The sequence below is a fragment of the Homo sapiens genome, chromosome 7, assembly GCF_000001405.40.
Source record: "Homo sapiens chromosome 7, GRCh38.p14 Primary Assembly".
NCBI classification, from domain to species: Eukaryota; Metazoa; Chordata; class Mammalia; order Primates; family Hominidae; genus Homo; species Homo sapiens.
Window position 1 is genome coordinate 21524602 of NC_000007.14, and position 576716 is coordinate 22101317.

Consider the following 576716-nt stretch of genomic DNA (forward strand, 5'->3'; position numbering starts at 1 on the left):
AATATATGAACAATAGTATTGCTAGAGGGCCTAACTTAGATGCTGCAGGGGATTTAACAAAATGACCCAGTCCCTGATAGTGTCTGCCTTCAAAGGGCTTAAATATTTACAAGGAAATCTAAGAAAACTATACAGTTAGGTATAATGTAGGGTAATGTGTATTATATTGGTACAGAAAAAGAAGACAAGTACTAGGTGAGGACTTCCTCTCCTGAGATTCTTGTGGTGGTTGTTTCCTTCCTTGATCACTTACTTTATTTATTTATTTATTTATTTATTTATTTATTTATTTATTTATAAGACAGGCTCTTCTTCTGTCACCCAAGCAGGAATACAGTGGTGCCATCACGGCTCACTGCAGCCTTGACCTCCTGGGCTCAGTTGATTTTCCCACCTCAGCCTCCCCAGTAGCTGGGACTACAGGTGCATGTCACCATGCCTCTCTAATTTTTAAAATTTTTTTTGTAGAAAGGGGTTTTTCCATGTTGCTCAGGCTGGTCTTGAACTCCTGGGGTCAAGCAATCCACCTGCCTCAGCCTCCTAAAGTGCTGAGATTACAGGCCTGAGCCACTGTGCCTGGCCTTGATTGCTTGCTTTTGACAGTTTTAGTACACCGCAGTTTTTTTCTCTGTAGATATTGCAACATTGTTCTTTCCTATAAATTAATCAGTTTTTCTTTACTATTTTTCCTCCTTTAACTGTTAAATTCATGTTATAGTCTACAGAAATGCTTGTTTTGTTTGTTTGTTTGTTTGTTTGTTTGTTTTGACAAAGCCTAGCTGTAGCCCAGACTGGAGTGTAATGACACAATCTCGGCTCACTGCAATCTCTTGCCTCCCACGTTCAAGTAATTCTCCTGCCTCAGCCTCCCAAGTAGCTGGGATTAAGCGTGCACACCACCATGCCCAGCTAATTTTTTTGTATTTTTAGTAGAGATGGGTTTCGCCATGTTGGCCAGTCTGGTCTTGAACTCCTGACCTCAGGTGATCCACCTGCCTTGTCCTCTCAAAGTGCTGGGATTACAGGTGTGAGCCATTATGCTCGGCTGTTTTTGTTTTTTTAATTATTCTATCAAAACCAGCAGTGGTAAGACCATATCACTTTATTTCTGCTTTGAATGGTCTTTACCTTATGAGTTGACTTCTGCCTGTGATCTGCATGCATCTTCTACTGGTGGATAATCCTTCTCTGCCTCCACCCTTGTCCATGTTATGTATCTGATGACCCAAATAGCAGCTCCCTGTTATATTTGTCCTTCACCTGCTTATTTCTGTCTCTAAACCAGATATTAAAATTCCTCAAGTCACATGGTTTTCTCAATTTTACGTTGTTTTTCTTTTTCTCTTTGCAAAATCTTAAGTTGACCTCAGTCAAGGGCTTCTGCTAGAATAAAGTTCCTTTAACGTTTAGTCATACTTAAAAAAAAAGTAATAAAGTATTCATCATTTATGGGAAATCATGTTAGTGTAAAGTGATATTTCCAATGATGTTATATATGTAGCAGGTGCATCTGAGACAAAAACACCTTCATACCTCCCTTGGTTGACTACCAAATGAATGCTTTTTCCCCTTTCCTCACTAAGAGAACCCAGATTTTCCTCAGGCTCCTCCTAGTGGCCATATTCTTAGAAGGTGGCTGGAGATAATCTTGAACTTGAGAGTGATGATTTAGGATATCTGGTGGAAGAAATTTCTAAGCAGCAAAGCATTCAAAAAGTGGTCTGTTTTTGAACAGCAAAAGCTGTTCTAACAGCTGCTTCTAACAGCATATGGTCATATGCATTCACAAAGAGATGGTCTGAAACTGGAACTTACATTTTAAAGGGAAACAGCATAAAAATTTAGAAAATTTGCAACCTGACCATGTGGTAGAAAAGAAAAACTCATTTTCTGGGGAGGAATTCAAGTGGCTACAGAAATTTGCATAAGTAAAGAGGGGCCAAATGTTAATAGCCAAGAGAATGGGGAAAATGCCTTGAAACATTTCAGAGACCTTCACAGTAGCCCCTTCCATCACAGGCCTGGAGGCCTAGGAGGGAAGAATGGTTTTGCGGGCTGGACCCAAGGCCCTGCTGCCCTGTGCAAACTTGGACACACTGCTCCCTGTGTCCCAGCCACTCCAGCTCCAGCTGTAGCTAAGAGTCCCCCAGGTACACCTCAGGCCGCTACCCCACAGGGTGCAATAAGCCTTGACAGCTTCCAAGTGGTGTTAAGCCTGCAGATGCACAGAGGGCAAGCATTCGGGCTTCAGAGCCTCTGTCTAGATTTCAGAGGATGTATGGAAACACCTGGATGTCCAGGCAGAAGTGTGCTGTAGGGGCAGAGCTCTCCTGGAGAACTTCTACTAGGGCAGTTTGGAGGGGCAATATGTGTGTTGGAGCCCCCACACAGAGTCTCCACTGAGGTCCTGCCTAGTAGAGCTGTAAGAAGAGGGCCACTGTCCTCCAGATCCTGGAATGGTAGATCCACCATTGGCTTGCACTGTGTGCCTAGAAAAGCTGCATGCACTTAGTGCCACCCTATGAATGCAGCAAAGGGGTCTGTATGCTGCAGAACAAGAGGGGAGGAGCTTTCCCAAGGCCTTGGGAGCCCACCACTTGTGTCAGTATTACCTGGTGTGAGACATGGAGTCAAAGGAGATGATTTTGGAGCTTTAATATTTAATGACAGTCCTGCTGGGTTTCAGACTTGCATGGGGCCTGTAGCCTCTTTGTTTTTGGCCAATTTCTCTTTTTTGGAATGGGAGCATTTAGCTAATGCCTGTATCCAAATTATATTTTGGAAGTAACAACTGGTTTTGATTTTACAAGCTCACAGGTGGAAGGGACTTGCCTTGTTTCAGATAAGACTTTGGACTGTGGACTTTTAAGTTAATGCTGGCATGAGTTAAGACTTTGGGGGACTATTGGGAAGGCATGATTGTATTTTGAAATGTTAGAAGGACATAAGATTTGAGAGGGGTCAGGGGCAAAATGATATGCTTTGGATTTGTGTCCGTGCCCAAATCTCATATCAAACTGTGATCCCCAGTGTTGGCAGAGGGGCCTGATGAGAGGTGATTGGACCATGGGGGCACATGTCCCCCTTGCTGTTCTCATGATAGTGAGTTCTCATGAGATCTGGTTGTTTAAAAGTGTGTGGCACTTCCCCCTGCTCTCTATTCTTCCTGCTCCAGCCCTGTAGGACATGCTGGCTTCCCCTTCACCTTCCACCACGACTGTAAGTTTCCCGAAGCCTCCCCAGCCATGCTTCCTGTACAGCCTGCAGAACTATGAGGCAATTATACCTCTGTTCTTTATAAATCGCAGGTAGCTCTTTACAGCAGTGTGAGAATGGACTAATACATTGCCCTTTTCCTTTCTCCTCAGGGCACTCTTTTTCCTTTCAGTTATTCAGAACCTTCCTATTCTTTTAAAATTATCTGCCCATCAAATTTGAAGAGTTGTGAGATTGGATTATTCATCCTTATAGAATAATAGGAGACTGGAAATAATTATGTATTGTTATTTATTAGTCTGGTACTGAAAGCTAAGTATGAATTCATCCTTGGGGTGTTCAGCATGAATACTATTTTCCCAAACAAGAGATTGCATATTTACCATACGTTAGATGGTAATTTAATCTGAGTTATTTAATCTGAGTGCCAGCTGCCTCATATGTTAAATGGAGATAATAACTGTAATATCTCTAGAGTCACTGTGAGAATTATGTGAGATAATTCACATAATCACACAAACTTGTAGTCATCCCCAGACCCCTGGCCACTCCTTCACAGAGCTCTTGGCACACTATCACTCTGTCTAACACTACTTCTGTAACAATTTTTAGTGCTTTCAATAGCCATAGAGATGATTCTTCCAAAGCTTTAATTATGTGACCTCTTCTCTTACAGTGATCCTCAAGTCCACCCTACCTCAGCTACTCACCCCCGTGGCCTTACCCTAGACCTCTTCATTTCCAATAAATGTAAGTAACGGCCCCCATTACATTAATTCACTTCTAACCATTATATTATTGCTGCTACCTCCTATCTTTCTAGCTCACTTACTCAACTACTCACACTTTAAAAATCTTTGACCCTACCTGGTCAAGCAATCCATTCATGTCATTGCCTTTTTATTGCCTCTCAGTTTCTTCATGTCTTCACTTCCCTCCTTACCCAGCTTAGTTATTATAGTAAAATATTAATGAGTCACTTTTATATCCCCTGAACTCTCCTGCCCTAATGCCTCTCAATCAAACTATCCTGGCAAAATCCAAACCAGTCATGGTTAAATCCAGCCAACATAGCTCTAATAACCATGCAGTTGAATAAGGCTGGAGGAAAACATCCAAATCCATGATAATTACACTCAAGTGGGCCTTTATTGCTGCTCTGCAAATATACTATATTCCATAGTTTATTCACTTTTCCAGTCTCCTGAACACTTCCTCCCTATTTTGCATCCTTAGTTGATGACTTTGCTTTTATTTCATTAGACAATAGACACAATCAGGGCCAGCACAGTGGCTTACAAATCCCAGCATTTTGGGAGGCTGAGGTGGAGGATCACTTGAGGCATGAAGCTAGGAGTTCAAGACCAGCCTGAGTAATAGGGTAAAACCCCATCTGTACTAATAAAAGAAAAAAAAAGAAGTTGAAAATAGACATAAGCATCTATGTCTCCCACTCCCACTTTTATCAAGCTACCTATATCTTACTCTGCCTTTCCTCCTTCTTCTATGGATGAAATCTGTGTTTCTAAAGGTTAATCTCTATTTAAGACTAGACTGCATCCTCTTCTTACCTACTCAGAGATAGCAATTCCTTCCTTTTCTCTCCAGCATCAGCAACTTTTCCCTCTCTATTGAATCGCTTTCATCAGAAAAAGAAAATGCAGAGATATATTTTCAAAATAAGAAAATGCCTATAAAAAGAAAACTTTTGTTTCTATACCTACTTTCTACTCCATTTCTCTGTTCCTTCTAGAAAGAGTTTTCCACATTTATTCTCTCTAAATTTTCTTCTTCCACTCTCTCTTAAACTTATTCCAACCAGACTTTTGACCCTACTGCTCCATTGACAGACTTCTTCTCCAAGTCATGAATGACGGCTCCATGTGATGAGGTCCAACAGTTGATTCAAGTCTTCATCTTACTTGACCCCTCAGCATTTGCACAGTTGGCTACTCCCTTTTTCTGGAAGTCCTTTTTTTCCATTGGCTTCTAGAAATCTGCTTTCACTTGGTTCTCTTTGTACATTATATGCTTTTTATTTCCCACTGTACCTCAGCTACTCACCGTCATGGTCTTACCAGAGGCTTCTTCATTTCTGACAATTGAAAGTAACTACTCCATTATTTCATTTCTAATCGATACACTCTCTCACTGCTACCCCCTATCTTTACCAGTTTTCTTTTCAGCGTTCTTTACTTGTGCCTCCTCAGCCTCAGGGTTTGGTCTTTACACAACCTTAGGTAACCTTGTCTAGTCTCATAACTTCAAATATCATTTCTGTGCTGATGATTTCCAGATTTATTTATCTAGGTTGGACCTCTTTCCTGAACCTGTACTATAAATCCATTTGTCATTTCACTATCTCCATGTGAATATTTAATAGACACCTCACACTTAACATACCCAAAGCCAATCTGTTCATTTCCTTCCTCAAATCTATTTTATTCTGCAGGTTTCCTTATCTCAGCTTTTTTGTTTTTTTTTAAGACAGGGTCTCACTCTGTTGCCCAGGCTGGAATACAGTGTTGTGAGTGTGGCTTCCTGCAGCCTCAACATCCTGGGCTCAAGCAATTCTCCTGCTTCAGCCTTCTAAGTAGCTGGAAGTACAAGCACATGGCACCATGCTCAGGTAATCTTTTCAAAACTTATTTTTATTAGAGATGGGATTTCACTATGTTTCCCAGGTGGTTCTCAAACTCCTGGCCTCAAGAAATCCTCCTGCCTCAGCCCCCCAAAGAACTAGGATTACAGGCATGAGCACTGCACCCAGCCTTTCATCACATTTTAAATCTATCCCTTACTTTATCAGAAAAAAATTATATTAATCCATACTCATTACTTTTTATATATCTTATATTCACATCATTAACAACTCCTTGTGGCTTCACTTTTAAAACATATTCAGAATCTAACCACATCTCATAACTTCTCTCTCCCTTTTTAAAAAAATTTCCAACTTTAAGTTCACTGGTACATGTGTAGGATGTGCAGGTTTGCTACATAGGTAAATGTGTGCCATGGTGCTTTGCTGCACAGATCATCCCATCGCCCAGGTATTAAGTCCAGCATCCATTAGCTATTCTTCCTGCTGCTCTCCCTCCTCCCACACCCCACCCTCTGATAGGCCCCAGTATGTGTCGTTCCCCTCAGTGTGTTCACATATTCTTATCATTCAGCTCCCACTTGTAAGTGAGGATGCAGTATTTGGTTTTCTGTTCCTGCGTTAGTTTGCTAAGGATAACGGCATCCAACTCTATCCATGTCACTGCAAAGGACGCAATCTCATTCCTTTTTATGGCTGCATAGTATTCCATGGTGTATATATACCAAATTTTCTTTATCCAGTCTATTATTGATAGGCATTTATGTTGATTCCATGTCTTTGATATTGTGAACAGTGCTGCAATGAACATACACATGCATATATAATAGAACAATTTATATTCCCTTGGGCATTTACCCAGTAATACCATTGCTGGGTCAAATGGTATTTCTGCCTCTAGGTCTTTGAGGAATTGCCACACTGTCTCTCACAATGGTTGAACTAATTTACTCTCCCACCAACAGTGTAAAAGCATTCCTTTTTCTCCACAACCTCACCAGCATCTGTTGTTTTCTGACTTTTTAATAATAGCCATTCTGACTTATGTGAGATAGTATCTCATTGTGGTTTTGATTTGCATTTCTCTAATTATCAGTAATGTCGAGGTTTTCTTCATATGTTTGTTGGCTGCCTGTATGTCTTCTTTCAAGAAGTGTCTGTTCATGTCCTTTGGCCACTTTTTAATGGGTTTTTTTTTCTTGTAAATTTATTTAAGTTCTTTATAGATGCCAGATATTAGACCTTTGTCAGATGGATAGATTGCAAACATTTTCTCCCATTATGTGGGTTGTCTGTTTACTCTGAGGATAGTTTCTTTTGCTGTGTGGAATCTCTTTAGTTTAATTAGATTTCATGTGTCTATTTTTGCCTTTGTTGCAATTGCTTTTGGTGTCTTCATCATGAAATCTTTCCCTGTGCCTATGTCCTGAATGGTGTTGCCTAGATTTTCTTCTGGGTTTTTTTTTTTCATAATTTTGCATTTTACATTTAATCTTTAATCCATGTTGAGTTGATTTTTGTATATGGTGTAAGGAAGGGGTCCAGTTTCAATTTTCTGCATATGGCTAGCCAGTTAATTCTCCCAGTACCATTTATGAAATAGGGAATCCTTTTCCTATTGCTTGTTTTTGACAGGTTTGTCAAAAATCAGCTGGTTGTGTGTGGTCTTATTTCTGGGTTCTCTATTCTGTTCCATTGGTCTTTGTGTCTGTTCCCGTACCAGTACCGTGCTGTTTTGATTACTGTAGCCCCATAGTATAGTTTGAAGTCAGGTAGTGTGATACCTCCAGCTACGTTTTGTTTTTTGCTTGTTTGTTTGCTTAGGATTGTCTTGGATATTCAGGCTCCTTTTTGGTTCCATAAGAATATTAAAATATTTTGTTTCCAGTTCTGTGAAGAATGTCAACGGTAGTTTAATGGGAATAGCATTGAATCTATAAATTGTTTTTGGTAGTATGGCCTTTTTCATGATATTGATTCTTTCCATCCATAAGCATGAAATGCTTTTCCATTTGTTTGTGTCATCTCTGATTTCTTTGAGCAGTGGTTTGTAGTTCTCCTTGAAGAGGTCCATCATGTCCCTTGTTAGCTGTATTCCTACGTATTTTATTATCTTTGCAGCAAGTGTGAATGGGAGTTCATTCATGGTTTGGCTCTCAGCTTGCCTATTGTTGGTGTGTAGGAAAGCTAGTGATCTTTGCACATTGATTTTGTATCCTGAGACCTTGTTGAAGTTGCTTATCTGCTTAAGAAGCTTTTGAGCTGAGACAATGGGGTTTTCTAGATATTGGATCATGTCATCTGCAAACAAAGATAGTTTGACTTCCTCTTTTCCTATTTGAATACCCTTTATTTCTTTCTCTTGCTTGATTGCCCTGGACAAAACTTCCAATACTATGTTGAATAGGAGCAGTGAGAGAGGGCAATCTTGTCCTGTGCCAGTTTTCAAGGGGAATGCTTCCAGTTTTTGCTCATTTAGTATGATATTGGCTGTGGGTTTGTCATAAATGGCTCTTATTATTTTGAGGCATGTTCCTTCAATACCCAGTTTACTGAGCGTTTTTAACATGAAGGGGTGTTGAATTTTATTGAAGGTCTTTTCTACATTTATTGAGATAATCATGTGCTTTTTATCTTTAGTTCTGTTTATGTGATGAATCACATTTATTGATTTGCATATGTTGAACCAGACTTGCATCACAGGGATGAAGCCTACTTGATCATGGTGGATAAGTTTTTGATGTGCTGCGGGATTTGGTTTGCAGTATTCTGTTAAGGATTTTCCATCAATGTTCATCAAGGATATTGGCCTAAAGTTATCTTTTTTTGTTGTATTTCTGACAGGTTTTAGTATCAGGATGATGCTGGCCTCATAGAATGAGTTAGGGAGGAGTCCCTCCTTTTCAATTTTTTGGAATAATTTCAGTAGGAATGGTACCAGCTCTTCTCTCTACCTCTGCTAGAATCAAGCTTTGAATCCATCTGGTCCTGAGCTTTTTTTGGTTGGTAGGCTATTTATTACTGACTCAGTTTCAGAACTTATTATTAGTCTATTATGGGAGTCAATTTCTTCTTTCTCCTGGATTTTCTAGTTTATATGCATAGAGATGTTTATAGTATTCTCTGATGGTTGTTTGTATTTCTGTGTGGTCAGTGATGATATTCCCCTTATCATTTATGATTATGTTTATCTGAATCTTCTCTCTTTTCTTCTTTATTAGGCTAGCTAGCAGTCTATTTTATTTATTTTTTTTTTCAATAAAAAAACAGCTTCTGGATTCACTGATTTTTTTGAAGGATTTTTCAGGCCTCTATCTCCATCAGTTCAGCTCTGATCTTGGTTATTTCTTGTCTTCTGCTAGCTTTGGGGTTTGTTTGCTCTTGGTTCTCTAGTTCTCTTTGTTGTGATGTTAGGTTGTTAAGTTGAGAACTTTCTAGCTTTTTGATGTGGGCATTTAGTGCTGTAAATTTCTCTTAACACTGCTTTAGCTGTGTCCCAGAGATTCTGGTACATTGTCTCTTTGTTCTCATTGGTTTCAAAGAACTTCTTGATTTCTACCTTAATTTCATTATTTTTTACCCAAGAGTCAGTCAGGAGTGGATTGTTCAATTTCCATGTAGTTGTGCTGTTTTAAGTGAATTTCTTTTTTTTTTTTCTTTTTCTCTCTTTTTTTTTCAGACAAAGTCTTGCTCTGTTGCCCAGGCTGGAGTGCAGTGGCACAATCTCAGCTCACTGCAACCTCCACCTCCTGGGTTCAAGTGATTCTCCTGCCTCAGCCTCCCAAGTAGATGGGATTACAGGCACGCACCACCATGCCTGGGTAATTTTTGTCTTTTTAGTACAGATGAGGTCTTGCCATGTTGGCCAGGCTGGTCTCAAACTCCTGGCGCCAAGTGATCCACCTGCCTTGACCTCCCAAAGTGGTGGGATTACAGGCATGAGTCACCGCCCTCGGCCTTGAGTGAATTTCTTAATCTTGAGTTCTAATTGGATTGTGCTGTGGTCCGAGAGACTGTTTGTTATGATTTCAGTCCTTTTGCATTTGCTGAGGAGCGTTTTACTTCTGATTATGTGATCAATTTTAGAGTAAGTGCCATGTGGCAATGACAAGAATGTAAATTCTGTTGTTTTGGGGTGGAGCGTTCTGTAGATGTCTATCAGGTCCACTTGATTGAGAGCTGAGGTCAGGTCCTGAATATGTTTGTTAATTTTCTGTCTCAATGATCTGTCTAATATTGTCAGTGGGGTGTTAAAGTTTCCCACTATTATTGTGGGAGTTTGAGTCTCTTTGTAGGTCTATAAGAACTTGCTTTATGAATCTGGGTGCTCCTGTATTGGGTGCATATATATTTAGGATAGTTAGGTCTTCTTATTGAATTGAATTCTTTAACATTATGTAATGCCCTTCTTTGTCTTTTTTGGTTTCTGTTGGTTTAAAGTCTGTTTTGTCAGAAACTAGGATTGAAACCCCTGCTTTTCTCTGCTTTCCACTTGCTTGGTACATTTTACTCCATCCCTTTATTTTGAGCCTATGTGTGTCTTTGCATGTGAGATGGGTCTCTTGAAGACATCATACTGATGGGTCTTGATCCTTTATCTAGCTTGCCATTCTATGTCTTTTAATTGGGGCATTTAGCGCATTTACATTTAAGGTTAGTATTGTTATGTGTGGATTTGATCCTGTCGTCATGATGCTAGCTGGCTATTTTGCGGACTTATGTGGTTGCTTCATAGTGTCACTGGTCTGTGTACTTCAGTGTGTTTTAGTCATGGCTGGTAATGCTTTTTCTTACCATATTTAGTGCTTCCTTTAGGAGCTCTTGTAAGGGAGGTCTGGTGGTAACAAATTCCCTCAGCATTTGCTTGTCTAAAAAGGATCTTATTTCTCCTTTGCTTATGAAGCTTAGTTTGGCCACATAAAAAAATCTGGGTTGGAAATACTTTCTTTTAAGAATGTTGAATATTGGCCCCCAATCTCTTCTTGTTTGTAGGGTTTCTACTGAGAGGTCTGCTGTTAGTCTGATGGGCCTCCTTTTGTAGGTGACCTGGCCTTTCTCTCTGGCTGCCCTTAACATTTTTTCCTTGGAAAATTTGATGATTATGGGTCTTGGGGATGATCTTGTGGAGTACCTTACTGGGGTTCTCTGGATTTCCTGAATTTGAATGTTAGCCTGTCTTGCTAGGTTGGGAAAGTTCTCCTGGATAAGGTCCTAACATATGTTTTCCAACTTGGTTTTGTGTCCTGAATTGGTGGGTTCTTGGTCTCGCTGACTTCAAGAATGAAGCCGCGGACCCTCGCCATGAGTGTTACAGTTCTTAAAGGCGGCGTGTCCGGAGTTTGTTCCTTCTGATGTTCGGATGTGTTCAGAGTTTCTTCCTTCTGGTGGGTTTGCGGTCTCGCTGGCTCAGGAGTGAAGCTGTGGACCTTCGCGATGAGTGTTACAGCTCTCAAGGCGGTGCGTCTGGAGTTGTTCATTCCTCCCAGTGGGTTCATGGTCTCACTGGTTTCAGGAGTGAAGCTGCAGACCTTCCTGCTGAGTATTACAGCTCATAAAGGCAGTGTAGACCCAAAGAGTGAGCAGCAGCAAGATTTATTGCAAAGAGCGAAAGAACAAAGCTTCCACAGTGTGGAAGGGGACTCAAGCGGGTTGCCACTGCTGGCTCAGGCAGCCTGCTTTTATTCTCTTATCTGGCCCCACCCACATCCTGCTGACTGGTCCATTTTACAGAGAGCCTATTGGTCTGTTTTACAGAGAGCTGATTGGTCCGTTTTTACAGGGTGCTGATTGGTGCATTTACAATCCCTGAGCTAGACACAAAAGTTCTCCACGTCCCCACTAGATTAGCTAGATACAGAGTGTCGACTGGTGCATTTACAAACCCTGAGCTGGACACAGGGTGCTGATTGGTGTGTTTACAAACCTTGAGCTAGACACAGGGTGCTGATTGGCGCATTCACAGTCTCTGAGCTAGACACGGTGCTGATTGGTGTGTTTACAAACCTTGAGCTAGATACAGAATGCTCATTGGTGTATTTACAATCCCTTAGCTAGACATAAAGATTCTCCAAGTCCCCACTAGACTCAGGAGCCCAGCTGGTTTCACCCAGTGGATCCCACACCGGGGCCGCACGTGGAGCTGCCTGCCAGTCCCACACCATGTGCCTGCACTCCTCAGCCCTTGGGTGGTCAATGGGACTGGGCGCCGTGGAGCAGGGGGCGGCACTTGTTGGGGAGGCTCGGGCGGCACAGGAGCCCACAGCATGGTGGGGGTAGGCTCAGGCATGGCGGGCTGCAGGTCCCGAGCCCTGCCCTGCGGGGAGGCAGCTAAGGTGTGGGGAGAAGTCAGGCACAGCAGCTGCTGGCCCAGGTGCTAAGCCTCTCACTGCCCAGGGCCAGCCGCTCTGAGTGCGGGGCCTGCAGAGCCCACGCCCACCCGGAACTTGTGCTGGCCCGCAAGCGCTGCATGCAGCCCTGGTTCCCACCCGCGCCTCTCTCTCCACACCTCCACGCAAGCTGAGGGAGCCGGCTCCGGCCTTGGCCAGCCCAGAAAGGGGCTCCCACAGTGCAGTGGCAGGCTGAAGGGCTCCTCAAGCACGGCCAGAGTGGGCACCAAGGCTGAGGAGGCGCCAAGAGCGAGCGAGGGCTGTGAGGGCTGCCAGCACGCTGTCACCTCTCAGTTTCATTCTCTCCATCTCCTTCAGGGACGCCAATTAGTCATAGATTTGGTCTCTTTATATAATCCTATATTTCTGAGAGGTTTTGTTCATTCCTTTTCTTTTTCTTTTTTTTTTTTTTTTTGAGACAGAGTCTCGCTCTGTCGCCCAGGCTGGAGTGCAGTGGCGTGATCTCGGCTCACTGCAAGCTCGACGTCCTGGGTTCACGCCGTCCTCCTGCCTCGGCCTCCCAAGTAGCTGGGACTACAGGCGCATGCTGCCACGCCCGGCTAATTTTTTGTATTTTTAGTAGAGACAGGGTTTCACTGTGTTAGCCAGGATGGTCTCGATCTCCTGACCTTGTGATCCACCCGCCTTGGCCTCCCAAAGTGCTGGGATTACAGGCATGAGCCACCGCGCCTGGCCTGTTCGTTCCTTTTCATTCTTTTTTCTCTATTCTTAATCTGCCTGTCTTATTTCAGAAAGATAGTCTTCAAGCTCTGAGATTCTTTCCTCCACTTGGTCTACTCTGCTATTAATACTTGTAATTGAATTGTGAAGTTCTTGTAGTGTGTTTTTCAGCTCTATCAGGTTGGTTATGTTCCTCTCTAAACTGGTTGTTTTGGCTGTCAGCTCCTGCATTGCTTTTTGTTTGTTTGTTTGTTTGTTTTGAGATGGAGTCTTGCTCTGTCGCCCAGGCTGGAGTGCACTGGCACGATCTCGGCTCACCACAATCTCCGCCTCCCAGGTTCAAGCAATTCTGCCTCAGCCTCCAGAATAGCTGGGATTACAGGCATGTGCCACCAGGCCTGGATAATTTTTGTATCTTTAGTAGAGACGGGGTTTCACCATGTTGGCCAGGCTGGTCTTGAACTCCTGACCTCATGTCATCCGCCTGCATCAGCCTCCCAAAGTGCCAGGATTACAGGCGTGAGCCACCACGCACAGCTCCTGCATTGTTTTTATCAAGATTCTTAGCTTCTTTGCATTGGGTTACAACATGCTCCTTTAGCTCAGCAGAGTTCATTTTTATATTTTTACCCACATTCTGATGGCTACTTCTATCATTTCAGCCATCTTAGCCTCAGCCCAGTTCTGAGTCCTTGCTGGAGGAGTGTTGCAGTCATTTGGATGAAAGGGGGTTGTTCGAGTTTTCAGCATTTTTGCATTGATTCTTTCCCATCTTTGCTGGCTTATCTACGTTTGATCTTTCAGGTTGCTGACCTTTGGATGGGGTTTTTGTGGGTTTTGTTGTTGATGATGTTTTCTGTTTGTTTTTCTTTTAGGAGTCCAGCCACTCTTCCGTAGGGCTGCTGTGGTTTGCTGGGGGTCCACTCCAGAACCTAGTTACCTCAACTTTTTCCATACTTAGAGGTACCACCAGCGAAGGCTGCAAAACAGCAAAGATGGCAGCCTGCCCTTTCCTCTGGAAGGTCCATCCCAGATGGGTACTGACCTGTTGCTGGCCCAAACACACCTGTAGGAGGTGGCTGGAGACCCCACTTGGGAAGTCTCACCCAGTCAGGAGGAACAGGATCAGGGGCCCACTTAAAGAAGCAGTCTGGCTGCTTTTTGGTAGAGCAGCTGTGCTGTGTTGGGGATCCCTTCAGCTCCTGATTGGTTTGAGCTCTCCAAGACCCATAGGCTGGCCTGGCTGAGACACACAAACAGCCAAGGTGGTAGCCTGTCCTGCACTCTGGGCAATCCATCCCAGGGTTAAATTAGAACTCTGTCGGCTATAGAACATGGGTGGGGGTGCCAGGAGGCCCCAGTTGGTTGCATCCTTTTTTCTTAGCTGTATATTACTCCATTGTTTGGATGTTAGATAGTTTATTGAACCCATCTCCTATGGCAGGATATTTGGCTTATTTCCAGTGTTTTGCTCTTACCATTAGTGCTATAATGACTAACCTTGTGCGTAGATTTCTAGAATAAAGATGCTGGGTCAAAGGACAAATGCGTAGGATTTTTTCTAGAAATCAGTGAATTCTATGGGGTTATATCATTTTGAATTTCCAGAAGTGATGTATGAAAGTGCCTGTTTCCTCAGCCATGCCAATAATATGATGTCATTCTTAAAACCAGTAAGTGAAAAAATAGTCTTGTACTCTTGTTTGAATTTGTATTTTTCTTTTGTGAGGGAAGTTGAGCATCTTGCTATATGTTTAAGGGACATTTGCATAATTGAACACGGTTCAGCATTTCATGTTGATATACTAGTCAGCAAGTTGGAAAGACAAGAGGAAATGGAGAACTGGGAAATTCTAAGAATATGATACAAGCATTTTATACCTCATTTACTTTCACTTCACATTAGCTACAAAGAAAATTTCCTAGTTTCCCTTTTAGCTAATGTGAAGTGAAAAGTAAATGAGGTATACAGTTTGGGTGGACATGAGTCCCATTAAAACTTGGAACAGGGGTAAATGTCGTATTTCCAAGAGAAGGAAAAGGTGAATGGACACTGGGGACAGTTAGCAGTTTCTGCTACATCATCTTCTTTTAAAAAAATCTAGCTATTATCACAGCCCTATGTGATTTTTGTCTCATATTTCTTCTTTGTCCTCATCTCTTGCTATTCTCCCTCTTACTGGCATTCTTGCTGTTTCTCCAAAAATCAAGCATCCTCTCTTGTGGGTCTACTTGCCCTTCCCTCTGCCTGAAGTGTTCTTCCAGAACGCATGGCTCACTCTCAGAATTCTGCTCAAAAGTAAGCCCTTCCTTAAACACCAATGGTAATTAACATGCTCTCCATACCCAACCTTTTACCCTCCGTTGCTTTTCTTCTTAGAATTGATCATCTGTGTCAATCGAGGAAAATGACAAGTCTCAATCATTTTAGGAGATTTGTTTGCCAAAGTTAAGGACACTCTGGGAGACAAGTCTATGCCTTTCTCCGAAGATAAATTTGAGGGCTCCAAATTTAAAGGGGAAAGGGCGGGATATTGAGAAGCACACAGGTTTTCACATAAACAAAAGGGGGCAGAGGAAGAATGTGAGGAATCGCATTTTACATAAGATAACAAAATGGGGTAGGGGAACAATCAGATATGCATTTGTGTCTGGTGGGTGATTGCACCTGGAAAGACAAGCTATCAATTTGCATTGCTATGGTGAAGTTTTAACAGCTCACCCATAATTTCCCTGTGGGCAAAATATGGGGGAGGCATGTAGCCTTTCATCTTGTAGCCATCTTATTTAGGAACGAAAAGGGAGAGGCAGATTTGCATGACCCAGTTCCCAGCTTGACTTTTCCCATTGGCTAAACGAGTTTAGAGTCCCAAAATTTAATTTCCTGTCACATCTGACATAATAAACATATTATATCTTTGCTTGCCTAGTTTCTCATGTTTCCCCCTCCACAACTAATAATAAATGTGCCAGGCGTTGGCCTGTTTGTGCTTTTAACATATTTAAGCTGAATTATTTCTCCCAACAACTCTATGATGTGGTGTATCATTTACTATTACCATACTATCACTACATAACAAACCTCACCACAACTATGTAGCTTAAAACCAATAATCATTCATTATTTTCATGCATCTGTGGGCTGACTGAGAGTAGATTGATCAAGACTAGCCTTCGCTGGACTTGCCTCTGAGCTACAAAAGTCGGGTCCAGGCTGGTTCCCTGCATTAGCAAGCTAACTAGGGATGTTCTTCTCAAGACAGTGGCAGAGGCACAAGAAGGCAAGCCTCACCATGCAAAGACATTCCAAGCATCTGTTTGCTACTACACTTGATCTTAGCCAAAAGAAGCGATGCCTCTGTTTGTTATGTCTGCCAATATCCTATGGACCAAAGCAAGTCACATGGCCAGCCACAACTTTAATAGCACAAAAAGGTATAAGCATACTCTTTTCATGAAGGTGGGGTTGGGGGAGAGATATTTGCTAAAAAATAGTCTCATCTACCATTTTTTTTTTCCTATTTCTGGTGAGGAAACTCAGGCACCTAGAAAATAGAAATGGAATGCAAATTCAGTTGGTATAGCTCCACTCTATTCAGTAGAAATCTAGCCTGTATCTCCAATATGAGGGTAGAAACTTAATCTGTTTTGTTTTCTGTTATATTTCCCAGCACCTAGAACAGTGCTTGGCACTTAGTAGGCATTCAGTAAAGATTTGTTAGACAAATGAATGAACTCAGCACAGCACATGGCACATAATTGGTACTTGATCAATGTTAGCTATTATTATTGAGAAAAAATACATAAAACTTGGGAACAAGGTAAAGCCATGTTCATTCACTGTCACATTGAAACACTGCTTCACCGGCCAATGAAAGGATTATTAATTATTTAGGGAAAAGTATCTTTTTTGGACTCATTAACTACTACTGATCGAAGTCTCAAACTCTGAAGTTACGTTTTTATTTACAGATTTTTGTTCAATACAGATGTAATTTATTTTGGAAAAACAAATTATTTTTTAAAAAACAAAGGATTATTTTGCCCTGTATGACATTAGTGAGTGTTGTTTTGAACCTAGCAAGCTGACTCATCCTGTCTTCCTCCAATGCTGCTAAATTTCTTTCTCGAACTGTCCTTGGAACTTACATCATTTTGTTGCTTTCCTCATTTATGAGTTAAATCAATCTTTGACATATCTTCATCTTATATTTCGAGTTACATAGTTAACTTTTTGGAAATTGCACTTTAAAGTTAGCATCATTTAAAAAATTTTCCTGCTAGATTTGAAAGTGGTTATTCACTTTCAATTTAATTCAACTATTATTTACAGAATTCCCGGTTTTCTAGGTTACAGGGATGTGAAGCTGGAATATAAGAGGGGAGAGAAGGAACTGGTGATTGCCAGCCTTGTATACCAGCAACTGGGAGCCCCAAAGATTATTATGGACAATATAAAGCAGCCTTGACAGGTTAGAAGTCATTATCAAAGTTTTCCAAGGCCCTGTGTTATTTCAAGATTCTGATCACATAACTGGAAACTTGTCGATGGTTTTCAGGGGCAGTTAATATCCTGCAAAGAAAAAAATTGTTGAAGCCTCATCTTCTGGAAATGTCTGTCAACATTCAGGTATTAAATGGATTATTGTGGGCAACAGTCCTTCAGTAGCCCCCATGGAAGGGGTGGGGATTGAAGACTTTAGTTTGAAATAAACAATTAACAAAGGAGACTTAAAAGTTTAGTTGAGGACTCCTCCTCAAAATTCTGGTTGCTTTAATAATTAGAATTTCCATAAGAGTCTCAACGAAAGCCACTAATGGACCGCAGTGAAATCCTATTTCAGTATCATGAAACTGTTTTTAATCTGAAGCTTTTTCTCTTTGACCTTTTTACTCTTGAATTAAATGATAAATCTATAGATTTTCGGAACATTTTGGAGATCACGAAAGGGCACTGTGCGTTCTCTTACTGGGTGTACTGAAGTTCCAGTAAGTTTCAGGTTGAGGATGGCAATCAGGAGGACTTCGAATACTTAGATCTTGGATTCCCACAACTAGGAAAGTTGAATTGCAGGACTGGCTCTCTTCTGGTAATATTTGGACACCTTGGGAAAGGTGAATAACAGCCTTCAACTTGGGCCCCGAAACTTCTCTGTTACTTATTTTTGTAACTTAGTTCCTTGCCCATAAAACAAAGACTGACCAGTCAGAGACTTGGCTTTCTACGGATTATGTCAACTAGTCAAGGTAAGAGATTAGCACGGACCTTGGCACAAGAGAGCATTGCTTCATCCAGAGCACTTAACCAATGCTGGGATCTCCACCAAGTGTCCAGTAGGCGAAGGAGCCGGAGGGCAGTGGAGCGAGCGCACTGGGGGCTCAGACCCACCCCGGACACGCGGCTTCTCGGCCGTGTTCGGGACCTAGAGCCCGAGGGCCTCTCCCCTCGGCCTTGGCCTTGGCGTATACTGGGCGGTGGCGCGGTGCGCTCACTCCGCCCCCAGCGGGCTGGGGCGGGGACACCGTCCCCCGGGAAACGGGACGCGCTGCTTGTCCCAGGCCTTCGCTTCGGCCTGCGAGGCTACAGCTGTGCGCAGTGGCGCGGCTGCTAAGTAGCAGCAGGTGGGAGACTAGGGTCTGCGCTCGCGGCGACCGCGGAGGAGGGTGGGCGCCTGCGGAGGTGTCCTCGCTCACTTCGGGGGGCCCAGAGTCTCGGGTGAGGAGCCAGCCGGCCTCGCGTTCCCTCGGACGGTTGCCCAATGGCAGCCCAGGTGGCAGCCCGGGAGGCGCGAGACTTCAGAGAAGCCCCGACCCTTCGCCTAACCTCGGGGGCCGGCCTGGAGGCAGTGGGCGCTGTGGAGCTCGAGGAGGAGGAGGAGAACGAGGAGGAGGCGGCGGCCAGGAGAGCGCGGAGTTTCGCCCAAGACGCGCGGGTGCGCTTCCTCGGCGGCCGCCTGGCGATGATGCTGGGGTTCACGGAGGAGAAATGGAGCCAGTATTTGGAAAGCGAGGACAACCGGCAGGTTCTTGGGGAGTTTCTGGAAAGCACCAGCCCGGCTTGCCTTGTGTTTAGCTTCGCCGCCTCGGGGCGCCTTGCGGCTTCCCAGGAGGTAAGAGGCGACGGGCAAGGGGACCTGCCCATCCAACAAAACTACCCAGGGGAGACAGCCCAGTCGCTCCCCTTTGGATTCCCGCGGGGCGCTCACTCGGGCACTTTAACAAACTTGGCTTGAAGTCCCCATCCTGAGGCCCGCAGGACTCCTCCCCACGTGCACCCACTCTGCAGTTCAGCAGCTGCAGGTTAGTTTCCTAAGTCAGCAGTTTGTATCTGACCGAGAATCCCGCGTTGAGCCTGTTCGACCAGGATAACCCAAGAACACCAGCGCTTTCTTTAGCTGCTTGGGTGTTAGGCGCCAGGTGGGCTTTCTGTGCCAAAAAACTTGCGTTTCAGTTGCTCTTGGGTCACTCTGGAGTCACATCCTTTAAAAAATGGGGTGTTTGGCAGAGCGCATGTAACTCGTCACGTATTTTGATTACGTGCCAACAACACTTCACCCCAGGCAAAAACATTAAGTCCTTAAAAAGGAAGGCCCCTGCAATCTCCGCACACATGGGTGTTTACTGAACATTTAGAGGGAACAGTTCCCTCCTTTCTTCTTTTTCTTCCTTTTCTTTTTGAATTTCGATGATTTGTCCACTAAAAGGTTAACGTATCACCTAACGTACAGCACTTGTATTTAGTATTTTTCAAGTATGATGAGTTTGGAGCAAGATTCACAATTTTTAAGTAGCGCAATGCTCAGTTTAACATGTTATGTCGTTTTATCACTAGGTGTGGTCATTGTAATAGTTGGGAAATAGGATCTCAGAGAAGAAAGAGTAATAGGAAGGCTGCCTTATGGTATTGTGAATTTTGAATTCTTTTGTTTTAGGACTCTCCTAATTGTAACTTTAAAAAAAATAAGTTTGTCAGTAGACAAGGCGATAGAACACAACTCTAGTATTACCTAAGTTAAATAGTTATTATAATGTTCAATGGAATGACTCAGTAGTTGTGGAAATGTTAGCATGTTTTGGTTATACGGTTCTATTCTTTGATAGAAATACAAATTAACCTCTTGGGCTTGTCTTTATCTCAGTTTGGCTTATTTCCAAACCAGAGAAGAGTATAAAAAATAACCCTTTAGGATTGAAACATTTCTACATGCCTACGTGCTCCTTATTTGTTTTTAGTTATAAGATTTTTTTTTTGGTGTATAATGAACTGGTATAATTGGCATGCCTTTAAAAGGTGATATTTCCACACCAGTAATGCTGTGAAATTAGCATTATAAAAGAACAAAGAAAACTGTATACTCGCTGCATACTAGGGAAGAGCCGTAGAAGGACCTTGTTTATAGGGCAGGCAAGATGCCAGGTTTTGTTTCTTCTGCTAGCAATACAGCTACAAGTTGGATATAGTAAATCCTGCTTGTTAACAAGAAAACTACTTGAACTAATTATCTTGCTCTTGTTTTAGATTCCAAGAGATGCAAACCATAAACTTGTTTTTATTTCCAAGAAGATTACTGAAAGCATTGGAGTAAATGACTTTTCTCAAGTGGTTTTATTTGGAGAGTTACCTGCGTTGTCTCTTGGACATGTATCTGCTTTCCTTGATGAGGTACTGGTCTGTCTTTAATATTTAAAGCTTTCACTTATCTCCATGACATTTGAAATTATTTAGGACAACTCCGATAATTAAAAAAAGAAGAGCTAGGAGGGGAAGGGAAGGGGATGGGGGTGGTTAAAAAAAAAAAAAAAAAAAAAAGCTTGTAGAAGCCAGGAGTCTCTAGCCAGGTGGATGGAGTCATAACATCTAGACTGTTCCTGAAAGGAGCTCATGCTTACTGATGCTAATATTCAACAGGTGGCAATTGCAGGGATCATTCTCTCCCTTTCTTCCTTCCAACACAATAGAAGCAAATAAAAAGCAACTTGAATAGGTTCTTGCACCTTAGCAGCAGGTTTTAAGCTTCACATTCAGAGTAGAGACAAATTTACACTTTGAAAATGAGTATTATCAGTTCCTTTTTATACTTGTTAGAAACTAACAGTTAAAGACTAAGATTCACTCATGGCAGATAATGGGAAAAGGTGATGAAAGTGTTAGAAATGGTTCTTAAACTTTCTTTTTCTCCTCTTAAAATAGAGAAATAGTCTTCAACCAATGTTACTGACACTTTAATGTGCATAAGAACTGCCTGGGGATTTTGTGAAAGAGGTTGGTTCATTCAGTCTAGAGTGGAGCCCGAGGTTCTGCATTTCTAACCTGTTGCTGATGCTCTTTGTTTGTGGACTAGCTTTGAAGAACAACTGCCAAATAACCAGGTTCCATGGAACTAGAACCTGGCTCTCAAACTTCGCTGAACATTAGGATCACCTGGGGGAACTTGTAACACAATGCCCCAGGTCACACCCATACCAGTTAATTTAGAACGTCCTGAATGGGAGCCAAGTAGCAGCAGTTGTTCAAGATTCCCAGGTGATTCTAATGTACAGTGAGCTTTGGGAGCCACTGGGTTAGATATCTGTCTACAAGGCCAATTTCTAAATCAGACCTCTGTAATCAGTGTAGTCCTGCCAAGGCCGATATTTAAGGTAGGAAAAATGCTGACATATTTATTGCTAGTTATTTACCAGTCTCTCATGATCACACCTCTTCTACTTTTTGAGTCTCTTCTTCTGTCTTTTTGAAGGGAGGTATTTTCCTGCTGGACTAACCAAAGTCTCTCACCCCTAACTCCTGTACCCTGCCTGGGTTTCCCTTCGCTCCTGTTGAATTTAATTGGCTTTAGCTGATTTCAGGGAGGTGCTAGGAAGACAATCTTTTAACTTCAGTACCAGGAACAATTTTTGGTATGCAGCAGGTGCTCAGATTTTAATTGAACTGAATCTGATGACTTTGGTTCAATATGAGAATCTAGACCACTATCAACTGGAACTTGGAGGGGCAGGGCTACACTGTGAAATTCTTGCTCTACTATCTGTGTCTGGCAACAGAAGATACAAGCCTTTTTCAAATTTCTCTACTCTTTCTCTCAGTACCAGGATCTGCTTAATATTCTGAAAAAGGTATGCCTGCTCCTCAACATTATGATGTGTTTCCATACCAGAGTGTATTATATATTTATACTTAGCCAAAGTATATAAAATGTCATATGGTTATTTCTTTATGTATCACGTTGGCCCACATTTCAAAAGAAACAATAATTGTGAATGCTTACCAAGACATAAAGAAAATGTCATTTGGTTCTTCTCAGTCAATATCTGGGCCCCATCCTTGGAAATTCCAATTTAAAAAATCTAGAGGGGCCTGGGCTTCTGTATTTTAAAAGTGTTTCCTCAGTAATTGTATTGAATGGTTTAAGAACTGTCATAAAGAGAAACCCCACAGTTTGAAAAGAGAAACAGAAGGTAAGTAAAGAGATCCACAGCAAAGGCACACTTGCTCTTTTATCTATAGGTGTATATGTCCTTGGTGAACCTTACTTTGGTTCATAGAGAAAGTTTATTTTTCTTACAAATGCAAAAACTACACAAACTGACAACTAAAATAAGACAAAACCTCAAATTAATTGACTTACTTTGTATATATTTAATAAAATTTATTGTAATTAATAAGTACATCCCAGGTCTATTTGTTTTAAACGATATTTCTAGAGATGCTTTAGCTGTTTGAGTTACGAATTGCTTTCCAGAGCATGTGGCTCAGAATTTCGTAGTGTTTTATCCACAGCTCATGACACAGACATTAAGTTTTAAAAGAAGTTGGCTTTGTCATGGAATAATGTGAGAAACACATTTATCCTTCCAAACCCAAAGGATGGACTCGGAGACACGCAGTACAGCAGAAGCAAGACTTTTAATGGCAGTCTTGCAAGATCGGGTGTTTAGTAGGCAGGCACACCCGGGGCAGTTACAGCAGGTAATTTACTTCCTAGCATGTAAGCCCCTCTCCCAGTTCCTCAGTGGTTGAGTACTATGGGGTTACAATATTCCTGGACATTGCCTAAGTTTGCCTGGACATATGCCCCTTATAATGTTATACCCTGGCCCCCTTCCTCACTTAATTTTTGATTTCCCAATAACGAAACTTTCTTCCCTTTTATGGGCTGACTCCTCGTCTACATTCTGTTCCTTTATCATGACTTTCTACATGCATGAGCCATGAGGTTTGTCATATCCTCAGGCTGGCTGCCAGTACTTAGATTTATCATGCCTTGAAAATTGACCGTATAAAATGTTTTCTCACAAGTTCCCTCCTCTTTTCTATTTACTTTCTTTGGTTTTATTTTTATCTAAACCCTTTTGGTTCTTGAATCACTCTAAAAGTTGTTTACTTTTTTCCTTATAGGAGAGCAACTTTAATTTGGTCTCTAATAGTAGCAGATTATTTTGCTAGTAAGTTATGCACATTTGTTTATTAATAGCTATTTTTGTGCTAGTCCCCTTACACAGGAGGAATACGACATCCCATTGCTGTTAAGACTCCTGCCACAATTATGAGAGATGTAAGGATTGAACCTATCATACCTTTTCATTTTTTAAAGCAACCTTCTACCCAACCCATTAATGGGTTATTAATTTCAGCATTTTTTGCTAGTTTGTTGGCTAGGGTTGTTCTTGTAAAGCTTTTGTGATGGTGCCATCTGGGGCGGTATTCTTGGGAATGACAACACTTCCCACCCAGCATAACACATACACCCCCTTTTTCTGCTAGTGTCATGTCTAGTGCAAGCCTGTTTTCTCAGGCTATTTGGCTGGTGGCATTTAACTGGCTAGCCACCCCTTTGAGGGCGTTCTTAGTATAACTGATGAATTTTTGTTGAATATAATAGATATAGTTAATTTAATCCATGTTTGTATTAATAGTTGACCACCAAAAGAGTGCTAACTTAAACCCAGAGCTCTTTGGTTTTGGGCCTTAAATTTATTAGGCATCCCCCTAGGGACACCTACGGAGTTAACATATATATTGGGATTAAAAGAATTTGTCAAATATCTCCAATTTTGGTGGCCATATGTATTTTCGGGTGTCTTAGGAAATGCCAGAGTGAAGGCAATTGGACTAAAGCACAAGTCCTGATCCAACTGGAAGGTAACAGGTTACAGAGGTTCCTTTTCCCACAATACCACCAGACATTAGCCTGGGGCACATGGAAAGCTGGGTAATTGCCATTGCCTGACTCACTCGTGATGTTTAGGAAGTGGATACAAGTTGAGAGTTCTCCTATGGGCTTATTGAACTCTGCCCCCTGCCTAGAGAGGCAAGAGGAGTAGTTCATATTCCCTATGGAGAATGAGGGAATTGCTCTGGGATCTGACCTCCGCAATGTGGGAAAGAGCAATGACAGACTTTTTTTTTTTTTTGAGACGGAGTTTTGCTCTTATTGCCCAGGCTGGAGTGCAATGGCGCAATCTCAGCTCACTGCAACCTCTGCCTCCCCAGTTCAAGCAATTCTCCTACCTCAGCCTCCTGGGTAGCTGGGATTACAGGCACCACTGTGCCTGTCTAATTTTTTGTATTTTTAGTAGAGACAGGGTTTCGCCATGTTGGCCAGGCTGGTCTCGAACTCCTGACCTCAGGTGATACACTCACCTTGGCCTCCCAAAGTCCTGGGAATACAGGCATGAGCCACCGTACCTGGCCAATGACAGACTTTTATAAGTCTTATTTCCCCATGCATCCTTGTCCCGGTATAGAGCCAACACAGTGCATTTCTTTAGGATTGGTATTCCATCCTAGAGGAAACAGAACCACCTGTGCCTGAAGTTGTTCCACAGCACATGCATAACACTTACTCTTGTTGAGGGCTTGTACTGAAAATTTGACCCAGGCATTCATATTCCCATACTCTAAGGTTTGCTTTAAATCCTTTACCTTAATTATTTTTACCCTTTTACGGTCATTATTTGGTGAACTAAAGCGTTTATTATGGTTTGGGGTTGGAGTAGTCCCAGGCAAATGGGGGGGTTGAGTTTTTTATTAGTTTGAGAACAAATTGCCCTAGGGGGGTTTTTCCCTGTGGTGTTTGCACCAACCCATATAACCGAGATGCTACTTTTGGTTCTTGGTTTAGAAGAGCTGGATTCTCAATGGTGATGAGTATAGGATTGCGTTTTAAATTCTGGCAGTTACTTGGTGGGGAGCCCTTGGACAGATGTAATTTATTCTTTAAGGGTCTCCAGGCTGGAGTTACCCACCCCATGTTTACTGTCCAACCCTGCAATTGGGTAGTCCACCATATAGTATCCCAGCTGGGGCAGGGTGATATTCTACTATAACCTGTATTTGGTTCAGGGAAAAGATATGTATCCACTTGAGAGAGCTGTTTCTGATTTTCCACATTCCCACAAGGTAAAACCTGGCAGGCATTAAATCTTATAGTTTGGGGTGCTACCGTCTTGGTTACATTAATAAGCAACCTGATTGAGTAGGGGGGAGTCCCCTGCCCGTTTCCATTTTGACCTGCTCTTTGTATAGTAGCCCATCCCAGCCATATTAACTTCCAAAATGGAGCCAGCCCATGTTTTGTTGTTAGATTTTTCTGGGTTAACTTGAAGGGTTCCTTAGGTGACCTGTGCACTTTACATTCGTCTTTTTTTCTCCCTTCCATTTTTTTTTAAACCACTCCCTTGACTTGAGTATAGTGAGTTCACCCCAGTTTAGCTGTTTGCACAGCCAGCTCAGTGGTCGGGAGCACTTGATAGGGACCTTTCCAGCTTAGGTGGAGCTTGTCTTCTTTCCAAGTCTGGCTCAGCACCAAGTTGCCAGGCTGGAAGTAGTGAGCCGTGAACTCAAGAGGTGAAGTTTGAGTCAGAAGTCCTTTTAACCTAAGGGATGACAGGGTGGAGTATATGGCCAGTATATAATGTCTTAAGAATTGATCCTTGGTTTCCATAGTAGGGAGATGTCTAGCTGTGCCCAAATATAGGATCTCATATAATAACTTGTAGAGGGATAATCCCAAGTCTTTTCTTGGGGCTGTTCTAATCCTAAGGAGTGCTACTGGGAGACATTTGGTTCAAGGCATTTTAAAGATTAGTTTGGTGATATACTTTTGGAGAGTTTGATTCATTCTTTCTACCTTTCCAGAGGAAGGGGGATGCCAAGGGGTGAGATAATCCCATTTAATTTGAAACCTTCCATAATTCCCCTTAACACCCTTGAGGTAAAGTGGCTCCCATTGTCAGGATTAATATTTTCCATGAGGCCAAATCTAGGTACAACCTGTTTTAATATTATTTTGACCACATTCCCAGTGGTGGCTATGGAAGGGGAAAGGCTTCCACCCAGCCAGAAAGGTGATTTACGATTATCAGTAAATTCTTTAGTCTTTCTACTTTGGGCATTTCTGTGAAATCTGCTTGAATGCTTTCAAATAATCTTAGTCCTGGAGGTCTTTCTCCCATGGCCTGTTTTATAATCACCTTTTTGTTTGTCTTTTGACAAGTTACACAACTTCCACATACTTATTTAGTGAGGGTATAAATCCCTATACACACCCATAATTCCTAAGTATTGCATCACACAGAGCCTGGGGTCCCCGAAGACTCCCTTTGTATAATATAGATATTAGTTTTCTCATGGAGTTTACTTATTTCTCTCCCATCAAGAAGTACCCATTTGCCATCTTCAGTTTGACCCCTATCCTGTCTAATTCTTCCTTCTTCTCTCTGGTAAACTAGGGCCTTAATACTACCTTAGGGACGTCTGGGATCAGGCTTGTCTTCTAATTTCCTCGTCCAGGGAGGCTTGCTCAGCAGCGCCATCTGCAAGCTTGTTTCCTGTAGGTTCTATAGTGTTCCCTTTTTGATGACCATTTACATGAGCTATGGTTACCTCTGCTGGAAGCAGGAGGCTTTCTAAAACCTGTTTGACCAGTTCCCCATGTACCAATTCCTTTCCGCTGCTATTTATTAGGCCCCACTCTGTCCAGATTTTTCCAAAAGTGTGTACCACCCCACAGGCATATTTAGAATCAGTATATACAGTGTCTTCTTGGGCTTTAAGGAGCTTTAGGGCCTGGTTAAGACCATATAATTCACAGGTTTGGGCTGACCAGCTATTAGGTAATCTACCTTTCTCACACAAGAAGTGTTTATTCCCATAAATGACAGCATGGCCATTATGTCTCTTGCCATCTATCACATGGGACGACCTATCCACAAATAGCCTTATCCCATCATGTAGTGGAGCTTCCCTAAGGTTTGGTCTAACTTTTCTTTGGTATTCTATGATATCTAAGCAGTTCTGGTCTGATGTCTCTCTTTTTCTCCTCTCCTTTCCATAGGAAACCAGCTGGATTTAGGCAAATATTTGTTGTTATGAGCAAATAATTTTTTTAACTACTATGGCTTCATATTTTAGAGTCTGAGAATCTGTTAACTATCTCCTGGCTTTTGACTTAATATATTCCTGACCCAGTGTGGGTTGCTTACTGTTAGGGCCCCACCAAAGGTTAGCTTTCCACTCTCCTAGCAGCAGGGCTGTGGCAGCACTGCTTGTACACATTCGGGCCACCCCTGAGAGACAGAATCAAGAAGCTTGGAGGCAAAAGCAACAGGTTCCCTCTTCCCTCCCCAGGTTTGAATGAGCACCCCAAGGGCCGCGCCCTGGTCCATTGTCACATACACATGGAATGGTTTCTCTAAAGAAGGGAGGGCCAGGACCAGGGCTGTAATGAAGGCCTGCTTTAGCTGTTTTACTGCCTGAATTTCCTTTGGGACCATTGCAAGGGGTCGGGTTTCTCTTCTAGTAACTTGAGATACAGAATCTTTTTTTGAGCATGAGTTAATTTATTACATACAGTAGCCAGTTAAACCTAAAAATTTTTGGAGTTCTCTCTTTGTCTTAGGCAAAGGCAGACCCACTATTCCCAATATTCTTTCCGGGTTTATTCTTCGCTTCCCTTTACTAATTAGGTGTCCTAAATATTTAACTTCTTTTTCTACAAACTGCAATTTGTTCTTAGAGACTTGCAATCTCCATTCGTCTATGAAATTAAGTAAGCTTATGGTGGTTTCTGATACCTCGGCCCTCTTCTCCCCAGAAATTAAAAGATTATCTGTGTATTATAACAACTGGGTTCCCCTGGAAGGTTGGAATTTCTCCAGGACCTTTTCTAAGATTTGACGAAATACATTTGGGGCTTCCATGAAACCTTGTGGCAGCACAGTCCAGCGGTACCATTATTTTCTCCCAGTTAATAGGATTTTCCTATTTAAAGACAAAGAGGTCTCTGCTCCTGAAGTCTAGGGACATGCCCAGAATACATCTTTTAGATCCACCACACTGAACCACTTATGTTCATAGGGTATCTTACTGAGGAGGGTGTAGGGGTTAGGCACCACAGGGTGGTAGGTCTGGACAAGTTGATACATACCCCTTAGATATTGCACCAATCTGAACGACCCATTAGGCTTTTTGACTGAGAGAATTGGAGTGTTGTACGGGTGACATGCAGGGTTTTAATAGTCCATTTTTCATTAATCCCTTTATTACTAGCTGGTGATATTTTCTCCCTTCAGTATAAATGGGATTTTTTTTTTTTTTTTTTTTTTTTGCAAACTACTTCTCTTGGTTGTTTTAGTTTAATTTGTAAGGGTGTGATTTTTAACCCTCCCCTGTTGCCTTTTCTAACCCAAACAAGGTGATTAATTTTCTTTCCTCCTCCTCTTTTGGGAGGCCCATTATTACTTTTATTTGTCCTTCCTTTATTCCTAATCCTAAACCCAATCCCACAATCATGTTTTGACCCAGGATGTTAGTTTCTGCTTTAGGAACATATAAGAGTGACCAGTTTGTTTTGGTCCCAATCTAATTAACATTTTCTTGAATATCAGAACCTGAAATCCCTCCCCTTTTACCCGACACTATCAATTTTTCCTTAGAGAGTTCTGTACCCCTTGGTTGGTGACTTAGGGAGGAGGGATCCACACCAGTATCAACCAAAAATGTCACTTCTTCTCCCTCGGGTCCCACCTTCAGATTTATTCAGGATTCCTGGTGGGTGGGACCTACTCAGAAGGAACTCCCCCCACAGTCTTCATCAACGGTCATGAGGTGGATCACCATTTCTTTTTTCCATTTAGGGCATTCTTTTTTAAAATGCCCTGGCTTTACATACTTGTAACATCCCCTCATAGTCTTAGGAGCTTTTCCATGTATTTCACCTCTTTCTTTGTGTCGAAATCTGTCATTCGCCTTGTCTCCTTCAAGGAGGATCTTGATCTAACCTTTTTTTGATTACCTCTTCCACAGTGGAACCATGAGTTTCATTTTTATTTATGCTTTTCTTCCTCTCTCCCTACAAAGACCTTCTGAGCCTCCCTTAGTAATTTCTTAATTGGTTTCTCATTCCATCCATTAATCCTTTGTAATTTTTTTTTAATGTCAGGCCAGCTCTTTCTTACAAAGTTAACCTTCAAAAGGCCTTGCCCTACTGGGTCCTCTGGATCTAATCTGGAGTATTTTCTTAACTAGTCTCTGACCCTGTGCAGGAATGCGGAGGAAGTTTCCTCTTTTGGTTTTTGTTGAATCTCCAATGCCTTTGAGACCTTTTGTGTCCCAGTAGTGGACTTTTTGATCCTTTTTATTATTAGTTCCCTGAGGTTCTGCATTTGTGTCTGTTCTCTGGGATTTTTTTTTTTTTTTTTTTTTTAGGGGAAGTCTCACTCTGTTGCGCAAGCTGGAGTGCAGTGGTGCAATCTTGGCTCACTGCAACCTCCACCTCCCAGGTTTAAGTGATTCTCCTGCCGCAGCCTCCTGAGTAGCTGAGATTACAGGTGCGTACCACCATGCCCAGCTAATTTTTGTATTTTTTAGTAGAGATGAGGTTTTGCCATGTTGGCTAGGCTGGTCTTGAGGCCCTGACCTCAGGTGATCTACCCATCTCGGCCTCCCAGCATGCTGGGATTATAGGCATGAGCCCTGCACCTGGCCCCTTGGGATCATTATTATCTCGTTTGGGATTGACATTTGGAAATTTTTGTTCAGCTGGCAAGACGTCTTGCCCAGCAGGTTGTTACCTCTCCCAGATGGTTATGGCCCCTCTCCTAATCATTCCCCTTTCTTTTCCTGTGAAAAGGATACTTGTGATAGATATCATTTCAGCCCAGGTATAAAAACTGGATTCTAGGAATTGGTTCAGCTGGTTTGCTAAACCCAGGGGATGTTTTAGAAGTGGTTTCATTTCCTTCTTGAAATTCCTAACTTCAGTACTTGTAAGAGGAGCATTTACAAAGCCAGTCTCTCCCTGTCTATGGGAGCTTCCCTAAGAGGGAATATGCTAGATGTCTGCTGTGTGGAAGGGATAGGGAAGTTCTCAATATCCCTCTTACACTGTTCTAATTATTTTCTCAAATTTGGATAAGGATTTAAAGGAGCAATTGGTTCGACTCTGCCATGGTCTGCAGGTCTTTCTTCCTCTAACCCTCCTGCTGCCCCTTGATTTTCCTGTCCCCTATTTTGTGAGACACATGGAGGGGGTATGGATGATAGGGGGTCCCAGGGCTTTTCACTGGGCAGGAACTTTTTACTAGGCTTCTTTTCTTCTTTGAAGGGGAACATGGGGGCTAATTCCTTGATCCAGCAGAGAGTGTAGCCCATCTCCTCTTGTGAGGATGGGGTTTTATCATTCACATAGAGAATTAAAGCTTGGTACACCCAATTTTTATCTGAGCCAAACTTAGGCCACAAGACCAAAGGCTTACGAATGGGGTCTTTAGGCTAGATAAACAGCAACGCTTTATCATCTTTTGCCTTTCCTTGTCCCTGATTCAAGGGTTGTCACTCCAAACCTCATTCTTCCCAAAGGACTATCTGGGGGAATGTCAGAGGGAGTCTCTTTGGCTCCCTCTTTCCTTTGGCCCATAGGCCTAGAATTTCTGTCTCCCATTTTTGGTCAGTCTTTGTGTCCAAGCTTTTCCCTGTGTACTCAACCCCCAACTACTGGAGGTTTCTTGCACACCCCAATTGCTTTGCCTGTCTCTGGACATTTCCCTCATGGGAGAACAGAACTATGGATTGGGATTCGAACTCCGCACTTGCTTCATATCTATGTTATATCTCAGTTACACACACTTGACCTCTGAAAATGCCCAACCACCAAGGCAGTACCTATAGTCCAATTTTCCTCCCTTGGCTTGTGCATGACGTTGCCTGGTTGCCATGGTGCCTGCTTTTCTCCCTGTGTTGCCTCCACTGCCTCCTGAATAAGTCTTGGGTTTGTTTATGGCCTCTGCAGGGATCCAGGACGCCTGGATAGAGTGGGCCACTTAAATTTTGTGGGACGTGTTTCTGCTCTCGACTGGAGTCCTTCTCTGCACAGGCACAGAGATCCCAGACGGGCCCCCAAGTTTGTGAGAAACACATTTACCCATCCGAACCCAAAGAATGGACTTGGAGACATGAAGAACAGTGGAAGCAAGACTTTTAATGGCGGTCTTGCAAGATTGGGTGTCTGGTAGGCAGGCACACCCGAGGCAGCTACAGCAGGTCATTTATCTCCTAGCATGCAAGTTCTTCCCCCATTTCCTCATTAGTTGAGTACTATGGGGTTACAATTCTCACAGACGGTGCCTAAGTTTCATTATCCCCCTTATAAGGTTATACCCTGGTCCCTTTCTCTGCTTAAGTTTCGATTTTCCAACAGTGAAACTTTCCTCCCTTTTAGGGGCTGACCCATTCTCTACATTCTGTTCACTTTTTGTGACTTTCTAGGTGCATGAGCTGTGCGATTTGTCACATCTGCAGGCTGGCTGCCAGTATTTAGATTTACTATGCCTCAAAAATGGACCCTTTAAAATGTTTTCTCAGAATAGTAAATAGAGTGAAGTCTGAAACAGTACCCAGTACGTTAGAAATGTTGAATAACTTTAATTTTCTTTGAGCCTGACTTTTAGAAAAAGCTGTTGATATCAAGGATTTAATCTAGAAAACAGTCTCCCAGTAGGTAATGCATGTTCAGCCCAACAAATCTAAACTTTTTTCTTTCCAATTTTTATCTTAGATTCAAGGGGTGCATGTACTGGTTTGTTACCTGGGTAAATTGTGCATCATGGGAGTTTGGTATACAGAGAGTTTGTTACCCAGGTAATCAGCATAGTATCCGATAGGCAGTTCTTTAGTCCTCACCCTCCTTCCACCCTCCACCCTCAAGAAGGCCACAGTGTCTGTTGTTCGTTTCTTTGTGCCCATGTGTACTCAATGTTTAGCTCCTAGTTATTAATATAAGTGAGAACATGCATGGCCAGGTGCGGTGGCTCGCACCTGTAGTCCTACCACTTTGGGAGGCCAATGTGGGCAGATAACTTGAGGCCAGGAGTTTGAAACCAGCCTGACCAACATTGCAAAATCTCGTCTCTACTAAAATACGAAAACTAGCTGGGCATGGTGGCACATGCTTGTAATCCTGGCTACTCGGGAGGCTGAGGCAGGAGAATCGCTTGAACCCAGGAGACATGGAGGATGGAGTGACCCGAGATCTTGCCACTGCACTTCAGCCTCAGTGACAAAGTGAGACTCTGTCTCAAAAAAAAAAAAAGTGAGAACATACAGTATTTGGTTTTTCTGTTCCTGTGTTAATTTGCTTAAACCTAAACTCTTCAGCCTGTTTGCAGAGTTCTTCACAAACTACCCGTGCCGTCCTCACAGCCCAAGTATTGCCATTTCTCTCAGGGGTACTGGCTCTATTTCCAGGATGGTCAAACTGGCAGTTTCCTACAAGCACCATACTCCCTGAGTCCCCATGATTTTTATCAGTGTTCTAATTTCTGGAATGCTTGTTGTCTTACTCTGTTCAGGTTGCTATCACAAAATACCACAGACTTGATGGTGTATCAATACTGGACATTTATTTCTCACAGTTCTGGAGCTGGAAGTTCAAAATCAAGCCAGTAGTGAATTCGGGTATCTGAAGGCTGCTTCATGGTTTGTAGACGGCCCCTTCTAGCTATGTCTTCACATGGTGGAAGGGGCGAACAAGCTCCGTTGGTCCTATTTTATGGAGACACTAATCCCATTCATGAGGACTCAGCCGTCATGACAAATACACCTCCCAAACACTCCACCTCCTAATACCATCATTTTGGGGGTTAGGATTTCAATATATGAATTTTCAGAGGACACATATTCACACCATAACACCTGCCTTGCCCTGTTCTTTCATCTTAAAGATTCAAACCAAGTAACAACTTTTCTGGCAAGTCTTTCTTAATACCATTCTCTCCCAGAGGCAGATATTTCTCCCGTGTTTTCATATGCATCCTGGACATACCTCTAATCATGGCAGTTCTTATCTTGACTGTCATAGTTCCAGGATCTCACCTACTGAGCTCACTGAGGGCAGGGACTATCTTGTACTAATCTCTGTATTACTAGCTTGACATGTAATGGGTGCTAAGTAGGAAAAGGTAATAATAATATTTGGAGACATTTGTTTGAACACCATTCAAAAATGAAAGTGAATTTTCAGCTTTTTGTTTAACTAGAAGATTGTATTGTCAAACTAAACTCTAAAAAGGTAGAATAAACATTTTCTGAGCATTTTGGCTAATTCAAGTTTTATAGTAAAATGTTTATAAACTGGACAGATTATATATAGATTATATCAGAAAAATGAAAAAATGTTTAAAATGAGTAGATACTTGAAGGGAAAGCAAGAAGAGACCAACTTCATTAATGCAGCATTCTCTTATTAATTACATAATATATGCCAGGCTCTAGAAATAGGAAAAATACTTTTTCAGAGTTTTCACATAGTTTCATTGATGTTTCCCGTTTCATGGTAGAAGGAGTTCTGAATAAGGTCCATGTGGCTGAATAAACATCTTTCTGACTACCCAAACTTTAATCCTCTGGGATGCCACCTAGGGCTTGAGAAGATTAATTTACTTCTAGCTTCCATATGATTCAGAAAGATTGTTTTCATTAATGTGCCTGCCAGTGTGCTCAGTTTGCATCATGAGGGCAGTTTACCTACTTGACATAGCTGCTTATTTCATGCAGTGTTTGAGTTATTGGGAACCTCCACAAATGTTTGATAAATGGGTAAATGAATGAACAAGCAGTATGCTAATTCCACTTTGACAGAATTTATGTCTAATTGATTAAATCTAAATGGGTCACTGACTTTATCCTCTCTTTGTAGATTTGATATCATTGGATATTTATGAAATTGGACAGTTTTGTTGCCAATTTTGTACGACAAGAAAATCTTTGAAGGAATGCATTGTCTGTAAATTAATTTAACTATGTTTCTCTTTCTCTAGATTTTAGTGCCAGTTCTTTCTAATAAGAACAACCATAAGTCCTGGTCCTGTTTTACTTCACAAGATATGGAATATCACATAGAAGTCATGAAAAAGAAGATGTATATTTTTAGGGGCAAAATGTCTAGAAGAACTCTTCTACCAATTCCCACTGTTGCAGGAAAGATGGATCTGGATCAGAATTGTTCAGAGAACAAGTACGTAACAGTACAATATATACAGGATATTAAAGTAGAGAGCCAGGCCAGCACGGTGGCTCATGCCTATAATCCCAGCAATTTGGAGGCTGAGGTGGGAGGGTTGCTTGATCCCAGGAGTTCAAGACTAGCCTGGGCAGCATAGTGAGATCTCATCTCCACAAATAAAATAAAATGGAAAGTGAGCATACCCATTTAATATCACACCTCTAGCAAACCCATTAGCAAACAGAGAATTACAGCTACATCATATTTTTAAAATAAGTGCAGAAACACCATGTGAATTATTTCCTTTTAAAGTATGCTTTTAAAAAGCAAATTATACAAAAAGCAAACTGTAGTAATTGCCATGCCAGTAACATTATTCCTTTAGTAAAATAGTTTTTGAGGATATAATTCTTTAACAGTGTTTTTTGAGGTTAGAGATATGTCACTGACAGAATAACGTAACCCCACAACTCAAATCAAGACCATAAAAATAATGGATTTTCAAGAATTTATTTTTAGGAAACTAGTTTATGGATGCCTAAAATAACTATTAAAGTCTATGTCTTTGGATAAAATGATTCATCTTTGAATTATTTTATTATCTTAATGTTTGTAGGCCACCGTCAAACGAAAGGATAATACTTCATGCAATTGAATCTGTGGTTATTGAATGGTCACATCAAATCCAAGAAATTATAGAAAGAGATTCAGTGCAGCGTTTGTTGAATGGTCTTCACTTGTCTCCTCAAGCAGAACTAGATTTCTGGATGATGAGGAGAGAAAATCTGTCATGCATTTATGATCAAGTAAGTAGATAGCCCTAGAAATTATAAATTAAATTAGCAAAGTGTCCTGAGCTGCAATGACCAATAGTTTTAAAGATTTAACACACTGTCTTTGTATAATTTACTGGTCTGCCCTCTTTTCTTAATCCAGAGTTCTGTGTGTGTGGTGTGCACTTTTGACATTAATTTAAAGTAACTTTGCCTTTCTGAGAATATTTTGACAGCATTTGAGATGATTGGAAATATTGTGCTACCTTGGAAGAGCAGTACTTACCCAGGGAAGCGTTGAAGACTGGAAAATTTAATTAGTCAACTTAATTGATTTGGGAAGGAGTGAGGTCTTGCTTGGTAGAGAGACACAGCTTTGGAAAGACTAACTTTGGTTCCTCTGCTGGGTGCTTGCCATACAAATTACTTACTTAAGGTTCTAAAAGTTAAGACATCCATTCACATGTCTTTTGGAGATTTTCTGAAACAGAAATTTTATATGGAAAAATTAATATTTTACATATATAATATATTAGGTTCTCTAGATGGATCAACTAATAGGATATATGTATATATGAAAGGGAGTTGATTAAGGAGAATTGACTCACAGGATCACAAGGTAAAATTCTACAATAGGCTGTCTGTAGTTGAGGAGCAAGGGAGCCAGTTGTGAATCAGTCTGAGTCCCAAAACCTCAAAAGTAGTGAAGCCAACAGTACAGCCTTCAGTCTGTGGCCAAAGGCCCAAGAGCCCCTGGCAAACCACTGGTGTAAGTCTAAGAGTCCAAAAGCTGAAGAACTTGGATTCTGATGTTCAAGGGCAGGAAGCGTCCAGCATGGGAGAAGGATGAAGGCCAGAAGACTCAGGAAGTCTGCTTTTCCATCTTCTCCTGCCTGCTCTATTCTTGCTGCTCTGGCAGCTGATTAGATGGTGCCCACCCAGATTGAGGGTGAGTCTGCCTCTCCCAGTCCATTGACTCAAAATGTTAGTCTCCTTTGGCAACACCCTCACAGACACACCCAGGAACAATACTTTGCATCCTTCAATCCAATCAAGTTGACACTCAATTATAACTATCACATATAATAATATATATCCAAATTTAAAAACCTAAATGCAAAATAAAATACAAGGCTAAGAAAAAAATGTATTTTTAAAATTATTTTCAACTGGAAACCAGATATAACTTTGAGTGTTAAATACTGTATCACTTGTGAGTGAAATGGAATTTAAATATTTTATTACAGAATGCATGTATTTAGTAATCGAGTTTATATTTATTAAAGTTCTTCTTTTTTTCCTTTAACTTAGCTTCAGGCACCTGTTGTCCTCAAAATGGTTAAGATCCTGACAACTAAACAAAGCAGCTATTTTCCTACTCTGAAGGACATTTTTCTGGCTGTGGAAAATGGTAAGACTCTTGTTCCTCAGCCTGGCATCAATATCACCATCTGCTCATGATCCAGCCCCTGCCTGCTCGGCCTTGATATTTACCCTTCCGCCATGTTTGTGGAGTGATTGCTCATGGCTCTTCTAATGATAAATTCATCTCACCCTTTGTACTATATTCTCCACCCATACTAAACTACTTTTAGTTTATCTGGTATATAGTAGTACCTGCCAAAATGGCTCCAGATTGAAATTTTAATTAGAATGTTTGTGGAGGAGTGAGGCCTTCATTCGGAGTTAAAAAAAAAAAATAAGTCTGGATAGAGGTTTTCCAATCAACAGATTGGGCTATGGTGAGTCTAGTTATTCATCAGTTCAGTTCTCTGAGTGTGCTTGGTAACCAGTTATTTAGCTTGCAAACACTCAAAGCCATCATTGAAGTTTTGGTGAAGATTAAATGTACAGAGTGGAGGGTTTGTTGAACTTTGAATAGACAATGCATGCATCTTGTTACAAACCAGGAATCATAAAATGATATCCAGTCGAAAGTCTTCTCACCATCCTTGTCCTTCCACTCTCTAGTTTCAGCCCCACCCAAAGATGACAACCCTGCTCAGTTCCTTGATTTCTGTTCATGTTTCTTTGCACATGTATAAGCATTTAGTTATGGATATACATGATACTGTGGTTTTAAATAATAAAATAGATAATATGGACAAGTAACTTTTTTTGTTTCTAATATTAAAAAGTTTATTTTTTCCCACGTGACATTTGGAAAGTTAGGAAATACTGAAAATTCACTTCAAAAATGTTTTAATACATCTTTAGGGTTTTCTGCATGAATTCTGTTTAAAAAGAGGGCATAAGATAAGGAGGAATATATACAGCAGGGGCTCTGTAAGATCTGAATTCCTGTCCCAACCCTGCTTACTGAGCATTTTAAATTTGCTAAGCCTCTGGTTTTTCATTGGCCAAATTGGCCTATTAACACCTTCCTTGAAGAGTTGCTATGTGGATTTAGTATTTCTTAATCTTGTCATGATCAACATTTTGGGTTAGATAATTTTTTTGTTGTGGGGGGCCATCTTACATATTGTAGGATATTTAGCAGTATCTCTGGCCTTTACCTGCTGGCTCCATCCCTGTTGTGATGATCATAAATGTCTCCAGACATGGCCAAATGTCCCCTGGGGGCAAGATTTCTCCTGGTTGAGAATCACTGGGTTAAGGATAGCATATTATACACTATGCAAGGTACTAGACATGTAGTAAGTATGCTTCAATAAATAGAAGCTGTTGGCATTTTTTTTTCTGTGTTAGCATAAGATGAAAATTTTCTCTGGCTACAGATTCTGCAGGAATGAATCCCAGGGTTCCTCTGAGCCTTATGCATGTGTGGCCTGGAGATTCAGGAAGAAAACACTTCTCAATAGAACAAGTGGCTCAAACTCATGGTCAAGTTGAAGGAAGAAAGCTCTTCTCAAAGACACACTTCAGGCATTGTGGAGTCACCACACATGCTGATCACATTTTAAGGACACTTAATATTTAAGGGCACTTACCTACTAGATACGATTATATAATTTTGACATAAACATTGATAAAAATAGTAATTTTGAAACATGAGTACATCTGGGAAAGAAAATAATTCCTGAACATTCTTTTTATTCTCAGGGCTTTATTGTTACATAGACAGATGAACTGGTTACACAGACAGATTAATTGGTTACACATCAAGTGTCTGGGTTCATCCTTGACTCCTGGTGACAAAATTCAGCAGGGTTTTTTTTGTTCTTGACACAAGTCTTTTGGGTTAACAACAAAAACTAGAATTTACTTGACTTTGTTCCCTACTTTCATAATAAAATTTGTTCTCAGTTCCTCAAGGGTATTTGTAGCCTTGGGAGCAAAATGGAATCTCATGGAGATCCATTTAGGGTATATTAAAAGGATCAGTGCTAAGCAAGAGAAAACTTTGGATTCAATTAAGCAGTCATTAATGAGAGTTAAATATTTAAATTTTTTTTCATATCTATAGCATTTTTTTGTTTGATTTTTTTCTTCCTTTTTCTTTTTTGGAGACAGGGTCTTGCTCTGTTGCCCAGGCTGGAGTGCAGTGGTATGATCATGGCTCACTGCAGCCTCGACCTCCCAGGCTCAAGTGATCCTTCCACCTCAGCCTCCTGAGGAGCTGGGACCACAGGCAACTGCTACCATGCCCAGCTAATTTTTAAGTTTTTTGTAGAGATGGGGTCTTGCTATCTTTCCCAGGCTGGTTTCGAATTCCTAGACTCAACTAATCCTTCCGAAGTGCTGGGATTACAAACATGAACCACTGCACCTGGCCCGCTGTAGCATTTAAAAAAAATATTTACCATGCTTAACATTTGTTCTATTGAAATAAACTTCACATAACATAAAATTAACAATTTTAAAGTATGTAATTCATTCCAGTTTTAGTACATTCATGATGTTGTACAACCTCACCTCTGTCGAGTTTCAAAATCCTTTCATCACTGTACTTAACAATTTTAAGTTAAACCTTTATTAATGATATAATTTTTCTCAATCATTGCATGAGTTACTGTCATAGGAAACTGGAATGAGAGAGTAAACAATTCAATTGTGCTCATACCAAGTTCCTAGAAGGAATTAACATTCTAGTGATGAAGTTTGTAATCCAAGCCATAAAGTGACAACATTGCAGAGAGGTTTTATTCCGACAGTTTCCACAGGGTTGAGTAAATTTCTTTAGACTCCAGGGGTATTTTCCCCTTGGGTTTTCCATCACAATTTATTTATGCTATGTGGGTAACTAGATCAGTGCTCTCCCAGATGACTCAGTTACAGATGGACAGCGTATAAGTCTTCCAAATTGCTCGTGTGTAGATTGTAGGATAAGTAATATAAAAGGAACTATGACAACATTTAAGTGTGGCCATGTTGTTTTACGTGGCTCTCTTCTACATGTAAAGTGAATTTAGAAAAAAAAAAAAAACAAACCAGAATCACGTTAATGGTGGTTCTTTGCTTTCAGCTCTTCTCGAAGCCCAAGATGTGGAACTTTACCTGAGACCTCTGAGGAGACACATCCAGTGTCTCCAGGAGACGGAATTCCCACAGACACGCATATTAATCGCTCCATTATTTCATACCATCTGTCTGATCTGGAGTCATTCCAAGTTTTATAACACCCCAGCTCGGGTTATAGTTTTATTGCAAGAGTTTTGTAATCTCTTCATTAACCAGGTATGAAGCATCAAAAAACAGGAACAATAAGAATTGTTGCTGTGAGGTAGGTTTTACGAGACTAGTGAAGAATAATCTAGTATACAGTAAGAACACCATCTTTCTTTTTCTTTTTTCAGAAAGGACATTTTTGGTAACAAAGGCCAGGTAACCTTTTAATCCTAAATGGCAGGAAGCTATGAAAATAAGTCAGACATAATCAAAGGACAAGTTGTTGCTTGGTTTTGTTTAACATCTGTACCTTTCTTCAAAAGGCTTTAAGGCAGCTTCCAGCAAAAGACAGACATGTGTAGTACCTTCTTTGTAGCCTTCCCTTCGGTTTTCACAGAAACACTGGCTGATAAAAGCCTTTTGGAAAGTGTGGTAAGTTAAGAGCATCTGGCAAAAAGAAAATCCTAAAAAAGTAGTAGAATTGTATTGAAAAAATTCTGATTCATTGCTGATCTTTTAAAATCTCTTTTGTAATTGTGTCTCTATTCCTTACTCAACCTGCAAAATGTTAAAAAAAAAAAAATTTAAAAAAAGGACCACCTTCCTCTGTGTCCTCATCCTGTCTGTGTGAATGTGGATTCTTCCATGTTCACAGTACCAGAGGGTATTACATAATTTGAGAGGTAAAAGATACTTGGATGCTACATAATCCAGTGGTTCTTATTTGGAACCACTTAGTCTTAATCTTCTCAGGCTGCCATAGCAAAGTACTATGGATTGGGTAGGTTAAACATCAGAAATTTATTTTCTCACAGTTCTAGAGGCTGAAAGTCTCAGATGAGGGTGCCAGCGTGCTCAGATTCTGGTGGGGGCCCTCTTCCTGGCTTGCTGATGGCTGGCTGCCTTCTCACTGTGTCCTCACTTGGCCATCTTCCTCTTGTAAGACCACAGGTCCTGTCGGATTAAGGCCCCATCTTTACAACCTCATTTAATCACAGTTACCTCCTAAAGACCCTATATCCAGATACAGTCACATTGGGAGTTAGGCTTTCAATATTTATCAATTTGAATGGACACAATTCAGATATTTTTCAAATGAATTAACCAAGACTTGAAAAATGATGTTATTTGCTCAATTTCCCTGAGCAGTTAGGAGGAAAGCCAGACCAAAGAACAGGTCTGCAGACTTGCAGCTTAGAATTTTTGGAGTATGAGGTTGCATTGTTAATATTTTTCATCTCTCTTCCCTCTCTGATTCTGAAAAGATAGAGTGGTGTGTGGGAAAGGCTTTGGACCTAGACCAACCTGGATTGAAATCTAATTTTCTCACTTAAGGGAAGTTCAATTACTCCTCAGTTCCCACATCTATCAGTGGGGATAATGCCTAGTCCATGGCTATTGCGAGGATTCAAAGATAACCTAAGTGAAATGCCCAGCGTAGTGCTCGGTGTTTAATCGAGGCTCAGTAAATGTTAGTTGCCTTCTGTTCTTTTGCCCAAACTATTGACTTACAGGCTAGTTGCAGCTGGTGGTAGCAGATAACAACAGGTCGATTCCTTGCTATATTTTACCATCATCTCCTCTGGTTTTGTTCAATATCTGTTACTCTGTTGGGCAAACTCAGTTTTGCCCTTTTGTTAAACAGGTTCCCTGGGTCCTAATGGCGCGGGTCTCTATGTAAAACACCACAATCCCTGTTGCAGGGCCAAAAACTACGACCACCACTTCCCCCAAACCCCTTTTTAGGGACCTATTTCTCATTTTGAGAATAATTGAAACTGTTTCACTGCAAATCCTTGTTAACGTATGAATCACAGAGGAGACCATTTGTTGGCATAGGTGACTTATTTTAAGTCCTAGTTACCCGTAAGCCTGTAAACTTCTCATCCCTGGCTTCTAGTCTTTCAACAGCCAGAGTCTGCCAAGCTCCTGATAAAATAATGTGGCTTCTCTTGTTCCTTAGTTCTGGCTTCTATCCAAAGGTTTCATTGACCCGATTCCTTTGATTCTATGAACGGCAGATTTCAGACTTTGTGGTAAATATGCCCAACATGTTAGGAGTCAAAAGTTAACAATTAGCCAATGTCCATAGCTGGTTCCCTGAAGCACTAACCACCCTGCCACCAATTTTACTACTTTTATATAGTTATTTAACAAATATTATATAGTACTTATTTTGTTCAGGAGCTTTTCCAAGCCCTTTACAAAAATTCAAAAGTTACACCCTCATAGCAACACTATGACGTAGGTATTATTAGTAGCTTCATTTTATAATGAAAAAAAAAAAAACACTGAAGCCTAAGAAGATAAGTAACTCTCCAACCCAGCAAGTCAGTAATAGAGTTCTCACCCGTTATACCATGCTCCATATTTTAAAATAAGTTTTTTTAATGTCTGAATGTGACCTAATACATGGTATGCTAACGATAATTGTAAAATATTCTCATTGCATAATGTTGGAACATTGGAAATGGTTCTGGAGTTTTATCACTCTATTATTAAAGCATTTTTATTTTTCTGTCCTCCTAAACTTATATATATTTATACATTTTATCATGCATACAATTTTGTACTAACTTCTTGAAAGATTATTTTGTTATTGCTGTATATGTAAGTTGCTTCCAGCCTCCTTGATTGTAAACAGTATGCAGAAAAAAACTATACAAAGATCCCCTCTTTTGACTGGAATGATTGGCTTACTATAAATTCCTGATGTTGGTCAAAGGGTACAATCTTTTCATGGCTCTTGAGCAATATTTAATACTTTCAAATTATTTTCTAAAAGGTTATATCAATTACATTGTTATTATCAATGTGTAAAAGCTTTCACTATGACCTGTCAACTTGGAGCATTGCCATCTTTAAAAAAATTTGGGGTCATTTATTGGGTATCTAGTGGTAACATGTTTTTAAATTTGTACCTTGCATGATATATGTGTGATTACACATTTTATGTTTTCTATAATTGTATTTCCTCTTGTCACCTACATGTTCTTTGCGTTCATGAATTTATTGATAAAGTTTTTGTGAAAATTCAAGCCCTTCCTATGTTACATATTAGAGGTCATAAGCTGACATGCTGTCAGCTCATTCGGCCCAAGGATCAATGCAGTGTTTTTATTTTGTATAATATTTTTAACTTAAAATTGTTAATACTTAAATTGGATAGATCTCATTTAAATGCCAGCATTTCAGCCTCCACTGAAAACTCAGAGATCTTGCTACAGTGCTTGCACCATCCCCACAGGCGCAGCCAGTGACTGTAACTTCAAATGCCCCTTAAGGTGGAACAGGTGCTGTGTAGATGACCATGACCTTCACTGTTCACTGTCCTTTCTGATCTACTTTACTCAGTTTCATTACATGCTTGACCCTATGACGGGAATGCCAGTCAGAGTCGGAAACTCTTTGTTACTTTAAAAGCAAATGTATTTCTTTTCTCTTGTTTTCTAGCAGTGAACATTAACATCATTATCTAGGCCAGACACATAAAAGGCATCACCTGTTCACCTTGCGTGCTAGCACAGGCTTTGGTAGTGGGGTCTTAATGCCTTGCCTTTCTTCTCTGGTAACCTGACACTACTCCATGGTCCTTGTGTGTCATTACCACTCTAGACACTACGTTGTCTATTCCATGGCTTGGTGTATCTATTGTAGATATTGTCACCTACAAGATCCTAGGTGAGGAAGAGTTAAAGTCTGAGTAGTCGAGTGTGGAGTGGAGCTGTCAGGACTGAGCTAAAATAACAGTCCATAAAAACACATGCAAAAGAATAGAGAAGCAGCAGCAGGGAGACGAGCCTCAAACTAACAATATCATTGGTAAATTGGTTAATTGATCATTAGCTTATTGATAAATAAGTTGGTAAGCAGTGTTTTAGTTTATAAGACCTCTGAAGTGGGACTAGTTCATCCTAAATCTAGTGGCTTTTAGCTTGTTTGTGCTGGTACCATTGAGTGTGCGATGATAGAGCTGGTGTGGTTAGGCGTGCTCCAGACTGGGTACTGTGAGAGGTAGAAAAGAATTTAGAGTTTATGAGCTAAAAGGGATTTTGAAGTTCACCTAATTCATTTCCCTCATTTTGCAGCTAAGGAAATAGATCCTCTGAGACAACTTAGCTAGTATCACAAAAGTAGTTTGTGGCCCCTAGTAGGGTCACAGCCAGCCCCTGCGTCGGGTCATGCTTTTTCCTTCACACGTTCTGCCTCCCCGTGCAAGGAGACAGACTGAGTGTTTTCATTTAGGACATTAAGTGCCATCTTAGGAGGCCTTACTCAACAGTGGGCTGTATGAACAGGAGGTTCTTTGTCTATGATTGTCTCATCTATGCGAGGGGCCAGCCAGGAAGCACAGGAATAAACATTAAGCATGACTTGTCCTAGGGATGTTACTTTACATACAAGTAATTAGGTAACAGGGGGCTGCTGAAGCAGAAAGGGCCACTCGAGCAAAAGATGGAGTCGTTTGCCATAGATTTTTCAGCATCCTAAAAAGACACATTTACTATAAAGAATACATAGAGATAAAGGTATATGGAATACACCATATGCCACATCAAAGTGTCAACTCTTTTAAAATTCACATTGCTGAGGGATTCCTGGTGGTTCTCTTCACTGCCCTGAATGACTTGCTGTTATAGCACCCTCATGTGGAGGTTAATTTTCTATCTAACCTGACAGGGAAATAAAAGCATAGATTGGGAAGGAGTCTAATCAGTAGGGGTTTTAGACACTAAATGAATGATTTCCTTATTGCCTTACAAATTCATGGCACAGAGCCTATATTGCATGTAAAACTGTTTTCATTAATGGGAAATGAAAGGTCATATGCCTACATTTAGGGAAGAAGTGCTTCCCTCTGCTATTTTGAACTCAGGGCTTTCATTACATTATCCATTGACATCTTGAACAACATTCTAAGCGACCACAAAATTGAAGGCACACAAATTAAACCTATAATTTATATGAGGTTAAGATGCGTCAGGAAGAGGTAGCATACAAAAGAACCTTCAGAATGCAGAGGTTCTTGGTCCTTGAAGAGGGGAATTCTGAATGTTTATACCAAATATGAAGAGAGAAGAAGTTGGGAGTGTCGGTTGATCCCATGAGAATTTGACCAGTGCCACGTGGATCTTCCAGTCTTTTCTTTTATCCTTCTCCTCTCTTCCTTTCTTTTCCTCTATTCAAAACTAGTTCATGTGGCACACGTCAGCCAGTTTGTATGTCCTATAATGTTACTTGAGCCCCCAGAAGAGAAGTTTGCTAACTTGAAAGAATTTCCACTGTTACACACTCCTAATCAGCTCTTTCTCTTTACAAGTGGTCCTGAACTACCAGGTAAAGTGAGCATACTTTAAAAATTCATGTTCTGATAGATTTCCTTGTCTGCCTCGTATATTCTTTAGATGAGAAAACGATTGTTCAGAATATTTGCTGGCAGGCACAGTCATGCAAATTACATGACAGTTGTCATATAATGAGGCTTAGCAACAATTTAGTCATTTGCTAGAATGTAAAAATCCAGAAATAGTAGGGTCTCCTGTATGTAATTCTAACTTATACAAGTATGTCATTGAAGTCCAAGTAGCTGAATTTCTAGAACTTGTGCTTTCTTTCTTTCAGCATTGCTGGCCCAACTTTAGATACTGGCATTTAAAAATGATTCTTTGAAACAGAGACGGTTACAGGGAAAAACTGTTAAACATAGTTTTGATCATTGTTCCCTTTCATTAAATCCTAGGCAACAGCTTACCTTTCACCTGAGGACCTTTTGAGGGGAGAAATAGAAGAGTCACTGGAAAAGGTGCAGGTGGCTGTTAACATCTTAAAGACTTTCAAAAACTCCTTTTTCAACTATAGAAAAAAATTGGCAAGCTACTTTATGGGAAGAAAGCTGAGACCATGGGATTTCCAGTCTCATCTGGTGTTTTGCAGATTTGACAAGTTTCTTGATCGTTTAATAAAAATAGAGGTATTCATTTTTTGATTTTATTTATTCATGTTGAAGGTGGGTGCAAAAAGCCAGTAGCTTTTCACATGATTCATGGAACAGTTTACTTTATATCATAGGTGGAGGTCTCCTTTCTCAGTGATTCTCATAAGGAGCTCAGCAGGCCAATGCTATGATGATACAAGGGCATTTTTTAAATCTTTAATTTGGATTTTTTAAAAGTTCATTTTTGATTCCATTATTACATTGAGTATAAGTAAATCTCTTTATGTATCAGTGACTCTTAGAATTGACTAATCTGAGAGAGAGTTGTAAGTCAGGAAGCAGTAAGCTCATCCTCTGTAAATAAATCCACTTTTCCTTTTGTATATTTAATGCTTAAAATTGGTATTTCATACCCTAAAACCCATTGCATAATTTAAATTATCACACTTTTTTAGTATATGAATATATGCTGTACTACAAAAATATTAAAACCATTTGTAAAAATAAAACATGGAAAAGTATGTGCTCTGTGTAAAAGTTTTCAAATACCTTAAAACCAAAAATTAAACACATACAACCTACACATTCTTACATTTATATGGTGTCTATTGGCTTAGTTTAAAAAAAAAAAAAAAAAGTTTAAATTGATGACACTGCCTTATTTTCTTTGTAAAGCTCTAAGAATTTTGGGCATTGTCATTGATAAAGGTTTGTTTTATTCCATTCAAAATTAGAGCTTTATGTCTTGAGAATTCTCGTAATCACTTAAATGAGCCTGAATGCCTCTTCTGTCTCTGAATGTGAAATACCTAATGAAGGGCAGCTTACATATGCCTTCCTTAACAGTTTCCTGGGCTCGCTTTCAATAAAGCAGACTCACTGCCGGGTATGGGGTGATGAAAACAGGAGTTTTGGATATTACCTGGGGATCTGACTTACGTTTAGGAAGATATAAAATTGGGGGAGTTATGTGTCTAGTTATGGTAAATTAGAGGTTGCTTCTACTGCGAGATAGTTTTTGTTTTCTTTTTTTTAGAGACAGGGTCTCATTCTGTCACCCCGGCTGAAGTGCAGTGGTGTGAACACAGCTCACTGCAGCCTTGACCTCCTGGATCAAGTGATCCTCCCGCCTCAGCTTCTCAAGTAGCTGGGACTACAGGTGCACGCCACCATGCCTAGTTAACTTTTTAATGTTTCATAGAGACAGGATCTTTCCTTGTTGCCCAGGTTGGTTTCAAACTCCTGGGCATAAGCGATCCTCCTGCCTCGGCCTCCCAAAGTGCTGGTATTACAAGCGTGAGCCCTGTGCCTGGCCAGTGAGAGTTAATTTTTAATAAACATGAAAATGGGAGAGTAATTTTAAAAATTAGCAATGACTTTGTTTAATTAAATACTTATTTCTGTCATGAAAATATTTATTTTCTGTCATTTTCTGTCATTGACTCATTGATTTTGAACATTTGAAAATGTTCTTGATTTGAAACTTTAAAATATTTTGCTGCTCAATGTAGTGGAAAGGTCTTTACTGTGTTTTTTACAAAGGATATATTTGCCACCACTTTGGAATTTGAAAAGCTGGAAAGACTGGAATTTGGTGGTACCAAAGGAGCAATTTTAAATGGACAAGTCCACGAGATGAGTGAAGAACTTATGGAACTCTGTAAACTTTTTAAACAGAGCACTTATGACCCATCTGATTGCACTAACATGGTAATGTTGTACCTTTGCATTTTCATTGCATGGGATCCTATAATTTTATAGCTGAAAAGGAAGATAGGTCACAGTGATAATAGGGACCATCCATTCCAATATCTCTAGGACCAAAAGAGGTTACATGACTTGCCTGAAGTCTTGTAGCTACTTAGTTAGTAGATCAGGGATCAGAACTTAAGCTTTTGCATTTTCAGTTCAGAATGACGGCTGATAAAACTGCAGACCTCAGTCTGGATTTGTATCTTGTTTGTGTATGCTAAACAGAAACTTTCCACATGAATTCATTTTGATCTGATGTCCATGTAACTCGTGCTTTATTTTAGCATTTTCTTGAATCACTGGATGTTTTGTTTTTTGATTCACCTGAACACTTGCTTTCACCCCAGTCATTAAGTGTATCATTTACATGTTGGTTGTTTCTTATAATTTTTGTTATTCTTGAGAGCTGATTATAATTTCATATTTCCAACCACAGGAAAGGGGGAACCTTTCTGATTTAAGCTGCTTCTGTGCTCTGTCAGTTCCAGCATGTTAGTAGCCAGGGAGCTACCTGTGAGCATCCCTGCAGTTCTAGGATAAAAATAGCTTCATTTTAGTAGTTTGCCAAGAACAGCGAAGCCCAAGTCCAAAAGAATGAAGATTTAGCTCTTGTTCTTATTATTGTATATGTAATGTGAGTTTATTCACTATTGTTTATATTTGGCCAAACAATTGATTCTTTGAAGTGTACGAGTGCAGTATGTTAGCTTTATAAGGATGTAGTTAGCAAACTTAAGCCCTCTGAATTATAGTCAGTTTTGGAAAGTGGAGTTAATGGTAGAAGGACACTGCTGTAATAGGTGACTTTTTGCTAAACCAGGGCACTACACTTTGTGAAAAAGTATGAGGAACCTAGGATCATGGTGATGAATAATTTGAGTGAGCTCATCCCCAAAGCCTTGTAAGATGCCTGGCACTTGGAAGGCATTCAATAAATACGTACAGAATGGGATTCTTAAGAGAGCCTCTAGGTTAGCGCCGCTGAACGAGCTAGTGGAGGAGGAGTGTGAGACTGAGCCTGCACAAGATCCTTGGGGACATTTGGATTGCAAGAGAGTCTTGATTTTGTTATAATTACAAAAACTGGCAAGTTTTCAGAGTGCCAGAATTAGAGAATGTGGCCAGGTTTAATTGACGTCACTACCTTGGCCATGCCAAAGGTCCTGATTTTACTCCTGTCTCTGCCTAAAGCCTGCATAGTCACAAACATGTAGGAATAGAAAATTCATTTACTCTTGAGGTATATATCTGCTTGGTATTTGTATTTTGGAAGCCTATTCTATTTTGCAGATAAGGTGGGCAGGGTTTACCTCTGATCTTCGGTCTGGTTGGAGACATCATAACCTTCCCCTGAAGTTCCCTTCATCCTCCTGTCTGATTCTTGCCTTAGAATCTAGAAGCTCCTTGACTTTGGTCATTCCCTAAAATTAAAACATGAATTAACTAAAAGTTAACTTAATCAGCATACTTATGTTGAAAATGACCATTACTTTTTTAAAAAAATGTGTTTTGCCTATCATTATTACTTTAAAATATTGCATTTATCATATATTTTTGCTTAATAAGCTGTTCATTTTGGTGCTTTTTAGCTGAGTTCCTTGTACTTTGACTTCATGATGAAATCAGTTGGTAGTTTTTGAGACATTATTTTAACAAATGACTTCCAACCTAGTGTATGCATATATTTGCATGTACATATGAATACATGCCCAACCTCTGCCCTTCCCCTCCCATTGCATTCACCCCCATGTTCCTGCTCCTGCCCCATCCCCTCTGACTACAAACTAGTGCTTATATAACAGGGAAGTGTGTCAGGGTCAGCCATTCTGCCCTTTGGTATATACATGGTTTAAATATGTTCCAGTAAATTAAAGAAATGATCACTGGTAATTTGCTTTTTGAAATGCTGTTGTTTATTTCTCTTCTCATCAATCTCATGCCTACTAATCAGGCTTTGAGCCTTTATTGGCGTACCGAAAGGTTTGCTGCCGTGGTCCATTTACAGAATGTGGGGATTTTATCAGGTGTGCCCATAAAAATGGTTTTGGGTTTCTCAATTATTGAATGTTACTTTAGGTGTTTTCTTTGACATCTTCTTAGGGGACTGTTTGAAATCTAGACAGTTATGGGAAGAGACTTGCTTTCTTCATTATTAATGTTGAACAGTTAGTCCAGCAATATTAGACTCAGTAATTTTGCTGTCTTTCTGTGGTGTTTCTTGATGAAATCCCTCAGATACCTAAGCAAAGATGGTAGCTATTCTTGTTGAGGGTAACCCCTTGGCTCCACTTAGTCTCTGTTAATGAGAGCCAGTTAATATTTATGGACGAAGTACTGGATGCCAGGCGTTGTGCCAGAGATTTCCCACATTATATACCTGCTTAATTTTCACTATAACCCAGAGAGTGGTCCCGCAGGCAAATGACAGTTTCACTAAATTACCTGAGATTATAGTTTCCAGTTGGTGGAATGGAAGTTTGAATCCAGAACTCTCAACCACAAGCCCTGCATACTTTTGTTTTCCCTCCCTCCCTCCCTCCCTTCCTTCCTTTTTTTTTTTTTTTTTAAGACAGAGTCTCACTCTGTCGCCCAGGCTGGAGTGCAATGGTGCGATCTTAGCTCACTGCAACCTCTGCCTCCTGGCTTCAAGTGATTCTTCTGCCTCAGCCTCCTGAGTAGCTGGGATTACAGGGGCACACCACCACGCCCAGGTAATTTTTTTGTACTTTTAGTAGAGATGGGGTTTCGCCATGTTGGCCGGGTTGGTCTCAAACTCCCGACCTCAGATGATCCACCCTCCTTGGCCTCCCAAAGTGCTGAGGAGATTACAGGCGTGAGCCACTGCACTGGGCTTTTTTTTTTTTTTTTTTTTTTTTTTTGAGACAGTTTCACTCTGTCACCCAAGTTGGAGTGCAGTGGCATGATCTCAGCTCACTGCAACCTCTGCCTCCCAGGTTCAAGTGATTCTCCTGCCTCAGCCTTCTGAGTAGCTGGGATTACAGGAGTGTGCCACCATGCCCAACTAACTTTTGTATTTTTAATAGAGATGGGGTTTTCCACCATGTTGGCCAGGCTGGTCTTAAACTCCTGGCCTCAAGTGATCCACCTGCCTCGGCCTCCAAAAGTGCTGGGATTACAGGCATGAGCCACCATGCCCAGCCCCTGCATTCTTTTCACTGCACCACCCTGTTAGTATTTATCTTGCTTGTTGCATCCTCATTGAAATGAAAGGAATAAGTTCATCTGTGGGAACTCACCTGAGGACCTATGGCCTGAGATGGAGTGATCCAGGTTGCTGTGTCTGCTTTTCTGCTGATTTTCAGTGGGAAGCTTTATTCAGGTGCCTTGTTCACCATGATATCAGAATCTAAAATACATTTTAAAAGTAGTTATTTAGTTCATCTGTACTAGGTTGTATTCTAATTCCTAGAACGAGTCTATTGTTCTGCTGTCACTCACTGAACTATTCTTTTGCTATTTATGTAGTGTTTTCTCATTTTAATTAAACAGATTTCATCTTTATTAGTCATACACAGCATTTTCATGTTTTGCCTGCCTATTATTCAAGATTAAATGAGTTATTTAGCAACCTTCCTTAGTAATTCTTTTGGAAAGGTAACATCTGTAAAAACTTAGTCCCTTTCTTCTCACCCTATGGCCTTTTCCCTAGTCTTCCATTTTTCCTCCCCAAAGGCATCTCTATTAAAAATTTCTTATATGATGTTCCAGAGATATTTGGTGCATGCACTGGCATATACATATATTTATTCCTTTGTTTTCTGCTTTTGCATTAATAGCATTTATACCTTGCTTTTATCCCTTACTATATTTTGGCAGTCATTCTGTGTCACTACAATAGCATTGCTCATCTTAAAACAACTGCGCATTCCATCAGATTTATATACTAAAGTTTATCTTATTTATTTTAAAATGTCATTTAGTAGATATCATTGTTTAAAATTTTAATGAGAAACTTCTGCTTCTGGAAAGAGGGAGATGTACTTTTCCCTACTGCTCCCAGTAAGTGCAACTAAAACACTGGCCGTTATACAGTAGCATGGCTCACCTGTCACCGAGACTCCTCTAGATCTTGTTGCTGCTGAGTATCCTACCTGCCAGCGATGGAGATTGACTCTGAGGCTCCACCATGGTATTATCCCTTGAGGAGACCAAACAGCTGCTTGGCAGGAAGTTAATTACCCAAGAAGGACAGCGATTCATCTTGTACAGGATTGATACATATTCCAAGGTTGTGTCTTCCTTGCCTGCCTGAAAGGCCTCAGCAAGCACGGCGGCCACAAACAACCCTTGAAAATGTCTATTGCAGGAAGCCCAGAAAGGAAGCACCAAGTTGGTTTAAGGGACTGTTCTTGGGGTTGTAGGGGAGAGGAGATAAAAGGAAGCCAAGATCTGAGATCCCAGAAGATCTTAATACTGACTCAAGACTCTCTTGAAAGATGTAAACTCTGATAGAGGGTATGGATAATATGTTTGATCCTTTCTAGGGCTTAAGCCAAGACCCTATCAAGCAAGTAAGTGGGAGATTGTGCTTATAAACAGCTCTTTTGAAGTAAGACAGATGTTCTCCTTGCTTCTCAGAATATTTTAGGCCAAAGCATTTTGTGGGCATAAATTAGCCTAATATCAGTGTCAATGCTGTATTTCAGCTTACTCGTGAAGACCTGGTCTTTGTGCTGTAAGCAATTAAGAAAGACAGAATTCTTAAGTGTATTTCAAGGAAATGTAAAAACAAAGTGTTCAATGCACACTTATGTATATATATTATGATGTTTATAACAAAAGTGTGAAAACACACATGGGAAAGATTGAAACTTACTTTGGGGTAGTGGTTTTCTGGGCAGGCAGAAAGAGAAATGTGTCTATGTGTGTTACTACTTATTTCTGAAATAAAATAACAGTATCTGAGAAAAACAAAACAAAAAAAACACTGGCCATTATATATAAAACAGACCTAAGAAGACTCTGAAAGGTGAAAAGAAAAAGGCAGAGTGGCTAAGGATATTGGGACTCAAGAAACAACAACGTGATGATGAGTTCCCTGGATTTTCCTGTTGCCTGAAGTAATCCAGACTTGGAGCTGAAAACACTGGCAACCAGGAAATGCCAGTGGGCACAGACCAGAAAGAAGCCCAGTAAAAGCCTGATCTCTCCCTAGCCAAAGGCTCAAGAAGGAGAGAGCTTAACACAAAAGAAGATTTGTAAGCCATCAACTGTCCACTCTAGCCAAACACCATGGAAGAAACTGTGTCCCACCCCTCCCCTTGCCAGGAAGAGCTGAGTGGGGAGCCTAGACTTACACCCTTTCTGTCTGAAAATGCTCCAACTCCCACCCTTGCTGGGGTGATGTCAGAGATGACCACATAGGGAGCCATGATTTTCATCCCTGCTGGCCAGGAATGAACTTCATTCTCTGTGGTGTCCGGAGACCATGTGGGAATCCTGGATTTCCTTCTTCACCCAGCCTGATGTTGGAGCAAACCTGATGGAGAGTCCAGACTATCACCCTGAGGCCAAGTGGTAACAAGGCCACCTGCACTTGTGGCAGCAGTAGAGACCACATGGGGAACTGGAAGTCCCAACCCAGCGGTAACAAGGAGCCCCGCCCACCCTTGGTGGATGAGTAAATGCCGAGTGGAGAACCTGGACTTCTGTCTCTATTGTAATGAGGCTGGAGCAGCATCAGAGAAAGTCAGCAAAAACAAAAGGTTTAAATAAGAGTCAGAGTCTTATAACAATATGAAATTTCAGTAGAATATCAGTTAGTATACCAAGAACCAGGAAGATCTCAACTGAGTGAAAAAAAGACAATCAGTAGATGCCAATACCAAGATAATAGAGATTTTGGAATTACTTGAAAAAGATTTTAAAGTAGTGTATTAGTCCATTTTCACATTGCTACAAAGAACTACCTGAGACTGGATAATTTATGAAGAAAAGAGGTTTAATTGACTCACAGTTCCACAGACTTAACAGAAAGCATAACTGGGAGGCCTCAGGAAACTTACAATCATGATGGAAGATGAAGGGGAAGCAAGGACCTTCTTCACATAGTGTTCAGAGAGAGAGCAAAGGGAGAAGTGCCACATACTTTTAAACCATCAGATCTCATGAAAACTCACTGTCATGAGAACAACAAAGAGTAAATTCACCCTCCATGATCCCCTGTAAAATCAAAAACAAGTTAGTTATCCAAGATACAATGAAGGTACACGTATTGGGTAAATATTCCCCTTCCAAATGGGAGAAATTGGCCAAAACAAAGGGGCTACAGGCCCTGTGCAAGTGTGAAACCCACCAAGGCAGTCATTACATCTTAAAGCTCCAAAATAATCTCCTTTGACTCTATGTCTCACATCTAGGACACGCTGATATAAGAGGTGGGCTTCCAAGGCCTTAGGCAGCTCCACCCCTGTGGCTCTGCAGGGTACAGCCCCCACAACTGCTTTCACTGGCTGATGTTGAGTGCCTGCAGCTTTTCCAGGTGTATGGATCTACCAGCTGTCAGTGGATCTCCCATTCTGGGGTCTGGAGGACAGTGACCCTCTTCTCACAGCTCCACTAGGTAGTACCCCAGTGGGGACTCTGTGTGGGGGCTCCAACCCCACACTGCCCTAGCAGAGGTTCTCCATGAGAGCTGTGCTCCTGCAACTGACTTCTGCCTAGACATCCAGGTGTTTCCATACATTCTCTGAAATCTAGGTGGAGGTTCTCAAGGCTCAACTCTTGGCTTCTGTGTACCCACAGAAACATGTGCCAAACACAACTGCCTACCCAACGTCTCCACTGAGATATTTCATACACATCTCAAAATCACATTCAGATCTAAACCCCTGCCTGTCCCTCCCCAAACCTACTCTTGCCTGTCTCTCCAACTCATTAAATGGTACATATAATGGGCTACTTAGTGAGAAACCTTTGAGTCATCTGTAATCTTGCTCATTTTCTCACAACAACCATCCAGTTCTTTCAGCTATGCCTTGAAAGTATTTCCAGGTGTTTTCTGTGACTTGGCTTATTGCACTTGCCTCCAAACTGCTCCCTCTTCCCCATCTTGGCTTTCTTAGTTTGTTCTCCACACGGCAGCCTGAGTGCCTTTTAGACACTAAGTCAAACCATGGCTTTTCTCTAATTACAACCCTTCAATAGCTTCTCATGATGCTAATAAAGGCAATTATGCAGTTTTCAGAATACAGCAACATTTTTATAATGATTTCTGAACAATACTAGCACATCATTTATTCTGTAATATATATTTATTGAGAAACAGCTATGTCCTGGGAACTCCATTAAATATTGGTACTGTAATTGTGAAAGAAAAATAAACCTGGCAGTTACACTCAGAGATTAAAATCCAAGGGAGAATGTAGACAGGCAGTTATCATATGGGTGCCCGGTGCTGGAGTATGAAGAGTACAGAGTGCTCTGAGAACATTTACATAGGGCCCCTTTCCAGAGGAGGTGAAATGTAAACTGAGACCTGTAACATAAATAGAAATGAAGCAGGTGAGAAGTGGGTGAAGGAGAGAGACAGAATGTGATAAGGCTTTGTGGCTGGATCTGAGAGTGTGAAATTGGGAGAGATGGCAGAATAGTTAGGAGCAGTAAGTGGCATCCAGACCACATAGGGTCTTATGCAGTAGATTATGCTAAGACCTTTGGACGTTATCCTAAGAAACTGACAATTCCGAATTAAGATTGTGAGTTAAAGGATTCTAAATAAGAAAGTGACATGATAAGATTTCTATTTTAAAAAAGATTATTTAGTCAGCCATTGGAGGATGAATCAGAGATAGGACTAGAGGCGAAGAGTAGTTAGAAAGTGATTAACAGATACCCAGATGAGCAATAATGGTGACTTGGACCAAGGGCATCCTGGAGATGGAGGATAGTAGAGAGACTCCAGAGGTAGTTAGAAGAGCACTTGACAGAGAAGTCAAGGAGGTTGCCCAAGTTTCTATTAGGGTGTATAAAAAGAAGAGCAGCTTTGTAGAGAAGATAACAAGTTCAGATTTGTACTTGAACAAATTAGGTATGAATTTTTTGTGGGACTTTCCAAGGGAGAGGTCCCACGTGCAGTTCTAAATTTGTTTTCAGGAATGAGTGAGTGAGAAGGGAGGGAGGTGACAGATATCAGGGAGGGAGACTAGCATATTTTTCTCTCCCTGAGATGTTTATTTCTAAATGTTCAGTTAATGTTTTGTGACCTTAAGCCGTATGTTCTCTATTACTATACTAAGAAGAGGGATGTTAGGCGTGTTAAAACTTGTTGGGAAGTTGTGTTTACTTTATTAGCCAATGAGCCTTGAATAAAGAGATTGCTTGGCTCTAATTCAGAAGTGGAAACTTCCTCTTGATGCTAAATATAACATTGTGGTGTATGACACATAGTGTCCTAGAACTTTGCTGTTACACTGCTTTTCAGCTTGTGTGAAATTCAGCATAAGGTGCCCTCTGTTTAGGTTGCTATAACAAAACACGATAAACTGGGTAGCTTATAAACAACAGAAATTTATTTTTCAGGGTTTCAGAGGCTGAGAAGTCCAAGAGCAAGGCTCCCGCAGGTTCAGTGTCTGGGGAGGGCTACATCCCAGTTCACAGATGGCACTTTCTAGCCATGTCCTTACTTGGTGGAAGGATGGAGGAGTCTCTCTCAGGCCTCTTTTATATGGGCACTGATCCCATTCATGAAGGTCCCACACTTATTACCTAGTCACCCCTGAAAGCACCACTTCTTGATACTATCGTATTGAGGGTTAGGATTTCAAAATAAAATTTTGCAAGGACATAAAACATTCAGACTCTAGCAGGTATATTCCTTCAAAGAAACATAGCATCTGGGATCAGGAGCCAGGTTGCCTGGCTTTAAATTCCAGCCCTGACATTTACCAGTGGTGTGATTTTAGGTGAATCATTTAACTTCTCTGAGTTTGTTTTGTCACCTATAATGCACAAAAAATTATAACCTACATGAAATGTTGTAAGAGGTGAGTTAATCATGTGAAATATTTAGAACAGAATTACTCACGTGCTAACTGTCATTAATTCTATTACCGTTGTTATTGTTAATAGATTGAGGCTCAGTTTACAGAGGTGGCAAAGGCCTTCATTGTGAGAAATCTGTGGTGTGTACTTCAGAGGCCTTTTGACTATGAAGCACCAAAATGTTTCTGAAATCCTGGGACTTCTTTACTGGAGACTCAACTCTGATGCTGTGAAGATAATAGTTATTCTTTCACCGTTTCATTGTAACTATGGGAGTGGATAGTTATGTATCAGGAGGAAACTGAGGGATGCTAAACGCACGCTAATAAGAAACTGGGAAAACGTAAGAGTATTTGTTTCCTCTGTATCACTAATGATATTTTCTTACCAGTGGATTTCAGTTCTCACCTGAAGAAATAGTGTTTCCGTGTAGATTTACAACTCCATGAAAAAACAAACAAAAACCCTTCCTATTTAAACTTATAGATGGACTAAAGTTATAATGAGGATAGGTTCTTTTTTCTTTTCTGAAAAACTTCACTTTTTCATTTATAATCAAAATGAATTGGGAGTAGGAGGAGAGACTGAGGCTTCTATGTGAGCATGTGAGCCAAAGCACTGCTGTTGAGGCCTGGGCCACTGAAAAGAATCGGGAAAGCATAGGGGAACAGTGCTAAGCTTTCAGTGATTCTGTAAGGTGGCACTTGCACAGTCAGTCAGATATAGCTCTTTCTTGAACTTCCGTAGAATGCTGCTATGAAAAATAAATTCACTCAGAGACAGAGAGCGAGCGAGAGAGAGCTAAAGTAAGGTCACGCTTGTGTGATTGCTATTTTCGCTGTTGGATTATTTCCAATATACTAATATTTCACTTTGAATTTTACAGGAGTTTGAAAGTGATTATGTGGCATTTAAGTCCAAAACTCTGGAATTTGACAGAAGGCTTGGGACAATTATTTGTGAAGCTTTCTTTAACTGCAATGGCTTAGAAGCTGCATTTAAGGTTAGTTCTGAAGAAGCTATCATAAAAAACGTTTACTATGAATAATATAGGCTGTTAAATGAAAGGGGTGAATTCTCATTCAGGTAGAGTATTCACTAGGTTAACTAGTCATATTCCCTTCAAATTCAGCTCACTGAATAATAAACTTTGAATAGTGTACTAATGAATAATGACACTTTGGACAAGATTATTTTAGGACATTTAGTTACTGTTCTGTTCTTGCATTCACAGTGTTTTAGCTCTCATTATCTTCACAGCAAATTTGGCCTGGCCAATGAAATATTGATTCAAAATTAAGTCACAGTGAAAAGTGAAAAATACCTTAATTCAGGAATTTCTTTTATTTACCATTGTTTAGATTGTTAGGTTCATCTGCCTATTTTATTATTCTGACTGAAACAAATAGCAATTTATATACTGTATTTACCCAGGCATAAGACATCATTGATTATCAGACACACCATTATTTTGTGTAACAATAAAAAATGCTGCCAAATAATTATGATTTCATTGACTGCATAATGTATTTCAGTCGCAGAGATTTTGAAACATAAAAGTATGCTTGTCACAGAATTGATGAAATACAGTTAAGAGTTATATAAAAGAAAAGCATCTCAATAGTGTCCCCAGATGAAAAGCTTATAATATGAGGAATAGCAACACCATGTAAAACTTGCTTGACAAAGAAAAAAATCACAAATCAAGTATAAATTAATAATTAGATAACGTCCCAAAAGAGGGATGGAGGGTTCAATATCAGAAGAAAAAGAGCTAAGAAATCATGGATATAATTCATTGAGAATGGCAGTGCCAAACAATATAGCAGACACAGATTTTTAAAAGATATTGTTTGATTTTGACCTTCGAATGAATTGGCTGGTCAGTGGAGAAGACACCGGCGTTCTCTGGCCCCAGTCAAGCATTTTAACATAAAGAATTCACGAGGATCTGGATAGGAAGAATCATTATCATGAAAATGGCCATACTGCTCAAAGTAATTTATAGATTCAATGCTATCCCCATCAAGCTACCACTGACTTTCTTCACAGAATTAGAAAAAACTACTTTAAATTTCATATGGAACTGAAAAAGAGCATGTATAGCCAATATAATCCTAAGCAAAAAGAACAAAGCTGGAGGCATCATGCTACCTGACTTGAAACTACACTACAAGGCTACAGTAACCAAAACAGTATAGTACTGGTACCAAAACAGATTGTAGACCAATGGAACAGAACAGAGGCCTCAGAAATAATGACACACACATCTACAACCATGTGATCTTTGACAAACCTGACAAAAACAAGCAATGGGGAAAGGATTCCCTATTTAATAAATGGTGTTGGGAAAACTGGCTTGCCATATGCAGAAAACGGAAACTGGACCTCTTCCTTACACCTTATAGAAAAATTAAGATGGATTAAAGACTTACATGTAAGACCTAAAACCATAATACCCCTAGAAGAAATCCCAGGCAATACCATTCAGGACATAGGCATGGGCAAAGACTTCATGACTAAAACACCAAAAGGAATTGTAACAAAAGCCAAAATTGACAAATGGGATCTAATTAAACTAAAATGCGTCTCCACAGCGAAAGAAACTATCATCAGAGTGAACAGGCAACCTACAGAATGGGAGAATATTTTTGCAATCTATCCATCTGACAAAGGTCTAATATCCAGAATCTACAAGGAACTTAAACAAATTTACAAGAAAAAAACAACCCCATCAAAAAGTGGGCGAAAGACATGAACAGACACTTCTCAAAAAGAGACATTTATGTGGCCAAGAAACATGAAAAAAAGCTCATCATCACTGGTCATTAGAGAAATGCAAATCAAAACCGTAATGACATACCACCTCATGCCAGTTAGAATGGCGATCATTAAAAAGTCAGGAAACAACAGATGCTAGAGGGAATGTGGAGAAATAGGAATGCTTTTACACTGTTGGTGGGAGTGCAAATTAGTTCAACCATTGTGGAAGACAGTGCGGCGATTCCTCAAGGATCTAGAACCAGAAATACCATTTGACCTGGCAATACCATTACTGGGTATATACCCAAAGGATTATAAGTCATTCTTCTATAAAGACACATGCACACATATGTTTATTGCAGCACTGTTCACAGTAGCAAAGACTTGGAACCAACCCAAATGCCCATCAATGATAGACTGGATAAAGAAAATGTGGCACATGTACACCATGGAATACTATGCAGCCATAAAGAAGAATGAGTTCATGTCCTTTGCAGGGACATGGATGAAGCTGGAAACCAACATTCTCAGCAAACTAACACAGGAACAGAAAACCAAACACTGCATGTTCTCACTCATAAGTGGGAGTTAAACAGTGAGAACACATGGACACAGAGAGGGGAACATCACACACCAGGGGATGTCAGGGAGTGGGGGGCTAGGGGAGAGGTAGCATTAGGAGAAATACCCAATGTAGATGATGGGTTGATAGGTACAGCAAACCAGCATGGCACATGTATACCTATGTAACAAACCTGCACATTGTGTACATGTATCCCAGAACTTAAAGTATTAAAAAAAATTCATGAGGATCAAATAGTTCTTTGTTTTATAAGAACTCTTCAGTGAAACTCAGGTGCCAGCCATCAGCCGAAATGTACAGCCTGTTGTTATAAAATGACCTGTAATCTCATCTCTCAGGTATACTTGCTAGTATATTTAATACTGCCACTATTTTTTCTTTGTCTAGATATGCATACATGTTTCTCTTTGACAAAAATGACATTATATTTTAATCCTCTACTGTAATCTTCTTCACTTAACAGAGTCATAAAATTTTTTCTTGCCTTTATAACAGAATTCAAGTATTATTTTTTTACATGTGTGATAGTCTATCATATTCTTTGCTACTGGAACTAGTTTTCTTTCTTGCTTTTACAAATAACTAAAAAAAATGTAGAGTGAAATCTCAATTACAGAGGCTCCTGCCATTTTCAATTCAAGTCTCTCTTTTTCACAACCATTAGTATGAATTCTGTTATAGTACCTGTCAGTTAATGTTTTTTCTAAACAATTTAATCTCTTAGGTAAAAGGTTTTTTTCTTTAACTTTTCAGATATTTGACCTGTTTACTGAACAAATATAAGATGAGATCCTACTGTCATAAGCTTGGCGGGGGTGTGGCATCATCTTACAGCTTCTGTGTAGATTGCCTTCCATGGTGACTTGTACAAAGTGGCGTTTAATAAGTACTTGAGGCTAGGTGGAGTGACTGGTAGTTCAAGTAATGAAATAACATGCTGATGAGGGTAAACTGCTGCAAGTGTAATGGCAGAGGAAAAAATTACAAGGCTGTGTACTTAGAAAAATATTGCATCCATAGGGATAGAATGATGAGCTCAGACCATTTACTGTTGGTCCCTGGGAAAAAAATATTTATAGATGGTTCTCTGAAGACGACTATTCCAGTACCTGCTATTGTCACAGACATGGCCAGGAAGGGCACCGGAACTGAGCGCTATTCTACTCTAATATAAAAGTATAGTACTTTAAAATCTGAAGTGCTGGTGCTCACCAAAAACCAAAACCAAATACTACTGAATGGCTCTCTAAAATTTACATGAAGGTAAACCGAAGTGTGTAAAAAAAATTGTCTAGAAAGGACTTCAGCTTTGAAAAGTATTAAAATGTGAAGTGTATATGGTTTAGGTGGCCACAGATTTTTAAAAATCTTTGAAAGAGGCGCACCTAGGAAAAATATAAATATGTACTACACCGAACAATGGCAATGGTGTTATGAAAAACTGTATTATGCAATGAAAGAGAAGTGGAGCAAAATTAAGGCAAACCTTGCAGATCTCAGATGTGATATTTAGAAAGAGAAGCATGTGGTGGGAATTACTCTTTAGTCTTGAAGTCAATGTGAAAGAAAACATCTCTACTCTTCATAAAATAGCTTTTAGTTTTACTGTGAACAAAGAAGCAAGAGGTTGAAATGACCTTTACTCTCCTCCTGGAGGGTGGTTTTTATACATTTTGCATGACAAACAATTACAATAATGTATACTGCCTAAAACATTGAGACTTTTCCTACTACTTTTTGGCTTTACAACCTCGCCTCAGAGTATTTTCTCTATGTATTTTCTCTTGAAAACTTGGAGTTAAGGACCGCTAAGCTGGTGGGCAAGATGTGATGTAGCTAGGAAGCTTCTGGTATTCTTTCCATTGTGGTCAATATGATAAGTTTTTACAAAATAATGTTGTGAAATAAATACACTTATCATTTCTTGTTGGAATATACTTTTTTGTTAAATACATAAGGCAATGTTTACTTCAGAATTTTTATTTGAAACCCAAACTCAACAAAACAATGACTGTGGGAAGAAAGTTAATCATTTACATTTTGCTAGGTAGCCCCGAGTAGTAGATTTAAAAATATTTAGCAGTTTCTACTGTAGTTATAATTGCTGTCACCAGAAAAAGTCAGAATGTGTTTGTCTAAATTGATCCCTAAGGTATAGTTATAGTTACATTTTAGTTTCTATAATTTTTTCATGGTAATTTTATTTTCAGTGAATGTAGTTTATGGAAATATTTGCAAATTTTTATTATGAAGCTGTTTTTTAAGTGAAACAAGTTTTAGGGAATACCTGTTATTTCCTTAAGAAAAAGAACAAAGCCCCCTCCTTTGCCATATTGCTAAACAAGGCGTGACCTTGGATACAGTTTATCTACCACTGTAAATATACTTAGTTATTTTGAGATGTCTTCTTTCAGAGAAAATACCTATATGACAGGCTTAATAACTAACATATTATAAAGCCCACACAGAATGATCAGATAACAAAATGACATAACTTTCAATGGCGTATTAGCTGATGAGAAGCTACACACTGAAGCACAAACCCGAATGCTAGACTGCCTGGTTTCAAATCCCAGCTCCGCCACTAGCTGTTACGAATTTGGGAAAATCATTCCCTCCTTGTAACTCAGTTTCCTCACCTGGAGTGTGTAATAATAACAGCACTTTTAAAGCCCTTAACACATAGTTCCTGGGACATAGCACTATAGAAACATTGGTTATATACAAATAAATGTTTTGGTTACATCATTTTGCTTGCAAGGAAAGAGCTATTTTATGCTAGCACACAGAAGAATCCACATTGGGTAGTAAACAAGACAAGAGACTAATGGGAATCCAAAATCAGACTCACTGGATAACTAAGCTTTGTGAACACCGGCAGTGAAGGTAAGTTTGAAATCTAGGGGGCTCCATTGACTGAGCAAGAGGAGTTTGTGAGACTCGACTCCTGCTTTGCTGGTCATGTGATCCTGTTCAGTCTGTGTGTCTGCTTTCTCCTGTCCCACTATCAGTTGACTTCCTCTGCTTGCTAGTAGTTTCTGCTCACTGATAATTTTAGCCAGCATGGATTCAGCCAGGCCCTGACTCTGAGAAAGAATCTTATTAGCTCAAAGCATTGATTTGAGCCAGGACAGTCATCCACCTGTGGAGTGGTTGTCCTTGTAACAGTCACCACTGTAGCCCCAGGACACTGTTGGGGGTGGCTGGGTCGTGTGGATGTACCAGCGGCCATAGGCATGCAGTCATGGTGACTGGCACATCTGGTATAATTATTCATGCTGTGACCTAGAGGGCCTTAATATGGATATATGGATATTTATATCTAAAGAATACATATGTAGGAGGGAAGAACAATAACAAGTATGTGAATCTTGTTTCTATTCTTATATCTGCAAAGCATCTTCTAAAATGTTACCTGGAACCCAACAGGAAATAATATTAGCTGTGAACGGAAATTGCAGACAGACAGTGGTTCCTTTCTGCTGAGAAAGGGAAATTATTTTACATCTAGAATTGGTTTATTGGATGTACAGAAATTTTAGGGAGATGGAAAAATACATTTTACATTTTGAAGCATCACAGGATGCTTTTAAGATTCTAAACTTTAGTCATGTAAGAGGTTTGAAGGGGAACATTATGAGCTGAGTATTTGTTAAAAACTCATAGTGCTTAATGTTGCCTTCACTTTGATTTTTATAGCTTTTGACCATATTTGGAAATTTTCTAGAGAAGCCAGTTGTCATGGAAATTTTCAGCCTACATTACAGCACACTAGTGCATATGTTTAATACAGAGCTGGATGTGTGTAAGCAACTGTATAATGAACACATGAAACAGGTAAGTGGTGGATAAGGTTGGACACATTTACAATATCATTTAGGCGGATAATGACCATCAACTAGAACTCTATGTGATTATATCTAAAGATTAGATATAGGCACTACATTTTTGTGCTTTTATTTAACTGGTTTCCTCATGGAGATGGTAAACTTGCTTTAGGACTGTAACTCTTCTAGTAATCAAGTGATTAAACACATATGTTTTATACTACTGTAAAAATACCAAAATGAAAAATTGCTTACAGGGTTGGAAACCATTCTGACTAAATGTTCCCTTTCTTCCTCTTCACCAAAATATCAACTTGCAGATTGAATGTGGTCATGTAGTTCTTAACAAGAACATGCCATTTACCTCAGGAAATATGAAATGGGCCCAGCAGGTTCTCCAACGACTTCAAATGTTTTGGTCAAACTTCGCATCTCTCCGTTATCTGTAAGTAGTTAAGCTTAGGTCATGGCAAGTTATTCTAATGGTACGGGTGACATTTTATATAAGAGAGTGAGCTGTTCATATTAGCACTTAGGAAGCCATTGCCCTGTTCACTTCTCTCACTGGTTGGGTTTGTGGAGAGGGATTCATTCCCATGGTTTTGGAATATTTCTAATGGGACTCTTAGAATTTCATATGCTTACATGTTTTCTGGTCCTTTTTTTCTTTTTCCTTGTCCTTTCCACCCACCATGTTTGGAGTTTCTCGTTATTGTTTTTCCTTTTTCCAATAAATAACACTGCTTTTATAATGCAATCTTTGTACCTTTTTCTTCTCTTCCTAGGAGCCAGTAGCTTGTTGCTATCAACATTTAGTAAAATCTTGAGTTTCATTCATCTTATAACTTTATCTTTTAAAGCAAAAGCAATTAATACGCACATAATTTGGTCTTGACTGTTTCTCTTCCTGGTTGTTTATAGTGTATTATATTTTATATATTGTATTACTATACAATTATTAAGCGGAAATCTATCTAATATACGTATAAACCAGTAGAAAAACCTTATTCCTACAGATTTTTGGGCAATCCTGATCACGCTTTAGTTTATCAAAAGTATGTTGAAATGACCACTTTGCTTGATCAATTTGAAAGTCGTATCTATAATGAATGGAAAAGTAATGTGGATGAAATCTGTGAATTCAATTTGAATCAACCCTTGGTTAAATTCAGTGCCATAAATGGTCTTCTCTGTGTCAATTTTGACCCAAAGGTAGGGATTTGATTTTTTAAGATGATTTATAAGTGCCCTTTTTATTATAAGCCTATTTCTGATATTTCCAGTCATTTGTAATTTACATTTGGGAAAATGTCAGAGTTGTGAGGACTGTAACTGTAAACAATTTCTTACAGGTCTTCATTGTAGAGATTTGTTTCTCAAATTCTACTAATTACTCTATTAATTTGTATTGTAATTGTTTCTTTACCACGCCACCCTCACTAGATAATGAGCCACTGAGAGTAGCATCCGTTTCATTGCATCTTTATGCTCTATGTTTCTAGTTTAGTGTCTGGTACTTGGTGACAGTTAGTAAATGTTAGCTCAACTGAATTGAATCATTTGTCTTTGCCGGACAGTTTCTGGCTTAAATATATTCATAACATACACCAGTGTTTTAGTTAAAATTTCATCACGTAAGTTAAGATTTGGGGAATCAACAGAATACACAGAATGAAAGACACGTCACGTTTTTGATGAGCACTGGTAGATTTTAATTTATTGTCATTTCTTTCAAAGGGACAATAAGCTTGTATATGGTAATTAAATTGATGGTAATTTTAAAAAACATAAAACATATTAATATAAAAAATATTAAGTTAAATAATGTCCAGGATGAATATTATCTTTATTGAACAGGTCTTTTGTTAATGCATGGTAAGTCATGTAACAAAGGAAATTTCATATATTTTCTCAATTCTCATAATTTCATTACATGTTATGTAACAATGGGATTTTTGTTACCATTTATGTATGTGTATGTGTATATAATTATACAATATGTGCATATATTTAATCAATGCTAGATGTGCATGTATATATGTATGTATATGCATTGTATATATTTTAAACAAACGATCTCCAAGTCTGGCAGCTTGCTAGATATGAGACATAAAATAAGCTTTCTTTTCTATTTACCACCATGGGTATGCTTTAGGGTAAGGGGCAAGCTTATAAGAATATCTATTTGTAATTTCCATGACAAAACACAAAATGCCTTAAACATCTAGCTGAATTTTTAGGGGATGAAGATTATACATTCACTATTAGTGATTACCTGGAGTCTCTCATGGCAGTCAAAATGCATGCCTAGGAAGTGGGAAAGTTAGCCTCACTGAGTTGGATAAGCATACTCTGCACCCAAATTCTGATCTGTTTCCCTAAAATATGTACAGAGAATAGTTGACTTTATTTTGCTAGTAAAACTCAGCACACATACCTAAATATATGACATAGTTAACTGAGGATTCGTTCTACTTTCTGATTTCATAAAACCAATTTATAGAAACTAATTTCTTGAGATGTTTAAGGATAATTCATATACCTTTACTATATTATGAATGTATGATTTTTGTTTTTAAAAAGTATATGAAACAAAAGTCTATTTACCTTGATTTGGAAATATAGTAATACTTGGATAACATCTTAAGTATTTCAAGTTAAACTTGAGTTAAAATAGAATGACATTATGAAAATATGCAATAATTTTAATAATTGTATTTTAATAGCTAGTGGCTGTATTGAGAGAAGTGAAATATCTTTTGATGTTGAAGAAACAAGACATACCAGATTCAGCTTTAGCCATCTTCAAGAAAAGGAACACTATTTTAAAGGTTTGTGATTTTTGTTAAAAAAAAGATACTAGGGCCTATTATGAATATAAATATTTTGAATTTTAATTATTATATAGATCTATATGATATTTTTACACCTTTAAGACAGAGAAAATAGCTAACATATTTGGCACTTTTTGTTTTGGGGTTTTCTTTGCTCAGTACATTGGAAATCTTGACCTTCTTGTGCAAGGGTATAATAAACTCAAACAGACGCTCCTGGAAGTTGAATACCCTCTGATTGAAGATGAGCTGAGGGCTATTGACGAGCAGCTGACAGCAGCCACAACGTGGCTGACATGGCAGGATGACTGCTGGGGCTACATCGAGAGGGTGAGGGCAGCCACGTCCGAGTTGGAGCACAGAGTTGAGCGCACACAGAAAAACGTGAAGGTGATCCAGCAGACCATGAGGGGCTGGGCCAGGTGCGTGCTACCTCCCAGGAGAGAGCACAGACGAGAGGCAGCCTTCACCTTGGAGGACAAGGGTGATTTGTTTACAAAAAAATACAAGTTAATCCAAGGAGATGGCTGCAAGATCCACAACTTGGTCGAGGTAATGGCTTTTAACCTTTCAAGATTTATAGATCTTTTCATTGAGTTCAGAGAAGAGCAAAAATCTTTAACCTAATAATGTGGGACTCTTTTATCAAGCCTGAAAGAGCTTTATGAATGGTATTATTAGGCATTTAAAGTGGAGGAATTTGTGTTACTTGCCTGCAATTTCTGTAGCCCTCACCACTGTCATTCCTGAGGGAAGAGATTAGAATGTGAGATGTGTTGATTAAACAGAAAGGCTAGTGATAGAATCTTTATCTTGTCACAGTTGCATCCTCTTTTGGATGCTCCTTATAGCTACCACTGTTTGTTGACTGCCTCGTATGTGCCAAACAAACAACTTCCTTAGGTCATCTCAAGGTACCCTCTCAACCATCTCCTAAGGGTGGCAACAATAATTACTCTCCTTTTAACAAAGATTTGAGTTCCTAAAACAGTAACAGGCACTCATCTAGGCTTGTGAATGCAAGAGAAAACAGAAAAAAAACACACACACACACACAAAAGGCAGAAGGCAGGAAAATAAAAGCAAACAACACAATGCTCCCCTGCCAACCACCACCAAATCCTTTATTTCATGGAGCTTACACTCTAGTCAGAGGAAGTTAGCAAGAGAAAAGAACAAATAGATATGTCAGTTGTAATAGGAGCAATGATGAAAAATAGAGCAGAGCAGGTGGGATAGGGAGTCGCTTGCGGGTAGGGTGGTTGGGCAGGCCTCTTTCCTAAGATAGTATTTCTGCAGAGAACTGACAGGGAACAAAGCATATGGATATCAGGAGAAGAACATTCTGGAGAGCAAAAGTATAGACACTTTGAGGCAGGAGCAGCCTGGCCTGTTCCAGGATCAGTCAGCAAACTGAGATCAGAATTTGCAAGGGGAGTGGTAGTAGAGGGTGAGGTAGAAGAGACTAATGGTACATTATGTGGGGTTAGCAGGCTGTTATGAGGACTTTGGATTTTACCGTAAGGGGAAAGAGCAGCCAGAGACTTTCTGCTCAAAGGCTTTCCCTGTGGAGGGTAAGCCACAGGCAAGCAAAGAAGTGGTTGGCAGGGAGACTCTTCAGAGCCTATGCTAATAATCCAGGTGAGAAATGATGCTGCCTTGGGTCATAGTGCTAGTGATCAAGGCAGTTCATATCCTGCAGATATTTTGATGGCAGAGCCAGCAGAATTTGCTTTGAGGAATCAGAGGAGAGAGAAGTCAAGGATGATTTCAAGGTTTTTGGTCTGAGTGATTGGACTGGACTGGGGTTGCCCTTTAATGATATGAGGAAGACTGTGGTGAGCAGATTTTGTAGCAGAAAAAAAAAGGAGGTTTGGTTTTGGACAAGTTAGTTAGAGATGCTTGTCCTAAGGGACATTTTGAGTAGACTAGAATTGCAAATGTGTCTTGTGTTCAGGGCAAAATCCAGGTAAGTAACAGAGAATTGAGATTTATGCACATATGTATGGTATTTAGAGCCATATAATTAGATTAAGAACATGTGGGAATTGTAGATAGAAAAGAGGCCCAAAAACTAGCCTCGAAGTCCTCCCTAGGTCAGGGAGAAGAGGAAAATCCCACAGAGGATACTGAAAAAGAGAGAGTGATGCCCTGGAAACCAATAATAGAAGGGATTTCAAGGAGGAGGAAGAGCTCAACTCTGTCCCATCCTGACGTAGGACCTGAAAATAAAGACGGAGGCTAACCCTCAGATCTGGCAGCACGGAAGTCATTGGGATGAGGAGAGGTGATTTCATGTGGTGGCAGAGTGGAAGCTTGGTGGGAGTGGGCTGATGAGAGAATGGGGAAATATGAGTGGAGGCAGCTGAGGAGATCCTGAGGAGCTCTGCTGTGTGGCAAACCAACAACTGGGCAGTACCTGGGGCCTGTGTATCAGGGTGGGGAGGGTTTTATTTTTAATAGTGGTTGATGTTTCAGGATGTTTGTATGTTAACTGCAGTAATCTAGGAAGGAGAAAAAATTGTTGGAAGAAAGCCATTGAGGGAAATGGGATTTAGTAAATACCTGTAGAAGGTGTCTTTAGACAGGAGCGCGGAGCATTCATCTGTAGTACAGGATGGAGGGAAGGCAAAGATAGGAATGTGGTGCTCACAGATGTGCAATGCTGATGATGGGAACATGGGGAGTTGATTTCTTGTTGTTACTATTTCTTAAGGAAAAAAGGGATAGGAATGAAAGAGCGTATTTCATGTTTCCTCTGAGCATCCTTGTTATGTGGAGTCTTCTCTATAGACCAGCACAGTCCTTAATCCATGAATACTCTCCTTTGGGCAAGGCAGACAGACCCCCTCCCCTGCCCCTGCTCCCCCCAGACACAAAATCTCTCTCTCTCTAACACACACACACTCTCTTTCACACACACATACTCTTTTTCTCTGTATGTCACATACTCTCACACACAGTCTCTTCCTCTCACATATCACACACACACTCACACACACTCTTTCTCCCTCATGCACACTCTTTCATACACACATACACACACACACACACACACACACACACACACACACTCTGAAGCCATCATGAAGTAGCACAGTGTGGGGTAGGGAAAGTGTCCTTGGTAAAGGCTGGAAACCAGAGTCTTCCAGAGGCTGGGCCTGAATTTTCTCATGTGTAAAATGAAGGTCCTTGTCTCTAGGATAATTCTCAGCAGAACAAGAAATAGATTACGGTTTTCCTGCTGGGAATTGTATGCAACCCATTATGTATCTTGTCTTTGCAGTCCATCATCATTCACTTATTTGAGAAATATTTATTGTGAGCATTGTGTGTACCCAGCACCTTTCTAGGTTTTTGAAATATGAGAGCAGAGCAGACAAAGTTCCTTGCTCTCATGGAACTTGAATCAAGTGAGGAGAGAGACAATAAGCAGTGACATAGTAAGTCGTGCTGTGTTAGAACTGGTACGCGCTGCAGGAAAAAGATCAAATTGGAGCAGGGCAAGGGAATTCTGGAGGGTGGGGTCGAGGATGCAGTTTTAAGTAGGATGATCAGAGTAGGCCTCAACCAGAAGGTGAAATTTGAACAAAGACTTGACAGAGGTGATAGAGTCAGCCAAGTGGGCCTTTGGTGAAGAGTGTTCCAGGCAGAGGAGATAGTTTTGGGGCAGGAGATCCCTGGGCATGCTCGAGGAGGAGCAGGGAAGTAAGTGTGGGGGGAGTAGAGGGAGCTGAGTGGAGAGTTGCTGAGGTGAGGTCAGACGCTAAGCTGCGTGGTGAGGGACTGGCAGCTCAGGGGAGGCTTCATAGGCCTTTTTGCAGATTCTGGCTTTGGCTCACTCTGAGGTATGTGAAAGACACTGCAGAATTTTGAGATTTTGAGAAGGGGAGTAAATACAATCTGACTTTCATTCTAAAAGGATTTCTGGCTGTTGTGTTGAGACCCTCTGTAGGGAGGCTAGGGAAGAGGCAGGCCGACCTGGTAGGTTGCCATTCTTACTAGTAATCTAGGGGTTCCGTATGTTCAGGCTGATATAGCAAAATACTCTAAACTGAGTAGCTTTAAAACAGCAGAAATGGTTATCTCATAGTTCTGGAGGACCAGGTGCCAGCATGATCAGTTTCTGGCAAGGCCCCTCTTCTAGGTTGCAGACTGCCAACTTCTCATTGTGTCCTCACATGGAGGAAGTTCCCCTGGGCCTGTTTCATATAGGCAGTACTTTCATTCATGAAGGCTCTGCCCTCAGGACCTAATCACCTCCTCCTAAACCCCTCCTCATAATACCATCCCCTTGGGGGTTGGGATTTTCACATTCAAATTTTGGGAGGACATAAGCATTCAGACAGTGGCACAGGCACGTAACAGATGATGGTGCTGGACCAGGGTGGTAGCAGTGAAAGTGATTAGAAGTAGTTGGATTCTGGATATATTTTGAATTAAGTGGAGCAAACAGAGTTTCCCAAAGACTGGATGTGGAGCACGAAAGAAAGACACGTTAAAGATTATTCTACACATTTTGTCATGATCAACTGGAAAGGTGAATTTGCAATCTATTCAGATGGGGAAGGGTATGAGAGGAAGAGACTTAGCAGGGAAGGTCAAGATTTCAGTTTTGGGCATTTTGAATTTGAGGTGTTAATTAGCCAAGAGGAGTTGAGTGGGCTATTGGATTTACTCATTTAGAGTTAATGAGAGGGGTCCAAACTGAAAACACAAATGAAGGAGGAGTGGATGGCAATGATATTTAAGCCAGGAGACTGGATGTGATCACCGAGAACATGAGTTTAGCTAGAGAATAGAAGAAAATCAAGGACTGTTGGCTGGACCACCATTCTTCTCTTAGGAGACCAGGGAGAAGAAGGACCAGCCAAAGATGCAGAAAAGGAAAGGCTGAGACAGTAGGAGGAAAACCAGGACAGGAAGCCGAGTGAAGAAAGGGTTCGGAGGGTAACAGATTTTCTTACCAAAACGTAAAGTACAGTACATTTGATATGCTCTAGTGGATATGGAGAAGAAAATAAAAAGAAGTACATAATTAACATGGGTTTCAGTGTTTCTGTTGACTTCCAGTGTTTTCTAAAATTTCTAAGAAAGTTTTAATTTTCCCATCAATGACAATTTGCTAGGACAAAGACTTTGTTTCTGTCTTCTTTGAGTACTGCCTGGAATAGCGTCCCAAGGCTGCCATGACAAGGTCCACAAACAGGCTGTCCTGAAATGAAAGAAGTTTATTCTCTCATAGTCTAGAGGGCTGAAGTCTGAAATCAAAGTGTGGGCAGGGCCATGCTCCCTCAGAAGGCTCTGCCAAAGTCCTGGGTAGCCTGGAGAGAATCTCAGGGGTGTCCTGACGTGTAAGGGAGGTATTTATCTAGAAATTAATTTGTTTTTCAGCAGTATCTTAACTAAGTCATGCCGTGGACTATTTCTAGTTGTTCAATAAATGCTGTGAATTATTCTCTGACTTTTAAGACATCTCTACAACTGTTTATGTGTTAGAATCTGTCTCATAGAGGACAGATGATGGATTACGGTTAGTTTTTTCTGTTACATTTTCTTGATAATAAAAAAATGTACTCCCCAAACTCTAAGGATTTAAACCATTAAGATATGAATCCTGATGAAAATGCATTAAAAGTATGGCCAAGACATGACTAGAAATCATCAGAAAACAAGGTTTTGCATTGTCATCTCAGAGAAAAATGTTAGAATTTTTTGTATTAATAAATGGATTCTCCTATTTTTGTCCTTAAGGCAAAAACTAGGAAGCTTTGAAATCACTGTTCTCAATCCAAGAATGGAAGAGAGCTTCTGCCTTGAGGGAATGTAAGCCAGCTTTAAAATGGAAATGAAATGATTATTTGTTTCCATAAGTTGGGTCTTTTAAGTGATTATTTTCCTCTTGACTTAGCACGTGATGTTGAACCTAGTTCTCAGGCTTCTGGTGAGGAACATGGTTTGGGGAAAAGCTGTAGAAATATGGCCAAGGGTGAGTCAGTTCTGCCTTTTGCATGCTGCATGTTTTCTGGCTGGTGGCATGTCAGCGAGTGGTCTGGAGTCAGAGTTAAAGATGGAGAGAAGAGAGGAGCAGGACCATGGAATATTGGGCCTGAGTGATCATTCAGTTATCTAAAGCTCTCCTTTCTCTTCCTTTCGCTCCCTTTATCCGAATGTGCTGAAGATACAGCATTTCTCATCAATGTGACTGTAGTGAGGTAAACTGGATCTCTTGGTATGAAAAAGTGTGTATGACCGTGACATGATGGGAAAGGCCCTACTCTGGGAGGTCAAGAGGGCTGGTTTCTAGTCCTAGCTCAGCTATTAACTTCCTACTAGTGCGACGCTGAATGTGTATTAGGTCTTTGTTTTCATGTCTATGTTAGTATGTTTTCACACTGCTTTGAAAAAAAGAACTACCTGAGACAGGGTCATTTATGAAGAAAAGAGATTTAATTGACTCGCAGTTCTAGATGGCTGGGGAGGCCTCAGGAAACTTACAATCATGGCAGAAGGCAAAGGGGAAGCAAGGTCCGTCTTACATGGTGGCAGGAGAGAGAGCAAAGGGGAAGAAACACACACTTATCAAACAACCAGATCTCATGAGAATTCTGTAATGAGAACAGCAAGCGGGGGGTTGGGGCAGGGAGTCTGCCCCCATGATTCAGTCACCTTCCACCAGGCCACTCTCCCAACACATGGAGATTACAATTCAAGTTTAGATTTGGGTGAGGACACAGAGTCAAACCGTATTAATATCTTTAAGATGAGGAGACTTAACAAGATGGTCTCTAAGGATTTTTCTTCAGCTGTAAGATCTATACTTTTCTCTTTTAGTGCCTACAAAGGGGCCAGGGCAGCTGTGTATACTTTCCTAGGGTGTGTACTGCACAATTCCAGGGGTGCATGTCACATGATTACACAGATGTGAATGGTTCCACCTGGCTGGTAGGCAACACAGCATTCCTGAGAAGGAGCAGTTCTTAAATTTTTTTGAGAGCTAGGGTTCTCTCATCTCTCCCCTGCCTTATTAGGATCTGTACTTACCTCTCTAGTTCTGATTCTTGCTTACAACATAACACCTTTGCATCCTGGATCATATATCCATAGTAAAGAATAATCAAAGAAAACAGAGAGTATAGTCCACCTTACAATCAGCTCTTATTCCAGTGTCACCTTATAATCAGCTCTTATTCCAATGTCTCTTTTGCTCTGTGCTTCAGTTCCTCCCTTGGGTATCTGCCGTCTGGTCTGTATAGACCATGCAAGTTTAGCCACTCAGCCTCTCTAGAATCAACTTTGCTGCCCACCTGACCTTTTGAAACCTGTGTCTCTAGGCAAGCACACTGCGTGCTCAACCTGTAGTGGTCCTTAACCACACCTCTGTCTTCAGGTCCTATTTTGCCCCAACTGGCTTGTCCATTGTGTCGCCCAAACTCTTGGGAGACACTAAGGTGCAAGAAGCTCATATTGTTGATGCAAGAAGGGAGCTTAGAACTTCCCTAGTCCAGTGTTTTCTAAACTGGGTCTATTCCACAGGTTGCTTATCATAGATGGTATGCAAAAATAAATAAATAAATAAATAAATAAATAAATAAATAAATTGTGCTTAAACAAGGTCTGAAAACATGAAGGTTTATTGTACAGATTATTTTATCACCCAGGTATTATGCCTAGTACCCACTGGTTATTTTTCCTGATCCTCTCCCTCCTTCCAATCCTTACCCTCCTTTAGATCCCAGTGTGTGTTGTGCCCCTCTATGTGTCCATGTGTTCTCATCATTTATTTCCCACTTAAAAGTGAGAAAATGCAGTATTTGGTTTTCTGCTCCTGCATTAGTTTGCTGAGGATAATGGCCTCCAGCTCCATCCATGTTCCTGCAAAGGACATGATCTCGTTGTTTTTTATGGCTGCATAGTATTCCATGTATACACGTACCACATTTTCTTTATCCAGTGTATCATTGATAGGCACTTAGGTTGATTCCATGTCTTTGCTATTGTGAATAGTGCTATAATGAACATACATGTGTGTGTCTTTATAATAGAATGATTTATATCCCTTTTGGTGTATATCCAGTGATGGGATTGCTGGGTCAAATGATATTTCTGTTTTTGGGTCTTTGAGGAATTTCCACACTGTCTTCCACAGTGGTTGAACTAATTAACATTTCTACCAACAGTATATAAACATTCCTTTTTCTGTGCAACCTCACCAGCATCTGTTATTTTTTGACTTTTTAATAATAGCCTCAGTGGACTTTAATAGAATAGGTACATTGTGAGTCTCCAAGAATGGCATAGAGTACATAGTACTTCACTGACTTGATAGTCTTCAGATGTTCCAGAACAGTGTTCTCTGAAGGACCAGTTTGACAGATCTCTTTATTTATACGGAAGGCCCTGGAAGGCAAAGTCTAAGGACACAGAGTTAGTGACAGAGCAAAAACTAGAGCCCAGGTCCAAAATGTCTAGAATTCACTGGGAACTAGTGTATTTCCTGTCTGTATCTGAAGATAGCAATCTTTGTAGAGAACTTTCCTTGAAACAACTTTTGAATGTATTTCATGTGTGAACTTAATGTTCTAAATTCCTGCTTAGATCTTTGACATCTAGCTTAAGGTTCTGCAACTTAGTATTTGAATGTTCCTGTCTTGTGCACAACAATGCAGTCTCTTCTTTTACAAACTATTTAAACGGAGAGTTTTAGTTTTTATGCTAATTATTTGTTTATATTCATCCACTAATACTTGTCTGTTTCTAGGAAAATAGGAAGCTCTTCAAAGCCAATCCCTCTCTGGATACCTGGAAAATTTATGTAGAATTCATTGACGACATTGTGGTGGAAGGCTTTTTTCAGGCTATAATGCACGACTTAGACTTCTTTCTGAAGAATACAGAGAAACAATTGAAACCGGCACCGTTTTTTCAAGCACAAATGATCTTGTTGCCTCCTGAGATTGTGTTTAAACCTTCCCTAGACAGAGAGGCTGGGGATGGCTTCTATGATCTTGTAGAAGAAATGTTATGCAATAGTTTTAGAATGTCTGCCCAGATGAACCGAATAGCAACACACCTGGAAATTAAAAATTATCAGGTATTTTCTTAGTAAATGGGTATTTAGCTTTTATATTAATGATTCAAAAACAAATTGTGGCTGAGTATGGTAGCTCATGCTGGGAATCCCAGAACTTTGGGAGGCTGAGGCAAGAGGATTGCTTGGGCCCAAGAGTTCAAGACCAGCCTAAGCAGCATAGCAAGACCGTCTCTTAAAAAAATTAAAAAATTAGCTGGGTGTGGTGGCATGCATCTGTAGTCCCAGCTACTCAGGAGGCTCAGGCAGGAGGATTGCTTGAGTCCAGGAGTTAGAGGCTGCAGTGAGCTATGATTAAGCCAGTGCACTCCAGCTTGAGTGACAAAACCCTGTCTCAAAAAAACAAAAACAAAACACAAAAAACCACCAGAAAACAAAACCCAGAACAAATTAGGAAAATGGGAAGCACAGGGAAAAGAGAAGTTGGAAAAAGCAACATGATTTTTAATTTTTCTAACTACTCTCCCTTTGAAGAATTACCTTGGTAATGTTATGTTGTAGATAATTGGTAAAGTAAGGTTGGTTTGAATAGTAAGTGCTGTGTTTTCCTCTCATTTAGAATGATATGGATAACATGTTAGGCCTGGCAGAGGTCAGGCAGGAGATCATGAACAGAGTGGTGAATGTCATCAACAAAGTCTTAGATTTCAGAAACACCCTGGAGACCCACACTTACCTCTGGGTGGATGATCGAGCTGAGTTTATGAAGCATTTTCTCTTGTATGGCCATGCTGTGTCTTCCGATGAAATGGATGCTCATGCAAATGAAGAAATTCCCGAACAACCACCAACTCTTGAGCAATTCAAAGAACAGGCAAGGAAAACCCTTAGCATTTAATGTAGTGAAATGGCTTTTCACTGAGTTGTTCTAATTAATCTTTTTCTCACTACAGATTGACATTTATGAAGCTTTGTATGTTCAAATGAGCAAATTTGAGGACTTTAGAGTGTTTGATAGTTGGTTCAAGGTGGACATGAAGCCTTTCAAAGTGAGCTTGTTAACCATAATTAAGAAATGGAGCTGGATGTTTCAGGAGCATCTTTTGAGATTTGTCATTGACAGGTAGCCTTTTACTTTGGTTTTTGGAATTATAACTTTCTAAACTGCTTTCTAAAACTGAGATGTTACTTTTAAGCGTATTAATGTTGCCAGTTTCATGATAGAGATAAATGTTTAATCAGGTACATAATGAAAATAAGATTCAATCAGAAGTCTTATACTGCTAAATGTTTTAATAAACTTAATTTGTGTGTATCTATGTACATATATATTTAATAGTCTGAATGAGCTACAAGAATTTATAAAGGAGACAGATTCCGGACTTCAGAGAGAATTAAATGAAGGTGATCATGATGGTTTAGTTGACATCATGGTGCATCTTCTGGCTGTAAGAAGCCGACAGAGAGCTACTGATGAACTCTTTGAACCTCTAAAAGAAACGATCACCCTCTTGGAAAGCTATGGCCAGAAGATGCCTGAGCAGGTCTATATTCAGCTAGAGGTAAGTGCAGAGGTGAAATAATCATAATTACCATAAATTGAGCATCTCTTTTATTAAAGTACTTTACATGTACTCTCTTATGATGTCCTTATAACAATCTATACTGTACACATTTGATGTTTTCAATTTACAGGTTAGGAATCTGATACTTAAGGAGATTTAATAACTTTCTCAAGGTCATGCAAATAGTAAAGCCAGCCAACACTCTCGGTGTGTTTTATGACAAAATACTTAACCACTGTGCTCCACTGCCTTCTTATTAGAAAGAATGTAGATTGTAAAGAACCTATGAGTTGCTTTTTTGAGTTCAGTTTTACCATCATTTTTCACACATGAAATATATCCATACTTTTTTTTTTCATTCAAAAAAACTACCTGTCAGTCAAGAAGTGCCCTAGTCTTGCAAACGTATCATGGATTTGTTAATAAAGAATAAATAGGCCAGGCGTGGTGGCTCATGTCTGTAATCCCAGCACTGTGAGAGGCTGAGGCAGGCAGATCACCTGAGGTTCGGAGTTCAAGACCAGCCTGGCCAACATGCTGAAACCCCATCTCTACTAAAAATACAAAAATTAGCTGGGCATGGTGGCACGCACCTGTAGTCCACCTACTCAGGAGGCTGAGGCAGAAGAATCGTTTGAACTCGGGAGGTGAAGGTTGCAGTGAGCTGAGATCACACCACTGCACTCTAGCATGGGGACAAAGCGAGACTCCTTCTCAAAATAATAATAATACTAATAATAAATAAATGAAACTCAATTTGGATGGGGAAATCACTGTGCTTTCTAAATAGATTTCTATGCCATCCACCTGTTTCCATGCTGTGGAAAGATTTGGGGGCTTTTTAACAACAAAGTCTCTTTAATTAGAACTGAAATCATGAACCACAGTCTCACAATTTAGATTCTTTTTCTATGCCAATATTGATATTTTATAGATTGTGTGTGTGTGTGTGTGTGTGTGTGTGTGTGTGTGTGTGTGTACACACATGTACTTGAATTTTGCAAATGTGATCAGTGGACACATTAACCAAAAAGCTTTCACTGGATTCTAGTTGATCTAGTTTAGTAGTCAGAGCACAGAACTCAAACTTAGATTTGTTTTCAAGTACTGTATGAGTTCATCTTTTCTGTTTGCCTTGACAAGTTTGTTAATGTCTAAGACCACACTTACTTTTTGCTAAAATATGCCTCATGATCCCTCATTTAAACAATTTCTCTATACTTGCTCCCATCAATTTCTGTTTTTTTCTTTTTTTTATTGAGGTGAAATGTACTATTCGGATAACATATAAAAGTAACCATTTAAAAATGTACAATTTAGTACAATATTGTGCAACTACCACCTCTATCTAGTTCCAGAAATTTTCATCACTCCCAGAAATCCCATACCACTTCTCTGTCTCTCCCCATTATCCTCCTCCATGCCCTGCCAAGCCTTGCAAACCCCTACCCACCAATCCTTGGCAATTCCCAATCTATTTCTGCCTTTATGGGTTCACTTACTCTAGATATTTCAGATAGATGGAATCATACAATATGTGACCTATTTTGTTAGGCTTCTTTCACTTGGTATAATGTTTTCCAGGTTCATTCACATTGTAGCATGTGTTGGTACTTCATTTCTTTTTATGGCTGAATAACATTCCATTGTATGTCCGTCCATACCACCATTGGCTTATCCACTCGTCTGTCAATGGACATTTGGGTTGTTTCCATCTTTGGGCTATTGTCAGTAGTGCTGCTATGAACACTGGTGTGTATTTATTTGAGTATCTGTTTTCAATTCTTTTCAGTACACCTAGGAGTGGAATTGCTGGGTCATCTGGTAGTTCTATATTTAACTTTTTGAGCCATTGCCAAACTATTTTTCACAGTGGCTGTTTTGTTTTATATTCTGTCATTTTGCTTTGTGAGGATTAAATGCAGCAGGGTATTTACAAGTGCTCTCTTGACTATAAAGACTATGAGAATTACTGTATATGAATTGTTAAATTCTATTTAAGTATAAAACTGCCCTTAGAGCTTGCAAGCCAGTTAGACATGGAGCAAGATGACAAGTTCTAGACAGATACATACATAACAAGATGAAGAGATAAAACAGTTACAGTAGAAACAACTATAAATAGTTCTTGTTTCTAGGAAGATTTAGATATTCCTTGAATCAGATGTTGAACCTTAAACTATATCTCATAGAGAAAGTAGTCATAATAAGTAATTGATGAGGGAAATTTAGATATGGCCTCCAGAATTTGTATTATATAAGTTTGGTTCACTCTTTCGGGTGATGGTAGTATTGAAAGCATTAGGCTTTTCAACATTTCAAAAGCAGAATACAATTTTAGCTGTGTATCAGTAATTTAGACTTGTCAGGAGGGAAAATAAGATTCATAGGCGGTATGTGGTGTATTTGGAGGGTAACGAGGCCCAATTTTATTTTAATTTAAGCAACTTCAAGTGATAGTTACTTTCAGTTTCTCCTTTGTTATTATGAGAAGTCATAACATTTTCCAAATACTTGTCTATGCTTAGTTCTGTGGGAAAACACCCTAAAGTCTGGCTATGCCTACTAAGAGTTGAAGTATTACTTCCTTAAAGTCATGAGGACTCACCACCAGCAAGATCTTTGTCCTGTTGGAGCATCTCTTCAGTCTTTTGCCTCTTTTCACTGCTGTTAACACCCACTTTAATTCAGCTCTTGTTACTTCTCACCTCACAGCAACAGCCCCTTAATTCATCCCATTCCTCCTCACACCCCACCCACAATATACTCTGAAACAAGATGAATATTCTGATCTGCAGGACTTATCCAGTCCCTTTTCTGCTCAGAAACCTTCATTAACTGCCCCTAACTTCCCGAATGCTGTCCAGTTTCCATAAGAGCTCACACACTCACACCATCCTGTATTGGTCGTCATACCTCAAGGGATCTCACCCTAATCTCTGCCTGTTGAAACCTAGTCATTTCGTTGAGCCTCAGTTTCAGTGTCACCTCCTCCTTGAGTGGATCATCTGACTTTGAGAGGCTTTGGAGATCATCTGATCTTTTGGGTTTCAAGAAAATTTATTTTTACCAAGTAAAAACTTGTTTGGAATCCCCAAATATAAAGCAGGTTTGTTGTGTTTGAAGAGGGATAAGGGGACCTGAGCTCATGGATGTAACTTCCTCCTGGCTTCCCAGCCATGGCCTCCGAGGGACTCCATGGAATACTTAGGTTCCATGGAATGGAATTGGAAATGCAAAGTGAGACTCTGTCTGTACAGAGGGCGGATGCAGAGTTTTGATGAGAAGCCACGAGAGGGAAGGACAAAGGGGTTTAAAGCCCAGGTCCCTTGGTTCCTGAGCTGGTTTGGTATTCCTGTCATGTCACCAAATTGTCTCCCAACTGTTTTGATTCCATAACACATAGACCTCCTGATAGTTAGCACATTCTGTTGTGTAGAATAGTTATTGTGTGTGCCTCTTGCTCACTCTGACAGATTATAAAACAATTTGAGAGAATGTTTTACCTTTTTAGCACCCTGTTCACCACACAAATAGTATTTAGACCTAGCACAGTGCGTTTTTCCATAACTGGCAGTTACTGAATCGTTCATCAAATATTTACTGAGGTTTACAAAATAGTCTTTAGAACCTTTGAGTTTTGCACTTCAGCTACAAGTAGAGTTCCATCACTGTGGGTGGGTTTGTGTGACAAAACAATTTCACTGTCCCAGGAGATGACCGAGAGGAACAATTCTTTGTTAATTGGGACACAAGGAATGCTTTTCAACAGTAATTATGCTCCATGCATTGCTCCTTAAAGAAAATAACTTGCTTTTGTCCTATTTGCATTGTAGGCAGGGAGAGCAGAGTTGAGTTGGTACCTGAACTATTTATTGTGTCTTTTGTCCTACATAGAGTAGGAATTAACCTTTCTTCCCTTTGCCCTCTTCTCCCTTCAAAAACTCCTAGTCCCCTAAAATAAACCCAACCTCAATCCTCAAACTCTCCAACAAGAAGGAGAATGTACAGAGCTTTGGGAGCTAGAGAAAAGCCGAGGATGAGATTGATTCACATTTTCATCCTTGCCCCAGCATTTTCAAAGCATCTTTTTTTTCACTTGCTAAATTACTAAACATGGCTGGCTTCCATTTCTAGTTGTTAGAGATCAACAAAGTCATTTCCAGAGCACTTCAATTTTATTCCCACAGCAGCAAAACAATTAGGAGATTTGTGTTTATTTTAAAAAGATTTCCATGGATTCTGAGATGAGAACAATTCTGGTACATGCTTTGGAGTTCTGAACCCAGCAGTGCCAGTGAATCAGCCTGTACTTCAGCCTTGGTTCTAAGCCTTTTCATCACTTTCATCCTTTTTTATAAACTCATTATATAAGAATGAAGAGATGTCATGGGTTAGTGTAAAGAAATTAGAATCATTTACATGGACATGGTGGCTCATGCCTGTAATCCCAGCACTTTGGGAGCCAGAGGCAGGTGAATCGCTTGAATTCACGAGTTCAAGACCAGCCTGAACAACATGCTGAAACCCTGTCCTACAACAAATACAAAAATTATCTGGGCATGGTGGTACATGCCTGTAGTTCCAGCTACTGGGGAGACTGAGCTGGGAGGATCACTTGAGCCTTGGAGGTGAAGGTTTCAGTGAGCTGAGATCATGCCAGTGCACTCCAGCCTAGGGGATAGAGCCAGACCTTGTCTCAAGAGAAAAAAAAAAAAGAAAGAAATTAGAGTCATTTAATCCTATAGGGTTGATTTGTTTTAGGAATTGAAGTAATTTCGCATTTGTGCCTTTGCTTTTGCAGGAATTACCTGAAAGATGGGAAACTACCAAAAAGATCGCAGCAACTGTCAGACATGAAGTCTCACCTCTCCATAATGCGGAAGTCACTCTTATAAGGAAAAAATGTATTTTGTTTGACGTAAGCTAGTTACCAAGTTTTTGTTTTAAGAAAGGTTTTACTAGGATAATTGAAGTATTTGTTTGAAATTCACTTTTTTTTTTTTTTTTTTTTGCAATGATCAGGCAAAGCAGGCAGAGTTCAGAGAGAGATTCAGACACTATGCCCCTCTTGGATTTAATGCAGAAAATCCATACACAGCGCTTGATAAGGTAATACAGATCTCAAATATCCTGTGTGCATTAAAATAGCTACTTTAAAAAATGTAAGTTTAGACACAAAATACTGCCACATTTTGTCTTTGTTTTGCTGTTATAGGAATTGATTTATTTAAAACCCAGTTATAAGCAATTTCCCCTTAAGTAAATTGTATTGTATTTCAAATCATGCCTCCCAAAACCATCATCGTCATTGTATTAGGGTTCTCTAGAGGGACAGGACTAGTAGGATAGATGTATATAGGAAAGGGCGTTTATTAAGGAGTATTGACTCACACCATCACAAGGCGAAGTCCCACAGTAGGCTGTCTGCAAGCTGAGGAACAAGGAAGCCACTCTGAGTCTCAAAACCTCAAAAGTAGGGGAGCCAGCATTGCGGCCTTGAGTCTGTGGCCAAAGGCCCCAGACTCCCTAGCAAGCTGGTGTAGGTCCAAGAGACCAAAAGCTGAAGAACATGGAGTCCAGTGTTCGTGGACAAGAAGCATCTAGCACGGGAGAAAGATGGAGGCCAGAAGACTCAGCCAGCCTAGTCCTTCCACATTCCTCTGTCTGCTTTTATCCTAGCTGTGCTGGCAGCTGATTAGATGGTGCCCACCCAGATTGAGGGTGGGTTTGCCTCTCCCAGTCTCCTGACTCAATTGTTAATCTCCTTTGGCATCACCCTCACAGACACACCCAGGAACAATACTTTGTATCCTTCAGTCCAATCATGTTGACAGTCAGTATTAACTATCACAATCATCATAGTAATCATACGAGAGACAGTAACAACTACTACTATTTTTTGAGTCCTTACTATATGTCAAGAATTTTGTTAAGCATATGACTTTCATTATTTCTTTTTAATTCTCAGTCTCCCTATGATATGGCTTGTATTACTTTTCCTCTTTCAATTAAAAAAACAAGCTTGTGGCCGGGTACGGTGGCTCACACCTGTAACCCAGGCACTTTGGGATTCGAGGTGGGCATATCATGAGGTCAGGAGATCAAGACCATCCTGGCCAACACGGTGAAACCCCGTCTCTACTAAAATAAAAATTAAAAAAAAAATTGCTGGGCATGGTGGTGGGTGCCTGTAGTCCCAACTACTCAGGAGGCTGAGGCAGGGGAATCTCTTGAACCCAGGAGGCAGAGATTGCAGTGAGCCGAGATTGCGCCATTGTACTCCAGCCTGGCGACAGAGCAAGACTTCATCTCAAAAAAAAAAAAAAAAAAAAAAAAGGCTTGTATAATTAAGTAATTCCTTGCAGATTTCTGTTAGTAAGTGACAGAACTAGGATTAACATTCTGGCTATCTAAACTTTTTTTTTTTTTTTAATCAGAAATTTTAACCACTATACCCTTTCTCTTGTGATTCTTTTGCCCGTAACTTTTAACCATAGTCAAGGAAGCCCATAACTTATTCTTAACCCTGGACATGAAGATTGTTGAGTCATTCAATCCTAGTTTATAATGAACAACTGTACTTTATTATAGTTGACTATAAGAATGAATATGGTGGGCAAAGAATCCAAATGGTAAGTAATTCACAGAACACTTGAAAAGATGTTTTAAACTTTTATTAGAAAAATGGTGTCTTTGTTTCTCTAGGAACTTAACCTGGCAACCAAAATAAGAAAATAATTGGGTGAAGTTTAGATTTAGGAGCTGGGCACCTTTCTGAGTTGCTCATCTAGCCTGTCACCCTGATTTCATTTCATGCTGGAGATAGTCTTAACTCCTTAGCTGGATGCGGCTGACAGAGCCCTTACCTCTCTTTCCAAATTTTGGGTTGAATTTAGATTTAATTGCTTTAAACTTATTCAGAAAACACCATTCTATAGCATCATGTTGCCTCTTTCACTTGGCAGAAGAAAATTGGTTAACATATTCATTGAAAAGGGAGTAGGTTAGAGTATGCTAATATACTTGGTTTTATTTTTTATTTTTTAAAGATTATGTCTAAATTGCAGGTGGTCTGAACAGATTGTGGATGGGGAAACGTTTTTACTTGACTAACCAACATGCTGTATGTAAACATTTACTACAGTTACTTATTGAATTGTATCATGTTCATGCTATACTATAACAGCATGTAGTTACATATTTAAAAGTCAGAGACTGTACGCTTATAACTACAGGAATATTTTGAATGTAGTAGGGCTGGGTGAACTTTTTCTTGAAGTCATGTTCTTGGTGTGTTTGTTCAGCAGACATGTCTAATGTAAATCTAGTTAGACTCAGTGAAAGGCATATGTATTATTGTTCTGGGCTGGTATGGTGGACCCTGGTTCTGAAGGCATCTCAGTCCACAAGACAGAAAACACTGACTTTCCACAAATAAGGAGAACAGTACAGTGAATCCCTCCCTTTAAAATGAGGTTCCCTGGTTAAGTACTACCGTTTCTTCACAGCCAAAGATATAGTAACTGTATAATAACCAGCTGAATTAACATAACTGGGTATTTCTTCCTTTCCTTTCCTTTTCCTTTCGTTTTTCTTTTCTTTTCTTTCTTTGACAGAGTCTCGCTCTGTCACCCAGGCTGGAGTACAGTGGCATGATCTCAGCTCACTACAACCTCTGCCTCCCAGGTTCAAGCAATTCTCCTGCCTCAACGTCCTGAGTAGCTGGGACCACAGACAGGCACGCACCACCACACCTGGCTAATTTTTGTATTTTTAGTAGAGACAGGGTTTCGCCATGTTGGCCAGACTGTTCTTGAACTCTTGACCTCCAGTGATCTGCCTGCCTCAGCCTCCCAACTTGCTGGGATTACAAGCATGAGCCACTGTGCCCGGCCATAACTGGGTATATATTTCTAGGAATAATGGAATTAGTGTAAGTGATAGGAAAAAAAACGATTAAAAATAAATCAAAGGGATATTGGCTTTGGAGATTATGGTGGACCAGACATTTTGAAAAGCCCTCTTTCATAAAACAGATGCTGAATACATATTCACAAATGTGTAATTTTTAATCTGTTGCGGAGTTCACAAGAACATAAAACAAATCTCTAAAGGGCAAGAAAAAATAGAGGCAAATGCAGAAGCCTGTGCTGCTGTAGTGAAAATGGAAATATCAGAAGTCTAGAACTATGAGATTGAGTTTCTCATGGGGAAGTAGAAGATGCTGTTAAGGGTGATACCCTCATTGGAGAGTGGGCTAGGGAAGGTCTGCAGCCTGCAAAGGAAGCCGATGAGATCACTGTGGGTCTTCACTAATGCTCAGAGTAGGGTGAAAAAAACAGAAAAGGGGCCGGGCGCGGTGGCTCACGCCTGTAATCCCAGCACTTTGGGAGGCTGAGGCAGGCAGATCACAAGGTCAGGAGATGGAGACCATCCTGGCTAACACAGTGAAACCCCGTCTCTACTAAAAATACAAAAAATTAGCCGGGCGTGGTGGCAGGCGCTTGTAGTCCCAGCTACTCGGGAGGCTGAGGCAGGAGAATGGCGTGAACCTGGGAGGTGTAGCTTGCAGTGAGCCGAGATTGCGCCACTTCACTCCAGCCTGGGCGACAGTGCGAGACTCCATCTCAAAAAAACAAAAACAAAACAGAAAAAGATACTCTGGGAGTTTGTAAACATATTCCTGTTCTCACAAGGGTCTATGGTCCGGTTTTATACTACCCCTCTGATTAAGGAATTTCTAAGACAGGAAATTGAAATGGTTACAAGTATCTTCCTAGTAACTAGTAGAAGCAAACCTAAATCATCTCTGGAAAAAAGCACTCTCATTCAGTCTCTTTAGGGGGTCCAACAGATTAAGTTCAGTCAAATATGAGTACACAATAAAACAATGAACACACCATTACGCATAAGAGTCAGTTGAAAGAAACCACGGATAGAGATGCATGCAAAGTTTCAGATATTAGAAGGAAATAAAAGATAATATTGAAAAAAATGAGCAAGTTCTCAGTTTTGAGACTATCAACCATGATCAGTTGAATTTGAAAAAGGGCCAGATACTTACAGAAATGAAAAATACAGTTGTGAAAAAAAAAATACAACTCAGCAGATGGGTTAAAGAGCTCATTAAAATTGGAAAGAGAATTAGTGAAATACAAATTACATTGGAGGAAATCACTTAGAACGCAGTCATAGGTGTAAGGAGATGGAAAATATAAAAGAGCCTAAGGGACGCATAGAAAGAAGTTAGAATGCCGTCCAACTGTTCTATTCATACTTCCTGGAAGAGAGAATGAACAGAATATAGTCTGCAAGATAATAGCTAAGACTTAAAGGACTGGTTGTGATGGTTAAATTTAGGTGTCAACCTGACTAGATTAAGGGATACCTACAGAGCTGGTAAAACATTATTTCTGGGCATGTCTGAGGACACAGGAGAGACTGGTTTGTAAGTTGGTGGACTGAGTGGAGAAGATCCACCTGCAGTGCGGGTGGGCATTGTCCAATTGGCTGGGGGCCCAGATAGAAGAAAAAGGCAAAGGAGAGGCAAATTTGCTGTCTCCTCTGGAAAAGGAATACCTTTCTCCTGGTCTTGGACATCAGAATTCCAGTGTCCCTGGACTTTGGACTCCAGGACTTGAACCTGCAGCCTCCCACCCTCAGCATCTGGTTCTTAGGACTTTGGCCCCGGACTGAGGATTACCCTATCAGCTTTCCTGGTTCTGAGGCCTTTGAACTTGCATTGAGCCACACTGCTGGCATCCGGGTTTCCAGCTTGCAAATAGCTTATTGTGAGACTTCTCAGCCTTCATAATCGTGTGAGCCAATACCCCTAATGAAACTTCCCTCATGTATCTATTTATTTTTTCCTATTGGTTCTGTCTTTCTGGAGAACCGTGACTAATACACTGGTCAAAACATGAATCGATAGATTCAGGAAATTCACCAAATCCCAACCAGGATAAATACAAAGACTGCATCTAGACACATCACAGTGAACTGCAGAATACCAAAAGCAAAAATATTTTCAAAGCAACCAGATAGAAAAGACTGGTCACTTGTTAGAAATGATGATTAGGCTAAGAGCATACTTCTCATTAGCAACAATCGGAGCCAGAAGGTAGTGGATGATGTCTTTCAATTCTACTGGGAAAAATTCTCTCTCAATAATAGTGAAATGAAGATATTTCAGGTAAACAAAAATGCAATATATTTACCACCAATAAACCATTACTAACATAACTCTAGTTATTTATAGTGAACCATCACTAACTCTAGTTATTTATAGTGAATAACTAGTTATGCTCCAAACAATGCCAAATTTGCTTCTTAGAAAAGACTAACTCTATGGACAAACCTCTGGTGAAATCATCAAGGGAAAAACAGAAAAACAGCAAAATTAACAGTATTAGAATAAAATAGGGAATGATTGTACAGAAACAGCAGATATTCAAAAATATAGAGCACTATTAATAAGAAACTTAAAAACTTAAAATGGATAAATTTTTAGAAAAATATAATTTACCAAAACTGTCTCAGTAAATCTGAGTAGTCATATAACTATTCAAACTTAGCCAGTCAGAAAATAAAAAGAAAAATATTAACCAGTAGTTAAAAAACAAAAAAATTTCCAAAACAGAGACTAAGAAGGCTGGGCATGGTGGCTCACGCCTGTAATCCCAGCACTTTGGGAGGCCGAGGTGGGCAGATCACAAGGTCAGGAGATCGAGACCATCCTGGCTAATACGGTGAAACCCTGTCTCTACTAAAAATACAAAAAATTAGCCGGGCGTGGTGGCAGGCGCCAGTAGTCCCAGCTACTCAGGGGGCTGAAGCAGGAGAATGGCATGAACCCAGGAGGCAGAGCTTGCAGTGAGCCAAGATTGCACCACTGCACTCCAGCCTGGGCGACAGAGTGAGGCTCCGTCTCAAAAAAAAAAAAAAAAAAAAAAGAGACTAAGAAGCCCTGATGGCTTTACAGGTGAATCTTAAGAAGCTTTCAAGAAACGGATCTCATTCACATGATTCCAGGAACCTGAAGAAGAATGAACACTCAAAAATTACTTTGTGAAGCATGTCTGATTTTTATAAAGGCATAGTATGAGAAAGGAAAAAAATATAGATCAGTCTTTCTCACGTACATATAGATACAAACATACTAAACAAAACAATCAAATTATACCAATTTATAAACAAGTTTTCATTTAAGGAAAATAAGTTTCACTTAACATTAGAAAATCAGTGTAATTAATTGCATTAACAAATTAGGGAGAAAAAATCGTATGATTATCGCGAGAAATGCCAAAAGAACTTTAGCTATCATTCAACATTCATTCATGATAGAAACACTTAGCAGCCATTTTTTACCTAATAAAAGAATGAAAACTCTACGTAAAATACTATACGATAGGGAACGTGAAAATTTCCAGAAGCATTAGTAATAAGGGTGAAACATAGGAAAAGACAAAATGACTATCAGAAGTAAAAAAAAATAGTGTGTATTCATATAATGTAGTACTATGCAGTAGGGGAAATGAACTTCACACACATCATCATGAATATATAGGTGGACATAAATATCAATTGAAATGTGATATATGTAGTAAACTGCATTTCACAAACATAAATTTTAACATTTAGCGCTTAGCAATACATTAATGTGAAAATATTATAAAAATTAGATTATTAAATAAAAAGGTAGGTTTTGTGGTTAAATATGTAGTAGGGAAAAGAGGGATGAAATTAAGAAAAGGCATTAAAAATTATTAGTCATATTTCTTAGGCTAGGTGGGGAACAAACGCATATATCCTTTTATGTGTATAAAATGTTTCATAATAAAACATTTTAAAACTAAAAGAATTGCAGTTCTTGTATGTGAAGATATAACTTGTAAAAATGAAAGCAGGATGCTAATACTCTTCTTTACATAGTAGGAAATGAAGAGACAGAGTTGGGGTTGGGGAGATGTTAGTTCACAAGACTTCTTGTACAATATGGTGACTATAGTTAATAGCAACGTACTGTATTTTGAAAATTGCTGAGTAGATTTTAAGTGTTCTCACCACAAAAAGTGTGAGATGATGAAGTATGTGAGATAATGCATATATTAATTAGCTCTATAGAGCCATTTCACAATATATAGATTTTTTGTTTTGTTGAGACAGGGTCTCACTCTGACCAGGCTGTAGTGCAGTGGTACAATTTCAACTCAGTGCAGCCTCAACCTTCCCTGATCTTACTTAGGTCATTCTCCCACCTCAGCCTCCCGAGTAACTGGGACTATAGGCACATGCCACCATGCCCAGCTAATTTTTTTTTTTTTTGCACTTTTAATAGAGATGAGGTTTTGCTACATTGCCCAGGCTGGTCTCAAACTCCTGGGCTCAAGCAATCCACCTACTGTGACTTCCCAAAGTGCTGGGATTACAAGCATGAGCCACTGTGCCCAGCCTCGCAATTCCAAAGCATCATGTTGTACGTGATAAATATATACAATTTTTATTTGTCAATTGAAAAAGAGTTGAAGGTTGATGGAACATAAAAGCATTAAGTATAGGTATTTAAAGTTCAAAGAAACTAAAGTAATACAATTGTTGGATCTTGGGAGGAGGATGGGAGAAAATAGAAAGTGGAAAAACAAAGTCAAATCCTTCTTTTGCAAAGCCAGTAGTAACCTAGTATAATGTCTAAACGTGATCAATCAACAAAGAGCAGCTTGAGCACAGAATTGGAAGTTACAGAAATAGCATCCAAAAGAATGACTGAACCTGAAGGATTGCTTTCCTGCCTTGCAAGTGCTCCTCTACACCTTGAACTTTTACCATGTAAGCATAGTACCATTTTGTTAATTAAAGATGAAAATTAAGACTTGGTCATCACAAAAGAAAAAACATGTCAGCATTTACGTTTGGTGTAAAATGTAAACTATTCTATGTAGATGGGGTATATAATTGAACCTTGATAAAGACAGTCATATGGTGATGTTTTCATACTGGGCTGTGTTTTTAGCTTTATGCTTTATTTCACAAATTCTCTTGAGTGCATTTGATATTATTGATAATCTGTAGGGTATTTTTTAAATCTGAAAGTTTTAATAAACTAAGTCATTACTTAAAATATAATTCATTCTTACATGGAAGTTTCTAGAGCCCCACCTTTTGTTCTTCAGCAAATTCCCCAGCTCTCGGTACAAAAACCAAGAGGAAAAATTGTATTCAGAGAAATCTGATGAAGAAGAAATTTTGCTAATACGTGTATAGGGACAGTATTGTTGAAGTTACTGTGTTTAACAGTAATCTGTTCTCACTTTTTGTGCAGCTGAGTTTGCTCTTCTAAAACCTACATTTTGCCAGTAATTACGCTGCAGATTTATTTTTATTTTCCCGTTAAAAATCAAAGATTGAAATGTCGAGATAACCAGAGCTACAGAACTGCATGTCTTCTCTTTCTCTGGCAGTTTGTATGCAGGTGTTTATGTTCTCTCCTTAGGCAAATGAAGAGCTTGAGGCCTTAGAAGAAGAAATGTTGCAGATGCAAGAATCTACTCGTCTTTTTGAAGTGGCTCTTCCAGAGTACAAACAAATGAAACAGTGTCGCAAAGAAATAAAATTGCTCAAGGGACTGTGGGATGTCATTATTTATGTTCGAGTAAGATGTGCTTTTTCAAAACATGCTTTTTATTTAGTAGTTCTTTTACATATGCAGTTTGTGGAGCCTATATTATTCTATTTGGGTTTTATAATGTCTTGAAATATGTGGAAATTAGATCCTCACCCCAGCCCCAAATTAGAGTTCATGTATCTCTGTTAGTGGATGATTCTTCTTTGAATACCAGTTGTTTTTATTTTTAGTTCAGGATGAAACTTTGTTTAATAAGCTGACTGCCTCAAATCCTTTGGGGAGATTGTAAAGAATATAAATAAAATAAAAATTAATATATAAATATATATTACATGTGTAGTCATCTGTGCATACCAACTCATACATATTCCTATGCTTATACTTACATGCCTGGGCATACACAAACAGACCCTTCCTAAAAATAATTTGTATGTGGTTAATTAAGTTAAAAACTTAAGTGAAAAAGTAAGTTCTAGGGAATGAGGCATATTGCAACAAGCACTATAATCTTTTATGTTAGTTGAAAGCCATATAGAAATATATTAACAAAATATAAAATATGGTCAAGAAATGGTTGATGAGAGTTTTGTTTATAATGGTTGAAAATTGTCATGTGAAAGCTTATTTAGTTACATGTAGAATTATAAAAGTCTGTTATTTAATAATCTACTTATCAATTTATTCAAAGTACACAGGATTAAGTGATAATGATGGTATGTGTATGGAATTTATCATCGCTACTAGAAATTAATATATCATAATGTTTTAGCCTTTAGCTTGACGTGTTCTGACAACTTTTTTGTTTTGGTGATAGGGAAGTTTTGACAAGTGCAGTTAATATTTTAAAAATTGACTTTCCACTGGATGATAGAGTTACAGTGTATCATCAGTTTATATATTTTGCTGCAGAGACTTGCTTTCACCAAATGTTGTTGACACTTTTATCTGCTTTTGCGTTTTCAGAGAAGCATTGATAATTGGACTAAAACCCAGTGGAGACAGATTCATGTGGAACAGATGGATGTAGAACTCAGAAGGTTTGCCAAGGCGAGTTCCATAACTGTCTATTACAACAATTTATCTTTCTCAGCACCACCTCCTTCCATCTTCCCTAATCTAGTATCTGGTGTATTGGGCTGCATGTACTTATTTACTTCTAACAGAGTGATAGCAGACAGTGTTTTTTTCACCCTTAGCCAGTTGCACTTCTAATCAAGCCTGTCTTTCTGTGAGTGAGTTGATAGAAGCATATTAGGGTTAATGAATTTATGAGAAGCTACTCTAATTATGAGCTTCCTACAGCTTCCTAGAACAGAGAGGAACATTATCAGGGCCAAGGGGTCAGGCTTCTGAAAGCTTTTGATTTCTTTGCTTAGCAACCATAAACATTTTGTATCTGAAAAGGTACCTTTTGGCTCTGGAATTTGGGGCAACTAATAGGAGCATGCCACCTCTGGATTTATGCGGAATACTATGATCTTTGTTCTTATTAATGACTCTGGTATCCCAAGGGGGCTCAACATATACAGAACTGAGCCTATTGTAATTTGGTACTTATTGGAATTTGATGTCTATTCTGCATAGCCGTATGCCCTCTGAAGACAGAGCATCTTTGGATAAAGGCAAAATGCATATCAGTGAAAGGCAGTTAAAAGTGACAGGACCATTTGCTTTTTTTCCACCCCAGGGCTTCCTTGCCTCAGCTTCTACCCACTCTCGCCTGTATTTTCCCCCATATTATGCCAGTCCCAAAGACCCAAACTAAAATGTCCCTTCATTCTTTCGGATGTCATGGGGTCACATTGTCCTTTATTTCGTGCTAAGTTCTAGTTGTTTTCTTATGGGTTTTCTCATTCACAATTGCTGATGTTTTTCCTTGGGCTGAGAGGACCAGCCAAGTCAAAGGACCTATTTGGCATTTTAAGATGATGAAATATTTAGGTTTCAAGAAACAGGCACTCAAAGGTAATCAACATTCCAAGGCTGTTGTTTAAATGAGTCATGTATTCCGAAGGAGGTCTTAGTAATCTGATAACAGTCTGTTTCCATTTACTTATGTTTATAGAAGAAACATTCTTCATTGCACGTGTCCTGTGAACTCTGTTACTTACCTGTGTTTCCTCATGGGACATTCAGTTAGATCTTGTGAATGAGAAAGCAGTGTATACAAGTGGCTTGTACGGAGTGGGCTTGTAATGTACAAATGAGTGGATCCCTTTTCGTTTCTCTGGTTTTGCTCCTTGGTCTAGGAGTTCAAATGCTTTCACTCTTTTCTAATCCAGGAGTTGGGAAATATATGTCAAAGGAGGCAAATTATTAATATATACTGTGTTATATCTTGGGAGCTAGGTTTTTTCCTCCACTTTTCTTTAGGAAATTTGGTCACTCAACAAGGAAGTCCGCGTCTGGGATGCTTACACGGGCCTGGAAGGCACAGTTAAGGACATGACAGCCTCCCTGAGGGCCATCACAGAGTTACAGAGCCCTGCCCTCAGGGACAGGCATTGGCACCAGCTGATGAAAGCTATTGGGGTCAGTATCCTTGGTCTCACTAATGAACCTTTTTATGACTGTGAAGTGTTACTTCTTGGTTTGCATCATCTGAGATGAAGTGTAATTTATGAAAAGACCCCCCTCAGCATAGCCTCTACTTGCTGTGTTATGCCTTTTTGCTGTCTAGAAAAAGTCGCCTGATCCGACCAACAATTTAGAAAAAGGCACCCTCCTCCAGGCTGTCCCCAGGACAGCAGAGCGGAGGCTGGCTTCCATCTCCATTTGTCATCTGGGCTGGTGTCCACGTTCAGTACACAGATTGCACAACTAATCAGGGTGGCCCTATTACTCATCTCTCCTCATTCTTTCTCAAGGACAGACCTAGCTCCCTGGCTCCCAGCAACTCTGGAGTGAGGCCAAAGTTGACACAGAGATAGTCTGGCAAACTCATCTAGCTTTCTCAGGACTTTCCAGATTTTAGCACTGAAAGTATCACATCCCTGAAATCCACTTGCTAGAAACCCCTCAGTCCGGAGCAAATCAGGGCATTTGGTCCTCTTATGCAGAGGCGTGGATGGTGCTAAGGAATGTTAGAGGGTAGGGAGGGGCAGAGGGTGGCAGCTTCCAAGAAGCAGATTCTGGATATTCTTAGCAAAAGCCGGAAAGAAAATGGCTTTCCTGCAACCCATATGGCTGGCTCAACTCTTCACTTACAGGAGACATGAGTGAGTTTGGGTATGTCGAAGAGCTGAGGATGTCTCAAGGACCCAATATAGGGGAGGGAAGGAGAGTCAATGTGAGAGAAGGGGAGTCATTGTCACAAGACAATGTGGAAATGAGAATTATTTTTCACATGGTAAATATGAATAATGACACTGTAAGACTATTTTTTTTGCCAATGAACTGAGATTAAATTAGTGATAAAACTAGGTTAAATCACAGAAGCAGCTGGGAATTATGTTCAGTGAATAGGGTTCTTTAGGAAGAAAAGACAAATGAGCCACTACCTGATTCCTGGGATTTCAACCAAATTATAATAAATGAACAATGAGATTCTCTTTAAAAATGGGTTTTGTGGGCAAAGGAGATAAGAAACGTGCCGACAAGGGAAAGATGTGAAACAAAGAAAATAGTGTAGCACGGATGTGACTAAACTGTGGCCCTTGCTTCCGGCAGGTGACGCCTCAGGAATTGTGAGTTAAAAAGGAGTGTCTTAGATTCTCCACGTATTTCAAGACGAGAGATGTACTCAGCACCTGACTTGAGTATATTTTAGTTAAGATTCATTTCACCAGCCTTTAGGCAAAAGGAACCGTTCATATATGTGGAATATAAAGTCTAACTTTTTTTCCCCCAATCAGGTCAAGTTTTTAATAAATGAAGCCACAACTTTGGCAGATTTGTTAGCACTGCGGTTACACAGAGTGGAAGATGATGTCCGAAGGATTGTGGACAAGGCGGTGAAAGAGCTGGGGACTGAGAAGGTAGTGTCCTCGGGACTGGGTCATTTCTACTTGGCTAATTTTGGGTATTTGCATAGAAGCCAACTTAGAGAAAAGTCCTTTTGATGTCCTGGGAGCCTGGAGAGATGAGTCCCAGTTTGTTCCCTGCTGTTCATTAGGTGTGGGATGAGCAGGAACTAGAATCATTCTAAGCCACAGTAAAACAGGAGGATTGGTCTTGTTGATGATGATGATTATAGCAGAAAATACTTACATATCCTTTATTTTGTAGCCAACACCACTCTGAGTGCTTTATTTATATTAACCCATTTAATCTTCTGAGGTAAGTAATAGTATCTCTATTTTACACATGGGGAAACTGAGGTATAAAGAGATAATTAACTTACCCAGATTCACACAGAAGACTGAGATTCATTCACATTTGAGGCATTACCTGTTTCATGCTGGCTAATTTGTAAATAGTATCTACCAAACATTTAAGTCCCTTCCTGCTCTTGAATTGTGTTTTGGTTAGGGATGATAAACTCACATTCAGTAGAAGTTTGATGTTAGTGTGATGCTCATACCTTTGATGTGATAAAATTCATTCTTCAAACCCCATTAGCATGAATTACTTGGAGGAAAAAACTCAAGCCAATAATACTTGATATCAGTTTGCATTTTTGAAAGTTGAAAAAAATTAATTCCAGATAATAGTCTACATATTGATTATCAATTAAATTTTGTGCACATTAATTATATTGTTGATTACTAGGTTATTACTGAAATCAGTCAGACCTGGGCAACCATGAAGTTTTCTTACGAAGTTCACTATCGAACAGGCATTCCATTACTAAAGTCTGATGAACAACTTTTTGAAACTCTAGAGCACAACCAAGTAAGATGGATATTTTTATTGCATATATTTTTCATTTTATTTTTATTTGACAAATAATTGTATATATAGGGTACCATGTGATGTTTTGATGTATGTTTACAATGTGGAAAGATTAAATCAGGCTAACCGTCATCTCATACACTTAACATTTTTTTTGTGGTGAATCACTTAAAATCTCCTTTAGGAATTTTGAAACATACAATGCATTATTATTTATTGTAGTCACCAACTGTGCAATAGATCACTAAAGCTTATTCCTCCTGTCTAACTGAAAATTTGTACCCTTTGATCAACAGCTCCTCTTGCCCCCTCCCCCCGGCTCTGGTAACCATCATTCTACTCTCTGTTTCTATGAGTTCAACTTTTTTAGATTCCACGTGTAGATGGCATCGTACAATATTTGTCTTTTTGTTCCTGGCTTATTTTGCTTAGCACTGTCCTTTAGGGTCATCCATGTTGTTGCAAACCAGGATTTTATTCTTTTTTTTAAATTTTACTATTATACTTTAAGTTTTAGGGTACACGCGCACAATGTGCAGGTTAGTTACATATGTATACATGTGCCATGCTGGTGTGCTGCACCCATTAACTCGTCATTTAGCATTAGGTATATCTCCTAAAGCTATCCCTCCCCCCTCCCCCCACCCCACAACAGTCCCCAGAGTGTGATGTTCCCCTTCCTGTGTCCATGTGTTCTCATTGTTCAATTCCCACCTATGAGTGAGAATATGCGGTGTTTGGTTTTTTGTTCTTGTGATAGTTTACTGAGAATGATGATTTCCAATTTCATCCATGTCCCTACAAAGGACATGAACTCATCATTTTTTATGGCTGCATAGTATTCCATGGTGTATCTGTGCCACATTTGCTTAATCCAGTCTATCCTCGTTGGACATTTGGGTTGGTTCCAAGTCTTTGCTGTTGTGAATAGTGCCACAATAAACATACGTGTGCATGTGTCTTTATAGCAGCATGATTTATAATCCTTTGGGTGTATACCCAGTAATGGGATGGCTGGGTCAAATGGTATTTCTAGTTCTAGATCCCTGAGGAATCGCCACACTGACTTCCACAAGAGTTGAATACAAACTACCATCAGAGAATACTACAAACACCTCTATGCAAATAAACTAGAAAATCTAGAAGAAATGGATAAATTCCTCGACACATACACCCTCCCAAGACTAAACCAGGAAGAAGTTGACTCTCTGAATAGACCAATAACAGGCTCCGAAATTGTGGCAATAATCAATAGCTTACCAACCAAAAAGAGTCCAGGACCAGATGGATTCACAGCCGAATTCTACCAGAGGTACAAGGAGGAACTGGTACCATTCCTTCTGAAACTATTCCAATCAATAGAAAAAGAGGAAATCCTCCCTAACTCATTTTATGAGGCCAGCATCATCCTGATACCAAAGCCGGGCAGAGACACAACCAAAAAAGAGAATTTTAGACCAATATCCTTGATGAACATTGATGCAAAAATCCTCAGTAAAATACTGGCAAACTGAATCCAGCAGCACATCAAAAAGCTTATCCACCAGGATCAAGTGGGCTTCATCCCTGGGATGCAAGGCTGGTTCAATACACACAAATCAATAAATGTAATCCAGCATATAAACAGAACCAAAGACAAAAACCACATGATTATCTCAATAGATGCAGAAAAGGCCTTTGACAAAATTCAACAACCTTCATGCTAAAACTCAATAAATTAGGTATTGATGGGACGTATCTCAAAATAATAAGAGCTATCTATGACAAACCCACAGCCAATATCATACTGAATGGGCGAAAACTGGAAGCATTCCCTTTGAAAACTGGCACGAGACAGGGATGCCCTCTCTCACCACTCCTATTCAACATAGTGTTGGAAGTTCTGACCAGGGCATTTTGGCAGGAGAAGGAAATAAAGGGTATTCAATTAGGAAAAGAGGAAGTCAAATTGTCCCTGTTTGCAGATGACATGATTGTATATCTAGAAAACCCCATTGTCTCAGCCCAAAATCTCCTTAAGCTGATAAGCAACTTCAGCAAAGTCTCAGGATACAAAATCAACGTACAAAAATCACAAGCATTCTTATACACCAATAACAGACAAACAGAGAGCCAAATCCTGAGTGAACTCCCATTCACAATTGCTTCAAAGAGAATAAAATACCTAGGAATCCAACTTACAAGGGATGTGAAGGACCTCTTCAAGGAGAACTACAAACCACTGCTCAATGAAATAAAAGAGGATACAAAGAAATGGAAGAACGTTCCATGCTCATGGGTAAGAAGAATCAATATTGTGAAAATGGCCATACTGCCCAAAGTAATTTATAGATTCAATGCCATCCCCATCAAGCTACCAATGACTTTCTTCACAGAATTGGAAAAAACTACTTTAAAGTTCATATGGCACCAAAAAAGACCCCGCATTGCCAAGTCAATCCTAAGCCAAAAGAACAAGCCTGGAGTCATCACACTACCCGACTTCAAACTATACTACAAGGCTACAGTAACCAAAACAGCATGGTACTGGTACCAAAACAGATATAGATCAATGGAACAGAACAGAGCCCTCAGAAATAATGCCACATATCTACAACTATCTGATCTTTGACAAACCTGAGAAAAACAAGCAATGGGGAAAGGATTCCCCATTTAATAAATGGTGCTGGGAAAACTGGCTAGCCATATGTAGAAAGCTGAAACTGGATCCCTTCCTTACACCTTATACAAAAATTAATTCACGATGGATTAAAGACTTAAACGTTAGATCTAAAACCATAAAAACCCTAGAAGAAAACCTAGGCATTACCATTCAGGACATAGGCATGGGCAAGGACTTCATGTCTAAAACACCAAAAGCAATGGCAACAAAAGCCAAAATTGACAAATGGGATCTAATTAAACTGAAGAGCTTCTGCACAACAAAAGAAACTACCATCAGAGTGAACAGGCAACCTACAAAATGGGAGAAAATTTTCGCAACCTACTCATCTGACAAAGGGCTAATATCCAGAATCTACAATGAACTCAAACAAATTTACAAGAAAAAAACAACCCCATCAAAAAGTGGGCGAAGGACATGAACAGACACTTCTCAAAAGAAGACATTTATGCAACCAAAAAACACATGAAAAAGTGCTCATCATCACTGGCCATCAGAGAAATGCAAATCAAAACCACAATGAGATACCATCTCACACCAGTTAGAATGGCAATCATTAAAAAGTCAGGAAACAACAGGTGCTGGAGAGGATGTGGAGAAATAGGAACACTTTTACACTGTTGGTGGGACTGTAAACTAGTTCAACCCTTGTGGAAGTCAGTGTGGCAATTCCTCAGGGATCTAGAACTAGAAATACCGTTTGACCCAGGCATCCCATTACTGGGTATATACCCAAAGGATTATAAATCATGCTGCTATAAAGACACATGCACACGTATGTTTATTGTGGCACTATTCACAATAGCAAAGACTTGGAACCAACCCAAATGTCCAACAATGATAGACTGGATTAAGCAAATGTGGCACATATACACCATGGAATACTATGCAGCCATAAAAAATGATGAGTTCATGTCCTTTGTAGGGACATGGATGAAATTGGAAATCATCATTCTCAGTAAACTATCACAAGAAGAAAAAACCAAGCACTGCATGTTCTCACACATAGGTGGGAATGGAACAATGAGAACACATGGACACAGGAAGGGGAACATCACACTCTGGGGACTGTTGTGGGGTGGGGGGAGGAGGGAGGGATAGCATTAGGAGATACACCTAATGCTAAATGACGAGTTAATGGGTGCAGCACACCAGCATGGCACATGTATACATATGTAACTAACCTGCACATTGTGCACATGTACCCTAAAACTTAAAGTATAATAATAATAATAATAAAATAAAAATAAAAAATAAAAAAAAAGAATCCACTTTCTTAATATCACTAACTCACTAATGAGGGCAGAGCCCTCATGGTACCTCTTAAAGGTCTCACCTCAAACACTGTTGCATTGTTGATTAAGTTGCAACACATGAGCTTTGAGACACAATAACAGGTAGTACAATAGCAGGTAGTGTGAACATTTTAACAATATTAAATACTGGGATAACTTTAAATACTGAATACCTTTCAGTGTGTTTGTATTATCTACATTTTTTCATCAATGTTTTGTGGTTTTTAGTATACAGATATTTCACCTCCTTTGGTTAAATTTGCTCAAGTATTTTATTGTTTGATACTATTGTGAATGGGATTGATTTCTTAATTTCTTTTTCAGATAGTTTGTTGTTAGTATAAAAGAATGCTGATTTTTGTGTGTTGGTTTTGTACCTTACAAGTTTGCTTTATTCATTTATTAGTTCTAACAGTTTTAGGATGGAGCTGTTAGGATTTTCTAAATATAAGATTATGTCATCAGCAAACAGACACACTTTCACTTCTTCCTTTCCATTTGAGTGCTTTTTATTTCTTGTCTAGTTGCTCTGGCTAGAACTTCCAGTACTGTATTGAATAGAAGCATGAGAGTGGGCATCCTTATCTTTTTCCTGATTTTAGACAAAAAGCTTTTGATTTTTTGCTGTTGAGTATATTAGCTGTGTGCTTTTCATGTTCAGCCTTTATTGTGCTGAAGTACATTCTTTATATGCCAATTTTGTTGGAAGTTTTAATCATGAAATGATGTTGAATTTTACCAAATGTCTTTTCTGCATATATTCAGATGTTCATATCATTTTGTCCTTTCTGTTAAATATGGTATATCACATTTATTGATTTGCATATTCTTGCATTCCTGAGATAAATCCCACTTGATCATGGTGAATGATCTTTTTTAGTGTACTGTTAAAATCAGTTTGCTAGACTTTGCTGAGGATTTTTTTAATGTATGTTCATCAGGGATATTGGCTTCTAATTTTCTTTACTTGTGGTGTCCTTGTTTGGCTTTGGTATCAGAATAATCATGGCCTCATAAAGTGAGTTTGGAAGTATTTCTCCTTAAGTTTTTTTGGAAGAGTTTGAGAAGGGTTAGTATTAGTTCTTCTTTAAATGTTTGGCAGAATTCCACCGTGAAGCCCTCCTGTCCTAGGCCTTTCTTTTGAGGGGAAATATTTTAGTATTCAATCAGTGTCTTTACTCATCTGTTGAGATCTTTTATTTCTTCTTGATTCAGTCTTGGTAGGTTGTATGTTTCTAGGAACTTAACCATTTCAATTTGTTGACATATAACTGTTCATAGTAGTCTCTTATGATCCTTTGTATTTCTGTCGTATCAGTTGTAATAACTCTTCTTTCATTTCTGATTTTGAGTTATCTCCCTTCTTTCCTTAGTCTGGCTAAAGGTTTGTTGATTTTGTTTACTATTCAAAAAACCAATTCTTCATTCCATTGGTCGTTTTGTTGTCTTTGTAGTCTCTGTTTCATCAATTACTGCTCTGATCGTTATCATTTTTTCCTACTATTGATTGTGGGCTTAGTTTGTTCTTCTTTTTCTAGTTCCTGAAGGGTTAGCATTAAGTTGTTTATTTGAGATTTTCTTGTTGTTGTAAACACTTATTGCTAAAAACTTCCCTCTTAGAACTGGTTTTGCTGCATTCCGTAAGTTTTAGTATGTTGTGTTTCTGTTTTCATTTGTCTCAATATATTTTAAAATTTCTCTTTTAGTTTCTTCTTTGACCCATTGGTTGTTTGGGAGCATGTTATTAATTTTCATGTATTTGTGAGTTTCCAAAATTCCTCCTGTTATTGATTTCTACTTTTATGCCACTGTGATTGGAAAAATACTTGATGTTATTTTTGATCTTCTTAAGTTTTTAGCTAAGATTATCTGGCAGACTTGGAAAACATTTATGTTTTTTTATATTGATGCGTAAGAGATGTACATAATTTGGGGGTACATGTGATAATTTAATATATGCATATAAAATGTAAAGATCAAATCAGTGTAATTGGGATGGCCATCATCTTAAATATTTGTCTTTGTGCTAAAACTACTGGAATTTTTCTCTTCTAGATCTTTTGAAATACACAATAGATTATTGTAAACTGTAGCCACCCTACTGATCTATCTAACACTGGGTCTTATGAGACCCGCTTTTTAAAAAAAATTCCCACATGTGAATGGGAATACGTGATATTTGTCTTTCTATGCTTGCCTTATTTCACTTAACATAATGTCCTCTAGTTCCATCCACATAGCTGCAAATGACATGATTTAATTATTAGTTTTATGGCTGAATAATATTCTATTGTATGTATATGCCATTCTTAAATCTATCTGTTAGTAGGCACTTAGGTCAATTCTGTATTTTGGCTATTGTAAATTAGTACTGCAAAAAACATGGAAGTGCAGATGTGTTTTCAACATACTGATTTTCTTTCTTTTGGGTATATACCTAGTAGTGGAATTGCTGGATTACATTTTTCGTTCTTTGAAAACTCTCCGTACTGTTCTCCATAGTGACTATACTAATTTACATTTCTACCAACAGTGTACAAGTGTTCCCCTTTCTCCACATCCTTGCCAGCAGCATCCATTTTTGCCTATCTTTCTGGTAAAAGCCATTTAACTGGGGTGACATCATATCTCATTGTATTATGATTTGCATTTCTCTTAGGATTAGTGATGTTGAGCATTTTTTCATGTAACTGATGGCCTTCTGTATGTCTTTTTTTTTTTTTTTTTTTTTTTTGAGGCGGAGTCTCATCTGTCACCCAGGCTGGAGTACAGTGGCGTGATCTCGGCTCACTGCAAGCTCTGCCTTCCAGGTTCATGCCATTCTTCTGCCTCAGCCTCCCAAGTAGCTGGGACTACAGGCGCCCGCCACCATGCCTGGCTAATTTTTTGTATTTTTAGTAGAGATGGGGTTTCACTGTGTTAGCCAGGATGGTCTCGATCTCCTGACCTCGTGATCTGTGTGCCTCTGCCCCTAAAGTGTGGGATTACAGGCATAATCCACAGCGCCCGGCCTGTGTGTCTTCTTTTGAGAAATGCCTATTCAAATATTTTGCCCATTTTAAAATCAGATTGGGGTTTTGTTTTGTTTTTGTTTTGCCACTGGGTTGTTTGAATTTTGTATGTATTCTGGTTATTAATCCCTTATCAGATGAGTAGTTTGCAAATATTTTCTCCCATTCTGTAGTTTGGCTATTCACTTCGTTAATTGTTTCTATTGCTGTGCAGAAGCATTTTGTCTTGGCATGATCCTGTTTGCCCAGTTTTGTTTTTGTTGCCTGGGGTTTTGAAGTCTTACACACACACACAAAATCTTTGCCCACACTAAAGTCCTGGAGCATTTCTCCAGTGTTTTCTTCTAGTAGTTTTATAGTTTCAGGTCTTAGATTCAACTCTTAATCCATTTTTATTTGATTTTTGTTTACATTGAGGGATAGAAATCTAGTTTCATTCTTCTGCATATGGTTATCCAGTTTTCCCAGTACCATTTATTGAAAAGACTGTCCTTTCCCCATTGTATGTTCTTGGCACCTTAGTTGAAAATTAATTGGCTGTAAATGTATGGGTTTATATCTTGGGTCTCTATTCTGTTCCATTGGTCTCTGTGTCTGTTATTATGCCAGTACTATGCTGATTTGGTTACTGTAGCTTTGTAGTAAATTTCAAAGACAGGTAGTTTGATGCCTCTAGCTTTGTTCTTTTTGCTCAGGATTGCTTTGACTATTCAGGGTCTTCTGTGATTCCATATAAATTTTGAAACTTTTTCTATTTCTGTGGAAAAAAGTCATTGGTATTTTGATAGAGATTGCATTGAATTTAGAAATTGCTTTGGGTAATATTGTCATTTTAACAATACTCTTCCAATCCATGAGCGTGGAATATCTTTCTGTTTTTTGTGTGTGTCTTCAGTTTTTTTCATTAGTGTTTCATAATGTTTCTCATATAGAAACTTTCACTTTTCATCTTTCACTTCTTTGGTTAATTTGATTCCTACATAGTTGATATTATTTGTAGCTATTGTAAATGTGATTGCCTTCTTGATTTCTTTTTTCAAATGTTTTCTGTTGGTACATATAAATGCAACTGTTTTTTGTATGTCTACTTTGTATTCTGCAACTTGCGTAAACTTGTTTATCAGTTCTAACAGTTTTTTTTTTGATGGAGTCTTTAGGTTTTTCTAAGTACAAGATCATGTAATCTGAGAACAAGGCTAATTTGACTTCTACCTTCCAGTTTGAATGCCTTTTATTTCTTTCTCTTGCCTAATTGCTCTGACCAGGACTTCTAATACTATATTGAATACAAAGAGTGAAAATGGGTATCTTGTCTTGTTCCAGATCTTAGAGGAAAGGCTATCAAATTTTCCCCATTCAGTACAATGTTAGCTGTGGATTTATTGTATATGTCCTTTACTATTTTGAGATATGTTCCTTCTGTGCCAATTTTGATGAGGGTTTTTATCATAAACGGATGTTGAATTTTATCAAATGTCTTTTTGAAATTTGTTAAAATAATCATATGGTTTTTCTTCTTGGTTCTATTGATGTGCTACATCACATTTGTTGACTCACATAAGTTAAACTGTCCTTCTATCTCTGGAATGACTCCCACTTAACCATGGTAAATGAGTTTTTAATGTATTGTTGAATTCCATCAGCTAATATTTTGTAGAGAATTGTGGCATCTATGTTTATCAGTAGTATTGGCCTGTAATTTTCTCTTTTCTTTGTGTCCTTTTCTGCTTTTGGTATCAGGGTAATGCTGGCTTCATTTTCTTAGTCTAGCTAAAGGCTTATCAATTTTATCTTTTCACAAAACCACCTTTTGTGTTGTTGATCTTCTGTATTTTTTCTTCAGTTTTAATTTTATTTGTTTCAGCTCTCATCCTTGTTATTCCCTTCCTTTTGCTAATGTTCACTTGGGATTGTTTTTGCTTTTCTAGTTCCTTGAGGTGTATTGTTAGGTTGTTGATTTGAAGGCCTTCTACTTTTTTGATATATGTGCTTATTGCTCTAAACTTTCCTCTTATTACTGGCTTTTACTGTATCACATAGATTTTGATATGTTTTATTTCCATTTTAATTTGTTTCAGAAAATTTTTACATTTGCTTCTTAATTTCTTCATTGATTCATTGGTTGGTTAGGAGCATGTTGTTTAATTTGCATGTGTTTGTGACATTTCTAAGGTTCCTCTTGTTAGTGATTTCTAGTTTTATTTCATTGTAATCAGAAAAGGTACTCGATATGATTTCTACTTTTTAGAATTTTTTGAAACTTGTTTTGTGCCCTAAGATATGATCTATTCTGGAGAATCCATGTGCTGACAAAAAGGATTTGTATTCTGCAGTAGTTGGGTAAAATGTTCTGTGTCAGTCAGTCAGGCCTACTAGGTCTAGTGTGTAGTTTAAGTCTGATGTTTCTTTGTTGATTTTTGAAATCTTGGAAGATCTGTCCATTTCTAAGAATGGGGCGTTAAAGTCCTGTACTATCATTGTGTTGCAGCCTATCTTTCCCTTTATCCCTTTAGGTCTATTAATGTTTGTGTTATATACCTGGGAGTTTAGGTGTTGGGTGCACAGATATTTAATACTTATAATTATTATTTTCTCTTGCCTAATTGGTTCCTTTATCATTATGTAGTTATCTTCTTTACCTCTTTTTACAGTCTTGATTGTAATATATTTTATCTGATCTAAGTATAGCTACTCTTACTCTTTTTTGGTTTCTAGTTGCATGGTATATCATTTTCCACTCTTTCACTTTCAGTCTGTGTGTGTCTTTATAGGTGAAGTGGGTTTCTTGTAGGCACTGTATAGTTCTGTTATGTTTCTTTAGCTATTCAGCCACTTTATGCATTTAATTGGATAATTGAGTCCATTTATGGTGAGTGTTGTTATTAAGGACTTATTACTGCCATTTTGTTACTTATCTTCTGGTTGTTTTGTAATTTTTCTTTTTTACTTTTTTACTGCCTTCCTTTATTGTTAAGTGATTTTCTCTGTTAATATGTTTTAATTCAATGCTTTTTATTTTTAGTGAATCCATTACAGGTTTTTGCATTGTGGTTACCATGAGTCGTAGAAAAACTATACCAAGTTATTTTAAAGAGATGACAACTTATATTAGATCACAAAGAAAAAAAAACCCAAAGAAAAAATGAAGAAGAAACTCCATTCCTTCCCCCCACCCCACATTTTGAGCTTTAGTTGTCTCAATTTGTATATTTTTATATTGTCTATCTCTTAACCGTTTGCTGTAGCTATTGTTTTTGATAGATTTGTCTTTTGGGCTTCATGCCAGGAGTATGAGTAGATTGCACACCATAGTTACAGTACTAGAATATTCTGTGTTTGTTCACATATTTAATTTTACCAGTGGGTTTTATGGCTTTAAATACATTGTTTAATGTCAGTGTTTTTCTATTTCAGATTGAAGAATTTCCTTTAGCATTTTTTGTAAAACTATTCTGGTGGTGGCGAATTAGCTCAGCTTTTGTTTGTCAGGGAAAATACTTCAATCTGTCTCTCATATTTGAAGTATAAGTTTGCTGGACACAGTATTCTTGGTTAGTAGGGGTTTGTTTTGTTGTTACATTTAGCACTTTGAAAATGTCATTCCACTTTCTACTGGCCTGTATTCTTTCTGTTGAGATGTCTCTTGTCAAATTGGAGCTCCTTTATATCTTATTTGCTTCTTTTCTTTTGTTGCTTTACGATTCTCTGTGTCCTTGACCTTTGAGAATTTGATTATTTTATGACTTGGAGTAGTATTATTTGGGTCAGTTCTATTTGGTGTTCTCTGACCTTTTTGTACCTGGATATTTATATCTCTCTCAGGCTTTCAAAAGTTTTTAATATTATTTATCTTGTAGACAATCTTCACTGCTTTTCATTCTTTTTTCTCTTAAATTTGTTAAGACTTGTTTTGTGGCTGTATTAGTCCGTTTTCATGCTCCTGATAACGACATACCCAGGGCTGGGCAATTTACAAAAGAAAGAGGTTTATTGGACTTACAGTTCCATGTGGCTAGGGAGGCCTCACAATTGTAGTGGAAGGTGAAAGGCTTGTCTCACATGGCAGCAGACAAGAGAAGAAAGCTTGTGCAGGCAATCTCCCCTTTCTAAAACCATCAGATCTCTTGAGGCTTATTCACAGTCACGAGAACAGCATGGGAAGGACCTGCCTCCGTGATTCAGTTACCTCCCACTGGGTCCTTCTCACAAAACATGGGAATTCAAGGTGAGATTTGGATAGGGAGACAGCCAAACCATATCATTCCACCCCTGGTCCCTCCCAAATCATGTCCTCACATTTCAAAACCAATCATGCCTTCCCAACAGTCCCCGAAAGTCTTAACTCATTTCAGCATTAACTCAAGAGTCCACAGTTGTTCAAAGTCTCATCTGAGACAAGGCAAGTCCCTTCCACATATGAGCCTGTAAAATCAAAAGCAAGTTAGTTACTTCCTAGATAAAATGGGGGTACAGCTATTGGATAAATACAGCCATTCCAAATGGGAGAAAGCAGCCAAAACAAAGGGGTTACAGGCCCCATGCAAGTCTGAAATCCAGCGGGGCAGTCAAATCTTAAAGCTCCAGAATGATCTTCTTTGACTCCATGTTTCACATCCAGGTCACGCTGATGCAAGAGGTGGGTTCCCACAGTCTTGGGCAGCTCCGCCTCTGTGGCTTTTTGGGGTACAGTCTCCCTCCCGGCTGCTTTCACAGGCTGGTGTTGAGTATCTGCAGCTTTTCCAGGTGCACAGTACAAGCTGTCGGTGGATCTACCTTTCTGGGGTCTGGAGGACAGTGGCCCTCTTCTCATGGCTTCACTAGTCAGTGCCCCAGTTGGGACTTTGTGTGGGGGCTCTGATCCCACATTTCCCTTCTGCACTGCCATAGCAGAGGTTCTCCATGAGGACGCTGCCGCTGCAGCAAACTTCTGCCTGGGCATCCAGGCATTTCCATGCATCTTGTGAAATCTAGGTAGAGGTTTCCACACCTCAGTTCTTGACTTTTGTGCACTGGCAGACTCAACACCACATGGAAGCTGCCAATGCTTGAGGTTTGCATCCTCTGAAGCCACGTCCCGAGCTCTATGTTGGCCCCTTTCAGCCATGGCTGGAGTGGCTGGGATGCAGGGCACCAAGTCTCTAGGTAGCACACAGCACAGGAACCCTGGGCCTGGCCCAGGAAACCCCTTTTTCCTCTGAGGCCTCCAGGACTGAGATGGGAGGGCCTGCCACAAAGGTCTCTGATGCCTTGGATACATTTTCCCCATTGCCTTGGAGATTAACATTCAGCTCCTGGTTACTTTTGCAAATTTCTGCAGTCAGGTTGAATTTCTCCTCAGAATATGGGATTTTCTTTCCTATCACATTGTCGGGCTACAAATTTTCTGAACTTCTGTGGTCTGCTTCCCTTATAAAACTGAATTCCTGTAACAGCACCCAAGTCACCTCTCGAATGCTTTGTTGCTTAGAAATTTCTTCTGCTAGGTACCCTAAATTATCTCTGTCAAGTTAAAAGTGCCAAAAATCTCTAGGGCAGGGGAAAAACTCCACCAGTCTCTTTGCTAAAACATAACAAGAGTCACCTTTGTTCCAGTTCCCAACAAGTTTTTCATCTCCATCTGAGACCACCTCAGCCTGGATTTCATTGTCTGTGTCATTATCAGCATTTGGGTCAAAGCCATTCAAGTCTCTAGGGAGTTCCAAACTTTCCCACATTTTCCTGTCTTCTTCTGAGCCCTCCAAACTGTTCCAACCTCTGCCTGTTACCCAGTTCCAAAGTTGCTTCCACATTTTCGGGTGTCTTTTCAATAGCACCCCACCCTATTGGTACCAATTTACTGAATTAGTTCATTTTCATGCTGCTGATAAAGACATACCCAAGATTGGGCAATTTGTAAAAGAAAGAGGTTTATTGGACATACAGTTCCATGTGGCTGGGGAGGCCTCACAATCATGGTGGAAGGTGAAAAGCACGTCTCCCAAAGTGGCAGACAAGACAGCTTGTGCTGGCGATCTCCCCTTTTTAAAACCATCAGATCTTGCGAGACTTATTCACAATCATGAGAACTGTATGGGAAAGACCTGCCCCCATGATTCAATTACCTCCCAGTGGGTCCCTTCCACAACATGTGAAAATTCAAGATGAGATTTGGGTGGGGACACAGCCAAACCATATCACTGGCCTAACATATGATCTGTCTTGGAGAATGTTTCATTTGCACTTGAGAAAAATCTGTATTCTGCTATTGGATGAAATAGTCTGTCGATGTCCATTAGGTCTATTTGGTCTAAGGTGTTCAAGTCCACTGTTTCTCTCTTGATTTTCTGTCCAGATGATCTATCCATTGTTGAAAGTGGAATATTGTTATCCCCTTCTATTACTGTATTGCAGTCTATCTCATACTTCAGACCTGTTAATATTTGATTTATATATTTAGGTTCTCTGATGTTGGGTTCATATACATTTTAAATCACATTTTTTAAATTTTAAATTGTGATTTTTTACTTTTTCCTAGTTCTAATACTCAACATATGTTTATTTATTCATTGAGCACCTAATTGTTACAGGCTCCAGGTATGATACCATTTGTGATCCAAAGTTATGAACACTTGTTCTCTAGGAAGATGCACTTGAGTAGGGAGACAAGCAAAAGGACTCCAAGGAGTCTAAGAAGAGACAGAGAGGCTTTGTGATTAAGGTGGGCGGAAGACCCAGGGAGGGCCTTAGAAGATGATGGTGCTCATGCTGAGACTTGAAGGGTAGTCTATTATTCTTCAAAAAATGGCAGTCAGAAAAGGGTATTTAGGCAATGAGGACAATATTAGTAGCACCTTGGAATGACAGGATGTCTCTACCATTCAAAGGTAATGTTAAGACTCTAGTTTCCTTGGACTATAGATTTTCTTTATGGGGGTAGTGAAAGATAGGCCTGGACAGATAGTCTGAGCACATGATACATGGTCTTGAATTCTAAAATTATAGTGTTAACATCTCTTCAGACATGAAAAGAAATGTAGAAGAGACAAACTATTCAGAGGAAATAACAGTAGTGTTATTATTAGACATAAGACATTTAGGAAAAGAAACTGGTTTGGAGAGATGACACTTATTATTGGTTTATTCAGTGTGAAGGACATTTATGCAAAGGTGAAACACCAGACCACAGCTCAACACAGAGGTTCAGCCAAGAGCTGGTAGCTGGGAGTTCACTGTCAGTATCTTGAGACTTGATGAACTAGATAAAGAGACTAAAGGAGATAAGCCAGCTGAGAATAGAGCATTGGAAAAGACTGAATTCGGTGAACAAGAGGAGGAGACAAAAAGGAGGCAGCAAGAGAGTGGTCAGAGAAATGCTTGAAACAGGATACTGTAATGTCATAGAGAAGTCAAGGCATGAGGTTTTTCCCTCAAAGAAGAGTCAAGTATGTTAAATACCTAGAGTAGAGAAAAATGAGCAGTAGAGGTCATTGTACTCAGTGACTTTCTGAGATTTCAGTGTCATAGAATAGTGAGAAATACTAGCTAGGCTCCATGGCATTAAAACAAGCACTGCTGAGCTAAACATTGAGTCCCCTTGGACACAAAGAAGGGAATGATACACACTGGGGCCTAGTTGAGAGTGGAGGGCAGGAGGAGGGTGAGGATCAAAAACCTACCTGTCAGGTACTATGCCCATTACCTGGGTGATGAAATCATGTGCACACCAAACTCCCATAACATGCAATTTACCTATGTAACAAGCCTGCATATGTACCCCCCCGAACCCAAAATAAATGTTGGAAGGGAAAAAAAGACATATGAGGACAGATTTAAAACATTTAAGTTGGGCAGATATGTAATGCTGTGTGATAGAAGCGTTTCAGACATACTAACCATATTTTAATTAAAATAGAGTTTGTTAGCTTTTCTTTTAATTTAAACATGAGAAACAAAAACCACATTAATTATAGCATTCTTTTCAAAATAAAACTGCAACCAATACTTGAAAAAACAAAACAAAAACAAGCACTGGTGATAGGAGAGCTGTGGAGCTTAGCAGTAAACTGAAAAGGGAGGAAAGTGGAAGCTGGAGGGCCTAGCAGGCTGGTGGGGGGCAGTTTGTTTGTTTGTTTGTTTGTTTGTTTGTTTGAGACAGAGTCTCACTCTGTTGCCCAGGCTTGGAGTGCAGTGGCGTGATCTCAGCTCACTGCAAGCTCCGCCTCCCGGGTTCACACCGTTCTCCTGCCTCAGCCTCCCAGGTAGCTGGGACTACAGGCGCCCGTCACCACGCCCAGCTAATTTCTTGTATTTTTAGTAGAGACGGGGTTTTACCGTGTTAGCCAGGTTGGTCTCAATCTCCTGACCTCGTGATCCGCCCACCTCGGCCTCCCAAAGTGCTGGGATTACAGGCGTGAGCCACCGTGCCCGGCCTATTTTTTTAAGATTAATAAACACATACCTATACAATCTTGGCATGACTAATAGGCAGGGATGAGGGGAAGAGCAATGAAAGAATACAGTTTAATTCCCAGTGCTGAACCCCCAATACACAGTATTTTTTTTCTGCCTGCAATAGATGCAGGGCCTTCTTGAGAAAGACATATGAGGAGATAACAGTTGCATATATTTATCTTTTTTTCTTTTTGGAAAAATGTTAATATAAATATTTACTACCATTAATTCACTCATTCACTCATTTAGCAAAAACTTATTAAATGCCAGTTCCAGATATTACATGCTAGGTCTAAGAATCCAGCAATAAACAGAGTAGATATAGTGCCTCCCTCATAGCACTCACATTCTACTAAATTTAGCTACTATTTAAAATTCTTTGCCTTTATTTTAGGTTCAGTTGCAGACTCTTCTTCAAAGCAAGTATGTAGAATATTTCATTGAGCAAGTGTTAAGCTGGCAAAATAAATTAAACATAGCAGACTTGGTCATCTTCACTTGGATGGAAGTCCAGCGAACTTGGTCTCACCTGGAAAGCATTTTTGTCTGTTCAGAAGATATTCGAATCCAGCTTGTGAAAGATGCTAGAAGATTTGATGGGGTGGATGCTGAATTTAAGGTTTGTCAAAGACAGGCTGTATGCTATTCTAGCAAAGTTTTGTAAAGTAACATGGTTTTGAGCATCGTATTTATAAAAATGAATGCATTTTTGCATGAGTAAGCAGGAGTCAGGAGACTTTTCCTGCAAAGGGCCAGGTAATAAATATTTCAGGCTGTGTGGATCATGCAGCCTGTCTAACACCTTCTGAATGCTGCCATTACAACATGAAAGAAGACATGGGTAATAAATAAACAAATGGATATGGTTATATGCCAATAAAGCTTTACTTGTAGACACTGAAATTTGAATTTCACATAGTTATCATGTGTCACAAAATACACTGTTTTTTATTTTTTTCACTGATTTAAAAAGGTAGGCTAGGCTCGGTGGCTCACACCTATAATCCCAGCCTTTTGGGAGTCCAAGGTAGGAGGATGACTTGAGGCCAGGAGTTCGAGACAAGCCTAGGCAGTATGGTGAGATCCCTTCTCTACTAAAAAATTTTTAATAATTGGCTAGGCAAGGTGGCCCAAGCTTGCAGTCCTAGCTACTTGGGAGGCTGAGGTGGGAGGATCACTTGAGCCAAGGTAGTTTGAGGTTGCAGTGAGCTATGACTGCAGCACTGCACTCCAGCCTGGGTGACAGAATGAGACCCTGTCTCCAAAATAAATTTAAAAACCATTTTTAGCTGCTAGGTCGTGCAAAAACAAACATCAGGCCATATTTGTCCCATGCACCATAGATTGCCGACCTTTGTGGTAATAAAGGTAAACAGATTCATCTTCAGAAGTAAAAGACTGAGAAAGGACAACAGGTAGAAAATAACACTACTAGTTTCGGTTTTTCTTTTCTGTAAAAGCCATAGAAAGCACGTGGCATGGTGCATGTAATGATAATTGATTGGAGAGATTTCTAGCAAAGGAGAGTGACTATTTCTCATAAAAATTGAGATTAAAAGGTTTTTTCTTTCTACCTGAAGTAGAAGTCACAGATAAATTTTAAGTCATTTAACTTTTGAGGAAGAAAAAATAGATTGTTTATATCTCTCTCATTTTTATATGTAGGTATGCTTTTTAAGATTCTGGGCGCTCTCTCATTCTCTGTCTCTCTCTTTCTCTCTCTCCCTTCCTCTCTTTCTCCCTTTCTCTCTCCTTCTCCTCCCCCTCTGCCCCCACCTCCTCCTACTTGTCTCCCTTTCTCTTCTTTTTCCTCTTCCCATTCTCCCTTCCTTGTCTCCTTTTGCCTTTATTCTTTTTCGTTTGATTTAGAAGAGAAAAATTCTGTGTGGGCCTAAAGTGGTGACAGTGCTTATCACATTTATTTTTATAAAAACGGTGTGCTTCTACATTGCTTTTGATCTTCATCTAAGAGTTGAAAAGCAAAAGTAAACAGATGTGGTGTCAGACATTCTTAGAAGTATCTTTGACCTTGCCTCTTCATTCTTTGTTCTTCATTTTTTTAATTCTTGAAATGATTAAAAGTTTAGAAAAGATTGTTCTAATATCCACGGCCCCGTATTGTACTTTCATGCAGGAGTTAATGTTCAAGACAGCCAAAGTAGAAAATGTGTTAGAAGCAACGTGCAGACCTAATCTCTATGAAAAACTTAAAGATTTACAGTCCAGGTAAGAATAAAGCTATATAAGATAATCAATTTACTGTAATTTTATGAAGTCTTTTTCACATACCTAATAGTATTTAATACTGTGTTATGGAGGTGCAACCTCTACTAAATTATTTTGTAATTTTGCTTATAATTATCTAGTTGTCTCGTACATATGACATGGAACATATATATAGTAAGTTAATGTAAATAAACCCAAAAATATTTGTTTTCTGAGAGGAGTATTATACTAGTAAAATTAGAGTATCTTATTATCAAGAGAATTGACATGATTGATTGATCAATTATTTCCTCAGACTATCCTGTAAATATTGATTGAGCACCTGGGATTGCACTCCGTTAATGTAGTCCTTTAGTTTCTATGTAGTTTCATTTTATTAGAAATTATCCTGAGGGAGCACAGCAGCATTTTTAAAATCATTGTCCCAAGGGCCATTTGTAAAGTAATTTTCACATTTAATTCTATAAGAGTTAGTGGTCGTAAGAATATTCTGGCTTTTGATTAAAAATGAGCAGATCTGCTACTAAAATGATGGGTTGTGGAAGTGCGATCCTTTTTTTATTGCAAGGTAAGGAGAAGATCTAGATAAAATTTTATATTACATAAACAGAGCAGTTTTATAGTCTGAAAGTTTTTTTGGTAACGAAAAGGGCGAAGTTAATTATTTCAGTTGAGTAATGCTCTTTGGGGCTTTGGGGCTCGGGCTCTGCCTCTGGGTCATTTCTGCTCTGCTAAGGGCAATAAAGTGGAACCAATTCTGGATCTTATGACTCCTCTGAATACCTGACAGGAGGGAAGTCACTTGTGTTTTGTAGACATCCAGTGGGGGAAAAGAAGGCTGTAAACGAATTACATCTTACCAGTGCATTTTGCTCTCAGGTTGAAGGATGGCGACCTAGTCTTCTCCACTGCTGTTTAGGAGTGTCATTCGGAAAAGCAATGAATAATGTAAACCTAAGTCTAATTCATATTTAGCCACAGCTAATGGGGTGTGTGTGTGTGTGTGTGTGTGTGTGTGTGTGTGTGTGTGTATTTGGCATAGTACTCTTCTACTTGGCATAATGTATATTAGTCATAAGCAAGATAGATGATGGTGTAAAAAAGAAGGAAGTAAGCTACCTGTTAAACAGTGAGTTTACTATAATGAATGGACATAGAGGACTTGAGTTTTGTTTTGCCGAAGTTTTAATGACTGAAGGGACAAGATATGCTTAAAAACATTTTTCATTCATGTAGGCTTTCTCTTTGTGAAAAAGCTCTCGCTGAATACCTGGAAACCAAGCGCATAGCCTTTCCTCGCTTCTATTTCGTCTCTTCTGCTGATTTACTTGACATTCTCTCAAAAGGAGCTCAGCCTAAACAGGTAATATTTTTTTTGAAAGTCTCGTATTATACTGTGTTAGCTGAGGAATGTCATAGCGTCTCTATCATTGTCAAATGCTACCTGTCATGTCACGTGGGCCAGGAACTAGAAAATCTGCAGTTAAAATTTGTAATGTAGCATCAGAGGGATGTCAGAGGCTGTGCAAAAGGGAGTAGGAAGAATAACTGTCTGGTGCTGTGTAAAGAGGAACTATATTCAGTGTGTAAGGCTTACAGTGCTGAAAGAAGTCGATGGAAAGAAACACTGTCGCCAAATCCCCCAGAATTCTGGGACAAGAACTGGGACATCCATTGCCTGGTTAGCAGCTTTCCTAGGGGAGAAAGGGTCACTTGGAACAAGATCATAGCTGGTACCTTCTTACTCCTCCCTCCAGAGTCACCTTCATAATTATGACATTGGGCTTATCTTCAGTGCTGTCCAAGTTAGATTTGTATCATTTCAGGATCATCCCGAATTAACCCTCTAATTTTCCCCTATCTCTGCAAAAATAATGCATCACCTTTTTGCTGATTCCCATGTCAATATTTAAAGCAAATAAAAACAGATACTATCTTGTGTAATCTGAGAGCTCAGATCAGGGACAAACTGTACAAATTCCAAAGCACTCCTTCCTATAAACTTTAAGAGAATGTTGCCTTTCATTTAGACCAACTCAATCATTCCTATTCACTTAGATCTTACAGTTGTGGCTGACATAGCTGGTCACTCCTAGAGTTGAGTGTATATTACAGATTATTTTAAAACTGAAGCTTGTGCTATATAATTGTGGAGTTTTCTCCATGTTTTTTTTTTCTCAGAAAAATTTTACTCTAGATATTTTTTGTGCCATTTTCTTTAGAATCTGTGTCTGTTCACATTGCAGTTCCCTGAATTTTGCTGTTCTTTGGGCACAGTATTTATCTTAATTATTTCTCTCTTGTTCATCACTTAACTTTGAACCTAAATTCAATTGGTTGGCTATTCTTGTTGTTGATAATACAAGTGCAGTCGTGCTGTTAGTAACAGAATTGTTGGACAATTTGGGCAACAGGTTCAGGGTCACCACTCAGGTAGTATTGTTTTGTATATTCATGCTAATTTCCAGATGGCTTTGCAAATAAAATCTGTGATTAAATTGACTATGAATCTACTATATCCGTCTTTTACATACTTATTAGCACACAATTGGATGCCTTTAAAAAAACTATTTTGAAACATAATAGTTGTCACTACACTATGCTTCAATAAGCCCCTGAGGGCATCCTCATGACCAGCAGCTGAACCCTCTGCCCAGGGTGACTGTATGAGGGTAGCAGGTATTGTATTTCACAAAAGTACGTGTTTCTGAATACTTTTCAAATCTGAAATGCTTATAATGCAAAATGAATTTTCAATAAGTAAGTTAGCAGAGAGGTACATAAATCTGTGAGTAGGTAAGCATTCTTTTTCTTTTAATCATATTATTTAAATACAGTGAACACTTATGTGACTGGTTTATTGAATAATATTAATTCCATGGGATAACAGTCATGAAACAGTTTTATCTTTCTGCAATGACTAATCTCACATGTGCCCTGCCGAGTCTCTTTGCCCAGGTAGCAGACCCCTTAATAATATCTCGGGCAGGTATCGTAATCTCCTGGTCCCCCTTTCTTATTAAAAACTTAAAAAAGAAACCAAAAGCAACTCAGCATATTCTAGTTGGAAATTTCCATCTCATCTCCATGTCAAGGCCAAGCTTTCGTTTAATAACTTGGTGTTGGGAGGGAGACTTCAGCTTTTTCATCCCCCGTCTCTGTCCATTTATCATGAGGAGGGGTTTAGGGGTGTGATCTGTCTGTCATTGTCCTTTCTTAATGACCGCTCCTGCTTCCCTCACCAGTGGTGACTGTCCATCTTCACCCTTAACAGCAAGGATCCACGTGCTGGATTTCTGGTGGAACAAGTGTGCAGGTCCTCTGGACAAAGGGAACCTCCCCAGGGATGTATATGCCAGAGCCACCCCCACTTTAATCCTCCCATTTCTTGCTCCTGGCAGTGTAACCAGCCACCTGGTTCCATCTTCCTCCTCCTTTTCTACCTAGGCAGATGTCCAAACAAGGGGCACATCAAAGATTCACTTCTTACTGGTGCCCAGAGTTTTTATGAGTGATTCTCCTATTCCTCTTCCTTGACCTTAGAGTGGAGGTTGGGGGACCCAGTCTTCTACCTTACCCAAAAAAGGCGGGGGAGATGCCATGGCCTCCCCGTCGTGGCTGATAATTCACACTGTGCAGATGGCCTCCTTTGCCCTCTTCCTCCCTATGGTACTTTCTGTAGAAGGCATGCATGGAGGTAGAGGAGGGTGGGGTATTGAGATGTGTCTTACCAAACCCTGGAAGGACTAACTGTCCTAACCCATGTCCATTACCTTCAGAATGTGCACATACTCACCACCTCTTTGTCCTTAATTGAAGTCCTAGTCTGTGCTAGAGGAAAAGATCACTCAATGAATTCTTGTCACCAACTCTGTTCACCCTCCTTTTAAATCATCAAAAAATCCTTCATGCCTTAGCTAAACTACATGTTGACTCACAGTCTGTGCATCTCTGATGCCAGTTGATTTTTCAGATTTCAGTGATGTGCTTTTTACATCCTTTAAAAAAATTTTTTACAACATGACTTCGGTATTTTACAGAGTGCTATCTTCTCCATTATCAGTGTGACTTACTGTGAATGTCTCCTCACCTACCCCATTCATAGCATTTTAACTACGCGTTCTAAATCCCTGAATTCCAGGTACATTGCTCAGTACTAGTCCCCCTCCTTAATGAATGACTAGATTATATAAGACGTTTGAAACATTTGAAATTATGATGAAGCTGAATGTTAAAATCATAGCGTAGAGCTCTCCAAACTCCCTCACAGCTGTGCTGATAAATGCCACCACGCTAACAAAGGGAGGTGGGTATTTCTTCTTGCCAGCTAAAGGATCCAGTCCTGTGGCCACAGTATAAACATGCTTACAGTTTTGACACACAGATTTGAAGTGGTTACATATATTTTTGATATATTTTGAAATTTTGGGAAAATTTGTATTCCAAGTTGTGCTCAAAATGTGATTTCATTGAGGTCTTTTCATGTACACTACATAAATTTTGAACAATTAACACTTACATAAAATGCTATCACACTGTTACTAAAGGTCTATCATTAGAAGTGTTTAGCAGCCTTTGTGGTACAAATAACCATCCAAGAGTGACTTGTTGAGAAGGAGCTAGGGGCCATTTGAGTCATCTAGAGCCATAGTCGGCTTCTTTCCCTGAAAGAAATGGTTCTGCAAATTCAACATGCATTCTGAATTCTTGCTCACTAACTATGGAATAATTAATGCTACAGGCTGTTATGCCAGATAGTGTGATCTTGCCACACTCTCTTACCCTCTTTTCAACATTAGAGTCAGTTTCAAACCACCAGACTTAGTCTTTCCGTCCATGCCTTTTGTGCTAACATTCCTGAATGTGCTCCCTGTAGTGTGACCGAGATAACATGGCAACTGCAGCTTGTGGAGCAACAATGCAATTTCCCCATAAAAGGCGCCCTGTGTGGGTAGATAACTCATCTTGACATCTTGTGAATGACTTGAATTTTCCAGGCGTCCCTCCTTTACTCACCCAAACTCCATTTAAGAGTGTTGGTCCAAGTGAGAGTTTCTGCAGTTAATTGTGGAATGTGATCAGCTTGAATAGACCAGCCAGGGAGGTCTGATAACCACTACAACCGCCATTCTGCAAGCAGAAACCCCCAGTTTAAGATACAAGAGTTGGAATGACAGAGTGATAAAATTGGTGTGTCTAGAATGCTGTCAGTAATTATCAGCTTAGGAGTAAGTTTGGTTAAGGTCAAGTTTTAAAAATTTCCTTCCCTCAAAATTTAGCCTGACCTCCCAAGGTTATCGATTAACTAAAGGATGATGGATACAGGTGCTGCTTAACTTCAATGATAAAAGTCTCTGGTAGTTGCTGTAGAAATAAAACTTAAAGGTGTATTTGCAGGATTCATTGACATGGTGCAATAGCTATGGACAACTGGCCTGAAGTCCTTATGGGATTCAGTATTAACATTCTTTGGTATTTTTTTCCCCTTTCAGAAAAACATTTGTATTTTTTAACTGAACTAGTATAGTTGTTAAAGTCAGACAAAATAATATCAGTTTACCCTTTTGCACCCTTTCAGGTTGTTATATACTACCTTAAAATAACTGACAACTTTGGGCAATCAAGGTGTTTTTAACCACTGATTCCTTATGATGTGAAAGGTCTTTTTGTCTGAGAACAGTTTGCACATTTTCTTTCTCTTGTCTATGAAACATTTAACTTCTCCATAAAGGTTAGGTTTGGAGAAGCTAATCCACAATAGAGCTATACTAAAGAAAGACTCACTGTCAACGTGATTGGCTCTACTTGTGCTTCTCATGGGGTAGCTGTGATTCTTATATGGCTACTGAGCACTTGAAATGTGGCAGCTAAGGAACTGACTTTTTATTGTAATGAATTGCAATTGATTTAAATCCAAAAATTGATATTTGATTCAGTAATTGGAAAACATTGCGTGTTTGAAACAACTTGGGTGAGTGAATCTACCTTTGCCCCTGCATATTGTATGAAACGCAAATACAGATGTAGCATTTTCAGATGAAAAATCCAAATTGAGCTATGCTGTAAATATAAAATACATACCTGGTTTCAAAGACTTGCTGCAAATAAAATAATGCAAAAGATCTCACTTTTTATATTACTCACATGTTGAATGATAATATTTTGGGATATACTGGATTAAATATACATTAAAATTAATTTCACCTTTTTAAAATATGACTTAATGTGGCTGCTAGATGGTTGTAGCTGTGGAAATTGAAGCCACAATGCATTCTGTAAAATGACAAGATACATATACTCAGGAATGCTTAATGTTTGCATGAAGAAATGCCCTTCAAGGACATCTGCACCAATCTACACACAAGGAAATCTGCCAACTTGTCTTTGGAGAAATCCCCTAAATTACAGCGATGAGACAGATGGCACTCAACTGATACCTCTAATAGACTGTAAATATTGGCATTCAAAAAGGTGCTTGTGAGAAATGAGCTTTATATTAGGTGATAAAAAGCACCACTGGATCTTAAAGGAGCAAATATCTAGACCCCACATTCCCACAAGCACAGTGTGTTTTTATGCAGAGCTTCCATTTGGTTATCTTCCTGATAGAGTAAAAGTGTCTCAGCATATGAATTTTAAGAGGATGGAGCTCAATAATCATTCATAGTATGCCAAAACCTTCACTGACAGGAGGATATTCTTCTTTAGAAAATTAATAGGAAAAAGACTCAATACGTGCATGGTAAGTTGAGGGCGTGTAAGAATGAATGAGTTTTAGTTAAAATGAAATCCATAAAAAAATTCTAACTTTCCTAAAGGAAGTAGAAAGCTGGAAAGATAAGACGTATCTAATGTGGAGGAAGTGGTTGCTCCTGAGTTTAAGCTGGGGCTGAAGAAGGAATGAGAAAGAAGGAGCAAAAGGACACAGAAAAGGGGTCATGGTTTTGACCATCTTGCCATTGGCTCTATTTACCTGCAGCTGAGGAGGAAGGAATAGAAGCTGCTCATGAAAGTGTAGTCTGTCACAGAAAGTACAGTGTAAGAGCAACTCTGCTTGGCATGACTTATGAATATGTAATATTTTAAATGGATACCTTAATATAAAGGCAGCCTGATTCACCTAGAGGTTCAGGTATTTAGGTGTATGACAAGAAAATAGAGAATCTACTTTCAGAATAAATGCCATAAATTATATATCCCATGGAGATTATCCTTGATTATCTTCTCAAAATGATGAATATGTGGTTAACCACAAACTGTACAACAATATGCACAATTTTTTCTTCATTTTGCATATGTGTTGCCACTGCATTGTATTCTATTGTAGCCCCTTTGGAATTCTCTCCATAGCCAATGTATAAGTTGTACAACAACATTAAGGTTATTATAATGTGAGATTAAAGTAAAATATCACTTCAATGTTATGAGTTCCAAAAATTAAATGTTACAAATGTGGGGTCCTGCCAGCGAGGAGTTTCTAGGCCCTTCTGTGGAATCTGAAATTGTTGTGGTTTCAGCCTTGCTTTGATGTCACTTGATGAAGGTTGTTCAGTTCCAGCTTGAACTCAGTGGGTAGAGCTTCCAGCTATAACAGATTAGCTTTTCACAGAGTACTGTTCTTTCTGGAAACAACTAGAAAAGCTGGATAAAATATTTAACTGAATCTGTTTAAATGCACTGAAGAGCATTTAAAGAGTATTGAAGAATAAGTGTGCCAGGGGCTACGATAGCAGCAGTTTGGTGCTGCTTTTCTCCTCGAGACATTTGATAATTCATAGATGTGGCCAACGGCATGAGAAGCTGATCAGAGCTTTCAAGAGGCTCGTGGAACTTGAAAGAAGGAGAGAAATAAAATAAAACTGGAACTCAGGCCCCATTAAGGAGGATATATACAGAGAATCAAACAATAATAACAAATGGTTCTAAGGTGGATTGGATAGAAATTTGCCAGGGTAGGGGGAGGAGGAATCTACTATATCTAAAAATCAGATATCTAAATCAGATATCTAAAAATCAGATATCTAAATCAGATATCTAAAAATCAGATATCTAAATCAGATATCTAAAAATTAGATATCTACCATATCTAAGAATCAATTCCAGATGGATGTAGATCTAAATGTGAAAGGTGAAACAAACGATATACAACATGTGAGGAAGGATATCTTCATAATCTTGCACTAAGCAAAATCTTCTTAAATTGGACACTGAAGTCCTAACTATAAACAAAAAAATGGATAAATTTGACTATGTTAAAATTTTAAAACTTTAGCTTATCAAAAGATGCTCTTAAGAGAATAACAATGCAAGCTGCAAAGTGGGAAAAGGTGTTGGCAATGCAAACAAAAGACTCATATATGGAATATATAAAGAACTCCAACAAAAAAACAAAGGCAGATTATCTAATATAAAAGTGGGCAGAATACTTAGTTCACAAAAAAAAGATGGAATGGCTAGTAAACATAAGAAAGGTTGCTCAATTTCAGAAGTCATCAGGGAAATGTAAACCAAAACCACAACAAGATGAGATAACAGGATGGCCAAGATGAAATAACAGGAACTGGATTTACCTTCTTGCCTGAAACAATGAAAAATTTCAACAAAATATATGAAAAACAGCAGCTTTCTAGACGCTGGACATCAGGCAGTGGGGATTCATGACAGATGAGGAACAGGGATTCATCACAGGTGAGGAACAAATGGAGTGAGCACTATGATTGTCTCAGTTTTCTGTCCTGAGAGAGTTTCCAGGCCATAGCACATGAAGGGAAACCCAGACAGAGTCCAAAGTGACTATACTTTGCAGAACTGAGTACCACAGAGGAAAGAGTTGTACAAAGAGAACTCCAGAGACTTCTGGAGAGTATTAGGCAGAGTGCTGAATAGTGCACTACATGTGAGGAAACTACCCAGGCCTGGGGAAAGAACTATCAGGTGCCCAGTGAGCTCCAGCAGGGCAAGAAATAATGGCTGCTTCTACCAACTAGACTTGAAGCCCTTATAATTTATAGGTAGAATACTGACAGGGTCTTTCCTGGTAGCGGGGAATAAATAGCCCTAGATTAGACACTGCTCTAGTCCCACCAAACAAGTCTTAAATAGCAATATCCAAAAGGATCAAACCTTTTCCAAGTAATTTATGCCAGGAAAAAAATCTCAAAAGTATGGGAGTGAAAATATATTCATTTTTAAGCAGCGTAAAGTTCACAATGTCTGGCATTGCATTAAAGTTTACTGAGCATGTGAAGAAATAGGAATATTCAACCCATGAAAAAAGAGACAAATCAAAACTGACCCAGAACTGACACAGATGATAGACTTAGCCAATAAGATATTAAAAGTAATTATATGTGTATTTCATGTGTTCAAAAAGTTAAGTGAGACCTGGAAAATATCAGAGAGCTTAATATGTGTGCTAGGACTTCCCAAAGTGCGGAACAAGAAGAAAGATAGAAAATATTTGAAAAACAACAGCCAAAAGTTCTCCAAATTGATGAAAAGTACAAAAGTGTAAATTCACAGACTTAAGAAATTTAATGAGCCCAAACACAAAAAAAGAAAGAAAACTACACCAAATTGCTCAGATTGGTCAAAACAATATAGAAGTCTCAAAATCATCCATAAAGCCATATTTTATACAAATGAACAAACATAAGGATGACAACAGACTTCACATTGGAAACAAAGCAAGTAAGCAGACAGTGGAGTAGCAATTTCTTTCTTTCTTTTTTTTTTTTTTTTTTTTGAGACAGAGTCTTACTCTATTGCCCAGGCTGGAGTGTAGTGGCCTGATCTCGGCTCACTGCAGGCTCCGCCTCCCAGGTTCACGCCATTCTCCTGCCTCAGCCTCCTGAGTAGCTAGGACTACAGGCGCCTACCACCACAACTGGCTAATTTTTTTTGTATTTTTAGTAGAGACGGGGTTTCACCTTGTTAGCCAGGATGGTCTTGATCTCCTGACCTTGTGATCTGCCTGCCTCAGCCTCCCAAAGAGCTGGGATTACAGGCATTAGCCACTGCACCTGGCCTACAGTGGAGTAGCAGTTTCAATGTACTGAAAGAAAAAAAACACCTGTAACTCTAAAATTTTATACCCAGTAAAAATACCTTTTTAAAAAAGGATAGCAAAATAAAGATGTTTTAACACATTCAAAAACTCTTAAGATTTCATCACCACCAGACTGGCACTACAAGAAATGTTAGAGAAAGTTCTTCAAGCAAAAGGAAGATGACACTAGATGGAAATTTGGATCTATACCAAAAAATTATGAACACTGAAATGTCAACTGTATGGAACTAGAAAAAATTGGAGCATTAGCCAATCATTAGAAGATGGAATGGTACCAAAAACATAGAAACATTGAAATAATATATATGTAAGTTTAAATACTGGTGCTGTTGATTATAATAACTGGCTATGTTATTGCTTAACCTTTCTGAACCTCAATATCCTTATATACCAAATGCAGAAAGCAGTAGGTATTGTCTGTTTGGCTTCTAAGTAACAGGCAAAACAAAGTGCATAAAGAACCAATAAAAGTACGTAACGTACAATAATGTAAAATTGGCCACAAATTCTTTCCCTTCCTGTATCCATGCCCTTTGAATGTGATGTGGCCGTATTGATCAAGGCTAGAAACTAGTTCTCCATTTGGGTTGCCATATGACTTGTTTTGGCCACTGTGTCATTAGCAAAAGCTTGAAAATTTTTTGTATATCATCACTTGCCCTTTTGCTGCTCTTTGAAAACCTGTAACCATCCCATCATGAATGGGTCAACCCTAGCCTGCTGGATAATGAGATGAACATGCCCATACCCAAGCTACCAGCTGAGCAACCATCACACACATGAGAGAAGCCACCGATCACCAGCAGGCTACAAATATGTGGGACAGCCCAGCTGGACTAGCTGAGGCAACCCAAAACCAACACACAGAATTGTGGCTGATGAAGAAGCCATTAAATCTTGGCGTGTTTTGTTATACTGCAAAGTTAATTAATATATGTTATGTATTTACATATTTATATATGTGTATGTGGATATATATTCATCAGTATCAAGGACTCTTTGTGCTACTGATTTAAAATAAAATATTTTACTTGAAATTTAAAAACAAAGCAAAGAATTGATTAAAACAAGTACTAATCCAAGTTTTTGTTTTCTTTATTTCTTTAATTTTTTTCCCTTCCTGAATACCTTGATATTATTGTTTTGACATCAGTGAGTTTGGGAAGATTGGTGAAAACATCATAAGTTAATGTGTTTCTCTTTACTTAAAATACTCTGCCTAGTAAAGTATTCATTTTCCCTTCTCTTTTTAATTTGTGTAGATATTTCCTAAATTGTTGATATGATTTGGGATTCAAAAAACACATATACTTGCTCATACAATGAGATATCAAGATCAAACCCACCAAAGGCTAAAATTAAAACTCACTAAACAATGGAAAGGATGTGGAGTAATGGGAATGTTCATATCTAGCCACCAGTATTATAAGTTAGTACAACTACTTGGGAAAACTGTTTAACAGCATTTTCTAAATAGGAATATATCATACATTTTTATCTAGCAGTTCACCTTTTCAGTGTACACTCAGCAGAAATACATAGATGGACCAAAAGAAGTATACAAGAATTTTCATAGCCACTTTATTTATAATAGTCCAAAATGGGAAACAATTTAAATGTCCCTTAACAGTGGGATGGCTAAATATATTTATATATTGTATTGTCTTTATACAATGGAATACCACATAGCAATAAAAATGAAGAAAACCTAGTGGTATACCAAATAACATGAATAAATTCAAGTGACATAATATCGAACTATAGGAGGCAGATGCAAAAGAGTACGTACTATGTGAATTCACTTCTATAAAGATAATGTCCCTTTTTAGAGAAATAGTAACTGGCATGCACCATGAGGAGTCTTACGGGTGCTGGTATCCTACTCTTTTTTTTTTTTTTTTCTGTAGATGGAGTCTCACTCTGTCACCCATGCTGGAGTGCTGGAGTGCAATAGTGCAATCTGGACTCACTGCAACCTCCACCTCCTGGGTTCAAGCAATTCTTAAGCCTCAGCCACCTGAGTAGCTGGGATTATAGGTGTGCACCACCGTGGCCAGCTAATTTTTGTATTTTTAGTAGAGATGGGGTTTTGCCTTGTTGGCCAGGCTGGTCTCAAACTTCTGGCCTCAGGTGATCTGCCTGCATTGCCTCCCAAAGTGCTGGGATTACACACGTGAGCCCCCATGCCCAGCGACTATTCTATTCCTTAATCTTGTGGTAAGCACAAGAGTTGTGCTTACTTTGTTAAAATTTATTAAGTTGTACACACATGATTTTTTCCCATTTTTCTGCATATATGTATTGCAATTTCCAAAAGTTTATTTTAAAAAAAACCCAGCATTTGTGTTGTGAACACATTTACATAAAATTATACAATTTATGCATGTAAACATTTTATGAAAGAAACACCAAATCAACCTTATATGCACTGATATACGGATATGTTTAAGTTACAGTAATAAGTGAGAAATCAAATTACAAAATATTATACTGTGATTTTATTTTTGGCAAAAGCAAATCTGGATTATGTAAGTAATTGCATGTTCATTATTGAACGTTTGACAAATATAGAAATACATTAAAAAGTTGAGATTAATATACTCATTGCTATTTTTGAGTTACTATAGTTTTTTAAATGTGTCTGTGTTTGTGAGTTATAACATATATACTTAAACAAAATTGTAATATTCCTCTACAATTTGATGTTTCATAGCTGTAAGAGGTTTCATTTTATGAATGTGCCATACTGATTTAACTAGCTTCTAGAAGGCCTTTTTTTTTTTTTTTTCCAATTTAGATTCTTAACCATATTGCATGCCTATTTCCCTGTACCATCACCAAAACTGTTATTTAATTTTATTATTTTATTATTATTTTTTTCTTTGGAGATGGAGTTTCGTTCTTGTCTCCCAGGCTGGAGTGCAGTGGTGCAATCTCAGCTCACTGCAACCTCTGCCTCCCGGGTTCAAGCGATTCTCCTGCCTCAGCCTCCAGAGTAGCGGGGATTACAGGCACATGCTACCACACCCAGCACATTTTTGTATTTTTAGTAGAGTTGGCGTTTCACCATATTGGCCAGGCTGGTCTCGAACTCCTGACCTCAGGTGATCCACTTGCCTCTGCCTCCCAAAGTGCTGGGATTATAGGCGTAAGCCACCGTGCCGGGCCCAAAACTGTTATTTTAAAAAAAAAAAAAAACACATGCAACTATTTACTATTTTGACACATTGACTTAAGTTTTTACACATGTAAAAATCATGGACTCACTTTATCTCATTCTAGAGAATATCATCCACAAAAGACCAGGGCTGCCCATATTTTGGTCATGATTTATATTCTTACAAATATTATTATGAATATTGTCATTATGAATAAATTAGTTAATGAAAACATATGAATGAGTCCTGAGGTGCTCACCAGGCAGGAGTGGCACTAGGCTTTGTGTATATTTTATCCCATTAATAAGCGGCAGCAGCATCTTTAGGTAGGTAGGGCAAATACGAACTTAGATATAGGCAGAAAGCAAGCGGTATGGTTTGAGAATATAATTGTAAGCTGCCGTAATTTCATCTTTCTTCCTTTTTTATTTTTTATTTATTTATTTTTTTTGAGACAGAGTCTCGCTCTGTCACCCAGGCTGGAGTGCAGTGGCGCGATCTCAGCTCACTGCAACCTCCGCCCCTCCAGGTTTAAGCAATTCTCTGCCTCAGCCTCCGGAGTAGCTGGAATTATAGGCGCGTGCCACTTTTCCCTTTGTTTTCTAAGTGAACAGTAGCTGTGAGTCATGACGGTAGATCAACTGATCACTGTATGCATTTTAAATTATAAAATTAGCTAGTGATTAGGTATTTTCAGTTTACTTACAATTAGATAAATGTAAGTTCTTTTATTTCATAAGAGGTTCTCCCTGTGCAGAGTTCTGATATTTATGAATTTCAGTCACTAAGGTTTGGTTAAATAACGCCAGTGCCCTGGCAACATGGTTCAAATTTCAGCTACTATGGTAAATTAACTCTTGAGTGATTGCATAAAGCACATAGTTGATTACTAACTCTCCAGCCCACAAAAATCACTGCCTAAGTAACAGATGTGCATCATCATCAGTGACAGTCATGTCACATCTTTCTAATTCTGTCAGTGATTAGCCACTGTGCTGCTTTTACTCACTTCACACACAGACAGCTAAGCTTGTAGTTCTATGATGAACCTACATGACATTTTTCATTAGTTAATGGACAGAAGGAAATAGTAACAAAGTTGGAAGTGTAGCAAAGAAATGAAAATTGATAATGCTAGAAGCAAAAATGGAATCAAACATAGATGGGAGTCACAGAAGAGAGAGCTGACGGACAGTGATGACCAGACACCACCAGAGAGAGTGATATGCAGCCAGGGGAACTTAGTGAAGATAAACTTGGGAACATAAACGACAACAGTGGTTTTGACAAAAAGAATGAAGATGTACCAGAGGAAGTGATGCCAGGAAAAACAAACATATTAAATAAAACAAACCTCCCAAACAACAAAAACTGACTTCACATTGAAGAGAATTACAATAAATTTCATGACATTGAATGCTTGAAAGGTAAAATGTTGATGGCCGGATATAAATTCAAAGGGAGTATGAGTTTGTCAAGGCAGAGAAAAGATGCTCGTTCTGTACCTTAAGTAGTAAGATGAGAAGGAGGCAATGCTATTCATATAACTTAAGTTTTCTGCAACGAAGACTGTTTAGTGTTTTAAAATGCAGTTGACAAAATATTAGTTTATGGATTTTTTTGATCTCCCTGTATGTTTATAACCAACAGTGAGAAGCTTTAATGTTTTGACACAAATTTGTAAAGGTCATTGTCCCATCGTAGGTTTCTCCCATTGATCATTCAGATTGCATAACGTGATTTCAACTGGTGTGGTCATTTTTATGATTTTGTACTATTCTGCAAAGTCAGGACTACCTGTATTCAATTTTTGTACTAATCTTTTAGAAACCTACTCAAAATACATGGTGAGTTATTGGTTCTTTTTAAAAAATGATTTGAGGTGCTCATATCCTTTCTCTATCAAAAGAGGGGCCTACGAAGTATTAGTTTTTTTTAATATTTATTTATTTATTTATGTATTTGAGATGGAGTTTTGCTGTTGTTGCCCAGGCTGGAGTGCAGTGGTGCCTTCTCGGCTCACTGCAACCTCTGCCTCCCAGGTTCAAGTGATTCTCCAGCCTCAGCCTCCCAAGTAGCTGGTATTACAGGCATGTGCCACCATGCCCAGCTAATTTTGTATTTGTAGTAGGAACAGAGTTTCACCATGTTGGTCAGGCTGGTTTGGAACTCCTGACCTCAGGTGATCCACCCGCCTTGGCCTCCCAAAGTGCTGGGATTACAGGTATGAGCCACTGCACCCAGCCTAATCTATTCTTTTTAGTTGTAAAATGAAAGGCCTTTCCGAACAGCTCACTGGGAAGAAGGAATTTTAATTTTGGGTTAACAAATACGAAGCAATCTCATTAAAAATAGAACAAATCTGAGGGCAACAGGGGCCACACGAGTTAAAAAAATAGTCTTGTTCCCTCAGAAAGTTTAAATAGAAGACAGTATGAAAACATCTAACGTCAACTATGCCATGTATAAGAAATAGGAGAACTCTGCCTAAGATTTGTGTTTCCTGGTCATTGAGTTACTATAGAGCTAGAAGTTCTTGAAATTATTTTCTCACCCAAGCCGTAATGTGTGAGGGTGTCTGATGGCTGAAGGCTCATTTATCCAAAGGCTTTTCAGTTGAATATTATCTAGGCCCATTACACAGTAGAAGCCATTCAACATCTGTGTACTTCCTGGCCACTTCAGCTGGGAGAGTGAATTATGAGATTAGTGGAGACTTTCTCTATATTAATATCCTCTGGGTAATGTACAGGGATGGAGGAGAATAGAACCCAAGCTGTGATCAGGCAGCTACCGCTCTATCTGTGTTTAAAGTAAGCGAGAGTCTCAAAAACTCATCTATTTGAAACTCGGAGGACTTCTTGCTGTGATTTTCTTTGATACTAAAACTGCATGTACAGCAAAAATGAAAAGGCTGAAAGCTTTAAAGATTAAATCACCCTAAGGAAGTTCCTTGCCAATATTGGTGTTGGTCTTGTCATGCAGAAAATTTAGGCAGGTTGCTATTGTTTCTAGAAGTTGCTGTGGTATACTTCTCATGTCCAGTTAAACTGCACTTCCAGAAAAGTTTGTTACAGCAGTGGCGCCTGTATGCTTGGAAATGTTTTGTATTGCTTCACCCTATCTTCTGGTTATCAGCAGCTCATATTTATTTTTTTCTGTTGAGGTGAAATTTAACATTAAATTAACTGTTTTAAGTGTGCAATTCAATAGCATTTTGTACATTCACAACCACCTTTTATCTAATTCCAAACCATTTTCATCAAGCCGAAAGTAAAACCCCCTATCCATTAAGCAGTACCTTCTCATACCCCTCCCTCCAGCCCCTAGCAGCCGCCAATCTGCTGTCTGTATCTATGGATTTATCTCTTGTGGATATTTCATATAAATGGGATAATACAAGATACGACGTGTGGTATATTGTGACTAGTTTCTTTCATTTAGCTTATATTTTCAAGATTCATCCAAGTTGTAGCATGTATCAGTAATATTCCTTTTAATGACTGAACAATATTCCGTTGTATGGATATACCACATTTTGTTTATCCATTCATCATTTGATGGACATTTAGGTTGTTTCCGCCTTTTGGCTATTGTGAATAATGCTTCGATGAACAGAGATGTACAAATACCTGTTTGAGTTCCTATTTTCAACTCTGTAGGTATATACCTAGGAGAGGAGTTGCTGGATCATTGCTAATTCTATGTTTAAGTTTTTGAGGAACCACAAAACTGTTTTCCACTTAGCGGCTTTTATTTGCACCGTGAATAACAAGGGAACATGTATTCCCATTTCTGATACTTCTTCTGGGCCGCCCCTGCCCTTTACTCAGTCTACCTCAAGAGAGATGATAGAGTAACTTCCCTGATTAATAAAGTCTGTTCTCTTTTTGTCTCCTTGGGTGTGAATTTACCTACACAACACATGTCATTCTCTCCTTTCCTCCATGACAAAAACACAGGGCAGTGCTCCCCAGAGGAGGATTGTTCCGGTCTGTGCTAACATAACAAGATGAATAAGTGTTGTTCATTCTGGGGTTGCGGTTGGAGGCCAGATAGATTTTGTTCTTCAAACTGACTTCTGCAAAATAAATGCTAATGTTTTGTCTTTGATCTGATCTTTGTTGTTGTTGGTTTTCCCCCCCCACCCCCAAATTGTCTGGAGCCTGCATAGAGTTCAATGTGCTATTTACTGGTTTTGTATTGGAGAACGCAAAACTTAGGATGTAAGAGGTTATGACACCAGAAGAACTTGATCTTTATAGATGTGGCCTGGAATTATAGGTTCATTGTCTAACTGTCCACTTACTTTTAGTTATGTCAACTTGGAGAATTTACCTAATATTTTAGTTTTAATTTCCTCATCAATGAAAAGGGAGAAATCCTACTCATCTTTCTTATGTACCAAGGATACTGTGGGGCTCACCAAAGTATCAAGGCAAGTGCGTGTTAACAGATAATCTCCCCCAAAAGTAAAATTCTTTCTAATTGACATTTTTCATTTCAGACATTTTAATAGCTTTTTCATAGTGTACACTAATGCTAGGAATCTGAATTTTTAAAACTTTACTACAGAAGCCCCAGTAGGATGCCTGTCTACAGGAATATGGTACAGATAGAGAAGTCAGTAAGCATCCAGTCATCAAGTAGAAAATAGGTCACTTTTCATGGTAAGCATTCATCAGCCAGTATGTGATGATTTGACCAGAGTGACTGGCCACTTCACCACCAAGATCCTTTCAAGCTCTCATATTTTAGAAGTGACTTTTATTTTGAGGGAAAACATTTTGAGACAACTCTAACTCCATAACGTTTCATGACTTCATATGGCATCATCTCTAGATTATCAGAATATACCTACAGTAAGAAATGTTCTTATCTTTTCTAATATTCTCATTTTAGGTAACATGTCACCTTGCCAAACTTTTCGACAGCATTGCAGATCTGCAGTTTGAAGACAATCAGGATGTTTCTGCACACAGGGCAGTTGGAATGTACAGCAAAGAAAAGGAGTATGTCCCATTCCAAGCCGAGTGTGAATGTGTGGGCCATGTAAGATTTGATTATGAGGTTTTCTATGCTAGGGGAGTATTTTCAGCATGCTCTTAGAAGGTTGAGTTCAACAAGCAAAAAATTCAACCCAGGTCAAATCAGGCTCTGCTTAGTTTTGTGCTCGGAGGTTCCTTTTTATCTGTATCCACTGTGACAGAGGGCTCTTCTGCCATGCGTCCCAGTTTCTACTCATGTGGCTTTGGCACCCAGCAGGGTCTCAGAGACGCTAGGAATTGAGCTAGACAGAAGCAACTGTCACAGATTGAATGAGTGACCCCAGAATTAGTAGCAAATGCAACTCAGTGACTGAGTCTGCTACAAAGAGTATTCTGTTTTCACCACTGCTCGGAGAACAGAGAAGGGTTATAGTGAAGCAGCACCTTGCAATAAAGCTTGTTTTAAAGAGGCTTTGTGGTTCAGTAGTCCATTGTGAATGTTATAAATGGCTCCTCATAAATAAAGTTGATCGAGTCTAGCAAGCTGATGTCCTGTACTCTAATTACCATGTGCACAGAGTTAAGTTAGCATATTCTCTCCTCTCACAGCCAAATACCTCAAAAATATTCTTAACAGTTATCCGCAAGAATGGCTCATTATGATTTCTGAAAGCGTTTCTGGTGTGTTCAGATGATTTAGGGGAATTGCATCTTTTTATGATGGAGCTTGCGTAGCTTGGGTTAATCCACAGAGTAACTGATGGAATAGTGTCTAGTGGAGAACCATTTGGGTTGGGGCAGGGGTTCCTGAAAGTATTTGCAGAAAGATGAGTGGCAACCTTATTTCACAAGGGTTTTCTTTACTCCTTTCTGTTGCTTTTTAATATTGTACCAGAAAAATCCTGCCAAATGAAGGAGAAGCAGATGGTGGAATACTTTGATTAAAATATATTTTTTGATCTCTTGGGCTTTTTAGGATGATATTATAATGATTAGAAAAAGTTGCCATAAACTCTCTTGACAAAAGTGTGTTGCTGTCTGCTCCCTCCCAGCAAACTGCTCACCGACTGGCATGATGCCCGGAGGGGGATAGTCCAATTGATGGATGTGGTTGTCACTAGCAGGAACCCTTGATATTGAAAGTTTTTATAGTGCTCTAATTTATTCTGTATAAGCAACTTATGCTAGAGACTTGTAAACATATACAAATTCACCCTCTAATTGCCTTTGTTTTATAAAAAGATGCTTTTAATTTGGTGCTTTTTTGTATTTCTGCCTCTTTTAATTGGCTCACCCCAATTTAGTCCATTAGTGTATTCTTCAGCAAGTGTTGAATACCTACTATGCATCAGATGCTAGGTCAGGCTTTGGGGAGTTCCGAAATGGCCCTTGTCTTCGAGGAGCTCTTAGGCCCATTGAGAAAATGGATATGCACATAATAATGGAGGTAGCAATTGTTGTTATAGGGGGTTGGTTGAGAAGTGCCAAAAAGGGAAGGATCCAGCAAGCACCTCATCAGAGCTTAGTTCTCAAAGCATACTGAGTTAGGTTGCCATTGTTGGCACAGTCATCTGTACGTGAGCTGACATATTGACATGTATGTGTGTTTGGTCTTCCCAAATGGACTGCAAAGTTCTTGAGAACAGGTGGCCATGTGGAGGATATGGATCCCAGGGTATCCAGGAGACATACAATAATGACTGAATTAATGAGGGAACTTGTTGCTTGATGACCTTAAAAGTTACCCTTAGTTATTAAGGCAGAGATACCAGACCCCATTGGTTAGATCAGAACAACCTGACATAATTCGGTTAATCTGAACTCATGCATGTTAACAAAGCACAGTTGTGAAGCCAGAGGGAAGGCCCTTAAGAAGAGATACTGAGGCCATTTCCAGAGCAGTGTTTCCTGTTTCTTTCAAGAGAGGAGGTTGTCCACTCATTAACCACTTATCACTCCATTCCAATTCTTCAGAGGTTCTAGGAATGCTGCTGCTCTCTTCACAGGGGTGGAGGAAGAAGTCAGTTGTATCATCTTCAGAATCTCATGTGATTCTTGGTATTTATTTTTTATAGTCACTTTTTATTGCTATGGTCAATTATTTGCAAATAATATATGTATCACTTTAATTATATGATATCCTAAGAAAATAAATACCTGGATTAATATAACAAAATACATTTGAACAGGATGGAAACTGGGCTAAGTTGTATTTTTGGGCGCAAACTAAGCTTCAATTTTTTAAAAAAAAAAAGATTAATTTTTACAAGTCAGCAGTTGTCCTATGTCTAATACTCTCCTGTGGTCTAATTTCTGACAAGTGTGAAGATTAGAGCCAGTAGGGAATATAATTAAGGTACTTGCTGAAAACATTTTATCTTAAAACTGTGAACTATGAAGATTTTAGAGAAGAATTTTCAGTAGATTTAAAAATTAATAGAAAAAAATTTAACTGAATTTTTATTATTAAAGCTCTAGAATATGACTCATACCTCTATAGGTGTCTGTGATGTTTGGCTTCTGAAAACACTGTGTGTTACCAGAGGGGAATCTTGGTCTAGAACCTCCTTGCCTTCAAAGCTGAGAAATGAATAGTGAAGAACCCCTTTTCTGTTTAGGCTGTGGAAAGTTGTTAGCCAGCTGGTGGGTAAAGTCAGATGAGCATTATTCCTGGGAGAAGGCGGGTTCCTGCAGGAGAAAGATTTCACCAATCCGTTGTTCACTTTCCCCTTTGAGTTATGCCTCTTGCAGTTTTCTACCTGGGTTTAAAATGAATCCACCTGGGGCATTACCCTCTGCGTGGCCTTAGAGCCAGTAGGAGGATGAAATTATCCTTCCATAGTTAAGCCTGTGTTATAACATTTCAACTTGCTTCCAAAGGTGGAAACATGGCTTCTGCAACTTGAACAGACTATGCAAGAAACGGTGCGTCATTCTATAACAGAAGCCATAGTGGCCTACGAGGAAAAACCTAGGGAACTGTGGATTTTTGATTTCCCAGCTCAGGTTGCACTAACCAGCTCACAAATATGGTGGACCACAGATGTAGGAATAGCCTTCAGTAGACTGGAAGAAGGCTACGAAACAGCCCTGAAGGATTTCCATAAAAAACAGGTATTACATAGATTTGTGATTTTGAGACATAAAGGAACTTCAAGATGTAAGCTTGCTTCATTCATTCTTTTAGTCATTCATTTACCGAGTGTCATCTGTGTGCAAAATACTATGCTGGGAAGATTTTAGCAATCAGTTGTTAAATCATTTTTTACCTTTGTGGTATCCTTCTAGATTTCTTTATGGGTTTTTAAAAAGTACATCGTGTCTATTGTCTTCTAAGGCTCTAGGATAGCACTCATACTAGATACTGTACATGCTTATTTTCTTCTGTGTAAGACTCTCCAACTAGGCAGATCATGTATTTATTAGAAAATATGTGCATGATTTGCATTATTCAAAATGGTGGAGGTTGGCTCAGCAAGAGCAAATATTTTCATGGGCTTTGGTTTTCTGTTAATTATAAATTACAGATGAGAACTTTGAAAAATAATCTATTTTGAATTCTATTTTATTGATCCCAGTTATCCTGTGACCTTTCCTTAAGTCTTTCATCTTAATATGTGCTGTGAGCTATATAACAGTTCAGAGATGTAGTCTTTCTTTGGTCTTATAGAATCAGAGTATATTAGGCTTGAAAAGGAGTTTAAGTATTAGTTTGTCTACTCTTCTGGTTTTCAGTGGATAAAATCTGAATCCATAAATATGAAGTGGCTTTCCCAATGTTGCACAGTTTATAAGTGAACCTGGTAGGATTGTACCTTCTTCCTGGTACTGAGTTAGAATGCTTCCCAATGCTCCTCATCGACCCCTTTTCTGCTTTAGCAGTACTTTTACTTCAATAACTTGAGAATCAAATAGATTTAGATAGTGAGTGATCCTTGTATTGTTAACACATTTGAAGATTCAAGTGTGGATTATTCCTTTTAATTTTACTCTTTCAATCTTGCATAGCGACCACCCAACTTATTTATATTACTAAAGAAGTGTTTGTACCACTTACTTTTGGGGAAAAAGAAATTCTTGATTTTACACTCTTAGGGGAAGATAAGGTAATTGTTTCTATTTAATAGGCTTGAAGTTACAGGATTCAATTGAAAGAAGTGGCTGGTTTCTTCCTACGGTGCCATCTTTGCAATTCTAGTAACTACCACTTGGATGCTGAAGCTGAGTAGTTAAATTTTTTTTCATGGACATAAATAACTGAGATAATTAAATGCAATTCTGCTATGCCTTTCTTATAAAATAGCCTCTGGTTAGTTAATTTATTGATATTTATGCTTTTATTATGACCATTTTCATTATGCATATAAGTAAGGACATTTAAAAATACTTGGTTAAAATAATATCCTCTTTTAAATTTCAGCTATCCTCAATCACTACTCAAACTTAAATCTTTCTACATGCATATTCCTACTTATTTTACTCTGTTTTTTTTCTAACTCTTATCTCCAACTTGTCTTTTTTTTGTTTCTAGACTGTTTTATTGCTTATAAGGTTAAATGATGTTTTATGGCTATTTATTATTTATATCAGCTTTTTTATTTCTTTGTTATTTTTTGCTGTTAAAGATGATAAAGAAAATACAGTCACAGAAAATGAAAAGAAGGGACATAACATTTAAACAACACCCATAAATTCATTTTCAGGAGAAAAATTATTAACATTTTGGCATGCAAACATCAAAAGTTTTTTCTCTATTTACTATCTTTTGTCTGTCTTTATGAATGTATAGACATGCCTGTTTATAGGTATAAACATGTATAAATCTGTAGCTATTTATATATAAGTGTAATTATTTATGTAGCTATGTATCTGTGTCTATAGATACACATTTTAAAAAATTATTTTACATTCCATACATTTATTTGATTATTTTATATTTTCACTCAATATATTATCTACATATTTTCTTGTCATAAATATACATCAGATCCACACTAAAAGTGACTGAATATTATTTCTTTATATGGATATACCAGAATTTATTTTCTTTCTTCTCCTTTGTTTCGGTTTACTCTGGTTGTCTAACTTCTTATCAGGCACTGCTCTAGGTTCTGTGATTCTAGCAGCGATGTTCCTCCACTCAGGCACTTACATTCTAGTTAATCATTAATAGATCTTAACGTCTCTCCTCAAGAATCTTAGGATCATTTATTCTGTTCTCCACTCCCCATCTTACATGTAGTCATTTAAACCTTATTTTTTTAAAATTATCCATTAATTATGGTGGGAGTGGTATTATTATTTCAGATCTTAATTAGATTTACCAACATATTTACCAATGACTTTGCTCATTTTTTATTTATTTTTCACCTGATTGCTTATTTGTGAATTAAATTCCCTTCTTTCTATAGAATATATTTTAGGAGTTTGTGCAGTGGTGAATTGTTACAGGAAAATTTCTGGTCCCTTGTCTTTATTTTGACTTCCTTTTTGATAATCCAGCTGGGTATAGAATTCTAAGTTGATAGTTTTTTTTAATACCTGAAAAATATTTTTCCATTTATCTTATGGCTTTTATTATTGTTATTGTAAAATCTTATGTCATTCAAATTATTTTTCCATTGTAAGCTATCTGTCTTGTTTTGGGGGATAATTTTAAGATTTCTTTCTTTTTGTGGTTCTGATAAAACTTTTTTCCTTGTAGCATATGATTAAGAAGAAAGAGGAATCCAGGGCCAGATTAAGTAGACTCAAATCTCAGCTTCTACTATTCATTAGCTATGTGACTATGGACAAGCTATTTAGCTACTCTATGCCTTAGTTTTATCATCTGCAAAACACGGACAATGACAGTACTTGCATCGTAGGATCATTAGAAGGATTACTTAGTTAGTATATGGAAAATACTATTTTTTTTTTGAGATGGAGTTTCGCTCCTGTCATCCAGTCTGGAGTGCAATGGCACAATCTCAGCTCACTGCAACCTCTACCTTCCAGGTCAAGCAATTCTCCTGCCACAGCCTCCTGAGTAGCTGGGATTACAGGCACCCTCCATTATGCCCAGCTAATTTTTGTGTTTTTAGTAGAGACAGGGTTTCACCATGTTGGCCAGGCTGGTCTCGAACTCCTGACCTCAAGATGATCCACCTGCCTCGACCTCCCAAAGTGCTGGGATTATAGACATGAGCCACTGTGCCTGGCCAAATGCTATTTTTAAATAGTGTTTTAGTTTATGTGCTATATAAGGGCTGGCTATTGCTGCTGTTGTTAATGCTATGACAATAATGATGATGGTGTCCAGTGTGGTACACAACTTATTTAATACATTTTCCTCAGTAGTTTATAAGAAAAATTTTCTAACATGCAGAAAAGCTGAAAGAATTTTGTAACATGTGTGCCTACCACTTAGATTCTACAATTAATATCTTGTTTTATTTTCTTTATAACATGTCATTTATCAAACCCTATAACCATCCATCAATTCATTTTGTGTCTATGAATCATTTCAAAGGAAGTTGCAGATACCATAATCTTTACCCCTAAATATTCCATTATTTAAAATTTTAAATTTTAATTGAAAGGTAAATACTGTGTATATTTATGTGTACACATGATGTTTTGATATCTGTATGTATGATGGAATGGCTAAATCAGGGTATTTAACATTTGCGTTACCTCACTTTTTTTTGTGGTAAGAATGTTTAAAAGGTACTTTCTTAGCACTTTTCAAAAATATTTTATTTTGTTACTAACTGAGGTCACCATGATGTACAATAGACCTCTTGAACTTATTCCTCCCAACTGAAATTTTGTGTCCTTTGACTAATAGCTCCCCAAACCTTCTACCCCTCAGCCTGTGGTAACTACTATTTTGCTGTTTATGTAAATTGGACTTTTTCATTTAAAATTTTTTTAAATTTTATTTGCAGAAATGTATGAAGTACAAGTGCAATCTTGCTACCTGCGTTGAATTCGTAATGGTGAATTCAGTGCTTTTTAGGGTATCTTTCATCTGAACAATGTATAGTGTGTCCATTAATTTCTCATCATCCACCCCTTACCACCCCCTAATGATTCCCAGTCTCCGTTGTCTGTCATTCCACACTCAATATCCATGTGTACACATTGTTTAGCTCCCACTTATAGGTGAGAACATGTGACATTTGTCTATGTCTCACTTGTTTCACTGATGATAATGACCTCTAGTTCCCTGCGTGTTGCTACAAAAGACATGATTTTATTCTTTTTTATGGTGGAGTAGTAGTCCATTGTATATATATGTCACATTTTCTTTTTCCATTCATCCGTCAGTGGCCACTTAGGTTGATTCCGTAAGTTTGCTATTGTGAATAGTGTTGCAATAAACATAGGGGTAGAGATATCTTTCTGATGCAATGACTTATTTTCCTTTCAGTAGATACTTGGTAATGGGATTGCTGGGTCAAATGCTGGTTCTATTATTAGTTCTTTGAGAAATCTCCATACTGTTTTCCATAGGGGTTGTGCTAATTTATATTCTCACGAAGAATGTATAAGAGTTCTTTTTTTTCCGCATCTTCACCAACATCTGTGTTGTTGTTGGTCTTTTTAATAGCCATTCTGACTGCTATAGTATCTCACTGTGGTTTTAATTTGCATTTCCCTGATGATTAGTGATGTTGAGCATTTTTTCAGATGTCCTTTGGTTTTTGTATAACTTCTTTTGAAAAATGTTTATTCATGGAGTTTGACATTTTTATATTCCACATACAAGTGAGATCATACAGTATTTGTTTTTCTATGCCTGGCTTATTTCAATTCACATAATGTCCTCCTGATTGTCATAAATGACAGGATTTCCTTTTTTTTTTTTTAAAGACACAATAGTATTTCATTGTGTATATTTGCCATATTTGCTTTATTCGTCCATTGATGGAGACCTAGGTTGATTCCATAGCTTAGTGATTCTTCATAATGCTGAATAATGCTGAAGAGATACAGGTGTCTCTTCAACGTACTGATTTCAGTTCTCTGGTATATATCTCCATTAGTCAGATTGCTGGATCATATGGTAATTCTATTTTTAATTTTTTGAGGAAACTTTATGCTATTTTTCATAATGGCTGCACTAACTTACATTCCCACCAACAGTGTACAAGGATTCCCTTTTTAAGCACTTCAATTTACATACCCAATTCATCAGTTTAATTTCAGTTATTATATCTCAATTTCCCAAAGTTTTTTTTTTTTTTTGGCTTTTTTAAAAATTTTATGGTCACCTGTCTTTTCATTGTGGTTTCTATTCTTTAATCTTATTAATTATTTTAAAGAGATGTTTAATAGTTTTACTTGGATTGTTCTACTAGCTCTAGTTCTGAGGCTGGATCTCCTGTTAAATTTGATTTGTTTTTAAATGTTCATTTTTAAAGGTTATCTTTATGTCTGGTTTTTTTTCTGTAGGAATTGTCTTCCCTAAATTGAGCAAATGTCTCTACAGTGTATCTCCCCTCGCCCCCGCCCCCGCAATTCTTTCAGGTTTCTATAGATCTTCTAAGTTCTGGGTGATGATTGTGATTATGATTGAGACAGTCTTGCTCTTTTTCCTGGGCTGGAGTTCAGTGAAGAAATCATGGCTCACTGCAGCCTCAAACTCCTGGGCTCAAGCAAACCTCCCGCCTCATGTTCCTGAGTAGCTAGGACCACAGGTGCATACTACCACAGCTGACTAATTTTTGTTTTTTTCTTATGGAGAGGTGGTCTAACTATGTTGAGCAGGCTGGTTTTGAACTCCAGGCTTGAAGCAATCCTCCCACTCCAGTCTCTCAAAGTGCTGGAATTACAGGTGTGAGCCACTGCCTCGGCCAGTTGTAGATTAATTTTGCAATTACTCAGTTTAGGATTTTCTGATCACATTAGCAGGGTTAATTTGGATGCTTCAGTATCTCAGCTTTATGTTCAACATCTCAGTCCCAACTTTCTGCCTTGCTTGAGGGAGTATGAGAGGCACAACTGAAATGGGAACATTTCTGTCCCCATGTGGCAATTTAAACCTCAGCTCCAGATGTTTGGCTCTCTGTCCAAATTCTTTGAGCTGCCATGGCATTCGCTTATCGACCTCATCATACCTCTCTGCTTTGAGGCTCATTCTTGTTGTCAGGAAGGGATCAGTCTCCTCTCTTTCTTTATCTCTCTCTCTCTCTCTCACTCTCTCTTCCCCTTCCTCCCTCTCAGTGCCTTTCACTCCCTCTCTCTCACTCCGCTATTGACCTCTCCCCCTTTCTACCTTTCTCATGTTTGGCTATGTACTTTGTATTTAGATATGTTCTGTTTTATTTCATATTTCTGTGTTAATAAAGAAATTGTCCATGTTCATTTAATATATTGCAAGACCACCTATTATTATGATGATTATTGTTGGTAATACTGGCTAGTTGGGTTGCTTTTCCATTTTTGGTTATCGTTAATAATACTGCAAGGAACAGCCTTGTATAGACATGTTACATGTATTTTTATTTATTCAGGATAAATTTCCAGATGTAAAATTGCTAGATCAAAGCCTTTGCAAGATAGTGCCAAATTTACCTTCCCAATATCAGTGTATAAGAAGTGTCCACTCCTTCCCCTGTCAACAACATTGGGCTGGTTCTTTTTTTTGTTCTCATTCTTATAAAATTATTCATATCCCAGTAGCTTTGGCTGGTTCAACTAATTAATGGAATTTAGTGTTCTTCTCTTAAAATCTTTTAAAAGTTTTCCACTTTGTTCTAGAGTTAAATAGTGCTTCTTTTTTCATGTTGGATGAGAAATAGAGAAAAGGGATGATTTGTGAAGAAAGCATTTATCCACATAATTATAAAACACTTCTAGCATGAATTGAAATGTTTGACAGACCAGACAAGCAGATGCTTTTACTACAGTGTTTCAGTTTTGTGACTGGCACTAACATGTATATTACAGAAGCTAACATTTGAATTCTGCTAAGCTGTGGTTTGGGTCATGAGAAATGTTTGCATCTAAGTTGAAACCTTTTTAGTTTTCTTCCTTTCAAAATGGATGTAACCATCTGCTGGAGTGTGCTTTTAATTAAAATTATTCTTACTAATACTGTAAGCAGTTTTTTAAATGAGCTTTAGTCATTTAAAATAGCTTAATTTTAAAACTGGTATCAGAGTTGTGTATAATTGATGATTATAAGTAATTCCTTTCAGTAATTCCTTTCCTTGGTTATCCCAAATTGTAGTGAGATAAATAAACCAAGGTAATAATTTTAAACTCTATTTCCCCCTTGGATCTATGGTGATTGCATATTAGTATTGGGATTAAAGGCAAAAATACTGCATTTTGAATATATATCGCTGCCTTGTCAGAGTCTTTGAAAAAAGTGGCAAGTATGATAAATTTAATTTCCCAGATTTGAAGGTTCCTTGGTGAAAGTGTTTTGTTTTGGAGGCTTGGGATATGGTAGGAAAGTTTCTCCACTCCTCTTTTATTATTGAGCTGTGTGAAAATCATCAAAAGAGAGATAGAAGTGTTTTAAACTTTAAAAAATTAATATCTGTAGTGTGCAGGGACATTACCCAGAGACTTTTGTTAAGAACTCATGATAAATAATATAAAACTTTTCTCATTAACCATCCTCTCCCTCTCAACAAAGACTCAGAAATACCAGTATACATATAAGAAAGAGACCCTCATTTTGCTGCTGAAAGCCAATTTTTGGCCTCACTTTTAGTTGCTAAGGAAGTCTTTTAAAAAATTTGGATACAATATTGGTAGCATTCTTATCTTGTTTCAGCCCTATTACCTGAATAGAGAAGCCTGTCAAGCCTGGAGCTACCAAGTGTATATTGGACACAAGTATTTTTTTTTTTTGGCCTTTATATAACAATGTGATCTGATAGCCTTATACTTTATAATCTAGCAGTAACTCACAAGATCATGAGTAGAGCACATACTCTCTACCTCCCCTCTCATCAAAGGTTACATTGAATGACAGGTAAGGTATATGAAAAAAAACATAGTGTTCCTAGAAATACAGGAACAGATGATTTGAGGAATGCTAGGAACACATGAAATTGAATTGATAGCTGACTAAGAACAGAGAAAATCAGTCCAAACCTATAAAAAGAGGAAGCTATTGCAATGGTAAGCCAATTTTCACCCAGCAAAATTTCAGATAAATTATGAACTCACCTTAAGCAAATATAAAAAATGTGGAGTTTATGGTTAGTGATAAGGATTAAATCTAGAAGAAATGGATAACTGTAGCAGCTTCTCTCCCCTGTATATCCCAAGAGGCTATTAGTGGAGGTGTTTGTCCCCAGTACAAAGCCCTGAGAAATGCTTTGCAAGCAAAGTGAGCCATTTATAGAGGGCTTCTGTCATAAATATGTCTTGACTGAAGAGCAGGAGTTGGCCTACTTTTTCTGGGAAGAATCAGGTAGTAATTATTTTGTCTTTGTGGGCCATATAGTCTCTTCTGCATGCACGCATCTCTATTGTAGTGGTTGCAAAGAAGCAATTCATAATTTGTAAGTGAATAGTTGGGTTGTAATAAAATGGTGTTTATAAAAACAGGTGGTGGGCCAAATTTGGTTCATGGCCTATAGTTTACCACCTCTGCTTTAGAGAAAGAAGCAGAACAAATCCTGAAGTAACTGAAGATCCCCACAATGAGAGATGGAGGTAAGAGAAAAAAGGATTTGTCACCCATATATGCCATTGGATTTCAATATGATCCATTAACATGAGAGTTGGTTCTTTGAACAGACCAATAATACTGACAAATTTTGCAGTTTAGAGAAGGAATCAAAAACATACAATAAAGGGATAGGGAAAAAACATAATCCCTGTAAGAGATTTTAAAATGACTGTGTACGTATGTGATTTTTTTTGCTAATAATTAAGTCAAAATCTAAAATAAATGGATGTTTCTCTATGAATACTTTTTCTAGAATTGAATCAAAATAATTTAGAAAACTCAAGTAGACCATTAACGATGGAAATAATTGAAATTGTAATCATGGTAGTCAAAGATGGGCACTCCTTCCTAAATAGGACCCTGTTTCAATGATTTTATCATGGGAAAGGTAAACACCATGTTACATCAACTGTTCTGGAATATAAACAGAGATGTAAGGATTTTCCACTCTTTCTATAAAGTTCTAATATACTTGATAGAAAAACCACACAAAGATAAAATACAAAAGAAAATTCTTTCAGCAAATCTCCTAAGTTAGCATATCTTCTTTTTTGTGTGGATTTTTTACTTAACACTGGGAGCCAGTCCTTATGGGTCTTACATTTATATACATCTTATGAACAGAGGTAATGACTGCCCTTTGTTCCAGATATATTTTTATAGTGAACATTCTTGAAAATAGAGATAGTATCTCTCTCCAGAGCAAAGGGCATGTTGACTTATTTTTTAGTATAATAAAAATAATATCTCTTCCTAGGGCAAATGTCAGACATGCTGTCTTATAAAAGATTTGCACTCCCTAAATCCAGAATGTTTCTCTTGTAACACAGCTCATTGCATGTGCTAGCCCTCTTTGAATATCCTTTGAAAGTTTGTACTCAGTGCTAATGTTCTAATATTACTCATGGTATTGCTGTAATAAACTGTCCTTTATCTCTGACCTGTGAGTCTCATGTCTTCTGCCAGCATCCATGACTTGTTAGCCAGCAAGTAGGATAAAATTTCAGACCCCTCACATTTTTCAACGAACATATTTTTGAGATTCATCTCTGTCGTTGCATGTATTTGCTGTTCATTATTTGTTATTGCTTACTAATAATACATTGTATACGTGTACCACAATTTTTCTACTCATCTTGTTACTTGACATTTGGGTTTCCAGTTTGAGACTATTATTTCTAAGGCTGCTTTAAACATTACTGGATTAAGTCTTTTTGTGAACATATATTTTCATTTCTCCTGGGTAGAAGCCTAAAAGTGAAATTGCTGGATCACAGAGAAAGTGTACGTTTAACCATTTAAGAAACAGTCAAACAGTTCTCTATTGTTAATACTACCATGGACAATGTAACCGAATTTCAGTTGCTTTATATACTCGCTCATATTTGTATTGTCAGTCTTATAATTGCAGCCATTTCAGTGGATATAAAATAGTATATCATTGTGATTTTAACTGGCATTTTTCTAATGTCTAAAGATGTTGAGCAACTTCTTATGGGGTAATTAGCATTCGTACATCCTCTATTGTGAAGTATCTATTAAAATCTTTTGATCTTTTGCTCCATTTTCAAACAGTTGGGTGATTTGCCTTATATATTTTTAAGACAGGGTCTCACTCTGTCAACCAGGCTGGAGTGCAGTGGCACAATCTGCAGCCTCAAACTCCTGGGCTCGAGCGATTCTCCTGCCTCAGCCTCTTTTGTAGCAAGGACTAGAGGCAAGCACCACCGTGCTCAGTTTAAACATTTTAAAAATTCTTTTTGTAGGTCTTGCTATGTTTCCCAGGTTCTCTTGAGCTCCTGACCTCAAATGATCCTCCTGCCTCGGCCTCCCAAAGTGTTGGGATTAAAGGTGTGAGCCACTGAGCCTGGTCTTTTTTAATTGTTGATTGTAGGATTTCTTTATTTATTTGGGATACAAGTTTTTTGTTCGAAAATGGACTACTCATTTTCTTAATGGCATATTTTATCAGAAAGTTATAATTTTGATGCAGTGTAGTGTATCACATTTTTTTTTCATGGCTAGTGCTTTTTGTGTCTTTTTAAAAATGTTTTTCTTTTTGTGTGTGTGTGTGTGTGTGTATGAGAGATAGATGTTATTGCCTGTCCAAAAGTCATGAAAATATATTTCTGTTTCTCTCAAGGTGCTTCATGGTTCTGGGTTTTTCCCATTAGGTCTGCAATCCATACCTCTTTCCTTTCTCTATTGAATTAATGTGGTACCTTGGTTGAAAGTCAACTGACTATATACGTATGTGGGTCTATTTTCAGATTCTCTTGTTTCATTGATCTATTTTTCTGCCTTCATGCCAAATCCATCTTTCTTAATTACCATAGCTTTGTAGTAATCCTTAAAGTCATTTTATATATACCTTCCAACTTTGTTCATTATTTTCCCCAAGATTGTTTTGACTGTTTGAAGTTCTTTTTTATACAACTCTTACATCACATTGTTTATTTGTACAAACCTAATTAATTTTAGCCTAATTAAATTGCGACTGGGGCAGCCTCTAAATATAAATTTTGGAAGAATGAACATCTCAATAATTATGGTTCTTATAACCCAAGAACATGGTGTATCTCTTTATATGGGTTTTCTCTAATTTCTCTCAGCAATGTTTTCTGTAGTTTTCAATGTAGAAGCCTTGCACATTTCTCATTAGATTTATTTTTAGATGGTTGATGTGTTTTTTATTCTATTTTATATAATAATTTTTAAATTTCATTTCCCAGTGTTTTTGGCTGGTACATAGAAATTTATTGATTTTTAAATATTCACCTTTTATCTTGGGGCTTTGCTAAATTTACTTAGTACATTTAGTAGTTTTTAAATAAATATATACTCTACAGGGCTTCCTGTGTACAGAAATACATCATCTGTAAGTAATGACAGTTTTCTTCTCTTCCATTCTTTTTCTTTTTGTTCTTTATTTCCTTTTTTTGAGCTATTGAATTGGTTGGGCCTCCAGCACAGTGTTGAATAGAGGTAGTGAGACATCCTTGTCCATTTACATTCTTTGGTAAGAGTAATGTTTCTCCAGTAAATATAATGTTAGTTGAATGTTTCTTGGAGATGCCCCTTATCAGATAGAGGAAAATCCTTTCCATTACCACATGCAGAGAGTTTGCATCTTAAATCAGCATTGAGCTTTCTCCAATCTCATGAGATGACCATGCCATTCTGTTATTGTGGTGAATTTTCGAAAGTTACGCCAACTTTGCATTCCTGAATAATAAACAATTGGTTATGAATTATCCTTTAAGTGTGTACGTGTGTGTGTGTGTGTGTGTGTGTGTATTTTTGGCTGGATTCTATTTGCTATTATTTTGTTAACAAATTCTACATTTATGTTTATCAGGTACATTTGTCTGTAATTTTCTTTTTCTATGATATCTTTGCCAGATTTTGAAATCAGGGTATACTCCTTAGAAGGAGTTGGAAAGTGATCCATTTATATCTATTTTGTGAAAGAGCTTATGTTAGACATCACTGGTGATGCATCTGGGCTTGAAGTTTTCTTTATAGAACATTTTTTATTGTAAATTGATTTCTTTTATACATATGCAGCTGTTTAGTTTTTTGGGCTCTTCCTTTCTTGTGTCAGTTTTGGAAGTTTGTATTTTTCAAGATATTTGCCCATTTTAAGTAATTCAGCATGTGGCAAATTACAAACCTCTGGCCAAATCTGGCCCAGTGTCTATTGTCTGTGGCTATTTTCACATCACGATGGCAGAGTGGAGTGGCTGTGACAGAGACTGCATGGCCTACAAATCCAAAAATATTTACTATCTGTTCCTTTTCAGGAAAAGGGCCACACTTGGCCTATGCTTTTCAATTTACTGATGTAAGTTGGTCATGCTATTTCAGTATTATCCTCAGAACATCTGGAAGATCTGCCCAGATGTCCTACTTTCATTTCTGGGGTTCGTAATTTATTTTTTTTCTCTTTTTTTTCTTAATTGGGTTTTCTAGGTGTTTATCAATTTTATTTCTGTTTTCAAAGAACTAATCTTTGACGTTATTGGTTTTCTCTATAGCTTGTTTTATATTTCACTTATCTCTGCCCTTATTTTGATTATTTCCTTTCTTCTACTTACTTTGAGCTTAATTTGTTCCTCTTTTTCAAGTTTCTTACAGTGGGCGTTTATTGACTTTATACCTTTTTCTTTTCTAATATAAGCATTTAAAGGAACTTTTATAACTTAAAAAATATCTACCAGAAACCTGCAGAGAAAATCATACTTAATGGTGAAACATTAGAATCATTTCCATTAGTGTCAAGAATCAGGTAATGATGCTCACTATATCTGACATTCGTTGCTCAATATTGCACTGGTGGTTTTAGCAGTAGGATTAAAGGAGAAGTAGGAAGTGAACACTGAAAAGAGGACAACAAACTGAGATTCAACAACCCATGTTCTGATAGTTTTAAGAGCATGGGACTTGGTCTCTTTGTCATTTCCTTTGCTCTGGCTGGCGGAAATGAAAATTCATTGTTTCTGATATTGCTGAAGGTGAAACTGGTGGGTTTCAAGATGAGAGGTCCTCGTTGCTGTTATGAAACAAGAGGAACTTCAGTATTATGTCTTGTTAGAAAGGGATCCAGGATCCTGGTAGCTGATCTCCAAGGTGCTATAGCAATTACATTGTAATGTTCACTTTGATCTGCTAAGCTGAGGACTTCTAGCTCCAGACTACTTTTCTAAGAGAGTGTGTCTCGCTCTATTGTCCAGGCTAGAGTGCAGTAACGTGATCATAGCTCACTGCAGCCTCAAACTTACGGGCTCAAACAGTCCTCCTGCCTCAGCCTCCCAAGTAGGTAGGACTACAGAGGCTTAACACCATGTCTGGCTAAGTTTTACATTTTTTTGTAGAGATGGGGTCTTGCTGTGTTGCCTAGGCTGGTCTCAAACTCCTGGCCTCAGGCCATTCTCGCTCCTTGGCCTCCAGAAGCACTGGGGTTACAGGCATGAGCCACCAAATCTGACCTCCAGATCTCAACTTTTCTGCAGAGTGGCCTCTTCCAGCTTCTTTGCCACCATGGCTTGGGTGTCCCCATATTGGGAGATATGCCATGGCTGATGCTGGTAAAACTGCAATGCTTCTGCTGCAAGGAAGATTTTTTTTCTTTGTTGCCTTATTTAAACCTATAGTATTTAGGGACACACTCTTTAAATTCACGGTATGGCCTCTTTCTACCATGCTGCCATGGGAGCCAGGACAGGAAAAAATGGGGGACCAGCCACCACTATGTATCAGGAACCACTGCTTCTCTCTGACCTTAAGTCTGTTACTTTCTAGGTCTGACATTGTCCTACATGGTGAACCCACTGTCATCCTACCAAGCTCGCTGGCCCTCTTTGGGAACACTGTAGTCCTTTAGATATGTGTATCCTATACACCCCAATGGTGGTCAAGATTGTGTCTTTTCCTTTTTCTTTTTTTCACGGTGTGTGACATAGAAGGTGTAAGATCTTGTCTTTTTGTTAGGAAGCATTTCTATGTTTATATAAATAAGAGAATTCATAAGTGGGGTATACTGAGTTATCTCTCTCTACTTACCACAATCATTGGAGGCCAGCTCTTGCCTGGTCTGATACCCTGTTATCCACATAAGAAGGTTTAGTATTTGTAAAATATACAGTGAGATCTTAGAATTGTGTACTAGACCCTGGCTCCACCGTTTATAACTGTGTGATCTCAGGCAGGTAATCTTATATTCTCATATGTAAAACTGGAATACTAATCGTGCCTACTTCGTAGAGTTGTGATGATTAAATTAGAAAACACATACACAGTACACATGTACCCATACAATGCCTGTCAGTCAGTGCTTTTATTATCTGCCGACATCATCAAAGAGGAACTAGAGCAATGGCCATCAGGCTGATGTCCCTCCCCCCACAGCATCCTCCAGCTAGGAGGGAAGGGTGATCTCCACTGCCCAGAGCATTTCTCCATCTCTGCTCTGGGTCCCTTCTGCTCTGACCTCTCTCAAGGCTGCCCTGACTTTCTTTCCTCCTGTTTCTTCGGTTTCTCGCTCTTGCTCATTCCCATCAGTAATTAAACATGCCCAACTCCCTCATTACTCAAAACAAAATAATAACCAAAAATTGTCCACTCATGCCACATCTTTTGTTTCCTGCCTTATCTTTGTTTTATTATAATCAAGCTTGCTGACCTATACTTGCTCTTTCCTTTTTCTCATCACCACAACCTATTTCTACCACTTGATTGAGTCTATTTCTGTTTTCTTTAACTTAGAAAATACTTCCTACTTCTTCACATACTCTGTTCCTTTATATTCATGTTTTTTTTTTGAATTCTAGTTTTCTACCTAGAAAACTTGGGCTGCTGTTTACTTCACCTGGCTGGTCTTCCTCCTGCTCCTTAAATATTCCTGTTCCTTATGGCTCTATTCTGTTTTGTTTTGTGTGTGTGTGTGTGTGTGTGTGTGTGTGTGTGAGTTTTGTTTTGTTTTTCATGGAGTTTCACCCTGTCGCCCAGGCTGGAATGCAGTGGCACTATCTCGGCTCACTGCAACCTCTGCCTCCTGGGTTCAAGCAATTCTTCTGCCTCAGCCTCCCAAGTACCTGGAGTTATAGGCGTGATCATGCCCAGCTAATTTTTGTATTTTTAGTACAGACGAGGCTTCACCATCTTGGCCAGACTGGTCTTGAACTCCTGATCTCAGGTGATCCACCCACCCTGGCCTCCCAAAGTTCTGGGATTACAGATGTGAGCCACTGCGCCTGGTCTGTTTTTGTGTTTTGTTTTGTTTGAAACAGGGTCTCGCTCTGTCACCCAGGCTGGAGTGCAGTGGTGTGATCTTGGCTCACTGCAACTTCTGCCTCCCAGCTTCAAACAATTCCCATGCCTCAGCCTCCCAAGTAACTGGGGTTACAAGTGTGCACCACCATGCCTGGCTAATGTTTTTGTAGTTTTAGTAGATACAGGGTTTCGCCATGTTGACCAGGCCTGTAACTCCTAGCCTCAAGTGATCCATCTGCCTCGGCCTGCCACGATCTTTCTTTTTCCTTCCCTTTTCTTTTCCTCTTTTCTTTTTTCACACATCCCTGACTGATTTCATCCACTTTTATGGCTGCTCAGTTTCCTTTGCTCCAGTCTACATCTCTCTCCTGAAGCACAGCCAGAAGCAGATAGGGAATTTTCACTGAAGTCTCACACGCACACCCAATCTAAAAGATCCAGTGCACATTAGCTCTTCTCAAACTTGCCTCCCAACGTGCCCAACTGCAGAAAAAAAAAAGAACAAAAAACCAACATACTTCACTAGTTGCTCACACTAGAAGCCCGCTTGACTCTTCTTTTCCTCAATAGCCAATCAACCACCAATTCTGTCACTGTTCTGAAGATCCCTATTCTCACTGCCTTCTCCAACTGCTTTGATAATGTCCTAGACCAAGCCACTCTCTTTCATCTAAATGACTGTAGCATCCTCCTCACAGGTCTTTTCTTCCAGTCTTACCTTCCTCCAATTCATTCTTTACAGTATAGCCAGAGAAATAATTTAATAACACAAATCTCATTATCACCCCACTTTCTAGACCTTTCAGCACCATCTCATTGTCCTAACTGAGCTGGGCAAGCCCTGCATGCTTGGGCACTTGCCTTCCTCTGCAGCATCCTTACACACCCCTCCTTCCTATGCCGCCCACTCCTGCCATGGGTGACCTCTTTCAGTTTTTCCACAGAGCCACCCGATCCATTCAGGGCCTTTACACAGGCTGCTTCCTGTGGCATAACGACTGCCTCCCTGCTGGCCAACCCCTAAATTCTTGTCAACCTAAATCCTGCTCATTCTTTAGGTCTTAGTATACATTCCTCTAAAGTGCCTTTCTAATCCCTATATCAGGCAAGGCCTTATTTCTGTGTGCTGTCAGCATACTTTCTACTTGCCCTAGCAAAACAATTTTAATTATTTATCTGCATTCCTTCTTGTCCTGTAAGGTCTGGAAACAAGAACCACATTTGTCATCTTGTATGAGTGAGTGAATGAGAGAACAAAAAACTGTTGTTTTGGTGTGTATTGTTGCTGTCGTTCGTTTGTTCATTTCTTCATCAGTTCCTACAGCGAGTGTTGATTTGGACACATGCTTTATGCTGGCCGCTATGCTAAGCATGAGAACATAACACAGAATGAGACAGATGTGGGCCTTGCTCCTTTAGAGTTTAGGGTGGAGGAGACAAAGAAATACATGATTGATAGGATACTCATAAGTTCCATAAAGATAATAAAATAGAAACATTTAGAATAAATAGATAGGGGGTAATAGTAAATAGAATGGCCAGGGAAGGCCAATTTGAGGAGGTAAATTTGAAGTACAGCTTTGAATAATGAGAGGAAGCCAGTCATACAAGGATTAGAGGGAAGATGACTCCCGGAACATGAAGTGGTTGCTGTGGCCTTAAAACAGCTGTGATAGGAGAACAGAGAGAAGGCCAGCATGGTTAGTGAAGTGAGATAGGAAAGGAGTGGTGTGAGGTCATGGAAGACTTTGTGCTCCAGGAACAAAAGTTTGGATTTTACTCTAAGTTGGGCTTATTTCTAGTTCAAGATACATGCTGTACTTGCACTCTAATGAAGCCAAGATGTCCCAGGAAAATAGCCACTTGAGTTTCAAAGGGGCGTAGGTAGACTTGAGCCAAGACACCCTTGATCCAGTAGAAAATCATGTAACACTGTTGCGATCAGTGGCAAGAATATGTACTGATTACATGATAGGATATATTTTCTTAAAGCTGCTAAGGAGTGTTTTCTATGTCACAGACCATAAACTTATATACAAGTACAGTACTGACCATAATGATTGCTATCTCTTGCCACTGCCCAAATAATAGACATTTTATAACTACATTATATAACTGTGGGTACAGAATTTTATTACTTACAAAAGAGTATCATCAGAGAAGGTTTAATCTTGATACACAGTATAAGATCCCCAGCATATGATGCTGTGCAGATTATGTTGACAAGCTGTGTTTTTAATCATCTTCCATTTGACTGCACTTCTGTGAAAAATGAATCAATAATGCAGAAATCACAGGTTGTTGGGAGGCTCAGGCAAGACAATGCGTGTGAATGCACTTACAATTATACATGTTCTTATAAGGCATATGATATTATTACTGTTGTTACAATCAACTTTATTTTAAACCAAATACTGGTAGTGGTGTAAGATTGGATACTGCAAAGACCGGATATCTTGACCCAGATGAGAAAATATCCAAGGCCTAAATATCTCTTTTCTCACTAAAGTGTATATTAATTTTCCCTAGAAACTTGCATAGGTATGGGTTGTTATTGTACATTAATTCATCTGTTCAGCATACACCCATTGAGCACCCACACTCTGACAGTTCTTCAGTGGCTCTGGGAAAAGGCATCGAATAAGATGGATGCTGTCGTTGCCTTTGTGGAACATAAAATCTAGGGGATGATGAGCAGTGAACATATTAGACATAAAACAATAATCACATCTGCTTTTTAAACATTTAACTACTTTTTAAAGATGCAATGTATTAAAAGTACAGGTGTATCTCATTTTACTGTGATTCACTTTACTGTGCTTTGCAGATACTGCCTTTTTTTTTTTTTTTTTTTAAACAAATTAAAGATCTGTGGCAACCCTATCTATGCTGGGCATTGACATCATCATTCAAACAACATGAGCTTGCTTTGTGTCTTTTTGTCACATTTTCATAATTCTTGGAATATTTAATTTTTTTATTATTGTATCTATCATAGTGATCTGTGATCAGTAATCTTTTTTTATTTTTTGAGACAGAATCTCACTCTGTCACCCAGGCTGGAGTGCAGTGGTGTGATCTCAGCTCACTGCAGCCTATACATCTCAGAGTCAAGCGATTCTCCTGCCTCAGCCTCCCGTGTAGCTGGGATTACAGGTACACGTCACTATGCCTGGCTGATATTTTTTGTATTTTTAGTAGAGATGGGGTTTCACCCCATTGGCCAGGCTGGTCTTTAACTCCTGACCTCAAGTGATCCACCTGCCTGGGCCTCCCAAAGTGCTGAGATTACAGGCATGAGCCATCACGGCCAGCCTGTGATCAGTGATCTTTGATGTCACTCTTGTAGTAGGTTAAGGTACATCATTGCCAACAAGATCTTTTGACTTTTTTATTATAGCCAGTGTAATGGGTGTGAGGTGATAGCTCATTGTGGTTTTGATTTCTCTAATGATTAGTGATTTTGAGCATCTTTTCATATACTAGTTAGACATTTGTATGTTTTCTTTGGGAAAATGTCTATTCTGGTCCTTTGCCCATTGCTAATCAGCCTATTTGTTGCCGTTGAGTTGTATGAGTTCCTTATATATTTTAGATATTAATTCCTTATCAGATATATTGTTTGTAAATATTTTCTTCCATTCCATAGGCTACCTTTTTATTTTGTTGATTTTTTTCTGTTGATGTACAGAAACTTTTTAGTTTGATATAGTTCACTTGTTTATTTTTTATTTTGTTGTCTATGTTTTTGGTGTCAAGTCCAAAAAATCATTGTCAAGACCAAAGTCATGAAGCTTTTCCCACTTTTTTTTTTTTAAGGAATTTTACAGTTTCAGGTCTTATCTTTAAGTCTTTGATTCATTTTGAGTTTTTTTTGTGTGTGTATAGTGTAAGGGTCCAATTTCGTTCTTTTGCATGTGATGTCCAGTTTTTTCCAACACCATTAATGTAAGAGTCTTCTTTCTTCACTGTTTTTGGTGCCTATGCTGAAAATCAGTTGAAAAATTTATTTTTTAACTCTCTATTCTGTTCCACTGGTCTATGTGCCTTTTTGTATGCCAGTACCACACTGTTTTGATTACTATAGCTTTGTAATATAATTTGAAATCAAGAGATGTGATGCCTCCAGCTTTGTTTTTCTTGCTTAAGATTGCTTTGGCTATTCAGGGTCCTTGGTGATTCCATACAAATTTTAAGATTGTTTTTTCTACATCTGCAAAAAAAAAAATGGCATCAAAATCTTGATGCAGTTGAATTAAGTCTACAGAGAACTCTGGGCAGTACAGAGATTTTAACAAATATAAATTATTCTAATCCAAGGGCATAGGATCATTCCATTTATTTGTGTCTTTAATTTTTTTCCTTGGAGTTTTGTAGTTTTCAGTGTATGGATCTTTGACCTCCTTGGTGGTTGGTAGGAAGTAGTATAGCCATTATGGAAAACATTATGAACATTCCTCAAAATATTAAAAATAGGACTACCAAATGATCCAGCAATCTCACTTCTGGGTATATAGGTAAAGGAAATAAAATCACTGTCTTGACAAGATATGTGCACTCCCGTGTTCATTGCAGCTTTATTCACAATAGCCAAGATGTAGAAAAAACCCAAGTATTCATTAATAGATGGATAAAGAAAATGTGTAGACACTCATGCCCATGCACACACACACAGAGGAATATGATTTAGCCTTTACAAAGAAGGAATCTTACCATTTGTGACAACCTGGATGAATCTGAAGGGCATTATTCTATGTGAAATAAGCTAAACACAGAAAGACAAATACTGCATAATCTCACTTATAAGTGGATTAAAAAAAAAAAGTCTAACACATAGTAACGGTACAATGGTGGTTACCAGAGGATAGGGATGGGGGAAAACAGAAGATATTGGTCAAAGGGTACAAACTTTCAGTTATAGCATGAATAAGTTCTAGAGATCTAATTTAACATATGGCACCTATAATTAATAATAACGTAGTGTATACTTGAAATTTGCTAAGAGAGTAAATATCAAGTATTTTCACTTAAAAGATGTGTGAGCTGATGGATATGTCAGTTAGCTTGGTTGGGGTAATAGTTTCACAATGTATACCTACATCAAAATATCACGTTGTATACCTTAAACGTATACAATTTTTGTTTTCCAGTCATACCTCAATAAAGCCCAGGGGGTGGAGAAATAGGGCAAATGCTTATAAAGCTGTCGTGTATCCTGAATATCTAGGGGACATATATTAATATTTTTATTTCTTTAAGCCAGCTTTCCTTTGTGTTTGACTCTAAGTCTGTCCTGAATGCTTCTTGCACAGCTACAGTTTCTCAGACCTGAAGGGATGGGTAGGTCTTGTGGAGGCTGGAGAGGGTCTTTGTGATGAATCTGAAGTCAGACTGTTGGGATTTGAATTTCTCCTCCCTGGATTGGCAAATGTGGTTAATAGGGCTTTGACTCAATTTTCTCATCTGCAAAGTTCGGATACAGATTATCTTTCTTTTTTAAAAAATTTTATTATTATTATACTTTAAGTTTTAGGGTACATGTGCACAACATGCAGGTTTGTTACATATGTATACATATGCCATGTTGGTGTGCTGCACCCATTCACTCGTCATTTAGCATTTTAAGATTAAGTGCAATGAGATCAGCAACGTGCTTAGTCAGTGCCTGGAACCTTCTTTGTTCTTATTTCATGGAAATTGCACATGTTACAGTTATCTCTTCCTCCCTTTCTTCTCCCTTCTTATTCCAGCTGTATGACTTTCTCTAGCCTCCAGCCGCACGGCAATCTCAGGGAAGTTTGCAGGGTTTCGCATTTTCCGGGGCATGATAATAGTACAGTAGTGGACCTGTATTTTGACAGTAGGCTACAAAGGTTTGAGTCTCTGGTGATCTGTCATATTCACTTACCACCAGCTTTCTTAGGTGCTAGCAGTTTGTCATTGACTGTCCTTTTGCAGAGCTGAAGAGAAAAGGGGATGGTATTGTTTCACAGTATGATACCTGGAATAAGGCAGAAATATTGTTTTTGTAAATAAGGCTTGAGTAAGGCAGAAATCTTTTTGTGTAAATAACCATACTAACAAAATGACCACCTAAGACAGCATCTTTCAAACCTCTCTGACCACAATTCACCATAAGAAATATTTTCTATTAGATCCAAGTTCACATGTTTATGTAGGTAGTCAAAACGGAAATAAAACAGCATGAAACAATACATTCTCTTACTACCTGTGATACCGTATTTTCTATTCCATTCACTTCAATGAATTGTCATTCATGGCATTCCATTTTATTCCTTTCCATTCTATGAAAAAAGACCAGCAGTTTGAAAAATATTTATCTACGAGTTCGACGGACCTAAACAAGAATAAGAATAAAGGAGGATATTCTTCATCTCTTAATTTTAAATATTTTTTCAGTAGTCATCACTATCTTGTATTTTTAAAAACCAAAGCAAACACAAATTGTTAGGTGAATGCTTTTCTAAAGAAAAATATAATTTGTCATTTAGCTTTTACTATGCTTTTTTGAAAGTTAGTCTAATTTGGCCTTTCAAGATTTGTAGTCATTTCCTTTCCAACAATGTTATGGACCGGGCTATCATTAGGGTAGAGGGTCAGTCCAGTGCAGCCGGGAAACCCTGTGTCTTCCCTGGCTTTGTCATTACTCACAGGTTCTCTTGTCCTTCATCTGTGTGAGGGGGTAATAATATTGTGATTTCTACACCAAGGTTCTTTGAGGTCCAGCTGGGGTAACATATTTGAAATTGTTTTGTGGCCAGGCGTGGTGGCTCATGCCTGTAATCCCAGCATTTTGGGAGGCCGAGGTAGGCAGATCACTCAAGGTCAGGAGTTTGAGACCAGCCTGACCAAAATGGTGAAATCATGTCCCTACGAAAAATATAAGAATTAGCTGGGCGTGGTGGTGGGCACCTGTAATCCCAACTACTAGGGAGGCTGAGGCAGGAGAATTGCTTGAACCCAGGACGCAGAGGTTGCAGTGAGCAGAGATCATGCCACTGCACTCCAGCCTGGGTGACAGAGTGAGACTCCATCTCAAAAAAAAAAAGAAATTGTTTTGCAAACTAAATCAGCCTTTACAAATACGAAGAATTTGGGGCTCTTAAATTCTGTATTTGTAACCCTTCTCTCCTTTTTAAAAAATGATTCCTTCTAGATTTCTCAGCTGAATACACTGATTACACTTTTGCTGGGAGAACTTCCACCTGGAGACAGACAGAAGATCATGACAATTTGTACCATAGATGTCCATGCCAGAGACGTGGTGGCAAAACTTATTTCTCAGAAGGCAAGTTGTTTGTAGAAATTTTATGTATTCATTATTGTTTCCTGAAAGTGGTGTTTATTGCCAGAGTAGTTCCAAGAAAGTCGTTGTTTTTTTGAAAGTTTGTATGTTTTAATTAGTCCTGAAAAGTTGTGTTTGTCTTGGGTGCATTTGATTTTGGTTAGCCAATATATTATTCTGATGAGACCTATTCCAAGTGATATCCCAAAAGGTTTTGCCAAGTTAGGAACATCAGATCATCAAAAAAAATTTTATCACAGTGGAAGAACCGTGAGAAATCACTGTGTTCATCTCTCTGTGTGTGACCGTCTTGGTCATTGGCCTGTGAGCCTCAACTCTGTGACTTACACAGCCAATAGCAGTAAGATTATGTGTATGTGATTTAAACCATGTCTGTGTGCCTTTGATACATTTCCCCTTGAAGAGAGAGGTGTTGGTCATAATTCTAGGTTGTCACTTGGGTAATCCTTTGTCTCTTCCTTGAACAACTAAATTATTGTCTTGTAAGAAGTTATTTTCTAATTCTTTTAGTATACTAATAACCTTTCTTTTATATATCTTTAAAAAGTCGGCCGGGCATGGTGGCTCACGCCTGTAATCCCAGCACTTTGGGAGGCCAAGGCAGGCAGATCACGAGGTCAGGAGATCGAGACCATCCTGGCTAACATGGTGAAACCCCGTCTCTAATAAAAATACAAAAAATTAGCCAAGTGTGGTGGTGGGTGCCTGTAGTCCCAGCTACTTGGGAGGCTGAGGCGGGAGAATGGTGTGAACCCAGGAGGCAGAGGTTGCAGTGAGCCGAGATGGCGCCACTGCACTCCAGCCTGGGTGACAGAGCGAGACTCCATCTCAAAAAAAAAAAAAAAAAAAAAAAAATTTCTGTGTGTCTTTAAGTGTTGGCAGTGTTTAATGTGAAAGGAGAATTTTCTCATCCTTCTTTCCAAAATATATTCCTATTTACAAAAGTCAGGAGTATGCTTGTCTACTGGGTTACGCTTGTTTGGTAGTATTAAAACAAGGCAATTCCTTTCACAATTCGAATGCCTGTACGTATTGTGAAGTGTTTCTGTGTTTTTTTCTGGGTTTTTTTCTCAATTTATTAAAAGCAAAGTGAATTTTAATTATTTTCATAAAGTGCAAGAAAATGCTTTTCATATGAACCATAAACATATATTAACATTCCTTGATCCAGCTTCAGGACCACTAGTGAGCAATATTCTTTAATTGCTAGTCCAAAACTTTTCCTTGCAAAACATCGCTTACCATGTGTTCTGACTTTGATAATGAACTGTTTATATCTAACTACTCCTTTAATATGGCCTTGTATCTTCTTATATATTTTATTCTATTTTATAAGTCTGATGATTTCAAGTAGGATAAATTCTGATTTAAAATATGTCCTTTATTTTGTACTAAAAAATACTTTGTCTAATACCCAACCATCTAATATACGTGAATATGCAATGCTGAAACCTGTGTAGTCATCAGACAAATTAGTATACAGTAATTTTGGTAAGTTCAACTGATTCTCAAGAAATCCAAGGGTCACATTTATCTTGAAAGAGACAGGGATTTTTAACTGGAAGATGAATGGTTAGGATTGAGTAGATGGGAAAGAACAGCAATGAAAAATACTGTTATTTGATGTGATTAAAAACAAAGCAGAAAATCTCTGTACTAAAAGCAGATTGGTTTTAGAATGAACTTGGTTGAAAATGTAGTTTATTTATGCCTCTGCGATGCAGAAATTATGGATTATGTGTCATTTAAATATAGACAGTATATTTTTCCATCTGACTTCAGTGATATGAGTATAAAGTTACAAGATTTATCTAATCCCCTGGGGTGATTCATAAAAGAGGAAAAAGCATTGCTTGAAGAAATTCATATTGTTTTACATAAAAGCCAGTTTAAAATGAAGACTTATTACACGCATATTTCTTATTAAGTATTTAACCATGTATATGCTATTATAATTTGCAATAGCGTGCAAGAGATTTCCTATTTATGAGAATTTTAGAAATGTGAACCAGTAGAGTTGATTAGATTAATAACTTGTTGCCCCAAACTACCAGTGTCCTGCGTATGATGATTATGCAATGCCTTTAGGTTGTCAGTCCCCAAGCTTTTACATGGCTGTCTCAACTTCGTCACCGATGGGAGGATACCCAGAAACACTGCTTTGTTAATATTTGTGATGCCCAGTTCCAGTACTTCTATGAATACTTAGGAAACAGCCCTCGACTAGTGATCACTCCTCTAACTGACAGGTAACAATTCAAAGTTTCCGTCCAGATAGGAAAAACAACCCAAAAAAGTCCCCTAGTGTGAGAATGAAAAGGAAGGAATGAGAGGAAACGATGAACAATGAACTATGTGAAAGTGGTGAAGAGAATTGAATTAGAGAAACAGAGTTACAGAAGCTATACAATGCACAAATGATGAAATCATGAGTGGATTAATATGGCTCAAGGAAGCATTGTTGATTCTGCCTAGTTATCTACAACTAACTTTCTGGTATCAGGATCTATCACCACCTCCCTCCACCCCCACAGGATTCCTTTACTGAAAGTGTACAATAACTAGGAATTGCCTGTGTTCAAATTCATATTTGAGGAACTGCATACAGTGAAAGGAAGGGAAGGTGAAGAACATAGCATTCATTAAATGATTCAACAAATACTTCTGAAGTACTCTGCTAAGTACTATTCCACTGTTGAACAGCCAGGGTTCCTGCTGTCACAGAGATTACTTTCTAGTAAGTGGGGGTAAAGAGAAACAATAAAAAAGTAAATTAATTATTTTAGGCTGTGATATATGCTATGACAACAATAAAAAAAGATCAATATGTTTAAAATTGTCTTGAAGGGAGAGCCTACTATTGTGGAGAGCTTGAGCTGGGACCTAAATGATGAGGAATCAGTTATGCAGAGATCCTGGGGCAGAAAGTTACAGGCAAGAGCAAGGACAAAGTTTCCAAGGTGGGAAGACACTTGGCCAGTTTCAGGGATAGAAAGAAAGCCAGTGTGGCTCAAGTATTTCAAGGGGGCAGGAGGTTACTATTATTAATAGTTCGTTTCCACTTGACTCCAAGTAAATACATACCTAGTCAGAATATTGCGGAGATAAGAATATGTCACATTGACGGGAATTTCTTTGTTAGTATTCCAATCTCTGCTGACCTGTTTGATGGGAGACAGCACATTTAATCTTTGGCATTCATGAAGCAGAAATCACACCTCAAGGTCATAGCTGCATGCCCAATTATCCACTATCACCGAAGTGTAGACAATTTCAAATATAAGTCTATAAAGCTGGTTTGCTATGGTAGTCCTGAGAGGCTGGTAGGATTCTCCCACTACATTTGTGATTGTTCTTGCACATAGTAACCTGCTCATAATCGCGACATTTGTGTATTGTATAGTTTCTATAATTATGTCTAATTCAGTTCTTCTAACTTGTCTCTGATTAAAAGTCAGCATTCACTGTCCTCATTAGTTAATTTATGCATTGCTTTCAGTGAGAGGGATTAAAATTGTAGCTTGATGAAGTCACTTGAGAATAGTCAAAACTGCAAATGTGAAGAGTCTACCGTACGCATGCCATTGTCAATAGAGAAGGAGGAAAGGGAGGCCCAGGGTATAGGAGAAAAAGGGAAGAGGCATTTTAAAGTTTATCATTATGTGAGGCCTGATAGTTTATTAACTTTGAAATTAGAAGAATCACCATGTGGGTTTTTTGGGAGCTGAAAGGAAGATGAAAGTTCATTTTGATAGTGTGAATTGTGTTGGATAAAATGTTTCCATTTCCATTTCATTCTTTGAATTATTTACTAATTGTTTACATTAACAAAATGATGCCCTTCAAATTCTTCCATTATATTTCATTTGATGCTGACCATCCCTTTGTGAGGTAGGCAGGGGAGATAGTGTCTCCTTCTTCCATATGTGGATGGGTTCAGAGACTTAAGTCAACTGTGTATTGACTAGAAGGATGCCGGTTAAGCTGCTGTTAGATATTCCAAACAAAAGACAATGGCTGAAATAACACAGAAGTGGGTATCTCACTGTCCAGAGGTACAGGCTGGCAGGTGGCTGACATGCTAAACATGGTTTCCACATGTGTTTTAGCCAGTGAAAGGGGAAAAAAGAGAGTCCAGGTCAAATATCTCCAAGGAAGTGTTGTAGGAATGGCACTCGTCATTTCTGCACATACACCATTGGTTGGAGTTTGGTCACTTGGCAACTCCTGACTGAAAGGAAGGCAGGAAATGTAGTCTCTAAACACTGGCAGCCATATGCCTACCCAAAACTTGGAACCACTGGAGAAAATTACAAGGCGAAAATCTCTACTACAAAAAGTACTCTGATTCCTAGTCTGGGAGCCTTTTCACTCATTCATTGTAAGATACACTTAAACATGCAATGGATATAAAATGCAGAAACACTGTCTGTTTTCATAATTAATCGCTTCTATTTGCATAGTACTTTCAATTTTTTAAGGCATTTACCTTTGGCCTTCTGAATATATTCCTACAATTAACCTCATTTAATAGAGGAGAAAACTGAGGTGTGTTGATGTCAAAAGACTTATTTAAGATTAGCATCTGATCATTGGCAAAGGGGACATTAGTCTCTCGTCTCCTGACCTCCATGTGTATATCATTCACTAGACCTGCTGTCTGTACTAAGAGAAAAACAATTTATAAATCTGAGGAAACTCCAAATAAAGAATACAGCCATTTGATGTCCTTGCTATTTGTTTTGTCTTCTTTTATTAGGTATTCTTGTTTCATGATTTTCTAAGAACTTCTGAGTCTTTGCTGCAAAAATAAGTATTATGGTAATCTAAGTGGATGTAGCAACACATTCCAAAGGAATTTGTAAAATATATTTAAATACAGTAAATTGCCCTTTTATATTTTCTTTGTATATTGAAATAGGTATATGTTATTTGTATACTATGTATTTATAGAAATTACATATCTCTTAATGTATTAAGTAGCAGTTTAATACAGCCAATGTTTAATTCATTCATCATCTAAGACTTCTCTTCTACTTTTCCTTTATAAACAATAGTTTGGATGTTGTCTGCCATATTAATATCTTTACCTAGAAATATCAGAAATTTAATAGTGTTACAAATCAAGTGTTATTTGTATTCAAATACACAGCTCTTAGGAAATGAGATCAATAAACAAAGAAATACATTCTTTTCTAGTATTTTTAGACAGCTAGCCTAAAAATAAATGTGATAGAAAATATTCTGATTCATTATTGCCATGAACAAATCAGAAGTATATCAGTATTTTATGCTACTATCACATTCTAGAGCTTCTTAAACTTTTTTTCTAATGTATTGCCTCTGATGTTTTATGAAAATCTCATATTAGACTGTGATGTTTGTGTTTTCTATTGCTTAAAGGTGTTATATTACCTTAACTCAATCACTTCATCTAACCATGAGTGGGGCTCCTGCTGGCCCAGCTGGTACCGGGAAAACAGAGACCACCAAAGACCTAGGACGTGCCCTTGGCATGATGGTCTATGTATTCAACTGTTCAGAGCAAATGGACTACAAAGTAAGTTAGTAAGAGAATAATGTGTAAAACTTTATTCTCTAACATTATTCCTGATTGGGAATTATTCAATATAATAGCGTAAAAACCCCTTCTGTTAAATTCTGAGTGCCTCACTTTATCATTTAGTCCATAGGCAATATCTATAAGGGATTGGTGCAGACAGGAGCTTGGGGCTGCTTTGATGAGTTCAACCGAATCTCTGTGGAAGTTCTGTCAGTGGTGGCAGTACAAGTGAAAATGATTCATGATGCCATCAGAAACAGGAAGAAGAGGTGAGTGGCATGCAGGCTATCTCTTGTTACAAATAGAAAAACATGGAATAATGCAGGTAACCTCCCCTTCACTGTCTATTGCTACCTCTCCCTGTCTCATGAAATAGATAAAGGAAGATTCTGGTCGATTTGGGGGAATTATTTTGAATAGTCTCCCATTTTTATTAGTGGTTTCTAAGTGTTGAGTACAACACATGTATATTACATTACTTTAATCACTTAAAAAACAAACAACTTCTAGGATTGGCCAGACACAGTGACTCATGCTTGTGATCCTGGCACTTTGGGAGTTTGAGGCGAGAGGATTGTTTGAGCCCAGAAGTTCAACACCAGACTGGGCAATATAGCGAGACCTGGTGTCTACAAAATAAATAAATTTTAAAAATTAGCCAGGCATGGTGGCATGTGCCTGTAGTCCCAGTTATTTTTGAGGCTGAGGCAAGAGGATTGCTTGAGCCCAGGAGGTCAAGGCTGCAGTGAGATGTGTTCGTGCCACCGTGCTCCAGCCTAGGAGACAGAGCAAGACCCTTTCTCCAAAAAACCCAAAAGACTTCTAAGATGCTCATTCCATTGATCAGTTCTCAGTCCTCATCTTTCTTGACCTCTGGCAGCATCTGATGCAGTTGGTTATTCTCCACTGCATGATATACTTTCTTCACGTGGGTTGAGGACAACACCTCTCCTACATCTCTCTCCCCTCACAGCGCTTCATTGCTGGTTTCTTCTCATCTATAAAATGGGGGAAAGAAGAGTACCTGCCTTATAGACTACTGTGATGATTAAATGCAAAGTACCTGGAAAAATGCCTACCACATAGTAAGCACTATATCCGTGTTTCCTATTATGTTTTATTGTTATTATTTCCTGGCCAACCCAACTCACGTTAGGCATCACAGGCCCCAGTCTTTGGATTTACTTTCTCTATATTTTCTCCCCTTGTTGATTTCAACTAGTCCCAGGGCTTTAAAAAAACTCTCTCTATGCTGCTGACTACCAGATGCCCAGGCTTCCTCTCTCCTCATCTCTGGACTGACCTAAACAACTGCCTGGGGCATCCCAAGGCTCTACTGGAGGTCTCCCAGGCTTCTCATATTTAATATATCCAAAATAAAAATCTTAGTCCTTCCACCAACTCCTTCTTTGCTAGTTGTCTCATCCCAATAGGTTATACCTTCATGTTCTTGCAGTAACTTGGGCCAAGACCTTTCAAATTATGTTCGAAATCTAAATGCTTCTCAACACAATGCCACATTCCAAAAAGCAAAACACAGCTGGCACTTACGTTTGATGGCTTAATTTGAGAAATAAATTAGTATAGTATGCAGCACAATTCTGGTTCTCTTTGTAACATTTTTATCAACAGGGCAATCTTATTTATCTGGCCCACCTGTGCCCCCTTAGTTTTTAGAATATTTTTCTCAGCTAGCTTGTCCATAGGAACATTTTCAATGTCCCAAGGATTATCTAGCCTCTTGGACTGTTTACCTGTTGTAGAAGTTTCCAGGTTATCAGGAGATACATCTGGATATTTCTACATTCTAGAAAATCTCTCAGTCCTTCTGCCACGTGGGCCTTGGGTCCCAGTTTTTTGTGTTCAGGTGTCTGTTTCCTGACCTGTCCCATCTCTAAGGCCATGATAGAGAGGCTCAGTTATTTGTTCTTAGATCTCCAGCTATATTTTATCTAGCTTTTAGTCAAAATCTTTTTATTTGATGTAACCCAGATGTCATTTGAGGCCATCCTTTCTTATGGAGATTTATGTAACTGATCCATGTACTGATTTCTGAAAATTGCCGAGAATACTCCTTGGTAGTCTCCTCTTGTCTGAATGTCTGTAGGTCTGCTCTCTTCATCTTATTTTAGCCCATATGCAGACAGCTCTGCTCCTTCTTGACTTCATGAGCTTATTAAATTCTCTGTACACATGAAGATTTAAGAGATGGGACCATGCCTCAATTACAAAGCCTTCTAGTGCCTTGCCAGCTCTACCCTCTGGAGGTCCACACCTTTGACTGTGGCTGTCCCTCCTGTGTACAATGGGAGAAGAGGCAGTTATTCTGTGGCAAGAGCCACCGCTCTGCGTGTGAGCGGCCCTGCCAGCCTGTCTGCCTTCCCTAGCCTGACATTCTGGGAAATGAAGTTTTCTCCATTTTTATCTTGACTATACAAAATCCACCTGCTCCTAATTACCTAGTGTCTAAAGCACCCTTAGTCCTAAACACTGTGGTTTCTTTCTGTGTTTTCTCTTTCATGATGCAGACCCAGCTCCTTAACTGCTTCAGCCCTCCCCTCTCAGCAATGCAAGAGATCAGCCTTATATTTTGTCTCGTTTACCCTCATTTGAAAGTTTCCCTCTACCTGTCTCTCAATATGGCTCCCATAGCACATTACCATTCATTGCCCTGGCCAGCAGCAACCCACTTGGGTCCTCACAGATCTTTCTGAAAATCTTTCACTATTTCTCCAACGCAAATCTTTCACTGTTTCTCCAGTGCCTTTAAGTGACAGTAATAGCATTAGTCATAGCTAACATCTCTTGAGTATTTTCCATGTTCTAGGCATTATACTTTTACCCATTTATATTTATAATCCCTTTTAAATCCTTGCAGAATCCAATAAGGTTGGTAATATGATTATTATTTTTACTAGATGAGGGAATTGGAACATAGGATAATTAACTTGCCTAAAAGGGATATGCCTGGTATCTGAATACTCACAGTCTGGCTCCAGAGCTATTGTACCTCTCAGTGATATTTAATAGATTTTTCTTGAGTCAATGAAAGGTATGGAGGGAAAGAGGAAGAGAAGTTGAAGAAATAGACAAAACTTAAGACTGAGCAGGACGTCCCTTTCTCCTCTTAGTATGGGCATTCTCTGTCTATGCAGCATCCCATTCAAGGAATTGCAGCCCATGTTGAAGGTAAAAATGCCATCACCTCCTTCCATTAAATGTTAAAATAGTCAAGTCTTTATTTTTATATTCTAGGATACTAAGGCTATGCTAAAATAAAAAAGAATACTTCCCATTTTTATAATTCCTCCAGGAAAAGGGAGGGTATTTTTAATAAATATGCTTCAAAACATATTCAAAATATGTATGGGCTTATGAATTTTAAAGAAAATTACACAGAATAAACAGCTTCCTAATAATTTGCATTTTGCAGTGGTTTGCATTTGTCAATGTGCATTCATATTCAATGAACACATTTAATTTCATCAACATTCTTTTTATGGTAGATTTGTATTTCTTGGGGAAGCTATCACACTGAAGCCATCAGTTGGAATATTTATTACTATGAACCCGGGTTATGCTGGTCGAACCGAATTACCGGAAAATCTCAAAGCTCTTTTCAGGCAAGTGTTATGCTTTGTGGCTTAGCATCTGGTGCACTCATGCCACCTAATGTTGTTGGTTTGCACTGTTAAGTGGTTTGCTTTTACTTGAAAATTCCTAAGGAAAATCCTATATGATTTCCTTGGGCTCCTTTTATAGACAGAACTTTCACCATGATAAATTAACCCTTTTGAATTATAAAACCAGGACTCAAAATCAGTATTTAAAAGTTACGTGGTATATTTGCATATTTACTGTTAGCTATTTTGTAATGCATATTTTTATTATAAACATAATCTTTCATAATTTTTTTTTTCTTTTTTTTTTTTTAACAGTCAAAGTGCATTTTATTGCCAACAGAACACTTCAGGAGGAAATGCTAACACAAAGCCAAGGCGCTGGTGCTGGCTCATTTTTGCTCCTCCTGACCTTGGCCAGTATTTGGTAGCCTTTCCAGAGCACAGGGTGAAAGGCTAAAGGGCTAGGGCTGGGGTGGGGGGAGCAGGAGGGCATGGCAGCTGCTGGCTCTGTCCTCCCAGCCTGGTCCCACCCCTCCTGCCGCTCTCCTTGGGCTCAAGGGACACACATTCGTTCAAATCTGACGGGCAAAGCCAGGGCCTAGCCCACTCTAGCCGCAGGGTCCCCTCCCTGAGGGCCCTGGTCCAGAATCTTTCATAAATTATGAGCTGTTTGGAAAATATAGAAAAGAATAAAGAAAAAGTTACATCACCATCCAGAAATAATGATTGTTATGTTTTCTAGCCTCCTTTTATAATTTATATTTTGTGGGATTAAGATATTACAGTAGGCATGATTTTTCTTTAGTTCTCTTCATTTAATATTTTGACATATTTTATCATATTATTAAACAACCTTTAGAAATATCATTTTATGTAGCTCTAAAATAGTCCCTCTCATGCCTTGTTCATAAATTTCTTAACCATTCACTGTTGTCTGTTATGTAGGGTTTGTCTTTTCCTTTTTTTTATTATAATGAAGTAGCAGGCTGTAAACTTCTATTCACATGAAAAATTACTCTTATTTCAGAATAGATTTCTAAATGTAGAATTACTTAAGTGAATGATTAAAATCCCTATTGATGACCTGCTTTTCAAAAGTACTCTGCCAATGTATGCACTTAGCAGGAGTCTGTAAGAGAACATGTGTTGCTATACCTAGTATCCGTTACGATTCACTTATAATTTAAGTCAACTTCATTCAGGTATCATTTTTTTGGTTCAGTTTTCCAGAAAACTCTGTATTGTAATTTTGCAGAATTGAAATATGGTTTATGTTTTATTAGAGAAAGAGAGATCAGGTTTAGAGATAAAATTGTAAGGTTTATCATCATACCAGGTGATAGTAAAAACATTCAGGTATAATTTAATACAATCAAGTGTACAGTTGGTGAAAGCATAACCACAATCAAAGTACAGAATATTTCCACACCCCCAGAAATTCTCTTCTGCCTCTTTGAAGTGAGCCTCCCATACCAATAATGTACTTTCTGTGATTATAGATTAAATTTGTCATTCCTAGAGTTCATGTAAATGAAACCAGACAATATGTACGTTTTTGTGTCTGGCTTCTTTGAGCATTGTGGTTTTGAGATTTATCCAAGTTGTTGAGCGTATCAGTAGTTTGCCCCTCTTTCTCACTGATTAGTATTCTATTATATAGACCTACTGCAATTTGTTGATCCATTCACTAGTTGATGGACACTTGGGCTGTTTCCAGGTTGGGGCTATTATGAATAAAGCGGCTATGAACATTCACGTGCGATGTTTACATGAACATATATTTTTATTTCTTTGGGACAGATATCTATGGCTGGAATTGCTAGTCTACATGGCAATTGTGTGCTTTGCTTATAAGAATCTGCCAGTCTGGTTTCCAAAGTGATTTTACAAGTTTACATCCTCACCATCAATGCATGAGAATTCTAGTTGCTCACATTCTTGTCAAAAATTGATACTGTCAGCCTTTTTTATTTTTAGCCAATCTAATAGATAGGTAGTACTGTGTCCTCCTAGGTTTAGTTTGCATCTCCATGATGGCTAATGATGTTGAGCCTCTTTTACATACTTATTGTCTATTGCTATACCATCTTTTGTGAAAAGCCGTATTCTGCATACAGTTCCTTTGTTAGATACATACATTGCAAATATTTTTTCTCTCAATTTGTGGCTTGCCTTTTCATTTTCTTTTGTCCATCAAAGATAGAAGTTTTAAATGTGATGAAATATAATTTATCAATTTGTTTTTGTTTTTAATATCCTATTCAAGAAAATTTGCTTAGCCCAAGCTTGCAAAAATTTTTAACTATGTTTTCTTTTATAAGCTTTGTTGTTCTATAGTTTTCGTATGGGTTTTCTCCTTTATTCTGTTAATGTGCTGAACTATATTGATTGATTTTCAAATGCTAAACAGTCCTTCGGTGTTGCATTCCAGGGATAAGCTCCGCTTGGTCAGGAGGTATTTTATTAATAGGTACTGCTGGATTCAATATGACACTCTTTTGTTAAGGAATTTTTAAAAATCTATGCCATGAGGGTTATTGTTCTACACTGTCCTTGTAAAATTTTTGTCTGGCTTTGGCATCAGAGTAGTGCTGACATCATGAAGTAAGTTGACAAGTGTCTTCTCTATCTGCTTAAGAGTTTGTGTAGAATTGCTATTATTTACTCCTGAAGTATTTGATTGAATTAATCAGTTAGGCCATTTGGACCTAGAGATTTTTATTGGAATCTTTTTAATAATGAATTTAATTCCTTTAATAGATACAGGGATTTTCTGATTTTTAATTTTTTTATTGATTTGATTTTGGTAATTTAAATCTTTTAAGGAACTTATTGGTGTTATCTAGTTGAATCCATTGGCACACACTGGTTCATTGTATTAGTCCATTCTCACACTGCTATAAGTAACTACCTGTGAATGGGTAATTTATGAAGAAAAGAGGTTTAATTGACTCAAAGTTCCAGAGGCTGTACAGGAAGCATGGCTAGGAGGCCTCAGGAAACTTACACTGATGGCAGAAGGCTAAGGGGAAGCAAGCATGTCTTACAAGGTGGACCAGGAGAGAGAACACGCGCGAGGTGGGGAAGTGCCACGCACTTTCAACCCATCGTATCTCATGAGAACTCACTCACCATCATGAAAACCACCATTCATGAAGAATGGGGAAAATCTGCTCCCATGATCCAGTCACCTTCCACCAGGTCCCTCCCCCAACATTGAACTACAATTCAACATGAGATTTGGGTTGGGACACAGAGCCAAACCATATCATTCATAATATTCCCTTATTATTATTTTTTAAGTTTTATTTTTATTATACTTTAAGTTCTGGGATACATGTGCAGAATGTGCAGGTTTGTTACATAGGTATACATGTGCAATGGTCGTTTGCTGCACCCATCAACCCATCATCTAGGTTTTAAGCCCTGCATGCATTAGGTATTTGTCCTAATGATCTCCCTCCTCTTGCCCCCCACCACCTGACAGGCCCTGGTGTGTGATGTTCCCCTCCCTGCGTCCATGTGTTCTCATTGCTCAACTGCCACTTATGAGTGAGAACATGTGGTGTTTAGTTATCTGTTCTTGTGTTAGTTTGCTGAGAATGATGGTTTCCAGCTTCATCCATGTCCCTGTAAAGGACATGAACTCATTCCTTTTTATGGCTGCGTAGTATTCCATGGTGTGTATGTGCCACATTTTCTTTTTCCAGTCTATCATTGATGAACATTTGGGTTGGTTCCAAGTCTTTGCTATTGTAAATAGTGCTGCATTAAACATACATGTGTATACGTCTTTATAGTAGAATGATTTATAATCCCTTGGATATATGCCCAGTAATGGGATTGCTGGGTCAAATGGTATTTCTGGTTCTAGATCCTTGAGGAATTGCCACACTGTCTTCCACAATGGTTGAACCACTTTACACTCCCACCAACAGTGTAAAAGCATTCCTATTTCTCCACGTTCTCGCCAGCATCTGTTGTTTCCAGACTTTTTAATGAGTGCCATTTTAACTGGCATGAGATGACATCTCATTGTGGTTTTGATTTCCATTTCTCTAATGACCAGTGATGATGAACTTTTTTTCATAAGTTTGAACTCCCATTCACAATTGCTACAAAGAGAATAAAATACCTAGGAATACAACTTATAAGGGATGTGAAGGACCTCTTCAAGGAGAACTACAAACCACTGCTCAAGGAAATAAGAGAGGACACAAACAAATAGAAAAGCATTCCATGCTCATGGATGGGAAAAATCAGTATCATGAAAATGGCCATACTGTTCAAAGTAATTCAAAGATTCAATGCTATTCCCATCAAGCTACCATTGACTTTCTTCACAGAAGTAGAAAATACTACTTTAAATTTCACATGGACCCAATAAAGAGCCCATATAGCCAAGACAATTCTAAGCAAAAAGAATAAAGCTGGAGGCATCACACTACCTGACCTCAAACTATGCTACAAGGCTGCAGTATCCAAAACAGCATGGTACTGGTACCACAACAGATGTATAGACCAATGGAACAGAACGGAGGCCTCAGAAATAATGCCACACATCTACAACCATCTGATCTTTGACAAACCTGACAAAAACAAGCAGTGGAGAAAGGATTCCGTATTTAATAAATGGTGCTGGTAAAACTGGCTAGCCATATGCAGAAAAAAAGCTGGACTCCTTCCTTACACCTTACACAAAAATTAACTCAAGATGGCTTAAAGACTTAAACATAAAACCTAAAACCATAAAAGCCCTAGAAGAAAACCTAGGCAATACCACTCAGGACATAGGCATGGACAAAGACTTCATGACTAAAACACCAAAGCAATTGCAACAAAAGCCAAAATTGACAAATGGGATCTAATTAAACTAAAATGTGTCTACACAGCAAAAGAAACTGTCATCAGAGTGAACAAGCAACCTACAGAATGGGAGAAAATTTTTGCAATCTATCCATCTGACAAAGGTCTAATATCCAGAATCTACAAGGAACTTAAATTTAGAAGGAAAAAAAAACCCATCAAAAAGTGGGCAAAGGATATGAACAGACACTTCTCAAAAGAAGACATTCATGTGGCCAATATTCCCTTATTATCTGTAGTGATGTCTTGAATTCCATACCTGATACATGGGTAACTTGTATCTTCTCTCTCTTCCTATTTCCTTGATGATAAGCTAGAGGATTATCAGTTTTATTTTGGGGTTTTATTTAGGGTGCTCAATATGTGTGCTCAATACTATTCAGTATGCTTTTAAAATAATATTCCACTTCACATATAATCTAAGAATGTCTACAGTTTTTAGTGTGATCTCTTTCCGTTCTTTCCAACTTAAAGTTTGCTTGTCCATCCATCTGGGTATTTAACCATATTTCATTTGTATTTTCTTCTAATTTTTATAGTATTACTGTTCTTATTAAATTTAATCTGATGAGAACTTATTTTAGTTGGTAATATGAAATGAGTGTTTAAACAATTATTTTCCCTAATAGTTAATCAATTGTGCTAACATCTTGTATTGAATGTTTTTCTTTCCTCATAACAGCTTTCTCTAGCATAATAATTTTATAATGTCTAACTTTCTTGAAAAATTCTAGATAGAGAATAACCATTCTAGAAATCAATGTAATAACTACAGAATAGCTTTGTTTGAAAACTGTGTGCATTTCCAGTATCCTATTTGTGACCCAATTTATCTCATACTTTCTTTCATTTGGGTCTTGAAATTTGAAATTGTCTTGTGAATTTTTTTAATAACTTTTGTTTAATGGGTGACGAAAGCATTACTCATGTGTGGAGGCCATATGCTTGTGCCTTTGGAGTATTCTGATTCCACCACTCACCAACCATGAGGCCTACAGCATGTGCTTGAACTTCTGGGAACATCAGTCTGCCTCTCTGTAAAATGAAGATAAGAGGAGTGGGTACCTCATAGTGTTGTGGGGATTAAGTGAGAGAGTGCATAAAAAGATTTTAGCACCCAATATGGTATGAAGTGCTCAGTAAAAATTAGTTGTCTATATTAATGTAGATATAAAATACATAGATATGCTAGTCTTTGCTCTCTCCATTTACTCTTCATCTTCTGGTGTCATGTGAAGAGTAATAACTGTGTGAAAAAATATGGGGTTAGTTTAGATAGAAGAGATATAGAATAACCTAGATCCAAAGATACTTTAAGGTTAGATGTTTAGGATGAAAATCAGGTATGCATGAAGTAGACTGCAATTATATTTACAAAAACAGGTAGGTATTATTGGAATGTATACTTTAAGAAGTCTAAAATAATGAGCTTATTTATTTACTCTTCCTTCTTTGCACTTGACTTCAGTTGAGTGGAATTTTTTCAAACGTTGCTGTGAATAGCAATTGTCTTTGGAGAGGGACTTTTTGGAAGTCCCTCTCCAAAAGAAAGGGGATTTGAAGCTATGTTTTTCTAAATGTCCCCTTTAAAAGTCTATCCCAGTTGGTCCTAGGCAGTGGTGTGCTGGCAGTGGCTGGCACAAGCTCTCAGTAGCTGATGGTTAAGTTTTCATGAATGTTCTGAGTTGGTTCTTTAGTTTAATGAAAACTAAATTGTATCAACTTTTGATTCAATAAGTTGGATTAAAAACAAAGGTGATAAACACCCCAAACTGGTCACTTTATAATTATTTATTTTACTGGTATTTATGCTCTTGAGGTTATTTCTGTCTATTGTGTCTGTATGGTGGTATACTTCTCAGCTCCACATTTAGTGATATTGTGTTGGTATCTTGGAATCAGCCATGGTGGAAGAATTTATTCCATGGAAATAAGCAAGTGCTATTTTCTAGACAGCCGGTTGTGAAAACATTAACCAGCACACCATTAACCACAGGTAAAGCCTCGCCCCTTGCTCAAAACATCATTATTCCTCTTTCTGCAGTGACAACTTACACCAGACGTTTACAGAATGTATTCATGGATTTTCTTTGAACTCCTACACCTGTGCTTCTGCCATTCCAGACTTTCTATCATTTTTTGTGTCCAGTAATGAGTGGACATTTTTTTAGTTGAAGTGAAGGGTCTTATTAGCTGTGATTGACAGACATAATTATGATCTGCTTAGGAATGGTTAAAATGTTGGTACGAAATAACCACTTGATTTCAGCAATTTGTACTTATCACCTTGTCACATTTTAAAACTAAAATTCTTATTTACTTTTTAGACCCTGTGCCATGGTGGCCCCTGACATTGAGCTAATCTGTGAAATCTTGTTAGTTGCTGAAGGTTTTGTGGATGCGCGTGCATTAGCCCGAAAGTTCATTACGTTGTACACGCTTTGCAAGGAGCTTCTCTCCAAGCAGGTGAGGGATCATTTGTTACGTTTTCTTGTTTTTACATACCATTGAAAAAGCTTTTGAAGTATGGATTTTAGGTAATTTATCATTCAAATTACATTAGACATTAAAATTTTTTTGTACTTAAAAAAATTCAATAGTTTGGGGGAACAGGTGTTTTTTGGTTACATGGATAAGTTCTTTAGTGGTAATTTTTGAGATCTTGGTGCACCTGAGGAGTGTACACAGTACCCAGTGTGTAGTCTTTTATCCCTCACCCACCTCCCACCTTTTCTCCCAAGTCCCTGTAGGCCATTATATCATTCTTATGCCTTTGCATCCTCATAGCTTAGCTCCCACTTATAAGTGAGAACATACGATATTTGGCTTTCCATTCCTGAGTTACTTTACTAGAATAATGGTCTCCACCTCCATCCAGGTTGCTGCAAATGCCATTATTTCATGCCTTTTTATGACTGAGTAATATTCCATGGTGTATATATACCACAGTTTCTTTATCCACTCATTGGCTGATGGACATTTAGGCTAGTCCATATTTTTGCAATTGCAAATTGTGCTTCTATAAATAGGCATGTTCAAGTGTCTTTTTCATATAATGACTACTTTTCCTCTGGGCAGATACCCAGTAGTGGGATTGCTAGATCAAATGGAGATTCCTTTAAAAACTAAAACTACCATTTCATTTGACATTAGAAATATTTTTATATTTTCTATAAAATTCGAAAAACTTATTTTATAATTTTTATTTTTTTCTGAAATTTTGAGATATTTTAGTTCTGATATTTTATTTGTATTAATACTTTTTTAAATCAACGAGCTGTGTGATTTTCTTTGTCAATTTTGTAATCATAAATGGAATTTTATGTTGCCTCCCTTTCTTCGTGAAAATATTATTTTCTAATAAGATAGGGCAGGAGTGTTCAAAAGAGTAAGATAAGGCTAATTTTCTGAAGAGTATCTCAAGGAATGTTAAAATTATTCTCATTTATTGGTAATTCTTTATTTAAAGGTAGGGTTGACTGGTTTTTTGTTCTTTTAAATTTGTGCTCTACAATTTCCTTGTCTCTAAAATGGGTCAGATTTACATACTCTCTACTCTCCAATCATAAGCTTCTTGAAGATCTATTGAAGTTGCTGATAAGCCACAGAAATTACATATATATCAGCATCAATATTTTAAAATTCAGCCATATGATCATTTTTGACTTTTGGTCTTTTGATAACATTTCATTAATTACTGGTGACATTATTCTGTAGTCAAAATGAAAGCATCAGAATACCACAGTTGCAACCACACAGTTACCTTACTGCCACGTATTTATTTTAACTTGCTCATTGTTAGGGCAAAATATGGAATATGAGAGTGATTTATGTTGTCCTTTTAGTAACTGTGAATTTACATTGGGTGGGTGGAATCATAATTTTTAACAGTTGTCTCTGGATAGTAAGATTATGGGTGTTTTTATTTTTTTCCTTATTCTTAAAATCTTTTTTTAATGAGCCTATTTTAATTTTATCATGGTAACAAGTCAGAAGAAAAAAATGTAATAGAGCCCAGGGAATGTGGAGTTTCAACTATATCTATTTTCAGTAGTAATATTTAAACATTTAATGAGCATCTAGTATAACTAATAATGTGCTTTTTGCTGACCATGTTGAATGTGTAAGATTCAAAACAAATGAAACAAACACCCAGATTTCTGACTTTGAAGAATTTAGGTAATTCAGTTTACATGACATAAAAATTGGGAGACAATGGAGAATGAAAAGATTATCAGAGTTTTCAAGGAAGAAAGGAACCAATATTTATTGAATGAGTACTATGTGTTATGTTACAAAACTGTCAAAAGAAGTTTACAAATTTGATTTTATTAGCCCTGTTTTACATATGAGAAAACTGAGCAAAACAACCTGTCCCAAGTCCATATAGCTAACAAGGGATAAGGGCAAGATTTGACTTCAGTTCTAATTCTGTCTAGGACACACCTGTAGCCAATTACAAGAGGAAGGTGTTGGGAGTACAGGTAGAACAAAGAAGGAAAGAGTTTGCTAACTCAGAAATGTCACAAATGAGCAAAAAGAAATCTGGCCAGGACAGAAGAGCTGGGTTAGGAACACAATTCAAGGATAACTTCCTGTGCTACAGAAATGGGTTTGGGAAAAGAATCAGCAGACATTTTTGACCATTGGAATGATATAATGAAAATGGTGAAGATACTTTTAGCTATTTGCATTGTTTAAATGTTTAGCAGAGGCACCAAGTCCTCTGAAATCTGTGGTCCAAAATTTCTTCTGCATCCACTCCTTTTATTGTTACTGCAATAACTTAGCCACCTCCCATTGTTGCCCTCAAAGTTCTTATTCTCAGAAACACCATTTGACCCAGCAATCCCCTTTCTAGGTATATACCCAAAGAATTATAAATCATTCTACTATAAAGACACATGCACACATATGTTTACTGCAGCACTATTTACAGTAGCAAAGACTTGGAACCAACCCAAATGGCCATCAATGATAGACTGGATCAAGAAAATATGGTACATATACACCATGGAATACTATGCAGCCATGAAAAAGGATGAGTTCATGTCCTTTGCAGAGACATGGACGAGGATGGAAACCATAATTCTCAGCAAACTAATACAGGAATAAGAAACCAAACACCACATATTCTCACTCATAAGTAGGAGTTGAACAGTGAGAACATATGGGCACAAGGAGGGGAACATCACACACTGGAGCCTGTTGGGGGTGGAGGGCTAGGGGAGGGATAGCATTAGAAGAAATACCTAATGTAGATAACAGGTTGATGGGTACAGCAAACCACCATGGTACGTGTATACCTATGTAACAAATGTGCACATTCTGCACATGTGTCCCGAAACTTAAACAACAACAACAACAACAACAAAACCTCTGGTTCTTTCCCCTCCCTTTCCTCTTCAAGCCTCAGCCTACTCCATCAGTGGCTTTCAAATGATCTTTTCCATGGCCCACAGTAAAAAATAATTCTTCTATTGTGACTCAGTGCATACACACATGTACAACTGAACCAAAAATTTCACCAAACACTTTTTACTTTTTTTTTTTTTTTTTTGAGACAGTGCCTCGCTTTGTTACCCAGGCTGGAGTACAGTAATGTGATCATAGCTCACCACAGCCTCGACCTTCCTGGCTCAAGCGATCTTTCCATCTCAGCCTCCTAAGTAAATGAGACTCTAGGCGTGCACCATCACGCCCAGCTAATTTTTGTATTTTTTGCAGGAGTGGGGTTTCCCCCTGTTGCCCAGGCTGGTCTGGAACTCCTGGGCTGAAGCAATCTGCCCGCCTCAGCCTTCCAAAGTGCTGAGATGACAGGCATGAGCCACCACACTCAGCCACTTTTTGCTCTCATTTGCATCACACTGCAGTGTTTTTCATTTCGTTCCCTTTTATTACAGACAAAAATGATGGTCGAGACCTACTAAATTGATTTTATTATCCACTAGTGGAGTAAATGGGATATTTGTAATGTAATATTGTTTTACCGCCCACAAAAAATTTGTACTCATATTAATTCACTTTACTCCTACAACCACTTATAAAGTAGGTGGGTGCTTTTATCTCCCTTTTTATAGATGATGATTCTGAGGCTCTGGGAGGTAAAGTGTCTTTCCCATAGACACAGCTGAGAGACATTTGAGAGATGGGTTGTTACTGTGTGGGTTGTAGCTGGACGGTGAAAGAGGGCCAGTCCCGTGTAAGCAGTTAGTTCGTTAGGAATACCTTTACTGAGCACCGTGCAATGTGCTAGCCCCAAGAAGACAGTGAATATATGGGAAATAAGTTTATCATGAGAAAAAGCCAGAAGAAAAAATGTAATTGGTCCCAGGGAGCATGGAGTTGCAATTGTATCCAATCTCAGAAGTAATATTCTGAGATCCTCTAAGAGCTCAGACCCTGTGGGAGGAGTCTTCATTAGGGATAACGTTGTAGTCTCAAAAACAGATAATTGAATTTTAATGACATGGTTTTTATTATATTATGTGCTGGCATCTAGGCAGAAGTATCTGATTAAGAGGTGGAGTAATTGGGGCCATTAGGGATCCAAGTCTGGGGAGAAGTAGAATACCAGGGCCCTTGATGAAACCAGCACAGGTGGAGAAATGTGCTTCTGGTTGGAGGTGAAAACGGGGAATTTGCTGAGCTACTGAGTTAGCAGGTCTGTTGAGAGAGTACAGCAAGGGAGGTGGATGGAGCCTTAGGCAAATACTGCAGTTAAGCGCTATGGAAAGAAGAGACTTGCTGACAGAGGCAAAAAAAAAAAGGTGAAAGAAACAGGACGACACTACAGGGACATGATTTTCACAGTTTCAAAGAGCAGAAGAAAATAGTATTTTGAATCATTAAAGTGTGTATTTATCTGAACTCCTTCTTAAAAACTTTCAGCTCTTACCTCTGGAATGAGAATCTTCTTCCCTCATACAATTTTTGAGAAAATAAACCTGTTTTGATTTTAGGATCATTACGACTGGGGACTTCGTGCTATTAAGTCTGTCTTGGTTGTGGCTGGATCTCTGAAACGAGGAGATAAAAATAGACCCGAAGATCAGGTACTGCAATGCTAATATGATTTTGTTGAGTGAGTAGCTGGCCTGCTTCACAGACATGAAAGTATATGCCTGGATGGTGGGGCATGGACAGCACAACTTTTAAAAAGCATAACATCTGTTGTTAATGCAGGAAATTTGAGGATTGGCGTTCCTTATAAGAGGTCACAAGTGGTCTTGAGTACAAAGATATGAATCTGGAAAAGAAAATGTGATTTTACAAGTAGTTTTGAAATAGCCACAAAAAGTATTTTGACAGTCATAATCAAATAATTCAGTAATCACTGTTTGATTTCCTCTGAGGAACATTTAAGAAATCTGATTGAATTGGGATATTAATCCTGGAAAGTCAGCGAAGACATAATGGGAGAAAGAGCATCCATTTCATGGGACCTAAGATGGACATGCAGAATGAAACAGGAAGGGTGGGTGCCTGACACCAATGAAATGCGTGATTGGTTGGTCAGAGCTACTAGAGAAATGTTCTGCTCTCCTTCCTGGGGAGAAACGATAACAACACTTCATGAATTTTTCCCTTAAGTAGCGAGAGCAATGGATATGTGTTATCAGTCCATTTTCACACTGTTACAAAGAACTACCTGAGACTGGGAAATTTATAAAGAGGTTTAACTGACTCACAGTTCTACAGGCTTAACAGGAAGCATGACTGGGAGAACTCAGGAAACTGACAATCATGGAGGAAGGCAAGGGGCAAGCACGGACCTTCTTCACATGGTGGCAGGAGAGAGAGAGAATGAAGGGGAAAGTGCCACACACTTTTAAACCATCGGATCTCGTGAGAACAGCAAGGAGGAAATCCACCCACTTGATGATCCAATCACCTCCCACTAAGCCCTCCTCTAATTTGACATGAGATTTGGGTGGGGACACAAATCCAAACCATATCAATACATATCACCATGTGTATGTGCAATATGACTTGGGAAATAACAACAACAACAACAAAAAACCCAAAACTTTACTCTGTGTGATTTTTTAAATTGTGGGATATTTATTACGTATTTTTGTACTTTTCTTTGCCAATATTTCTCTCTTTTCCTCTTAATTTCCTCGTAATTTAGTACTAGGTCAAGATTTTCTTTCATTTATTTTTTCTCTTGCTTTTTAAAATTTTTGTTGGAATGCTTAACTCCTGCTGTAGAAGTTATCCTGACGTTTGAGTTACTGCTTTTAAAATCTTTAGCTTACAGCCAAGATAGAACAACAACAACAAAACTAAAAATGTTTGAGATTATCATTCTAAGATTCTCAGAGTACTTTGGATAAAATGATCTGATGGGCTTGATTAATTTAAATTCTGGAGTTTGAGGATTCAAGAGAGAAGGCCCTTAGATTGTTTCTGAAGATCAAAACAGATCATTGGCAGGGAAGGAAAAGGCCTCTTTGCTGTTCTTATTCTAAGGATTGTTCATTGTATCAGTTCAGCCTTCTCATGTTCTGATACATCAATTTTAAACATTTAACCTCCCTATTGATAGAATGCCATCTTAATGGAGAACAGTACCAATATCTCATGCTTCACATATGAGGAGTAAAAATAACAAACATCTTTAGTTTTTTAGGTGTTTGTTAGACCTTGTATTGGCTTTTTTATAAAATGTTTTTTTTTCTAGGTACTCATGAGAGCATTAAGGGATTTCAATATGCCCAAAATAGTGACTGACGACATCCCAGTGTTTCTGGGCCTGGTCGGTGACCTGTTTCCAGCCCTGGATGTGCCCCGGAGGAGGAAGCTGCACTTTGAACAGATGGTCAGGCAGTCTACCCTGGAGCTCCGCCTGCAGCCTGAAGAGAGCTTCATCCTCAAAGTAAAAGGAGCATTTGCTTTTCATGGCAGCTGTTGGGATTGTCAGTGGAAATAATTGTGGCTAATTGATACTAAAGCAAGATGTTAACTTGTACCCTAACCTTAATAGGATCTTAATATATGCTTTCAAGCATTTTCATATGGCAGGATTAAGTAAACATAAGTAAACATTTAAGTAGCCCCTCTCCGTAAGGTGAAAACATAGATATGATTTTCATGGCTTTAAATGTAAGCATGCTTTTAATTAGGTTACAAAACTTGTTGGTTCTTCGAGACATGCACTAAAAATTTACTTTGTTCTTTCCTCCTTTTTAGAGAACATTGGAAGTAAAATCATTAGTGCCTGCTTTTAATGAGGGAAGAATGACAACATGTATGAGAATAACTTAAGTAGATATTATCTGACATATCAAAGCCTCGTGCATATTTTTCAATTTGAATTCAGTGAATGCATGGATATTGAACACTATATACATTATCCATTTTAGATATTTTATAGGATATAAATCATTAGTTGTAGATAGTGATTGGCTATGTACAGTGTTTGTTCAAAACTCATGAAGAGTTAATGATTTTTGTAAGTAACCCCTGCCATATACTGAGTACTGCGTAAAATCGTGGGTTGGCTTTAGTCTCAGCCCTGTGGTCTACATGGGAGATCCAGGAAAAACTATACTTTTCACTTATGGTCTATTTTAACTTTCTCTGAACATACTGTTGTCAGTGGGGGCTGGCTTGGGTGTAAGGAAAGAAGAATTGGGCAAAAATGGTAGATTATCTTTTTGTCACCAACTCCTTAAAGGAAACCAGCAACCAGCTGTTTGCTCTGCAGGTTGTCCAGCTTGAGGAACTGTTGGCTGTGCGGCACTCGGTCTTTGTAGTTGGAAATGCAGGCACAGGAAAGAGTAAGGTATAGTAAATTGCCTAATAGCTTACAGCTATGGAAAGAACATTTGTTGTCATTGTGGTTCGGCCTATTTTCAATGCTACTCAAAAGAATTCCCCTCCATGAAGCCCACCATAATTTTGGGTCAGAATCTGAGACTGGAATCTTGCTGCTTGATCAATTGACATTCTTTTCCTTTATATTGGGTCAGCGGGGGGAGAACAAGAAACAAATAGAGGATTGCATTCACATAGGAAAAGCAAGCCAACATGAAGATTGAACTTTCCACGTGAGATGTTCAGTATCAGATGCAGGCATTTCGATATACACCATCCTACCTTATGCACCTTTCAATACATTTATGCTTGGATTCTTTTATCAAAGATAAACATATTAAGAGACTGTGGAATAAGATATCTGGCTGGAAGATTGGATTGGCTCTAGCCACATTTATCAAACCTATTTTCTTTTCCAAGTCATCCTTGATTCTCCTCCCCATATCATTCAGAAAAACAAACCGAAATATTTTCCTTCAGTACTCCCTCAGAAATATAACCCTCTATATGGCCAAACAAAACCTAAAAATAAAAGGAAGTGGCAAAACCCACATTTTTGATGTACCTATTATGTGCTGTGCTAGGTGCATTATGTATGATTTACTCGGCACAACAATGATATACTATGGGTATTATTATCCCCATTTTTAGTTCACTGCTTGATTTTGTTTGGTCTTACTGACAGTCCTGGAAACATACTTATTTTCTCGGTTGGCAGACGGTATATGCAGAACTGCATGCATTTTAATTCAGGATGCTTGGGTATAAACATACTTGGTAGCCAGCAGCTAAAAATAATCAGATTGAGCATATGAGATTTTAGAGGATGGCAGTATATGGAACTTGCCAGTATTTAGATCAGAACCCAAAGTGGAACAACTGTAAGAAAAAAAATCTCTGTATAGACATTTTTCTAGTGAAAAATATAATAAATGAAATATTAAAGTAGATAACTGATAGACCTGTAATTATTTTGTTAGAGTAAGTTACAGATGTAGGCCACAGTTCAAGGAAGGATAAAGTTAAATTCTATACTTTCCAGTGGATTAATGGTTTCTAAAAATATAAGCTTAATATTCCTAAGGCATTTACTTTCTTCTAGTCTTCACCAGTTCTGTTCTACTCAACAGGTACGTAACCCGAGATACCCGGAACACTGCAGCTCAGGGTGACGTTCTTTAGCATCTTATCATTTCAAAGTGTTTGCCAATTGTTTATCAGTTTTTCACAACCCTTGTGAGTAGGTCAGCATGATAAATATCTAAGACAAAAGCCACAGCTTTTCAAAGGAGCAAAAGGGAGAGTTAGGGCAGATATTTGAGTTAAAGTATTAATTAATTGAATAGACATACACTGAGCACCTGTTCTGTGAGTTCTCATTATCAAGGCTTTTCCTCAATTACCAGGATCAGGGTTTGTCAACCTCAGCACTGTTGACATTCTGGACTGGATAACTCTGCTGTAGGAGGCTATCCTGCTCATTGAAAGATATTTAGCAACCTCCCTGGTCTCTATCCACTGGATGTCCAGAAGCTCCTTCCCCCTTCTTCCCCCAAGTCAAGACAGTCTTTTCTTGAGAACCACTGCCCTAAGTCTCTAGGTCTCAAAGCATGGCCAGACCAGCATCATTGGCATTAGCTGGGCCCTTGTTGGAACTGTACATTACTGGCCCCACCTCAGACCTACTGAAATAGAAGCTCTGGGATTGGGCTCAGCAATCTGTATTTTAATACCCTCCAAACAGTTCTGTTGTAGGCTACATTTTGAGAAAAACCAATCTTGCTGATTCAGGCAGGGTAGATTTTGTAATCAACATAAATGCTTATTTATGTATGGTCCTCCACTTTGTACACATGATTAAAAATCTCAAGTGAGAAAGTGACTCCCTTTAGTCTAAATGGTTCAAAGAGTCAAGTGAACTGATTCTGTCTTGCTGAGTATTTGTAAGATGAAGCTTTTCAAGATGGTAATGGGAATGCACACATGTGCATTTTTCCCCTTCTCGATCTTAGCACACACACAGCATCTAGGAACATATAATGAATACGGAAAACTCTTCAGAAATCTTTTACTTTCCATTTGGCTTATGTTAGTATTAATTTTTTTGGCTCTTTCCTCCTTCCCCTCAGATTTTGAGAACACTGAACCGAACATATGTTAACATGAAACAGAAGCCGGTTTGGAATGACTTAAACCCTAAAGCTGTGACAACAGATGAACTCTTTGGTTTCATACATCATGCTACCCGAGAATGGAAAGATGGCAAGTAGTATTTCCCCTTTAGAAGTGCTCAATTTTTTTTTTCTATCCAGAAAGCCGTTTTTCAGTACAAGCCAATTTTAGTCATAGTCGCAGACTTACTGTTTATGTGTTGGCATTATTGGAAATATAGCAGATCACAACAGCATTTATAATGTATAAATTAAGACTAGATTTGAATAAATACTTGATTTGCATTCAGCAGATTTGTACTCAGAGCTGTTGTATTTTATCCCACGTCAATTATGTCAGGGCTCCCTGTAAATCAGGAGTGAAGTCAACATGAATGCCTCAGGAAACATCTATAAAGTACCTGATATGAGGCACTGAAGTTCAGGCAGACATTATTCCAGGTGCCAGGGACAAAAGTCAGTAGGGCATGTTGCCTGCCCTGAGAGTATTTGTAAGCAAGCAGATCCCTTTGTGACAATCTGTTAAGATTTCCTGTTACAGTAAATGCGCTAACCTTGGCATCATCCTTGAGGCCTCTCTCCCTCTTATACCCTACATCCAACCTCACAGCGAATCCTATAGGCTTTGCCTTTAAAATGTATGTGAATTCCAGTTCTTCTCGCCTTCTCCATAGATGCCACGTTAGTTGAAGCTGCCATCATGTCTCGCCTGTACTACAGCAGCGTGTAATCTCCTCCTGCTGGTTTCCCTGCAGTTCATTTGACCTAAAGCAGACAGAGGGGCTTCAAATGTTACTTCTTTGCTTTTGATTTCTAGTGGGTTCCAATCACCTTTATAATCCAACCTTTTCCATGGCTTATAACGCTCTATGGGATTGGATCCCTGCCCCCGTCCCCAAATCCCACCATCCCTGACTTCATTTCCCACCACTTACTATAAGCCATTCATTCTGGCCTCTTTGCTATTCCTTGAACTTGCTCCCATCACGGGGCCTCAGCACCTCATGTTCCTGCCGTCGGCAACACTCTTCTGGATGCCCGCATGACTTGCTCCCTTATCTTATTTCAGCATCTGGTGAAATGTCATATCAGAGAAGACTTCCCTGATGGCAGATCTAAAGTAGAAATACAAATCAAAATCACAATGAGATAGAATCTCATACCAGTCAGAAAGACTATTATGAAAAAGTCAAATGATGATGGTGAGGCTGTGGAGAAAAGGGACCGCTTATAGACTTGGTGGGAAATAAGTTTAGTCACTATGGAAATTAGTTTGGAGATTTCTCAAAAAATTTAAAACGGAACTACCGTTTGACCCAGCAATCCCATTACTGGGTATATACCTAAAGGAAAACAAATTGTTCTACCAAAAAGACACATTCACTCATATGTTCACTGCAGCACTATTCACAATAGCAAAGACGTGGAATCAACCTAAGTGCCCATTAATGGTGGATTAAAGAAAACATGGTACATATACACCATGGAATACTATGTAGCCATAAAAAAGGACAACATCATGTTTTTTTCAGCAACATGGATGTAGCTGGAGACCATTATCCTAAGTGAATTAATGCTGAAACAGAAAACCAAATACTGCATATTCTTATTCACAAGTGGGAGCTAAACATTGGGTACATGTGGACATAAAGATGGGAGCCATTGACACTGAGGCCTATTAGAGGTGGGAGGGAAGGAGAGCAGCAGGGGATGAAAAACTACCTGTTGGTTACTATGCTTACTACCTGGACGATGGCACCATTTGTATCCCAAACCTCAATGTCACACAGTATACCCATGCAACAAACCTGCATGTGTATCATCTGAACCTAAAATAAAAGTTGAAATTTTAAAAATAGTAATAATAAAGCAGGACACCCTTCATCATTCTCTATCCTCTCGTCTTGTGTACACTCCTTTTTCTGTGGGACAGTTTTTACTGTCTCAGCCTAGCTTCTGTCTTTTTGTAAAGAACTATGGCAGGGAGAGAATCGTATCTGTTTAGGCTGAAAAACTGTGGAAACTGTTCAAATCAGTGACTATTAGAAAAGTTTGCTGGCTGCTATATGAATTGTGGTGGCAAGTTCCATTAGATACTGTCACTTTTGGCACAAAATACTTCACAGAAGAAACATTCTAGATATATGCATCAAAACAGTTTTGCTCACAATGCTATTAGATTTACTAGAGCTTGAAAAATTTGCAACTGTTAAATATGTCACATCAAATACACAGTGCTTAGATATGTAGTAATGGCAAAAGGGACTGTAGATTTAAAATGTTTTTGCCTATACATCTTGTTAAGGAATGATGAGTTAGTATCCCAGTGAACACATTTCTGTAAGAGATGTATGGTGCTTCTGAATGCTTTAGCTTCAGAATTATGCCCTTGAAAATTGTTGTAGAAAAATGGAGACAGGTGAAATAAACAAATATTTGATCTAAAATGGATACTGAACATATGTGTATGAAGAAGGATCATGTCTTCAGTTGGTGTAAGTTTTGAGTTTTAGGTACGTTACCTTCTATAAATCCCCACAACTGTTCATGAAGGAAGGTTTTTGTTATCTCTGTTTGGCATATGGGAAGCTCAGTCGTGGAAGTTAAGGGTCCTTCTCAGTGAGGTGAAACTTACACGTTGGTAAATAATAGAGGTGAATCTGGAACCCATGTGTGGCTGAAAAGGTGTTACACACTGCCCGCAAGAAAGAGGCAGCAAAATCGTTTTTATTTAGTTAATAAAAGAGCTTCCAAGATGAATAATATCAATCTATCGTAGAAATAAACAGCACTCAACTACATTATATATTAGGATTGTTTACTCTTATTTTATAGGTCTCTTCTCATCCATTCTACGAGAACAAGCAAATCTTAAGCATGATGGACCAAAATGGATAGTCCTGGATGGCGATATTGACCCCATGTGGATTGAATCACTGAATACTGTAATGGATGATAACAAGGTGAATAAAACCTCTGTTCTCAACCTTAAATATAACATCCTGAGTGTATTAAGAGTTCGATTCACTTGTCGATGTTAATACTAGTTTTTGCTCATTAACCTGGGATTCTTTATGTAATTATTATTTTGATAAGTGTTGCTTTCCTGATAATTTTCTTAATTTCACCATTAAAGAATTTCAAGGAATATGTTCTCTTTGTTTCTTTGAATTCAGCCACCTTTACTGAGAGTTAGATACAGATCTAAGAATTTAGTTTACAGATCTTACCACTTTCTAAGAGGTAGCCGTAAATTATTGTATCTTGTCATCTTTGATTAAGTATAAATACTTAGACAATGAAAGAACGGGTTTGTGCCATATGATGATTGAAATTAACTAGTTCCTTTGGCTATGGATTGAGTTAAAATGTTTTCCCAAGCTTTTTTGCCACAGTTAATTCAGCATTCCCAGCAAAAACAAAAGGTGACGGTACAGGTCTGTGAGATATCAGTCAAGCAACACAGGGTCTGTTGTTGGGGTCAGCAGAGAGAAATCAGTAATCATCATTACTCCAGAGAAGATTTAGTAACCACCTTAAATTAACAGTAATTACTGCTTACTCAACTGAGACACTGTTCATCATAAAATACAGGTTTGGGATCTTTATACTTGTGTAAGTTTCTTTGGACAATTGATAATTGTGGTATTTCAGATTCTAAAGAAAAGTTTATGGTATTCAGGTCCTTTCATGTGATTAATTTTTACAATACATGTCTTATATTTGGCTTAGCAATAAAAATTACTACAATTATGTAAAGGTCGACATTCACAAGTCCATTTAGGTGAGTTTGTTCAAGGGTCAGTCAGGTCATCTCAGGGGTGAGCTTAGATCTTTATTCAGACTGCACTTCTGATTCAGGAGAGTGAGCACACAGCCTGTGATACTTCTGGTAGGGGAAAGTACTTGTTGCTTCTGGATGTTTGCGGCATTGCTTTTGCCCATGGGTGACAGTGTGCTGCTCACTCCAGGTGCTGACCCTCGCCAGCAATGAGCGCATTGCACTCACTCCCTTCATGAGGCTTCTGTTTGAGATACATCACTTAAGGAGCGCAACCCCGGCCACTGTTTCCAGAGCTGGTATTCTGTATGTGAACCCACAAGATCTGGGCTGGAATCCGTGAGTATTTCTTTTTGTTTTATTGTAGTAAATTGTATGTAACATAACATTTACCATTTTCATAATTTTTGCTTAAGCACATTCATGTTGTTGCACAGCTGTCACCACCATCCATCTCTGGAAGGATTTTATCTTCCCAAAGTGACACTCTTTATCCATTAAACAATAACACCTCATTCTCCCCTCCTCCCAGCTCTTGGCAACCTTCATTCTACTTTCTATCTCTATGAATTAGACTACTCTAGGTACCGCATATAAATGGAATCATACAGTGTTTGTCTTTTAGTGACAGGTTTATTTCACTTAGCATAATGTCTTCAGAGTTTATCCACGTAGCAGCATATTGTAGTATTTCCTTTTTTAAGGCTGAATAATACTCCATTATGTGTACATACCACATTTCGTTTACCCATTCATCTATAAATGAACACTTGGGTTTCTTCTACCTTTTGGCTATTGTGAACAATGCTGCTGTAAACATGGGTATACAAATATCTCTTCAAGACCCTGCTTTCCATTCTTTCGGGTAGAACTCAGAAGAATTTCTAGATCATATGTTAATTCTAATTTTAATTTTTTGAGAAACTGACACATTGTTTTCCACAGCTGCTACCCATTTATATTCCCACCAACAGTGTACAAGGCTTCTAATCTCTCTACACCTGTGCCGGCACTTGTTATTTTCCCTTTTTCTAACAGTAGCCATGCTAATGGGCATGAGGTGATACCTCATTTTAATTTGCATTTCCCTGATGATCAGTGATGTTGAACATCTTTTCATGTGCTTATTGGCAGTTTGTATGTCTTCTTTGGAAAAATGTTCATGTAAGTTCTTTAAGTTCTTTGCCCAGTTTTTAATCGGTGCTTTTTAAAATTGTGCCTGGATCTTGTTAAAATGTTGGTATAAAATTCTAAATATCTATATGCTCACTTGAAGGTATTAGCAGTTACATTTAAGGCTAACTAATTAGGCTAATTAAAAGTTAATTAACTTAGCACTGGAATGCCTTTGTCATTTTTACTTGGACATTACCTGGTTCACATACCTTGAAGATGTTAAGAACTCAGTAAATATTTGTTGAGTAAGTGAATAAACAATGAAAGCTTATATGGAACACTTACATAAAAAGAAATCACTTAGGTTATGTATGTTTGCATGTATGTATACTATCCATACATGAACAGTTGTAATGCTTTGATTTAGAGCAACTTTATGGTGCCCAGTTGCTTACTCCTCAAATGCTTACATTTTCTACAGTTCATCCTGGTTGTAACTTGTCACCTCCAGCGTTTGCACTTCGAACTGTAGGAGTCACTGAGCTCTGCCAGTGAACCCATGCTTGTGCCTGGCATGCTTCTTACATCAGAAATCTTCTGTTTACCTCTCTGGACACACACTCCATCCTTCTCACCCTCTTCTGTGGTCTGTATGGACCACATTAGTGGGCTCCTTGCCTTCCGGCTTCTGGTTGGTTTGGCCAATGAAGAATCCTGGCAGGAAGTGAGAGGGAGAGAGGACAGTGAGGTCAGGCTGTTTATTCTCCTTCCCAACAGGGTCATGTCAGGATGGCTCTGTCCCTCTGTGACTGCAGGTCACAGCTCTTCTTATATCTCTCCATTAAGGTTCTTTCCTTCCAGGTTCTGGCAGTCCTTCGTTCTCTTGTCCCTCCAGGCATAGATACAATACCCATTCCTTGTGATTACCCTTTTGGCATGGTACTGTCCCTTCCATTTCCTCTACTTCTTGCCCACACTTCTGTGACTAGTCCTTTTATTGATCCTTCCCTTGTTATCCTGATTTAGGGATGACATTGGTTTCCTGCCAGATGTCTAACTGATGTACTTCTCCAGGCTGCCTTTCCTGTGTGTACTGACATGCTCGCTAAAAGTCTCATTCCTTACCTCTACAGTGTAGTAGAGCCATGCACAGGCTTTTGCGTTGACAGAGCCTTTATTGGATATGTTTTGGGGAAGGAGTGATTTTCAAAAGTCTTAAATGGAGTGTTTTTCTTGGGATAATAACTCCTTTCCACACCTAGGATTCTGTCTCCTGGGATGCTTCTATTGGTTGGGAGCTACATGAGGGAGTCTCTCCAGCAGCCCTGACTCCCTCTGTACAGAGAACCCAGGCACCACAGTGCGTGGCAGCATTCATTTCCTTCATGAGACCTCTTACCCCTCCTGGGTGTGCTCTGATTTCAGCAGTGAATCTCACAGCTCCCAAGGCATATGTAATTCAGTCTCAGTCCTATCCTGTGGAGATTTGTGCTAACAAAAGCTTGGTCCAAATCCCTAAAGAAGGACTTCTATGCAGTACATCAAAGGTCACGGGTTGGCTAAAGAGACACCCAATTTATATTCCTAAGAGAGTTAAACAACTCTGTCTTCACCATTAGATTTTACTTTTGGGTTTTTTGTTTGTTTGTTTTATCCAGAATTAATGGGTAGATGTTAATTTTCATATGTGTGACCAAATAATTCATCCAGGTCATTTTCCAAAATAATGGAAATCTTCTCTAGAAGGCGTTTTTGTATTTTCACCTCCCATTGCAATAAACTTTCAATAAGTCACGAAATGGCTATTTTAGAATAAAGGGTATTTTTTCCTCTCCATAGTTATTGGAGACTTTAACATCTTACTTTAATGTCATTATATTAACAAAATGATAGCTTTATACGTATTAATTCATTTAATACTCAGTTACCTTCTGAGATAGACATAATTATTAACCCAATTTTCCAAGCGAATCTCGTAAGTCTCAGTTTTCACCAGTGTTTTCTTCAGAGTCAAAACTTTGAAATAAAGTTCAAAACTATAGAAAAGTTGGAAAGGTAGTACAATGCGCAGCCAGAGACGCTTTTCCTGCAATCACTAACCATTTTACCTCATTTACTTTCTCTCTCTCTCTTTCTCTGGCATAGAGGCACATTTTCTACTTTTATTAATTTTTGCTGAAATATATGAAAGTAAGTTGGAGACATTAAGACACGTCATCCCTAAGTCTGATTACAAAAGACTAGATACTTCTAGATGACTCTTGGAAGCCACAACTTTAGATCATACTCTTTCTTCTATTACTTGAGCTTAAAATATTCTTCTGGCTTTGTGTCACTAGTACTTTCACCTGTATCAAATGACCTTATTGTCTTCTGTCCCTGCAATCCCACTGTCTCATCTTGGGATACTGTATATGCTTACAAACATGCAACTTCAGAAATAATTGGTATACACTGCTAGTCAGCATGTACTGCTAACGTCTGCCATTTTTCCAGGCCACGGTGAATGACAGAGAACTTGAAGCTTGCTCTAAGGGTAGACTTAGAGTCTGTTCAATTCCTTCTATCCTATACAACAGGATCCAACCCCAGAGGCCTGAGTAATAAATAAAAAGTTTTCAGAGGTCTGAGAACTTTGGCTACTCTAGAAAGTTTAGAAACCACGCGGTTATAGACTTCACTTGATAAACCTGGAACAGTTCTGCAGGAAGGAGAAACAACTGAGCTGCTGATAGGAGGACTCATTTGCAAATTCTGGAAAGCCACAATTCTCTGTTAATGACCTGCATATTGCCATTAAGATGATACATTGGGGCATTACAATGTAGCCATTTCCTGAGGTGGGGCACCAATGTGGGTGGTCTTTTCTGTGGGCAAGGAAAGAATATGCCATTTTAGTATGCCATTTTCAATTGTATGTAATATAATAGTAGTCATGTTCCACATCTATCACATCTTTTAAAAATCATAGGGAACTTTTTATATGAAGCAGTGTTGTAAGAATTGCACACAAATGCAGCTCTGTGGCTTCAGTGTTTGCTGAAGGTAACAGTTTCTCCTTCTAAATTTACTGTCTTTTAATGTCTATTCCTAAACTATGTAAGTTTAGCAATAATTTCTACATAAATTTTTAAACTCTCCAGCAACATAGCCATTTTTACTCTCTATCCTATGCTATGTGGTGTGATTGATCCCTAGTAGAGGTAATTTATCTGATTTCCCCCTCCCACCCCCACTTTTTTTCTCTCAAGCAGAATCGGCTCTTACCACATCTCCTGGTTTGGTTGGACTGACTTTTTTCTGGAGCACCTCTCACTTGTGGAAGTAATTTGTGCAAAAGCATCATTTGCTAGTGGGATCGGTAGATTTTCTCTGAGACTTTAGTTGCTGCTGATGTGACTCCATGAAACCGCTATTACCTGCACCCTAAGTGCAAAGCCCACTTCTTCCTTCTGGGCTATTTTTTTGAAGTTACTGCTCCTAGTAATGCTTGCAATGGCTTTCTGCTCCCACAGAAACCTGGAAGAAACTTTGTTGGAAAGTGGGGTGTGGGTTTTGTTATATCCACCAGAATCCAGGATGCCAACTCTTGTGCCCAATAGGACGCTACTGCCTTTAGGAGAAACAGAGGGAGACGGAGCCGCGATCTAAACCTGAGTTTCCGAATGCCACCAACTCTGTACTAATGAGTAACGTTTATTGAGAATTTATTTGTCAGATGCTAATGTAAGCACTTTATACATGCAAACTTACATAATCCTCACAACCACCCCAGGAGGTTCATATTATTACCCTCTCCATTTACAGAGGAGAAAATTGAGGCACAGAGAGGTTAAGTAACTTGCCCAAGGTAACACATTTAAAAAATGGTGGAACCAAGTAGCATATCCAGGCAGTTTCACTTTAGACTTTCCTTTCCCTGAGCAATCCTCTTTCACCTCTTCTTGATAAGATCTAGATACAAAGATTCCACTTTCCACTCTGGCAGCTGATATGGGGTAAAATCAGTAGTTGAGATGGTGGCCTTCATTCCTTTGTCCCCAGGCACTGACACCTGCTTTCCATTGTTCCGCGGTTCCCACTGTCGCTACCACACAGGGACATTCTATCAGGCTACTCTTATGCAATTGGACTTCTGCTGAAAACCATTTCTCTTGGACCTGAAAAAGTTTTGACAGTTGACATTTTATAAATTTCATCAGAGTGTAACATAACCGGCTATTTAATAAACTCTATTGTGAAGCCTTGAGAAAAGTGAAAGGAGCCGTTTGTCAGATAATCATCTTGCCTTAATGTCTCCTGATGCTCAAAATGCAAGGTGTAGCTGAAATTGACCTGTGGTCATACTCCTTCTCTGCTGGCTGCTAAATGTATTTATTCCCCATGCTTCATCCTTAGTGAGAACTTTCTGAGGGATTATTTTTAGTTTAACATCATACATTTTTGCCCTGTAGACTACTATAGGTGCTACTAAGTCATGCTTTGTTTTACTGATAAGTATTATTTTACTAATACATTAAGGATATTTAATGTATCAAATTGATAACATTTTATGTTTCAGATTACACACACACACACACACACCCCAGCACCCAAGCATGAAACGCCATATCAGAGCCACCTATTGGAAACTCGTTAGCAGCTATCAGATTGGAGTTACATTCAGTCCATTGAAAAAGGAGACACTTTGAAATAGCCCCTACGGAATTTTCATCTTTTTATTCGTAACTGATTTCTTATTACTAAATAATTGATGCCAAGATTAATCAAGAAAAATCACAAGCTGTTTTCATAAATAAGGCCTACACTATGGGAATAGTTTCAGCCCTTCAGGAAATGACATAGTGCACTTCCTCATAAATGCTCGGTAATGGTCTACTTATATTCCATTATGTTTGGCTTCTGAGTGCTATTAGGAGTTTCTTTTACAGTCTTTTCATTAAGGTAAAATGGCCATTAAAACAAGTTTTTAAAGGGCCATTTTAAAATATTTGCAGTTTGAAAAATAGAACGAACTCACTAAACGTGTCCTTGAAGTGTTGCACCAAGCTGTGTCAAAGGAGGAAGCTTTTGACTTGGTGAAATTCTGCTTTTCAAGCCTAGTGTTCAATAAAAGCTTTTCTGTGTTCCTTTTCAGGTATGTGGCCAGTTGGATAGACAGAAGGCGGCATCAATCAGAAAAGGCCAATTTGACTATTCTTTTTGATAAATATGTCCCTGCATGCTTGGATAAACTGAGAACAAGCTTTAAAACCATCACTTCAATTCCTGAGAGTAGCCTGGTGCAGGTTTGTCTTCGGTTACGCCATTTAACGTTCTAGTTCTGATGCGGTAGTGTTTGTTGATCAAGACAACAGAAGATCTTGCCTTGCCCAAGAAAGTGAGAAGATTTCTGGAATTGTTAGATTGCTGCAACCCTCTTGCCCCCGCCCCCGTCCCCCATGTTCCCTGGATCTTTTTGCAAACCTCTATCACATTCTGTTAGTGTTTAAGTTTGTGCTCTCCTTCTTTTCACAATCTTGTGAAAGAAGGTTAGAACCATGTTTTACTGATTTTTTTTTAGTATCCCCAGATAGCTCTTAGCACATAGTAGGTGCCAGATATGTGTTTGTTGAATCACTGTGTTCCTTTCCAGTGTCTTTGCACAGAATTAGAAGAACAAAGTTGCAATAGCTTTATTTATTTTTCTGGTTCCTAAGTAACTTGCCCAGAGAAGGTGCTCAGTATGTTTTCTAATAAAACAAATTTGTGCAATTAAAGATGCCAGCCAGTGAGTAAGAGAAAGCCTCTGAATTCTACCACCTAGGTGCCACCACTCACAGGCCTCCCCCTCCCAAAAATATTCATGGAGGAGTGTCAGTCTGGATGAAGAGTTCATAATATCCCAGGGATATATTTTTTCTCATCTTCATCTTGAGACAGCTGGTAAGAGTGAGGGTTACACATAATATGTTGTCATGGAAGCCAATGAAAATAATTCACAACACACAGAAATGAAGGCTGTGATCTTCATCTCAGCATGAAGAAAAACTATCCCCAGCCCTTAGAAGTAGAAGACTTCATGAAAAGGTTTACAATTAGAAACCCCCACACCCTTTTTTTGCTATAAGAGCAAAATTGCTTTCTAAGTACTTTGTTACCATTAAGTGAGTGTGTTACCAAATTTGTTTGACGCAAAATTAGAAATAGTCACAAGCATAATAAGAAGAGAAAGTTCAGGTTTTTGGATAATTCGCACACCAATTAAATAAACGATAGTCTTCAACAGTAATTATCTGAGGTATAATTTATTTCCGAAAGCAGGTCTGAATTTGTTCATTATGAATTAATTATGTAGTTAGCCTAATTAGACTCCCTCTGGTGTAATACTTGCAAAAAAGCATTATCGTGTTCTTTCTCAAGTTCACTTGTGTATTTGTGTGATTCTCTGTGGTGTGAACTTTTCCATTCAAGAGTAGTGTGAAAATAGGTCAGTAGGAATTAATATGATTTCTGCTCTACTTCTTTCTTTTGTTGTATTCAGAAAGGGCATTTAATTTTTAGCTCCTTTTAAGCTGTTGTTTTATAGAGTAATTTCTCTTCTGTGGTTACTAATAAGTATGGAAATTTGAGACAAAAATGGGTATAAGAAGATAGTGACCTGAAATGGCTATCTTGAGAAATTAATGCACTCTGTTTTCCGATATATGACGCCTCTTTAAGTTTGGTAAGGTTTATTAACTCTTTCAGATTACTCATTAAAGTACGTTAAATGCTGACACAGAACTCAAAATATATTTCAAGTACTGTGGGAGAAAATAGAAGAAACACATGGCCGTATTCGTGTGTTCATCTCAGCAGATAGCGTCACGTTGAGACCCTTCAGTCTTTTTTGTTTTGATTTCAACAGTGCCTTAGAACAACATGGCTTCTACTAAAAAATAACAAAGCCTCAGAGTTTTACACTGTTTTTCTTAATAGCAAATTGGTGAGTTTTTTTCTATTAAAAGATTATTTCAAATTGGCAAATGTGGCACAACATGAAATAATAGAAGCCAAGAAAGAAGATTAAAGAATATAATAGGTGCTCAATAATTTAAATGAAAAGTATTTCCCCATCTTCTGTGGCAAGGAAGGAAAGGCACACACACAGTGCTGACCTGATCTGTGATCGCTTGCGTTGCTGTGTGTATAATAGAGATGAAAATCTATCGTTGCCTGCAAAAACTGGGGGAAGAGTCTCTTGAGTTTTTAGGATCTGTAACAGTGCTAATTAATGACGACTTTCTGTGCTTTAGAGAGCTAGCCCCAGAACCTGTTCATTACTGGTTATTATTTCACATGGTGAAGGCCTCTGCAGCAGCCGCATTCCCCTCATTGCTGGCGCAACTGCCCTAAGCATGGGCTAGGTACATGAGGACCGCCCAGCACGTTGCCATTTCACCTGGAGAGTATGAAGAACACGTTCCTGAGTTCCTGAACAGCATTTCTTTCAAGGTTAAATTTAGTTCGGTGTCCAAAAAACTGCCACAGGCTTAAGCTGCCAGTCCAACATTCTAAATTTATGACAACGGGTGGGAAACTGGCTGCCAAAGCGCTTACCGAAAGTGGTTTATCTGAATGTCCAACAAGAAGGAAATAGTAAAATAAATGCCTCTTCATCCAATGGAATCCTCTGCATCCATTCCAGTGGTGGTGTAGAGTAACACTTATTGATAAGGAAAGATGTCTTCAGTTTTTAATCAAGGAAGTGGATTATAGAATACTATTTAGAAAATGATTTCCTATTTATAAAAAAGTGAATATGTACCCTTTTTTTTTTTTGCTTATGTGTGATTTTGGTTTGTATACTGATTATTAACTGGATTGTTTAAAATTTTGTTTTTAAAAAATAGTTTATTACCTAGATCATTTTGGTTGAAAGTGACAAGTTTTCTACTGTTAACTTAGACACCCAAGGTGGTAATTTTTGTCTCTCCCAATGTAGCAAATCACAGCTGGGAAAAACTATGTACTCTCTTAAGGATAAAGTGGAGTTGTAAAAATATTCTTTGAACTTCACTATTTTAAAAAAATGTTGCCTTATTTGACTATTTCTTTTTCTTTAGACTCTATGTGTTCTTTTGGAGTGCTTGCTGACTCCTGAAAATGTACCTTCTGACAGCCCAAAAGAAGTTTATGAAGTCTATTTTGTATTTGCTTGTATCTGGGCTTTTGGAGGCACCCTGCTACAAGATCAGGTATGTTTAGAAATAGTTTACAGGACCAGTTTCCAGTTTTGTGTGGGACAGGGTCATGGGGAGGTTAAAACATGTGATCTGTACCTTTTTGTTATGTTATAGATCTATACTGCTTGCCCTGTTCTCTCCTAAGTCTATGCATTCTCTGGGTAGTCCCATCCCTGATGGTTCTAACCCCAGCTGACAATGCCAAATCCATACCCTCCAGCCTGGCTGTGTCTTCTGAACTGAAAGTTCTGTGTTTCTGGCTGCTCTGGGGCCTCGCCTTCAGCATGCTGTTCTACAAGAAGCCCCACTCAGTGTGCCTGAGACAGATCTCCTCCTCTGCCCCATACTCCAACTTGCCCCTGCTCTTCCTTCTTTTCTTTTGCTCAGTGGTACATTCTTCCCGGTAGCTCCAGTTAAAAACGTGGAAGACATCACTCTTCCTGATTTCTGTGTCCTGTGATCTCAGACCCTTTCAGTTTCACCTGTGAAATAGCTGCCAACCCTATTCCCTCTTCTCCATCCCTGCAGCCTAAATTCAGGAGCAAAGCATCTTTAGATTGCTCTGGTTATCATAGCGTCTTAGTAGCTCAGATCGCCATAACAAAATACCACAAATTGGGTGACTTAAGCAATAGAAATTTATTTCTCACAGTTCTGGGGACCAAAAGTCCAAGATTATGGTGTCAGCATGGTTGAGTTCCAGCAAGGACTCTCTTCCCACCTTTCAGACCGCCACTTTCCCGCTGTGTCCCCATGTGACAGAGAGAGAAAGACATACTGGTTTCTCTTTTAATGAGGACACTAATCCCATCATGAGGACCCTGTATTCATGACATCATCTAAATCTAATTATGTCCCAAGGCCCCACCACCAAATATCATCACACTGTGGGGTAGGGCTTCAAAATATGGATTTGGGGGTGGGATGTGGGAGGGGGGATCACAATTCGGTTTGTAGCATTTGATAATCTTCAAATTGGTCTCCCTCTCTCCAGTCCCTCTTACTTCTAACCAGTCTCACACACTATTCCCAGGATAGTCATTTGTGAACCATAGTCAACCCTGGGTCAATTCCTTTTTCACTGATCTTTTTTTTAGCTGAAAGTGAAATATTCATGCCTGTACAGATTGCTTGCATAGCCCTTTTGTGTCTTCTGATTTCCTGTGGGAAAACACTTGAGACAAACATTTGCACCAGCACACAGATCCCACGAACTGCTTAGACTTACCAAAGTGCAAAGTGGGAATTATTCAACTTTAGAAATTTGCAGATCTAATTGCCACCATGCACCTCTATGTGTAATTTTTCTCATGTGATCTTTACAATGGTTCTTCAAGGTATCCTCATTGCACAAATAAAGTAAAGCTCAGAGGGGCAAAGTAACTTGCCCAAAGTCACGCTGATGGGAAATGGCAACATCAGGATTCCCACCCAAGTGTGTCTTTCTCCAAAAGCCACACCTTCCATGGTACCTCAGGGCCTCTCATGGTTCATAGTGCTTCTATGGGTACCCCTGAATTTTTACATTAAAAATAGATAGCACACATTTTCCAGGCTTCCTTGCTCTTTCCAGGTGTAAATGGGGCATTTACATTGAAAGGCATCGCAGCCAAGAGTGACCTATATTTCTGTTGGTTTGTTCACTGTAGATCAGAAAATAAATGGTTGATATAATCTGTTGGCCAGTTCCACTTCTCGCCACTAGGTTACCATAACTCATGCCTATTATTATAATAATATAGTTGGAATTCACTTGGCCTCCTAGATCTTATTTCAGCCATTCTCAGAAGCCAGATTCCTTCTGTAATTTCCAAGTGCTTTCTAAAGATTAGCAGCCAATACTGTGTGAGAGTCAAGTGTTCGTGTCAGGGACTTCATGTGGCTTTCTCAGAGGCACGGTTTACAACATGTGTGGGTTTCTTGTTAATGGAGGCCACATGCAGACAGAAGGCAACCCTCCTTCTCCACCAGGTATTTCTTTCAATATTTACCCTTTTCTCCCTTTCTGGGACTGTAAAATCAGGTGGGATGTTGATAGCGGACATCTTCCCCCTCCTGCTCATAACCCCTCACCTCCCTCCCAGCTGACCCTCTTTTAATCTTTCCAGTTTCCAAATGTATCAGCCTTACCCCCTAGTTATATAAGCTAGAAGCTGGATATCACTGGCACCTTCCCTTCGCTAATTAATAGTCAACATGAGCAGCAATAGCAGCTTAACATTTTCAAAAGGGCTCTAACTACAGAGCATTTAAAACAGAGGCTATGAGGTTGGCAATATGCATGAAACAGACACAATAAATGTTCTCAGGATAGCCACTTGGTAGCTTAACAAATTGAGTGTCTAATATGTGTCAGGGAATGTGCTTAGAGCTTTTCATAGGGCACCTCATTTACTCTTCAAAAACTATAAAACTCTATATGGATTGGTACAACTCTTCTTTTACAAATAAGGAACTGAAGCTTAGAAAGGTATTTTAATCTGCTTCCAGGCACAAAGCTAACCCATGTCTAAGCCAGGTTCAAACAGCAGCGGACTGACTCAGGACCTATGTTCTTCAGCCATTGCAGCCAACCTCCAAAACAAGTTTCAAATCAACTTTATCTGAACTCCCATAAACTGCCGTCATTTCTCACTTGGCTTCTGAAGTAGCCTCCTCACTGGGCTTTCTATTTCTGCATTTATTCTGATAATTCATCATCCACTCAGCAGTCAGGGTGATTTTTTGAAATGCACGTGAAATCCTATGATATACTCCAGAGTTGAAAACACTTGAATGGCTCCTTGTTGCCTTTAAGATTACATTTCAAATTTTAATTCTATTTACAAGGCCTCTGAATCTAGCCCTGCTTAGCTCTCCCTATTTCTTCCTCTGCCACTTCCCCCACTCCCCCACTCCCCCACCCCTCCACCCCCAGCTACAGGGTCCAGTTTCTTGAGCACACCAAGTTCTTTCATACCACAGGAACTTTGTACATGCTGGACTCTTCCTTAAACGGCACTTAAAGATGCCTTCCCTGAACATCCAATTAAAATAGGTTGCCTCTGTTATTCTCACTTACAGCAAACTTTACTTTCAAGGCAACTGTTGATGTCTGCGTTTGTTGGCTTAGCCTCAGCTGGACGACACATCTTCATGTTCCTCTCCTCTATGTTCCCCATAAACTCTGTGAGAGGAGAGACTCTGTTGGTTTTCTTTTCTACTTTAGAACAGATGCGTTTTAGTTGAATTAATTAATGAATGAAAGATTTGTCACCAAAATCATTTTGCCTATATGTAGTGGTTAGGTGAAGCAAAGTTTGATATCAAGTAAAAGTTAAATGTAGTCTGCCTGCAGAGAATGGTGTCACATAAGTAATATCATCTGAACTGTCCTGGCTCAAGACCAACTTTTGTAGGGTGAAGAAGTATCTTCTACCACCAATCTGAAAATAATTTAAATGAACCTAAAGTCATAACTCATGCATGGGGTGGTAGAAGGATGCTCTCAGCTGGTTTGGAAGATGGTGGGGCAAGCTCTCCCTGCAAACACCGATCACCTCCTTCTGCCCAGTTTATAGGCCATAATCCAATGACATAGGGACGTCAAAGTAAAAGCAAGTTTAAAAACTTCTATGGGGAAAAATCACGGTTGAAGTCATAGATAGAAATGAGATTGCTGAAAGCAGTAGACACACACAGTATTTTTAAGAGTTCATCAAACTCACTATTTTAGGTCATGCTATGGATATAGGAGTCACTGCGCCAGGTCTCCTGTGGATATAAGAGGTACAGAGCCAGGTCATCGTATGAATATAGGAGTCGCTGAGCCAGGTCATCCTATGAATATAGGAAACACTGGGCCAGGTCATCTGTGGATATGGGAGTAACTGGGCCAGGTCATCCTATGAATATAAGAGTCACTGGGCCAGGTCATCCTATGAATATAGGAGTCACTGGGCCAGGTCATCCTGTGGATGCATAGAGGTATCACTGGACCAGGTCATCATGTGGATATGGCAGTGACTGGACCAGATCATCCTAGGGATATAGGAGTCTCTGGGCCAGATTATCCTATGGATATAGGAGTCACTGGGCCAGATCATCCTGTGGACATGGGCATCACTGGGACAGGTCATCCTGTAGACATGGGCATCACTGGGCCAGGTCATCCTGTGGATATAGAAGGGTTTTTCTAGTTGTTGCTCACAGTTGTCCTTTTCTTTATTTTCCAACCCTAATCTAGCAGTAAATGGCTTATATCTATACTGATATTAAAGCAAGCACCTCCCAGTAAAGAGAGCCTGTTCCTTGCCAATATAAATCTCTCTGGAGGCTGAAAGTTGATCCCTATGCAGTTTTCAGCTGGACCCCTTAGATTTGGTCTGGTGGGAAACCAAGCCCATGCGTTTATCCATTCCTCCATCTCTCATGGCAGGGATTCCCAGATTTAGAATTCCAGAGATCAACAGAGTTTCAGTAATGATGTGTAGGAATGGTATAGAGTTGCCAGTTGTTTACTTTTCTAAGCAAGAGCATTTATGAAAATAACTATCACCATAATTTTATAAGGGAAAAATATTTTATCATTGAAAGGGCCAGAGAAGCTATAAGCTCAGAACAAAGGACAGTATTTAAATCAAATAATGTCATTAATTTTTAAAAAGTACGCCATTCTTATTTTTCCCATTTTCCCATAAATTGATGTGAACATTGGTAGAAGTGAACACCACCGTTACAATAGTGACTACCTAGCATAGGAATTTGCATAATACGTTGTCATTAGATTGAATAACGAACAGGTAATCTGGCGTTCACCTAACTTTACCTTGCTTTTTAAGTTAATTATTTCACAAAATTTGTGCTTGATGGGTATATGGCAATTTTAGGTTTCTACCCCTATGATATTGTTACTCATAATTTGTTTCTTTTTTTACAGTTTTAATTACTTTGAGTCTGCAATAAGGATTTCTTTTGTTCTCCTTAGATTTCTGATTATCAAGCTGACTTCAGTCGGTGGTGGCAGAAAGAGATGAAAGCAGTGAAATTTCCGTCGCAGGGAACAATCTTTGATTATTATGTGGACCACAAAACTAAGAAATTATTGCCCTGGGCTGACAAAATTGCCCAGTTTACTATGGATCCAGATGTGCCTCTGCAGGTAGGTGTGTGGAACATAGCAATTGTATTAGTCTGTTTTCATATTGCTATAAAAAATACCTGCAACTGGGTAATTTATAAAGAAAAGAGGTTTAATTGGCTCATGATTCCACAGGCTGCCCAGGAAGCATGATGCTGGCATCTGCTGAGCTTCTGGGAAGGCCTCAGAAAATCACAGGGGAAGGGGAAGCGGACACTTCACTTGGCCAAAGGGGAAACAAGAGAGAGTGAGGGGGGAGGTGCTGCACACTTTTAAATGGCCAGATCTCATGAGAACAAATTCACTTTCATTAGAATAGTACCAAGATGGATGGTGCTAAACCATTTATGAGAAACTGCCCCCATGACCCAATCACCCCACACCAGGCCCCACCTGCAACATTGTGGATTACAATTCAACATGAGATTTGGTGGGGTCATAGATCCAAACCATATCACCGATATTCAAGTGAAGTGTGCTGATGTGATCCCTTTTTAAAAAAAAAGTCTTTTTTTTTTCTTTCTTGCCTGATGAATAAGTTATTGTGTTAATATGCTCAGCATATGACATATATCACTGGCAGAGAAGAATCTCAGCTATAAGAATGCCTAGTGATGGCCAGGCGCGGTGGTTCATACCTGTAATCCCAGCACTTTGGGAGGCCGAGGTGGGCAGATCACGAGGTCAGGAGATCGAGGCCATCCTGGCTAACACGGTGAAACCCCATCTCTACTAAAAATACAAAAAATTAGCCGGGTGTGGTGGCGGGCGCCTGTAGTCCCAGCTACTCGGGAGTCTGAGGCAGGAGAGTCGCTTGAACCTGGGAGGCGGAGGTCGCGGTGAGCCGAGATCGCGCCACTGCACTCCAGCCTGGGCGACAGAGCAAGACTCTGTCTCAAAAAAAAAAAAAAAAAAAAAAAAAAAAAAAGAATGCTTAGTGAGATGTCTGTTATATTTCTGCATCCTCTTTTCTTTTTTTTTTTTTTTTGAGATGGAGTCTCGCTCTGTCGCCCAGGCTGGAGTGCAGTGGCGCGATCTCGGCTCACCGCAAGATCCACCTCCGGGGTTCAAGTGACTCTCCTGCCTCAGACTCCCAAGTAGCTGGAACTACAGGTGCCCGCCACCACGCCCGGCTAATGTTTTGTATTTTTAGTAGAGACGGGGTTTCACCGTGTTAGCCAGGATGATCTCGATCTCCTGACCTCGTGATCCGCCCACCTCGGCCTCCCAGAGTGCTGGGATTACAGGCGTGAGCCACCGTGCCTGGCCTCTGCATCCTCTTTTTAAAAAATATAACAACTTAATTCTGTAATAACTATAAAATGTAAAGAAATAATAATTTTTCCTAGAAAGTTTGTGAGTTTGTAAAAATTGAAGGCATATTTCTGTTCAGTGATTGTTATTTCTGAACTTACTGTAAACTTCTTAGTTAGTACTTTTCACGTATAACGTTCTTCTTATACCCTCCAGCTATCAAATGAATATGTTTAATCTCGTCTATTCACGTTTCACAGTCATGTGACAGCTAATGATCCAAATGAACCTTTCTCTCTTTCTTCACTGTTTCTTTTCATAGATTGCTCTTCTGCATTTCCCTTAGATTCAGGTATTCTTTGATCATCGTATTCTACCTCAATGTGTTTTCCTTTTCATATTATTTCTTCCTCAAAATCATGTCATTCTGACTCATTTTGGAGCTTATTATTTTGGGAGTGCTGTATGAGTGGCATATAGGTGATTTCTGTGGCATTTATTAGGAGGCAATTAGTGCCAAATAACAGAAAGCCCAGTGCATTCATTTCCTGGAGCTGCCATAACAAAAGACCAAAGACCAGGTGGCACAAACAATAAAAACGTGTTTTTCTCAAAGTTCTAGAGGCTAGAAGTCCAAGATGGAGACACTGAGGGGTTTTGTTTCTCCTGCAGCCTTTCTCCTCGGTTTGCTGATAGGCATCGCTTGCCGTGACCTCACATAGCCTTTTCTCTGTGCACATTCATGCTCACTGTCTCCCTGTGTGTCTAAATTTCCTCTTCTCCTAAGGACACCAGTCACATTGGATAAGGGCCTAATAGCCTCATTTTAACTTAATTATCTCTTTTATAAGTCCTATTCCCAAATACAGCCACATTCTGAGGTATGAGGGGTTAAGGCTTCAAGAGATGAATTTTGGAGGAGACATAATTCAGCCTGTAACAATGTGCCGCCTTGACCCCCAAAATTCAAGTCCTGTTAACATACAAAATACATTCACCCATTCCAACAGCCCACAATTCTTTTTTTTTTTTTTTTTTTTTTTTTTTTTTTTTTTTTTGAGACAGAGTCTTACTCTGTTGCCCAGGCTGGAGTGCAGTGGTGCAATCTTGGCTCACTGCAACCTCAGCCTCCCAGCTTCAAGCAATTCTCCTGCCTCAGCCTCCCGAGTAGATGGGACTACAGGCAACCCACCACCATGCCCGGCTAATTTTTGTATTTTTAGTAGAGACGGGGTTTCACCATGTTGGCCAGGCTGGTCTTGAACTCCTGACCTCAAGTGATGCACCCACCTTGGCTTCCCAAAGTGCTAGGATTACAGGCATGAGCCGCCACGCCCGGCCTACCAACAGCCCAAAATTCTTAACCCATTCCAGTATCAACTCTAAGTCCCAAATATAATCCAAATATCATCTACATGATACATTTCATCTATCAGTTCATTTCATGAATTGAGGTACAATTCATCCTGAGGCAAAATTCCTCTCTAGCTGTGAACTTACAAAACCAGAGAAGTTACCTGCTTGCAAAATACAGTGGTAGAACAGGCATAGGATAGACCTTTCTATTCCAAAAGGGAGAAATCAGAAGAAAGGGGTCACAGGTCCCAAGCAAGTCCAAAACTTAGCAGAGCAAATTCCTTTAGATTCTTAAGACTTCAAAATAATCTTCTTTGGCTCAATGCCCTGTACCGGGGCCCACTGGGATGATGGCCCTGCCTCTGGACACACTAAGGCGGCAGTATTGCCCTTGGGGGCAGCAGCCCTGTCCCTGGGGCACTGGGCGGTAGCATCCTGGCTCAGTGACAGAAGTGGTGACCCCATCCCCTGAAAGTGAGGGGGAAATAGCCTCATCTCCCTGATCTGTACCTTTCGGGCCGGCCAGTGGTGGCAGTGGCAGTAGATGTTCTGCTGATCTGTGAATTGCCTTTGGAGTTACTTTCCCTTTTCTTGGAGGTTAATACATTATTTGCAGCCAGGTTGCTAAATTGTCTTGTCCTGTAGAATCTAAGAAGTCTTACCATCCTTCATTTTGTCCTGTTTCCATCCTCTTTACCCCAAGCTGGCAATATTTCTGCTGGTATAACCCCATCTCTATCCCTGGCTTCTTCTGAAATAGCTGATTTTGTCTAAGAATTACACCCCTAATTTCTTTATGGAGTCGTTGTCTGGCCACACTTTGGTGTTCTCTCCAGAATACACTTTCTCATGTTCTGCGTATGGACAAGCTGAGAATTTCCCAAATCTTTAAGTTCTAGTTCCTTTCTGCTTAACAGTTACTTCTTCAGTATGTCTTTCTCCTCTTTCATTTTGCTAGCAATAAGGAGAAACTAGGCCACATCTTCAACACTTTTCTTAGAAATCTCCTCAGTTAAGTACTTGAGTTAGTCACTCACAGGTTCTATCTTACACAGAACACTAGAATGCAATTCAGCCGTGTTCCTTGCCACATTATGACAAGAATTGCTTTTCTGCCAGTGTCAAGTAACACTGAGGTCTCACCAGAACCATCTGAGGTCTCACCAGAAGCCTCTTTAATGTCCATATTTCCACCAACAGTCTCTTCAATGCAATCTAGGCATTTTCTTGCCTGCACCTTAAAACTATTCTATCCTTTTGTCTTACCCTGTTCCAAAGTCACTTCCACTTTTTTAGGTATCTGTTACCATAGCAGCCCACTTCTTAGAATCAAAATCTGTATTAACCATGATGAGATACCACCTCACACCTGTTAGAAAGTCTGTTATCAAAAAGACGAAAGATAACAAGTGTTGTCAACAAAAATGAGAAAATGGAACCTTTGCACACTGTTGGTGAAAATATCAGTTAGTATAGCCATTATGGAAAACAGTATGGAGGTTCCTCAAATTAAAAATTGAGCTACCATATGATCTAGCAATCCCACTTCTGGGTATATATCCTAAGGAAACAAAATTAGTGAGTCAGAGAGATATCTGCACTCGCATGTTTACTGCAGCACTAGTCACAATAGCCAAGATATGGAGTTAACCTAAGTGTCCATCAGTGGATGAACAGACAAAGAAAATGAGGTTCATACACACAATGGCATACAGGTTGAGCATCTCTAATTCAGAAATCTAAAATTCTCCAAAATTAAAAACTTGGAGGACTGGCATGATGCTCAAAGGAAATGTTCACTGGAATAGTTTGCATTTCAGATTAGGAATGCTCAACCAGTAAGTATAATGCAAATGTCCCAAAACCCCCAGAAATTGAAATCCAAAATACTTGTGGTCACAAACATTTCAGATAAGGGATATTCAACTTGTACCTTTCAGCCTTTAACAAGAAGGAAATCCTGTCCTTTGCAACAACTTGGATGAACCTGGAGGACATTAAGTAAAATAAATCAGACACAGAAAGACAAATACTGCATGATTTCACTGACTTGTGAAATTTTAAAAGTTGAACTCATAGAAGCGGAGAGTGGAATGGTGGCTACCAGGGGCTGGAGTTAGGAGACTGGGGAGATGTTGGTCAAGGGATACAAAATTTCAGTTAGGAGAAATAAGTTCAAGAGATCTATCGTACATGGTGACTGTAATTAATAACAATGTGTAGTATTTTTTAAAAACCATTAAGAGAAAAAATTGTAAGTATTCTTCCCATAAAAAATAAGCACATGGGGCTGGGTGCAGTGGCTCACACCTGTAATCCCAGCACTTTGGGAGGCCAAGGCAGGTTGATCACCTGAGGTCAGGAGTTCGAGACCAACCTGGCCAACATGGCGAAACCCGGTCTCTACTAAAAATACAAAAAATAGCTAGGTGTGGTGGTGTGCGCCTATAATCCCAGCTACTCGGGAGGCTGAGGCAGGAGAATTGCTTGAACCTGGGAGGCAGAGGTTGCAGAGAGCCGAGAGTGCGCTATTGGACTCCATCCTGGGCAACAAGAGTGAAACTGTCTCCGAAAAAAAAAAACTATGTGAATTGTAAGCGTATGTTAATTTGCTGGATTTAGCCATTGTACAATATATACATATTTCAAAACATCAGGTTATACACAATAAATACATACAATTTTGTCAGTTAAAAATTAACTTTTTTAAAAAATAAAGCATATTTTAGCTCTGTGATCCAAAAAATTTAATTATAGTTGTAACCTGGAGAAACCCAACTGCACATAGAAAGATGATCATGGCCATGTTGTTCCTGACAACAACCAAAAAAAGGAAAATTGAAAAACTAAGTTGTAATATATTTGTAGAATGGAAATCTACACAGCAGTAAGAAAAATTACCTAGACCTAGATACACCAATATCAGCATATCTCAAAAGTATAATGTTGATTGAAAAAAGCAACGTACAGAATAATCTCTATTTTCTGAAACTGGTTGCATAAATTTACAAATAAAAGTTCAAACAAAAAAGCAAACCTGTACAGTAGTCCCTCACTTATCCATGGCTTTGCTTTCTGAGGTTTTGGTTTGGTCAACATTGGTCCAAAAATACTCAATGGAATATTCCAAAGATAAGCAATTTATAAGTTAAATTGCACACTGATCTGAGTAGCAGAATTAAATCTCATGCCGCCCCACTTTATCCCACCGAGGATGGTAACCATCTTCATCCGGCTGTCTTGGTGACCAGGTCGATTGTTGTGTACTGCAATGCTTGCGTTCAAGTAACCCTTATTTTACATAATAATGACCCCAAAGTGCAAGAGTAGTGCTGCTGACAGAATTGTTCTATTTTACTGTTGTTAATCTCTTAGTGTACCTAATTTATAAATTAAACTTTATCACAGATATATAGGTATAGGAAAAAACAGTATATATGGGGTTCTGTACCGTCTGTGGTTTCAGGCATTCCCTGGGAGCCTTGGAACATACCTCGCCCAGGTTAAAGGAGGACAAGTGTATTAGTTTGCTAGGGCTGCCATAACAAAATACCACAGACTGGGCAACTTCAACCACAGAAGTTTCTTTTTTCACAGCTCTGGAGGCTAGCAGTCCAAGTTCAAGGTGTCAGCAAGTTTGGCTTCTCCTGAGGCCTCACTCCTCGTAGCCACTTTCTCTCTGCATCCTCACATGGCTTTTCTCTGTGCATGTGTATCCCTGATATCTCCCTGTGGGTTCAAATTTTCTTATAAGGACACCTATCAGATTGGGTTAGGGCTCAGTCCAATGGCTTCATTTTAACTTAATCACCTCTTTAAAGCCCGTGTCTCCAAATACAGTCCCATTCTGAAATACCGGGGTTAGGGCTTCACGACATGAATGTTGGGGGGACACAATATTATCAGCCTGTAATATTACTCCGGTATGACTTCATCCTATCTCATTACATCTGCAGCACCCCTATTCCCAAATAACATCACATTCTGAGGTACTGCAGATGAGGACTTCAACATAGAAATTTGAGGAGGAGACAATTCAACCCCTAACAATGAGGAAATTTATTATTTCACAAACAAGGAATTCAGAAGTCGAATAATCACAATGCAGATTAATTCTGTGACCTGGTGGAATCACCAAGGATTGTGATCATCCCATCTTTCTATACTGCTCTTCTTAACATTGACTTCAATTTAAGACAGCCATCCCTTTGGTCTCAAGATGTCTCTAGTGGTTCCAGAAGACAACTTCAAAGGAGGCAGGGACTTTCTCATATCTTTTTGTTAAGAGTGAGGAAACCTTTCTCAGAAGCCTGGAGCTGACTGCCTCCTGCATCTAATTCTGCAGACTGGGCCATGTGCCACCTGTAACCCAGTCTCAGGCCTGGGCAGTGGGGCTGCCATGATGGGCTTTGATGATTCCTCACATCCTGCAGGAGCCAGGCAGAGCTTCCCGTGGAGCACGTGGCTATGTGGGGGAGGGGTGGGGACTTGGACAAAGTGGGGGCTCTCCCAGCAAAGAAGAAGCAGGGAAGGCCAGGTGCAGTGACTCAAGCCTGTAATTGCAGCGCTTTGGGAGGCCGAGGTGGGTGGATCACCTGAGGCCAGGAATTCAAGACCAGCCTAGCCAACATTGTGAAACCTCTTCTGTACTAAAAATACAAAAAATTAGCTGGGTATGGTGGCAGGCGCCTGTAATTTCAGCTACTTGGGAGGCTGAAGCAGGAGAATTGCTTGAACTCAGGAGGCAGAGTTTGCAGTGAGCTGAGATCGTGCCACTGCACTCCAGCCTCAGCAACAAGAGCGAGACTCCATCTCAAAAAAAAAGAAGCAGGGAAATGGGGGTCCCAAGAGCCAAAAGTGCCTGCTCCCTCCACTTTATGTATTTGGAAATCTTGCTTTTTGTTCAGTCTGCCTAGAATTCAGCTACCTACAAGTATGATCTAGCTGGTTGAAGGCTGAGAACCTGTTATCAACCAAGACTGCTGAAGACCTGAAAACTGGTATCACAAGATTGATGCACCTTAGCGATGATATCTTGTATTCAACAGAGAACCTATGAGGAGTTTGTACTCTTTCTTTCCACACAGTTGTACCAAATGTGATTATTTAATTAACAGCATCTTAATATAGTAGAAGAGAACCATAGAAAGTCAATAATAATAGCAAATACAATATTATGCCATTATATGTCAGGCCCTTTACTGAGTGCTGTACGTAATGCAATCCTTACATCAACCTTCTAAGGCAGGGACTGTCGCTAGCCTTTTTTATATATATATACGGAGAAACAGGCACAAAAAGAAGAAATATATCCACAGCTATATGGGTAGTAAGTATAGGATGACCAACAGTTCTAGTTTGACTGGAATTAAAGGAGTTTTGGGAACATTGGACTTTGAATTTTAAAACTGGGAAATCCTGAGCAAACTAACAAGAGTTCGTCACACTAAAACAAGCAAAGCAGGATTCACACCCAGGCAGCCTGGCTCCAGAGTCCGTGCTCTGAAGAGCATTCTATGTGTAGATAAAAGAGAGGTCAGGCTCTGTCAGACTTGGGTTTGAATCGAAGTACTGCCACTTACTAGTAGCTATGACCTTGACCGAGTCAGTTATGTTCTTTAAGCTTTAGTTTCATGACCTCTGAAATAAAAATAACAACTCTCTTTATAGGTTTGTTATGGGTGTCTTATGACATTATACATGTAAAGTGCTTAGCATGGTACCTGCCACATACTCATTTCCAAGTAAGTGTGAATTATTGGTATTAATATGTGGGAAAGGCCAGCAGACAAATTTAAAAGCAAATGATGACAACTAGCAGCAAGAAAGGGAAAAAATATGAGATGCAGCTCGAATATTTTTTAAAGAGTTGTCTAGGACTGTTTAGCACAGAACAGTCTGTCTTTTAGTAAGCCCTGAGTATCACTGAATTAAAATGAAGTTCTAGAGTAAATGTTCAGACATGAAGATGATCTAGAATTGTGTATAAAATATTCAGTTGAGTCAACCATGGTGGCTCACACCTGTGATCCTAGCCCTTTGGGAGGCTGAGGCAGGTGATCACTTCAGCCCAGGAGTTTGAGACGAGTCTGGGCAACGTGGCAAAATCCCATCTCTACAAAAAATACAAAATAATTAGCTGGGCATGGTGGTGCATGCCTGTAGTCTCAGCTACTTGGGAGGCTGAGGTGGGAGAATAACCTGAGCTCAGGAAGTCAAGGCTGCAGTTAGCCATCATCACGCCACTGCACTCCAGCCTGGGTATAGGAGTGAGACCCTGTCTCAAAAAAAATAGTCATTCAAAAAACTCACAATCAACCGGGTGCAGTGGCTCAAGCCTGTAATCCCAGCACTTTGGGAGCCCGAGGCGGGTGGATCACAAGGTCAGGAGATCGAGACCATCTGGCTAACAAGGTGAAACCCCATCTCTACTAGAAATAAAAAAAATTAGCCGGGCGTGGTGGTGCACACCTGTAGTCCCAACTACTCAGGAGGCTGAAGTGGGAGAATAACCTAAGCTCAGGAAGTCGAGGCTGCAGTGAGCCATGATCATGCCACTGCACTCCAGCCTGGGTAATAGAGCAAGACACCGTCTCAGAACAAACAAACAAACCAGGCTAAGGCATTGGTCCCGATTTTCATTTGTGTGTGGCTTGACTTCTTGAACATTTTCTCATCTCCTGAAATGTTGTAGATAGTTTCTTATATGGTTACTATATTCCCTTCTGTGCTTACCCCAATGTTGGGCAGAGAGTAGGTATTTTGGAATTAGGAGCCTTGGGGGCTAGTACTTAATTTGGAAATGATAAATCAGTTGTTTACTTTATGGTACTTTGATGGCATTATCCAATTGCTCTCCTCAAGCTACAATGTCTGAACTCTAACCATTCAAAATTGAAAATAAGGTGGAATCTCTCCTGTTGGGTGCTAATCTGAACTATGAATTATTTGGATTTCAATTATAAAGTGACTGTGTTGAGTTTGATATAAAATTTTGGAATGCCTCTCTCTCGCACGCACTCTCTCTCTCTTTCTGATCTTTGTCTCATTCTGTTTCTCCTCCCAGACAGTTCTCGTTCACACAACAGAGACAGCTCGTCTTAGATATTTCATGGAGTTGTTGCTTGAGAAAGGAAAACCTCTAATGCTAGTAGGAAATGCAGGAGTGGGAAAAACAGTCTTTGTAGGTGACACATTGGCAAGTCTCTCTGAGGATTACATAGTATCCCGTGTGCCTTTCAACTACTACACGACATCCACAGCTCTGCAAAGTAAGTGCACCTGTTTATTTTCTAGAAACAAGGGATCAAAAATCATCAAGGCGGGCACATGCAGCCCAAAAGACTAATAATGCCTTTCCCTAGAATTTAGAGTTGTTGCTTGGGCCTTAGATGAATTTGTACTTATCATCCTTGTTAAATATACGTTGTTTAAATATTGTTGTGATTTTGGCTTTTTATGTCACTCATGGCTTTATTTGGGTGATTATGCTTTAGAACAGCAAGAATATACATCAATAGTGTTAATGTGTTACCTCGAAACCACTGGTTGCTTTTAATTGCATGGAGTCTTACCAATATAAGGGTATACTCAAGGAGGGATGTTCTGGTTACTTTTTCAAGTAAAAGATTAATTTAGGAGAAATTCATTAAAACTGTGTTGAGTAAATGACAGAGCCAAGAGTCATTAATGAAATCTTAAAATCACTAGAACTAGTTTTGAACTATTGAATAACTAATCAACGTAATCAAAAGAACCACACAGATTTGGGGCATTCCCAGAGTTAGGTAGGGTGAGCAAAAGAGACATGGGATGTAGAGAGGAAATCACCGAAAGAGCTGATGTCGGAAGGCCAGTCAATCTCCAGCAGGGAAAGGGGGCTCTGTTGGGGGGCAACCAGACTCTCTGATATCCGGTTGTTTATTAAAACTGTTGAGTTGCCTTGAATGTGGGCTCCTGGGGTATCTGTTTACATGTGGATATATGTTGTTTCCTTAGCTATATCAGTGGAGACTAATAATAAATGTTCTTACTCATTGACATCATTAACAGCCAATAGTGATTTTTCCGTCATCTTTTTTGTTAATCATTTGGTCTTGTCTTTATGAATGGAACCCTTAGAAAGCCAACTCAAGCCAGGTGTGGTGGTACATGCTGGTAATCCCAGCTACTCAGGAGGCTGAGGTGGGAGGATTGCTTGAGCCCAGGAGTTTGAGTCCAGCCCGGGCAATGTATTGAGATACCTGTCCCCCAAAAAGAGCCAATTATTTCATTCATCTATTCAGAAAATACATATTATTTACCTACTTTTTCCCAAGCATTGTGTAGGGTATGTTTTTCATTTGCAGATATGAAAGAAAGACTCTATGATTTATAAATGGAAGATTAAGCTACAGTTCAGTAGTTGAACAAATTACCTATGATGTGAGTGCATCTTGCTATTTCCTAAAAGGAATACAGGCATGAATACGATTTAGAGATGGCCTATTAGTGCGAGGAATAGAAAGAGCTGTAGTTGTCAGTATACTTGTAAAGAGAATTATGATTTCAAACATTTGAGCTGGGGCAACAAATGGGCAAAGAAGATTAGGATAGAAGGACCAGCTTAAGCAAAGACATGGAAGAGAGAGAATTGTGGGACACATTCAATGAATTGAATATGATGACTGAAGCATAGTGATTGGGTGCAAGATATGGAAAAGGCTAAGCTACTGATTTGGAGTTATACTGCAGATAGGGTGACCACCTGTCCAGTTCACCAAAAGACCAAAGTGTTTTCTGGAACATGGGACTTGTAGTTTTAAAACTGGGACAATCCCAGGCAACCACCGATGGTTGATCACACCAACTATAGAGAATGCTGAGATGCAAACTGAGGGGACTGTATTTCATTTGATGGAAAATGGTGAACCATTGATAGGGAAGCAAGGAACTGACAAGGTGGGCACTGTCTTTTGAGAAGAGAGATCTGAGTTGGGGAGATCAGTCCCCCTGAGTAGTATAAGAGCTATATGTAATGTGACCCTGGACCAGAATTGTAGAAAAGGAGGTGGCAAGTTGGGAACATATGGAAATGACATGAAGTACCATTTATAGGCTGTGGTTGGACAAACATGGGACCAGGAGAGAGAGACTACTGGAGGCTTTGCATCTGCCTGACTGGGCATGTTAACCCCCTAAGCAGGACCACAAAGGCAAAAGGAAAGAGGTGAATTGCGAGTGAGGGAGAGATGATGTTAAGCTGAGTTGGAAAAGAGGCAGATTTAGTGTTGGCTGAACGTTGGATGGTAATGGCTAGTAAGAATTAATGCCCAGCAAGTGTTTGGAAATGTGGGTCTGCTTCTTGGAAAAGGTGTTTATTTATTTATGATTCTTTGTTCATTCATTCATTTATTTGTTTGCTCATTTAAAAAAAGTACTTATTGTGGCCATTGTCGGTGGTATAGCAATGAATATGACATAGTTCCTTGGTCTCAAAATACTTATAGTCTGTTTGGAGAGTCAACAAGTAATCAGATACTACATCTCAGACACGCACTGTTCTGGATTTTCTTCACCCAGGACTTTAAAAAAATAGACACAAAGTCATATAGACACAGGAAGAAATGTAAGTTTATGTATTCACGGATAGTGACTACCTTGTGGATAGTGTCTACACACACTGTTCTTGTGCCTCTGCACTCCAGCGGCCTAAGAAGACAGGTATGGGAGACTTTCCTGAGCTGTTCTCAGACTCTTCCGCAGAGATGACAGAGAAGAGAACTGAGAGACCAGGCCATAGCTGGACTAGCAGTGGCCACATAGAATGGGTACGGGGGAGGAAGTACGCAGATCAGCAATTGGGTTGTTTCAGCTGTGATGACAATGTGATGTCATGCTGCACGTGCTGCAGTCTCCATAAAAGGTGAGGTGGAATGACTTCTGGCAACAGGAGGGAGATTGGCAGGAGAGCACGACACAAAAGGAGGGGCCAGAGACACATCCCGGGTCTCTTAACCTATGAAGGGGCGATACCTGAAACCACAGGGTGGATGAAATCGACAGAAGAAGTTAAGAACAAGAGAAAAATGACTAAATGAACATTTACATTCTGTTGATGGGTGGACAGAAATATATGTTTATTTCAGAAATTCTTGAGAAACCCCTAGAGAAAAAAGCTGGTCATAACTATGGTCCTGGAGGAAATAAAAAATTGATTTATTTTATCGACGACATGAACATGCCTGAAGTGGACTTATATGGCACCGTTCAGCCTCACACCCTGATCCGGCAGCATATTGATTATGGACATTGGTAAGCAAGTCTCTGTAGTTTACTCTCTCCCAAAATCTAATAATTATTATGGATAATAATTACTATGGATGAATAATTATTATGAATAATTATTATGGATGAATTATTATGGATGAATTCAAGTGCAATTATCCCCAGTTTCTTCTAAGGAATATCTTTTGGGTTTGCTTTGTATCTCTTTTCATCATATTAAGTGTAATAGTTTCCCTTTGTATCTTTGGAAGATTGGATTGAAAAGTGTCTCAGAAATGTTAAGACTGTCCGGAAATCATGTCCTCTTTAAGAATTAACTCACACTTAATTATTTAAGAGAAATTTGATCTTGTTTGGCAGGGTGTAAATGTTTGGGCACTGTAGTCTGCAATCCCTGACAATTAACTACAGGGACAGCCCCCAGCACATCCATGGAGTCTTGCTATGGGTACAAGATAGTTTCTACAGAGTAACATGAGAATCAATAAGCAGTAATAGTTTACATTGACGCAGCTCCAGATCTTGATTTTTGTCATCAAATGAGCTAAGTCAACTTCAGTTTTTTGAGCTTCAGTTTTGATGTCTCTCAAATAAGGCTCACTAGGTCAACCTCACAGAGTGATTATGAAGATAAGGAGGTAATCTGCGATGAAGACCTTTATGAACTGTTAGATTTTGCTCTTTTGTCATCTCCAGTTTTTGGATTTAAGGTTCTGTTTTCTGTCTTTCAGGTATGATAGACAGAAGGTGATGCTTAAAGAAATCCATAACTGCCAGTATGTCGCCTGCATGAATCCGATGGTGGGCAGCTTCACCATCAATCCCAGGCTACAGGTAGGGTGTTGAATACTGCTCTCAAAAACTGTAGGTCTGTATTGTATTGTTTTCGAGTACAGCTTAGGATTCCTATGGGACATCTTGTTAAGCACGTTTCTCATGGCAGCTGTACTATATTTTATTCCCACTAACAACAGACAGGGGTTCTAATAAGCCTTTTTGTTTTAATTGGTAGACTTTATTTTTTATATCAAAGTTTATAGCAAAATCAACTGGCAGTACAAATAATTCCTATGTACTCTCTTAATGCCCCCACTTGTTTTACCCTATTATTAACATCTTGCATTAGTTACAATGATCAGCCAATATTGACACATTATTATTAACTAAAGTTCAGAGTTTACATCGGGATTCCTTCTTTGTATTATACGTTCCAGGGGCTTTTGACAGACATATAATGACAAGTATCAGCTGTTAACAGTATCATATAGAATAGTGTCACTGCCCCAAAATCTCTGTACTCTACCAATTCATTCCTCTCTCTTTTCCCTCTGAGTCCCTGGTAACAATTGATCTTTTGTCTTTTCTTTTCTATTATTATTGTTGTAAAATACATGTTACAAAATTTACCACATTAACCATTTCAAGTGTACAGTTCAGTAATATTAACTACATATGTAATGTTGGGCAGCCAAGATCACCACCCATCTCCATAACTCTTTTCATCTTGTGAAACTGAAACTCCACCCACTGAGCTCCCCTTTTTCTCCTCCCCACTTTCCCCTGGCAACCACCATTCTACTTTCTGTGTCTATGATTTTGACTATTTTAAGTACCTCATATACGTGGAATTATCCAGTATTTGTCTTTTTGTGGCTGGCTTATTTCACTTAGCATAATGTCTAGGGTTCATCCAGTTACGGCATATTGCAGAATTTCTTTCCTATGTAAGACCGAGTCATATTCTAGTACATGTATTTACCACATTTTCCTTAGTTATTCATTCGTTGATGGACACTTGGGTTGCTTCCACACTTTAGCTAATGTGAATAATGCTGCTGCGAACATGGATGAACAAATGTATCTTCAAGACCCTGCTTTTAATTCTTTGGGGTGTACACCCAGCAATACAATTGCTGCATCATATCGGAATTCTACTTTTAATTTTTTGAGGAATCATCATACTGTTTTCCATGACAACTATACCTTATTTTATTCCCTACCAATAGTGCATCAGGGTCCCAGTTTCTCTATATCCTCACACATATTTATTTGCTGTTTTGTTTTGTTTTTTGACAGTAATCATGCTAATGAGTGTGAGGCAGTATCTCATAGTTATGATTTGCATTTTCCTAATGATTAGTGATGTTTTTTATGTGCTTATTGTTCATTTTTGTATCTTCTTCGGAGAAACGTCTATTCAAGTCTTGTGCTTATGTTTAAATTGGGTTATTTTGTTGTCATTGAGTTATAAGAAGCCTCAATGTATTCTGGATATTAATCCCTTAGGCACTGATATTTTCTCTGTTTCTATAAATTTTGCCTTTTCCAGAATTTCATATGATGAGAATCATAGGGTGTGTAGCCTTTCCAAATAGGCTTTTTTTTCCACGTAGCTTAACTATGCATTTAAGATTTCTCCATGTCTTTCCGTGGCTTGATAGTGCGTCTGTTTTTATTGCTGAATAGTGGTCACTGTATGAATGCATCACAGCTTGTTTATCCATTCATCTACTGAAGGACACCTTGGTTGCTTTCACTTTTGACAATTATGAAAGAAGCTGCTATAAACATTTGTTTGCAGGTTTTGTGTTTGCGTAGAAGCTTTTTAATCATGACAACAGCAACAGCTACCCCCAGCATACATTCAGTAGCATACAGTGGTTGCTTACGCATCTGGACTCAGCTGAGACTGAGCTCAGTGACTGCTGATCTTGGCTGGGCTCATCTGTGCATGTTGGGGATAAACTGTCAGTTAATTTGATGTGGCTTTGGCTGGAGTGACTGTGACAACATGACCCTGCTTTATGTGTCCCTCATACTTTAGGGCCTGCAGAGTTTATGGCAAAGTCAGAGGCTTAACAAAGTAAGGAGAAATATACACCTCTGACAACGAGTGGCACACTGTCACTTCCACCTCATTCTGTTGGCTTAAGTAAATCACATGGCCAACCCCAGAGTCAGAGTGGAGCACTAAAAAGCTACATGGTAATGGGCCTGGATACAGGGAGGAGTGAAAAAAAATCAGGTCTTTGCAATTTTCTGGTACAATTGTAATCCTTACACTCTTATATTTGCTTTTCTTTTCAGAGACATTTCACAGTGTTTGCATTCAATTTTCCATCTTTGGATGCACTAAACACCATCTATGGCCAAATCTTTAGCTTCCATTTCCAACAGCAAGCATTTGCTCCATCAATTCTCAGGAGTGGCCCCACTTTGATCCAGGCAACAATAGCATTCCATCAGACAATGATGTGTAACTTTTTACCCACGGCTATTAAATTCCACTACATCTTTAATCTGAGAGATTTATCAAACGTCTTCCAGGTACCTTGACTGCTCTATGTTATGCCTCTTGAGTAGAGAAATAATGATAATACTATGTATTAGCCCATTTTTTATGTCACTATAGAGAAACACCTGAGGCTAGGTAATTTATAAAGAAAAGAGGTTTAATTGGCTTATGGTTCTGCAGGCTGTGCTAGCATGGCCCCAGCATCTGCTTCTGGTGAGGGCCTCAGGAGCTGACAATCGTGGTAGAAGGTGATGGGGAGCCAGCATTTCACATTTTGCATGGCAAGAGCAGGAGCAAGAGAGGGAGTGGAGGCAGGTCCCCAAACTTTTAAACAACCAGATCTTGCATGAACTAACTGAGTGAGAATTCACTTATTACGGAGGGGATGGTGCTAACCATTGATGAAGGATCTGCCCCCATGATCCAGTCACCTCCCACCAGGCCCCACCTCCAACACTGGGAATCGCATTTCAACCTGAGATTTGGAGGGGGCACACATCCAAACCATTACCATACTGTTAACGGTGTTCCTTTATAAAACAGCTTAAAACTATGCTATATACTTTTGTATGTATTCTTTAACTTTACTCATAAACTTCTCAGGAAGTAAGTATGGCAGGTTTATTATTTCCATTTCATCAATGAGAACGGTGCTTCTCCTCAGGTCATATAATGTCTTTGTCTGCGCTTCCGTGACAAAATACCCGAGATTGGGTAATTCATAAATAATAGAATTTTATTTCTCACAGTTCTGGAGGCTGGGAAGTCCATGATTAAGGCACTGGCAGATTCAGTGTCTGGTGAGGGCCTGGTCTCTGCTTCCAAAATGGTGCCTTAAGTGGTGCATCCTCACAGGGCAGAAAGGACAGAGCAAATCGGGCAAATGCCCAGCACCCCTTTCATTAGATCACGTTGCCCTCATGACAGTCACCTCCTAAAGGCCTCACCTCTTAATATTGTTACATGGGCAATTAAGTTTCAAGACATGAATTGTAGGGGCCGTTCAGGCCATGGCATATGGTGACTTGGCAGTGGAAGCAAAGGTAGATGTCTGGGCTCTTTAGATTGAGTGAGTGAGTGCTTACTGTTTTGAGTGCCAAGTAAGAAGGATAAATGATCATGTGTTTGCATAAGGCACTTATGTGTGATTTTAAACATATATGAAGAGAAATAGCAACTTTTAAATAGTTGGATCATTTTGGTTTAATATTGAAAATTACCTTGCTTACCTGGTAAAAGGACAGTGTTTATGTATTTGACTTAGGAAATTCTGAAGGGGAAATTGAAAGTCTGGAATTATTTTTTTAAATCCGACTAATGTGGTCTACCCTGTACAGTAAAAATGGATGGCTGAAATTTCTTTTGTGACAGAGGTGGTATATTGATGAAATACGAAAACTCCATAGGACCTCTTTATATTTTTGTAACCGTCTTTTCAGTATCACTCCACAACTGCCTCAAAACCATAACACAGCATTAGGCAGTAGCTTCTTATGAACACGGAGCAATTCTTTTCGTGTCTGTGTATCTAGCTCCTGCCAGAAAGATTGCTTAATACCGTGCTGTTTAAAAGCAGAATTTTAATCTCAGAAGGAAAGGGAAGAGAGGTCATAGGTGAAATGGGACGAGAGGACTGCCTGCTCACCCTTCATATCCTGCCTGTCAGCTGCACCTGACACTACCAAATAATTTTTTAGCCTTTTGCAGCTCAGTTCTCCACAACTCCCTTACTGTTCTCCTGTGCATCCAGAGTAAGCTGCCTCTCTCCATGAGGAGTGAGTGCGTGTGAATCTAAGATACTGAAAGCACCATGAGTGAGCAAGGGAGTCACAATGTGTTGGTGCTAGACCCACATCTACCCATGAAGTATGAGTCTGGGCACTTTACTCTTGGTCTTGTATTCTTCATCTGTGAAATGATTAGACTGATATCAAGTGATTTTATAGTAAAAAAAATATGATTCTGTGACTTTCATGTTAGCTGTTTGTACTCTGGTTTTGTAAACTTAGTCCATTGTAAGGCTTAATAGGCTCAAGTACTCAGATGTGATATTTAGTGCCTGTGCTGGCACTTGAAATGGTCTTACTCGCATACCTAAAAATGGGTATAAGCATACTAAAATTTTAAAATATTGCACTTATCAAAGAGTAAACCTACTTTTATACACGAACACGCACATTACTATTGATGATATTTCTTTTAACCATTTGCTAAGTTCACATTTTAGTTTAAAAAGTGTTAAACTCATTTGACATGTCATCAGCCTCTGAATTAAAGGTATTTTCCCCATTCTTGCCTTGTAGGGGATTTTATTTGCTTCTCCTGAGTGTTTAAAAGGTCCACTTGATTTAATACATCTGTGGCTTCATGAATCTGCCCGTGTTTATGGAGACAAACTGATAGACAAAAAAGATTGTGATTTGTTTCAGAGAAGAATGCTGGAAACTGCTTATAAATATTTTGAAGTAAGCGTATGAATGTCAGAGGTCACTACTTACTCCAACACCAACTGGGTATTGGGACTAAAGTTAGATGAGGGTATGAGAGAAGTGCACAAGGGCTTACCTTTTTGCAATGGCTGTGAATCCAGAATACACTTGGTCTATGCTTGGGAACATTCCACCCACCTACCCATGTGTGGGTCTGCAAGCTTTTCCCTTGCTAGGCCATGCTGCCTGCAGCTGGACCTCTATGGATGGTTGACATGCCATATTTTTCTCTTTCTCATCCTGCAGGGTATAGATAGTCACATGCTGCTTCAACAGCCCCTCATTTATTGCCACTTTGCTGATAGAGGGAAGGACCCACATTACATGCCAGTGAAGGACTGGGAAGTGCTGAAGACGATTCTTACAGAAACGTTAGACAACTACAATGAACTAAATGCTGCCATGCACCTAGTTTTGTTTGAAGATGCCATGCAACATGTGTGAGTTAACTAGTCACGATGCTTTTCCACAAAAGGAAGAATGGCTGGATATCCACTACTGTCATTTTTCAATAGATCATACTAAGCACTCTGAACCATCAGTTCTTATCTGCTGTTTGACATATAATTTTAAAATATAAAAGGGTCGCTTTTTAATGTCACAATCTTAATAATGTCTTACATAGGCACACTGTTTTCCGAGATGCCATCATATCCATTATTTTACTTGAATATTAAGAAAGTGGAAACATAAATTACTTGTTCAAAGTCACATAGTTCATAAGGGACAAAGGACTAATTTTCATTGATTAAGCAGGTTTTGTTGAGTGCCAGATAGGAACATTGCCAGCCTTTCAGCAATTTTGTGCAAATTCTTTAAAATGGGGGAGGGCTCATGCTTTCTTGGCAGAAAATTAGAAAAAGGCATCTGTCCTTGGATAGAGCATGGCTGACAAGGTTCTCGCTCACCTCCTAGACCTGGTACCTCATGTAGTGCACAGACTGTGCAACCATCTGCAGCCCTCCTATGGGACATTGTTCTAGGTGCTGAGATACAGCAGCAGTGAACACAATCCAGTCCCCTCTGTAGTTGAGCTTACATGTTAGCGACGAAAATGGACATTTATAAGGACATGAACAACTAAACAAGAGAATAAGCAAGAAAAATATCAGAAAGTGATGTGTCATGCCAAGAAGGAAAATAGGTTGATTCTGTGAGAAATACAATAAGTGAATTTCCAAAGAGGGACTGGGCATCCCTGTGAAGAGGTGACATTTAAAGCGAGACCTGAATGATAAGTAGGTGCTAAGCATGGAAAGATCTGGAGGAAGAACATTCTAGACAGAGAGCAGATTGCATCTGACCCTAAGGCAAGAATGTTTGAGATACAGAAAAGAAGATCAGTTAGGCTGCAGCATAGAGAAAAATATAACAAAAATGGAGAGGCAGGAACTGGCCTTACCAATACGAAGTATTTCCTTGTAACCAGAATAAGGAACTTTGATTTTATTCTAAGTGCAGTGAGAAGTGGTTGGATGGGTTTTACCCTGGGGATGACACAGTTCATTGTGTCTGGGCTAAACAGCTTAACATTGCCACTGCTGTGTAGAAAGTTGATCACATGTTTACATCCGATACTGCTCTCCTAGTCCAAGTCACCTTCATCTGTCATTGACACCAGCAGGAAGACTTCAATAAGTGACAACAGCCAAAGACTTAAACAGAAAAAGAAAAAAGAAATCATTGAAAACAAGAAGAGGCTGAGTGTGGTGGCTCACACCTGTAATCCCAGCACTTTGGGAGGCTGAGGCAGGAGGATCACTTGAGGCCAGAAGTTTGAGACCTGTCTGGGTGACATAGTGGGACCCCATCTCTACAATTTTTTTTTAATGAGCTGGGTGTGGTGGTATGTGCCTGTAGTCTCAGCCACACAGAAGGCTGAGGAGGGAGGACTGCTAGAGCCCAGGAGTTCGAGGTTGCAGTGGGCTAGGATTATGCCACTGCACTCTAGCCTAAGCAACAGAGTGAGACCCTGTCTCTCAAAAATAAAAGACAAGAAGAAGGAAAAATCCAGAGAAAATAAGATGTGGAGAATTCAGTTTTTAGAAGAATTAATCTTTAAAATTTTCTTAGGCCCTAGAACCTACAAAAATTGTAGAGCCCTTCCTGTCACCACAACTAACTGTTGGTAGTTTTATTGATCCCTTTGCAGTTGTGATCCTTCCTCTGATTGTGCAAAGGAAGTTTCAGTTGGAATCTAAAACCATGGTGTTAAATCAACTATTAGTAATGCTGTCTCGGGTTGGGTTAATATACAGTCATTGTGTATGGGCGTCCTGGCTGAGGTGAAACAGAAACCTCCCATTGATACTGAGGAAAAGAGTTTTCCCATATAATCCCTCAATACAGAATTTTCAGTGGCCTAAAAGGTAAGGCTGTTTCTTTGATCAGGGATTATGAGCTAGAAGCTGATTTACTCAGCATTAGAGGTGATTTCAGAGCGTGTCCTTGAGTGTTATAGAAAGGGACTTTGCCACTTAGTGAATCTTGTGAGGTTAAAAGCCTCAAAGCATACATTAAAATGAAATGAAAACCCTGTTTTATAGCTTGGGGTATCTCTCATGTCAGAGTAATTTTATAGCTTTCCCCAAGGTTGTTTTGTTGTGTGGTCATGTGAAGTAAAATTTAATGTGATGACTGAGCTTGTAAAAATAACCTATCTTCTCTGTTACTGGAGGTTTTCAGAAAATGTTCACATGTGCTGGTCCTAATATAAGTGATCCCAACTTAGTTTTTTCAAAAAGCACTATTTAAAACAATTTATGCAGTTTGTTCAGGTTCTGAAGTTTAAGTTCATTTCAGAAAAGCACCCTAGAGCAAAATGATGGCATCAAATTTGGGGTGTTTTACTATCTACATGCCTATATTTTGTTTTGTTGGTTTTCTTAATATTTATAACATAATTATGAACTATTTCTTCAAACCCATCTTTTGCTAAAGTTAAAGCGAGTTTATTTATAGCTGTAAAATATAGCATAATATAAATAGATTAAGCATTCAGAATGCCTTGGATATTATAGAACAAGGGATTAGTTGGCCTTGGTGGAAATTTAACTTTGTGTTACTGAATGGCTTCAGCAAATTATTCTACAATGGTGTAGTTACAAGGGAAGGCTTTAGTGTGAAGGAAGCAAGAATCACATTAAGAAACAAGTGCTTGATTTGCTGAGTAAATCACACAGAGAGATCTGTTGGTCTAAACAAATCCATTCTTTCCAAAATAATTCTACAGCAAAGATTTCTGGCACAAGGCTATTCCCCCTTTGATGTCCTCATACTTGGGTGCTGATGTGGAATTCGGATCTTTCTTGCTAATCAAAATATTTTGAAGCCCTTAACACAAGGCCTTTGCATATATTTTCTTTTTGGACTTTTGGTGGTGACAACAAAGCTCTAAGAGAATCCAAAGTGTTATTAGCAGAGGATGATTTGTCTTGGGAGCAGTTCAAGGGTTAGGGTGAAGGTAGCGTCTTTGTTTGATGGGGAAACAAATGAACAAGGACTAGAGGTTTCCAGTAAAAACTGGAATTTAGTCTCTCACTATACTATTTATCTAAAGAATAAACAAAACAGACCCAGGCCAGGCGCAGTTGCTCATGCCTGTAATCCCAGCACTTTGGGAGGCCAAGGCGGGTGGATCACTTGAGATCAGGAGTTCAAGACCAGCCTGGCCAACATAGTGAAACCCCGTCTCTACTAAAAATACAAAAATCAGCTGGGCATGGTGGTGAGTGCCCGTAATCCAACTACTTGGGAGGTTGAGGCAGGAGAATCACTTGAATCTGAATCCGGGAGGCGGAGGCTGCAATGAGCCAAGATCGCGCCACTGCACTCCGGCCTGGGCAACAGAGCAAGTCTCCATCTCAAAAGCAAATAAATAAATAAAAATAAACAGAACAGACATAGTCCCGGGGCATTTTCGATTTTGTGCCATAATGGGCGCTTCCTTTCCTCAGGTGTCGCATCAGCCGGATCTTACGAACCCCTCAGGGCTGTGCTCTCTTGGTTGGAGTTGGGGGCAGTGGCAAGCAGAGCTTGTCCAGGCTGGCAGCTTACCTTCGTGGCCTTGAGGTCTTTCAGATCACTCTGACCGAGGGCTATGGAATCCAGGAACTTCGGGTGAGTCAAGGGGACAGGCAGTTCTTCTGACCCTTCTGCTTGGCAGATAAAGCCGAGGCTCCTAGTGCGCCCGTGTGGGCTGTGACTCCCAGATTTGGCCAAGGCCTCCCCAACCACGGGAGAGCGGGAGCTCTTTAAAGCAGTAATTGACCTTTGGCGGTTTTGCCTTTATGGTCAAATTAGTAATAATAAATTTCTACAAGTTTTGTGTAGGTTTAATAACATGTAAACCTGGCTCAGAAAATATTTACTTAAACACTTGCTTACACAAATGTCTTTCTGTTTTCTATTAATCAAACCTGATGCGTATTGCTGTTAGTGTTCCTGTATGATAGGTTGGGGAAAAAAGACACTAACTTCACAAGTAAAAATAGATTTCTTCCACATTGGATAAGAACAGGAGAAGAAGATGCAAGAGGAATAACACGTTTAGGAAACTCTCGTGTGTTTTTCAAGCTTTGCTTTTTAATAACAATAGTACTTACAAAATAGTACCTACAATTTGTGCCAAGTGATATTTTAAGTTTTAAAAAATCACATATTTTTAATATTACTAATGAAATAAACCCGTTTTCGAAAAAATAGGACAGTTGTTAAAATGAGCAGGCTTCTTTTTACGGCCCTGCCTGAAAAAGGCGTCGCTGAATTCACTTGTACACAGTGAGAAGGGAGTTGGTGATCTGTAGCCTGTTTTCATCCCTCTGCTCCAGTAAGCCAGAAACACGACACTCAACCTTACGAGTCAGCAATGGAGGTGGTGTCACAGTGCTGTCCCCTAGAATGGGGTCTCTCAGAGAAGGAATATGTAAACCAGGGAAAGGCACCCCACAGTGCTATGGCGATACAGTTACTGAGTTCTCCCCAGCACTCACACACAACCTCTCAACGCCGCATCAGCATTTTAACAAAACATGAGTGATGGCCTTTCCTTACAGGTAGATCTTGCCAATTTGTACATCCGAACTGGAGCCAAGAACATGCCCACTGTGTTCCTGCTGACAGATGCCCAGGTTCTAGATGAGAGCTTCCTCGTGCTGATTAATGACTTGCTGGCATCAGGTGATTAAACCAACACATTTCTTGAAAGATCTTCCCCAATGACAAATTATCTGTAGTTTCAGTGAACTTTAAAGAGAGAGAATTCGTCTTTGAGATGTTTGCTGGGCAGTCTTTGGGGAGAAACCTATAAACCTAACTAATTTGAGGTGTATTGCTTTCTTAGTCTGTTTATGGATGAGAAGGCCTTCAGTGAAGTAAATGTTATTCTTACACGTACGGGTGTAGAGGGTGTGTTCACCATGGCTCGTCTTCAACGTGTTGTATGTCTCGTAAATAAAAAAGAAACATGACGTTTCTGATTTTAAACTCTTACCATTTATGCTGAACTTTGTCTTGTAAAACATTTCAAACGTTTAAAAGTTATATGTAAAATTTAAATTGCAATGATCTTTTAGTAATTCTACTCATTCTTTGGGGCAGGAGAAATCCCAGATCTGTTCAGCGATGAAGATGTGGACAAGATAATTTCTGGAATTCATAATGAAGTTCATGCTCTGGGCATGGTAGACTCCAGGGAAAACTGTTGGAAATTCTTTATGGCCAGGGTGCGACTACAGCTCAAAGTAAGAAATACTTGCTTAATTTGCATGTTAGTTAAAACCTGCTATTGCAACTCTCTGGTTCTATTCTGAGTTTTTTATTATGAGTTTGAATTTCAGTCATGCATTTTGAAAGGACGTGTGCATTTTTACACGCCTGTATCTGGAGCGTACCTTCCTAAAGTGTCCCATGATGCTGGGCTCCTGCAAAGCATTGCTGAGCGGTGTGTGCAGTCCTCAGCTGAAGTGCATGTGGTCTGTGCCATTGAGGAACTTACACTATTGTAGAACACAGGAGACATCACAAATAATTATCATACAGTATAAATATAAACAGTGCTGTGGGATTGCAGAGGAGCGCAGCATCCTTCCTCACTGGAGCTGGTCATCCTGGAGGAAATGATGGGCCACGTGTTTAGCATGGAGAAGAATTCAAGGGGAGGAACTTTCAGGGACGGGAAATGGCATTTATATAAAGGTCAACTGCACGGTACGGATTTGCAGAAACCCAGATTACCTCTAAAGGCCTGGAACATAGAGTTCTTATAGGGAGAGTGAGATCAGTAAATCTGGAAAAGTAAATTGGAAGAGATAAGAGGTTTCTAAATCATGAAGTGAGTAGTGAGGAGAGTTTTGAATTAAGAAAGTGATGATGATGTCAGTGACTTCAGGGAAAGGAATTTAGAAGTAACACTCAGATGGGCCGGGTGCAGTGGCTCACACCTGTAATCCCAGCACTTTAGGAAGCCATGGTGGGTGGATCACCTGAGGTCAGGAGTTCAAGACCAACCTGGCCAACATGATGAAACCCCATCTCTACTAAAAACACAAAAATTAGCCAGGCTTGGTGGCATGTGCCTGTAATCCCAGCTACTTGGGTGGCTGAGGCAGGAGAATCACTTGAACCCAGGAGGCAGAGGTTGCAGTGAGCCAAGATCGCGCCATTGTACTCCAGCCTGGGTGACAGAGTGACACTCTGTCTCAAAAAACAAAAGAAGTAATGCTCAGATGTTCTGAAGGATTACCCCAGTGTTCTTCCTCATTGGCTGCTCTGTGCTATAGTGTATCACATAGGCAGATAATATAACCAGATAATAGATCAGTAAAGGTCAAGTATCACAAGAAAACAGGGAGAGCCTCCAAACTCATCAGGAAGCCAATTTAAGAATGCTGCTAGGGAAAATTCAGGCTTTCTAGTATGGAAACTAGGAAAGCTGCTACTTTACTGTTGCTTCTCATATTGTTATGCCTGTCAAGTTAGTGGCAGGCTGCGGCGGCTATAGAGCTGGAGTATTTAAGGATAGGAGACGGGTACTGGCATTGGCCCTGAATATGCCTTAGATTGGAGGTTAAGGAGCAGAGTCATTAAGTTTCTCCAACATTCTGCTATTTCAAGTTTCACGTTAATCTTACTGAGCAATTCTAGGTTAGAAGGTTAGAACTTAAGATTCAGTTGCCCAAAGAGCTTTTTCTCCATCAAAAATAGGACTAAGAATACATTTGTCAGGTAGTAACAAGGCCAGGGATTTCTTCCTGTTCCATGGTGATATACTAGGATCAAATTTTCTTTATAGAATGGGAAAACAAGTACAGTGTTAGAATTTGAGGTAGTAATAGTATAAATCAATGATTATCGTAATCTGTTGCTCAGAGCTGCAGAATCAACATCAACAAGCAACTTTTTAAAAATGCATTTTCTCCAACTCCAAGCCAGACCTCCTGAAGCAGAAACTTTGGGTGGCCCCAGAAATCTGTCTTAACAAGGCCTCCAAGTGATTCAGAGGCATGATGAAATTTAAGAGCCATTGTTATAAATAGTGCTAGAATGAGCATTGTTTGTGTATATCTTTCATGCTCAACTTTGCTTGCTTCTACAGGATAAATTCCTAGAATGGATATTGCTAGATTCAGTAGTTACAGCTTGTGGTAGTTTTAAAACATGCCTTCAAATTTTTAGATGCTCTTCTTACTTACAGGTGACATCTAGATCCCCTCTTCTTGAATTTGGGTGGGTAGCTTGTGACTGCTTCAGCTAATATCCAGTATGGCAGAGGTGATGCTGAGCAACAACTAAGGCTGAGTCATAAAGGGCTCACTTTTCTATTGGATTGTACATATTTTTGTAAGAGTTCTATGTATTTAGGCAATTATTCTTATATATGTGTCTCATGTATATTTTTCCTATTCTTTTGTTTGTCTTTTAAATGTACTTATGGCACATGTTTGTTTATAGGTCTGTAACTTTCCAATTTTTTAAAGGTTTACATGTTAATCAGTGTTTTCCTTAATGGATCCTCAGATCCATTTCTTGTAAATTTAGAAAAGTATTTTACTCTTCAAGATAATCTTTTTTATTTTTTATTTTTATTTATTTACTTATTTATCTTTTGAGACAGAGTTTCACTCTTGTTGCCCAGGCTGGAATGCAATGGCATGATCTGAGCTCACTGCAGCCTCTGCCTCCTGGGTTCAAGCAATTCTTCTGCCTCAGCCTCCTGAGTAGCTGGGATTACGGGTGCCTGCCACCACACTTGGCTAATTTTTTGTATTTTTAGTAGAGACGGGGTTTCACCATGTTGGCCAGGCTGGTCTTGAACTCGTGGCCTCATGTCCACCCGCCTTGGCCTCCTAAAGTGCTGGGATTACAGGCATGAGCAAGATAATCTTTACTAGAAGCAGTCGGAACTCAAATTGAGCTACAGTAAGAGAAAACTCAACAGTTTCTTAAAGCCTCTCACAATAGCAAGTCCAGACTGGCTCAGTATTACCCTTAGAGGCCCTTTAGAAGAGATGCTTGTCTCATCTTTCCCTTCTGCCTGCTTTCATCGTGATGCCTCTTGCCTCCTGATCACAGGTGGGTGCAGTATGTTCATGTTCCAGGCAGGGGGAAGGAAGGGGAAGAGGACCTGGAGACTCTGTACCAGGAAACCTAAGCTCCTCCCCCAAACCCTAAGCTCATGTCTTACTGGCCGCAAATGCTTCCCATGCTGCCTCCGGCTACTAAGGAGTCTGAGGGAGTAAATATTTAATTTGGGGACATTGCCTTTATGAGTACAATTTGAAATGGATTTTGGAATAGTTTTAAAAAGGAGCAGTATCAGTCATTCCAGTGCCTATGTGCTTTCATGCTCTTTAAAACTTTTCTACCTCTGAAATACATTTTTTATTAAATACGGTAAAGTGTGAGCTGAGAGGTTTCAGGTTATTTTTCCCAAAAAGATGTCTTCTTGTCTAAACAACATGTATTTCTTCCTTATCAGCTTCAAATACCATCTTTAGTGTATGTCCAATAGCCATATTAATTGTGTCTGTTTCTAAATTCTCTGTTCTCTTTTCTTGTTAACTGTCTGCTACTGATTTCAGCATTGCACTATAAATTAGTAAAGCTTTATCATTTATTTTCATTTCCAATTGCTCTTTCTTGTTAAGCTTTTTCTACTTATTCTCCTGTGTTTATATGTTTGGATAAGGATTAGCATCATTTTGTCAAATTCTAAACACACTCCATGTCAATTTTGATCGAAATCATGCTGAATGCTTATTTTATATTAGAATTTAATCTTCAGGGTACAATGTCTTTTATTGCTTTTATAGAAGGATTTCGTAAAGTTTTGTAACGGTGTATTATTTGTATATAGGAGAGCTGTTGATTTTTAACTTTATAAACAGCTACCTTACTGTCTCTCTTATAGTTTATAATAGTTGGTTGATATCATATAGCCTGCAGGTAAAGATATTTTGTCTCTCCTGTTATTCTGTTTTTCTGTTCTCCTCCCTCATTGCATTGGTAAATATTACAGAACATTAAATAATTTTGATAATAGTAGGAATTCTGTCTTGATTCTTACTTTAATGGGGATGTGTCTAATGTTTCACTGTTAGGTCTTATGTTGGCTTTTGATTCAGAATATGTATCTTGTCAAAGAAGTATCTACCTAGTAAATTCATTTTCAGGATCTATTGAGATATGTATATGTTTTTCTCCCTTGGACTTACTAATATTCATATAATACAGAATGATATACAGAAGTTTTACATTTTTATATTTTTATATCCATCAGCCTTTTTCTTTGTTTCCTTTGGGTCTGTGTGTAGGCAGACCTTACTGAAACTGAGATCAGTTTTATATTCATCTCTATTGTTGTCTAATCCTTTTTATGGTCTCATTTTTTATTTAACTCAATACAAGATGGAATTTATTTTTGAGTTAGATGTGGATAATTTCCCCCCCCACCCCATCATCACAGGACTATTAATTGAATGACCTGTCTCTTCCCTACTAAAATGAGTAGGAAGTTGGTTTTTTTTGTTTTTGTTTTGTGCTGTTTTGTTTTTAACATCAAGTAGAAATAGGATATCTCTGTCAGAAGGGATCCCACTTCTGATCCCCTTTGGCCTTGTCACTCAGTTTGATCCACCCTGTGGAAGGCTAATGGTCAGCACCATGACCTCTTTACCTTGAGGGAGAAATATTACGGTAAAAAATGGGCAGTCTTTTAGCCTGAAAATACCAGCTTCTTTCTTTTAATTTATGTATGTTACCCCCACATCCTTGGAATTTTAAAGAATTCCAAATTGCTCTATGTTATTTTCAGATATCATGATATTCACCAGTGTGTACTAAAGACTCAGAATTTCTGATGAGCTGATATCTCCTTTGCATAAGTTCCAAACCAGGCATCATGGAAAGCTTAATGTGTTACAGGGGGTTGGTGAACACACCTGGCAGGTCGAGCTAAATGATGTGAAGTTGCCACCCCATTACCCATGCTCACCGCCCAAAGTCAGTTCCCACTTGGAATGCAGAGACAATGAGAACCTGTTGGCATGCAAAATGTGACCTCTGAATGCCAGAGGGCAGTTCCCATTAACAACCATCAGATGTGTGTCCTTGGATTGCCTCAAATAAGGCAATGAATAGCAATGCCAAATGCCTTCTCTCCTTCACATTTGTCTATATGCATCTTTTCCCACACAGTTCTCATCTTGCAGCTCGAATATAGAACTTTCATCTCCTCTCCAGTGGACCTTAGTTCACCCAATAATTTTTCTTTCTTACTTTCCTTCCTGGCCATATGATGCTGTAGGGCAAAGGACACTTGATTTATGTAGCAGCCCCTGATTCCATCCCAAGATTTTAGATATTTGCCTCATTATCTTTCTAAGTATATATATATATAGTTATCCATTTCTGATAATTTAAAAAATATGTGTTCATTGGAGAGAATTTAAAAATACAAAACAATGTAAAAAATATTTTTAAATTACCCTTAATAATATTGTCTGGAGATAACATATTGGTATGTTTCCTCTCAGTCTTCTATGTGCACATAAACATGAAGTATATATTCAGAACTAAAAAATTTCTATTTACCTCTCACGCAGTCTTCTTTAATTACCTTCCCATTTGTCTTTCTGATTAGAAGGCTCCCATAGGAGGTAAAAATCAAATGATCAAGAATTTGGTGTATGGAATGAACTATTTAATTGAAATATACTTTATTCTAAATAACTATTTGTAGAAAATGTCCTTTATCCACTTATAGCTTTTTCCAAATTTCCTGTTGGTTTGCTGTAACTTCTTATTGTTGGTTATAGGAGCACTTTATATAATCGATGTTATTTATATGTCCAGAATGTTCTGGTTTTAGGTGTTTCCAGTTTTAATTTATCATAATTCTGCTAACTTTATGATGACCTCCTGTTTTACATTCATATTTATTAAAAATGTTAAATTTTTATTTTATGGCTTTCATGTGTTAAGGCTTTTTTAGGAAGCAATTTTTGCACTCCATGGTTATAAAAACTATTATTCTGAATTTTCTTTAAATTAATTTATAATATTTTTAATGTTCAGCCATACAGTTTTGTGTAAATTATAAGATGGCTTTCCTACTGTTCCACCCCTGAATACCCTCAACACCGTTTATTATATAATCTCTCTTTTATCACTGATTTGAAATGATGTTTATCTCATATATTAAATGCCTAAATATATAAGATTCTATTTGGGGCTGTCTGTTATGTCCCATTAATTTGTTCCTGCATAATTGCCACACTGCATAATAAACACAGATAATTGGTGTGTTTATTATAGCCCTATAGTATATTCTGGAATCTAGTAGAGCAAGATCACCTTCCTTTTCTACATTTACTTAGTTATTTGCACCTTTAATTTCCTGGATTAACTATGAAATCAGTTTGATGACTTTTTAAAAAATTCAATGAAAATTGAATTTAGGGGATAATGGATATAATTACAATATTGAGTATTTTTGTTCATTCACCTACACTGTTTTCCTTGTTATAATTTAAGGTTTTTTCTTGATAGTGTGAGTTCTTTCCCAAAACAAAGGATATTTTTCCAGATATCCTTTGATTTTCTTACTCGTTTTTATTCTGGCTGAACTTTAAAATCACTTTGCTAAATTCTGCTAATCCTGTTGGGAATTATTAGAATCGCCTAAAATTTGTTAATGAATGTGGGAAGAATTAGCATCTTTATAATAATTGACCTCTTCCGGGAATGTGGCACGTGTCTTCCTTTAGTCAAAGTGTCTTTAACTGAGCTTTGAAAAAGCAGTTAATTATCTTCAATTCATTTTACACATTTCTCATTAAGTTCTTTTCTCAATATTTTACAGCATTTTCCACTCCTGCCAAATTTCTAACTGATCATTGTGGACATAAAAGAAAGCCATTGGATGGAGGGAAGGAGGAATGGATGGATATTTAGTTATGTATTTTACCAACCAATTCAGTGCACACATTAATTCCACTAGCTTCTGCATTTTGTTCTTTAGAGTTTGCTGCGTAGACAGATCATCTTTTGATTTTTAATCCTTTATAATAATCACCACTTTCCTACATCTTGGGACAGCCATACTTTCTGAACAACATTTAAAACTTTTAAGTAACTATAGTGATCCTCTTTATTCATTTATTTATTTATGCAATGGGAATGCCATTAACTTTCCATCATTGAGTATGGGATGAAATGTTGGCCTGAGGTATTTTAAATATTATTTTTTTAGGAAAAGGTGTTGCAGTTTATCCTATCCGTTTTTATTTAAACCCCCTTCTTTTACCTTCTTTCTTCATCTTGGCATGTTCTCTGACTATGGATTTCTATTATTTTCTTTCCTTCCAGCCTTTTGAGAGTGCTATGCAAGTTTTTATTCCTTTCTTCAGGTTCTTATATTAAATCAACTTCGGAGGAATTATCTGCCTTTCAATCTGCAGGATGCTTTTCTATTTTTCTTGGTTTTGTAAAGTATTTCTTCCTCTGGCTCCACTTAGGTTTCTTTCCTCTTTGCACGTAGAGACAGTAATTCACAGCTAAAGTCTGGCGACAGACAAGGTGGGTGATTTCCTCCTGGCTCACACAGCGTCATGTGCAGGGACCTGAGACTCTCAACAAAAAATGTCAAGCACCACTTGTATGCAAGCAACAGATTAACAGACACACACATGACATAAGCCAAAAAACTTAGTGGTAACGCAAGTAATTTTCAGGGTATGTTTCTCATTTTGTGTAAAAGCTCAACTACTCACCTGGCCAGTGGAAAATCAGATATCGCAGAACCTTATCCTTGCAAGATTGTAAAGTCGAGTCTCTTCAAACCTACCTCTGGCTGAGGAGCAGAACGTTTGGCTTCTTTCTCTTATGCAGATAGCCATCTCGACGGCTTCATCCATGAGAGAGGCACTCTTCACCCCTCCTGCAGCACATTCTGACACATGCACTAATGAGAAACAAGAAACACTCTAACAACTGGCTTGCCCAGCACTGGTTCCAGAGCTCTGTAAGTCTCTATGCTGCCAACTGTGTTTTGCTTTGCAGGACCACATCGCTCTGGATACAGTGCTCTAGTCTCTGTCCTCCATTTTCTGTTATTATTTGACATAAGTAGAATGAAAAGAACTTTAGAGAAAGACAAAAGGTGCAACCTTGTACTCTGTATCTGAGGTTTACCCTCTTTGAGATTAGATAAAACAGCAAAACCTCAAAAGAATTAGGATACAAATATCAATGTTTTATTTTACCCAGAAAAGTTTTTTTCAAACTGCTGTATATTTACTCATTCATGTAGCCATTCATCATTCAGCAAATATGTACTGAGTGCCCGTGATGTGCTGAGTCCTTGGAATGTGACAGGGAGCAAAGGCCAACCCAGCCACTGCCCACCTAGAGCCACCTCATTCAATCCAATAATCACACACAAAAAGTAAAATCACAACGATGTACTTGAGAGATAAAGGTTATGTAAGATAACAGAAGACAGGGCAAGAAAGATATCACGAAAAAGTAATGATCAAGAAGAGAATTCCAAAGAGTGAGTAGAAGTCTTTCCATTATTTTATATTGTAAAAGAAAATTTTTGCAGCAGAAATCCAGTGCTTAATCCCTTGAGTAAGAACATCACTGTACGTTGAATAGCCTTTGCATTTTGGAAAGCATGTCGTGCTTTTCTCATTTTGCTAGCATTCAGCTGTGGGGTTTGCTGGTAGAGTCTGAGGCCTGTTCTTGCAATGGTGCATGTGTGTAGAGTTATCCCATTGCGTCAGCAGAAACACCATCTACTCTAACAGAGCAGCGCTGATCAGAAGCCAGAAACTTGGCATGACACAATTCGAATACGGGGCTATCCAGAAGAAAGAAAAATAGGCATCTGATTTTCTTTAAAAACAAAACAAAACTTATACGTTGTTATGGGGCTAGAGACTGGCTTGGAACGCAGTCTGTGACCAGTGCAGGCCCTGGTGACAAGCATGGCAGCTGAGACGAGGGCTCTGCTTCCTGTCTTTCCCCTCAGGAATAGGTTTGCTCTTTGCTATCTATTGGGATTCCACACACAATTTTCTTCTTGAATAGGAGAGTTTTGTTCAGAAAAAGAAAGAAAAATTAACTAAAACTCGCTGATGTCAAACATTACCTCTAGCAAAAATCTGTGATGTCCAATATTTACACAAGTCAAAGGTTATGGGAATGAGTTTATTGTGTGCTATCTAAAAGGGAAATAAATAAGAAAATGTACTGAGTGTGCACATGTTGAAGCTATTGGATCTTTTAAAAACAAATTGAAATTGAAAGGTAATTAGATGGGGTGGTAATACAGGAAGATACGAGGACGATGATAAAGTGACACCGAAGCAGTCAAACCTGGGAAGGTTTTCTGCACTAAACCTCCATTCCTGCGAGGGTTTCCTCAGGTTTAGACTTGATTATTCTTGAAAAATACTGAGGCTTTTGAGGATAAATGCAAATGTAAGTGATGGATGGAAGCTTCTGAAGTAAATATGTAGGAGGGTTACTACCATCTGAGAATAAACTATATCAACTGGAAAAAAAATACAGAGTGACTGTAGCAATTCACATTTTCATTACCAGATGAAATGGACTGAGCCCTGTTAGTAATATACAAATAAATATGTACTTACGATGAGATCTTATCTAAAAGAAACGAAAACATATTACAAAGCACAGGGAAAAGTGGACTCCTGCAAATGAGTCATAACACCTGTGTGGGCAAAAGAAAAAAAGAATAGAAAATTCTATGGTATGAATTCCAAAAGCAAGTTCCTGACATCCAAATGTGAGAGCTGCAGGAAGTACGTAGATGGTGATTTCTGGGTTTGCTTTTTACTTGTGAGAATTTGAGAAAAGAGCACAGCTGCCAGAGGCGTTTTTAACTTTATTTTTTCACGGACTTTCTAATCCCACTGTTGGAAACTAACTTAAGCCAATTTGCTCACTTGCAATTGTCAAGAACTTTCTGGTGGGGGTGGGAGGAGAAGGGAGGGTGTAGTTCAGTGAATTTAGGTACTTCGAGGTAGATGACATCTGTTGAGTGAGGGAGAGGGCTTTTTCCCCAAATGTCCCAACTCAAGGTATGCTTCCAAGAAAGGATGTCTCAGACTGAAGCCTCCTACAGAGAGTTGATTGGTGATAATAAGGAGACGCACACACCAAGCCTTACAACCTGCTCTATAGATGAGTTTAGTGTAATCCCAGCTCTGTTCTTTTGGGGACCCGACTTGCCCATCCTTGGAAGGTTTCTTTGGGGCACATGTGGCAATATTTCCATGGAAGGATTCAGCTGACCTCGTAATCACATCAAAAGACTAGACTCTTAATAAGCATTTTACCACATGACTGGTCAAGTTCCAAAATCCCAAGGGCCACTGCCCCAAATGTAATTACTGAGATACCTTGATACTTAGATTTTGAAATTTTGTTGATACGTTGGCAGAGCTATGCACACATTTTTGATGGGGGAGGTTTTGCTTCATATATCTTGAGCACTACTTATTTCATCAGTGAAAAATCATGTCTACCATCCATGATGCTGCCTAACCAACCATTTATGTTGATGAGAGAAGTAGTTGGCTAAGAGCTTCTGGTAGCTGGATCTGCAGTGTGGGCTTCCATTAGAGTCCATGAAATGCTGGTTAGCCACCTTCCCACCAGTCTGTGTAGCCCTTATTGGTGTATTCCAGATATTAACCAACAGCCCCTAAGGTGTAAATAAAATGACTATTCACGTGCATATTATACTAGTAATTAAATTATAGACAATATAACACCCTTTTAAAATGATTTATTTTGTTTTTATTTCTTATAAGCCCTTTGCTATATTAAGCTTTCATTAAATTATGGGAAATATAATGGGAAAATTATTTGGAATGATTTTTCCCTCACAGTAATGTTCCTTGTGACAACTGGGGTTTACTTCAGGTTATCTGTAAAGTCGTGTAAACTGTCTTAGAAAAGAGCAGAATAACCAACGGTTTCCAGACATTACCATGGGTTTCTGGAAAAATCTCACATGACACCACTAGCAAGGAAAGCTGGATGGCAGGAGAAATTTTATGCTCAATTTTTAGCAAAACTAGAAATTATTGAGCAGTGAGTTGGGTCAATAACTGCACTTTCAAGGCTAGCGTGACACTCCCCTTTCCCTTCAAAAGAATTACTAATGAACAAGTATATGTCTATAATTTAATTCCCAGAGTCTGGTTTAGCTGATAGAATTTAGATTACATGTAATTATTTATTTAAAATTCTCTAAAGTTTTCATCTTACTCTGTGTGTAGAGACCTAGATTCTACGCGTATTTAACAAACTGCAAAAACATTAGAAAAGTCTATGTTTCATTTAAGTATTGCTGTAGACAATTTAAAACTATTAGGCTATCACTGTGGGTGTCAGAATCACCTTAGAGTGTTTGCTTAAAGCACGCATTGCTGAGTCCCACCTCCAGAGTTTCTGATTATTTATGTCTGGAGTTGGTCCAAGGATTTGCATTTCCAACCAGCTCCTAGACAGTTCTTTGACAACAACTGGTCTCCATGCCACCCTCCCAGGCCCACTCACAATATGAAATTTTACATAGTGTTGTGAGGATCCTTATTTAAGCAATAATACATAACATGGGAGAAAATATCTTCAATCATAAAATTGTAGAAAAGAATAATGGTTCTCTAAGTGACCATTCTGTATTATTTTTCAATAAATAATTAGTCCATTCTCACACTGCTATAAAGAAATGCCCGAGACTGGATAATTTATAAAGGAAAGAGGTTTAATTGACTCACAGTTCCATATGGCTGGAGAGGCCTCAGGAAACTTATAATCATGGCAGAAGGGAAAGCAAGTACCTTCTTCAGATGGCCGCATCTGAAGTGCATGCAGGGGAAATGCCAGATGCTTATAAAACCATCATATCTCATGAGAACTCCCTATCATGAGAACAGCATGGGGGAAACCACCCCCATGCTCCAGTCGCCTCCCAGTTGGTCCCTCCCTCGACACATGAGGATTATGGGGATTTCAACTCGAGATGAGATTTGGGTATGGACACAGAGGCAAACCATACCAATAATGAGGCCTTATCACTCAAGTAACTCAGGGAAAGCATTTTTGCCTGAGGTTGAACAAATATGGTTCAGATACAGTATTTTCTAACACATTCCTAAGATTGGATACTATGCCAGTTACAAGTGTGGAAATAAGTGTAGAAGTGATGGAAATATTTGGGATCTTGTCAAATAAAAGATGCTTTTTTTCCTCTGCCTTTGCTAACATTATGTGTAAATGACATTTCTAAAATTGGCACAAATGACAGATGAGTTGGGTGTGGGAAACCAACTTCTTGGGAAGAAAGGAGAAATATTCAAGTATAAGGAGAAAGCTGATAAGAAACCCAAGAATTGAGATATAGGTAAAAACTATGCATTTTAACTAAGGCTTGTTAAGTTAGCACATGAAATATTACAGCAATTATTTCGTTTGTAACTAGAGTTTTACATAATGAAAAAATGATTACTCAGCTTATGCAACATTAAAAAATGTTAAACCACATGCAAAAAAATGAAATTGGACCTTGTCTTACAACCTATGGAAGAATCAACTTGAAATAAATTAAAGACTTAAATATAGGGGAAATCTTCAGAAGATTCATCTTGGCAATGATTTCTTTGACATGACACCAAAAGCCAAGGAAACAAAAGCAAAAACAGACAAGTGTACTACATCAAACTAAAAAGCTTCTATACAGCAAAGGAAAGGATCAACAGAATGAAAGACAACCTATGTGAAATGGGAGAAAATATTTGCCAGCTGTGTATTTGATAAGGAATTAATTAATTCACATTTTAAAATCTGATTTTAAAATGGGCAAAGGACTTACGTAGACATTTCTGTAAAGAAGACATACAAGGCCAGGTGCGGTGGCTCACGCCTGTAATCCCAGCACTTTGAGATGCTGAGGCAGGTGGATCACGAGGTCAGGAGTTTGACACCAGCCTGGCCAACATAGTAAAACCCTGTCTCTACTAAAAATACAAAAATTAGCCTGGCGTGGTGGCAAGTGTCTGTAGTCCCAGCTACTCAGGAGGCTGAGGCAGGAGAATCACTTGAACCCAGGAGGCAGAGGTTGCAGCAAGCCGAGATTGTGCCACTGCACTCCAGCCTGGGCAACAGAGCAAGACTGTCTCAAAAAAAAAAAAAAAAAGAAAAAAAAAAAGACTTACAAATATCCAACAGGTATAGGAAAAGATACACAACATCACTAATCAGGGAAATGCAAATCAAAACCACAATGAAGCATCACCTCACATAGGTTAGGATAGTCATTATTTAAAAAAGCAAAAGCAGAAAATAATTGTTGGTGAGGCTGTGGAGAAATTGGAACCCTTGTACACTATTGGTGGGAATGTAAAATGCTGCAACTACTATGGAAAACAGTATGGTCGTTCCTCAAAAAATTGAAAACAGAATTGCCATAAGATCCAGCAATCCCTCTTCTAGGTATATAGCCAAGGACATTGAAACCAGGATCTTGAAGAGATATCTACACTTTCATGTTCACTGCAGCGTTATTCACGATAGCTGAGATATGCAAGCAACTAAAATGTCCATCAACAGGCAACTAGATAATGTGCTATATATACATATACATATACATATACATATATATACATATATATATATACACACACAATGGAATATTTTCATCTATAAAACAAAATCCTGTCATATGTCAACATGGATGAACCTCGAGGACATCATGCTAAGTGAAATAAGCCAGTCACAGAAGGACAATTACTATGTGATTCTGCTTATGCGCAGTATTGAGAGTAGTCAAACTCCTAGAAACAGAAAGTAGAATGGTGGTTACCAGGAGCTGGAGGGAGGGGAAATAGAGAGTTTCCATTCAATGGGTGTAGAGTTTCAGTAATGCAAGGTGAAAAAGTTCTAGAGATCTGCTGCACAGCGCTGGACTTACAGTTAACAATCCTGTATCGTACACTTAAAAATGTAAGAGGGTAGATCTCATGTTTTTTGACACAATAAAAGAAAACATTTTGATCTTAATATTTATATAGCTTGAATTGTTGAATACACATGGCATATAAAATAAACAATAAAACACTTGTTAAATGAGATATGGGTGCACGTATGCTGGAATTTTTTATGACATGGATTTTTTAAATGCTATAGGTAAAAAAAATCACATCCTTTGAAAAATGATTTCATCAATTGCCTGATCTCAAAGTGTTAGAGACTTAGAGGCAGCCACAAAGCTTGATATCATCAGGTCTGAGCCATTTCTAGAGAAGAGGAAACCAAGATTCTCCCTCTTAGACCTTACTCCCTGATTGACAGTTCTCTTCCCAGTGTCCTCACGTACGCAGGGACTTGAGAATAAAAGCAGAGAAGGAAAGGATGCTCACTGAACACCTCCTTTGTTTTAGCACTTTACACAGGGTGTCTCTGATGAACCCTCTGAAGCACACAGGAGCTGACCAGGTGCTCCTCTCACTGAGTTTCTGTGACCTACTGTCATAGCCAGATGTCACAGCCACCCTCAGGACTCCGACAGAATCCCTTGTGTCCCTAAAAAAAGTACGGAAGTATATTTAGATTTAAATTAACTTTTAGGTCATTACATAGCTACACAAAACTTTAGATTTACAGCAGAAACTTAAAAAATTCTCAGCAGGAGAATGTTTAAACTGATTTTTTTTCTTAAAGACCAGTGTGATGGTATAAACAGAATTTTTAATTCCTTTAAAAATCTGAAGCGGAAGCTCAAGTAGATGTATTTCATTTTAAATGGAAACACAAACATTAAAGATGATAAGACATTGTTTTTAAAGTGTATTATGCAGCTTTATGGAACCTGATGAATTACAAAATGGAAGAAACAGAAGATGAAAACATTGGTATTATTGTATCATGGTGATTTCTTCTTAATTTTTATTTTTATTATAATGTTACTTGTGTAATGTAAATGAATAAAATTTTCCCCTATTAATGATAACCAAAAATGTTTAAGCAAAGAGAGACAAGTTTTAAGGAAAGTACACAGCAGTGTTTCTGTGTCCAGTGGAGCAGCCTCTTTGGACAGGTTTCCACTTTGATTAGCAAGGAGGTTAATGTTGCTGTCCACTCTCTAGGGCTTTAGGGTAGTTTAATGTCACAGTTGGCTGCACTCCTTTCTCTCATTGTCTAAGATTGCAATGTAATTCTCTGCTCATTCATCACCCGCCTGTTTCTGCCTTGCCCCCATGTCTCCACAGATCATTTTGTGTTTCTCTCCAGTTGGTCGCACGCTGAGAGTTAGAGCTCGGAAGTTCCCAGCCATAGTTAACTGCACGGCTATTGACTGGTTTCATGCGTGGCCGCAGGAGGCTCTGGTCTCCGTCAGCAGGAGGTTCATTGAGGAAACCAAGGGAATTGAGGTATGCCGTGTCAGCCTGCGTCACACACACACACACACACACACACACACACACACACACACACACACACTCTGAAAATCCTCAGTAGGTAAGTGCTTTCCACAGTACATCTCCTATCAGAAAGCTATCCTGATTTGTTTAAGATGCTAAACTTATCTGTTAGTTTACATTCTAAGGAATATGATGGCTGACCTTTTTTCCACCATACATACTGAGGAGGATGTGCACACGTGCGTGAACACGGGCACGCACACAGCACTTGAGTATGTTCTCACTCATGCACTGACTCACTGGAAGCCCAGGATCATTACTTCCTTGAATCATAATGGGGCTTGCTGATTATAAATCCTTTAAGTCCAAACTAAAAGCCCAAACAGAAATGTAGTCACCGTAGCCACGCACTGCTTGCTTCTTAACCAAGTAAGGCAATGAATTGTGGTTATTCTCATAGTAGCAATAGTTGAAAAATCAGCCCCTGTATCCCATAACCACTAAGTCAAATAATATATCTACTTACTGTTTTACAGATTTATGTTTTATGGGTTATATTTGTCATTTCTTCATGATGACAAATTTAAAATTTAAAATCAAATTTAAAATCCCATGGCATTTTAAAATGGTTGTACAAAACAAAACAACAAAAGCTTCAAGCATTCAGATTCAGAGGGAAAAAGGATGTAGATATGAGGTTATGATTTAGATTTCCTGGAGATGAAGTTTTATTCATGTCTAGTGCCTTTCTGATTACATAGCTTGGAAAAGTGATTGTGGACATTTCCCAGGGAGCTTTGTCTTCTCATTCCATTGAGTGATAAGGTGAAAGGTTCCTAGAATAGGTCAGACACTGAAAGTGACTCTCAGAGGCAAACACAGAACTGGAGATATGTGAGGAATGATGTCTGTTTCTAGTTGAAAGATTATCATGAACAGGTACAACCCATTGTAGCCCCACCGTTACCCAAAAGGCATAACTGCCACCTTTCCAAAGCAATCCTTTTACATTTTGTTGTATATTGTATCATTCAGCGGCCATATGGTTAAAAATCTGGTCATATTTACATATTTAATTGTTTGTATGCAGCTAGCTTTATTGTTCATAATATCATTTTCCTTTGCTTCTACAAAAAAAAAAAAAGCAGCTATAGAGGTAAGTACACATGCAAGTATTCACCAACACCTACAGAATTTTGTGGAGGGAGACCTCTTCTCCTTTAGTCTTTTCCTGAAATGTTTATTAATCTAATTATTTGGTGGTGGATTGCTAGGGAAGAGCCGTCAAGCAACATCTAACTTGGAAGATATATATATGGTAGAGGCCTTAGGATATTCATATACCTCCCCTGTCCTTCTCTCCTCTACACTTGCACTTAAAACGTTTCCACAAATAAATGAAAATAAGAAATGATCTCTTCTAAAGTCTGCCAGAAACATTTTGTACTCTAACATCTGGAAAATCATTAAATGTGACAAATAATTGTCATAAATATTAACACAAATTTCGTATGTGATTGCCAGGTCTGCTGCATTTCTGGAATTTTCTAGGGCATCATTTTATCTTGTGATAGTTACAAGAAGGGTTCAAAATGCTGCTTTATTAAAGGGAGAGAGTCAGTATGTATCTTCTGATAGCAAATTTGTGTTTCATCAGGCTGGTTTGGTAAGGAAGAGAAAGGGGCCAGAGCACTTTGTTTCTGCATGTTACTTTGTCAAATGGTAGGAAATTAGAGCTAGTAGCATGGTTTAAGTTGGCATGTGGCACAGTGCTTTTTACAGTTTCTTCCCTTTGCTACTCTGTGCAGGCTTTTTCCTGTCCAGGTGGGTGCCACTTTGAAAACAGCTAAAGGAGTTTGATATGCCGTTGACCGTTGACATCTGCTGGATGAGGCAGGACTTGCATCGTGTTAAGTCCAGAGGGCTCCTGTCAGGTGCTAAGCTGGATCTGATGGTGTCATAACGCCTCCTATAGGATGCTGAGTGCCAAATAGGAATTTTAAAAACACTTTCCCATTTCTCTTGAACTGAATTGTGCCTCAAAACAAATGAGTCAGATGATTTCATTTCAGTGCAAGCTGCTTATTTAACTTTCCCACCTTCCTAATTTGTTGCGCAGGAGCAATAATTATAATTCAGAGTACAATGTGTCCATGGTCTTCTAAAAACCTGTGGTGTCTTTTCTGTAGAGGTCAAAAACAGCTTTTAAGTTTTTTGAATGAGCACTAATTTGATCACTTTCTTAGTTTTAATTTCCTTTTTTAAGACTGAAAGTTATCAGCATAATTTAGGCACTTCTTAATTATTGACGTCATTTGCTGAGTGTAAGGTGCTTACACAAGGTGACCCCCTTTGGCCACAGAGAAAGGAGTCGTTAAAGGCAAGCAGTTTTGTGTGTGTTGGCGTGTAATTTTCCATCAGTACACACTCAGCACCCAGGGGTACGGGTTGACTGCATCTAAATTAATGTTTGTGCTATTTTTCTGTTGCCTAATATTGAACTAAATGACAGCTGACAAATAATGACCAAAACAGTTTGACACTTAAGTATTTATCTGAAGACTTTGTGTCAACGCACACTACCTCTCCAAGGAGATTTTGAAATGGAGATGGGAGGAGGTGTGTAAGGAGGGAGAGAAGGAAAAGCCATCTGGGTAAACCTGGGAACAGTGTTGGAAAGGCTGTGAGAAGCTCGTTGGAGAGAGAACTGTGTGAAGAGCTTAGTGATTAGTACACGGTTTCTACAACGAAAAATCAAGAGAAGCTGCGGTGTTGAAAAACAAGTGATGTTTTTGCTTTTCAAGGTAAAATGAATCATAGACATCTTTGAAAGCAGAGCCAGATGAAAGGAGAAGTTACTGAATGGAAATGAAACAGTGAGCTGTCTGGTGAAGGAGTGAGATGTTTGTTGGATGGTGTAGAGTAGATCTGAGCAAGGTGAAAGAGGTCATCTTTGGGGGCATGTTGACCAACCGATGAGTTAAAATCCTCTGTCCTTATGTGGTGCCACTTAAAAGTAATGACACAAACTCCGTATCATCAGCTTTTTCAGGGAAAAGCAGTTATTCCCCATGCAACCACCTCTTCAATTGTTGCAGTTTGGTAGCTTGTGAAGGACATATTTTACTACTGTTTTCCACAACTGATGGCGAGAAAGTCCACTCTAAGAGGAAAGTTATTTTACTGCTATATTTAAAGACTTGTTTCCCCAATGGTCTGTAAATTCATTTTTAAAATGGCATGCCAAACACAAAGGGTATAAGACAACATTTTGTCAGTGATAGCTATCTTAGCAGAGTTTCTATCATATTAATGACTTTAAGCACAGTTCTTTATTTGAAATATAAATTAGGGTATACATATGTAACTAACCTGCACATTGTGCACATGTACCCTAAAACTTAAAGTATAATAATTTTAAAAAAGAAATATAAATTAGGATTATTCAATATGAATAAAAAGTAGAAAGATAACCTTATGCAGTAGAAATTGTGTGAATTTGAGGAAAATAATCCTCTTTCTAAGGAATATTGAAGCCATTTAAAAATATTAAGACAAATATAAATGCAACCACATTTATCTTGATTCTGCTTAAGTCTTATACTGGCTTAAGCATATCTTCAGATGGCTGAGGAAAGACACAAGTAGTTGTAAACATCCTTCCCCATTCTTCAAGCCTCGACCTCATAAGTAGGGTCCAGACTTTGTAGCTGCCCAGGAATCTGGACATGAATATTCAGTTGAAGGTGTAATTGACTTAAATGGAGCTATCCCTATAAGTTTGTAGTTTTGTGGCTTTTCTCTAGGTGCTGACCTTACCAGAAGCAGCCACACCATTCACACCATCTCCTGTTCTGTCCTCTTGCTATAAAAGAGGTAGCTGGATTGCTTTTTTATTCTTTGGTTTTTTTTTTCTTTTTTTGAGAGGGAGTCTCACTCTGTCACCCAGGCTGGAGTGCAGTGGCATGATCTCGGCTCACTGCAACTTCCGCCTCTCGGGTTCAAGTGATTCTCCTGCCTCAGCCTCCTGAGTAGCTGGGACCACAGGTGCACACCACCACGCCCTGCTAATTTTTGTACTTTTAGTAGAGACAGGGTTTCACCATGTTGCCCAGGCTGGTCTCAAACTCTTGACCTCGGGTTATCTGCCTGCCTCTGCCTCCCAAAGTGCTGGATTACAGGCATGAGCCACTGCATCCGGCCTGGATTTCATTTTTCCTCCACTCCTCCTGAGTCTTCAGTTGCTTCTTTGTTTCAACTTTCTGGCAGAGAACCATTGAAGGTACCTTTTTCAATGACTGCAAGCTCATCTAGGAAATTGTTGGCTTCTGCTGGACTTTGTCTTGCCTCTGACCAGTAGTTGAGCTCCAGAATTAAAGGCAAGATACAAAAAGCATAAGCAAATAACAAAATAATGCACTCACCAGACAACTCAAAACAAAAAAACAGCATACAATTTAGAAAACTGTGCTTGGTGCTACATTTAACACTTGTTGCTGCCCTGTGTAATGGCAGTAATCTTACTGCAACTGCTGTTGGTGCTACTGCTACCACAGTAGCAGAACTGATAGAGGTTCAGTATCCCTTACCCAAAATACTTGGTACCAGAAATATTTTGGGTTTCAGATTTTTTTTTGATTTTGGAATATTTGCATTTACATAATGAGATATCATGGGGATGGGACCCAAATCTAAACACAAAATTCATTTTTGTTTTATATACTCCTTATGCACATAGTGCAAAGGTAATTTTATATAAGATTTTGAAGAATTTTGTGCGTGAAACAAAGTTTTGACTGTGACCCATTACATGAGGTCATATGTGGAATTTTCCACCTGTGGTGTTAAATTCACACTCAGAAAGTTTTGGCTTTTGGAGCATTTCAGATTTTCAATTTTCAGATTAGGGATGCTCAACCAGTTCCTGCTGTGAATTTGCACTGCTTACCACCTCTCATCACCAGCCTCATGAGGAGGGACCAGTAGTTTCCCCTGGGATGGAGGCCCAAGAGTAAATAATGCCGCTGGTAAGGGGTACATCTGCAGTTTGACACCAGAGCCCATAGTCTTAAATCCTTCTTTTGACTATTGCATGAATGTTTGACTATTGGGAAAGCAGTAAAAGAAGAAAGGAAACAGAATTTTTAAAGGAGCAATTTTGTGGGCAGGAAGAAGTACAGGAGGGTATGCAGTATCTTACCAGATTTTTCAGAACTGGAAATCTAGCCCAGGTCCTAGGATTCAAACCCTTTGTCCCTGGCTCCCTCCGGAATCTTCTTCTCAGAGCAAAACAGCACTATGAAGAGCTTAGGACAAGTGTTAAAATGCAACACTGCCCATTTTATGCATTGTAAGTTTTCTTTCTTTAATAAGCCACCATGCAACCACAAATATCTTATTAATATATTCTTCTACCAGCCCTAAAAGGAGCAAAAAGATCAAATAGATTGTGTAGCACATCAGTTTGACATATTTAAAATTTAACACAGAAATAATTTCTGAGAAAAATGTTCAAGACTTACTGTAGGTATATGGCATTTAATGTGACAAAATTGTCCCAAGTTACACTTCAAAAAGAGAGAAAATAGATTCTTTCACCTGCCCCTTTCTCTTTTGCCCTTCCTCCCTCCCTCCCTTGAATACAGTGCTCTTGAAAGCCCAAATTTAGTATTACAGACCAATGTAGTCATCTTTGCTGGTCTTGGGAAGGTATAAAATCCTAAACTGATTTAGTGCTGACCTCTGGGTATTGGTTTATATTCAACTCTGCTGTTTGTCATTTTCAAGAGGAATATACTGGGCACTTGCTTGAAGTGCCAGGTGGCTGGAGTACTTGGTGTGGCAGAGACTACTCCTGCCCGAGAACTGTCACACCAAATAGCAGAGATCTGTTTATGTTTTTGTGTTGACAGTGAGCCAACTGAGAGAGTAGAAATTAAACACGTTTTCTTAATGTGAGGGAAAGCAGTTTCATCTTTGCATTTGATTATGCGTTGGAGACAGCATCGTTTTCCAGAGCATCTTAGTGGGGAAACCTTGAGTTTATAACCATTCGATACTGGCACTCTGCTTATTTTTATTTTTGCCATCATCATGATTAGCTGCTAAATGACTATAAGTGGTTATCAACTGGTTTTTATTAAGAGGCCAAATCTAGCAGGAATGATATTCTCCCCTCACGTCTCTCAAAGTGAAAAATACAGCATTGCGTAGCCCTCGCTGCGGCAGCACCAGCAGCAACTCCTCTCAATTCTCCCCCAACGCCCCCCACAAAAAAAAATAATAAAATAAAATAACTGGAGATAAATGAATGGCAGAATAAATAATTTATGCTAATGAAATTACTGCAATTAGTAGTTCTACAATGACCCTTTTAAAAGCCACAGCTGTTAATGTCAGGAAGTGCTGTCACTACTGACCTTATCATAAGAGAAAGTGACAAATTGAGAATGCAGGGAAGACCAGTCATCAAAGAGGTCTGTTCTGGAACGATTAGAGTTTTCTGAAAAACAGTGTGAATTACAACCAGCTGCTCCCTGGCTCAGCGAGTCTCCCATGCTGTGCCATTTTGTTAAGCCTGATAACAATAGTTATTTTGCCCCATTGAGACAAGTTGTCTCAGGCCACTTTCAGCTCTACCGGAAACCACTTCTTCCATCCCCGATTTACAAATGAAACTGTTGTTAAAGAGAGCTTTCAGCGCCTCCAAGGAGCCTCCTCATAAGGATCATGGTTGGGCAGAGGCCAGAGTGTTTTTTTTTTTTCTTCTTTCTTTCTTTTTTTTTTTCCCTTCCTGTAAGGAGGTTACACTTGGCTGAGGAATTATTTATCTATATTGTAGAAAGGTATGTGTGTACCTTTAGTTCCCATTAAAACAAGACAGGACAGGAGTAAATTCCTGCACATGTCTGTATTGAAGTCAAGCTCTTGTAAAAATAAAGTCTCCAAAGGATTATGATTTATATGAAGTTTATATAAACTTCTTCATAAATTTTATTTTTCTGAGTTCACTGTTTGGAAATATATTTGTATCTGGGGTCCACTAGAAACCAAGAATATTTGGAATTTATATCACGTTATTTTTAACTTTTGTTTTAGTAATACATTATTTCAGTTACTAGTGAGATGGATTTTTAATACGCAGCACAATGCAATATGTGGGTATTCCAAACCCACTCGGGAATTTGTCGTGATGTTGGAAAGTTGATTGTTTAAAGACATTGTTCAGGAGCAGTTGTTTTTCACCAAGAATTGGCTGGTCTCTCTTCACACCTCTGCTTGTAATATTAATGGTGCAGGTTTGAAATGTTTGACTGCATCACCAGCCACGTGTGTGCAATTTTCCCAAAGACGTCTGAGCATTATTGACAACACTTTGGTAAATTATGTGTGACTTTCCTAAGAGTTGGTGTAGCTCATTTAATTCATATTAATTGATTTGTAGGCTTCCCTTGATTAACTGAACCTGGTTCATCTTGTACAGAATGCAATAAATAATCATTAAAATGAGGGAGATGTGACTCTGCAAATTAAAAAGTTAACTACTTCAGAAGTCATAGAGGACAAAATGGAAAGAATGTATAGTGGGGGGTCTTCCAGTAACTCATTGAAGGAGAGTTGCTCTTTTTGTGGGTTTTCTTTCCCAAATATGAATAGAAATGATCATGATATTTTTCTCCCAGAAGCAGTGACATTTATACCCTACTATCCAGTTTGTTTTTACATGAGTTCTCATAAAACTGTGAGTTTCTAAGTTTTGGCTTTTTTTTTTTTTTCAGTGACTTTGCAGGGTTATTGCTTCTCTTTGTCTAAAGCTTAGTTTGAAAGCAATGGCAGAAATATTTCTCAGGATATTGTGTCTGTTTCTCCACCTTCTCTTTCACACACTCGGTAGATAAAAATCAAGTTGTGAAGATCTGTATATGCTGGCTTTTGTATTTGGTATGTGGAGCACATAAAAACCCTTTGTCCTACTTGGCAAGAAGAAGGTTACTCAAGCTGAATGCTTTATTGTAATCTCCCAAATCCTGTGGATAGCGCTTAAAGATTAAATAAGTTTTCGTAGGTTATACTATCATTTTTTTTTCTGACTTTTAGAAAAAAAATGATCATTTACTTGATTTTTTTTAAGTTGTATTTTTAATTTGAGAGGATTTCACATGAACTGTAATGTTTGTGTTTTCAGCCAGTGCACAAAGACTCTATTAGCCTTTTCATGGCACATGTTCACACCACTGTAAATGAAATGAGTACCAGATATTACCAGAATGAGAGAAGACACAACTATACCACCCCAAAGAGTTTTCTAGAACAAATATCACTGTTTAAGAACCTGTTGAAGAAGAAGCAAAATGAGGTATCCGAGAAAAAAGAACGCCTGGTGAACGGCATCCAAAAGCTAAAAACCACAGCCTCTCAGGTATGACCAGGATGTGTTATTACTGAGTAATATTTATGCTGTTTAACAGAAAAATATATTTCCTTTTGAAGCACTACTAAATCCATTTCTATAAGATGCCAGCTGGTGAAATTTACAGTTTCATGACACCAAGAATACACTGCTACTGCTTTCAAAAGCCTACAATGGGATTGGCCGACTCACAGCTGGATTAGGGTGAAACGTTCTCTTCCTGGCCTGACTCAGTGTAAGGTAGTGTGGGATATTGAAGGGAGCAGACACAGCGGATTGCCTCTCTTGTCTCTGACTTCTTCAGTGCACGGTACTTGTCGTCAAGGTTCTTATCATCCTAGGATGGACCAGTATCTTTTTTGGTCTCAGATTCTCAACCTCCAGTGAGGGCATCATTTTCTGGCTAATGACTGTGGCGAGATCCCAAGGTAGAGCTGTTCCTCCCTTAGTGACTTGTCTGCTCCTCTTACACATCTGTGTCCTCAGTCCTGAGGCCCCTGCTCCCTCGAAGGGCGATGCCTCTAACTTGCAGGAGTAAATCAGGAGAGAATCATCACAGGATGTTAATCATGTGTGGGTCTGTACACATATTATCATTATTTCGTTGTTAAAAAAGGATTTCATGAAGTAGTTGTTACTACTATAGTTTTATATATGAGGCGTAAAGAGTTTAAGGCCAGAGAGCCAGTGAGGTTGGGTTTTAGACCCAGGTCTGTGTTGCTCTGATGCCCATGAGTTGTCCATGGCACTGTGCTGCCTCTCTGTGGCTGGAAAGAAGAGATTGGAATGAGAGACTCTGAAGACTTTGAAGAGTAGCCCAGCCTTATTCTGAGCCAGTCAGGACTTAGAGCTGGAGTGAGAAGAATCCTCACTAGTGATCACCTCAAGACTAGAAATACTGGTGGCCTTCTCAGAGTCATGTCATCAGGTCAGACTCTCATATGCTTTACAAGGATTGGGGCAGTGGTTTCCCCGAGTGGCCTGGGTAACCCACCTGTGGCTAGGCTAGAAATGAACTGAGACCCGAAGGAGGGAGCACCTTTTCAAATGGGCACCTTTTCACTCTGAAGGGCTCTCTGGCCATGTCCTTCAGTCACTCTGGGCCAAAGCACCACTTGCCTCTTTTTCTCTTAGTTTTCTATACCAAGAATGACTCTGTGACAAAACACTGTGATCTGTACTAATAGTGAGTAGATGGACCACAATTAGGAAAGAGAAACCAGGGTGAGTAGGTTTCCAGGACGGTTGGGATCAAGTGATATTAAGAATAGTTTCTAGGAAACCCACAAATAGCATATCCATATTTGTGCACCTTCTCCTTTCCTCTCAAAGAACGTCTGTCTAGGCCAGGCACAGTGGCTCACACCTTTAATCCCAGCACTTTGGGAGGCTGAAGGGGGAGGATTGCTTGAGTCCAGGAGTTTGAGACCAGCCTGGACAACAAAATGAGACCCAATCTCTACAAAAGAATTTTTTAATGAGCCGAGCATGGTGGCGCACACCTGTAGACCCAGCCACTTGAAAGGCTGAGGCAGGAGGATCCCTTGAGCCCAAGAGTTTGAGGTTACAGTGTGTTGAGTGGGTCACTGAACTCCAACCTGAGCAACAGAGTGAGACCCTGTCTCAAAAAAAAAAAACAAGTCTGTCTTTCCTGTCTCTTTTTATTCACAGCTTATTTTACTTTCTTAACTTTTGCCCCTCTCCATGTCAGTTTTCTTCTATCTGTCTATCCTCTTCTGTCTCATTTAAATCAAGACCCCTTTCCATAAGAAAGATTTTCCCTGGAGTCCTGTTGGGCTAGATAAGACGAGGAAGGAGCTCTGTTTCACAAAGCATTTATATCCCTTTGAATGCCGTCCTAAACTGAACCTGTTGACTTTGCCCACTATCAGGAAATGATAGTATTGTCACCCAAACTGAGCTTTCAATACTGTGGGGGCATCCTTAGCAAAGAGATAAGTGCTTCTGCCATACTTAAAGGTTGTGAGCTAAAAGCAAGTGGGGTACCATCCTGGACCATTCCAGTGGTGGCAGCATCTCAGCCACAGGAAAAAAGAAGAGGAGAGAGACTGTGATTTCTTAATAGTCACCTCAGTTACACATTGATGAGTCAGGGGGATGGGCAAGGAGAGAGACGGGAGGGCCGATTCACTATGTCTGCCAAGTCCAGGGCTGCTTGGGTCTCTTTACTTCCCCTTAGCTAAGAACCACAGGCAGAAAGTCTGTAAAGACACAAGACATCTTGATTGACCATGAAGTCTGATGGAAAGACTGACGGTGATTTCTTTTCATTAGGTATTTGTGCATGGAATGCTCTTACTATCAAAAAAGTGGTTGGAATATTCAATAGCTACATGGCAGTTTTAGAAATAAGTGGGTTATAAAAAGGGGATGGTTTCCTATGTGGAGAATTGGAGAACCATATTGCAGAAGATCAGGTTGTATGGAGAGCGTAATGCCTGTATATTGGGGCATGTATCCTCTAAGGGTCTGCCTTAAGGAATGCCACATCATTTGAAAACATTAGCAATGTTCCTTCTTTACAGTAAAGCTGTAAGCACCTTTTATAGCCAAATAACCTCTCTCTAGATGTCAGCTTAGGTCATCACAGATAGTCCTAGTGACCTTTCTTCATAGAGAAAGCCTTGCTTCCACGGCTTCAGTCACTTTGAATATTTCAGAGCTAACAGCTTCCTTAGAAACTGAAATTAGGGCTTGAAATAACATAATTTTGTCCTAGTCTCTTGGGTGATTCTTTTTGCTTTATTTCTATTTTGAGATGATAATAGATTCAGAAGAAATTACAAAGCATAGTACAGACAGGTCCCTGTCACATCTTATAGGTTCAATGGTAGCATCCTGCATAACTAGTACAATGCCAAAACCAGGAAAGTGGCATTGGTACAATCCACAGACCTTATTCAGATTTCCAGTTTTATTTGTACGTGTGTGTGTGTGTGTGTGTGTGTGTGTATGTTTTATGCAGTTTTATCACATGTAGGTCTGGGTACTCACTAACACAGTCAAGACACAGAAAACTTCCATCTACAGAAAGATCCCATGTTGCCATTTTATAACCACACCTACGTTACCCCCCACTTCTTCCCCACCTCCTGAATCCTAGTTCCTGGCCATCACTAATCTATTCTCCATTTCTATAGTTTTGTCATTTCAAAAATGCTATACAAATATGTAACCATTGGGTATTGGTTTTCTTCATTCAGCATAATTCCCCTGAGATCCAACCGAGGTATTGGGTGTATCCATAATTTGTCCTTTTTTATTGTTGAGCAGTATTCCACAGAATGAAGGTAGCACAATTTAACCATTCAACCACTGAAGGGCATCTGGGTTATTTCTGGGTTTTGGCAATTATAAATAAAGCTGTTATGAATACCCGTGTACAGGTTTTTTTTTTTGTAGGCATAAATCCACAAACAACCAAAAATGAAATTACTGAATTGTGTGGTACTTGGATGTTTACATTTATAGAAAACAGGCAAATTCTTTCCATAATGGCTGTGACATAATACATTACTACCAGCAGTGTATGAGAGAGCCAGTTTCTCAGCTCGCTTGCAATAATTTGGTGGCATCTCTAATTTTTATTTTAACCATTCTAATAGGCGTGTAGTGATATGGTGGTTTTACTTGAATTTTCCTGATGGATGATTCTTTTGACTATGGCCTAATCTAATACTAGTTTCATATGGCTAAAAAGAACTGAGAAGCATGTCACTATGCAAAGTTACCCTGAATTTATAGACAGGCTGAAAAATCAGTCATAGCTTAATCTATAATAGTACAAGTAGCAGCCATAGTAGTAATCATGCTTTTTAGATAGAGTGTGAATATACTGTGTTGGGTGGAAACTACAAGATTACTTGGATATAGTAATGGGGCGTCGTTCCACAAGATGAAACCACTGAAATGTCTTTAGCATTTGAGTTAAAATAAATGTAAATGGTTATGATTGTTCTTTGCTGCTATGATTTTTTAATGGTAATATTTATACTTTTGGAAAAGAAGTGCAGTGGAGAGATAATTATTGTGATGTGTAAAGCTGCTTTCAGATATTTCTGAGAACTGAGTCATGTTTTTTTTCTCTAGTACCTCACTTCTGCTTTTAGTTACATGACCCTCAAACTGAGGAACCTAGTAATGCTTTCTGAACCTGATGAAATTATAACTGAAAAAAATGGACAGTTCTTTTTAGCAGATGAATTCATGGATTCCTCGGAAGGCTGAGTTCTCCAAGAGCTGAGTAAGGTTATTTAGTGATGGACTGATGGGAGACGTGTATGCCTCTGAAGCTCACTGAGTTTTGGCCACAGCATACTAATACCCCAAACACACAGTTTGCTCTTCTTAGCAGGTATTAAGTTGAATATTGGGTTAGCTTCATGATCATAAATGAGGTGAAAAAAATCAAGAGGCCTATTTTCTGTTTGATGGGAAGAGGTGAGACCTATCAGTGGGCATTTTAATATGCAGCCAATTAATCTGCAGTCAGGCAAGGAGCATTCATGTCGTCAACTTACTGAAGCCTCCAGCAACCTTCTGTTGGACAGTGAGAGGCATAGTTCTTCCAGCTCATCACCAAGTATGTCTTCCCACAACCTCTGCTTCCTTGAGCCCGAGCTGCCTAGGACCCAAAAGCAGACGTGGGTAAAGGAGCATGTGGTCAGACAGAGGGAAGAGCAACTTCCCTACTTAACCTGTTAGTGCTGACAAAAATTAATTATATTTCCTGCAAAATCATTGGAAAATATTATTCTGTTTGTTCTCATGTGGAGAAAAACAATGTGGCTGCATTTTTGCAAATCAGAAGACAGTGAAAATCAGGGTAGAGACAGATGCAAGATACAAATTGTTAGAGATCCCTGAATTCATTCCCAGCAATAAGCTCTATCTGGGATTTGTTGTGAACAAGGCCAGTGACGTAAGAATAATGACTTTTGCTTTAGGTGGGAGATCTAAAAGCCAGACTTGCCTCTCAAGAAGCCGAGCTGCAACTGAGAAATCATGATGCCGAAGCTCTGATCACAAAGATCGGCCTTCAGACGGAGAAAGTGAGCCGGGAAAAGACCATCGCTGATGCTGAGGAGCGAAAGGTCAGGCTAATTCCAACATTTAGAGTGCGGAGCTATATTTAGCACAAAATAAACCTTGGTAGGTGAACAATTTTGAACAACTTCCTCTCCAGGGAGCATAAAGTCTAAAGAATTATTATAGTTACACATGTAACAGCATTTCACACCGTGATTACCACTTGACCTTTCTTTACATTATGCATTTCCCCAACCTTTTAGCTCTTTTAATGATATGAAAGAACAATAAATACTGAGCTCATTCAAGCATATAATGGATGTGGATCTTGAACATCAGGCCTATTTGTAATACAGTAAAGGTCAGGAAGTCACCTCTGAGGTTTTTAAAGGTTTCCACTTTTTAGGCAAATTGAACAACTCAATTGTTAACAAAGCCCATTCCGTCACTTTGCAAGATGGTTTTCAAATTTTGCATTTTAATAATACAACTGGAGTTTATTATTAAGTCCTAAGCTAAATTTGTTCTTTTTGATTCGATCGAGGCCCTGGCATTCTGTATTATGTTTTATTGTTGGAAATAATTCCCTTTAAGATTATATAGATTCTGCTTTCTTTCTACTCAGGTTTCTAGCAATTCTGAAATAAGTACACTGTCTTTTGTCATCTTCTTTTACCAAAACGTCAGCTACAAATGGAAGACATAGTTTTGTACATCTGATATCTCAAAAGAAATACCATAGTAAACAGAAAAATTTTAATACATACTTGTTTAAAAATTGAGTGTATATGTGTAAGGTAAAAAATTCTTATTTTAGACAAAAAAGTATAATCAGGGCCTAATTAATAAAAAGTTATAAGTTGCTAACATTCTCACAGCCATTGAATCGGTAGTGATTATGCCATTTTTCTTGTATTTTATGTTACCTGAAAATATTTGAGTTTTTCCAGTGGTGTTGCCATTCATATACAATTGAGTTGATTTTCTTTTTTTTTTTCCAATGCATATTGAGCATGTTTTCCTTGCACAACTAAAGGCTTGAAAAGTATATTGAACATCAAAACTCTAAAAGGACAGTTTTAAGAAATAAGATTATGGCATTAAAATTGAAGATAAGGCACATTTGGCATGCCCTATGTGATCAGCGGGCATGTAATTCCTAATTTGGGTTGTAAATGTTTCTGTTGAGTTTCAGATAAGTGGAGAATGTCCTTAAAAGTATATTATTGGGCTGAGTACAGTGGCCTGTAATCCCTGCACTTAGGGAGGCAGAGGCAGGAGGATAGCTTCAGCCCAGGAGTTCGAGACCTGCCTGGACAACATAATGAGACCCCATTCTCCATAAAAGAGGGGCAAAAAAGACAAAGCGTGTTATTCCATTGAGCAATTAGGTATCACACATGATACAGTCACCGTTAGCTAATTCTACCCAGGGAATATTTTTCAGGCATTACACAAACATGTGATGTTCTAGTAATTATATCATAACCTATCATCACAGATACTTTTTGGAAACTTAAAATATAAATACTCTAGAGATTTTTTTTTGCATTTTTACATTTGAATTCCCAAGGAAAAATTACCCTCATAAAAGGAGAAAGAAGTTTTAGCAAATTAGAACTCATCTGACAGGTTGTTTAGTGAAGTTCTTCAAACACAAAGAAGGGACATACTATTTTTTATGTTTAATCCATACCAAGACATAAAAATAAAACTTCTAAACATTTTCATTTTATCCATGGAGCTGGATGTTAATAACAAATATTAACATCTATTTTGTCACCAGGCAGTGTTGTAGACTATTAGGGATATTTGACAAGCAGGGGTCTCTCATGTAGATTACATTGCAGTGGAAAAGACCGACATGAGACAAGTAACACATTGAGAAGCTGGATATTTTGAGATAAGTGCTCTGATGAAAATCCAGTAGAGAGACATGATGGTGGGAAGGAACTATTGTAAATTGGATATTCATGGAAGAAAGTTCTTTTGTAATTAAACTAGAAAGCATCTAGAAATTCATCAATACCTGAATCCATGCTCTGTGTTCACATTTGTCATATGTTCAGCAATGTGCTAGATACTATGCTATGCCATACTAAAGGGGGTGAATATGGACTGTTTCTGGTCCTATGAAATTGGGATCTCAAGTCTTCAAACATGAGCAGTAATTTAAAAGTAATGCTGCATAACTCACAAAGTACACAGCCACGTTTAACATGACTAAATAAATGTTGGGGTTAGAGAATGTCTTGCCGTGAACCTTGACAGCCCATGTAGAGAGGCAGGTTGAAATCATTGCTTCAAATCTATAAGGTAATCAAGGGCGATTTGAACCACTGGGCATTGCCAGCAGTGACTTCCAAATCACACAAGCATCATCAAGCCTGTGAAAATTAGTTCTTCTTCCACCTTTGTTTGGCTTCTCAGCTCCAAATTCTAAAATGCTGAGAATTCTCTCATTGCTTTCAAACTGTGTTCTCCCTTGAGTAGAGTGTAAACCTTTATGAGTAGAGGCGCCTTCTAAATTGAAGCGCTAATATCATCTCTTCAAAAGTTGAGCATCAATCTTGATTTGGAATGGCCATCAGTTTTTGTGTGTGTTTCTGTTCTGAATGTGGGTGGGCCTGGGTTTTAGAGGATCATAAGGAAATTCTTATAATCTAAAGGCAGACAAGTGCACTGTATCCACTTGCTAAGGCTGCCATGACAAAAATACCACATGGGGTATTTTGGGAGATTGGGAGGGTTAAACAGTAGAAGTTTATTTTCTCCAAATTCTGGAGGCTGGAAGTCCAAGATCAAAGTATTGGCAAGTTTGGTTTCTCCTTCTGTGACTTGCAGATGGCTGCCTTCTTGCTGTATCATCACATGATCTTTTCACTGTGATTACTTCTGCTGATGTGTCTTGTGTGTGTCCAAACTTCTCACCCCAGTCAGTTTGGATTAGGGCTCACCCTAATGACCTCAGTTTAACCTGATCACCTTGTAAAGGCCCTGTCTCCAGATACAGTCACATGGTGAGCTTGGGTCTTCAAAATATGAATTTTGGGTGGACACAGTTTAGCTCATAACAAGCAGTTATTGGGACTTCATTCTCTTTATTCTCTCCCTGTGATCACCACTAATCTTAAGAACATCTGCAAGGGGCTGTTGACTAATGCAAGGCAGAGAATTTCTGGTCTACCCAAGGGTGAAACTGTCTCCAAATTCCTGCTTTAACTTACAGTTGTAGGGGGAAAGCACACTCTCTAGGCACTCCCTGCAACTCTTCTCCTGTTTTATAGGTTGAGCCTTGCTGACCACTGCCTAGGAGCCACTGGGCAAAGGAAATTGTACACTGGCTTAACAGCTTACTGAGATATACAGAATTTTCACTCTTCTAGTATTGTCGCACCTTAGGGTAAACGGTATTGAGAATGAGAAATCAGTTGACCAACCTGAGAATCCTGTTCATTTGTATAAGTGAGTTTTTATTTAATGTTCAAGATTGTTTTGTTTATAAAAATTACCCAAAGGAAAAATACTCCATTAATAGTAAAGGAGTCAGAAAAGAGTAGCAGCTCCTAGGCTGATAGAAATGGCACTTTAGCAAGACGCAGTGGCCCATGCCTGTAATCTCAGCACTTTGAGAGGCTGAAGCAGGCGGATAACTTGAGGTCAGCAGTTCAAGACCAGCCTGGCCAACATGGTGAAGCCCCTGTACTAAAAATATAAAAAATCAGCCGGGTGTAGTGGTGCGTGCCTGTAATCCCAGCTACTGGGGAGGCTGAGGCAGGAGAATTGCTTGAATCCAGGAGGCGGAGGTTGCAGTGAGCCGAGATCATGCCACTGCACTCCAGCCTGGGTGACAGAACGAAACTGTCTCAAAAAAAAAAAAAAAGAAAGAAAGAAAGAGCACTTAAAAGAAATACTCTTTAAGGTTTTATCCAGTACCAAAAATCTATGATCCTGATTCCAATTTAAAATGATTTTTTTAATGATGCCATTATAAATGTTAACAAACAGCATTTATAGATTCACTGTGTCCTTATGGAAAATAAATAAACCTGAGATGATAACTCCTTCACTCACATAAACTCTTTTATCTGTAGCAGTGTTCTGTAGCATACAGAAAATTTTCATGGTCCATTCCTGGCAGCTTTTGAGGGTTGTGGTTTTGGAGTAGTTCTCAGTAAGCATGCAGGGTTCTCCGATTTACATTAACAATAGCTGTGTGTGTATTAGCAGGAGGCCACATATCTACCCCGAACCAATTATGTTTATAAAAGGTACAGTACACAGCAAAATAATGGTTAATCAGGAGAAGGGTAATTACTGCTAATAAAGCTGTAGTAGACAACATAATTTGTTGTGAGCAGTGTTTAATTTTATGGTATAGTTAAACCTGTTCATTTCAAATACATCTGAAGAAATATACTTTTGTTCACACTTTATATTCCACAATCACCATCACCACGGGAACCGTCTCCCATGGTGGCTAGATCCTGGTGCCCAGTGCCACAGCTTTGAAACTCAAATTTCTACTGAGGACTAAAAATTCACTCTTCCTGGCCTTTCAGATTCTATAGGTATCTTAAGGAGAGGAGGATAAGCCACTTCCCACCCCCGCCCTGTCTTCTCATTTTGGTTTGGTTCAAGTTTACCAGCATGACTTTCCTCTATATTATATATCATGTCAGAAGGCTGATGCAGCACCCTCTGTGTCTTGGGAAGAGGTGCCACTGGATCCACAAGAGGAGAGTGGGTATCAGTGTTATTGTTCCAATACCGAAGGCAGATGTGGGCTCTTGCATCTCTGGTTTCTTATCATGTCCGTGGAGAAACCAGTAATTCGTCTTCACTAAAATTTTATTTATAGTTAGGCATGCGATCCATGACCACAGAATAGAATATCTTCTAGCCAGTTGATCAAAAGAGCTTCAGATCTGTTCTTTAGGAATAGCCAACATGGCTTCTAAGCAAAAGTTAGCAAAAATTAGAGAATCCTAGGAAGAACATTTTGTGGTCTAGGTTACTAAGCTAGCCCAGATGTTTGTTAATCCAGGACTCTCTGAAAAAGAAAACTGAAGAACAGAGGAATCACTTAATCTTGCTTTTACTATTAGTGGTACCTTATAATTGAGTTAGTCAAAGCTTTTCTTGGAGCATTTTGGAACTTGAATCCATTTATGTTGAGATTTGTTACTGTGTGTTTTTTACATGTACAAAACTTTGTATATATACTATGTCTAAAGGAAAATTAGTCTGTTTAACAAATTCCTCACCTGTTCAAAGTACAGAGAAATGAATTATTTAACAGTGCATCTGAGTCAACCTCCATTTTTCTTTAGAGATATCTGTGATAATAATTTATACGGGTTTGTGTGCTTTTCCTCTTTAATTAGGTGACAGCCATTCAGACTGAAGTGTTCCAGAAACAGAGAGAATGTGAAGCTGACTTACTCAAGGCTGAGCCTGCACTGGTGGCTGCTACAGCTGCACTCAATACACTCAACAGGGTAAAGATAATTTATTGGTCCCTGAGTTTCCTCAAAGTAATATTTAAAGGTTATTAGAGTTTGAATAACTGAGCTGAGAGAGTAGCCCATTACAGCCAAAAAGTATTTTAAAAGGAAAGAAGCACCCATGAAATATTAAAGTTGAAACAAACCATTGAGGTCATCATTATAGTTCAACTTCTTTTCCCCATCCAGGACCCTGTTCTACGGCACCCCAATAAGCAGTCTCCTTTTGAATATTTCCAACAGTGTGGGATTTATACTCTTAGGAAAGGCAACTGGATTGTTGGTAACTGGATTTGACCCAAATCCAATTTTTCATATCATGTGTTGCTTTAAGAACTAGGCGAAGGATTCTTTATTTCCTCTGGAATATAAAGAGTAGCATTGATGAGAGACCCTCATGGAAAGAACAATGGGAGCAAAGATACCTAGGTTTGGTCCCCACCATTTCTTCGAGCTTCATGTTGTTTGTGAAACCTCCCTAAGCGTTCACATTCTTATAAGAGAAAGTAAGCTGTGTTCATCACTAGCATATTGTTAGGGAAAGTGAAATGGGGGGCAATGTTCTTTTAAGAGCCTGCAGCTAATCTCATCCTGGGGTCTTCTGCCAGACCTCTGGGGAGAGCTCAGGAAATCACTGGGCCTGAGATTCTTAAGATTCCATTTCAAAAAGGAAAGAATCGAGATTTTCACTGTTCTTCATAGAAATCCTGAATTCGTTTTGTAAGTATTTTTTGAAGAAAATAATTTTGACTGTGACTAAGGAGATACTTACATGGGTATTTCTTAGAGTACCATAAAACTGAAAAATTTTAAATGGAAACATACCATGACAGAACTCTGATTATTATGCATTCAAATAGCCTGCTGCCGTTAAAATAATATTGTTAAATGCTAATTAGCAATGTGACACATTAACCATGATATATTAAGTGAATAAAGCAGATTATAAAATAGGGTATTTTATATGACTAATTCTTTTGGTAAGAATATGTGCACAGAAAAAGATTGGCAAAAAGTAAGAGTAATTGGTCGTCTCTGAGTAATGGAATATTTATTTTCTTTATTGTGTTTCTCTAAATTTGCAAATTTTTCTCTGAATAATTACTCTTTACTCAGGCAAAATAGCTCCACTTAAAATATGAAGCTGTGTATATGTATAAGTTATAAAAGAATCTTGGTTAGCCAGCTCTCAATTCTTACTAGCATATTTTAAGACTTTGTTTTTGTTCTTGCTTTCACTCTGTTTCCATTCTTTGTAATCATATACCAAATAAATAGGCAGCTTCTGATAAGGGAGCAGAATCAGGTTCAACATTTGATAAGGTTTTATAAGCAAGAGTGTATTATGTAGCACATAAAGTATCACAGGAAATACCTGGTTGGTTGTTTTTGTTTTTCAAATCATGTATTAAATATCATAAGCCTACATGAGCTTCTTATATGTGCTATTACCTGCCTCAAAGTGTTTGCCCTGATACATATAATTTATACTATTAATATCATCTGTTGGATTAATCAGTGGCATCACCTGAGGAGACAAAGGAGTAGAGAAGAAAGTTCAGCCTATCTTGGCCCTCTCCTAGTTGAGAGTTCCTGTAGTGTAATGGAAGATATTTCTTTCTTGTACATGTAAGACAGAAAAACAAACCTAAGAGACACTGAATTAAGGAATTATGTGTCTGGGAGGGGCTTGGTTAAGATGCAAATCTATTACATAGTGGGATAGAACCTATAAATATCTTACAACATATACACATGTGTGTGTGTGTGTGTGTGTGTGTGTATCCTGGCCTCAGTGAGCAGGGCTCTGCAGGACTGATATATAGATATATAGATCATTTTTCTTGAAGGCAAGAAAGGGCAGTGATGTCTCCAGAGTATCAGAGAAGTGCCCAGCAAGAACTGAACCTCCTGGAGTTCCAAGGTGGAGTCCCCAGGTGGCAAAGAATTGCCAAATTGAGACTGGTTTGATAAGGAGAAGTGGGAGTCCACTAAAGCCTTGCTTGGCAACTTACAGAGCTTCTCCAGACTTCCGCTAATCCTGTCTGTGTACGTGTTTCTGTGTGCTTTTCTTCAGGTCAACCTCAGTGAGCTGAAAGCCTTTCCCAACCCTCCCATCGCAGTTACCAATGTTACTGCAGCCGTGATGGTCCTTCTGGCTCCTCGGGGAAGAGTGCCCAAAGACCGAAGTTGGAAAGCAGCTAAAGTCTTCATGGGAAAGGTATCAGCCCAGCCTGGCAAGATGAAAATCCTGATAATTTCCATACTGTTTTCAGTACTGTGGTTATGCTTAATAGCAAAAGATGTTTAAGTCAGAAGAAATCATCTTCATAGTTGCTGAATGTAATCTACTGTATATGTTCTCTAGACTTACAGCTTTTGTTTGCCAAGTTGGAAGTTAGCTTGGGGTTATGGCATACCTAAGTCAATGCCAGCAGCAGGTGGAAGGTTGCTAATTATTTGCAAAATTATGAAAGCAGTTAAGTGTAGGAGGGAGAAAATGACATGGATTTCTTAGGCTGGAAAAATGTTGCTAATGTATAGGAAGGTGAAGCACAGGGGATTTTTGGTGTGTTTTTTGCTTTTTATTTTCTGCCTTTCTTTTCTTCAAAATGTGAATACCTCCTGTGCTGGGACTGAATATTTTACCCTGGGATAGAAGAGGTTTTAAAAGTGTCCATTGCTAATTCTGACTTCGTACTATAAAGACTGAAAAAGTCAAACAGTAGGATAAATGCAGCTTGCCAATTTTGCTTTTGTAATGTGAGTCCTAAAAGCTGATTTTAACTTTTGATCTTGGAATTTTCTCTGCAGCCAAAATGGGTTCATTGCAATAAATCTTTTTGCTTTGCAGGTTGATGATTTTTTGCAAGCATTAATTAACTATGACAAAGAGCACATTCCAGAGAACTGTCTAAAAGTGGTGAATGAACACTATTTGAAAGACCCAGAGTTTAATCCAAACCTGATTCGAACCAAATCTTTTGCAGCAGCTGGCCTGTGTGCCTGGGTCATCAACATCATTAAATTCTATGAGGTATCAATCCTAAATTGATTGTTTACAGATGTTCTCCACAAAGGGCTGCAAACACATCAATTTCTAGGTCAGCGAGAAGAGTAAAATTTGTTATTTCATTTTCTGAATAAGGATATGTAGTTCTAAGACTAAGACATGAGCATGTTAGAGTAAACAATTCTCTACAGGAGGATATTTGAAATGTTAGAAACTATCTTTTTTTGGGCAGAGTGATTGGCTCCTTTAGATTAAAGAGCAGTAAGTAATTAGATGAAAACTTTTATATGAATTTTACTTATTTACATTTAAATATTTAATTCATGTTGACTTGAAACAACTGCAAATCTGAATTCACATCAAATGAAATGTAGCGCCTGCTCTCAAAGCAAATATTCACACCATCTGTATTGTTGACATAGTGAGATGAGGAAATAACCATTTCTTTGCTTTAGTATTTTAATGACAGGTAAGTTTTGTGCCTATATGTGATCTAACCTAAAATTTGTACTTTTCGGCAGTGTAGAGATAGATTATACTTTCATGTAGTCATTTATTTATCAAATATTTATCACCGACCAACTGTATCCCAAGCACTTTGCTGAGTACTTGATCTAATAAGGGAACAATGCATGGCTCACAACTCTGAAGAACTCTCATTTTTGTCTTAGAGGGTTGTATGTTATATTCAAATATGGAATTACTGAGAAAAAGTCAGTGTAGTCAATTCAATTCCCAAAGTAATTTTCATAAAGCCAGGTTATTTCCTTTATACTGTGGGGCCCACAGGGATAGGACTCTCTTGATCTCTCTCTCTCTTTAGTGGCAATCTTCATAAGGCAAGAGTTTAGACAGGTTGTGGTTGATGTACGGCCTCTCTGCATAATAAAATGTCTCAGCCCCGTCTTCTACTTGTACAGTAGGTGAAAAGACAAGCATAGAGCTTGACTGTGGCTGCATTCTGTGTTTATTTTGCTATAAAATAGGAAAGAAAATTTAATTTCCTTCCTCTCTCCCCACCAGCAGAAAAAAAATTGATCCACCTAAATTCTCAGATGGTCCATTCAAACAACATGTGCTTAAGGTGGTTGGGAACTTAGACAAGAAAGTGACAATGTGGTTGATGTTGTGTGGATATCTCCCACCCTCCTTTCTGTGTTGAGAATTTTTCCACACTTATTTTCTGCCTTAAAGGCCAGACATGATCTCAGCATTGGCTATAGTTCCTGCACAATGCAATTTCTAGTAATATGAGGCGTATCTTCACATTTTATGACAAATTGATTTTAATATCTTAATGGTGTTTGACTTATATCGCATTTTATGCAAGTACTTGTAACTCTAAGGTCCAGATTAAATAAGTAAAATAATGGTGGACCAGAGAGAATGTGGAAGGCTATGTGGATTGTGCTCTGCCTTTAGGTATTACCATGTCTGAAAAATAACAGGCCAGGTGTGGTGGCATACACCTGTAATCTCAGCACTTTGGGAGGCTGAGGTGGGAGGATCCTTTGAGCCCCAGAGTTTAAGACCAGTTTGAGCAACATGAGAAGACCCCATCTCAATAAAAAAAGAGAAGTTGCTAGATGAATTAGAGATTTTAATTGTAAAGCATCCATCCTATCTGGGATTGAATGATTACTTATCCTCTTTGTATCTGTATTAATTCATGAATTTTCAGGTCTACTGTGATGTGGAGCCAAAACGCCAAGCATTAGCCCAAGCAAACTTAGAACTGGCTGCAGCTACTGAAAAACTAGAGGCTATCAGGAAAAAGCTTGTGGTGAGTGCAAACTATGACATTGAAAAGGTTCCCAAGAGGTGGTCGCTGCCTCCACCTTAGGATTCCACCCTCAGACAGCACCATATCTGAGCCCTATCAAGCAGAAAGGAATTCGATCTTCCATGAGTGTATTTCCTTATATACCATTCAGTAGGTATTTCTTATCTGCTCTGTGGTAGATGCTGAACTGGGAAAGTGCAAATGTTCATGGTTTCTACAGCTAAGAAACATTTGCAGTCTGATAGTGGAAAGGGGAGGGCAGCACATAGTGATTCCAGGTAAGGCTTCTGGAGTCAGACTATCTGGCTTATATCTTGGCTCCACTGTTTACTGTTGCATCCCGTACAAGGTAGTTAACCTCTATGAGCCTCTGTTTTCTCATCTGTGAAACAGGTATTATAATAATAAGCATTTCTTTCTCTCTTTCTTTCTTTCTTTCTTTCTTTCTTTCTTTCTTTCTTTCTTTTTTCTTTCTTTCTTTCTTTCTTTCTTTCTTTCTTTCTTTCTTTCTCTCTCCTTCCTTCCTTTTCTTTCTTTCTTTCTTTCTTTCCTTTCCCCTCCCTCCCTCCCTCCCTTCCTTCCTTCATTTTATTTTAAGTTCCAGGGTGGATGTGCAGGCTTGTTACACAGGTAAATATGTGCCATGGTGGTTTGCTGCTCCTATCAACCAATCACCTAGGTATTAAGCCTGTCATTCATTAGCTATTTTTCCTGAATAGTGTCCATTTCTTAGGTAGAACTGTGGGGATTTAAATAAGAGTAATTCATATTAAGAATTTACCATGGTACTTGGCACATAGTAAGTGCTTAGAAAATATTTTCGGCTCGGCGCAGTGGCTCACACCTGTAATCCCAGCACTTTGGGAGGCCAAGGCGGGCAGATCACGACATCAGGAGATCGAGACCATCCTGGCTAACACGGTGAAACCCCGTCACTACTAAAAATACAAAAAGAAATTTAGCCGGGCGTCATGGCGGGTGACTGTAGTCCCAGCTACTCAGGAGGCTGAGGCAGGAGAATGGCGTGAACCCAGGAAGTGGAGCTTGCAGTGAGCCAAGATCACACCACTGCACTCCAGCCTGGGCGACAGAGCAAGACTCCGTCTCAAACAACAAAAAGAAAAGAAAATATTTTCAATGAATATTGTATGTACTACTAAATACCACTACTGTTTTTACAAATATGTAAACCACTCATCCTAGTCCAGCATTATCAATATATATGTGGCTATATACAGAAAACACCATGAAATACCGAGCCCGAAGAAATTAGAGGAAGTTCTTTAGTGAAGGTGGATCGACATGGGCTTTAGATGTTGGTTAGGAACCACCAGGATAACTAGGATGGGAAAGGTGTTCCTGACAGAAGGCAAGGAAAAGAGGGAAGGAGCAGTTGGGACACTTGAAGTGTCCAGCAAGTCAGAGCCCTGCAATGAATGTTTTGGCGAGTATGAGGGAATCATGAACAGGGAAATCATGAAAGATGAACTTGCAAAGGTGAGCATAGGCTTTCTTTGCCTTTCACACTACAGAATTTAAATTTTATCCGATTGGTGATATTAAGCCTTTGAAAGATTTTAACAAGTTAATGATACAACCAAAGTGAATGGATGCTGGAAGAAGAAAAGAACCTAGAGGCAGGCAGACAAGTTAGAAAGCCACTGTCGTGAATCCTGTTATGGCCTCAGCTCAGGCAGGAGCAGTCATGATGGAGGGAGAGAGATTACGTTCAAGGCTGGCTGATGAGATACAGAGAGACGGGAGGAATACAGGAGCAGGATGAGGAGCGTGAGGTGCCTGGCAGGGCAGCCAGCAGAGTGATGAGGCGGCACAACCCTGGCAGTTTACAGAAACCCCTGGAGCTTCAGTTTCTCATCTGTCAAGTAGTGGTAACAGCAACTCTCAAGGTGGCCATGTGTGATTTGGGGCTACCCAGCTTCCAGTCTGCCACCTTTGAGTGAAAACAGCTTGATTTTCTTTAGGGAAGAATCTCTCTGCATTGGATGCACTCAGGTGAGGCTTTTAGCAGGAGTGACCTTGCCTTTTCAAGGACTAGATATATGATCCAACCTTTCGCAACTTGATCCCCCATCTCTAGAGTTTAAGTCATGAGCAAAAGGAATAAAAGACTGAAAACAGAGTGCATACATTGCAAAGATAGTGTCCTGATGAGACTTGTAAACAGCTCCTGCTCCCAAGACCCTCTGGAGCATCTTGGTGCCTGTATGTGGTTCTCAGCCTTTCTTTCCCTCTTAAGAGCTCCCCCATCTACTTCGGGCAAGCTCCTTCAGCTTACATTAGCTAGAAGGGAGTAGGTATTTCTTTCCATCATTCCCACCTATGATTCCTGATGCATTAAGATACTATTTAGTGTGCAACATACAGTAGACACTTCATAAATCTTAGTTCCCACCCTCTTCCTATAGAAAAATCCATATGTAAGTGTGCCGCAGTCATGACTGGAGTTTGAGAGAAAAGTCTGGGTCAGGAATATATAGTTGGGAATGGTTGGTGTGTTAGTCTGTTCTCACATTGCTATAAAGAAATACCTGATACTGGGTAACTTACAAAGAAAGGGGTTTAATTGGCCCATGATTCTGCAGGCTGTACAGGAAGCATAGCAGTTCCTGCTTTGGGCGGGGCCTCAGGAAACTTTCAACCATGGCAGAAAGCAAAGGGGGATCAGGCATCTTACATGGCAGAAGCAGGAGTGACAGATGGGCCTTTTTTGTGTTGAGGTATGTGCCTTCCATACCTAGTTTGCTGAGCATTTTTATCATAAAGGGGTATTGAATTTTGTTGAGTGTTTTTTTAGCATCTATTAAAATGATCATACAGTTTTTGTTCTTTATTCTCTTAATGAGATATATCACATTTACTCATTTGCATATGAACTGTTCTTGTATCCCTGGGTTGAATCCCACGTGATCATGCTGAATAATCTTTTCAGTGTGTGTTGTATTCAGTTTGCTCGTATTTTGTTGAGAATTTTTGCATCTGTCTTCATCTGAGATACTGACTGTAGTTTCTTGCTGTGTTCTTGTCTAGTTTTTGTGTCAGGTAATGCAGGTCTCATCAAATGAGTGTGGAAGTATTCCCTCTTCAATTTTTTGAAAAAGTTTGAGTAGAATTGGTATTATTCAACTGTTTGGTAGATTTCAACAGTAAAGCCATTAGGTCCTAGGGTTTTCTTTGATGGAGACTTTTTATTATTGCTTCAATCTCATTACTCATTACTGGTTTGTTCGGGTTTTCTATTTCTTCATGGTTCAATCTTGGTAGAGTGTATATGTGCAGGAATTTTTTCATTTCTTATAGGTTTTCCAATATGTTGGCATATACATGTTCATAGTAGTTTCTAATGATCCTTCATATTTCTGTGGTATCCGTTGTTATATATCCATTTTCATTTATTTTTTTATTTGGGTCTTCTCTCCTTTTTTTGCTTTATAGGTTAGTTGATTTTGTTTATCTTTTGAAAAAATGAACTTTTCATTTCATTGATATTTTGTATTTTTTAGTCTCAGTCATTTATTTATGCTCTGATTTTTCTTATTTCCTTCTAAAAATTTTGGGTTTGATTTGTTCTTATTATTTTAGTTCCTTGAGGTGTATCATTAGATTTGTTATTTGAATGTTGTTTATTTTTCTATGTAGGCATTTGATGTATTGCTGTAAGCTTCTCTCCTAGTATTGCTTTTGCTGTATTCCATAGACCGAATATATTAGGTTTCCATTTTAATTTGTTTCAAAATATTTTTAAATTTCCTTCTTAATGTCATTGACCAACTGATTAGGAACATGTTTAATTTTCCTGTGTTCGTATAGTTGCCAACTTTCCTCTTGTTTTTCATTTCTAGTTTTATTCCATTGTGATCAGAAAAGGTACTTGATATGATTTTTACTTTTTTGAATTTGTAGAGACCTGTTTTGTGGCCTAATATGTGGTCAGTTCTGGAGAATGTTCCATGTGCTGATGAAAAGAATTTGTCAGGCTGGGCGTGGTGGCTCACGCCTATAATCCCAGCACTTTGAGAGGCTGAGGTGGGCAGATCATGAGGTCAGGAGATTGAGACCATCCTGGCCAACATGGTGAAACCCCGTCTGTACTAAAAATACAAAAATTAGCTGGGCGTGGTGGCACGCCCTTGTAGTCCCAGCTACTCAGAAGGCTGAGGCAGGGGAATCACTTGAAGCTGGGAGGTGAAGGCTGCAGGGAGCCGAGATCGTGCCATTGCACTCCAGCCTGGATGACAGAGTGAGACTCTGTCTCAAAAAAAAAAAAAAAAGAATTTGTATTCTGCAGCTGTTAGATGAAATGTTCTATAAATGTTGCTTAGACCTATGTAGTCTAGTGTTTAGTTTATCATTAATGTTTCTTTGTTGATTTCATGTCTGGATGATCTGTCTGTTAGTGAGCGTAGGGTGTTGAAGTCCCCTGCTATTACTGTATTTCAGTCTATCCACTTAGATCTATTCATGTTTATTATATATACTTCTTTCTTTGAACAAGCTTTCTACATCTTGCTCTTTTTAAACTCCCTCTTGAACTCCAGTGACTGTTAGATGTGCTCTTTTGAGGTCATTCTCTGTAGACATTTGTTTGTTTCATCATTTTTCCTTTTTTCACCTCTGTGTATTTTCAAATAGCCTGTCTTTGAAATTACTGATTCTTTCTTCTGCTTTACTCATTCTGCTCTTTAAAGCCTCAAATTCATTTTTTACTTCAGCAAACGTATTTCTCAGTTCCAGGATTTTTAAAAAATTATTTCAATCTCTTAAACTTCTGATAAATTTCTGAATTGCTTTTCTGTATTATCTTGGAGTCGGCTGAGTTTTCTTAAACTACTATTTTGAATTATTGATCTGAGAGCTCCCACATCATCATCTCATTAGAGTTGGTCATTCGCTCCTTGCTTTGTTTATTTGGAGAGGTCATGGCTCCCTGTTTGCTGCTGTCTCTTGTGGATATACTTCTATGGCTTTACATTGAAGGATTAGTTATTTATGCTAGTCTTTGCTGACTGGCTTGTTTTGGTCTTTCTAGAGTATGTTTGCTTAGAGGTTATTTGTAGTCACCTGTTGAGTTCCTTAATTCTAGATCACTGCTTCCTTTTCAGCACTATATGGAACATTAAGCTCAGGTTTGCCTTGACTCTTAGAAATGCTTGAAGTACTGACCATCCTGAATTGAGGGTAAGGGGCCCCAAGAAGATACTCTGGCTTTGTGTGAAAGCTAGCTGGGGGTTTGTGCCCAGAAGACCCATGGAGTGTGCCTTGTACAGTGTGGTGCTGTTGAACAGCCACTCTGATTTGGCATCTCCTTTGACTGAGATGAAGAAGAGAATTTCATGGGCTGGAGTTGCTAGTCTGACCTTCCCTCTTTATCACTAGATGCTTTCAGGGATTTTTGTCTCTGTAGGCACTTGGAATACTTCCTCTGGGTTACGGTAAAAAGCAGTTTTCTTGCAAGGGAATGTAAGATGGCTGAGTGGGAAAAATGGCTGTCCACCTCAGTCTCACTTTCTCCAGTGTAGGAACTACGAGTCTGGGGGGCATTTTCTACGTGCAGTACCTGAGTAGATTTTGGTAGGGGCATTGCAAATAGGGACGTTCTTTCTTCTGCTGCTCAGAGTTTTTTACCTCTCTGTGGCTCTGGGTAGTGTCTCTGAGTTCCAGGATGTTGCTGGTGATAGTCTTAGCACTGGATATTTGTTTTGGGTTTTCTGTAGGGGAGAGTGAAGCCAGATTACTTCCACTCTGCCTTTCTGGTGACATCCCTTTGTGTTCTCAAACTTTTGCACAACGATTCTTAGGTAAAGGTTAATTTTTTTTACATTTAACATTTAAAAATGTAAAATCCATTCTTTACTCATAGGCCACACAAAACCAGTTGGCTGCTAGGTTTGGTGTGCGGATCCTAGTACCTAGTACCTAGTGGGTACTGACCTTTGCTGTGTACTAATACTGAAAGCTATTTGGGATCTGGTACTTTATCATCTGCTAATTCTCCCTGTTCTCCTAGATCAAGCTTGGACTTTAGGGGAACTCCTTGGAGAAAATACTTGATCAGTTTCCCTGTTATTCCACACACCCTACACATCAGTGTACACCTCATCCTAACATGCGAACTCTCATTTCCTTTCTGTCTTCCACACTATGAGCTCCTTAAAGTCTTTTAACTTTTTATGCCTAGCACCTGACACATGAGAGGAACTCAAAAACTATTAGTTAAATTAACAAACAGAACCATATTTTATATTTTAATTAAAAGGTTTATTTGTTCTAGTTGAAGGACTCACTTTCCTTTTAGCAATCAACGAACGTTTTGTAACACTGGACTAGGCACTGGAGTCAGAGGGACACAGAAGGCTCAGTCCCTGCCCTGAAAAATCTTACAGATTTACTAAATGCTGTTTAATTTGCCAAGTGCTGCCAAGGGAGGTTGCATTGGCTACCACTGGAGCACAAAGAATGGAGTTGGTCAGTTCTGCACGTGAGGATGGGGTTGGGTGCTCAGGAAAGGTTTGGAGGAGCAGTTTCCTCTTGAATCCAGTCTTAAAAGATGAATAGGTTTTCACCCAGAAGATAGGGAAAGGGCATTTCAAGAAAGAGGGTCACGTGTCCTGTGGACAGTGAGTACCTCAACATGACTGAAGAGTAGAGTATAAATGTCAGTGTGTGGGGTCTCTTGTGGTGAAAAGTGAGGCAGGGACATGATCACACGGGAAATTGCAAGGTGTTGGTTAAGAGGTAAGTGTTTGTCCTATAGGCCAGAATATACTAAGCTCCCTAATATTGAAGACTCTTCTTAATGCCAAAAAGAGTCCCTGACAGTCATGAATAGTAGTTGTATTTTCTTTTAACCGTGTTATAGACAATGATTAAGGCAAACGTAGATTCAGTGGGCCCTAGCAGAATAAACTAGCCCCAGTAGGGATCTGTGAGCCATATATGAGAACTGCCACTGTCAGACAGGGAGAGCAATTGAAGAACTGCAGTTGGGCACAGGAGGGATAAATCGATCACATTTGCCTTTTGGAAAGATAGCTGTGGGCCAATGAACAAAGGGGAAGAGACTGGAAGCAGAATGAACATGGATGAGGGAAGCAGAATGAAAACAAAAGAAAGTCAAGGAGAGAAACTTGGGTTATAAACAGTTTATAAACTGGGTACAGAATGATGATATCTGAAAGAGCAAGAAAAAGAGATGGTTAGGAAGGTGAATGAGGAGCCAGAAGAGATTGTTATCATGGCGGCCAAGGGAGGGAAGGGAACCATCACCTGGAACAAATAGTAAAGAGGCCAGATACCACAGTGCATCTGAGCATAGGCTGTGGGGCCAAACATCACGTGTTACATCTTAGCCCAGTACTTTCCATCTTTGTGAGCTTGAGTAACATTTTTGCCTCATGGACTCTCTAATTTCCTCACCTATAAAATGAAAAAATCTCTCTGAGACTTAACGAACTGATCAAATGCATTAACACATGTCAAATACTTAGAATAGTGCTGGGTGCTTGCTAGAGGATCAATAACTGTTAGTTGTTATTTTTTTATTTTATTTTTTTTACAAACAATGATTAGTAACTTGAGAGAATAAAGTTTGTTTATCAGATCACATGTTTCAGTAAAATGGTAGAGAAGAACAAAGAAAAAAGTGATAGGAATGAAAGTCAGATTAAAATAGATGAAGGAGAGAATGGGTGGTGAGAAAAGAAAACAGCAGGAATAGAGTTTTCTATAGAGAAAAATTTTTTGAAAACAAGGAGAAAGGTACAAACAATATTAAGAGTCCCTCAGAAAATATTTTGGAAACTTAATCTTACTTATTTTAGAGTAAAATCATCTTGATGATTATATATTTGCTTTGAACTTTTTTTTTTTTCCTTTTGAGACAGAGTTTTGTTCTTATTGCCTAGGCTGGAGTGCAGTGGTGCGTTCTCAGCTCATTACAACCTCCACCTCCGAGGTTCAAGCAGTTCTCCTGCCTCAGCCTCCCGAGTAGCTGGCATTACAGGCCTGCGCCACCATGCCCGGCTAATTTTGTATTTTTAGTAGAGACGGGGTTTCTCTATGTTGGTCAGGCTGGTCTCAAACTCGTGACCTCAGGTGATCCGCTCGCCTCGGCCTCCCAAAATGCTGGGATTAGAGGCTTGAGCCACCACACCCAGCCCTTGAACTATTTTTTCTAGTACATGTACAGTTTACATATTTATGTTTATATTAACTGTATTCATGTGAGACACTAGTGCTCCTTTCAAATCTCTGAATACACATAAAACAGTCAGTGTAAGCTCAAATCAACAATTAGACATTCCTATGAAAGTAGTAGATTGTCACCTTTAAGCATGCTTGGAATCCTGGCTATTATACCAGGTTAGTACTTATTCCTGGTGAACATTCACTCATGCCCTTAAGAGTTACATGCCAAGGGCCAACTTTTACCCAAACATTTGCCATTAAGTTACGTTTTCATTCAATGAAAAAAAGGAACCAAAGTGAATTTGTATCCCATTTGAAATAAACTCCAGTGATATTTGCACACCAAGCTAACTTACCATGTGCTTGCTGAATGTGCTGTGCCATATTTTACATGCATTAAGACACATTTTATTCCATAGCACACCTACCTATGAAGTAGGTATTACTAGGAGTAGTCCCATTTTACACATGAGAAAATGTAAAGCTCACATAAAGTGAAAAATGAGTCCACACCACCAGGGTCAGTAAGAGGCAGAGGAACTAGAACCAAGACATTCATTCATTCATTTGAGACAGTGTCATTCCGTCACCCAGGTTGGAGTGCAGTGGCACGATCTCAGCTCATTACAAACTTGACTCCTAGGTTCAAGCAATTCTTGTGCCTCAGCCTCCTGGGTAGCTGGATTACAGGCTTGTGCCACCATGCCCGGCTAATTTTTTGTATTTTTAGTAGAGATGGAGTTTCACCCTGCTGGCCAAGCCGATCTTGAAGTCCTGACCTCAGGTGATCCACCTGCCTCGGCCTCCCAAAGTGCTGGGATTACAGGCATGAGCCACTGTGCCTGGCAGAACCAAGACATTTTTAAACTCGAAGATGGATACTCTTAACTATACAGTATACCATGTGTGATTTGACTGGGAAGCCTGGAAGTATTTACTCTGTCTCTTCACAACTGGAACTTCTCAAACATCTATTTTGTGAAATGCCTTCCATTAAGTTGGTCCAGGACTCAGAAGGTTTGGGTTCATAGCCTTGTTTTTTCACTCACTTGCTAGTGAAACTTTAGCAAATCACTCAACTGATCTTTGTCTCAGTTTCCTCACCTGCAAGTTATATAAGGCATTGTCTGCTTTATTCACCTTCATTCTCCAGCAAGCATACAGCAGAGTTTTTCAGCTGCTGTATGACATGCAACACCTCAACAGATTGAATGCAATAGCAGGTATAAGAATCTAACAGTCTTCTGTTAAATAAGTCATTAAAATTAGGTTTGCAAAAATCTAAATGTCATTTTTAATTATTTTTGTTTTGTTAATATTGTTATTTTAATAAAATTATGCTAATACATGGTGAGCTTATTAATATTAAATAAATAAATTTTTAAATTTTTTTCAGTTTTAACTTCTAATACCACAAATATTACTTGATATCATCTGTATGAACCAGTGCCCTTTAGGGTTCTGAATGTAACAGAGTTTTGAAACCAAAAATTTTGAGAACCATTGCCTTCTACTGTCCTAGATATTATTCTATAAATCATCAAAATTAATCCTCAAAAAAACACCCTTTGAGCTAGGTAACATTATTAATTCCATTTTTAAGATAATGAAGCTGAAGCATAGAGAAGGTAAATAAATAGCCCCAACTTGATACTGCTTAGCTGGTAGCAGCATCCAAATATCAACCCAAGGAGTCTGATACCAGAGCCTTCGTGTGCTTCTGTGCTTGGTAAAACTATAAGTACTCTTAATAACCCAGAATAGACCTGTAATATTTTTACTTCAATCTTATTTCTTTTTTTTTTTTAAGACGGAGTCTTGCTCTTGTTTCCCAGACTGGAGTGCAATGGCATGATCTCCATTCACTGCAACTTCTGCCTTCCAGGTTCAAGCAATTCTCCTGCCTCAGCCTCCCGAGTAGCTGGGATTACAGGCACCCGCCACCACGCCCGGCTAATTTTTGTATTTTTAGTAGAGACAAGGTTTCGCCATGTTGGCCAGGCTGGTCTTGAACTCCTGACCTCGTGATCTGCCTGCCTCAGCCTCCCAAAGTGCTGGGATTACAGGCATGACCCACCGCACCCGGCCATATTTCAATCTTATTTCTAACTGGTGATGTATAATATCTCCATCAATTCTCATAAAGTTAATGCTATTTTGCATATTAATCTTAAATTTGATGTATATACATATTTGTGTATATATACATATTGCTTTAGCAATATAAAGTAATGGTGAAATAACTGGGTCATCGACAAATATAGTCTGTCTCTAAATTATTAATAGATTATATTCTGTAAGTTTTCTTGTTAAAGTTTCTTGGAACTTTGCATGCATCTACAAAAGCAATGCTATAAATCTTATTAGGTTTCTTGGAACTTAATATGCTAGCAAGATACCATAGTGAGGAGTCTCACAAGCATTTGACAACTTAGTCAAGACTTTTTGTCTATAAGTTATATGAGCTCATTCAAAATACCTTAGTCAAAAAAGGCACAAAGACAAACTCATGGACAAAAGGTGACCAGGGGACCCAAGAGATCCAGGAAACAAGAAGCTGCCATGAACTTCTCTTGGAGTCTCTAGGGCTGTGTGACTTCTCATCTTGCTTCTCTTTTACATCCCTTTCGTCCTTCTCTCTTTCTCCACAATGGTTTTCTCTGGTTTTTTCTGTGCCCCAGTGGAAGGTGTTCCCTCTTTAAACGCAGCCCTGTGATTCACACATCCTCCCAGGTCTTTCAATGCTAAAGACAATGGATTATCTCTGAGTTTCAGTCCCTACGTCCAGAAGAGAAAAATATGGGTCAGGCACAGTGGCTCATGCCTGTAATCCCAGCACTTGGGGAGGCCAAGGTGGGTGGATCACTTGAGACCAGGAGTTCAAGACCAGCCCGGCCAACATGGCGAAACCTCATCTCCACTAAATCTACAAAAATTAGCCGGGTGTGGTGGTGCACACCTGTAATCCCAGCTACTCGGGAGACTGAGGCGCAGGAATCACTTGAACCTGGGGGACAGAGGTTGCAGTGAGCTGAGATTGCACCATCGCATCCAGCCTGAGCAACAGAGCAATACTCATTCCAAAAAAAATGAAAAAGAAAAATCCGATTGGCGAAGCTGGGTCTAAAGGGCTCAGTAATTAACACCCCTCTTCACTGCCTGAACTATGAACCCAAAGAGAAAAGAATCCGTGGGTGGAGAAACCAAACAAGTCACTGTTGTCTTTAATAAAGCTGGTTGGAGGATGAGGCTTGGGTGCAAGAGCAGAGGGGGATGATAGTGCACCCACGGCGTATTTGCATCTTCAGCGCACATCCATTCACCCCAGTCGCTCCCTGCATTCTGCCCAGTGGAGGCAGAAGGGGAGAGAAGACCACATCGTGAACTGTTAGTTCATGGTGGCACTGATGTGTTTATTTCATTATATCCTTCTTTTCCTTCTTCCCTAAAATACGTATGGTAAAGGGGCAAAGGTTAATGGGGGGAAGAGGTTTGTCCATTTACCTTACAGTAACAGATGTTTTAAGATGATGGTAATCTCTCTGTTTTAACTAAAAATGACTCAAAAGTTAATTCAACTCTGATTCAGGATCTGGATCGAAATCTGAGCAGACTCACGGCTTCATTTGAAAAAGCAACAGCTGAGAAAGTCCGGTGTCAAGAAGAGGTGAACCAAACCAACAAAACCATCAAATTAGCTAACAGACTTGTCAAGGAACTTGAGGCAAGTTAAACCTTTTCTTCCAAACATTCTAACTAAAATGTTCAGATCAGCTTGTGGGGATTTTATTATTTGCCATCAATAATAACTAAATAGACATGGAATTAACAACAAAGGATAATATTTGATAATCACTCATCCTGTGGCTCTAACTCACCAGAAGGAAGAAATGTTCAAGTACATATCTTTTAATTTATAGTCCTGAACTCAATGTGCCATCAGTCTGATCTCCAACGAAAACAGGGAAGACATATACTTTATCAGAATTTAGTGGTCTTGTATCCACTTTAAGACAATGGAGTACATCAGCTGTGGGTGGGTTATGTACTTATTTTTTCTACTTTCTCTCTTCCTTTCTTTCTTACCACATTGTGAAATCCTTTAAAAACAAAAATAAAGCATGTTTTTCTTAAAACAAGTTATAAAACTCAGGATGGCTGCTAGATAATTATGAAATTGAACTGTTTGTTGTCTGATCCTTTTAATATACATTTGCCATTGAATTCTACCAGCAAATGATTTCTTTCAAGTTAAACCTGGTTGGTTTATGTTTTTGTTGTTACATCTTTTTATGGGTGACTGACATGCTAATGTTAATAGTTATTCCATTAGATAAAGGTTTTTTATAATTCTTATTGACATTCTCTTGCTTGAACATGAGTGGTAGAGGAACATACGTTCTTTGATATCAGTATTCACAGATTTTATTTGCTCCACAACGTGGCATTTAACAGTTCTGGGGAAATCACTGAACGTCTTCAACTTTGTTTTCTTGTATCTAAAACAGGGATGTGGATAACGTTTCCCTTACAAGGTTGTGATGATTCTCAAAAGACATAATGTACGTTCAAGTATTTCCTAACAAAAGTCAAAGAGATAAATAACCAAATTTTAAAATAAGAAAAGAATTTGAATAGACATTTCTCCATAAAAGATATGCAGATAGCCAGTAAGCACCTGAAAAGATGCTCAACTCCATTAGTCGTTAGAGAAATGCAAATTAAAACCACAACAAGATACCACTTCATAACCACCAGGATGACTATAATAAAAAATATGGACAGTAATAGTATTGGCAAACGCTATGGGGAAATGCTGGTTGGAATGTAAAATTGTTCTGCGTCTTTGGAAAACAGTTCTGCAGTTCCTCAAAACGTTAAACATAAAGTTACCACATGATACAATCATCTACTCATAGGTATATACCCTAAAGAAAAGAAAATAAATGTCCATTAAAAAGCTCATATGCAATGTTCATAGCAGCATTATTCATAATAGCTAAGAATAGAAACAACCCACATGTCCCTTAATTGATAAATGGATAAATAAAATGTATATCCATATAATGTTAATAGCATTCATCTATAAAAATGAATACTGAGTCATGCTACAATGTATGAATCTTGAAAATATCATGCTAAAAGAAAGAAGCCAGACACAAAAGGCCACATATCACATGGTATGTGATATCATGTGATACACAGGCAGAATGTGCCTGTGTATGAAATGTCCAGAACAGGATAATTTATAGACGCAAAATAGACTAATGGTTGCCAGGGGCTGGACAAGGGTGTGGGGTTTGGGGAGTGACTACTACTGGATACATGGTTTCTCTTTGGGGTGAGAGAAATGTACTAAAGTTAGCTAGAGGAGATAATTGTGCAAGTCTATATATATATAATATATATATATAATGTAGTAAAAAACACTGCTGTATATTTTAATGGGTGAATTTCATGGTATGTGAATTATATCTCAATAAAGCAGTTACTTTTTAAAGTATAAAGTCTGTAACTACACTATTAGAAAGCATATAACATATATATCTAAAAAGTAATAAAATGTGTAACTAAAAAGTGTATAATTGCATTATTAGAAATGCCTTTAGCTGACAAGCATAGAACTGCACTAAAATATGTAACTGCACTATTAGAAATGCATTTGGCTGGAGGTGATAGAAAACTTTTACAGTGGCTCAAACAAATGGGAGCTTATTTTTCACATATTACAAAAAATGCTAAGGCTGGACCATTATCAGTGTTGATCCTGGTGATTAGTGATCAGCCACCTAGGCTCTTTGTTGCCCTCTGCCTCTCCACGCTCAGCAAGTGGACATTCACCCTCATGCATTTTGCCTCATGGTCTCAAGATGTCTGCTACACCTTCAGATTCAAAGAGACAGTAGAGAAAGGGAACAATCTGTATCAGCTGGGGTTTTCTCCTTTTATGAGAAAAGCTGATGTTTTTCTGGAAATGTCTCTGACAGACTCCCACTTAAGTTTCTTTAGTCAGAACTAGATAAACTGCTAACTCCACCCCACACCTCCTGCCCAAAAAAAAAAAAAAGTCTGGAAAAGTGGGGAATGGGGCTATCATCATTGAAGTCTGGAAAAGTGGGGAATGGGGCTATCATCATTGAAGTCTGGAAAAGTGGGGAATGGGGCTGTCATCATTGAAGTCTGGAAAAGTGGACAATGGGGCTGTCATCATTGAAGTCTGGAAAAGTGGGGAATGGGGCTGTCATCATTGAAGTCTGGAAAAGTGGGGAATGGGGCTGTCATCATTGAAGTCTGGAAAAGTGGGGAATGGGGCTATCATCATTGAAGTCTGGAAAAGTGGGGAATGGGGCTATCATCATTGAAGTCTGGAAAAGTGGGGAATGGGGCTGTCATCATTGGCTTAGCAAGCCACCGTTCATCTCATGGGACTGGGCACACGACCATCCTATTCAGATTCAGGGTTCTCTTAGCAAGAAACGAGGGGGTACGTGTTTCGGGATGGCTAGGTGATAGCCTCATTTCTTGTAGTAGTTTTTTTTGTTTTGTTTTGTTTTGTTTTGTTTTGTTTTGTTTTGTTTTGAGACGGAGTCTTGCTCTGTTGCCCAGGCTGGAGTGCAGTGGCACCATCTCGGCTCACTGCAAGCTCCGCCTCCCGGGTTCACGCCATTCTCCTGCCTCAGCCTCCCGAGTACCTGGGACTACAGGTGCCCGCCACCACATCCGGCTAATTTTTTTGTATTTTTATTAGAGACGGGGTTTCACCGTGTTAGCCAGGATGGTCTCGATCTCTTGACCTCGTGATCCACCCGCCTCAGCCTCCCAAAGTGCTGGGATTACAGGCATGAGCCACCGTGCCCAGCCTATAGTACATTTTTAAAACCCTAACTTATTACCACAAATTTAACTAATTCACCACAAGTTTAAATACACTATCTCTCTGAAATGCATAGTTCATTATGCAAAAACTCATAATTCACCCTGCAAATCCCCTCTCTCCATTCCATCTCAATAACTGCAATTCTGTTCTTCCAGTTTTTCTGGCCCAAAGCTTTTGAATCACCCTTGACTCTGTGTGACATCAAATCCATCAGATATTCTATTGACCCTGCCTTTCAGGTTCATTCCAAATCCTAGCACTTCTCATTCTCTTCACCTTACCATGCTGGTCCAGGCTGTGGCATCTCTCCCCTAGGGTACCTCTGCAGGCCCCACCATTACCTCCTAAAGCTTATTTCCCTCATTGTAGCTGGGTGATATTTTACAAACTTAAGTACATTCACATCACTCCTTCACTCAGAACTCCCCAATAGCTAATTAATCACTCAAAGTCCAGCCTAAAGGCTTTACTGACCTGCAAGGCCCTACATGATAATCTGTCTCCTGGATACCCCTCTGTCCTCACCTCTGCCACTTCTCTCTTGCCCCATCTTCACTGGCCTTCTGTCTCTCCCTCATACTTCCAGGCACGCTCCTTCTTTGTGCGTTAGCCTTTCCCAGGCAGTCACATCACTGGCTCTTCACTTTGTCAGGCCCTGCTGAAAGTTCTCATTATCAGTTGGTTTTCTCTGACCTCCCTACATAAAAGAGCCTTCATCCAACACACAAGACCCCCACTCGTTCACACGCACACATACATGCACACATATGCATCTCTATTTTCTCCACTTGCTCTGTTAACATTTTTTGATAGCATTTATTGCATGAACGTAGTTGTCCGTGTATGCATACGCACAAATACTTTTTTTGGTCTTTTTTTCCCCAACTGAAATATGAGCTTCGCAAGAACAGGAAACTTCACCATTTTTTGTGGACTGCTTGATCCCAAGCATATAGAATAGTCCTGGCATGTCATAGGCATCACTAGATATTTGCTGAATGAATGAGTTACTAAATGGGTGAGTTTTGGGAGCCTCCTGTATTAAAATTCTGGAGCCTTTTGAAGACTTGCTCTTCTTAGGTGAGTTGAGAAATTTCACCAGTACTAGTACTTAAAACTACTTCCATTTAAAGTAGCAAGATTTAAGCAGTTTGAAGAGTTCTCCATTTGTGAGGTACCTGAGAAAAACTGTTATATAATTAGACTGTTTTCCGGGACTAGTTACAGAATGTCTGAAAGTTTTGTCAAGGGAAAAGTAGGCCCTACCATGTGTGTCTAACATATAGCAATATTTCCAAAGACTTTACTTACTCATGATGATTTAGACAAGGAAGGGAAAAGAAAATTGTATCATGTTAACTAAGGAAAAATATATATTTTTAAAGGATTAATTGAAGATGTCAGATCTTTTTCTTTCAGGATAAATTCTTTCTGACTAGAACAGGAGACAGTTAACTTCTGAAAAACATCAAGACTGATGATTTTGTCTATATCGCATTGACCTGGAAGCTCAGCCATTCAGACTAATAAATCAGGCAATTTATATTTAATCATTAACTAACTCCTGAGCTGAGCAGCTGTTCAAAATTAGAAATGGGTCACCCCAGCCAGGATGACATTACAGGCAATCTATAATGCATTAGAATAAAATTATAGTGATTTTTAACTGTCTTGAAATTTATTACAGGACATGTTCCAACTCTTAAACCCTTGTTAGCCAATGTCAGTAATGATTTATGTTGCATGGATACTATAGCAAAATTATTGACGATTTCGATAGCCAATCAGTCTATGTTTAGTGAATCTTCAAATCTCAAAGCTGTTTTGGAGAATGAGTTGGATACATTTTATTGTTTATCCTTTACAAACCAAAAACAACAAAGATAGAGGGTAGGTGAATGAGAGATTCCTCCTGAAAATTAATGCATATGTTGTCTATGGCTGAGGAACAAAAGTAATAAATTTTATAAAGAGGGCTAGAGAGCTGAAGTTCCTTAGTGTTTAATTATATAGTTAACTTGGGGTGATCTTTAATAAGCAAAGCAGGGAGATGATCTTGAAACCACTTTGATAACCATTTTCACATGCTAATTTCATGACCTCCGACCTCAGGGTTGTAGATATTAAGATAGCTTGCAGGGAACTGGCATTCCAATCCATTCTGACGTCATTTTTGTTTTCTGTGGTCAATCTACTTTCATGGGGAAAGCAAAATTCCATAGGGTGCTTCTTTGCTTGTACTAACAAATTGCTGATTTTTTTTCAGGTTCTATTAATTTGCATGTTCTTAAAATGTATTTTTAGCGTACATTGAAACAAAATAAATTAGTGAACTACCCTGCAGTTCAGTCAATCCATACATATTTATTGCAGTTTTATTCAAATCCAATATTAAGGGCTTCACATACTTAACCTGTAAATCAGATTTTAAATGGCCATCCAACTAGCTATAAGGACTTCAACAGCATTCTTGGGGAGTATTGTGAAGTCCTGATTTCCACCTTTTTATATAGGTCATAGCTTCCTCCACTGATTTAATGATTATATTAGAAAACTAACCTGAGTTTAGTAACTACCAATGCTACTCTTTAATTAGTAGAATCCAGGATAGATGGCTATTTCAGCTTTATGTTTTAACTAATTAAGTAGAGTTGTGTTTGTCATTTCCCTTTGTCTGTAATCAGACCATTGCCAGCATGTTAAAAATAGGTAAGTAAATAAAAAGTTTGACTAGGGCAGTGTAGTGGGAAGAATGGAGAGCAGCCAGGCTGACATTAAAAATCCTGACATCAGGCCAGGTGCGGTGGCTCACGCCTGTAATCCCAGCACTTTAGAAGGCCAAGGCAGGTGGATTGCTTGAGCTCATGAGTTTGAGACCAGCCTGGGCAACATGGTGAAGCCCCGTCTCTACAAAAAATACAAAAATTTGCCAGGCGTGGTGGTGCATGCCTATAGTCCCAGCTACTTGAGAGGCTGAAGTGAGAAGATGGCTTAAGCCCAGGAGGTAAAAGTTGCAATGAGCCAAGATGGTGCTATGGCATTCCAGCACGGGTGATAGAGCCAGACCCTGTCAAATAAATAAATAATCTTAACATCACTCGTTCTTGGCCACAGCTCTTGGTCATCTTCCATTCCCAGAGGGACAGGGGAGAGACTGTCAGCCTTTCAAGAAGGACCTCAATCATAATGGAAGAGTTGGGATGTCCAGTGAGAAGAGATGTTAAAGAACTAATGTCACTTTGTGATAAACTCCACTGAGGAGAGTATGAGAACTCCATCATAATGATGGATTTCAAACACATGAAAGATTATAACAGTCACACCAACCCGTTACACTCTGTTCCTTATAGTGACTGTGTGGAAGGACGTAAACCTTGCCATAAGGTAATTGCATTAAGCATTTGTGGAGTTGACATTCAGCCTGCAATTACAGCTGAGTAATTTCATCTTTCAGTCAGAGAAGATTCGCTGGGGTCAATCCATTAAGTCCTTTGAAGCTCAAGAGAAGACACTCTGTGGAGATGTTCTTCTCACGGCGGCATTTGTGTCTTACGTCGGACCCTTCACAAGGCAGTATCGCCAGGAGCTGGTGCACTGCAAGTGGGTTCCCTTTCTTCAACAGAAGGTAAGTTCAGTTCCTTACCTTGTCAGCAGGTAGAAAGATCACATTGAAATTTCAGTAGTAAAACCCACATATATGCCAGGCGCTTTTGGACGTCTGTAATGAGAACTGACCAGAAATTCCATGGTGAAATTGTTTCTCATGTGCTGCAGTTTTTCTTATTTTTACAAAGTTCATAATAAATATTTCATTATTTTTAAAAATGTTTTTATTGATCTATAATACTCATATATATTTTTGGGGTAATGTGATAGTTTGATACCTGTATACAATGTGTAATGGTCAAGTCAGAGTAAATAAGATATCTATCACCTGAAACATTTATTTTTTCTCTGTGTTAAGAACACTATAATTCTTCCTTTCTAGCTGTTTGAAATATACAATAAATTATTAACTACAGTTTCCCTACTGTGTTATTGAGTACTGGCACTTATTTCTTCTATCTAACTGTAGTTTTGTACCTACTAACCAACTTCTCTGCATCCCCTCTCCTCCACTTCCCTCCCTCTGGTTCTCTGGTAACCATCATTCTACTCTCTACCTCCATAAGATCCACCTTTTTAGCTCCCACATGTAAGAACATACGATATTTATCTTTTTGTGCCTGGTTTATTCCACTTAACATAAAGTCCTCCAGTTCCATTTATGTGGCTGGAAATGACAGGATTTCATTGTTTTTATGGCTGAATAGTATTCCATTGTGCATGTATATCATGTTTTCTTTATCTGCCCATCTGTTGTTGGACACTTAGGTTGATTCCGTGTCTTGGCTATTGTGAATAGTGATGCAGTAAACATAGGAGTGCAGGTACCTCTTTGACATACTGATTTCCTTTCTTTTGGATATATGCTCAGTAGCTAGATTGCTGGATCATATGGTAGTTATTTATTTTTTTTGAGGAACCTCCATACTGTTTTCTGTGGTGACTGTACTAATTTAAATTTCCACCAGCAGTATACAAGCTTTCCCTTTTCTCTACATCCTCACCAGCATTTGATATTTCTGTCTTTTTGATAATAGCCATTCTAACTGAGGTGAAATTATATCTCACTGTGGTTTGGATTTACATTTCCCTGATGACTCGGTGATGTTGAGCATTTTTTCATGTTACCTATTGGCCATTTGTACATCTTCTTCTGAGAAAAATATCTATTCAAGAACTTTGTCCATTTTACGATCAAGTTTTTTGCTTTATTTGCTATTGAGTTGTTTGAGTTCCTTATGTATTCTGGTTATTGATGCCTTGTTGGGTGAATAGTTTGCAAGTATTTTCTTCTGTTCTGTAGATTATCTTTTCACTCTGTTGGTTGTTTCCTTTGCTGAGCAGAAGCCTTTAGCTTGATACGATCCCACTTTTGCATTTGTTTGTGGTCTTAACCAAAAAATCTTTGCCCAGATGTCCTGAAGCATTTTCCCAATTTTTCCTATAGTTGTTTTATAGTTTCAGGTCTTATATTTAAGTCTTTAATCCATTTTGATTTGATTTTTGGTTTTTGTTTTGTTTTTTGTTTGTTTGTTATATTTTGTTTTTTTGAGACGGAGTTTCCCTCTTGTTGCCCAGGCTGGAGTGCAATGGTTCAGTCTCAGCCCACTACAACCTCCGCCCCCGAGGTTCAAGTGATTCTCCTGCCTCAGCCTCCCAAGTAGCTGGGATTACAGGCACCCGCCACCACACCTGGCTAATTTTTTTGTATTTTTAGTAGAGATAGGGTTTTACCATGTTGCCCAGGCTGGTCTCAAACTCCTGACCTCAGGTGATTCACCCGCCTCAGCCTCCCAAAATGCTGGAATTACAGGTGTGAACCACTACACCTGGCCTGATTTGATTTTTGCATATGGTGAAAGATGGAAATAGTTTTTCTTATTTTAGTGATGGTTTCAACAAGAACATAAAAATTAATTATGTAAACTTTAGAGTTATAGTTGGAAAAGTGCTTTAAACAGAAGTGATAACTGAAATCAAACTCAGATCATCATGTTATTGAATAGCATGAAACTTTTTGTTTTCTTACTAATATTATGGGTTATTTGTTAAAGATTTTTAAAAGACTACTTTCAGACTTAAAGTGTAGCATTTTATATGTAAGTATAAAGTAGCTTACCCTAAATTTGAAAATTCAAACCCATAAGCAAAGTGAAGTAATAGATTTGCACGATGTAAAATCATCTAGTTTAAGATACTCCTTGTACAAATGAGAAAACTGAGACAGACAAATGACTCCACTTCTGTCATAGAGAATAGAAAATCAGACCTCCTGATTTCCAGGACTCTATTTTCTATACAACACTGTCATCTCAGTTGATTAAAACAGATTCTTAGTTTATATATCCAGCCCTTTCTGGAGTATGGAGACAAAGATGGACATGGGCACAGATATTATTAGAAAATTGAAGCACTCACACCTGCTGGTCTCCGTTACTTTAGGGAAGTAGGAAAATGCAGTGCAAGCTGGCCAAACCAAAGGAAATTGAAATCAGGAGAACAGTTTTGAGGAGAGTGGTAAAAATATCAAAAATACCTGTGAAGGGCAACAGGGGAGTAGATGGTAAGAGTCGCCACACAGCTTTAAGAAACCCAAGACGTATTTGGACAAGATAAGTTTATAATCACAGTAATAAAGCTTTCATCAGAATACTCAAAGTCTAGGAGTAAAAAGAGAGGAAAGAGAATGCCAAATCTAGCCAGGTTTATAGGCAGGTAAGCCAGAAAGAAAGGAGGTGAGGAAAGTCAAGCAGTGACTAGCAGAAGAGTTAAGAAATGGAAGGAGCATTTTAGGCTGAAAAGAGATGGGAGGTTAGCCAGAAGTTAGTGTTAAAATATGGTAAAGTTTCCCAAAACCTTAAACACAGAATTGCCACATGATCCAGAAATTCTACTTCTCAGTATATACCCCAAAGAAGTAAAAGTAGGAATTCAAACACATGTTTGCTTGCCATTGTTTATAGCAGCACTATTCACATTAGCCAAAAGATGGAAGCGATTCTTGTGTCCATGGACAGAACGGATTTTTAAACATACGGTATAAATACACAACAGAATGTTATTCAGCCTCAAAAATGAAGGAAATTCTGGTATGTGCTACAACATGGATGAACCTTGTCAATATTAGGCTAACTGAAATTAGCCAGTCACAGCTGGACCTGGTGGCTAATGCGTGTAATCCCAGCACTTTGGGAGGCCATGGCGGGCAGATCACTTGAGGTCAGGAGTTCAAGACCAGCCTGGCCAACATGGTGAAACCCCCCCCCCTACTAAAAATTAGCCAGGCGTGGTGGTGGGTGCCTGTAATCCAGGCTATTCAGGAGGCTGAGGCAGGAGAATCGCTTAAACCCAGGAGGCGGAAGTTGCAGTGAGCCGAGATCGCGCCACTGTACTCCAGCCTGGGTGACAGAGTGAGATGCCATCTCAAAAAAAAAAAAATTAAGCCAAAAGGACAAATACTTCAAACTTTACGAGGGACCTAGAGCATTCACATTCACAGAGACAGAAAGTGGAATGGTGGTTACCAGGGGCTGGCAGAGGGAGGAATGGGGAGTTATTGTTTAATAGGTATGTTTCAGTTTGGGAACATGAAAAAGTTCTGGAGCTAGATAATGATGATGGTTGTACAACAATGTGAATGTACTTAATGCCACTTGAACTGTACACTTAGAATGGTTAAAATGACAAATTTTATGTTAAGTATATTTTACCACAGTAAAACTGTAAATAGTAGGGTAAAGTCCTGGTGTCTTAATAGTATTTAGAGTAAGTGTTATGTTTAAAGATGTGAAAGAGATGTAGACAATCATAATCAAAGAGTTGGGTACAGGAATTTTAGGTTTCAATGATGAAATAATTTCAGATTGTTACAAAGCCTGGGACTACATTTCCCATCAAAAAAGGAGGTACTCTAATACCCCTCCAAAGACATATCACCATCATGGGGGGTGGGGATGTGCATATCGGAAGCCAGGGATGGGGGTGTTGTATAATCTTCCCGGGTGATTCTGATATCATCCCCTTCCTCCCCCAATTCCCCCAACTGGAATAGAAAGGAAATACAGTGCTTTAACATGAAAGATGTCAAGGCCAGAGAGTGGAATCATCATCTACATGGGCACTGAGGTTGTCAAGGATTGATAGCAGAACTTGGAAAGGCGAGAAAGACCAATAGCTATATCATTCATAAGATGGGGAAATAGATTGGAGATTGTATATCTGGAGTCCATGGGTCTTAAAGGTGGCATTTTGACTTAAGGATGGAAGAATCATGATTTGGGTTGACTTGCAGGGAAGAAAGAGGAATAGCAACTCTTTCCCACACCCACTTTTCAGTAATGGGATTAAGAAAATGAACTGTCCGCCGGGTGTGGTGGCTCACGTCTCCCAGTGCTTTGGGAGGCCAAGGCAAGAGGATCTCTTGAGGCCAGGAGTTTGATACCAGCCTGGGCTACACAGTGAGACACTATCTATATGAAAAAAAAATTTTTTTTAAACCCAGCCAGGTGTGGTGGCAAAGAGGCTGAGGAGGGAGGATCACTTGAGCTCAGGAGTTAGAGGTTACAGCAAGCTATGATGGCACCACTGAACTCCAGGCTGGGTGACAGAGTGAGACCTTATTTCAAAAAGAAAGAAAAGAGAGAGAGAGAGGTGGGAAGGGAGGAAAATGAACTCTTTCCACTTCAGAAGGCCCTCAAGTGAAATGAGACTCTAGAACAATGGCTCTTGCACCCCAGCCTCCTGTTAAAATCATGTGAGAGGGAACTTTTGAAATGCATTGATGCCTGTTGATGCTGAATCACTTGGGGGAAGGGCCAGGCCTGTTGGCAGCTTTTTAAAGCTCTCTCATAAGTCCAGTATCCAGCCTGGGGTTGACGGCCATTACCCTTGGGGGAGAGCCTGGTTTTGCTTAAGACAAGCAGGTAGAGAAGATAAGGCAATTTGGTCCAAACAAGACTAAGATACTGAAGGGTATGGGGGAAGGGTTGTCAGAAAGTACAACCATGGGGCATGAGTTTGAGGGATGGGACAGGGAGCAAACAGTAACACAGAGGGTAGTGGCTGAAAAGGACAGGGGCTGTGGGCATACATGGCCTTGAGGGTTCAAATTACACTGTTTTCCAAAGTTGTTTCCATCCAAAGTTGTTGTTTCCATCCAAAGTTGTTGTTTGCTGGGCAGATGGACAGAGTCATAGGCAAGTTCAAGGCAGCCTTTGCACTCCACTCATTGCTTTGACCCAGCAGTTTATAGACAGAGCAAATACATGGAGTTATTAGTGCCAATAATTAGTTATTAGTTATTAATTAGTTATTACAAGCACTAATGCTAAGCCTCTGTGTCCTAAGCAATAAAATAGAGATATCTACCTTGCAGAACTCTTGTAAGGGTTAAATGAAAAAATGGAAAGAATGAATCTATATGAATAAATTTTGTGAACAGGTAAAGCCTTACATAAACATGAGTTGTTACGTTACTGTAACATTAGGAGAAACTGGCAGTATTACCTCCACAGGAAATTACCCTTTTTTCTTAGGAATATGCCAGTTGGTCAGTTTTTAGAGGCCAGATGGGCATTTGGTGTTATAACTAATTTCACTTTGGCTCGTGGCGTGTGCTTCCAGCCTTGTCTTTTCTCTCTAGCAAATGCTTCTTTTCCAAAGAGTGAGCCTCCTTTTTTGTTTCAGCTCCACCTCATAGTAACATCCTGACTCACAACATGTTGACACTACTTAATAGAGCAATTAGATGGAGCCTTACAACAGTCTGACTCTAGAAGCAGACTTTGAACTTAAAGGGTTCCCTCTTTGCACGTGGTTTCCAAACCCATTTTCCTTGCTGCAGACTCCAAGAAATTCTGAAAAGACAAGTTAATTGTAATAAAAAGAAGGTATACTCTAATATGTCACTTAATGAAGGGGATATGTTCTGAGAAATGTCTTTTGGTGTACTTGCATAGACCTAGATGAGACAGCCTATTACACACCTAGGCTACATGGCATAGCCTATTGCTCCTAGGCTACAAACCTGCACAGCATGTTATTTTATTGAATGCTGTAGGCAATTGTAGCACAATGGTAAGTATTTGTGCATCTAAATCTATCCAAATATAGAAAAGATATACAAAAAATATAGCATAAAAGACTAAAATTGGTACACCTGCATAGAACACCTATCGCGAATGGAGCATGCAGAACTAGAAATTGCTCTGGTTTAGTCAGTGAGTGAATGTGAAGGCCTAGGACATTACTGTATACAACTGTAGACTTTGTAAACACTGTACACTTAGCCTACACAAAATTTATTTTATTTATTTATTTATTTTTTTTTTATTTTTTTATTTTTATTTTTTATACTTTAAGTTTTAGGGTACATGTGCACATTGTGCGGGTTAGTTACATACGTATACGTGTGCCATGCTGGTGCACTGCACCCACTAACTCGTCATCTAGCATTAGGTATATCTCCCAATGCTATCCCTCCCCCCTCCCCCCACCCCACCACAGGCCCCAGAGTGTGATGTTCCCCTTCCTGTGTCCATGTGATCTCCTTGTTCAATTCCCACCTATGAGTGAGAATATGCGGTGTTTGGTTTTTTCACAAAATTTATTTTTAAAATAATGTAATTGTACTACAGCATTATGATGGCTACAGTGTCACTAGGTGATAGGAATTTTTCGGCTCCATTATAATCTTATGAAACCACTGTTGTATATGCAGTCCATCATTAACCAAAATATCATATGGCGCTTGCCTGTATATGAAATGATGCTTATTTTCCTCACCCTACACTTAGGTTAATATTAATGTGAAAATGATGCCTGTATTATAACTATCAAAAAATATTTTTATGAAAAAAATTCTGTATGTAGCTATGCTGCTGGTTATTTGGACACAATACTATCGAAACATCCTAAAAATTTGAGTCTCAAAGTAGTCACTATAGTTATGATATTCTTTAATGTAGGTGTCTTCATTTATATTAAGATGGGTTTTATTTCTTCATTTATATTGAACTGGGTTTTATTTCCCCTACTGAGCAGGAAAAAAGGGGGAGATTGGTATTCTGTTTGATCCCTGGCTCTCTACTCTGCACAGAGTAGGTACTCAAACTATGGATTTTGGATATGAGATCTGCAGGTGCCCCTTCTGTTAGTCCTTTTAGCTTCAGAAATCAAAGTTACAGCCCCCAATTGTTTCAGCTGTTTGTATTAAGTAGAAGGTAACAAACTAAAGCACATACCTCTTGCAGATAGAAGATTGCTTATTCTAAAAGATCAAATTGCCTATGTCTCTAAGGGAACTATGTATCAAGTCAGATATCAAGACTTGTTCAATATCACTCGGAGATAGGGTTTGATTCATTTTTAAGATAACATTGTAGTCAGAGGCAGTAAGAATATTGTGCTACTTTTCCTATATTCGTATCAAATTGCATCCCAGCCTTAATGTGGGAATCCTTTCAGCATTTTGTTTTGAAGCTCTGTGACAAACCAATGAACCAAACTGTTAATGCTGATACAGCCTCCCCTACCTACTACAGGTAGGGTTCTTACTACAGTCTCTTATGGAGGCATGCTTCCATGTTAACCACCCCACCAAGCTAGGGGGCTAGCTAGGTTTTCATCCTGCACATTTTGGTGTCTCTAGACAGTGTTTCATGTACGTAGAAAATGCTCAATAAATGTTTGGTGATTGATGACTGGCGGAGTGAACATATACATTCTTTAATACAATTTTTGCCACAACGTTATTTATTGTTGTCAATTTTTATAAAGAAGTATCCTTATTCTTTAAAATGGATTGCTCTCTCCACCCCACTTGCCCCTCCCTCCTCGATTGCCCCTCCCCAACCCCTTACTTTGCAACGCAATCAAGGCATAGATAATTTCCTCTCAGCCTAGAAGTGACATCCTAAGTTCCTTTGCACAACTGAGGAGTTGATGGAGTTCCAGTGAACTGAATACTTTCCATTAATCCATCCCAGAGAGATAGGTCATCTCTTTGTAGCACTGGTCTGTAGAAAAAAAATGAAGTGCCTGAGCAAGATACTGAATTTTAGCATTGCTTATGTGGGGGTGGGGGGCATGGATTGCTCCATGGGCAAATATATTTCTGGTGTCCTGCCATTCTTCCTGGGGTGTAAATTCACTCTTACCTAAGTGTGGGGCAAAGTCTCTCTCAGTTGAAGCCCAGTAGATGCAGTTGATAAAACCGATGTTGAATCCCACAGTTCACAGAATTCTGAGATGTAAATACTGGATTTATCAAGTCAAATTGCATCTAATGATGAGTTGTGTTTGGCTTCTGAGAATCCACAGAAAATTATCATGTGTTTACCTAGGGTTACTTTCTCATGACTTTGTTCTCTTCTTTTCTTGTCTGTCTTCTCTCTCTGCCACATGACCAATTTGTTGCATTCAACTCTGATTTTAAAGGTTTCCATTCCACTAACCGAAGGCCTGGACTTGATATCCATGTTGACGGATGATGCTACAATTGCCGCCTGGAATAACGAAGGACTGCCCAGTGACAGAATGTCCACCGAAAATGCCGCTATCCTAACACACTGTGAGCGCTGGCCTCTGGTGATAGATCCCCAGCAACAGGGAATTAAGTGGATCAAGAATAAGTATGGAATGGACCTGAAAGTCACACATTTGGGCCAGAAAGGGTATGTGAAGTTTGAAGAGACTGGCTTTCTGTTTACCTGCTGTGAAGTGGGTCTGATTTTTATAAAGGCGTGATGTTTCTTAGACCTCTCCACCACATTGATGTATTACAATTTGGTGCTATTTGTTTATCTGCCTGTTCATGTTTCATATAAAGTATCTCTGTTGAAAAGGCATTCTTGTTGGATGGCACCCAATTATCTGAAGAAGAGATAAGATTGAAGGTTAGAACAAACATTGGGTCTGTGGGGGAAAATATGTAAATTTTCTAAAGCCAAGAATGGATATATATTATATTCCTTCTCTGGAGTGTTTGGATAGTAACACAAGAATTGTCAAGGGTGCCTCCGGGCTTCATGATGTTTACGGTCATATTTCTAAATCTATACTCCGCCTATAGAAGGATCTTAACATGGCTACAAGTCCCAACATTGGGTGCCTGAAGTTAATTTATTATCTTAGTCAAGATTTACATGTCACTTTTGAGACCTGAATCTACTCCAAGAATTTCTGTTACTGAGTCATCATGATAATACTGTCTGATAGATAGAAAGCTGTCTTGTATGCAGTTGCTATTCAGTTAATGTTGAATAAATTATTTTAGAACTATGGATATTTCACTTGACCCTTCCATCCTCTTTTTATATGTAGAGTGAAATAAGAAATTTCTGTAGTTATACAAGTAAATGTAGTTCTTAGGCCAGGTACAGTAGCTCATGCCTATAATCCCAGCACTTTAGGAGGCTGATACAGGAGGATTGCTTGGAGCCAGGAATTCAAGACCACCCTGAGCGACATAGTGAGACCCCCATCTCTACCAAAAAAAAAAAAAAAAAAAAAAAAGTTGCCAGGTATGGTAGTGCCTACCTGTAGTCCCAGCTACTTGAGAGGCTGAGGCAGGAGGATCACTTGAGCCCAGGAGATTGAGGCTACATTGAATCATAAACATGCCACTGCACTCCAGCCTGGACAACAGAGTGAGACCACCATCTCTATTTTTTTTTGATGTAGTTTTTGTTTGTCTGAATACTTGGAGAAAATTATTTTTGGTAGGGAGATATTTTGTGGAAAGTAAGACCAAAATAAAATGATAGCTCACCATTTTAAGTGACTAAATGTAAAGGTTTAAAAAAATAAAAGTTTGATCAAGTTTAAAGCATTTAATACATGAAACTTTACTTAAAAAAGAGCCATCAAATGAATTTAAATGTATGATAGTTGGATAACTTACACTTATTTCAACTACAGTTGCTATTACAAGCAACTAATCTATACATAGATTTATTAGTTCAAACTATTAAATTTCACTTCGAAAATATGACTAAAATGTATCTTAAAATCTCATCTTTAATTTCTGTGTAATCTAGTGGAAGGGAACTACTACTTTATAAAATAGTTTTCTCTAAGTTTGTCCCATTTAGAATATCTACATTAAATATAATTTGATCATTTAAAAAATTTTGAACATTTTGTGCCAATTTACATTTTATTATCTCAAATCCCACTGAATTTTAAGGTTTTTGAATGCCATTGAAACTGCTTTGGCCTTTGGTGATGTCATCTTAATTGAAAATCTCGAGGAAACGATAGATCCAGTCCTGGATCCACTACTTGGCAGGAACACAATTAAAAAAGGAAAGTAAGTATTCTTGAATTTTTAACATATATATCTTGCTAAATGATTTTCAGCAGCAGCATCTCTTAGCTTCATAGTCAAGCAGTCTATTGAAATCTTAGTGATATTTCTGAGTTTCCATTTCATGCACCTACACTCCAAGACCAAAGCAACTGCAACATTATCCAGACTTTCAGACTATTTATTTGATGGATTTAGATTTGTTTTATCCAATTCCTGATTTATGGGCCAAAAAATGTATTGTTATAAATCTGAGAATCGTTGCCTCTTTTTAAATTTATACCAATGTTTCTCTAACTTCAGTAATTTGCAGAACACCTTGAATAGGGCTGCCTATCTACATATCACTTGTACCCTGTTTAATGTTTTTCTTTAATTAGATTTTAAATCCATTCACTATTTTTTAAAATCAGCATGGGTTTACTGTGCTAGCTCTGTTTTTTCTAATATACTTAAAATGTAACCATTCGGAAAAGGAGAGTTCATTAGTGGGTCCCTGAAATCATCCCTTATGCCAACAGTAATGGATTGTCAACAACAGAGAAATACTTCCCCCTACCCCTCCAGGAGCTATATGTGACTTTCTAAGAGACTGCCATTCCCCCAAGACAATATACTTTCCAGAACATTCTCTCAGGGGCATTGAAGCCATTTCTGAGGAGTCATCATGTCACTTTCCTATGAATGTGTGAAAGGTCAGGTGCAGCAATTGTGTCTTCAATCAAGTCTGGGTGGGCATAGGGGAAACTGGCACTCAAGAGACTCCTTATGCCTCTTCACACAACCGACATTCACTAGACTTAATTCACTGAGTTTCCTTCCCTCTCTTCTTTTTTTCTTCAAAGATATATAATTTCAGAACTTCCCCCACCCTGTTCTTTCTTAACGCCCACGCTCTGCCTCTAAGGTATCTGTCCCCTTTTTCATCACTAGATTATTCTTGTCAATTTTAAGTGGAAATAGGCCTACATCAGGGTGACTAACTTCTTGGTCTCTAACTGATTAGTATGGTATTTATCATACAATCACTAAGTAAATCCATTTAGAGTGACTGACAACTTATAATTGTTTAATAAACCAAAATTTACCCAGGCACACATTTAGAACAATCTAACAAGCCACTTGACAAACTGCAACTCTTAACATAAATATAATTGTAGCTGTGTCTGATGTGTTAAAAATATAGTGTAAAATCTTGAATGTCACTGAAGTGAAATCCTTGTTATTAAGGTTCTGACTCTATTATGAAGACTTAAAATTTTTATCAGTGAAATGCATGTTCTCTGAGCTTCAATTTCAACTTTCAATAGCACAATTTAGGTGTAAGCAATTTGATGACTCTTATTACATATATAGTTGGATAATCAGAAATTTCCAAAGGCTGATAAATTTGAGTCATGATTCTCAGTATGGACGTAGTTAACTATCAGTGAGGATTCTAGAGGTCTTCAATTTTAGAAACAGATTTTACATAGAGCTTCAAGTCTTTATCACAAAATATCAGGCCAGAACAGTTTAATTCAAATTAATAATATTTACTGAATATGTACTCTCTGTTAAGCCTTGATGAATTGATCATATCATTCTTGCATTTCTTTTAAGGCCAAGAAGATTAAAGATAATCTGTTAAGAATGTAACAAATGGTGCTGATTGCATGCAGTTCTTACCTTAATCCTGGCTCCTAAACCCTTATGTGTGGGAACAACCACTTGTTTGAGGGTGAATCTCAACTCTCTATCATCAGCTGTTCCTCCTTCCCTCTTCCATGCAGATGTTTTTAGACTATCTTCACCCAGAGACTATGAGTGCCAGTGGAGTCCTTATATATCCTGTCAGTCATTGAGTAAACCTTCTCTGAGCACTGCTATATGCCAGGTACTATACTGGGGGCTGCAGATTTAGTGTGATAAGACACAGACCCTGCACTTGAGGAAGCTACACTTCCATAAGTAAAGATAGACCTATAAACAATCAGTGAATGTAAAGCAGAACCGTTGGTGTGGTGATAGACGTATACATGGCAAGGAGTTGTCAGTTCCATAGTGGAGACTTGGAAAGACTTCTTGGAAAAAATTACCTTTGATTACATTTTGTTTAATGCAAGACTCAAAAGTTAAGTAGGTATTTGTGAGGTAGACAAGTGGGAAAAGAGAATCCTGGACAGAGAGCCCTAATTTCAAATAGTAAAACACACAAAACAATCCAACAGCTTTGGGGAACTGCAAATAGAATCCAAATGGGTGGAGAGTCTGTGTTGGGGAGGAAGAGAGAAGGATGTGGACTGGGACAGATGAGACTGGAGAGGAGAGCAGGACCCAGAGCACAGACTTCCTTGGTTGATCCCTAGGTTGGCCTTTTGCTATGTGTTGATAATTTCCAACCCCTCCTAAATACACTCAAGGGGCCTGTTTTTATCAGTTACACTAGTTGGTAGTACCAATTGTTTTTAACTAAGGGACCATGCTTTCCTGGAGTCTCCATATTTTCACTTGAGAATCATGATCATAAGTCAGTGGGGAAGCTAGTAAGAACTCTTGGGCACACTGGAAGCAATGTGATCAGATGAATGTTTCTGAAAGTATTGACTGAAGGGGCGTGGACCTAGAGTCAGAGTCTAGTTAGTAAATAATTGCAGTAATCCATTTGAGACATGGTATGAGCCTAAACTTAGGCAGTGACAGTGGAAAGAGTGGAGGGGACAAATCAGTGTGATATCAAGGAGTTAATACCACCAGTTTATGGTAATTAATTGGATATTATGGTGGGGAAAAAGGAAGATTTAAGGATGTTTTCTTCTGCCTTCTGTCAGGTAAATGATACTGTGCTTTATGGAGAGATGTATATAGGAATGAGAGTAAGTGTAGGGAAAGAACTAATAATTTCTCTTACTAGACATGCAAAGGTTGAGGTACTTCTTTAACACTCATTTCTAAAACAGAAGTCTAAAAAGCAGTTGGATATCTGAGTATGGAGCTTAGTAAAAGGATGTTGGTTGACCACGTAGATTGGGGAATATCTATCTGGCGAAGCAGTTATGCTATCATGGTGGATGTGATTATCTAGGGAGACTCTGTACAGCCAGAAAAACAGAGGGTACCCTGTCTTGCCTCTGCTCTTTTCCCATGAGAAAAATGGGGACCCAGAGACATTAATTAACGTCCTCTTGCATACCTTATCGCTATATGAAGTTTATGTGAAAACCTAGTTTCTTAAACAGGTTTTTCTCTTTTTTATGTTTTTTAATTGCTACGTCATAGTTGTACATATTTTGGGGGTACATGAGATATTTTGATACATGTATACGATGTGTGATGATCAAGTCAGGATGACTGGGATATCTACCACGTCAAACACTTTTCTTTGTGTTGAAAACATTACAGTTCTTCTCTTCTAGCTATATTAAAATATATAATAAATTATTGGTAACTATAACTTTCCTACTATTCTATTGAATACTAGAATTATTCCTTCTAACTGTATTTTTGTACCCACTCACCAGCTTTTCCTTATCTTCCACCTCCCCCGCCAGCTTCTCTTCCTGGCCTGTTGTAACCACCATTCTCCTCTTTGCCTCCATGAGACCCGATTTTTTAGCTCCTGCATATGAGTAAGAAAATGCCATATTTTTCTTTCTGTGCCTGACTTATTTCATTTAACATAATACCCTCCAGTTCCATCCATGTTGCTGCAAATGACAGCTTCATTCCTTTTTATGGATGAATAGTATTTCACTGTGTATATATACCACAATTTCTTTACCCATTTGTATTCATCTGTTTTGCATTGCTATAAAGGAATACCTGAGACTGGGTAATTTATTTATTTATTTTTTTTAAAAAGAGTTTGATTTAACTCATGGTTCTGTAGGCTGTAAAAGAAGCACAGTGCCAGCATCTGCTTCTGGTGAAGCCTCAGGAGGCTCACAATCATGGTGGAAGGTAAACGGGGAGCAGACATGTCACACAGCAAGAAAGGGAGCAATAGAGAATGGGCAGGAGGAGCCAGGCTCTTTTAAACAACCATATTTCAAGGTAACTCATTCCCACAGGGAGGGAGGACACCAAGCCATTCATGAGAGATCTGCCCCCATGACCCAAACATTTCCCACCAGGCCCACCTCCAACATTGATGGTCACATTTCAACATGAGATTTGGAGAGGACAAATATCCAAACTGTATCACAATTCACCCATTGTTGGACACTCAAAAGGGTTTCTTATCTAGGTTATTGTGAATATTGCTGCAGTGAACATGGGAATGCAGATACTTTTGCAATATACTGATTTCATTTATTTTGGATATATGCCCAGCAGCCATATTGCTGGATCATGTGGCATGACCATGAGGAATCTCTATACTGTTTTCCATAGTGGCTATACTAATTTACATTCCCACCAACAATGTACAGGTGTTCCCCTTTCTCACATTTGTTATTTCTTGTCTTTTTGATAATAGCCATTCTAACTGGAATGAGACGGTACCTCATTGTGGTTTTGATTAACATTTCTCTGATGATTAATAATGTTGGGCACATTTCATATACCCGTTGGCCATTTGTATGTCTTCTTTTGAGAAAGATCTACTCAGGTATTTTACCCATTTTTAAATCAGATTATTTGCTTTTTTTTTTTTTTTTTTTTTTTTTTTGCTATCGGGTTGAGTTCCTTATATATTCTAGTTATTAATCCTTGATCAGAAGGATAGTTTGCAAATATCTTCTCCCATTCTGTAGGTTGTCTCTTCACTCCATTGATTGTTTCCTTTGCTGTACAGAAGTTGTTTAGCTTGATGTAATCCCATTTGTATATTGTTGCTTTTGTTGCTGTTCTTTTTGAGGTCTTATCCCCAAAATCTTTTAACAAGCTTTTTCAAATAAACAGGCACTACTATCTTTTGATAGGGTTTTTATGAGTGCCATTTTACCAGTCTAACTCTTCCCCCCTCGGTTTTTTCCTAAGCCTCATTTGTTTCCCCATCAATGTTTTGGAAACTATGTTTTTCATACCTGCAGTTTCCTATAACATAGCCCAGCCCTTTCATTTCTTCTTGACACAGATAATCCCCCCTCCTGTGATATGTTATTTTACTTAACTTTTCTTTTCACAGCCTAAATTCACTATATTTAGGATTTAACTGCTATTTAGCCAATAGCAGTTAAGTGTTAACTGGAAATTTTAATTTGCCTTATTTAATGTCTCCTTTACATAGTATATTTTCCCTGTGTCATTTTGCCATTTTTTTCTCCCCCTTACAATATGCTTAATTTTTTTCACTCATACATAACTTTGATTATAATAAGTTCTTTATGCATAAGAATCATATACTATATGCCTTTAAAAAGATGGTTAACCAAAACAAAAACAGAGCAATACAAACATAAAACTTTTATTTCTGTTACTAGGTGGATTAAGTATTCAAATACTAGACAAAAACTAAATATATTAGTTAAAATATTAAAAACACCTTTCGAAATGTGTTACTGAGTTGACAAAAAGAAAAAGTGCAACTAAAAAGCAGGAACTCCGAGAGACAAGGAACACCAAAGATGGTTTCCTTCTTCAGGGTGCCTGCTAAAACCTGATGACCTTGGGGTTCTCTTTTGATGATGTACAAAGCTTGAACAAGCCTAGAGCCTGTTCAGGATATGCAGTCTGCTAAGAGATTCCTGTATAAAGCTAGAGGACACACCTTCCGTTTAAGGGTAAATTTGTTAAAATTAATAAACACACACAAACAATTGCTAAACTGAGAAAACTTTCCTTTTCTAGCTTGGCACTGAGAAGAGGCAGAAAAAATGTCCTATACTAGTTGCATCCTAGGAGGAGTATTTTGGGTTTTTAGGGTGTTTTAATTTTATTATTTAATACTGATACCTATAAAATACATAATATATGAAGTTATAAAGCATAATAAATTAGACATGTATCTGCCATTCAGATTATTGCCAATATCCTTTAAGCTACCTTTGTGCTCCCCTCCTTGACAATTCTGCCTCCACTTCCAAAGGTAGCCAATGTTCACATATTGGAATGATGTATCAGTTCCATAAAGTCTAACAGACAGGACATAGTAAATATTATTTACTTAATATTTTTAATAACATACATAAAATATATTTTTAATTCAGTAAATAAATATGTATTTAGTCAAGTTTCTAGAATGTGACAGGCATATGAAGATCAAAGATCTGTCCCATTAAAAGATAAATAAAAGATCTAAATAGACATTTCTCCAAAGAACTACAAATAGTCAATAAGCACATGAAAATATGCTCAACATCATTAGTCATCGGGAACATGCAAATCAAAGACATAGGAAGGTGAAGATTCTGAATGTTGCTTATCACTTCATTGTTTTATTTAAAATAATGTTTTAACACGTGTGTGTATTCTGAAACAACATATTCTTTTGGAGCTTTATAAAAATACCATTATGGTGTATATAGTTTAAAAGGACTTGATTTTTTCCCTCAATCATATGTTTCTAAGATTTAATCTACATTGCTCCTTCTGGCTCTAGTTCTTGCAAATTCGTTACTATAATATTGTTTTTGAAACAGAGTCTTGCTCTGTCATCCAGGCTGGAGTGCAGTGGCGGGATCTTGGCTCATTGCAACCTCCACCTCCCAGGTTCAAGTGATTCTCCTGCCTCAGCCTCCCGAGTAGCTGGAATTACAGGCGCCTGCCACCAGGCCTGGCTAATTTTTTTATTTTTAGTAGAAACAGGTTTCGCCATGTTGACCAGGCTGGTCTCGAACTCCTGACCTTAAATGATCTGCCCACCTTGGCTTCCTAAAGTGCTGAGATTACAGGCATGAGCCACCACACCGGGTCTATTACTGTGATATTCAATGATATGACTGACTATTCCTCAATTTATTTAGCGTTCTTATTGAAGGCCATTTTGGTTATTTTTAGATGTTTTGCTATTATGAGTGATGCTGCTATGAATATTACTGAATATTCATGTATACATCTACAGGTACACACATTCATGCATACAACTACAGGTACACATAGCAAGATTCTTCAGTGTTTATGTTCTATAGTGAGATAGTTGGGTTGTAGAACTTATGCACAATCAACTTTAAAAGATAATGCCAAATTGTTTTCCAAAGTGTTTAGAAATGTACATGCTCACTAGTAGTATATAAGAATTGTGGAGTCTTTCAGAGAACTGAGAGAGACTTTTATGCTTCTGCTGTTTTTTATAATCCAAAAGATTTCCCACATTTAATACTATTAGCCACCTCTTCCTATGACGAACTATTCCTGCCTCCTTTTTTTTTTTCCCACTTTTATTTTTGAATGAACAAATTGAGGGCACTCTAAGCTTTCAAAATAGTTGTGTTACAAATGCTTAAAAAGTGCTTTGATGTTTGGGAGGCCAAGGCAGGTGGATCATGAGGTCAGGAGATCGAGACCAACCTGGCGAACACGGTGAAACCCCTTCTCTACTAAAAATACAAAAAATTAGCTGGGTGTAGTAGCGGGTGCCTGTAGTCCCAGCTACTCGGGAGGCTGAGGCAGGAGAACGGCATGAACCTGGGAGGTGGAGCTCGCAGTGAGCCAAGATGGTGCCACTGCACTCCAGCCTGGGCGAAGGAGTGAGACTCTGTCTCCAAAAAAAAAAAAAAAAAGTGTTTTGATGGAATAATAGACATTAGAGACTCTGAAAGGTGGACCGTGGGAGGGGAGTGAGGGATAAGAAGTAACCTAATGGGCACAATGTATATTTTTTGGGTGATGGTTACATTGAAAGCACAGACTTCACCACCACACAATATATCCAGGTGACAAAGCTGCGCTTGTACCCCATAAATCTATAAAAGTCATTTTCTTAAAAAGCATTTTGAATAAATTTTGATATTTTTGTTACTGCATTATTTTTGCCTGATAAGAAGTATCTTTAAAACAAAATAAAGACTTTCTTATTTCCTCATCTAACTCTTTAAAAGAAAGGAGAGAAACTAAAAAGTATTCATACATATGCAAAGTAGGAGATATGGTAAAATAAAAATTAGATTGGTATGAATAGGAATTATGTTTCTTTTTTCAATGCAGTAAAAGTTGGGAGAAAATATAAAAGAAAATTAAGGGGAAAATGTTGCTATGTATTCATTTAATAATAGAGCTACTGATTTGCAGTGTTATAACAAGAACAGAAAATTTTTGAAAATTAATCTACATGTTTGTAAATTTTATAATGGATCTTCCTGTTTACCTCCAACAATGAACATTTTACTTGATTTCTCTATCCTCTTTTTTTTTTTCCTATGTGACTATCTCTGTGTAACCTGTGGGTTTACAAACATTTTCCTTGGTATTGTAAAGACAAGAGATAGCATTGAAAAGAGAAAGCCAGGAAAACAACCTACAGGGACTGTTGAGCTGCCACATTCACCCGGAATGTCTTTATCATGTCCTCAAACTCAGGTGGGATAACACCATCCTCCTTTGAGAAACTCACATCCCTCAGAAAGTTTTTGGCTATCAATAGTGTTTTTGTTTATTCTAGTTCTATTTGTTTGGGGGAGTTGTTGTTGTTGTTGTTGTTTAACCAGTATTAGTTTATTCCTAATAATGAATGTCTGAGAAATGTTTGTGATAGATAAAGCATAGTCCAAAAGTTGAAGTTCATTAATAATTGGAATGTTGTGGAGTGTGAAGTAATGAATACTAATTACTCCTTTCATGTCTGACAGCTCCCTGTGGACCAATACATCAGCCCAGACTTTAATTTGGTTCGAGTAATGGTTTCATCAATAGCACATTAAATCTGTGTTTGAGAAGATATACAGGTGAACCTGGCCCACACAGTAGATACCACTGTCATAAAATGGCCACAGGCCGACAACAGCTGGGTAATTACAAATAATTAAATCCACCAAGCTCCAGACAATCCTAATTTTAAATAAAACATATTTTATATCAATCGACAGCAAATGTATCTGGAAAGATTTATCAACATGTAATTTTTCCAAAGCAAATTTACTGGCTTACATATTAGAGAAGTTGCTGATCTGGGAAGCATCTTCATAAAATTCTCTTTAATCTTTCAAATACCCCTAAATATTTTTGAATTTTTTAAAATATTATTTAAATATTATTATAATTTTTGAAAGACTGGAGTAACTTTACTGCAATATGTATTTCCGGTTGTTTTGGAGTATATACATATATTATTAAAAGATATTTTATACTTCATTCTGTATTTTTCATACAATTATTATTTTAATAATAGTCTTAAAGTAGCATGCTCTAGAAAGGAACTTAAAATTGGCTAATAGAAATATTAACTATATGATTTAAAAAATTTATTTTTACAGAAATAGAGGGAGATGGCATTTTATATTTATTTATTTTATAATGACTAGATTTCCTGAAAGTTATGCTAAGATTAAGAAGAATTGCTTTCAGTTAGCAGCTTTCCAGTTTATTAACTATTATTATGTTTCTGTTCTTGGAGTTGACGCCATGCAATTATAGTTGACTGTAGATCTATTCAAATGAGGACTTAGGTGAGATTTAAGATAGAAACATGTTAAATTGAACGCTACACTGTAGTAGAATGTACTTTCTTGAGCTGGAAGCTTACGGATTTTTTTTTTAATTTTTTTTTTTCTTTTTGAGACAGAGTCTTGCTCTGTCGCCCAGGCTGGAGTGCCGTGGTGTAATCGTGGCTCACTGCAACCTCCACCTCCCAAGTTCAAACAATTCCCCTGCCTCAGCCTCCCAAGTAGCTGAAACTACAGGCATGCGCCACCATGCGCGGCTAATTTTTGTATTTTTAGTAGAGATGGGGTTTCACTATGTTGGTCAGGCTGGTCTTGAACTCCTGACCTCAGGTGATCCACCCTCCTCGGTCTCCCAAAGTGCTGGGATTGCAGGCATGAGCCACCGCGCCTGGCCTAGCTTATGGATTTTAAATAAACTCTAGAGTTATGTAGTTCTCTCATTATTTCCTTTGCTGGTAAGAATAGATTTATTTTCAAGTTCATTCATGCTCTCCTATAATAGACTTCAGCATTCCAGTCTGTTCTAATTTCCAAATTCAAAATAAAATTTAATTGCCACAAATCTGCAACAGCTTTTCTATTCCTAAATTTAGTAAAGTTTTTTTTCCCTTAATAGTGTAATCTTTAGCATTTGCAGATAAAGCATTCTCACATTCAGTCATCTTGGTAATAGTTGTTTGACTTTATCTGAAAATAAATACCAAACAGGGCTTCAGATAAAGAATCCTCAGATTCTTTTATTTTCTTTTTAAAAAGCAGTCTTCCAATAAAATAACAAACAAATGAAATTGTCTTTGTTTTTGATGCTACATTATGATGTTTAAATATGGATATGTTGAAGCGTGTGTAGGTGTGTATCAAAAGAGAAATAATCTACTTATGACTTTTTTTTTTCATTTTTCTGGGTTTTTTTTTTTTTTTGCTGTACAATGTTACCTGGACTCCTGAAACACCAATGTTGTTGTTGTTGTTGTTGTTGTTTAATTCTGGTTGAAGTTTGCTTTTATCTTAGAAGGGCGTGTTGGTTATATTAACTGTATGAAGCAGCAAGACAATTAACTCATTTCTATTCAGGGTTTTCTTTCCTTCTTTTCCTTGAGCGTCTTGCCAGCTGTGCAGCTTTCAACCAAAACCTTTCTTCGGGAAATGGGTTTGACCAACTTGCACAGCCCTTCCCGCTGAGGTTGCTAAGTAACAACTCCCCTCTTGTGGTTTGCTACGTTTGCTACACCTGATCTTTTCCGCTGCACTCTTGACTGTAGCTGTTGGAATTCCCAAGTCTAATCTAGAAGCTTTTAATTTTAAACAGCAGGATGTGCAGTAAGGCTTTTAGATGTCCATTGAAAAGTTTATTTCTTCTCCTAAATGTGTTTCCCCCCACCCCCCGCCAATTAGTAGGCTATATTATTTGCTTATCTTAAAAAGCAGCTACTATCTCTTTACCTTGACAAAATGCCTCTGATGAAGCCTCCAGAATGGAATTTCTCCTATTCAGAGAACATGTTGGCTATCTGAATTGTCCAACTTAGAGTGAGAACCTTCAATATAATAATACAATATCTTAGGAAATCTCTCTCCAAACAGCAGGTTTTGCAAATCTTTTGAAAAGATTCCTACTGCAGCCATTTCTAATAAAGCCACTTCTAATAAAGACTCTGGTCTACCACAATAGTAAGTCTTGATTCCAAATTAAATATGTTGCTTTCCATGTTTGGTTTTAGATGGCAATGGAAAATAGTGATGGTGTTTGTTCAGGTACTCAGAGTATCTGATAGCTAAATAAATGCATTTTGGTTTTTATAATCAATACTGATGACATTTCCAACAGTAACTATACTAAATCTTGAGAACGTTTCCAATAAAAGTAAAAGGGGCATCATTCGTTTTCAGATGAAGATTTTAGAAATAAGAATTTCAGATAATAATCTCTAAATTGAAATTCTCGTCTTGGTTATATTAAGATAATGGTTCCTCTCTCAGCTCACAGAGATTCTTGTTTTCAGGAAACTGATCATTGGGAACAGTGTTTGAATTGTTCTGTCACAGAAGTACTTTGAAAACTAGCCAAGAAATCATTCCCAAGTGTTTTTAACGTGATTTGCATAGCTATCTTCCAACAGTAACGACTTTCCGTGATTTGAAGAAGTTAGACGTCTTTTTGCCCCAGGACACTAATTTTTTGGCTGGGTTTTGAATAAACATTGAAAGCATTTTGATATTCCCAGTGTACCTGGCTTTTATGCATATCTGACGTTTGAAAGGTTAATTTATAGATGATACGTATTTGAAGACGGTTGTCATTATTATAAAATAATTCATTTGGTTAACTAGCAAACATTTTGGCACACTTAATACATTTTCTTTCCCTGAGAGCTAAACAGTAGAAAACTTTTATACAAGTTGAATGATTTATTGTAAAAAAATTATGAATTAATAATTCAATTTATGAATCTATTGACCAGAAATTATAGATCTCAGATGAGGATTTGATACTTCGGTAGTTGTTGCTATTCCCCTTCATAAACAAGGACAGAGTTTCTGACCAAAGACTAGCAGGGCGTGTGCTCTGAACTGTGTCTGTTGTTTTTCTCTAGTGGCAGTCAATTGTTACTGAGTCGATCATATTCTCTCAGTACCCTCTTGTGATAGAAAGTCAGGCAGGTTGACAGAGGCTGACATTATAGGCTGCCACTGTCAGAGCAAATTAACCTGCAATGTTATGCAGTGAAATGAACTTTATACTAGGAGTCTAGAGACCCAGGTTCTAGTCCCAGCTCTGCCTCTAAGCTAAGCCACCTTGGCCAAGCCATAAACTCTTTAGGTCCATAAAAAAAAAATCAGTTGAGTGATCTCTAGTGGCTCTTCTTGATCTAATATTATGCTCTGCTAGATGAAACAGCATGTTTTTTACTCACCCCATGTCCTAGCCAATTAAACCATTTGTACTCAGAGAAATAGGAGTACATATTATATTTATGTACTCATAATAGGTACTCAGTACAAATATATGGTATTTGTACTCAGAAAAATAATTTTATTTCTGTTCTGAGATTACTTAAGCAGCTTCTCATCTCCAAACCAGCAAATCTCAGCCAGTGGGAAGAGACAGAGGAGGAGCTCACTCCTGCAGAGGGATGTATAAAAATCCTATGGGAGCAGCCCCGTGCCAGATTTGGAGATTCACACCCACTTGACTCTCCGTGTGATGCAGTGACAAGGGCCAGTGTAATTTGTTCCTGTGGGGAGTGGAGCTGGAAGATGGATTAAGGTTAACCTCTGTTTTAAGAAAGTAGCCACACTTCCAAATTTTATGTTGCTCTTCACACCTGCTGTTGCTCCTATTTGGAATTTAAGTTCAAGAGCTCATAGCTACCTTCAGTGTTCTAGAAGTCATAACCTCTGGATTCATGTCTTTCACAGAAACAACAAAGTGATTCTGTTTGCTTTTCCCACCCCTCTGGTTAACTTTGTAGCTTTTTGATCCTTCAAGTCATGAGAGAACATTAGCAGTCTGTTTAATTTTCCCAGATAGGAAATTAACCAAAAATTAATTTAGCAGCAATGATAAAACCCACTGAGTCATTATATAATTTTTGCCTCTCATAGATCATAAACACCCCAATTGAGTATAATTTACTATCCCTGGGAAATCTAAACATATCAAATAATGTTTCAGAGCAAGATGTAAAACCCAGTTTTATAGGCAGACATCCTTCTCCTTTCCAACAGCATGGCAGCATCCTCCCCCCCTCTATTAACCTCTCTTTTCACAGAGAAAATAACACCTATTCCCCAAGCAGATACATTTCTGCTTTTCAAACTGGAATCCTGTATGCTTCAGGATATACATAGATATGCAAGAGAGACACAGAGTGAGGAAGTCATCCATGAAGCATCTTACGGAGGTTAACTCAGATACTTGATTAAACATTTAACCAGTTAAAAGCTTCTGTTGGCCAGGCGCAGTGGCTCACGCCTGTAATCCCAGCACTTTGGGAGGCTGAGACGGGTGGATCACCTGAGGTCAGGATTTGAGACCAGCTTGACCAGCAAGGTGAAACCCCATCTCTACTAAAAATATAAAAATTAGCCAGGTGTGGTGGCAGGCACCTGTAGTCCCAGCTACTCGGGAGGCTGAGACAGGAGAATTGTTTGAACCCGGGAGGCAGAGCTTGCAGTGTGCTGAGGTTGCACCACTGCACTGCAGCCTGGGTGACAGAGTGAGACTCCATCTCAAAAAAAAAAAGCTTCTGTCACTTGCACCCAGAAGCAAAATTGTGAGAACCTCATGCTTCTTTTAATTGGGGCATTTAGTCCATTTACATTTAAGGTTAATATTGTTATGTATGAATTTGATCCTGTCATTATGATGCTAGCTGGTTGTTTTGCCTGTTAGTTGATGCAGTTTCTTCATATGTCGACGGTCTTTACAATTTGGCATGTTTTTGCAGTGGCTGGCACCGGTTGTTCCTTTCCATGTTTAGTGCTTCCTTCAGGAAAGGCCTGGTGGTGACAAAATCTCTCAGCATTTGCTTGTCTGTAAAGGATTTTATTTCTCCTTCGCTTATGAAGCTTAGTTTGGCTGGCTTTCCATTTGCTTGGTAAATATTCCTCCATCCCTTTATTTTGAGCCTATGTGTGTCTTTGCACGTGAAATGGGTCTCCTGAATACAGCACACTGATGGATCTTGACTCTTTATCCAATTTGCCAATCTGTGTCTGAGAACCTCATGCTTCCTGATGACTAGTCTCACACATTTATTCTTGAAAGCCTAGAGGAAGGAGCATCGTTATATATAGTGGCTAATTGGAAAAATTAGCTGCTATTGCTTTGAGAAGAGATTACACTAGCACCGTTAGCCAATGTGATCCTCTAGAGTGGCAGTGGACAAATGGCCTGTTTTGGTGCAGCCTGGGAACCAAGAATGGCTTTTAAAGGATTGGAAACAAGAAGAATATATGGCAGAGATGTATGTGACGCACAAAGCCTAAAATATTTACTCTCTGATCCTTTTACAGGAAAATTTGTCAACCCCTGCTCTAGAAGGATTTCTTATTGAAGCCTGAACACCTGCTACTTTAAAAAATAAGTTAATCATCTTGCTGGTGGTTTGTGCCGCTTCTCATGCATATGTGAATACACACACATAAACACAAACACATACACATACACCACACAAATCTCTAAATTAACCTGACTTCTTACCATAGTTCCCAATCCCATGACAGTGAACTGTCCCATTGAACAATAACAAAAATTCTAGACTTCTCTGATTCAGTGTTCTTGACTTAAATTTACATTTTGTATTTGTTTAATTTTTAATTATAGGAATGTATAAATTCTCTTTTCATCAGGGAATATATGTTAGTGGTTGAAACATGAAGTTCATGAAGTATGAACATAAACCTGGTGAAAATTCTTAAGCAAGTGAGGAAATATTCAAACAACCTGAAATGATAGAAGGTGGTGACACACTGGAATTTCTCTAAGACTCTCCACAAGGGGATGAATGAATTCAACCCAAGGTAGAGTGGCAATGAAAAGATGACAGGATGGGCTGGGCACAGTGGCTCATGCCTGTAATGCCAGCACTTTGGGAAGCCAAAGTGGATGGATCACCTGAGGTCAGGAGTTCAAGACCAGCCTGGCCAACATGATGAAACCTCGTCTCTACTAAAAATAGATAAAAATTAGCCCAGCATGATGGCACACACCTGTAATCACAGCTACTGGGGAGGCTGAGGCAGGAGAATCGCTTGAACCCAGGAAGTAGAGGTTGCAGTGAGCCAAGATCGTGCCACTGCTCTCCAGCCTGGGCAACAGAGCAAGACTCCACCTCAAAAAATAAAAAATAAAAATAAATAAATAAAATAAAAAATCACAGGATGCACATAGAGGTGTATTTAAAATATAAGTTTTATTGTAGAGATGCAAATGAGTATAAATGTTGGTATCTCTTATGTGTGAGAACCCTAGGCCCTAATGACATGAAACCCTCACTCTTGAAATTTCATTTAAACGTCAGTCAATACAGCAAAACGATAATAATAGGGGACCTCAGCACCTTACTTTCAGCAATGGACAGAACATCCAGATAGAAAATCAGAAAGAAACATCAGAGTTAAACCACACTCTAGACCAAATGGACCTCACAGACGTTTACAGAACATTCCACCCAATAGCGCAGAATATATATTCTTCTCATCAGCAAATGCAATTTTCTCCAGGATAGGACATATGTTATGCCACAAAACAAGTCCCAACGAAATTTTTTTACACAATTGAAATTATGTCAAGTCTTTTTTGTGACCACAACAGAATAAAACTAGAAATCAATAACAGGAGAAACTTTGGAAACTATACAAATACTTGGAGATTAAAAAATGTACTCCTAAACAACAAACGGGTCAAAAAGAAAAAGGAAATTAAAATAGATTTCTTGAAACAAAGAAAAATGGAAGCACATACCAAAACCTATGGAACACAGCAAAAGCAGTTCTAAGAGGGAATAAATTCCTACATCGAAAAATTGAAGGGATCTCAAACTACCCATGGTTATGCCTCAAGGATCTAAAAAAGACAAGAACAAACTAAACCCAAAATTAGTAGAATAAAAGAAGTAATGAAGATCAGAATAGAAAAAACAAAATAGAGAATAAAAGAAATACAAAAGATCAACAAGACAGTTGGTTTTCTTGAAAAGTTAAACAAAATCAGCTATAATTCCAACACTTTGGGAGGCCAAGGCAGGAGCGTCGCTTGAGGACAGGAGTTTGAGATCAACCTGGTCAACAGAGAGAAACCCTATTTCTATGAAAAATTTTAAAAATTATAAGATAAATTAGCCAGGCATAGTGATGCATGCCTGTAGCTCTAACTACCTGGAGGCCGAGGCAGGGGGATAGCTCAAGCCTAGAAGTTCAAGGTTGCAGTGAGCTATGATCACACCACTGCATACCAGTCTAGCACTCCAGCCTGGGTGACAGAGTGAGATGCTGTCCCAAAAAAACAAATAACACAAACAAGATCAGCAAACCTCTACTTAGACTAAAATTTTCAAAAGTTTCAAATCAGAGACGAAAAACAAAACATAACTGATACCACAGTAATAACAGACTATTATGAACAAGTATATGCCAACAAAATAGAAAACCTAGAAGAACTGGATAAATTCCTAGACATGTATAACCTATCAAAATTGAATCATGAAGAAAGAGAAAATCTGAACAAACTAATAATGAGAAATGAGGTTGAATCAATAGTCAAAAGTGTCCCATCAAAGAAGAGCCCTAGGACCTGATGCATTTACTGCAGAATTCTATCAAACATTTAAAGAAGAACTAATACCAATCCTTTTCAGACTATTCCAAAAAAAAAAAAAAAAAACAGAGGGAGTTCTTCCAAACTCAACCTGAGTCCAGCATCACCCTGATACTAAAACCAGATAAGGACATACACAAAAGTTTATGGGCCAATATGCCTGATAAACATAGCTATAAAAATCTTCAACAAAATAAAACCAATCAAAATTCAACAGCACATTAAAAAGATCATTCACTATGACCAAGTGGAATTTATTCCAGGAATGCAAGAGTGGTTCAACATACACAAATCAATAAATGTGATACATCACATTAACAGAATCAAGGGGAAAAAACATACAATTATTTCAATCAACACAGAAAACAGCTTCGATAAAATTCAAGATCCTTTCATGAGGAAAATTCTCAACAAATTGTGTATAGAAGGAACATACCTCAAAACAATAAAGGCCATATATGACAAACCCACAGCTAACATATTAAACAGGGAAAAACTGAAAGCCTTTCCTGTAAAATCTGAAACAAGACAAGGATTCTCACTTCCACCACTTCTATTCAGCACAATACTGGAAGTTCTAGGCAGCAAGTAAGTAAGAGAACTAAAGGGCATCCAAATTGGAAAGAAGAAAGTCAAATTGTCCCTGTTTGCAGATGACATGATTGTATATATAGAAAGCCCCAAAGACTCCTCAAAAAAAAAAAAAACCGTTAGAACTAATAAACAAATTCAGTAAAGTTGTAGGATACAAAATCAACATACATAAGTCAGTAGTGTTTCTATACACCAATATTATCTGAAAATTCAAGAAAGCAATTCCATTTACAAAAGCTACCAAATAAATAAAAAACCTAAGAAATTTAACCAAGGAGGTGAAAAATCCTTACAAAGAAAACTACAAAACATTGATGAAATAAATTGAAGAGGACACAGACAAATGGAAAGATATTTCCTGTTCATGGATTGAAAGAATTAACATTGTAAAACTGTCCATACTACCCAAAGTGATCTACACGTTCAATGTAATCCTTATGAAAATACCAACGACATTCTTCACAGAAATAGATAAAACCATCCTGAAATTTATATGGAATCAGAGAAGACTCCAAATAGCCAAACCAACCTTGAGCAAAAAAAACAAAGCTAGAGGCATCACACTACCTGACTTCAAAGTATACTACAAAGCTGTATCACCAAAAGAGCATGGCACTTGCGTAAAAACAAACACATAGACAGATGAAACAGAATAAAAATCCCAGAAATCACACACTTATAGTCAACTGATTTTCAACAAAGTTACCAAGAATACACATTGTGGAAAGAACAATCTCTTCAATAAATGGTGCTGGAAAAATGATAACCACATGCAGAAAAATGAAACTAGACCCCTGTTTATCATCAATGACAAAAATCAACTCAAAGTAGATGAAAGACTTAAATGTAATACCTGAAACTATAAAACTACTAGAAGAAAACATTAGGGGAATGCTTTATAACATTGGTCTGGACAAAGATTTTTGGGGTAAGACCTCAGAGGCTCAGGCAGCAAAAGCAAAGATAGACAAATGGGATTACATCAGACTAAAAAGCTTCTGCACAACAAAGGAAATAACCAACAGAGTAAAGAGACAACCTGCAGAATGGGAGAAAATATGTTCAAAATATGCCTCTGACAGTCAAGAGCTTAATATCTAGAATATATAAGGAACTCAATTTAGTAGCAAAAAAATGAAAAGGATGTGATTCTAAAACAGGCAAAGGACTTGAATAGACATTTCTCAGAAGACATACAAATGACCAACAGGTACATGAAAAATATTCCACATCACTAATTATCAGGGAAATGCAAATCAAAACCATAATGAAATATCATTTCACCCCAATTAGAATGGATATTATCAAAAAGACAAAAAATAACAATTGCTAGAATGGATGTGGAGAAAAGGGGATGCTTATACACCATTGGTGGAAATGTAAATCGGTATAGCCATTATGGAAAAGAGTGTAGAGATTCCTCGAAAAACTAAGAACTACCGTATGATCCAGCAGTTCTACTATGATGTATCAAAAGGAAATGAAATCAGCATGTCAAAAAGATATCTGCACTTGCATGTTTATTGTAGCATTGTTCACATTAGCCAAGATCTGGAGTCAACCTATCAACAGTTGAATGCGTAATGAAAGTATGGTATATATACACAATGGAATACTACTCAGTCATAAAAAAGAATAAAATCCTGTAATTTGTGGCAACATGGATGAACCTGGTGGGCATTATGTTAAGTGAAATAAGTCAGGCATAAAAAGACAAATACTGCCTGCTCTCATTCGTGTTATCTAAAAAAGCTGATCTTGGAAGTAGAGTAGAAAAATGGTTACCAGAGGCAGGGGAGGTAAAAGGAGGGAGGATGGTGGGGAGAGATTGGTCAATGGTTACAAAATTGCCCGTTGATCATTTTAATAGATCATCGTTACTTTTTTTTGGTAACACCATTATCAAGATATAATTTACATACTATATTACCATTTGACCACTTGAAGTATGCAATTCAGTGGTTTTTAGTTAGGAGGAATACGTTCTGGTGTTCTGTAGCACAGTAGGGTGACTATAGTAAACAATATTATAGTGTATATTTCAACATAACTAGAAGAGAGGATTCTGAATATTCCCACCACAAAGAAATGATCAATGAGATGATGGATATGCTAAATACCATGATTTGATCATTATACAATGTATACATGTATTGAAACATCTCATGGGGCCCCATAAATATGTATAATTATGTGTCAATTAAAAACAGTTTTTAAAAAAGTCAGTCATACACATCCTGAAGTTAGGCTGAGTCAAAAGAACTAGCCGTGAACTATACAGTGAATAGCACTAACAAAGATTTTCTCAAAGCTGCTTGTGAGATCATTTTGGAAATCCTTGGAAAGAGGAAACTCAAATAATAGAAGGAATTTTGATGATGCTCTCCACTGTAGACATATTTGAATAGATTGTCCATCAAAAGAGGCAGGTTAATTTAGAAAGATGTCCTTATCAAACAAGATTATCCTGTGATACACATTGCTATGCTCAAAAGACAAGCGTGAACCTCTGAGAAACTGTATTAGCATGGTAACTTACAGACTGATAAAAGCCCAAATGTTAATGATTTGACCTCTGATAATTGTTCCCTTTTTTTGGTAGCATCCTTATCAAGATATAAGTCACATATTATATAATTCACCCACTCAAAGTGTGTAATTCAGTGGTTTTTAGTATATGCACAGAGTTGGGCCAACATCAACACAATCTGTTTTAAAATGGAAATTGCTGTATCTTTCTGTATTTATTTGCCTGTTCTGGACATTTCACTAAGTGGAGTCATATAATATGTGATCTTTTGTGACTTCTTTCACTTTGTACATTTTCAGGTTTCATTTGTGTCGTAGCATGTATCAATACTTCATTCCATTCTATGGCCAAATATTAGGTCGGTGCAAAAGTAATTGTGGGTTTTTCCATGATATTTCATTGTTTGGATTTTTAAACTATTTATTTATTTATTTATTTATTTATTTATTTTTGAGACAGGGTCTCTGTTGCCCAGGCTGGAGTGCAGTGGCCTGATCACAGCTCACGGCAGCCTCGACCTCCCAAGGCTCAGGTGATCCTCCCACCTCAGCCTCCTAAGTAGCTGGGACTACAGGTGTGTGCCACCACACCATGCTAATTTTAAGGAATGGCCAAACCGCTTGCCAATGTGGTTGCACAATTTTATGTTCCCATTAGCAGTGTATGAGGGCTCCAGTTTCTCCATGTCCTCACCAACACTTGTTACTGTCTTTGCTTTTTTATTATAGTCATTCTCATTGGTGTGAACTGGTACCTCACTAAGGCTTTGATTTGCATTTCCCTGGTGACTAATGATATTAAGCATCTTTTCATATGCTTATTGGTCATTTGTGTTTCTTCTTTGGAGAAATGTTTATTTAGTTCTTTTACCCATCTTTCACTTGTACAGATGTTTGATCATTGTTTGCCTATCAAATTATAGAAACATGACTGAATACATATTTATTGGCTGAATAGATGGAAGAATAAATCACTATATTAAAAGTTGATGCCGACCGGGTATGGTGACTCACGCCTGTAATCCCAGCACTTTGGTAGGCTGAGGGGGGCAAATCACGAGGTCAGGAGTTTGAGACCAGCCTGGACAACATGGTGAAACCCTGTCTCTACTAAAAAATACAAAAAATTAGCTGGGTGTGGTGGTGGGCGCCTGTAGTCCCAGCTACTCAGGAGGCTGAGGCAGGAAAATGGCGTGAACCCAGGAGGCAGAGCTTTCAGGGATCCGAGATCACACCACTGCACTCCAACCTGGGCGACAGAGTGAGACTCCGTTTCAAAAAAAAAAAAAGGGGACGTATGTAATGCACAGGTATATACTGGCTTGGGCAGAAGAGGGTTGCTAGCTGAATTGCTTATTCTCCTCTTGGAAAACAATTAAATAGTAGGAGGTACTGACAAGGTAAAAACAAATCCAAACTGAATAAAGTGAATAAATTCACCATTCAACTAATAGGGTTTTCAAAAGTGGCTTATCTGGCAGAATTTTTTCAAGTTTAGACACTTAATCAACAACTCTGAAGGTTTCTGTTGTCAGTGTAAGATCACTCTGCAGGGAAAACAACATTTGAGAATTAGATGAAGACAATAGGTCATAAGTCTGATCAGTCCTTTGGGATTTTAAATTCATATTCAGGCAACAAAAGCTTTAGTAATGTAAGAAAATTTTAATTTTTAAATAGTCTTTACACATTAAAACCAGTTGTCTCATTAAAAATGTTTCCAGTCAAATAACACAGCCAGTGGTTCAGAGGCACTTTCCTTACCATAGACACAAGAGACCTAATCTCTGAGCAAGACACAATTATAAAACATCATCCAAGAACCACAGAAAACATTGCCACTTTATGGCATTCTGGATATCACTCCTCAAATTAAAAATTGTTGCTAATATTGTGACATTTCGATAAAAAGGAGCCCTGTCTGAATGCGATAGAACATCTTTTCTTTAGAATTTTCCCAGTTGTTCAAAATTGACAAATTCAGTGAAATAACATCTCACCTGGAAGTCAATGAGATAGGCAATAAATATTTTTTTCTCATGGCTATTTAAAATAATTTCAATTAAAATAATTGGGCTCTGGCTAATTTTCTATCATGACATCTATACAATTTAAATATTTTATACACTTAATAATGAAGAATCCAAAATTTTCATATGTAAGGTAAAATAGAAGACTGAGCCGAGACTGTTTGCTGCAGCCATGCCTCTAGGCCTCATAAGAAGTTTCACTCTAAGCAGCTTAGGCCGCTTTGAGAAGTTCCAGTATTCGTGGTTTTGGCTTCTCTGTCTCTTGCATGAATTAGAAAGCTCCCCCTTTACTAGATCCTCATAGCAGGTTCCTAGCAGGAAAGAGACCATGAAGCTTGTATGAAAACATCTCATGTACCCCATAAATACATATGATTACTACGTACCCTTAAATTAAAAAAATAACATGAATTAAGCTGGGAGTTTTGAATAGAATTAGCCTAGTGACTATTTACAGAAATAATTTTCAGAGGAAAGGGTTAAGTAGAGATGTTGAGGCAGACAAGGATTTGCAGTTACAGGAAGCCAATGCAGAAAGTATTGGAAAGTAATTTTTTAAATATATGTGTTGGGCTGGGTGAGGTGCCTCACACCTGTAATCCTAGCACTTTGGAAGGCCAAGGCGGGTGGATCACCTGAGGTCAGTAGTTGGAGACCAGCCTGACCAGCATGGCAAAACCCCATCTCTACTAAAAATATACAAAAATTAGCTGGGCGTGGTGGCATGCACCTGTAATCTCAGCTACTCAGGAGGCTGAGGCACAAGAATGACTTGAACCCAGGAGGTGGAGGTTGCAGTGAGCCAAAATTGTACCATTGCATTTCAGCCTGGGTGAAGGAGTGAGACACTGTCACACACACACAAAAAAGAATATATGTGTTTTTAATATTTCATCTTTATAAAAATAAAATATTTTAATACGTTATTTAAGATACATAAGTATATTAAATACATACTTAAGATGCATTATACATATATATACAGATATACATAAACACATACATACACATCTTATCCTTAAAGAACTGCAACATTTAATGTATGTTTAATCACAGAAAGTACAGCTGGCCCTGAAATAACATACTTTCATGCTAATGTTGATGAGGGAAAAAAACATCACTTCCTGCTTGCTGGGACCACTGTCTGTGTGGAGTTTGCACACGTTCCCCATGTCTGCCTGGGTTTTCTCTTTTCCTCCTGTTTCCTCCCATATCCCACAGCTGTGCATGTTAGGTGAGCTGGAATGTCTATATGGTCCCAGTGTGAGTGAGTGAGTGTGGGGGTGTGTGAGTGTCCCTGCCATGGGATGACATCCTGTCCAGGGCTGGTTCCCACCTGGTGCCCTGAGTTTCCAGGGTAGTGTGCAGCCACCCGGGAGCCTGAACTGGAATCAGTGGGTTAGAAAAGGAATGAATGAGTGAATACAAACTATTGTCAAATAAAAATTTGTAAATTAGACGATAATCATACAAATGCACGACACTGAACATTGCACTACAAAAGCCCTTCTCAAGCCTGCCAGATCTGTCATTGCTTTTGAACTGTGTGGTGGTAGGAGGTGCTGCTTAAGATTTTCTGCTTTGTACACATTTATTTCTCAATTTAACCTGCCCCCTCTATGCCCACCATTTCTCACTAATGCACCAAAAATTGAGTAAATAATTATCTTGTTTTTATTAACCTTTTAAAATGTATATGTAGCTCACATTTATTTCAGTGTTTAATATTAGAGGTGTTTGAGGCCTTTATTTAGAAGTTTGATGATGTTTTTGTGACCAGGAACATGCCATAGGAACTTCACTCTTGTTTATATCAATTAGTCAGTGGTAAAACTGGTTTCTTCATATGTTGTTTTGCTTAAAGTCACAGTTTGCAAGTTTATCGATTACATCGAGGACTTACTGTATAATAATAAAAGCTAATATTTGTTGTTATAGGTCTTTTATATGATTGTATTTAATTGTTACAGTGACACTATGGGGTGAGTACTATTATTGTCAATATTTCACATATGAGGAAACTAAATCATATAGAGATTTGCTGGGTGATTGCTGATCCTGCTGTACTTTAGGAAATTTGGGAGTAGCTGAAAAATTCTCAATCACCTGAGCTTCTGGCCAAGGTCCATTATAAGAATACAGGAATGGAATGACACCGTAGTATCAGTTATGGGTCATAGGAGTCTCCTGAAAGTCTGTGTTTTGCTCCGTTTAGGTATATCAGGATTGGAGATAAAGAATGTGAATTTAACAAGAACTTTCGCCTTATCCTTCACACAAAATTGGCAAATCCTCACTATAAGCCGGAATTACAAGCTCAGACAACTCTCCTCAATTTCACAGTCACAGAAGATGGTCTAGAAGCCCAGCTGCTGGCAGAGGTTGTCAGTATTGAAAGGCCAGATTTGGAGAAACTTAAGGTAAAAATGTTTACGTCACCACCAACACTTAGTCGGCATTTGCTTTGCACAAATCACAGTGCTAGACATAGAAGTATAAAATAGGATTCCTGCCCTCTAGAATCCTGCAACCTAATTGGGAAAAATAAGTATACATGTTAAAAGTTAAACAATTCAAAGTTGCTCTTCATAAATGCTAGATTGTTACGGTTATGCCACACGTAGGAGATAGGGTGGCTCTGGATCTTGTTTGAGGGCAAACAAAGAGGCATACGAGTCATGTAAAATAGAGGTATGTGCCCAGGTATGTTGGAATGTAATCGACTAATTTAGCCTGGGCTAAAGAATGAAAAAGAGGTATAATGAAGCAAGCTTGGAAGAATTAAGGACCTGGTAGCTAGTTGTGACTAGTATTCAAAGGGACATTCATGGCCTTAAGTATATTAAGAAACAATGCTGAAAATACTGAAATTTAGTGTTATATACAGAAAACAAAGCAACATAGCCTTAAAATGTAGAAGAAAGGCAATAATAAAGATAAAATCAGAAAATACTGACATAGAAAATAGACAAAAGATTAACAAAATAAAAAAGCTAGTTCTTTGGCAAGAAGGGGTGAGGAAGTGATATAGTAGATATACTTCCATAAGGACTAGTGAAGAATAAAAGATAAAAGGCAAGTAAGGGAAGACAAAGGCATATAACTACACACAGATTAAAAACTATAAAGGAATGCTATGCTCAGGTTTTTTTTGTTTTTTTTTTTTTTTTGAGACAGAGTCTTGCTCTGTCACCAAGGCTGGAGTGCAGTGGCATGGTCTCGGCTCACTGCAACCTCCGCCTCCTGGGTTCAAGCGATTCTTCTGCCTCAGCTTCCCGAGTAGCTGGGACTACAGGCATGCACCACCACGCCCAGCTAATTTTTGTATTTTTAGTAGTGATAGGGTTTCACCATATTTGCCAGGCTGGTCTCAAACTCCTCACCTTGTGATCCTCCAGCCTCAGCCTCCCAAAGTGCTGGGATTACAGGCATGAGCCACCACGCCCGGCCATGCTGTGCCCAGCTTTCTAATAATAAATTTGAGTATTGAAATGGTGATGTGAAAAATAAAAAGAATTTATGTGCTAACCTGGGCAAATTTGGCAATAGTGTGTCTCAAAAATTTAAATGAGATACATTAAGAATTAAAACAAGGATTTATATTTCAGATGTTAGAGATTTATGGCCTACATTTTGGAACTTGAAAGGATTTCTTCACACAGATGAACAACATTATTCATATTTTGAAGAAGTAAGCTAGAATACTTTTTCTTAGTATAAATCAGGGGTCCGCAAACTGTGGCTTCCATGCCTAATTTGGCCTGCCACCTCTTTTGGTTAATAAAATTTATTAAAACACAGCCATGGCCAAACACAGTGGCTCATACCTGTAATACCAACACTTTGGAAAGCTGAGGCTGGATCACTTGAGGGAAGATCACTTGAGGCCAGTTTGAGACCAGCCTGGCCAACATGGCAAAACCCCATCTCTACTAAAAATACAAAAAATTAGCCAAGTGTGGTGGTGTGCAACCGTAGCCGCAGCTACTGAGGAGGCTGAGGCACAAGAACCACTTGAACCCAGGGGCAGAGGTTGCAGTGTGCCAGGATAGTGCCACTGCACTCCAGCCTGGAGGACAGAGCAAGACTCTGTCTCAAACAAAAACAAAAACAAACAAAAAACGGACTTGTTCATATATTTACATATTGTCTATGACTGCTTTTGCACTATAATGGCAGAGTTGAGTAGTTGCAACAGATACCTTATGGCCTACAAAGCCAAAAGTATTTATTATCTGGCCCTTTCCAGAAAACGATTGCCACCCTGGTATAAATCAGTGGTTCTCAAACTGGGGGTCCTGGAACAGCAGCATCACCATCAGCTGGTGCTGATACAAATACACTTTAAATGCAAATTATCTGGCCACACCCCAGATCCCACTAAATGAGAAACTCTGGTTGGGGGTCCAGCAATCATGTTTTACTAAGCCATGCAGGAAATTCTGGTCCATGCTCATAGTCTGTGTGAGGCTGCTTTACTTGGATTTGCCACTGCAGCAGTTGCCATGTAGGCAAAGACAGCCATGGGATCAAGGCTGGGTATCAGTGGATATGGTTCCCTGAGGCCTCCTTACAAATGTGCTCACATTCAGTGGAACTGCAACATGCCAGGAGTGAGTCATCCACCAAGTCAGAGTTCAAAGGACCACTGGCTTGCTGCCTTGTGCACTAATTGCCAAGCTGGATCAGGGACCGTGTCTGTAATCAAGGCACCACCAGACCATATAAGAAAATAGTATTTTTTTTTTATGTTAGCATAAAAAAGTTGCAGGAGTTCTTGTATTCTGAATGTCAGACTCTTATTGGATATGTGACTTATAAAAATTTTCTCCCATTCTGTGGGCTGTCTTTTCACTTTCTTGTTGGTGTCCTTTGAAGCACAAAAGTTTTTAATTTTGGTAATGTTCAGTTTATCTATTTTTTCTTGCTTGTTTTTTGGTATCATATCTAAGAAATCATTAACTGACAGTTCGTGAAGATTTATGTTTTCTCTTAGGAGTTGTGTAGTTTTGGTTCTTACATTTAGCTCTGTTGTATATTTTGAGTTAATTTTTGTACGTGGTGTGAAGTAGGGGTGCACCTTCATTCTTTTGCCTGTGGCTATCTAGTTGTCTCAGCACCGTTTGTTGAAAAGACTATATTTTCTCCCTTAAATTGCCTTTGATCCTTGTTAAAGATCAGTTGGCCATATTTCATATGAATAGATCAGTTGGATCTATTCATATTTCTGCGTTCTCTGTTTCATTCCATTGATCTGTTTGTCTATCCTTTTATCAATATCACACCGCCTTGATTACTGTAGCTTGATAGTCTGGAAGCCAAGTAGTGTCAATTCTCTGACTTTGTTTTTCTGTATATTTTTGATGATTCTGGATCTTATGATTTTTAATATAAACTTTAGAATCAGATTTTCAACATCTATAAAATAATGTACAGGTATTTTGAATAATATTGTGTTGAATTTCAGAAAGGAATGACTTAACAATAATGGCTTAACAATACTCAGAATGGCTTAACAATATTGAGACTTCCTATTCATCAACATGCAATATCTCTCCATTGTTTAGATCTTTGATTTCTTTCATCAGAGATTTTTAGTCCTCCAGACAGATCTTCAACATACTTTGTGAAATCTATACCTAAGTGTTTCAGTTGTTTGGTACTAATGTAAATGGCATTGTGTTTTAAATTTCAAATTCCAATTGTTTAAAGCTGGTGTATAGAAGAGCAATGGCTTTTGTATATTAATCTGTATCCTGCAAATGTGCTATACCTGCTTATTAGTTGCAAGAGGCCTTACGTTCATACTTTGGGATTTTCCACATAGATTATCATGTCATGCGTGAACAAAGACAATTTTTTGTTCTTCCTTCCCATTCCATATACCTTTAATTTCCTTTTCTTGTCTTAAGGCATTAGTTAGGACTTCTAGTACAATGTTGAGTAGGAGTGGAACCTTGCCTCGTTCCTGATCTTAGGGCAAAAGCATCTAGCTTCTCACCATTAAGTACAATGTAAGCTATGATTCTCTTCTTTTAGATCTTCTTTATCACGTTAAGAAAGTTCCCCTCTATTTCTAATTTGCCGAGAGTTTTTTTATCATTAAATTACTGTTAAATTTTATCAAATGTTTTTTCTGCATTTATTGATATGACTACATTTTTCTTCTTTAGCTTGTTATATATCATTACTTCACTTTTGAACCAGACTTGCATACCTGGAATAAATCCCACTTGGTCGTGGTGTTTAATTATTTTTGTACATTGTTGGATTTGATTTGCTAATTTTTTGAGGATGTTCACAACTATGCTCATCAGAGATATCGGTCCGTAGTTGTTTTGTTTTTTCCTGTAATGGGTTTATCTGGTTTTGGTCTTAGGGTAATGCTTGCCCTATAGAATGAGATAGGAAATGTTCCCTCTGCTTCTATTTTCTAGAAAAAATGTAGAGAATTGATACTATTTCTCCCTTAACTCTTTTCTTCCAGTGAAATCATCTGGACCTGGTGCTTTCTGTTTTGAAAGGTTATTAATTATTGAGTTAATTTATTTAATGCATATAGGCCTTTTCAGATTATGTATGTATTTTTGGTAGATTCTGCCCTCCAAAGTTTCAGTTCACTTCATCTAAGTTATCAAATTTGTAAGCATATAATGATTTATAAGATTCTTTTATTATCCTTTAATATTCATGGAATTGGTATTTATGCCCCTCTTTCATTTCTCATACTAGTAATTGGTGCCTTCTCTTGTCTCTTGGCTAGCCTGGCTAGAGTATTATAAATTCTGTTGATCCTTTCAAATAATCAGCTTTGGATTTTAGTTTCTCTACTGATTTTCTGGTTAAAATGTTACTGACTTCTGCTCTGATTTTTATTATGTATTCACAAGCTTGCTTTAGGTTCACATTGCTCCTTTATCTAATTTTCTAAGGTAAAAGCTTAGATAAATACCTTTAGGTTTTCTTCTCTACTTTTCTAATATATGCATTCAATGCTATAAATTTCCCTTTAACCACTGCTTTTGCTGAATCTCACAAATTTTGATATGTTGTATTTTTGTTTGCATTTATGTCAAAATATTTTTAAGTTTTTCTTGAGACTTCTTCTTTGACCCATGTGTTATTTTAAACTGTGTTGTTTAATCTCCAAATATTTTTGAATTTTAAGCGTTCTGTTACTGATTTCTTACGTAATTTTGTTGTGGTCTGGAACATACTTTGTATGATTTCTATTCTTTTAAACCTTTTTGGTGTGTTACTTGGTCCATCTTGGCAAATGTTCCATGTGAGCTTGAGAAAAATGTATATTCTTCTGTAAGTGGATGAAGTAGTCTGTCAGTGACATTCGATCCGGTTGATTGATGATGATGCACAGTTCGACTATATCCTTGCTGATTTTTTGCCTGCTGGATCTGTCAATTATGATATAAGGGTTTTGAATTGTCCAGCTATAATTGTGGACTTGTTTATTTCTCCTTGCAGTTCTTAGTTTTTGCCTTCTGTATTTTGACACTCCATTATTAGGTGCATACACATTAAAGATTATTATGCTTTCGACCGGGTGCAGTGGCTCACGCCTGTAATCCCAGCACTTTGGGAGGCTGAGACGGGCGGATCACGAGGTCAGGGGATCGATACCATCCTGGCTAACATGGTGAAACCCCGTCTCTACTAAAAATACAAAAAAAATTAGCTGGGCGTGGTGGCGGGTGCCTGTAGTCCCAGCTACTCGGGAGGCTGAGGCAGGAGAATGGCGTGAACCCAGGAGGTAGAGCTTGCAGTGAGCTGGGATTGCACCACTGCACTCCAGCCTGGGTGATAGAGCGAGACTCTGTTTCAAAAAAAAAAAAAAAAAGATTATTATGCTTTCAGGGAGAGTAGACCCTTTTATTATGTAATGCACTTCTTTGTTCTCAATAATTTTTCTTATTCTGATAACTACTTTGTCTTAATATAGCCACCCCAGCTTTCTTTCGATTAGTGTTAGCATGGTATATCTTTCTCCATCTCTCTCTCTCTCTCTCTCTACTTTTAATTTTTATATTTAAAGTGGGTTTTATAGACAGATAGGTCTTGTTTTTTATCTACTATGTCAATATAATTCACATTTAAAGAGATTGTTGCTATAATTAGATCAATATCTACCGTATTTTTATTGGGTTTTATTCATTATACTTGTTTCTCACTAGTTTTGTCTTTTTCTCTTCTTCTGCCATCTTTGGTTTTAATTGAGCACTTTGTATGATTCCAGTGTCTTCTTTCTTAGCTATATATATTGGGTGCTCACTCTCACTCGCTCTCTCTCTCTGTATATATAGCTGTAATATTTATATATTACAACATGATGTATGTATTTTGTATTTGTAATAATTTTTCTTTTCCTTCTCTTCTGCCTTCTTTGGTTTTAAGCATTTTATATGATTCTAGTATCTCTTCTCTCTTAGCAAAATAGATTGCTATATGTAAGTACAATATAAATTGTATTTCTTTTAAAAATTTTTTTAGTGGTTACCTTAGCATTTGCAATATACATTTACAACTAATCTAACTCCATTTTCTTTTTTCTTTTTTTCTGAGATGAGGTTTCACTCTTGTTGCCCAGGCTGGAGTGCAATGGCACAATCTCGGCTCACTGCAACCTCTGCCTCCTTGGTTCAAACAATTCTCCTGCCTCAGCCTCCCGAGTAGCTGGGATTACAGGCATGTACCGCCATGCCCAGCTAATTTTGTATTTTTAGTAGAGATGGGATTTCGCCATGTTGGTCAGGCTAGTCTCAAACTCCTGACCTCAGGTGTTCCACCTGCCTCGGCCTCCCAAAGTGCTGGGATTACGGGCATGAGCCACCATGCCCAGCCTCTAATTCCATTTTCAAATAACACTACTGCCTCATTGGTAATGCAGTTATCTTTTAATAGACTATTCTCATTTCCTCCCTCTCATCCTTTATAACATTGCTGTCATTCATTTCGTTTATCCATAAGTTATAATCACTGACTGTATTGCTTTTATTACTGTTTTGAACAGACAGCTCAATTAATAAACTAACATATTTTATCTTCATTTACTCCTTCTCTAGTACTCTTTCATTCTTTACATAGATGTGAGTTTCTGACCTATATCATTTTTCTTGTCTATGAAGAAATTTCTTTTTAACATTTCTGGTAAGGCAGGTCTACTGACAACAAAATCCCTCAGTCTTCTTGGTCTAAGAAAGCTTTTATTACGCTTTACTTTTGAAGGATAATTTTATAAGATACAAAATTATTTGTTGATTGTTTTTTTCCTTAAACATTTTAAATATTTTACTCAACTCTCCTTTTTGCATAGTTTCTCAAGAGAAGTTCCATGTAATTGTTATCCTTGTTCCTTCATAGGTAAGGTAATTTATTTCCTGTGGACTCTTTCAAGATTTTGTCTTTGTCTTTGATATTATGCGGTTTGAATATGCAATGACTAAGAGTTGATTTTTTGGCATTTATCCTGCTTAATGTTCTATGGGTGTCCTGGATCTTTGGTTTGGTATCTTTCATTAATTTTGAAGAATTTTTAGCTACCATTATTTCCAATCTTTCTTCTGCTCATTTTTTTCTTTTTTCTCCTTGTAAGCATCTCACAGTTCTTGGATATTCTTTCCTTTTTAATTTTTATTCTTTTTTTTTTTCAAGTATCTAATGACATATGTCTAAGCATACTGATTCTTGTCACTGTGTCTAGTTTACTCATGAGCCCGTCAAAAACATTCTTCAGCCGGGCACGGTGGCTCACGCCTGTAATCCCAGCACTTTGGGAGGCCAAGGCAGGCGGATCACAAGGTCAGGAGATTGAGACCATCCTGGCTAACACGGTGAAACCCCATCTCTACTAAAAATACAAAAAATTAGCCAGGTGTGGTGGTGGGAGCCTGTAGTCCCAGCTACTCGGGAGGCTGAGGCAGGAGAATGGCGTGAACCCGGGAGGCGGAGCTTGCAGTGACCCGAGATGGCGCCACAGCGCTCCAGCCTGGGCGACAGAGGAGACTCTGTCTCAAAAAAAAAAAAAAAGAAAAAGAAAAAGAAAAAAAATTCTTCATTTTTGTTACGTTGTTTTTTATGTCTAGCATTTCCTTTTCATTCTTTGAGTTTCTATCTCTACTTACATTGCCCATGTGGTCTTGCATGGTGTTCACTTTTCCATTAAACCCGTTAGCACATTAAGTAGTTATTTTTAACTCCCAGTTTGATAATTCCAAAATTTCTGCCACATCTGAGTCTTGTCCTGAGGTTTGCGTTCTGTCTTCTTCTTTTTTTTTTTTTTTTTTTTTTTGCCTCTAAGTATACCTTGTACTTATTTGTTGAAAACCTTGAAAACCAGACATGATGTATTAGATAACTGTCACAAAAGTAAACAGAGGTTTAGTGTGAGGTTTTATGTTTCCAGGGCTAGGAGTTACGGCTGTGTCTCATGTTCATTTAGCTGCAGTTTTACCTGGTGTCCTTGTTTTTGTCTCCCTTGTTGTCCTTAGGTTTCCCTAAAAACTGATTTTTAAATAGAATCTGTGCTTTGCAAATCTCTCAGTTATAATCCACTGATATTATACTGGAGTCTGTCAATGTGTTGGTAAGGTATTATGGAGGGGAAGCATTCTTTTCTCTTATAATTACATCTCAGGGTTTTTTAGGAGCTGTGAATCACTGGGATGTGGCCTTCAGAAGAGTTACTCAGCCTTTTTTAAAGGACAGGAATTCTGCCTTCCCCAGTGATATGGTTTGGCTATGACATCACCCAAATCTCATCTTGAATTGTAGTTCCCATAATCCCCGTATGTTGTGGCAGGGACCCAGTGGGAGGTAACTGAATCACGGGATTGGTTTCCTCCATGCTGTTCTTGTGATAGTGAGTGAGTTCTCATAAGATCTGATGGTTTTATAAGGGGCTTTTCCCCCTTTGCTGGGCACTTCTCTCTGCTGCCGCCAAGGAAAGAAGGACATGTTTGCTTCCCTTCCACCATGATTGTAAGTTTCCTGATGCCTCCCCAGCTATACGGAACTATGAGTCAATTAAATCTCTTTTCTTTTTAAATTACCCAGTCTCAGGAAGTCCTTTATCGCACCTTGAGAGCAGATTAATACATCCAGGTCATATTAGGCACTGGCCAAGTAGTTTCCCTTGTGGGCAGGCTTTGGTTAAGGAGAACAGAAAGTTCTGGACATATTTAAAATGGTTACTTTCCCTCTGAGCTTATGTCATAATGGTTACTTTTCCCATCCTTAGCCCAGAGCTGGTGTAGATTTTATCTGACCTTCACTGTAAGAACCGGATGGCATTTCCTGGAGGTAAAACTCAAAGAAGTGTAGAGACTACGAAGACTGGGCCCCTCTGAAGTTTTAATTCAAGCTCTACTTGCATGTCAGTGTTCCCGAGAAGCTGTGATTCTCTGTGTTTGCCTGTTTTTAGGATGGCAATTTGTCCTGTGACCTCCGTTCTCTGATGTATGTAGGAAGAATTGTTGATGAGTTTTTTTCCTATTTTGAGAACGGAAATGAGACTTCTAAGCCTTTATATGTCTGAGCAGAAACCAGAAGTTTCTGATGTTTTCTTAAACAGATTCTTCCTGTGGTTCATGATGTTAAATTATTGTTAAGCGTTTATACTCTGCACCCTGGAGTGCAACTAGATCTTAACATACCTTCTGAAGTTTTTTAAAGAATTTCTAAAAATTGTGATTGGTATGATTTTAATGTTAAGGGTGTTTTATTATATACTGATTCCATGAAATTTGTGATTAAGGAAACTCTGGTTTAAAAACATTTACTTGTCCAGGCGCAGTGGCTCACGCCTGTAATGGCAGCACTTTGGGAGGCCTAGGTGGGTGGATCATTTGAGGTCAGGAGTTCGAGACCAGCTTGACCAACGTGGTGAAACCCCGTCTCTACTAAAATACAAAAAAAAATAGCTGGATGTGGTGGCAGGCACCTGTAATCTCAGCTACTCGGGAGGCTGAGGCAGGAGAATCGCTTTAACCCAGGAGGCACACGTCGCAGTGAGCCAAGATCATACCACTGTACTCCAGCCTGGGCGACAGAGCAAGACTTCCTCTAAAAAAAAAAAAAAAAAAGTACTTAACCACCATTTCCCACACTTTTCTTGGTTTTTATTAGTTGGTATTGACAAAGCACCAAAATGATTTTAAAATTGAGCTCAAGTATCTGGAAGACGATCTCCTTTTGCGCCTTTCTGCGGCAGAGGGAAGCTTTCTGGATGACACCAAACTGGTAGAGAGATTGGAGGCAACAAAGACCACCGTGGCAGAGATAGAGCACAAGGTAGGAAGGGCAGAGGGTGCCTGGCAGATTCTAATGCTCTGTTCGAATGAGACATGTGGGGTGGGCAGTGTGATCAGACTTGGTAATTCCTCTAAGAGGACCAGCGTGTGGAATTCAGGTGATTTAATAAGCTGCAGTTGGACTGTGTGGGATTGTAAATGGAGATGGAGATGGTTGAATGTGTGCTTCTCCTAATTCCATAGAGATGTCATTCAAATTAGACACTGTCCGGCTATTATTTTTCCTGGGTGACCAAATGTGAAGAAAAGCTGAGGCCTGCTGGCTTCTATGGCTGAAAATCTGAAAAGCCTTAGCATCCGGCTCTTCCAAACTCATATCCTACAGTTTCTCTGCAGGTTCTCCAAGCTGTTGGACATTTTAAAGAAATTCTTAGAGTGAAAGTTTTGTTTACAGGCCTGCCGTGGCAGGATACCGAGCAAAGGATAATCTCCTGCTGTACTCAAATGCACTATTCACCCCAGGAAAAATGACATTTCCTAAAAGCCAGTAGAAATTTTTATTAAATAGGCTTCCTGCTAATGTCCAACATGGGTCCCAATATGCCTTATGTGTGATGTGCACTTTGGACTTTCACAGATGACCGTTAACCCTTAAAATGCCATTGTTTCAGTGTGAATTAGACCCTTATTTGCTTTCTGGAATATCCTTATTACTAAGTAATCTATTAATTACCCAGCAGAAGCTGTGTCACTACGCATCCTTTATATTTGTCTTAAATTAAGCGAGGAAATGGAATCCCAAATTACTCTGTCTTTTCAAGTAAGTGAATATTAGGTGGCTCCTAAGATGGTAAAGTTAGAACAATTAAGTAAATTAACTTAGCTTTGAAGTTAACTTCTAATTGTCTCTTAAAATGTGTCTTCCTATCTTCTTAATATATCACCATGTAGTGACTTCCTTCTCTGCCCTACATTTTATTTCCTTTTATACACAAATATTATGAGTCAACTCTATAGAGAAGGTTGGGGAAAATACTGTATCCTATGGGACCAGCAGTAGTCCTAGATAAAAGAAATAGATATTTGAGCCTTGGGTAAAACTGATATGTTGGTTGATGGTGGTGCTGGTTTTTCTTTTTAAATTATCTCTCTGAATGTACCCAGAGGCTAATACATAAAGATAAACTAAATGGAAATATATGGACATATGGATGATCCAGTGCAAAGTTAGAATTAGGCATGAGAGTCTCTATATTAAGGCTTTTTAGTAAGCATAAGTTACTGGGTATATTATTGACCTTGACTGCTTTTGTATGCTTTGTTGCCTAATGAAGTTATTGGCATTGAATTGACCCAGCAGACTTTTAAGAGCCATCCCTGGGAGGTGATATAGCTGGGTTATTAAGCCTTGAAAGAGAGAGGGGAGGCAGGAAGGTGACATTACTCAAATTCTGTAGAACAGAAAACAACTAGGTTTGTTTAATCTGTAACCTAGAAAACCGCTAGAGTTATGTCCATTCTCACTGAAACTCAGTTTATTAAAAAAATTATTTTAAAATATGAATGTAATCATTTTAGAAAAGCTCGAGCACATGGATGCCATGCATGTTATCTATTTTAATACTCATAATTTTTCATTTCAGGTACGTCCTTCCATTCCTTGGATATGCGTAGAGAATATGAAGAGTAAATAAGTTACTTATTTTGTTTGATCCCACCATAGGTGATTGAAGCCAAAGAAAATGAAAGAAAAATCAACGAGGCCCGAGAATGTTACAGACCAGTGGCAGCAAGAGCATCTCTTCTTTATTTTGTTATTAATGACCTCCAAAAAATCAACCCCCTCTACCAATTCTCTTTGAAGGTAATGCTGAATGAGCTAAGAAATATGGGAAACTTTAGGAGTTCAATTTGTTTCTGGAACATTGGAATTTATTTTATTATTGATAATAATAATAACTATTATTACTATTATTGAGACAGAGTCTCACTCTGTAGCCCAGGCTGGAGTGCAGTGGCGTGATCATTGCAACCTCTGCCTCCCATATTCAAGCAATTCTCATGCCTCAGTCACCTGAGTAGCTGGGACTACAGGAGTGCGCCACCACACCTGGCTAATTTTTGTATTTTTAGTAGAGACAGGGTTTTGCCACATTGCCCAGGCTGGTCTCGAACTCCTGACCTCAAATGATCTCCCCTCCTTGGCCTCCCAGAGTGCTGAGAGTACAGGCGTGAACCACCGCGCACAGCCAGAATGTATTTTTAAGCCATCGGTGTACCCAGTAAGGAGTCATGAGGATCTGGTTAACAAAATAACAAAAGCAAAATTCTTATTCTCAGGAATTTTCATTTATAATTTTCAGTAAGGCTTTGAGGTAATTAAACTGTGCATACGGTATCATATTATATTGGTGTATTGCTCCTGAGCAGTCTCTTAATTTTTTTTTTTTTTTTTTTTGGGATGGAGTCTCCCTCTGTCGCCCACGCTGGAGTGCAGTGGCGCGATCTTGGCTCACTGCAAGCTCCACCTTCCGGGTTCACTCCATTCTCCTGCCTCAGCCTCCTGAGTAGCTGGGACTACAGGTGTCCGCCACCACACCTGGCTAATTTTTTGTATTTTTAGAAGGGATGGGGTTTCACCGTGTTAGCCAGAATGATCTCTATCTCCTGACCTCGTGATCTGCCCGCCTCAGCCTCCCAAAGTGTTGGGATTACAGGCGTGAGCCACCGCACCTGGCCAGCAGACTCTTTAAGGGAATTTTCCTTGAGGCTCCTATTTTGTCTTTGTGAAAATATGTCTTGGAAAGAGAATGCTCATATTTCTTTGCTAAAGAAAGAAAAATAATAAGAACAACTATTTATTGAGTCACTATTACATGCAAGGCATTTTTATACTTTGGCTCATTCTTTATCCCTATTACATCTCAATAAAGAATATAATATCCCCATTTAAAAAATAAGGATGACATTTTCAAACTTTAAATAAATTGCCCAAGAATTTACATTTGTTATTGTAAGAGCCAGCATTTCAACCTGTAACTGTTTCCAAAGCCCACGCTCCATACCTTGTACCATGCTGCTGCCTGCTGGGCAGTGCTCATTCATTCTGTTCATCTGTTCATCCGTTTTTAGACAAATGTTTATTATGATCAATCACGTCAGATGCTTGTCACTTGAGTGTATAGTTTTGGACAAAACATAAGGGTGGAGGTATATCTATATGTAGATACATATAGATATATATGTACACATAGATATAGTTCCACCTTTATGATCATACATTTGTTTATAAAAGTAGAAAGTATTGTAAGACAGAATGATAGAGGTGGAGAGGCTGCTTTTACTGGGGGCTCAGGGAAGGCCTCCCAGAGGAAGTAACGTTTATTTCTGAAGGATAAGTAGGACTTAGCTATGTAAAGAGTGTTTGGAGAAAACAGGAATGTGTGAGATGAAAGAATTCAGGGATTCCAGGTAGTGAGTGAATTTCTGTGGCTGCAGGGTAATGAGCAAGGGGAAAGGTAGCAAGAAATGAATCTAGAGAGGTGGGAAAGACTGAATCACGCAGAGTTTTGTAGACCACTGTGTGTGGAATTTGGGGATTATAATCTGTGTGCAACAAGAAGCCATTGGAAGATTTCAAGCAGATAACTGATGTGATGACAAAAGACTCAGAGTTACGTGAACAGACCTGAGATATGATTTGAAGCTGGAATCATTGGCTCCTGGAGATGGACTGGTTATGGGCAATAATAAAGAGGAAAGGATCAAGCATAACTAGCAGGTTTCCTAACAGTACAGAACTAGTATGCAAAACTTCTAACAAGCACAGTGTGGTTGGAGTTTGAAAGTAACCATGTGTGAGGAGAAGAGTAAAACTAAATCATCAGTGTCAGCCCAGTATTGCCCAAATTCCAAAACTACACTAAGGCATTACAATAAAAGAAAAATACTGGGCAGTCCCCCCTTGTAAACATTGTTGGTAAACTCCTCCAGAAAATGTTGGCAAATTGAATCCAACCATATATAAAAAGCACAATGTATCATGACCAAGTGGAATGTATGCCAAGAATCAAATTGGTTTAACATTCAAAAATCACGAAGTGTAATTAATCAGTTAACAGAATAAAAGAAAAAAAAGCTCATATGGTCATTTCAGTTGATGCAAAGAACTTGAAAAATTTCAACAAATGAGTTAAAAAAAAAACCAACCAACTCTCAACTAATGAATAGATGGTAACTTCTCAACATGATAAAATGCATCTAGAAAAAATCTACACCAACATTATACTTAATGTTGAAAATGGAATGCTTTTCGCTAAAATCAGGAACAAGACAAGGATATCTTTCTCTCAGCACATCTATTCAGCGCTGCACTGGAAGTTATAGTCGGTACAGTAAGACAATAGAAGGCAAGAGATTTAAAAGAAGAAGAAAAACTGTGTTTTTTCACAGATGACCTGATTATGTATATAGAAAATCCCAAGAAACTCACCAAAACCCTGCCAGGACTAAGAAGTGAATTTTTAGCAAGGTTGCAGGATATAAGGTTGATATACAATGTACCTTGTATTTCTATACATGAGAAACAAGTGGAAAATAAAATCAGTGTCTTAGCACTATTTACAGTGGCTTCCAAAGCCGTGAAGCTTTTTAGGAATAATTTTAATAAAATATATGCAAGGTTTGTATTCTAAAAACTCCAAAATATTGTTGAGAAAAATTAAAGAAGTCCTAACTAAATAGATACACCATGTTCATCAGTTGGAATGCTCAATATTGTTAAGATGTCAGTTCGCTCCAAACTGATTTATAGATTCAATTCAGTCCCAATCAAAACACCAGAAGACATTTCCTTTTTCCTTTTGGTAGAAATTGGCAAGCTTATCCTGAAAATTTGTGTGAAAATTCAAAGGACTTAAAATAGCTAAACAATTTTGAAAAAGAAAAAAAAAAACAGGGTTGGAAGACTTACAATTTCTGATTTTAAGACTTAAATCTACACGAATCAAGATGTTGTGGTACTGGCCTGAAGAAAAATGCATAGATCTGTGGAACAGATTGGAGAATCCCGAGGTACACCCACAAATGCATGGTCAATTGATTTTCAGTAGGGGTGCCAAGACAATTCAATGAGGAAAGGACAGTTTTTACAACAAATGGTGCTGGAGCAATTGGATATCCACATGACATAAAATAAACCTCAAACTATTATACTATATAAAAAAATTCAAAATGAATTTATTAAGCTATACATTTTCTAGGAGAAAAATAAGAGAGGGCTTTGGGTTAGGCAAAGATTTCTTAGGACACAATAGAAAATAAAAACTTAATAAATTGAACCTTATCAAGCTTAAAAGTTTATGGTTTTCAAAAGATATGAAGATGAAAAGGTAGGCCACAGACAAGCAAAGACAATATTCTCAATACATATATATAAAACAAAGAATTTGTATCAGGATATAAAAAGAACTTGTACAACTCAGTAATAAGAGTTGAACAGACATGTAATAACACATGTGAATTATCCACAAGCACATTAAAAATGCTCATCAGGCATCAGAAAAATGCAAAATAAAAGCAGAATGAGGTCTTATTCTATGTCCCACAGAATGGCTAAAGTTTCAGAAGACTCTTAATAGCAAGTGTAGCACAGATATGGTACTACAGCTCTCTCACATTGCTGGAAGGAATGCAATAAACCATTTTGGAAAACAGTTTGGCAGTTTCTTGTAAAGATAAATATACAGTTAGAAAATATGATCTCACACTTTTACTCCAGGCATTTACCTAAGATAAATAAAAATGTATGCCTGCAAAAAGCTTAACAAATGTTCATAGATGCTTTATTCATAAAAGCCAAAGTCTAAAAACAATCCAAAGGACTGACACATTAATAGTCATGCAGATTTTGCATGTTCCCACAGTGGGCTATTACTCAAAACATAAAGGTATGAATTGTTGGTACACACAACAACGTGGATATGTCACCAAACGATTATGTTGAAAAGAAGCAGCCAGATACCGAGGAGTATATACCATATGATGCTATTTATGTGAAATTATAGAAAAGGCAAAATTATTCTACAGTGACAGAGGCAGGTCAGTAATTGACTGGGGCTGGCGATGGTGGTGGGAATAGGCTGTAAATAGGCACATGAGAACTTTTTCTGGTAATGTAAGTAGAAAGGTTCTTTATCTTGATTGCTACGGTTATTGTTAGAATATATCTATTTGTCAAGACTCATCAAACTGTGCATATAATAGGCACATTTTATAGTATGTAAACGAAAAACTGATTTTAAGAAAGTGTAAATATCAGGTTAGTACAGATTGAGCCTCCTAATCCAAAAACCAGAATGCTCCAAAATCTGAAACTTTTTGAATGCTGACAAGATGCCCCAAGTGGAAAATTCTACACCTGACCTCATGCACTTTATGCACAAAATTGTTTAAAATATTGTATAAAATTAACTTCAGGCTATGTGTATAAGGTGTCTATGAAACATACATGAATTTTTTTTTTCATTTTGTTTTGTTTTTGAGATGGAGTCTCACTCTGTCACCCAGACTGGAATGTAGTGGTGCAATCTCGGCTCACTGCAATCTCCACCTCCCAGGTTGAAGCGATTCTCCTGTCCCAGCCCCTCAAGTAACTGGGACTACAGGCACCCACCACCATGCCTGGCTAAATTTTGTATTTTTGGTAGAGATGGGGTTTCACCATGTTGGCCAGGCTGGTCTCAAACTCCTGAACTCAGGTGATCCACCTGCCTCAGCCTCCCAAAGTGCTGGGATTACAGGCATGAGCCACAAGCCCAACCTATAAATGCTTTTGTGTTTAAACTTGGGTTCCATCCCCAAGACATCTCATTGTGTATTTGCAAATATTCAAACATCTGAAAAAATCCAAAATCTGAAACACTTCTGGCCCCAAGCATTTCAGATAAGACATATTCAAGCTATACTTTGTTAATGCCTTCTTACCAATGTTTACTGTATATATCTGTCATTGTAGGATTTTACTTTCACTCAAATATACATACTTCAAGGTGAATTAATCTGTGGTCTCTGGTCCCTATCATCCAAAAATAAATAGATATTTTTATATTGATGGCTATTTATATATATAGATATATTTTTCAAATTTATATTTATATAGAGAGATATAGCAATTCATACAACGCCATTATCACCAAGGCATGAATGAGAGTAATAAATATCAAGAGTGATCTTTAAAGGAAGAAGAGGTGACCAAGGGGCATCCCGAAAGTACATGGGAACAACAACAACAACAACAACGACAACAAAACACAGCAAATAACCAGATTTTAAAATAAGGACATAAGTGGACATTTCTCCAAAGATGTTATAAAAATGATCAACAAGCCTGGGCAACACAGAGAAACCCTGTCTCTACAAAAAAATTCAAAAATTAGCCAAGTGTGATGACACATGCCTGTGGTCTCAGCTACCCAAGAGGCTGAGGTGGGAGGGTTGCTTAGGACCGGGAGGTTGAGGCTGCAGTGAGCCACGGTCACTCCACCGCACTCCAGGCTGGATGACAGAATGAAAGTTTGTCTCAAACAAAAAAGGCAACAAACATATGAAAAAATACTCAACATTAACAATTTTTAGGGAGATGCAACTCAAAACCACAATGAGATATCACCTCACACCCATTAGAATGGCTACTATCAAAAAAAAAAGATAACAAGTGTTGGTAATGACGTGGAGAAATTGGAATCTTTTGGTGGGGGTGCACAATGGCACAGCCACTATGGAAAACAGTGTAGCAATTCCTCAGAAAAATTACAAATAGAATTACCATATGATCAAGCAATTCCACTTCTAGCTGTTTATTCAAAAGAATCAAAAGAGTGTCTTTAGGAGATATCCAAATACCCAAATTCATAGTAGCATTATTTACAATAGCCAAAAGGTGGAAGCAACCCAGATGTCCGTCAGTGGATGAATAGATGAATCAAATGTTGTATATCCGTGCAGTTGAATATTCTTTTGCCTTAAAAATGAACAAATTTCTCATACATGCTGCAACGTGGATGAACCTTGATATTATCCTAATTCAAATGAGCCAGTCACAGTAAGACTGTGACTCTGCTTATATGAGTGTATTAGTCTGTTTTCACAGTGCTGATAAAGACATACCCAAGAGACTGGGTGATTTATAAAGAAAAAGAGGTTTAGTGGAGTCACAGTTCCACGTGGCTGGGGAGGCCTCACAATCATGGTGGAAGGCGAAAGGCACTTCTTACATGGCAGCAGGCAAGACAGAATGAGAGCCAAGTGAAAGAGATTTCCCCTCATAAAACCATCAGATCTCATGAGAGTTATTCACTACCACCAGAACAGTATGGGAGAAACTGCCCCCATGATTCAGTTATCTTCCACCAGGTGCCTCCCACAACACATGGGAATTATGGGAGCTATAATTCAAGATGAGATTTGGGTGGGGAAACAGCCAAACCACATCAGTGAGGTACCTATAATAGCCAAACTCATAGAAACAGAAAGTAGAATAAAAGTGGTTGCCAGGGATGCGGGGAAGGGAGAATATACAGTTGTTTAATGGGTACAGAGCTTCAGTTTTGCAACATGAAAAAGCTCTGGCATCCTAGTGACACTGGATTTAGCTTTTCTTGTTCCTCTTTGGGAGCTATTTGTGTTAGTATGGACTGCCGCATGTAATTTTTAAACTGAGCTCATCACATTGTGTTGTACTTTTGTAATCTTACGTGAAGAGAATCTGTACTGCAAGTAAAACCTACTCCCCCAAAAATGTATGGCCTTGAATCTGCATTAAACGGTATAATTTATGTTCATGAGAAAAAAATTCCACATTTCTTGTGGTTACACAAGAATGTGACTATACTTAACACTACTGAACTGAATGTATGTACACTTAAAATTGTTAAGATGGTAACTTTTATGTTATGTGTATCCTACCACAATCAAATACTAAAATATTATTTTAAGTACATGGGCAGAAGGAGAGAAAATGATGCAATTCAATTGCTTGGAAGGAGATTGAATGGATTTCATGGAATCATATTCATAATAACAGTAATGACAGCAAACATTTAATGAGCATGTACCATGTGCCAGAAACTATAATCCTCCTAAAAATTTTGCCTCATTCTCACTCCCTATAGATAAACCTTAAACTGTTGCCCTGTGTATCGGGGGTAGCTAGACATCCAGGCACCAGTTGTCACATTTTAATGGTCACATTAAATTTCCCAGGCTTTTAACGTGCTGTTCCACAGAGCGATCGAGCAGGCTGACAAGGTGGAAGACATGCAGGGACGCATCTCTATCCTGATGGAGAGCATCACCCATGCTGTCTTCCTCTACACCAGCCAGGCGCTGTTTGAGAAGGACAAGCTCACCTTCCTGTCCCAGATGGCTTTTCAGGTAAGGAGATCAGTTACTTGAAAAAGGATCCCCAGAACCAAAGGCAGATGCCTCTGTTTATTATATATTTTATTTCTGCTGAAGCAAAATATAATAGACTTTTTTTTTTTTTTGGAAGCCCTTGGTGGCATGAGGGGAATTTGCTTCCCACAGGGAACTTGGGCATGTGACAGCCTTCTCCTAGGTCCCAGTGCTTTGGTTTGGGGAGTGGGGCCGGTGGGGTGGGTATACACATTATGCTCCTACCACAGCGGTCACCCTGAAAAATATTCATAAGACATTCTTCTCACCTTCTCGGGTCCTGTAAAGAAACTTCCAGGCACTACCAGGAAGGTTCTTTGAGATCAGGGTTATGAGTCCAGATCCGAGTGGAGCTGGGCTCCTTACAAAACAGCGACTGGGTTCGTCCATGTTGTCAAAAATGACTGAATTTTCCTTTTTTCATTGTGTGTAATTAATAACGCATATTTTTAAATTGCTAAAGGAGTAGATTTTAAATCTCATCACAAAAAAGATAAGTATGTGAGGAGATGGATATATGAATTAGCTTAATTTAACCATTCTACAATATAAACATGTATCGAAGCATCACAGTGTGCCACTTAAATATATATAATTATTATTTGTCAATTAAAATTAAGAAAATGACAGCAGTGACTAGGTAAAGAGAGCTCCAGGTTTCTTACCCACACCTTCAGTGAAACCTGCTTCCTTTTTATTCCTTTTTCACATGAATTTCTATGAAAGACTTTGTTTAAATAAAAGCGTTCATGGCCGGGCACGGTGGCTCACGCCTGTAATCCCAGCACTTTGGGAGGATCACCAGGTCAGGAGATTGAGACCATCCTGGCTAACACAGTGAAACCCCGGCTCTACTAAAAATACAAAAAATTAGCCAGGCGTGGTGGCAGGCACCTGTAGTCCCAGCTACTTGGGAAGCTGAGGCAGGAGAATGGCACGAACCCAGGAGGCAGAGCTTGCAGTGAGCTGAGATCACGCCACTGCACTCCAGCCTGGGCAACAGAGCGAGACTCCGTCTCAAAAAAAAAAAAAAAAGAAAAAGAAAAGAAAAAGCGTTCGTGATAAGAAAAAAGAAACCCTTGCAGACCACATTCCTAGATAAAATAAGCAGATTGTCCTTTTATCAGCCATTTTGCTTTATGTCTTTTTCTATCCAAATGTTAAGGAAAGGTCTATGTCTTACCTATTCTGTGTGTGCCAAAGAAGGCACTTTATACATATCTGCAGCTAATGATGAACTGTGTATGTAATAAACAGGAGCAAGGCATTACACAATGAAATACTTGTTTTTTTGTTTGTTTTGAGACGGAGTCTCGCTGTGTCGCCAGGCTGGGGTGCGGTGGTGCTATCTCAGCTTACTACACCATTTGCCTCCCAGGTTCAAGCGATTCTTCTGCCTCAGCCTCCCGAGTAGCTGGGACTACAGGCGTGCACCACCACACCCAGCTAATTTTTGTATTTGTAGTAGAGATGGGGTTTCACCATGTTGGCCAGGATGGTCTTGATCTCTTGACCTCATGATCTGCCCGCCTCTGCCTCCGAAAGTGCTGGGATTACAGGCATGAAATACTTGTTTTGTATGTACTGCTCATTAATAGAAAAAGACCAGGGATGATAATACATGACATGAACATCTATTTAAAACTTCCCCTTGGAAGCCATAGCTATATCATAATCTTAAGTCCTGACAATCTATATAAATCAAAGTTTCATAACTATATGGATAATTACGTTTGTTGAAATAAACTCAAGAAAAAATAATATCTAATAAAATATTTTAGTGCATGTTATCACTCATAACACCTTTTGAAGATATCTGGAATTTTAAGATAATATAAAGCTCAAAAATTTTACCTGTTTAGCTTTGTGGTGTGTTATGGTTTTTATGTGGAAATTAGGAATACTTCATTTGTACTCTCCAAAATATACTTTGGGTTTTTTATCAGTTCTGTGACCAGAATGTCTAAAGTTTATTCCACTTCACAATGTGTTTAGTTATACCTATAAAAGGTTTTCTCATTCTTCTCAATATAATCTTACATATTAAAAAATCCTTCATGTACCTTGTAGTTTATTGAATAACTACTATACCAGAATTAACTAATAATACTGGTTCTACCTTCTGTTTAGTAATTTAATCCATTGTCACTGGAGGCTTTCTCATTTTGTGTAAGTGTTAAGACAAGTTTGATCTAATAATAAAACACTTAATACGAATGCATATTTTAAATATGTTGCTAATAGTGATAGGTGTTAGAATTGGAATAAATCAGCCTTCATAATTATTTCCTGTTAGATTTCTGATCATGGTTTTGAGATCATTGACATAATCTAAGATTCCCTATTTCAACAGTAGAACAGATGTCAAGTGGAGTTCCCAGCAGGTATGGTTCTGCCTACTCAGTCATGTCTGTTAAATGTGTGACTACTTCCTGTGTGACGATTTTCATGTAAACCTAATAATCCTTTTCAATTTTGTCTACTCTCAAGATTTTGTTGAGAAAGAAAGAGATAGACCCTCTTGAATTGGATTTCCTGCTTCGATTCACAGTTGAACACACTCATCTGAGTCCCGTTGACTTCCTAACTTCTCAGTCATGGAGTGCTATCAAGGTATGTTAGGAATACAGTTTCTCAAATTCTGGATCTTATTTAAAATATTAGCTCTCTCCAGTGTTGAAATGTAAACATTAAAGAATACAGGTGATGTATTAAGCACCATTTCAGTTGTAGAAATGCACTGTATAATGTGATGTTATTAATCTTTGTATTATTCAATTGGTTAATTTCTCATTTAGATGTAAAGGAGCTTTTGGCTTATGTATGCGTGGAAAAGTTAATAAATATGTACAATCTGTCAGGACCTTTGATAAAAGCCAAGTGATACAAATGAATATTTTTAAAAAGTTCCTTAAATCTAAAATTTGTTTTCTTTTTAAATTTCCTTAAAAATTTGTTTTCTTTTTAAATCGTTTCACCATTTTTCTAAATAGTTCTTTAAATTACACCACAGTGGAGTCGTTTATTCTCATTGTAAAATGTTTAAGAAAAACAGAATATTTTAGAGAAATAAGTGACAGTTGCCTTAAACCTCAATTATCAATCCTCATTGCATTTTTCTGTCAAAGGCCCTATTGTTAGAAGTTAATTCTTCCAGGATCTGGAGTATCTTAATGATGTTCAACATATGCTAAGCTTTGCCCTACTCTTTTTTCTAAGAAGGAAACATTTCTGTGCATTGGAAATAACTGTTACCTCTTATTTTTATATATGTTCAGCTTTTTAAAGTAGTATTTGTAATTAGATTGTAACTTTAGAATTCAAAATTCAAATTCAAATGTGTATCAGTCAGGGTCTTAACAGGAAACAGATGGCACATTCAAAAGGTTGATGAAGAAAGTTTAACCAAGAGTCTGTTTTCATAGTATGGGCAAGAAGGATTAGGAAATCAACCAGGGGATGGGGAAGGAAAAAGGAGGAAAAGGACAGTTACTGGAACTTCATAAGAAATGAAGTTATGGGAGAGAGCCAACCTTAGAGGATCTGTGGCCTGTGGCAGAGAAACATAGTCCCTCCCAAACCACATTCCCACGAGAAAGAGCTGGGGTAGAAATGTTTCCAGAAAGGGGTCCTGATCCAGACCCCAAGAGAGGTTCTTGGATCTCGTGCAAGAAAGAATTCAGCGTGAGTCTGTAAAGCGAAAGCAAGTTTATTAATAAAGGAATAAAGAATGGCTACTCCATAGGGAGAGTAGCCCTGAGGGCTGCTGGTTGCCCATTTTTATGGTTATTTCTTGTTGATATGCTAAACAAGGGGTGGATTATTCATATCTCCCCTTTTTAGACTTTATAGGGTAACTTCCTGACGTTACCATGGCATTTGTAAACTGTATGGCACTGGTGCAGTGTAGCAGTGAGGACAACCAGAGGTCACCCTCATCACCATCGTGGTTTTGTTGGGTTTTAGCCAACTTCCTTACTGCAAGCTGTTTTATCTTTATGACCTGTATCTTGTGCCAACTTCCTATCTCATCCTGTGACTTAGAATGCCTTAACCTCCTAGGAATGCAGCCCAGCAAGTCTCAGCCTCAATTTACCCAGCTCCTATTCAAGATGGAGTTGCTGTGGTTCAAACGCCTCTGACAGAAGTACCCCCACCTCTCTCTTCTCCAGTCTTCCAGGCTCCTGCCATTGCTTTCTGTTGGCCAAACCCAACTAGGTCAGGGAACCAGGGAACTCAGCTCAAGTGTCCTTTGAGCTTACCCTCTCAGCAGAGCAAAAAAAAAAAAAAAGGAAATCTGAAGAGGAGAGTGAATACTATCCAGCACAGTTTTTTTACATAAGATTAGATACATTCACAAGTCTTCTTCTCAAACTGTAAAGTATCGTTCACACCATTCCTACTTGTTTCCCTATCATATTACAGGCAATTGCCGTCATGGAAGAATTTCGAGGCATAGACCGAGATGTGGAAGGATCTGCCAAGCAGTGGAGGAAGTGGGTAGAATCCGAGTGTCCAGAAAAAGAAAAATTACCTCAAGAATGGAAGAAGAAAAGTTTAATACAGAAGCTGATTCTTCTGAGAGCAATGCGCCCTGACAGAATGACGTATGCTCTCAGGTGGGGTGGTCAGCATTTTTGGAAACATGTATTAGTTAACATAGAGGAAATGTAGTCTGAAGAGTTAGGAGGATCTGGTGGAAGTGTTTACCATCCATTTTGATGGGGAGTGATTCTGCTGAGATTTTGATATTATAATCACTGCTACTGTTAAAATTTGCTAAACACTAAACCATGTGCTAGGCAGACTCAGCACATTCTTCCCAAAAAAGCTTAATTCTGAAATCAGTACTGGAGACAGGGGACTGATGGAAATATTCCTGGAAGAGAAATGGGTGTCAGCAGAGTTCAGAGGCCAGGAACATGCATTCATGCATTATCCAAGTGTAATTTCCATCGTTTTCTTTCAGTGATGGCATTTTGGTTCTGAAGATTTTGCATGTCAAACAAAAATGCATTCCTTTCATGGAGTCACTCATAGTCCCTATAACTTTACAACCAATGCAGTTTCAAAGCAGAAACCCTTGTCTACATCTTGGTTTAAGTGTCCTTTTTCTTTGCCCTCTTGGCTTCTAAATGGTAATGTGCTGCTTAATTCACACAAGTCTCATTCTAATTTGAATTCACCAACCAAAGAGTTCTCAACTTCCTTCCCTATTGTGTTTCTTCAGTAATATTCATGTGCCTCAGGTTTTTTCCTTTGCTTTGTCTAGTTCAGCCAATTTTCCCTTTGCAGAAACCTCTGCTGAACTCTACTTTACAAGTTAATTCTGCTTAGTAGTACTTACTTTCTGCTAAATCTGATGCTGCTGGAAAATAATCCTTGCTTAATTGAGCCTCCCTGTGTTAGAAACACCCCAAAAAGCATTTGTATATTCATGAGAAGCCCAGCAGGCTGGAAAATTGCACTGTGGCAAATCTAATGAACTGTTAATAAGTAATGGGGGAATCTGGCAGGGGATTTGGGGGATACAAAGCCATAGCAGACAGCTGATGGCACTCAGGGGGGTCTCAGTAGCCCCCCAAAATGGAATGTAGGCTTCTGATTTTCAGAGCTTCTAAGGAAGAGAAGGATTTCATTGACACACCTACCGCATACATCTAGCTGGATTCATATTGTTATTCTAACAAGACATCCCATGTAATAAACCTGGTTACTTCTATCGTGTGCCTGTGTGGTTTAAGCTTATCCAAATGGTGACTCTTTTCAAGGTCAAAACCACTGATCATGTTTTTATATTCTTGTTTTTTATAGAAATTTTGTAGAGGAAAAACTGGGTGCGAAGTATGTGGAGAGGACCAGATTGGACTTAGTTAAAGCATTCGAAGAAAGCAGCCCAGCCACCCCCATATTCTTCATCCTGTCTCCGGGGGTAGATGCCCTTAAAGACCTGGAGATTCTTGGTGAGTGGCTGGGAGGCTCGCTGGCCCGCCCCTTCTCCCTCCCTCCCTTTCACCCCCACCCCTGCCCTTCTTTTCAGTTCACAGTGATCTTAGTTTCTTTTTTTTTTTTTTTTAATTTGTTGAAGATTGGGTGTATGGAAAATGTAAAGCTAATAACCCCATAGTCTGAAGAAATGTTGAAATGGAACATTCATGTGGCTGGCATAATGCAAGTTTCTTTTGTACTGTTTTCCACCTTTTGACTGTATGAGGGCCAGAGGGCAATTTTCCACATGCTCATGTAATCTTGTGCCCCCTGTGACTAAATAATGGTCATTAGAGCAAGTGTATTTGATTGCGCAAGGCACTGTCGCCTTTGTGTTCTGGATTACCATTCCCCACGGCCTGCACCAAGAATACCAGGTTAATATAGCTGTGACCTGACTGTGCTCAATTTAAATGCAGTCTCACAAGGTGAGAGGCTTGTGCATTTACCCAATGAACAGATCCATTCAAAAAAAATGATGTGATATCTACCACATGTTGCTCCTTTTTATGAGAGAAATGCTTTGCTACTCCTGCAAGAGTTTATAAAGCTCCATAACAATGCCTGCCATCTATCAAAATGTCAATAGCTTCATTATCATAAAACCAAAGGAACTGGCTTCCACGGCTTTTCTAATGCTTGCAATGAGGCAGCTGTGGAGAGCTCAAAATGCTGCTTGTGGATACAACAGAAGTTTCTTTGGGATTCTTCAGGAAAGTCACTCAGAAGATGGCTGCGGTGACCACAGATGTGCATTAGACCACAGAATTCCAGGCTCCTCTCACCCTCCTTCATAGACATTTCCTCTCACCGTGGTGTATTCTCCCACAGGCAAAAGACTTGGCTTTACAATTGACTCTGGAAAATTCCACAATGTGTCTTTAGGACAAGGTCAGGAGACGGTGGCAGAAGTGGCCCTGGAGAAAGCTTCCAAAGGAGGACACTGGGTCATCCTCCAAGTGAGTATTAAGTTTCAGGGAAGACACTGGGCATAAACACAGAGGAGGGCCAGGGCAGAGCTGGCCCGCCCAACAGAATGCTCCCTTAACACCGCTGTGCATGGCGATTTGCAGAGTGCAAGCAGTACTGTCAGTGTTCATGATGCCTGCAAAGATGGTGAGGGGCTCTGCGGACAGCGATGGCTGTCATCTTCTGAGAGACTGTCTAGCCATTGTACTCTAAAATTAAAACTATTAGGAAGAACTTCGTCGTTCCCCTCACTTAGAGATATCTGGAACACTCAGTAGTGCCTGAGAACACGCAGGCTTGTTTAGATTGCTAACAGTGTTATCATAGTATCTGGGTTGACGTTAGAGTCGACAGAACTCTTTTTTAATGTATATTGTTGTTGCAGAATTTTGCTCCTTAGCATAGCTAAAACCAGGTCCTTGTCACACAACCAGAAAGGACTAGGAACACAGACACATTGAAGGGTGGGGGGAATGGAATTTATTGAGCGAAAAGAAAAAAAAAAGTCTCAGCAAAGTGAGAGGGGATCCTGCTAACACACCCCAACCTCACAGATTGAATACCAGGCCACTGCCCAGGAGCTGTGGAGGCCAGGCTCCTCCCCGCTGCAAATGGTGTGAATTTCCTATGGCTCTACCACATTCTCCCAATGCACAGGCAGGTCAGAGATTCTCTGGGGACCTTCCCCAATACTTGGCTCCTGCATCAATCATTATCTCATACAAGTCCAACTCTGCCCCTACCTAGTGTGTAACATTCCCTTTGATTGTAAATTATAGGGGTTTGAGTAGACAACTCCTTTATCCCTTCTCAGGCAAACATCATACAGACCTTTGGTTCTCCCACCCAGTGTCCTCTGGGATGCCCCCCTTGGCTGAGTATTACAAGAACCAGTGGAGCACAGGCCAGCATTAGGGGGCACCTGAGGAATGTGCTGACTCCATCCACAGCAAGCTCTGCTAGCTGTCTCACTAGGTCTAGGAATGGCTATTTAGTTTTCAGCTGAGTCATGCAAAGGTTCTCGTCAGTAGGCAATTCACAGGCTGCCTTATCTGGAATCATTACAACAAAGCTCCTAGGTTAGGAGTCGTGATTCTCTATATAAAGATGAGAAAAGTGAGCATCCGAGTGGCTGGAGAGCCTCAAGGCCACAGGGCTGATTGGATGGCAGAGCTGGTACTTCAGTCTAGGACTGTTTAGCAGCAGGTGACATTCCTGAAAATAGCCACCCTCATGCAAGATACAGCGTTGGCCTCCCTTAGTGTCTCCAGTATCCAGGCTCGGTGCCTTTGGCATTTCTGCTTGAAATGCAACTGGATTCATAAAGAAGCTTCCAGAGTCCAAGCAGGCTTATGATTGCAGGAATGTAACCTTCTGGGATGATGATAATACCCACTGCTTAGATGAGGCCTTAATAGAGACCTTTGTAAGGGGACTTGAGGGCAGTGTAGTGCATCCCCTTCTGAGGCTCAGAAACACAGGAGGGTTCGCTTTTTCAGAGAAAACAGTTGACACTCAGACAGTTAGGTAAATTTTAAGGTTGTCTCAGAAAGGAAAGAGCTCTTTGAGCATTCTCATGCTCCCAGTGGCTCAGACTGGAGAGAACACTAGGAGGGCTATAGTCATCCTCAAAAGAACGTATTCAAAATAAACTATTTCCATTACTTTTGTATCTGTGCTGAGCTATTTGTTGCCCCTAAAATTGCAAGTTGTAAATTTTAACATAAAAAAAACTTAAAAGATCTTATTTTGTCAAGGATCTACTTTTGGATATTTGTTTCAGACCTTTGATTTTTGTTGTTAGAGCTATGCCAGTAACCAAGAATTTAACTGTTTAAACCTCTTCACTCCCCACCCCTGTACCCACATACAGTAATTGGTAAGGAGAGATTATACCAGGCTTTGGGCCATCCCAGTGTCTAGAAGTTGCTAGTATCCATTTGATCAGCAGGAAAAAGAGAAGCAGGACTTTGAAGAAAGAGAAGGCAAACATAATGAAAACTTGTTATACTGTTCATAATTTACATTAAATTACATTAACGTGGGTATATGATATGTATGTACATGTTAATTAGTTCTTACCTAAGCCCCAATGTGATCAATTATTATGATTAGATAGAGCCCTCTAAAGGTGTTTAGATAGTAGTTAATCGAAAGCCCAAATTCCAGAGAAAACTATTATAAAAGTAGCAGGCCGGCAACTATCTTTATCTCACATGCACACCAGAAGGCTTGTGAATTAACATAACAGATATTAAAAACCATTTTTCAAGGGCAAAATGACCATTTTTCATGCATTTCCAAGACATATAGATTGTCTAAAAGTGTTGCACAAGCATTGCTGTTCTTGGAAAAATAGGCATAAGAATCTAGCCAGTCCCAAAGCCAGTACCCTCAAGAATAGCTGCCAAGCTAGATTCCAAAGTGTGCCTGTGCTCCACGATGGCTTGCTTAGAGGTTTTTCTGTCCCCTTCAGTGACTCCAAAGTCACTACCTAGAATATTTTTACATTTGATTCAAGTAAACTTTTCAAGTAAGGTACTGTTGTAGCCCATAAGACAGAGAATGAAGATATAATTGAGTTTACAAAGCAGGTTTTATTATTGTTTCTGTTGTTTTCTTTTATGATTGGCACAATTAGGAATGAGAAATACGCTTTCCTTATAACCTGTTAGTAAGCATGTAAAGGAGGGAACTTAGAGTCCTTACCTACTGTATTACTTTGCTAGAGTGGACGGCCAACTTTCCGTGTCTTCATGTGATTTGTCTTCTGTGTTTCTGGGTCCTAATCCCTTCTTCTCATAAAGACATCAGTCATATTGGTTTAAGACCCTTCATTGGCAGGATGGGGTGGCTCAAGCCTGTAATCCCAGCACTTTGGGAGGCCGAGGAGGGCAGATCATGAGGTCAGGAGATCGAGACCATCCTGGCTAACACAGTGAAACCCCGTCTCTACTAAAAATACAAAAAAAATTAGCTGGGCGTGGTGGTGGGTGCCTGTAGTCCCAGCTACTCGGGAGGCTGAGGCAGGAGAATAGTGTGAACCCAGGAGACGGAGTTTGCAGTGAGCCAAGATCGCACCACTGCACTCCAGCCTGGGTGACAGAGCGAGACTCTGTCTCAAAAAAAAAAAAAAAAAAAAAAAAAACCTTCATAATGACCACATTTAGCTTCAATTATCTCCTTAAAGACCCTATTTCCAAATACAGTCACATTATGAGATGCTGGGGGTTAAGACTTCACCATATGAATTTGGGGGTGCATAATTCTGCCCACCACATCTACCAGTGTTCATTATTTGCCAAGGGAATAAAAGCCAATAATGTGAATGACTGAGTGGGCTTAGATCTTTTTGCAATAGAAATTTTAAAGAAGGATACTTGCATTATTATTTTGTTCCATGTTTGCCCTCATTCTCTGTATTTTTGTAGCTGTTATAATCTTAAATGTTTTTCTTTGTTGGAAATAATTATATATATCTGGGTGTGACATTTCAATTACTGTATCAAGGACTTCTCCAAAGCCAGAGAACATGTAAGGTGCAGCCTTTATATCTCCCTCCCAGCACCAACTACCAAGCTATAACCTGTAGGTGTTTGGTATTGGAAGAGCAAATTTGTGAATCATAAAATGGAAAAGAAAAGAATGACAACGGTGGTGGCATTTAATTTTTTGTGTGTGATTTTCAACAGACCTAGGATTTAAGGAAAATCATCTGTTAGGAATAAACAAAACATCTTAACAATGAATGATTGCTTGCTTTCAGCTAGCCTTGCTTCCCTTATTTCCTTTTGAGTTCATATGCTTATGAGTAGGAGTTTGAGTAGAAGAGGTTTCCATCAGAAACCAATGAAGAGGGTGTCAGGCACATTTCTGGCTTTTAGTTTTCATATTTTCTCAAACTAACCCCAATATGTCTCAGTAATTGTATTTGAACCATAACAAAGAAAAGTACTAGGCAACTCCATCTCAGAAGTGACTGGTGGGCTTTTGAAGTAGGTATGTGTATTGCGTGGAGATTTTGGATTACAAAGACAGTCTGTGTTGATTGGGAACATTTAATATGTTCAAGGTTCAATTCCCTTTTGGCTTTTTTTTTTTTTGATGTATTGATGTATTGATAAAGGAAAATTTTTATGATGTATTGATAAAGGAAAATTTGAATCATGGTTCTCTGAGTTTTCAGTGCAATTATATATAGGAAAATGTAATCTTATAATTCAAGTAATATGCCTCACCTTCACAGGAATTATGCACCATGCTATCTTTCAGAATGTTCATTTGGTAGCCAAGTGGCTAGGAACCTTGGAGAAGCTCCTTGAAAGATTCAGCCAAGGAAGCCACAGAGATTACAGGGTTTTCATGAGTGCTGAGTCTGCACCTACACCAGATGAGCATATCATCCCTCAAGGACTCCTGGAAAATTCCATTAAGATCACTAATGAACCCCCAACAGGGATGCTGGCCAATTTGCATGCCGCCCTGTACAACTTTGATCAGGTAAGAAAGCGAAGCAGGCTAGGCAGACAATGAAGTCAGAGTCATCTCACAAGACTGTGGGGCCCAGAATCAACCCAGGCATGTCATTGAGAGGGATGAAGCAAGTTCTTAATGTTCGCATGTGGAAGGGTAGGGGTGGGCGTGTTTTAATCTCTTGAAAGAATTGCCCCTGTCATTTCCGATTCTAATGACCAGTAAATATATTTCAGTCTCACCCTAACATTAAGAAAACTTCAGCTACTGTGTAGGGAAAGCTAACTAGGTAACTTCTTGAGGAGGTTGCTTTTTTTTTTTTTTTTTTTTTTTTGAGACGGAATCTCACTTTGCCGCCCAGGCTGGAGTGCAGTGGCATGATCTTGCCTCACTGCAACTTCCACCTCCCGGGTTCAAGCAATTCTCCTGCCTCAGCCTCCTGAGTAGCTGTGATTACAGCTGCATACCACCACGCCCGGCTAATTTTTGTATTTTTAGTAGAGATGGGGTTTCACCATGTTGACCAGACTGGTCTTGAACTCCTGACCTCAGGTGATCCACCTGCCTCGGCCTCCCAAAGTGCTGGGATTACAGACATGAGCCACCGCGCCTGGCCGGAACTTGCTTCTTGAAAACAAATGTGGCACACTAGTATCTCTGACCACAGAAAGAGAAGAAGCCATTGTTATTCTTGTTGATGATGGCGACAGTAATGACATGGTAAAAGTTTCAGTGTAGTGTTTTAGCCCGGTTTGATATGAGTAAATTTAAAGGCCTCTTTTTGGGTTATATCTATGACACCTTATTTATATGTTCATGTTTTTCCAAGATAAGACAAATGAATACTTACATGGTTTTTTTTTGTTTTTGGTTTTTTTGAGACAGAGTTTTGCTCTTGTCGCCCAGGCTGGAGTGCAATGACATGATCTTGGCTCACTGCAACCTCAGCCTCCCAGGTTGAAGCGATTCTCCTGCCTCAGCCTCCCAGGTAGCTGGGATTACAGGCGCCCACCACCAAGCCCAGCTAACTTTTGTATTTTTAGTAGAGACAGGGTTTCATCATGTTAGCCAGGCTGGTCTCGAACTCCTGACCTCAGGTGATCTGTTCACCTTGGCCTCCCAATTCCACCTTGGCTGGAATTACAGGTGTGAGCCACTGCACCTGGCCAAATACATATATAAATTAATACATAAATACATACGTATATATACATATATATACACATATATATGATATATATATGATACCTTTATTACCATTACTCTTTTTACCCAAACTATCCTATCTATCAACATCATTGTCAAGTCTTTCAGTTTCCTTTCTTGCTATTGCTCTGAGATCTTCCTTCCTTCCTCTAATTTTTTGGAAATCCTTGGTAAATCGCATTCTTGTTAGGACAGTAGAATGAACCCTAAAGAGGAAATACATATGATTTGGTGATAAATATTCAGCCCCCTCTTAGAAATATCATTCTCTACGAAGCATGTTAACATCCTTAGCTTCTTTTCTCGTAACTTTTGGGTCAATACGTAAACCAACATTATGAAGGAATTATGATAATTGACTACCTAAGAATACAGTGTTGAAGAATGCAGTTAATTACTTCATTAAATAATTGAGTAATTTTTATCCTATATATACACACAAGATTGTGTAAATAGTAGGACTCAAAAAATCTTTTTGAAACTATTAAGTATCTGCAATATGCCTTATTTAATCCACTATGACAGACATATATGTTTTTTAATCATCTCTTAATTTATAATTTCTGGCTATTTATGACATTTTCAAGCTATTTCCCAAAGTACATACAAAGAGGAATTTGATTTATTTAAATAGGACTTATCTGCCCCCTAAAATAAGTATCTTTATTCATGAAAGTGAACATTTCATGAACAAATATGCTTCAGCCCAATTATCCTTCAGCTTTTTTGTTCGTTTGTTTGTTTTGTTTTTTTGGTAAAGATCACTTCGAGAATCTCATAAAACTGTGGACACTCTCCCCAGGGAAATACACGTTCGAAAATATACTGCACATTGGGCCAGACACAGTGCCTCATGCCTACAATCCCAGCACTTTAGGAGGCTGAGAGGAGGATCACTTGAGCCCAGGAGTTCGAGGCTGCAGTGAGCTATGATCACACCACTGTGCTTCAGCCTGGGCAACAGAGCGAGACACTGTCTCAAAAAATAATAATAAGTGTTAAAAATATGTTGCATATAATGATAAAGATTCACAGATTCCCCCAAAGCCTATGCATGAATTCCCTAGTTAAGAACACCTGTTCTGGTCTTTTCATGAACCTGTCAATTCTTTTGACTGCTATCTGGAAAGCCACTTTTATTAATTGAAGGTTACTTTTATTAGAAGGGCTTTTAGGAACTTCAAGGAAGAATATTTCTTTTTTTTTTTTTTTTTTTTTTTTGAGACAGAGTCTCACTCTATCGCCCAGGCTGGAGTGCAGTGGTACGATCTCGGCTCACTGCAAGCTCCGCCTCCCAGGTTCACGCCATTCTCCTGCCTCAGCCTCCCGAGTAGCTGGGACTACAGGTGCCTGCCACCATGCACGGCTAATTTTTTGAGTTTTTTAGTAGAGACGGGGTTTCACCGTGTTAGCCAGGATGGTCTTGATCTCCTGACCTTGTGATCTGCCCGCCTCGGCATCCGAAGTGCTGGGATTACAGGCGTGAGCCACCGCACCTGGCCCAAGGAAGAATATTGCTTATTTAGTGGAGAGGATCCTCTGAAATATTAAGACTGAACTTGATGTTAAGTAGCAAAAGCAAAGATAACCAAAGTGATTCACTAAATAATCTTCTCATCAAACCTATCTTAGCCAGAGCCAACCAACAAAATAAAAAATGTGCAGAAAATCTAAAATGTTAGAGTCTTTTATGAATGCTGACCTGTCATTATGTTAGAAAACAAAATGCAGTTTTTAATCAGATTATATAATTCAAGGGATTTAGCCTGTGCTCCCTGGCTCTCTGTGAATATGTTCCCATTGCCCTTTTATCAGTTAGAATGTTGGGTTGGCTACTTTTGAAAAAAGTTCTTATAAAATAACAGTGGCTTATACAAGGTCAAAAAGTAGTCCTGCCACATGAGAGTTTTACAGATAGTCCATTCAGAAGTCATGTGTTACCACAAATTGTCATCAATCTGGCTCTTTATAGTTCACCATTTCTAGAATGGGCTTTTCACGGTCCCAGGTGGCTGCAGGAGTTGCAGCCCCCATATCCACATTCCTGACAGGAGGATGGAAGAAGAAACAAACAAGATGACAAAAGGAAAAGGACGGTGTTTGCTTTGTTGTGCAAGTGCTTCCTACAAGTTAACAAACAGAAATTCTCCTTTCATCTCATTGGTCAAACTTAGTCACATTGCATTACCTAGCTGCAAGAGAGGCTGGGAAAAGTGAATTTATCTTAAGCAACCATATGCCCAGCTAAAAATTAGCAAGAAGACATTTTAAGGAAGGCAATCAGCAGTCTCCATCACAGATGTCCTTTCCCACATCTCCTTGTATTATTTGGGGTGTTCTGTGTTGCTGCTGTGGTCCAATCTTGTTAAAGCCTGTGTATGGATAGATTGATGAATGCTATCTCTCTTGTTACCCATATGGGTTAGGTAAATGAGGACCAGTTGTTCCTGTTGCCTGGGTGTCCCTCACAGTGGAGTAAAATACCCAAGAGGTTTAGACAAGTCAACTGTACTGCTAGGGTATTTTTCAAATCTAATTAAACCTTTTTTTTCTTTTTTTTGCTCTGTCACCCAGGCTGAAGTGCAGCAGCACACTTATAGCTCACTGCAGCCTTGAACTCCTGGGCTCAAGTAATCCTCCTGCCTCAGCCTCCTGAGTAGCTGGGACTACAGGTGTATGCCACTATGCCTGGCTAATTTTTAAATCCATATTTTTAATCTTTCCCCTCAATTTAGAATTTACCTCCAAACTTTGGCATGTGTATTCAAAATGAACAGTTTGTTTAATACTAGTGCTTTATTATCCTGAGCATTCCAGAATATTTATGTAAATTTAATCAAGTGGCTGGGACATAAAGAACCATTTCTTGTAGGATACCATCTACCTACGCCTTTCAGCTAAAGAGCCTCTTGAGGCTAGGCACGGTGGCTCACGCCTGTAATCCCAGCACTTTGGGAGGCCGAGGCGGGCGGATCACGAGGTCAGGAGATTGAGATCATCCTGGCTAAAAAGGTGAAACCCCATCTCTACTAAAAATACAAAAAATTAGCCAGGCGTGGTGGTGGGCGCCTGTAGTCCCAGCTACTCGGGAGGCTGAGGCAGGAGAATGGCATGAACCCGGGAGGCAGAGGTTGCAATGAGCAGAGATCGCGCTACTGCACTCCAGCCTGGGCAACACAGGGAGACTCCATCTCAAAAAAAAAAAAAAAAAAAAAAAAGAGCCTCTTGAGGAAGATGTAGTAAAGGAGTACTCTTTTGGCTCCCTTCACACCCAGATAACTATATTTTTTTAGAGTAAGAAGATAGATTTCTGTTTCTGTAAAATTTGCAGGCAGAAACAAGTAATTGATCATTGTGCATATAAAATTGGTAATTGTGTACAAATAGCACTACTATGGGTATGCAGATGCCTGTTCTTTGTTCACAATGGAGTCTGTATTTTTTAAATATTTCCTTATCACTTGGTTTGCAAAAATACAACTGGCCTGAACTGTGGAATGGTAGGTAGACTCATACCTTTTCTTCAGAAAGCCTGATTCATATTTTTTTCCTGCATCATTTATGTTATCAGAACACAAAGAAATGGATTGACTTGTTTCTTTTAGCACTGAGGATAAAGCCAAGTCATTTATATAAAGTACAGATTGAAGTAATGTACTTAGTTATTATAGTACCTTGGGTTTTATGTGGACTATCTGTAATTCAGAAAGGTATTAAGTGATTTGTTAGATCATAATTCCAAAGTGAAATTTTGATACATATATTGGATCTCCTAGAAATTTCTCACATTTAAAAGTAAATTTTTTTTATACCCTTCAAGGTTAATTCCAGTTATACGGTTTCTCTTTTCTGCCTTCACAAGCTTGCCCTTTATTTGTGGAAAAGTTATTTTTTAATGATTGTATATTTCCAAGCCCCATAAATGACCTAAAAATGGCCTAGTGATTTAGAGTGACCTAGTGATTTAATTGGATCTGCGCTACATGCTTCCTGGCCAATTCTAGAACCGTATTTGGTGGGAGCCCTGGATTCTGCTAAAAGCACTGTCTAAAGAAACTGAAAAGCTCTCTGATCCTGACCCACAGAGAACAAATCTGGTCTTGGTTTAGTATCACAAGTCCTCTGGAAGACTAGGTCTGAACTACTCACACTGGTTCTACATATACTTCATATATGGCCCAAGTTGTCAGATCCATTTCAAATGTGAACTGGCTATAGTTTGCCCATTTTAAAGGACAAGGCAGGGAAGGGCAGATTTTGGCCTCTTCCTCCCCTGTTGCTCAATGCCAGCTGAAGGAATAGTCCTCAACTTCCTTTCCTTGCCTCACAGAACTGCCAAATCTGAACATGGGTGAAATATGACTTTTAAGCCATAGATTGGACAGCTATTTTTCTTTTAATTTTATGGCTGTTGGGCCATAACCGTATCCATGTAGCATGCCAGGATTCCATTTTCCATCTGCGTTCTTAAAAAAAAATCTCACAGGTCTAGGCTGGGCACAGTGACTTGTGACTGTAATCCCAGCACTTTGAGAGGCCGAGGTGGGTGGATCATGAGATCAGGAGTTCGAGACCACCCTGGCCAATCTGGTGAATCCCCATCTCTATTTAAAAATATATACAAAAATTAGCCGGGCATGGTGGTGCATGCCTGTAGTCCCAGCTACTCGGGAGGCTGAGGCAGAAGAATCGCCTGAACCCTGGAGGCGGAGGTTGCAGTGAGCAGAGATAGCCCCTCTGGTGACAGAGCAAGACTCCATCTCAAAAAAACAAAAAACAAATAAACAAAAAAAAAACCTCACAGGTCTAGACACATGTTTCCCAATTTTCCATATATCACCCAGTCATCCCAACAATGAATTTTACTTTTAGTTCATTGGAAGGAAATAATGTGTCGTGGTGATTTTATTAGTTAAGGTACAGGCTAAGCTGCTGTAAGAAAGAGAATCAAAACTATAGGGATTCAAACAAGATAGGAGTTTTTTTCTCACACATATTAGGCAGCTTTGTTCCATGAGATCATTCATACGCCCAAGCTGATGGGTGCCCCTGCCATACCTAACTCAAGTTTTCCAGACTTGACCAATCATCATCATTTCTAGCCATAGAAAAGGAAAGAGTTCGCTGGGCCCCGCGGCTCGTGCCTATAATCCCAGCACCTTGGGAGGCCGAGCAGGGTGGATCACCTGAGGACAGGAGTTCAAGACCAGCCTGGCCAATGTGGCAAAAACCCATCTCTATTAAAAATACAAAAATTAGCTGGGTGTGGTGGCATGCACCTGTAATCGCAGCTACTCAGGAGGCTGAGGCAGGAGAATTACTTGAACCCAGGAGGCAGAGGTTGCAATGAGCTGAGTTGGTGCCACTGCACTGCAGCCTGGGTGACAGAGCAAGACTCCGTCTCAAAAAAAAAAAAAAAAAGAAAGAAAGAAAAAAAGGGAAGAGTGACAACTAAGACAAGCAATTTCATTTTCAGCAAATGACCTGGAAGTTATACACAACACTTTAGCTGAAATTCTGTTGGCAAAAACTTGGTTGGATGACACAAATGGCTTCATGGGAGGCTGGGAAACAGTCAAGGGTGTCCATGTGCCCAGAGAACCAGGGAAGAATGGATAGTTGTGGTTAACTAGCATTCTCCCAACCGTAATAGCATTCTACTACAGTGATGAAATGAAGATGATGGCTTTATGTCATCCAGATTCTGCGAAGAAAATTTTGCAGAGGAAAATGATGTCAAGCAGTATGACATGGTTAAAATGAACTGTCTCATTTTCTAGTGAACTTAGAAGCATTCAGAAGCATGACTGAAGCAAAATAAAAGTATTCCTCTTAAGCCAACAGACTGGCAAATGCCAAATAATCTCCTGTTAAGCTTCTCATTGGATAAGTAGCCATGCTGAAGACTGCCTCTGTAGTATCTCACTCTCAAAGTTCTTTACAAGATTATTGAAAACGCAGACCCTTGCTCTTGGAAACCATACAGATGGATAATCAAGCATTTCTTCTCTTTTTTCCCAGGATACACTTGAAATATGCTCCAAGGAGCAGGAGTTTAAAAGCATCCTTTTTTCTCTCTGCTACTTCCACGCCTGTGTTGCTGGGAGACTGAGGTTTGGCCCCCAGGGCTGGAGCCGAAGCTATCCTTTTAATCCTGGAGACCTCACCATTTGTGCCAGTGTCCTCTACAACTACTTAGAGGCAAACTCTAAAGTAAGTGCTAGTGGTCAAATAACCTCTTCCAAGGAGTTTACAAAGCTGTCAGTCTTTGGGCACTATCAAAATTGACCATAATTTCTCTTTTGAAGCTATTATTGAAATAGCTGACACTATGTATGTATCTTCTGCCAAGTGTGAAAATAAACCAGATCAAAGGTTTTCCAGCAGTGGATGTTTGCACTTCATGAGATAGGTCAAACCAGTTCTACATCAGCAGCTTAGTGTAAAAAAAAACAAAAAATGTCCTTCATTATGTTAACAAAAACAGTGGTTTACATGTGCGTATATGCCAGATTCATTAGGCAGGTAATGAAGCATTTGCACAAATGTAATTACATACAGCAATTCTGACAGTTCATAACACTGCATTAATAATCACTACAATTAGTTCTGATGATGGAAGCAATTTACAGCGCGTCACATGTATAAATAATGGTGCATTTCCTGCATATGTCATTATTATGTATTAAGGATGCCACCTTGTTGTGACTTTCTCAGTAATGTTCCCCTTGATTTGAAGTTAAAGGTAGATGAATGATTTTATTTCGTAGCTAAAATGTGTTTTACAGATGGGAATGGGAATGCCTCATCAAGAACATTTGTGTAAGTTCTCATAAACCCAATGATTGGATTTCAAAAAGCAAGAACCATTCATTCCTAAGGATTTTCTAGCTTAATCCTCACAAGGGAAACTTTTTTCATTAAGTTAAATCCGTTAAGACTAGGATACATGTGTCAAAACCAGTCAAGTGTTGTACTCTAGGCCACATTTTCTATAAAGCGTTTTTAAAATCACCCGTCTCTGTTTCTAAATGGAAACTATTGTTTTATGTTCCTTCAGTAATGATTGTTATAACTTTTTTGGTCAGCTTTCTCAGGCTTCGGTGGTGATTTGATTGCTATTAGAATAGATACCCTTGGTACCTAACAGGCATATTTTCCCAAGGAACAAATTTTAAATAAGTTGTATCCAAAATAAATGGTTTTAATATGGTATTTGATGTTCAGTGTTCCATATCTCTCATTTTTCAATTTATAGAATTAAGTAATTCTGAATACTTTGAGCATATTTTGACCATTCTATTAAATAGTAATATTTTTGTGTTGATTCCCAGCACATTTTGTCTAAACTATTGCACATAAAATTATAACAGTTCTAGGTAGAAAAAGGAATGGACCATTTAAGACTTTTATTCATGTCCTTCATAACTGTCCTGTGAGGCTGCAACCGGGAATAGAATCGTATTTCAGCTGAATCCTATACACCATTGAGGTGGAAATGAAGGGGAGGAAGAGGGAAGTGGACACACGTGTTTCTCTCCAGCTCTTACATCCTGAGTCTTGGAAACACCAGTTGACCAACCGAGTCACACTGTGTCCTGCTTTTTTTTCATCCTGGGGCTCCAGGATCAGCACAGCCTTAAGTTTTTAACACATTCTCATGTTTCTCAGTCATTTTCTGCACATCACAAGGCGACTTATCAGGATTTGGGAATTAAATTCCTATGAGCACATGTTTGGTTGTACAAAATGGCCTTTTCAAGAAAGTATATGTAAAAAACAAAGACCAGGATTGAGGGAAAGAGAATCAATTATTGAAAAGAACAGATCTGAGGCCAGGCGTGATGGCTCATGCCTATAATCCCAGCACTTTGGGAGGCCAAGTCGGGCGGATCGCTTGAGTCCAGAAGTTCGACACCAGCCTGGGTAACATGGGGAAACCCAGTCTCCATAAAAAATACAAAAGATTAGCTGGGCATGGTGATGCACGCCTGTAGTTCCAGCTATTTAGGAGACTGAGGTGAGAGGATCGCTTGAACCCTGGAAGTGGAGGTTGCAGTAAGCTGAGATCATACCACTGCACTCCAGCCTGAGCAACAGAGTAAAACTCTGTCTCAAAAACAAAAGAGGAAAGAACAAATCCTTAGCTAAATAATTATTGAAAAGAACAGATAATTATTTAAATAATTATTGAAAAGAACAGATCCCTAGTTAAATAAAAATTAAAAAGAGATACATATTGAATACTGAAATGTGTTGCAAGCATCGATTAAATGTAAGCAGAAAAAGAACTAAAAGTCAGAAGCCTTTGTTTTCCATCCATTTCAGCTATTTGGAAGGTAGTCCATGCAGTGGTTGAGAGAGCATGTTGCGGTCTAGGCACCCCTCTCTTATTTTTCATTCACCTCAACCCAGCTTAAAAGACATATTTGAGGTTCATTTATTCAAATTCAAATAAACTTGTAGAAAAGTACATTGGCATAGTTGAAGCAATTTTACTTGTTCTGTTCTGTCACATCACGCAACAAGCGAAGGCTATAATTATAATTATGTTTTTACTTAAACTGTTGGGAGGCAGTATACTGCCCCCGAAGGTGTAAAGGTTCCTGTCTAGAAAGGCTTCATCACACACTGGCATGTTTTGCAAACCCAGAAGAAGCTAAAGTATAGCAAAGAGAGGCTTCAAACCCTGCTCAGCCAAATAAAGAGTAGGTACAGTGATTTCTTGAATAAAACATGGTATAGTCATTAGTTACAACCCTTAGAACAGTCATTAGGCCAGTCATGCCGTAAGACAAGCCCTCAGCTCCATCTGTGGCAAGGGGATTTGTTTGCCTGGACTTTTGGAAAATACTAGGATTCTAAATACACCCCAAATTCAAATTGTGTGGATGTTGCTTTCTTTTCCTGAATCAGATAATACAAGCTGATATAAAGCAGATAATAAAAACATGTCATACTTCAAAGGCCCTGTGAACCAACATCCTTTCACAATTTTTAGATGAGAATTTGAATGTATAAACTTTCCCTGCAAACATGTTCTAGGGATGACTCAGTTTCTTTTAAAATCTGCCTAAGGCTGGGCATGGCAGCTCAAGCCTGTAAATCCCAGTACTTTGAGAGGCCAAGGAGGAAGGATGGCTTGAGGCCAGGAATTCGAGACCAACCTGGACACCATAGTGAGACCCCCATCTCTACAAAATTTTTAAAAAATTAGCGAGATGTAGTGTCCTGTGCCTGTAGTCCTAGTTACTTGGGAGGCTGAGGCGAGAGGATTGCTGGAGCCCCAGAATTCAAGGTTGCAATGAGCTGTGATTGTGCCACTGCACTCCAGCTTAGGCAACAAAGCCAGACCTCATCTCTTAAAGAAAAAAAATCTTCATAAACAGCTCAATGTTAGTGAATTTTCACTGACTATATTAGAAGACACTGAAAATAATTCTCCCAAGAAATTCTCTGCAGAAACTTAGACAATTTCTGAAGCACCTTTAAATCCTCCTATTGACGGAGGCTTGGAGGGCATTGTGTTAGAGGGGCACGTGCTACTGGTTGGCTACTCTGAGGCAGACTCTGCACCCAGCAGTGAATATTTGTGTGGTTTTCTCCACAGGTCCCATGGGAAGATCTCCGTTATCTCTTTGGTGAGATCATGTATGGAGGCCACATCACAGATGACTGGGATCGCAAACTGTGTCGGGTGTATTTAGAAGAATTCATGAATCCATCTCTGGTAAGACATTTGTAAATTAATTTGTAAATAAATTTCACTGAGCAAAAAATTCTGGTAAGAATTTTATAAACTAATTATACTATGGGCAATTCTTAATGTTATTGAGGATGCTTGGCCTTTTGGGAAATTTCTTAGAAAAGCGGAATCTCGGGTTCCATCCCAGACCTACAGAATCAGAATCTGCATTTTCACAAGTCTTCCAGGTGATCTCTGTGTGTGCTAGAGAGTGCACCAGCGTGAGGCAGCCTCACATGCACTGACTCATCGGCTCTTTATAAAAACCCTATGAGGTATGCAGAGCTGACGCTGTTATTCCCTTTTCTAGACCGAGATGCTGAAACATGGGGATTTGCCCCAGGCCACTAGGTTGGCACAGGCAAGAGTTTTGTGCGTCTTTTGATAGAAGTCTTTTGATTTCTATTCCAGAGTTTATTTCACTAAAGTTTCTTTTCTGCCTGTCATGGAAGTCCTAGAAAATAGTCTACAGTTGGACCAGTATCAGTTACTCAATTATAATATGTGCTCAAGAAAAATGTGGTCAATATGTATGTGAGGTGATAGATTTGTTAATTAGCCTGATTTAACCATTCCACGATGTACACGTGTATCAAAACATCACACTGTGCCCCATAAATATATATAATTATTATTTGTCAATTTAAAATAAAATTAAATCTAACAAGATAGTAAAAAAAAAGATTATATATATCAACCAAGGGCAAGGTAAGAACCTTATTTGGATCTTGTTCCAAATGAACTATAAAAAAAAAAAAAAAAACACACACATTTATGACACAATGGGAAATTAACATTAACATATCATGGTAATATAGAATTCCCGTTAATATTTTATGTGTGATAATAAAGTAATATAGTTATGTTTTTTAAAAAGAGAAAAGATGCTCCAGGGTGAACCTGGAGGACATTACGTTAAATGAAATAAGTCAGACGCAGAAGGACAAATACATGTTCTCACACACATAAAGACTCTTAAAAAGCTGATCTCCTATAAATGGTGAATAGAACAGTGGTTACCAGAGACTGGGGAAGGGGAGAATGGGGAATGAATGGTCAACAGATACAAAGTTACCATCCTTAGAAAGGAAGAATAAGTAAGTTCTCGTGTCCTATTGCACAGTAGGGTAACTGTAGTCAACAATACAATATTGTATATCTAAAAATAGCTAGAAGAGAGGATTTTGTATGTTCCCACCCCAAAGAAATGAGAAATATTTAAGATGATGGGCCTGCTGATTGCCTGATTTGATCATTACACAACATATACATGTATCAAAACATCGCATTGTACCCCATCAATATGTACAATTATTATGTGTCAGTTAAAAAGACAAGTATGGTGATTTGAGAACCTCATTCTTCCTTCTCTCGTGAGGAAGAGGTAGATCACCCCTGTAGGTGGAGTTTTAAAAGACCAAGCATCCTTTTCCCATTTCTCATCTTAGTAACCCTGTGTCTGTGTAGAAATGGTTCCAGCCCGGGGCTGTGTTTTCTGGAAAAAGTACTCCATTTTTGTTTCTCGTACTACAGAGGGTGAGCGTGGTGGCTGTAGTTTTCTCATGCTCTCTCTCCCTCATGGCATCCAGGTTCATGGCCATTCCTGGTTATTTCTTGGAAACGTAAAGCACCTGTACACCATATCATGTCTATTTCCAGTTGGGCGAGACACCAACTCTGTTTAAAGCAATGCTTTGAATAGTTTGAGTGATGTCCTATTTATAGTTTCTCTGAAAATTTCACCTCAGAGAAGCATTATATAGATTTGATCACCTTCCTAGAGTTCATTTTGAGAAGTAATATAATCATATCAGTCTAATATTTAGTGTATATTAGATTAAATCACTAAAATCATATTAGTCTAATATTTAGTCTATTTTAGACTAAAATACACCAGGAAAACATAGTGTATTTTAGTCTAATATAGAAAACTGGGGACATTCTTTTGTTACTACTTTTAATAATGTGGAACAGTTTGGAGACAGTGCAAAAAATGCACAATGTTATGTAATTGTTTCTTTTGATTGTGAGTCTCATGGTCTTTCCTTAGTTCTAATGAGCAAGATTTCACATGTCAGAGAGAGACTTCCAATTTAGCACAATTGGAAGTCACTCCTCAGGAAAGGTCTGGGAGCAAGTTACCATGGAGATGGGAAAGCTAAACAGTGCCAGGCATGCGACCTTTACAGAGGCTGATTTCTCCGAATGATGGTGGAGGGCAAGGGGCCCGCGAGGAGCTCCCCTAGCTCTGGCCTGTGGCTGAGGGGAGAATTACTGTTGCCAAATGCAGCAGTCCATTAACCTTCACAAGCCTGAACTCCCATTCAAATAATTGTAAAATAAATATAGGTGATGAAACCTGAAGGGGCATCAGTGATGTGTGTAAGCCCTTTAGAAATTTAGGTACCTGACCTTACATACAGATCTGGCGAGGTTTCCAGGATTGAAATGCTTCATTTTGCAAGCTGGCATCCTCACTGGAGAGGTACCTCCTCAACTCACCAAAGGAAATTAAAGCACTTAACTGACTTGCTGTCAGAGGCTGCAAATCCCAGTTATTTTGTTCTCATGCACGTTTCTCCTGTTTATGCTGTTTATATGATTAGCAACATGATCTAACACTTCATCTGCAGGACATCTTTTTGCCACTTCCCACAAGTGGTTAACATATTTGGAAATTAGTGTCTTTGGTTGCATTGGAACATGATCAAAAAGCAACCCATTCATGGTGTGGGGTTTAAAGTTCTGCTGCTCTTATCCAAAGAATCAGAATGCTTTCAGTGATATCTTGCTGTTAGGAGGATCAGTGAGTTTCTTGTTGAATAAATGAGTTTGCTCTCAGAGAGAGTTCTCCAGTGGGCTTTAGAGGGTCTCTGGCCAAAGTCAAGAAAGAAAACATCTTCTCACATAAAGCATGTATTTGGCAGCGTTAATTAAGAAATACAGTAAATCACTTTCAGAGAATAAGGTACCAGGTCACCTTAAAGTTATCATATAATACAAACTATTTTAGTAATATAGAATAACAAGAATCTGGGGTTTGAAGTAAAAAACAAAGACAAAAAACACCTGGGTTCACACTGAAGTACCTCTATGTATTTGCCGTATGATGTAATTGACCCTCTCTTAGCCTTGGTTTCATAATCTACAAAACCAGAATGATCAACTTACAGGTTTGCTGTCAGGTTTAAACTTTGGTACAATGCTAGAACAATATGCTTAATAAATGGGAAATCTTTTTATTATAAAGTATACATTTTCATTATATATATTTAATATTTGGCTATACATTAATCTGTGATAACAATGGGAATCCTTTAGTAAATACCTGCTCTGTGCCAAGGGTCATTACCACACACTTTATATGTATGATTTCTTCTCACTATAATCTGGAAGAGTAAGTATTATTCCATTTAATCAAAAAAGAACCTCAGGCTTAGAGAGGTCAAGCAGCTGAACCAGAATTTAAACTCGTAATCAGACTCCAAAGGCTGGTCTTTCTCTGCACCATACTGCCCTGGCTGGAGTGCTGAGCTGTTTGCAGCACAGGTCACCAAAACAATGACTCGTATTTGTATGTAGATGGTGTACAGGCCAACACTGAGAACAACACGGGCAATACGGGAGACCAGAGTTCTGGTTCTGCTACTGACTTGCTGTCTGGCTTTGTGCATGGCTTCCCTGTGCCTCACTTCATTCATTTATAAAATTAAGGTATTGCCTAGAAAATCACCAATGTACCTTTTCATTCTCAAGACACCATGATAATTCAATCTTGAGTAATGTCTAAAAATCCCTAACAGCACTTTGGGGCCATGGCATTTTTGACCCAGAAGGCCAAGGGCAAATGCATTTGTTTAAATTCACAATGAACTGGAGCTTCTTGTCATTACCAACACTACTTGGAGAGGCAGTGGAGTGGGGGTCGGTTTTTGTTAAATACCAGAAAGGAAAATATAAAAAAGACAATAATCTCATGGAGTCCAACATAGTGGGCTGGATGCTGGTTCTCCAGTTTCTAATAACTGTGCCTGCCCCTGATTTCAACAAAGATGATTTCAATTTTTTTTTTCTTTCTTTTTGAGACAGAGCCTTGTTCTGTCGCCCAGGCTGGAGTGCAGTGGTGTGATCTCGGCTCACTGCAACCTCCACCTTCCAGATTCAAGTCATTCTCCTGTCTCAGCCTCCTGAGTAGCTGGGATTACAGGCATGTGCCACCACGCTGGGCTAATTTTCGTATTTTTAGTAGAGATGGGGTTTCACCATGTTAGTCAGGCTGGTCTTGAACTCCTGACCTCATGATCTGCCCACCTCGGCCTCCCAAAGTGCTGGGATTACAGGCATGAGCCACCATGCCTGGCCGAAAATATCATCCAAATTTTTGATTATATTTTCATGATGTGGAGGTTCTTTCTGCCTGAGCATGATTCTATCGATTCTTTTTGTTTTTAAAAAAGGTTTTACTAAGATATAATTTGCACACTGTAACATTTACCAATTTAAATTATACAACTCAAAGGTCTTTAGTATATTCTGCAACCATTACAAGTTTTAGAACAGTTTATTACCCACGCCCCACCCACCCAAAAAAAAAAACCCTGCAGCCATTAGCAGTCAGGCACCATTTGTTTCCCACCCCATATTCCCCTATACCCCAGCCCATGGCAGCTACTAATCTATTTTCTGTCTCTATAGATTTGCATGTTCTGGGCATTTTTAAAAATGGACTCATACAATATGTAGCCTTCTTTCACTTGGCATAATGTTTTCAAGCTTCAGCCATGCTGTAGCATATATCAGTACTCAATTCCTTTTAAGTCTGAATAATGTTCCATTGTATGGACATAGCACATTTTGTTTATCTCATCTGTCAGTGGACATTTGGGTTGTTTCTCCTTCTTGGCTATTATGAATAATGCTGCTATGAACTTTTATGTACAAATTTTGTGTGGACATATGTTTTCAATTCTTTCGGATATGTACCTTGGAGTGGAATTGCTGGGCCAAGTGATAACTCTATGTTTATCATTTGCAAGTACCACCAAACTGTTTTTTAAATAGTGGCTGCACCATTTTATCTTCCCTTCAGCAATGTATGACAGTTCTGTTTTCTCCACATCCTCACCAAGACTGCTACTGTCCACATTTTTTTATTTTAGCCATTCTGGTGGAGGTACAGTGGTGTCACATTACAGTTTTGACTTGCATGTCCCTGAAGACTAACAATGTTGAACATCCTTTCATGTTCTCATTGGCCATTTGTGTATCTTCTTTGGAGAAATGTCTATTTAGAATTTTTTATTCTTTGAGGCATTATAACAGCTTTCTCAGACAAACCTCCTCCAAAGGCAAGAAAGTTGGCCACTGTGTAGAGAGCTCTACAATGATGGCCCCATTAGCAAAAAGCATCTTTTCATAAAAAGTCTTGAGTGGGAAAGGAGAAAGTCTAGATTCAGCATCAGGATTCACAGGGCTCCTTGAGTATATTAAAGTCTTGATGGTTTTCTTAAAGTAAAAGGGAACACAAGTCTATGTATGGAGGACATTTCTCAGGTTTTGTTTGTTTTTTCCTTCTAGAAAAAGCAAGATATACTAAAATCAAGTCTGCTGCTAGGGTACGAGGAAGACCAAAACTTACATAAGAGCCTGCTGTGTGCTGAGCTGTTTGCATACCTTATTAAATTCTTATGGCCACAACCATTAGGTTGCTGTTATGAGCAATATTTTACTGATGAAAAGATTGAAATGCAGATAAATTGTCATTTCTTAAGGCCACCAACCCATTAAGTGATGGAAGCTGAATCAGGCTGTCTAGCTGTATACCTCAGGCCCTTTTGAGTTGGCTGTTTTCTTTTGCCTTCGCTCATTGCCTACCATATGGAAGGCACTTGTCACATGTCTATAAAGACTGATTTTCTTTCCAAAGAGCATGGGCCATTTGCAATCCCATCAGCAGTACATGAGCACGCATTCAAACAAATGTCCCCATGGCAGCTTAACCTTTCCAAGTGGTTTTGGTTTTGGTCAGTTTCTTTGCTTGAAGTTCTGTTTTTAACTTTTTGATTTATTAAGGACAGATTAACTGTGGCTTCTGAAATTTCTTTCAATTTCCTAGTAAGCACAAACAGAGAAGACCAACTACTTGTTTTAGGGAATAATGTTCAGTTGGGATATGTGGATTCTAGGTTTTGGTTTTCTTATTCATATTTTGCCCATATTTTTATTCTGGCTACTTTATCCATCATAGACTAATAATAATGAGTTTAACTCTCCTGTACCATTTTATTTTGGTCGCCCTGAGCCAGGTGACATTTAAATTTTCATTATTCTTATATATAAACATGAAATGATACAAATGTGAATAAATAAAGCCAAGCCAATGGATACTGGTGGTGAAATAGTCCAACTTCTTCCTTCCCATATTCATCGGGTCAAGATTTCCATTTCTGGCAATATGAAGGATTAGATAACTTGAAAATCCTCCCGGTACAAAATAAAAATAAAAATAAAAATGCTGTGTCGAATGTTTTAAATGCACTTGGAATTCGCAGAAAGCAGTCGAGCATCCTTATTAAGGACATAGGCTTTCTAAGTAACCTGGATTGCAGGTTTAAGAAGGAAAGAGAAAACCACTGTTACACACATGATTGTGTGGAAATTCACACTTACTTTGTCCTCTTTAGACTCTGAGTTCCTTAATAACGAGGTCATATGGAGCTTATACTTCTAAGGTTTGTTGTAGTGTACTGGGTGGTGGGTACATATTACTGAATGAATTAAAGAATATTCACTTTGTCTCCAAGTGATAGTGAGGGGACCACAGTGTAGCATACACAGTTACAGACAAATCCCATTTCAGAAACTGACTCAGAAAATCTAGGTAGAAAATAGCTACATTCGATGATAGTTTAAAAATAACATTCCTCTGTACATTTAAGTGCACATACAGACAGGATTTACGGTGCAAGAGACTGGGAGAATTAAAACAGAGGGGTTAATGGTCCCTGGAAACTAAAGAGCAATCAGGGAAAAATAAATCTGAGATTATACTGTTACTTAGAAAATTGTAAGCACTTGATTGACTCTGTGTTTATGGCTGGTCAGAGACTCAGGCTCATAAATTCTTTTGTTACATTTTGAAGTTCTACATTCTAATGTTTAGAGGGTTTGTTATTGCTATTCACATTGCCTTTGTTCAAAACTTCCCCCTAAATTGAATGTCTACCCTCTTGCCCCAGCCTTATTGAAGTAGATGGGCACGATAAAAGCCCGCTTTCTCCAGCCTTTCACTCAGTAGGTAACTGTGTATTGAGCTCTCAGGGTCTGTGGATCCTAAACAACAGACTTTGCTGTGAGTAGCTCAAAGTCCTGGGAAGGTAGGATCGGTCTGACTCTTAGTATATATGGCCTATACATGGTACTTATATACACACACATTTTTCATTAAATGCACATATCATTATTTATAATTATAAAATTCAGGTATATAAATTCACATCATATATAAAATGATGTGATGCAGTACTGTGGAAAGTATGGTGCCCTGGGGAAGTACAGGCTACAGAGTCCTACTAAAATGAGTTCAGAATTATGATTAAAATCAAATGTCTACCTCAGCAAATTCACATCAGAGTCTTGATTTCCTCTCTGGGAAATGGGGATGGTTGGGAGAATCAATGAATGGGAGTGTGTTATAGGGTAGCCCAGGCTCTGTGATGGCTCATTCCTTTTGTGTGCATGTATCACACTGCCCCATGCACACTGCAAACTGAGTCTTCTTAGGGATAGGATTAATGTGTGTTCCTTGGGATCTTCCGCAGAGATCAGTCTGGTGTTGCATATAGAGCAAAATTGTTGATTATAAAACAGTTTAGGGAGCCTGCTACCCAGACAGCATTGTGCTGGAGCCTTCTTGTCAGGGTCTTCTCGAAGTGTTGAGGAAGTGAAAATGGATGCCTACCTACATTTGGAATAACTGACTTTTCCTTTGTGGTTCAAGACTGAAGATGAACTGATGCTGGCACCAGGTTTTGCTGCCCCACCCTACCTAGATTATGCAGGCTACCACCAGTACATAGAGGAGATGCTTCCTCCAGAAAGCCCGGCACTGTATGGCCTCCACCCAAATGCTGAAATAGAATTCCTGACAGTGACATCCAACACTCTCTTCAGAACTTTGCTGGAGATGCAGCCCAGGAATGCACTCAGTGGTGATGAACTGGGGCAGTCTACAGAAGAAAAGGTAGAGGGTCTTTCCTTCCTTTTCTTTTTCATTGAAGTATAACTTACTTGTACTGAAGTCTACTAATCTTAATTGTGCAAATCAATAAGTTTTTACCTAGGTTTTACTCATACAACCACCACCTAGATCAAAATAACATTTCCAACACTCCAGAAGGATACTCATGCCCCTTATCAGTCAACATACCCCTCACCTCCCCCAGAGATAATCAGTATCTTTACCTCTATCATCACAGATTAGCTTTACCTGATTCCAAATATATGGAATCATACAGTGCGCATTCATCCATGTCTAACTCCTTTCATTCTGCATTAGATTTGTGAGATTCATCCATGTTGTTCATGTACCAATGGTTCATTTTTGTTTTGAATTCTATATGAATATAAAATTCTTCATTGTACTGTGAATGGATGTTTGGGTTGTTTCTTGTTTTTCACTTTTATAGAAATATCACAACCATGAACATTCTTCTGCAGTCAATATGCAAAGGTAACTCCCAAAGGCATCCATTCATACTACCCATTTCTCTATACCCAGAAGTGGGATTGCCAGATAACAGGGTATAATGTGTAGCTTTAATAGTATTCCCAATCAGTTTTCTCCAGTGGCTGTACCAGTTACTTTCCCACCAGCAGTGCGTGTGAGTTCCACTTGCTCTATCTTTTTTGTGATTTTGTAAGGGTAATGATATCTCACAGTGGTTTTAATTTTGCAATCCTCAATTGAGGAGTAATATTGAGCATCTTTTCACATGCTTATGGCCGTTTGGATATACTGTCTACCTCCACTGTAAATGAGTTTAAGATTTCAGGACCTGATAAATTGCCGGTCAGAGTGATGCCAGCTGGCAGGCATGATGTCAGAACCAGAGGCAGTAGTCTGAGAAAGCAAGGAAAGAAGGAAAGCTGCCTGAGGCTAAGGACAGGCAAAGTTCCTCCATCTTTTCTCCTTTCTAGATATTGACTGGTTTTTCCAGCTCGGTGGAGCTGTCTACATAGAATTAGTATGCATGTCTGAGTACCATGTGCATACTCATACCTGTAATATATGTCTTTCATTCTTTCAGAGCAACAATTACAGAAGATAGAAGTTTCTTTGTTAAAAATGTTGATGTAAATTGGTCTAGGAATTTTAGGATGCCGTGGTTGGGAGGGCAGCATCATAGTTCAGCAGAATTTGCTTACGCTTAAAAGGCTTATTTGGGTTATGTGACTTTTATTCTATTTTATTTTTTATTTTTTGAGACAGTTTCATTCTGTTGCCCAGGCTGGAATGCAGTGGCACCATCTTGGCTCACTGCAACCTCTAACTCTCGGATTCAAGCGATTTTCGTGCCTCAGCCACCCAAATAGCTGGGATTACAGACATGCTCCAACATGCCTGGCTAATTTTTATATTTTTAGTAGAGACAGAGTTTCACCATGTTGGCCAGGCTGGTCTCGAACTCCTGACTTCAAGCGATCTGCCCATCCTGGCCTCCCAAAGTGCTGGGATTACAGGCGTGAGCCACTGTGCCCAGCCCCTGGTTTGTGTGGCTTTTAAAAGGATCTTTTTAATTTAGCAGATTATAAAATATGGTACCCTAATAATAGGCTTCTACTTCCTCTGATCATATCTTTACATATAAATAACATGTAGCTGATGACAGTTCTATACTCCCTAAATGTTAAGTGAGTAAACTGCAAACAACTGTAGCTCCTTCTTGACCAGATTTGGGGCTCCATGGAAGGGGAAGTGCTGGCACTGGTACAGAGGCACCAATGAGGCAGCTGAGGGAGTTGGCACTGCCATGCTGCCCACCTCCTGGGAGCCGTAGGCATCCTTCACATGCATTTGCAGGCACCTTCGGAAGTCGTATGATATATTCTGTAACTTCAAAAAGTAGAGGATATACACAGTCACCATGACGAAAACTGAAATAGAAAGGAGCTAAATCTTTGTGTTACTGATTTAAGGTTAAGAATGTCTTGGATGACATTTTGGAGAAACTTCCAGAAGAGTTCAACATGGCAGAGATAATGCAAAAAAATTCAAATAGAAGCCCATATGTTCTTGTTTGCTTCCAAGAATGTGAGAGGATGAATATTCTCATTCGGGAAATACGTATATCACTTGAACAACTGGACCTTAGTTTGAAGGTAAGCTTAAAGTGAGGCTATAGTAGACTTCAGCACATTGGAAGATATTCACTGTGTGGCTTTTTTTCTCCATGCAAGGGGGAATTGGCATTATCTCCTGCTGTGGAAGCCCAGCAGTTTGCATTGAGTTATGACACGGTACCAGACACTTGGAGCAAACTGGCTTATCCTTCTACTTATGGCCTAGCCCAGTGGTAAGCTACCCCATCCTCACTGCCACTGGCCCTGAGCAGCCTCGGTGCTGGGTTAGTGTTCTGAATAATGCTTCCTAAGAACTATGCAGACGGAGCTTTGTGACTGTTCTCAACCTGTAACCGTAAAAAATTCTTCCACCAATTTCATTTGAGTTTACTTGGTATATTGCATCAAAGGCAAAAATAGTTAAAAGACAGGGTCAGAGCAAGACTGAAATTCTGTCGCTCACTCATTGATACATGATCTTAGACAAAATAACCTGTCTCTTTTTTAAATCTGAAAAATGTAGATGGCAATAGAATCCCCTGAGTTGTTGTTAAGAGTTGAATGGCCATGGAAAGCAACTTGAATTTGCCTTTGTGTCATCTTATAACTTTACTTTGCAAGCCTGAGATTCCTCTGCCTTCTCATAGACAACCTTTGAAAGTTTGTAATATGGTATGCAGTATGCAGTAAACTAGACTGGGGGTATAACTGCAGAGATGTGTCACAAAGCTAGGGCAGAAATTCACAGATTACTGAATGTAATCTGTGCTGATGTTACACCTAATTGCTCCTTGGTCTTGGCAAGCAATTCAGGAAGTTTCACAAAGCTGTTGATTCCTGGCTTTTTGGTGCTGAGTTTCTTTCCCCCTGCTTTCCTGAATCATTATTCCATGAACCTCAACTATCCCTGTACCATTCCTATTATTTTAGTGGAGACTCTTTACATTGTAGCATGCACACTTTTGACTTTTCTTTCTTTTTGAGACAGAGTCTCACTCTCTCGCCCAGGCTGGAGTGCAGTGGCGCGATCTCGGCTCACTGCAAGCTCTGCCTGCCGGGTTCACGCCATTCTCCTGCCTCAGCCTCCCGAGTAGCTGGGACTACAGGCGCCCGCCACCACATCCGGTTAATTTTTTGTATATTTAGTAGAGACGGGGTTTCACCGTGTTAGCCAGGATGGTCTCAATCTCCTGACCTCATGATCTGCCCGCCTCAGCCTCCCAAAGTGCTGGGATTACAGGCATGAGCCACCGCGCCTGGCCCACACTTTTGATTTTTCTAACACAATGTTAGAGCCTTCAGCTTCCCTCTGAACATCAACCTCCTTCTGGTCTGGAATTGTAGTTCCACCTTATTTTAAGCCACATTATGTTTGTTGTGTTTTGTTTGTGGTCAATCATTATTTTTGTTTTAATATACTGTACTGATTTCTTTGCTCATCATTGCTTTTTTTGTATCTTGTTCTGGGCTTTTCTTTTTTTATCAGAGTATAAAATATAGAGCAGGGCTTGGAGGGTGGGGGTGTAAATCATCTTGTGTTTCTGAAACTGTCCTCACTGCACTCTCCTTCTTGATTGATAGTTTACTTATACGTAGAATTATAGGACACGATTATTTTTCCTTCAGCACTTTGATGTTCTAACTCCATGGTTTTCTAGCTTTGATTGTAGAGGGTGGATCTGGTCTTAAATATTTGCCATTCCTTCCCAAGTAAAGTTTTAAAATGTTTCTCTTTACCCTTGATGTTCAACAATTTTACTATTGTACTGAGGTATGGATTTTTAAAGTACTGTCATAAATGTGAGATTCCATCCATAGCTTTTATTCTGAAAAAGTCTTAGCACTTTTTTCTCTGAATATCGTATTCTCCTCATGTCTACATTTATCTGCCTGACCTCTTAACGTTTTCAGTGTGTCTTTCGGCTGTATACTTGTAGACTTCATCAGTTCTGGGTGATCTTCATTATATCTTCAACTGTCTCCAATCTGTTTCTTAATTATTTAGATGTCATTGTCCAGGTTGGGCGCAGTGGCTCATGCCCAGCACTTTGGGAGGGCAAGGCAGGAGGATCACTTGAGCCCAGGAGTTCGAAGCCAGCCTGGGCAACATAATGAGACCCTGTCTCTAAAAAACAATAATAAAATAAATAAAATAAAAATTAGCCAGGTGTGGTGGCATGCGACTGTAGTCCTAGCTACTCAAGGTGTAGAGGTGGTAGGATTGCTTGAGCCCAAGAGGTCAAGGGTGCAATGAGCCATGATCATGCCACTGCATTCTAGCCTGGGTGACAGAGCAAGACCCTGTCTCAAAAAATAAAGTATATTTCATCGTCCATAATTATCAGTTCCAGGTTTTTTATATTTTTGGAAGGGTGCCTAGCTTAGTTTTATAATTTCCTGTTTTCGTTTTTATGACTGTTATTCTCTTTTCCTGAGAAGTTTAAACATACTTACAAGTAAGTATTTTCTTCAAGACTTCTCTATTTCCTGGGTTATAAACCTTCCTGTTTGTTGGATTTGCTGGTGGTTTTTCATGCCCTATACTCTTATGTCTATACCTGAATGACAGTTTGGCCAGTTATTAAAATATAATAACACCCTCAGTTGGAGGCCTTTGTAGCCATCACTCTCCTCTTGTCAAATGCTGCCGTGGAGATGTCAAAAGCTAGCATACTTCTTTTCCCTTTATAAATGGCTTCATGTTTTCCCCTGGCCATCCAGGGATTCTTCATTGTTCATATTATTCTTTATATTTTAGTATTGATTACTCTCTACCAAATTTTCTTGGAACATGATGTGCCCTTGATTGTATAGATTCAAAGGTATAATTTAGGAAAACTCAAATTTTCTAGAATTACACTTTTTTTTTGAGAGATTCTCATTCTGTTGCCTAGGCTGGAGTGCAGTGACGTGATCGCAGCTCACTGCAACCTCTGCCTCTTGGGTTCAACCGATTCTCCTGCCTTCAGCCTCCCTAGTAGCTGGGATTACAGGCATGTGCCACCATGCCCGGCCAACTTTGTTATTTTTAGTAGGGATGGGGTTTCACCATGTTGGCCAGGCTGGTCTCGAACACCTGACCTCAAGTGATCCACCTGCCTCGGCCTCCCAAAGTGCTGGGATTACAGATGTGAGCCACCACGTCTGGCCTCATTTCAGCTTTCATTTTATTGCTTTCACTCTAACCCTTTACCTCTTTATTTCCATTTGTTTTTATTATTCTCCCTTACGCTGTTTCACTTTTGCTTTCATTTCTATAATTTTATTTTCTACTTCTTATTTGGGGTCTTCAAACTTAATTTCCTTACTATTTCCTACCTGATCCCTTCTAAGTCATGATCTTGTTTATATCAACAATCACTTGTTTTAGTTGTTACAAATTGTCTGCAGTGTTTATCCTCATGATGGCAACATTTTGAGAGAAATGTCTTCCTGCCTTTGCTTTTCTCATTCGCCTTTTTCCTTTGTGTGGTGCCTATGCTGTTTCTTCTTCTTATCGTCGAGTATGCTTTTTCGGATCCAGCTATCTGGAAGAACTTAATATAGGTCCGGGCACAGAGATTTTCCTTGTGGTGACGTAAGTTTGACCGTGAGCATTCTGAGCCTTTTCTTCTTCACGGCCCAGAGTCAGGCAAGTATCTCAGGCAGACATGTTCTGCCATGTGGTTTGTCAGGGTGTTTCCTCATTCACCCCCACTTCCTTTGCATATCTGAAGCAGACAAGGTCCTAGAAAACTTCAGTGCCAGCCTTTCCTTCTAGAGAACTCTGGCTTTTACACTGAGGCTATGCTCTCTACTCCATTCTCCTGGTCCCCTTTAAGCAGCCTCTGAAACTTACAATTCAAGGTTTCACTTCTCTCTTAATTTTATCGAAGAGGTTCATCTGTCCCTAGCCTCTGTGAGCCAGCTTCCTTATAGGTCAACTGCAAATACTTCCTACCTTGCCCAATTGTGAGGAGCCGAGAAGAGAACATGTACGTAACAGCAGCGTTTCTCAACCCACCGGCGTGCCATTCCTGGCTGACTTGTTTTCCTAATTAACCTTTTTCCTCCCCACTTTCAGGCAGCTACTGCACGTGCTTAGACTGCCGTCACGTGCTCCACTGCCTCCGCACATGCTGTTCCCTCTGCTTATCAATCAGATTTCCCGGCAACTCTGGTCTTGTAACCACCATCACAGCCTTGCCATCCCTGGTCCTCAGACACCCTGTCCATACCTCCAAGTTGGCGCTTGTCAGTCCAAGTCATAGGGTGATGACCTTTGTATAGTCACCACATAGCATGAAGAGGCTCTAATAAAAGCTGTTGCATAAATGGAAATGAGTTTTCCACATTCCTCAGTGTATCTTGCTCTAATGTAAACGCTACAGTCATCAAGTCTCCAATGGGAAACAAACTAGCCCTTTAAAGGGACAGTGCCCTGCAAATTGTCAGGGAAGGATTTTACCAGCTAGCAGTGGTATACTTCTCCTCCACCACCACCCTGCCCTAACCGCCCACAACAGAACATACTGGAAAATGGCTATTTTACTGAACAGCAAGTTTTTCTTCCTCCCTCCCATAAACCAGGTTCAATGACCTCCTCCTGCGATGCCGAGAACTCGATACTTGGACACAAGACCTTACCCTTCCGGCTGTCGTGTGGCTCTCCGGCTTCTTCAACCCTCAGTCCTTCTTAACTGGTAAGGGCTGACGCAGTGCAGCCCCTGATGCACACAGGACCACAGCCTAACCAGAAGCCCTGCTTTGTTTACCTATGATGGCGTCTCCTTGCCCTGCTCACCAATCCTCAAGCAGCAGCCATTATAGAAAGGACCAGCAGCTATAGAGGAAACAGAGTCCTGGGCAGGCGAGTAGCAGCAGGAGGGAAAGGACCTCCTATAGCAGCAAGAGTAGCCAAGTGAGGTGGGGCACGGTGTGCTCTTATTAAACATTTTCTGGAAAGGGCCACATAGCTTCTCTGCTACTGTAGTGCGAAAACCACAGACAATCCACAAATGGCTGTGACTATTCCAATAAAACTATCTACAGAAACAGCGAGCTTGTCCTGCAGGCCTTAGTTGGCCAACCCCCTGCTCCAGCGCAGCCATGTGCCAATGCCCAAGAACCTAAAACACCCTATGGGACTAAAGGATGCCTCAATTTACTGGTAGCTCCCGGGAACCTTACATGCAACACTTTTATCCTATTCAATTTTTGTTATATTTCCAAAGCAATCATGCAGACGATGGCTCGAAAAAATGAGTGGCCCCTGGATAAAACGCGCTTGACTGCTGATGTTACCAAAAAAACAAAGGAAGATTATGGACACCCGCCAAGGGAAGGTGCATACCTCCACGGACTCTTCATGGAGGGTAAGACACCCCAAGGGGTAAGTGGGGAACCTTTTCTTACTCAGGTTCAGATCAGTGTTTGTCCTCTGCTTACTGTTTCTCAGCATCTCCTCACTCACACAGTAACCTTATGCTAGTCATTATCTCATTTCTTCCTCTTAAATAATTTAAGTGCTGGGATGTGTGTCCACTGTGAACCAAACTGTAATATTTGGGGTGATGGCTATCACTTAAATTTTGCACATATATCTGGATGTTAATGCCACTGAATAACATCATTAGACTTAGACTGAATTTACATTCTTTTTGCTTTTCAATATAATCATTTCAAAATCTTTCTTCTATTGTTTAAAAACTGTCAGTAAATTTGCTCTAATGTTTTACTACAAGACTTCTCCAAGCCTGGAAGATGCTACTGCGTAGGGTGAATCTCTAAGAGGGGGTTAGACTATGCAATATTTTCCAAATTTATCTGGCCATGCATTTATTCCACAGGACACTTAGTCCCTACCAAGATGTTCCTTTTTCAGTTTAAAGCAAGTGCCACAAGTTCTGGTGTAAAAGAATAAGGTGCGACGGGGAGGAAATGTGGTGAACTGGAGATTTTTAAAGGGAGGGCAAACTAGTTCAGTGTATGTGAATTCTCTTAGAATCCCATTTCATAAAATCAGCTTACTTCCACAGGAAAGTTTAACCACTACGCATGGAAGCAAAGCGGTGCCTCCGCTGCAGGCAGGGTAACCTACCTTTCAAAGCTCAGTCCGGCCAGCTCAGTAAAAATACCACTGACAAGCAAAAATATGACAAAACCAGAATGTTGAATGTTTATTGCATCAAACAACTTACTTGATCATTATCATTAGTAGCAAGCTGCCACACAATTGCAACCGCTGTGTTTTTGCCATAGGCGCCCGCTGGGACACCCAAGCAGGAACCATTGTTGAAGCCCGTCTCAAGGAGCTGGCATGCCCTATGCCGGTCATCTTTGCAAAAGCCACCCCCGTGGACAGACAAGAAACCAAACAGACCTACGAGTGCCCTGTGTATAGAACCAAACTGAGAGGCCCCAGCTACATCTGGACCTTCAGGCTGAAGAGCGAAGAGAAGACTGCAAAATGGGTTCTGGCTGGAGTGGCTCTGCTTCTAGAAGCGTAAGGTAACACTGGCATTCCTCTAGCCTCTGCTGGAGTGCAGTGAGGATTTTCTAGCATGTTGCTGCACTGTTCCCATGCACATTATTCTAACTTTTTAGTAACTCACACGTGCATTCTTTTTTCAACGCTATCCTTAGAGTGAAAGTCAGAAAAAAATACTAGAAACTAACTCAGGGCTGAGCGTGGTGGCACACGACTGTAATCCCAGTTACTCAGGAGGTAGGAGAATCACTTGAACCTAGGAGGCAAAGGTTGCAGTGAGCCGAGGTTGCACCACTGCACTCCCTCCTGGGCAACAGAACAAGACTCCATCTCAAAAAAAAAAAAGTACATCATAAAAGTACATCATATGTGAACATGCAAAAGCAATGCAGCCGGAAAGAACGGAGATTTTAATTTTTAACAAACAACAAATTAAATTATTAGCCCTTAAACTCTTTCAAAATATAAAAGCAGCAGGCCCCAGGTGAGTCCTGAAGGAAGAGGCTAGCACTCTGTAAGGCCTCCAGTGTCCAGTGTCTACAATGTTGATGGTCCCCTTTTGTTCAGTCAAGTTTTAATAAAAATAAAACTGTTCTACAGTTAATTGCACTTTGTTCAGTGTAAATTTCCAATGACCAAGAGCAGGTTAAACGATGTGTGTGGTCTATTAAACTGTGGTCACTCGTGCTAAGGCACACTTGGCCTGGAGTGAGTTACTGTTTGGGAAGCCAAAGATAGATAGATCAAGTGCAGGAGCTGATCATACAATGTTTTCTCTCTAACTTACTTACCTGAACTTTAACCCCACCCCATTTAAACTGTGCTTTTTAATAACTGGCAGATATTTTTAACAAAGTTCAGCATACAGACAGGTCTGTGCATACATCTATATAGATTCCTCTGCTCTGCTGTCTTCCTGAGAAATCTTTGTAAGCATATAAACAATCTTTAACAAAAAATAGTAATTTCTACAAAGAATTTCTGTATAAAAACACAACTGTAAAAAAATCTTTCTTAGGCACCAATGGTATGCATGTCTTGTTGGAGTACTCTATGGTGAGGTGGCTGGTTCTGTTTGTTTTCCTCTTAATTGTCTTCTACCAGCTCCTTTTGTAAGCTGGGAAAAAGATGAGAAGTATTTGGTAAAGTAGTACAAATACACAAATGGCATTCTAGGCTTGAGAGATTCCACAATCATCTAAGAGTACAAAGCCAGAACCCAGATCTCCTGACACTCGAAATCCTGACAATTTATGCATCAATATCCGTATACCCTCTGGTGTAGTACGCCCCAAGCATGACTTGCCTCACTCCCGCATTCCAGAACCACGATTCAGAGTTTATTAATTACATAAATGAAACTTGTAACTCACATTCTGTCCTCTTGCCCTGAACTCTCTCTCTGCACTAGGATTATGGCTGCCTCTTCATAATCTGTGTCTTTCCCCTCAGCCTGCCTTGTTTGTTTGTTCCTTCCATTTCTGTCATACACCTCAAGGAGAAATTTTGGTTAAAGGCAACGTGGAGTTGAGTTGAAAAATCTAGCAAAGGAGAAGATTCCCTAATAGGGAAAATATCAGGCCTGAGCTTTTCCAATGCAAACAGATACAGAATGGATGGTACTCGTGGTTTATATAAGTAAGTAAGTCACACGGGAAGGCAACAACTACTTGCCCAGAGGGTCTCCTGTGCTCAGCCTCAAGATTTCAAGCTGTTTTGTAAGCTGCTAGAGACTTACTTACCTCTCCAGATATTCCTTAACATTGTCATAACCATAAAACTTGGCCAGATGAATGAGGATTCCTGTGGCACAGCGGCCGTCACGCTTCCGACAGTAGCTGCAATTGCAGATCCCACGACAGGGGGGACACACCCAATCCTAACAGAGAGATGACAGCAGACACTTCGCTCATTATCTACAGGGTCTGGCAAGAACTGGGATTCGGATCCAGAATGGCTCAGCTGGCCTCTCCTCCAACCTTTAATCACATGGCATCTTTCAGTCTACGTCCCAGGGGGCTCCTCACAAGGCAGGAAGGCTGAATCACCCCACGTCACATGCAAACACTGAAAAATGACACCTTTTAGGGCTCCTTGCTTAAAAATTATGGAGATTTTCACAAGCATTTGGCCAAGCACAGGGCCCTGTGCGAGCATGCAGGTCACAGGCCCAGGATGTCAGCCCTGGTTTAGGAGCACAAGGTTTCCAAAATATCAAGGTATGAATTTCAGCCCTTTCAATGTGTGCTTATTGTTGAATGACTAACCTGAGCAGCAGTTTGTTTGTCTGTCAGTTGAGGACCATATATTTACCCCATGACTGCTGCCTAAGAGGTCACACTCGGGAGCAGGACTGCCCCAGGCTCAAGGTCGTGCCTACTCACCATGATACTATGTCTCATTTTACCGAGGGAGCTGAGAGAGGTTATACACCTATTTCATGGGATTAAACAAATTTATGGTAACAGAGTGAGCGACAGCTTGCACAGTGCCAGGCACACAGAGAGCACTCTATACTGCAATCTCCACCTCCCTCTCAGCCTGGCCCAGGAAAAACAAAACAAATCAGAGGGAAATCACTTTGCTGAAGGACAGGTACAGGGATTACTTGCATAAAACTAGAGGACTGTAAGCAAGTTTTGCTCTGACAATGGAAAATCTAACAACATTAATTCTTCTATTCACTGGTCAGCTTGCTCTCCTTCCAGAAGGAATCCCTATTTTTCATTTTCCCTGGAGCCTTAAGATACAAATGGAAGGGAAAAACCAGAGTTCTGGAGCTCCCTAGTTCCCAGTGAGAACCCAGGAGGCCCATCTTTATAGCTTGCTTCCTTCACCAATACAATTTACAACAAATGCAAACACTGTTCCTACCGGGTCCAGCAATGCCGATCTGACATCCTCCCCATAGCGGTTCCGCAGGCATGGTCCACAGAACTGTCCTCGCACACCACAGCAACCCTGGTTCCGACACACTGTCTTGGTGTCGATGGTCTTTTGTCGACACTGATGGCACGTGTTACCCTACAGGGGGAAGGCAGTGAGCAGGTGAACACAGGGATATGCTGATGCCCAATGAGGCCAGATGCCACCATGTGCATTTCCAAGTATATGAAGAAATACCCCCGTCTCCTCGAATCAAGCAGGACTGTTTTCCTAAGAACCACAGCATTGTCTCTAGACCGGGGTCCCCAGCCCCCAGGCTAGAACCAGTCTGTGGCCTGTTTGGAACCGGGCTGCACAGCAGGAAGTGAGCAGCGGACGGGCGAGCATTACCGCCTGAGCTCTGCCTCCTGTCAGATCAGCAGCAGCATTAGATTCTCATAGGAGCACAAACCCTCTATTGTGAATTGCACATGTGAGGGATCTAGGTTGTGCACCCTTTATAAGAATCTAATGCCCGATGATCTGAGGTGGAACAGTTTCATCCTGAAACCATCCCCTTCCTGCCCCCCAAATCCATGGAAAAACTGTCTTTCACAAAACCAGTCCCTGGTGCCAAAAAGGTTGGGGACCACTGCTCTAGAATGTAACCATCACAGGTCTGTGGCCAGAGAAACATATTAGGTCAGATGAGGCTGAGCAGAGACCCAGAAGGAATGAAATGATCAGGCTGTCAGGAAGAGAGACCAGAGAAAAGCTTGAGGCAGGGGTGGCAGAGCCCCTGAAAGGTGACAGGTGACTGAGGGGCAATGAGCCTTGGGTGGCATCACCTCGGCCCCAGCCTAGCTCTGCAGACCTGGATACCTTCAATGTGAGATCTATTTTTTTTTAAATATTGGCAACTAAATTTAAAACTTGACAGTGTCCCGTTACATATCCAGAAAAACACAAAAAAAATGCAGAACGCAAAGCCTCCCTCTAAATCACCATTTAGAAGAAATTTAACCCATTTCCTACCAAAGATATTCTGCCAAACTTTAATTTCTATGGTTATATTACCCCCCAAATATACTTTTTTCAATATTTAGAACATAAAACTATATGCTTAAACCATTAACAGTTACATATAAAAATCCCTTTTAAACTATACCGTTCCCTTCCCCCAGATTCTACGCATCCCTAAGAGAGACCGCCGTCCAGATGGGAATTACTGCACTAGGCTGCCTCCCCTTTCCCAGGTACAGCTGACTTTTGACCCTCCAATTCAGAGCCTGGCTCTGAGCCCTTGGTGAGATGGCATAAGCCCTGATAGAGTTTAAAAACAAGTGAGATTTCAATACCAATGCCTTCGACTCCCAATAAGAATGACAATTAATGTATACTTTACCAGAACTTTATCATAGATTTTATCTCGAACAGTTATGGCAACATTTTCTAAGTCCTCTTCGGTGATATCCTCCACTGGCCGAAAAGAAGATATACGGTGACGTCGTCTGTACTCCCGGCATTTCCCCTGCACAATGAACACAAGCAGAACATGGAGATGTGTTGAGCAGTTATAAAAAAATTATAAATATTTTAAACTCTCAAAGATCTAGCACCATTAATGTTAACCCCGTCCCTCTTCTATTTCCCTGCAGCCATTTCATTTAGTTATTTACTGAGCTCCTGCCACCTGCCAAGCTTCCTTCTCAGCAAGGCGATACAATCATAAAGGAGGAACTCAAGGTTTTTGGTTCTTTGCTGTAAACTCTGTGGAGAGGTGAACCACACTGAACAGCCAAACCCACAAATGGGTCCACAGTTGCTCCCTCCAAACTGAAAGCGCTTGAAACGCCTCATGCCTAAAACAGAAAGGCAAGGAGGAATCACTGCACTTTTCTTTATTGCCTGCAGCAGAGATTAAAGCAGGGTCCTAACAAATGAGCTGCTTCTCAGCTCGGCTTGGATAAAAGACTCTCTCTGTGACCTCCAGCTTAGACCAGGGCTGCTTCTCAAAGTGTGATCTCAGGAGCAATGGCATCACCTGGGAAGCAGAGAGAAATGCAAGTTCTCAGCTGCCGCAGACCCACGGGGTCAGAACCAGCCCTGGGGTGACAGTGACGTGCGTTCACGTTTGGAGGGATGGTAGCTCAGACAAAAACTAATTCATGTATTAGTCAGAAAATACCCCAATTGTCTTCCTTCTTCGGAAGCTGTAAAACTCTTCCGCAAATTTAGCGGCTGAGACAGTGAAGTTCTCTAGAGCAAACTTCTCAGGAGGCCGCGCACTCCGGGTTGGGTTCATACGCCGCGTGATCTGTCCCTCCGAGAAGGCCCGCCTCACTGTCTTCTTCCTCTGAAATCAAGAGCACAGACAGAGACAACTGGGGACTCTCTCGAATAAAAGCCGTCTGGTGGCTGATCACCATATATCAGTATTGGTATAATTATAAGGAGTTCTACTTACAGAAGCTGAGGTTGGGGTTCGTACTGGGAAGAAATCTGGCATCGAGTTCAATTCCGCCAATAACTGGGCAAGCTGAAGTTCAGAACAAAAGAAAGAATCTTACAAAAATAGGGCTCCAGGTTTAGGTCATCCAACACCTATCTCAAGTCTTCCATTTTGCCACCATAAGAAACCTAACTTGAATAGTTTATATAACCCACAACAGTTATACTTTTAACCTCACATGTAAAGATTGTACCTCCAGACCTGAGATGCTGATGTCATCATTCATATGAATGAACACTAGCCTATTCCTTATATATAAGGACAACACAACACTATGAAAACAGTCCTGGAATGATCAAGACCTGGAGCATGAGGTTCCGATCCCGACTCGGAGGCTAATCCAAGGCGGTGTGACCCTGGGACAATTCATTTTGCACACGTGAGTCTCAAGTTTCAGGATGTTCAAAAAAGAAAAAGCTCAACTAGATTATTTCGATGGTTATTTAGAACTCCAAAAGTCTGATTCTTTAAATAGATTAATTTCTCATCAATCAAAGTAATCTATGAAGATATTCCTACGTGAACTAATAATACCAAATAATAGGCATTAATATGCCAGAGAATTTAATTAGGATTCGTTTTAGTTTATACAATTATATGAGTGCCACCAAAAAAATCATAAAGAAAATAGCTTATTTTAAAGATGCAGATGGATACAGTGCTGAAAATTTCCCTTAGCTAAGTAAAAATGTTTCTTAGGATAAAAATAATCCGAAAGTAGGCATTCCATTTTTGTAAGTAATTTATATTAGACATATAAGCTTGCATATACAGTATCACTGCATCATTCTTTTTTTAAAAGGAAAAGATTAAAAAATTACCAAAATGCTAAAAGGGATAAGTGGTAGAACTATTTAAAAAAAAACTGTAGATAAACAATTATGAAGCAAACAATGATTCTCTACAATGATCAGATTAACAGTAATTGATTATATACAGAAAAACCAAATATATGTAACAAAGATTTCACCTGGTTCCATTCATTGTTCTAATGAAGACAATGTAGAGTGAATTAACACTGTTGAGGTTGTTTTAATTCCTAGACCTCTTCCATTCCTTCAGAAGTCTCAGAACCAGTGCTGGTCACCATAGAAGAGTGGTTCTGTGGTGAAAAGCTACCTGCCCAACCTGCTCCTTGCAACTTCTCAGTGGACTTGGTGACATCCCACTTCCCCTGCTTTACTCTGCTGGGAACGGGCTAGTTGTTCAGCCCCTCTCATCCCCAACACAACTATATACTTAGAACTTAGCTTGGTCAACAGTAAGCAGCATTATGGCACCATGTAGGGGCTAAAAATGGTGCTGGGGAATCTCTTTCTGTTCCCAAACCAGAGCTGATCATGTAATAGTTGCTCTGGGTTCTGGAAAAGTAAAAGGATACACAATACCCAGAGTATATTTTCTTGACAGAAGCCAAAGCAACAGCAGCAGCTGTAGGAGCAAAGTGGTTCTGGGAGCCCAGCAACTGCTGCCAGAGCCTGGTGCCAACTCCCAGGACGCCCTCCGTGAAGCCTCACCATGGCTTTGTTCTCCTTGATGTTCATGGTCCTTTTCAGCAAAGCATCTGAACTCTCCTGGCTCTCATCCCGAGAGTCATCCTCAGACTCAGAGGTAGAATCTTCCCTTTGTATCACCTGTCTACAGTCTTTCTTTCTTTCAAGAATTGTTTTTTTCTCATTCTGTAAGCGTGCGCTAGAAAACAACTGCTCGGAAGAACTGTTTTTATCTGGTTTGTTGGCCAGCTTCTTGGTGGGGAACTGAAAGGCTACTCGAAGACCAATACTACTTCTTCTAGACCTGCTTCTTCTAGGGGTAGCCTTATCTTCTTCTTCATCTTCCTCTTCCTCGCTCACCAAAGATGCTTTGCCATCATCACTCAAATCTGACTCCACGACCTAATAAAATAAGAGCAAGAAAAAGCACAAAGACACTGTTACAGACCCACAAAAAAGACATGCATTTAAAACAACTGACAGCATTATGAGAAAAAACATGAAAAATGAAAAGCTTCCCCTTCATATTATGAGTTCCCTCTGAATTTCCTTTAAATGTGCAAGAAATTGGTTGATGAATAAAATCAGAGAGCAGGCAACCTACTACTGAACTGTGCACCATCATACCCGCGACAGAAATGGGTTCCATTCAGAGCATGAGGGCTGTAAGCAAAACACTGACAGGGTGGGTTCCTCCACCGTGGGACAACCAGGGAGCACCAGCAAGAGGAGAGACAGTCACAGAAAAGGAGAGACAGCAGCATGACAGATGTGATCTTCAGACAGGAAAGGACGCAACGGGGGAAAAATGCTGACTGGTCTCCTCTAAATAGCAGGAACCAGACTCCTGAATAACAGGGCGGGAGAGCTGACTGCACCTCAGGGCAGTGACCCAGGACAGGCAGATGACCTGCCACTGCGTCCTCAGTCAAGGGGCACCTTTCCCTTCTCTGGAACCCTCAGAGCCATGAGGTGAAACCAGGTCACAAAGCTCTACAGGTTGTAGCAAAACACCACTCAGTCAACTCAAGAAATCCTCACCCGACATTTTCAAATTCCACATGGCAGAGGTCTCCAGCATTCAAACATTGCTCTGTTTTACAAGTGAGAACACAGTAAATATGGAAGGCAGTAACAGGGATACATCACCTAGGTGACAGCTTGGATGTGACGGGACTCTTAGCAGTGGTACAGAGACAGGTTTAAGTATGTAAGATCTAGGACGTCTTCTGGGCATCCTTCCATGACCAGAAGCTAGAAAACTTTGGGAACCATTATCTGGGAATTCTGAAAATCTACCAAGAACACGGAATGGCACCGATACGGACCCAGGATCAGTTCAGGGACTCTGCTTCCTCCCCGGTGACGACCATCAACCCCAAACTCTCGTTGGACTAAAGTTAGAAATAAGACACAGGGAGAAAAAAAACGCAGATAACTGCCAACCCTGGTATATCCACACCAAGCCAAGTGAGGAGTAAGACTATATGGCACTGATTTATCTATTTTTTAATACCCTGAACTTCCCATATTAATAGCTTCAGAATTCAAAATGGTGTACTGCAAAGGAACCCAATTTCAGGGGACACTGTCAGGGAAGAACTTCAGTTTTGATCCATTTATCTACCATCCTCATCATCGACAGGCCTCTCTTTACCAGATGTGGAACAGCTCACTACAGAGGCCTGAAGGAAGGAAAGAACAAATGGTACACAGCAGCCCAGAATCAGACCCAAGAGAAGAGCACAAGTGTAGTACATGGATGTGGTTATTTCGCATCCGGCCAGCAGACCCCTGGAAACCAAGTTACAGCAATGTCCCATTATCAAGAAAGATAGGTTCGCCAGTTCCCACAGGGGTGGGCAGGAGGGTGGGCTGGGAGGCAACAATGCTTTTCTTCTCACTGGATTCTAAAATAAAATTTGCAAGGGCCTGTGCTGAACTGTAAGCTATATCATGATCTATGTAACTACATCACACAGTCCATAGACTTGGGGGCAGGTGGGAGGGAAGACTTCTGGGGTAATTCACTTTCTCTCACTAGAAATGCAAATGCTTCGAATAACCAGACATCACTTCACTAAAGAACAGAAAATAAGTACATTGCTAACTGATGATGCCCATTAGGGTTTTAGAAGCATCTTAATATCGTGCTGGCAAGAAGCTAGGGACTTGCTGGCCAGAACTGATGGAACTGCCACACAAACAGCTTCTGCAAAGAAAGCCAAAGGAGACCTGGGGCCTCCAGGCTGGCACAGCTCTATGTTGCTACTCATAGCAAAAAATCACTATCAAACGAAGCAGCCTACCATGCGGGCTTTTATGCTCTACATTCTCTCCTAGGACAAGTGAGGGACATGGCAGGCTAGGAGTCACGGCTTATTTATACCTCTACACAGTCTCTGCCAAAAGTTAGTCTTTAGCAGCTTCTGGCTGTGAAGAGGCGTAAACTCTACGTTCCATCTTCATACTGAAGAAGATAGTAGCATGTTTATTTTTTGCATAAATGTATGCTATTTTTAGCAGAAAACATTTCTGCACTTAAATCCGAAGGCTGTGCCTTAAAGTTACCTTCAGGTTCAAACACGAGTGGGCAGTAAACTAGCCTAACTGTGCAGGATAAAACAAACAAATAACTAACAAGTCTGTTCATAGGAAGTGCTGAGAGTAGACTTCCCTCCAGAATCCAGGCAGGCCTGGGTCATCTTTAACACTAAAAAGCATGACAAATCCAAATCCACAATGCATGGGGAACACCAAGTTTGTACCACAGCCAAATTTTTGCCAAATTAACTTCAAACCAAAAACTGTCACTTCACACACAGTAAGAAAGTATCTCAAGAAAGTTGTCATCTAAGATAAACTTTTAGATAAAAGAGGTTTAAGGAACTCTTGAGATAATTTTTTTTTTTTTTTTTTTTTTTTTTTTTTTTTTTTTTTTTGAGATGGAGTCTCGCTCTGTCACCCAGGCTGGAGTGCAGTGGCTCAATCTCAGCTCACTGCAACCTCTGCCTCCCGGCTTCAAGAAATCCTCCTGCCTCCGCCTCCCGAGTAGCTTGGATTACAGGTGCCCGCCACCACGCCCGGCTAATTTTTGTATTTTGAGGAGAGATGGGGTTTCACCATATCGGTGAGGCTGGTCTTGAACTCCTGACCTCAGGTCCACCCGCCTCGGCCTCCCAAAGTGCTGGGATTACAGGTATGAGCCACCGTGCCTGGCCAAGAGAGATAAATTCTTTGAGAAGGACAATAAAGGACGCCTGGGACACATCCCCAAAAACCCCCTAAGGCACGAGGAGAAGATGAATGGATTTTCTCTAAGAGAATAATGGACTGGTGGACCAGGGATTAGCCTTCCAGGAGCAATTTTTTTAGGTTATGTTAATTGCTTGTAAGATAAATATGTAAGAAAAATCTTTTCACTTGTGAAGTGACTGCTTACAAGTAAAACTCTTTCAGAAACAGGATTAAAAACGTTACCACCCACATCCCTTCCTGTTGTAATTATTACCATTACTTCTGGGTTAGTCTTTCCATTCAGATCACTCTGCGTAAATCCTGCAAAATCCTCAGTCTCTGAGTCAGTGTCCTCTATAAAAATTCTTCTTAGCTCTTCTGTGAAGTATTTGGAATGAAAGCGCACATCCTGCTAAATTAAAGACACACATACATCAGAGACGGAAAGTAGAATAGAGGTTACCAGGGAAGGGTAGAATGAGGAGCTACTGAACGGGTACAGAGCTTCTGATGGAGATGACGAAAATGGATGGACAACAATGTGAATGTACTTAATGCACTGAACTGTACACATCAAAAACAGCTGAAATGATATACTTCATGTTATGTGTATTTTACCACAAAAAAAAAAAAACACTGGCCGGGTACAGTGGCTCACCCTGTAATCCCAGCACTTTGGGAGACCGAGGCAGGCAGATCACTTGAACTCAGGAGTTCAAGACCAGCCTGAGCAACATAGTGAGACCTCATCTCTGCAAAAAATACAAAAATTAGCTGGGTCTGGTGGCATGTACCTGTAGTCCCAGCTACTTGGGAGGCTAAGGTGGGAGGATTACCCAACCCTGGGAGGTCGAGGCTGCAGTGAGCTGCACACCAATGCACTCCAGCCTGCGTTGCAGCCAAGATCACACCATTGCACTCCAGCCGGGTGACAGAGTGAGACCCTCTCTCAAAAAAACCCGCATACGTACACGTATATATTACATATATACACATTTTCTAAAGCTTACAAAATTCAGACCTACAAGACAGACAATTTTTAAAAATTGGGTGTAGTCTCAATCAGCTTCTAATGTGACTGGTAAGTGCTCATGGAATTCAGCTTCTCCTGCCAAAGCTGGCAACCAGACACGTCTGCTTTCACATAGAACCAAAACACATGGAAAGAAGATATGAGGAGAAAACCTGGCTCCCTCCCACGTGTTGGCTTCCCTTTCCAACAGCCTTTCAAAGCCGGAGTCTCCTCCAAGTGGGTGAGCATGCCTCCCATTCACCAACAGCGAGCTTCTCTGTAGGAAAAGGCTGGGGCCTCTCTCAGCCCCCACCGCCCACCACCAGAGAGCCTAGACTTGCTCCATGAGCAGACACCATGGGGGCCTGATGGAAAGCTCATTCAAGGTCACCCCCAGGAATTTCTCTCGTGCAGGAGGTGAGAGGTGAACAACCATGGCTAGGTGGCAAGTGAGCAGAAGGAAAGATGCAATGTGACTCTTTAAGAAAAGGCATTTTCTAATACTTTTTCTTTTGAAATAGTGCAAAGATGGAAACCCAACTCTCTTAATAGTATACTTGAAAGAAAGAGGAAATAACAAACTGCAGGCCAAAGGGAGACCCACGAGACCAGCCCCCTGCAAGCCCGCCACACCTCATCAAGACTAGAGTCTGTCCCCAGTTTCCTCTGACGTCTCTTCCCCCCATCTCTGATATAGCAATGACCCCTTGTAACACCACACTTGGCGGGGAATCTGTATCTACCCCACTGCGTTTCCCCGCCTTTAATTATATACTTCTTTGAGCTCATATATCTCTGGGGAAAGATAGATATAATAGACAAGTGGAAAAACTTACAGGGGCACACAGAAAGAAATGCCTACATCTAGCATTCTGTAAGCTTAAAAATGTCTCCTATGAATTATTATGGGTAATTGGAGTGAGTTTGCTCAGAGCTGAATTACTTTGTTCCTTTGTTGATAGCTGTAGTGCAGCTGCTTGAGAAAAAAAATTGCACACACAAAAGGGAAGTTTCTTTAAAGTGAAATTCAAATCGTGTTTAAGGGAGACCAGAGTTAGCATACACATACTGTGTGCAAGTTCATGCAGCTTCTCTCTATTGGTTAAAATGGATCATGAGCCTGTGGGGTCGGGGTAGAGAAGCAGCCAGGGCTTGATTATTAAGGAAGAATGGTACACAGCTGCTGCTAAGGAAACCCACCATGCACCTGAGGCCTCTCAGTGCAAGAAACATCTGGCTCACAGAGCCTTGGGCCAGCCCCTGCAGGCTAATTTAGAGTGGTATTTCTGTGTGCAAATTTCATCAACTACCTAAAGCCCCTGCCTAGGGCCTGAAGGGAACAGGGCAAGCCTTGAAGCTATGAGTTCCCATCTTCCAGTTTTTCTGGCTATTTTGATCCTGTGTGCTGGCCTCCCAGGGCAATGGGCATCTTGGGAGAGATTACCATCTTTGATGGTCAGTCCTGATAGAGAAAAACAACTTACCATTGTCCTGAACTGAGGCCTGTGCTTTAGTTTCCTTACTCCAAAGTGTGTAAGTACTGTTTTCCATGTGGGTCTGTATGATGCCAATCTCCACTCCACACTGCTCCACTGCATTCTGAGTTAGAAACCCTGGCACTGCTGATTGCTCTCTGGCACTGGTTCATTCATCTTCAAAATCAATACTGGGTGCTATGCTATAGGCCTTGGTCATCTACCATGATCAGGACCATAAGCAAATAACACATCAGAGGAGAAGCTAACATAGGTGGATAAACTTATTTTGAAGTCCATGTGACATGGAAGAAACAGACCAGAGAGCAATGGCCTGTTGAACCAGACAGCCAGACAAGCACCCCATTTCAACTGCACCCAGCAAACAACACCCCCCGTGCTCACTGTATACAGTCAGGTGGGGTGTTGGATGCTTGAAATCAGAGGAAAGGAACAATACATGAGGACGAAAAGTCAGAGCCAGGGAAGCTAGAAAGCACCATTCAAGTATGAGGTCTCCCCTTCTTAAGGAGTTTATAATCTAACAGGGAGGCAGACAGGTCCACGAATAACCCTGGTGAGGGTCAGTGCTCTAAGGGATACAAAGCAATATGGCACACGGAGGGAAAGAAAATCCAGTAAGACTTCATGGAAGAAGTAGCATAACTGGATGTGAGCCACGGTAGAGGCTAGAAAAATGGTGAGAGCACAGATAGGCAGGAACAGCATGGACCAGTGGGCAGAAAGGGCAGAACAGTGGATAATGAGAGTGTCAGTTCAGTTCCTGTGCCCTGCAGCATAGCAGGTAGGAAAGAGACCCGGCGGGGTAAGAGGCTGAGAAGTGGTGGCCCTGGATTTGGAACATCCCAGCTTGGTACTTCCCAGATGTGGGGCCTTGGGCAAGTCATTACACCTTCCTGAACGTCAGTTTCATCACTTGCAAAACTGCAGCTTCCCAGGGAGGTCTGTGGATTAAATGCAGTATCTGTATGAAAAGCAGTTGGCACACTGTCCTCCCTGGGGAGAACACACCTGACTACAAAAGGAGTCATCATAGCAGCAGAAGCAGCTGTTCTGTTTCTTAATGCCCGGTGCCTGCCAGGCTCTGTGCTCGGCCCTTTAGACATGTTCTGCCTTGCTCAAATGCTCCTCAAGGTGGATCCAACAGGCTCTGCTCTCCCCACCGCCTGACTGTGCTCAGATGGAGGGCTAAGGGAGGAGCTGACCGGAGGTCAATCCTATAACAGATCCTAGTAGGAAGGGATGAGCATTCGGGTAAGAGCTACGAGGGCTACGGCAGCTGCAGAGGGAAGGGAAGGATGGACACCAGGAACACAGCAGAAGTTTCATCAACTCCTGGACGGGAGTCAAGGAGATGGAAGAGGGGAGGGAAGGCCAAGAACAAAAGATGGAAATCAAGATGGGGAAAGGGGGAAGCCAGAAAGACAACCAAGGGAAGGAGAAGTGAGTTTCAGATCTCCCTTAGCAACCAGGACCAGTCCAACTGGTAGTCAGAAACCACCTGGGGCTGGAGAGAGAAGACAAGCTCCACAAAAGAATACAGTAACAGCTCAAAGCAGGACAACAGACAAGATTCACTAAGTGAGAAGACTGAAGACAAACCCTTAGAGAACATCTGCATTTAGGGACACGAACAGGGAAAACAAGTGACAGTAACAAAAAGCAGGCCAGGTACAGTGGCTCACGCCTCTAATTCCAGCACTTTCGGAGGCCAAGGCGGGCAGATCACCTGAGGTCGGGAGTTTGAGACCAGCCTGGCCAATATGGCAAAACCCCATCACTACTAAAAAAAAAAAAAAAAAAAAAAAACACACACACACACACAAATTAGCCAGGCGTGGTGGTGGGAGCCTGTAATCCCAGCTACTCGGGAGGCTGAGGCTGGGAAAATTGCTTGAACCCGGGAGGCAGAAGTTGCAGTGAGCCAAGATCATGCCACTGCACTCCAGCCTGGGTGACACAATGATACTCCATCTTGGAAAGAAAGAAAATAATAATAACAAAGAGCAAAAGGTGTAACAGAGAGGAAGAAACCCAGGTGGTTAGAAGGAGGTCTACTGGTGGGGTCAACTGCTGTGGAGATGCCAAATGAGATGAGGACGACAGAGACCAGGGAGCCTCCAGAGATCTCAGAAAGCACAGCTCCCACCAGGCCAGAACTTACAGTGGCCCACGTAATTAAGCAGGCACTTCACTTACATATAATTAACTGCTTCCCTTCCTGGACTTGCCCAGTGGAAGCAAAGTGGGTTTAATTTGCTGCCTTTTTGGAGAGGCCATGGTCAAGGCAGAATGAGGAATTTTGAGTGCCACAATTAACTCAGAAGAAAATGCCACTGAAGGGTAGAGATTTTGGCCATTCTACTACTAGGACACAATGTGAACCTCCAGGAATCTACCTGTCAGAGAACTCTAACTTGTGAGTGCTAGAGATCAAAGTAATTAACGCAAGAATAAGGCTCTCCCCAGCAATTCCAAGAGGACATGCCAACAGAATTGCACCACGGGACCACAGAGGTGTAATTGTCTCCCCGTAACCACACAATCCCTCATGCCTCGCCGCAGCCTCGCCTCTGTGGGAAGACCCTGAACACAGCCTCGCCACAGGTTACAGCCCCAAGGCAGCCAAGAAAATGCACTTGATCATGTGAGGTCCCTTTATTTAAAAAAAAAAAAAAAAAAAAAAAAGAATTATGGTACAGGGAAGGATTAACACAGCAAAGTGAACGAGGTTCTCTCACCAGTTTTTTAAAACAGGAAGACACAGACATAATGTTTCTAAAATAAAATGCTAGACAATGAACTGATATCACCAATCTCACACCATGTTCAAATAAAAGAACATCCAAACCAAGATTCAGGCCTCCAGATGAACACATCTGCTTGGAAGGAATCATCCATACCTGTTTCCCTGACTCTAGTGAGTCAAAACTATCGCAGCTCTCCTCTGACGAGAGGGTTTCCATGGGAACATCATCTCGGAAGCCAACAAACTCTTCATCATCACTGGGGGCGTTAAAGATGTCAGCCACTTCTTTAGGGATCTGTTTTGGATTCAAAAGAGGCAGGATTAAACCAGGGGTTCTTGCTAATCACTTAGGGACATTTTCTGGAGGGGAGGAGAGATCTCATCACTTCATCCAACTGCCACGGTTGCCCAGAAGTCCCCAGTAACCCTCAGCAAAACACTCTTCAGCTAAGAACTCATGGCAAAATAAGGTGTGGGGTGGGTGGGGGAGATAAAACTTAAAATTCTAGATATACACCCTATTTTACAGAGAATGTTAAAACCAGGCCAGAGAGAAGACATGTTTGATCTCTTGACAAAAAGAAAAATTGTTTCTAAGAACCAATGATCTCTTTTTTCTCCTACAGTGGATGCATCTTTAAATGTCATCTACATAAAAAAGATGCCATAAAATATCATTAAGCACTTTTCTTAATGTTCACCTACACTATTTATTTTTCTCTTCTTTGTCATAGGCTGATTCAGAAAGTAGAAAGTTCATACAATGAAATAAGTAGCTTTTCTTCTTTTCTATATTGTAAGTCAACTTAAGTAGCTGGGGATTAATTCTAACAGAATTCAAATGCTATTAGGGGATAATTGATCCCAGAGAGAACAATGTCAGCACACTTAATCCACAAATATGTATCTGCTGGAGTTCATTTTTGTAAGTTGACTATTTTCTCCCAATTCTTTGTTTTAAAAAAGTTCAAACACACAGAAATGTGAAAAAATAGTACAAACACCTGTTGATTCTTTATCTAGACCCATTATTGGTCACTGCATTTGCTTTCTTTCTCTGTTTCAACAAATATTAGGTTGAACCATGGGCATTTGCTGATATTTGGCTGTTTTTAACTTAGGAAAATAGCAATTTAATATGAGCCAACCTAATCCATATATTCCCACACATTGATTAAAGTAATTTGCAAACATTGTATTGATTGGCCCGAATATAATTCAGCACATATCTCCCACGGATAAGGACATTCTCCCATAGAACCACAAAACCATAATTGTACCGAAAATAATTAACATTAATTCAATAGTACGATTTACTGTAACTCTATATTTTAATATCTGCAACTGTTCTATTTGATTTTTATGACACTGTTTTTTGTTGTTTTTCACAACACTGACTTTCTTTTTAGATAGACCATGACAACTGCCTTGTAGAATGTCATGTATTCTGAGCTTATCTGAGTGTTTCCTCATGATTAGATTCAGGTTATGTATTTTTGTCACCATTCTACATAGGTGACATGTACTCCTCAATGCATTGCATAAGGGGGCACAAAATGTCAAGTTATCCCACTATTAATTAGTAATTTTTAAAAAATTTTTCATTATAAAAACTTTCAAAGATATTTCAAAAGTAGATGGGAAGATATTGTAATGAGCACACATTGATCCTCCCCGTAATTATCTGCCCAAGGCTAACTGTGCTTCCCCTGGATCCCGACCCAACTCCCCTTCTTCTAAATTATTGTGAGGCAACTGTAGACATAGTATCATGTCACTCTGTATCATCATCAAATGTGCAGTCTGTATTCACAGTTCTTCTGCCTCATTTTTTAAAAACTTAGTTTATCTGCATCATGATCCAAATAAGGTTCACACTGATCAACATGGCTCTTAAATCCCTTCTCATCACTCCTTTATCTCTTTTCTCTTGCAGTTTATTTTTGAAGAAGCTGGGTCACTTGACTGTGGAGTCTGTCCAAGTCTGAAGTTTTATTTTTTTTGCATCCCCAAGGTGGTGTTTAACAGACTCATTTGGGTTTACAATTTGGGAGTTGAATCCGGAGGCTTTACTTCTAGTTGGCTTGCTTTTGCCAAGACTACTTTTTAGGAAGTGCTATGTTCTTCCTTTGGAAAGCACATAAGGTCTGGCTGTCTCTTTTTTTAGTGATGTTGCTGTTTGGTCAATAAGTTAAGGTGGAATCAGCCTGATTTGTTCTTCGCTTTTAAAACAAAACAAAACAAAAAACAATAACAACAACAAAAAACACCCTTTCTCCTTTGTCACTAATAAGGAATATGCAGAGTGAGACTTGAGATTCTGTGAATAGCCTCCCTGATAACATCTTGCTCAACAGTTTCAGCGTCCATTGACAATTCTTTTTTTTTATATTTTTTATTTTAATAAAGACAGGGTCTATGTTACCCAGGCTGGTCTCAAATTCCTTGCCTCAAGTGATCCTCTCACCTCAGCCTCCCAAAGTGCTGGGATTACAGGCATGAGCCAGGGCACCCTTGAATGAATTATTACATTAGGGACTGCAAAAGAGAAATTTTCAGATTTTCTCTCTCCTTCACAAAGTAGCTGGCATTCTTGTATAATATAGTCTTTCTCTCACTCTCCCCCTTTTCTTCTACCATGTATATCCATGGATTTCTAAAAATTATTATTAAATGTGTTATAATCCATACTCTCATAATGCTGACTGTCCCAAATTTGGCCATTGGGAGCTTCTTGGAAAGTCATCCTCTGTCTTTCTGACATGGCACTAAGGGTCTTTCAACACCTCCTTGCTTTCTGACACAAGCATGGCAAGCTAACCTTGTATGTTTCCTGTCCCAGACCTCAAATCAGCCATTTCTCCAAGGAGCCCTGAAACCTTTCACTGGGAAATGGCATTTAAAAACCAAGCTCGGAGAACACAATGCATCTCGGTTAATTAAGTATCACTGCTTGTAGGCTCTTTGGACAGAGCAAGGATATTTTAAATAGGTAAATCACAAGTTCATGGTGACACCCTGAATTCAAATCCAACACGGAGGCTTCTTCCTCTGCTCCCTCATCTCTCCCTCATCTCACATTAGCATCGCCGTTCCACCACAAGGAAAACCCTCGATTCCCAAAATTTTTAATATACTTATCCATGTGGTGCTCTATCTACAATAAACACAAAATAGCGCCAAACTGACGCCACCAATATACTACCAACAACAAACAGTGCAGTTCAAGATTTCTTTGCAGTTCTTTCTAGCCCTGGAACATAGTCTCACTATACACAGGATCTTTTCCTTCAGCTAACCAGATGATCATTGTACATGGTTATGCAAAAATGTTTCACATGTACTTCCCATTTCATCATGCAGTATATTAAAAAGATGTCCTTAACAGTTGAGACTTAATAATTTTTACTGTTTCATCAGAACATTCTTATGTGAAACTGACATTTTCTTTTTAAATTGAGTGCATGGAGGTGAATGCAATGACTACTAATACAGTTTGTTGCTACCACCTGGATTCATGCTAAAGATCAGCAGTTTTCTCCACTTTGGCTTTTGCACAATCAGTGCAAATATCAACACAGCAAAAAGGGCAAATAATCTTAGTATTATTATGACATTACATTCGCCCTCATGGACCCGTGAAAGGGTCTCAGGTCCTCCATCTCACACTTTGACCACTGCACTAGCATATACAGAGTTGTGTATTCAAAAGCTACTTAGCTTCGTGGAATTCTCTGTGTGGGTGTGTTGACTTAATTTTACATTTAGTCAGGTTCCATTTAGGAAACTGGTAATCCTTAATCTATTTACTTTCATCCTTATTTTAATGCTTCTTGATTAAAAATAATTAGAAAATAATGGTTCAATCAAAGGAAGTGTAACATAAATACAGAAATGGGATACCCCAAGTTCAGTGATGCTGAAGGGTTAATACAAACACTTTCCCACCATCTAATAAAATCACTGCAAGGGACAAACAAGAACAACACTTACAGAAGTAGAGTTCCACTAACAATTTTTTTACCAGCCACACGTAGTGCAGCACTAGCAAAGCCTAACTCTGACATCATTCTTGGGGAAAATATTGAAACTTTTCTCAAGGAGGTATGTTAAACAATGTTTGCCACCTTATCTTTTCAAAGACACCTTTTGTTGTTGTTTAGCACTCAGAACTAATACGCAAGGAAAACACCCAGACTAGAGAAACACAGACAATACTTATGAAAGTGTGCCTATGTTGTAGCTACATAATAGCCACTGAGTTCAGTCCCTGCAGAGGCACTAAGAGGGACAGTGTGTCAATTTCAGTCTTTTTCTTTTGGCCTTCTCACCATTCTACAAAATTCAAACAGCCCTGCTGGCCCAGAAGCTTCTTTTAACATAAATGGTTTAAAGGAGGAGGAGCACCCCATTTATGGATTTAATGGAAATACATACAAGGAATGGAGAGGGTTGGTGATAGGAATAAACTGCTTCCAGCAGCAACTGCATTAGTCCCTGTGCTATTGTGTTCAGCCCCACCACTGCTGCGAGCCTGTGTCTGACTAGCTAATTCCTCCTTCTGCATCTTTGACTTCTGCATCTGCTCCAGAGGTACCATTAGGGGGCTATAATTACTGATTAGGAACAAAAGGAAAGAGCACACTTTCAAAAAAACGGTGTGCATTCCTGGGGTACGCAGGGCTCTGATCCTTCAAAAGGTATTAAAAGAGTTTCAGATAGTCACAAGCTTCAAGATTTGCCAAAAAAAAAAAAAAAACTGTAAAATATTCAAGTGTCCTCAATGCAACGAACTGATTTGTCTAACAGATGCAACAAAGGCAGCAAGATTTATATGAGAAGGACCTGATAGAAAGGATACACAGGGACCTCTTCTAATGAATGACCAGTTCCACAACACAGTGATACATTAGGCCCAAGGATCTGTCACTTTCCTGTTCCATTCAGCAGCGATCCACTGGGTAGCTGCATAGTCTAGACAAAAATGCAAGACCTTTTTTTTTTTTTTTCAAAGTTTGTGTTCCATTCTATTACAATAAAGCCAATCATAAGACTCACCAAAAAGAAAACTACAACAAGTAACTGAAAACAACAAAAATACAAAATTTCTCAATCAATGGATATTTACATTAGTTGAACTTCTGAATTAGGATAACTACTATCTAGTGAACCAAAAAAAAAAGGGAAAATTCTCATCTGAAAGTGAAAAGACCGTTTCATTATTTATAATACTTGTTAAAAATCGACAACTTCATGCTATTCCTTTCATGTACAGTTTCTGTTTGTCTACTCTGTCTTTATTGGAATTAACAGTGTGAATATCATCAAAAGTCATATGGGGGACCAGGATTCAATTCTATGAGAACACAGGTACTAGAATGGAATCCACAGGCACCTAACATAGAGCCCAGCCTAAAGCAGATGATCAACAAACCCTTGCTGAAAGCATTTACATGCATCTGACTTTGTAGCCATTTTCTTAAGAAAGGTGTATTTTACTAGGAAAATACTAAGTCAAAAAGGTACACTCTGTGACATTCCTACATGAGGGGAATTAAAAATTTTCACCCAGAATCCTAAGACATCTTTCTACAAAGCAGTCATATTCACAGCTCCCCTTTCAGAAAGGACTGCAGGTTTCCCTTATAAGCCATACAGATTACCTGAGAGCTTTTCTCTGAAATACATTATGCCAACTCAACAGGCTTTGGGGCCAAGCAGGTGGGTAACAGGGCAGTAGGTCAGCTGTAGGACAATATGGGATGGTGCTGACTGGTAGGCTGAACACATATATCAGGGAAGGCAGGCCACTCCTCCACTCCAGCTGATCACTGCCCTGCAGGAACAGGGGTCTGGTGTGTCTGACCTCCAACATTCCCAGAGAACCTGAGAATCTGAGTGTTGGTAAGAAACTTCCCATCTACAGACTGGATCTCAAACTTGTTCAGGGAACATGCACGGTGGAACTCATAGGGCTCTGTGGGACACCAAGGAAACTGCAAATGCCAGAATTCCAAATATTACCAACAGTATTAATATATCTACTAGTGCCTAGTAGTAATAGTAGAGGGCATCAAAGTGTTAAGAAGATTAAGAAAAACTTTATATCCTTTCCCTTATTCATGGCATCATGATTCACAAGAGCCAAAAGGTGGAAGCAATCCAAGTATCCATCGATGGATAAATGGATAAACAAAATGTGAGACATACATATAATTGAATATTATTCAACACTAAAAAGGAAGGAAATTATGACACATGCCACAACATGGATGAACTTTGAAGACGTTATGCTAAATGATAATAACCCAGTCTCGATAAAACCAAGAACGGTATGATTCTACTTATAACAGGTACCTAGAGTGGTTGAATCCTCGGAGACAGCAGAATGGCACTTGCCAGATGCTGAGGGGAGGGAGAAACGTGGAGTTACTGTTTAATGGATACAGATTCAGCTTTCCAAGATGGAAAGAGTTTTGGAATTTAAATATGCTTAACACTACTGAACCATACATTTTAAAATGGCTAAGATAGGAGATTTTATGTTATATGTATCTTAGCACAATTTAAAAAGAATTCAACGAAAAAAGACAAGAAAGACAATTTAAGCCAGGCATGGTGGTTCATACCTGTAATCCCAGCACTCTGGGAGGCCGAGGCAGGAAGATCACTTGACCCCAGGGGTTTGAGACCAGCCTAGGCAACATGGTGAGACCCCGTCTCTACCAAAAAAGATACAAAAATCAGCTGGGTTGTGGTGGCGTGTGCCTGTAGTCCCAGCTACTCATGAAGCTAAAATGGGAGGATCGGTTGAGCCCATGAGTTAGAGGCTGCATGCAGTGAGCTATGATCATACCACTACACTACAGTCAGGGTGTCAGTGAGACCCTGTCTCTAAAAGAGAAAAAGAAAAAAAGAAAAACCGGGGTAGAGGGGAATTTTTCCTTCCTTAAGTGAATGAAATCTTCCAAACTGACAGAACAAGTCCAGACCTTAGCCTAGTTTTAATGGTACCATCACTTTAGGGGCATGTGGCTTAAGAACCCAACTCTCTCACCTAAGGGAGGTTCAGATACATCATTGTAGGTGCCAAGGCTTCAGCTTTAGTGTCTGACCAACCAGGTATCTGAGCCTGTAAGCCCATTAGTTAACTGATAGTCTGGAGGACAAAGCTGTTTGCAGAACCACACTTGGCTGAAATCCAGCTTTGTTCTATCCCAGCTAAGCTATACTAATAAAAATAAACCCTGCTGAGTTGCTGCTGGCTTCTCGTTGAGTAGGTGCCTTTCAGGCATACAAAGCAGTGCTCTGGAGGTCTCCATACCATTTTGACCTTTGTCAGCCTGAGTCTCCATTAAAATTCAATTTAAAAAACTAATAAGCTATAAAAAGATCATCAAACTGTCAGTTGGTATTCAATCAAGTATTTACCTTTGAAAATATTTTAACGTGAAGTATTGTTCATTTAAAACTTTATATTGTGAAATTAAGTATAATATTTTTTAAATTAAAGCTTTTCCATAACTCAATGATATCTAAATTCATCCTTCCTGGATTAAAAAATACAACCTCCTACCCAGAAGGAACACATTTATCAGTATTAGTTTTTGAAGAGAAAGAAAATAAGATTCACTTTTTAGGCCAACTGATACAAGGGCTGATTCTGATATACTCCAAGAATATTCAGTGTACATTTCACCTAGAAGCAAGCTCTATTTTAAGATTTAAAAAGCAGACAAAAGATATTTATGCACACTACTGCATTTTCCTTATTAAGTGTTTTGAAAGCAATTTTGATAGCAATGACAGCAGAATTTGCAAGGTGTACTATCTTGCATCTATGAAAAGAGATCTACACAGAGGAGAGCATTCCTTCCTCTTTAACACACCACGAAGGGCGAGAACTGTTATTTTCTTATGCAAAATCATTTCTTTGAATTTTTTACAAATAAATTTGTTGGCCCATAAGAAAAGTACATACCATGCACCAACCACAAGAACTAACTCAAAATGGATCACAAACTTGAATATAAAACTATAAAACTTTTAGAAGAGGAGAAAATCTTTGTGACCTTAAGTTAGGCAAAGAATTCTTAAGATACAACACCAGATACAACACAATACAGATCTTTAAAATGTGTAAAGTAAACAATCAAAATTAAGAACTTCTGCTCTTCAGAAAACACCGTTAAGAGAATGAAAAGGAAAGCCACACACTGGGAGAAAATATCTGCAAATGCTGTCTCTGATTTGCACCCAGAAAATATAAAGAATTCTCATAATTCAATAAAAAGAAAACAAATAAATCAGATGGTCGACGAGTTAAATGGTAAACAAGCACAAAAGAGAATTAAATTAACACACACATGCATCTGACCTCTGAATGGGGAGGACTTTCACCAATCACGTAAAGGAGACCAAAATGGAAAAGTAGATCACTGACCATGTAACAGTTTAAAGCTTGCTACTTAAAAGAAGAAAATTCAGAAACAAAAACAAACAAACAAACAAAAAAAGGTAGGGCAAAGATCTGACAAAAATATGACAAATTATTAAAATTGCTAAAAACCTCATACAAAATGAAATATATACCATGGCCACACAGACAAAATGGCAAAACAAAGAAAACTCACTAGGGAAAACAAAAGAGGCTAAAAACACTTTAAAAGTCCTCAGCCTACCTAGTAATGAAAAGAATGGCAAGTAAAACAAGTATTCTTTTCATCTAGCAATTTAGCAACATTTTGCTTCCATTTTTAAGGGCATGCTCAATGATGGGGAAGGTGTGAGGAGACAAACACTTCTATACAGAACTGGTATGAGGACACTGAACCCAAGGCTTCAGAAACTAAGTACCATCATATACATCTAAAATAGGGCAGTTAATTTTTAAAAAATTAAATACAGTGCAATTTCAAGACTGCCAGGAAAATGTAGCTAAACTCAGGGTGAAGGCGTATATGAATTACTATTAGCAGTTAAGAGAATCATAAAATCAAGGATTATCAGGCCAAGTGTGGTGGCTCATGCCTGCAATCCCAGTGCTGTGGGAGACCAAGGCAGGAGGATCACTTGAGCCTAGGAGTTCAAGACTAGCCTGGGCAATACAGCAAGACTCCAGCTCTACAAAACATAAAAAATTAGCCAGGCATAGTGGCATGTCTGTAGTCCCAGCTACTTGGGAGGCTGAGGAGGGAGGATTGATTGAGCCCAGGAGTTCAAGGCTGCTATTAGCTATGATCCTGCCACTGTAACAGAGGAAGACCCTATCTCAAACAATTAAAGAAGAAAAAAAAAGATCATCAGATTGTGATGGGATCTCATCCATCAGTTTGTGCTTCATATAATGGGAGTGACAGCCAGACACAGAGGCACACACCTGTAGTCCCAGCTACTTAGATGGCCTAGGCAGGATAGCTTAAGTCCAAGAGTTCAAGTTCAGCCTGGGCAACAAAGCAAGACCCTATCTCTATAAGAAATAAAAATAAAGTAAAATTAGGGCAACCACAGTTAGACTTACTCAAAGGCATGTAGCTTGTTAGTGTCCTTACATTAAAAACATTTCCAAGCATCTAAATAAGAAAACGATCTGTTTTTCTATAACTATATATTAATTAGTATTCAGCAGTTAATAAAAAAAATACAAACTCATGTTAACACCAACAGCACAAGCAACAATTCGAGGAAAATAATAAACTGGAATTCATCAAAATTAAAAACTGTTGTGCATCAAAGGACAGCAAGAAAGTGAAAAGAAAAATCTGCAGAATGGGAGAAATAGCTACAAATCATGTATCTAATAAGGATCTACTATCTAGAATATATAAAGATTTCTTACAACTCAAGAAAAAGGCAAACAACCAATCAAAAAATAGGTGAAGAATTTGAACAGACCTTTCTCCAAGGAAGCTATACAAATGACAAACAAGTACATAAAAATACACACATCAGTGGTCATTAAGGAACTGCAAACCAAAAATAGGTAATACTGGCTGGATACAGTGGCTCATGCCTGTAATCCAAGCATTTTGGAAGGCTGAGGCAGGAGGATCACTTAAGCTCAGTTCTAGACCAGCCTGGGCAATGTAGCAAGACCCCATCTCAAAAAAAAAAATGTTTTTTAATTACCTAGGCATGATGGCACATGCCTGTAGTCCCTGCTACTTGGGAGCCTGAGGCAAAAGGAGCTCTTAAGCCTGCGAGTTTGAGGCTGCAGTGAGCTGTGATCAAGGCACTGCATTTTAGCCTGGGTGACAGAGCAAGACCCTGGCTCACAACTAATAATAATAACAATAATAATAAAGACATTGAATAGAAGCCATGGGGAGTGGAAAAAAGCCACACACAGGTCCAGGCAAGACAGTATGTTCAGAAAAGATCTAAGATGATCTTCAGTTTTCAGGGTCAGAACATACCCAGCCAATCTTTTAAAGATTTCCCTAGCACAGAGTCAGTCTGCAAAGACTGGAAGAGGTGGCCACTTCTCGAATATTTAATTCTCAACAAAAGAACAAAGACATATAAAAAAGAAGAAAAACCTGGCCCATTCAAAGAAGCAAAATTAATTGACAGAAACTTTCCCAGAGGAAAACACTGGACTTACTAGACAGACACTGGACTTACTAGACAAAGAAAACTATCCTATGCTGAAAGAACAAAAAGCACAAAGAACTAACGTGAATCTGGAAAACGAGCAAAATGAGCCTATTAACAAAGAGAAATGAAGAAGGACTCCAACAGAAATTATGGAGCTGAAAAAAATAGAATGACCAAGTTGAAAATTTCACTAGAGTGGTTTAAAAACAGATTTGAGGAGGCAGGCAAATCAGCAAATCTGAAGATAATGCATTTGAAAATACTGAGTCAGAGGAGAAAAAAATTAGAGGAGAAAAAGTTAAAAAGAATACAGAAGAGTGAAAACAGCCTAAACTACTTCTTTAGGCACACCAATATAGGAATGATGGGAGACTCAGAAAGAAAACAGAGAGAAAAAGAGACAAAGATTATTTGATACGACAGTGGATGAAAACTCCCCAAACTGGCTGAAAGGCATGAATTGGAATACATCCCAGAAGCTCAAGGAATTCCAAGTAGGACAACTCGGAAGAGGTCCTTTCAAAGACACCATATAATCAAATATTAAAAGCCTAAAGACAATCTTGAAAGTAGTCACATACAAGTGACACTCAACAAGATTATCAGCTGTTCAGCCCCAGTCAGGGGTTTACAGATAAAACCCCCATCTCCCTGGGACAGAGCACCTGGGAAAGGCGTGGCTGTGGGCCCAGCTTAAGCAGACTTAAACGTCTCTGCCTGCCAGCTCTAAAGGAGCAGCAGATCTCCCAGCACAGCGTTCAAGCTCTGCTAAGGGACAGACTTGCCTTCTCAAGTGGGTCCCTGACTCCATGCCTCCTGACTGGGAGACACTTCCCAGCAGGGGTCAACAGACACCTCATACAGGAGCGATCCGGCTGGCATCTGGTGGTTGCCCCTCTGGGATGAAGCTTCCAGAGGAAGAAAACAGGCAGCAATCCTTTGCTGTTCTGCAACCTCGCAAACGGTCTGGAGCGGGCCTCCAGCAAACTAACTCCAGCAGACCTGCAGCAGAGGGGCCTGACTGTTAGAAGAAAAACTAACAAACAGAAAGGAATAGCATCAACATCAACAAAAAGGACTTCCACTCAGAATCCCCATCCGAAGGTCACCAACATCAAAGACCAAAGGTAGATAAATCCACGAAGATGAGGAAAAACCAGCACAAAAAGGCTGAAAATTCCAAAAACCAGAATGCCTCTTCTCCTCCAAAGGATCACAACTCCTTACCAGCAAGGGAACAAAACTGGATGGAGAATGAGTTTGATGAATTGACAGAAGTACGCTTCAGAAGGTGGGTAATAAACTCCTCCGAGCTAAAGAAGCATGTTCTAACTCAATACAAGGAAACTAAGAACCTTGAAAAAAGGTTAGAGGAATTGCTAACGAGAATAACCAGGTTAGAAAAGAACATAAATGACCTGATGGAGCTGAAAAACACAGCACGAAAACTTCATGAAGCATACACAAGTATCAATAGCCAAATCGATCAAGCAGAAGAAAGGATATCAGAGACTGAAGATCAACTTAATGAAATAAAGCATGAAGAGAAGATTAGAGAAAAAAAGAGTGAAAAAGGAACAAAAAAAGCCTCCAAGAAATATGGGACTATGTGAAAAGACCAAATCTACGTTTGACTGGTGTACCTCAAAGTGACGAGGAGAATGGAACCAAATTGGAAAACACTCTGCACGATATTATCCAGGAGAACTTCCCCAACCTAGCAAGACAGGCCAACATTCAAACTCAGAAAATACAAAGAATACCACAAAGATACTCCTCGAGAAGAGCAACCCCAAGACACATAATCATCAGATTCAGCAAGATTGAAATGAAGGAAAAAAGGTTAAGGGCAGCCAGAGAGAAAGGTCAGGTTAACCACAAAGGGAAGCCCATCAGACTAACAGCGGATCTCTAGGCAGAAACCCTACAAGCCAGAAGAGGGTGGGGTCAATATTCAACATTCTTAATGAAAAGAATTTTCAACCCAGAATTTCATATCCAGCCAAACTAAGCTTCATAAGTGAAAGAGAAATAAAATCCTTTACAGACAAGCAAATGCTGAGAGATTTTGTCACCACCAGGCCTGCCTTATAAGAGTTCCTGAAGGAAGCACTAAACATGGAAACGAAAAACTGGTATCAGCTACTGCAAAAACATACCAAATTATAAACACCACTGACACTATGAAGAAACTGCATCAACTAACAGGCAAAATAACCAGCTAGCATCATAATAACAGGATCAAATTCACACATAACAATATTAATCTTAAGTGTAAATGGGCTAAATGCCCCAATTAAAAGACACAGACCGGCAAATTGGATAAAGAGTCAAGACCCATCGGTGTGCTGTATTCAGGAGACCCATCTCACACCCAAAGACACACATAGGCTCAAAATAAAAGGATGGAGGAATATTATCCAGCAAATGGAAAGCAAAAAAAAAAAAAAAAAAAAAAAAAGCAGGGATTGCAATCCTAGTCTCTAATAAAACAGACTTTAAACCAATGAAGATCAAAACAGACAAAGAAGGGCATTACATAATGCTAAAGGGATCAATCCAACAAGAGCAGCTAACTACACTAAATATATATGCACCCAATACAGGAGCACCCAGATGCATAAAGCAAGTTCTTAGAGACCTACAAAGAGACTTAGACTCCCACACAATAATAGTGGGAGACTTTAACACGCCACTGTCACTATTAGATCAAAGAGACAGCAAATTAATAAGGATATTCAGGACTTGAACACAGCTCTGGACCAAGCAGACCTAATAGACATCTACAGAACTCTCCACCCCAAATCAACAGAATATACATTCTTCTCAGCACCACATCAGACTTATTCTAAAATTGACCACATAACTGGAAGTAAAACACTCCTCAGCAAATGCAAAAGAACGGAAATCATAACAAACAGTCTCTCAGACCAAGTGCAATCAAATTGGAACTCAGGATGAAGAAACTCACTCAAAACCGCACAACTACATTGAAACTGAACAACCTGCTCCTGAATGACTACAGGGTAACTAACGAAATCAAGACAGAAATAAATAAGTTCTTTGAAACCAATGAGAACAAAGACAACATACCAGAATCTCTGGGACACAGCTAAAGCAGTGTTGAGAGGGAAATTTATAGCACTAAATGCCCACAAGAGAAAGCAGGAAAGATCTAAAATTGACACCCTAGCATCACAATTAAAAGAACTAGAGAGTGGCCGGGTGCAGTGGCTCTCGCCTGTAATCCTAGCACTTTGGGAGGCCGAGGTGGGCAGATCACGAGGTCAGGAGTTCGAGACCAGCCTGGCCAAGATAGTGAAACCCTGTCTGTACTAAAAACACAAAAAAATTAGCTGGGCGTGGTGGCGGGTGCCTGTAATCCCAGCCACTTGGGAGGCTGAGGCAAAAAGAATCGCTTGAACCTGGGAGGCGGAGGTTGCAGTGAGCCAAGATTACGCCATTGCACTCCAGCCCCGGCAACAGTGCAAGACTCCGTCTCAAAAAAAAAAAAAAAAAAAAAAAAAAGAACTAGAGACGCAAGAGCCATCAAATTCAAAAGCTAGCAGAAGATAAGAAATAACTAAGATCACAGCAGAACTGAAGGAGACAGGGACATGAAAAACCCTTCAAAAAAATCAATGAATCCAGGAGTTGGTTTTTTGAAAAGATCAACAAAATAGACCGCTAGCCAGACAAAGAAGAAAAGAGAGAAGAATCAAATAGACACAATAAAAAATGATAAAGGGGGTATCACCACTGATCCAACAGAAATACAAACTACCATCAGAGAATACTATAAACAGCTCTACACAAATAAACTAGAAAATCTAGAAGAAATGGATAAATTTCTGGACACATACACCCTCCCAAGTCTAAACTAGGAAGAAGTCAAATTCCTGAAGACCAATAACAAGTTCTGAAATTGGGGCAGTAATTAATGGCCTGCCAACCAAAAGAGTCTAGGACCAGACAGATTTACAGCCAAATTCTACCAGAGGTACAAAGAGGAGCTGGTACCATTCCTTCTAAAACTATTCCAAACAACAGAAAAAGAGGGAATCCTCCCTAACTCATTTTATGAGACCAGCATCATCCTGATACCAAAACCTGGCAGAGACACAACAAAAAAAGAAAATTTCAGACCAGTATCCCTGATGAACGAAGATTTTCACATTGGCAATAAAATACTGGCAAACCAAATCCAGCAGCACATCAAAAAGCTTATCCACCAGGATCAAGTTGGCTTCATCCCTGGGATGCAAGGCTGGTTCAATATATGCAAATCAATAAACATAATCCATCACATAAACAGAACCAATGACAAAAACCACATGATTATCTCAATATATGCAGAAAAGGCCGTCAATAAAATTCAACACCGATTCCTGCTAAAAACTCTCAGTAAACGAGGTATTGATGGAACAGATCTCAAAATAATAACAGCTATTTATGACAAACCCACAGCCAATATCATACTGAATGGGCAAAAGCTGGAAGCATTCCCTTTGAAAACCAGCGCAAGACAAGGATGCTCTCTCTCACCACTCCTATTCAACATTCTGATTCTTCCTATCCGTGAGCATGGAATATTTTTCCATTTTCCATTGCCAGGGCAATCTGGCAAGAGAAAGAAATAAAAAGTATTCAAATAGGAAGAGAGGAAGTCCAACTGTCTCTGTTTGCAGATGACATGACTGTATATTTAGAAAATCCCATCGTCTCAGCCCCAAAACTCCTCAAGCTGATAAGCAACTTCAGCAAAGTCTCTGGATACAAAATTAATGTGCAAAAATCACAAGCATTCCTATATACCAATAATAGAGAGCAAAATCATGAGTGAACTCTCATTTACAATTGCTACAAAGAGAATAAAATACCTAGGAATACTACTTACAAGGGAAGTGAAGGATCTCTTTAAGGAAACTACAAACCACTGCTCAAGGAAGTAAGAGAGGAAACAAACAAATGGAAAAATATTCCATGCTCATGGATAGGAAGAATCAGTATCATGAAAATGGCCATACTGCCCAAAGTAATTTATAGATTCAATGCTATCCCCATCAAGATACCAATGACTTTCTTTACAGAATTACAAAAATCTACTTTAAATTTCATGTGGAACCAAAAATGAGCCTGTATAGCCAAGACAATCCTAAGCAAAAAGAACAAAGCTAGAGGCATCATGCTACCTGATTTCAATCTATACTACAAGGCTACAGTAACCAAAACAGCATGGTACTGGTACCAAAACAGATATACAGACCAATGGAACAGAACAGAGGCCTCAGAAATAACACCACACATCTACAGCCATCTGATCTTTGACAAATCTGACAAAAACAAGCAGTGGGGAAAGGATTCCCTATTTAATAAATGGTGCTGGGAAAACTGGCTAGCCATATGCAGAAAACTGAAACTGGACCCCTTCCTTGCACCTTGTACAAAAATTAACTGAATATGGATTAAAGACTTAAATGTAAAACCTAAAACCATAAACACCCTAGAAAAAAACCTAGGCAATACCATTCAGGACATAGGCAGGGGCAAGGACTTCATGACTAAAACACCAAAAGCAATGGCAACAAAAGCCAGAATTGACAAATGGGATCTAATTAAACTAAAGAGCTTCTGCACAGCAAAAGAAACTATCATCAGAGTGAACAGGCAACTTACAGAATGGAAGAAAATTTTTGTAATCTACCCATATGACAAAGGGCTAATATCCAGAATCTACAAGGAAATTAAACAAATTTATAAGAAAAAAAAAAAGAACAACTTCATCAAAAAGTGGGCGAAAGATATGATACTTCTCAAAAGAAGACATTTATACTGCCAACAAACATATGAAAAAAAGCTCATCATCACTGGTCATTAAAGAAATGCAAATCAAAACCACAATGAAATACCATCTCGTGCCAGTTAGAATGGCGAACATTAAAAAGTCAGGAAACAACAGATGCTGGAGGGGATGTGGAGAAATAGGAATGCTTTTACACTGTTGGTGGGAGTGTAAATTAGTTCAACCATTGCAGAAGACAGTGTGGCGATTCCTCAAGGATCTAGAACCAGAAATACCATTTGACCCAGCAATCCATTACTGGGTTTATACCCAAAGGATTATAAATCATTCTACTATAAAGACACATGCACATGTATGTTTATTGTGGCACTGTTCACGATAGCAAAGACTTGGAACCAACCCAAATGCCCATCAATGATAGACTGGATAAAGAAAATGTGGCACATATACACCATGGAATACTATGCAGCCATAAAAAAGGATGTGTTCATGTCCTTTGCAGGGACATGGATGAAGCAGGAAACCAGCTAAATTATCAGCAAACTAACACAAGAACAGAAAACCAAACACCACATATTCTTATTCATAGTTGGCAGGTGAACAATGAGAACACATGGACATGGGAAGAGGAACATCACACACTGGGGCCCGTCGGGGTTGGGGGACTAGAGGAGGGATATCATTAGGAGAAATAACTAATGTAGACGACGGGTTAATGGGTGCAGCAAACCACCATGGCACATGTATACCTATGTAACAAACCTGCACGTTCTGCACATGCATCCCAGAACTTAAAGTATAAAAAAAAGAAAAAAAAAGATTATCAGCCGTTTTATCACAGAAACCTTAAAGGTCAGAAAGCAGTAGGATGATTTATTTGTAACATATTTAAAATGTAGAAGGGAAAAAAACTATCAAACAAGAATTCTCCATCTGGTTAAAAAAAAAAAACTGCCCTTCAAAAATGAGATAAAAATTAAGACATTCCCAAATAAACAAAAGCCAAGGGAATTCATTACTACTGGCATTTGCAACAGAAAATGCTGAAAGGAGTACTTCACATTTACATGAAAGTCACTACACCGTAACTTTGTCAAAGCCATACAAAAATATAAGGTTCTCAGGTAAAGGTAAATACATGGACAAATATAAAAACTAGAGTATTATTGTAAATTTGGCTTATAACTCTACTTGTTATTTTCTAAAGGATTAAAAATACTTACGAATCTGTTCATGGATACACAACACATAAAGATGTAATTCCTGATCTCAATTACATAAAATGATGGAAAAAGAGCTATATAGGAGTAGAATTTTTGTATGTCGCTGAAGTGAAATTGGTATCATTCAAACCAGATTGCTATAACTTTAGAATGTTATATGTAATCTCCATGGTAACACAAAAACTATCTAAGAAGAAAAGGAAATGAAATGAGAAGAGAGTCAAAATGTGCCAATACTAAGCAATCAACTAAACTCAAAGGAAGGCAATAACAGAGGAAATGAGGGACAAAAAAGCCATAGGATATACAGAAAACCTATTTCTTAAATCACAAGATTAAGTAATTCCCCACCAGTAATTACTTTAAATTTAAATGTGTTAAACTCCAAATCAAAAGAAATTGACTGGCAGGAAGGATTTTTTCAAAATAGGATACAACTCTACACTATCTACAACAGACTCACTTTAGATCTAAAGACACCAATAGGTTAAAAGTAAAAGGACAGAAAAAGATACTCGATGCAAATAATAACCAAAAGAGAGATGGAGTGGCTATACTAATATGAGACAAAATAGTCAAAAACTGTTGTGAAAGACAAAGACATTACAGATTGATAAAAGAGCCAATTCACTAGAAGATAGAACAATTATAAATATATACACACACCAAACATCAAAGATCCCAAATATATGAAGCAAACACTGACAGAACTGAATGAAGAAATAGACTGTTCTGCAACAACAGATAGAAACTTCAACACCCCACTTTCAACAGTGAACAGAACAAGACAGAGCAATAAGGAAACAGAAGACTTGAGCAACATTATAAACCAACTAAAACTAATAGCACTCAACCCAACAACAGAATAAACACTTTTCTCAAGTACTTACAGAAAATTTTCCAGGACACACTATATGTTAGGCCACAAAACAAGTGTGAATATATTTTTAAATGACTGAAATAATACTATCCTTTGTTACAGTAGAGTGAAACTAGAAATCAGTAACAGAAGGAAAAATGAAAAATTCACAAATATGTGGAAATTAAATAACATATTCCTAAACAACCATGGGTCAAAGAAGACATCACAAGGGAAATTAGAAAATACTTTGAAACAAATGTAAATGAAAACAAAATTTACCAAAATATATGGGATGCAGCAAAAGGCACTGCTAAGAGGTAAATTTATAGCTGTAAACACAATAAAAATGAAGATCTCCAACCAAAAAACAAACCATACACATTAGGGGAACAGGAAATGTATAGCACACCAAACCCAAAGTTAGCAAGAGGAAGGAAACAAAGATTAAAACAGATATGAATAGAATAGATAATAGAATAAGAGAAAAATCAATGAAGCCAAAAGTTTATTCTTTGAAAAAAAAAATCAACAAATTGGCAAATCTTAAGCTACATGACTAGAAAATATACAGAGAAAACTCAAATTACTAACGTTAGTAATGAAATTGGACATTACTACCAATTTTACATAAATAAAAAGGACTGGCCAGGCGCTGTGGCTCACGCCTGTAATCCCAACACTTTGAGAGGCAGAGGTGGGTGGATCACAAGGTCAGGAGTTCAAGACCAGCCTGGCCAAGATGGTGAAACCCCATCTCTACTAAAAATGCAAAAAAATTAGCCAGGCTTGGTGGTGGGCGCCTGTAATCCCAGCTACTTGGGAGGCTGAAACAGAGAACTGCTTGAACCCAGGAGGCGGAGGTTGCAGTGAGCCGCTACTGTGCCACTACACTCCAGCCTGGGCGACAGAGCAAGACTCCGTCTCAAAATGAATAAATAAATAAATAAATAGGATTTTAAGAGTACTATAAACAACCGTATGCCAACAAATTGGATTATCTAGATATAATGGATAAATCCCGAGAAACAAACAACCTAGCTAGATTAAATTATGAAGAAACAGAAGATCTGAATATATTTGAAATAAGGATTTTAAGTAGTAATCAAAACCCTCCCAACAAAGTAAACCCCAGGACAAGATGGCTTCATGGGTAATTCTACCAAACATTTAAAGAAGAACAAACACCAGTCTTTCTCAAAGTCTTCCAAAAACTTGAAGAAGGAGGAACACTTGAAACTCATTCTATGTGACCAGCATTATCCTGATACCAAAGCCAGAGAAAGATACTAGAAAACTATACAGCCATATCTCTTACGAATACTGATACAAGAATACTCAACAAAATGCAGGTAAAACAAATTCGGCAGTGTAGCAAAAGGATTATACAAGATCACCAAGTGGCATTTATTCTAGGAATGCAAAATGGTTCAAACACATAAAAATCAATTAATGTAGTACACCCTATGAACAGAATAAAGGGGAAAAACAAAGATCATCTCAACTGATGCAGAAAAACATCTGACAAAATTCAACACCCTTCCCTCATCAGAAAAAAAAAAAATAGAAGGAAACTTAAACTCACCAACATAAGGCTATATACGAAAAACCCGCAACTAACAAGATACTCAATGATGAATGGAAGATTGAAAGCTTTTCCCCTAAGATCAGGAGCTAGACAAATATGCCTGCTTTTACCACTTCTATTCAACGCAGTATTGGGAGGTCTAGCCAGACCAATCAGGCAAGAAAAATAAATAACGCATCCAAATTGGAAAGGAAGAAGCAAAATTTATCTCTGCTATAAGAGACGTGATTATATATGTAGAGAACACTAGAGATTACACAAAAAGTAGTTAGAGCTAACAATTAGACATTGCAGGACACAAAATCAACACAAAAATCAACTATGCTTCTACACACTAACAATGAACAATTATGAAAATTAAGAAAACGATTCCATTTACAATGGCATCAGAATAATAAAGTACTTAGAAATAAGTTTAACCAAAAAGGCGAAAAAAGCCTTGTACACTGAAAACTACATCCCCGAAAAAATCAAGGAAGACAAGGAAATGGAGAACCATCCCATGTTCATGGATTGGAAGGCTTAATATAAGGTGACAATACTAACTGAAGCTATGTACAGACTCAATGTATTCCTTCTCAAACTCTCAGTGACTTCTTTCGTAAAAACAAAAGTCCATCCTAAAATTAATGTGGAATCTCAAAGGACCCTAAATAGCCAAAACAATCTTAAAAAAGAAGAACAGACCAGGCGCAGTGGCTCACACCTGAAATCCTAGCACTTTGGGAGGCTGAGGTGGGCAGACTGCCTGAACTCAGGAGTTTCAGACCACCCTGGGCAACATGGTGAAACCCCATCTCTACTAAAATACAAAAAAAAATTAGCCAGGCATGGCAGCATGTGCCTGTAGTCCCGGCTACTCGGGAGGCTGAGGCAGGAGAATTGCTTGAACCCAGGAGGCAGAGGTTACAGTGAGCCGAGATTGCACCACTGCACCCTAGCCTAGGTGACAGAACAAGACTCCATCCCTTAAAAAAGAAAAAAAAAAAAAAGAACAGTGTTAGAGGACTCACATTTCCTGACTTCAATACTTACTACAAAGCTATAGTAATCAAAACAGTGTGGTCTTGGCATAAAGGCAGACATATATATCAATGGAAATGAATAAAGAGCCCAGATACAAACCCTTGCATATACAGTTAACTAATTTTCAACAAGGATGCCAAGAATAATGGCAAAGAACAGTATTTTCAACAAACAGTGCTGGGAAAATTGGATTAGGTTGGACCCTTACCTTAAGCCATCTATAAAAACTAACTCAAGATGGATCAAAGATCTAAATATAAGAGCTAAAACTATAAAACTCATGGAAGAAAATACAGGGGAAAAGTTTCATGACACTGAATTTGGCAATAATTTCTTGGATATGGCAACAAAAGAAAAATAAATAAACTAGACCTCAAAATTAAAAACTTTTGTGCAAAGGGCGCTATCAAGACAGTGAAAAGGCAACCTATATAGAATGAGAGAAAATATTTGCAAATAATATCTAATAAGGGATTAATATCCAAGATATATAAATAACTCACTTAACAACTACAAAAACCCAGTTAAGAAATGGGCAAAGGACTTGAATTAACATTTCTTCAAAGAAGAGGTACAGGTGACCAACGGGCACAAGAAAAAAATTCTTAACATCACTAATCATTGGGGAAATGCAAAACAAAACCACGATGAGATACCACTTTATGCACATTAGAATGGCCATTAAAAAAAAATCCAGGAAAGAACTAGGGCTGGCAAAGACGTGAAGAAATTGGAACACTCGTGCACTGCTTATGATGATATAAAATGACACAGCCACTGTGCCAAACAGTATAGTGGTTTCTGAAAAAATTGAATTTAGTATTATCATATAACCCAGCAATTCTACTTTTAGGAACACACACCCAGAACAACTGAAAGCAGGGACTGAAGCAGATATTTGTATGCCAATGTTTATTCATTGGTATTTACAATAGCCAAAAGGTGGAAACAACCGACAACATAAATAGATGAGTAAATAAAGATGGTATGTACACATAAGAGTATTATTCAGACTTTAAAAGAAATGACGTCAGGCACAGTGTCTTATGCCTCTAATCCCAGCACTTTGGGAGGCCAAGACAGGAGGATTGCTTGAGCCCAGGAGTTCAAGACCAACCTGGGCAACACAGAGACTCCATCTCTACCAGAAATTTTAAAAAGAAAAATTAGCCAAGCAGGGTAGTACATACCTATAGTCCCAGCTACTCAAGAGGTTGCAGTGGGAGGATCACTTGAGCCCAGGAGGTCAAGGCGCAGTGAGCCACGATAGCACCACTGCACTCCAGCCTGGGCAACAGAGTGAGACCCTGTCTCAAAAGAGAAATAATTGAAAAAAAATTCTGATACATACTATAACATGGATAAACTTTAATAACAATGTTAAGTGAAATGAGCCAGTGACAAAAGGACAAATACCATATGATTCCACTCATATGAGATACCTAGGATAGTCATATCCTCAGAGACAGAAACTAAAACAGAAGTAACCAGGGGCTGGAGGAAGAGGTCATAGGGGTAATTGTTTAGTAGGTAGAGAGTTTCAGTTTAAAATGATGAAAAAGCTCATGAGAGATCAGTGATGGCGGCACAACATTGTGACTATACTTAGTAACACTGAAAGGTTAAAAATAGTACCTTTTATTATGTATATCTTACCACAATAAAAAGCCCCACAGGGTAGTCAATGTTATGTTTAAAAGAGAAGAAATAAATGGGAAGTCATTTTAGATATGTATTTACACAGGTCTTAGAAGAGCTATTCAGCAGATGAGTACCTAATGAACTGGAATTTTGGCAGAGATCCTGGGAGTGAAGTGAACCAAATCACTTGGGAAGTGTGAAGTAATTTCCTCCTCCAGGGAGGTCAGCAGATAGAACATGTGAAGCCAATGTTAAGATTTCTCTGGAGTCTAAAAGATTATCAAATTGGACAAGTCTGTTCTCAGTGTTTTCCAACAAGGTGCAACTGACGTTTTGGACAGAACAACTGCTTCATCCTGTAGGACTCTCCTGCCTGCCACATGGTACTTAATACCCCTGAACTCCAAACCACTTACCAGGGGCATTCCCCTCACCCTCATCACTCTAACAATCAAAAAGAAACCCACCCACGTTTGTTACCACGACTACCATGACCCCAGATCACTCAGATGACAACCACAGAGTGATTGAATCCAAAACTGAAATAGGAGCACCCTGGTCTGTTAGGATATGACAAGCTATAAAGCAGTAGCAAACAACCCTAAATCTCAATCAATAGCTTCAAACCAAAAAAAAAAAAAAAAAAAAAGGCTTCCGTCTTGTTCACATTACATGTCCATCACAGGCCAGCCCAAGGCTCTATTCCACACTGTCCTCACACCAGAACCTGGGCTGATAGAGCTACCACTCTGCAGAATGCTGACAGATGCAGTGGCAGAGGGAATGAGATACAGTAAGTGGTATGCTGGCATTTAAATAATTCACTTAGAAGTGACATATAGTACTTCTCATATTCCACTGGCCAAAGCAAGTCAAATAGCCTTGACTGTTTCAGGGCCAGGAAAGTGCAACCCTACACCACTTACCTGGAAGGAAAAGAACCAGCCCTGATGACTTCCAAACTATGCCTGCGAAGTGCTCTGAAAAGTAGAAAACGCTATATAAATGTTAATTAAAAGAGTATATTACTAACAATACTACTTTGCCCTTCCATCCATTCAATGGATATTTATTAGGCATCTAATACATGCTGGACATCGTCTCCTAAGCATCAAATATATGCCAGACACCATGCTAAGAGAGCTGATGAAAACTGAGTCGTAAGTGGTAGGGTAAGAGAAACAATCTTTAAACAATTCCAGTGTGGTATGATAAATGTGATCAGGGAAGTCAGCCCAGGTACTCCAGAAGTTCCCAGGGCGAGCACCTGAGCCAGCGGTGGGGGCAATGGATGGGAAGACTTCCAGGAGCAGTAACCTACATAGCTGCAGGATGCAGTCACCCTGGAGAACCTGCTGTAGATGCACAGGTGGAAGCATGAATGTGGGCGCTGTGGATGGGGTGTCCCTGCCTTCCGCCAAGTCAATGAGACCAACTTGCCACAAATTCCCCATAGCCCTAATCTGCAGTCACTTCCACTAAATGTCCACTGACACATTTATAGGTTTTCTTGGTTTTCTAGGCAGACCGGATGTAAAGAACAGATTTCTGGGACTACTCTCCACTTTCCCCCCAACTAGAACATTCTATGAGATGCTCTAAGTTCAAGGAGACAACATTCTTTCAGTCCAGTTATCATAAGCTTGGTTCTAACCTCAGCAAAAACTGCTTTCTTTCAGCTAATATAGCGCAACAAAAGGGGAAATGCCCTAGGAAAACAATGTGTCAGAGGCTCCTAACCATTGAAAATCAGGCACATTCCCTTTATGAGATATTAAATACATTATAAAGAGTTATTAAAAATAGTGCAGACTCCAACACAAGCCGTAAGATATACAGTATACCACCCTGAGATATTTATTTCCTCTAATAAAGAAAAAAATATTTTTTCAACAGAAAATACATAAAATACACATCTAGAAACACTAGACAGTCACTAAAAATGAAAACTGTAAAGATCTCTACGCTACTAGGAAAAGTAATGCTGATAGTGCTAAGGAAAGCAGATTCCAACAGCAATCATACTGTAAAGGTTAGACAAAGATGACGACTGTGCTACAGGCAAACACTTCATGGAAACTGCAGAAAATGGGGCACGGAGAGTAGGGGAAGCAGAGAAGTGGTTCAGTGCAGCTTACGGTAACATGTTATTGTTTGTACAATGCAAATTTCACATAAAAGTCATTCCTATGTAAAAGCTTGGTGGATCTTATTCACATTCCCAAACTGACTTTTACAGGCAGTATAAAGCATAATCTGGTGAGTTCCTAAAAAAGAACCAGACTAGCTGCTGTTAACACTCCAGCCCTTCTAGTTAAAGGGAGGAGGGAACAGGGCAAGTTTCCTGACTCACCAAGGCCCGGTGATTCCAGCAGCAAGGGCCAATTCCTTACAAATTGCCCTGAGCAAATTAGTCAATTTAGCCTTATCTTTAAAAGGCAGATAACACAACCTACTTCACAGAACTACAGTGGGGATTAAATCTGATAACTTTTAAGTACTTAGCACAGCATGACTTTTAAAAGGAAGTGATAGTTTCCATTCCTTGGGGGCAAAAAAGGATGGCTCTTAAGGTCTCCCTCTACTCTCCAAACCCAAGGTCCCCCAGGTCCCCATAGCACAGAGCAGGAGCCAGCTGAGCTCTGGCAAAAGCAGAAGAGGAAGGGAGTTCAAGCATGGCCTTCTGGTAGAGAGTGTGGGGAAAGAGGCGTGTTTTCTGTGTCTTTGTTCTTCCACCCTACCAATGCCTAGCACATAACCGGTGCTCAACTGACTATCTGATCAGTGTACTAACCCAGTCAGCAAGCCCTCTATCCTCAGCTGATGATCATGAAGGAAAACAGGCAGGAAACATCAACGATTTATTTGAACTAAAGCTCAGGCCCCTTGCACTGTGAGACTCCACACTTTATTTCTGTGCTGCATGCAGGGTGCTAGCATTTACTACTATGGAAGATACATTTTTCTGAGTGTTAACTTCAGTGGTATTTACCAAATATGCCTCTGAATGGTCCTATTTCAAAAAAACTACAGAAAGCACTGCTTTTCATAAACAAAAAGAACAAAATGGCCCCAGTAGTATTTTCTTATCTCTATCCCTACCTACTTTAAGTAGCCTGTAATCTATTCCATTTTGGTGAATAAAGCCGAGTCTTTTCTAAAACAAAACTGTATACTGGAGGTAAATATTCTAAAACATAACTTTGAGTAAAGGAAAACTCTCAAGAGCAGTTTAAATGTAATGCCTGGCTTATTCTATTCCAATGATGTTCTAATCTTTTTCATTAATTTACTCTAATGTTTGTAATTGTTTTAGGCCACAATTATCTCATTGTTTCCTGGCCTGTGTACCTGATCAGAATCATTATGATCTCTGAGGTTTTCGCCTGATTTTTGAGAATCCTGCTCTGCTATGGATGGGGTAGCCAGCAGAACACAGAACAACCAAGGAGCGTTTTAAATACAAGACTATTAGAGTGGCAAATCATTGTCCTTTCTGTGACCAGCTTCTGGGGCTCTGGAATTACATGTTAAACAACAGGATCAGATGGGAGCACTTTGCAGCTAAGAGACCAATACCAGAAAAATACCCCTTTACCCCTTCAACAGCGTGCTCCTGCCTATTTACAAGAACATTTAGCATCATTTCCTTCTCAAATGGGCCATCCTGTACTCTGGAGCTAGAACAGAGTACGAGGAGAACACTGACATTCAGTGCCTACCAGTTTCTCTCCTACGGAGCTGCAGCAAGCTGGAGCTCCCATGAGCTGCACTGTTGACAGCTCTTAGTCAGGGATCACACCCTTGCCTTTACGAGCTATTTCTGTCATTTTATATAAAAGCACAAAGACACAGTGGTCAGCACGACAAGACTACAGCCTGGGGGAAGCGTAATCACTGTCAGAGGACATCAAATCCAACACACTGGTGGGATGGCAGGAAAGCAGACTCGAAAGTAGTTCAGAGTAAATGAGTCTCCTTGTTTGCTTCTTACTCATAACATTAGGCCTAAGCTGCTTTGCTGAAACACTTAGCTCTGCGCTTTCCAAGCGATAGAAATTATACTTACTCCAATGTGTGAGATGAAAACCCACTGCACACTGAGCTGAGCGACATTTGATGTGCAGTAATGCCACTTCAGGTGGTTCATCACATTGCTTTATTCATAAGGCTGGGGGACAGGGTGGAACCACACGAATTTAACATCTTGCTGTGCCTGAAATGTTCATTAAGTGTTCTTATCCGCAGTCACCTGCCCACCCCACAGAACCACTCTCCACTAATTTAGAGACTATAATCTGTGCACATTTAAATTACGATGAACAGGAACATTTCCACTGGAAAAACCATCACACATCTTTGATTTGCACTGCCAATTAGGTCTTCAGAAAAGGAAAAAAAAAAAAACCCTGATCATCTTACATATAGTAATTTGCCTTAATTGGTGCATAATGGATCGGATATAATTTGTGGGTAACCCCTACATGATAAATAGTTTATTTAACATTTTAGAACTACCAAAAATTAGCCTCATTGTGTGGCAGTAAACGCTCACTTCCAACTACACATTCTGGGACTTCTGAGTTTCCTAAGCATGAATTATGAATATCAGTAGTGGAAGTGCAAAGAACTCTCCAGCTTAACAACAGGAGTGACACATTCCAGAAACATTTTCTGATTACATTCACAAGGAGCTCCGGAGTGATAAATTCCAGATACATTTTCTGACTAAACTCACAAGGAGCTCAAATCTCCATCCAGAGGGTTTGTTTTTTGTTTTTAGTCCTGTAGCAACAGAAACTCCTAGAAGGTTAGGACGCCAGCCGGAAGTGGTGGCTCACGCCTGTAATCCCAGCACTTTGGGAGGCCGAGGCAGGTGGATCACCTGAGGTCAGCAGTTCAAGACCAGACTGGACAACATTGTGAAACCCTGTCTCTACTAAAAAAAAAAAAAAAATACAAAAAATTAGACAGGCGTGGTGGCGGGCGCCTGTAATCCCAGCTACTCGGGACGCTGAGGCAGGAAAATTGCTTGAACCCGGGAGGCGAAGGTTGCAGTGAGCCGAGGTCGCGCCATTACACTCCACCCCGGACAAGAGCGAAACTCCGTCTCCAAAAAAAAAAAAAAAAAAAAAAGGATGCTAATACACGGTAAAAGCCAGTGGCAAAAAATAAAAAATCGAACCCTGTCTCATTCCGTAGGCTTTACTGTTTCCCTTGCTTTTAATAGTTTATCTCACAGGAGGCATTTTAAAAATATTCTCAGAAACATCAACAACAGATTTTTCTCAAGCGACCATTTTCAGGAAGGCTTCAGAAATTACTAAAAGGCCAAAGCTACCGTTAGTGGCTCAGTCTTTGCCGCCAGACTCGGGCAGGTGACAGCGGTTTGGGCTCGGGCGCCGGGCACTCTGCGCCTTCCAACGCTGGCGGCCCCGCCTCCCCTTCTCCCGGGCCAGGCACGCAGGTGGAGGAAAGTAAACACCAGTCGGAAGCAAGGTGGAAGCAGTGAGTCTCGCGACTCTCAATAAAACAAGTGGAAAAAAAAAAAAAAACAATCCTCGCACAAAGCATCTCCGTGCTCCCACAAGCAGAGGCGTGGCTGCTTGTTTCCCTTTTTAAAGGTTGTATTTTTAGTTCTTATGAAAAATGTTTTTATTGCTTACTTCTAAGTAAACATGTATCTCCATTACGATAACGTAGAGAAAAGCTCTTTTAAGAAGTAAAAAGAGAAAACTGAAGTCACGTTCACATTCCCACTACTCACTGAAACGTTTGGGGGAACTTACTCAAGTGTTTGCTAATGAGTTTTAAAGACGAGTTAGGCCCTTAACGCGTAATTGGGGTCGTGCTGTGCATATGATTTGGGATCTTGCAGCTTGTTTAACTCGGCCCAATGACGTTACCATTTCCCCCAAATGGTTACTAATTCCTTGAAAACGTTTACAAAAGTTCTAGAATAAACACTAAAGTTATTATTTTTAAACTCCATTATCCAAGTTGGACTGGTCTGGCGATCGACTGTTAAAAAAAAAAAATTACAACTTTCTTAAGCTTCCTGATCTCTGTGCCAATTCCCGGAGAAAGTGTGGGGAGTGCACAAAAAAAGCCCCTCCCCCGTCTCACGAGGGCTGCAAACGCAGGCGCTGCGCCCCGCTAGCTCCCCGCCTGCACCCCCGGCGGCCACCCGAGACTGAGCAGAGCGCCAGGCTGAGCGCGGTTGTGTGCTGGGGCGACCGGCCTCTGTGGTCCGCGTAGCACAAACGTGACCCACTGCGCACACCTGCAGGGCGCGCCCACTCCGGCACTCAACCGGCTGGGCGCGCCAGATCCCCAGTGCCGCAGCCAAGGGCCACGTTTCCAGCCCAAGGCCAGCAGGACCGGGTGGCAAAGGGAAGTCAAACTGTGGGTGCGTCCGGACGGCGGCGGGCGGCCGGACCCTCACCTGGTAGCGAGTCGCCAACTCCATTCTTCCTAACCGGGCTCCAGTCTCCTCCCAGCACGCGGCCACGGGAGCCCGGACTCACCACGGCCCGGCGCACCAAGAACGCCCCGCGCCCGAGCAGCTAGCGCGCTCCGCCCGGAGCACAGGCGGGCCCCGGGAGGGGCGCACTTGACGCCCTGGACAGGGGGAGCGCGTTGCGCTGCCCCCTCGGTGCCGCCTCACTGGGCCTCGTGGCTCCGATCACGTTCCAACTTCGCGGCCACTGACCTTGTCTTCGCAGGCGGCGCGAGAGGGGGCTGCAGTTGGGCGCGGCAAGAGCAATTACCAGTGTTAGGGCGCCGGGCTCCCCCCTGCAGCAGAGGGAGGGAGTGGAGCCGTCCGGCGGGGTTTAGCGCGGGAGAAATGAGGGGGCTGTCCCGGCGCAGCCTCCAGCTGGCACGCGCGCTGGATACTTGGCAGGGTTTATTCCAGGTCATGCCCTGGGGCGCGAGCTTCTGCTGCAACCCCTGTCTCTGATCCAGGCAAATATTGTAGGGCGGCTTTGGGGCTTGTTTTGTTTTGTTGTTGTAACGGGGCAGGGTTCTCTTTGGGAAGATTCTGTCTCCCAAAACATTTGCTACAGGGTTCACTTTGCAGAACAGGCAACCCAGGTTTCTTTACCAAGGCCCAGGTGGACAGATGCAAACCCGCCTGAAACTTTAGACGGCCATTACACAGTAGGCCTCCACACCCACCAGACAAAGAGTTTGTAGAGGTCAGGAATGCTGACTAATTTAACAGAATTGACCCCGGCATCTACTAAGCATCAGGCACTGGGCTAGTCCTAGGAACAGAAGGGTGAACAAAAACAGGCCCCTGCTCTGTTGGAGTTTACAGCCTGAGAGCCAGTTACCAACCTAATTGCATTATTCTAAATAAATACAATAATGATGCAAATAAGTGTAATAACGATGTAAATTTTATAAATTAGATTTATAATTAATATTAATTTGATACCACTATCAATGACAAATGTAATGATGATGCAAATAAATGTAAATTTGGAGCGATGATGCCATGAGAAAAAAGGCAAGTGGTATTAATGGTGGTGTGAAATAGGAAGACAATCTGATAGAGGTCAGGGAATACTTCTTAGAGTTCAGATATGAAGAGTGAGGAATTAAGTTTGTGGAAATTGTGGGAGAGTTGAAGTAGAGAGTGGGGAGAATGGTAAATGAAGTTGTCCTGAAATCACAGCAGGTTTGCTGGACAGTGTTGCACACCTATTTAGAACCGTGGTCATAGGTTTACAGTAGAGCATCCTGTACGCATAGGACCTTCTGCAGCCCCTCTCAGCTGCTTAGGATCTGACGTTCATCTTTTCTTTATTGAACGAGTGAATGAAATTTGCCAAACATTTACTCAAGCTTGAAGAGAAAACATGGAAAAGGTTTCCTTCCTTCCTTTGGTTAGTTCAGCAAACAACATGTGTTATGTGCTTTCATGTTCCAGCCCTCAGTGTTCTCACTTCCTGGTGGTAGTAAAACCAATACAACATTGTGTGACTTAAAATGTTTTGTTTTTATTGGATAATGTTATTTATTCATTATGGCCACTTCATTTTTATTATGCTTTAGAGTTTTCCTTCACATGCAGTATCTCCTTGAATCCTCTCAATATCCTTCCAGATCCTTATTGTCCACATTTTTAAAATAAGGAAACAGAATCTAAGAAAATACATTAAGAGATCCCTGCCACCCTGCCACTAAGTGACAGCAGCAGACTGCCAAACTGAAAACCATTCCTTATGCCTCCAGATCCAACATTCTTTCCATTTTTCTGTATTTTTTCCCTTTGGCTGCCAGGAAGCTTAGAGTGAAAATTAATTCAATCAGAGCTCTTCTTCCTCTTTTTTTTTTTTTAGATAGTTGCTTCCTCATGAACTGCTGATCTTGTTTGCACTTCTTTTCATTGTAGGTTAAATCAAATCAATTTTGGAAAAGGGAGCACAAATTTGAAGCAGGTCAGATTTTGCAAAACACTTGAAGCAGCCTAGACTAGCTACTTCTGTATCAGGAAACCTGTAAGCTGTTGAACCTTTCTGTTTAGAAATTTGCCATAACTAACCCTAAGTCTTCAGATGACAACCCCTAAATTTTCTTCCTGTGCTTAGCAAAGCCTGTACACGTTTGATGGTATTTAGTAATTGATTATATAGTGGTGTGTTTTGTTTTGTTTTGTTTTGTTTTGTTTTGGTCAGGCTTTGGGAAAATCTCTAAGGAACCAGAGGATTTAAACATGGCACTGCAGTAATACTTTCTAATAATTATTACTGATAGGGTTCACGGGATGTGAGCACTGGGTTTCATCATGGCACTGCAAGAATGAGTGTCCCTTCCAGATGCAACAGTATACATATTGCAACACAGAAAAAGAAGACATAATGTTTGCAACTTCTTTTAAGAAGTCTGTCTAGAAATCCATGCTTGATTGCTTTTTAAATGTTTCCATGAGAGAGTAAAAACTTGGTCCCCAGTACCTTGAACAAGGTAAGAAATTTGTGATTAGAAGCCAAAGGAGTTAATAATGCCACACTAAAATATGCTGCTCTGGCATATTCACTATTTTTAGTTAAAAGCACTTAAAAAAAAAAAAAGCAGGTAGGAGAAGATCACTCTGAACTTAATGTTGTTTCTTAAAAGCAGGAGATAAAATTCCCCTATGAAAGCTGTCCTCCCTACACAAGAAGGAAAGCCACATTCTTATCAAAGACAGGAAATTGAAGCTGAGGGAAATCTGTACAAACAAACCTTGTTAAACTAACCCTTATCTTCTCAGTCACTTCTCCACCCAATTAACTACACTAGCCCATGCCCCTTTGCCTCATCGCATTTTCAGTTTTACTACTCTGTGCAATTCACTATATAAATGTCCAACTCAAACTTCATCCTGGGGTCTTCATTTCCTTAAAAAGGCACCCATGCCACATAAAACTTCGATTAGACAAATCTATATGCTTTTCTCTTGTTAATCTATTTTATGTCAGTTTAATCCTCAGACCCAGCCAGGACCCAAAAGGATGGAGATGAAGTTTTACTCCCCTACAAAGCCATTATTGAACCTCATTAAATGATGTGAGAGAGCTGTAATTGGATGTCAACCCTGGCCCACGATTTTTGCTTTGTAAAAGGAGCCCAAACATCTCTCCTCTATCTGAAGTAGTATCTCTGCCGTCCCCACAGAGCTTAGTTGTGGGCAAACTCCCTAGTCCTCCCCACATAACAGAAAATCGTGCTGGTTTGGTGCTCTGGACAACTCACCAGAGAATCTGCCTTCTGCAGAGAGCTGGAAGCAGCATGAGTCTATAGAAACTGAGAGGTAATTTCATTAGGTCTGCCTCCCCTGCTTGCTTTTGGTCATTTGCCTCTTGGTGTTGTTTCCTTTTCCCACGAAGTTGAAGGCTGCAGTAGCTGAACACCGCACCACTGAACACTGAGACTTAACTTCACTGGCTACTTTATAGATAACGTTCATAGGTCACCGTGGTAACTGTTGCTTCCATTTTTTTTTTTTCTCAGAAACTTAGGCCAGCTTCTGTCCAGTTCAAACTGGTTGAGGCCACTGACTCTTCAAGTGCCTGAGAGGTGGCCTTTTGATGTCAGAGGGTCAAAAACTCCACCCTGAGATCATGCTAACACTGCCATTTTTCTGTACATATGTCCTATATAATGCCATGAACTCTGGCTACATTTGTGCAGAATGAGCCTGTTACTTCGTTTTTTTCCCAGTGCCGATTACATTTCCCCATAACTCAGACCACCCCATTTCCCTAACCCATAAATATCCCTAAGCCTTATCTTCAGGGAGGCGTACTTCAGAGCTATTCTCCCACCTCCTCACTCCATGCCCTTGTGAATAAATCTTTTTTTTCTTTTGCAAAACCCATGTCACACTAATTGATTTACTGTTCAGGGCAGAACAGACTAGGACCTAGCTGGTAACAGTATCTGAGTACCACTTGGCATTGTATGTGGTCGTGAATAAATAAAGTGACCGTTAAACAGGAAAACATCACTGGTTGTTCTCTAGCTCTTGGTCTCTTGAAACTTCCATCTCATTGTGATCAGATAACACCTACCCTAGAATGGGGAGACCTCCCTAAATTTGAAACATTCAGATATAAAATTTCCAAGTTGCTACAGAATCAAAGATCTAGAACTGAGTCTTTTGTAAAATCATCATCTAACACTGACTGGGTGCGTTTCTGGAACGTTTTTCTTTATTATTATTACAACCCGGTATTCCATCTTCCTGACTTGGTATGTCAAGATGATGTTGTCACAACACTGTGATGAAAATCACCCTAATGGCTTATGACAAAATAACCTGGACAATCAAAAATCAGATCTGTCCATATATCAGATGCAGAAAAATACACATCATGATGAAACTTTAATGCCTGTGGTCTTTCAAAAAGTCAATAGTAATAGTGATATCAAGAATAGCAGCTAATTTAAAGAGTACTCACTATGCTCTAAGCCCTGTGCTGAATTAACCTTTGAATGTGTTCCCTCCTTGAATCCTTCAGCTGAGAGTTCTACATCTTTTCAAAACTAGTGCTGTAAAAGTAAGTGAAACAATATTTTCAAAGCATTTGGGATTTCTTAGAGATGCTATGTAAACTCCAAATACGATTAACGCAACCCATATTACATAGGTTTTTGTAATAGATGGTGCATTATTTATCATTTAGTATGTGAACATAAAATATTATTTTGACTAGGCACTGACAACAAATGAGCGAAAATAACATCTTATTCAATAATTCTTACCTTTCTATGAATTTAGGTCTTATAAAAGAAAATTTTTAATTTCCAATTAGTGGTATCAACAAAAGTACTCTGGTACGTAGTTTTTAAAGAACCACACTTTTTTTCATAATCATTTAGGCAGCATACTTAAAAATAATCTATAAAATGTCAATATACAGAGCTCAGAATAAATGTATCTATAAAAATAACTTTTACTTCTTAAATAACAAAAAGTCATAAAATATTTCATTAGTTCAATAGATAAATGCAGGATATTTTTAAAAGCAGTTTTTAATTTCTATTTTGTCAAGGCTAAAATAACCAACCATACAGTATTTCAGAGATGAAAGTCAAAGTATCAATATTTGTTATAATATTTGGAAAACTTTATTGCTTCAGGTATGGTAAGTAATCTCTATTTGCTAGCCCTGATTCAGTATTTGACAGGCAATAATAGAAAATCTTAGGTTATAAAATGGAAAATTTGGGATCAGAAATAGAGTAATACTATATTCTTTTTGTTTTTTTTCTTTTGAGACGGAGTCTTCCTCTGTTACCCAGGCTGGAATGCAATGGCGCGATCTTGGCTCACTGCAGCCTCTGCCTCCCACATTCAAGCGATTGTGCTGGCTCAGCCTCCCGAATAGCAGGGATTACAGACATGTGCCACCACTCCCGGCTAATTTTTGTGTTTTTAGTAGAGATGGGATTCCGCCATTTTGGCCAGGCTGGTCTGGAACTCCTGACCTGAAGTGATCCGCCGGCCTTGGCCTCCCAAAGTGCTGGGATTACAGGCATGAGCCACCGCACCAGGCCAAGGAATATAGTAATATCATATTCCTGAGAGAAGAAAAACACAACTTTCCAGGCTTTGCAGAATTTCCAAAGTTGTTACAGACTTATCCTTCTTTATTTGCAATAATCAAGTGTTTGTACACGAGTCATAAGGCTGGATCCCATTTGTGATAACAGAACACCTATGGAAGTGAGGCAGTTATGGGTTTATTTAGTCCTTTAAGCTTCCAGCAGATTCTAATGGGCAGGCATATTCAAGAATCATTGCTCTAGTACAGCTCAGTGGCTTGCAAAGTGTGGCAAGATCAGCAGCATCCACATCACTTGAGCTATGGTAAGAAATTCACATTCTTGGGCCCCCTTCTGGACCTACTGAATCAGAAACTTTGGGGATGGAGCCCAGCAATCCAGATTTTAGTCACTATTCTGGTGATTCTTATCCTCACTGAAATTTACAAACCTCTGTAGTTGTAATCCAAGGTGTACTGCTCACCAACCAGGCAATCTAGAGGCTAATCATTGAGCTTCATTTTTCTCATCCGTAAAATCGGGATACTATGTACCTGCCTAACCCCCTCAACAGTATTCTTCTTTTTGTATGTGTGTGGAGGTTCTTATTTATTTATTTGACAAGTAAAAATTGTATATGTTTATGGTGTACAACATGAGATTTTTGATATATGTATACATTATGGCATGGCTAAATCAAGCTATTTATGCATTACTTTGCATAGTTGACACTTTTATGAACCTTAAAGTCAGCCTTTTTAGCATTTTCAGATACACAATATTTTGTTATTAACTGTAGTCACCATGATGTACAAGAGCTCTCTTGAACTCATTCCTCCTGTCAAGTCTAAATTTTGCATTATTTGACCAACATCTCCCCAGTCCTCCCACCGCTTTCAACAGTATTCTTACAAACATGAACATGTAGTATCAAGTGCGATTGTATTTTGAGAAGCCTAGAGTGTTTTACACTTGTAAAGTAGTATTAATAGTTGTGATCCTTCCATTTATTGATCACTAACCATGTTCCAGAACCTGTTGACACACTATACCACTCAGTCATTACCACAAACATGTGTTGTACAGAATACCATCCTTTATTTTTGTTCAGATGAGGAAACTGAGGCTTTGAGGGTTTAAGACACTTGCTCAGGGTGACCCAGCAGAGCCAAGTTAGAACTCACATCTGTGCTACTATCAGGCTATACCCTCTCACATTTTTGCCTTATTCAGATAGCCTGAGAGAGAGGGAGAAGAAATTCAAACTTCAATTTTAAAAATGGAGCCTGGGCAACATCGTGAGACCCCCATCTCTACAAAAAACTTTTTTAAAATTAGCCAGGTGTGGTAACATGCCCTTGTGGTCCCAGCTGCTCAGGAGGCTGAGGTAAGTGGATCGCTTGGGCCCTGTAGGTTGAGGCTGCAGTGAACTGTGATGGCACCACTTCACTCCAGCCTGGGGGACAGAGCAAGACCCTGTCTCAAAAATATATATAATTAATTAATTAAAACAGGACTGGGAATGGATACAAGATTATAGAGGAAGAATAAGTTCTACGGGTTCTGTAGCACTGTAGGGTGAATACAGTCAACAATGATTTATTGTATATGTTTAAAAAGCTGAAGAGGAGGTTTTGAAAGTCCCCAACACAAAGAAATAATAAATGTTGGAGTTGATGGATATGCTAAATACCCTGATTTGAGCATTACACATGGTATAAAATGTATCCAATATGCCTTTGTACCCCATAAATATGTATAATTATTACATGTCAACTAAAAATATTTAAACAGCTAACGACAACCTAATTTGTCTATCAGGACGGGCATGTAGATGTAAACTGTTTAATTCATATACTAGAATACTGTATATCAGTTCAAATGAATAAATTGATCTGCATTTATCAATCAATAAGAATAAATCTCAGAAAGCGTTAAATTAAAAGATCAAGTTAATAAAAGAATAAAATTGAGGAACTAGGCTCTTTATATACTACCATTTCAACCTGTTTATTTACTGTGCCTAGGATTCCGATACCTTCCCCCTATTTCTTTCTGAAAACGATTATTTATCTGTTTATAGGCCATTTTTTAACAGGTATTCCTGAATTCTTTTCAAAAGACTTTCCCCACTTCATCACACACACACCCCAGCTCTCTTTTCTGTAATCTACACATACTCTAGACTTTAATGCTGTAAAATTTGCCTCAGTTGGTTATTCGAATCTGATAATCTGATCATCATGTCTTTAACAGCTTTCAGCTCTGACCTACAAGTCATGTCTGGATTCTTTTATAGCTTTTGAATCCAAACAAGCTCCTGACCTTGCTAACTATAGCCCAGCACCAGGAGATTTCTGACAGTATAAAATTCAAGGCCTAATCTTAAGACTATGTAATGAAATTGATAACCATAAATTCCAAGATGGGCTCAGGACAACAGGACTTGGCATTTCTGGCCATTACTTCCAAAGCAAATCATATCTGTATATGAAATACAACAAAGTCTGCTAGTCTGAAAGCATGTTAAATATGGCTTGTTATGTTCAGCCTTTCCACACTGCTCTTATAAACAGGAGTTGGACTGTTTCCATCAGACTCTGACCAAGTAAACTTAAATGTAATGATGTTACAGTCTGAGTCTTTTTGTTTTTTAAGAAAAGCAACATAAGCAACAAAAGCTTCCCTGCCTTTTTCCCGCGGTTGCTCCCACTCCATCTCTCGCTTCCATTTTCTTTCAGAACACTCTGAAACTCTCAAGCATTTTCTATAAGAGAACTTGCAGTTCTCCATAGGGATCAGGAGAGGCATAGATGATTTTTTTCTAGAAGGAAGCATAGGTTTTGCAATTTCTTAGAAAAGTTGGGGCATGTGAGGGCCAAGACAGAAATCTATCATACTTGAAACAAGCTTCCCCAAAGTAATAAGAAAAACAAAACAGGCCGGGCGCAGTGGCTCACGCTTGTAATCCCAGCACTTTGGGAGGCCAAGGTGGGCAGATCATGAGGTCAGGAGATCAAGATCATCCTGGCCAACATGGTGAAACCCCATCTCTACTAAAATACAAAAAATTAGCTGGGCGTCGTGGTGAGCACCTGTAGTCCCAGCTACTCAGGAGGCTGAGGCAGGGGAATCGCTTGAACCAGGGAGGCAGAGGTTGCAGTGAGCCAAGATCGTGCCACTGCACTCCAGCCTGGCGAAAGAGGGAGACTCTGTCTTGAAAAAAAAAAAAAAAAACAGAAAAAGAGAAAACCAATCAAACAAAGTCAAAGTGATAATATTATTAGATGGAGTTCTATTTTTTTTTTCCAGAAACTGCCTGTGTTCTCTGACCTACTAGTGCCTGGGATATTTATAGACCATGTTCCAAGAGAAGAGAAGGTAAAGCAGTGTCTATGTTACAAACAAAAAGGAACTGAGCTACAAGACTGAAAAACTGAAAGAAACAGCAATGTAAACAAGCCGTTTACTTGACATCATAAATGTATCTTTGGCTTTCTACTCCTCTCCCTCAAAAAAAAGGAAAGAAAACGTATCAAAATAGGTTAGGCAGATGTCATAGGCTAAAATCAGCACCTTCTGAAATTTATTAACTTCTGGGCAAAAGTATAATTGCTTGAAACTGTTTAGATTTTTTTCATCCTCATGAAATCTTTTAACTGAAACCCAGGAGGTGAGCAAAAACAGTTGTGTTAACAGCTTCTGCGCAAGTTACAGCTACAAATACATGACAGAGCATGTGCTCCTGTGGCAAAAGCTGTAAGTCAGCTGTTTCTTATTTTATCTTCTTTGGGAACAAATATCAAGGTTGAAATAGACCTCTAGAAGTGTCATTTTTAATTACAACACTTATTGAGATAATAGCTGATTAACAGACAGTTGTAAGAAATAATACAGAGAGACTCTGTGTACACTTTACCCAGTTTCCCCCATGGTAACATTTTGGGAAACTATAGTACATTGTCCCACCTAGGATATTGACATTGATACAATCCACCAAACTTACTCAGATTTCTCCAGTTTTACTTGTCTGTCGTGGGCACCACCTGTGTAGGTTTGTCCATGCACCACCGCAAGGAGGACATGAAGTTCCCCCTGTTGCCCTCTATAGCCACATCCACCTTCCTCCCACATCCCTTCCTCCTTCCTTAACCCCTGGTAACCATTAATTTATTCTCCATTTCAAAAACCTTTTCATTTAAAAAATGTTACATGGATGGCATCATGCAGTATATAACATTTTGGAATTGGCTTTTAAAAAAATTCAGTACAATTCTCTGGAGATTCATCCAAGTAGCAATGAGTATTAATCAGCTGGTTCCTTTTTATTGTTGTGTAGTATTCCATGGTATGTATGTGCCACCAGTTTTTAACCATTCACCTGTGGATGAGCATCTGGGCTGATTTTGGTTTCAGGGTTTGGCAGATAAGGCTTGTATGAATATCTGTGTGAATGTAATTTTCATTTTTCTGGGGTAAATGCCCAAGAGTACAGTTACTGGGTCATATGAAAGTTGAAATTTAGTTTTACATGAAACTACTGAGCTGTTTTCCAGAGTGGCAATACTGTTTTACATTCCAACTAAAATATATGAGTGATCCAGTCTCCGGGATCCCAATGTCCTTCTCCAAATGCGTCCTCTCCTGCATTCAGTGTTGTCACTATTTGTCATTTTAACCATTCTGAGAAATATGTAGTGATAGATTACTGTGGTTTTTAACTTGCATTTCCCTGATGGCTAATGATATTGAAGATCTTTACATTTGTTATTAGCCATCTGTCTGTCTTCTTGGATTAATTGACTATTCAATGCCTTTTGCCATTTTCTAATTGGATTTTCTTTTTACTATTGAGTTTTGAGAATTTTTTTTTTTTTTTTTTTTTTTTTTTGAGACGGAGTCTAACTCTATCGCCCAGGCTGGAGTGCAGTGGCGCGATCCCGGCTCACTGCGAGCTCCGCCTCCCAGGTTCACGCTATTCTCCTGCCTCAGCCCCCGGAGTAGCTGGGACTACAGGCGCCCGCAGCCACGCCCAGCTGATTTTTTTCTGTTTTTAGTAGAGACGGGGTTTCACCGCCGTAGCCAGGATGGTCTTGATCTTCTGACCTCATGATCCACCCACCTAGGCCTCCCAAAGTGCTGGGATTAAAGGCGTGAGCCACCGCGCCCGGCCAAGAGTTCTGTGTTTTAGATACTAGTCCTTTGTCAGATACATGGTTTGCAAGTATTTTCTGCCAATTTTTAGTTTGTCTTTTCATGTTCTTCAGGTGATTCCAAAGAGCAAAAGTTTTAAATTTTCATGACCTTCAATTAATCAATTTCCATTTTATTTAATTACTTATTTATTTATTTATTTTTGAGACGGAGTTTCGCTCTTTTGCCCAGGCTGGAGTGCAATGGCGCGATCTCGGCTCACTGCAACCTCTGCCTCCCTGGTTCAAGAGATTCTCCTGCCTCAGCCTTCTGAGTAGCTGGAATTACAGGCGCCCACCGCCACGCCCAGCTAATTTTTGTATTTTTAGTAGAGAAGGGGTTTCATCATGTTGGACAGGCTGGTCTCTGAGCTCCTGACCTCAGGTGATCCACCCACCTAGGCCTCCCAAAGTGCTGGGATTACAGATGTGAGCCACCGCGCCCGGCCAATTTCCCTTTTAAGTATCCCAGTTTTGGTGTTAAGTCTATGAACTCTTTGCCTAGACCTAGATACTGAAGATTTTCTCTTTTTTTTTTTTTTTTTTTGAGTTTTATTATTTCACCTTTTATATTTAAGTCCATGATCCATTTTATGTTAATTTTTTATAAGATGAGATTAATTTGAGGCTTTTTTTTTTTTGGCTTACATCGAAATGTGTAAACATCATTAGGTGAAAAGGCAAAATCTCTCTTCTGTAGAATTGGTTTTGTACCTCTATTAGTCTGTGCTTACACTGCTATAAAAAACACCTGAAACTGGGCAATTTATAAAGAAAAGAGGTTTAACTAGCTCACAGTTCCACAGGCTGTACAGGAAGCATGGCTGGGAAGGCCTCAGGAAATTTACAACCGTGGCAGAAAGGGAAGCAAGCACGTTTTTAGGTGGCCATAACAGAAGGAAGAAAGACGGGGAGGTGCTACACACTTTTTTTTTTTTATTATTTTTTTGAGATGGAGTTTCACTCTTTCGCCCAGACTGGAGTGCATTGGCACGATCTTGGCTCACTGCAACCTCCGCTTTCTGGTTTCAAGTGATTCTTCTGCTTCAGCCTCCCAAGTAGCTGGGATTACAGGCACCCGCCACCATGCCCGGCTGATTTTTGTATTTTTAGTAGAGATGGGGTTTCACCATGTTGGTCAGGCCAGTCTCGAATTCCTGACCTTGTGATCTGCTTGCCTCGGCCTCCCAAAGCGCTGGGATTACAGGCATGAGCCACAGCACCCAGCCAGTGCTACACACTTTTAAACAACCAGATCTCATGAGAACAGCACCAAAGGAGGAAATCCACCTCCATGATCCAGTCACCTTCCACCAGGCCCCACTTCCAACATTGCGGATTATAATTCGACATGAGATTTGGGTGGGAACATAAATCCAAACCATATCAGCATCTTTGTCAAAAATCAGTTGAGCATATCTATGTGGGTCTACTTCTGGGTTCTCTGTTCTGGCACATTGATCTGTGTGTCTCTCTCCACCAACATCACACTATCTCATTACTACAGCTGTGTAGCTAGGCCTTAACATCAGATAGAGCCCTCCCACTCAATTCACCTTTGTCAAGATTGTTTTAGTTACTCTAGGGCCTCTGCCTTTCCATATAAATTTTAGAATAAGTTTGCTTGTGTCCACTGGAATTTTGATAGTAATTGTATTATGTCTACAGATCAATTGGCAGAGTATTTATATCTCTATTATGTTGATTCTTGTAATTTATAAACAAGGTATGTATGTTAATTTATGTCTTCTGCTATTGGTTTGGATATATGACCCCTCCAAACCTCATGTTAAAATTTGATTCCGGCCGGGCGCAGTGGCTCACGCCTGTAATCCCAGCACTTTGGGAGGCCGAGGTGGGCGGATCATGAGGTCAGGAGATCGAGACGATCCTGGCTAACACGGTGAAACCCCGTCTCTACTGAAAATACAAAAAATTAGCCGGGCGTGGTGGCCGGCGCCTGTAGTCCCAGCTACTTGGGAGGCTGAGGCAGGAGAATGGTGTGAACCCGGGAGGCGGAGCTTGCAGTGAACCAAGATAGCGCCACTGCACTCCGGCCTGGGCGAAACAGCGAGACTCTGTCTCAAAAAAAAGAAAAAATTTGATTCCGGTTGGGCGCAGTGGCTCAAGCCTGTAATCCCAGCACTTTGGGAGGCTGAGGTGGGTGGATCACCTGAGGGCAGGATAGGAGTTCAAGACCAGCCTGGTCAACATGGTAAAACCCTGTCTCTACTAAAAATACAAAAATTAGCTGAGTGTGGTGGAAGGCACCTGTAATCCCAGTTACTCAGGAGGCTGAGGGAAAGAGAATCACTTGAACCTGGGAGGCGGAGGTTGCAGTGAGCCGAGATTGAACCAGGGTGACAGAGCGAGACTCTATCTCAAAAATAAATAAATAAATAAATAAATAAATAAATAAATAAATAATAAAATAAAATTTGATTCCCAGTGTTGGAGGTGTGGCCTAATGGGAGGTGTTTGCCTCAGAGGGGTAGATGCCTCATGAATGGTGGTGTCCTTGTGGTAATGAGCAAGTTCTCACTCTATTTGTTTCTGCTAGAGCTGATTGTTAAAAAGAGCCTGGCACCTCTCCTGCTGTCTCTTGCTTCCTCTCTTGCTGTGTGATCTCTGCACACCCTTCTGCCTTTCACCATGCGTGGAAGCAGACAGGTTTTCACCAGATGCCCAATCTACTCAGCAGAATCATAAGCCAATTAAACCTCTTTTCTTTATAAATTAGCCAGCCTCAGGTATTCCTTTATAGCAACACAAATGGACTAAGACATCCTCTTTAATTTTTTAAAGCAGCATTTTATAATTTTCAGTATACATGTTGTATATGCTCTTTAAGTATATACCTAAGTATTTATTTTCTTTGGAGCAATTGTAAGTGGTACTTTTACAATAGTATTATAAGTAGTTTCTTTTTTTTTTCTTTTGACGCAAGGTCTCACTCTGTTACTCAGGCTGCAGTACAGTGGCATGAACATGGCTCACTGCAGCCTCAACTTCCTGGGCTCAAGTAATCCTTCCACCTCAACCTCTTGGGTAGCTGGGAGGACAACAGGTATGCATCACCACACCTGGCTGATTTTTGTATTTTTTTGTAGAGACAGGATTTTGCCATGTTGCCCAGGATGGTAAGTGCTAAGATTACTGGTGCGAGCCAGCATGTTTGGCCTATAAAGCGTTTTTAATTTCAGTTTCCACTCATTCATTCTTACTATATAGAAATACAGTTCATTTTTGTATGTTAATCTTTTATCCCATGACCTAACTGAACTTAGCCCTGAAGTTTTTTTGGAGAGTCCTTGGTATTTTCTTTTCTTTTTTTTTTTTTTTTTTTGAGATGGAGTCTTGCTCTGTTGCCCAGGCTGGAGTGCAGTGGTGCAATCTCAGCTCACTGCAACCTCCACCTCCTAGGTTCAAGGGATTCTCCTGCTTCAGCCTCCCAAGTAGCTGGGATTACAGGTGCATGCCACCACACCTGGCTAATTTTTTTGTATCTTTAGTAGAGACAGGGTTTCATCATGTTGGCCAGGCTGGTCTCGAATTCCTGAGCTCATGATCTGCCCACCTTGGCCTCCCAAAGTGCTGAGATTACGTGCATGAGCCACCACACCCAGCAATCCTTGGTATTTTCTAAGTAAACAATCATCTCATCTTCAAATAGAGGCAATTTTATTTTCTCCTTTCCAAACGGTGTTTTATTTCTTTCTCTTGCCCTATTACAATAGCTAGAATTCCTAGTACAATGTTGAATAACACTGCCATTTAAAATGCTTGCATTTTCTAAACGCTTCTCACTTTAGCTTTAGGCTCTGGTAAAGAGCAAAATGCCTCTCCAACCTTTCTGTCTCGTGTGCCTTCTCCCCTTCTTCTTGATGACCACAACATCTGGCACCTGGACATTATTTAGAATGTTAGATAGTGGTTCACAGATGTAGTTGTTTTAAACATGGACGAACAATGTAGTGCTTCTTACAGGGTTGAATGAATAAGCATTTTATATGTTTTCATTGTGGCACTGTTGTATGGGGCAACTGCACACTCGTACATTTTTGTTGGATATTATGAATGCTTGTATGAATTGTGAATTAGAGTCACTGGACTGTGCCCCTGCCACCCCATGCCTAAATCATATGTTGAAGCCCAAACAATGTGACTGTATCTGGAGACAGGCCTTTTAAGAGACAATTAGTGTTAAATAAAGTCATGAGGGTGGGAACCTAAGCTGATAGGACTGTGGCCTTATAAGAACAGGAAAAGATTCTCTCTCTCTCTCTCTCTCTCTCCCCCTCCCACCATTTCCCACCCCCACCCCCCACCATGTGAGGACACAGTGAGAAGGTGGCCATCTACAAGCCAGGAAGAGAGCCCCCATCAGAAACCCAATTGGCCAACACCTTGATCTTGGACTTCAACCTCCAGAAATGTGAAAGAATAAGTTTCTGTTATTTAAGCCACTCAGTCAATGGTATTTTGTTAAGGCAGTCCAAGCTGACTAATACATCAAATATGTACCGGTCACACACAGGGAAAAAGGCCCCTGGTACAGTCAGCCAGCCCACACTATTAAAGGAGTTTAGAATATGTCACACCAAAATATGCTGCTCTGGCATATTCACTGTTTTAAGTTAAAGGCACTTAAAAAAAAATACATAGCAGGTACACGAACATCACTCTGACCTTCATGCTATTTCTTAAAAGCCAGAGATGAAATTCCCATGTGGAAGATGGCGTCTCTACCCTGGAAAGAAAGCAGCATCCTTACCAAAGACGGAAAATTGAAGCCAAGGAAAATCTGTACAAGCAAATCTTGTTTATTTTTTATTTATTTATTTATTTTTGAGACAGAGTTTCACTCTTGTTGCCCAGGCTGGAGTGCAATTGTGTGATCTCGGCTGACTGCAACCTCCGCCTTCCGGGTTCAAGCAATTCTCCTACCTCAGCTCCCTGAGTAGCTGGGATTACAGGCATGAGCCACCACGCCCGGCTAATTTTTGTATTATTGGTAGAGAAGGGGTTACACCATGTTGGCCAGGCTGGTCTTGAACCCCTGACCTCAGGTGATCTGCCTACCTTGGCCTCCCAAAGTGCTGGGATTACAGGTGTGAGCCACCGCACCCGGCCACAAACCTTGTTAAACTAACTCTTATCTTCCTAGTCACTTCTCCACCCAATTAACTACCTTAGCCCAAGTCTCTGTGCCTTGTCTTATTTCACACTTCACTGTTCTTTGTCCACTTCGTCATGTAAGTGATTGACTATAACTTCAGGTCTTCTTTTCCTTATGAGGACTCCCCTGTCACATAAAACTTGTGTTAAATAGATTTGTGTGCTTTTCTCCTGTTAATTTATCTTATGTCAATTTAATTCTCAGGCCCAGCTGGGACCCTGAGAGGATGGAAGTGGAGTTTGCTTCCCTCTACTACCATGAAACAACATTAATGGTACATCTCATTCTAAGAACCAAGGGAAGAGACCATAAAGAAGTGTGATTCATTCGCTTTTTATCCTCAAGATCTCATTACTAGCAGCAGAAACTATTGCTAGGATTTCCACAATGTTCCCATGACAAGCAAGTGGGACACTCCGTCCTGGCCAGGGAATGCCTCCCAATTTAAAGGTAGCATAAAGCCCAGAAGAAAAGAAGACCACACAGATTGTCAAGTCCAGGGACACCAAGAGTAGTGGTTCCCAAATATTATTATGCCTGAAACTCACCAGAGGCACTTGTTCAAAATGTAGGGATCTGCCCTACCTTTTAAGATTCAGATTCAATAGGTCTGGCATTAGTGTGACCAGCCATCCCAAAACCATGCTATTTGGGAAACTCCTTAGTTTTGGGTCTTCTTATCTGCTGTGTAGTCCAGGATTCTGCACATTTAATAAGCACCCTAGTGCAGCAGTCCCCAACCTTTGTGGCACCAGGGACTGGTTTCATGGAAGACAATTTTTCCACGGATGGGTTGAGGGTGGTTTTGGGATGATTCAAGCACATCACATTTAGTGTGCACTTTATTTATATTATTATTACATTGTGATATATAATGAAATAATTATACAACTAACCATAATGTAGAGTCACTGGGCGCCTTGAGCTTATTTTCCTGCAAATAGATGGTCCTATCTGGGGGTGATGGGAGACAGTGACAGATCATCAGGCATTAGAGCCTCATAAGGAGCTCATAATCTAGATCCCTCACATGTGCAGTTCACAGTAGAGTTCGTGCTCCTGTGAGAATCTAATACCACTGCAGATCTGACAGGAGGAGGCACAGCTCAGGCGGTAATGCGAGCGATGGGGAGCAGTTATAAATACAGCCCATGTTTACATCTGTAAATATTTACAGATGAAGCTTTGCTTGCTCGCCTGCTACTCACCTCCTGCTGTGCGGCCGGTTCCTAACACGCCATGGACTAGTACCGGGTTGGGGACCCCTGCTCTAGTGAATTTAGATGTCAATGGTCCTCAGACTATACTTTGAGAAACACTGACTTGGAGACTTGAAGTTAGCTTGTAATTCTTACTAGGTGGAAGGGAAAGGTGTCATTCAAGTGTAGCTATGAAAACAACTTGATGGATTTTAAGTGTAGTCACTTTTGAGCCTGAATCATAGATAGGAAAATGTCAGATTAAATATTTAAGTATACAAAATATGCCAGACTTTTGCATCTAATGTCCCTCTTCTTCTAGTGCTCTATCCCTGACATTCGTGATGACCTTCTCCTCTGAAGCACTGTCATGCTCTTCGCCCTTTTTCCTATCCTCATTCTTATTAGTTTCAACATCCAGGAGTTTCATTTCGTGACATCTTCACAACCCGTGTCAGTCTGAGTCCAGGCAAGAGATAGGAACCATGCCAGTTATTTGAATAGAGAGGATTGATTATGAAGAATTATTAGCTACAAATATAAAAAGAACAAGGTAGCAAAGAGTAAAAAGAGAACACTACGATATCACAGAGAGGACAACTGCAGGAAGCAGCCAGCAACCCTAGGGCTGGGGTAGAAGGAGGGGAAGAGGTTACCATTATCCACAGGTGCTGTGAAGAGGGCCTGCAGAAATGAAACACACACACCCCGAAGGGCCATGCTGCTCAGCTGATGCTGATGTCTCTGAGGTGGGCCCAATACAGCTGGTTTTACAAGGGTGGGAAAAACCCAAGCTAGATTCCGCTGCCTCTTTGGGAAGTAACTGCTGCTGCCTGGGTGAAGACACATTGCTGGGGAGTTATTGATAGAAACAAGAGCCAATTAAGTCTCCTTTTTAAAATAAACTATGCAGTCTCAGGTATTTCTCTGTAGCAATGCAAGAACAGCCTAATACAGAAACTGACATATCCATAAAGCTAGTGTGAGAAATTTTAAATCTATCCAACTCTCGGAAGTTTTTGATCAAGCTTACAAACTATTAGGAAGAATCTAAAATACACGTAGGTGCACATATAGGATATGCATATCCTAAAACATTTTAAAATTCAGTAGGAATAAAGGAAGTATCAGTTATTTGCAAAGACTCAGAATCACAATTATCACGTTCTCTAGTCTCAATGAAGAAAAAAGAAATCAACAACAGAAGGAAAAAGAAACCAAAAACAGATTCTTAAAATAAAAAACTTATTTCTGACTAACTTATAATTTCAAAGGAAATAAAATAAAAAATATGAAATAGCACCAAAAACATTCAAAGTATTTCCAGTCACAACCTGGGGGATGCAGCTAAAGACGAACTTGTGGAAAATGTAAAACTTTAAATGCATCTGTTAGGATACAATACATATTTAAAACAAATGAGCTAATCATTAATCTGAAGGTTAAGAAAAAAACAATAGAATTGATACAGACAGGAGACAGGCAAATACTGGGTAGAAGAGGGTAGTTCCCCGGCAAAGACCCTACCCTCAAGCCTGGAAACCGGTGGCCCTAAATGGGTACAGACATTCCTGTTTTCAAGCCCAAAATGTTGCCTTTTGGCCTGCCACACCCCCTATCTTGTACCCATATTAACCCCAAACCCCCAGCTCCAGGAGAAAACAAACAGACAAACAGCAGAAGAGCGCAACAGAGAAGGAGAGAAGAGAAGGAATGTTGAACACCGAGAGGAGTTCAGCTGGGACTATCAGAGAAAAGATTGGCCACTGGACAGCCAAACTCCAGAGGAAGAGCATCTTCTACTCCATCCCCCTTCCAGCTCTCCATCCATCCCACCTTCAACCCTCAGTAAAACCCCCGCATTCACTCTTCAAGCCCGTGTGTGACCTGATTCTTCCTGGACTCCGGACAAGGACCTGGGTACCAAGAGGGCACTGAACAGGTTAACACTTAAGCCATCTGTGGACAGCAAAGCTAAAAAAGCGACACTGTAACATGCCCACGGGCTTCGAGAGTCACCCCTAGATGATACCATGGGGCCGGAGCCCAAAGTGCTAGCCCTGGCTCGAGCACCCGCCCCACTGTGTGCTCCTCCTCGCATAAGGGGTTTGAGCTCATGGTGGCCGAACAGAGAGCCACACCCTTGTCATATGTCATGCGAACGGGGGCTAGGGAACTGTCCCATTTCAGAATGAATTCCAAGGAAATAATAAGGATTAAAAATAACTCCTAACAAAGTGAAGAGTAAAAGCAATATAAAAAACCAAGCCAATTCTTTGGAAAGACACCTAATTTCTACAAAGTTCTGACAAGACTGATGATGACAAAAAGAGAGAAAAGATAAAGAACCACTGGACACAAACAAGAGCAAATGCTGTTCAGGCTGTGGACTTTCCTGAGCCCGAGGAAGCTGAAGGCAGGGATACTGATTCAGAACACCCCACCATTGACTGCTTTTTCCCTCCAGTGACAGAGAGACCTTCCAGATGCTCAGCTTGGTTTAAGACATAGGAAAGCCCAAGGTCTTAAAACACTTCCTTAAATAGAAGCATTGAGCACTGCATTTAGGCAAGTTCTTCCTCAGGAGTGATGTAACAAGGTCAGCAGTAAAGCACAGAATGAGGCTTCCCAGTTGTCCCAGACCTCTCACCAGATATTGTCAATGTCTCTGGTTACTTCACATTCCCCTTAGAGGATTTCAAGGATTAAGGGAAACTGCCCTAAAATAAGATTATCTTATCTGTATCTGCCCTTATCCCGTATGGCCACTTCCTTTCTGTTAAGACTTTGGAACATAAATTGGTAAGAGTGTGTGTGTGTGTGTGTGCACCCTCCCCTTAGTCACTAAATGTTGTATTTGGTGTCATCACTGGGGTTGGCCTCACCCCCAGCCCCCACCTCCCCTCAGTTATATTTGGAAGGAACATCTGGAAGCTGAAGAAAAAAATGCTGAGGACCCCTGTGTAGAGACAGGCTAGACTTTGTGCCACTGAAGGAATTGTGTTAATGGAATTTACCCAGTTTTCTCCTAACTCCAACTGGTCCTGCTCGGTAGTTAAAGAGATCTGAGCTGAGGGCAGAGTTACCCCAGATATAGTTCCCTGGTTTCCCAGAAGCACACAGCCAAGTAGCCAAGGATCCTTGAAGTGAGGGGGAAGCTTAAAGTTTGGACCAAGTACCTTGAGTGAACGCCAATATCTGAAACCTGGGCCATGATATTAGGAAAGATCTAGGGGCTGAGGGCTCCTCAGGCCCCCATTAGACTTCTGAATGGAGACTTCCAGGCAGAAATTAGATAATTGTTGATGTTTTTGATGTAGTTACAGTGAGAATGGACCTAAAAATTTTTTAATTGATGTGACTCTACCTGCATGATTGATCAAAAAAAGAGGAAGTTAGATTAGGATGAAAAAATGAAAGTTTTAATGACTTCTCTATATTTTCTTAAAAAATTTAGTTACACATATAGCACACAAAGACATTTGCATGAACTTACTCAAAGTGTAAGACAACGTTACAGTTCCTCTTTACCTCTGTCACCTCCTCCCCAACCCCCCACTCCCTCACACACAAACACCCAGAGGGGATCTTGAATCAAAGGTATGTGTCTGCCCAGGCCTTTTTCATGTGTATTTACAAATATGTCACACTATTACTTTTAAGAAGGATTTCTGTTTTAATGTTTATGAAACAATCTTCCTCTTTTCATATTTGAACCTGTAGCTTCAGAAAAAAAAAAAGAGAGAGAGAGACCAGGCGCGGTGGCTCATGCCTGTAATCCCAGCACTCTGGGAGGCCGAGGTGGGCGGATCACCTGAGGTCAGGAGTTCAAGACCAGCTTGGCCAATTTGGTGAAATCCCATCTCTGCTAAAAATACAAACATTAGCTGGGCGTGGTGGTATGCTCCTGTAATTCCAGCTACTCCGGAGGCTGAGGCAGGAGAATTTCTTTGTTCGTTTGTTGTTTGTTTGTTTGTTTGTTTGTTTGTTTTGAGATGGAGTCTCGCTCTATCGCGCAGGCTGGAGTGCAGTGGAGCGATGTTGGCTCACTGAAAGCTCCACCTCCCGGGTTCATGCCATTCTCCTGCCTCAGCCTCCCGAGTAGCTGGGACTACAGGCACCCGCCACCACGCCCAGCTAATTTTTTTTTGTATTTTTCGTACAGACAGGGTTTCACCGTGTTAGCCAGGATGGTCTCGATCTCCTGACCTCGTGATCCACCCGCCTCAGCCTCCCAAAGTGCTAGGATTACAGGCGTAAGCCACCGGGCCCAGCCAAGGACAATTTCTTGAACCCGGGAGGTGGAGATTGCAGTGAGCAAAAATAGGGCCACTGCAGTCCAGCCTGGGTGACAGAACCAGACTTCGTCTCAAAAAAAAAAAAAAAAAAGAGTGGAGTCCTTGGAACTATATGGTTTGGTGAAGCTAACTGAATTTTAAAACAGAGTTCAGAGGTCAGGGTCTTGGAAGCACTTTTCTATTTGGAAGAACTTGCTTTCTAAGTCGAACATCAAAAATTCAGTACTATTTTTGTAACTTCCTGTGAGTCTATAATTGCTTCAAATCATAAAAAATAATAATGTTTTAAAAACCGGCATGTGGTTCAGCATCTTTTCCAGGGCTCTGCAGTTCTGGATGCCTATGCCGAGATGGAACTTACATCAGCTTGGGTCTCTGGGCAACCGTGATGAGCAGAACCTCATTGGCCACCCACAACATATATGTGGCAGACGTGAGAAATAAGCTTTGTTGTGTTAAGCAAAAGCAATAACGAAAACAGCAACAAATGCACAAACTGGCTTCTGTCAGTTGTGTGTCTTCTCCCTTTCCTATCTCTGTCTCTGTCTCTCTCCCTCTCTTGGCTCACTCACTTTGGGGGAAGCCGGCTGCCGCCTTGTGAACACACCAGGCAGCTTGTGAGGAGGCTTGGCGGTGAGGAATTAAAGTATTTGGCCAACAGCCAGGAGGAAATTGAGGCCGACAACCACAGGAGTGAGCTGAGAAGCAGATCTTCCCGCAGCAGTGCCTTCAGCTGACTGCAACCTTACCTTAGGACAAACCTGAGCCTGAACAATCGAGCTAAGCCACTCCCAGACTCCCGACCCTCAAAAACAGCAGGAAATAATAAATGTGTGTTGTGTAAAGCTACTAAATTTTAGGATAACTTTTGTTACTCAGCAAAAAATAACTAATACACGCCGGCAGGGCTGCATGGTGACTTTTGCAGAGCCTTGACCCTTGTGCCTTTGTAGGTGCCTTCCTCCATAAGCTATGTTAAAAATGTTATGTCGTGACTATGTTGGTATAAAGACAAATATTAATATAATCAAGGCTGGGTTCATTATTATTATATCCATTTTTTTCTTCTGATTTTAGACAAAATTAAAACTTTTTTAGGCCCTGAAGTATCATAGGCCCCAGCCTTCTGTGCTCAATGGATGTCAGCCCTACACTGGGGAACAACATAAGAGGGACATGCAGTCAAGAATAAGTTATTAGGGCCGGGTGCGGTGGCTCATGCCTGTCATCCCAGCACTTTGGGAGGCCAAGATGGGTGGATCACCTGTGGTCAGGAGTTTGAGACCAGCCCGACCAACCTGGTAAAATCCTGTCTCTACTAAAAACACAAAAATAAGCTGGGTGTGATGGTGCATGCCTGTGGTCCCAGCTACTCAGGAGGCTGAGACAGGAGAATCACTTGAACCTGGGAGGCGGAGGCTGCAGGGAGCCGAGACTGTGCCACTGCACTCCAGCCAGGATGACGAAGCGAGACTCCATCTTAAAAAAAAAAAAAATAGAATAAGTTTTTGGTCCTGATTCTGCCCAAACCCATGCAATAAGCCCATCACCTGGTAAGGCCATTAAGATTTTGGCAAAGTTGTATCCCATGATCATGGATTGTTTTGGGTCCTGTCCTCCAGGTTGGAAAGAAGACTGACTGATTGCTTGGGGAACTGAGTAGAAGCTGCTGTAGGGTATTCCCAAAAGGCCATGACAGGAGCTGTACTGTGGGAGCCAAACCACGTGATCCTATGAAGCTTGGGGCATCAGCTGCAACTTCTTAGCCTGAGAGTGGGCAGCGTAGCACTGGCTTTGACCCCAGTGTCTTCCAGAAGCTGATATTCACAATTTGCATTAAATCTGGAAGGAGGAAAGTGTTTAGATCTAAAGACGCAGGAGCCAGCTGGCTTGGGTTTAAATTCTACCTTTGGCACTTACTGGCTGTGTTACCTTCGGCCAGTTTCTTAAGCCCTCTGTACCTCAATTTGATAATCTTTAAAGTTAGAATAATGATAGAGGTAGTTGTGAGAATTTTGTGAGTTAACGTACATAAAACACAACAGCACCTGGCACAGAGTAAGCCTTCAATATTTTCATTGTGGTGATTATTACTAAGCTTCATTTGAGCTCACACTAACTACTGATGGGCATTTTATTACTCTCCTCACTGTTTACAATCATGTCTTGGGTATGTCAGAGCAACTTTCACATAAGAAGGAGCTGCCAGGAAGTCATGAACAAGCCAAATGGGAGTCCTAGGTAGAGAGAACCAGGCTCTTGAATAAGGCCCAGCAGAGCTCAGAGATGATGCTCTCATCATGAAATCCTCTCATGAAATCCAAACGGTGGTCTCCATTTGTGGATCAATGGGCTATACCTCTGACATTCTTTCTTTTTTGTTTGTTTGTTTTGTTTTGTTTTGTTTTGTTTTGAGGAGGACAGGGTCTTGCTCTGTCTCCCAAGCTGGAGTGCAGTGATACAGTCATGGTTCACTACAGCTTAGACCTCTCAGGCTTAAGCGATCCTCCCACCTCAGCCTCCCAAGTAGCTGGGACCACAGGCACATGCCACCACGCTCAGCTAATTTCTGTATGTTTTATAGAGATGTGGGTCTTACCATGTTGCCCAGGATGGTCCTGAACTTCTGGGCTCAAGTGATCCACCCACCTTGGCCTCCCAAAGTGCTGGAATTAAAGGCATGAGCCACAGGGCCTGGCTGAGATTCTTTTTTAATAGTTACAAGCCACAGCTTTGTTTACTGATAGCCTTAGACTGATAGCCTTTGCTTGGTTTACTGATAGCCTTAGGCTGTCAATGGAAAGCTGCTTCTCTGTGGCCCAACTTTGCAGCACCTAAGTGGGAAGAACAGAAGACAATCAGCCTATAGGCCAAAGTGTGGCCAGCCATGATTCTGGACCATCTGGCACAGGTTCATACCAACTCTTGGATAACTTCCAAAGGTCCAATAAGGTCAAGTGGACATGGACAACTGAGTAGTATAAAACAGACTGCATTTGAGTTCGACAGTTACTTGGGGGAAAATGGGGGCCTATCAAGGTCAAGTTTGAATAGTACATAACAATGAATGTTTTATTAATCAACCTGCAGAATGTCAAGTGGGTTCATAGGGTGTCAGGGCATGGCAGGCTACAGGTCATGCTGAGGTAGATCTCTTTGTATCTCTGAAGACCAAAAGGGTGGTACAGAACACGGACAAAGCAAATATAATCAGGCACAATCAAATGCATATGCACTCCCCGCTGCTGGCAGATGGACTATATCAGGCCCCTGTCCACAGAGCAAGAGGAGTCCGCTGTGCTCTGAACGAAGCCAGTGTCTCTTTGGATTTGGAATTTTGTTTCTTATTTCAGAGGCTTTGCAGCTAGCACTATACAGGGCAAATCTTAATTACTTAGGACCTTGAACCTAATGTTATTCCATCTAGGGTACACATTCTACCAGTCAACAATAGAAAACATGGCCCAAAAGAATGCCAAGTGGTTGTGTCACATAGCCTATCTTCAAAATCAAAAGAGCTGTTGGAAAACTGAAATGTGTTATTAGATGCCTCTACATGATGAACCATTATAAATAAATGAAGTATATGACAAAAATAACATGTTACTGAAATATGTAAAAGATCTGAATAAAGGGACAGATATACTATATTGATGAATGAAAAAACTCCATTCTTCAAAATCCCGTATTTAATGTGTAAAGTAAAATAACCATAATTAAAAATACAGCAAAATTCTGTGTGCCAATTGACAAATTATGTATATACATATATATATACACATACGTGTGTGTATATGTGTGTGTGTGTGTGTGTATATATATATATATATTTTTTTTTTTTTTTTTTTTTTTTTGAGACAAGATCTTGCTCCACTGAGAGTAGCAGCCACAGCGGAGAGCTTCAGAGACCTGCAGAGACATGTGAATGATTTGCCTGCAGAGAAGCCACCCTCTCCAGGGCCTCCTCTCTGGAGTGGCCAGAGTGCAGTGGTGATCATAGCTCACTGTAGCCTCAACCTCCTGGGCTCAAGCCACCCTCCCACCTCAGCTTCTCGAGTAGCTGAGGCTCCTCAGCCATCATACCTGGCTAATATTTTAATATTTGTTGTAGCGACGAGGTCTTGCTCTGTTGCCTGGGCTGGTCTCAAACACCTGGCCTTGAGCAATCCTCCTACTTCAACCACCCAAAGTGCTGGGATTACAGGCATGAACCACTGGACCTGGCCTAAATTGTAAAATTTATATGTGAGAAGAGACTTCAGGAATTGAAAAGAACTATAAAAGAGGAGACTTACCCTACCAAAGACCAAAACATATTATGTAGAGTAATTATTGTAGTATTAGTGTTACAGGATCTCTGGGGTGTCAATTTTTCTGGGTGGAAACTGTGGCCACAGTGTCTTTGCCTGAGTTCTTGTCCTGTGTCCAGGAAGAAAGAGGTATGCAGACAAGCGAGGGGTAAAGAAGAAGAGCTTCATTTAGTGTTAGAACAGCTCAGAGGGGTGGATAGCTCCTCTCTGTAGGCAGGTCCTCCTTCGAGTGTTCAGCTGTCAGCAGAAACAAGGCCCTGGAGAGGGTGGCTCCTCTCTGCAGGCAGGACATTTGATTTCTCTGCACCTCTCTGCTGCAGCTGCTGCTCTCAGTGGAGAGGGTATTCCTCTCTGTAGCTGGTCATCCCATCGTCTCCAGCTATCAGCTGAGAGGCCACTCCTTTCTGCAGCCGGTCGTCTCTTCATCCCTCCAACCTCTGCTCTCTTTGTCCTCTGGCTGTCCTCTGCCCTGCTCTAGCTGAGCCCAGGGCTTTTATGGACCTCAGAGGGGAGGAAGTGTGTGCCAATTGGTCCATGGGTGGCCATGGGTGGGCCCGGAAGAGGCACCATGAGTCCCCACTCAGGTCCCTGGGACTGGCAGCCCAGCCCCCAGCCTTTAGGACCTCCCTAGCCTGAGGGTGGGGCCTTACTGCAGACCCCACCCCTTTCCACCCAGGACTCTGTCTGCCTCCTGAGGCCATTCCAACCCAGGTGGAAGTTAGTGCTGAGAGGGGAGAGAGGCCAGGTAGTGGGAGCAGACACCCCTGAGCCTGCAGGGACAGGGGGTCCATCCTGGGGCACTTGAGGGTGCAGCCTTCAGAGACACCCAGGTCTCGCGCCTGGGAGGGCAGCCACAGCTGCATCCAGGAGCTCCCGCTTGTCCCCAGCTCCTGCCTGCTTCCTGGAGCAAGAGGCCCAGGTCTGCAGCCATAGTGCAGGGGCTGTAGCTGCACCTGGAAGGGCAGATCCTACCTGTTCCCAGCTCCCCCAGGAGCACAGGGAGGCTCAGATCCACAGCTGCAGTTTGGGTGGCTGTAGCCCCACCCAGGAGGGCAGGAATCCTGCCTGCTCCGTAGAGCAGGAGGCCTGGGTATGACGCTGCAGTTTGGGTGGCTACAGTGGCACGGGGAGTGCCCCTCCCAACTCAGAAGGGGCAGGGCTCCCACCGGCTCCATGGAGTATGCAGCCCTAACCACACCTTCCTGCTGCAGCCAGAATGATGGCAGCAACCACTGCCATCATTAGTACAGGAAAAATAATAGAACGTTGAGAAAGAGGACCATGTACACAAGAGATTTTAGTAATGACAAAATCAACATTTACAATTAACAGGGACTGGAAAGACTATCGACAAATATTGTTGGGAAAATTGGTGAGCCATTTAGGGGAAATTTTTTACATTAAACTGACGAGTTTACCTATATTAAAAACTTTTTAAAATTGTATTTAAGAAATTGCCATAGCAAAGTTAAAAGATAAGCAATCTTTCCATTAAAGATGCTAGATTGACTGTTTTTATCTTTCCCCTTTCTCAAGTCTTCACTAAAATGATTGGGAAGTTATAAACAAAAGTATAAATCCATAAGAGCAAAAAAAATGTAGAAGAAAATATATCAGGATGAGAGATTTCAATTCACTTTTGGAAGAATCACAGCAAATGGATGGCTGGTAACTGATTTAGCATAGTGGAAGAATTTGCAGCCAAAATCCTGAGAAGGATATGGAAGAGAAGAGATACAATTTACTTCAAAAACCAGAAGAGGGTTAGTATGGCTAAGTATGGCCTAGGGCAGGGAGAAGTGAGGCTCCGAAAACAGAGAAATTGATTCAAAGTCTGCAGGGACTGTGATTGGACCCGAGACTTCTTCCTTTACTCCTTACGCAGCATGTCAGTGGTCTGGAATCCAACCTGCAGGCTGGACAGCGTGGGAGGAAAACACACACACACTGACATCTGTGGGTCTTCAAGTGAAATATTCAGTGCTCTCTTCTGTTGTCCAAAAGTGAAGCCCACTGGCCAAAAAGTCAGCTCCATGCCACCAGAGCTTCTAATCAGCATGATGTGGGCTCCTCTTGAATATAAACAATACAATACAACAAGGAACACCAGATATTTTTGGGAATGCTCCAACATGAAACAAATTTGACCAAACCAATAGGAAAAATAAGCTCACCAAAAAAGGAAATAACAGACAGTAGAAGAAACATTTTTAAAATCTTTGTTTTGTATCCTCAGAAAGGTTAGATTATACTCATATATAAGAATGGGATGCTATGAAAAAGGAACAAAATAGAAAAAGACAGAGCTCTTAGAAATTAAACATATAATAGTCAAAAGAAACATTCAATGAAAGATTTTGAAGATAAGGTCCAGGAAATTTCCCAAAGTAAAGCAAAAGAAAAAGAGGTAGAGAATGTTAGAGAAAAGATGATAAACGTATAGAATGAATGCAGGAGCTCCAATATTGACCAAGGGAGTTTGAGAGAACAGAGAAAATAGAAAAGGAAGGAAGTAGGTAAGTAAGTAAGTAGATAAAGTGGTAGATAAATGGATATATGGATGGATATATAGATAGACAAACAGGCAAATAAATCAATCCAGCAATGAGGGACCTAAATATCTTGACCAAAAGAATCCACTGATTAGCTAACATAACAAGTGATGATATATCCTCACCTTCATGCAATTCCAAATCATCATAAAATTTCAGAACACAAGGAATGAAAAGAAGATCCTAAAGTTGGCCGGGTGCGGTGGCTCACAACTGTAATCCCAGCACTTTGGGAGGCTGAGGTGGGCAGATAACGAGGTCAGGAGATCAACACCATCCTGGCTAACATGGTGAAACCCCGCCTCTACTAAAAATACAAAAAAATTAGCCAGGCATGTTAGCGGGCACCTGTAGCCCCAGCTACTCAGGAGGCTGAGGCAGGAGAATGGCGTGAACCTGGGAGCTTGCAGTGAGCTGAGATTGCGCCACTGAACTCCAGCCTGGGCGAGAGAGCAAGACTCAGTCTCAAAAAAAAAAAAAAAAAAAAAGATCCTAAAGTTTACAGAAAGAACAGATCACAAGTATCAGAATAACATCAAACTTCTTAGCAGATAGTCTGGATCTAGAAGAAAATGAAGCAATATTTCCAAAGTACAGACAGAAAATGATTGTTTTTTGGTCTTGCTAATTAAAAAAAATTTTTTTTATAGAGATGCGGGTCTTGCTATGTTGCCCGGGCTGGTCTCAAACTCCTGGTCTCAGATGGTCCTCCTGTCTCAAGCTCCCAAAATGCTGAGATTATAGCCATGAACCACCACGTCCAGCCAGAAAATGATTTTTTAACTGTAATTAAATACCTAGCAAAACTAGCAGTTTGATGTAAGTATAAAATAAAAACATTATTTGATACATGAAAATTTACTTCCCATATATTAGAGGATTATCTCAGGGAAAACAGGGGAGGAAAATTAGAGAGAGACCTAGTAGATTTGGATCCAGTAAGGACAAGGTCAAAGGAAAGTCTTGAACAGCAGCTATAAAGCAGGCAGAGGAGGTAACAGCTCAGATTAGAGCAGGGTGGAGGACTCCAAAGGGAAGAGCCCTAGAAAAAAGGGGAAATTGAAAACTGAATGATCAAATGAAGCATTAGGGAAACTACAGGATAGCATATTATACAAGGAAAGAGATGAGCAACTTCAAACTTCAAGAAAAACACGAAGCTGTATTACAAAGAAGCTGTAATTGTGGTTTAAATCTTGGTTCCGAAATGTATGATGTTTGCAGAGTTGTGAAATAAATATTGATTATTTACTTGACGAAAAGTAATGATGAAATACATAGAGTTGGTGAAAGAAGTAAATGTAGATGATTATATTTGAATCTGTCAAGGAAGAAGTCATTAGATAATGCCTAAAATTGGATAAATCAAGAAATAGTATAAGCACACTATTTTGGAATATTAAAATTACTAATAGAATCACAGCTTTAAAAAAAGAAAAATATGGTCTGGGTGTGGTGGCTCATGCCTGTAAATCCCAGCACTTTGGGAGGCTGAGGTGGGCGGATCACGAGGTCAGGAGATCAAGACCATTCTGGCTAACACGGTGAAACCTCGTCTCTACTAAAAATACAAAAAATTAGCTGGGCGTGATGGCACGTGCCTGTAGTCCCAGCTACTTGGGAGGCTGAGGCAGGAGAATTGCTAGATCCTGGGAGGCGGAAGTTGCAGTGAGCTGAGATCACACCATTGCACCATTATTTATTTGACTAAAAGTAATGATGAAATACATAGAGATGCTGAAAGAAGTAAAAGTGGATGACTAGATTAAATTTGAATCTGTCAAGGAAGAAGCCATTAGATAATACCTAAAATTGGATAAATCAAGAAATAGTATAAGCATATTATTTTGGAATATGAAAATTACTAATAGAATCACAGCTGGGTGACAGAGCGAGACTCTGTCTCAAAAAAATGTATATATATATATGGATGACTCTGGGGATTGGGAAGAACGGAAAAGTAGTAGAGGAGACTTATTGTTTTTATTACAAGCTTTTGAAAATAGCACCGGGGCACATATAGGTTCTATGGCACTTGAAGTTCTTACAATATGGGGAGAGGGGAGTCCTGTTTAAACAAAACAATAAACATTTATAAATAAAAATAGTTATAAAAGTGAATATTTAGGATTTAAAAAAAACAAAAGTTACAAACTTTAAAAATACAAATCCATAGACACCACAAAATATGGGAAAAAACATATTTTTATTCATTAACTACCTGAAACATCCCTTTAAAACATTTCCTGACCATTTGGTACATATTTTTTGACTGCCTCTTCGTTCGTAATATAAAAGTAATGTCACACTATTTCTTTTGGAGGAATAAAACAGTCTTTATTTAGCATAGATAACTGAAATTGTTCTTTATTATTGACAGTTTAGAAAAGTTTCTGCCAGGAGCAGTGACTCATACCTGTAATTCCAGCACTTTGGGAGGCTGAGGCAGGAGGGCCACTTGAGGCCAGGAGTTCATGACCAGCCTATGGAACATACCAAGACCCTGTCTCTACAATAGAAAATTAAAAATAAAAAATTAACAGGGTGTGGTGGTCCATGCCTGTAGTCCTAGCTACTCAGAGTTTGAGGAGAAAGGATCACTTGAGCCCAGGAGGTTGAGGCTGCAGTGAGCTATGATCACACCACTGTACTCCAGCCTGGATGACAGAGCAAGAACCTATCTCTTTAAAAAAAGAAAAGAACAGAAAAGTTTCTCTAAGCTTCACACCTTGCTATTGGTAATGCCATTTAATTTACTACAATTTATGAAAATTTTTGAAAAGCTCTGTTAAATTTCTTTAATACATGAACAGTAAAATTTCAGGGCATTTAAAGTTTTCTTGGGCAGTGATTAATCTTAATACTCTGAATTGAAACTATTCACAAACCAACTTGTTATCTATGTTCTCCTTGTAGTATTGTGCTGTGTATTGATATAGTGATTCATTATTACAGTTGAGAACTTCCATTTTGGACTAGTTTTTTTTTTATTATACTTTAAGTACTAGGGTACATGTGCACAACGTGCAGGTTTGTTACATATGTATACATGTGCCATGTTGGTGTGCTGCACCCATTAACTCGTCATTTACATTAGGTATATCTCCTAATGCTATCCCTCCCCCTACCCCCACCTCATGACAGGCCCCGGTGTGTGATGTTCCCCTTTCTATGTCCAAGTGTTCTCATTGTTCAATTCCCACCTATGAGTGAGAACATGTGGTGTTTGGTTTTTTGCCCTTGCTATAGTTTGCTGAGAATGATGATACATTTATGTGTTCACAGCCACTTCCACATATAGTAAAGTTATTGTTGGACATCTTAGTGTAGGTGTGGCTTTCAGAAATACATCTGCTCATCATGCTAACTCACCTAGCACTGTGACACAAAGGTTTGGGGCCAGAGGTTTTATTGAAATATAAATGGGTTCTATTCTCCTAGCACTGGAAGTATGTGAGTAAGAGGAGAAATGAGGTTTGAAATTTGCAGAGCCATAGACTAGTTTCTTTACTATATGTGGAAGTGACTGTGAACCACATAAATGTATCTCACTAAACCCAAACAGAATATGTCCCCAATTTAATATCCCCTTGGCCAGATCCCAGTAATTCCAGCAGCTGCTCCAACACCACCGAACACAACGGAAGGAAGAGGCAGCAGTCTCAACAGACTGTCATTAATATATCTCACTTTGTCAGCCAACAGACATATAAAAAAAAGCTTAATATTATTAATCATCAGGGAAATACAAATCAGAACCACAATGATAGGCCATCTCACCGCAGTCAGAACGGCTATTATAAAAAGTCAAAAAATAACAGATGTTGGCGAGGCTGTGGAGAAAAGGAACACTTAAACACTGTTGGTGGGAATATAAATTAGCTCAGCCACTGTGCAAAGCAATTTGGAGATTTCTCAAAGAACTAAAATAGAACTACCATTTGACCCAGTATATACCCAAAGGAAAATAAATCATTCTACCAAAATGACACAGGTACTCATATGTTCATCGCAGCACTGTTCACAATAGCAAAGACAGGAAATCAACCTAGGTGCTCATCAACCATGGATTGGATAAAGAAAATGTGGTATATATACACCATAGAAAACTATGCAGGCACAGCAAAGAATGAAATCATGTCCTTTGCAGCAACATGGATGTAGCTGGAGGCCGTTATCCTAAGCAAATTAATGCAGAAACAGAAAACCAAATATCGCAAGTTCTCACTTATAAGTGGGAGTTAAACTTGGATAAACACAGATATAAAGATGGGAACTTTATTGAGTACTTCCTTTTGGGTACTATGTTCACTATCTGAGCAACAGGATCAATAGAAGCCCAAACCTCAGCATCAATACCATATAACCTTGTAATAAACCTGCACAAAACAAAAATAGAAATTAATATACATCTTGCTTTGTAAATTTTACAAAAACTCATGACAATGTGGTACTCTGTTATGGCCTCATAACAGAGCCTCTTCCAGGGCCTTGGGAAGAAACTATGCAAGTAAAGGCCCTGAAGTTTAAGCTTAATTAGCTTCAAGGGAAATCTACTTCTAGGCATGAGCTTATAATTTTTTTTAAACTGCGTGCACATATCTTGATTAAAAACAGAGTGGTGAGAAGAGAGCATATTAAATAAAGGGTAACTGGCAAAATATTTGGATCATATATGATAGATAAAAGATGTACTTCCAGAGTAGATTTTTTTTTTTTCTTTTGAGAGAGAGTCTCACTCTGTCACCCAGGCTAGAGTGCAGTGGCGCAATCTCAGCTTACTGCAACCTCTGCCTTCATTCAAGTGATTCTCCTGCCTCAGCCTCCCAAGTAGCTGGGATTACAGACATGCACCACCATGCCCGGCTAATTTTTGTATTTTTAGTAGAGGCGGGGTTTTGCCGTGTTGGCCAGGCTGGTCTCGAACTCCTGATCTCAAGTGATCTGCACAACTCAGCCTCCCAAAGTGCTGGGATTACAGGGAGAGTAGATTTTTAAAAACTCATACACATGGCTGGGCACGGTGGCTCATGCCTGTAATCCCAGCACTTTGGGAGGCTGAGGGCGCAGGGGGGTGAATCACGAGGTCAGGAGTTCAAGACCAGGCTGATGAACATGGTGAAACCCCATCTCTACTAAAAATACAAAAACTAGATGGGCGTGGTGGCACACGCCTGTAATCCCAACTACTCGGGAGGCTGAGGCAGGAGAATTGCTTGAACCCAGGAGGTGGAGGTTGCAATGAGCCGAAATTGTGCCACTGCACTCCAGCCTGGGCAACAGAGCAAGACTCCGTCTCAAAAAACAAAAACAAATGAACAAACAAAAACCTCATACACATTAGAAAGGTAATAAGGCAATAGAAAAATGAGAAAAATTTAGGCTATCTGTGTCACAACAAAAGAGATACACAAATGGCCAGAAAATACAAGAAAGGATGACTTTAGTACTCAGGGAAATGCAAATTAAAACACAAGAAGAAATAGCAACCTGGGACATGTATTACTAAAAATCACCATGTTATTATTGGATCTTGTACAATATAAATAATAGGCTAATGGGAAAAAGGAATTACAGACACAACATTAAAAACTATAAAGTTTGGCCAGGCATGGTGGCTCATGCCCGTAATCCTAGCACTTTGGGAGGCTGAGGTTGGGAGAATCACTTGAGACCAGGAGTTTGAGACTAGCCTGGTCAACACAGTGAGACTCCATCTCTAAAATAAATTTTAAAATTAGCTGATTGTGGTGATGTGTGCCTATAGTTCTGGCTACTTGGGAGGCTAAGGTGGAAGGATCACCTGAGCCCAGGAGTTTGAAGCTGTATTGTGCTATGACTGAGCAGCTGCACTCCAGGCTGGGTGACAGAGTGAGACCCTTTCTCTAAATCAAACAAAAAATAAGCTCCCCCTTCAAAAAAAAAAAAAAATTAAACAGTAAAACCTCAAAAGAAATATGTGAAAAAAGTAATGAAAATAAAACAAACTGCTCCCATAAAAATGTGACCCTAGTTTTAAACATCTTGAATTCCTAATAGAATAAATGTAGGACTCGGCCTGGATAAAAGAGGTAACGTTTGCTTGGTGATAGTGATATGGTGAGGTGTTGTGGCTTCCAAAGGATGGAGAAAGAGGTGGTGAATGGGACCACCATATTAGAAGCCAGATGTGCAGTAGCAGAGGTAGATGGCTCATTTGCCCTGATTTTGTTTCTTCTGGTCTGGATTCAAAGAGAAATCCTGCCTTTGTTGTTTTCGGTTTCTTCCTTTCTTAAAGCAGCAGCTTGTATGGCTCCAAGCAAAACTAGATTCCATGGAATGGTAGGCTGCTGGGCTTAACATCATAGTCATTATTTTCAATCCACTGCAAGTGCTGTTCAACCCCACTTAAAGCCAGGAAAACTGTGATGTGTTCCGTTCTCCTTTCTGCTAAGTTTGCAGCCTTGTCTCTGAAGGCACATGGTATATTCCTTTAGGCCTGTTGCTCTGTGGTATGACATTCATTCTTCTACCATTTCATTCAGACGTCTTTTATTATATCAAGATTTGCTTCCATAATAAAGGCTATCTTTTTGTGTGTGTTTTACTTGGGTTCTTAAAACCAGTAGGCTTACTCATGTTTGGGATTCTGTGTTAAATATTATTCAAAAGCTTTTTATTTCAAAATCATTATAGACTAATCAGAAGTTGCAAAAATAATACAGAGAGATTAGGAGAAACTTCACTTAGCCCCCACCCCTCACCACAGTGATAACAACTTGCACATCTACAGTACGTGATCCAAACCAGGAAATTGACATTGGCACATTTATTAAACATTTGCATCAAGAAAATTATACAAACGTGGGACAACAATATGAGATAACCACAGGGAAGGTGAACTGGGCTAAGAAGAAAAAGATGAGGCTCTGTGTGTTTGCGTATGTGCCTCAGTGCATGGTCCACTCCTCCATGGGTCACTGTCTTCAATGAGGTCATGGGTTTTTTTTTGGTTCTGCTGACACAAGCAAAAAGCATAATCACCTCCTTATCTGCTCTTTCTGGTGACAGTGATAACGAGGCAGGCTCATTTCCAGGAGACACGAGAATCCTCTATCAGGTGACTCTGGCTAGAAGACTGCCTGGTGGCATTGCCAGGCTCCCCTTGGCCCAATAAAAATGTGACCCTAGTTTTAAACATGTTAAATTCCTGATAGAATTTAAGGAAGTCTCAGACACTTCCACCCACACGCCCCTCTTTACTTCCCTCTCTCCTGCACTCTGGATTCACTCAGGGTCTGATGATTCTCCCAGCCTCTCCCTCCCCATTTTCTGTGACAGATGTTTCACCTAATAAGTTTCTTGCATGTTTAATCCTGTTGTGATGTCTCCTTCTTGGGGGTACTCAGACTAATACCCGCATATTTTTGGTTTATTCCCCTGCTTATCTACTGTGTATGAGCAGATCCAAACATCACATTCATGTGTGGGAACAGAAGAACTGTACCTTTTCCATCGTCCTCATAATTTTTGCAAACCCAGACCTATTTCTTCCTAATCTTCTCTATTTCACAAATTAAGTCTTCATGGGCCACCTTGGTTTGGCCCTGTGGTGACATGGACGTCCCCTGCTGGATTCTACAGGAAACCCAATCACACTAAGCATAGCATGAGTTTTGGGGTCTCACTGAATATTTGTGGGTCACAGGGCATGAAGTCATATCTTAAAAAGCATGTCTCAGCCATTTCACTGGTTTCAACCCCCTGGCCTCCTTCCCAATACAGGTCTGCTCAGTTCTTTGCAGGTGAACCCCTGCACAGACTCCCAGAAAGTCTAAAGTAGTACTGTCCTTTCTCCTTCGCGCTGTCCCAGCCTGATGGCCTTCCCTAAACATGGCAAGAGCAAACACATGAATGAATAAATAAATGGGTGTTACAAAGTAAGTTAACTGCACCCTAGAACAAGGCTCAAGATTATTTTTAGAAATTTTGAAAAGTGTATAAATATAGCCAGGCATGGTGGCACATGCCTGTAATCCCAGCTACTTGGGAGGCTGAGGCAGGAGAATCACTTGAACCCGGGAGGCGGAGGTTGCAGTGAGCCGAGATCGTGCCATTGCACTCCAGCCTGGGCAACAAGAACGAAACTCCATTTCAAAAAAAAAAAAAGAAGACTGGAATCTACAATGGCTTTCCTGATAATTACTTAGGGTTTAATTGGTATTCGTGTATATATACATATTCTCAAGAATTATTCAATATTTTAAAAATATTTATGTTAGAATCATGTACTTTTAGATATAGAAGGAAACTTCAGTATCACTAACTCCAATCCTATAATTTTATAGTTAAGGAGAATGAGATGTAGAAGGGTAATTGATTTGAGCCCAGAGAAATATTAAATGAGGGCAGGATTGAAACTCATCTATTTCTCGATTTCCCCAATCTCTTTCTGTTTCCACTGTACTATACAGTCTCTTTAGATTAAAAAAAAAGGTGAGAGAAAAGTTACTGATTATTCCTTCTTAAAATAAAATTTCATATATATCTGGAGCAATTTCATAAAGAATATATATCTTAGGCCTTGGTTTATTTGAAAGATTATATGTATTAATCAAAGATAAAAGCTGTAATAATATCAATTGTTTAAAATAAATATACAAAGAGTCCAAATTATAAGTTTAAATTTCCATGAAATGAAAATGTTGTGCTCTATTACCTGTCAGAAATATATATTTCTTTTTATGCTTTCAGAATTTCTGGTGTTGGATGTATATTAAATGATAACTTTGTGATAAAAGCTAAAAAAAAGAAAAGTGTATAAATAAAACCCTCCATGACTTAGCATATAAAAAATTACTGGGCATGTCAAGAAGCAAGAAAACATGCTCTATAATGAGGAGGAAAAACAAATCAATAGAAACTGACCTAGAAATGACACTAATGATAAAATCTGTAGACAAGACAATTCAACATTATGTTAAGATAGACAAAAGCATGTGCATATTACACAGAGACATGAAAGATATTTTTTTAAAAGACCCAATTAAATTTCCAAAGATGAAAAATACAATGTCAGAGATGAAAACCCTGACACTAATTCAATCCAACAGCCTGACTTCTTCATCCTCCACCTGAGCTGCTAGGGACTGTGAAAAAACTACATGGGGTTGGTACCAGCATCAATTCACATCCATTGGCCTAATGGGTTTCACAGTTCTTCTACCATGACCAAGGGCAGCCCTTCCCCGTTTCCCTAAGCAGCTTCCCCCCAACTTCACCATTCACCATCGTCTCTTCCATTACTCTCATTAGATGATGTTAGGACTGATGCACAGAAAAAAATGGAAGCCCTCTGAAAGCATATCTTGCCATAATATGCGTTCGATTAACAACCTCAGCTCCACCACACTCATCCTACCTTCTTCACCTCCTGTCAGAGGAAAAGATACTTCTTTTATATCTGGTTCATCCCTTTCTTCTGGCCTTTGGACATCACCTTCTTCCCCCTCACACATATACCTCCATGATGTCTGAGACCCACTCATTATTCTTTTTCTTCTATATCTTTAAGCTCTAGCTCTGCTCTGGTGTTTTCACTTAGCTTAGAAGTAGGATACGTCTCTGCACATCTCAAAATAGTTCTTCCCTGGTTTCAGATTCTCCCCTCTTCTCCTTTCCTACATAGCCAAACTTCTTGAAGAATAGTGTATATGTAACTATAAAACTCTTAGAAGAAAACACAGGGGAAAAGCTTCATGACACTGGAATTAGCAAGAATTTCCTGGATTTGACACCAAAAAGTACAGGCAACAAAATAAAAATAGACAAATTGGACTACCTCAAAACTAAAAATTTCAGTGCATCAAGGGCACAATCCTTTGAGTGAAAAGGCAATCTATAGAATGGGAGAAAATATTTGCAAATCATATATCTGATAAAGGATTGATATTCAGAATATATAAAGAATTTCTACAACTCAGCAACAACAACAAAAACCTGATTAAAAAAAGGTCAAAGGATTTGAATAGACATTTCTCCAAAGATCTTGTAAAAATGGCCTAAAGAAGCAGATGAAAAGATGCTCGACATCACGAATCATTAGAGAACTATAAATCAACACTACATGAAATATCACCTCACACCCACAGGGTGGCTTCTGTAAGAAAGAAACTAAGTGCTGGTGAGGATGCAGATACATTGGAACTCTGTGCTCTGTTGGTGGGAATATAAAATACTGCAGACTTAAAATGGGATAAATAGCATAATATGGCAGTTCCTCAAAAAGTTAAAAATAGAATTACTATATGATTCATTAATTCCATGTCTGAGTACATATTGAAAAGAATTAAAAGCAGGATACTAAAGAGATATTGTATACCCACATTTATAGCAGCATGATTCACGCTAACCAAAGGTGAAAGCAACTCAAATGTCTATTGACAAATAAGTGATAAACAAAATGTAATCTAAAAATACAACAGGGCTGGTGCAGCGCTCATGCCTATAATCCCAGCACTTTGCAAGGTCAAAGCTAGCAGAGTGCTTGAGACCAAGAGTTCAAGACCAGCCTGGGCAAGATAGCAAAATCCTGTCTCTATGACGACAACAACAACAAAACCAGAATATTATTCAGCCTTAAAAACGAAAAAAATTCGAATACATGCTAGAACATGAATGAATCTTGAGGCCTGTATTAATTTACTAGGGCTGCCATAACAAAATACCACAGACTAAGTGGCTTACAAACAGTAATTTATTTTCTCACAGTTCTGGAGGCTTGAAGCCCAAGATCATGGCACCAGCTAGTTTTGTTTGTCCTGAGAATACTCTCTATGGCTTGCAGGTGGCCGCCTCGTCACCGTGTCCTCACGTGGACTTTTTTCTGCACACATGCATCCCTGGAGTCTCTCTGTCCAAATGTCCTCTTTTTATAAAAACACCAGTCAGATTGCATTAGGGCCCATCCTAATGGCCTTATTTTAACTTAACTACCTTTTTAAAGACCACTATCTCCAAATCAGTCAACTTCTGAGGTACTGGGAGTTAGGGCTTCAACATATGAATCGGGAGGTACACAATTCAGTCTATAACAAGGCCATTATATCAAGTTAAATAAGCTAATCACGAAAGGAAAAATACTGTGTGATTATATGGGGTACTTAGAGTTGTCACATTCATAGAAACAGAAAACAGAATAGTCGTTGTGGGGACTGGGGAAGGGGAAATGGGGAGTTGCTGTTTAATGGGTATAGAGTTTCAATTTTATAAGATAAAAAAGCTCTGGAGATTGTTTGCAGAACAATGTGAATATACTTAACACTACTGAACTGTACACTTGGAAATGGTACAGATGATAAATTTTAGGTTATGTGTTTTTTAACTACAATAAAAAATTATTGAATTAAATTATTTATTTTGAGACAGGGTCTTGCTTTGTTGCCCAGGCTGGAGTGTAATGGCATGATCTCAGCTCACTGCTGCCTCGACCTCCTGGGCTCAAATGATCCTCCCATCTCAGTCTCCTGAGTAGCTGGGACTACAGGTACATGCCACCACATTTGGCTAATTTTTGTATTTTTCGTAGAGGTGGGGATCTCATCACGTAGCCCAGGCTGGTGTGGAACTGCTGGGCTCAAGCGATTGGCCCACCTCAGCCTCCCCAAGTGCTGGAATTACAGGCACAAGCTACTGCACCTGACCAAAAAGGATCATTTTACAAAGAATAGTATACATGGGGTTGTTCCACCTGCTTACCCTCTCTTCAGGATGGTATCACCATCATCACCTGCGTTGTCATCATACAGGACACAGCCAAGCACCTCCAGGATACCTCTTTGAAAGCGTCATAGATGCTTCTACCCATCATAAGAAGACTTATCCGATTTTCCCAAACCTACTCTTCTTCCTACTCACCTTGTCTTGGTGAAATTTATTCCTCTCTTCCCAAGGGATCAAGCAAAAACAATTAGAGTGCTCCTAATCTCCTCTGTTCTGCCCTCCCCGCTCACATCCTTCAAAAAGTTTCTCTCTTAAATGTCTCAGGCTCTGACCCTCTCTCCATTGCCGCTACTGTCTCGGTCACACCTTATCCCTGCTGGGCCTACTTCACAATTGCTCCTGTAACTGGTTTTCTGCCCTGTGCCCCCACATTCCAAATCCACCTCTGAACTGCTGTCAGAGAGCTGTAAATCACAAATCTGGTCATGCATTCCTCTATTTAAATTCCTCCAAACTCCCCAGGTTAAATTGCAAGTGAGGCCTCCCTGTGCTGGTCTCTGTCACGCTCTGCAGCCTCATCCCTCCCCTATCCCCACAAATGCCTTCTTGTCCTGCAGCAGCCCCAGGAGAGGACTGAACGCAGCTTGCTGCTCTGCGTCTCCCCATCCTAGGCCCAATCTCCCTCAATAACCTAACTCGGCTCCTACCTGTCCTTTCACAGGTGTGACCTCTTTCCTGAGCAAGCAGCTCTTGCTTACCTTCCTCCCTGGTAATTCTCACTCTAAGAGGCAAGAACTTTCTTAGTTGTCTGCCTTTCCCATCAGATACTGAGCCCCACGATGAGCAAACTAAGAGCCCTTCCTTCATGCTACACATATTTATTGAACTGCTATTTAGTGTAAATCACCATGCTAGATCTTTCTGCCCTCATTACCAGTGTTTAGAAGAGTATTTGGCATGCAGTGGGGAACTTGATGAATGTTTATCAAATTAAATTTTAAATATTTCAGCTTAATTAGCATTAATTAACTGCCTCCAAAGCACCTGCGAAGTATGAGCTGCCGCCATTCATAAGGCCTTGAAATCTAGTGAAGAGAGGAGAGAAAGAAGTAAAGGATTCCAAGTGGCACCTCAAGGGCTGGAGACCAGCAGAGCCCAGGCCTTAGGAAACGGGAACCGGGAGTCCGGGAGTCCGGAAATCCGGGAGTCCGAGAGCAGGGCCGGCTGCTGGAATTCAAACATCAAATTTGTGTTTTGTGTTTATAAAAGCTCTCCCTTATGTCACTTGGGAGACAAATCTAAAATGCAGCTAAAGTAAATGAGAGCTTACATTGAATATAAGGGCTCATCAGCAGGTCCCGAGCTTGGCCTGGGGAGAACATTTTTGATTCCCCCAAATTCTGCTCAGGCTCTCAGGCACAGATATTCCGGGGGATAGAAAGAAGGATCATTTGCTTTGATTTTAGAATTGCCTATTTTTTAATATCTATTAATCTCTATATCCCGACATCATCAAAATTACCTTGATGCATGGTTTATCTCCACGCACTTTTGGGCCACTGTTACCTATTATGGCTCATGGCATCACAGTCTTAGGAGCACCGAGGAGTGTCACTCACCCACAGATGAGTAAACGTCATGGGTCAGACTCGAATTACTAAAAGACAAGACTCTGAACGGAAGGGTCTCCCACCTGTGGTTAATAATGATGAGGCAGTTACCAGCATGAGCTTTAGAGGAGATATGCTCCTCTACTTACTAGCTGAATAACCTGGGGGAGTCACTTAAACGTTCCATGCTTCCGTTTCCTCATTTTTAATTGGGATTAAAAATAGTATCAGAATTGTTGTGAGGATTAAATGAACTAACATATGTCGAGCCCTTAGAATCATACCAGGCTCATAGTAAGTGCTATGCAAAAGTTAGCTAGTATCAGCATTTGTCAAGAGGCAAAAAAATGATTCAGGCATTATTTTGGGTGCTTTGCATGGATAATTCCATTTATCACACACACACACCTATGCATGTAACACCCCCTTCCCATGTAGGCATCTTGATCCTCATAACAAATTGGAGGTGCAGGCCAGGTGCGATGGCTCATGCCTGTAATCCCAGCACTTTGGGAGGCCAAGGCGGACAGCTCACCTGAGGTCAGGAGTTCGGGACCAGCCTGGCCATCATATAGTGAAACCTCATCTCTACTAAAAAATACAAAAATTAGCTAGGCATGGTGACGCATGCCTGTAGTCCCAGCTACTTGGAAAGCTGAGGCAGGAAAATCGCTTGAACCCAGGAGGTGGAAGTTGCAGTGAGCAGAGATTGAGCCACTGCACTCCAGCCTGGACTCCGTCTCTAAAAAAAGAAAGAGAGAGAGAGAGAGAAAGACAGAAAGAAAATGGAGGTGCAGTATGCCTATACAGATATTTGTTAAATGAATGAAAACAAAAAATCAAACTCAAGACTAATGCTTCACATACTCGTATCACTTTGCATTCTGGGTTATACCTATTCATGTACATGTCTTGTCTCCCCTTAAGAATGGAACCTTTTGAAGTCCAGGTCCACATTGGACTCAACTCTGTATTTGAGTGTAATGGTAGGAATGGTCTAGGTTATGCTGCAGCCAGAACTCCAACATCCCAGTGGAACCCAACACAACTTGCTCATTCATGCTACATACCTGCCTGGCACGGGTCAGCAGGGAAACGTCACTCATTGTAGCCATCAGGGATCCAGGATGACAGGGGACCATCTCAACACTGACTTCCTCAATTACGGAAGTAGGAGAAAAGGGAGTGTTGTAAATTGTGTACTGGCTTTTAAAGGTTTCGCTTGGAAGTGTCACGCGTAATTTCTGCCCACATTTTATTAGTTAAAGCACGTGACTTTGTCCATGTCTAACATAAAGGGAAGAGAAATGTTATCCTATCATATACCTGGAAGGAAAACTAAAATATTTGTGAAAACTCATTCACAACCATACTCCCAGAGTAGTTATCACTACGCATGCAGTGGGCATCCAATAAATATTCAGGAAGTGAATAACAAGGTACAGCAAGCATTTAGATCAGAGGGTCTCAACCTTGGCTGAACATTAGAATCACCTGGGAAGATTTCTAATGATCCAGCAAACCAGACTGGACTTCAGACTACCCAAATTGCACTCTCTGGAGGGCATCAAAAGTTTGTAATGCTCCCCAGGTTATTTCAAGTAGAGAAGCTTGATTTAGACCCTACTCCAAATATCACTTCACACAGGCCATCCTGGCTTCAGTGCTGCAAAGAAGTGCTCACGCCTGGTTATTGTAATTATGTGGTCTGATTTTGACTCCTGAGTGGTATATTCTTCTATATATACATGAGTGTTTGTTTTTGCATGGCACACTTAGTCACGGGATAACTCCATAAATTACTCTTCTATTAAATTATTGTTAGCCTGTGTAAGCTTCCTTTTATACAGTAACATACATAATCCTGGAAATCTTTTTGATGCATCTAATGATGAGGGCATAAACTTTTCAGGCCTTTTGAGCAATTTTTAGGATACAATATTTCACTTTGTATATAAAATTTTAACTTAACTCACTGTATTTAAGTTTTATTAGGTTGGTGTGAAAGTAATTGCAGTTTTCACCATTACTTTTAATACATTTCAAAACCTTTCTGGAGAACACAAGAGTAGTTCAGTATCAGAAAATTAGTTAACATCATAAACAAAATTTATAAACCTAATGGGGAAAAATCATATTATTATCTCCATATATGCCGAAAAAGCCTTTGACAAAATTCAACATCCATTCATGATTTAAAAAACAAAACATACTCAGGAGAACAGAAAATGAGAAATACTTTCTTTATATGTGATATGTGTGTGTCTGAATCCTAACGCTGACATCTTATTTAATGGAAATACATTCAAGGTGTTTTCACTAAGATTATAACAAGGCAAGGATGCCTGTTAGAATCCCTGTTACTAGAAATTGTATTAGAGTATTAGCCAATGCAATTAGACACAATAAATCAATTCGAGGCATAAGAATGGGTAAAAAAAACCTATCTGTTTGCAGACATGATAGCATAAATAGAAAAACCCTATAGAACCAACATTCAAACCAACAACAATAATTTAATAAAGTGGTAGATTATAAAATTAACAAATGAAAATCAATAGACTTTATATATAAGCAATAACCAATTAGAGGACATTATGATAAAGAAAACCCATTTAGAGAACTAACAAAAAGATAAAATATTAGGAATAAACTTAAGAAGCAATGTACAAACCTAATCAGCGAAATTTTAAAACACTTCTGATAGATACAAAAGTAGACTTGAACAAATGGAAAGGAATCTTCCATTCTTGGATAGAATGACTGAACATTATAAAGATAACAGTTTTTATGATCCACCAATCCTACCGGGTACATATCCAAAGGAAATAAAATCCGTATGTTGAAGAGATACCTGCACTCCCATGTTCCTTGCAGCATTATTTATAATAGCCAAGATATGGATTCAGCCTAAGTGTTCATCAGTGGGTAAGTGAATGAAGAAAATGTGGTATATATACACAATTAAATACTATTCAGTCTTTAAAAATAATGAAATCCTGACATTTGCAACAACATGGATGAGTCCGGAAGACATTAAGTGAAATAAGTCAGCCACAGAAAGATAAATACCATGTGTTCTCACTCATATGTGGTAGCTAAAACAGTAGATCTCAAAGAAGCAGAGAGCAGAATACTGGTTACCAGAGGTGGGGAGGAATAGGAGGGAGAGAAGAAAGCAAAGAGGTTAGTTAGAGGATATGAAATTAGCCAGGCACGGAGGCTCAAGCCTGTAATCCCAGCACTTTGGGAGGCCGAGTTGGGCGGATCACCTGAGTTTAGGTGATCGAGTTCAGCTCGAGACCAGCCTGACCAACATGGCAAAACCCCGTCTCTACTAAAAATATAAAAGTTAGCCAGGTGTGGTGGTGGGCACCTGTAACCCCAGCTACTCGGGAGGCTGAGGCAGGACAACCACTTGAACCTGGGAGGTGGAGGTTGCAGTGAGCCGAGATTATGCCACTGCACTCCAGCCTGAGTGACAAGAGCAAGACTCTGTCAAAAAAAAAAAAAAAAATTACAGCTAAATAGGAGGAATAAGTTCCAGTGTTCTTTTTTTGAGACAGAGTCTCGCTCTGTCGCCCAGGCTGGAGTGCAGTGGTGCGATCTCGGCTCACTGCAACATCTGCCTCCCGGGTTCATGCCATTCTCCTGCCTCAGCCTCCTGAGTAGCTGGGACTACAGGTGCCCACCACCAAGCCAGGCTAATTTTTTATATTTTTAGTAGAGACGGGGTTTCACTGTGTTAGCCAGGATGGTCTCGATCTCCTGTCCTTGTGATCTGCCTGCCTCAGCCTCCCAAAGTGCTGGGATTAGTTCCAGTGTTCTATAGCACTGGAGGGTGACTATAGTTAACAATGATTTATCGTATATTTTCAAATAGCTAGGAGAGAGGGTTTTGAATGTCCCCAACATAAACGATAAGTGTTTGAGGTGACAGATATGCTAATTACCTTGATTTGGCCATTACATATTGTATACGTGTATTAAAACATTGCTCTGTACCCCATAAATATGTACAACTATTTGGTACCTTAAAAAAAATTTTAAGTAAAAAACAAAGTAACAGGGCTTTTTGATGAGTCCACAAGGCACTCCAAGAGAGTAGAGTACAAGGATGCACACATTCATGAAAAAGTGTATGCACGTAAGGACTCTCCCAGATGACATTTTGGGGAATTCCTGTTTTGCCTTTGATCTCATTTGCTTTCCCTTGATCTATATTATCCTTCTTTTAGTCTTTTTTATTTTTTATTTTGATTAAGCCTTGAAATGGCCAGGATTTACTTACAGGAGAGCATAATTTAACAGTATAAAACAAAGTTTATTAGACACACACTCTACTGAGATTAGACTTTATGTTTAATTCATCTTTGTTTCTCCATAATGTGCTTTGAATAGTGTCTTATAGTAACTTCTCAGTAAATGTTGAAGCAATGAATGAAAGAATGCGTAATGTATGACTTGAAGCTCCTGATATTTTCTAGCCAGTTAGGTTTTTATTATTTATTTATTTATTTATTTATTTATTCTTTTTTTGAGACAGAGTCTCATTCTGTCACCCAGGCTGGAGTGCAGTGGCACAATTGGCTCACTGCAGCCTCCGTTTCCCAGGTTCAAGCAATTCTCCTGCTTCAGCTTCTCGAGTAACTGGGATTACAGGTGCACACCAGTACCCCCAGCTAATTTTCGTATTTTTAGTAGAGATGGGGTCTCACCAGGCCAGGCTGGTCTCCAACTCCTGACCTCAAATGATCCGCCTGCCTCGGCCTCCCAAAGTGCTGGGATTACAGATGTGAGCCACCACGCCTGGCCCAGGTTTTTAATTACTCTTTAAAACATCAAGATCTACCAGCATTATTCACAATATCCAGAAGGCAGAAGCAACCCAAGTGTCCATCGATGAATAAATGGATAAACAAAATGTCATATATACGTACAATACAATATTATGCAGCCTTAAAATAAAGAAGGAAATTCTGACACATGAGTTGGATGAACAGCTTGGATGAAACTTGAGGTCATTATACTACCTGAAATAAGCCAGTCATAAAAAAAATACTACATGATTCCACTTATACGAGGTATCTAGAATAGTCAAACTAATAGAAAGTAGTTGCCAGAGCTGGGATAAGGGGAGATGGGGAGCCAATTAAAGGGTATGGAGTCTCGGTTTTGCAAGATGAAAGTGTCCTGGACATTGTTTGTACAACAATGTAAGTATTCTTAACAATACGGAACATGACAGAAGTTACTACCCTTTTCCTAGAAATTTCTGCATAAACCACCCCTTAACCTGCAAGCAATTAAAAGTAGGTATAAACATGACTGCAGAATTCCCCTGAGCTGCTACTTTCAGCACACTGCCTATGAAATAGGCTTGTTCTGCAGGAGCAGTCAAGGAGCTGTAACACTGCAACTTTGATAAAGCTGTTTCTTCTACCATCAGCTTGCCCTTGAATTCTTTCCTGGGGGAAGTAAAGAACCCTCCCAGACTAAGCCCCAATTTGGGGCTTGCCTGCCCTGCATCACTTGATTCTAAAAAACCCCAGGATCCCTTCCTTTTCTTTGAGACATCCTGCATTAATGAAGGTTTTTTCCCAATGCTATACTCTATATAAGTTAATCTCTTTAATTTTGAGGTACATTTTGTCTTGCACAGTTTGGTTCTGTGACTTGGATAGGTTTGGACTTCACCTTCTGTTCTCCATGAACTCCATCTAAGCAACAAGCCCCGTGGAGCCTTTTGTGATTCTATACCTGACCGGTGACCAGAGACCCAGTGGTGAATCCAACTCTTGGTCTTATACTCCAGATTCTTGTCCATTGGTAGATTGGTAGCATAGTCAAGACTTGATTAGGATTATTTTTGAGTGCTTGCTTTGTTTCGTGTGCCTGCTTCTTTTGGTTTTATGGCTTGACCATTTGGTGACCTCTGTAAATGGATTGACGGTTCTTAGAAATCTCTATTAGGTAAAATCTGGTTTGTTAGCTTTTCCTGTTGATTTATTTATTTGTTTGCTTTGAGCTCAAATCAATTAAGAATTCATACCAACTGGAAAGAGAACAGCTATTTGGTATAGATCAGTAGGTTCTGTAATTCTTTATTTATGCTTTATCCATGGCTGAAATTTTAGAACTGAAGCTAGAAGCTCTCTGTATATATGTTTATGTGATTCAGAAAGGCCTTTATTCCTCACTGTGTAAGATTTTCCAAATACCACCAAATTAGAGTCTAAAATCTAAAGGAGCTCTATTCTGATTGGCTTAAATAAATAAGCATTTATACAAATTGAATATTCTTTAACCTCCCCTCCAAATTATGAAAATTGAACCTCAAATACTTTTAACAGGGAAAAAAATGTTCTTAAGCCATTAAGTCAGAATTTCTTTCTTTCTTTTTTTTTTTTTTTTGAGATAGTCTCATTCTGTCCCCCAGGCTGGAGTGCAGTGGTGTGATCTCAGCTCACTGCAACCTCTGCCTTCCGGGTTCAAGTGATTCTCCTGCCTCAGCCTCCCGAGTAGCTGGGATTACAGGTGTGCACCACCATGTGTGGCTAATTTTTGTATTTTTAGTAGAGACAGGGTTTTGCCATGTTGGCCAGGCTGGTCTCGAACTCCTGACCTCAGGTGATCTGCTCACCTTGGCCTCCAAAGTACTGGGATTACAGGAGTGAGCCACTGTGCCCAGCCGAACTCAGAAATGTTTTAACACTCCAGAGAATAGAAACACTCAAGAGAATAGTAAAAGAGAAATGCTTTCTTTATATGTGTATACGTGTATGTATGCATATGCTTGTGTGTGTGTGTTGTCTAAATCCTAAATCTGGTATCTTATTTAATGGGAAAACATTAAAAGTGTTTTCACTAAGATTACTACCAAGGCAAGAATACCCACTCTCTTCCCTATTACTGAAAATTATATTAGCGTATTCACCAGTGCAATTAGACAAGATAAATTAATTAGACACATCAAATAGAATTGTCTGTTTGCAGATAATATGATAATCTAATGAGAAAATCCTACAGAATCAACAAACTAACAAAAAATAATAAGGTGGTAGGATATAAAATTAACAAACAAAAATCAATAGCCTTAATGTATACAAACAATAACCAATTAGAGGATATTATGATAGACAAAAATCTATTTAGAGAACCAACAAAAAGATAAAGTACTTAGGAATAAATTTAACAATTTGCAAACCTAATCAGGAAAATTTTAAAACACTTCTGAAAGATACAAAAGTAGACAGGAACCAATGGAAAAGCATCCTCCATTCTTGGATAGAATGTCTGAACATTAGAAAGATATTAGTTCTTATGATCCAGCAACCCTACTACTGGGTAAATATCCAAAGGAAATAAAATCTGTATGTTGAAGAGATATCTGCATTGTCATGTTAACTGCAGCATTATTCATCATAGCCAAGATATGGAATCAACCTAAGTGTTCATCAATGGATGAGTGGATAAAGAAAATGTGATATATGTACATAACGAAAACAGAATAAAAAAGAATGAAATCCTGTCATTTGCAACAACATGGATGAGCCTGGAGGACCTTATGTCAAGTAAAGTAAGTCAGGTACAGAAAAACAAATACTGCATGATATCATCTACATGTGGAATCTAAAAAGGTGGAACTCATAGAAGTGGAGAGTGGAATGGTGGTTATCCAGGGCTGGGAAGCAGGAGAGTTGGGAGATGTTGGTCAAAGGATATGAAATATAAGCTCGATAGGAGGATAAAGTTCAAGAGATCTACTTTACAACAGTGTGACTACAGTTAATAACAATGTATTGTATTCTTGCAAATTGCCAAAAGAATAAATTGTAAGTTTCTCACCTCAAAAAAATGATAAGTATATGAAGTACTGTATATGTTAGTTTGATTTAGCCATTCCACAATTTCATATTTCAAAACGTTATACATAATAAATATAATTTTTATTTGTCAATTAAAAATATATTTAAAAAATTTAAATTCATGTTAGTAAATCGAAAAATATGATACCAGTTCTTCCTAAGTTAATATATATATTTAATAAAATTCCAGTAAAAATGTCAGTGAGCACTTTGATGGAGCTAGGCAAGTTGATAGTAAAGTTCATATAGAAAAGCAAAAATGCAAGAACAACCAGGAAAACACTGAAAAAGAAAAACTATGAGGGAGAACGAATCCCACTGACATGAAAACATACTACGAAGCTCTACAATTTGAACAGTGTGGTAATCGCACATCCATAGATAGAATGGAATGGAAGCCCAGGAAAAGACCTAAGGATATATGGAAATGTAGTATATGATAAGAGTGACATCTCAAATGAAATAATGGAAATTTTAATAAATGGCACAGTGACAACTGGGTGTCCATTTGGAATAAAAGATTAAATTAGATCCATATCTCACAAAACACACAAGAATAAACTCCAAATGTTTTCGCGAATCTAAGTGTTAAAATGAAACTGTACTTGTGCTAGAAGAACATATTGGTGAATTCTTCAACCTCAATGTAGGGAAACTTCCTTTAACTATGACTCAAAATTGAGAGGCAATATAAGAAAAAAAAAAATCAATGCATTCGTCCACATAAATGTTAAAACATTTGCATGGTGAAAGGACTATAATCAAAATTACAACTAAAAGACAACTGGCAAACTGGAAGAAATTATTTACAGTATATACTACAACCACAAGGCTAATATCCCTAATGTGTATTAAAAAAAAAAATTTCTAAAAATTGAGAGACAAAAATACCAAAAACTCACTAAAAATTGGGGAAAGATATGAGCAGACTATTCACCAAAAATGATATAAGAATAGCCCTTGACTATATGAAAATATATTCAAGCTCACTCATAATTAGAGAAATGCAAATAAAACAATATGAGATACAATTTCTCACCTATCAGATTCACAATAATTAAAAAGTATAACATTTTGATATACTTGTTATCATACTTTTTAATGTATAATAGCTGTTGTGAGGCTGTGGGCAAACAGGCACTCCTATATAACTCGTGGGACCACAGACTCAAAATCCTGCTGGGAGATTTTGGAAATACCTTAAAAAAACTACATATGAACCTATTTTTTCCAGTTTTTAAATTTTAATAAAATATACATGACATAAAATTCACCATTTTAACCATTTTAAAGACAGTTCAGTGGCATTAAGTATATTCACAATGTTGAGTAAGCATTACCATCATGCATTTCCAGAACCTTTTCATCATCCTAAAGATAGACTCTGTACCCATTAAACACTAACTCTATTTCTCCTTCTCCCACCCCTTGGTAATCACCATTCTACTTTCTGTCTCTCTGACTCTATGAATTTGATTACTTTAGGTAACTCCCATAAGTGGAGTCATACAATATTTGTCCTTTTGTGTCTCACCAATTTCACATAGCATAATGTTTTCAAAGTTTATCCCTGTTGTAACATGTCTTAGAATTTCCTTCCTTCTTAAGGGTGAGTAATATTTCCTGGTATGTACATACAATATTGTTTTAATTCATTCGTCTGTTGATGGACATTTTTAGTCTTTGTGAATAATGCAGCTATGAATATTGGAGTACAAGTATCCATTTGGAAATCCATGCTTTCAATTATTTTGTCTATATGCCTAGAAGTGGAATTGCCAAATTGTATAACTTCACGTTTAACCTTTTTTTTTTAAGAGAGAGGATCTATATTGTCCAGGCTGGAGTACAGTGGATGTTTACAGGCATGATCATAGGCACAACAGCCTTGAACTCCTGGTTTCAAGTGATCCTCCTGCCTCAGCCTCCCAAGTAGCTGGGACTCTGTGTAACATTTCGAGGAGCTGTCAGTCTGTTTACTACAGCTGTACTTACCTTTTGACCCAGTAATCCTGCTTTTAAAAATCTACCTTGAAGATACACGTCTAACATTTTAAAAATTATATGTATCAGCTATTTGTTACAGTAGTGTTTATAATTGAAAAATTTGGGAAACAATGTAAATGTCTGTCTATAGGAATGTGGGTTGAACAAACTATGATAAAGCCACACAATGAAATACTACACAGCTATCAAAGATAAAGAGGAAGATCTCTGTGAACAGATAGAGCACTTTCCAGGATATATTGTTACGTGTAAAAGGCAAAGTTTATAAGCCTTTCTATTATATGCTACCTTTTAGGTAAGAAAAGAGATATAAGAAAATATAACTGTATCTGCTTTTTTGTGCAAAAGAAATATAGGAATTATAAACCATAAATTAAAGACATTGGTTATCTACAAAGAATGGCAGGGAACCAGGTAGAAAGGATGAGAGAATGGGAACAGGCTAGCAAGAACGAGGAGGAAGTAACCTTTCTCTGAGCATAGACTTTTTATAACTTTGATTTTAGAATCATAGCAAAATTTCCCATACCTTAGAAAAACCTAAGTAAATTTGAAAAACATAATTTTGACTTGATAGTGGAAGGCTAACGTCTAAAGAAACAGTGTAAAATTATTGTAATGTAGTTAGTAAATTTGTTTTCCAACAAGGATACTAGAATTATATACCAGATCAGATAAAGAGTCAAGTTTCTCACTGTTGGAGAAAGATGTTATACATAAGGAAAGGGGCAAGGCAAAAATGAACCCGTGGAATTTATTCGAGTTACAGATCTCAGTATAAACCCACATTTATATACATACATATATATACATATGTATATATATACACACACATACATACATATGTGTGTGTGGGCGGTTGAGTAGATGATAGATAGGCAGGCAGACAGACACACGCATATACAGATGTGTGTGCCTGCATGAGTTAGTATACGTACACACAGTTCCTTGCTCTGCTGGAAGGTCCTAGAAACAATGACTCTCTAGTAGCAATGAATACATTTAGTGCTTAGATCTTAGTTTCTAAATATCACTCTTGAATAAAAGGAACCATGCTCCTTGGAGAAGTTGGTGACTCCAGGACTGGGGCAGGCAAAATATAAAATGAGCCTGGAGGCCTGGCACAGTGTGGCTCATGCTTGTAATTGCCTCATTTTGGGAGGCCGAGGCGGGTGGATCACCTGAGGTCAGGAGTTTGAGACCAGCCTGACCAATATGGTGAAACCCCGTTTCTACTAAAAATACAAAACTTAGCTGGGCATGGTGGTGGGTGCCTGTAATCCCAGCTACCTGGGAGGATGAGGCAGGAGAATTGCTTGAACCTGGGAGGCGGAGGTTGCAGTGAGGTGACATTGTGCCACTGCACTCCAGCCTGGGTGACAGAGCAAGACTTCGTCTCAGAAAAAAAAAAAAAAAAAAAAAGAGCCTGGAACATCATGTGCCAGAATACAAGGAAGTAGCCACAAAGGATGGAGCCATGTCAGAAGAACACAGAGCCCACCTGAAGGAGCTCCCAATGGCCAAAGCTGGAGTAATTTTGAGCAATCAAGAAAGGGTAATAGCATTGGATTATAAGCCATAGACGGAAGTAAATATCCATGAGTCCACAGTGATGTAACGTAGTAAATAAATGGGAGAGAAGGGACACATCTTCGTTACAGAACCTATTAATACATGCAGAGGGAAAAGAGGAAATGGGGGGAAACCCCACAGTAAAAATGGTTGTAGGCATCAAAGGATGCTAAAATTAGTGGCTATAAGTTTAAGGAGAAACAAGATATTTGCATAAAGTATCTTCCCAGATACATTTATTAACCAATTACTAACGGGAAAATAGTCATTTTACTTTGGAAAAACTGGTAGTCACCTCCTTGACCGGGAATGAAGGTTCATATCTGTAGAAAGAGACATAGGACGTCATTTGATGCACAGAGAAGGGCGCAATCTGATTTCCATGGCATTCCTGCGAAAAATGCTTGACCTCCTTTATCCATGAGAAAATATCAGATAAACCCAAATTGAAGCACATTCTATGAAATAACCGATTCGTAGTCTTCAAAAGTGACAAGGTCAGGAAAGGCAAGAAAAACCTGAGAAATTGTTATAGACTAGAGGGGACTAAGGAGTCATGACAACTAATTGCCACGCAGGGTCCTAGGCTGAGCCTTGAACAGAAAAAGGATGTTAATAGGAATTCAAAAAAGGTTAGTAGATTCAGTTCACAGTATTGTAGCTGTGTTCAAAATCTTTTTTTTTTTTTTTTTTTTTTTTGGAGACCGAGTCTCACTCTGTCGCCCAGGCTGGAGTTCAGTGGCGCAATCCCAGCTCACTGCAACCTCCACCTCCTGGCTTCAAGCGATTCTCCTTCCTCAGCCTCCCGAGTAGCTGGGATTACAGGCACACATCACCACGCCCAGAAAATTTTGTATGTTTAGTAGAGACGGAGTTTCACCATGTTAGCCAGGCTGATCTCGAACTCCCAATCTCTGGTTATCGGCCCGCCTCGGCCTCCCAAATGCTGGGATTATAGGCATGAGCCACTGCACCCAGCCTTAATTTCTTTACATAACTTACTGTGGTTATGTAAGATTATGTTATGGCCATGTATTAGAAGAAACTGAATGAAGGGTATATAGAAACTCTTTGTACAATTTTGCAACTTTTCAGTATGTTTAAAATTATTTCAAAAGAAAAATTTAAAAACGAAACCCATGTTGGGCCTAAGTTTTCTTGTCTGTACAACGAGTATGTTGAGTCATATGATGTGTAAGATCCATTTGGGGCATGAGATCATGAGTCCCCAGTCGCCCTCCTGGGCAAACATCATCCCTCCACCATCAATGCATGTGCTTAAGCAATAACCGTCATCTTCTTTACTAAAACAGGATTTTGTGGCCAGGCATGGTGTCTCATGCCTGTAATCCCAACACTTTGGGAGGCTAAGGCAAGAGGATCGCTCGAGCTCAGGAGGTTGAAGCTGCAGTGAGCTATGATTATGTCACTGCACTCCAGCCTGGGCGACAGAGTAAGACCCTATTTAAAACAAAACGAAACAAAAAACAACAGTATTTTGTTTCTGGTGAAGACAGCACTCTAGTATACATATATCACTTTAAGGTAGTTGCTGATGTCCACACTTCTTTAAGAAATGACATAGGGCCAGGCACGGTGGCTCACGCCTGTAATCCCAGCACTTTGGGAGGCCGAGGCGGGTGGATCACCTGAAGACAGGAGTTCAAGACCAGCCTGGCCAACATGACGAAACCCTGTCTCTACTAAAAATAACAGAAATTAGCCAGGCATGGTGGCCCCCGCCTGTAGTTCCAGCTACTCGGGAGGCTGAGGCAGGAGAATGGCTTGAACCTGGGAGGCAGAGGTTGCAGTGAGCCGAGATCGCACCACTGCACTCCAGCCTAGGTGACAGAGCGAGACTCTATCTCAAAAAAAAAAAAAAAAAAAAAAAGAAAGAAAGAAAGAAAGAAAAGAAAAGACACAGATCCCACCTCAAGGCTGGCAAAATTATCTTGCCTCAGTTTAAGGCAATGTTGGAAGATTGAATAAAAGCAGAAATTAATCGTGGGATAGTTTAATCCATCAATGTGATCCTATGGCAATACTGATTTTAGTATGAATCGCCACCATTTATTGGGGATCCATGCTGTGCAGGGCATGTCAGCAAGCTGTGTGTATGTAAACAGCTAATCCCTAGAGACACACATCTGGAACTTGCTGCTAGCTCCATTTGTCCCAGATGAGGAACCTGGGGCTTGGAGAAATCAGGGAATCAGCCCAGGGGGTGAGTGGAAAACCCAAGATGAGAACCCTTTAGGGTACAAAGCATCTGATCTTTCCACCACCCAGTTGTACTTTTTCAGATATAAAACAAAGGAAAACATTTAACAAAAAAGGGTGTCAATCCCTCACTTCGTACCTTTACCTCAGAGTAGTAATATAGGAAAAGAAATAAAAATACAGCTAAGGTTTCTGAGACCCTCTTTCTTTAAACCAAAGAGTTGTTAAACTTGGTGGTGGGCGGGGAGAGAGAGGGTTAACCCTCTCTGTTAATATCGTGGATAAAAACATCCGGCCTGAGAATTACCAAATACATACGTATTTAAATAGATAAAATAACTTTCCCATTAACACCATCCACATTGTACTACGGAAGAAAATACCGTTTTTATTATTCACCTCATTCCGGTGATTTGTCCATTGAGGGAGGGAGGGCTCTTCTAGAAAGACAGCAAAAATCTTTCTCTAGTCCTTCAGCCTCAATTGATTGGCTGTTTTTGTACAACCCTGCCATCTACTGGAGTAACTCAGAATTACAGGACACTCTAGAAATTTTCATATGGGCTAAAAATGTTAACATCTCAATTCTCAGTTAGTGATATGAACAGCCCTATTTTATTAATTAATATGTTATCATAGGGCAAGACATGGTCAATTCCTGGGTATGCACTGAAACCACATACCACATACCAGCCTACAAATGTTGCTGAAGGGTTTCATACCAGAGCAAATAGAAACAGACAAGCATCTATCAGTCCAAGTTTCTTTTTCTTTTGAAATAGAAAAAAAGGATCGCAAAGAATCTGCCCTTTGTAGAAGGATAAAAACATTTAGGGAAGCGGCAAAAGGAAAACATAATCACTGTAATTCTCCTGCTAAAATATAGCTATGCTTTGAAATTTCTTTGTGTTTTAATTATTTACAATGATGGAATCATATTACGCTTATTGTACTGTAAATGGATTTTTCTATTTAGTAACAGACATAATCATCATTGTTCCAAATGCTTTAGTCCTCACAGCTTAGGTCAATGTACATCACTATTTCACTTCAGTTTCATGTGGACAGTAGGGTCTCTACTTTTGTCTCTTTTGGGTGTTTATCCATTCAATCAACCCCCAGATACCTTCTATTAATAAAGCGGCAACGGAACAAGAAGCTCAATATTTTCCAACCTGCTAGGTTCCCCATCTTTCTAACTGTCCCTCACATGGAAGAGGGGGAGTGGGGTGGAGGCGAAGTTGAATCACAGAACAGAAAATAAATTAAAAGACCAGTTTCAAGAGGCATCTCTGCCCCCAAACCGCCAGTTCTTAGGGGTGCCTTAAATATTTGGACTCTGTAGTGACTAAACTGGAAAACACTAATCCCCATTTTAAGAGGAACAGGGAGATCACTGGAGTTATTTTCAATGCCTCTGCTTTTCACAGAAAACAATAATGTAAGCCATAAGCCATTAAATGATTGCCTCCAAAACTATTCTAAATTCTAAAAAGAGCAATACCATTACTAATTAAGTGTTATTAAAGGCAAGAATACTCAACATATGGGCTCAGTTTGTTAGCAGTGCTTTTTCTCTTCATGTACTTGCTTAACCCGGGAATAGTTTGTATGTGCCTATTTTGCAGAACCTGGAAGACAATTTTATTCTTAAAAGGATGCTAAAGGTTTATAGTTGTTTAATATCTTCTCCTTTGACACATTTTGGGTCATATTAATGATTTGCTTGATTCTGAGGCCTTGTTCAGGAATATAACCTGCAATTAGAACATCATTCCTATGGGAAAATATGCAACACTTGGCAATGATTTACCTCACAATGTGGTTTCCAGGAGACCATTATGGAAACAAAAAGCAGTATGTCTGTACTTGACTTTGTAATCCTGTGAGGACAAGCATGATCCTTCACATTACAGAAGGGAGATGAAGTCTCAGAGCTGGAGCGACTTTGCCTCATAAAAAGCAGAGTAGAGGCTGGCATCTCAGTCTTCCTTCCACAGTGCATTTTTCTGAAGTTATATTCTTGGCTTGGTCAAGGGTATGGACCTGGTGTCTGGGTTTGAGTCTAGGCTCTGTAATTTACTAACTATGCACAGGGCACGTTGCTAATCTCTCTTTATTCAATATCCTCGCCTGTAAAATGGGATGATGATCATCATGGCACATTATCTCATAGAGTTCTTAGGATGCTGAACAGATTAATAAAGCACTGGAGACAGTGCCTGGCAGATTTAAAAAAAAATCTTCAATAAATGTTTGCTACCGTTATCTACATGGCCAATGAAATTGTATGCTATTTATTGTAAGTTTCCCAAAACATCAGCAAAGGTATTAACACAATTTAGATGACACTAACAAAATCAGCTATTTCCATTTGATAGGTGCCTACTATATGCCAGACACATTACACACTTTATTTGTTGTTTTATCCCCATTTTAGAGATGGCAAATGGGAATCTCAGAGCAATTAATTAATTTTCCCAGGGTCGCACAGCCACCAAGCAGTAAAGCCCGACCTAAAATGCAGACTCCTCCATTGCTAAAGCCTGTGGGCATTCCATGCACTAAGCTAGATGACAAAACTATGTTAACCTTTTTGCATTACTTATCTGATGTGGCCTGCCAACAATTTCTTTTTAAACTACAATTTATTTTATTTATTTAATTAATTTTTTTTTTTTTTTTGAGACAGAGTGTCTCTCTGTCGTCCAGGCTGGAGTGCAGTGACATAATCTCAGCTCACTGCAACCTCCACCTCCCGGGTTGAAGCGATTCTCCTCCCTCAGCCTCCCGAGTAGCCAGGACTACAGGCACCCACCACCATGTCCTGCTAATTTTTGTATTTTTCGTAGAAATGGGGTTTCACCATGTTGGTCAGGCTGGTCTTGAACGCCTGACCTCAGGCGATCCTCTCACTTCAGCCTACCAAAATGCTGGGATTACAGGCGTGAGCCACTGCGCAGGGCCTACGACTCATTTTGAAATTTTTTGCTTTCTGAGTGTTTGCATAGACCCGGCATTGTGGCAGGGCCTGGAGAGCCAGTGGGGAACAAGACACAGTCCTGTGCTTCAGTTGTTCACAGGCTGGTGGAGAGAGTTAGACCACTAATTGGAAAATGGAATGGGTTCCTAAGTAAGCGTGGAATAAAATGTTATAGGAATATGTTTTTTAGAAGGAGCATTAGCCCAGCCTTGCAGGGTGGAAGGTGGGGTGCTGTGGGGGCATCAAAAATACCTCCTGGGGGAATTGATGAATGAACTAGGACTGTACTTACCCCACTGGGTTTTAAATAGCCCCAGTTAGCACATGCTTATTACCTGATTGGCCTGTGGCATGCACCTAAGACATGTTATCTTATTTAATCCTCACTACAATTCTCTAGGAGTGGTGCCATGATTCTCTTTTTGCAGATGAGAAAACAGGATTTGACAGACCCAGTAAGTTGTCTAAGATCACCCAGCTAATAAGAGCTCTGCCTTGAGTTTAAACCTGATTTGTCTGACCAATATACCCAGGCCATTAACCACTACATCACAGTGCCTCCAATCTTATGTAGGTTTATTGTGTTTGATGCAGATTATCCTGAATTGTAATTTTGCCTTCCCACCTATCTATGTTTTACTTCACTTGTTTCAACAAGTGTTATTCAATAAATGCTTTTTAATAAAAAAGAAAAAAGTTCTGAACCTGAACTATTATGTTAATAGGCTAAACCTATTAGATTGTCTTTTCCTCGTCCTTACAAAGGTACACGTGTCTCTTGCAGAGTTGAACACCTATGTGGTGCAATAGATTGGTAAAGTTGAGAGAGCACCATTCAATTTTGAATTGATATGTGTGGATCTAGATCCCCAATTTTCTATCCTCAGCCCTGCTAGAAAGGTTTGAAACTTTTTGGTTGGAAGATTATACAAGGCAACATCCGGGTATGGAAAAACAGATTTAATCTTGGTCTTATTCCTTGAGAAATCTACAAAGAGGTAAATTAATGGCCTCATGACATTCTCATGTATCAAATAAATCAAAACCAACTAGATACACAGCCATCCAAAAGAGAGGATGCTGGAGCATTTAGCAAGTTCTAATTAGCTGGAAGGTAGACTGGGAGCCAAGGGAGATTAGTGAAAGGAACACTGTATCCAGGAAACTTTGCTTTGGCTACATTCCTTTATGGGCAAAATAGCGGGCAAGATCTGGTCCCTGGCTTGCTTTCTTCTGTCATCTCCTGTCATTTCTCCTTATTCTACTCCTCCCCTTCCAACCTCAAAAACCCCAACAACACACAGTTGCATTCCAGCCATGCAACTAAACATGGCTAATCCTTAAACAAGCTGTGCTCTTTCTTGCCTCCCAGTTCTTGAACTTGCATTTGCCTCCTGTTCTTTCCCTGGCATGTCCTTCCCACACATAATCTTGACCTCTGGCTTCTCATTCTTTCTTCAGGGTTAATTCATGTTCAGATCCTCTGTAGAGACCTCTTTGAGTACTCATCAAAATAATCAGGAGCTTTTTCATGGAGATCCTCATAAAGCCCTCTAAAGCCTTTATCCTCTCTCTTAAACCACTGCTCAAATTACTTGTTGCAGGTCTTGTTTCCTCAATAAACCATAAAGGCTGGAGGACAAGAATCATTTTTATTTGTCTTTGTGTTTACTTCATCTTCAACAGCACCTACTAAGTGTTGGGCACTTAATAGTTGAATGGATTGATGGATGGATGGTATTAAACTGGACCCAAAGACTCAATGCACACTCTCAAATCAAGTCAGAAACGAAATCCTTCAGTAATAATACCACCAGTTATTCAAAAGTTAACCATAAAGGAATTTCAGATTCATAAATAAAACAGTTAAGAAGCAGCCTGTAACTGCAGGAATCTTTGGCCCAGTGATTATATAAGGAGCCTGTAATCTTTGGCTCAGTGAGTTCCTCCAGCTTAGACTAGTTGTTCTATTTCACTGACCTAGGCTAAAAATCGAAAAAATTAGGGGGAACATTCCAATAAATAGCATGTACAGATTTCCTGGAAGTAACAAAGCAATCTCAAATAAGCAAAAAAAAAAAAAAAAAAAAACTTAACCAAAAAAGAGTCACTCAAGATAAAAAATGATGGCAGAAATATTCAGAGTTGATAAAGCTCGCTGGTGGGTTGGTAGATTTTTTAAAAATATTCTCTATACTTTATGTATATTTGAAATATATTAAATAAGAAAGTTTAAGGTTTGCTGATATCTAATGAAACTTAGATCTTAAAAAAATGTTTAAATGAAATGAAGACAAAAGGGGAGCAGAATATACATGACTCTGGAGAAGCTGAGGCTGTTTAATCCATTCCAGGCTTCTTCCCAAATGGTTCAGTGTGGTGATGGATCTGTGAGAAATCTTATCATTGAAAACTTAGAAATGATAGTTTTTTAAAATGTTGGCAGGCTCTGGATATAGGGAAAATAACAATGGATCACTCTACCCTCCCGTGGCCTTCCGAATTCTAGTCCTTCCCTTGAGGGTCAAGAACTGAGACGGATTTCTGCTGAAACTCCTAAAGTGGGAAAAAAAGAAGAGACATTTGGCTGGTGCAGTGGCTCATGCCTGTAATCTCAGCACTTTGGGAGGCTGAGGTGGGAGGATTGCTTGAGGTCAGAAGCTCTAAACCAGTCTGGGCAACATAGAAAGACCCCATCTCTACAAAAAATTGTCTTGAAAATTAGCCAGGGGGAGGCTGAGGTGAGTGGAAAACGAGGTCAAGAGATCAAGACCAGCCTGGCCAACATGGTGAAATCCAGTTTCAACTAAAAATACACAAAAATTAGCTGGGTGTGGTGGCAGGCACCTGTAATCCCAGCTACTCAGGAGGCTGAGGTAGGAGAATCGCTTGAACCTGGGAGGCGGAGGTTGCAGTGAGCCGAGATCTTGCCACTGCACTCCAGCCTGGCGACAGAGTGAGATTCTGTCTCAAAAAAAAAAAAAAAAAAAAAATTAGCCAGGCGTGGTGGCGCGCACCTATGGTCCCAGTTACTCCAGAGGCTGAGGTGGGAGGATCACTGGTACCCAGGAAGTCAAGGCTATAGTGAGTGTGAAGGTGCAACAGCACTCCAGCTTGGATGGTAGAATGAGACCATGTCTCAAAAAACATAATAACAATTTAAAAAGAGACATTTCTCTCCTTAAGGGAATGAAGAAGTCCTTTATGAAGCAAGACTGCATTTAAGACTGTGGAGGAGTGAAGCTGTCTACTCCTGCTATATCCTTCCCATTTCAACATTGTTTATGAATCAGTACTCCTCAGGCCACAGGAAAAATGGACAAGAAGGTTCCGTGAGGCAGGCTTCGTTATAAACACCTCCCTCCGCCATCCATATTCTAGCAACTCTTATTAGCAGTGGGCTTCCTGTCTCTTTAAATTCTGCTGTCTCTCCTGGGGGGTGCCTTTACAGGCTGCCTCTGGGGAATTGACTACTGCAAATGTGCATGATTTTATCCACAGTATACAGTATCATGTGAAGCTTGCTTTTATTGCCTTCAGCCTTTTCTTTCTAACAATTTATTTTAATACATTTGGAATTATTATCCCAAACATTAGCCAGCTGGCCCGCTGGGGTTTCCTTTGCTGGGTTCCGGGTCTCTCTTTTTCTAATCCTCTCTTCATGGATAATCCACTCTAATGCTTCTTGGCCTTTGAAGGGGTTTTGTTATTACTACCTGTTGATTAGAAATTCACTTTGTCTTGTGTAGGTGGTTCTAATCGTGCAGTAATGGACACCTTATTTGAGTCAGCTGAGGTCAGAGTTACAGTCATGAGATTTTCTTTCTTCTTTCCAGATTTCTGGACGTTTACTTGTCTTTTCAATATGGTTGTTTTTTTTTTTTTTTTCCTCACAAGCTACCATTCAGCCGGGCTTTGAAAACAGTCTGTAAGACCAAAGAAAGAAAAAAGAACAGTATGAAAGAAAAAGAAAGATGTGTAGCCAGGCCAGACAAAGAGAAAGACTTATTTTCTCCTACAGCTGTTTGACCCCAGGTATTTAACACTATTGTCTTTGCCAACTACAGACCCTCAGGGGTCCTTGCCGAGGGCCCCACTGGAGAGCCAGAATTTGTCCCTGGGACAGGATGAGGAGTCCAGGAGAAGCAGCAGTAGACAGGCTGTGCTGGGAGTCATCAGGGGCCACCAGGATACAAGGGGTGGGGGGAGCCCAGCTGCCTTGCTGACTTGCCTTTCAACCCTGATGTCTGCTCTCTTGGTAGTAAGCCAGAAGTGGGGCGTGGGACGATGTGACAGGAGCACCAACGTCCCCACCAAGCCATCACAGCAACAGGCTTTGTCCAGGATCTTCTGGAAAGGATCCAAAATGAATTGTGCTTCCTAACACTCGTTTCAGGAATAGGTGCCAAAGTCTCTATTTAGTGCATTTCTGTATTGAAAGGAACATTTGTCCAAGGGAATCCACAATTTACAATAAGCATAATCACTGGCTATACTGCACCTGAAAATTCCAAAGAGATGATGATATGTTTCAGAACAGCACCCTCTGTCCCATGGATGGATTGGAATAGGAATCCTTTAGTCTGTTTATGGCTGCACTTTGGAAATTTTAGTGTGACTACTTCCTCAGGGAACTCTGTTATTTACATCTGTTTATTCTCAGAAACTGGTATATTGCCTGGCAGTTATTAGGTAATCAATAAAAAGAAGGAAGTGGGGGAGAGGGAAATAGGGGGAGAGGGAAGGGGGGAAGAAGTGGGGAGGGAATAGTATGTGCTCGTTATAGAGATTTGGAAAACATAGCAAGATACAAAAGTGAAAATAAGAATTACTCGAAAATCCCGCTAAGAAATAACCTTTATTAATGATCTGTTCTCTACTCTTTCAGCCATCTAAACTCACCTCGTTTCATTGTTTACAAAGTTCAAATCACAACGCACATTCAATTTTGTATCTTGTCTTTTAAATTCACATTCTACCACTAGTATTTTCACACATTCAAACTGTTGAAAATCACATCTTTTTTTTTAATGGCTAGATGATTAATCTAGCACATTACATTTTCTTTCTTTCTTTCCTTTTTCTTTTCTTTTCTTTTTTTTTTTTTTTTTTTTTTGAAACTGAGTCTCTTCCTATCGCCCAGGCTGGAGTGCAGTGGCACGATCTCAGCGCACTGCAAACTCCACCTCCTGGGTTCAAGTGATTCTCCTGCCTCAGCGTCCTGAGTAGCTGGAACTACAGGCGTGCACCACCACTCCCAGCTAATTTTTCTATTTTTAGTAGAAATGGGGTTTTGCCATGTTGGCCAGGCTGGTCTCGACTCCTGACCTGGCCTCAGATGATCCACCCGCCTCAGCTTCCCAAAGTTCTGGAATTACAGGCATGAGCCACCACACCCAGACAAGCACATTACATTTTCTAAAAACTACCAAGGTAATTTAGCTCTACAGATTTTTCCTAGGAAACAGAACTTCACCTCTCCTGCAACAATGATGGGGCAATTGTTCCGAAGAAAAATATTGACCAGCTCATCTATATTTCAACTTTAAGTTTCCTGGCACAAATACGACATTTTATAATGAGTTGACAAGGAACTATCAACTTGACACATAGTCACAGTCACTGTCTCTCCAAAGGTGTCAGGGGTATGGAGCAGAGGAGAGTGGATAGTAAGAATGGGAGAGAAGATGGGGCTGCTCTGAAAACCTCGCCCCTTGGAGAAAGGCCAAAGAACCACTCCCATATGGCGCTTGCTCTTTCTCCCACGCTCCAAGGCTTTTTACCTTTGTGATTCCACCCGTCAGGTTTGACTGTGACTCTTCATCGATAACATAACCAAACTGCAGGTTCATTCACTTACCACTTGCAGAGTGCAATTAACAAGAGCAAAGTCTTGTAGAAAGAAAGTGACCTTTTATTCCAAAGCTAGCTTAGGGTAAGCAGCACAGTCTTCTTGCCTTAAGGGTACCGAGTGGCCTCTGGAACAGGAATGCGGGCACTTTTAAAAGGGGGCCTAGCATGAATAACACCCAACGTAGGAAGCAAACAGGTGGGGATATGAGTACCCGCTTTGGTGCCTTATCTACTGGGCAGTCAAGTTAGCACCTGTTTGGGCAGAATTAGGTTGTAAAGGCGGCTGAAACTCTGCAGATAGAAGACTTCGTGGTGGGCAGATTTGGGCTGCGGATTGACTGTTGTCCTTCGAGGCAGTCTCCTGGTGGAAAAAGAGTTCTACTCTGGAGCTTCTAAGCTCATACTTACCTCAACTTGCCTTGTAGGGAGTGTTTGGTGAAGGGGAGGTAAAAGGTTATAATTGCATTTCTAAAGGACTAAGTAGGAGGTGGGGAACAGAAGGAAATGGATAAAAAAGAAAAGAATAGAAAAAGTTTAAAAATATTAACTCATTCTCTTTTTTGAAAAATGGGGGTACTCAGTTACAATAGGAATGAGTGCCTCCTATTCCAATAGGCTGCTCTGGGGCTAGCCTATTCTGGATTCCTCCATGTGCCCCCAGAAGCAACAGGCTGCCTGGCATGATGAGCTCTCAGTTTTAATATCGATTCTGAAAATCAACTGGTGAGCAAATAGGATTCTAATTTAACAGCTTTTTAAAAAGTTATTTTAGGCCAGGAGCCGTGGCTCATACCTGTAATCCCAGCACTTTGGGAGGCCAAGGCGGGCAGATCACGAGGTCAGGAGATCGAGACCATCCCGGCTAACATGGTGAAACCCCCTCTCTACTAAAAATACAAAAAATTAGCCGGGCGCAGTGGCGGGCGCCTGTAGTCCCAGCTACTCGGGAGGCTGAGGCAGGAGAATGGCGTGAACCCGGGAAGCGGAGCTTGCAGTGAGCCGAGATGGAGCCACTGCACTCCAGCCTGGGTGACAGAGTGAGACTCTGTCTCAAGGAAAAAAAAAAAAAGTTATTTTAAAAAATTAAAGCATTTTAAATACGGGAGTCTTTTCCAGTTAATCACTAAATAAAAACATTTGGTTAACAATAAATATATTTTTACAAATTTGGTTAAAAACATTTACAATCTTTTTTGTTAAAAACATGAGAGCTGATCAATGTGATGGTTACAGTGACAGTTAATGACACAATTGAACAACAGGCATCGAGCAAGGTTGCCCAGATTCCTAAGTTATTCCATAGAAAGCTCTAAATTGAAATGGTGGTTATTTATGCTACAGGTTAATAATCAGATGAAATTTTATAGTTGCTGTCTTGAATAATTCCTCCTCTTCCTGTACATATATATTTAGGGATTGAATGAGTATATTTAAAAATCTTTCTAAAGTATATAATATTGACTGTTTCTGAGTCTTGTCCCCTTCCAGCCAGGATGCTGATGTTGAAGGTATGAGAATTGCTGCTTTGTCAACTTGACTCACTCATGGGACTTGACTTGGCCAGTTTCATGTGTTGGATTCAAATGGAATTAGATTTGAGTCCTAACGTTGCCACTTTCTAGCTGTGTTACGTTGGGCAGATTTTTAAACTGCCTGTTCCTTCGTTGGCTTATTTATAGATGCAGAAATAATATCTACTGCATCTGGTTATTGTGAGGATTAATGCTACGCTAATCCTTTAACATGCCTGACATGTAACAAGTGTTGGATAACGGTGGCTGCTGCTGTTTTTCCCTTTCAATCTGTCCCTGTGCATATTTCCCCTTAGCACTTTGGTTTCCATTTTCACCATTTCATTTTCTGCTTGTTTCATTATTACTGCGTTAGCTAGACATTTCCAGTGGGAAAGCTCCCAGCATGATGAATGGAATAGTGTGGCCTGGGAACTTTTTTTTTTTTTTTTTGAGATGGAGTTTTGCTCTTTTTGCCCAGGTTGGAGTACGGTGGCATGATCTCAGCTCACTGCAACCGCTGCCTCCCAGATTCAAGCGATTCTCCTGCCTCAGCCTCCTGAGTAGTTGGGATTACAGGTGCCCGCCACCACACCCAGCTAATTTTTGTGTATTTTTACTTGAGACTGGATTTCACCATGTTGGCCAGGCTGGTCTTGAACTGCTGACCTCAGGTGATCCACCCGCCTCAGTTCCCAAAGTTCTGGGATTACAGGCGTGAGCCACCGCGCCCGGCCGGCCTGGGGGAACTTTAACAGTAGCCCTCTAGGAGATCAACTGCTAATGGTACACTATTAGGTCATACAATTTCTGTTGCTGTAACAATTACTCACCTAAATCATAATAGCTTAAACAGCAAAGAAGTTAGTTATTTCTTATGTAGTTATTGAGAGTAAGAAGTTCAAGGATGATTTGGTGACTCTGTGGTGTTAGAGAACTGGATTCCTGGATACACCATCCTTTAGGACATTTTCATCTCATCTGAGTCTACCTGTCAACATTCCAGCAAGTAGGAAAGAGAAAAAGGACAAGGAGAGGACATGGGCACATTATTTCCTTTTAAGGACATGAACTGGATGTTGTACACATCACTTCCACTTGTATTTCTTCTGCCAGAACCTAGTCATATGGCCACATAGAGCAGTGAAGCTTGGAAATATGGTTTTTATTATTTGGGGCCGTGTAGCCAGCTAAAATTTAGAAGTACAGTTAGTAACAGAAGAAGGAGAAATATATTTTAAGAAACAAATAGCAATCTCTGCTCTGGGTATAAAGTTTGGCCTTCAACTGTGGAAGTTCAGAGGGCTCTGACCTTTACAAAGTCCCAGAATTGATCACTGTTAGGGAGGCTGACTCACATTAAAAAGCTTACAAGAGAGTGATGTATAAAATAAGAATGCAATAAAAATTATTATAAAAAATATTACTTCCAAAGAGACTGGATGGAAGGGTTGTTAGTACAATTGTTCCACGTTATATCATAAGCAGCATGGGGGGGCCAAATTACCAGGCGGTTGCATGGTAAGCAAAGAATGAGAAGCTCTGAGTACATAATGGCGTGTCTCTGCTGGCCCGCTCTTCCATCCTCGCACTAGATGGGCAATCACACTGGTTTCTGTCTTGGGCAGTGCTCCAACGGACCCTGCCAGACATTGTCTTCAAACTCTTCCTGGGTTGTGTCCTCTTTGTTGACCTCTCTCCTTTTTGATCAACAGCTTATTTATTTAGATGTGTTAATAACCCACCAGGTTTAATACCTTCATACTCAACCCTGAAGTCCTTTCTGCCTCTCTGTCTCTCTGCTCTGATCCACATGTATTTGTTCATGGTTTTGCGCCTATTTACCATGTCACTTCTATACTACTACGAGATTTTAGTTATCATTTCATGTAGTTGTAGCCCCTTTAGGATGACACCCTCACCTCACACCGCCTGGTGCTGAAGCTCTTCAATCGTGTCCCACCATGGCACTCCCAAATCGTGGTGATGATGACCGCAAGATGACAAGGCCTCTGTTGCCACAACTTTATGGTGTATCTACCACCTGAGCAAGAGGTGGTCACAAGTGCACTCACAAAAGTGGAGTCGGTGCCAAGAATGAAAAGTAAATGGAGATTTAAGGACACAGCATAGTTAATAAATTAAAATACAGAACTGTAGCTTTTGCACTTTGCAGTTATAGTAGGAAAGAATGAAAACGTATCATGTATTTTTAAAAACCTTAATGTGACCTTGCTGCATTTCCTCCATGTTGCAATAAGACTCCCAAACTGAGTTAGTTTCCCGCAGTAGCTCTGTGTGTGTGTGTGTGTGTGTGTGTGTGTGTTTTCCTACACACGCACACAAGTGCATACTATAACATAGCATTCTCCTGCTTCACTTCTGGCTTTAGTGGATGATGTGGGAACGCATGACTGGCTTGGTGAAATTGGGTACTTAGCAATGCTAAGACCAGATGCCCACTAAACACAATGCCAAAGAAAAATGTTGGCACCTTGTTCTTTTGGAGAGGTGACTGAATCTGATGATTCCCTGACAAGCTGGTTTGAGTCTGGGCGAAGTCACAGTCCATAAGCACTCTGAACCTAGCATACCAGGCAGAAGCTATTAAATATGAATAGTTAGAATTTGCAGCTTAGCCATTTCTGTGCCATAAAGCACACAGAATCTCCCTTTTAGGTGAAATATGTAGCTGAGATCAGCCTCTCCAAGGAAATGGGAATGGAAGTTTTTATGGGGAGAAGAAAGGGGAATTTTTAAAGTCACAAGCACTGGAAATGTTTAGGGGGTGAGGAAGAAGGGATGACTGAGAGCCCTGGAGCAGATGTGGAAGGGGTGCCCAGGGAGTCAGACAAAAGGGAAGCCAAGGAAACTATACACTCAGAAGGGTGCTGGAGCATGACCCCAGGAAGGCAGGGGCAAAGGGTAGTATTGGCCAGAAGGGGCAGTTGGATCAGGTGAACCCGCTATTATCCCTCCCTAGCATCCAGCTTTGTAGGATGGGGCTTTTTGGCAAGGACACACATCAAAGCTATGTGATGAGCAGTGGGAGGGCTGTTGGTACTGAAGGTGTTCTAATGGAAGAATTTGACAACCTAGGACAAATGGGGGTTGCTGCATGGATCCAAGTGCAAGAAAGGGGATGTTTGCTGCACCCACATGGGAGGTAAAGGGATAATGGAGACTCAGGGCAAGGGGATTCTTGGACACTCATGGAAAGTGGGCTTTTCTGGGCTGAAAGGTTCAGTCAAGAAAAGTGTACGGCCTCCTCTGGACCTGACTGTATACATATCTCACCACTAGGAGGGTAGGCCTATTTTGTGATGGACTGGACCTGCCGAGGTTTCCAGGAATTCAGAGTCCTAAGGGCAAGCTTATGATGTCTTTTGGTTTATTTAGTCAGTTGGTTGGTTGGCTTTTGTGGTTGTTTTGGTTAAAAAAAAAAAAAGACTTTTTTTGCAACATGTTGAGAAGCAGAAAGGAAGCAGTTAGGAAAGAGCAGTTGAAGAAGCTGTGGAAGAAGCAAATATGTGGGAGGAAGGTTACTCAGGAAACAGGAAAGTATAGGATTGAGGATGGAGGATGAAGGGAAGACAATGTGCTGATGGATGTGATACACATTGTCAGGGTGGTCTCTTGCTCCATGTACAACCATTAGGTGCCTAGTAGTCGCTGGGTCAGTGTTTGCCTCTCATCTTAAGCTCGATAAAGTAGGTGCTTAGAAACCAGCTTGTGCTGGGGGCTTGTAGAAAAGTAAGATATTTACTGTAACTTTTGGGGTTGGGATTTGACTTTCAACAATCAATCAGGGCTGGGGTGCAGTGGCTCACGCCTGTAATCCCAGCACTTTGGGAGGCTGAGGTGGGCAGATTACCTGAGGTCAGGAGTTCGAGACCAGCCTGGCCAACATCGTGAAACCCCGTCTCTACTAAAAATACAAAAAGTAGCCAGGCATGGTGGCACATGCCTGTAATCCCAGCTGCTCAGATGCTGAGGCAGGAGAATCGCTTGAAAGCAACTGGGAGGCAGAGGTTGCAAGTGAGCTGAGATTGCGCCATTGCACTCCAGCCTGGGCAACAAGAACGAAACTCCATCTCCAAAAAAAAGAAAGAAAGAAAAAGAAAAACAACAACAACAACAAAAAACAATGAATCAGAAGGTAGATCAGTGAGAGTCTAGTGGAAATGGACCAGCAGGAATTTGTAGTGGGACTTGAATGTCGGCAGAGTTATCTAATCCATATTAAAGAATTAAGATAAATGGAAGCCAAACCAAACCCAGAAATGCTTTATAAAAATAGTAAGATCTAGGAAAAAGGGTAAAGCTCACAGACAGACACTTTCAGGATCCTCTCGGCTGTGGTGTTTCCTCATTGTTGTTAATAAGAAGACAGTTTCTGAATTCCCATAAGAGTAGAGAAGAAAAGCCAGATTTGTGGTTGAGTGGAACCACAGTTTACCAGGACAATACAGGGGCCTATTTCTAGCAACAGAGGCTGATGCATATTAATTCATTCAGCAGGCTCCATTGTTTATAATTCTTGCTTACATTGCTGTCATGCATTGGAGTTAAAATTTACACCCTTTTTTGGATACAAGAAGTTATTTTTATTTATCCTTCTTTGTTAGCTGTTTCACTTCACAATAATTAATCAAATCACCAAAGCAGCATCAAATTGGGGAGTGAGGATATATTTGCACTATTTGGCTTTTCTAACAGGGTATCTCACAGGGTGAGGGCTCTGCTATAATACAGGTCCTCTTATTTTATAACAGGTTGCAATTTCCTTGTAAGGTTTGATGTAGTTCATTTTGATAATTTTGCTAAATTAAGTAGTTCTACACATTATATAAATATATGTTAAGATATATTAACATTAAGCATTTTAATTAGGTTCTATATATAATAGAAATACATATCAAACAAGAATTCATCTGAAATTCAGAATCTGAATACGTTTCTACCTAACTGAAACAAATTACTAGTGGAGAGGCTAGGAGTATCCCCAACCTCCCAGCTTTTTCCATGTCATGAAATTTTATAAACAGTGTTAAGGCCACACATAAAAAGAAAAGCCCATCTACTTTGGAATTCACCTCGGATTTTCTCCTACTTCTAGTCTGTCCTGTTCCAAGTGTTTCGTCTCTTTGTGCTCAAGTATTAGTAACAGGGAGACTGGGCAGAAAAGCAACTTGACGTTTCCTGGAAATCTTAGTGGAAGCTTTAAAGAAGGAAAAGAGCTAAGAGAGACTGTGCCATCCTGCTGACAGCTGGGTTCGTTCTGCCTCATTGAACAGGGCTTTGTACCGGCATTAGCTCTGTGACCACAGCTTTTTCTGCAGGACTGGGGATCCCAGTGACTGTGAAAGAGGAAGACCTAAAAGACTGTGTCACATCTCTCACCTGGGTGTCCTGGTTCAACAAGCACTGGGCTGGGATTGTCAAGGTACCAGGGCTTTTGCCACATAAGGCACTGTCCACTCCCAGCATGAGAGGTCTATCTGGAAACATGGCTCTGAATGTAGAGGGGGCCACAATTTAAAACAATTAAAGCATTTGCAACATATCAATCCTCTGTACTACTTAAGTGGGTTTTTTTGTTTTTGTTTTTGTTTTTTGGTTTTGGGTTCTTTTCGTAAGGTAGCTGAAAACAACTCTGCTCTCCCACTTTCCTTCAAAAAGGTAGAGATTTATTGGAAAGATATTTGAGAAGCTCTCAGTATCTACAGAAAGGATGAACGAATAATCCTGGGGTCAGAACAGGGCCTTCTCCCAGGACGTCACATGATAAAGCACGTAGACTTGCTCTGTGGAGCCCTGACGTTGATGAGATTTGGCTCCAACCCCTCTTGCCTGCAAGAGTCTTAGATGATGCCCACATTCCAGGCTCAGCTGCAGTGAGGTGTCCACCTCTCCATTGGTCAGCGGTGGCCTGGGACACAGCACAGGCTGACCATGGCCCTCTCCTGTGTGTTAGAGCATTCCAGAAGAAGAGCACTCACTGCAGCTATAAATCACCTCGTCATTGTCTTCTACAATGTTCTTCTGCTCTGCACTCCACTCTCGTTACAAGCTGTCCCCGGACCCCAGGGCTGCCCAGTTGCCAGTTAAGACCTGAGGTCAAGAACTGCGAGATACCAGCCTGGGGCACTCCTCCCTTCTTCTTCCTGACCTGGACTCTTATTGATTTGAAAGTACACTGAGTGCTGTATGTCCTAGGTCTAAAATTGCTATAATTGTGCTCCCATCATTTTCATGGAAATGAAAGTTCTCACTGTCTCTGAGAGCTACACTTGACCATGGATTCCTTGTTGCCTCATCTTCTAAAATCAATATGAGGGTTTTATTACTTTTCTCCTCTCCTTTAGTGGCTTCCTGCTGCCTTCAAAATATAATCCACATTTCTTCACAGGGATAGAAGGCCTTTATTATCTGATCCTTTCCTGTGTATGACGTCTTGCCTTGCCAGAGCCCTACACAACCCTGAACTTCTCATCATTGTTTCCTGAGCTTGATTTTATGATCCTCTGTCTTTGCATGCATTATTTCTTATGCCTGATATTTTCCCTTCCCCTTCATCATTCCACCCAGATGAACACAAACACATCTTGCTAGATTCAATAAAAAGTCATCTCTTGTGCAAAACATCTCTGACCTCCCCTTGGTCCTTGCCAACAATTTATTATTTACTTCTTTATGCAGTCGCTGAATATTTCTTATTAAAATCCATCTCCCCTTTGAGACTATGAGCTCCCCAAGGGCAGGAGTTGTGTCTTCATCATCTCTGACTGTAATGCCTAGAACATAATCTCCTGTAGGGGTTCATTCATCCATGTTGCTGGGTAGGCATTGATGATGAAGGCTACACAAAACAGCTTGTGTCTATTTACAGCAGACAGTAAGTAGGGTCTGGTCTTTCCTGGAGCACTTTATCTCTGCAACCCCATAGCATTAAGTAGTCTGTAGGTGAGAGGCTCCCAGATGGCAAATGCTAACACACTGGTTTTGTTACATCTTGCAGCATAAATGTACATAACTAGCATGAATCTCTGTCCACAGATTCACATGTACAAGAATATCACATGCTGTATTTTCTTAAAATTGATTTAATTTCTGAATCTGATCCTTAGTCCTGCCAGCTGGGAAATTAAACCTCCTCCTTTTGTTCTTCTGAAGCCATTTATTAAGCACCTGCTATGTGCAACACATGTGGAAGATACACTATCTGTTAAACTAAAGAGCTTCCTCACAGCAAAGGAAACTATCAACGGAGTAAACAGACAGCCTACAGAATGGGAGAAAATTTTTTGCAAACCACACATCTGCCAAAGGTATAATATCCAGCATTCATAAGGAACTTAGACAAATTTACAAGAAGGAAGAAAAGACCCCATTAAAAAGTGGGAAAAAGACATAAACAGACACTTTTCAAAAGAAGACATACATGTGGCCAACAAGCATATGAAAAAAGCTCAACATCACTGATCATTAGAGAAATGCAAACCAAAATCAAATGAAATAGCATCTCACACCAGTCAGAATGACTATTATTAAAAAGTAAAAAAAAAAAACACCTGCTGGTGAGGTTGTAAACAAACGCTTATACACTGTTGGTAGGAGTGTAAATTAGTTCGATTGTGGAAGACAGTGTGGTGAGTCCTCAAAGTCCTAAAGACAGGACTATCATTTGACCCAGCAATCCCATTACTGGGTATATACCCAGAGGACAATAAATCATTCTTTATTTATTTATTTATTTATTTATTTATTTATTTTGAGACAGTCTTGCTCTGTCACCAAGGCTGGAGTGCAGTGGCACGATCTCGGCTCACTGCAAGCTCTGCCTCCTGGGTGCACGCCATTCTCCTGCCTCAGCCTCCCGAGTAGCTGGGACTACAGGCGCCTGCCACCATGCCCAGCTAATTTTTTGTATTTTTAGTAGAGACGGGGTTTTACTGTGTTAGCCAGGATGGTCTCAATCTCCTGACCTTGTGATCCGCCCGCCTTGGCCTCCCAAAGTGCTGGGATTACAGGGGTGAGCCACCGCGCCCGGCCAAATCATTCTATTATAAAGACATATGCACACATATGTTCATTGCAGTACTATTCGCAATAGCAAAGACATGGAAACAACCTAAATGTCCACCACTGATAGACTGGAGAAAGAAAATGTAGTACATATACACTATGGAATATTATGCAGCCATAAATAAGAATGAGATCATGTCCTTTGCAGGCACACGGATGGAGCTGGAGGCCCTCATCCTCAGTAAACTAACGCAGGAACGGAAAACCAAATACCACATGTTCTAACTTATATGTGTGAGCTAAATGATGAGAACACATGGACACGTGGGGGGAACAACACACACTGGGACCTTTCAGAGGGTGGAGGGTGGGAGGAGGGAGAGGATCAGGAAAAATAACTAATGGGTACTAGGCTTAATAGCTGGATGATGTAACAAACCTATGTAACAAACCTGCACATGTACCCCTGAACTGAAAGTTAAAAAAAGAAAAAAGTATCTATCCATATAGAGAGATATTATTGCACATTTCTTTTTATAACATAACATTCCATGGGATTTGAGGCAACACAAAACTGAAACAGAGAAAGATATCTCACACACACACATACACACATGCACACACCCTTGGCTTACAATGGTTTGACTTGTGATTCGTCAGCTTTATGGTGGGTTTACTGGATGTAACTCCATCATAAGTTGAGGACCATCTGTGTATCCACACACATACGCATTTACATGTATTTTTTAACTGCAGAAAAATGTTCCTTCTATCATTTGTGATAACGCATAATTTAGTGTGAAATTTTGTTTTAAGAAAATTCTGAGAGAGCAAAGCTATAGACTTTTAACTGTTTTTTAAATGAAATTTTGATTAAAGACATCATTTTTGCTTTCCATGCTTAACAAGAGCTGGTCCTGTTTTATTACTTACTTGGTCTAATGACTGCTGGTTCACTCTGACCCAAAGAATCCCAAAATATGCTAGTTTTTTTTTTTGTTTTTTTTTTTTGAGACAGAATCTTACTCTGTTACCCGGGCTGGAGTGCAGCGGCACCATCTCGGTTCACCGCAACCTCCACTTGCTGGATTCAAGCAATTGTCCTGCCTTAGCTCCCGAGTAGCTGGTATTACAGGTGCGTGCTACAACGCCCGACTAAATTTTGTATTTTTAGTAGAGACGGGGTTTCACCATGTTGGCCAGGCTGGTCTTGAACTCCCGACCTCAGGTGATCCACCGGCCTTGGCCTCCCAAAGTGCTGAAATTACAGGTGTGAGGCACCAAGCCCAGCCAAAAATATGCTACTTTTAATGCAGCTTTTTAACTTTCTCACTGTTGTATTGATTGGCTGATTGATTGATGGAGTCTCTCTCGCCCATGCTGGAGTGCAGTGGTGGGATTTTGGCTCACTGCAACCTCCACTTCCCAGGTTGAAGCAATTCTCCTTCCTCAGCCTCCACTGGGAGTAGCTAGGATTACAGGTGCCCAGCACCACACCCGGCTAATTTTTATTATTAGTAGAGAAAGGATTTCACCATGTTGACCAGGCTGTTCTCAAACTCCTGACCTCAAGTGATCCACCCACCTCAGCCTCCCAAATCTCTCTGTTGTATTTAGATAGATTTTAGAACCCATTAAATTAAGAAACTTAAGAAACGGTTGACCTGACTTTGTTTTTCCTGTGAGATTCACTTGGGCTTAAGGATGCTTTTTGGCTGCTTCTTAAGAAACAGTATTATTAGACTGTGGTGCATTGTGGCAAATTTAAGTTGTCCTTATGCCAGTAGTTTTAAAATTATTGATCACATTGTCCCTTATTTCTTATCATCTCTCTAAAGTTCAGAACAGTGGTGGTTGCTACAAGGAAGAAGAGAAAGTTGAGCTCTATCTATGTAAATCTTATTTTAATCAAAGCAGGACTGTTACATGAACTAAAAAATAAGAACAATATAGGATATTAGGAGAATTAAGATAGGCTTTTTTGGGTTAGAGCTGCTAAATTTTCAAGGGGCATTTGGCAATGTCTGGAGATATTTTTGGTTGTCACCCCCAATAAGGGTGTGACATGCTACTGGCATTTGTGGGTAGAGGCCAGGGATGCTGGTAAACCCACAAAGCATGGGACGGTCTCTACAACAGAGGGTTATCTGGCCTCAAATGTCAATAGTCTGAGGTTGAGAAACCCTGGTTTAACAGTACAAAACCTCTCCCTATGATTAAAAGTCTCATGCATTATCATTATTTTATTTTCAAAGTCCACTCTAGGAGACCACCAGGAGGGAAGAGATTGTTACTTTGGCACACTGGAACCTCATCTGCCCAACTCCTTCAAAGTCTGGGAGACCTATGAGTATGGAGAGAAAACGACTTTCTGTGAAGTCACGTTTTACAAAATTTGAATTTGTTGCCAACCATCTATTTGGCCACATCAGGTAAAATTGCTTGCTATTTTTCATTTGAAATGTTGCTGATCCTTTAGTGGACTAAAGCTGCCTGGGTATTTTAAAGGACATTTGGGAAGATAATTTTCTAAATGATGAAGTCAAAAGGTGGCAGCCATATCTTTTCAGGAGTGCCCCTGGATTTCATCTGGAAAAGGTAGAAATTTAGATTTGGCTGCTGATTTACTCAAGGCTCTGCTAAGGAAAGATAGCATTTTGCAATTGTTTTGTGCTGGGAATGAAAGCAAATAAAGAGACCAGGAATGGAAGTGGGATGCCCACTTTATCCTGTGGAAGGAGAACTTCAAATTCCTCATTTTGTCTTTTTTCTTACAAAAGTTTTTTTAGATTAAACTGTGTGGAAAATCTTGGGCAATTGTTATAGGCTGAATTTTGTCCCCTCAAAATTCATATGTAGTAATCTTAAACCCCAAGAGAATGTGACCTTATTTGGAACTCAGTTTATTGCAAATGTAATTAGTTAAGTTGTTGGATGAGCCATACTGGGGTAGGGTGGCCCCTAATCGAATCTGACTGGTGTCCTTCTAAAAAGGCACAATTTAGACACAGACACTCATACAGTGAGGACATATGTGAGCATGAAGATGGCCACCTACAGGCCAAGGAAAAGGGCCTGGGACAGATCCTTCCCTCAGAGCTCTCAGAAGGAATCAACCCTGCCAACCCCTTGAACTCGGACTTCTAGCCTGCGGAACTGTGAGAAAATAGATTCCTGTTTTTTAAGGCACTCAGGGTGTAGTGCTTTGTGACAGCAGCCCTAGCAAACTCACACAGGCGCCCATGTCTCTTGGTCCAGTCCTTGGTGAATGTTCTTTGGATTCTCATAACGTCTGGGTTAACTGGAGCTGTGTTTTTCAAACTTTAATGTGCGTGTGAATCTCCCAGGGATCTTGCTGAAATGCAAATTCCAATAGAGTAGGTGAGACCTGAGATTCTGTATTTCTGTTTTTGTTTTTGTTTTTTTTGACAAAGTCTTGCTCTGTCACCCAGGCTGGAGTGCAGTGGCATGATCTCGGCTCACTGCAACCTCTGCTTCCTGGGTTCAAGCGATTCTCCTACCTCAGCCTCCCAAGTAGCTGGGATTACAGGCATGCGCCACCATGCCTGGCTAAGTTTTGTATTTTTAGTAGAGACGGGGTTTTGCCATGCTGGCCAGGCTGTTCTCGAACTCCTGAACTCGGGTGATCTGCCCGCCTCGGCCTCCCAAAGTGCTGGGATTACAGGCGCAAGCCACCGCACCCGGCCAGATTCTGCATTTCTGGTGAGCTCCTGGGTGATGCCAATGCTACTGGTTCATAGACCACGCTGTGAGTAGCATGATCACAGCACTCTTGAGTAGCAAGGGGCTTCTCGATTCTGGCTTCACGTTAGAATCACTCACTGAGAATAACTTTGCAATGTAATATATTGGCATCTCTGTGGGCAGGACCTGGGCATTAATATATTTCAGAAACTCTCCAGTGATTCTCATCTCCAGCTAGGTTTGAGAACCACTGAGCTAGGCATGACCCATTTGAGATTCATATTTCATCATTGGGCTACTGACTTGAGGAAATCAGAAATGTGGAACAACAGAGCATATCCCAGTGTTAAACTTCTGGGAGAAAATATTTGAAATGATGACCCTTTTCCCAAGTTTGTATGTTTGTTTAAAACAGTTCAGCATGATCAACAGCTCCTTCCTCATTAGAAGCTGGGAAACCATCAGAAGAAGCTCTAGCCTCCAGGGCTGAGGCATTCTATACCATGTGCCCACTGGGCACCCATTCTACAAGGAAGAAGAGAAAGTTGGACCCTCCTCCCCTTCCTCCGTGCCTTGGACCCTCCTCCCCTTCAGGGAGTGCCGACCTACCAGGAAAACGCCATTTAACAAGGCTTACATAAACTATAGCCCCTCTGAAGACAGTTTCCAGGCTTCTTTTTCCTTCTTGCCTTGGGGAAACTGGCTGCAGCCTCTCATCCCCACAACATACCTGTCTGTCTTCCCCTGGGTCTTCTCTTCAGATAGTCTTCTGGTTTTTCCTTTGGCCCCTACCTCTGATTAACATCTTTGGTTCTGCTCTTTGATTTACCTCCTGCTGTGGCTGGCCTCCATAACCCTAGTCCCTTCTCAGCTCAGCCCCAGAGAGCCCAGCCCACAGCAGAGGCCTGGGTTTCTAACCCTAAAAGTCAGGGAAGGAAAGAAAAATCTATTCATTCATCCATCCATCCATTCACCCATCCATCTGCTCATCCATTCACTCATCTGTCCATCTGTCCACCTACCCATGTACCAATTCATCCTCTCATTCACTCATCCTTCCATCCATCTACACATCCATCTACCCATGCCTTCAACACATATGTCTACTATGTTAGATGCTTGGGAATTAAATAATGGGCATGACAGCGCCAGTCCCTTTCCCCTCCGCAAACCCAAAGCCTATCGTAAGGATGGCTATTGAACATTATATATGGGATGAGAATTACAAAGGAGGAGAGTAGGCTGATATGGGAGTTTGTAAAAGAGAATCTAAATTCTCTCTGAAAGGGTGATGGAGGCTATCAAAGGAGGGGAGTTTTAAGCTGAGACAGAAAGAACAACTGGAAGTTGCTCATCAGCTGGTGTGACAAGAATAAAGGGATAACAGGAAAGAAAAGGCATAGCATCAGGAAAGAACTTGGTGTTTTCTGAAAAACTGAAAAACAGATATGATTCAGCAGAGAGTAGGGGTGGGGAGTAGTCAGAGGAGGTGCTGGTGATGCTGGCAGAAGCCAGGTGGGGTACACCTAGCAGCTGGAGCTTCATCCCAAATATCTATGAACGCGACTCTAGTTCCTTGACTCTTGAAATTCTTTTTTCTTTTTCTTTTTCTTTTTTTGTTCCTTTTTAGTGCTTTCTAAGGCAATTCCCTGGCTCCCAACTCCTGAAATTCTTAAGGGTTTTATTTTCCTTTGCTAGGTTCAATTTGAGGATATTGGATCTATTGAATATATACTTGAGGATGTATTCTGAGCACCCATGCCATGCTGTGCTCAGCACTGCCCAACAGTGCAACTGGGGGAAGTGGTAGAAAAGAGAAAAAAGGCCTAGGGTCTACTTTTGAAGAGCTTACGGTTGTATGGAGACAACAGTGTCTAGTGTAGGATGATGGAACAAAGTCGTGCTGCAGATAGGATGCATGACAGGGGGGTGGAAAAAATTTCAATAAATACTCATCTACCCAGCCAGCCAGCTGTATAATAAAATCAATTTTATTTTATAAATATAGTTTATTATATAAATATAAATATATAATTTAAGTATAATATATATTAATTATAAATGAAATATATATTCTAAATATAAATGAAATATATATTATAAATATAAATTAAATATATAATATACAAATGATAAATATATTATATTATAAATATAAATGAATATATAATAAATATATATGAACTATATATTATATATAATAAATATAAATGAAAAACACTTAGCTATAAAAAACATTCCCAAATGGAATCTGAGTATTTTGCTGAATCTGGGGCTTCGATTTGGGGAGGAGCATCGGTTCTTCTATGAGTGCTCAACAGAGTGTCCTTGGGTCCTTTTGCTCATGGTCCATACAATACTTTGCCCCAAATCATATAGGCCCAAAGAGGCAACCCAAGCTTCAGCCTCCAGGGCTGAGGTGTCCTATGCCGTGTGCCCACTGGGCACTCATCCCACCCCCAGCTGCTTCCTCTTGGCCTTGGACCCTCCTCCCCTTCAGGGAGTGCTGATCTGCCAGGATAGAAACACCTGGCCCACCAAAGCCCACCAGCTCACCATTGCTCCATTTCAGTTGGCCTTTTTACTTGGAAATCCCTTACCTCTTGAATGGTCAGTTTTACCAGGACAAAAAATAGATAACAGCTTCTGTAGAAAACTAAACAATGGTGGCGAATGAGGGTTTAGCATCGGGGACCTTCAGTCCAAGATGAAGGAAGCATTAGGACTAAATTACAGTGGAGGTCTAAACTTTGCTTTCATATATTCTTCTCCTGTCGGGGCCCTATACAGTAGAGGCATTATTTTGTTTTTCCTTCCATAAAATTTTAGCGTGCAAATTTAGACGGCCCTACAGGGGCACGACTACAGCATTGAAGGGGTTTAACGTCGCACAATCTGTCTAAGCAGTGAGAACTGTGAGGCCGATTATTTAACTACATTTCCTCTAAGGCTTTTTTCTTAGTGGGATGACTCAGTCCCACATAAATCCACAGTAGGGGGACCTAACTTGGGACAATTATGTTGAATCATGTGCCTTCCCCAAACAATTTACTCTGTGGAGAAGTCCCCAACTTGTGCCTGCCATTCTTTCACAGAAGCCTTATTTTATTTTGTTTGCCTCAGTGGGAGGGGAAATGGATGTTATCACTGTTGTGCCCAGAAAGAGCAATATAGGCTAGATCCATGCACTTTATAAACATCACTTGAAGCGGGGGAGGGGATGCTTTTTTCTTTTTAGAAGACTGCTTGGAGTGTGTGTATTGATACTTAGTTGTTACAAAGTAAAAGTAAACTGGGAAGAAGTAACTCAAGGAGAATTAAGTGAGGGTGAGGCTTCTGTTGGGAGTGGGTGTAGAGCGACAGGACGGAGGGGAGGCGGGTAAAGGCTGCTGTCAAGATTAAGCCTTCGATGTACAACACAGGTAGTACCAATCACTGAATACCTCGTACCAGGGATTAATTGATGTACATGCAACACTCATTTAATTTGCCTAATTACAAGTTGTTCACACCCACACCATAGGGCTTTGTTACAAATGACTCCCCTGCTCAATCCACTGAGTGGAGGGGTGAAAGCCCACTCTGGAGTGGTTTGTGGGGGAAACTTGCATATGGCATTTCCCCCACCAAATTATTAATTGGCTCCTGGGGAGGCTGTGGTTTCTGAGGTTCTGCTTAATTGCTATTCATGTCAAGGTTAAACATCTGCCCCTGGTAAGCAGAGGTACCTGCTAACCCATCTGCCTCACTGCTGTCAGCATCGTGTTTACGTTCACAGCTAGGGAGTTCATGTCAACACATCCCTTCCATGAAAACAACAGAGAATATTCCTTTGACACTGTTGATGCTGACTGCCAAAGGTCGTGTGGGTAGAATGTAAACAAGGAGAGGAGGAGGCTGGGGGTGCTCCACTCAGCATCAGGCTGTGGGGCGTTTCACTGGGAAGGAAACGCGGCTCCCAGCCATGGAATGAGATGGATCCCTTTCCTTCCCTCCTTGTCAAGGGTGCAACATTGCTGCCCAGGGTTAAAACATATATTCTCAACTCATCTACCAAGCAAGTCCTGAAATTTGCGAAGCGCTCTGGGTTTTTGGGAAATGAGATCATTTTTTTTTTCCCCAAGCAACAATCCTATCAGATTAAAAGATTCCGTTTTGGGATATTAAACTAAGGTTTGTTTTATTACTTTTTACAGCTAATTTCTTGGCCAGTTTTCATTTTAAGTGTACCAACATCATTTTTTTAAAGACCAAGCTTGTAAGGCAAGAATAATTTCTGTTAAACAGACTGTGGTCATGGCCGCCAGCGCTGTAGGGATCTGGATGTCAATGATTTCCACGTGACCTTCAGGTTCATTTCAGATAACCCTAGGTCCTTCAGTACCTCCTATGCAACTTACCTGAATGGGACACTTAAGCCAGTTAGGTAAATGAGCAGCCCCACATCTTCGCCTCTTCTATTTTTCTCCAAGGCTAATCAATACACATTGCACATGCTGAGCTATCTTTGCAATTCAAAAACCACATTCCATTTAGCTTACTAGGGAGAGACTGATTTCAACAGCAAGAAGAGATGGAAAGAAAAAACTTAACCTAAAAATATACTTTCAAAATAAATCAAGAAATGATTTAGAACAGGGGCTGCTGATGTGCAGCACACAGACCAAATCCAGTCTGCTGCCTGCTTTTGGAAATAATGTCTTATTGGAATATTGACACGCTCATTCACTCACCGACTATCTGCTATGGACTGAATTGTGTCCCTCAAAATGCATATGTTGAAGCCTTAACTCCCAATGTGACTGTATTTGGAGATAGAACTTTCAGGAAGTATTAAGGTTATATGAGTTCCTGAGGGTGGGGTCTTAATTTGATAGGATTGGTGGCCTTATAGGAGAAGGAAGAGATAGGGGCCTCTCTATGTGTGCATTGAGGAAAGGCCATGAGAGCGCTAAGCAGGAAGGGGACAGTCTGCAAGCCAGGAAGAGGACCGTTACCAGAACCTGACCCTGCTGGCACTTTGATCTCAGAGTTACAACCTCCAGAACTGTCAGAAAATAAATTTCTGTTGTTTAAACCACCCAGTCTATGGTGTTTTGTTACGGCAGCTTGAGCCAACTAAGACATTGTCTGTGGCCTCTCTTGGGCTATGGCAGATTTGAGCAGTTGGATAGAAACTGTCATACACAAAACCAGAAATATTTACTACCTTGCCTTTTACAGCAAAAGTTTGTTGATGCCTGATAAAGAACTCCAGCCTCCAAAACCATATATAGAGAATAAGACTCTTATTTAAAGAGGGGAGAAAAGCCCTCAAGACATATTAGAAGCAGGTAGTGAGAGGTGACAGCGTGCTGGCAGTCCTCATAGCCCTCGCTCGCTCTTGGCGCCTCCTCTGCCTGGGCTCCCACTTTGGCGGCACTTGACGAGCCCTTCAGCCCACTGCTGCACTGTGGGAGCCCCTCTCTGGGCTGGCCAAGGCTGGAGCCAGCTCCCTCAGCTTGCAGGGAGGTGTGGAGGGAGAGGCACGGGCGGGAACCCGGGCTGCGCGCAGTGCTTGCGGGCCAGCGTGAGTTCCGGGTGGGCGTGGGCTCCACGGTCCCACACTCGGAGCGGCTGGCCGGCCGGCCCAGCCGGCCCCGGGAAGTGAGGGGCTTAGCACCTGGGCCAGCAGCTGCTGTGCTCAATTTCTCGCCAGGCCTTAGCTGCCTTCCCATGGGGCAGGGCTCGGGACCTGCAGCCCGCCATGCCTGAGCCTCCCCGCTGCTCCGTGGGCTCCTGTGTGGCCCGAGCCTCCCCAACGAGTGCCGCCCCCACTCCACAGCACCCAGTCCCATCAACCACCCAAGGGCTGAGGAGTGCAGGCACATGGCGTGGGACTGGCAGGCAGCTCCACCTGCGGCCCCAGTGCTGGATCCACTGAGTGAAGCCAGCTGGGCTGCTGAGTCTGGTGGGGACTTGGAGAACCTTTATGCCTAGCTAAGGGATTGTAAATACACCAATCGGCACTCTGTATCTAGCTCAAGGTTTGTAAACACACCAATCAGCACCCTGTGTCTAGCTCAGGGTTTGTGAATGCACCAATCCACACTCTGTATCTAGCTACTCTGGTGGGGACTTGGGTTATGTCTAGCTAAGGGATTGTAAATACACCAATCGGCACTCTGTATCTAGCTCAAGGTTTGTAAACACACCAATCAGCACCCTGTGTCTAGCTCAAGGTTTGTGAATGCACCAATCCACACTCTGTATCTAGCTACTCTGGTGGGGACTTGGACAACCTTTGTTTGGACACTCTGTATCTAGCTAATCTAGTGGGGATGTGGAGAACCTTTCTGTCTAGCTCAGGGATTGTAAATGCACCAATCAGCACCCTGTCAAAACAGACCACTGGGCTCTCTGTAAAATGGACCAAGCAGCAGGATGTGGGTGGGGCCAGATAAGAGAATAAAATCAGGCTGCCTGAGCCAGCAGTGGCAACCCGCTCGGGTCCCCTTCCACACTGCGGAAGCTTTGATCTTTCGCTCTTTGCAATAAATCTTGCTGCTGCTCACTCTTTGGGTCCACACTGCCTTTATGAGCTGTAACACTCACGGCGAAGGTCTGCAGCTTCACTCCTAAAGCCAGCGAGACCGAACCCTCTGGAAGGAAAGAACAACTCCAGAAGCGCCGCCTTAAGAGCTGTAACACTTACCGCGAAGGTCCGCAGCTTCACTTCTGAGCCAGCGAGACCACGAACCCACCAGAAGGAAGAAACTCCTAACACATCTGAACATCAGAAGGAACAAACTCCAGAAACGGCACCTTAAGAGCTGTAACACCCACCTCGAGGGTCCGCGGCTTCATTCTTGAAGTCAGTGAGACCAAGAACCCACCAATTCCGGACACAGCAGCAACGTAGCAGCTATACAGATGAATATAGACAGCAATGGATAATATTATTAATTAGAAAAGACGGAAGTTGATATACGGCTAAATACAGATAGACACCAATTATTGATAGAGGTAAACTGAAAATAATTGAAGGAGCATAACTGAATGAATGTGAAGTTTGGGCCAGAGTTTTATATCAGTGGCTGATTTTATATTGTTACTTTCTAAAATTTAGGAGTTACAAACTTAAACGTTTATAGCAAACAGGCAACATACAGGCACCTGTTTGGGGAATATTCTATACTCTGCCACAATGGCTGAATCTAGCTGATTCTTGTCAGCCTTTCTGATTTTGTGAAAAAGCTCCAAATCCTGATTCAGAGTCTTGTATGAAATCTCCCAATTTTTAAATGTAAAATCAGTCGATCCTACAGAGCAATGTAAGCAAACCTGGATCCACGAGCCCACCAGTTTGTGCTTAAATCGTTTTGTGCTACGTGAACTTCATAAAGGTTTTTTTTAAGCAAAAGAACAAGAAAAGAAAGAGAATATTTTCTTTGCTGATTTTCTTAAATCGTTGTTGAGGATACTGCTTCTAGAGAGGCTTGCTTTTCAGATACGTTTGGTTGCAGTATTTTTCCCATGTTTTTCCAAATGTAGCTAAGGGATTAGCCATTGGGGTGTCACTTAAGCCCATTAGTCCCCTCACTGCAGGCTGGTGTAATGTGGCATGATACATGAAACTCAGGAAACATTTACTGGCGGCTTTAATTGCTTTCACTTGAACAAATAGCTATATATTTGTTTATATATGTGTATATATGTACACACACACACACACTTATTTATTTATTTATTTTTGAGACGGGGTCTCACTCTCTCACCCAGGCTGGAGTGCAGTGGCGTGATGTTGGCTCACTGCAACATCTGCCTCCTGGGTTCAAGTGATTCTCCTCCCTCAGCCTCCCGAGTCCTGAGTAGCTAGGATTACAGCTATACACTGCCACACCTGGCTAATTTTTTTTATTTCTTGGTAGAGACAGTTTCACCATTGGTCAGGCTGGTCTCGGACTCCTGACCTTAAGTGATCCGTCTGCCTTGGCCTCCCAAAGTGCTGGGATAACAGGTGTGAGCCACTGCGCCTGGCCTATACATTTTTCAAAAAGCCAAAGTAAATAAGAGAGCAGGAACATGTTTTAGAGGATCCCTAGATGCCCAACATCTACATGGCAGCAGAAAATCCTAAATGATACTGACTGACATCATCCCTTTCAGTTGTGTTGGAGCAAGAGATTGTAAAATTTGTTGCTGTGTTTTGTAAAGCAAAACTCTCACTCTGTGTGTGTGTTTTTCCTTTTTTTTTTTTTTTTTTTTGAGACAGAGTGTCGCTCTGTCGCTAGGCTGGAGTGCGGTGGTGCAATCTCGGCTCACTGCAACCTCCGCCTCTCAGTTTTGTGTCTGGAATTGGTGGGTTCTTGGTCTCACTGACTTCAAGAATGAAGCCGTGGACCCTCACGGTGAGTGTTACAGTTCTTAAAGGCGGCGTGTCCGGAGTTTTTTCCTTCTGATGTTCGGATGTGTTCGGAGTTTCTTCCTTCTGGTGGGGTTCGTGGTCTCGCTGGCTCAGGAGTGAAGCTGCGGACCTTCGCGGTGAGTGTTAGCTCTTAAGGCGGCGCGTCTGGAGTTGTTCGTTCCTCCCGGTGGGTTCGTGGTCTCGCTGGCTTTAGGAGTGAAGCTGCAGACCTTCGCGGTGAGTGTTACAGCTCATAAAGGCAGTGTGGACCCAAAGAGGGAGCAGCAGCAAGATTTATTGCAAAGAGCGAAAGAACAAAGCTTCCACAGTGTGGAAGGGGACCCAAGCGGGTTGCCACTGCTGGCTCAGGCAGCCTGATTTTATTCTCTTATCTGGCCCCACCCACATCGTGCTGATTGGTTCATTTTACAGAGAGCCCAGTGGTCTGTTTTGACAGGGTGCTGATTGGTGCATTTACAACCCCTGAGCTAGACACAAAGGTTCTCCACATCCCCACTAGATTAGCTAGATACAGAGTGTCCAAACAAAGGTTCTCGAAGTCCCCACCAGAGTAGCTAGATACAGAGTGTGGATTGGTGCATTCACAAACCCTAAGCTAGACACAGGGTGCTGATTGGTGTGTTTACAAACCCCTTGAGCTAGATACAGAGTGCTGATTGGTGTATTTACAATCCCTTAGCTAGACATAAAGGTTCTCCAAGTCCCCATCAGACTCAGGAGCCCAGGTGGCTTCACCCAGTGGATCCCGCACTGGGGCCGCAGGTGGAGCTGCCTGCCAGTCCCGCGCCATGTGCCCGCACTCCTCAGCCCTTGGGTGGTTGATAGGACTGGGCGCCTTGGAGCAGGGGGCAGCGCTCGTAGGGGAGGCTCGGGCCGCACAGGAGCCCACGGAGCAGCGGGGAGGCTCAGGCATGGTGGGCTGCGGGTCCCGAGCCCTGCCCCACGGGAAGGCAGCTAAGGCCTAGCGAGAAATTGAGCACAGCAGCTGCTGGCCCAGGTGCTAAGCCCCTCACTGCCAGGGGCCGGCGGGGCAGGCCGGCGGCTCTGAGTGGGGGGCCTGCCAAGCCCACACCCACCCGGAACTCGCGCTGGCCCGCAAGCACCACGCGCAGCCCCGATTCCCGCCGGCACCTCTCTCTCCAGACCTCCCTGCAAGCTGAGGGAGCCGGCTCCAGCCTTGGCCAGCCCAGAGAGGGGCTCCCACAGTGCAGCGGCGGGCTGAAGGGCTCGTCAAGTGCCGCCAAAGTGGGAGCCCAGGCAGAGGAGGCACCAAGAGTGAGAGAGGGCTGTGAGGGCTGCCAGCACGCTGTCACCTCTCAGTTTCAAGTGATTCTCCTGCCTCAGCCTCCCAAGTAACTGGGATTACAATTGCACACCACCAGGTCCAGCTAATTTTTGTATTTTTAGTAGAGATAGGTTTTCACCATGTTGGCCAGGATTGTCTCAATCTCCTGACCTCGTGTTCCACCTGCCTCTGACTCCAAAAGTGCTGGGATTACAGGCATGAGCCACCAAGCCCAGCCTTTTTTTTTTTTTTAAATGTAGTTCAGTTGCCTTAAAATGACCATTTTCCAAGAGAAACAACTGGTGTAGAGAGGAGGAAAACTTGTTTGTGGCCAAACACAAACTAAAGTCAGAGCTACAACCAGAGGATCCCATCTCCTGTGCTTTATGAGGCCTTCAGAATTAGGCTCTTCGTGGTCACTTTGTTTCTTCAAAAGTTCAAGCTATAGACAACATTTGACACATTTATCACAGATCATAGAAACTCTCTTAACTGAGAGATCAGGACCAATATTGGTTACTTAATCAAATAAGTCATTTAAAGTAGAAAAATATTTTTTAAAAGGTTCTTAGTTTATACGTTTTATTTCAGTGTAAAATTACAAATGGACACTGACAATTTAACTTTACTATGGAGAGTCAAGACTTTTTGAAAATGGGTCCTCTGGTTAGAATCTCTCAACATGTTTCTTACATTAATTATAGCCACAATCCTTTTGCACAGTTTCCAGCTTTCTTTCCTCAAAGTGGAGTGAGAAATTAATATGTATGCAAAGCAATCTGAATAAGTGAGTTCTTCCAAGCTCTGATGATTTCCCCTGATCTATCATACTTGTCTTACCCACTCATTTGACAGCAATTTTTTTAGCAAACTTATTTTTATTGTCTTCATAGAAACCACATCTTTACTTTCACATCCATATTTCATGGCTCTATATAATATTTATTTAAATGATGTAATTACAGCAGCAACTACACTGGTATGAAATAGGTCTGGGAACCAATCAAGTTAACTGTTGGTAAGTATTCAACTCAACTGGTGCGAGGGGATGTATGAGGTTATATTTGAGAGAAACCTACTACCTGGGAGTGTTCAGTGAGGTTAGTGTTTATGATTTACAAGAGGGAATGGAGAATCTTGCTTAATTCTGTATATTGTTCAAGCGGAGGTCAACAACCATTGTACAGCATTGCTTAAGAATAAAAATGTCATGCAGAGGGAAGAAAATCCCTTCCCAGCATGTGACAGCTAAAATGGTCATATAAGAGAATAATGGCGACTTATGGTCAGTCACTCCATAAATGGTCCATTATGATAGACACTTCATAAATAATTTGAGGCCTTTCCTCTGGGTCCCAGACTAGCCGTGCACTGCACACTTCCAATGGATAATGTACAAACTTACTCAAACTCAACCTGCTCCAAATGGCACGTCTTATTCTCTTGCCCCAAACTTGTTTGTCCTAAGGTGTTCTCCACTGAAGTGACTGACACCATCATCCACCTAGGATCCATGCCAGAAAGCCAAGCAGCATCCAGGAGGCTGCTCTCTTCAGCATCCCTTATATTCAACTGGACATCAAGCCATGTCCATTTGCACTTTACACTTCTAATTTGTCTTCTCCCTATGCCCACTGCTTTGGCCTATACATTTATTTTTCAATGCTGTCTCCACTGTCTCAATTCTATCTTCCACATGTCTGCCAGTGTGATCTTTCCAAACTGTACTTCTGATGATCTCACTCCCCTGAATAAATCTTTCAAAGGATCCCTATTTCCATCAGCACAATACTCATTCAAACTCTTTAGCCTGACATTCTCAACGTAGCCTCTGCCAACATTTCAAACCACATGTCTAAACACATGCACCTAGTTCACTCCACAACCGTAGTGAACTAGAACGTTCCCCTAAACACATCAGGCGATTTCACTCTTTTGCTTGTTTTGTTTCCACTGTCTGTATGTAGCACCTTTCCTCATCATGTTTCCACTGTCTGTATGTAGCACCTTTCCTCATCAAGTACCCTTGTCTATTATGACAGCTCACAGGCCATTAATTCTGTGTAAGTGGTCTCTGAGCCTCTCCTATGCATCCCTTAAAATGCTATTAAAACTATGTATTGAATCTAGTTATGATTGCTGGTTATCTATCTATCTATCTATCTATCTATCTATATCTATCTATCATTTAGAGACAGGGTCTTAATCTGTCACTCAGGCTAGAGTACAGTGACAAGACTATAGCTCACTGCAGCCCTGAACTCCTGGGTTCAACTGGTCCTCCCACCTCAGCCTCTTGAGCAGCTAGGGCTACAGGTGCATACCAACATGCTGGCAAACTTAATTTTTTTTTTTTTTTTGTAGAGACAGGTTCTCGCTGTGTTGCCAAGGCTGGTTGCAAACTCCTGGGCTCAAAGCATCTTCCTGCCTCAGCCTCCCAAAGTGTTGGGATTGCAGGCGTGAGCCACTGCACCTGGCCTCATCTGTCTTTTCTGTTAGATTTATGTTTCTTAAAGACAGATTGTATTTTGTTCTCCTCTATATCTCTTGTATGAGTATAAAGCCCAAAACATGTTGAGCTCGATAACTATTTGTTAGATGAATGAATGAATGAATGAATGGGCAAAAGTCACAAAAAGAGTTTGCACTATGCCTTACCCACTGGCTTACTCTATTTACTAGTGAAGTGAATCACAACTGAGCAATTTAATTAAAGGGGAATTGGCTTCAAAGTAGTGAAGTTTTTAATGTTTCTTAAAAGGTAGAAGGAAAAATCATAGCTACAAGAGATTTTACTTGGGCCTTAAGCAAAAGCATCTAAATTATTACCATATAATGATAAAATAATGTTGTGGTTTTATAATGAGAAGTTTGAGGATTCTGTAAGATAACATATGTAAGCCACAGCAACACATAATAGAGCCTATTGTCAGACAAAGCCACTGTCAAAGGGTAGCTATTGTTGTGGTTATTATTATCTCTTTTGAATTAGTAAAATGATTCTGTTATTCTACTTTTATAATTGTTATTTTAAAGCCTTTATTTCAAGACTTAATACCTTGAGACATAAACACCAGGTGTGACAAAAATGAACCTTTGGTTTATCTTCTTGTAGAATTTATTGAAATGGCGTTATTTAAGAGAACACTACTAGTAATTACATAGCTAGTAATTTAAATGCCAACTTGGCAATGTTTGAAAATGATTTGGAAAATGGAACCACAATGCAACTGTGACCAAAGGTTATCATCTAGTTATTTTCAAACTTTAATGTGCATAGGAATCATATGATCTTATTAAAAAGCAGATTCTGAGGTCTGGAATGGGGTCTGAGATCCTGCATTTTATTTATTTATTTATTTGAGCCAGAGTTTTTCTCTGTCCCCTAGGCTGGAGTGCAGTGGTGCGATCTCGGCTCACTGCAACCTCCACCTCCCAGTCCAAGTGATTCTCCTGCCTCAGTCTCCCGAGTAGCTGAGATTACAGGTGTCTGCCACCACACTTGGCTAATTTTTTTGTATTTGTAGTAGAGTTGGGGTTTCACCATGTTGGCCAGGCTGGTCTCAAACACCCAACCTCAAGCAGTCCGCCTACCTCGGTCTCTGGAAGTGATTACAGGTGTGAGCCACCAGGCCAGCCCTCTGCATTTTAATAAGATCCCATGTGATGCTGATGCTGCTGGCCCATTGACCAGATTTCAGTGGGAGCAGTGTATCACAATCCTGATTAATGGTAAGAATCTCTTAGGATGCTTATTAGGAACATAGATTCCTGGACTCTCCCGAGTGTAAACACCTCACTACCCTGACCCTCCACCACACACACACACACACACACACACACACACACACACACACACACACACACCTGTGTTCATGGAACAGAACTCTGGGGACTTGGAAGGTTACTAATGTCTACAGGTTGAGTATTTCCTATCAGAAATGCTTGGGACCAGAAGTGTTTCAGATTTTGGAATTTTTAGGACTTTGGATTTTTTCAAATTTTGGAATATTTGCATTATACTTACTGGCTGAACATACCAAAGCCACAAATTTGAAATTCAAAATGCTCCAATAAGCATTTCTTTTGAACATCATGTTGGTGCTCAAAAAGGTTTGGATTTTGGAGCATTTCAAACTTGAATTTGGGATGTTCATCTTGTAATATATAAATATGTATCAGGCACATAGATACATTTCCTATGGAAACTCACTGATATTCACTGTGAATTACTAAATTTCTTTTTTTTTTTTTCTTTAGAAGGCAAGGTCTCACTCTGTCACCCAGGCTAGAGTGCAGTGGCAAGATCATAGCTCACCGTAACCTCGAACTCGTAAGCTCAAGCAATCCTCCTACCTTGGCCTTCCAAAGTGCTGGGATTACAAATGTGTGCCCCTGTACTTGGCCTGAATTCCTCAGTTTCTAAGAAATTACCCAGAGGCTCCTTATAGACTTCAGGTATTTTAATAAAACACCCAACAAAAGTCCTTGGACAATTTCTGCTTTTCATCGTTTAGTTCTATCCTTGTTAGCATTGTGACATTCCTAATTATTCGATGAAGTAACACATTTTTCCAGATTTTGAAGTTTTCTAGATAAATGTCTGGTTAAAATACTATTTCAGAAATGTTGTAAGTTATCATCTTCTTAAATTTTCTTCTATTTGTCCCAAACATTTAGCTTGCATTGGAAGATGGGATCTGATCTAATATGATTATTGTTTTGGTTCTCAGAATAATTTCACTTAGGAAAAAAATCTCTCCTCTCCTTTCTAATTGTGTACCCAAGTTGATGGACTCCTTCTTTTACCAATGATGGTGATGAATACTTGTTCAACACTTACTAGATGCCAGACACTTTTCAAGTACTTTATATCAATCAATCCTTACCACAAGTCGATGTGAGAAGTGGCATAATTATCCCCATTTTACAGATGAGGAAACTGAAGCACAGGGAAGTAAGTACTTTGCCTAAGATCACACAGCTCGTGAACAAGGAGCCAGAATTTCATTTCAAACCATCTGATTCTGCAGTCTAACCTCTTGACTATTACAATCTACTATCATCATAAATATTTGAGACAAGATTTCTGGTTTCCAATACCCCTTTATTTCATTATCGTCTCTAAGTACCTACTGATATTCCAGCCTTTATTACCTTTTTGTTTGTTTGTTTGCTTGAGACAGGGTCTCGCTCTGTTGCCCAGGCTGGAGTGCAGTGGTGTGATCATGGCTCACTGCAGCCTCAACTTCCTGGGTTCAAGAAATCCTCCCACCTCAGCCTCCTGAGTAGGTGGGACCACAGATGTGCACCAACACACCCAGCTATTTTTAAATATTATTATTTTTTGTAAAGGTGAAGTCTCACTATGTTGTCCAGGATGTTCTTGAACTCCTGGGCTCAAGCAATCCTCCTGCCTCAGCCTCCTAAAATGTTGGGATTACAGACAGTATCCAGTAAGCCCAGCCCCTTCTTGCCTTTAATATAGTAATCAGTATGAAATTGAGCAGAACAACCATTTACAATTATGTATGTGTGCTCTGCATGACTACAGAAGATATCATTCTAATTAGTAATCCTCCTAGATCTATGTAGTTATTACAGTTTTCTAGAAGATGGTAGTAAAATGTCTTGAGGAAAGACATAATCTGCATAGCTATCAGTGGGGACTGAATTTTGGTATCTCTAATTATATGGGCATGGTAGATTGGAAAACATGGCCAGAATATTTTTGTAGCTACCCAAATAAAGAGATGGAATCTATTTCTCCACTTCTTGAATCTGTGTTAGCTTGTGACTTGGTTTGACCAAGAATGTGGTAGAAGTGACATTCTCTAATTTGAGGGGTATAGGTTTCAAATGGCCCTGCAGCTTCTGCTTTTCAGGCTGACGCTCTGGAACTCTTCTACTCTTCTATGAAGAAGTCCAGTCCAACCTGAAGGAGAATGGAAGGGTCCCAGCTGACATGTCCAGGCGATTGTCAGCCATGGAGAGAATGGCCCTCCATCCTGTCATAGCTAAGTTTAGCTCAAGATGGCTCACCAGGTGAATGCAGCTGAACGGGTGAGCTCAGATGAACCCTGCAGGATAACTTGCCAGGCAACCTACAGAATCAGGGGAATTAATAAATCACTCAAATGTAGGGAATTTCAAGCTGTGAAATTTTGGGGTTGGTTGCTAGGCAGCAATACAAACATGATGCAGTTGTTTAAAAGATAAATAAAATCAAAGGCAATATAACTATATTTCTAGTTAATGATATTCAGAGATTTGTTCAATATAATAAGGCTTTTTGATTCAATAAAATAATTTTGTGTAAAAAGCCTGTGACCCAACTGGAGATTGAAGGGGACACATTACTTGTAGTGATTTCCACAATTACATATTCTCATAACTAGAGATAAAAAAAGAAGGCTGTTAACTAAATGCATTGCTACAAATTCTGAGTTGTTATCATTGATTTTATAATCTGAGATTTGTGGCCACTGGGTAGAAAAAATTTTAAGCGCCTACATTTTTAACAGTAAATTTGACAGTGTGTTAAAAATTGTATAAATCCCCTCTTTTAGTAAGGATAATACAAAATCAGAAATACAAATCTCCATTTAAGAAGGAATTCAACTTCTAGTTAAAGGAAGACTGTAAACTAATCTCCATGGATCTAAGATCACTTTGTTTTTATTTTTTTTTTCAGTTATTATATTGTAAATTCCTTTTCTGTGTTGGCAAGAAACTTGTCAAATTTCTACAGAACTTGTCTTAAGTCACTTAAATTGTAGACCTTTATATTTTTATTGCTGTCAAAAGTTTGTAAAATATGTTTCAGATAATTATGGAAAATCATAAAACCTGCCTGTGGTAGGAAACAGTAAGAGTTCACAAATTATACTTACCGTTAATCAGTTCAGACATAACTGAACTGCAAATGAACTTACTTTTATTTTTTTCTGCCTCAAGCAAGCCCCATGTTCTCCAATACATTGTGAACTCATTGGAAACAACAGGCTGCCTTTTGTCTTTTCTCTGCAGTGGTGACAAATATAAGAGCTTCTGACAGTTTCAAAATACTACAAATAACACAGAGCATTGTTTATTACTCTAAGAGCACTGTAATAAAACACCATCTGCAAATAGACTAATACCTGCATGACATTACCACACATGATGCCTTATATTGAATCATAGTGTTCTAACCATTATAACAACTGTTAGTGGCGCCACTGAAGAGGAAAGAAGACTGATGCAATGTTCACAAGTCTCCTATCCCCTTGATGGAAATTTCAAAAGCAAATGGTTATTTATTATTTTGTGTGCTTTAGGTCCCATTGCAAAGTGTTAGCGACTGGAATACGTTTTCTTGAAATCACAGTTTTTAAAAAAGTAACCACTCATAAGCAATTGATTATTTTTTCTAGCTTCTATTACTGATATTTGCTAGGAAGAATCGACAATCTATCAAAACTTAATGGTCGCGCGTTAAATTTCTTTTGTTATCTTCCAGGAACCTATTCATGATAAATCTTTTGTTGGGATATACATCCTTTTTTTTTTTTTTTTTTTTTTTTGAGATGGAGTCTCACTCTGTCACCCAGGCTGGCTGGAGTGCAGTGGCACGATCTCGGCTCACTGCAACCTCCGTCTCCTGGGTTCAAGAGATTCTTCTGCCTCAGCCTCCCGAGTAGCTGGGACTACAGGTGCCCGCCACCATGCCCGGCTAATTTTTGTATTTTTAGTACAGACGGGGTTTCACCATATTGGCCAGTGTGGGCTCGAACTCCTGACATCGTGATTCGCCCGCCTAGGCCTTCCAAAGTGCTGGGATTACAGACATGGGCCACCACGCCCGGCCTACATCCAATTTTTTTTTTTTAAATAACATAGACGTAAATATTTTACTTGTCAGTCGAATGGGCATATAAGATTTTGTGACACCTCTGTTAGAATTGTGCATTAATATGATCCATGTATTCATCCATGAAAGGAACTTTCCCACCTGCTCAAAAAAAAAAAGCATTGAATAATTCTAATGAGTGAGTTAGTCTTAAACATTGCCTGGAATTTTAAAGACCTTTTCAACCCAGCTGAATTTATCATTTGATTTTTCTTAAGATTGGTAATTAATATTTTCTGCTGGTCATTTTTCTCTGCTCAGTTTTCGTTGAGAAACTGTCAATGAAAGTGTCACAGTTTTCCCATAGAAATGTAGATTTCCATGCCAGATGGAGTCACACTTCTCCTTAACATCTAGATAAAACAGGCTCAGCCACCCTTCCATCTATTTTCATGTCCTCCATGAATTCTGATGACTTCCCCATAATGTCTGTAATTCTGGGGAATTATGTATTTATATAAGTGTTTAAAATGTATATCAATTTTTACATTTATATTTACATTTTTATGGTTATATTATAACCATAATCTATATTTAGAGTTACCCTTGGTTTTCCGAGCTGCTTCTTCTGTGGCTTTAGTTGATTTTGAGGATGCTTTTACTGTCTCAAAACTGCTGTTCTTTTCCTAATTGGCTTCAAACAAGATGTGAAATTCAACTGCTTTCTTTGCCAAAAAAACCTCAAAACCCAAAAACCAAAAAACAGAAGCCTTACTCCCAGAAAGCCCTTGTATGAAGGCTTGACTTGAATGTTAGGAAGAGATCGGGGGCCTTTAAAAGACTGTTGCAGCTTTTAGAAGACTGCAACACATAGCAAACCACTTATTACTTAACTGAAACGAATTTACTACATATTCTTGTACTTTTCTTTAAAATTAAAATATTAATTTCAAAAGACATGAATGCACTTAGTAACATATTCAAAACATGCAAGATCTAAAAAAGTGAAAATTCTTCCTCCCACCTCTAATCCTCTAGTTACCGTATTCCCCATCCCACAGAAGCAACTACTATTTGAACTAGTTTCTTGTGCATCCAGAGCTATCCTATAAGTATAAAAAATTATGTGAATATATTATGTTTTAAGAAAATAAAAATACTATCCTGCAACTTTCTTCATTAAATGCTAAATCTACAAGATCGCATATAATCATGCAGCACTGCCTAAATGCATGCTATTCATTGTCTTGATGTATTATAATTTATTTAACCAGTCCTATTTCGTGAACATTTAAGTTGTTGCCAGTCTTCTATCACAATATTGGGATGTGTATTTGCACATATGTATTTGACACTTAAGTCAGTATATCTATAGGATGAATTCTTAGATTAAGAAGTGTTTAAGGACATGCACATTTAAAAGTTTTTGCTAGATATTATAAAATTGTGCTATATAATTTTTCATATAGGTGAGATCGTACTAGAAAACAATTTTAGTTTCCAAATTTTTTCACTTAACTGATTTTATGTTATCCTTTCCCCATATTATTCAAAATACTTTATATACTTTATTTTCAATGACTTCAATATTTTTCTATGAAGATGCCATAAATTAGTTAATTGTTTTCTAGTTGCTAATGTAGTCATTTCTATCTTTTGCTGTCTTAAGTAATCCTGTGATAAACATTTTGGAACAAAAATATTTGTCTACTTTTCTGAGTATTAACTCCTAGAATAGGCTTTGAAAAGAGAAATTATTGAGCCCAAAGCTAAGAATATATTTAAGATTTTTTATTCTTATTCTCAGATTTCTTTCTGGGAAAGTAATTACAATTTTAGATCATTGTCAGTTGTGTATTAATAGAATGCCTAGCTCACCATGTACTCACCAGTAGTGCCACACACACATACACACACACATACACACACACACACACACACAATGATTTAGGAGAAAAATAATACTATATTAATTTGAATTTGAATATTTTATAAAACTTGATTTGTAAATGTTTAGGCTTCATTGTTTTATGAATTTCTTTTTTTGTAAATATGTTACATATATATGTATGTTTCAGTTTTATTGTCCTATATTAAAATTATGTATGTGTAGTTTGTATATTAATGTAGAATGTACACATATATTCTGTTTATGAGCTATGAACACTTTTATTACAACTCAATTGCTGTGTTTTCACTTCTCAGTGTACACAAGATAGGCAGAATTCACTTTCTGTAACAGAAAAACTATTAGCATACTCCTTATTTATATACAGCTTTTTCTCTTTTTCCAAATTTTAGACTGACTTAAGTATATTATTGTGGGAGCCAAGTTTCTCACTGTTGGAGTGAAAATTTACAGATAAGCAAGGGGAAGAGACCAGAACGACCCATATGGTAATGATTAGAGTTGGAGATATAAACATGAACTCTTATTTAGCTTAACAGAGATGGTTATACATAGAAATGTATATATGTATGGGTTAGTATGCATACGTGTAGATACATATAAATTTCCTTGTTTTGTCTGTGGAGAGAGCATAGAAGCAACAACACCCCAGTAGCAATGAGCACGTCTAACATCCAAATCTTGGTGTCTAATCCCATTTGTCAGTAAAAGCAACCAGGGTTCCTTGCTGAAATGGTTGATTCTAGGACCTAGGTGAACCCAGAGCATCTCATGTGCCAAAAAGTGAGGAAGTGATTACAATAGTCCCCTCTTATTCGTGGTGTTGCATCTGACGTTTCAGCTACCTGCGGTCAATTGTGATTTGAAAACATTAAATGGAAACTTTCAGAAATAAGCAATTCATAAGGTTTAAATTGCACACCATTCTGAATGATGTGATGAAATCTCCTGCCATCCTGCCTGGGATGTGAATCATCCCTTTGTCCAGAGTATCCATGCTCCAAAAGCTACTGGCCTACTCGTCACTTAGCAGCCATCTCAGTCATCAGGCTGTTGCAGTATCGCAGCATGCTTGTGTTTTAGTAGCCTTTATTTTATATAATCATGGCCTGAAGCACAAGAGTGATGATGCCAGCAATTCATCTATGCCCAAGAGGAGCCATAAAGTGCTTCCTTTAAATGAAAAGGTGAAAGTTCTCAACCTAACAAAGAAAAAAACCATATGTTCAGGTTGCTAAATTATCTGGTAAAAATGAATCTTCTGTCTGTGAAATTGTGAAGAAGAAAAAAGAAATTCATGCTAATTTTGCTGTCTTCAAACTACAAAAGTTACAGTGAATGATTTTTAAAACTGCTTAGCTATAATGAAAAAGGCATTAAATTTGTGAGTGGAAGACATGAAGAGAAATGTGTTTCGATCAATGGCAATCAGGTTCCGTAGTATATATGAGGTTTCAGGTGATCACTGGGGAGCTTGGAAGTATCCCCCGTGGATAAGGTGGGGCTTTTGTTTTGCCGTAAAACAAAAGAAAGAAGTTTTTTTACCCCTTTATAGAAAGAGGCTAAAAAAGTAAACTTGGCCCGACACGGTGGTTCACGCCTGTAATCCCAGCACTTTGGGAGGACGAAGTGGGCGGATCACGAGGTCAGGAGATCGAGATCATCCTGGCTAACGTGGTGAAACCCCATCTCTACTAAAAATACAAAAAATCAGCCAGGCATGGTGGATGGCGCCTGTAGTCCCAGGCTACTCAGGAGGCTGAGGCAGGAGAATGGCATGAACCCGGGAGGCGGAGCTTGCAGTGAGCCGAGATCGCACCACTGCACTGCAGCCTGGGCGACAGAGCAAGACTCCGTCTCAAAAAAAAAAAAAAAAGTAAACTTGTAGGGGAAAAACTTAAAAAACACTATCTCAGCCTGGTGATCAAGGTCAACATCAATAGTGATAAGTTATGTTGACAGCATGTCAACATATGCATTTGATATGATGTGACAAGAATGACACTTTATCTGTGGTCTTCCTTCCCAAACCCATAACTCCAGTCCAATCATGAAACATACACTAGACAAATTGCAAAAGAGGCACATTCTGCAAAATACCTACCAGTACTCTCAAAACTATCAAGATCATCAAAAACAGGGAAAGTTGGCCAGGCACAGTGGCTCTGCCTGTAATCCTAGCATTTTGGGAGGCCAAAGTGGGCGCACCATGAGGTCAAAAGAATGAGACCGTCCTGGCCAATATGGTGAAACCCCGTCTCTACTAAAAATACAAAAATTAGCTGAGCGTAGTGGCGCACGCCTGTAGTCTCAGCTACTCCGGAGGCTGAGGCAGGAGAATGGCGTGAACCCGGGAGGCAGAGCTTGCAGATCGTGGCACTGCACTCCAGCCTGGCAACAGAGCGAGACTTCATCTCAAAGGAAAAAAAAAACGAAAAAAAAAAAACAAAACAGGGAAAGTCTGATAAACAGTCACAGCCAAAAGGAGCTTAAGGAGACATGATGGCTAAATGTAACATGGTATACTGGGTGGGATCTTGGAATAGAAAAAGGATGTTAAGTTAAAACTAAGGAAATCTGAATACAGTATGGACGTTAGTTTATAATAATGGCTCAATATTAGTTTATTAATTATCAGAAGTGTGCCATATTAGGATATTAGTAATAGAGAAAAGTGGGTGTCTTTGGGGTATATGGGAATTCTCCATATTATCTTTGTAATTTTTCAATGAATCTGAAACTTCCAAAAAATAAAATTTATTCTAAAAAGTGTATTATGCGGTATTTAAGAGATATACAAACAAGGTGTGATGGTTAATATCGAGTGTCAACTTGACTGGATTGAAGGATGCAAAGTATTGTCCCTGGGTGTGTCTGTGAGGGTGTTACCAGAGGAGATTAACATTTGAGTCAGTGGACTGGGAGAGGAAGACCCACCCTTAATCTGGGTGGGTATCACCTAATCAGCTGCCAGCAGGGCCAGAATAAAAGCAGGCAGAAGAACATGGAAAGACTAGATTGGTTTAGTCTTCCAGCCTACATCTTTCCAAGTTCTACAACTTTGGGACTCTTGGAGCTTCCACCACAGACTGAAGGCTGCACTGTCAGCTTCTCTACTTTTGAGGTTTTGGGACTCTGGCTTCCTTGTTCCTCAGCTTGCAGATGGCCTATTGTGGGACCTCACCTTGTGATCATGTGAGTCAATACTCCTTAATAAACTCACCTATGTATATAAATATATCCTATTAGTTCTGTCCCTCTAGACAATCCTGACTAATACACAAGGTTAAAAAGTAAAATGAACACCATGTGTCCACTCCTCAGCTTAGAAAGTGATGCTTATCGATAGAGTTGAAGTCCCTTGCATACCCCTCTATCAGTTATACTCTCACCTCCCTTTTAGAGGTAACTACTATCCTGAATTTGGAATTTATTATTCCCATGAACTTACTGATATTTTTATGATATGTTGTTTTGATGTTTGTAAATTTCATATCAATTGCATCTTATTACATCTGCTTTGGAAAATGTTTGATTCACTATTATGCTTATAAGAGTCATACTAGTTTATGTAGTTCTAATTCATTTATTTTCTCTGCTACCAAGTCTTCCATTGTATGAACATATTCAAATATACTGATCCCTCTGATGGACCTGTAGGGTGTTCTGTCATTCCTGTAGTTGAAGTCCTTTTATTTGCCTTTGTCTGCCCAGACAGGGGTTTCTCACTGGCTAACTCATTCCACACAACACTCTGCATCTTAGTCTGGCTGCCTGACTCCTCCCGCCCCTTCCACTTCCCTCCTTATCCCCTTCCCCTCAGATTGGCCTCTAGAGCTCTGAAGTCTTCTCTTCTCATGCACAGATGCTCAGCTTTCTTGTCACTTCTCACAAATGCAAGTCCCAACCTACCTCTGCATAGCTACAAACCATTCAAGATTTTAGCTGAACAAAGAGGTCCTCTGCTTCAGCGGTCCCCAACCTTTTTGACACTAGCGACCAGTTTTATGGAAGACAATTTTTTCACGGATTGGGGAGTGGTGGGGATGGCTTGAGAATAAAACTGTTCCACCTCAGATCATCAGGCATTAGATTCTCATAAGGGCCACACAGCCTGGATGCTCACATGTGCAGTTCACAATAGGGTTCACTCTCCTGTGAGAGTCTAATGCCATTGTTGATCTGACAGGAGGCGGAGCTCAGGCGGTAATGCTTGCTCACCCATCACTCTCCTCCTGTTGTGTGGCCAGGTTCCTCACAGGCCAGGGACTGGTACTGGTCTGTGGCCCAGGAGTTGGGGACCCCTGCCCTACTTCTTCCCTAGCACCTCTCATCCATGCAAAATTATGAAAAAAATTAAAGTTTAAAACTTGTTTTGTCCAGATGTGCTTTAAAATAATTAGAGTGAAAAATATCCATAGTCCATTTACTGAAAGACATCCAGTGCCCTTGGATATCCAATTGTCCTTGGATAAGCGAGGACAATTCAAATATAATCTTAAATATAGTATTAAATAATCTATGCAAAGCAAATTTTCAATAAATGTAGGCTCTGCAAGGCACAGGGTGAGGGACAGAATTTGGAAAGAATCCACTGGGTGTCAGGGTAAGCTTGTCCTAAGTGAAAAGAAATGCATATAGGTGTTTATGTAACATCATACCCTCGGAGTATATCTATATTCCCCTTCTTTCTCTTTAAAACCATCTCTAAGGATAAAAGAACAGCTTTTATCTTTGAGGAGAAATATCAAAGATGCAGAAGGAGTTAATTGTGGTCAAAGGCATCTTTTAATGAAGTGGAATCAGAGTTTGGAGATCCATGAAACTAAAGAGAGAGATTTTTGAATACAGGTAGTTGTCCTGGGGCATTTTAGTTGCATTCCAAACTGTAGAGAGTAATACTCCTGGTACTAAGGTACAAAAAATTGTCACATTTAGACTTATATTAAGATATAGTATTTGAAAAAATTCCATAAAATCTACTCTGTTCCCCCAAAAAAGAGACAATTTTTAGCTCTTAAGGTAAAGATCAGTCCAGGGGATCATTGTACAACATGGTGACTATAGTTAATAACAATGCATTGTACACTTGAAAATTGCTAGGAGAGTAAATTTTAAATGTTCTCACTACAAAAAAAAGGATAAGTATGTGAGGTAATGAATATGTTAATTTGCTTAAACCTTTCCACAATGTATACATATATGAAAACTTCATGTTGTACACATGAATATATATAATGTTTATCTGTGAATTTAAAAAAAATCAAAGGTTTCTTTTTTAAAGGAGATAAGCCTAATAGAAATGGTATTTTTGTAGTATTAATCTAGCAACTGTGTGTCAGATGCATGAGCAGGTGAAGGTGTGGGCATGTGTTTGCGAGGGGTGGTAATGAGAAAAATAAAATTTAAGCTAATACAATAATTCAGCCCCAAAGCTATGAAGGCCTAGATTGAGGTAATGACAGTGAAAATGAGAAAAACGGAAAAGAGTTTTAGAATGAACTCTTGATATCCCTTGGCCAGACTGATTAGATGATAGGCAAAAAGACAGAGGAGTCAGAGTGGTGTCCTAAGTGCAGTGTTGGGGGCCAGGATAAGGGTGCTGCCATTTCCATAAATGGGAAGGCACAGACAGGCGGCACATAGAGCCCGATGGTGACACCCACAGGGAATCAGCCCAGGGAGGACCTGAGAGAGAGCACCTGATCTCCAAATGGGAGGCTGAGGCCTATTTCATAGTCGGGAGAGAGCCACTCAAAGGAGCCGGCAGAAGAAAACGAAAACAGTGAAGGCAATGGCACCAAAATGGACAAATGGAGGATGTGAAGGGGAAAAAATTCCATTGCCAAATACAGCCAATGTGGGGCTAAGAGGAGGTGCTGGATTATGTTTAGGTAGAACACTTGTGTGTTTCTATATCCCCAGAGACTTTCCTTGTATACCCTGTTTAATTTCTGCAGGGAGTCACAACAGAACTTCTTTCTGTTGTCCTGCCTTAGTAAGAATTGGTGAAGCGTACCACAGTTCCCTCTGTGACAGAGTAATGTAGCATAGTTACCTGGGAGTGAGGACAAGAAATGGGGTGACAGAAAAACAGTAGCAAACTTTTCCTGACTCACAGGTATGGTGAAGGCTGCTCATAAAAAGCCCCTTTCTGCAGGTGCTAAAATCAGTCTCCTGTTACTCACCTCTGAAGAAGATGGGCATTTGGCTCAGCTGGTTGCAAAACAGCCCTTATTTCTTTCTTCTGTCTCTGTATCTATCATTTATTTCATCCATTCCATGGGGTTACATTTGAACATTCTCTTTGATATTCTCTTTTATAAATCTCCTTTAACTTCACATTTTGAGACTTCCTCAAGAAGTTTTCTCTCCACCAGAAATATCACATCCATTTATAAATTTGTAAATTTATGAATTGCTTTGAATGAACAGATCTGAGTTGAAATTATTCATTGAGAATGAAGAAGAAATAAATGGCCACAAAACTACATACCTCATCCATTTACCCAGATACCCATCTACTGAGCACTGACATGTACCAATCACCAATATGGGTGTGGGGGATACAAAATCCAGTAAGACATAGTCATCATTCCCAAGGGATCTGCAGAGAGCGATGGATAGGGTAAGACTGGCTTTCTAGGTTGGCCTTGGGGAAGGATTGTCAAGAGATACAGCTGCCCCCTCTCACAGGTGATTTTATTTTATTGCTACTCCTAGAGGGTGTTTTCTCTGAAGGATCTAGATTTAATAAGGGAACAAAGGTTTTTTGTGTTGGTGGTGGTGGTGGTGTTTATTGATGTTTTTACAAAAGTATAGTCATATCTGGATTCCATTATAAATGTCACATGCAACTCAGTTTGTAGGAGTCGGTTTATGTCTGGGTTGGATATAAAAATAACTGTGGGATTCTGTAAATGATAAAAAACACAAAGGCTTTCATGTGCATATTTAGGATGTTACTAGACTTACCAAATATGGAGATGCTACCCTTGGTCTGGGCCTTTGTATCTTCTATTGCAAATCTATCATTCCTTAGGAGCTAAATAAAAGTTAAATAGCCAACTGGAGTTTAATTATTTTCCAATGCTCTTCTGCATTGGCATTTTTGCCCGTTAGGATAATTGGCAGATTGGACCAAGAACCCTTAAAGAAATAGATGCCCTGCACCACACAGTGTAGAAGAGCATGGAAGTCAACATGATCGCTTCCTTTATGCACCACTGACAGTGAGTCTTGTCTGGCCAGCCTGTAGCCATCCCCTCCCTCTCTCCGACCACAACAGCAGTCATACTTTGTAATTCAAATAAGCCTTTTTTTAAAAACAAGTGGAACAGCCTTAAATCTTCTAAGGCAGTTAAGCAAATTTTGCATTTTATGAGCGAGGATAATCCTTTCACGTTTTCAGAAATAAGTTTACAAGCCCACACGCCTGGTGAGCAATGGGAGCCGTGTGACAAATGGGGACACAGAGCATCCTCCAGGCAATCTGCGTGATACGCAGTAAATCCTCCTGCTCTGGCAGCTCCACTAGTGTGGTGGGAGAACAAGATCAATTCTCCCCCGGCCTCACAAAAGATCCTTCATTGCTGATTGCTACGAAACCAGAGGAGAAGCTTAATGAAGGAGACGCTGGAACCTGACAGCAGTATTGGAAATGAATATGGAGAAAATGAAAATATTATGCACCAAATTGGCAGAACCGAAGACGGAGTGACTATTAGTGGACACAAACATAGAGTGTGCCTGAGTGTTTTCTCAGGCCAGCTGGTGACTGCAGAATATCCGCGTGAGGAAGTAGTAAAATGAAACCCACATGGGATGGGGTGTACTTGGAAATCCAAGTTATACCACAGAAAGCAGCGCATCAGTTGGAAATTTCGGCCTGCCAGTATTTTGAAAAATAAATACGGCTACGGTGAAAGGGAATTTGAGTATCTGAGTTGGGGAGTAACATGAAATACACAGTCATGAAAGATAAAAACAGAACATAAAATAGGATCTGCAGGTGGAAACCCTTCTATCCCCTCTCTGCTCGTTTTTCTCCTCTGTCTGCTAATTTGTTGCTTGTTTTGCCTACGATTGGTCACCATACTTGTGCTTTCTTTCTCTTTTGTTTTCTTTCTGTGAATTTCCGAAATGTACATGAAAAATACAATTCAAGTGGAAAATTATTGCAAAAATGGGAAACATGATGTTTTACAGTTTTAACTGATGTTATTAGCAGCTGTGTCCATAGACATAATAGAGTGACAGAATGGAAAAATAAATACATTGGAATCAATAAGCCGAAGAAAAGTGAACCAGGCCATTACTTTCCTGCTTTCAAGGAAATGAGGCCTGGCCATTTGCAAGAACAGAAAATTTCATTGAAAATTGAACCCTCTTAATGAGAGAGAATCTCTGCCTATTCTGTTGAGCTAAGGCAACAGGATCGCTATTGACAACTCTCTGGTCTGCTTAACATATTGCTATCACCCCTGCAAATTCCACTGAGAAATTGTACATAGAGTACTACCATCATTCTGCGTTCAGGTTCAGGTAGAATAACAGGAGCGCACTACTTCATCTCTAAAGATATCTGAGAGAAATGTGGCAGGTCCCAAATTACTTGACTGAAATGTGTGAACTCTGATAACCTATCAGAAAAACAGAAAAGAATAAAACAAGAAGAGATCACACTATTAGGAGTAAATGGGCTAGACTTGTTTTAGGTAGAAAATGGTATTGGTCAGCATGGATATGGGCATCTTTCTCTATCATCACCCTGATTAGCATAGCAAGGGGTAATAGGAATATAATGTGCTATATTTGAGCTATCCACTGGACCACAACCAAATGGGAACATGTCAGTTGGTTTATAGAATATCAGGTTTCTCTTGCCTGCCTCAAACCAAAACCTCAAATAAAGTAAAAATCTTTTTGTTATCCTACTAACATGACTTTGAGTGTTGGTTCCAAATGGAATGAAATCTTAACATGGGAAAACATTGTGTGTGTGTGTGTGTGTGTGTGTGTGTGTGTGTGTGTTTTGTTTTGTGACTGCCTTCCCTGGAGGTATGTGGATTCACATCACAGAGCTTTGCCATCTCCCCAAAGAGACATCTTGGGAGTTTGGGGTCTCGACTGGAGGAATTTGCGTGCTCTCACCTTCCCTCTGTGGCCAGTTTCGAAGACTATGCCAAAGAACGGGGTAGAAAAACTAGCAGAAGGGACGAAGAGGGAGGGGGGAAGAGAGTGAAACACAATAGATTATGAATTTGAAAATTGCCAATTATCTTGTATCATACAGCTCAGAGCCCTGGCACAATGATCAGCCACAATCCAGATTTTTCAGCTTAAATGGCTTTACATTCAAGCAAGCAAATTAACCATAAAATAGAGGAGGGGGGGGAACAAAATATTCCAAGAAAGAATAAACCGCAGATAATAAGCACCAATCTGGTGTTGAATGCAGCCCAAGATACCAATTGTTTTAAGTCACGACAAAGACAGCTGAATGCTCATCTTGTGGATGCAGAGCGAGGATGATTGCTTGCCATGAGTATCTTCTCTCACAAATAACAGTTTTTTCGCTCTTAATTTTCTGCTAAATTGGAAGCTAACTGCTTCCCACATTGTCATCGGAACACCTGCAGCTGTGCTGGATTTCTGCGCACCATTTCTTTTAGGTAAAACAGCACTCCACTTCCTTCAGCTCCTCATTATGCCGTGAGGTCTTCTTTTCACTGCACTGCAGCACTAATGATTCAGGCAGGCTGGTCAGTCATTAAGTGACAAGCAAATGATACCGTGTGCAACGTGTGAGTAATCGGTCTGAACAAATGAAATCACAGACTTGCCTTTCCCATCATTCATTTCACAAACAGTAGCAATGTGGTGCACAGCAGGTAGTTCAGTTAAAACCAGCCTTGTAAAACAAATTTCCTGCAGCCGTTTAAGTGAACTGCGATGGGCTGGATGCTTCAGCTAGTGGATTGTGCCCGGAGGAGTTAAGAAAGGTTGGGGTGGAGGGAGGAAGGGAGAGAGGAGCTGGGAGGAGAGCCTCGGTACATACATTAGAGTAATTAAGGGTTTCGTGTCTTATTGGTATGTTTTTCATTTGCATGGATCTCAGAAATGACTGTTGGATTAGCAAACCCAAAACATACAGCATACATTTCAATGTGCCTTGTCAGGAGGTAGCTGTTAAGAGACTGAAGCAAAGTTCCCAAATAAATGCTCTAAATTTGGAGTCATGAAGACGTCATTGTAAATCAGATGGACTGCTAGGAAGTTAGTGATGCAAATCACAGTGATAAAAAGCTTCATGGCTTTTATTTTCACAGTAGATCCCCTTTTGGTTCTTTAATTATTTTGTGAACAGTGCAGACTTGGCTGCTAATAGAAACCCCACTTGCGTGCTAAAGCTTAAAATGCGTTAGATTAGCTTGAAAAACAACAAAAAAAAAGGTAAAATGAGAGAGGGTGATGTCGAGGTCTTTGTAGTCCCAAACTTTTGCCTTCAGGCCTCTGGCTAGCTCATCTCAGGCTAAGCTGGCTGGGATACGGAGAGGGGCTGCTTTCTGGGGACTGAGGCCTCCAGCAGGTTTCACTCACATCAACCCCAGTGTTTCTCTTTTGCCTGAGTTCCTGGCTGATAGGGAGATGAACCGCTTTTGGTTGAAAGTATGTTCTGAGCCTTTTGTAGCAATGACGTGGGGTTGTGGGAGGACAGCTTGGAACTATGAGGGCCGCATCAGCTCTTTTCTTTCCACACCATCAAGAACAAAACTAGGCCAGGCACGGTGGCTCACACCTGTAATCCCAGCATTTTGGGAGGCTGAGGCGGGTGGATCACCTGAGCTCAGGAGTTCAAGACCAGCCTGACCAACATGGTGAAACTCCGTCTCTACTAAAAATACAAAAATTAGCCAGGCGTGGTGGCACATGCCTGTAATCCCAGCTACTCGGATACTGAGGCAGGAGAATCGCTTGAACCCGGGAGGCGGAGGTTGTAGTGAGCCGAGATTGTGCCATTGCACTCCAGCCTGGGCCACAAGAGCAAAACTCAATCTAAAAAAAAAAAAAAAAAAAGAACAAAACAAAACAGGGTCTCACATCTGGCACCAATTTTTCCTGTCTCTGGTCATCCTGATTTCAGCTTCAAACTTACTCATCATGTTCTCTTAGGCAGCTGGTAAAAGCTTCCAGAAGTGAACCTGAACAGTCCGGCTTGACTGGAACCCACATGATACATATATACTGCACAGCTACAAAAGGCAACAAAGCAGGATGTCTGTGGGCCCGGGCTCTGGCATCACCCAGGGCTGGGCTTGCACTTGGACCTTCCTGGACACTTGCTGACTACATTAGTGTCCATAGCACCTTTCTGGCCCCTGACGCACTGGTTAACAGTCAATGTATTTATAAGGAGCGAAAGGAAGAATGTCCCTCAGTCAAGAAAATTTTTGAATGCCATGAAGTTCCTTTAGTATGAGGCTAATATCTTTAGTCTGAGATCCCATTGGGGATTGTCTCGAAATAGCTAACTAAGATTCTCAACAAATGCTGATACAACAAGGCATTCTTGCAAATGGACAGTAAGGCGTCCACTGCAAATAAGAAGTTCCTACAAAATGATGAAATACGATCCCTTCAACCATACCTCCACCTATGCCCCACTGTAAGTCTACCAAAATAAGATTGACTCAAAGCTGTCTTTGACTTGCAAGAAGGGTGCATAGATTTTTAAAGTTTTCCAAAATATATTACTGAATTAATACATGCTTATTATAAATAAATCAAACAGTATATCAAATTGTATAAAACACTCCCTCCCTCTATGCTTACTTTCACCAGGGGTAACCACTGTTCTAAGTGTGGTGTGCATTATCTCATTTTCTATGTTGATACCAGCCTACACAGAGGTGTAATCATACTCCATATCTTGTTCTGCAACTGGTTTTCTTCACTGATCAAGACACAGTGGACACCTTTTTGTGTCAGCACAAGCAAATTAATTTCATTTGTTTTAACATCAACAGAAAATTTTGGCATGTGGATGCATTTTATTCAATCAATCTTTCTACTGAAGGACAATTAGATTGTTTCTAATTCTTAATCTATTGAAAATAACACTGCAGTGAAAATCCTTGCAGGTACCTCTTCATTCATTTATGTGAGTATAATTGTAGGGTGAATTTCTAAAAACAGAATTACCAAATGGCTTAATCCTTAGCAATTTGACAGGGGATTGTTTTTCACATTTAATCTTATTAAACTAAAAATAAGGTGGAGAATCTCTTCATGTTTCAAAGAAATTTGTAATTCTTTTTGTCTGTGGCTTGCTTATCTGCCTATTTTTCAGTTAGGCTGGTGGTCTTTTACTTTTTGATTTATAAAATCATTCTTTAAGGCATGTTTATCCAAGATGTTTATCCAGTATATCTTGCAAATACTTGTTGACACTTTGACACTTCCATAGTAATGTTTGCTCTAAAGAAATGTTTGATGTTTGTGCAATTTAACAACTCTTAACTCTATGACTTTTGGGGGTTTCATTATGTTTGAAAAGTCCTCCAGACTGTAGTATTGTAAACATATTCATTCCTTTATTTTTTTAAAGAATGTTTATAATTTGAGCCACCTGGACAGTATTGTAGTTAAAAATAGGTGAGAGATGCAGCGTGATTATTTAGTAGTCCATCTTAAGGAGTAACATGACCATCCCAGACTGTCATCACATAGAAAATCATGTTTTAAGCCAGGCTGCCTTCATCACACCGTCTAGGCGCTAAGCACTCAAAGCTACGTATTCACAAGTTCTTCCCTTTAAATGTCAACAATCTAAATTTAACATCATCAAGATGTTAAGCTCGTTACAGGATTCTGTGACTTTTCAATGCTGCTGGTGCTGGCTTACCCTTGAGTTCAAGGATATAACACCATCCACAGTCTCATATTCAGAATGCTGAAACGCAAAAAGCTCTGAAAGCCTGCAAATGTTTCTTAAGTGATTTGATGGCAAACCTAACCTTACCCATCATAAAGCTATGCATAGCCTCTATTCCACATCATCTGAATATCTCTACCTTTTCTCCAGACCTCTCTATATACAATATGAACAATGCATTATTCCCTAGAAATGGAAATAGGTATGAATTGAAAAAACATCTGGTCCCAAGGATTTTGGAAAGAAGATTGTGGCTCTAGTAAGAGCGATTTATTATCTTACAGAGAAGCAGAAAACTTGCTAATAAAAGGAGAAGAATGGAGTATGGTGCGAGTTAATGGAAAAAAGGAAGAAGGAGGAGGCAGAAGATGAACATTTTGAGAAACTGCAGTTAAGAGGAGGAAATGGGGCCGGGCGCGGTGGCTCACGCCTGTAATCTCAGCACTTTGGGAGGCCGAGACGGGCCGATCACGAGGTCAGGAAATCGAGACAATCCTGGCTAACAAGGTGAAACCCCATCTCTACTAAAAACACAAAAAAAAAATTAGCCGGGCGTAGTGGCAGGCGCCTGTAGTCCCAGCTACTCGGGAGGCTGAGGCAGGAGAATGGCGTGAACCCGGGAGGCGGAGCTTGCAGTGAGCCGAGATGGCGCCACAGCACTCCAGCCTGGGCGACAGAGCGAGACTCCGTCTCCAAAAAAAAGAGGAGGAAATGGTTTCCTGGACTCTTCCTATTTAAAGCTGTGAGGATTTCTATCAATCAAACCAAGTTCAGTGCTATCAGGCCTGAGATTTTATTAAGTGACTAGCAATCAGAAAGTCACTCAGATCCCCTGAAAACAAAACAAACCTGAAAAGTCTTGAGATTTTGAACATTATGAATATAAAAAAGATGACTAGTATTCTAGTAATTAAAATAATGTTTCTTCATTTCTTCAAGGATCTTGCAATACTTCTTAGTATTCTGGGATGAGGTTTCATTTCTGTCCAAAGGGCAGGTCCCGGAGATAGACTCTCCCAGGCACATTTTAGGCTGAGATTTTTAGACCCATAGTATAGAAAGCCAGAACTCTCTCAACTCCAGCTGTTTGAGCTAAATAACTGTAAATGAAATAGGCAGTTGGTCTTTTCTTCACTGAAATCAAACAGAAGCAAATAAATAGGAAGAGAAGAAAACTCTAAATGTTCTCAACCCAGGTTTCACAGCAGAGTCATCTAGGGAACTTATAAAATATCAACCTCAAGGGAATTTCCTCTCACGCTGGAATGTGACCAGAATCACTGGAAGTGCTGATTAAAACATAGGTTACTGGGCCCAGCCTTGGAGTTTCTGATTCAGCAGGTCTTAGGGGGTGGGGGGTGAGAACGTGCATTTCTATCAAATTCCCAGGTGATGCTGCTGCTGCTGCTGATCTGGGGACATTGCTTTGAGATCTTGATTTAATTAGTGTAGGGTGGGTCTTAAGCATTATTCATCTTTCAGAGTTCCCAGGAGAATCTAACATGCAGCCTGGCTGGAGGGCCACGCCAGGAAAGAGGAATATGGGAAGGAGACTTCTCCTATGCTACCTAACCAACAGGTCCCACTTTTTTCTCCCATACAGTAATGAGATGTTCCTCAGCCTCCTTCACATCTTCAGTAGTTTATCAAAGGGGATAAGGGCCCTCATACGACTGTGGAGAAAGAGGTAAAATCACTTTTTTGAGGAGAAATATTTTCCAGGTACACAGATGAAAAGGATATAGAGATTTGACTGGAAACAAGATCAGGGAATTTTAGATGAAATTTAATTTTAAAGTACAACTTTTTGGCTGGGCGCAGTGACTCATGCCTATAATCCCAGCACTTTGGGAGGCTGAGGCGGGTGCATCACCTGAGGTCAGGAGTTCGAGACCAGCCTGACCAACATGGTAAAACCCTGTCTCCACAAAAAATACAAAAATTAACTGGGTGTGGTGGTGCATGCTGTAGTCCCAGCTACTCGGGAGGCTGAGGCAGGAAAATCGCTTGAACCTTGGAGGTGGAGGTTGCAGTGAGCCGATATCGTGCCATTGCACTCCAGCCTGGGCAACCGAGTGAGACTCTATCTCAAAAAAAAAATTTTTTTTTTAAGCTTAGAAGCAAAAATAAATTGGAAACAGAAAGTTGGGTTCCTAATTAAATGGATATAGAGAATTTTCAATGGGCTATCACTTAATTTGGAGGATAGCCCTGTTTAAAAGTAAATTTCCTTAAAATTGCAATGAAGGAGAAATTCCAGAGACTTCACAATCAGATGATAAACTTAGAAAAGATATTTAGGAATGATGATTGTCATTTATGACTGGAAACCCAATAACCTACTCTTGCTTTAAAAACCTTTTAATAGAATTGTAAAGATGAATGTCAAAGGTGGGCTAGACTTTGTTTGAAATTTCATGTTAACTCAAGATTTTGTTTGTCTGATATTCCTAAATCCTGGAAAAGGCAAGGGACATCCTCTAACATGTTAATTCACTCCCTGGCCATCTGTGACACCAGACTGATTTGATTCTTCCTTCTTCTTCCTCTTCTCCTTCTTCTTACTATTATTATTTTGAGAAGGAGTCTTCTTCAGTCTGAAGAAGACTCCTTCAGACTCAAGGAGTCTTCAGTCGCCCAGGCTGGAGTGCAGTGGCGTGATCTCGGTTCACTGCAAACTCTGCCTCCTGGGTTCACACCATTCTCCTGCCTCAGCCTCCCGAGTAGCTGGGACTACAGGCACCCGCCACCACGCCCGGCTAATTTTTTTGCATTTTTAGTAGAGACGGGGTTTCACTCTATTAGCCAGTATGGTCTTGATCTCCTGACCTCGTGATTCGCCCGCCTCGGCCTCCCAGAGTGCTGGGATTACAGGCGTGAGCCACCACGCCCGGTCCCTTATTATTATTTTTTAAAGTCTCTGACAACATTGCATGGCTCTGTGGTAATAACCACTGATAACTGCCAAAAAGAAATCTAGGAGTTTCTGATCTGCTTTTGCTTGTTTTCCAAATCTGCTTTGAGGACATGTAGAATTGGTTCTGATGGATCATGAAGGTAGATTTAGAGGATATAGACTTTGGTGAATGAAACAAAACAAAAGGAAATTAGGCTTTGGAATGAATCAATACTGCAGGACTAGTTTGTTTATTTATTAGAATACTTATCTATATGCTTACAGCAAGCCTTACTATGTCTGCTATACATTATATTTCATTGCTTTGCAGTCTACATTCAGGTGAGAACACCAACTCTCACACGTGCTAGCAAGAAGACAACAAACAACAGCAACAAAGATTGATGTCTGGCTTTACAGGGAAAGGCTGTGCTTAGCTTAAGCAGTAGGGTAGGAGTGCTTCTTAATTTCTTCTCTAATACAGCTAATTGTGCCCAAGGCGCTGGGGTTGATTCAGTTTTCTCACTTGGTGATTTATGAGACAGTGTTTCACCACCCGAGTGAAACAAGTTTTTCAATTAGTTTTATTTATTTGGATCTGAAATAGTTAGAAACCAAAGAGATGTTCGATTTGGGGGATTTCTAAGTTTAATTGCTTTTCAGCCTTGTATTAGTCTATTATCAGCTGCTAATAAAATACCTGAGACTGGGTAATTTATAAAGGAAAAAAGTTTAATTGACTCACAGTTCAGCATGGCTGGGGAGGCCTCAGGAAACTTACAATCATGGCGGAAGGGGAAGCAAATATGTCCTTCTTTACATGGCAGCAGGAAGAAGTGCCAAGCAACAGTGGGGAAGCCCCTTATAAAACCATCAGATGTTGCGAAAACTCACTCACGATCATGAGAACAGCATGGGGGAAACTGCCCCCATGATTCAATTACCTCCCACTGGGTCCCTCCCATGACATGTGGGGATTATGGGAACTACAATTCAAGATGAGATTTGGGTGGGGACACAGCCAAACCATATCAGCCTTTACTTACCTTCTTGAATAACACACAGGTTGCTATAATCCAGAGCAGAAGATAGGGTCAGTCTGGCTACTATGTTACCATCAATCCTCTTACTCTGTGTCCAGCCATTCATGCCAAGGATGTGCTTGTACCTGCCTCCACCTCAGTGAGGGTCATTTTGTCAGTTACACAACCTCTACCAGGCAGGGAGGAAGGGAAGGCCAAGGAGGTAGAATGCAAACCATCTAGTTTTGTTATTTGCTAGTTCTAGGTTGGAGTCAGCATAAAATAGAGCTTGACTGTCTGAAGTTAAATTACAATTTGGTGACAGATCTGACCTCTGGTGCCATCATGGATATTACATTGCAGTGGAGACAGCCTGGCTGGGTTTTGGCCATCCTCACTGGCAAAATCACTGACTAATCACTGCAAAGTTATTAGTGGCTCTGATAGTGAGGAATACCAGCTAACTGCAAGCTTTTCCTTCTCAAATCCCTTTTGGTTTTTCTCCCTGCTGCCCACCCACCTCGGCATGCTGTGACACTGGACTGACAGTGGGGAATTGGGATGCCTCTTCCTCTAGGTCACAGAGACCATTAGAGTCATGAGCACTTACCACTAACCCGTCTTTTAACACATTTTCTAGGAAACCCTTTACTCCTGTCCTTCTGTAAATTTCCAGGCTGGCCTCTCTTGTATGAGCTTTGACTTATTCTCCAACAGATCCTTAATTCCCTGCTTTTGGTGTGTTCCCAGGATCTTTCTCCCTAATAACTCAGGCCCTAAATCCACAAAGGATGGTGACTTGCTCTGCTATCATATTCATCTGAGAATATATATCATAACAGGCTTGCTTCTTCCTTTTGACAAAACCTAGAGTCAACCCTGGAATAATGTGTCAATTGCAACAGGCATCTGCAATATTTGCTGCTTAGTAGACAGAACCTGGAATTTCCCTGAGACAAATTATGTTAATAACTGACAAAAGGTGAGAACCCGGCATAAACATGCCATACAAATCAGTTATGAAAGACAAACAATACAAAAGAAAAAGGAGCAATAATCTCCATGAAAGGATCATTGAAAAAGAGAAAACCTGAACAGCCAATAAACCCTTGAGAAGAAACTCAGCCTCATGAGCAGTCAGGGAAATGCAAATAAAACCACCACCGGCTTAGCAAAACCTTAAAGTTTGATCATATAAAATATAAACAAGGCTGATGGGGGAATGAATATTCTCAGAGCCTTCTGGTAAGAATGCAAATTGTTCAGCCCCTTTGGAGACAATATATCAACATGCAGGGACATTGCTAGTGTACATGACACACGGCCCAACATTTTTTTCCAAAGTAAGAATCCTAGAGAATCTTTTGCAGGTGTATATAAGAAGATGTTTACCAAGATGTTCGTCAAACCATTGAAAAAAATAGATACATTCTAAATATTTGTCAATAGTAAATGGAGAAATAAACCATGGTGTATACTCATATAATGGAATAGTACCCAGCACCTAAAATGAGTGATCTAAAAGTTACAATGTATCAACATGGATAATTCTGGAAAACCCAATGCAGTATAACACAATTTATCTAGACTTAAAAGTAAAAAAAAAAATGATGACTATGCATACTATTTCTAAATATATACCTTTGTAGTCAAAGCATTAAATGATAGAAAAGGTGAGCATCAGATTCCGTACTGTAGTGACTCTGGAGAGAGTATGAGGAACGGGAAGAGGAAGGAATACTCTAGGGACTTCGACTATATCCAAAACTACTGTATTCCTTTAAAAAACAAAGCAAAATGTTCATATATATATTAAATATAGTTGGGCATATGGGTGCTTTTCTTTGTATCTAAAATACTCCTCTTTTTTCATTAATATTATAAATACTTCCATTTTATGTAAGAATGGATCTTTTAAGCCCTTGATATGATGGATAAACCTAACAACTAAACTCAAGATCCTTCCTTCTTTCTGGATTTTGGTCCTCTTCTTTGGGGCTTTGACATGAAGCACAATGATGAAGCCAAAGCAGTAAAACTGTGTGCTGGACTCAGAGGGCACTTTGGGCCAATGAACCTCTCTTCAGGCCAGGGCTACAAGTCAGTGCTCAGACACTTCCAGAATGCTCTTTTTGTTTCATTCTCCTTTAAATGCTACAGAGAAGGAAACAAAGGGAGATGCCCCCCATGGCTTTAAGCCAAACCCTTAATTTTATTTGAATATAGTTTTGTCATTTAATTACTGCCATTTTTTTCTTTTCTCTCATTCTTTCTTTTTTTAAATCTTCCAGATTGCTGTGTAATTTTTGTATCTATGCAGATTAGAGTAAGAGTTTATGAAGAACCAGCCACATAATTAAGGATATAACAGAATCTTCCACTTTACAGCCATCTTCCCCAATTTAAAAAAATGACACTTTCCATTTGTGAATCATGCATTGCTAGCTTCCAAGTTTTTACTTAAGACAAATATTTTCTGTTCAAAGCCTGCTGCAATGAATTTCCAGCCTGGCAAGTAAACATGGATTTAAGTTGACAAGTCATCTCTGGAATTCACTGGCATTTTTGCTCTGGATCCGATTCTAAGAAGAAACAGTGATATATGCATGAGTGGTCTTATATGAAAACCATATGAGAAATTCCTCCCTCATTCAGGGCCTTTCCTCGAGAGCTTTGGTAGGACCTCAAGTTAGAACTCATTTTAGATTTAGAAAGACCTCCTGGCTGCACCTGTATGTCTTTTTATTGCCTGCCTGAACTTGGACACTAAGTTACTTTAAGAGATATAGATATGATAATGGTGGTTTCTCAGCCAGTATCTAGGGAGCAGGTAGCAGACCCAAATTTGGAAATTGGAAGAAGTTTCATACAGGGACTGTTTACAAAGATATCATCAAAGTAAAGGACACCACAAGACTAGTGACCCTAGAACTGTTACCACCCCTTGGCTTCAACCAGCAAGGGGAGGAAGGGGTTTACTGCCAGAGGGAGCTGTGTGGAAAAGGTAGCCTGATGGGAGCCATGACCAAGGCACTGTGCCAGGGAGGGGCCAGGAACTAAATACTTCAATTACTCTCCACTCTCCCTCCATTCTCTTATTGGTGCTTCCCACTGGGCAAACCCAACTAGACCCAGAGAGTAAGGAAGCTCCTTGATTTCAGGAGAGCACACAGCAGTGCTAACTAAATGTGAGAGCGGATATCAACACACCGGGCTCTCCACAAACGTTCTATCAATGCACTACATATCCACATGCTTAATATTCCACATAAGCTAATGTATATTAAAAATTATTCCAAGGATAATATATTCTCCATTTTTGGCAGGTAGCAGAGTCAAACTCCTGAGACAATTTATGGAGATGCTCTGATTCCCAAATTAGTCCGCTAGTGGGGTCTAAAAATCAGCAGGCTCAACATTATGCTTTGAGCGTATAAATGCAAATGATTCATTGCTGGAAAAGGCAACATGCTTTGTACTGACCAGGAGTGTATTAAAATAAAAACAAATGCAATGGATATCATAGCTGATTTTTCACATCAAGAGAAAAACGTCTTTTTGTACTTTTGTGTTGTGTAGAGCACTGATAGTGTATCTTCCTATTGACAGAGGAGACATCTGGATCATCAAAGAGAAAACCTACTATGTTCTTTCTAATGTTAAGATTAAATAAAATTCATATTTATTAACTAAGATACAGATTTGAAAAAAAGTTGTAAAATGTCTTATTTTTATAATAGAGGTGTAAGATTAAAAAAGCACAATCCCTGTCACTTAAGACAAAAACAAATGGTCCTATTCTGCTAACCAGCAAAGAATATGCTTTCCATAAAGCTGGATAAACCCAAGGCCAGATACAGGCAGAAACACAGCTATACCCCACCCACTGTACCTCCTTTCCAACTCTGCCTGAATACTTTTCCACATAAACCTCTGATATGGTTTGGCTCTGTGTCCCCACCCAAATCTCATCTTGAATTATAATCCCCATGTGTCAAGGGAGGGACCTGGGTAGGAGGTGACTGGATCATGGGGGCAGTTTCCCCTATGCTGTTCTCGTGATAGTGAGTGGGTTCTCGTGAAATCTGATGGTTTAAAAGTGTTTGGCAGTTCCCTGCTTGCTCTCTCTCTCTCTCTCCTGCCAGCATGTAAGATGTGCCTTGCTTCCTCTTCGTCTTCTGCCATGACTGTAAGTTTCCTGAGGCCTCCCCAGCCACGCAGAACTACAAGTCAATTAAACCTCTTTCCTTTATAAATTAGCCAGTCTCAGGCAGTTCTTTACAGCAATGTGAAAATGGGCTACTACAACCTCCTACTTACTTCAGTTAAATGATATGATGTGTGTATTTTGTGCATATCAGGGTCCTGGTACATACTATGTGCTCAATAAATGTTAGTCGTAGTAAAAAATAATAATAATACAGACAAAGGAAGTTCACAGGGCATTCAGGACAAGAAAGTTTATACATAATTTCAAACTTCAAGAAACAAGTTTTATTAAGAAGTTAATATCTGAGACATGCCTTAAAGGATGACTGGATTCTAACAAGTGAAAAACTGAGTGGGATTGGAAAAGAATACTGGGTCAAGGGAACAGCATTTGTGAAAGTAGTAAATGCTGGTTATAAATGAGAAGCAGGAATATCGTCATATTCTTGGGCTGCAGAATTTGGACTTAATTAAGTTAACATTGGAGAGCTATTGAAGGAATTAGGGAGGGAAGTGGCAATAATGATGATAAGAATAGCTGTTGTTTCTTGAGCACTTACTATGTAATGTATCAGGCACTGTTCTAAGTTCTTTACAGGTAGTACTACATTCATCCTCACAACTGTCCTATGAAATAGTTGATCTTAAGCACTACATTGAGTTAGGTGCTGCAAGTGATCTCAAAAAGGCTCTCATCGTCCATAACTTCATATGTACATTTGCTGGGGATGGGGAGAGAGGGAGTATTTTTATAGAGTTCTTAAATCTCAGGATTGGAAAGTACTTTAAAGTTATTAGCTCATTTAATGTTCACAATAATCCCATGAGGTAGGTCCTATTATTATATCAATTTATAGGTTAAAAAAAACTATAGCAGAGAGAGTTAAAATAACTTGCCTAGATTCATGCAACTAGCAAATAGTGGTCCTGAAGTGTTTGATTTCACGTAGTTTAACTCACTGTTAAAGGGTACTTACTCTTTAGTGCCACTAAACTATTCTCCCACTTAAGAAACATCCACTGTAAATTTGTTAGCTGTCATTAACTGGGCTAAAGACTGGGGCTACAGAGATAAATGAAAAGTGGCTCTTGTCTCCAAGGAATCCAGGGTTTCAGGGAGAAGAGAGAGTCATATCACAGAAAATTACAGTAAATATGATAAAAGCTCTACTGGAGGCATCCACTTGGGGCAATGGGGACTCAGAACTGGAGAGATCATTGACTAGAGGGTTCAAAGACGGTTTCCCATGGGAGGTGGCCATTAACTAGGTCAGAAAGACTATGCACTTGTCTGACAAGCGTTGAAAGAACTCACTGGGCAAGAATGTAACATTTGCAAAGGGGCATGAGAGAACATGGTAGGTTCAGGAAATGGGTGGTATTACTTATGGAAACAGCTCAGAAGAATGTTGAGAGGGTAGCATTAGCAGGTGTTGGAGTTGGATTGGTTGGATGCATAACAGAATGTCTTCTAGAATTCTGGTCTGGTGTAGTGGGGTAGAAAGAAGAGTGAGTCACCAGGATAGGGAATGGGGGAGAGGAGGATTTAGAAGCAGGACGTCTGGAGGGAAGGCTAATGAGGTGAGTTTCAGACATGTTCATCTGAGGTAGGGGTGGGACCTCTGGGTGGAGGGGAAGGCAGTGGGCAATCGGAAATGAGGGTCTAAAGGAAAGAAAACTGACAACTGTTACAATATCCAGGGTCTGTAACAGCCATCCAAAGTAAATTATATCATTTAATCATCGTGGAAGTAAAACAGCTCTACCCATAGAAGGTGTTTTTCCTTAAAATGACATTTGCTGCACAGGATTGTCAAATCAGGTAGAGGAAATAAGGCAGGTTTCAATGGAGATGGCGGGAGATAAATTAGGAGGTAAATGCTTTTAGTTCAAGGACAATCAAGTGCAAGGTTCTGTGAAGGTCAGTTGGTTTGCAGGCCAGGACTAGGATGAGGCAAGAGAGTGAGTGTCTCATTAAATTTTGTCTCATTCAGGTCCCCCTGGTCCTGGCCCTGGTGATCTGATTAAGAATCATAAAGAGGCTGATTAAGCAGTGGGTGGCATTTTGTGCAAAGGAGGAGATAGTGGGGCCAAGCAGGCCACTCACAGACGTGATGAGGACAGCTAGTAGTTCTCGGCCCCCGCTGAATACTGGAATTATCTGGATAACTTGTAAAGAAACCAATTCTCTGACATCCTCTCCACAGGCTCTGATTTCACTGGTCTAGAGTGAGACTTAGGCACTGGTAATTTTTTTTTAACATTCCTAAATGATTTTTATATTCAAATAGGGTTGTAAAAGGCTCAACTAGAAAAGATGACAACTGCTTGCAGGGGAAAATAGGCAATATCAGATCCAGGAAAATAATGTCAAGTGTATAACTGGAACCATCCAAATCTTTAGATGCTGGAAGTCATTGCAATTTATTAGTAGCATTAGTAATGATACCTTTATAACAGGTAGAATCTACTTTGTTCATCAACATAACCATCCAGGGTGAGGGGGCTTGGACCACTTAAATAAAAATGTAACGTCTATGAAAACACAAAGCTACAAATGGTCCCTAGGAAGACAGTCAGTGCTAGGCCATAGGACCAATTTTACAACACCGGGGAATCTTCATGAAGACTCTTGAATATACGTTCTGTCAGCAATGGCTGCTATAGAGTAGAAGGTGTCACTGTGATGCATATGTAGATAAAAGCAGATTGAAACAATGTTTATTTTAAGCAGGTAGCCAACGTTCAAAAGATCATCCAGCAATTTCTACAAACCCAGCTCTGCTGTAAACTGTAAAATGAGAAGGTACTCTTTTGAAGGAAGTACAGTCCAAAAGCAGAGAATTCCCACCAAAAATAAAAAGGAGAACCCCATCCCGCTTTACTTTCCATCTTCATGGAAAGTTTCATGCTTTTGTGTGTGTGTGTGTCCCTTCCTTCTCTCCTGTTTCCTGACACCCTCTAATTAGTGCTCTCATCGCTGCCTCTGGCACCACGCATGCTGTAGGTGGTTGGCGTGACACTGGATGCCTGCCCCTGCAGTGCTATTAGGCACCCTGTGGCGCACAAACAAAAAGCCCAGAAAGCCTGACCCAACCATTTTCCTATGAATAGAACGTGCTTTCTTTATCAAGATAAAAGGTGCTTGTCTATTTGTATAGAGAGGAGATACACATATACGCATAAATATAGAGAACCTTGTGTATGTGTATTGCATGTGAGTTTCCTAGTCTAAAAAGGTTCTGGGTCAGAAATATTTTGGCATGTCCTTAAATAGATTCAAAGTTCCTGAAAGACGTCCTCCACGTTTGAAAGACTTAGAGAGTGAAACTTTCTTAGAAGGAAGCTGGAATTGAGTGAAATCTCTTGATCTTGAGATTAAAGAAGCTCCTAAGAAATAGATAATCCTGACTTTCTTCCAAGCTTCTTTCATGACATCTTAAGGTGGAGCTTCTTCCTTTGCCTTGGAGAGAGAAATCACAGGATCTCTGTAGTTCCAGTCCCTTTCCACCTCCAGTATGGGATGGAAAGAAGCTGGGTTTTTCTCTCACAGTCAGATATCCAATTAGTATTTATCAAGTGAATACCAAGGGCTGCTTCATTGGCTAAAGAGGACTTTTGCTCTGAAGTTCTTTCTCTGGAGAGTTATATCTCCACACCTCTGTGGGTGTTGAGCTGTTAAAATGACCATGGTGGATGGTAGTGATCAGGACTGAAAATGGGATCACAAGGGAGGATTTGCAAGGTGGCGGGGGGCAGCCTCTTACTGGGGCGGAAAGTCCTAGTACTTACCCAAAAGGGCCAGGGTAGTAGAGAGTATGATGACTATTTAGGACTACATGTTAGACTCATCACAGCCCACTCGACTCTAAAACTGAATGAACACTGGGCTACAGGCCTTGATGATCTCCTATCCTGTCCTAATGTAGGAGGCAGGTTGTCCTCCTTTGCCCTGTATCGTCAGAGACTAGAGCTGATACCTTCTTAAACAGTGGGCAGCGAGAGGTACTCCTTATTTTACTACTGCAGACATTAGGATACACACATCCCAGTTTGCCTGTGACAGTCCCCATTAATTCTTGGTGTCTTGGTGTGCACCTCCTCTCACAAGTGTCCAGGTTTGGAAGGAAAATTTTGTTATCACCCCAATGAGAACTGAGTGCTTAACAAAGACTCGATGCTGTGTCCTTACATCGGACTTGTAATATAGGAATTGAAATTGAGAGCCTGGCTAATCCAAAGCTAGGAAGATTAATTCTGTTATTAATGATAACTGAGGACTATCTACATCTTAAACAAAATGAGTTAGTTGTCAAGCTTTGAGGTGCCTTCCCTTTGCTGCGGCAGTGTTCAATGCTTGGGCTCTCTCATACGGTTGTTTCGGTGTTCCAGGGCAGACAGAAGGTGCACAGGTGAGGGGTAAGCAGGGAGTTCTCTCTCCATGCCACACACACAGAAGAGGCTCCTTGTCCAACTCACACAGAGCACTGTGTGGCTAATGGTGGCCTCAGACATGGTTTGTCACATTGGAAAACGCACATTTTGTTGAAAAGACAAGATGAACATATCACAATTATCGTTAAACCCCACAAGACAATATATGATTAAATCTAATTTTGGAGTGCCTGGAGCAGATCAGGGTAGCCAATAAATAAATGTTGAATAAATAAATGGATGGCTATCATTGACTACTCTAAATGTGTGATGGATTCAGAGAAGGGGAAATGAACAAGGGTTAGCATAGAATGGGTTGTTATCATGGATGAGATGGGAACCTTGAGGGAAGGATAAGTTGAATTGAGTGGATAGGGAGGATTTATGGGGGTGGATAGAGGTGGGAGAGGAACTTTCCATTTTAGAAGAATAACATGAGTGTGGGAGTCAGACAGTGCAATAGTAATCACACCACATACAGTTTTGCCGACAAAAAACCAAAAAACCAAAAAATTTGGTTTTCTAGTGTAAGAGAAAGGAATGATAGAGTCAGTTTTAGAATCTCCTTAGCTATTACTAACCACTGGTCTCTTTGAATACTCTTTGTAAGGCAAAGTGAGTACAAAGTGAGTACAACCCTTAGGGGTCGACATCCCATGAACAACAAAACATTTCACATGTAGCTCGGAATACATTCAATGTATCTGAGTTCTTTGAGGTAAGGGAAGAAAGTTTATACTAACAATTCTGGTTATTGGTTTGCAACTTATAGACCAATGAAATATTTACATTCCATTGATATTTCCAAATAGCCAAGAATGCGATAGGGTTTAATACATAAAACCTTTTAGTATAAAAGCTCTAGAGACAAAGGATCTTTGTCGGCCGGGTGCGGTGGCTCACGCCTGTAATCCCAGCACTTGGGGAGGCCGAGGCGAGTGGATCATGAGGTCAGGAGATCGAGACCTTCCTGGCTAACACAGTGAAATCCCATCTCTACTAAATATGCAAAAAATTAGGTGGGCAAGGTGGCAGGCGCCTGTAGCTCCAGCTACTCGGGAGGCTGAGGCAGGAGAATGGCGTGAACCCAGGAGGCAGAGCTTGGACGCCGTCTATAAAAAAAAAAAAAGGATCTTTGTCTTTTTATTCCTTGACATGGCCCAAGCCTCTAGACCAGTTGCTGGCACATGGTAGCCATGCAATCAGTGTCTGTTGAGTGAATTACTACCCACTGTCCAAGAGACAGTTCTTCTTCATTATCAGAAAAGAACTTTGTGACCATTAGTTTAGCTGTCTGAATAGATAAGAGGAAGATTGTTCTGATTTCCTCATGCTTAACATTTAGCCATGATTATAATGGCTGAAAACCTTTGAAGCTTTTGAACAGATCCCAGTTCTCTATTTCACTGGGGAGAAATTGCCCAGGACCCATGAATTTGGATGTTCTCCCTTTGAGCAACATTCATAGAAGATGTACTCAAAACAACGCAGACCATATGGGTGATGTTAAGAGCCTTTAGAATCTCACAGACTGAAAATCCATTCTTTTACAACCCAAAGGTGCTGAGATCAGACATTCTAAAAACCAAAGCTTGCTAAACCTTTTAAAAGTAAATAGTTTCTATACTGCATTATTGGGGTTGAAAGGGCAAACTGGGTATGGCAGTTTTTTCTATCTATTCTCAAATGCTTTGACATGACAGTCAGGATGAAGGGTAGCATTCATGTCTTAGACCAAAAAATCACATTGGTTCCAACAAGGTGATTCAGACAGTGTAAGGATGGACTTATATGCTAATTCTACTTCCAGTAACAGCTCATGTCACCTTTAGCAAACTGGGTTATTCTCAAAAAGTTAAAGACCATGCCCTGAAATTGGTCTTTGGGATATAGCTTATAATTAAGAATAAACCAACTTGCAAATGACTCTACCTTAGATATAAAAATAATAACAGTTCTAATCACCAAAATCAGCACAGTTACATAGTTACATTAATGAAATGAACAAGGAAAAATATATTTTCATACATAAATTTATAGATCTCTATAGGAAAAGAGAAGGGATTGATCTATCTAAATATATTTCTATATCTGTCTAGTAAGGCATTTACTAGACAGATACAGAATTATAGATTCCACAGAAGGAATCTATAATACTACTAAAGATAGACTATCAGCTCACCTATCAAAACTGTACTCCACTCTTTTGTGTCTTAACAATGTACTTTCTATCATTTTCAGTTTTATTTATTGGCTACATATTTGAGAGTCTTTCAGTCTATCACAACTCTTCTTTGTGCACCTTACCAAAAGAAACCCAAAGTAAAGAGAGCAAGGCACACTTTAATAGCCTGTTCAGATATGGTCTAATTTAAAAACCAAACATTCTCTTAAAGCCAGAGAAAAACTCTTGACTTAGGTCAGATGACCTCAAATCAAAGCAATAATAGGTTCTCAACAAGCATTTAATTCAAGATAATATAACGGAAATGCCTAGCACAGGGCCGGGAACATAACAGTAACTCAGTGGTAGCCATTGTCACTATTATTTTAAAAAACTAAAGTCTGACATATGGTTTTGCTTTTTTTTTTCATGATTGGGTAAATATATTTCATTAAATCATGGTTCTCAAATCAAGCTGGGCATGAAAATGAGCTGATGTTTAAAATACAGATTCCAGACCTCCCTAAGTCAGTCTCTAGAAACGAAAAACCCTGAATCTTCATTAAAGAAAAAAATCTTCCCAGGTGATTCTGATGTAGATGGCCCATGGACTTGCACAGGGAGCCATTCCATTGCCTTAGGAGATTTTTCATTAAAAACTTGAAATATCAAGAATCTATTATATTTTATCAAAAAGAAAAAAGCATACAATTATGTGTATGTGTAATATATGCTACGTATATATTACATATATTACACATACGTAAAATTGTACACTTTTACACAGAGTATATGTATGTGTATATAGACACATAGTATATATATGTGTCTATCTATGTATCGATCTATCTACCTATCTATCTATAATGTATGTATACACATACAGTTGATCCTTAAACAACAGGGGTTTGAACCATGAGGGTCCACTTATATGTAGATTTTTGTCTGCCTCTCCCATGCCTGAGACAGCAAGACCAATCCCTTCTCTTTTTCTTCCTCTTCCTCAACCTACTCAACAGGAAGATGACAATGAAAACTTTTATGACAATCTACTTAATAAATAGTAATGACATTTTATCTTCCTTGTGATATTCTTAACTTTTTCTCTAGCTTATTTTAAGAATACAATCTACAATATGTATAACATACAAAATATGTGTTGACTGTTTATGATATTGGTAAGGCTTTCAGTCAATAGTAGGCTATTAGCTTTCAGGGAGTCAAAAGTTATACATGGATTTTAAATTGTGTGTAAGTGGGCACCCCTAACCTCTGCATTGTTCAAGGGTCAATTGTGTGTGTGTGTGTATATATATACACACACACGTATGTGTGTATATATATATACACACATGTATGTGTGTGTGTGTGTGTATATATATATACATACATACACATGTATGTATATTTTTAATTTCCAATAACTGCTTCTCAGGGAGTAAGACTTGTCTTTTTTTTTTTTAGACTTGTCTTATAAGCATTACTAAATTGCTATCCGGAACTAAAATGAGTGACAGAAGACAATAAATCTCTTTAAAATTTGAGCAGCAAATCATTCACATACTGGAAAGTTTCATCTCAATACATGTGTCCATTGACATCTGTAATATGAAAACACTGAATATAACTTTTTGAAAATCTGATCTCAAAAGGTGCCTTTGTACTGCAAAAGGGGACTTAGAAAATACTATTGTCTAAAAAACTGGGGAACTTTCAGAAATTTCCCAGGATGGATTCCTGGCATTGAGATGGTCGTTGCGCATCTCATGCCTCTCCTCAGTTCAGCCCTCCCTGCTGTGAACACTGTACTCAGAGCTTGATTGTGTACAAATGTTTAGACCATTTCATTCAAGGGCTGGAGGGAGGCCTGGGGACAAACGAAAATGAAGGAGAGCCATTTCTGTGGCTGGGGAGGCCACTTAAGTCAGTGGGAAGTTAATTGACTTTTGACTGGGGGTGGAGGTATTTGCTATATCCTAGGGAGAGTCATTTTTAATGGTGTTGCAGTCTGATCTGTACCCATATTCTTAGACATGAATAATTTAGAGAGAAAATACTTCTCTTTCATTCTCTTCTTTAATTCACCATTTGCAGGAATATTCTAATAGGAAAGCCTATAAAATTCTGAGACTCGGACTGAGGGAATACTGTAGAGAACAATTCCACGTTATGTGAGCAAGGATAAAAACAATGCCTTTTCCCTCCCTCCCTCCCTGTCTCTGTCTCTCTGTCTTTTCCACAGAAAAAGATGAGCCAGCTGGGCCAAGGCAATGGTAATTGTCAGAATTCAGGGGTCTTATCCATCATGGACTGGATGTATTAAGATGATTATAGCTTTATCATAAGGAACAAATGAACAGAGACTTTCATGTGCCTCAGAGAGGGATGCAATTCTTAGTAAACAATCCACATAGGAAGATAATTGAGCACAACTTTGCAGACAGAGCTCATGATACTCTGGGAGAAGCCCTGAAGAAAGTAATACAGGCTGGGCATGGTGGCTCACACCTATAATCTCAGCACTTTGGGAGGCCGAGGTGGGCAGATCACGAGGTCAGGAGATCGAGACCATCCTGGCTAACAAATGAAACCCCATCTCTACTAAAAATACAAAAAATTAGCCAGGTGTGGTGGCGGGCACCTGTAGTCCCAGCTACTCGGGAGGCTGAGGCAGGAGAATGGCATGAACCCAGGAGGCAGAGCTTGCAGTGAGCTGAGATCATGCCACTGCACTCCAGCCTGGGCGACAGAGCGAGACTCCATCTCAAAAAAAGAAAAAAGAAAAAAAGAAAGTAATACAACATTGGGTCAAACAGTCCTGTTCACCGGTGTCTTCCATATAAGTGCCCACCCAGCATGGTGCCTGTTACATAGGTGCCACACCAAAATTATTTACTGAATGAATAAACAACTAACTTGAGCGATGACAAAGGCATTGTGGGGGAAAAAAAAACTGGAAGGGAAGTGCCCATATGTTAACAGTGATTTATGTCTCTTTTACTTTACTTTTTGTACAGATTTTATGTAACATGTATTACTTTTATAATTCGAAAAGACAAATAAATACAAAAATAAACAAGGTCTCCTTGTTTTCTAATTCCTCAGTTTTCCCTGCCTGAGAGCTTTGTGGTCTGTTTCCCTATTGCTGGCAATTACTTTCTTATTTCATCCCATGAAGGAATGTTCAGCATTATTGACTTTGATGTATTTAACTACCCTTTGAAGTGCATACATTGCTATATCTTCTCCCTTTTAGAGATGGGTATATTGAGGCTCCCAGAGATACAGCAACTTCCTTTGCACTGTTTGCAGGTAGGCAATAGAGGCAGAACTGAAACTGGGTTCAATTTCCTTTCAATATGCCACACTGCCTTCATATGCCCTGCAGGAATTTAAGGAGCTGAAATGCCCCTGCCTATGGCACTGAGATACTCTAAAAGTCACTGGCACTAAGTGAACAGTCTCCAGCAACTGATCCAAGTAAGAATGAGGAAACAGATGCCCTTTTGCTTGGAAGGTTTAAAGTTAAGTAAGCAAGATAGAACAGAAAACTACAATTAGGCTTAATAACAATCTAATAGGAACAAACAAACAAGGAAAATCTGTCCTTAGAGTAGGAAATGACAACACTTCCATAGATTAGTGATGCTCTCCTGTCATTTACTTCATTATAATTATGGAGTAAAAACAAAGAGGGCTGATAGCCAACCCTGCAGGCTGGCTAAGATTATCTGTCCATTCATGTATGTTCATTCATTCCATCACTCACGCATTATCAACACATGCTTATCAATCATGATGCTTGAGTATGAGGCTGGTTGAGATTCAGGCCAAACTTGTGGCAAATCAGAGACCTCCAAAGTTCTTTCAAAGTCTTAAAGGACTTTGCAAATACTAGTACTGACTCTACTTTAACTGAAAGAATCTCATTGATCCAAGGAATTCCACAGCATAGCTCCTGACCTGCTGAAAAGCCTTTGGCAAGAGCAGATATGGCTGCTTCAGCAGGTTCTGGAGATCAAGACCGTAACTCCAGGCATTAGTAATAGAGAACCTTTCATGTGTATAATATGTTCTACTTAAATTTATATAGAAATCTCAAAATCCTCTGTCAACATTATTGACTTTGATGTCTTTACCCTTTGAAGTGCATATGTTGCTATATCTTCCCCCACTTTTACAGATGGGTATAGGGAGGCTCCCAGAGATGGAGTGACTTCCTGACCTTTGCACTGCTTGCAGGTAGGCAATAGAGGCAGACCTAAAAATGGGTTCAATTTCCTTTCAATATGTCACACTGCCTTCATATGCCCTGCAGGAATTTAAAGAGCTGAAATGCCCCTGCCTATGGCACTGAGATACTATAAAAGTCATCGGCACTAGGTTAACAGTCCCCAGCACCTGATCCAACCTGATGTGTACATAGGCAGGTGATTTTCTGTTAGACATCATCATCATCATTAGCTTTCAACAATTACAATTCTTGTCCCTTTAGCCCAGAAAAGCCGATAGAGAAGCTGTTCAGGTAGTTCTGATCCAAATTTCACAGATCCAGGAGGTTTGGTATGGCGGTGGAGTGGCGCCTAATGGCTGACCCTTTTGAGGTTTGCCGACCACCCCAGGTTGTTCAGTGCAGACTTGTCATCTGGCGGCTGCAGCTTTCAAGCAATTACCCGTGGCCACTTAGTGACAGTGTTTAGGAAAGTTAAGTTGGGATTGTTCCCAACTCCTAATTTACCTCTCAATAAAAACTGAAAGTTAAAAAAAAAAACAGCTTGGCTGCAGCATCCAAGTGTTTTTGAAAGACACAGCTGGGGCAGGAGGGTGTGAAGGAAGCCATCTGACCAAGGACTCAGATGAGCTGGGGATGCTGGGAAGGGTGTGGGGACAGCTGCAAGAGCTGTTTTCAGGGGCAAATGAACAGACAGTTTAAAGAGGATGAAATCTGATCATTTCTCCTTATCCAGCAGTTGCTTCTCTTTCACGGATGTTCAGAAGTAGCCCCTGTGGTTTCTGCCCATTTCCAGGGTGTTTTCCTCACTCTCTTTTAATAGCTCATCTCAAATCCTGTGCCATCAACACAGAAATTTAGGAATCTATTTTGTAAGGCCAGGAAATTCTTATTTCTACATGGCTGTTGAGGACACTTTAACAAAAATAATGCCAATTTTATCTTAATTTTTAACCTTGTAGGTTGCCTATTTGTTTTAAAAATTATTTCTAATTCAAAGAACTTTATAAAATCTATAAAACAAGGAAGTGAGAGGAGAAAGCCACCTATGAGGCTGCTACCCGAGCCTTCACTTTTCCTCCCTGACAGTTATTTCAGGTGATTTTTTAAAAAGAAGTTTTCCATTTAAGGGACCGAATATTTCATGCAACTAGGCTTCAACACTATAATAATGATGAAGTGGCTGGCTTCTGGAGGGTGGCCATTGTTTTAAACATGAGTGAAGGATCCCAGAAACCCTCAGCTGACAAATGTTTCGCTTCTCCCCCAACCCCTCCACATTACTGTACATTTTCCCACCTCCTGTGGCTCTATTCCAAGAATTCTTGACATTGAAAATTAGCTCAGCTCCTTATAATTTAGGCAAGACTTAATTTAAACAAATGGTTCAGTTACCATCTGGGAAAGGCCTGGCAGAGTGTTAGAAAACCCTCTAAAATGTTTAGTCTGTTTTACTCTACATTTTCCTAATATTTTGCTTTATATGTCTCCCTCTAGTTAGTAGCTATTATTGGGTCTTCATCTTTCTCCTGGCCCTCTTTCACCTGTTTAGCTTGAGTTTCTGTACTTCTTCCTTCTCTCTAGTTTCTCCTTCTTTTGATCTATTTTTTCTTTCCCATTCTGATTAGCTAGTAGGATGGTGTTGCCTCCTATCTTAGGCTTGCTAAGAAAGGTTCCTGTAGAAGGAGTTGCTTACCTGTTTTTGTCCATCCTGGACAGTGGAATCTTAATACATAGTGGGGGGGTGGGTTTATAAAAGTGATGATTTAGAATGAGAAATGAGATCATAACCAAGGACAATTTTTTTGTTGTTTTTTGAGACAGAGTTTCGCTCTTGTTGCCCAGGTTGGAATGCAATGGTGCAATCTTGACTCACTGCAACCTCCGCCTCCCAGATTCAAGCGATTCTCCTGCCTCAGCCTCCCAAGTAGCTGGGATTACAGGCATGCTCCACCACGTCTGGCTAATTTTGTATTTTTAGTACAGATGGGGTTTCACCACGTTGGTCAGGCTGGTCTCGATCTCCTGACCTCAAGTGATCCACCCACCTCAGCCTCCCAAAGTACTGGGATTACAGGCGTGAGCCACTGCACCTAGTCATAAATTTTTAAAAGTTGACGAATATCACAAATGTCACAACATCCAGAAACATGGCATCACATAATTTGTATATAATTATTAAAATATTAATAAATATATTACTGTATATACAAACATAGTAATTGACCAGCCCAACATTATTTTTGTCTACATTTTGCCCGCACACTTTTTATATGATAATTTCTGTGCTGCCAAATAAAAGCAGCTCAGTATCCTTAATGTCATGTAAAGTTTTCAGATTGACATCAAATTTAGGAAAACCTCTATTAAGTCGTTTTTTTTCTAACGTGAGTTTATGATTTTAGGGAGTGACTAATTTTAAATACTATAAATCGAAAACACTTAAGAATCAGTTTGTCATAGATGTCATTGTTGTGGAGGCTCATTATGAATTTTTTCAAATTTTTATTTCCTGACAAGATAGGACTGCTTTGACCCAGCATCAATGAGCACTAAATCTGCTACTTAAATATTACATTTCTGATGACTGTACACATTTCATGCAGACTAGCTTCTGACTTCGTACATTTTAAACCTTATTTCTCCTTCATTGCTTGCATATTTTGGTTTGGGGCACCTTTGGCTCACACTCCCAGGAGAAGAACCACCGTGGATGTGGACTAAAAACCCTTCCCACACTGGGACAATCAGTATAGCTCAGCCTAAGTTCTTCCTACGTGAAATAATTGGGAACCAAATAAATACAATCTCATAAAACCCAAACAAAATGTATCTGTCATTCAACTTTCCCTTAACTGGATCCCAAAAATGACTTTGGCTACTCCAATGCCACCAGACATAAGAAGTCATTCAAAGGGAAAGTTAAAGCAGAAAAGGCAGTGGTCTTAACTGACTACAGTTAAAATATCTTATTTTTTCAAATTTTACAAAAACGGTTCTTGGAAGAAGCTGTACAAATGCATACCTCTGAACCTTAAGCTTTATTATTTATTTGCTTCAGTATAAATCTACTTCTGCTGTGAAAACATTTAACTTGGGGTTTTTTTTTTAGAAACAGAAAAAAGCTTTAAGAATGGCAGAAATCTTATTTTGTAGAGAGAACTAAATTTTGTTGAGTCCACATATTTGTGTAGGCAAAAATCATAACTTTTATACAGTAGCTGTTTGTACAGATGTGGCTATTGAGTAATAATTCAGGCCCATGGACTATGAGAGGTACGTGAGATGGCGGTGGGGGAGAGGGTGGCTTGTTAGACCAGGGCATTGATGAGGCAGACCTGAGCAGCTGGGAATCAGCCATGGTTCAGACTCCCGGCAATTCCAGCTTTGCTCTGAGCCTCTTTGGAAGCCCTTCCCCAACATCACCCACAATGTTGCGATAACCACCATCTGATCCTTGGCAAACAACTTCCTTCAAAACAAAACAAACAACAACAACAACAAAAAAAACAGCAACTTCTCTTCTCTTCCATCTCACCCCAAAACATCATTCTTTCTTTGTCAAGTTCATTGAACCAGGTGGTAGGAGAAATGAGTTCTTTTTTGTTGTTCAGTGGGTGGAAAGGTATATCAGCCTCAGCTTTGGAGTTCATTTTTATTTGACATGACTTTTGTAATGGGTTCTGATGTGTCTCTGGTGTAGTCACACTAAGAAACCAGTGAAAACACTTCCACAGGTTCAGACACACGGGCTAACTCATGATGAATCCTTACCCAGTGACCCACGACAACAACATGGGGCCGTGGTGGGAAGGAGGGAGATGCACACCCCTTTGCTCAGATGACTGTGTTTCCTCCCTTCAGAAACTGTACTCTTTGCATGTTTTCACCTAGAAAGTAGGAAGAAGAGCCCCAAAAACATACTGACTGAAAGAATAACCTCTTGCTTGGAATTTGAGCTGAAGACATCCATATCTCTATGCCTGGAGCCAAGGCTTCATGGGGAACATTCTTAAATATCTTCCAGGCAACAGTAGCACTGTATTGTGCTATTGAATCACTCAATCTTTTCTTTCTGCTGAAAATAGCTCTGCCCAGGTTATTCTCTGAACTTTATGAGACTGAAATACTGTAGGACAAACCAAAAGAGCTTAGGAGAAGAAATTTTATATTCTTGAGAAGTTCTTCTGGAACTTTGAGATCCCTTTGAATTCCAGTTTTGTAATTTTATGATCTAGAAATCTGCTTCCAGGATGCCTCTGATTTGGAAACACTGAAAATATCTATTAAATTTTGTATGTCTATGAGGGTGAATGGTGTACAGGGAAAATGTTGGTGTTAATTTTTGTGAGTTAATCATGAATAAGTTCCAAATTATTCAAAGTTCTAGTAATTTCTAAATCTAATCCAAATGTAAAATCTTTAACTCTGATACTTCAAGATGGTGAGAGGTGAAGCCAGCTGGACTTCTGGGTCGAATGGGGACTTGGAGAACTTTTCTGTCTTACAAGAGGATTATAAAATGCACCAGTCAGCACTCTGTAGCTAGGATTGTAAAACGCACCAATCAGCACTTTGTAGCTAGCTAGAGGTTTGTAAAATGCACCAATCAGTTCTCTGTAAAAATGGACCAATAAGCAGGATGTGGGCGGGGACAAATAAGGGACTAAAAGCTCGCCACCCCAGCCAGCAGGGGTCCCCTTCCACGCTGTGGAAGCTTTGTTCTTTCGCTCTTCACAATAAATCTTGCTGCTGCTCACTCTTTGGGTCCACATCAGCTTTAAGAGCTGTAACACTCACTGCGAAGGTCCGCAGCTTCATTTTTTAAGTCAGCGAGACCAAGAACCCACTGGAAGGAACCAACTCTGGAAGCAATGGAGCTCAATGTAAATAAGTTACAGTAATAGGACAGCTAAGGTGTATAAGATATCAGTATTTTAAGGAGTGATTTATAATGCAACTGTATTATAAGAGATTAATAAACACACCAAGAAAGGAAAGTTTTCACCTTTTAAGAGGAGAAATTTTATTGCACTATGTGACTTTATACTTACCTTATTGTACTGATGCACAGAAATAGAGATTTGGTTGCCAAATATTTTTAATTCTACTGTAAGTTGAATTTTAAATAATAAAAAGTAAAATTAGTAGCCAGGAACAAAACCTAAAATAGGCAGTGGTCTAGCATATGATTGTGACTCTTCTGTTTAATTCTGTAAAATGAAAAAGAAAACCAAATGCTACCTACAACAAAAACACATTTGGAAAAAAACATCATCCTGCCTCAGCCTCCCAAGTAGCTGGGACTACAGGTGCATGCCACTGCACCCAGCTAATTTGTTTTATTTTTAGGATAGCATCTTGCTATGTTGTCCAGGCTGGTCTCAAAAGTCTGGCCTCAAGTTATTCTCCTGCCTCAGCCTCTGCAGTAGCTGGGTTTATAAGTGCAAGCCACACCTATATTTTAAATCTATGTCATACATGAACAGGCACTTTTCAAAAGACACACACGCAGCCAAAAAGCATATGAGAAAAGCTCAATATTACTGGGCATTAGAGAAATGCAAATCAAAACCACAATAAGACAGCATCTCACCCTAGTCAGAATGGCTATGATTAAAAATAAAAAAATAAAAAACAGAAGCTGGTGAGGTTCCAGAGAAAGGGGAACACTTATACACTGTTGGTGGGAGTGTAAATTAGTTCAACCATTGTGGAAAGCAATATGGTGATTCCTCGAAGAGCTAAAAGCAGAACTACCATTTGACCCAGAAATCCCATTACTGGGTATATACCCAGAGGAATATAAATCGTCCTACCACAAAGACACATGCACAGTGTTCACTGCAGCACCATTCACAATAGCAAACACATGGAATCGACCTAATCGCCCAACAATGACAGACTGGATAAAGAAAATGTGGTACATGTATGCCATGGAATACTATGCAGCCATAAAAAAGAATGAGATCATGTCTTTTGCGGGAATACGGATGGAGTTGGTGGCTACCATCCTTAGCAAACTAATGCAGGAACAGAAAACCAAATACCACATGTTCTCACTTATAAGCGGGAGCTGAAGGATGAGAACTCACGAACTCAAGGCAATAACAGACACTGGGGTCTACTTGAGGGAAGAGGGTGGGAGGAGGAAAAGGAGCAGAAAAAAATACCTGTTGGCTTAAGTTATTAATAACTATGGCTTAATACCAGGGTGATGAGATAACCTGTACAACAAACCCCCGTGACAGCAGTTTACCTATATAACGAACCTTCACATTACTCCCAGACCTAAAATAAATGTTAAAAAATAAATAAAGCTATGTCATAGAGGTAAAGTCAACATGTAGAAGTGAAATGTAGCATTGCCAAGCTTTTTTTCCCACAGCTATTTTCCACTGTAAATTCCCTAATAAAAGAACATCCAAGAATCAGAAACCATAACTCATATATTCATTCCCAGATATTTGCCAAATGCCAACACTGAAGATTTAGCAATTTTCACGGCAAAGTCCCTGCCCTCATGGTCTTTATATGGAAGTTTTGGCAAAGGCTCCAAGACAGTAGAAAATACATCCCAAGTGGGAAGGAGTCGTGGAAAAAGGAGAGGAAAGAAAGCCCACTTGCTTGTGTGCCTCTAAAACCCGGAGTACTGATATTGTCTTTATTTATAATTTTGATATTTTGCTTATAATTTTTTTGCATTAATATGGATTTTTTTTAAAAAAACAACATATTAAAACATAATTTATCCTGATTACTGCCTAATATACGTATCCACAGTATAAAATGGTTCTGAGGTTGAGAGTAGGCAGATTTCTTCAGAAGAAGCTGCAACTGTGCTGTGGCTCCTACCTCCTCTACCTCCCACCAGGGAAAGCCCAGACACTTAAAGAAGCTTCAGTAAGATTACTCTAAGGGCTTACTCTGGATGTCCTGTGCTTAGGGGACACAACACACTGGCCCACAGTGATAAATCCAAGGGATGGGCGACTCGGGGGCTGGTCTGCAAACCCAGCCTGGACAAGATTGCATGAATATTTTCTGTGAACCAGAGTGGGGAGGGAACACAGGAGAGGAAGAATTTTTGTAGGGTCACCTTGGGTCCTGTCTGGGAAGATAGCCAGGAGTAACTGGAGTGGTCTTGGCTGGAGGATGACTACATTTCTAGGGGCTGAGGGAGGTAAGGAAGGACTCAGTTCCCCAAGCCTTTCCCCCTGAGAGTTCACACTCCCCGTGAAAGGACTACACAGGGAAGAGTATGTACTCCCGTGACCCAACACTGGCACTTGCTGCATGTGGCAGATCTTTAGTATTACGTTGATGCAAAAGTATTTGCGATTTGCCCATTACTTTTAAAGGCCAAAACAGCAATTACTTTTGCAGCACCATAATACTTTTTTGTTATCGGAGTTCTTGCAGGTAACCACAACCAGCAAGTGCTAGTGTGGGGTCACCACTGAAGGGCAGAACTTTCCAGCTTTGTCACCAGTGCTCCCACCCTGGGCTGCCTTCTGGAAAAGTCAGAAACCTGGGAAAGCAAGAAGGGAAAGGAGGAGGACAGGGCCAAGGACAGAAGGAGAGGAGAAGCTACCGGGACCCCTTCCCTGTCTAAACCCCACCCCCAAGACTCAAGATCAAGGCGAGGAAGATGTGCCTCAATTTAAAGTCAACACTGAAATTTTGACTATAGGACTTGCCTTTCAATTGCAACACGGTCATTGTTTCGTTATTAGAGGTGATTATTTTCATTTTTTAGAAAACCTAAATGTGACCAAAAAGTCCTTATTAGAGGGAAGAACTTAAAAGGACAATGGGTGACAACATTTTTAGATATTGATGAGTGTTATACATAACAATAATATAAGATGGTGGGAATTGTGGAGAGGGAGCGCTTTTCTTGGGTAGTGTGATCAGAAAAGATTATCCGGAAATGACATTTGAGTGGAGGCCTGAATGAGTGGACAGCAGACGCTGCTGAGATGAGGGGGAGTGAGCTATAGGATCAGGAGTGAGAATGGCCACTTTCTGCCCTTCTCAGAGGTAAAATTACGAATGTAATTTCCTAATTACCCGATGAAACATATTTTGAACTAGAACACAGATGTTTGGGAAAACCTCCAGCAAATTGACTTAATCTGATTGATTTTCTGATTTAGTGTTTTTCTAAGCAAGAACTGCACCCGTTGTGACAGAAGAGGCGCTAAAGCTGCAAATTCCTGGGCCTCGACCCACTAGTTCCTAATCAGAAACTCCAGGGTGGAGACGCAGGATCTGCATCCCTGGGATCACACTGCCTTTCGAGAACCATCCACCTGCCAGCTCCAAGTAGGTCGAGGGAGCAGCGGCACCTGGGATCCCACCGGACCGGGAAGAGTCAAATCCAGGTTTCTCCCTGCTTCACCAAAAGGCCCCCTGCCTCCACCGCAACAGGAACAGTCTCTGTCTGGGAACTGCGGTTGCCTAAGGCTCGGTTTGCTCTTCAGCACTCCGGTCCCCCAACACCGCGTCAGGCGGCGCCCAGCCTCCCGGGGACTCGCAGACGCTCACTCCCCAGACCACAGCGACACCTGCCGAGGCCCCGCGGAACCGCGCTGCACAGCAACCCAGCGCGGCGGGGGGAGTGGCCTGGGGCCATTCTCCGGCCCCCACCCCCCGCCCGTGACCACCGTGCGCTGCCAGAGGGGAGGCTGCGGGAATGGCCAGCGAGGTCTCGCAGGGGGACTGGTTGTCTTTTAGGAAATCAAGGGGCCAGCGCCCCCAGTGCCGGCTGGGAGATGCCTTCAGAGTTCGAAGAGAAAAGATGCGACCTTCAATCCGCTCCATTCTCCGTCAGACAGGCCCTGCGGACGGAGCTCCTGCCACCGCTGCAGCCCCATGATGTGTGCTCCTACGCCCCGCCCCGCTGCAGCCCAGCCCACCCCACCCCCATACGGAAATCCTGCAGGAGAAACTGAAACACTAGCGACAGTGGGACATATCCCCGGGAGCAGTTGCGGGAGGGAGAGAAGGAAGGAGCAAAGGGGAAGAGGAAGAGAGAGAGAGAGCTCAAGGGAGCCTTCTTGGAAAGGTTTAACCCGACAGCTTGAAGGCGGCGGGTAGTAAAGCAGCGAACTGGTGAACGGGCGTCCTGACCCGCCACACTTCCCTCACCGACACCCCTCATCCGCGATACCCCACAGGACAGGATGTCCAGCTGCCCTCACTTATCGTGCCCCTGGGCATTTGAGGGGTTCAGAGAGAGAAACGCAGTAACTTATTACCCTCACATGATATATTTTCACTTTCTTCTCCTGATTGTCAGCTCAATTAGATAAGGGACCTTGTGTTTTATTCCGTTGTACCCCGTGCCTGACACATGGTAGCTGCTGGATAGAGATTTCTTCGATGATTGATTATAAAACACACTAATTTAGAGCTTACTATGTTATAAGATCTCCATCTTCAGTGACTCACTTATTCCTCACAAGAAGCCTAGGAGGTAAGGTTTTCCAATAAGGAGAGCCAGGCACCCCATAATGAACGTGCACGGTGTCACATTCCCAGCAAGTGCCGAAGCTGGGGTCAGATTCAGGCAACCTGGCCCAGTGCCCTCACAGTTCATCCGGCCTCCACATGGCCATTTTGTCCATGAATAAATGAATAAGTGAATGAGTGTATGCTAATTTTGATGAGTTGTCTGGGAAAATGTACAGGTTTTGGGGCTGGAAAAAGGTCTTAGTCATGACGGGGACCCTTTCTGATCGAGTGCTGGGGAAGAACTAGAACTCCTGGGGCCCCCAGGCTCTGCTACCTAAGTGCTGCGGAATCTTGCATATGGTCACCAGCCTCTGGTAGCTTATTACTTTGAGCAGTGCTGGTGGTTCTCAAATTTGTCTACATGTTAGAGTCACCCTGATGAGATTTTCTTTAAACCCAGTGGCTCAGGTCACCCCCTCCCCACACTACCTGAAATTAGAATCTTTCGGGGTTAATCCCAGACATCAGTTCAGCTTCAAATTTCTGAAATTTTCCCGGGTGGTTCCAATGTGCCATCAAAGCTGAGGACCTCATCGGTCTTCAGGGAAGCAGGAAATACATTCTTTCTCAAAGGGTGGCCACTGATCCTCTGAGAATCACTGGGTTTGCTTGTTTACAATGCAGATTCCTGGGCCCTGTTTGGATTTACCAAATCCAAATCTTCTGGAATGGGCCAGAAGATCTGCTCAAATGAACAAACAAAACTTCCCAGGTGATTTTTATGGCCATGAAAGTCCAAGAGCTGCTTGGAAAGCTGCTTTCAAAGTCTGGTGTTGTACCAGCAGCAGGACCTGGAACTTGCTAGAAAGGCAGATGCTCTGGCCCCACCCAGCATCTGCGTTTTAACAGCAATCTGTGTTTAATAAGCCCTGCAGGTGACCTTGGGTGCCAAAATTTGAAAACCAGTAACAGGCCTCTGGAATCATACAGCCCTGGGTTCAAATTCCAGCCTGGTCACTCACTAGCTGTATTAGTCTGTTCCTGCACTGCTATAAGGACATACCCAAGACTGACTAATTTATAAAAGAAAGAGTTTTAATTGTCTCATGGTTCTGCAGGGCTGGGGAGGCCTCATGAAGCTTACAATCAAGGTGGATGGGGAAGCAAACACATCCTTCACATGTGGCATGAAAGAGAAGTGCTGAACAAAGGGGGAAAACCCTTATAAGCGATGGTCCTCATAAAACCACCAGATCTCATGAGAACTCACTTACTATCACAAGAACAGCATGGGAAAAACCACCCCGATGATTCGATTACCTCTCTCTGCATCCCTCCTGCAACACATGGGGATTACGGGAACTACAATTCAAGATGAGATTTGAGTGGGGACAAAGCCAAACCATATCATTCCACCCCTGGCCCCTCCCAAATCACATGTCCTCACATTTTAAAACACAATCATGCCTTTCCAACAGTGCCCCAAAGTCTTAGCTCTTTCCATAATTAATCCAAAAGTCCAAGTTCAAAGTCTCATCTGAGACAAGGTAAGTTTCTTCCTCCTATGAGCCTGTAAAATCAAAAGCAAGTTAGTTACTTCCTAGATACAATGGGAGTACAGGCACTGGGTAATTATACCCATTCCAAATGAGAGAAATTGGCCAAAACAAAGGGGCCAGAGACACCATGCAAATCTGAAATCCAATAGGGCAGTCATTAAACCTTAAAGTTCCAAAATGATCTCCTTTGACTCCATGTCTCACATCCAGGTCACACTGATGCAAGAGGTGGGTTCCCACGGCCTTGGGCAGCTCCACCTGTGTGGTTTTGCAGGGTATTGCCCCCTCTTCCTGGCTGTTTTCACAGACTGGTGCTGAGTATCTGTGGCTTTTCCAGGTACATGGTGCAAGCTGTTGGTGGATCTACCATTCTGGAGTCTGGATGATGGTGGCTGTCTTCTCACAGCTCCACTAGACAGTGCCTTAGTAAGGACTCTGTGTGGAGGCTCTGACCCCACATTTCCCTTCCTCACTGCCCTAGCAGAGGTTCTCCATGAGTGCTCCACCACTGCAGCAAACTTCTGCCTGAACATCCTGGCATTTCCATACATCCTCTGAAATCTAGGCAGAGGTTCCCAAACCTCAATTCTTGACGTCTGTGTACCTGCAGGCTCAACACCACATGGAAGGTGCCAAGGCTTGGGGCTTGCACCCTCTGAAGCCACAGCCTGAGCTGTACTCTGGCCCCTTTTAGCCACAGCTGAAGCGGCTGGGATGTAAGGCACAAAGTCCCTAGGTTGTACACAGCAGGGGTCCCTGGACCCAGCCCAGGAAATGATTTTTCCCTCCTAGGCCTCTGGACCTGTGATGGGAGGGACTGCCATGAAGGTTTTTGACATACCGTGGAGACCTTTCCCCATTGTTTTGGAGATTAAAATTTGGCTCCTCATTACTTATGCAAATTTCAGCAGCAGGCTTGAATTTCTCCCCAGAAAATGGGTTTTTCTCTTCTATTCCATGTTTAGGCTGCAAACTTTCCAAACTTCTATGCTCTGCTTCCTCTTGAATGCTTTGCTGCTTAGAAATTTCTTCCACCAGATACCCTAAATCACCTCTCTCAAGTTTGAAGTTCCACAGATCTCTAGGGCAGGAGCAAAATGCTGCCAGTCACTTTGCTAAAACATAGCAAGAATCACCCTTATTCCAGCTCCCAACAAGTTCCTCATTTTCATCTGAGACCACCTCAGCCTGGACTTTATTGTCTATATCACTATCAGCATTTTGGTCAAAGTCATTCAACAGGTCTCTAGGAAGTTCCAAATTTCCCCACATTTTCCTGTCTTCTTCTGATCCCTCCAAACTGTTTCAACCTCTTCCTGTTACCTAGTTCCAAAGTTGCTTCCACATTTTTGGGTATCCTTATAGGAGCACCCCACTCTCTGTGGTACCAATTTACTGTATTAGTCTGCTGTCATGCTGCTATAAGGACATACGTAAGACTGTGTAATTTATAAAGGAAAAAGGTTTAATAGATTCATGGTTCTGCAGTGCTGGGGAGGCCTCAGGAAACTTACAATCATGACGGAAGGGGAAGCAAAGGCATCCTTCAGTTAGCAGCAGGAAGAAGAAATGCAGAGTGAAGGAGGGAAAGGCCCCCTATAAACCCATCAGATCTCATGAGAACTCACTCACTATCATGAAAATAGCATGGGGAGAACCTCCACCATGATTCAATTACCTCCCACTGGGCCCCTCCCTTGACATGAGGGGATTATGGGAACTACAATTCAAGATAAGATTTGGATGGGGAGACAGGCAAACCATATTGCTAGCCTTGTGACTCTGTGCAGGTTATTTGACTTCCCTATGCTTCAATTTCTTTACTTGTTAGTTGGAGGGGTTGTTATTTGGTTGAACAAAATTCACATATTGAGGTCCTAATTCTTAGTACCTTAAAATGTGACCTTTTTTGTAGATAGGGTTATTGCAGACGTTATTAGTTAAAATGAGGTCATACTGGAATAGGGTAGGTCCTGTCCAATGTGACTAGTGTCTTTATAATAAAGGGAAACGTGGAGACAGACATGCACACTGAAATAATACCATGTGAAGACTGGAGCTGTGCTTCAAGAAGCCAGGGAACTACCAGAAACTAGGAGAGAGATCTGGAACCAATTGTTTCCTAGTGTTTTCAGAGGGGGCACAGCTCTGCTCTCACCTTGATTTCAAACTTCTAGTTGCCAGAACTGGGGGACAACAAATTTCTGTTGTTTACGCCATCCAGGTTGCTGGGTTTGGCAGTTGTAGCAAACTAATATGGGGGCATTTGGGAGGATTGTGTGAGATACTATATCTAAAAGCACATAGCACAATGTAAGCAATCTACTAGAGATTTCTCAGTAAGTATTAGATTTTTATTTAAAAAAAACAACAACAACAGTGATCCTGTACACTGCCTCTTTAAGTAGGGATGAAATCTGAGAAGTAGGAAAAGGACCAAAGCAGGACATTGCACCCAGTAGACTCAGAGAGGCCGAGCAGTAGCGTTGGTGCACGCCAGGCCTGCTTGGCCCCGGCTGGAGGCTAAGAAACAGTGGACAGATGGTCATCGTTTCAGGTCGCCCTGATCTGGACAAGAACCAAATGAGGGATCCAGAGGCAGTGGTGTGTTCAGCTCTGATGTAGCTTTCCTTCTCTCTAAAGCCCTCTGCAGAGGCCTCAGTTGCCTTCCATGAATTCTCTCAGTCCTTCCTGGTCATAAGCATCCCTGTCACAGGGACCAGAATCCATTATCAGGCTCCTGATCTCCTCAGACCTTCAAAACTGCCTTCATGAATGTGTGTGTTTAAGGTTCATTAAATTACCTGAAATGGAAATAAATGAAGCAGAATAGAAAGTTCTCTTCCCTCAACCCCCACAGCGTAGTCATCTGGCTGCCAGTTAGACAGTGCCACCTTGGAACAGAAACCCAACCCCTGCAAGCAAGTAACTTCCTTCACCTCTACTCGTCCTCCAGAGAGAGACAAGGGGTTGGATTGTCCCAAAACGTCCTTCTGTGCACACTACCTGCACAATCAGGAATCCACTTCTTTCTTCCCAACTCCAGCATACACCATGCAGGCAGTAAGGGGACAGAAAGCCTATTTTGTAGAGTTTCCCAAGGTGGGTGGCAAACCAGGTTGATCAGGAGAGTGGGATCACAGTGTCAGAAGCTCTTTTACACAGTGTCAGAAGCTCTTTTCCATTTTAAAGACTGTACTATTTTCAATTTATGGAGGAGGTAGAGGTCATCTGTGGGATTGTTTTGCTGCAGCAGCTGCTCAGTGCCAAGTGAACTCATCCCAGGAGACAGGGCTGACTTCTGCTGCTGCCCTAGGTAGGACCTGTGCAATTTCATGGCAATCTGGGGAAGTCAACTGGGCTCCCATCATACCATGGCATCACAAGTGTGACTCTCAGGACAGCTGACCTCAGTTTCTAAAGTGTGAGGCTGTGGGCCCCAGCAGGAAGCTAGCCCTCCAACCAGCAGCACAGTTTTGATTAAAATTTCCTGCCCCACCCAGTTCTCAAATATCTTCCTTTCTCCCCAGGCAGTAAAGGAAATAAAAGCCATTAGTCCTAGAGGAGCAAAAAGACTCTACTGTGTGACCTTGTGCAATTATGCAACCTCTCTGCAATTCAGTGTTTGGAGTTTTCTTATTTAAAATGAATTTAATAATACCTTTCTTGGCTTTCCTCATGAGCTTGTGAAAATCCAAGGAGCTTGTGTATGTGAAGTGGTTTGTAAACAGCAGGGAGGGATGCACAGGTAAGGAAAGTGATTATGGTGCTGTGATTGTATCTTGCAGGGTTCCTTGACCTTGGTATGATGGTTCCGTTCAAGTCTTTAAAGAATGCAGATGAAGTGCAACAGAAAAAATAGATTGAATAACGGCTATATGAAGTGAACTAACATTCAATGGACAGGAAATGACCACACCTTATCTCATTTAATCCATTCAAAAATCAAGTGAGAGGGAAGTAATTAGCTAAACGTTAAACCAGAGGTTTCCAGACTTTCTAAGTTCATGGTGCTCTTAGTGTGTCAGCATTCCTAGGCCAAAAGGAAAACGTAACCATTATGTATTATGTTGCCAGATTCAAGCTATTTAATAGGTATTGATATCTTGACAACTTGGCCCCTATTGGTCCCTGCATAGCTTCTCAGATTTTGGAATCAGATAGGACACTGGCACTTCGTTTGTTGTTCCCATTGATTTTTGCACAGCACTAATATTTTATTACAATTAAAATCCTAGCTTCTCATTGATATGACATTGTTACAGGACGGGGGTCCCGATCCAGACCCCAAGAGAGGGTTCTTGGATTTCACACAAGAAAGAATTCAGGGCGAGTCCACAGTGCAAAGTAAAAGCAAGTTCATTAAGAAAGTAAAGTGGTGAAAGTACAGCTACTCCATAGACAGAGTAGGGCATTCCTGAAAGTTAGAAGGAACATGTCGACCCTAGGTACAATACCCGTATATAAGGGGAGATGTGCTCTGCTATACAAGAGGTTGTGATAAAGGATTAATTTTCTTAATTACTATTTTTTGCAAGAATCAATATTATTATCTTTAAAGCAAAATTAGGACTGCCTTTATTGTCCAGATATCAGGGTGTCTAGACACTCCTATGTCCGGGTCTGTTTAGTAAACACTATTAATTTGTTCCCTTTGAGAGGTGACAACGTGCTAGCAGGCCTCGCTCGCTCTCAGCACCTCCTCGGCCTCGGCGTCCACTCTGGCCACGCTTGAGGAGCCCTTCAGCCCGCTGCTGCACTGTGGGAACCCCTCTCTGGGCTGGCGGAGGCCGAAGCCAGCTCCCTCTGCTTGTGGGGAGGTGTGGAGGGAGAGGCGTGGGCAGGAACCAGGGCTGCTCGCAGGCTAGCGCGAGTTCTGGGTGGGTGCGGGCTCAGCAAACCCATTCCAGGGCGCCCTGCCCTTCACAAAGAAAACTCTCCCCAGGGATCCTGCCGGCTTCTCCGGGATCCGTTGCGGGCTCAGTGGGCCCCGAACTCAGAGCAGCCAGCCGGTGCCACTGGCCCCAGGCAGTGAGGGGAAGGGGATTAGCACCTGGGCCAGCAGCTAAGGAGGGTGTGCCGGGTCCCCAGCACTGCTGGCCCGCCCGCACCATGCTCGAATTCTCCGCAGGCCTCAGCTGCCTCCCTGCGGGGCAGGGCTCGGGACCTGCAGCCCACCATGCCTAAGCGCCCCCTCTCCACCCCCACCCCCTGTGGGCTCCCGTGCGGCCTGAGCCTCCCCAACAGGCGCCACCCCGTGCTCCGCGGTGCCCAGTCCCATCGACCACCCAAGGGCTGAGGAGTGCGGGCAAGTGGCGTGGGACCGGTGGGCAGCTCCGCCCGTGGCCCTGGCGCAGGATCCACTAGGTGAAGCCAGCTGGGCTCCTCAGTCGCGTGAGGACTTGGAGAATTTTATGTCTAGCTGGAGGATTGTAAATGCACCAATCAGCACTCTGTGTCTAGCTCAAGGTTTGTAAATGCACCAATCAGCACCCTGTGTCTAGCTCAAGGTTTGTAAATGCACCAATCAGTGCTCTGTGTCTAGCTAATCTAGTGGGGACTTGGAGAACTTTTATGTCTGGCTAAAGGATTGTAAATGCACCAGTCAGCACTCTGTGTCTAGCTCAGGGATTGTAAATGCACCAATCGGCGCCCCGTCAAAACGGACCAACCAGCTCTCTGTAAAACAGACCAATGAGCTCTCTGTAAAATGGACCAATCAGCAGGATGTGGGTGGGGTCAGATAAGGGAATAAAAGCAGGCTGCCCAAGCTAGGGGAGGCAATCTGCCTGAGTTCCGTCCTATTCTGTGGAAGCTTTGTTCTTTTGCGCTTAGCAATAAATCTTGCTGCCTTTATGAGCTGTAACACTCACTGCAACAGTCTGCAGCTTCACCCCTGAGGCCACCTGAGGCCAGCGAGATCACAAGCCCACCGGAAGGAATACACAACTCCAGATGCGCCAACTTTAACAGCTGTAACACTCACCGGGAAGGTCTGCAGCTTCACTCCTGAAGTCAGCGAGACCACGAATCCACCAGAAGGAATAAACTCCAGACACATCTGAACATCTGAAGGAACAAACTCCGGACACACCATCTTTAATAACTGTAACACTCACTGCGAGGGTCCGCGGCTTCATTCTTGAAGTCAGTGAGACCAAGAACCTACCAATTCCAGACACACCTTCACCATAAACATCTATACACCAGGAATGCATAACCTTCTGAGAATGCACCCCAGCAAGTCCCAGCCTCGTTTTCCTCGCCCTCATTCCAAATGGAGTTGCTCTAGTGCAAATGCTTCTGACAATATCATCAAAAGGAACACAGCAATTTCAGTTGTAACTTAACTATCTCAAGCTAGCAGTGAGATAGTTCAGTTCACATTGTGTTGGACAGATGTGTTTACCTTAAACATTTAAAATATCTCAAAAATGCCCCTTTGAGTTCCTCAGGGTGCCCCCAGGCACCTCAGTGCATGGTTTGGGAACTGAGGTAGTAAACTAATGCTCAAAGCTTGGAAGCAACTTTCTATCATAGCTTTAAAACTTTAATAAGCCCTTGAGTGATCTGGGGTCTTGTTTTAATGTGGATTCTAATTCAGGAGGTCTGGGGTAGAATGCCTGAGATGTTGTTTTTCTAACAAGCTCCTGAGCATGGAGGATGCTGCCAGTTGATGGACCAGCAAGGCTTTACAAGATCTAGTCAGGAGAGGTGGGCCAGGTAACATAACAATCCAGGTCTCCAAAGCTCTTTTCTAGAACTGTGCTACTTCCCATATAATAAACTGTAGGGAAAATTTTTAAATTCTGTTAGTGGACTTCCAGTTCCCATTTGGCATATAAAGAAGCTTGGAATTGATCTCTCCCATCCCTGCAGTAAGAAAAAAAGCTGAACAAACTGAAAACTCTTCATAGGTCCACCGCAGGATTTAGGCAACAGGACAAGCTACTGCCCTCCAAAATTAGAGAGACAAACAGGTAGATACAGAGAATCTCAACTTACCAGAAGAGGGGCTCAGAAGCAGAAACCTCCTGGAGACCAGGAAATGTCAACGTGTAATTGACAAATTACGACTGGGAACAATTTTGAGAGCTACAACTTGCCTCCTGTACTTCCCATGAGTGTTTCCTCGTGGAGCCAAACCAGGTTTTCACAATGAAGATTAGAGAAAATCCCCCAGCACTTCTGAGAGGGGAAGGGGAAAAGTAGCCTTTCTTAAATACACCCAGAGCCTTCTGGTCTTCTTAACGATGCCCCTCAGGAGAAACTATTTAACCAGAGCCTAACCTCTGGTGCCTGCCTCTGGAGCTTTCTCTGTCATTTCTCTCTTGCTGTGACCTTGCCAGATTCTTGTTGCCACTGGATCAACCAATTGTATTAGTTTTCTAATTGTTACTGTAACTGATGACTGCAAATCTAGAAATTTTAAACAACATAGATTTATATCACAGTGTGTAGGTCTGATGTTTAGTGGGCTCAGCTGATTTCTCTGCCTGAGTGTCTCAAGGCTGCAACTCCGCTGGAAACAGGGTTTCATTCCTTTCTGGAAGCTCTGGGGGAGAGTCTACCTGCAAGAGCATGCAGTTTGTTGGCAGAACTGAGTTCCATTTGGCTGTATGAGGTTGTATGTTCCATAAGGTCCCCCTTTCTTGCTGATAGAGGCTGCAGATTGTTCTCATTCTAGAGGCTGTCCACATTCCTTGGCTCAGCTGCCCACATTCCTTGGCTCATGGCTCTCTTCTTCCATCTTCAAAGCCAGCAACAATGGTCGACTTTGAATTTCCTCTGGATTTCCCTTCCCTACCACATCTCTAACTCTCTTCTCACTCTTCCACTTTTAAGGGCCCATGTGATTGCATTGCATCCACCTGGATAGTCCTGGATGCTCTCCCTGTCCTAAGTTCTATTACCTTAAATTTTATCTGCAAAATCTCCTTTGCCATGTGACAAAACATATTCATGGGTTCCAGGAATTAGGGTAATTATTTGGCCCATTATACTGACTATCAACAAAATCCAGGCAGGAGCTAGAGAAACACTGTTAAAAATTTTTAAGTAGTTTCAACTGTGACCTACAAAAATGACTGCTTTCATGCCAGCAAAACTGGCTACATAATTTTCAGGGTCCAGTGAATTTAAAATTATATTATTAAAATAAATACTATAAATATATATTTTCATATATGTGTCTGTGTGTGTTGTGTTTTAAAATTTTGTGTTTTTAATGTTGCAGGTCCTCGGGCTTGGGGGATAGTGGAGAAGTGAGCGAGGACTCTCACAGGCCCCTAGGAGAATTGGTGTATATGTCCCCTGGCTGCTGGGTTCCTCTGCTTTCTTGTCAGTTACTGGACCAACGCAGCATGTTATAGCTTGGGACAGAGAAGTGGAGTCAGGCATCTCCCCTTCCCAGGGGCCAGCTGCCCTAAGCCATTGTGGATGGGTAACTCCCAAGGGTATTGCAGCTTCCATGTTGGGATGCCCTAGATAACTGGATAGAGGGTGAATAAAAGGCTCATTCCTGCCAAGTCCCTTCCAGCTGTGCTGTGGTGCTGGAAGCCCCGAGTGGGGGTGCACCCATGCCCTGGCCCCCAATGCCGTGAAGCACATGTGTCCAGCCCAACCCCCTGCCTTGTCCAGGTCCAGGCACTGCCGGGCATGGCGGGAAGCAGTATTCACAAGGTAGGAGGGTAAGGAAGAGAAAGCCACGTGGGGCTGGGGGAGCCAGGACATGGGACACAGGAAGCTGAGAGCTCATCCAGGGGAGAGAGGGAAGGCAGTGGCAGGAGGGACTGCACTCGAGCTGAGCCTTCAAGCCCTCAGCACATACTCCATGGTCCCATAGATGTCAGTTACGAAACACAAATTCAAAGCTAAAATTATTAAAAGTTTCGATACGGAAGTCACAAAGCATTATACCCCATACACAGGTCATTCTGAGCACAGGGCCCCATGTGACCGCACTGGTCATACAGCCCCAAAGCCACCCTGCATGCCAGGATGAAGTCTCATCAGCACATGTAACTCTGTGGTTGCTCACAGCTGTACTTCATCTGCTTAAGATCCTGCCCGGGAACTAAGCTCTGGAAAGGATGAGGTTTGAGCAGCCAGTGTTACTCCATCAACTCTGCTTCCCTTCAAATCAGCAATGTCCCTAGGGCCACTTCACGCTTAACGAGCCATGGTGGCCCTTGTGCTTTCACACCAGATGCATGCCTTGGCCTAGAGTGCAGAACCACTGACTGGCCAGCAGGAGACAAAGCCCCTTCCCTACAGTGCACCTGTGGTGTTCCATTTCCACAAGGCAGGGATGTTCATGAGTATTAGTCCATTTTCACACTGCTCTAAAGAACTACCTGAGACTGGGTAATTTATGAAGAAGAGAGGTTTAATTAATTTACAGTGTCACAGGCTTAACAGGAAGCATGACTAGGGAGCCTCAAGAAACACACAATCATAGCACAAGGTGAAGGTGAGCAAGAATGTCTTACCATGGCAGAGCAGGAGAGAGAGAGATGGTGATCGAAGAGGGAAGTGCAACACTTTTAAAACAACCAGATCTCGTGAGAACTCACTCACTGTCATGAGAACAGCAAGGGGGACGTCTGCCCCCGTGATTCAATCACCTCCCACCAGGCCCCTCCCCCGACACGTGGGGATTACAGTGCTGGATAAGATCTGGGTGGGGACACAGAGCCAAACCATATCACCATGCAAAGCACATACACTCAGCTCTTTTTAGGAGGAAACTCGGTATGCATGAAATTGAATTTCATCCATGAAAGCAATTCAATTGAATCTCACAGTCCTCATAAGGTATTTATTTAAGGCAAGTCAAAGCTATTCAGTAGGGCATACAACAAATCAGGTTACTTCCTTGCTAAGAAGAGTTACCTCAACACCGCTGACACACTCCCATGCCAATAAGAACATGAGATGATTCAGTAAAAATTCAGCAATGCCTTGGTCTCGCTAAGTGTTCCTGTCAACCACCAGAATGTAGGCACCATAGTTCTTGTAGCAGGTTGGAAGCAGCAGAGGGTTCAATTAAAAAAGGGAATCATCCATGACTGATGACTAATAATGTGGCAGTAATTGTAACATTTAAAAAATTGCCATCTATAATCAAAAATGCCTTCTAGGAGAGTGGATCCTGGGAGAATGAAAGGCTTTTTGCTTCTGCCAAATTCTTAAATGGACTTGGATATGCAGAGTTTGACCTGGAGCTAAACTTTGGTGGAAGGGACAGAAGAAACTGAAATTGGAAGAATTTGGTTTTGCTCCCAAGAGGGGAGACAGCAGAGGCATTGGGTGAAAAGCTGGAGCCTGCATTATAGACAAATGCCAAGAGTTTGTTTTTTTTTTTTTTTTTTTTGAAACAGGGATGTCCTGAATGCAATATTAAGTTGTGTCTGTTGCTGTAGTAACAGGATGATACAGAAATACTGATTGAGATTCATTCTTGACCCCAGGGGTTACAAAATGGTACGGGGGATAACAATAGGTACAGGGCACTATAGAGAACAAAGTACCCAGATTCTCCAGGCTCATTAAGGCTACCGGCATTGATATGGAATCTGTGTTGACAATGAGCTAGCCTAGCAGGGTGACCAACTCTTGCCATGAGCGGTCGCATCAAGATAGGCCCGTGGGCAGTAAAGGATTAACCTTGTCCAAGGGAAAGGTGTGTCCCTTGCTAAACTCCTGGGAGTTAACCTCTGTGTCTTAGAAATATTCTACCTGATAAGAATGTCTTCGTTTATCTGGGAGTCTTGGGCCAGGTAGTATCAGCTTAACCTCTAAAGGCTGGACACTGAAGTCAGCCACGTGGGCTGTCAGCCATGCCTACATGACTGGCCCCCAATAAAAACCTTGGATGCCATGGCTTGGGTGAGCTGCCCTGGTTAGTAATGCTCTGTGAACGTTGCCGCATGTCATTCCTGGAAGAAGGAAGTGCTGCTCCCTGGCTCCACTGGGAGAGGACAACCAGAAGCTCACGCCTGGTCTCTCATGGACTCTGCTCTGTACACCTCTTCCTATTATAGGAATTATTAAGAGATTATTTTAGGCAGATAGTGAGGAAAAGGGGTCCTTAGGAAGTTTTTGTTTCTTTTAAAGCAGCTCCAGAAACATTTCTTGTCTAGCAGAAAAGCCCTGGTTCTTAGAGCCGGGCAGGCAACCTTTGATATGCAAATGCTGGCCATTAGAAACTGGGTCCACCCAAACATGGCGATTCCTACCGTGATCCTCTTGCCCTTGCCCTGACATATGCCTGGCAACATGGCCGCCCCCACATATCTCCACGTATGTAGAACATCGTGGCGCCCTGTATTTGCACATTAAAAGGCTAGGGTGGGAGGGCTAGTTTTTTCGTGGGCTACGTAGATGACGTGCCTGGTCACACCAATCCCCTAAGCCCTATGGAAATCAGGCACCGCCTCCTCCAGCCTCCTCATATAAGCAACCACTTTTCTGCCACACGGGGTTTTCTCTTTGTTTGGATCCCCCGTCTCTGTCTCTGTACAGGGGAGCTGTTTTCTTCTTCCTTCCTTCTTTCTTGCCTATTAAACTCTCCACGCCTTAAAACCACTGCGTCCGTGTTGTTTTATCCAATTTGACTTGAGAGGAAGAACCCTGGTGTTCCTCCACTCATCAGAGCCGTATCATTTCCTCTGCTGATTTTAGTCTGTGTTCCTCCATTGTAACAAATTGTAACTGCAAGTATAGCAACTCTTCTGAGTTCTGTGAATCCTTCGAGAGAATCAACGGAAGTTGACGGTGGTCTTGGGGACCCCCTGAACTGCAGCCTGTCTCTTCTTCCCACCAGATGAGCTCCGAGGAAAGAAAGGGTGAGGAGAACATAGCAGCCCCACCCCTCTTGGTTTCACAGGCCCAGATCATGGGACTCTGCCCTTCCCTGAAAGGGGGGATACTGAATGTAACAGTGAAGTTTCAAAAATATTTAAGGTGACGGATATCCCAATTACACTGCTTTGATCTTTACAAATTACATGAATGTGTTAAATTGTCACATAGACTTCAGAAATATATACATTATGTATCAATAAAAAATTAACACATTTTTATAACCAAAATCAGGCTGTTATAGTGAAAGTGGCTGGAAAGTAAGTCAGCCTGGGCTGTGGGGAGAGCCGGCCTGATGCCTTCACCCAGCCCAGTAGGAGGAGTCACTGAAAACAAGTTTCTTTTGGGGCCTTACCATTTGAGATGCCTCAGTGAAGTCGAGCACATTACAATATGAATCTGTCTGCTACTCGCCAAATGACTTGTGTGTTACTAGTTTGTTATTATTATTTATTCAATTATTATTTCTGGTGGGAGTTAAGAGGGTTGAACCAGCATGTGACTAGACAGAGTATAAACGAGAAGCAGCACATGTGGGACCAAAAGGATCCCTAAACTGTGCTAACTGGGCAGAGGCAGGACCCGGAGCTAACTCAGGCTAGTAGTGAGATAGTTCAGTTCACATTGTGTTGGCAGATATTGCTGTGTTTCCCTTAAACATTTAAAATATCTCAAAATACACCAGGTGCCTCAGTGCACAGTTTGGGAACTGAGGTAGTAAACTAACGCTCAAAGGTTGGAAGTAACTTGCTATCATAGCTTTAAAACTTTAATAAGCCCTTGAGTGATCTGGGGTCTTGTTTTAATGTGGATTCTAATTCAGTAGGTCTGGGGTAGGACACACGAGACGCTGTTTTTCTAACAAGCTCCTGAGCATGGAGGATGCTGCCAGTTGATGGACCAGCAAGACTTTACAAGATCCAGTCAGGAGAGATGGGGCAGGTAACATAACAATCCAGGTCTCCAAGGCTCTTTTCCAGAACTATACTACTTCCCATATAATAAACTGTAGGGAAAATGTAAAAATTCTATTAGTGGACTTTCAGTTCCCATTTGGCATATAAAGAAGTTTTGAAGTGATCTCTCCCATCCCTGCAGTAAGAAAAAAAAGCTGAACAAACTGAGAATCAACTCTTCTAGGTCCACCACAGGACTGAGGCAAAAGGACAAGCTGCTGCCCTCCAAAATTAGACAAACAGGTAGATTACAGAGAATCTCAACGTACCGGAAGAGAGGCTCAGAAGCAGAAACCTCCTGGAGACCAGGAAATGTTAATGTGTAATTGACAAATTGCGGCTGGGAACAACTTTGAGAGTTACAACTCCAGGTAGCCTCTTATACTTCCTGTGAGTGTTTCCTCTGGGAGCCAAACCAGGTTCTCACAGTGAAGATTAGAAAAAATCCCCCAGCCTTTCTGACAGGGGAAGGGGGAAAAGTAGCCTTTCTTAAATACACCCAGAGCCTTCTGGTCTTCTTAACAATGCCCCTCAGGAGAAACTAGTTAACAAGAGCTAGAAACTATTTAACTGGAACTAGAGGGAATGGGTGTGAGATCGCAGGCACCCTGGGAATTAGCAAAGATCTTAGAGTGGGCTTGGGCTTTCTTCCCCAGTCTGCAGAGCGGGGCAGGGTGGCCCTGGCTATATTTGAGCTGCATAAAGATTACCTTCTTTATAAATGGGAGACAAGTGGGATGGAGTCATCTCCTTGGTCTCTAAAACCACAGAGCCCAGAGTGGTAGGATAAGGGCATAAATTCTCCAAGTGGGTCATGGGATGGGATGGTGGTAAAAGGGTCCACTGCTTCCGGCCCTTGGGTCCCAGGCCCACGTTTTCCACCTAAGGGGGATGCAGCACCACACAAATGCCTTTGCTTAGAATGTGCCCTGGGCCCCAGAGGAAGGCACCCCATCTTCACATGGTGTCACCTCTGAGCTGGAACTTCAGCCATTCCATTGCCTTGTCAGCGGGCAGCTGAGGAATAATGTGGTTTGCGCTATGACACATGGATCTTCGGATAATGTGCCCACCTCCTTTGCTGCAAAGTCGTCTGATAATAGTGCTGTCTGAGGCCCTGTGGGCAGAAAACACAAATCCATACTTGGAATATGTATATTCTGTCAAGTTGAAACTCTGTCCCCACAGGGTGCTAAGGGTTTAATATAACTTGCCACCATATGACTGGTTGGTCTTCTCAAAGGGTGGTGCCATATTGGGGACTGAGCGCTGGTTTCTCATCTGGGCAGGTTGGGTGTTCGGAGGTGGCAGAGTTCAGCGTGGGTGGGTGGGAGGGCACACTGTTGGGCTCATGCACAGCTTCTGTGTGCTACAACAGCTCCTCCATTCACGAATCTGCAGAACTTGCCCAGGGATGCCAAGACAGGCTGGCTGTCATTTTCTCTGTAGGTGAATGTGTAATATGAACAAAAACTTCCCAAGGACCCCTTTTGTTGTTTAGTGTCTCATCTTTAATGGCTCCTTTCTGGTGTGTATGAATGTGTAATATAAAGATAGTCACACTTTGTGCCAAGTTCCACGTGTCTACCCATATCCTTCTATCTTGCTGTCCCCATTGGTCCAACCTTTCTCCTTCCAGTCCCCTGACCAGCCAGCCGTTTGTCATTGCCATGAATGCAACGATACTCTTATTTTGGGCCCATCTTCTTTCCACGTAAAGTGGAAAACCAAGTGCCCTTCTTAAAGTGTTTCCCACAAGGAGGATTTTTCATCACCACTGTCCTTCAAGGACACCCATGAATGGGGCTGTGGATGCCGTTGCTGTCCATTTTCAGCTTGCTCTCACATACCAACCTGGCCCATTTGTAAAAACAGCTTGGACGTTTTCCTCTTCTGCCAGCTGGCCAGAGGGAGAGATGGTGAGGTGAAGTGGTGGGGGACGTGAGAGTTGGGCTACCTGCTCTTTTGGCTTGTTTGGGTACTCAACCTGTTCATGCATCATTGCATGGGTATCTCCTTCCACCTCAGGATGAATTCCTGCAGGCTTCAGCCTACATTATGCTTTGTGGGTTGGACAGAACCCAGCTCAGGATGGCCTGCTCTGGTCACGTAACAGGGCATCCTATGTGCCTCTTCTCAACCAAGCCTCAGTAGCACAGCAGGAGCTGCTTATTAAAGAGCATTTAGTTCTCTGCTGAAAATACCATGGCCATACTCCAGAACCTTGGGGATCTAAGTTTGGTTCTCCCATTGGAGCTCACCATTAACACCACACAGCATATTTTCCTTCCATGGAAATTATAAGCTCTGGTGAGTGCCACAGTCCCAACAACAGAGCTATTTGCACCGCAGAAGCTGGAATCTCTGCAGAGTTCCTTCCTGCTTTGAACCTCCCTCCAAGCTGGCAGCTGTTTGTGTTCTCCATGACATAGTTTGGGGCAGTAACCATAGTTATGGAAGCTGTCGTCTCCAGAACTCCAAGGCTCCAACCAGGGTTCTTTCTAGTGATTAGAGGCTCAACATGCAATAATTCATTCTTTATTTTGGAGAAGAAGTTGTAGAAATCCCAGACCAATGGGCCTTTAATATTTTTCTGATGTGGTGGACCTGAGTCTTCCTAGCAAAGGTGCCATATCTGGTCCAGTCCCTGCAACTGGGGCTACTATTTGGTTGAGTCTGTGGCATCCCACTGTTATCTTCAGGACTTGTTTGTTTGTTGTAGGGACCAGAACTGGTAAATTAAGTAAAAACTGCACCTTTCAAATTTTTAAGAGTGGCTATAATGTCTACTATTTCCCCTAGGATGTGAAATTGTCTTTGATTTGCTATCTTGGCCAGGGTGGGGTATAGTTTTAGATGTTTCCATTGGTTTTCCCCGGTGCAATAACTCTTACCACAGAGGCCAAAGCACCAACGTGGGGCTTGTGCTCATTATTAAGAATGGTGATTCCACTGTGCATCCATAAAAAGGAATGAGATCATGTCCTCTGCA

General features: G+C 39.9%; 2 protein-coding genes and 3 long non-coding RNA genes across 7 annotated transcripts, besides 29 other annotated features; 2 read left to right on the forward strand and 3 right to left on the reverse strand.

The window, feature by feature from the left end:
* Positions 17760-18261: an enhancer, noted in NCBI's record as "H3K4me1 hESC enhancer chr7:21581979-21582480 (GRCh37/hg19 assembly coordinates)". NCBI's record gives its function as "activates a minimal SCP1, AML or CMV promoter by ChIP-STARR-seq in naive H9 embryonic stem cells {active_cell/tissue: H9 hESC(naive)}" and the evidence as "EXISTENCE:reporter gene assay evidence [ECO:0000049][PMID:30033119]".
* Positions 18310-18359: a silencer, noted in NCBI's record as "silent region_17997". NCBI's record gives its function as "represses an Ori minimal core promoter by ATAC-STARR-seq in GM12878 lymphoblastoid cells {active_cell/tissue: GM12878}" and the evidence as "EXISTENCE:reporter gene assay evidence [ECO:0000049][PMID:35858748]".
* On the forward strand, positions 18438-377238 carry DNAH11 (dynein axonemal heavy chain 11). The gene is made up of 82 exons (NM_001277115.2): positions 18438-18995; positions 20405-20548; positions 34201-34397; positions 35002-35191; positions 36470-36569; positions 39585-39796; positions 45468-45698; positions 47205-47372; positions 57304-57420; positions 63463-63600; positions 63911-64035; positions 64607-64802; positions 66317-66421; positions 66584-66976; positions 75186-75518; positions 76075-76329; positions 76409-76578; positions 76795-77017; positions 81825-81941; positions 82046-82132; positions 90513-90671; positions 91608-91691; positions 93018-93176; positions 94499-94621; positions 95355-95477; positions 111270-111494; positions 113010-113101; positions 114338-114464; positions 131231-131380; positions 134197-134430; positions 156945-157076; positions 159183-159343; positions 162498-162654; positions 162781-162926; positions 166164-166280; positions 173474-173612; positions 178109-178201; positions 179833-180027; positions 180859-180936; positions 183098-183234; positions 185952-186102; positions 187111-187259; positions 193174-193324; positions 196124-196255; positions 201210-201383; positions 211039-211243; positions 214100-214265; positions 214970-215072; positions 217326-217565; positions 219837-219998; positions 220269-220462; positions 223979-224141; positions 225077-225200; positions 225621-225763; positions 240827-240988; positions 249165-249398; positions 254357-254503; positions 259826-259939; positions 262023-262166; positions 262800-262982; positions 264640-264741; positions 276536-276674; positions 283282-283448; positions 291866-292101; positions 293616-293738; positions 317943-318147; positions 327866-328030; positions 329714-329854; positions 337252-337422; positions 339934-340056; positions 341869-342062; positions 343258-343406; positions 344263-344390; positions 348673-348900; positions 356101-356292; positions 359690-359809; positions 367824-368066; positions 370022-370204; positions 370283-370398; positions 374735-374847; positions 375379-375519; positions 376406-377238. Exons 1-82 carry the CDS (start codon positions 18645-18647, stop codon positions 376651-376653), a joined length of 13551 nt encoding a protein of 4516 aa, NP_001264044.1. The 5' UTR covers positions 18438-18644; the 3' UTR covers positions 376654-377238.
* Positions 20594-21560: an enhancer, noted in NCBI's record as "NANOG hESC enhancer chr7:21584813-21585779 (GRCh37/hg19 assembly coordinates)". NCBI's record gives its function as "activates a minimal SCP1, AML or CMV promoter by ChIP-STARR-seq in primed H9 embryonic stem cells {active_cell/tissue: H9 hESC(primed)}" and the evidence as "EXISTENCE:reporter gene assay evidence [ECO:0000049][PMID:30033119]".
* LOC105375183 (uncharacterized) lies at positions 35485-51541 on the reverse strand. The gene is made up of 4 exons (XR_007060247.1): positions 51481-51541; positions 50672-50781; positions 48725-48835; positions 35485-35639 (listed from the first exon to the last, which is right to left on the reverse strand). It is a non-coding gene; the product is annotated as an uncharacterized LOC105375183 (long non-coding RNA).
* Positions 75443-76642: an enhancer, noted in NCBI's record as "BRD4-independent group 4 enhancer chr7:21639662-21640861 (GRCh37/hg19 assembly coordinates)". NCBI's record gives its function as "activates an origin of replication core promoter dependent on BRD2, P300/CBP, MED14 and CDK7 cofactors, and independent of BRD4, by STARR-seq in HCT116 cells {active_cell/tissue: HCT116}" and the evidence as "EXISTENCE:reporter gene assay evidence [ECO:0000049][PMID:35650434]".
* Positions 79427-79516: an enhancer, noted in NCBI's record as "active region_25700". NCBI's record gives its function as "activates an Ori minimal core promoter by ATAC-STARR-seq in GM12878 lymphoblastoid cells {active_cell/tissue: GM12878}" and the evidence as "EXISTENCE:reporter gene assay evidence [ECO:0000049][PMID:35858748]".
* Positions 240601-241116: an enhancer, noted in NCBI's record as "NANOG hESC enhancer chr7:21804820-21805335 (GRCh37/hg19 assembly coordinates)". NCBI's record gives its function as "activates a minimal SCP1, AML or CMV promoter by ChIP-STARR-seq in naive H9 embryonic stem cells {active_cell/tissue: H9 hESC(naive)}" and the evidence as "EXISTENCE:reporter gene assay evidence [ECO:0000049][PMID:30033119]".
* Positions 247151-247783: an enhancer, noted in NCBI's record as "VISTA enhancer hs294". NCBI's record gives its function as "enhancer in: neural tube[3/5]" and the evidence as "EXISTENCE:transgenic organism evidence [ECO:0001131][PMID:17130149]".
* Positions 247151-247825: a biological region, named in NCBI's record as "VISTA enhancer hs294".
* Positions 247217-247825: an enhancer, noted in NCBI's record as "OCT4-NANOG hESC enhancer chr7:21811436-21812044 (GRCh37/hg19 assembly coordinates)". NCBI's record gives its function as "activates a minimal SCP1, AML or CMV promoter by ChIP-STARR-seq in primed H9 embryonic stem cells {active_cell/tissue: H9 hESC(primed)}" and the evidence as "EXISTENCE:reporter gene assay evidence [ECO:0000049][PMID:30033119]".
* Positions 291164-291869, reverse strand: LOC124901599 (uncharacterized). The gene is made up of 2 exons (XR_007060248.1): positions 291586-291869; positions 291164-291444 (listed from the first exon to the last, which is right to left on the reverse strand). It is a non-coding gene; the product is annotated as an uncharacterized LOC124901599 (long non-coding RNA).
* On the forward strand, positions 301610-302942 carry LOC107986775 (uncharacterized). The gene is made up of 2 exons (XR_001745115.2): positions 301610-302171; positions 302441-302942. It is a non-coding gene; the product is annotated as an uncharacterized LOC107986775 (long non-coding RNA).
* Positions 373561-374760: an enhancer, noted in NCBI's record as "BRD4-independent group 4 enhancer chr7:21937780-21938979 (GRCh37/hg19 assembly coordinates)". NCBI's record gives its function as "activates an origin of replication core promoter dependent on BRD2, P300/CBP, MED14 and CDK7 cofactors, and independent of BRD4, by STARR-seq in HCT116 cells {active_cell/tissue: HCT116}" and the evidence as "EXISTENCE:reporter gene assay evidence [ECO:0000049][PMID:35650434]".
* Positions 373712-373771: an enhancer, noted in NCBI's record as "active region_25701". NCBI's record gives its function as "activates an Ori minimal core promoter by ATAC-STARR-seq in GM12878 lymphoblastoid cells {active_cell/tissue: GM12878}" and the evidence as "EXISTENCE:reporter gene assay evidence [ECO:0000049][PMID:35858748]".
* CDCA7L (cell division cycle associated 7 like) lies at positions 376298-421298 on the reverse strand. 3 transcript variants are annotated; one of them, NM_001127370.3, is made up of 11 exons: positions 421180-421298; positions 415661-415714; positions 392153-392293; positions 387016-387153; positions 383529-383906; positions 381967-382038; positions 381688-381855; positions 380905-381030; positions 379509-379658; positions 378377-378513; positions 376298-377751 (listed from the first exon to the last, which is right to left on the reverse strand). In NM_001127370.3, exons 3-11 carry the CDS (start codon positions 392213-392215, stop codon positions 377721-377723), a joined length of 1263 nt encoding a protein of 420 aa, NP_001120842.1. In that variant the 5' UTR covers positions 392216-392293; positions 415661-415714; positions 421180-421298; the 3' UTR covers positions 376298-377720. The 3 variants fall into 3 exon arrangements, with proteins under 3 accessions (NP_001120842.1, NP_061189.2, NP_001120843.1); NM_018719.5 differs by lacking the exon at positions 415661-415714; NM_001127371.3 differs by lacking the exons at positions 387016-387153; positions 415661-415714.
* Positions 416973-417593: an enhancer, noted in NCBI's record as "NANOG hESC enhancer chr7:21981192-21981812 (GRCh37/hg19 assembly coordinates)". NCBI's record gives its function as "activates a minimal SCP1, AML or CMV promoter by ChIP-STARR-seq in naive H9 embryonic stem cells {active_cell/tissue: H9 hESC(naive)}" and the evidence as "EXISTENCE:reporter gene assay evidence [ECO:0000049][PMID:30033119]".
* Positions 420917-420966: a silencer, noted in NCBI's record as "silent region_17998". NCBI's record gives its function as "represses an Ori minimal core promoter by ATAC-STARR-seq in GM12878 lymphoblastoid cells {active_cell/tissue: GM12878}" and the evidence as "EXISTENCE:reporter gene assay evidence [ECO:0000049][PMID:35858748]".
* Positions 421107-421256: an enhancer, noted in NCBI's record as "active region_25702". NCBI's record gives its function as "activates an Ori minimal core promoter by ATAC-STARR-seq in GM12878 lymphoblastoid cells {active_cell/tissue: GM12878}" and the evidence as "EXISTENCE:reporter gene assay evidence [ECO:0000049][PMID:35858748]".
* Positions 421252-421962: an enhancer, noted in NCBI's record as "H3K27ac-H3K4me1 hESC enhancer chr7:21985471-21986181 (GRCh37/hg19 assembly coordinates)". NCBI's record gives its function as "activates a minimal SCP1, AML or CMV promoter by ChIP-STARR-seq in naive H9 embryonic stem cells {active_cell/tissue: H9 hESC(naive)}" and the evidence as "EXISTENCE:reporter gene assay evidence [ECO:0000049][PMID:30033119]".
* Positions 421647-421896: an enhancer, noted in NCBI's record as "active region_25703". NCBI's record gives its function as "activates an Ori minimal core promoter by ATAC-STARR-seq in GM12878 lymphoblastoid cells {active_cell/tissue: GM12878}" and the evidence as "EXISTENCE:reporter gene assay evidence [ECO:0000049][PMID:35858748]".
* Positions 527143-528338: an enhancer, noted in NCBI's record as "VISTA enhancer hs807". NCBI's record gives its function as "enhancer in: forebrain[8/9]" and the evidence as "EXISTENCE:transgenic organism evidence [ECO:0001131][PMID:17130149]".
* Positions 533675-533819: an enhancer, noted in NCBI's record as "145 bp 7:22097966 sequence used in MPRA reporter constructs". NCBI's record gives its function as "activates a minimal TATA-containing promoter with rs7794991 allelic activity by MPRAs in UACC903 melanoma cells {active_cell/tissue: UACC903}" and the evidence as "EXISTENCE:reporter gene assay evidence [ECO:0000049][PMID:36423637]".
* Position 533747: a transcriptional cis regulatory region, noted in NCBI's record as "rs7794991 or 7:22097966 MPRA-significant variant associated with a GWAS melanoma risk locus at 7p15.3". NCBI's record gives its function as "allelic transcriptional activity by MPRAs in UACC903 melanoma cells {active_cell/tissue: UACC903}" and the evidence as "EXISTENCE:reporter gene assay evidence [ECO:0000049][PMID:36423637]".
* Positions 553442-553586: an enhancer, noted in NCBI's record as "145 bp 7:22117733 sequence used in MPRA reporter constructs". NCBI's record gives its function as "activates a minimal TATA-containing promoter with rs10240075 allelic activity by MPRAs in C283T melanocytes {active_cell/tissue: C283T}" and the evidence as "EXISTENCE:reporter gene assay evidence [ECO:0000049][PMID:36423637]".
* Position 553514: a transcriptional cis regulatory region, noted in NCBI's record as "rs10240075 or 7:22117733 MPRA-significant variant associated with a GWAS melanoma risk locus at 7p15.3". NCBI's record gives its function as "allelic transcriptional activity by MPRAs in C283T melanocytes {active_cell/tissue: C283T}" and the evidence as "EXISTENCE:reporter gene assay evidence [ECO:0000049][PMID:36423637]".
* Positions 554465-554609: an enhancer, noted in NCBI's record as "145 bp 7:22118756 sequence used in MPRA reporter constructs". NCBI's record gives its function as "activates a minimal TATA-containing promoter with rs10228939 allelic activity by MPRAs in C283T melanocytes and UACC903 melanoma cells {active_cell/tissue: C283T | UACC903}" and the evidence as "EXISTENCE:reporter gene assay evidence [ECO:0000049][PMID:36423637]".
* Position 554537: a transcriptional cis regulatory region, noted in NCBI's record as "rs10228939 or 7:22118756 MPRA-significant variant associated with a GWAS melanoma risk locus at 7p15.3". NCBI's record gives its function as "allelic transcriptional activity by MPRAs in C283T melanocytes and UACC903 melanoma cells {active_cell/tissue: C283T | UACC903}" and the evidence as "EXISTENCE:reporter gene assay evidence [ECO:0000049][PMID:36423637]".
* Positions 555626-555770: an enhancer, noted in NCBI's record as "145 bp 7:22119917 sequence used in MPRA reporter constructs". NCBI's record gives its function as "activates a minimal TATA-containing promoter with rs7808898 allelic activity by MPRAs in C283T melanocytes {active_cell/tissue: C283T}" and the evidence as "EXISTENCE:reporter gene assay evidence [ECO:0000049][PMID:36423637]".
* Position 555698: a transcriptional cis regulatory region, noted in NCBI's record as "rs7808898 or 7:22119917 MPRA-significant variant associated with a GWAS melanoma risk locus at 7p15.3". NCBI's record gives its function as "allelic transcriptional activity by MPRAs in C283T melanocytes {active_cell/tissue: C283T}" and the evidence as "EXISTENCE:reporter gene assay evidence [ECO:0000049][PMID:36423637]".
* Positions 557130-557274: an enhancer, noted in NCBI's record as "145 bp 7:22121421 sequence used in MPRA reporter constructs". NCBI's record gives its function as "activates a minimal TATA-containing promoter with rs7801261 allelic activity by MPRAs in C283T melanocytes {active_cell/tissue: C283T}" and the evidence as "EXISTENCE:reporter gene assay evidence [ECO:0000049][PMID:36423637]".
* Position 557202: a transcriptional cis regulatory region, noted in NCBI's record as "rs7801261 or 7:22121421 MPRA-significant variant associated with a GWAS melanoma risk locus at 7p15.3". NCBI's record gives its function as "allelic transcriptional activity by MPRAs in C283T melanocytes {active_cell/tissue: C283T}" and the evidence as "EXISTENCE:reporter gene assay evidence [ECO:0000049][PMID:36423637]".
* Positions 559131-559275: an enhancer, noted in NCBI's record as "145 bp 7:22123422 sequence used in MPRA reporter constructs". NCBI's record gives its function as "activates a minimal TATA-containing promoter with rs3757468 allelic activity by MPRAs in UACC903 melanoma cells {active_cell/tissue: UACC903}" and the evidence as "EXISTENCE:reporter gene assay evidence [ECO:0000049][PMID:36423637]".
* Position 559203: a transcriptional cis regulatory region, noted in NCBI's record as "rs3757468 or 7:22123422 MPRA-significant variant associated with a GWAS melanoma risk locus at 7p15.3". NCBI's record gives its function as "allelic transcriptional activity by MPRAs in UACC903 melanoma cells {active_cell/tissue: UACC903}" and the evidence as "EXISTENCE:reporter gene assay evidence [ECO:0000049][PMID:36423637]".

What these genes read in the sequence shown, in the direction of transcription:
- DNAH11 (NM_001277115.2), top strand. Translation starts at nt 18,645, where the DNA reads ATGGCAGCCCAGGTGGCAGCCCGGGAGGCGCGAGACTTCAGAGAAGCC. An exon ending in ACTTAGAGGCAAACTCTAAA is followed by an intron (nt 356,293 to 359,689) that starts GTAAGTGCTAGT and finishes TTTTCTCCACAG; the next exon opens with GTCCCATGGGAAGATCTCCG. An exon ending in GGCAGTCTACAGAAGAAAAG is followed by an intron (nt 368,067 to 370,021) that starts GTAGAGGGTCTT and finishes TACTGATTTAAG; the next exon opens with GTTAAGAATGTCTTGGATGA.
- CDCA7L (NM_018719.5), bottom strand. Translation starts at nt 421,203, where the DNA reads ATGGAGTTGGCGACTCGCTACCAG. An exon ending in AGTTGGCGACTCGCTACCAG is followed by an intron (nt 392,294 to 421,179) that starts GTGAGGGTCCGG and finishes AATCCAAAACAG; the next exon opens with ATCCCTAAAGAAGTGGCTGA. An exon ending in GTTAAGGAATATCTGGAGAG is followed by an intron (nt 377,752 to 378,376) that starts GTAAGTAAGTCT and finishes TCTTTTTCCCAG; the next exon opens with CTTACAAAAGGAGCTGGTAG.